Source organism: Semicossyphus pulcher, unplaced genomic scaffold (assembly GCF_022749685.1).
Source record: "Semicossyphus pulcher isolate SPU_LCO1_2020_fin unplaced genomic scaffold, fSemPul1.0.p SCAF_4, whole genome shotgun sequence".
NCBI lineage: Eukaryota > Metazoa > Chordata > Actinopteri > Labriformes > Labridae > Semicossyphus > Semicossyphus pulcher.
In genome coordinates, this window is record NW_027211715.1 from 5101547 (window position 1) to 5678262 (window position 576716).

Consider the following 576716-nt stretch of genomic DNA (forward strand, 5'->3'; position numbering starts at 1 on the left):
TCAATATTTGTACAAAGATTCACAGCAATCTATCCAATATTTGTTGGGATATTTCAGTTTGGACAAAAGTTGAATACAAACTAAGAGACAGACTTTGGCATTCATCGACTCAGATGTTTAAGAAAAGGCAAAGATGGGTCATTATTTTAGTAAATGATTGTTTTTTCTTTACTCCTATTTATTAATTATCCCCCATTATGACCCCTTTTTGGACAATGAGACTGGCAGCACAAACCAAGACTTCACTAATCTGTGATCTCTAAGAAAACTATGGTTAAAAAAAGAAAGAAAATAATGTGTCATCAGATAAATGACGAGGCATGACAACAATTACAGATTGTTGCAGGTTAACATTCACTTGTGCAGTGTCATGGAAAGACGAGGTTTCACAAAACTTCTGTAGAAATGAGGGAAGGCGTCACAAATCAAAACATGTCCAGCTGCTTACGTCACAACGACTGAGAGAATGTAAACCAGCTCTTCTCCTCACCAGTTCTTCAGCGTATCCCAGGATGCCTCTGTGGTGTAGATCATAATCTGCTGTCGGACATCGAGTTTTTTCCCTATCCCCATCTCAGATATATTTTTTCATTTGAGCTGCGACATGAAGCAAAAGATATCCAGGATAAAGCATTCAAATGATATACCGCAGCAGTGCAAAGTGTCGTGTTCACACTGTTTCACATACAGTTGGTAATATTATGTCAGAGCTCACACCTTAATCCCGAAGAAACAAAGTGGTCACACTCAGTCTAACTTGTGCATGTCATTGCATAAGACACAGAGAGAGAGAAAGAGAGAGAGAGAGAGAGAGAGAGAGAGAGAGAGAGAGAGAGAGAGAGAGAGAGAGAGAGAGGGGCGCGCCGGGATGTTTGTTGTTTGGGGGGAAATCTGAAAAGTAATTACAGAGACATTCCTAACGGACGCCCTCATTAGCTCTGAATGAAGGAGGAATGTGCTTGATGCTTTTACATAACAGAGACCAACATCAAAGCCAACACGTAGAAACTGTGTAATAAATAACAACAACATGATGATGCTGCATTTTCTTAAATGTTCAGTGACAGAGAAAACCCAGGAGGTCATTTAAGCTTACTGTACAGAGAGTTGATCCCGTCTCATTAGAGGAACAATCCACGATCACACTGTAAACAGAGAGGCTGCCCTGGCACCGACAACAAAACAACACTGGTTTGTGTCCAGCTATGACTCTGGGATTAATTAATGGGTCAAATTCATCTCACAACAGCTACGTCTAAGTTTGTTTCCGGATGCAGTTTAGAGTTTGTTTACATCAGGAAAGTCTGAAAACACAGCAGCAAAACAGGTCGTCAAAAGGCTGCACCATATTGGAAAAAACTGACATTGTGATAATTTTAGTTCTGCAATATTTATTACAGGAAATGTTACCAGCTAAATGCTGTTTTAATGAACATATTCATCCATCCATCTATTATCTATACCATGAAAGGCGGGGTACACCCTGGACTGGTCGCCAGTCAATCACAGGGCTGAAACATAGAGACAGATAACCCTTCGCACTCAAACCTACGGGCAATTTAGAGTCACCAGTTAACCTCACCAGCATGTCTTTGGACTGTGGGAGGAGGCCAGAGTTCCAGAGAGAACCATGCATGCACAGGGAGAACATGCAAACTCCGCACAGAAAGGCCCACTTGGTCCAAACCATGGTTTGAACCAGTGACCTTCTAGCGAACCACTGCACCACTGTGCAGCCCAAGAACATATTCATAATTAACAAAAAATATGTTTTTACCTCTGTTGGTTCAGCAACTCTGACGCCCTTATGAAAAAGTAGAGAGTCCATGTGGAGCGACACATTTCTTTATAAAACAAATACAAACAGACTCGTGGGCTGCAGTTGCGTTACTTATACGGTTTGCTTCAACTATTTCTAACGGTGTTCAAGCATTTAAAGACCAGCTCCAGTCCTGTTTTAAGACATATAAAATGTTCTGCTTGAAATAATAAATTGTGTCTGACAAAATACGTTTAATTACCTCGTAAAAATCCTCCCGAGGCATCTCCTCCTTCCTCCCTCATTTAATATTCCAGAATCTGCATAGGCCCCGCCCACTATGTACCACGTTTCTCCTTTTGTAAAATTACAGCTGAAAACAAAACACGTCTCTGCCATTGTTTAGTGGCAACTTGTTGAAAATTAGCTAGCTTGAAATGTTGTAATTAGCAGTAGAAACGTTAACGTTAGTAGTCAGTAGTGAGGTGACAGCTGGCTCGCATCGCCAAAGTAGTTGCCATAGGTTGCACGTAGTGATATGCATAGTGTAACCCGGGATTGGCTCCTGAGGTGTGTGCTTAAAAGCAGACAGGCCCAGCCATGGAGATGACTGCTGATGTTGTCCCTGATATGTCTTGTAGCACGTGAGAAACACCACATGGAGATGTTTACAAGGTTAAACACTGGATGTTCACTGGAGGGGGTCTTTAAGCTCACCGTCTCCTACTTCCTGTCGGCACACACAACCTCTTCCCGTGTGTGTGCTGTAGGTGAAGCCACTAAAAACATTCAGCACCTTTTGCCTCACTATCACACGTTATCCGATGTGACTATTGTACATGCGCACATCATAATTGCGATGGTTAAATGGTTTATCGGTCAGCATGAATTTCAGTCCTAGTGGTTATCAAACAATCTCTTATTTTTCCTCGCCTAGTTTAATCTGAAGTTTACCTGATTCCTATGTGGTCACAAAAATAAAGATTGAGCCTTTAATTTGAAGTTTGATTCTCCCTCTAGACAAGACGAACACGTGGAGCTTAAATCTTTACTTTGTTTGAGATGGTTTGAGAAGTCCTAACAAGATACAAAGTCTAGATAAACAGGCTAAAATCGATCATTTTCAGTATATTACTCAGGTATAATACAAAACTGTACAATAACATCTACACAGCTACATATTTGCACATTTTGTCCCTTCCATGAATGTGTCATATTTCTATAACTCTTGAAATAGACCTATTTTATTGCTGCCCTGACTGCTCAAAGACAGCCAAACCAAAGGACATGCTATTGTATATTTGTAAAGTAATAACTTAAGAAATGTCCCATGACATATTGGTTGACATAAATATTTAAAAGTAATTTATTACATACTGCAAAATAACCTCAAACTCCATCGTTAAAGCTGCAGTGAGATCATGTTTCAGATGGATGCATTGACAGCCTGCTGCAGAAGATCCTCCAGCTACAGCCTCTAACAGAAACATCTGACCATCTCCACCAACAGCCTTTTCTGCTCACACACTCGGTGTATCTGAGTCTCATTATTCTCTTTCAGATAAAAAGTCTCGGCTAATATCATTCAATCCGTAGGATCGGGCTCCACCTGTAGCCTCAGGTTTACAAAAGCCACCTCAAAGCACCACAGTCTGCATCTTCCAGCAGCCAGCAGAAACCCCTCCCACTGCAGCCCCTGAAACCCAACAGGAACTCCAGCATCTGCCTGCAACTTCTTGAACTAGCAGGAGCAGATTCATGGCCCACACCTGCAGCCAGTTATACCCAGCAGCAGCAACATCCTTCAGATACAGATTACATGAACCGGATGCAACCTCAGCTTCCACCTGCCCCTTCTGGCCTCACCCTACATCCAAACAATCTGACAACCAGGCCAAGAGTTTTGGATTGAAAGCTTCAACATTTAGAGAGTATTTTAAATGCTATTACTCCTTCAACTTAAGGAGAAGACATAATTCTTCTTCCGTCCCTGTTTACAGAATGCAAACAAACATAGTGTAAGTGGGACATTGGCGTACATGCATGGACGCACTCATTGTGTGTTGGAGGAATGAGTCTCTTCCTCTCGGCCTCTCTGGCACAGTTCCCTTTGGCACAGAGCACCGGGCCGGCTGATAAGAACGCGCCCCTCTGTCTCTGCAGCATTCCAAGTGTCCTGCAGAGAACGTCCGGAGTTCCACTGCACGAGATGAGTCCATCCGCAACCTGCACAGCATCCTCCCAGACAAGCTCAAGAAGACTCAAGAACAATGAGACGTTCCCATCGAATAAGGGAAGTTGAAGTGGGACAAGGACACATGCAAAGCACGACCGGCATGTTCTCTTCAGCCCCGCCAAGGAATGAGCAACAAAGAATGCATGCAGGCTGCAACAATTCTGGGAAAAGTGGTCTTATCTTTCTGAGGAAGTTCAGAAATTCATAGAAAGATATTAATCATGTTTGCCAAGGTGCAGCAGCCTATGAGGGTGCTAGTCAATCACGCTTATATGAGCAGCATGGGAGACATTTTTCAGATACTACGATAACATTTTTTGCACACAAAACAAACTGTGGGCGCAGCTTTGTAAATGTTTTCAACTGATTATCGCTCAGAGAATCAGAGATATTCTCCCCTTCCCATGCTCAGGAATCTCCCGGCATTCCCGGCTTAAGAGATCCCCGCCAACATGCAACGCCTCTCAGACTTCTGCAGAGATAAATCAGGCCTCTGCACACACAGTCTATCCTCATTCTTTATTCCCGTGACAAGTTATGTATGATCGCACAGATAACAGAAATTCCTCAAACAAATACCTCGAATATCTCCCTTAAGATAATTTGATTAAGTGAACCAATTCTCCCCATCTGTACTCATTAAGATAATCAAGTCTTACTGTTTAACGTGTCCTCATGTGACCTCTGAGACGTCTGGGTTGTGACAAAGTATTCAATGTGGTGTTGGAGACGAGAAGTATCTTCCAAGAAGCAAACACAGACACAGGGTTATCTGACTTTGCAGATGTATTACTGTTGATCAGTGTAAAGAAGGATTAAAACTGTGCCCCCTGCTGTTTGGCTGTGCTAGAGCAAGAGAGGCAATGATGCGAATTAGGGATGCAGGATATTGGCGTTTTTGCCGATATCCGATATGCCATTTATGTCCACCTCATTGCAGAGAATCACGTCTCCCCTGTAGTGGGATTGATATCATGCCTACTCTTATTGTAGTGGCCCACTGGCAGATGCAGAAATAACATTTGCTTTTTAAAATGTACACGTTCACTGGGCAATATGAGAAAACTTCTTAAACTTAGGGTACGTACAAAATGCCATATTTATTTGGATGTAACATTTTCTTTCAAATAAAACTGTAATTTTTGTCCAGGTTTTTACGGGAATCATCGAGCATTTAGGCAGAATTAAAGCGTTGTTTTATCGGCGGAAAATATCAGCGGGAAAAATTACATCTACCGATGACGATATGTCATTTTCAAGCCTTTATCTGCAGATACTGATAGCATGTCGATAATATTGTGCATCCCTAATGCTAAATGGTAATGCTTTTTAAATGGTAACTGGACTGTACTTATAAAGCGCTTTTCTAGTCTTTGCGACCACTCAAAGAGGCTGTTACACTACATGTCACATTCACCCATTCACACACATTCACACACTGATGGCAGAGGCTGCTACGTAAAGTGCCCAACTGTCAATCAGTTATCACATTCATATCCAGTGGCTATGGGGTTCAGTGTCTTGCCCAAGGACACTTCGACATGTAGACTGAGGGAGCTGGGGATCGAACCTCCGAACTTCCGATTGAAAGATGACCGTCTTAATGTATGGCTGATCTAAAAAACATTTGCATGTAACACTAGCATAAATCAGAAATGTGTTTTCCTTATTGTTACTGCTTTTAGACATCTCAAAATCTTTTATCAGATTCAGATGAAGACATAATTGCAGTTCCCAGCACATACTTCCCTTCTCCTAACAGAGTCGGGCTTTTGCCCCTCCAGTCACGTGTCTAGATCATAACTGGTGATAGATATGAAACTCATCATTGTGTCCTTTATGAGAGGTTTGGTCGGCCTTCTCTTGCAGAGAGGCGCAGTAAACACTGGTATTTGTACATTTTCAAGGCCCTTGTTGGTAAACTCCTCCTTTACATCACAAACTTGTTGGGTTGGAATTTAGGAACCCAAATGACTCGTTCTACTGATTGGCCAGTTCTTAAAGTCGAGCTTGTACTGAACTTCAAATCAGCATTTTCCATGGAGTGCCTTTCAACACAAGTTCTTCCCTCTGTCACAGAGTTTAGGACTTTGATTTCTAGCCACTGCGTCAAATTGTAGCTGTTTTAATTGATTTTATTGATCTATTGTTTCTTTGATTGATAAATGTATTTGTTGTTTTTGCAGTTTTCATGTGCCTGTAATCTCAACGGCATTGGAAATGAGGGAAACCTCGATGTCCTTTCGAGAATGGGTAAAGGTTTGAAATGAAATACGGGCCAATGGAACAAGGACAACACAGGAAAAACAAACGACCGAATGCCAGGAAAATGATTTGCTTTCCAGATTTCCCGAGTTTTCTCCTTGTGTGAGGCCGTTATGTATCATCCCATTGTTCAGTCAGTTGCGGAGGAAGTTAGTGTTAAAATATCTTACCTTGGGAAGGAAATACCATCTACTGTAACTGTTGCCGGATTCCTTATTCTACCATCCTGCTCTTGTGCACTATAAATATATCTTGTTTGCCGTCTACTGTCTGCCTGAATGTAAATGGAGGATCACTCTCAGCCTGGATGTGTTTAGCTCAGCCTGAGCCGACATGACCAAATAACTGTGTTAAAAATATTGAGATGTCAACAGACCAAAATAATAGCGATTTTAATTTTTACTATAATCTAGCCTTTGCAGAAAACCTGAGGATATGAGTTTCATAAAGACATGAGTGCTAACTATGAGGGACTCAAAAGATGAATTGCACTAAGTGATGCGAGAGTTTTGGGAGTTTTTGTGTCTCTTGCATGTCAGCCAAGGTTGTGCACAACTAAAGTACTGGAATGCACCTTAAAACGGCGAAATAGAAGCAAAGAAATGAGGGCGGTGAAAACCCAGAGAACCCTTTCCAAAGAACATGTCCTCTCTTTGCATTCAACTACGAACAGCACTCATAACATCTGTCCTAATTCTGGCAATTCAATCAATTAAACTAATCAATTTAGCATCAATCATCTTGTGACATCATGCAAACTTTTCCCTCTGAGCTATTTGGTAAATTCAGCCGTATAAACTCTCCCTGGACTCGGATCAGCCTCACTCCTCCTCCCCAGCTAGCAGGGAACGTTCCCATAACATCGGCTAACATTACCAACAAGTTCTAATTACGTTTGAAAGAAAACGTTTTAATCTAATATTCAAAGAACGTTTTAAGGATGTTTATCATTTCAAGAAATGTTCTTGTAATGTTAAAACTGAAACTAAAGGCCAGTTCAGATCAATGATTCGCAACGAGACTGGATGCAACTGCCAAAAGAATCCCCCGACATCTGATCATAAACATTCTAAAACTGGGCCGTTCACATCAAAGCAATGCAATGCAGCTGACCGTCTCCATAGCAACGAAACACTGACATACCCCACTACTACTGCGTTAATACTATAATGTTAATTAATACTATATTCTCCCCATGCCTCCGTGGGTTTTTCCCCTGGACGCTTCGGTTTCCTCCCACAAACCCAAATACATACAGAGCAAGTTAATTGGCTACGATAAATTGCCCCTTAAAAAAAAAAATAATTAGGCTAATAAACATAAAAGAAATGCATAAATGTTGTTCAATCACCAAATGGAAAGAACAACCAGGAGTCAAATACATTTGAGATATTCACAGTCATGTTCTTTAATCTTTTTTATTCATTTAAAAGTTTCATTTATAAAAAAACAAATATATTAAAGGTGCCATTTCTGCTTCTGAACTTATCAGGATACCTTTTCAAAAAATGTTATCTCTTTGAAATATAAATGAGCTTTGAAAAAAGAGTGAATATAGTTAGAGGTATTTTGTTAACATTTGATTGACAGATGTTGGTTTTGAATGTAAACACGCAGGCAAAAAAAGAGTAGAAGAAGAAGTGGAACAGCGGAACTCATTAACTGCATTTGGAGATTTGACAAGTCAAATCTTTTGCACCTCCAGACCACGGCTTCAGACGCTCTGCAACTAACCAGTTCACACCGCTGCAATTTTCTCTGCAACATTCCAAAACAGTTTGTTGTGTTGCAAATCATTGAACTGAGCTGGGCTTAAGACAAAACGTTTAACTGCCACATTCTGAAGATATTTTCAGGATGTTTCTTTCGGGATGTCAGAACGCCTTTTATAAAACATCTGCTCAATGTTACATAAAAACAAAGCATGCTCACTGCAACATCCTGAGGAGCTTTTCAGGATGTTAGTACGGCCTGAACTATCAGAACGTGATTTATAAAACCTTCCTGAAACATGATTTGAACATTCTCACTGCAACTTTCTGAACATGTTTTCAGTGAAACGTTCTCCTAAAACATCACACGTAACATTCTCAGAAAGGTCTTAGAACAAAAAACTTCTCGCTGGGTCCCTCTCACTTGGCCCCTTCAGAAGAATCTCCACATAAAAACCTTCTCACCTCCCTCCAGAGAGCCGGAGGAATGCCTGCGCTGCCAAATTCCTCAGCGCTGTTTGTTGGTGTTTACAGTGCTAGTAACACAGGCTACCAAATACCAGAGTGAGAAGTCAGTGCACTGAGAGACAGCTGAGCAGAACCTCTGTGTTGTTGTGGTAATAATATGACAGCAAAAACACATATTTCTTGGTAATTTCCCACTTTATTTCCATTCTTTCAGTGTGTCCTTCATTAGGAGAGCAGTAAAATATAACTATCCCCCCCTGGCCTTTCTGTGTTTCCCCACATGGTTGATATTAACATTCCATCAGCTTTCTAATGATGAGGACAAAGCAGGCCGCAGGGGAAGGTTCATGACAGCATTGGCATGGTGCTCACATTCCTGCACTTGACTAGCCGGAGGGCCCCTGCAGGGTGGGTGGTGTTGGTGGAGCTGAGGGAAGACTAGCAACAGGGGAAATGAGGAGAGCTGCAGTATAAGCTGCCTCCTCTCCCTCCCTGCTGTCTGGACAGACATGTACATATGTGGTATTTTCTCAGTTATGACAGACGTGCAGGGAGGACGGACACCTCTTTGGCTCGCAGCTGCATTCTTTTCTCGGGATGTCAGTGCAGTGATGCATTCCAGGCAACGAGGAAAAACGTTATATGTAGTGAGAAAAAATGCAAATAAACTCCTCTTGACGTCTGAATTCCTGCAAGTTAGTCGGGTGGAACTCAGCAACTAAAAGTCATTTATGTGAGGTCACTAATATGCAGTGCAGGATACACACAGGCAGAGGCAGTCTGAGACCTAGTTCATGCATCTACTTCCACAACCTGACGAGAGCTGAAACGTTTGACTGAATCTTTGCCACGTTCTGTTTGGATGCCCAATCATAGTTGATGTTAAATGTTGTCAGTTGAATAAATAACTCCTTTAGCGTTTGCTATTCTAGCCAAGGAAGCTGAGTTCTCCTGCTTGCAGGAAGTTCTTACATTAACCAGGATGCATTGTGCAACTTAGCACTGAATTTCTTTTGACGTGCACTTTGGATATTCTGCCGTATTTACTCGAGCCAGTCGGACAAAGCTGTTTTAGCGAAGGTTTGTTGCTAGTTTGCGATACAGGTGAAGGCTTTATCCTAGCAGGAGATACAGAGGAGACTGGCAACATCAACTGAGGTCCTAGAATACTGACAAACGCCCCCAGAGGCTAAATCAGATGTGATCTGAGATTGGTGTATCTGCAATGTTTTTGGATTGAGCCTTTGTTAACTATTATTTAGGCGTATCACATGCGTACAGTTTGCTCGTCCACACCGAGATTAGTTGGACCGCAGTTTTGAGGTGATGTTGTGATGTGATGAATGCGTTTAGGCCCTGTGTCCACTAACGCTGCTTTTTGCGCTGGCAGCACCCGCGACCTTAATTTCAGAGCGCTTCTCATCGGCGCTAACTGTTGCTAGGTTACAGAAGTTGTCAAAGAAAACGACAGAAAGGAATCGTTTCCTGGCATCAGCAGCAGCTCTACACCTGGAAATTGTACCCTCGGAAAAATTATAGGATTAGCTTCTCCTCCGCCACTGTTGTGTTGTTTATACGGTGAGGACACTGAACTGTACTGGTTTTGTATAGAAAATTCCGTTAGCGGACACTCAGGTTAAAGGCCCTGAGTCAGCCTGTGTCAGTGCATGTTCTTTAAAGTTAGCTGTACCTCCTGTTAAAGCATATCCTTCCTCCACACAGATAAACACATGTAAACAGATAAAGACGCTGCACCAAAAAAATGTCATGTGGCCTCATACAACCCGGTCTTTTCTGTGGAGACAGAGTGGATATGGTAATTCTGTGGCCGAACAGGCACTGGATTACAATCGCCGCTTTTTACAACACTTATAAAGCACTTGGACGACCATAAAGTTGCAGCTGCAGCTTTCTGCACGGCTGTCAAAGGCACCTTTAATCATCTTTATTCCATCTAACTCGATCACTAACCAGTCAGTACTGACGTCTGAGCAGCCTCCGGCCCCGAGTCACCTGGCCGGTATTTGGACACTATCTTCACGTTGTTCTTCGTCATATCCTGGATGTGGTTGTCCAGTCTTTGGATCAGCTCCTCGCCCCGCAAGTCCTCGTCCTCCATGAAACGGGACACCATGCCTTCTGCAGGGGACGCTGAAAAAGACTCCTAGTGGGAAAGACAAACACACAGCTGTAGGATTCTTGTCTAAAAAGAAGGTAGTAGAACAGTATCTACAAGCACAGCTATTATTGGATGACTATGTTCAATGAGCCTCACCATTGGAGAGGAGGAGAGGTGTCCTCTAGACACTAGGACCAGAGAGTCTTCAGAGCTTTGTCTCTCAGCAGCAGATCCATTTGAACCTGGTGCAGAGATCCTCCTGCAGCGTCTGGTGCTGCTTGAGGAGGAAGAGGAGGATGCTGATGAATGAGGCCTGCTGTCTTGAGCCTGGCTGCTGGGGTGCTCTCTGGATGAAGGGGACAGAGTGTGCAGCTGTTTGAAGAGCCTCTGGATCTCCCCTTCTGAGCGAGTGGAATTCTCCTGAACCTCCTTCTTGAGTTTGAGATGTCTGGCGTCTTCATTGCTACAAATTAAAGATGCATCAGTTTATATAATTCTTTTTGCAGATGTGTGTCTGTGTATATCCTGGGTGGGTACCTGTCCTGAGCAGGCTGTGGGTGGTCGGGCATGGCGTGGCTGAGTAGAGCTTGTTCCCTCCTGTTGGAGACCTCGTGCTGGCTGTGCATCTCAGCAAGCGCCTGCCTCAGCTGCCGATTCTCTTGTTCCAGGCAGCTCAGAGAGGACACATAGCTCTCCCTCAGGGATGCAACTGAGGAATCCCCCCTCTGAGGAGAGCACAGTGAGAAAGATGAGTCAGATTTAGGAACAAGAAATTAAGGCAAATAAAAATAAAAGATTCTGCTGCATTCTGAAAAACAGTAATGAGTCGACAACAAGACTGTCAAAGCAGACTAACCTTTGGTGACTGAGATTCAAGTCTCTCCAGCTGCCCCTTCAGGTGCTGGTTCTCAGACTGTAGAGTCTCCAGGTCGGCCTGAGTCATCTGGGAGGAAAAAGTGTTTTTTACTGAACCACTAAGCTGATGCGTGCGCTCCAGGATGACTTTTCCTCACCACTTTAAGGGAGTTAATGCTCACAAAGAGAGCTTCAAAACAACTTCATCTTGTCTGAACTTATGGTCTCTTAAACAATAACTGTACTACCTTTCATAAGTGTATCATGTTATGTTAACATGAGGTGCAATTTCACGTCCCACACGTTCAGTGCCCACAACACTTTAAGGAAACTCTGATGGCTCAAGCTGCAGGTAATGTAGGTAACCTGTTTTTTACTAAAGTGTTTTAGCATTCTAACATTTACTTATTAGCACAACACACAGCTGAGGCTGATGAGAGTGTCGGTGTTGCAGGTGTCTGGTCACACTGTAAACCAAAGACATGTACAAACTGATATTTTGACTAGTGAGGGCACTTGCGAGTTATCAAACGTCCTGAGTCTGAACCAATAATAATAATAATTTTATTTATAAAGCACTATTCAAGCTTGGAGCACAACGTCTTTCCCCTAATTATATACAAAAGTCATTCAACATACAATAGTATCACGTGGCACTGAGCCCATACCTAATCACATGGAGGTGCAAGTGCTAAATAAATAAGTTCAGGTATAACTAAATAAAATTTGGATAAGAGAATGAGCCCATGTGGAGCAGGTGGAAGGAAATAACCACATAATCTAAAACAAAACATAATATAAACAAAATCTGTAAAATAATAATGGCAGAGAACGAACAGTCACCCTTGGGTTTCAGTCTGGTCTGTGGAACGACTAAAAGGTTTTGATCAGCTGATCTTAGGGGCCTGGCTGGGCTGTAGGGGGTTAAAAGTTATTTTATGTAATCGGGAGCCAGACCGTTTATGGCCTTATAAGTAATTAGTAACATTTTAAAATGTATTCTAAATGTAATGGGCAACCAGTTTAGTGCTGCTGAAATTGGAGTGATATGACAGAAGCTCCTAGATTAACTTAATAATCAGGCTGCTGAGTTCTGGATAAGCTGTAATTGTGAGACTGAGTGGGAATTTAAACAGGTAAAAAGGGCGTTAGAGTCGTCCAGGTGTGAAGATATAAAAGCATGTATGACTTTCTCTGTATCATTAAAATTGAGCAATTGTCTGATTTTTTAGATGTTTCTTAATTGATAAAAACAGGCTTGAACAATATTTTTGGTATGCTGCTCAAATAATAAGTGGCTATCGAATGTTACCCCAGTGCATTTACAAAAGAAGATGAGATACTTGAGAGGATTAGACCAAACCCGACATGATTCCATCCAGTGTCGGAGTTTTCGATAAGTGCCAGCTAGAAGACCAGACCTTTCAAAAATGCTAGTTAACTACGTTCTTACTATTTTGATTTACACCTGTTTTAGGTGTGACTCCGTCTATTACTTATTAGTGCACACAAAGCTACAGAGTCCGAGCATTTAGTTGACTCGTGCCTCATTAAAACTCCGTAGTCTGTTCTTCGTCTTGCTGTTCACTGAAGGTATTTTCATCTTGTACAAAATAATGACTCATAATACAAAAATATATCAAACTACAGTCAAAGACTAGTGAGCTCTCCAGACTCCATAGCTTCAACTCAATTGATACCTTAACCAATGGGAAGCTAGGGCTGAGTGCAGTCATAATTGGTGCTTTAACAGTTTCTTTGCTATATTCATTGTATAAATGGCTCTAACATCGGTGTCACTTTTTAGATCTTAACCAGATGAAGGATTTTAGTTTAGTTTAGGATCTAAAGGTATCAAAGAAACAAGCTGAGCTCATGTGAGCGAGAGCTTGGCTGCAGTCATCTTCATTTAGATATATTAAACTCTCCGCGCCGTGCCAGCTGCATGGACACCAAGCAAAAGCTGCACGTACACATGCATGTGAGCTCATAGATATTTAACGTCATGATAAATGATAATAAACGGGATCGTCTGACAGGGCTGCACCTGTTTCTGTTCTTACTTTAAGCTCAGCTGCCTTCTGCTCCGCTCGCTCCGCCTCACCACGAAGCTGCTGCCTGATGCTGGACGATGAAACGTTCAGAGTGCTGATGGTGACGTCACGTTGGTGCAGCTCCGAGGTCAGCTTTGACACCTCCTTCCTCATTCCCTCCACCTCACCGCTGTGAGTCTGCTTGGATCTTTGAAGCTCCTCTCTGAGCTGCAGAGTGACCCCAGAGAGGAGATAGGTGGTCATTGTGGATTCTTTGCACAAATTCAGCATGTACGTGAAAAAACTAAAAGCCTCGACTGAGAGAAAAGGTTTCTGACCTTTTTTATTTCAGCAACAGAGGAATCATAATCTGCTTTCATGCTCCTCAGTTCCTCCGTCTTTGTTTGGCCACCTCTCTGTTGGCTCGTCCTCTCCAGTCTGAGCCAATCACAAAACGATCAAGTCGATTTCACAATTTTAACACATTTAGAAACTTAAAAGTCCCAAATAATGACAGTGTGGGCGTTTAAGGAGGCAGACACTCACCTCTCTCTGAGACAGGCCAGTTCAGCCTTGAGGTGAACCTCACATGCTTGTGTGCAGTGGAGCTTGGTCACAGTCTTCTCCAGATCTTTTCTGAGAGTTTCCACACCAGAGCAGCCCTGAGCTGCAAGACAGTCCTCCAGAGACCTGCCAGGAATTAAACACTCTTTTCATTGAGCCTGTTGTACTGCTGCTACTCAACAGTGCATCCTGCCCACAGTGTTGGTACAGATCGCCCTCTGGTGGACTGTTTTTGAACTACATCATAACGTGATAGACTTAGACTTAGACTTAGACTCAACTGATGACTGAGTTTGTAGAAATCTACCCACCGTATGACGTGATCTTTAGCTTGGAGCACTTGGTTCAGTCTGGCAGTGTCATTACAAAGTCTTTGCCGTTCCACACTGGCTCTGCGCATACATGTGTCCTGAGAGTCCAGCGTGGCGTGGAGTTCCTCTCTTTCCTCTGAAAGCACCTGTGGGACAGCAGAGATCATCAGCTGATAAAATATTTTAACCTCCAACACTGCAGAACAAACCTGCTGCAATAAGGTCAGTGTTGTAAATGACAACATTTGACCATTTGTTACCAAAGCAGCTGTAAAATGTCACTTTTGAGTTATAGTAATTTGTTAAATCCATATCTGTATCTTAGCAATAAAAGTAAAATTTTAGGCATTTATGGACTTGACAATCATAGCATGAAAATATCATACAAGCACATCCCTAAACTGCGATCATTCCAGTGACTTCCTCTTCACATGTGGTCCTTTAAAAACGCCACATAAAGCTTCATGTTAAATTATTTTGCTTATTTTGCAGGAGAACTCCAGTTTTCAGTGACAAGTGTGCTGTTTAGAGTATTTTCACCGTCGTAGGACGGGATTATATGGGATTTAAAAGCAGACTGCTTTAAAACACACTTTAATTTCCTCACAATTTATGTAAAGAGTATTCCGCCTTGCTCATGTACAGTTTAATATTTATTTATCTGTTATTTATGCTGGGGGCTTATGATTTAAGTCTTAAAGCATGTTCACTAACAGATGCATCTTACCTATGATGCAATAAAAATGTGTTTCTCTACTAAACGCAACGTAAAGTCATTCTAGTTATTTAGCGTAATTTTTAGCATGTTTTGATAATTGACAAGAACTATTTTGAATCACAACTATTGGCCGAGATCATGACAATAATCTTTACATCATCCGATGCCTTCTTAGTTTAAGGTAAGCTCCTATAGGTATTAGACTAACAAATCTGTGCAAGCTGGCAGAAACAATCTTTCTGTGTGGTTGGTCCAGTGTTTGTTTCAGCTCGTCATCAGCTTCTCAAGCTTTAATGTGCCAAAGGGGGTTTACGCTCCTACCAGTCTACCAATCTCAGAACACATCGGCCAGAGTTTGGAGACGATATAAGCCTCTGGGAACGATGGCCAACTTCTACGTATTTCAAGAGTAGCCGGCGGTTAGCGATAAAAGACTTCCAACCAAGACTTCCTTTTCTGGGTGCTGCATTGTTTACACTCCAGTTAGCAACTAGAGAAGTGACGGTGTGTTCAGATCAAAAGTGAAGCGAATTTCTCCCCTCCAGATATGTCTGCAAAATAAACGGGCCAATATCTTGAATTCCCCCGGAGGAGCGCCTGTTCGTGAGTCTCAGTTTCACTGTAAATAGTAAGTTACACAGAGGCTTCACTCTGGCTACCTACTGAGGTATGTACCCGAAAAAGAAACTGTCTACCTTGTGAATGACTTTAATTAACGGGTCTTAAGTTGCCGAAATAACATCATAATGCAGAATTATAGACCTGTCCTCAAGAGAAGAAGAAAACTACTTTTAAAATTTTAGTTTACTTGGATAGAATCGATCATTTCTGATGCATTCGAGGAAGTCAGGAAATCTAAACGCGACACAGTGTCAAGCGGATTTGTCTCTCAAGATAAAATGTTTGATCTACAACGGATTGTTAGCTGCACTAACATGCAGATATCCATTTATAGAGGTTAATAAATCCTCGTCAGATCAGCGCCGATGGGAGCCGGCTTGTCATTACGGCCGCCTGCTTTTGCTCTCCACACGGACTGTTTTTCCTGCATAACCCAAAGCCTGCTAATACTTGACTGGTCAATACTACTCGGAGGACAAATGTACTACAAACAGAAACAACAATTCTCATACCAAAGTTTCTACATTTCTATGTAGAATCTGTAAATAGAGATTACCATTCTCCTAACCTGCTGCTCTCTCTGGTACTGTCCCAGCCGCATCTCGAGGGGTCGGAGGTGTTCCAGTTCAAGCTCCTGGGAGTGCAGGCTGTCCTGGGCCCTCTCCAGCTGAGTACGCAGGTGCTGCACCTGGAAGCAGCACTCCCTGTGCTCCCTCTCCTTCTCCCACCGTGCCGACTGGGACTGGAAATTAAATGACAGAAAAAATTACATGCCTCCACTTTGCTTCATAAACTCTCAAACTTGACATTTCGTGTAAAAGTCTTAATTTGTTTTTACTTTCATGCGTGTGAGCTCATCAGCCAGGCTTTTATTTTGGACCTCAAGAGCTGTCAGTTGTTTCTGGTGCAGGATGCTCTGCTGTTCCCACTCTACAGAGCGCTGGTGATATTCCTGCAGGGACAGAAAGGGGTTATTATACTCTGAATTACCAGTAGATGGCAGTTGAGGAAGTTTTATAGCTAGTGTAATAAATTGGACGCATGTTGTACCTCAATCTTCTCATTGAGTCGATCACTATCTTTAGTTTTTGATCCTCCGCTTGTCTGCTTAAGCTGTTTGCGCTGAACCTTCACATAACTTCTCTTCAACTTATCCAACTGCAGGAAAAATTTAGTGAGAAAGGATTCGTTTAGGTTCAGAGGCTTTGAAAAATGTGAAGTCAAATACAAACAAGGACAACAATACAGGATTTTTGGCCTTAGACTTCACAGTTATTAATACTAAATGTTAGCTTATGTTCAGTTCATTCTCAAGTCAGTTGCTATTTACAGTGATTTCTTTTGTTTGCTCACCTCTTCTCGGACTTTCTGCAGTTGCTGCTCATACTTGTTAACTGACTCTTGTCGAACAGCCTGGACCTCTTCCAGCTGCTTGCGGAGCAGTTCGATCTATGGTCAGGGGTAATGACAGTAGTAGTATTGAAACATATTGGTAAAACTTCAACATACACAATTGATTGTCAAACTGTGACAAAACTACACAGCAAGGTTTAAGGTAAGATTGCAAATATTTCTACATCCCATTTCTCTCTGTTAACCAACAGGTTACAGGCTCTGGTAACATCCCTCCTGCAATAACTAAATAAAATCAATCCTCTCAGTTCTTCAGATTATAGAAGAAGAGAATCCTCGCTGGTTTATCTGAATCAAAAAACAGTACAATATAACTTTAGTTAATGACTGCTTCTGCACCTCCAGGTCTCTCCGTTCAACTAGAATCCTGGAGGTGGACAGCTCCTCTTCCCCGCTCTTCAGTCTGAGCTCCATGGCCTGAATCTCAGCCTCCCACTCCCTCTTCTGATGGTTGATCATGATGTCGATCTGTCTCATCAGCTCCTGAAGCTCGGGCTCACATGATGACAGGACAGAGCTGGAATACAGACACAAAAGATCAAAACAAGTCCGATGATGGCCTGATCCAAAGGTGATGTCACCTTTACAAGAGCTCATCATCCCTGGTAGCTTATTTAGATATTTGCTATACTTAGTTAGCCCGTTACTGGCTTTACCCACTAGTGACGTTACCTTAGATCAGGATTCTGCAGAGATCCCAAAGAAGCCTCCATGTGGTTTGAAGTCATCCTGTCCGTGTTTTCAAATCTTACCGCGAACTGATTATAACACTTTAAGATGGCCTCAGTTTGCTACCTGCTAAATAAACTACCCTAGCAACCCCAGTGACAGCAGTCACGTTTCTAGCTTACCAGAATCAAACACAGCTGCAACGGCGCCAGTCAAGTTGAAACTAACGTCATATCTACTTACTTTAGTTTGTGGCAAAGGCTAAATGCAGATTATTAAAGTTTCAAACATTGTAAGCAAACGTTATTAGCTAACGTTAGCTAGTTTAAGTGAGACTAATAACTTTTGTTTACATCGTTAACAGAACTTGCAGCAACTCTACAACTGCATAAGCTACAATGGATTTCCTGATGTAAGGCGGCAAGTCCACCTCCAATTGTGACGTCATCACGCTGCACGTCGAGACGGTTGGGTCAGACGGAGTCCTGCATCCAGGTATGGCAAAAATGAACCCATAGAGCACAAAAATGTTATAGAAATAAATAAACATATGTGTAAATCTAAGCGTCTAGCGTTAAAGGTGGCGATACGCTGCAGTACACCGTTTTTACAGTTAACTAACATGCTAGTTTAATAGTCTGTTATCAAATTCAGTATGAAATCCAGATAATAATCGCCGGTACACGCAGCCGTAACAATTAGCTACTAATAAAGTGCATAACAAATTATGACACTGGTTAAATCGACTCAGTAGTATGTATGAAATGGTAGTGTGTCGCCCTCCATGAACACGTGGCTCGTTGGTCTAGGGGTATGATTCTCGCTTCGGGTGCGAGAGGTCCCGGGTTCAAATCCCGGACGAGCCCTTATTTTAGACACGGATGAATGCAGCCACGGGATGGATGCTTAATGTTAGCTAAATGCTAACTGCAAGCTGAAACCGTCTGACATTTTCGGTTATCGTAACCGGTAGTTTTAAACATTCAAATCAGTATCCAGTGTCCAGAGTTACTATGGTCGTCGTGGGGCGGATTCCGTTTAGCTGTATTTTGCTGCTAGGCTATGTTGGTAAGCTGAATTTTGTTGTTTCAATATTATATACTCCCGGGGCTAACCTTAACCAAAGGATTAGCAAACAGGTAGCTACAGCCTTTGATTACGTGTAGCCGCTCAGAGAAGCTTTACATGAGTGTTATGAAGTTTTGAATTGCGCAGAGTAAAGGTAATTTCCAGTGGAGGGTGATGTGTCGTAGCTGAAAGTGTTACCTGTATAAACTATTAGCTTTTTAAATTAATCATTGTCTATGTTGTAGTATGGCTCGTTGGTCTAGGGGTATGATTCTCGCTTTGGGTGCGAGAGGTCCCGGGTTCAAATCCCGGACGAGCCCTCATCTTTTTCACATAACAACTTTATGTAAAATCATTAATGAGTTTTATTTGTTTATATCTTGCGTTATGTTGGCGTTTAATACGTTTAGAATATGATTATAACTAGGTGGCATCTTTACCACTGTCAATACACCCCCCTCGCAACCTCCCACACGCGTCTCTCCACCTGCCCTCCCTCCCACACTGAACAAAGAGCGTCTCCAGCGCTCTGCTTCCCCAGCTGTTGCGTTGTGAGGATTTGGGCCGTGAGAAGAGAGAGACGCTTCTGTCCCGCCCCCACAAATACACCAGACACTCCTAACAGGCGGCAGACGAGCCGGCTCCTCCTCTCCATTCACAGTTGTGTGCCTGTGCAGTACACTCGAAAGGGGAAATACACTTCAACAGCTTTGAAGGAGACTGACTTTGTTCTGGGAATACCCTTATTTCCTGGCCTTCAACTTTACTGTAAGTAGGCTCTTTCAACTAATATTTATTTTTATTATATTTTAACTTTTTTTTGTACCTTAAAATATAATAACTTAGTATCTGATACTAGATTCTATTATCGATATTCAACACCAGTTCTGTTAAACTTTATTTATTGTCAGCACACAGTCGAGACTATTCTCAAAATATACAACTTACTGTCTTCCATTATGCCTCTGTAACAATATAACTGAAGTCTTATGTGTGAGACATCTTTGCATATTAAAAGTAAGAGAAGTAAGGACTTTTCACTTAATATTCAATAACAAATCTCTCGTTTTTTTAATATTGCTGCTGTGAAAAAGGTTTAAATTGTTATCCTGTTGCATAACTAATATAAGAATTCACATTTTTTGTTATTAAACAGACATCTTGGAACCTGCAGCAACCATCTACTTCAACAAGCTCAGTTTCTTGATATTGAAGTGGTTTCATTTGGACTTCCAGGATCCAGGACATCTACATAGACCTCCATCCTTAAAGTCAGCTTGTTACAGCCCTACCATGGTTCTGTGTGAGGACGGCGAGTGCAGCGTCTGCTTGTCCCCCTACTCCCGGATGGACAGGATCCCCCGGGTGCTCCACTGCAGACACACGTTCTGCGAGCCGTGTCTGGAGACGATGTCGCACACCAGGAGCGGGCTGCTCACCGTGCCCTGCCCCCTGTGTCGTCGGGTCACCTGTGTAGGACGCGGCCTCAGCCTGCAGGAAGCTCTGTGGGTCAACAACAGGCTGTGGGAGCAGATACCAGAGGAGGAGGAGGGGGAGGCCGGGGAGGAAGAGGAGGAAGATGGAGTGAAAGAAGACGCGGAGGAGAGAATTGAGACGAAACAAGAACCTTCATCACAAGAGGAATGGTGGGTTTAATAGTGTAAACTGACACATTTGCAGACCTTTAAACAAAAACTCAAACTGGTTCCTTCATTTTCGGGGGCATTTTTAGGAGAATTTCCATATAACTTTGTGACCTTTGACCTCTTGTTATTTCCTCTGATTTTCAGCTTCAATATTTATAGATATACTGTATGATGAAAGGTGCATTAACTGCCAAAACATCAAAGATGTTCTGCTACCACGTTTCCCTTTCCAGTACCATTTCCGATACCTAGACTTAAGTATTGGCTGATAAAAAGTATTCCTGTGCAATTAAAAAGATATGAATATTAGTATTATTTTTACTTAACACTTATACAAAATACTCCAAAAAAGTATGGCTGTGATTGATGCTATCATTGTCATATGGCCTGGTAGTGCACTGAAGGATTCCTAACTTTAAACAACATAAACTAATGTTAGCGACAGCGCAGCTGGCTGCCTCAGCTTACGTCCTCTGCTGAAGAGTGTAAGAGAGGAGAAATACATATACTTATTTTTATCATGAACCTGCTTTATGTTGTGTTTTTACCTTTTTAATGATCTAACTTTGAATTACAGAAGATTAAAACCTTAACATTTGTGCTATTGTCACGAGTTAGTTTACTTGAAATCAGTTCTTCTTTGCTGCTCTGAAAAGAAGTTGCTAGTGGCAGCCATGACATATATATAAATTGTGTAAAGGCTCCTGTTTTGAAGAAGAAGAGACTCTAAAACAGTTTGAGGGGGCTCATAAAGTGTGGTATCAGACTGGTGAATGAGCTGGCATATTCTCCTGTTCAAGCTAGCATGTTTTAGGTGGTATGGGCGGCATTTCTGATTCTAGTATTGGTACCAGGACAACTTTACTTATCCAATCCAATCCAAACTTATTTATAAAGCACATTTAAAAACAGCAAAGTGTTGACCAAAGTGCTGTACAATCAAACGTAAAAACCATAAAAACAACACAATAAACACTAAGACCAATTTAAAATAACAGGACAATAAAACAGTAAAAAGCGTTCAGACCAGTAGGAAAGGAAAAAGAATAAAAAGGTAACTTTCATGAAGAGCCAAAAGCCAAGGAATTAAAGTGCAAAGAACAATAAGAACAGAATACTTCTTAAACTAGTGTTGAATTTAAAGACCTGCGTCCAAAAAATGCCAGCCATACCTCCCCACTCACACATCCGTGTTAATCAGCGCATGTGTCCACAAAGCTTCTCATTAGCACCTCAGCTCTGCAGCGTCTCATGTTGTTTCAGGAGTAAAATCCCGTCTGACGCAGAAACTTTTACTTTCCAGTGTTTCCTCCAGGACCACCAGAACAAAACTCATTAAACTGCCTGCGTTCTTCAAGAAGTTCAGCCTGATGAAGCAGAACCAGGAGAGGATCGTGCCGGGCGGGAATGTGTAAGTCCCGACTTTGAGCTTAAATGCTATTCTACTCTAAAAAGGAAGTGAAAATGTGGACTTATATTTTTCTGTTTGTGTTTTATTTTTGAAGGGAGATGAAATCCTGGCGCAGACTTCCAACTGAGGAGACGATTTGAAAAGATCAATGACAATGTGACAGCTCCTCTCAGGACATTATGTGCGGATGGTAGACGCCACTAGAAGACTCAGCCTCGTCAGTTAAGGGAAAGTCGAGGCCATTAGCACGGAGAATCCATTTGTGTCCCTGTCAAGACATTGTTTAGTCCTCGGCCAAAGGTGCCCCGTCTCCCCCATTATTTATTCTGGGCTTAATTCTCCCAGCTGGTGCTGTGGGATTTGGTTCAGCTGTCCCAGTGAGACTCACACCCAAAGACCCCCCTCGTAACAGATGGTCTCCTGAGGACGTTCCCTTTTTAGCCACAGCTGAACGTTGACTTTTTCCCCCCTTTATTTATAATATCTAGTTGACAAAGTATTTAATTAAACTATTTTTGAAAGAACGTCTGTGTTTGTGTTTTTATTTAATAATGAATGCCGATCGCGCCGTTTCTGCGGCAGAAGATCTGAAAGAATCATGAGCTCAAAGCAAAGACACATTTTCTACTTTACATCATTTATGACACATCAAGTATTAAAGTGGCTGAAAGTAAGAGGATTTCTGAGCAGCATAATGTGAAAATTACTTTTTGTGGGCTGGATACACAACAAAAACACACCACAAAAGACTCATTGAACCATGAAAGCGGATTATAAAATCCATTCAGTGAGCATCTGGCAAGTTTTCCATGTTTGAAGATATTACAAAACTAGAGCTTTACTTTATTCTTTTGTGTCACCTTATGTGCACAAATTCAAAAATATACAGTTCTTGGGAAAAAAGATTTAATCAGGGTCACTGCGAAGTATTACCATGTTTGGCGTCTCAGTCATATTAAGGTCATTGTGTGGCGACAGAGGAGGAAGTCGGTTAGTTGTCATGCAGGTTTTGTAGCCAACTAGCTGTAACAGGCGGCTTCAACTGTACGCAGGGGAAATACACTATCTGTGAGTCAGTTTGCCTTCAAGCATAGTTTCTGTGTTCCCACGGTTGAGTACTATCGTGGGACTGACATCATCTCCTCCATGTTGCCAAACAAGGAGACATATCCAGCTTCTAAACGAGCTGGCACCATCCGAGCTGTCCGTCTGTCACAGCTGCAGTCTGGACCACGGCAGGACGGCAGAAACCCTGCAGAGAGCAAACAAAAACACAAACAGGATTGTGAAAGTGGCAGAGCACCAGTTTCACAATGTGTTTACTGGCTCGCAGTGCGGCGCTGGTGGTGCCGATCACTGAGATTACAGGGGAGCAGAACAGGAAGCAACTCCCACTGCAGGTTGGCGACGGTGCAGGAGGTAAACAGATTATTAAAGAAGTGGCAAAACTACAATAAATAATACTCGTTAAAGATTAAAGTCCTGCATTTGAAGGCTTACAAGAACAAAGACAAAATGTATGATTACAAAATGAATTTAATGTTAAAACACTATTATTATGCTACAAAACAGCCCCTGTAACTGTCGTGTTTAATGCTAAGCCTTTAAACATATCATCAGTTGGCCTGACTAGTTGCTATTTATTTTTCCCCTGTGGAAACGATATTTCAACATGTCAAAATGTCATCCTGACTCGCTAAAATGTCAATTTAAGACATCTACAAAACAATTCTGACATAACTGCATGTAAACTTTGTATTTTGACAGGACAAAACAGATTTATATCCATCCATTTTCTTCCACTTATCCAGGTCAGAGTCGTGTTAAACAGATTTACAGATATATTTAATAACATATATCAGATATCATGAATTCCTTTTCTCTTAGTAAGAATAATGATGAAAGATGTAAGCAATGGAGAGCCGGATTGGCTCAGTGGGTAGAGCAAGCGCCCCATATACACAGGCTATAGTCCTCAACGCAATGGCCTTTGCTGAATGTCATTCCCCACTCTCTTATCCCAATATTTCCTGTCTCTCTTCAAATAAAGGCAAACTGGCCTAAAAAAAGATATAAACAATTGTTGTCCAATATGTCTGACATATTTGGATATGTAGTAGTTGAACATTTTGATATCTCAAATTTAATTCTGACCAGTTGTACTGTCCATATCTTAAGCTGATACTGCTTTGAATGTAACTAGTCAAAATGCCCTTATGGATAACTTCGAATTACAACACAAAAAACTAAATTATAGATATCTGTTATGATCCCTGAAGATGGTTCGGGGGTGAGGGGAGTAACGATAAAATAAAACCCAGGGAAAAGAAGGGAGGAACAAAGAATAAGCAAATTAAAGGAGTTAAAACGAGCTTCCCATCATATAAACAAACAAAAGAGAAGCCGATCTAGCTTCATATTCAAAGTCACTTTTAACCTAAGTTACAAATAAACACGAAGGCATCCAAGAATAATAACACCATCCTCTTCCTCCTGACACACACAGCCCAATGGCCCACTGGAGCTGGCAGCTTCTTCTTATCTTCTCTTTATACTCGTGCCTTTGATTGGAAAGTTGGCACAGGTGAGCTTAATCACCAGCTGCACCAAGGGGAGGGCAGCACCTGTGGAGCACACAGGAGACAGAGAGAGAGAGAGAGAGAGAGAGAGCATTATCTATACCGCTTATCCTGTTCAGTGTCGCGGGGGGGCGGGAGCCTATCCCAGCTGTCATTGGGCGAGAGGCGGGGTTAAACCACGGACTGATCACCAGTCAATCACGGGGCTGACACCCGTTTCCCACTGGTCAAAAAACCTGCTAACACCCGGCTTTTTTGCTTACTGGGAAAGGTTACAATCAGCTTTCAGACCCGGGTCATATGACTCTGCAGCAGACCCGGGTAATTATCGCCTCGGCTCTGGTCGGCATTGATGGGAACACAAAACCTGGGTTGACACGTTAATCTCTGCCCCCTTTCCGGCGCGATGCTATGCTCCGTCTGTAACTTCTGCGACTCCTCGTCATCTCAGCTACAAATTCTGCTCGTCTCTGTCCAAGCAGCGCTCGAACATTGTTCCAAATTTGTCCGCGCCGAGTTTGATAAATAGACTGAATGAATAATAGATACAATAAAGACCTAACCACTGTAACGTCTTCACTGGCCTCACAGGGCTGACACACAGAGACAGACAACCTTTCACGCTCAATCTACCATATCTGCTATTGCTATTATTAATATTGACTGAATGTGTACAGGACTGACAATATGTGTTTAGCTTATAGAATAATAATTTGCAAAGTAACTACAGGTGTCAGATAAATGGACCAGAGCAAAAAGTTTAGCACTGAAATGTGGTGAAGACTCATAGTGTTGCATTAAAAAGACAAACCTGATTTGAATAGTACTTTACAGTACTAATGTGCTGAGCTGACTTCCTCAGCAGGTTGACTAATAATCAGTTATCAGAGCAGGTGCAACATATAAACATATTTAAGGGAGGAATTCATGTGGAGAGTTTTTGCAACAAAAACATTGTGCAAGAAGTTTCCACAGTTCTGCCAATTACATCAAGCAACAGTTCATTCCTTGAGTGCTTGGAATTAACCCAAATGCCTGCGGTTCTTAATTGTTTTTGCATAATAATAAATCCAGAGCTAAACAGTGGACGTGGACAGAACATGAATACAGTGACAATAACAAAACAATAACACACATTTGATTGATACAAGCGCCAACAGAGGCTGTGAGACCTGATTAAACCAGAAGTATTAGCTAGCCAGTAAGCTAACATAATCAGGAGCTTTTAAAAACGTACAGCTTAGAAGTGATATACAGACTGGAAATGGAGAGAGGCAGGCGTATGGCATGCAACAAAGGCCTGAACTGTATCAGCAATGTTGCCTACTGCAGCACAGTGAGCCACTCAGCTGACAAGGCACTCACACAGTTCTGCAGGTTTTGTATGACAACCATTGACAACATTTATTTATAAAATTCCAAAACATTTTAAGCACTCTTGGGACGCCTCTAGGCAGATGCTTAGTCTTGCTGCTTCGGCTGGCTCTGTTGTGTTTTATTGCCAAAGAATTCAGCTTTTAATTTGAAATCCAAAGACTGAGTCAATTCTTTTCCCACGAGTTCCTTAGAATAACTTTAAAGTTCCTGATTATTATCCACTGTAGGAGGCCCTAAGTTTAAATCTTTTTCTGAATCTTTTTGTAGGTTGGTTTTGTCCTGACCAATACAGCAGGTAAATCCACCAACAGAAACTGACAGTTTCTGTTGGTGTTCGTTGACAGAAACTGGGTCAAACTAGAAACCATGCACGCCACAACATGTACCAGAACATGTTAACGCTGACACAATCATTGCTTCATTATGGTAACTACTCAGTGTGTCCTCACCTGTTTGTCTGATGTAGAACCACAACAGATGAGCTCAACTCGCACTTCAACAACACAACCTGTCAGGTTGAAAATAATGTGATTTTAATTCATTCAAAAGTTATTTTTGTCAGAAAAATGTTTATATTGTTCTCTGTTCAAACAATATACCCATTACTTTTAGCTAACTAAACATACCTGCTAGCTGGCTTACTAGTTTTTATGCACTTAAAGAGTCAGTCTCCACACGCACTGGTACTCTGGTTATGATCAAGGTTTACATGATCATATCCTGGTTTCAGAAATCTACTCACTTGATACACCTGGTGTTGAGAAACATGAATATGACACATGGAATAGTCTTATAGAAACCAGGTTACCGTGTCATGGAACAACTGATTCAGGTTTCTGAACATTGTTTGTTGGTACAGAACACAGTGACGGAGCTGGCGAGAAATCAAGATAAAACTGCATGTTGATGATCGAAAACAGGGAAATGAATAACACGCTGTCTTCTGAGCCATGTGAACAAGATACGCTGAATAAGATCAAAAGCATGCTAAGGCTAAAAATCGTGATACCAAGTAGCTGTCAGGCTCCTTCTCTCCTTGGGTTCCATTCCACTATAACAACCTGCTCACAAAACAATATCCCGCTTATTACACGGCTATTTACTTGGGAAATTAATCATTTGACCCAAAATATTGATTTGGAAATGTTTCATTAACTTAAAAATGATTATCTTTCCGTTTAAAAATAGTTCATTACACTCACAGTTAGAGTTGTGTCCATAGCACCGGTTACCTTTGTGGGTTTCTTAAAATGAGCTGAGCTAGCTGTTTTTATTGAAATTAAAATAAGATAACTTAGCTAATATTACTCACATTAAAATGACATAACTTAGCTAATATTACTCACACTAAAATGAGCTAGCCTAGCTAATATTACTCACATTAAAATGAGCTAGCCTAGCTAATATTACTCACATTAAAATGAGCTAATTTAGCTAATATTACTCACATTAAATGGAAACATTTCCACTGATGGTGAAGTAAGACAAGGTGAAAGGGACCGCAGGAATCACAGCAGCACCTGATTGAGGTTTACTGTCACGTCGTCACTGTCAGAGTCTGTTAAAATGTTCTTTTCTATTCACTGTCTTTAAACACCGCCATATGTGTTCCTTCCGTTTAATGTATACTTCATGTGCCGTCTTCAGTTTTGTAGATCTCTCTGTCATAGCCTACGACATACAGTCTATGGTCATAGCCTACAGTGCTTGCATGTTTTAACCTTATTGCTTTCTCTTTGCTGTTTTTCCCCTCTATAAACCAATGACTGTATATATGCTCTAAACAGACCAACGTCAAATTTACCGGACTTCTTTCGGCGGATTGATATGATTACAGTTAGTCCTCCAGATTCTGTGATTAGAGCCCTAGCAACGGTCTGTTGTGCAAAGCAACTGTTTGAGAAAAAGCAGACCTCGGAATTCTATCAGAATCAAGTATTTAACCCCGCTGTGTAATAAGTAAGCGATAATGCCCTGCATTCATCATAAAGATGTCCTGGGGAACAGAGCTGTGCAATGCCCAGCGCAGCTCGCTTGTACCTGGTCACTTTCATGCAGATCTGCGAAGTAAAGTAAAAGGAACCAGTAGTTTGAAACAATCAGGTGGACAGGCAGAATCAAGACAGAAACCTCAGATGTATACAGTCATTGAACAGTTAAAGAAAGACAGTATTCTGCCTGACTTTGGTAATAAGACATCTTTATTAATCATTTGGAGAGACATGCTAGATCTCTGTACAGTGTGAATGGAGAGCCAGCTCTGGACTGATCAGGTCTGCTGCACAGAGCTGTGACAGAACATATATCCCACCGTCAATCCTCAAATGCAGACCCACGACATGCAGACATTTGTTGCATCGCTCGGTCCACTTCCTGGGAATGTTAAATGGTTAAATTTACAGAAATAAAGGTGGAATTTATGGTGTAAGGGGAATAAATACAAAGGAACGTCTAACTGGTTAATCATGTGTCCTCATTTAAGAATAAAACCCATGGAGTTATTTCTCAAAAAGCGCTCTCCCTACAAGGCTGAGTGGTCGGTAGGGAGAGCAGTACATTCCTGTTTCGAGATAATAAATAGGCAGCAACACAGAGGGATGAGAAATTATTACTTTTCATTTTGAGGGATTATAAAATGAAATACAACCTGTCTTATCATTCCCAAACCCACGACTGTGCGTTCCAGTTAAGGTCTCCTGTGATATTGGATCCAGCTCTGACTCTTAGTATTATTATTTGGCTCATTATGTGGGTTAGAAAGGTTCACTAGTTTCACAAGAGTGCTCCCCTTTTTTGGACACGTGTGAACACTTCATAAACATTCGAGTCTACTCTAAGACAACAGTACTCCAAATGTTCTGGACATTATTTTTAAGACTTACATTACCGTTCTAACTCTAAAACATGTTCTGAAAAAGTGCAGTAAGATTTCACTTCAAAGACAAATCAAAGTAGTGTTCTCAACGCCGGCCGACACCACCTGTACGTTATGATACCTGGCTCTAAAATATAAAAGAAACAACATTGCATAATGCCAACGTCAGTAGTCAGTTTAAACACAAGCAGCAAAGAATAGCTCGTCTCAGTGGGGACACGTTACGTGACAGTTTCTATGACAATCAGACAGCTTTTCAATTATGTGACTGTACATTTACAATGAAGCGTTTCATAACTTCATATTAACCTGAAAGGTCTACATGTGCAAATTAGTCTTCTGTCAGAAAGGAAACAAAGCACTGATATACAATGTTAGAGGTCTGCTCGATCACAGAACCTTAAAGTCTACAGATCAACACACAGAGAGCTTCATGTTCCTCTGCGACAACAAGGCAAGAGTTATGATTCTCCACTGCTCACTGACAGCGAATGTGCAGACTACCATGATCACAACTACAAGATATCACACAATAAAACAGCAGATGTCAAATAGTAGTGAGAGAGGAGTCTAAGGCTTCGTTCAGACTGCAGGATGACCAGGTTTGCTTCTTAAATCAGATCTGGTCTGTTATTTGCATGTGATTGGATTTGTTTGTCCAGACAAAGCGGAAAGCGAAGCATGAAGCCTGCGCAGAAGTACCAACGACTGCAGTACCTTGAATGGCCACCAGGGGCTGGCTCCAAGACTGAGTCAATTCCCATATAAAGATAAGATAATCCTTTATTGATCCCTAGGGGGGAAATTCTGGATTTTAAAATACCCAACTTTACAACAGAAATGTACATATTATAAAGCCTAAAGAAAACTTCCACATTCATGAATATAAGGCCATTCATTTTCATATAACACCTGTCTAATTTATTTAAAGGTTGGGGCTGTTAGCTTTCTGCAAGGTTTCACATCAGTGAGTCACTGATCTCAACTGTGTTGAAAATGTTTAATGCAAACAGTGGACATAAAGATTTCAGTGTGATTAACTGAACAAACAGGCTGTCCAAGAAGTCTGTGCTTCAGAATTTCCAGTGAGTGAAATTTGTTTCTCTACATGTTAGCATAAATTAGCAGGTATTGGTAGGCAGGCTAAAAGTACCTGGTTTGTTAACTCGTTTAGTGTTTGCCATACATTCATTGATTTATTTGTGGCAGCCTGTGTGTGGGAGTCAGGATTGTTGATGCTTGCTGAGAGAAGATGCAGCTTGCTTTTCCTCCCTGCTCTGTTCATTAACAACACTCTGGAGACATTCACTGTGTCTCATTATGAGTGACGCAAAACAGTTTCTCAAGAAATCTGCTCTGACCTGACAGAGTGTCCGGGCCAAGATGGATCTACAGAAACCAAATTTGTTCCTATCTTTCAAAGCCATCTGGTGGCCATGTTTTGTATTAGTACCTGTAAGCTCACCTGCTTTCTGCTCAGGTTAAACCATGTTCTGAACACACTGAAGACGTCTAGTTTTGCAGCAATGTCTGAGTAGTTTCTCAGCTGGTTTTTATTATGAATTGTTTGAATGAATTTGTTTTTTTCCTGTCCAGACTTTCTAAAATCAGTCTGGACACAATCTGCATTTGCCTAAATTACAGATTTGTGCTGGCAGTCTGAACAAAGCCTTCGACATCCTGCAGAACAAATGGTGACCTAAGTGGTGCCGTGATGTGGCGATAATGACACGACTTGGCGGTGGCCCTCTATACAGCTGCAGTCTAATGTTGCCTATACAGAAAGCTCACATTTACACGCACACACGACAAAAAGATATTCTGAAGTCAAGTATACAAATCCAGTTCAACAGTTTTCAGAAACAAAAAGACTTGGACTAGTCAGAGTGCATTAAGTCACTGGTGTAACGTTACCATTTACATATGTGTGTACACTGGTAGACAGTACCTATGCTGAAAAACTAGGCATGCATTAGATACTCAAGATGTTGCTGTTCGCTTTTTCCTGCGACTTCTAGAACGCAAAGTTATGGATCCCACGTTGGCAGAAGGCGATCTAAATGTTATAAGCCTTAAGAAATGTGTGTCTAAATTAAAAACTGCATATGTGAGGGGTTAGACGAGAGTTTACATTTGGGTCTTAATGGGGGGAGGGCCTCAGTGTTTGCCTGTAACATGAGTGGGATCCATAAAAAAACGTCTAAAACCGTCTCATCCAGCTCAAATTCAGATCAGTTTTCTGCATCTTTTAAAAAAACCTTTCCAGAGAGATTTCCCTGAATATACAAAAATATACAAAAAAGAAACTTGGGGAAACTTCCTTTTCTATTAAAAAAAATCGTATCCACATTTGCAACTTGGGAATCTTTTTTTTAAAACTTCATTTTCTTCTTCTTTTTTTGCAAGTTGTAGGACTTTTTGGCAGTTTCATTAACAAAGTAGGCTACACTACTTTAGAAGCAAATTCACATATTGCTAGTTCCAACAGATGACCAGTAGTCAGTCAGGTGAGGAGGCCAGATTCTCAACGTGCAAAGTCAACTGCAGGTTAACCAATAGGAAGCAACATAACAAGCAGGTGGTGTAAATGATGATTCTCCAAGACGTATTAACAGGAACAGCCGCCTTCAGTCGTCTGCGGCTCCTGCGGTTTGATGTTGATGTCGATCACTGGAGGAGAGCATTAAGGAAGCTTTGGAAACATTTGGTATTGATCTTATTCAGTTACAGGCACCTGATGGGATCAATTAGCTGATTTAAATATATAAAAGCGGAAATGCAGACAACAGAAATGGGTTCTAACAAGGTTTTCATTTATGTTGAGCGAAGAGCCCAAACTATAGATATTTGTTTATCTTTTTATTTGGGGTATAAAAGCAATACAGATGTTTAAACTGACATGTAATTCCAATCTTTGTTATGAAATACAAGAAATAGACAATAATATACCTCTTGGAATTAGAATAAGTATGAATATTTAAAATAAATATATAAGAACATGTACTGAAATAAAGATAAGTTGATATAAGGTGTAAAATGAAAATAAAAAAAGTTATTAAAATACTATATTTCAAAAAATACAAGACTATAATAAACTAAATAAAACAGAAAGATCGGGCAGATGTAAAATGGGGATTAGTTGGGGGAAGCCAGGTTTTTAAGTGGTAAAATAAACTATTAAAATGTTCAATTTGTGAAAAACTATAGCAGCAAAAATGTCATATCTAACAATAAGACATAACATCCCTAATCCACAGAGAAACATGGAGCCTTCAAGCTTGGTACGATATATTTAATGGAGGAGGACAGTAGTACCACTTAACCACCACTAGGTGTTGCCATTTCCCTTATATCTGTTGAATTTCTACACTACACATGAACAATTCTAACATCCAAAATATATACAGCTTTGGGAAAAAATGACCACTTCAAATGTTCCTTAAATCAGCACCTCTCTCTTCATGTCAGGGTCAGCCCAATCCAGATTTAAACCCCATTAAAACCTCCTGAATGTGATCAAGAGGAAGAGGGATGGTCACAAGCCATCAAACAAAGAGTGGCCCAACATTGCCCAACAGCACTGTGACAGACTGGTGGAGAGCATGCCAAGATGCATGAACGCTGTGATTAAAAACCAGGTTATTCCACCAAATACTGATCTGTGAACTCTTCCTGAGTTAAAACATTAGCATTCTGTTGTTTAAACATGAACATGAACTTGTTTTTTGCAGCTTTTTGTTTTGTTAACCAGTTGTCATTTTCTGCAAATAAAAGACCTAAATGAGGATATTTTATTTGGATGTAGGAGAAATGTTGTTTACAATAAACCAAAAGGTAATTTTGACACAAACGCAAACCTATAAATAGAAGAACCAGTAAAAAGCATATTTTTGCAGTAGTCTCTTATTGTTTTCCAGAGCTGTATGTGAGTCAACAAAAAACGGTTATAATTTCCTAAAGACACTGAGTTAAAAATATTCCTCACATATAATCTGCAATCAAACAATCACAGAAGTTTTGGGACACGCAGGGAGAGTGGTTGCGCAGAGCAAGTATTCTAAAAATCCTCCTCTAACAAGTATTTCAGCTCCGCAGGAAATCCTCTTCTCCATTGTTAACGGGGTAATAAACTGAAACTGGATGCTGGCTAAAGCTGTTGGCTCTGCTGTGCTACAATTAAAGCTGATGTACAATGGAGTGCTAATGAGCTGTTGCTGTAAGACAGAATGATTTTGCACAATTCAGATAAGGTGTTATTCCCAGTCTCTCCTCCAGAGTGTGTTTCATATTTAGCATTGAGAAAGAGGGCCTGTGGTTTTCTGCTTTAAGAGACTATAAGTGTACAATGATGCTTGCATAGACGTCTTCTGGTGTGTGGCGGCACGCCAGCAGCACACTCTTACTTATTATTAATTTTTCAGGTGAACATGGTGCATGTAAAAAGAGGGGCACTACGGAAACTGTGGCCTACATATTGTATGCAAGCGAGTCTGGAAACAGTCCCGCTGCGGCTTTAAAATGCTCCTCCTGCAGGAGTCGATGTGTGTGTTCATATTTTATGGCTGCATGTCATGAGGACGTGGTGACATTCAAAGGATGCTCTTTAAAGTCAAACACACACTGAAGCATTCAGTATGGATCGGCTCTCAGCTGTGATCTGGAGGCTTTATCTCAGCAGCCAACATTACCAAAGCAAATGAGCAGCCTCAGTCCTGAATATATTAGTCCTCTGATACCTGTGTGTGTGTGTGTGTGTGTGTGCAGTAACAGTATACAGTATCCCCTGAACATTGAGTACTTACTCCCAGTAGTGTCACTAGTAGGGTTGTCATGATACCAGCATGTCAGACTTTGATATGATACTAGGACTTTGGACTATTGATGGATTATCTTTTTTTTTTACTTGTAAAAAATGTGGTAATTTTCTTCTCCTAAATTTCCCACCTTCTGACAGTGCTGGTTCAATGTGACATGGCTGTCTCTCTGCTCTGTCTGCAACAGACATTATCATTACTTTTGCATCTTTATGAGACGTGAGAGGGACAAAACGTCTTCTTTTGCCATTCTGTGAATGGTAACAGTCCGCTGTGTTGTTGCTCTATCCAGGTGTGACTGAGGGTCCTGTACCTTCCTGCGGGGTTGTACAAAGGTGTAGGCATGTTAGTTTGTCGTTTAGAGCAAAGCGGCTGTGAAACAATCAGACAATAATGTTTTATTTCTCTTTTGCTTGCGGCAGCTTTGGGTTGAAAATGTGACTGTAGATCTGTTGTTCAAAGCTTCGGTACCTTGTGGTACTATCGAGCGTCAAAATAATGGAGATTGAATCGTTTTAAAACACATGGTATCGGAAAGTATAAAAGTATAGAAACATTTTGACAACCCTGGTCTCTAGTAGATGGATTTTGAAAGATCAACATTTGCCTTACATTGTAGGAGTATGCTAAAGTTTGAATGTCTGGTAAACAACAGATGGAAAGCTTAATGCTGCAATAAACAACTTCTAAATATTGTCTGTTTAAAACAAGTGTGCAGTGCAAAATATACTATTATCACCTTCTAAGTTTGATACTGCAAATGTGTTAGCAAACAGTTGTCTGTCTGCACATCCAGCAGGTGGACAAACATTTTTTCTTGAGAAATTTCCAAATGATTTTTAGTCCAACCATCACCGCCTTTTTTTAATCATGTCGTGTCATTTTTCTTTGACTCACCAACATCCTGCAATTTAGTTTCCTTTCTGACTCACTCTTATTAACACAGAAGACCCTCCATCTTGATCTGGGTCAGGCACCCTCTTCCTTGTCTCTCCCTGCAGTGGTGATAATAACCTGTGACTCTTTGAAATTGTTACAGAAACAGGGCAGGAGGCAGCGCCCCACAGGCCCCGACACCCACCATAAATCAGCGTGACACTGCCGCCCCTAATTTAAAAGTGGCAATTAAAGGGGGCAGAGAGTAAACTGTGAATACTGCTCAAATAATTCACAAAGTAAGACTTTCTCTCTTAAAGAAAGCTGTCACATTTTCTTCATCTTATTGTTCCCTTCTTAATTTTTTTGTTACTTATGTTGACTTCCTGTCTTCAAATACAGCCCATGAATGGTTGTATCCAGTGCAACTTGCTAATATACATTGGAGGTGATAATACAGGCACATTCAGGCTTCATAACATGCATATCTGTATCCTAGACTTAGGCTATTTCTGCCTTTGCTCCCAGCTAAATCAATACTATTCACAATGCAATAACAAGAGAGGAGCTGCTCCATTAAGTGACAATGTCAGCAGAGCCACAGAGCTGCTGACAAACTGTCATCACCTGCCATCCATCACTGCACCTCCACCTCACACAGCCCCCTCCTCATCCATTATCCTCATTAAGAGCGACTTAAAAAACAGGAAGTGAGATAAAAGTAATTGGCTAAATGTGAGTGATGCTTTACAGCCAGGAAATATGGCTGAAATAAAAAGCAGAGGGGTGAATTCAACAGTTCAGAGGGCTGTTAGGTCGCCGGGTTTATTATTGAGGCCGTGCAGTTTGCAACCGCTGGACGACTCGCGGTAAATGATGAGTGGGTGATAATCAGAGGGAGACAAATGTCGGCATTCCCTCACTACACCAAGGTCAGCAGATGAGTTATGTTTATGCTTGAGCTGATAAATGCTGCGTAGTTAATCTGCAGAGCCTGTGAGACAGCTTCACACTGAAGGAGTAACGACATACACATGGTTAAAATCAAAGGCAATTTCATAATTCACCATCACAGTTACCATAGAGATGGCAGCTCGCTTTGTGTGCTGAGGAGGATACGAAGGACTGCTGCTGTCAGAGGAGAAACAGGGACGATATTAAAGGCTGCTGAGTTACTGTTTTGAATTAGACAAACTTCTATGGACTTAGTTTTAGTTGCAAATGCCAATTCTCATGGACACTAGTTAGTATTAGAGGACAAGTATTGGGCAATGAGTAAAAGAACTGGTTTTGTTTCAGATTTAGAATAAAATAAAGTAATAAATAAAGGTAAAAAATATAAATATTAACAGTATTACATAAAATAGTATGTACCATGTATGTATTTGGTATAAAACTGGCTGTATATTTTGCACAGAAATGTGCAGTATGTTACAAAGGAGGTGAGTTAAATTTTACCCTACAAATACAGAGACAAGGTGCAGTGTACAGAAATAAAGTCCAATTGAAGTGCGTTAATGCAACGCATAGAGTGAGATGTGGTGACTATGATGTTACAATAATGTAACATAAAGTGGCTGGGAGAGAGTTTGTGTCACGATGGGGAATGTGGCCTTGTTGATGAGGGAGCAGAGGGAAGAAAGTGTTTTTGTGGTGGGAGTTTTGGTCCTTTTGGACCGCAGCCTCCTGCTCAAGGGGGAGGGTCTCAAACAGTGTGTGTCAGGGGTGGGAGAGTTTCAGCTTCTGCATTATGCTTTTGTTAATAGATACGTCAATTAGACTGTAGAGGAAAGAATAGTTTATGCTAAATGATTTTATTGTGATTTTATTTTTTCATGTCTGACTTAAATTGCTTAACAGGTGACTATATGTGTATTGAAGTAGTTTTTTTTTGGCTGTCATCTTTTCCTATCTGATCCCTCGCACATGCTTTTAAATGTAAGTGATGGAGGACAAAACTGCAGCCTGAGGTGGAGAGTCTGAGAGGGTTGAAGGTGAGGCGTGGATGGAGAAATGAGAGGCAAAGATATTGCATGATGTGAAGGGTACTGGTGCATGCTGGTGGTTTAAAAACCTACAGCAAGTGTCAGAGTCATAGCTTAGTCAATACTACCCACGCTGGCTACTCTCACAGAGACACGATAGCTTCAGTGAATGTTTTTGTTTAGCAGTAATCAATATCACGGTCCAGATGTCCGTAGAAAATAAGAGTTACTACATTTGTTTAGAAATTGAGAAAAAAACCCATCCCATCTAACTCCTGGAATTTACTGAGAAACATCTTGATTTTAAGTTTACTAATCATAGTAATCCAATCACATTTGTCTGAATATCCATGGGTATGATACACACAGGAACGGCTGACAGCTAATTCAGCATACTAATATTAAGTTGTTCAAGACAGCTGTAAGCCTGTCTAGAAAGATTGTCTTTTATTAAAAGAGAAAACTGAACTGATATATCAACTCTGGCATATGAGGAATGTTTTTTTATATTTAGTGACCATGTTGGGGAGGGGATTGGAAAATGAAACATGCTCAGAAACATCACGCAGCCTTGTGAGGAGGCCGTCATTAGTTGATATAATCTGTCCGACTCTTGACGTGCTGGTGGGATAAGCTATCAATCCGGCCATATAGCTTATTATATGTAAGGCCTGTCGTTGAATTTAAGGCAGTTTACAATTATTATTAGATTTCATTTGAGTGATTTTGTTAGTCATGACTATATAGTTGATTTTTTCCCCCATTTATTTACTTGTTCCTTTGTGTCGCTATCTTGGACGTTTTTACACTGCTCTCTCTTCAAAAGAAAAATAGGGTTAGTGTTAGAGGTGGGACAAAATATCAATACGGCTATATATCGTCATCCTGACTTATGCAATAAAATTATCGTTAGGCTGTTGCCAAATATGAGTATTTTAATTTACAAATATACGGCGCTTTAAACAGATTTCCCTGCAATTTTCATCCACTGCGTCACTACTTCATGACTCCTCGCGGGGGTGCTTATGACATGAATGAGCCAAACATGAAATGAAATATATTGGACGAAGAAGAAACTGACAGCACGATTAAAGAAGACGACAGCGGTTTAATAAGAATTTGTTTTATAGTTCTCTAAATTAAATTTACCGACTAAAAACATTGTTTCATTTCAGTCTGTGTCAAATTCTGTGAAACTGACACCAACGAATATAAATACATTAATTCTGCACTTCACCTTTTTAGGGACATTTTGTATTCTTCAGTTAATCAGATATTGTGATGTATCGTTATTTGATTGTCTTGCAATTTATCAATTATCGTAGAATCGTGATATTATCGTTACTGCGGGCCACGTATCGCGTATCGTATAATGGGTTACCCTGCGATTAGTTAGTGTTAGTGTCAAATAAAAACTGTAACAGTGAAGAAGAGAGAGTTTAATGTGAAGCTTAACCGAAGCAGACTGTATCAAAACATTCTCAAATTAACTGAATTGTTTTAAATGTTGAGACTACATTAAAATAGAGAACTGCAGGGGGTTCAAATCAGAACAGCTCCTTATTACGATGAACAAATCAAAGTTGAGTGCAGATAAATGATGCGTTAAATGCCTCTTTAACTGAAGACTAGACAATTATCTAAAGAAGTCTGAGCACAGTGTAGGCTGCCTTATTGTTTACCATGTCGGATGTATTTGCAGATGTGAAAATCCTTGCAGAAGCGTGAGAGGAGCCGAGACAGCCCGAGGGCTCTCTGTAGTTACTGATGAAAATTACAGCTTAAATCAGTCTCAGCTGCTGCATGCATCTCCTCTGACACAAGATACAAACACTTGCGTCTCTGTGTTGTGAATTATTCCACAGACTCGCTCCTTAAATGTAATCAAAACCAATAAATTATACACTATTTGTTTGTTTATACCTCAAATAAGTGAAAACGCCTCTAAGAAGCGCTCAATAACTATGTAATATTCTCATATTTTGCAGTATTGAATCTTCCTTCCTGGAAGAATGTTTTAGGAGAGTGGAAAAGTGAAATCTGCAGCCCCTTACAGATCTTCCACAGGTGGAGGCGTGACATGCTCGGTTGACAGCAGCAGATATAAGGTGCCAGTTAGCAGAGTTGTTTGCAGCAGTAACACAGGATGAGCCTCCTGTCACTAGTTTAATTGAGCAAACCTGCACACCCACCAGAGACAAAACCGCAGATGCCTACTGTCTGACTGACCAGCTGCCTCTTTCTGCATTATCAGGCAGCAGGGCTGAAAACATTTAGCAGGAGTGTTGTGTTAAAAACACGTCGTTTAATTGGACAGGTAGCTGACACCTATTAAATGGGTGCTAGTCTGCAGACTTTACATCTGAGCAGGAAATGATGCTATCACCTCGAGATACAAATGAGAGAATGTTTCCTGTGAGCCTGTGAGCCTGTGAGCTTGTTCATGTTACTATAAAACTTGGGTATTTTCATGACTTCATGTAAATGGGTCAAAGGATACTCCCTTCTTTGCTTGTTTCTTGCATACTTTCCATTCCCGGAAGAGCAGCTGCCACACGCCGAAACAGCTGAAAGAAAGAAACAGAATGAGGGCACTTTAGACTGAATCAGGGACACACACACCGCATGAATACGATCCAACAATTGGCTTGTTAAATCCAGTAATTAATCTAAGGTGAATATCATTACCAGTGATTAAATATCCAGATTAATCCAGACCAACCTTGTGTTTCGCATTTTTAGCACAGTTGCTGCAAAAGTATTTCATATTACTGCAAACATGTCAAAGTATGCCACAGGGTTTTAGATGAATTATTTTGTCTTTGCCTGATTTCAGTGCAGCTCTTTAATAACTATATATATTTAAAATAAGGCAAATGATGAATAAATTATAAAAACTAAGAAATACATTCTGAAAACATGTCCAAAAATTAACATCAGAAAGTAAATATTAATATTGAAACACCGGTTGTAATTTTGGGTACCTTTTATATCCATCGTACCACCTAACGTAAAACAATCAGCTGCATCATCAACAAACAAAGGGATTCCCTTAAAGCAGTGTTGGAAATCATCACCGTCCTTTTAAAGCTGTTAATTTAACGTAAAATAGTTATATAACGTTTAAGCATCATTCCCTTTGATCTCTTGGGTTTGGTAAAAGGCTAAATGGACTTGTATATGTACTTAAATTGCACTTTTCTAGTCTTCCGGGGACTGTACACTACATTTCACATTGACCCTTTCACACACACATTCGTACACCGATGGCAAAGGCCTAAGTGCCAATCTCCAATCAAGATCTATGCCCATTTATACATCTTCAGGAGCAATTTGGGGTTCAGTGTCTTGCCCAAGGACACGTGACTGTAGCAGTCAGGGATCGAACCCCGATTTCAGTTCAGTTCAATAAAAATAGTTTATATAAAAGTTAAATCATCCTAATTTGACGGTTTTTGCATATCTTTTAAAGTAAAAAGAAAAGGACTTCATTCCTAAATAGTTTCGAGTTTAGGAAAATGATGCCGAAAAGCTTAAATCTGCTGACACAAGCTCTCAGTGGACAGTGATGACACAGCCAAAAAGGGAACACTGCAGCCTTTGGAGGCACAACTGTGACCTTTGTTTCACAGCACTATGTTCCTGCATCCTGGCATTTTGCTGTAAATCCACAGTCCTAAAGTAAGGTGAATAATGGCCTCCTCTGTCTGCGCTGCTGTGAGCTGAGAGAGACGTCTGCCAGCAACACCATTCACTGTCACAATACAGCTTCCCTTCATCTCTCTATCTATTAACTTAACAGACAGTCGTTGTTTTCCAAAACAAACATCTGTTCAGAGTCAAATCACTGTTGTTGAAGCTGGCAGCGCTTCTATTTGTATCTGCAACCCCGAAATATTCTGTTTTCTACTAATTAGATGTCACTAACATTGTTGGACGTGCACGACATTTACTGACAGAGGAAGAAATACAACTCCTCCCCTGTGCTTCTTTACCTGTGCTTCCATAACTGGTATTCATGTGAAAAACAAAGAAATTATTTTTTATTTAATGTTAGAGCAATAAAGGTGTATCTTTACCACCAGGTTTCAGCCTTACTCCACCCATTGCAAAGGGAAAGGGCTGAGGATGGGGGCAGGGCGGGAGTGTGTCAGATGTGTGAGGCATTGATTAGAGGGTGTTCCCAATTTCATGACGTAGATAAGTCCCAAACGGTGATGTTCAGGGCTTATTTAAAACATATTATGAGCAAATTTAAAACCAAGATATGTCAATATTTAAATATTTAGTTTATGCGATATCACTATTAACACTGGCTTTGATGTGTTCTATCACAGTACGGCCATTTTGTTAATTTACTGCTCAGAAACACAGGTTGCAGTACCTATATAAACACAACACACAGGCCTGAAGCCGGCTTCATGCTAACACACTAGCCTACAGTTGGTGCTCCTAACACGCTAAGAAACATAGCAATAAGGCAAGATAAGCAGTGAAGCAGAGGGGCTGGGCAATGAGCAAAAGTACGACTCTTAAATTTATTAAGTAAGTAAGGAGCTCATGATGAACGTAAGACACCTATGATACAATCATATGATGCATTATGGTGAGAAACAATTTAATTTTTTATTTAACCTTTATTTACCCAGGAAAAAGCTCTGCTCTGCAATGAATGTAAACTTAAACAGAGAATGTTCAGCTGCCTAATGAACTGCCTTAATGGTATAATAAAGACTAGGAGATGCAGAAGAAGTCAGTAAATGATCTTACCCACATATAAAGGCATAAACATTCATGCCTATACATACATACACATGCATGTGTTGACACGTGTCTATCAAAAGTTGCTATTAGTATAAACTGTGTGACATGAAGCAGCAGATGATTCACAATTAGTAGGAATGATCATTTCACATTATAATCTGTTCTCTTTTATTTTCACGGAGAAAACTATGAGAATCATGATGATGCAACATTTGTTGGGATCTGTTCCAAACAAACATATTTCTTTACATTGGAGAATAAGATTTCTAGAGCAGAGCATGGCCGCAGCGCCACAGTACGTCACCATTATGTTCTTTTGCCACACATTTTACCTTTATCAAAAACTGCTGCGTCGGCAATTTGGATATTGACATTTCGAGGCAAAATGGCCTGACGTCCCTCATTAAAGACTTACACGCCCTCTGAACTCACCTGTTTCACGTTGTAACCTGTCTTGGCGCTGGTCTCTATGAACATGACACTCAGCTCTTTAGCCCTCTGTTCACCTTCCTCGATTGTGATTTGCCTGTCGAGACAGAAGTGAATCACCATCAAAACACTGCAGATTTATGCATTACAGATAATTAACTGTTTCTGTTAACTGTTTACAGAATGAAGACAACGCAGAGGTTTATTTCTCATACTAACATTCAACTAAGACGCAGCTCCTGTTATTCCAGGCTAGTGAGGATACACCAGACTTAATTAGCAAATGACTGAGAGTGATTAATTACATTGTCCTGCAGGAAATTAATAACAGCTAATTTGCAGGACAGCTTAATGACTCTGGCAGTGATCGTGAGGCTCTCGCTGTGAAAGTGAGACTGTGTCAGGTGTCCATTAACGCAAACAGAGAGATCGGTGCAGTCCTGCTGAGTCCACAGCTCGCACAGCCAGCAGCTTCTCTAAATTCTTTAAATCAACCTGCAACTGGTCTGCTGGGAAAAAAACCATGACGTAACCAGCCTGACTTCTTTGTTCTTCTCAGCACAAAGGAAATCTCAGCTGTGGACTAACTCCAAAATACCACTTCTTTACTTTCTAACCTCTAAGTGGTGTAACACCTGTCTCAACACTCACATTGACAAGTCATCCTGTTGTGCAAAACACCAAACAGAACATTATATTAAAATGATCCTCCTCTCCTTCAATAACCCCTCCCTTGTATCACAGCACAGAAGAAAGGGAGATTCAGCCTTTCTGAGAACAGAAAACACTGCACTGGAGATGTATTTACATAATAACACCACCTGACAAGAGTTGCACCAGAGCTGCTGTGGCTATTTCTGGATGCAGGCGTCTCGGTTCCAACTTAAACAACATAACCGAGGCTTATTCATCATCAGACTGGCAGTTGGAAAGAAACTTGCATAATGGATGTGCAATATGTGGCACCCCGGAAACGTTGATGCACGCTAGCAGGCGTTTGGAGTTTCAGAGCTGCTGTCCTTAAATGTGACATCAGTTCTCACTTCAGCCACTCGTGATCACATGACAGTATGGTCATTACGAATTAAACAAAACAGCATAACAAAAATACAATTTTCCTTCATTAGTTTTTCCTGCTATGAACCACTCATTCTAATTAAAAACCAGCTGGACGAGAGCAGATGAATCTCAACCTTCCTCATGCCTATTCAAATGTGGGCATCCCTAAAAACAAGCTATTTCACATGGATGGTCTGGGGTGTGCAAGATGTACCAATGGACCATTCAACATGCTCTGTTTAAGTTGCACTTGGTTAAGTTTGAGAAGAAATAATAATGCGTTGGGCTACAATATGAATCCGTGGGCCTACTAAATTGAGATCAGAATACAGAAAAACTTGTATCTAGAATTGGCAGGGAAGTCCAGTTGTGGTCGCAGCTTGCAATAAAGGAGCAAAATTATAAATTATATTTCTATCTACAATATATTTTACTTGTCCATTAAAGCTGCACTGATAAAAAAAGGTGCTCTTTTAATAATCTCTATTTACAGATTCTACATAGAAATGTAGAATCTGCAGGGACGTGGGTTTTAGGGGTTTGGCTACTTTGCAAGTGTTCTGGTTTCCGTTTGTACTATGCTTGTAGTCCAAGTAATATCGACCAATTACGCATCAGCAGGCTGCGGCTTATGTAGGAAAAACATTCTGTGTGGAGAGCAAAAGCAGGCAGAACGGAAAGCGCTGTCATGACATCACGGCTCCTATCAGTGTCTGTCTGACGATGATTTAGCTTCTTATTAAGCTCTATAAACATCTGCATGCTAACAGCTAACAATCTGTTCAAGATCTAAAATTCAACTTGAGATTTCCTTGATGCTGTGTCAGGAAAGCAGTTCAGCGTTCAGATTTCCCGACTTCCTCGAATGCATCAGATCAATCCGACCTCCGTTCAACAAATGAGCATTTTAAAAGTAGTTTTCTTCTCCTCTTAAGGACAGACCTGACAAAGCTTCATTTTTACTTTTTACTAATCTGCATCATGATGTTGAAAGACCCGTTAATTAAAGTCAATCACAACCACAAGAAAAAACTGTTTCTTTTTCTGTAAACAATGCAGCACGCGGAAAAGGAAGTCTTGACTGGAAGTCGTTTATCGCTAACCTCTGGCTACACGCCTGGCATGTTCACCGTGTTCCCTTCAGCTATATTGTCATCAGGCTGTAGTAGATGGGATCTGAGATTGCTCTTTAAATAACAAATCAAATCTCTACATGTAGTACAAAAGGTGTTTTCCTTGGCGATGAACACACTAAAAATGATCGGTCAACTGTAGTTCTTGTCAGCACTCCAAAGCATTTTAAAGCAGAAAGGCTCTGATAAACCCACTGCACACTACCTGCTTATAGTGAAGCCTTAAGCATCTAAGGAGCCAGATATTTCCCTGAGGAATAAGTGAAAACTAAAACAAAGCTTAAAGAAGTGTGATTATTAGACATTTGCCAGTTGGACAAAAACACAATTTGAAATCAATCAATCAATGCTTTTATGTATCTGTTTATGTATGAAAGGCATGACCCTACATACATACAAGTTTCTGATCAGATAAATCACCTCAAGCCTCCGTGAAGTGAAAGTACATGCCTTTAAAACTGACTTCATACATTAGTATTGTAGTAGCATGGTTGAAGAAAAGGCTGAACAAGAGACTTAATTAATGCACTGACTTAACGAGCACAGTTAAAAAGTCCCTGAGTTTCTTCCTGTCAGTGTACAAGTCGTCAGGCTGCACTTGGTTGATGCTGCCTAGTGTTTGAGGCACACTAGATTTCCCTTACGCAGGTCTCTAGGGACTCAGGAGCATGTAAACTCTGCATACTTTAACTCCTCTCGGCACGAGCTTCAGTGAAAACTTCACCACGCATGAATGAACAAACCAACAAACGCAGAGAGCTCACAGAGGTGCTCCTCCAGAGCAACTGATAATCAAACCACACCATATCAAAGAAATGCAATCTCTGCTTCTTCTCAAGGAATGTCAAAGACAGGGTGAGCTGTGTCGGGGCTGATACTGTGAAAGAAAATGTAACTAAATGCATCAATTACCTATATTAAGGTGATATTAAAGGTCCGCCAACACAGTCAACTAGAAGCAGAAACATAATACTTCAAAGGTAAAAGGCACAGGCTGTATGTAAAGAGTCTGCCAAGTGAAGCTAATGTGGTTCGTGTTGAAGTGCCTTAAAACTTGCATTCTTTCTCATTTCCAGCAGGGGGCGACACAATTATAAGATTGGATCTACTTAAATATGTAAATTACCCTACTTTTCACTTGATTTAACACTCCAGTAAACATTTCCCTAATGAGTTTATTCTCAAGTAGGGTCACAATACTAGAATTTCAAATTCCGATTCTATAGCCGTAAAAAAAACATACTTGATACCTGTTTCGATACCATGGCAACATAAATAGAAGTCCTAGGAACAAAAAATGTGGTAATTTTCTTGTTCTTAATTTCCCACCTTCACACAGTGCTGGCACCGAAAAGTTACTCAACACAGACCAGCTCATGTGACATACTGTTAATAGTAATGAAAGCTTAATGAGCAGAATTTTCCACCACAAATATTCTATCAACCTACATTAATATATTCCCTCTTAGTCATCAATCATTATACAGTCTAAGTGTGAGCTGGTGTCTGTATCTGCAGAGAATCTGCCCTTCGTCTGTGTTTCTATTCTTATTATTCTGCTGTGTTTGGGACATTTTGGACTTCCATCGCTGGGCAGAGGTCTGGAAAACGTAAGAGGTGACATGGCTGTCTCTCTGCTCTGTTCTACGTCTGTCTGCAACAGACACTATCGTAACTTCTGCATCTTTATGAGACGTGAAAGGGACTTGACAAAAATTGCCTTTCTGTGGATGAGAACGGTCCGTTGTGTCGTTGCTGTATTCGGTACAATCAAATGTAAAAAAAAAAATATTATATCATTTAAAAACGTGGAAAAGAATCGAACATTCTGCTAACCCTAGTCTCAATCTCAAGTTTAATGTCTTGTTCAAAACAGCGTGATATTAATTTTGTCAATTTTGCTCCCATTTAAAGTAAAATAGAGGATAAATTATGGTATTCTTTACTGTGTGGTTACCTATGATTGAAAAGTCGCTACAACTACAATCTGAAAAATGTTCCATGTTCAGTCGGCTGTGAATAATTTTAGTATGGACATTTGTTTGAAGCCTGCTTCGCCTAAATTCTCATCCCAATTAATATCGCAGTTACCATGAAGAACAGATGCACCTAGCTAACCAAGCTAGTGCTAACATTAGCTAAAAATTTAGCAGTTGCTTTCCCCTTGCTTCTCCTCAGCTCCACACTCTCGTCTAAATGTGACCACTTTTAGTTCCAAACAAATCCTAAAAAAGGAAGTCTACAAACAATCTTTGGTATTACGATGGCTATGTCCACTTTTTATGAACAGTCTATAATAAAAACTCACTGACTCTCTGCCATGCTTTTATCTCTCCCTCATATTAAGATGTCAGATGATTTCAAACTCATTTTTTACTGTCAGCCACGTCTCTGTCAGATCATTTGCCAAGTCCTTCATCATTCATCCTTCTTCATACGTTGAACATGCGCTACATATTCTGTTTCATAAAATGTTTTTTTTTCTCTTGTCACATACAAGATAAAAAAAAATCACTCTCATCAGTTGAATATGATTGTTGCTATTTAAAGCCCCTCTGGTGTAGCATCACAGTACCCATAGTGATGGCAACATTTATCATCTCTCGGATGAATGGAACATTTTCTGGCATGTGCAACTGCATTTGCATGAGGAGTGTCACACATGGTTACCCTCAATTTCCTTTGCAATAAATGAAAATGAGGCAGAAAAATCTTTAATAAGATTCAGAATGATCTGTTAAGGCAATGCAAGAAACTGGAGCACAGAAAAACTGCCGGCTTCAATTTTCATTTTTCTGCACTCATTTAAGTAAATCCTGTCGGGCTCATGCACACAGCACAGAGGCTAATTTATCTCTAAGACTCTAAACTAGGAGAGGATGCTGAGGTGGTATTAATGCAGTTAATAGTCTTAACTTCTTTACCATGGAACATTTACTGCACCTTTGACTTCCAGACCCCATTAAGACCCAACTGAATTGCAGTTAAGATAAATTAACCATGAATTAAGGGGAAAAGGTTCAGTAGTTTTTAGTTAATTGTTTTTCTTCAAAGTAATTTCACTCAGTAAGACATGTGATTTAGCGCAGCTAGCAAGATATAAGAAAACATATAAACCCTGAACTCAGGGCTACAAGCTGTACGTTGGTGAGTTTCAGTTTGATATTATTTCTACATGGTGGAATGACACTGGAATCTCTACACTTGCCCAGTCTAACTCTATCTCTAAAAACAAAGCTTTTGCCTTTGGCCTTTTGTTATGGCAGGCATGAACATTTATTGACGGATCCAGAGAGATGCAATCTAGGGACTGCCAACATCAGCTCCTTTTCTGCTTCCCCTTCAGTCAGTCACACATTGAATCTAAGACACCAGTTTACCAATAGGAAATTCTTTCTGCAGCTTGAACTGTATCATCGACATGTTCATGCTGCAAATGTTACTGGTACTGCATGGGAAAATAATGCTGACAATTACAATGTGTGTGCCTAATTTAAGCATGGTTACTCATCCCACGGTTACGCGCCACTTTCATTTTACCTGGCTTACAGTATGGTTTCATATTTGACAGGTGAAGAAAGAGAACAGGAAGTAGTCTGATTCTAGGCTAAAGTCACCTACAATCAACTTGGAACGCTGTAACCAAACCATCTTTATCTAGCATGTCAGCCTGCAGTTTTTATTTTAATCACACTAAGTTCAGTCAAAGGTAGAGGAACAGCTGTTTGAAGAAAGTGTTGACATGGAAAGTTTCTCCAGCAAAGAAACAGACTGGGAAGTGAAACAGCTGTCCAAACTAAGATAAAGGATGTCCCAGAGGACTGTCATCACTTAAGAAGGCAGCACAGCGGTAATACAGAAGAAAGACAGATTAATGGACCACACGTCTGTCAGCCTTGTCGAAGCTCAGCTCAAGGCTGGACAAAGGAGGGGAGACCATTCATGAGTTTTAGTGAAAATAGGTTTCGTTTACAAAACTAAAAGCATGAAGGAAAAGCAAAGACAACAAAACCAAAAAGGTTGGAAACCAGGGGAGAGAAAAGGCTTGACTGATTGCCACCAGCTTACATGGCAAGCAGCAATGCCAGGTGAGCCAAATGTCCTGATGACCTGACTCCGCCCACCAGGCCACTGAATGGTGAGGCTTGTTTCCAAAGGGTCATCACAGCCTCCTTACTTTAGAAATGTAACAACTAATGAGTATTCTTTATGTATTGTACATAAGGAACCAAAGCCTGTAAGACATGGATGCATTATCCTCAGATACAAAACTCACTCAGTATGTAACATACTTGTGTTAGCAGACAAGTAAAGTTAATGTTGCCGAAGTTAGTGTTAAAACATGACAAAAGCTGCATTATTAGTACTTCAAAAAAAGAAGTAATTAATGTCACCAGTCTTCAGCCATGATAGCCTCTCTTTGAGACTGTACTGAAGCACTGTAATGCTTTTAGATAAATGCTGATAAATGATTAAAGTAAATTAAAGCTAATGTTTTCTTATCTGACTTTGTGTTAACTACTTCACTCTGCCCTTTCAGACAGTTTTCTCTTGTTAGAGAGATAATGCATCTCGGGAGACTAAAATTTGAGTCTATCCTGATACAGCACCTGAGGGACTAACAGATAAAGAAGTGGTTCGGCCTAATTTTCTACACTTCTCAAATCAATTCAGTAGAAGGACGTTTACATGAAGAAATTAGGAAGCATTAGAAATGAGGACTGCCAGGTTTTTAGTGTTGTTTCCCAAATTAGTTTTAAATGTGTAATATATCTAAAGCCAATTTCTTACAGTATGCACCGCTAATGCATTTTTACAGAAGGGCCACAGTCAATTTGTGGTTCATTCCTTCCCTTATTTTCTGTTATTCTTGCATCTCTATGCACTTCTGCTTCATGTCATTTTATTTTTACCGTTTCTTAAACCATTCCCTTTTTATATCAATGTATTTTCCTTGTCAGCTCCATCAAATACCCTGTGACATTAGCATTTTCAGCTCTATACATACATATATGTGCATATGAAAAAAGAATTCCCTTGTGCACACTCTTCGTGATTGCTCGAGTGTCACCAGGGGCTAAACCACTGAATAATTTCCCCAAGCAAGCAATAATTTTCTCATTTCAAAGGGAAAAGAGCTGCTGAGTTGGCTAATGTTCCACTATAGTTTCTATAACACTCCTAAACATGACCAGTATTCATTTAGATATCTGATATATACTGTAGGAAACATTCATTTCCTTTACCTGTCATTTAAATCAAGGTGCTATTAATATTAAATTCATAAGGTAATGTATTAAGGAGTTATAATGGGATCAAGATAATCAGTTCTGTCTCATTAATATACAGATTAATTCTGCAAGGTGCTTCGACATCTAATCAAATCATCTACTCTGCAGGGGAGTCTTCTGGATTCGCCTGATGTTTTTATCAGTGTTTGCTCTGCAGGTTTTGTGTTAATGTTCCTTTAGGCATATCATGATTGTTCCTTTAGGCACATCATGATTGTTCCTTTAGGTACATCATGATTGTTCCTTTAGGTACATCATGATTGCTATGGTGTCAAGACAAAAAAAGACAAATTGTGATACAGGAACTGACGTCAGGAGGCAAGTTTCTGTGGCTACATACCTTTTATCTGCCAGGTCTGTTTTATTACCGACAAGCATAATGATGACATCACTTCCTCTCTCTGTTCGCACGTCCTCAATCCATTTTGACGTCTGCTGGAATGAATTAACATCTTTTGGAGAGAGAAGAAACAAAGTGGAGACAAAAGGATTAAGACACCTTACTGGCAGTTATAACATTATTAAAACATTTCAACTGTATTTATTATTTAAACCGCAGCTGGAAGAAATAAGGGGAAATCTGCTGACATAAAATGAATCAAACTTTTTGAGGGTCTAAACAGGTCCAAAATGACAGACCCAGGGAATTATGATATGACTCGATGATCTATGATGAGAGATCGGGTCTATTTTATGTACCTGACAAACTCAAATTGCTTCTAAAAATGCTGTTTTACGGCTAAAACATTTACAAGTCAAATACAATATATATATCTTTTTTTCATGTGTATATAATGATGTTTAATAATGTTTCAGCTGTTTATTTTTATTTCAATTACTTGTCACTTATTTTGTTGTTGTTGTTGTTGTTGTTGGGATGTCAGCTTTAATGCTTGAATTTCCCTGGTTCGGGGATAAATAAGACATTTCGATATCCTCTTCTCATTCCCCGCCTAACACAAAACCACCCAGTTCACCTCAACAAAGACATTTATTGATAGCTATTCATTTTTCCTCCTCTCTGCCACCTCAAACTTTCTGGCGTGACTGTGCTGTACTTTAACTGTTGTGACGTACACACATGCCTTTCTACACATGAACATGAACTAATGCCTTTCTCATCACAGAACCCATCGGATCTGGAAGTTCCACACATAATGATAAACAGACCTGGGAACTAATAGAATGGGACCAAATCCAGACCTAATTGACCATAATAAAATGGACATGATCCTGTGGTGGTGAGAAGTATCAATGAAGGGGGGAAAAAATCCCATATGGGGGATCATATTAAATATATCTGAAGACACTGGCTGATAGATGACACAGCATTGAATTGTAGAATTAATCCGTACATAGTATATCCATATGTTATACTGCATATGCCCTTATCTGTAGCATGTTAAAGGCTCTAATAAATCCCTTCCACCTTGCAGGCTCCATTAAGCATTCAGGCTTGCAGACTGAGTCTTGCATTGTTTTCTTGAGCTGGGACTTTGATGAGACAGATCTCTTGTCTCTTTCAGTGTGAAAACAGAGCAAGGTTTTGGGGAATGGTAACCCATATTTTACCATAAATCAGGAATAAAATTCACTTCCTGAGGGCAGCCACATTAGAGTAAGTGTCTCGGTCTTTTACAGGATTAAACAGAAACCACTGACAGATTTGAGAGAGAACGTCACTTTCTGTCATAGAAAATAATAAATAAATCACAGCTTTAACAGGGTTTTAGCTCTTAAGATTTGTTCAGACTAAAACAAAGCTACATTTTGCCTTTAACTGCAGGAATATTTTTGTGTTTAATTGGCACTGGTTAAACACAACCCCAGAATGTTCACTGCAAACAGCGTCATGTCTGGGTTTAGCATCTTCCGGAGGCGCACACAGCTCCCTGAATCTCATCACCTTCTTCAGCAAAAGCTGCTGCATTAACTTTGCTGCTGCTTCCAGCGTCTTTTGGTTAACCAGTGCCCAGTTTGATGACCTGTTAGATAGGATCAATGCCAGGAATTCTTGGATGGACACCAACTACTGGCCCACTGTTTCATGTGTGGAGCACTTGTCCATCTGTTACCTGAGATTGGCAGTTTTCGTGTATCTAGCAAGGCAAAAGTCAGATGAAATCTGGCTAATTACAGAGGTATGAACACAAAGTAAATTGATTTTATTTGTATTTATATTGCAAAAAAAAGGGGTCAAAAGGATGCTGGAATAATTATACAATGATAGCAACTTGTAACAAGTCTAAATTCCTGCTTGTCTGCAAGATGGGGCAAGCAAACTACTTTTGAAATGCTTGTTTATTAAAGGAGCTTGGTTTGATCATTTTGGATGCAACTTTCATCAGTAGAATCTCGGTGCTGAAAGGCTTGCACAGCACAGCGTCACACAAATTTCAGGCTCTAGTTGAAAAATTAAACTGAAGGGAATTTGCATGATTTGCTTAGCCCAGCAAAAATCACATTTTATTGGCATTTTTGCATTTACTTTGTAAGAAATGATGCCTCTTAAAAATTTGATCTACATTCACCTTAAGGGAAAAGACACCTTTTATACGTATATTCATTTTGACTACTAATGTTTCTTGGCACTAGTGCTGTAGCCTACAAAAGGTAGGTATATTCAGGACAGGTATAAAGGTTAAAAAAAAACTTCAGTGTTGTTAAAGATTAATACTTTAAGGTATAACAGAAAATTAAGTTTGAACACCTCAGTCACCTCACCACACCTTAGTCAGCAGATAAGTGAAGTATTGAAATTCAAATATTTAATGAGGGATACTGACTTGTAATGTCGTAGACCACCACAGCCACAGTCGAGTCCCGTATATAACTGGGGATGAGGCTCCTGAAGCGCTCTTGTCCCGCTGTGTCCCAGAGCTGCAACCTCACCTGGGGTTCAGAGAGAGAAAGCTGAGGAGGCTGAGATTATTCAGAAAGTCAGAGAGCCTGGGAACAGTCGGCTCCCTACACACACACACTCACACACACAAACACACCACAAGCTTATATAACGTACACGGTCGTAAACCTGTACAAGATAGCAAACTGAGGCTACACCACATATTTACACTCAGGCATTATTTACATAAGTATACTCCACACGATGAGAATTTCAAGGTCGTACTGCTGAATGAAAGATTCCCTGAGACAAACAGACATGCAGGCAGGTTTGACTGTCCTCATCTACATATCACAAGGTAAAGAGATGACAAGCAGCATTAGTTACTGCTTTCGGTGCATGCATTATTGTAGCGAGTGACAGAGGGAGTCTTAGCACTGCTGACACATTACAAACATTTAACATCTGTGTCATGACATAGTACAGCAGAAACTGCAGGTTCTTACCGTTCGATCTTCCAAGTACATGGTTTTCGACAGGAAGTCAATTCCAATTGTGGCCTAGTTAAGAGAAAGAAGATAACCATGGATCAACATCACTGTAAATACCTCAAAAAGCAAAGCGCAAACAAAGAGTATTTACTGAGGGGCTGAATTACAAAAGTTAAAGGGGAATTACTCATTTCAAACCTTGGTCCTATTTAAATAATTTGGCATCCACATGACCAAAATGATAAAAAGTTTTGGAGTTGCCTGAGTAGATCGCTTCAGATTGTCAATGTGAGACTGGCTGTAATGGCTGCAGCTTAATCTTTCAGTGCAAAACCTCCAGATTGAAGTACTTCCACTAAGAGTACTTGTTTTTGCCACAGACATTTGAGTGTTGACCTTGTTTTTTTTGACAGGAAACAGCTGTTTCACTCTTTCTAAAGTTACCAGACTAAAAATTCCTCGCTGAACACAGAAGCTGCTGGTCGACTGCTTCTTTAGTCAGTTAGTTTTTATGTTATTATGTTGTCTTAGATCCGATCTAACCCTTTAAATAATCAAAGTCAAAAAACAATACAAACAAATCCTATCAAGAATTAGTAGCATCCAATCCATGTCACATAGGGCCAAGTTTAAACTTACCAGAATTCCCCTTTAAATATGCAAAAATGGGACAGGTTATTGTAAGGTTACTTTTCATTACAGTTTTGATCGCATCCAATCAACTCAATGGTGTAATGAATATCTGTACAATATAATACAATCCAATAAAACTGCAAAAAACATAATCTTTGATTCAACAGTTTCTATGTCTATAAAGTGATCGTCAAATGAGAGCTACAGACTGTCAGCTATTATCGTGCAACTATTCCAGTAATCAGAACATACATTCAGTATGGCATATACTCAATTGGGCCATTTCAAATGATTGTTCTCGTCAACCCACATTATAAATATAATTGCAATATAATTATCCCCTTATTGTGTCACAAGGCAGATGGCACTGTGTTCCCTCTTCAGACATGTTTACTCTCTGCAGCCAAGCCCGCAGCTCTCTGCTCTACTGCCTGCCATCTTATCATCAGGTGCTCTGGCTTGGACAAACCATAACCTGGAAATCCATGTCCAATTGCAAATCTGAGCTTGTTTGTTTTACAGAATGGTTTAATGCTAGAACTGTTCAGTATTGGACATTTAAAAAACCAAACCCCAGATCTCATGATTCAGGGTTTGGAGAGCTTTTTAAGAGAAAAATGTAAGCACTGCTTTTCTAGCACTTTCATGTGCCGAAACCAAACGTGCTGGCTTTTAATCCGTCATCAAATCTTAATTACTACTGCAAATGCAATTGCAAGAAAAATGAATTAATTGATAACAACAGCAATCAATGTACAGAATATGTCCATCTTTGAAAGCAGCTGTTCATTTAAAATTTGACTTTACATTTTGATCATAATTATCTAATGCCCATGTCAGTCAATCCAGCCAAAAAAATCTGCTCAAAACATCAATATTATACTTATTAACGTATTAAGTATAAGCATTAAAGGGTTTTGCAGTCATGTACCATGTCTTTAATTGCTCCTAATATTCAGTTAGACACTGTGCACCCTTTTCAGTATAAGAACAAAAGCTGAATTGATAGAGTCAGAAGTGTTTGGAATGACAGATTTTAGATGGCAGCTGCTGCGTGATGTGTGACCCTTTCATGTGGCGTGTCCAGATGTTTGGTGTTGCCTATGTGTGAGAGGAGGATGGTTTAAAGCCCTGGCACTCAACTGGTGGGTTGTGACCCAAAAGTGGGTCGTGGAGCTTTTTTCTGTGGGTCGCGGATATGTGTTGAAAAAAAATAAAAAGTTGTGGTAAAAAGACGATGCTGCGCTTTTATTTTGAAGGACATGGGTTTCCTATGTCATGTGTGCAGCAGTAGTGTAGTTTAGTCATGCTCCATGTATTCACTGATTGGGTAATCCCAGCTACAGTTACTTTACATTGTTGAACCTTGATGAGCCCTGTATATTTAAGTAAAGAGAATATTTTTCTCTTATGCACTGCCACTATTTTGGTTGACTATTAAATATATTTGAGTGGTTGAAAAAATCTGAAATTTGGTTTGACCCAGGATATCCCCACAGTCCCCAGCTGCGAGTGTAAAGCCTGTGTGACCCCAGACTGAATACTGTAGCGCTGGCCAGCTGGAGAGCATACTGTGGATGGCAGACAGGGAATTAACCGTCTGCAGAGGACACAGTTACCGTCTTGTGTTTAAAAGTCAAATTTATTTGACACATTATGATACATTTGTACTGATGTGTGATCAAGCAGGTGGGTGTATCGATTGTTTTTTTTCTATTTAAGGCAGCCCAGCAGGATGCTCACTCCCCACTTTGACAGAACTGGGCATCAGCAGCTCGATCACGCACTCGTCTCCTTGGCAATGCCAGCTCACACAGTGGACTCACTCAGAGGGTCTGGCATGAAGACAGGACGTCATTTATACTCTTCCTCTACACTCAGTCACATTAGGCTCTGTGAGGCTGAAAATAAAGAGCTGCAAAGGATTCAAATTATAAAAGTACTAATAATAAAAGTACTAGTTATAAAAGTGGAATAAAAATATTCAAAACAGACAGGTGGATTATATGAACCTTCAAAATGAAGCCCCAAATTGTTCTGGCAGAATGTGGTCTAATGTGTTGATGTCTCTTAATGGTTATTTTGTGCAAATATTGGTTGTAATTTTGTGATAGTTTTGGGACAGTGACAAGAAAGACCACCTCTGCATCCGTCTTCACATCAGAGGAAACAAAGAGATGAACGTGGGGGGATTAAACACCGGACGTGGTCTCTTTTCTCTGCCGAGCTTCTTGCTAACCTACAGGCGATGGATTGTGGAAGGGAAATGGTGAGCTAGAGGTTAAAACCACAATACCCTATAGAAACAAATTAGGTAAAGTTTTAACACTGTGGGTCACCAAAGAAAAGACTGACAATGGCCACATCACTGAGCAGTTGCAGGAGTTTGTCTTGGGGGACGGTGCAGTGGCTGTAAGCTCTTTCAGGCCCATGTTATAAATATAGAATTCCACACAGACAGCTATACATGAACATATTAGACCACCAGAAATTATTTATATTTCTTGTACATTTTTAATCAGCCCACAGTGTTGGGAGACAGACAGTGGCTCTCTGGCCCATTCTGCAGGAGATGAAATGCTTTTAACAGATCTGAAGGATTTCACTCAGGTTACATTTGAAATGTATTTTTGACTTCTTAACTAAATGTGGCCTTAAGATATTTTTTAAATGAGTTGATTTTGACAGGATTTTTTAGATGTGTGAGGACATCCTATCTCTTGAGATTCATTAGCAGTTACTGCTGTGGCCATTAACTCATCACACGCCAGTGTTTTAGAGAGCAAACCAATGAAGCTGAGTGGAAAATACATAAACTCCAAACAGAACAAGCAACACCACTAAGATTGAGTCAGGTTGAATGAACTCTATCTTACTACAGCAACAATGTCGCCTGACAAAACTAGCATTTGCATTCCTTTGATTATCCTAACTATCCATTTCTTTTCTCAACATTGTAAACTTAATTTACTAACTGGATAGTATATATAACTGGTTTAGACTATTTTATACAAGAACGTATGGATTTCGCACAGTTACCACATATGTGAATACAAATACACGGAACAAGAATACAGCGTATGTCCATTCATGGATTTTGTCTTCTGCCACATTTTCCCAGTAAAAGCTCTTCAATCGTAAAGATTTGAAGCTTTTCATTGTAAAATCAAAAGCTTCAGGTTTGATAATGTATTTATGATCTAACAGAAACGACATATATTTTTAATCACTGCAAGTATCTTAATTAATGATTGCAGGGCTCTTATTTTTGTTTTATGTAACTAGAGAATCTGAAAACTTCTTCTGCTACTGCTGTTCCCAGCAGGACTTTCAAGGTCCTCCATCTGGCAGGGATGCTATTAAACCAGCAGACCTTTAGTCACAGTAAGCACACTGGCATTTAGCTCACAGCGTTGTATTTGATGGCAGCTTGTGATCTCAAAAAATCTGATTAATTTGAAGTTTTCTGCCCACACAACAGGAAGCAGATAAGCCCAAGAACATGCCTTCTTCATCTGACAGCACGCTGTGGTTATAATATATGTGGAACATAACAATTACCACATGCTACATTTGTAGCACTACTCACAGTAATGAGTAGTACCAGTGCAGACTCATAATTTAGTCTATTAAACTTAATGTATTTGTGTCACAACGCATAATGGGTTCACTTGCACCCCACTACAACATTATTTTAAGACTAAAGCAATTTTCCAACCCTGGTAGAAGATTGTGTCTCACTCTGAGCGGCTAAAATACAGTTGGAGGAGATAATAAAGCAAAAAACTCAAAAACAATTTTGTTTTACGACACAAAAATGTCTTAAAATCTAAGGTAAAATCTAAAAAATGCATTTTGAAGGGGTCTTAAACCCCAAAATATTGATTTAGACAACAAACATATGACAAAGAAGGGGAATCCTAACAACTCATAAGTTGAAAGGCAATGAATGTTTAGCATGTTAAAAAGAAAATTAAGTTCTATCTATTAACTTTTCAACTATCAAAGCGCAGCTCCAGTCCTGTTTTAAGACATATAAAATGCTCTGCTTGAAACTTGAAAATTGTGTCTTATATGTTTTTTTTACCTTCTAATAATCCTCCCAAGGCGTCTCCTCCTTCTACCTCATTAAAAATTCCTGAATCTGCGTGGTCCCCGCCCACTATGTGCTACGTTTCCCATTTCGTAAAACTACAGCTGAAAACAAAACACGTCTCTGCCATCGTTTAGTGGCAACTTGTTGAAACTTAGCTAGCTTGAAATGTAGTAATTAGCAGTAGCAACGTTAACGTTAGTAATCAGTAGTGAGTTTGCACAAAAATTACAATGATGGTCACAGCTGGCTCGTGCATTGCCAAAGTGGTTGCCATGGGCTGCACGTAGTGATATGGGTAGCGTCACCCCGTCCATTAACAGGATTGGCTCCTTAGGTTTGTGACGTCTCAAACCTGCCAGTCTGAAAACATGTTGCTCAGCCTGTCCTTGGTACACTGCAGTTTAAAAGCAGACAGGACCAGCCATGGAGATGACTGCTGATGTTGTCCCTGATATGTCTCTATAGTGATTTATTCAATTGAGTAATGCATATTAGATACATAGTCCTGCCTAATTTACATTTTACATACCTGGCCAGTTAAATCTGATTTAAAGGACGACATTTGATCGATTTTTGAAATGTCCAATAAATCAGATCCACCACTTGCTGCACTAAATGGTGAAGTATTTTGGCAGAGCAGACGGATGCAGTCATAGCCTGGTGGCCAGGTCTGACTGACAGCTCCACCACAGCTGACAAAAGCGTTCTTCCTCTGGAGGGCTGTGAGCCCTTTAGCATGTGCTGCCAGGCAGTGAGGACGCCTGCCTCTGTCTCTCTTGGCTGACTGGCTGCTTGATGGGAGTCTGCTGCTTTAGAGGCCGCAAATCTGGCCTTAGTCATCCTCCTGCTGACTAAAGCCACTACCACGCTCGGTTTCATCTTTCTGATGGCCCTCGGTCTCTAAATATACTGCTGCTTTTCTTTCAAAGGGTTGTACTGGATCTGCTCGAATCTAAAAGCCTGACATACATGAAAACAACATGCAGTGATTCAGCCTGGAAACCTGACTTCAGAAACCTGCTCATCGGGACAGAAACACACTGCAGGCTCACATTCACTGCATCTTTCCACCCTCCCTGAGAAAATCCAGCCTCCCCCTCTGAGCAGCAGCATAAACACTCAAACCGAGCTAAAGCATGCAGCATTTTAATTAATACTCAAAGGTCTCCAGAGATGAACCAGAAAAAAACTGCAAAATCATTTACAGCCCTACCTGTCACTGAGCCAGGGAGGAAAAAAGAAGATGTGGGGGAGGAGGGGGCTGCATGCAAACACACTCGGAGGAGAGAAAACACACACATCTATGATCTATGGCTACAAAGTGGAGGTTATGGCACCCGTAAAAAAATCATTAATCCACTGGCTGAAGAAAACAAGAAGGTGACTGTAAGAAGGGAACGAGGTGGCTGTTTTGTTTGAAGGAGGGTTTAGTCATTAATTTGTTTTACACACAAATATTTTCATATTTCTCCCAGGCTGCTGTTTTCATCTGGTGCACAGGCCATTACAATAGCATGGGGGCAGAGAGTAACATTAAACAGCATATGGGGATGTTATTAAATAAGCAGATGCTATCTGTCCTGCATCTGGCTGCTCTCTTTCGACAAGAGGACATGGCTGAAAAAGCAAAGGTGGGGAAAGCTCTCTGTCCCCTCAGACCTCATCAAAACAAGGCCGGTGCATACGTTCACCATCTGTGTAGAAAACCACGATCCCCCCGATGCTCTCCAGAATGACTACACTTTGACGGCTGCTTGATTTCAAAGTCGTAATTTATCAGGCTACATTCAGGTTGGGAGTTACAGCAGTGGCCTTGGAGCGAGACAGACTGCAGGCAACAACAGACGCCCACATTCACTCCAGGTAATTGTACTTTGGAGAGTGTTACTCTGAAAATGAAGCAGGAAATGATCATGTCGCATTTACTATTTGTGCATTATAGGCCTTGTTCATGAAGATATTAATCTCACTGCAGTCACAACATATTGTATAATACAGGATAAAACTAGAGGAGGGGTTTTCAATCTAATTCAACCCTACGATTTTAGTTTCAGGAACAATTTTGCCAAAGCATCAAAGAACAAAATCATCAGATATTCTGACAGTATAAAAGAACTCTAATATCAGTTATAACACAATATTAAAAATCAGCCAATTCCCGTCACTGAACCCAACAATTAGTATGGCTGACTGTGCAGTTAATTATACTACCTGACTGTCCAGTGAAATTGATAAAATATTTAATTTTAATGTTAGCACTGTTTAGCTGGTATCTGTGTCTGTGCTTGCCGTAGCTGGTGTGTTGGCTGCTTCAGTATTTCTTATTTATTGATTTATTTGTGGAGGCCCGTGTATGGGAGTCAGTATTGATTGCTTTTTCCAACAGAGAAAAAGCAGGCTTTAGTGATGAGGAGACTTGGTTTGCCCTTTTGCTATGTCTAACAAGCTCTCTTAGCTTGTTTGTTTAAAGTCAAGGTGAAATGAAAAATGTCATTTTAATCCTTTTAGATCACATCCCCGGTAATAGTGTGCATCTATTTGACAATAAAGGCCAAAAAAAATTCAGAAAATCCATTTCTTCGTATTCTTATATCAAAATCCAATAATTTTTTCTTCCTGTAAAACAAAATATCACGTGCTTACATAAGCTAGGACCAACCAATTTCAACCAATAATATCATGACATCCACCTGTCAATCAATCTGCAACATTTAGCCACAGAGCACCAAGAACGCTCGGTCAGTTAGCTAGCTACTGCGCTGTGGAGAACGTCTGTCTATGCCCACTTCTCAACGATCAAATCAAATCCCTCTAATGATATGTCCCGCCTGCACGTCCTGTTTCACTCAGAAATACGTCACGATACAGAAGCTAGATACTCAGGAAATGCCGTTTCATCTCGACTACCACAATGTATATACAGTAGAATGCTGTGGGAAACACTAAATATGGTGACTTCTGTGTCCAAAATACCAAGATGGCGACATCCACAATCCTAATTCAAGGCGTTCAAATGCCATTCAAAACAAAAGTGACGTCATGGTGGCATTCTTCCACTTTTTTTACAGTTTGTGGCAAATGGTAAACGGACTGTACTTATATAGTGCTCTTTTAGTCTTTCGACCACTCAAAGCGCTTTTACACTACATGTCACATTCACACTCACATTAACACACTGATGGCAAAGGCTGAAGTGCCAATCTCCAATCAGGATTCTATGCCCATTCACACACCTATGCCTTTGGGAGCAATTTGGGGTTCAGTGTCTTGCCCAAGGACACTTCGACACGTGACTGTAGCAGCCAGGGATCGAACCCCTAACCTTCCAATTGAGAGATGACAGACTGTACCACTGAGCCACAGCCACCCCCCGCCGTGGCAAAACTACAGTAATTATTAGCTTTCTCTTCTTTTCTGAAATATATATACTTCCCTGTGTTATGGGACAATTTGGGTCCACGAATGGACTCTCTGTCATACAAGAATCATTGAACAGATTGATGAGACACTGATGAGGTAAGATGTTTTAACAGCTGGTAACATGACTCTGCCTACGCAGACAGCCTTACCCAAATCTAAGCCTGTTTCACAGCAATTTGTGTCAAAAGATGTTTAAAGCAACATTTATGTGTCATGGAGATTCAGCAGCTTACAACATAAAGACACAAGCCCGAACAGTCAGAGTGAAATGTCTGCTCTGTAGTTCTTTGACTGGCAAATGTAGAAATATAAGAGGATCCAGCATCACTTTGAAGGCACAGCATCACAGAGCTGACGCAGACAATTTAATCCACACACAATGAGCCATCCAAATCTCATTACAGCACAGCACAGTACTTGTGTGAAAACCGAAGAATAGAGACACGTTTTTTTTCTTCTTGTTTCGGTTTAGCAGGATGCATTAAGTCCAAAGAAGACAGGTCTTTGTAGCCACACTGATGCTACAATAAAACCTCACTGAGTACAAGATGAACAATACTTCTGACCATGTTCAGCACTCAGTCTGGGTAGCGGAGGTTGCACTTGCTACTCTTTTGGGAAATAAGCCTATTTGCTTTCTGGCAGTGAGTCAGACGAGAATATTGATATCACTCAATATCTCTGTGTTTAATATGAAGCTAAAGCCAGCAGCAGGCTAGCTTAGCTTAGAAAAAAGCCTGCAAATGAGGAAAAAGCTCCTTCAAAGGCCGAAGAATCTGCCAACCAACACCTTTAATTAAAGCTTGATATCTTGATAATTAATCTGCAACTAATTGCAACTAATGACAGTTTTCTTTTGATTAATTGACCATTTATTTTCTCATTTACTGTTTAATTGTTTGGGCTATTAAATGTCAGAAATGGTGAAAAATGTCAATTAGTATTTCCCAAAACCTATGATGTCCTCAAATGCCTTGTTTTGTCCAGATGGTGAGTTTACTGTCATACAGGCGAAAGGAAACCTGAAAACATTCAAATTTAAGAAGTGAGGATCAGAGAATTTAGATTAGATTATAAATATTAAATACTAAATACTTAAATACTACTAATAACTGAGGCTACTTAATTATTTGTTTAGGCTAATCTTCGCACCTCTAATCTGTACAAAAATCAAAGCCAGAGCCAGAATAATAGTTTCACCTGTTGCCAGTCTTAGCACTATGCTAAGCTAACCAGCTGCTGGGTGCAGCTCAACTGGCAAATATGAGAGTGGTATCAATCTTCTTCTCTAACTCTCCACTTGAAAGTAAATGAGCATATTCCAAAAAATATCAACCTATTGCTTTGATTATTTTCCACTCCTGATGATTAATTATAGATATCTATACCGAAGAGGAAAAGAAAGTTAGTTGGGGGAGGTGAGGACAAAGGAGGCACGACTTAGATCATGAACTGAGGCATTCTGCAGAGACCGCTGAGATGATTTAAAGGCCGGGTCAGATTAACATTTGGGCTTGTGGGACTGAAGCTTTAGAAGGACCAGGAGGCTAAAGAACATTATTAACTCTGCTGGCCTGGTATTAAGTTTGCCGGCAAACTTTATACCTGATGGAAATCTCTTTTCCAACTCACAGATGTTTTGAAATTAAATGAACAACTTGGAGATGTTAAACTCTGAAAAGGTGAGGTTCTGATTTTGTTCAAAAAGAGACATTATCCATTGTCAAGAAAGGCTTTTGAGCCTTTGTGGACTCACCTTTGCTAATGTATACTTTACTATGTATTTACTGACATGTATGACAAAGAAGAACAGATAACCGTGACATCTGAGAAGCTTGAGCAAGATAATTGCTTGAAGAATGACTCCATAAATCGATAAAGCTGTACATCCATACATCACCCCAATACAAGGCCTAACGTTTCGACATATTATGCACACTAATGTCTTATAAACATATTGTATTCCTTGTGTGATGAGGGATAATATTTTGTACATGAGCCACAACAATTCAAGACACGCCTCAGCAATATGAAAACAACACACGTGAAACAAGACTCCATCACGGGAAGATAAGAAGACAATATTATGACGCAAACTGCCTCTGAAATATATATTGAAAGAGATCTCACATTGCAATCTAACTTAACTAAGCTGAAACTACTTAATGGATACATCAGGTAGCTGCACTAACAGTATACTAGTGGTATTATCAGCAAATGATAAGTAATACTCAGTGGCAAATTAAGCTGTATTTCTTACTTGAAGTTAAGCAAAACAAAAGTTGCCTTCACATTCAGTGTTTTCATAGACTGATGCTATTTCAGTGTTTCTTAGGCTAATCTGCTTATGGTTTTTCACACATTGCACGGGCTCATAACACAGTAAATTACCTCAACAAAGAGCCTGACTGAGGTGAAAAATAAACACATACACACTCTATAAACTATATGAAAAGGGGAGGTGGAATAGTTTTGTGAGATTTATTTTTAATCCCTTTTTTATTACTATGTCAGTAGATACGTTTTGCTTATAAAGCAATAATACTGCAGGTTTTATTTAAGGGTCCTGTGTGTGTCTGCAGATGCTTGCAGAGACCTGTATAAGAGAGCTGGAGCTGCATAAGCAATATTCTGTTTTTAGGATGAGGATGGAGATTAGGCTGCTTTGGAGAACAGGGTTAGAAAAAGTGATTGCCTGAGGGCCAACACTGCTCTTTATGTTGTGTTGTTCAAAGGTGTCTGTTTAACATCAGTGTTGGATATAACTTCCCTTATTTGCAGAACATAAACAGCTAATTTGGGTGAATTCATTTCCCTAATTATAGTATCGTTGATGTATGCACAGCTGTTTTGTTCACTATTGACAAAAAGACAGCCAAGTGTGACTGACTTATAGAGGAAAAAAATAATCATTAGAGACAAACTATTCACTCTCAGTGTCTCCTATATGTCTGCTGTATCACTTACCTGATATGTGTTGTCAAAGCTGTCATACATGAACCGTGTGATCAGAGACGTCTTTCCAACTGCAAGAGAAGAGAAAGATAGGAAGCATTATGTTAGAGACAAAGGCTTGCTCCTTTCAGACACTCAATAAACGTAACAGCGGGATGCTGGTTATGGTTTCTCTGGCACGGCTGTCACTGCTGCCCAGGGAGCTCATTACTGTGTGTGGGGGTGACCGGGAGGTCAGCTGTGGCATCAGGTCCAGATGTAATTACAGTGCTGCTGCAGCTGCTGGCATGAAGTGAGTTCAAACAACACGGAAATTTCCCATTCAAAATATTTAATGGGGAAAACAGGCTGATGAGATACAAAGATGCCAAAAATCACAACAGAACCATGATAAACCTGAGGTTTCGCTGACAGTCATAGTTGTACTTCACCTGCATAGCATTGAAACTGAAGCCAAGCCAATATATCGATTAGGTGATGCAATTAGGTTGTCATTATGAAATGACATCTGCTTGGTTTCTAAAAATCTTTAAAAACTATTTTCTCATCTTTCTGCTAGGAGGGAGGATGAGGACATGAACTTGTTTCAGGTCTCAGGGCTCTGTTGGAAAAATATGATGTCAGTTATTTTCTTGCACAAAAGAGTCTTCAAAGCAAAGATGACATATTACAAGCTATGTCAATGATATGAAATAGTATACACTCCCTGTCTTTGAAGTGAGCGTGGTCTCTTTTGTCCCCTCTAAAACAAAGAAATTAAAGCAATACCATTAATGTTTTTTTTAAGCTCAGAAACACTTGTTGGTTTTACTTGTAATTCATGGTTTCACATTTAAGTTGCTTAAAATGTTTATCTGGTTGGAAAGCAAAGTCAGCAGCACAGTCCATAAAAGGGGCGGTGCAGTGGAGAAACCACCATGACACAGATACAGGAAATGACTCAGTACGCCGTCTGGTTTCTGAAACTGGTTCTGCTTTTACCTTTGAGTGTAGCAACATTTGAATCAAAAGATGAGGACAGTATCCAGGATGTTTCTGTTTCAAGGCCACAGGCAATAAAATGTGATCACACCTAAAGAGTCCAGATGAAGCAGATCAGGTGACTTATTTTCATTACACTCACAAATAATCTTAAATTGACTTAAATTGTTGCCTATTAAAGAATATTTAATATGTAGGAAAAACAGTATATGTTCATGTTTTTTTGCAAGCACAATTTCCCAACTGAATATCTCTTTCAGGGGCTGTTGTACAGTTCAATCAGTGATGGGAACAATCAGCAATCTGTTAAGAACTCTCCAGTTTTATTGATCATTGTTCAGCTGTGACTTGATTAATTCCCCCGAACAACGTCTGTTCATTTCAGACAATAATTTACAGTAATCCTGGACTGCACCATCTCTGCACATTTTTGTTTGGCACTGGACTTAAACGATCACAGATTGATAAATATATGCTAGCATTTATTTCAAGCAACATTGGCAAACCTATGAATATGAAGGTGAGGCTGAAGGAACAGCAGATTCATTGTGCTCCTAAATGCCTGCTTAGGAAAATACAAATAAGACAAGCTGTTGTTACAGTGAATATAAAAGAATAGAACCATAAATGTTCTTGTTGTGCATCTAAATGTAGAGAACTATTAGAGCTGCTGCTTTGCCATATTGAAAAATGATGCTTAACTACCCAGCCTGTATCATTACGGAGGCGTGTTATGGTTTGTGACTGATAAATAGCTGTAACAACTTAATAATGTATTCATCATTTAAAGGAGCATAAGGCCTGATATCCCATGATAAATCACTTGGTTTTTCGTCAGGAGGCTGGTGAGACATGGTTGACTCATTGATAGATGGCTTGTATGGTTTTCCGATTTTCGATCCTCAGTGGTTTTACTAATGAAAGGGACGGGAGCACAGCAAATGGGGAAGCAGCAGAAATCAATCACATCTTCCTCTTATATCCATTTAGCATCAGAGCGAACGGTTGGCAGAGAGCTGTTGTCTCATATCCCTCCAAGTCTGGTGGAACGGAGCCAAAGTGCTACAGTTAAGTCTAATCAGCCAGTAAACACTGGCCGGACTCTGGATGGTCCTGACCTCACAGCCTTCTGACATTTCATCTTACTCACTCTTGACTTCTAAATCTAAATCTAATCATCCACGTTTTCCCTGTGCAGCATACAACATCTGTTTGTTCAGCTGCCATAAGAGATATGTTATTTTTAAGTATTTGTCAAATTTCATTTTTCATGTGAAAGACAGTCTTTAAAATGTGCATGCACCAGCTCACTCAGTAAACATAATCTGTCTTTAATTCTCAGTTCATCAAATAGGCCCCAGTTACAATTGTTTACAGAAAGAGTTTTAATTAGGGAGACTAATTACATGTGTCTGTGCCCTCACTTGGTTTCCATATCTGCGAGGCAGGATCTGATGCGCTGCTACTGATTATGCTAATGATCTCATGCTCATTTATCAATCATCTAGCTTATTTAGCTCCAGAGCCCTCCTACTGTAGAAAGCAGTTCAACTAACTCAGTCATGCTCTATTAAGAATTGAAACTCCGTCATGGCTTATCTATAAAGACCAATTTTGAGTGCAAGAAGCCGTAGTTAAAGCTGTACTCTGCACTTTTCGACTATCAAGGGTGAAGCCTTTATTCAAATCACTTTTCCAAAACCAAATAAATAAGAGCAAAAGTGTAAGAATTGCATTCAAATTCAGTTTATCAGCTCTAATGTCAGCTGTTAACATTAGCTCGCCTGGCTAACTCGTTACCTACAGGGATCTAGTGAAGAGGTCTAAGAGTTAGCATATCATTAGCTAAGTACACTATTAAAGAAACACCCATTCAAAATTGAGAGAATGAGAATTTAGGGTTAATATAGCAGCTCTGGCCAGCTCTGCATTGGTTGTGTAAATGTTCAACCAAGATGAATCAATAATTCTTCATCTTCAAGTCCATTTCCCATGTTTGAGTGTTGTTTGGGAATATTAGCAGTAAGGGATGGGTGATTAAACGATCTCTATACCCAAGCATGTTAAATTTACAATAACAATGATCCTTTGAACATTTTTACTCAATAAATATAGATCGAACAGCCTCTGTCTCCAGTCTTTAGCTTGCTTGCACCCTGTCAGCCGAAATCTCGGACATTAAAACAAAAGCAGCCAACAGGTTTCTTATTGTTTCAAGTCATTTGGTGGTTTGAACTATAACTTTTAACCAGATGAAAGATTTTATTCATCAGCCTTTAAGAGCTTTAGTTATCACAGAAACAAGGTGAGCTAATCATGGTGGCACCTTGGCCTTCCAGACATCCTGTGTCCACTGAACAACGTCATAGAAACACTGATTTTTAACAAAAACTGCTTTATTCAGTGTTTTTACTGGTTTTGCTCGATGGATCTGTTTGTTTTGGAGAGGAGAATAGTTATGTGAATAATTCCTTGTGAATTATAAACACTGAAGAAATCCTAATGTTAACCCAAAAGCACCTTAATACAAACTTAGCTAGGTCAGCAGCAGCTCTGCAGCCATAAAATGTGTGATAGAAAACTTGAGCACATTTTAATAAACTAAATCCATCCATCCATTATGTGTACTGCTTGTGGGGGCTAGATCCTATCCCAGCTGTCACTGGGGGAGAGAGGGTCGGGGTACACCCTGGACTGATTGCCAGTGAATCACAGGGCTGACACGAAAGAGACAGACGACCTTACGAGCTCACATTCACTTCTTCAGGCAATTTTAGAGTCACCACTGAACCTAACGAGCATGTCTTTGGACTGTGGGAGGAAGCCGGAGTACCCGGAGGAAACTGACTCATGCACGGGGAGAACATGCAAACTCCACACAGAAACAAACCTGACGTCCTAACCAGGACTCAAACCAGGAACCTTCTAACTGTGAGGCAAAAGTGCTAACCACTGCAGCACCATGCAGCCCATAAACTAAGTAGCAAACTTAAATTAATGTACCATCTGGTTTCCACAGACAGCATTCTCCTCAAACTGGCAGCATTATTAAAATATGTATCATGATAAGTAGCGATATTGATCAGAATAGAAAATCATATTTTTGCCATATTGCCCAGCCCTATTCCAGACATACAAAACAAGGAATCACTGCAAATATTTTGAGGCCATGTTGACTGGAATTGGGCATTTCTCATTACCATTTGAAACTCTATAGAAATACTAAATAATGAAAATCATCAATAGTTGCAGCCCTTCACTTTGCAATCAAATATTGAAACTACAGGTTTAGTCTCTATTCTTCACCCTGAATTATGTTTTTCAGCACAGCATGCTTTCAAATCAGTGGTTATAGAGGAGAGCAGAACATTAGGATGGAGAGCGCGATCCAAAGTCCTCACTGCTGACTCATCCTCCTCGACCGCTGAGCAACATGAGACAGCACTCTCTGGGGCTCTCAGTCACTGCTGAAAGCCTCAAAACTCAGGGACAGCCAGCACGTCCTGATTTCTTTGTCTAGCTCAAGTAGTATCAGGAAGAGAGCAGCACGAACAAAATCTGAAGAGACACAAAAATTTCTTTCCCAGAGAGGAACACTAACACACCTTGATTTGCTTGAACGTGTGTATAGAACAGCAAAACGATGCACATTAAATTACGTAACTGAAATGTTACATGAAAGCACTACAGGGAAACATTAACATCCTACCTACAGTGTCTTAAAAGGCTGAACTCAGTGTGGGATTCAGCTTTAGTGAATATCTCCAGCTATAACTCCAGGTCTGTTTGTGTGAATTTAATTACTGGGGTGGAAGCAGGAAGCTTAGTTACGCTCATGGCTGCAATAATTTAGAGACATTTTCTTTTAGGCTAAAAAGAAGTGATTAACGAGGCAGATTTTTGATTACATCTCAGAATTAGCTCTGCGTTTCTGAACATTTCCCTCTCATAAGCTTTTCATCCTCTTTGCCATTAACACTGAACACTTTTACAGATTATGAGGGGATTCAAATGATTAGTAGCTTTAGTCAGACATAAAAGTGAAATCCAAAGCAAAGGCGGAGATAACATAGCAATAACTTCTATTCATTCAGGTTGTGATAGATGTGTGTTTTCACAGGTCGATGGGTTTAAAGAGAAGCTTGGCTTAATACAATTTGAAAAGAAAGGACAACACTGAACCACAGAGAACTCACTAATTTAAAGGGCCTTGCTACAAGCTACGGACAAACCTCAAGCAAAACTGATTTAAAAAATGTCTTTTTAAGAACATAAGCAGTGTTAGTGAGTGTTCATCACAACTATGAAAATGGTAGGTAGCAAAGGTCTACTGGATAAGTTTGAAATTTAAATCATCAGTTCAAGAGACCCCAAGTCGACTTGCATTTCTCTGTACTTGTGTTCCCCAGCTGTGTCATTGTTAAAGAGCAATCAATGGACGAACAACAGCAATTGCAACAGCATGCATTTTCACCGGCAGCTGAAAAATCTGCAGAGGTCTCCTCCTCTGCAAAATAAATGGACCCGCTAATTAAAAACACTGAATAAGGCAGTTTCATGTTCAGAATTAGTTTCTCTTTAACGCTCATCAAATACATGTCCAGGGAACTGCGAGGTGAGTTCCTGTTAACATTAGGGTTAGCTTGTTTCAAGGACCTCAGCTTGTTTTAAAGGTAAGGAGGATTCCTTTAGTGTTCATCCTTGAGGAGGTTTTTACCTGGAGCAGAATTATCTACAGAGGTCTCCTCCTTGTAAGATGAAAATGCTTACTTTAGTAGTTAAGGTTAAAAATCAGTGTCGTAGGCTGAGACAGGATACTGGTGAGGGGGCTGCTAGCTGAGCCACCACCATAGACTGTATAAAAAGATGGATGATATGACAGCTCTCGAGAAGTGAAGCCAAATCCTCTCTATCACCCCCTAGTGACTGCAGTATAGGTCATAAAGCCCACCTCCACCATGTTAACAGATGGGACATGAGTCAAACTACAAAATAGTTCTTTAACCGTGAATATCTGCCTTTGACCAACACAAGAAGCTGTTCTGCTGCAGACTGAGCCCACCACAGAGATTGTTGACGTTGTGTTGGTAAGGTTAATGTGTGTTTTGGGTAGCGGAAGGTGCGGGAAGTCAATATCGTGGCTCCAACAGCCGAACTCGACTACAACTCGTCCTTAACTTTGGAGAATAACAGGAGGGGCAAATCAGTTATAAATTGGGTCCTATACTTCTGCAGTCTGAGCCAGGCCTTACAGGTAAAACATAAGGCACTTGTAGCCTAAAATATAGGAATTAGTAGGTGCTGAGTAGTGCTGTCAAAATTGGCCAAAAAAGACCTTCAATTATTCCCTCTAAAAAACATAGGTTCCAATATCTACTTTTGCACAATATGTCCAAAAGGGCATACGAATACGACGAGAGACAAACTTACTTTACTAAGATTCAAACATAACCATGCCTTTAAAAGATCAACATAGGCTTCCTGTTTGCAAAATAAACAGATAAAATAATTTGGTTATGGTAGAACGGACATTTAGCACTCTGAGCGAGCTGTGCTTTGACATGCATATTTATTTAAACATCATGTTTTTTAAAAACATCAACATACCTATACCTGTCTGTTATGCTGCGGGTGAGAATCTCTCCCTTCGGCCAGGCTGGGATTTGAATTCTCCGCCATCATTACCACACTCCACACGGTTGCTGTATTAGCTTGTTTCACCTAGACTAAAGTTAATTATAGTATAAAGTGACATTATGTGCATTCAAAGATGCTCCGTAACCAAGAGAGTGTGCTCGTGGACATTTGAGAAGATGTGAGAGCTCGTGAGACTACGACGGAGTATTCGGGCCACATTAAAGGAAAAAAAAAGTTACGATTTCGAGAATAAAGTCATAATATTAGGAGAAAAAAATCATAATTTTACAAGAATAAAGTCATAATATTAGGAGAAAAAAATCATAATTTTACAAGAATAAAGTCATAATATTAGGAGAAAAAAATCATAATTTTACAAGAATAAAGTCATAATATTACGAGAATAAAGTCACAGTATTACGAGAATAAAGTCGTAAAAATGCAAGAATAAAGTCGTTTATTAGGCGTGATTTTAGACTATTGTTAGCGTAAATGTTATAAATATCAGAAGAACAGCAGCTGCACTAAAATGAGGAACGTGTGAAGTACAACTTGTGAAGTTATGCTTGTAAATGATTGCACAGGAGGCTTAACACAACTTGAGCCGGAGCTGTATTTATTGTATTTATGTATTCTTTATTGAACACACCCAGTAGCATGAAAGCATAGCATACATGCACCTCGCGAGAACATGCGAGATCTACTGCCTAGTAATGCGTCAGCACACTAAACAGCTATATCAATACATTAGTATAGGTTTACCACTTTGTCATAACTATCAGGACTCTGAAAAGTGATTTTATCTGAAAATGACTGGTAAGCTTAGTCATTTTAGCACAGGCGACTGGCTGCTCTTCTGATATTACCCTTCAAAATAAGATACAGGATAACCATGGCCTAAAATAACGACTTTATTCTCCTAATATTATGACTTTTTTCCTGTTAAATTACGACTTTATTCTCATAATATTACGACTTAATTCTAGTAATATTATGACTTTATTCTAGTAAAATCACAACTTTATTCTCGTAATATTACAACTTTATTCTCAAAATCGTAATTTTTTTTCCTTTAATGTGGCCCTAATACTCCGTCGTACAAGACAGCCACAGTAATGCTGATTTTTTTCACATTGAATATTAATTTTAATATCCGAATATCCCTTTTTTAATATTCAGTTCAGTTCAATTCAGTTATATATATATATATTAGAATTTAGAATACTCGTTGACAGCCCTAGTACTGAGCCAATTCAATCCAACTCAAACAACAAAAATTCTGAGTCAGAAGCAGCCCTATTACATAACATACAGGATGGTCCATATGTGAGCAATGATGCAACATTTATTCTTAGCACCCAGTTTGTGTTTAATGAATTCTCCCACAGATTCCCGACCGTCTGTGCAAATGTCTCATCTTGACATTTACGCTATCGAATGTAGCTTTTTCTTCAGTGTCTGGCACCTATTGATTACCGTCACACTCTAAATAAAAGTGGATGTTCCTCCAGTGCAAATAGCCACCCTGATAACAGGATAAAGCTGTCCACCATTCATAACATGCCCTCTGACAACAACAGCCTAATTCACCCAAACAGCCTCCATGCGGCTGTAAATAAAGACCCAGTGGGCTTGTTCTGAAACAGGTCATTCAAGTCCTGATCTGCTGGTGGACTCAAAGGGGGGCACAAATTGAATATGCTAATGTGCTCTTCTTGTGTTGCCTTAAATAATGACTGTCTGGACAATGGAAGCCGGAAGTCTCCATTGTTTGTTGCAATTTTCACATTTTTCTTTTTTTTTCTTTTAAATAACCAGATTAAAACCTGGCTTATTTTCGAACTGTTGAACAAATTTAGTCCCTTGGTTAACAGTATATTTGTATAGCTTGACTCAATTGGCTGTTGTAATTTCAGTGGACTTACTCTTTTCTGTTATGTAGCAGCAGTTGGGGTTAGAGAGGACGGATTCATGAGCTTACATAAGGCATTTAAATGTTTAACAACTAGTGCAGCATTGTATGTGAACTTGATGACATCCATCTTCCATTTAAAGCTGCAGTTAGATCACAGTCCACATGCTGCTATAAGAAGAGACAGCAGCATCTGATGGAACTGTCGAGTGTAAGTAGACATCTGTTCAAGACTTGTGCGTATAAGTCTGTATGGTTATACGTAAACAGCTGCATTGGAAAGATTGTAATTAATCGAGGCATTTTTAAAAAGAATGGTCACAATGAATTCAGCAGAGGCAGAGATATCCTGACCTTTAGTCCCTATAATGGGTCAGGCTCCAAAATGCCGGCTCTTGATCTTAATGGTACTTAATGACATCTTTTATGAGACCTTTCACACCTGTTAAATGTCCTCAGCCTTTAAACTCCTTGGCCCCATAAAACACAGATGCATGTTTAAAGGCCTGGACTCAGCAGAATTGGTATAGAAGTGCAAGGAGCAGAGGAAGCAAAATGAATCCCCTGCAATCCCTTTGTCTCATCATGTATAACTGCACTTTGGTGACGTGCAAATTAGTGCCATTGACCAAAACGAGCCAACTTGATGGTGCTGTGACAGGAAATGGAAGACGTTTTTGTGGCTGTGTTGCATCATTAACATTTCATTTCACCTCCTAAATTAGAGATATAAATATAGAGGAAAAAAGTTCCACAAAAAGCAAGTTGGAGACATTTATGTGAGAAGAGTAAATGTCTTTAAATAACCTGGATGAACATTTTGTCCTGTTGGCTATTGAGCTAATTTAATGTGCTGATGAATTAGATTACTGATCATGTTTTCCCTTTTCAAGAGGTCTTAAGTGAGCTCCAAATAAGCTCCAAATGCAATTGTGAGTGACTACCGCAAGCCTGGTCGAGCTTGCTAGGAAGTTGGCGGTAAGCTCGCCATTTATAGGAGTTCATCAGGGTTTTTATCCCAGCAGTATCACTAAGCAGTCCTCTCTGTGATGAGCTAACTGACCTTCTTGTGTTTATTAAGTTAACATTCCAGGATACTAAACTAAACTGACTGATAACAGAAGCATGTTTCTATAGTGCAGGAACACAAAACGACCCGTTACACTTTCCCTATTGATGATATGCAACCATTGTGAGTCAGCAATCAATTATGTGTTCACCTTATAGACAGTTTAATAAATAGTAACACAGAGAGAGGATTCCTGCATAGTGGGTTTCCAATTATGTAGCCTTGGTTTTAATGAAGTCTCTACTTGGTGTGATGCTTCAAAGACTTTGCAGAGTGAGTTAGCAACATGAGGGCCAATTAACGGAGAGAACGGAACACCTGCTGCTGCACAACCTGCACTCTTACCACCAGGACTCCACCAAGCACAGTCAGCAGACACCGCATCAAGGCATCTCTTAAGATCTCAAAATGTAATTTTATGGCACATTAACAGCACAACACAGTTGGGCTCACATTAGGCTCTGCTTCCCCTTCTGCCACTTATGAACTATGCATCCATAAAATGAGTTAGTTAAGAAGTCTCTCACCTCATCAAAAAAAAACATTGACTTAAAGAATAAATGTGTGACAAATATGCTAGAACAAAGTTGATAAATCTGCACTTGATATCACAAGAACTGAAGATAATTGTAGGGGTGTGATTGAAATGAGCTTTCTGTAAAATGAATGAAACTCACACTTTTAAACTAAAATCCAGGAGTTCAGTCTTTTTCATCAGGGTCTGTTTTTAACATTTAGTACTCTGTAATAGAAATTGTCCACCTGTGCTCCACTTTTTGCTTATTGGAGTGTCCAATAATGTGATGTGATGATCCAATAATGTGTTTCCAATGTGATGAAATTTCTTCCAACATCCTCCAATGCTTCAAATACCTCAAATCTGTAGAGCCTAAATGTTATTTAACAACGTTCTCCCTTTGCCAGATGCCAGCTGCCCCCTGTGCAAAATTGTCACCACATCAGAGATGTTACATCACGTAACATTAAGGAAGGACATTATCAACAGACATGCAACTTGATTACACCTAATGCAGAAGCCTCAGCTTTCTGTTTTATAAAGAATACATGCTTTGACTATTATGGTTTTTATATTAGATCAATTTAAGAAGAAATATGGAAACAACCATCTCACAGGCCCAGTTCACCTGGTCATGTGTTGCCCAATGAACACAACACGTAAAGGAATGTAATGACCACTTAAAGAATAAGGGCTTAGGTTTCCAATTTTTTCAAAACAAAGAAGGCTCAAATTATTGTTTTAAATCATATCAGTTTAAACAGGATTATGCAAATAAAGATCTTTAGCACATAACTGAGGGAGGTCTGTTTTTATAGAGCTAACAGCAGAGACTTTGGATTAACTTTCCAAATTAGAAGAGCTTGTTCAGGAAGTTTAAGAGGAGGAGGTTTCTTCCAATTAAAAAAAAATCTGAAAAACATTTGCAGTTTTGCATTTCCAAGGACTTAAAAAGCTATTAAGGCTAATGCTGCAAGTTAAGTATTCATAAGCTATATGTGAACTCCCGTGCTATTAATCCATGGACCAAAGGATGAACACACCTCCCACACAGAAAGTATAAAAACTTCCAACTAACACTTCTTGCAAAACTGAATAAAACACTAAGTTGTCCATCCAGCCCTGAAGCTGTGTGCCAAGCAGCCAGGTAAATCTACTGCTGGTCACTTGGCGCGAGGCATCGTGGAATACCCTTGAGGGCTTGGCAGCCAATCAGAGCATGGCAGTGCTTTCTGCATGGGCCCGACTCCCACTCACAAGGAGCGGATAAAAATAAAATGGTGCTTGTCATGCCTTGCCTTCGCACGACACCAGGATGAGAGCCCGGTATGATGGAGAGAGGAAGATATCTAATATTTAGAAATGAATGGAGTAAGAGAGAGAATCAAGTGGTTATTTATGATCGTCCATGCTGAGGTAGAAGAACACACAGAGACCTGGAGAAGATACAGGACAGTGGGAGGGATATGGACTCTTGCATCTGTGTACTTGTTTATTCATAGTCACAGCAGCTGGCATACAGAACTCGACAGGAGAAAGCCAAACAGCAGATGGCCTCCAAATGAATTTCCTTCAGTCTAAGTTAACAAATTACACAAGCATTAACAAATCAAAAGCAACTGCCAGCCTCAGAGCAGTGAAAAATGTTACTGCAGACAAACTTCATACTTTCAGTGCTTCTTGTTTACTTCACCCAAAGCCTTCACCCTAAATAGGAGATGTTTATAACCATGTAAAAGATCAACAAAAGGTCTAAGAACTGTTGTGTCCCTGGATGTAACTCCAATGAGAGGAAATATAAAGATCTTGCATTTTTCATCTAAGCAAATCCCAAAAGTGAGCCAGAATGAGCTCCCTGGATTCAACCATTAGATGTGAGGCTGCCGCAGGCAAACTGTGGGCTCTGCTGCATCATCACATACCTAGTGTGTGGAGCGTATATCAGCCTGTTCTGTGTCAGTTTAAAAGGAGAAAGAATCACCTTCTTTAACATGAAATATAGTCAAAGCTGGCAGTACAGATTCTAACTCAACAAAATACATAATGTAGCCTAGGCAGAGGACTAACCTTTAGATAAAGTTTTTTAGTACTTTTTTTTTTACTAAAGCCGGGCTACACTGACATTTTAAGTTAAAGATGTGGACATGACCTAGCTGACCTCAGTCTCTTCAAGCTCACAGCGGTCTGAAGACCCTTCAAGCTGTGTTGTTTCTACCATTCACAAGGAGAATCCACTTGGAGTTGAGTGCCATTTCAAGGATGCAGTCAAGCTCAAAAAGGAAAGGGATAAAAATCCACTGTTGTTTCACTGCAGACAGGTACGACTCAATTGGTAAAGGAAAAAAAAAAAAGTCTTGGTTCCCAGCGATTAATCCTAAAAACTTTGTTGATCCTTTGTATTGCAATGAAATGAGATTTTAAATAGGCCTATAATTGTACTGAACTTCAAAGACCCCCTGACTTTACATATCAGCTTCCAGTCAAAATGTTCATTTTTGCAATAATTTGGTTAATGACCAAAAACAATGCCATTCTTCAGTACTTGCTGTACTTTAGTCATTAGTGCTTATGCTGCTGACGTTAGCAGTTAGCTCAAAGCACTGCTGTGCCAAAGTAAACCCTTACAGAGCTGCCGTTCCGACTGTACAGTCTTAGTCCTATTAAACTTCTGAAAGACAATGAATGAATGAATGAACCCAGGAAGTAATGGATTTAAAAAGATCTATTCAAGTTTGTCGTCTGGCAACATGAACGTAAACTAACCCATGACAACTGATCAGAATCTGATATCAACAAAAACAGACATAAAATATGATTTGCAGAGAGATATAGTGATGGTATTAAGAATCTGGGAAGCATTCATTGCTTTTAAAATGTGTGTCACATGGACCGCACCTGCTGAAAAAACTGCAAGATGAACTCTTGCCAGGACACGTCCATTTACCAATACCTCTGAATAATGGATGAACATGCTTTCAAACTCGACAAAGGCTGAGTCTCCCGTGCACACATAAAGCACTCAGGAAGCCATTTCAGCTCTTATGCACTCTAATAAGGCAGTTGACGTTACTAAAGGCAATGCCAACACACACACACACACACACACACACACAAACAAATACATACAGAGTAAGATGACACAACCACCCAGGTGTGACCCCAGTTCTGAAATAGACCTATATGAATCTTGTGGTGTTTGTGATTGCCTGGGGAAAGAAGATAGAAGTCATATGTCTTTGTTGGAGGCCAGAGGGCTTGAGACAAAACAACTCGACGTTTTAATGTTTAAATTTGATTCCAGTCTCGCAGGGCAGAGGGCAGCTGGAGGCTGGAGGAATGAAAACAACATCCTTTGAGAGAAAAGATTTCCACTCCTCCAGCCGTACAGTATGTTACACTACATCTAATGTTGTCTGATACACTCGTGTTCTCAGTGGGGAATACAGTAGATAAAAACCATAATAACATTATACACTCAGATTAGCATTAGTGGGGTTATCTAAAGCAAATATAAAAAAATCAGGCTGACTAATAATAAGTAAATCCCCTAATTGAAATTATAAACAGGTGTTGAAAGTGCTTAACACATACTGTGAATATGTGGTACCAAACTCTCATCATCCATGGTCTAAGAGGGAGGAAACACATGCTTAATCTGCATGTGTTGTTAGCCTCTCTATTTAGATTATCTATTAAAACGTTGTTTCCTCTGCAACATCAGAGACCAATACCTATTAATTTAACATCAGCAGGATAGATACACCCAATTACCTGTCATTCATTTTAATAAAAATCAATTTGACCACGTTATTTCCAGCTCTTTCCATATCATCCTCCTGGCAAGATGATTTTGTCCAACGTCCATTCTGCTAATTAAATGCTGTTAAATGTGTGTAATAACTTGCAACAACGTACACTCAACAGGAGTAAAAGTGATTGACTCATTAAAACATGTTTTTTTCACTAGCAACACATTATTACATTTTTCAATCTGTTGAACACTAAATGATTGCGTCAATAATGCAGTCTGGAATATTTTAGGGAGACCTGCTTTAAATGTCAAAGTAACACTTAAATATGCAGCAATGCAGTAAGAATAAACAGAAAGTACAGGTAGACTTTCATTCTGTGGGAAACACTGGGGTAGTTAGGTCACCTTCCAGCTCAAACAAGAGAAAAAATACTGAGAACTTTCTTCATACTAATAAGTTACCAATACTTTGTTGTTTGACAAACACTGTGCACATTGGACTGTGATGAATATATCATCTGGTAATAATTCACAGCCCTTATCTACTGTTAATCAACTGAAACATCATTATCCAGGCGTCCGTGAGGTGTAATTTCCTTGACTGATGTAGTATTAACGAGTGGCAGCACAGGTATATGGTAGGTTAATATTGACTCAAGTGCAGTAGTGCTAACCATGCAGTTTGATTCAGCTTTTATTATTTCAGGTGGTCATTTGCACGCCTTCACCCTCCGAGTCATGTAATTAATGTATCGCTAGAATATACTGCCTAATTGATTTGTAAATCAAGCTTGTTGAAACCAGTATTGACTGTTCCAGTTAATGCTAACAATGAGTCAATGTGTAGCACAATAAGCCATTTAATCTTCCATCAGGAGTACTCAACACTGTGGGTTGTTTGCACTACACTCTTTCCATCATGACACGTCTGAAACTGCCATATCAAATAGCCTACACTGCACATCATATCTGGTCTTTGACCCACTGACTGGCATAAATTGCATTAAGGCATTTTGTTCAACAAAATCATTGAGAGAAGAGTTAAAAACCAAACAAGCAACAGAACCTTTAGGCCTGACAGAAACATAACATATGCATCCCAGTGGAGTCTTTAATCCCATTTTCCAGATCTTGGCAAACAGCCAGGACGATAAATATTTTGCTTCTGAGTGTACTGGGAAACTAGTGGGTCAGACTGACTTGGCCTCATCTTTTGATCAAGGTTCCATGTAGGGCTGCAACTGAGGCTTTTTTTTTTAATTATTAGAATTCATCTGCATTTATCAATAATATTCCTTGATGAATCATTTATCATATTAAATGTCCAAAAAACTGTGAAGATGCTCAATACAGTTTCCAAAAGCCCAAAGTGACGTCAAATGCCTTCTGTTGTCCACCTAACAGTCCAAAGCTCTTACTATGCTCTTAGTTTAGGACCATGTAAAACAAAGACAAGAAGCCAATCAGTAAATCTAAATTAAATAATAAAAGAAATAACTGAAACGATTGATCTGGCTTCAAAATAAATATGTCTTTCAAATATTTCTTCTAATTGTTGCCGCTTTAGTACAATCAATCACGCTTTTTGTAAATTTCAAGGTTCAATTATCTATCAGGCTATCATCCTCTATGTAGATTTGCAAGAAATTACATTTTTAGCCAATTCATATTAAAAAAACATCACTGTCAAATTTGGGAGACGTTTTTTAAAAAAGATCTGTAGAGAAAAAGCAGAGAGCAGGAGTTTTGTACCATTTAAAAAACCTTATGAATGATCTTAAAGGTTTCAGTCCACTTGTATAACAGGCCTCTAATATTACCATAGAACAAACACAGAATGCTATTTGTCAAATAATTCACTTACTCATGTAAATATCCCTGTAATTTATTTGGTCAAATGCCAGACTGGGACTTAAAAATGAAGTGTAGCCTGATCTAGTTTTGCTGAAAGCTGCAACACATCAGGAGTGGTCATCCAACGCTATCGTACGGCATCTCTACCACCTGTTTCTCTGCAATATGTTATGTAGTGATTCATTCTCAGTTAGATGATAAAACTCTCCCGACTATGTTAAACTGGAGTGATGAATGTTCAGCTTCCCTTCACTCCATAAATCTCTGCAGGATCTTCTGCATGGCGCTCACACTTGGCATCTCAGTGAGACAGTTTATTCTTAAAGTCAAATCTACTGTGTTGAACAGTGCTGATTAAAAACACGAACCAATATTTTTTTGAAACAACAGAAACCCACTGAACATCATACCAACATTGCACCACAGAACTGCTAAAGCAGCCCCATAATGAGGGCTCATCTGGGGAGCTGTGGAAAGGGTAAACACTGATGGAGACCTGCTGAACTCAGTGAAGTGTCACATCCCATGCTGCGTAAATGACAGCTTTTCTCCACAGCAGGGATTTTATTCACAGAGCTGTTCTGGGATTATGTTTAAATGGTATTCTCTGTCTCTCTCCTTCGAAAGATCTCACATTAAGCAAGAGACCAATCTATTTCTAAGACACACAATTTAGGGAGACTGGTCGGCAAATAGTCTCTGCAGCTGAATGATGAGGCGCTTTAAAAGTTCCGAAATTTATTCCTAAAGTTTTCTTTCAACATTTCTTGTAGGAAAGCACCAACTCTTGCTATTTTATCCTCACACTTTGTCATCAGATATTGTTTCCAAAATCTTCCACTTGCTCACAGCGGCGCAGAACTGAAACAGACATATTCTCTACATCAATGCATGGGAAGCAGACAGATGTGCAATCCTGTTTATAAGTGTATAAGTAAAGCTATGCTTTCTCATGGGCCTTTGGGCACACGCCCACTCAGCTGTGCAGCATATGTATTGACATACATACATATTATTGTATGTAAGATTTTTGGCATCTAAACTTTTCTAAGCATCTTCAGGTATGTGCTCTGATTTGGGTCATCCATCGAGAAGTACCAGTTTTAATTTGAATTTTGTTAGTTCAACATCTGATGTATGATAAACGGCATTGCTGTCTGTAAACTTTACAAACCGAGTCCTGGAGCCAATTATTTGGTGGAGGTCTCCTCCTCTCCAAAGCAAACTGATATGGTAATTAGATTTCCACCTTGTTTTAGGTTAGCTAGCATTGCTTGCTTCAGTGTTCTTTATCACCGAATTGTCCTCAGAGTGATCTCGACCAAATCGGTGAGCAACACTGAAAGCCCTCAACCCATCCTTCTGGCATAGCTAAAGAACAGATAAACTATTTTCAACTGTTGAGTATATAAATGTGCCAGGCTAAGAAAAGAACACATAGTCTGAGACATGTGTTCTCGCCCATGGCTGGAGGGACTGGCCTGGTGTGTTGCTGGGATTGGTGTCTTTGATCAATTACACCCATTAAAGGGCAGCTGAGCCGATCAATAGCAGATCAAAGCTGTCAGGGAGTTGTTTCCCCCAATCCATCAGAGAAGAAGAACACTTGCCGGGAAGACGCGATGGGATGTGAAATGAAAGAGACGACCAGTTATCTCTAGATGCAGCTAGATTACCGAATGTTTCTGCTCAGGGAATGTGGGCTGAACTCCCAGAGATTTCAATCTTGAAGTCAGTATCGACAGACTGTCTTCAAATCAGCTCATTCAAAAAATCCAACAATACGAAGGTCTGGTAACTCTATATACTTCACAGCTTGTGGGCTGTGCCACACTACAGGAATCAGTTTCAGGTTTATGTGAGAATGTTGGGACATCCAGTAAGTAAGACCAACCCTGAAGTTAGCATCGCCCTGGTTCAATCAAAAAAAGCCAAATTAAAACACAAAATTAGATTTTTGCATATTGCAGAAAATAAGCTCTGTGGCAAACAAAAATGTATGATACATGTTTCCTTCTGCAAGATAATCCTCACAAATAAACAATACTATTAGGATTTTGAAAGTGAAAATGCAATAGCTACCAGCTAATGTTAGGCTGTAAACAAATGACTCCACCAACACAAAACTTCACCATCACCACTAATGGGATTCCCTTGAAAACACTGTATGTTCTTAAATGGGCATGGTTTTGCACGCCTTAAGGCAGCGCCCCCGTGCAAACAGCCATATTTGTAGGGCCACTTCACTTTCAACCTGTTCATGATTGTTGACAACACCATTAGTCTCACTTAGCCACTTGTTGGTAACTGCCTTTATTTAAACATGTAAAAGCTTCGACATTCACCAGTTCAGTGAAAGTATCTGATTTATTTTGTTTTGTAGCAAAAAAGGTGAAAATCGTTAAGCTTGTATTAATCACCTTATTTCAGACATCTAACCAAAACTGCATTCAAAAACCCTGTTGAATTTTAGAGAGGGTTAGGAAAATGCATTAATGCTAACTCACTTCCAGTTTCCATGTCTAATTCCCTGCAGCACTCTATTTATGGGCAACATCCTCTCTCCCAGTGAGTGTTTCTAAAGAGGAGCTGGTGAGGTTCAGCAGACGGAGAGAGAGTCCAAAAGCACCAGAGGGCTCACCAGTCAAGCTCTTTGACCTGCCCAACTCTGCTCTAACCTGCAAGCTTTGCCAACTGAACTCACCTGCTCCACCATCCACACACCTGAGGCTATTTCCAAACCACTGCATGTTCTAGCACAACAAGCAAAGTTTAGTTTTGACTAATTTTCAGGATATTGTGGTTTGGTGTTCTCTATGATTTCAAAACCCCAAAGGCAGTTAAAAGGTGTTGTTTGTTGGGTGTGGTATCATATTATCCAGGTCCATTTACAACACAGCACCAAACAAAGCATGTGTGGTGCTGCAGCTGCAAAAACATGCATCTGATTCATCGCTCAAATCTCTTTAAACATGACCTTTAATCATCAAGGCATCAAAGAAATACTGTACTTTGTTCCCTTCAATTTTCATAATGAAATACTACTTTTGTCATTTTCCTATTGTTGGTGAAAGAAGCAGGGATAGAAAAGACAAATAAAACACACCAGCCTACATGAAAATCACAGCATTGTTCTCAACACATTTTGTTTCCAACCTGCTCTGATTCACACCAGCAAGATTTTGTCGTTTGTCTCAATTTCTATGAGGAAATGAGTGCACATACAGGCTCCACATAGCCTATTTATCTACACCAACCTCCGGAAGTAGTTTCTGGAAGTCAGTTCCAAATCAAACTTACCACTATTGAGCAAAGTCTTTATATATGACCAAATATAATACTGTACATCAATATAAACTGAAAGATAAAAAAAAGTGGAAAATCACACCTTTAGTCTTTAATGGTCTAAACCCTAGATTGTATATAAAGATATAGGCCATATTCAGTTATTTGAGGGAAGGGTGATAAATTGATTTGACCAAATATTCCAAATTTATGTTTAAGGATTTTCACTTTAATTCGGGTAATTACTGTAGAGTGCCACCACCGCGTCTCTAAGTTAGAGTAGTTCAAAGTGGTTCAAAGAAAAGAGTTCTCTTCAAACACATCTATAAAGTCAACATTGCAGCACTTGCTAGCGCTTAAAAAGGAGGAGTTTGTATGACAAAATGGCTCTTCAGACGTCTGGAAGTGGTTTAGTTTTGCAGCTTCCGACCTCAAGCAAACCACTTTAAAGTTTGTTCAAAGTCTGGCAACTTAGAGCAGCAACAAAACTAATTCCAGCATCTCAAATATAAGCACACAGCCCATAGGTGACACGGCGAGTTGCACAAAGCAGCAGCCAGAAAACACTAAAGAGCAGGTACCATTAGCGGAATAGTTTCCCCGTTGTGTCCCCTATTAGAAGAAGGGACCCCGGGGTAAAACATTTAGATGCAGTGACACTTCACGTCTCCAAAGATATGGTGCCAGTAGAAAGTGTCAGCAGCAGGATTAAATTATATAGTAGCGAGTGAGTGAGCAAAAGAGAGAGACTTGCGTATTTTTGCACAACAACACCACCATAAAACTCTGATCAGCCTGCTGCATGCATTACAAAGAATAGAACTATCTTTGTCTTTGCTTTAAAGAAAAGAAAAGATTGTATTTTTAGGCCGAAATTGCCCAGCCCTAAGTTATATATTTATATACAGACAATAGTTTACACCAGTGGAGAAAGAAGTGTGACTTGGCTTCTCTTTGCCACAGTATTTTGACTCTGGCCTCTGCTTATCATCGAACCATTACTGTATAGAAAGCTGCATGTATTAGATATGTGAATGTGTGTGTAACTATGTCGTATCTCTATCTGCATCTGTGGTTTCACAGCCTCGGTGAGGAAATGTGTCTGTTGCTCCATGCCCGGGCAAGCCAAAATTCAGAGTTTCATTTGCTCAGAAAGCTGCTCCCTGGAGACACAAACAGTGATTGATGCATTAGACAACCAACTAAACCCGACTTTGAAGCATATTGCTCGGGTGATTCAGCAGTATTTTGAAGCCAGCTCTACTTTGTGCGATGGCAATCTCAGTTGTGCAGTGAAAGATGGGAGATGGCATTTTGATTCAGTGAGCAAAATCTCACAGCAGCCATGCGGATGCATCTACCAAATGTATTCCCATCTGTTTGTCTGAGGTGAATTGAAGCATGCAGCAGGGGGATTACCTCCAAACAATTAGCTTTTACAAACTACCATGCAGCATTGCTCCTTTCAAATCGCCCTGTGGCAAAAAGTCTATGACCCAATAAATGCAGAGAAGTAATGAAAGGTGTTTAAACAATGACGTGGTTGATTGCTCTGAGGCTAGAACTTGCAAAATGCTGTTTCCACCAGGAGCGTGGGCACACAGACTTAGAAACAGCTGATTGGCCTGCTTAAAGCCTTTAGCTTTGTCAAGGAAGTCTTTAGCCAGCCTCCTTTGTACCGGCAGTGTAAAAAAGACACCCAAAGACGTATGCAGGAGGAGAGACTTCCTGACAGCTCATTTAGCATTCTGCTTGCTTCCACCCACTTAATCCGGAGCCCCCACCTCTCTGACGTTGGCTTATTCTTTTATGAAAAACAGAACATCATGCCATCTTTCCCTTTATAGACACATTTTTCAAGCACTTCACAGTACACAGGAACAATCAACCCAGAAAGAACAAGTAGTCTTTTTAACACAGCCTCAGTTCTTATGCCCCTGTTCTTGACACACTTGAGTCCAGTCGTGTACATTAATAAATGATAGTGGCAGAGCTGACGGGATTCACGCCCGCCTGGGCACCAGCTGCAATTATAGCCGACATGTCAGATAGACACAGCTCCACCGGAGGAGACGACCCAATCAACCACGAGGCTGGCTGGCGCTGCCTGACACTGTCTGGATGAGCACTGGTTGACAAATAAAGTCCCCTCGCTTGCACTGACTTCACTCCTGCAGAGTGGCTGGGACCCTTCAGAATACACCTGCAGGGTCTCCGGTGGCGTAAGACTTCAACGACCCCCACCATTTTATCAAAGATGCTACAGAATGAGGCCAACCAAAGCATCTTAAGACCTATTCGCAAAAGGTGTACCACAAGTGTATTGATTCTCTGAACAAAGGTACCATATTCTGATTCAATTCAGGAGCCTGCGATCAATAGAAAATGAAATTACATGCCCATCCAACTCAATCAGTTACATTTAGCTATATGAACTCACAAAAAGCAACTAAAATATGACTTAAGAAAACTGTTACTGAACGAAAACCGATCTATTCTTTTTAATAAACAGAAATCAAAAGTAGACCTACCTACATTCATTATAAAGTGTTACATTTGTCATGTTTATGTGCAAAACTCAGGCTAGCATGAGGGTCCATGTCGTTTTCTTCTTTTTCAAATGCCACGACAAGTTTGTTGTGTTTCCTGAGTGTTCCATCTTGTAATGGTATTGTTTGCACTTGGCATTTGCTTTGTCTGTTCCAAATATTTCCACACTGTTGAGGATTAGTAAATATTACAACTCTACCGACATATCAGTCGGCCGATACGTTGGTCGCCACATCTTGTTTTCACTTGTATCAATGATATTGAATTGTTGAACAGATATATCGATTGATCATTCCTATTCCTACTATTCACGAGGGACTAGGATTACCTTGTCATACTACCAACTAGGTTGTCTCTGATCTAAATCCTGTGTGAAATCTTCCATGTCTGTATGTAAATTTAAAAAAAATTGTTTGCCAAAATCAAAGGTCATGTGATAAAATTAGTCCTACAAGAACTGGCATCCCAGGAATTTGTGGTGGTATTTATTGTTTTGTGAGGATTTTGGTTTTCTCCTTCCTATTTTTCAGCATCTCTTCAGGTCGAGAATAATAGACACTGGGTTGGCAACTATGAATGGACGCTTTCAGACCATTTTGGGTGCAAATTTATGAGATTCATGTTACTACACAGAATGGAGACAGATTCACAGAAAGAGCGAGCGCGTGCATGGCAGCATGCGGTCAGGAATGTATTTTTGTCTAACCTGCAAGGTTTTATTGGGCCAAAGGTTTTGCTTGCAAATAAAATTTTACAGCTGTTCCCATCATTACTATACAGTGGTGAAGTCAGCAGTAATTATGGGAAATGCTGATTCTGTGATCCTGTGTTACCTATAATTAGAGCACTACACAAATCCATTATGTTGTATTATTGCAATAGAAAGACAGACATACAGACAGACACACATTATTACATGTCCTAAGCATTGACAAATGAAAAACAATCCCAACTTTAAAGGAATCTAATGTTGCATCATTATGCAATTTACTTAGGATATTTCTAAATTAGTATATTTACTAAGTGGCCCAAAATACTTACGATGGCAGATGATTATTTGATTAAAGGGCTTACTTTCAAGGTATTACTCTAAACATTAAAGAGCATAGATTCCACCACAATTGCTGGACTGTTGACTAACTCCAGCATACTTAGTGAAAATGATGAGGTAAAAGAGAGAGGAGGAATAAAGGGAGCTGCAACAAACCTAAAGAGCACCTAAAGGGAAGACCTTAAACTTTTGTATTACAGCCAGCTGCTCATTCAACATCTAGCTAAATGAAAAAGAGAGATAAATCTTATTTGATGGGTAAATCATTGAGGATTACAGGAGGCCTGAAAAATGATTTACATAACCTCCTAAAAAATTGTTCAACAATGAGATCAATTTATTGTCCTCTGCCATTTCATTCTGAAGGCTATAAATACATTTTTAATACTTTTACTAAATAATAATGTTATTAATAATACCAAAACTTATACCTTTGTGATTAACTGATTACAATGCACTTTCTGATATTATGTTGGTGCAGCCAAATGCCCTTTGACCTGTTGCTCAGCACTTTATACAATAAAATGGCCCAAGAGCAAAGTCAACTGACAGGCCTTTGTTTGTATATCATATCCAAACTATAACTTATTGACTTCTATTTAAACATGCAAGCTCTGTGACAAGATAGAGAGGGAAGCTTTGTAGGTTTCGAGTAGGGCTGCAATTAACAATCTGCCAGTCACTTTCCTAATTAATTGTTAGTTTTTTGGTCTATAAAATGGTGAAACAAATTTCTATTAGTGCTCAAATGTTTTGAGTTATTTACATTAAATGAGCTTAAATCAGAATTTTTTTCTTGAAAATAAATTACTCAAAAGATTAATTGATCATCAAACTAGTTGTAAATTACTTTCATAGTTGACAACGAAAGCATTAAGCGTTGCAGCCGTAGTGACAAGAAGTAATCTGAAGAATCCCATTAGCACCTTTTAATTGCAAAACAAACTCCTTAATGCACAGAAAGCCATCTTAACTAGTGCTAATTTCTTTATCTAATTTTTGTCCTTCATTGATTACCTATAGATTTTTGTAGTAATTGATTACTGTTATCTAACATTAAAATGAAAATGACTATTATGTCTTCATGTTTTGTCATTGCAACAGTCCAAAACTTAAATGATTCAAATCTGTCACTATAAATCAGAGAATGACTGGTATTTTTTATTTACTTAAATCATGATTAATCCATTATTGCTGGCGACTGATTTGGTGTTGATTTACTAATCAATTAATTGGATTGTTTCAGCATTAGTCTTAACAATGAGCGCTGCAGGGCATCATCAGTTGTCAGTGTGCATTGTCAGGATTCCTTGTTTAGTTAAGGCATCTCAGTGTTCAGTGATAATCCCTTGAGCCAGTGCTTGGTTGTACATGATTTATGTATGTTATGCTGTTGTCAATGGAAAAATATACGATGTAATGCATGACTCCACTATACTGGTTGTTCAGTAGGAACTACTGAAGGGCTGAACCATGACTAATGGTGTTAATTTGGCTGCTCAAGACCTCTGAATCAGACCATAAACAGACCTGCCCTGTTCAAAAACACAAAGTAAACCTAAAAATTCAAATCATGTCTCAGCCAGCTCGATGTAATCTCATGGAAAGCTATGTTGTTGCCTCACAGAAAAGGAGAAGCCTTTGAATGTCTGAATGTGAGGGTGTGTGGGTGAGCAAAGCTATGGATGGAGGAGGTACAGATAAAAACAGATTAATCAGAGATGAGTTTCCGCATTAAATAATAATTATAAGAGTTAATTAAACACGTCATCATGAAAGATCAGATATAAAGTGAGCCTCAGCATGCAAACTGGATCAACTCCAGGGCAGGGACTGCAGCCACACAAGTTATCTCATCGCTACTGACAACCTGGGTGTGTCTCAACACACAGGAATATTTACCAACTTGTATCATCCACAGCATCAGACTTGAGCCAGCACACAGTCTCACTACATGCAGTACTGTTGCAGCATAAATGCTTATAGCTAGTTCCGGATGTTTTAAACTAATAGAGAGATATTTAAACATCATTAGAAGCTCTGTAATTACTCTATTTAACTTGAAGACTGCAGGCTACAATTCACACACTCTGGTCCATTGTGTGAAGCCTCACAGGCTGGTAATTTAATTAAAATAATGCCCTCGCCTCTCCGCCCTCACTCCCACAAACCAAAAACACACATTAAATCACTTAAGACGTTTTCTTCTTCTACGGTTTAAATTTTAGAACTCTAAAAGAACGCATAACCGCCAGACAAGCTAGCTTCGAAAAAAACGAATGAACTTGCTAACTGGCGAGCAGGTGCAACGGGTTCACTTGAAACACGACCAGAAATGAACTTCTCATGAGAATTAAAACATTTCTTACCACTTTGCTCCCCCAGAAAGACGAGTTTGAATTTTCTTAAAGGGTTCCCAAAGTCACTGCCCACGGACATTTTGAGGAGGAGGAGGAGGAGGGGGAACTCTGGACACCGGAGGACAGTCTGAGTGTACTTCTATGTTCCCACTCGAGTTCGCTGTTTGTCGGTGAAGATGCTGGGTGGAAAAGGAGATGTTGCTTTCCGCTCTCCCTCTCTCTCTTCGTGATGGGAGCACACTGCTGCTGCTGCACCGGTCCGTGACGCTTCGGGTGATTTTTTTCCCTCTCACCCGAGGCTTCTGCGCATGCGCGGCCTCTCCTCGTTCTCTGTTCAACTGACAGCCGTGAAATAAAATGACGTCATGCGAGTAGGGAGAGGCAGATATGTAAGATGTGCTGCTGGGCTCTGGTTTCATCTTTGTGAAAGAACTTATTCTCCTTGTTCAACATAAATCCTAAAGATCCACAGCACACAGTTTTGTACTTAAGAAAAATAGACACAAACAAACGCTTTCTAACCTATGTTTAAAAAGGTACCATACAAATAAAGTTGTACCTATTTAGGCTACAGGTGTGTAAGCCAAAAAAAAAAAAATCAAATATTGTACACATGAACAGTAAGTTAAAGGGGTTTCCCATGATTTTGTATTATTTTCCCATAAAGTAAGTGAACTGAAAGTGACAGATAAAAAAAAAAAGTCTAAATTGGCCTTTGAATATATGGTAATAATTTGCATGGCTGTGACTTCACCCATTTGTTTATTGACTACTGTTTTTAAACCCAGTGTTAGACACTTGCTACATGCTACACATTCCCAGGTGTTCTGTGTATCAGTTAGTCTGCAATCAATTGATACAGGACAGTCAGGACAAGACAACAGGAGTAATATGCACTACATGAGTCATAAAAAACTGCAAAAACAAAGGTATTCAAACTGGATTTTGACAAACATTTCCTCTAAAAGATATTGCCTCAGTATTAAAAATGCAGGACCGCCTTTGGCTGATATTGTCCTTCAGTGGTGCAAAGTATTTTCATTGACACACACAAAAACAACAACAGAGATGCAGTAAACCTTGAACATTTAGGGCTGCTCACATTGCTGGAATAATTATCCAGTTTTATAAGGCATAGATAAAGACAGAAATAAAACTTAATTAATTGTACTGTATATTTTTTATTAGAATGCATTTTTATCCAATCTACTGTAATATTAACAATACAACCACACCAGTTGATAGCATAGTGTGTGGTTAACAGTGAATGTGCTTGGTATGTAAAAAAAATTCATTAGCTATGCAATTATATCATGTGTTACATGTGATTATAGAATAAATGAGTACTACAGTTATCACAATAGTCTCTGTGTATGAGACAAAAACTATAAAAATAAACTTAAATATTAAGCTATACAGTTAATTAGTTACAGAATATGTTCCCATTGGAAATAGAAATCTGGATAGATTCCTACCATATAGGAAAAAAGTATTACACAAAGATATTTATCTGATGTTTTTTCATCAATTTGACTCTAATAACTGTCCCAGCTGCATTTAAATAATGCGAGGTACCACATAAGAGAGATGTTTTAGCTTTCTTCTCTCAATTAGTGGATCGTGTTGTAAAAGCAATTCCAATCAGAGGCTTAAAAGCACTCAAAGGCATCTGACATTTTCCTTTTTAGAAAACGCATATCTTAACTCCAACCAGTGAAACATCAGGTAGGGAAGTTGGCCTTCAGAAATTGAGGTTGATGTGTGACCGTCCTCGCGGTGGTTTTCTCCCAGTGTTACAGCTTTGCTCTTCACAGTGTTCTCCAAAATGTTTAACACCACAGCAAAGCTTTAAAAACATGGATCAACACAGACGCTCATCATGTTCACAGTAGTCCTTCAGGCCTCTTCTCCAGACTGTACTCCTGAGTCCGCTGCACCTTCCAGCCCAGCATCATCAGCAGCACAATGCCCATGACCTTATAACCCACCTGTAAGCCCAGGTACCTGCAGGGGTCAGACACATACAGATTAATTATGTCAGCTGTGAAATGTGTGGGTGTTTGTCATATGTTTTCTGATAAGTTTGCCAACCTGTTCCTCAGTATGTTGTTATCATAGTAACCACAGCTAAACTTCTTGCCGCACACTCGCCTCCACCACACACATGATGTATCGATGGCCATCCCGAAGAGAGCAGGGGCAGGTAGCCAGGCTGAGGGGGGAAAGAAAGAGAGTATGTTCAGGTAAACACCTTTCTATTCCTATATTAAGGAGCCAGGGCCACTTAAGGGGGGAATGACACTTTAGATTATTATCAAGTACAATTACATTTAATATCATGCGCTTATCTTTACATTCATCATCTGACACAATATAGTACAATATAGGTTATTTAGTACTTTTTAATATCTCTGCCAATACGACATTTTCTACTTAGCCTACTTACTTTTGTAAATAACATTTGTACTTCTGATGTTATTCTATTTGGCACTTTATCTTTCCATTTAACCCATATACAGTTCATATTTAGTTTTCACTTATATTAGAGTTGTTACTGTAATTTTGGGGTCATTTTGCACTTGAATTTTCTTCCGTATTAATACAAGTTTGCTCTTAATTTGTCTTTAATCTACAACAAAAGTAGTCAGTACGAATGAATGCAAGTCAAAGTTTAACTGCACTCATTCGTACTGACCCTAATTTTTATTAATTGTCAATAGCAGCCCAACACCACAGTGGGCTAGGAAGAAATTTAAAACGTAAAGCTCCTGTGAGGAGTTTTTGGCTGGTTATGAAACAGACTGAAATTAATTCAGGTGTCAAACTAAGCGATTAACTGCACACTGCCTTTGAGGACATTTTCTAGGGCAAAACATTTAAGTGAGAGATACATATAACTATGAAATAAAATAATTTTTGTTAAAAAAACACCACTTAAGCATATACAGGACAAAATCAGCAAAGAGATAAGAGGTACAGCTTTGTCCACAGGGGGCGCCAAAATCAACACAAACCAAAAGTTCCTCACAGCACCTTGAAAGTGCAATATTACATTATAAACAAAAGACTTGAATAAATATATAAATGGAACAAGAAATTGTGAAGTATTTTAAGGAATTTGTATTACTTACTATGAAATGTAACCTTTAGTTACAACGTTTTCCTTTTCCTTATTTTGATTAAAACGGTATATTTCCCACAGGCACTTTCATTTTATACTACATTTTATTTTTTGCATTTTCATTTCATTATTTTATTATCACTTTTAAAATGTTATATAGAACTATATAATTGTATAATTAAATATAATAAAATCAGAAGGAAATACTAAGTTAAGTTCCAATAATTTAAAAATTACTAGACAATTATGTATTATATCATGTATTAAGTGTCTTTTTTAATTTAATATGGGCCACCCTGGGCCTCCATACAACTGTGCATTTTCTTGAGATTTGAAGTTGGACAATAAGATCAACAAGGACATTTGTGGATGTGGAGGCTGTAATGGGCGCTTTGACAAAAGGAAATGTATCATTGATGCAATAATTAGTTATTCATACAAGTACGGCAAAACACGCACACGGTTTGTGTCATAACTTACCTAATACCCTCATGAGTAAGAATTGAATTCCTATAGCGAATGACTTTTCTTCAGAGGAAACAGATCTAAAAATAAGAGGACAAGAAAAAGGAAGGTCAGCATCTGCATTTTATGAGGCTGTACAGTCCTGTATGCAGAAGTGCATCATTTGTAAAGGATCACTTAATTAGTCAGTCTGAGCATCTTGTAACCCTTGTAACAAATTATTCCACAAATCATGTGTTCGTCTATTTGCTTTCCATTCATTTTCATCTCTCCAACAGTGCATTAAGTACATTCATTTATCAACTTCTGTGTTTGACTTTTACAGACTTCAAGAAAAGCCTTGCAGAGATTGTTAAAAACAAGAGCAGCTCTCTGTTTGACTGCAGCGGTTACAAGGAGAAAAACGTCCATAAAAGCTTCTGAGAGGAAGAATAAGAGTCTAAACGTGGCAGAGGTCCACACTGGTTGGGGGAGACAGAGGTAAAGATGTGTCGGATAAAACAGCATCTCGCAATATTTTGACTTATTTTGAAGTGAAGTCGTTATGTGAATAAACTATAATGTATTGCTATCCCTCCTTACCTGAGCACCATCATGTACATGGGGTTGTGAGTGAGGCAGGCGATCAGTGATGCCAGAGAGATGACGAGTATGACAGGGAGGAGTAGATGTGGACAGCTGTTTGGACAGGCAGCTGGATGGGCGTAACTCTGACTCCCTGATATACACCTGCAGTTTGTATAGAGCTGCAGAAAGAAAGAAAACAGAGGAAAACAATTATTGTCATTATCGGTGCAAAGACAAATTTTTCTGTTTTACTTTATCTGCTGCGAAACTTGTTTTTGCCACAGGGGGTTGCTGTTAAACCAATGAGGGTAAATTGCTTATTCTCTGTCTTAAGATGGTTAGATGAGAAGGTCCATACCACTCCCATGTCTATATGATTAAATGCAGCTAATGTCAGCAGCTGCTTAGCTTAGCCTAGCCTAAGTGTTGGCAATGACGCCTCTACGGTGATGACCAAACTGTACGTTACAGTATTAGTTGCTCTTAAATTGCAGATACACAACAGAGCTTCAGAGATGCTAGGAAGATTGCTCTTACTTTTAGACAAAGCAATGCTAGCTGTTTCCCCTGATTACAATGTTTATGTAGCCTGGAAACCAGACAAATCTGAGAGCTTATGTGTTACGAGTTTAGAAATGATGTTCAATCACGACCGTTTATCTTATAATGGCTGAGTTTAATATGACTGCAGACAAAGCAAAGAGTGTTGGTAACTAAATCATAACATCTAAAATGTCTGTGTATTATGTTTAACAAAAAGCTCTGCATGAGAATATGTTCCAATTAGCTAACTAGCAGAGCTGCCTACAGCTAGGTCACATGTTTCTTTGGTCCATCCCATTGCTACCATTTTGCGTTTATTTTGCTGTTTGCCCATTGATTATGCCTCTTGAGAAATGAACTGACAGGTACCAGGTGATGCAAGGTCTTTCTTTATGCTAACCTAAGATAACTGTCCCCTGGCTGCAGTTTCACGTTTAGCCTACAACTCCGTCACTGTAAATATTTTAGGTTTAAAATTGATTATTTCTCCAATATTTTTTCAAAATCAAAACACAGAATTAGTTAATGAAAAAAACATTCAGACGTTTTTCTTCACAGGAAAGAGAAACGATTTTCTTTGATAGCTTCGTAGCTTGTTGCTAGCAGTGTCTGTATTGGGCTTCAGTATTACACAGTGGACTTACATGCTGAGTCAAACTGGCTAATACTCTATTAGCAGTCACACAATCCACCCACAGGAAGATTATTCACCAGCTGTGACGTTTAAATACTGAGGATTTGTCCCCCTTGAAACGCCTCCTATATGCTCTGTGACTAATAAGCATTGATCGAACATTGATCGTGAGCCACTGGTGTCCTGTTAGCAGTCAGGGCGCTCTGTCTGCTCCTACTCTGTTAGCTCCATGTTGATGAGACACATTAAGTATTGCAGGTCACTGCTGATCTGAAATATACTTCCTGTCCCATATGGCAGATCTATAAAAAGTCGAAATACTGAAACACTGAAACAAGATGCTGTGATTTCGTTTTGTGGATCAAATCTAACAGGCATCTAAGGCCAAAGTCACTTCCTGTTCCATGTGTCTACTCAAACACTGGAAAGTGTACCCCCTGAGGAGCAGATTTAAAAACACTCTCAATGCATCTTAATTGCATTTTACTCGTACTATGTACTCCCTGCAGCACTCAGCCCCCGTATACACACTTAAAGGTTAATTACACCCTTACAGGCTAATTTACAGATCCCGTGTGAGGACAAGAAGCGAACACTTACTCCTGCGGTGAGAAAAATCATACTGTTAATTACTGTTATTATAAGTTAGAAAACTCTTTCCTGCTGTAAAACAAAGTCATTCATCCTGGATTTATGTATTGCATATTTTTATTTAAATCAAATGATCTGGAATTCCTGTCTTGTATGATTACTCTGCATCAGATCATTTCACTAATTAATGTCGATGATTTGTAGTATGAACAAGTGTTACATAAGATAAGATAAGATGATCCTTTATTGATCACCAGGGGGGGAATTACAAATATTCCCTTGATAAAAAGGTTAGCTTAAAGTCAAATTTCATATTCATTGGCCCCTTTTTTAAGAGTAATTGTATAGATTTAATTTACAGCATCATCATAAGCTAATGCACGATACATGGATATATCACAGGCTAAACTGCAGGTATTTATACTGTGAGGGGAAACCATGATGAAGTGCTCGGAGGAGGCACTGCCACTGACCTGAACTCTGTGTGTGTTGTTGGGGTCTTTGGTGAAATTTGTGCAGCCAGCATGACAAGGTGAAATATACTCGACCCCATCTGAGCCGCACACGGGGTTAAAGGCACTGGCAGGACAGGAGCAGTTGGAGTAGCACCGGGGCAGAGACCTGTGGAGAGACAAAGAGAGAACCAGGTCAGAGCTGATGTCGGAGCCTTATATGTGTCATTTGCATTTGTTGACTTGTCTACATCCGTGTGTTTTTCTAAGCAAATAGTTAAACTCACAAAGGTTCAGTGTTTCAGATATGTAAAGATGTCATAGACACGTACATATTAACTTTTACAGAGAACTGAAGGCCAATAAAGTTATTTACCACCCGAGCTTAAACTCCAAACAGTAATGAGTTTCACGTCTCTTGGCAGTTTCTTTTTTATGATCTTATTTCATGTAGGAAAAAAGTCAAAATTTGTATTTTGGCATTTTGCTGAGGTTGCTGTCTGAATGGTAAAGGTACAGCAGTATGTTATAAAGCAATTTCTTTATGAGCGGGCCCAACATTTGTTTGTACACATGCAAAAGGCTGCAAATGCATGCACTAGAAGAGGATAAAAAACAACAACATGTACTTGTCACCTGTTTCAAGCTATTCTACTGAGCTACAGGTATGGAATTAACGTGCCAAGAACATTGGAGAAGTGCGCGGAAAAGGACTACAAACTAGCAGCCATTGATGTAAACAATGCATGTAAAACATTTTTACCCTAATTATTTTCATTTTAATTAAGGCATTACCACACAAAGGAAATGCACTATGCAGTATTACGTTACCTGTCTACTCTCTGAATGTTGTGAATGAACTGTGTATGATCTCAGATTGGACGAAGCACTTTGACATACATACATACATTATATACAATATATTAAAGATATACCGATACTCACTAGTTTTGTTATAGTACCCAATAAAATGCTAAATACCAACAATTATCTCCCAAATGTTACATGCATTCAAAAAAAGGGCAATGTTGGGGTTCGGGAGCAATAATGTGTTTAACAACAGGCTCTTTTAGCAAGGCAGGTATTTCACATAAGGTATGCAGGATATGTGTTTTTACTCGGGCTGTCAAACGGTTAATGATTAATCGCATGGCTGTCGAGAGTTAATCACAAATTAATCTCTTTTTTTTTGAGAAATTAAAACTAGTATTAACATGGAAGTGGACAAATATGCTTGCATTATGCCACTGTATGTTTTTATTTCTGGAAATGAAATGAAACATGAAACACTGACAACAATTGTGCAGAAAAACCTCACAGGTACTGCTTATATTGTGTTACTTTACTTAGCCTACTCATGGGTGGCATGTGAATTTCCCCATGGTGACCAGTTATTGATCAATGATTTATTTACTCTATCACATAAATGTAGTTGGTAAAAAACAGATCAGATCTGTGTGTTTCTCAGGCTCTGTACCTGAATCAACAGGGTCGCGATCTGTCCCGTATTTCTGTACTGAGCCTCTATAAAGCATAAACTACGTCTCCACATGCTGCGAATGACACGAGCAGTTTAGCATTATAATAGAGCTGTGTGGGGAGGAGACAGACGTGACGTGGATCTGTGTGTTAAACACACGGATCTTTCTGTGTGTCTGTCACTGTTAACAGAGACTCCAGTCTGCTGTGTACTTCATATATCTCACTGATAAACACAGAGCTGTAGAGGAGCATCAGGGCTCCTGATCAGTTTTATATCACCTCTCACTTCAGTCCATGATCACCCGCTCCCTCCCTCTCTCTGCGCTGCAAGTCTGCATCGCAGTGTTTTTGTATTATATGATGTTTTTTAAAGTCTTACGAGGCTCCGTGTTCATTTGCATACAGAGCGGGAAACACGTTATTATCGTGTTAACTTTGACAGCCCTAGTATTTACATAATGACAGCCAATAAAAGTCAGAAAAACCCAGTTTGTTTGTTGTTTTCAGGAAAGCATCATCATCCTCTCACTCACCCGTACTGAGCGATTTGGTAATGATTGACCTCTGACACTTTCTGCGTGGGACAGCCCATGAAGAAGAGCGGGATACAGAGGAGGGTGGACGTGGTCAGCATCACCACGGAGAAACGTGGGATGGTCTTCAGAGAGAGACCCGCCTTCTTCATGATGACCCCGCCCATCAGCATGCCCACTGCTACAGCTGGAAGATTGACAGCGCCTGAAACAAGTTCCAGATGTAGTTTTTAAATTAATGCAATGTTGCGATGGCACAATCTTCAAAGTGGCACAAACCCAAATAACATTCACAGTAAAAATAAAATTGACGGTCACGCCTAAATCACTCTTAGAAAGTGGCCACGGTGCGGTCTCCATTAGTGTCCATTAAATGATTTTAACAGACTGTTTTATTTCACTTCCATGGAGTTTATAAGAGAGCTTTAATACACACCATGCTGACCATTATGACTTCAATTATTTAGCAGCTGACATTGACTGACACGGCTATACCAATGTATTATTGGATCTAGTTTGCATTCCTGCAGTACCTACCGACTAGCAGGCTTCCGTTTGCGGCTGTAGTGCTGTACTGTCGCTCCAGGAACTTGTTGAGGAATGTAGAGAGACCTGCGATCACTGAGGAGAAGCAGCACTGGGCCAGGACCAGCAACAGGAAGAGAGGGCTCAGCAGGAGGTGGACAAACAGTCTGGGAAACACTGTGATGTTCAGACATGAGCACATACACAGGGTGGTTATTAACTCCCTCTGTTACAGAGCATTTTAGAAATATTAAAGTGTGAAGAGACAGTTTATGAATCAAACAGGTGCACACTGAATTTAACTTACTTTTCAGGAAATCAAGCAAAGAGATATCTTGCTTCCTGAAGTCGTCTTTCATGTCATTGTCACTCTCAATGATCTGCAAAATAACACGCAGAATAAACTGTTATGAGATTATGCGTGAGGGCATATATTCAGCCTTTAATGAACACAGGGGTGTTTCACAGGACAGTGTAAAATCAGTCCTGTTATCACTAGGAAGACTAGATTTAGAAGTTCAAATCAAAGGGTCTTTCTCCAGCCCTTTTCCCTCCGCACTGTTGTCTCTTATAATAACCCTGTCTCTTTGTGCTGCATTCATGTGACGTGGGAACATTAGGCTTGACAGCTCTGTGAAATGGCTCCACACTGTTCAAAATTCAAAATTATATGAAGCTGTCGAAACACAACAATAGACGATTCCTGTGGAGTTTTTGTCTCTATTTTTGTGGCTTTGTCACACTAAAATACATGCTCTTAGTTTCAGTGTGTTTTACAAATCAAACGCTGATGTACCTCCACATTACAATCAAGTAACCTGAAGTACACCTTCTTAAACACCACCCACCATTTTCCAACTGTTTTAGTTCCTGCTGTTTTTATGGTGGATTTACAGCAACTTACGACGGATGGCCACATATCAGAAAAGCAGCCAGCCGCCTGCTTTAAAATGAATAAAATCACGACTCATTTTCTAATAAAATCACTTTTCAGAGTCCTGATACTTATGATTACATGCTGCTGATGTGCCTATTTTGTATTTGTGAGACCTATACTTAATATAAAGCTGTGTAATGGGCTTGTGCATTACTACGTGTTATACGGTAACACAATCTGCAGAGAAACCTAGGAGACGAGTGCTGTGTTTGAAATGCCATACTATACTACATACTACTGAATGTAGTATGCAGTATGCAAAGAAAAGCAAAATGTGCAGTATGCCATACTGATTCGGAAAAAAATCTCCAGTATGCATCGGACCAGTCTACCTCGCCTGCTGTATCCCACAATGCAAAGCGCTGGAGCATCACAGCGGCAGGTGAAATGATGGACAGCAGCAGCATTCCAGCAGAAGGGGGCGCTATAGCTAAAGAAGCGGCAGTTATTGTTTACTTCCGCCTGGAGTAGCAGACTATAAAATTAATTTGAAAAGCTCCTCCATCCTACATACTACCACCAAACACAGTATGCAGTAAATAATACGTAGTATATAGTATGTAGTATGTAGTATGGCATTTCGAACACAGCCAAGGAGATGCATGCTTGCATGTTCTTGTGAGGTACATGTATGTTATGCTTTCATGCTTCCAGGTGTGTTCAATACAGCCCCAGTTATATTACAAAGTTATATTCCTCCTGTGAAATTATTTCCAAGTTTAATTCCCCAAATGCTCCACGTTCCTCATTTTACGGCTGGCTGCTCTTCTGATATTCTCCTTCATAATAACAAACCATAACAACTCCATTCCTGTAATCTCAGATCTTTTCTCTTTAATGTTGCCCTAATACTCGGTCGTAGTAAGTCTACAAATGTGTTCTAATATTCTTTCTATTCACCTGTAACGTCAGTGTTACTTTTAGCTGTCTATTTAGACTTTGCTGCCAGCCAACAAGCATGCTACCTATTTGTCTTGTACTCTCATTCACTCGCATTGTGGCTATTGTCTTACATATGAGGGCGTCACAATGGACTTGAATCTGTAACAATCATTTATATGTAATTTACAGAACCACCATCACAAAACCTGAAAGATTTTTCTTTAGCTTTCAAATAACCGAGAGGAAGACCAGATGGCCGTGAGACTTTGAGACCTTGGAACAAACCCCAAACCAAGTATTCACTGATTTGAAAAGTGAGATATTTTGTTAATTTGGGCGACTGTTATGTAGTAGGCTTACACTGATTTTCACATTATCTTTGAGCTGTTGATAATCATGGATTTAAGCCGGAGTTATTCAAGTTTTATTCATGTTTTCAGGACATTTTATTGTATCTGATAAAATAATGATATGATAACTTTCCCTGGGATTTGACTGAACTTTTACAGGCTCAATTCCTGGACAAAGCTGGATGTAGTTTTGCAACCATGCGGGGGATCTGGCATTATCTTATCTATGAGAAGTGTTTTCTGTAGAGAGTTAAAAATCTGGCCAACATTCAGTAGTTATAATGAGGAGTTATTTGTTAACGTGTACCTTCAGGATGGTGAAAAACCAGAGAGAGTAAATGCAATGCTGCTATAAAGCCAGTAGGTGTCAGTAAAACATGAGATATATGTCTTTTAGTTTACATGGACGTAGTCATAAAACTGTCCTGTTTTGTTCTTTAAATCAGAATGTGACTTACATTTTCCTCTGAAGGCATGCTCCGAGGGAAGAAGAAGTAAGGGATGGAGGTGAGAACCAGACAGCCGGTGGCGATGAGCAGGCCCATCCACCAGGCCCCGACCCAGCGGGGGTCTTCGTGTCTCAGCTCCTGCTCTGCTCCTGCAGGAAACAGCAGTCAGCAAACACACGCTGTGAACCATGTTTCCTGCTTTAGACTGTCCATAAAATAACTGTAGAGCCCCGATCGTTACCTAAACCAGTTCTGTCCACGTCCACATAGATCCTCAGCATCACTGAGCCCAGCAGGTAGCCGATGGCCGGCCCGAATACAGATACAGCAAACAGGATGGCTGTGAATGAGAAAGCAGCTGTGAGGCAGAGTTTCTACAGCACTTTTTTTTATAAAGTTCTGACATTATTTGTCTGAAATAAGAAATGTACATGTCGCCTGGCATTCGAAATGTGTGGAGCTTTAGTTTGGCTTTAAAGCATTATACACATGGCACTTAATTTCTGCCACAAAGGGATCTCTAAATCAAACACAAGCAAAAGGTGCAGATTAATGATTAATGATGAGGAGCATAGGATTATGGGAGTTGTTGTCTTCACTGTTAAACAACCACCATTGCCTGTAAAATCGACCTAACGTGACTCTGGCGTGACTGAAATCATGTCCATGGATAAAGTAATGAATTTAAGTAAGTCATGTTGTTTCATTCTAATGCAACAGCTTCAAGCACTAGTTCTTTACCGACTTCCTTCCTCACAAAAGGTTTCTGTGGGTTTGAACACAACTCAGTAAAATATATAACACAGGTTAAATGTTATTTTGACATCCTAATGTGCAAATGTTACATGTCAAAACTTTGGGTTGTGCAAATCAACAAACAACGCTGCTCAGAATGTTCACAAGACAACCAAACAATTTTTGTGTCTTAACTTCTACATCTCCTCACTGCTCACTGACTGTCAATAAAGAGACTAGAATTAATTATTAAAAACCTAAACACTGATTATTTTATCTAAAACATCATGAATGATACTAAAAATGTAGATGTACATAAGTAATAAGTGTATGTAAGTTAGAGGTCTACTTGCATGGAGAAAAGCAGATTTCTACAGTTAGCTGCCATGCCAGACAGCTGGCTTGTTAATGCTAACCGCACAGCTAATGCTAATATTTGTTGGGAGGGATTCATGTTTTAATTGGTAACTACATGTAATTTAATTATACTTAAGAGATTATAGTTAAAAAAGTCAGTTTTTATGAAAAAAAATTTTTTTTTGTTTAAATCCACCAGTGAAAATGTTTTTGTAGCATTATTAAAAACTTACTTAGTTAAATGTTTTAAGTGCCAAAGTATGTTGATCAGAGATGTGGACTTGAGACTTGGTGACCCGGACTCGAGTCGACTCGAGTCACTGTTTTGATGACTTGTGACTTGACTTGACAAAAAATAATTTACTTGAGACTTGACTTGACTTGAGGCGTGACGACTCGGATGACTTGAGTGTGTTCATAAGTTTGAATGTTGTAAAATTCATTGTTGTCAAGTTTCTGTCCAACTATCAAGTATGTTCGCAGCGTAAACTGGGAATCATGATTGGATGACTCAAAAAGCTCCCGGTATGTGATTGTCATGATTGGATGACTGGCTGTCAGTCAAACTCCTCGCTATGGCAACACGCAACATCAAAGCCCCCAAAGAGAAGCCTCATCAGTTGTACTCGTTACTCCTTAATACGGTCTCAGAGCAGACCATCATCATGGCTGCGTCTGTGCCAAGATAACACAGATACAATTCATTGTCATACTTTTTGAACAGGTTATATAGATTGGCCGATAATATCATTATTAGACGGGCTGCTAACACCTTGTCTTTTCTCTTTATAAAGACCGGATACTACAGGTAAGAGTGCTGATAGCTTCCTCCAAAGGCTAATAAATTGATTTTGTGTATTAAAACAGATTAACTGTACATATTTTTTTACTATATCAAGGCTTTCTACCTCAGCAGATTAAACATTATATTGATGAAATTGAATTTTCTCAGATTCAGACTGTTCAATCTGAAATCCTCTTTATCTAGAAAACCCCATTACAATGCGATAGAATGAGGTGCTGGTTTAGCTCAATCAATAGAGTGCACAGGCTGCACACAGAAGTCTATAATCCCAAGGTGACAAAATAATGATGTTAAAGATCTTCATCCTGCAGAATCACCATGATAACAATATAATCAGACTGACTCTTCTTATCTAAACCAATCGATCTACCTCTGAACCACAGGCCATTCACCTATGTAAAGAGGAGAGTTTCCTGGTCCAGCAAAATCATCGATGTAGGAAATCCCAAACGGCTGGATGGGCACCGAGCCCACGCCGAAGAGCAGCTGAGCGCTGCCCATCAGCAGCCACAGGTTGTTTGTGTCGGTCAGACGCCTGCTCTCGTCCCGGCCGCAGGTCTCAGGGGCGCTCGAGTTCCTCTGCAGGTTGCAGATGTCATGGCGATCTGGAAGAGGTTGGGAGAAGAGATAAAACCGGCTTAATAACAAGCCGGTGGATGCAGATGTTGCTACTTTTAATTTCCTGCAGCTTCTCTGGTGCTTCACTGACACTCTGTTCAACGCCAAGGTGCTCTGTCTCAGGGCGAAGAAAAAGAGGGAACAGGGAGTCTGTTATTACAAATTAAAATCCCTCTAGCTTTCAGTGGGCGCATTGAGATTATTAATTTCCTTCTGATCTATGTTAAAGTTCACTTGGAGAGCACCAACAAGGCTGGTTTCATACACCTCCAGTGAGTGCAGAGCCAAACAGCAGGTACTTGTTTGACTCCTGCTGAGCGCTCTGTGGACTTAGCTGAGAACAGCTCTGGACGAACCTTTAATCAAAGTCACATAACGTACATTTATGAGTCTCCCAACTGCTCCAAACAGAGTCACATTAACTGACACAGTGGTGCTAATAGAGACAGAGAAGCAGCCAGGCGGTATATTTAGCTCTTTTTCTTACTGTGTAAAACGGAGTCGTATTCGTAGGGCAGGGATACGAAGTGAGGTAAGGTCAGGATCATGGCGCTGACAGCCATCAGTAGTCCTCCTATTCCAATGACACGAGGACGGTGAACCCGGTTCCCAAAGTAGCTCACGAACACTATCAGCACGCTGTTACTGATCTGAGGGACAAAGAGATGTTACAGTCAAAATCTTTAAATCATCCATCAACACATTAAGCTGCAGCTCTCACAGCCTTTGAAAGTTACAGAGGGACACTTAAATCAAATTTAGAGGGGGACAGTGATTTTGTGGGGTCTCCTCAACATATATCGGAATTAATATTTAAGTGATGAAATGTAGAAGGAAAAAAACTCTTCATGCAACTTGGGGTCAGTGAAACAGGCTGTAAACACAAATCTGACAAATTATCACCACAGACTGTACATAAGAAATGGATCTAGCATCCTTGTCTGTAAGTAAATGACTCTCCTTCTAAGTTGATTTATTCCCTCAGTTAACATTTTTCTGGTCTCCAAAGGTATTTTAAACTCTTCCTTAATGCTCATCTTGTAAATTATGGTCTCAGGGTGAATTCAGACCTGACGGCTTTGGTCCAAATGAACCACAGTCCGGTTCGATTCTGGACCTAAAGAAAGCAAACCACAAAACACTGCATTGTGGGTTGTTAACAGATATTGACACTTGCAGAGACAGCCACGCAGCCAGGCAGCAAGATGAGTAGAGGAGAGACGTGGGGGAGCGACGAGGCGAGGGCTCGAATAGAAATATGGGCTGAGTAAACTATTTCACAAAATGCTTGTGGCCACAAGAACGCGGAGGCATTCAAACTGTACAGTGAAAAACTAAAGGAGAACAGAAGTGATCGATCTATGCAACAATGCAAAGGTTAAAAGTAAAAAAAAAAACTCAGACAACAAAACTTTAAAGCCTGCGATCATGTTGAGTTTGAATGAGTAGTGTGTCCTCTCCCTTTGTTTACTTTAGGGAGTTTTCCCATGTGGAAATTCTGACCAATCAGAGAGCAGTTTCCTCGTGCATCAAAACTGGTCGCTGCCGTGTGAATACAAACCAGACTCGAGGTAAAACGGAACAATTTGGTGTTTGATTCAGATTAAAGAAACACTTTGGCCCCCTTCGAAGGAAGTATTTGAGAGGCATTCAGATGCGGATGACAAATGCGTCCTCCTTTTACCGGGGAACCAAGGATCCATCGGGTGCATCCTTTGTGGCCCAACTTATTCAGAGATTCACTGCGTATCAATTCAAACGAGATGGCGGACTCTTCAACTTCCAAGGAATACACGTTGTAATGTAAATGTTTTTGGTTTCAACTTAGTCGAACAGCTAGCGATACAAATGTTTAAAAAACTAAAGGGGCCTTGAAACAAATTATCTTAAAAATAATAGGTTAAGTAAGTGAGGTTAGTTATGATAGCTAGTTAGCCTGTTAGCTGCCTGTTGCTAGGCAACAGGAGCTGCGTTTGGTGACGCAAGGTTAAGGGTGGGAACAGCTGATGACGTGAACAGGAAATCCTCCATAGACCAGACCACCTCGTTTCAGTTCGGCCTTCGCGGTCTGCAAAGGCTTCGAATGACTCATCCTTCGTATACCGCGTCCTTCGAAGGACGCAGCCCCCAGATTGAGACGCAGCTTTGATATGTAGATCAGAGTAGACAGATTTTTTCTTTAACGTTGCAAAAAAGCTTTTGGTTTCAAAATGCCGTTTCTTCTTAATGTGAATGTAACTAAATGTAACCTAAAACTCAAGAATAAAGCATTTTATCTTGAAAAAAAAAGCACTTGTGTGAAAGTGCCCTGAGAAACAGGGTATTTTTACCTGTGCTTGATATGAAACTAGTTGCTACAAGTCTCTGAACTGCCATCAGGATAGATTATAGCAATGCATATCCATCCGCTCATTCAAATCAATCATATCTAACTTAAAAGACAAAACATAACTGGAGGCTTCAAAATGTAGGCAGCAAACTAATAAGTCCTTGTGCAAAGTCCACTTCCATTTTACAGTCTATGATTACTGCTTTTTTCTACTTTAGAAACAAACATTTAGTTATTAGCAGGATTAACATCAATTCATTGTATTTTTGCCCACCTGTGAAATGCAAGTTCAAGGAGCGTGTTTGACTCCCACCCTCGGCCCTATGCTGCGTGTCATCCCCACTCTCTCTTCCCCTGTTTCCAACAATATCCACTGTCCTCTCTCTCTCTCTCTCTCTCAAATGAAGGCATAAAAAAGCCAAAAAAAATAAATCAAATATTTGCTCTGTTTCTCTCTCCAACAACTCCAGTGAGAAATACCTGGGTCTTTCCCAGCTAGCAGGGAACGTTCCCATAACATCGGCTAACATTACTACATTGGCTAAGTTCTAATGACCTTTGAAAGAAAATGTTTTAATCTAATATTCAAAGAATGTTTATCATTTCAAATAAAGTTCTTGTAACATTAAAACTTCAACTAAGACAAACTGCAACGTTCTGAAGATGTTTTCAGGATGTTATTGAGGCCTGGGACGTCAGAACGCCTTTTATAAAACAATGTTACTGTAAGGGGTTTAGGGGCAAGGTAATTGGAGGCATCTACAGTTCTGCCAGGTGGCTCCACCCCTCCCAGTTGACAGTATCGGGAGCAGGTGTGGGAAGCCACACACCTGGGGCTGATCTCCACATCAGGGGAGAACAATGGGAGTTCAGTTTCGTGTGGCACGAGCTGGGAGTAGGAGGCTCTCTGTCTCTTCCACTGTGATACCCAGGACAAACTTTCTGGTGACATTTTGAGCTGGTAAGACGGTTCGCGGCCCGGCTAAGGTAGTCTTTTTCTTTGGTAGATTAAGTGAAGGAGCTAGATTTTCTGTTTTTGTCGAAGACTTTCTGTTTGGGTAAATAAAACCCCTTTTCCTCAGTTAACTTGACTCTGTGTCTGATTGCTGCACCAGCATTTTTACCCTGTCCTCTGCCCAATCCTGTTACAGTTACATAAAAACAAAGGTAGAACATGCTTACTGCAGCATTCTGAGGATCTTTTCAGGATGTTAGTTTGGCCTGAACTATCAGAACATGATTTATAAAACCTTCCTGAAATGTGATTTGATCATTCTCACTGCAGCTTTTCTGAAAATGTTTCACAGAACGTTCTCCTGCTATTAAAAACAGCATCTGATCTGATACCAGCACCGTTGGCGTTTTCTTGGTCTACATCCGTCACGTAAAGGTTTAATATCTATTATATATGACAAGTTGGCAGGTATAAGACATGCCCCTCTCGACAAAATTAAAACTGCCTGGGAGCAGGATTTGAACCTCTCACTGACGGATGGGATTCAATCTTCAAGCGAGTTAATTCAACATCCCTTTGTGCCCGTCACTGTCTTTTACAGTTTAAGGTCGTGCATAGGGCCCATGTGTTTAAAGTCAAACTATCTCGTATGTACCCGGATGTGAATCCCTGCTGTGACAAATGTAAAGGAGGTGAGGCCTCCCTCATCCACATGTTCTGGACGTGTCCTCGTCTGGAAAAATACAGGAGAGACGTTTTCCAAACCTTATCCACAATCCTGAATTTTGACTTAGCACCTAACCCTCTGGTCGCCCTTTTTGGCACAACTGGAGAGGAAGACGCATGCTGTCGTTCGACTCCCTTTTGGCCAGGCGTACAGTTTTACTAAGATGGAGGGATGTTGCCCCGCCCACCCACGCTCACTGGCTGAGGGACATTATGTCCTGTCTAAACCTTGAAAAGATCCACTACTCAGTTCGTAACTCAAATATTAAGTTCCAAAGGGTGTGGGGACCTTTCCTGAAATACTTTCAGAACCTCCAGTCAAACTAAAGGGGTATATCCTGACTCTCTTTTTGTCTATTGTCATTCTGCTGATTTCTGGCAGTAATATTCCGTATATTGTTTATTACTTGCTAAACCCTCCTTCTTTTATTTTCTTTTATTTAATCTTAAATGTACCCTATTTTCCTTCTCCTTTCTAAATATAGAACCCCACTTCCAGCACTTTTCTAATTTACTCCTAAAACGAAACAGGCTTCCCTTTGACACACGTGATTCCGGCTGGTAGTTGGGGCTAGTGGGGGTAAGGGATGATTGGTTCGAGTTTGTAAGTAGTGCTCTCTTGCTATGGATGCGCTTTGTTTGATCACATCTGTTGTGCACTTCATAAACTCTTTGTGTGTAATATGCTTAATTGTTTAAAACTTAATAAAAGTAATCTTGAGAAAAAAAAAGGCCGCACCAAAAGCAGCTGTGAAACTGAAATTTGCCTGAATATACTTTACAGTGTTTTTGTCAAGACATCATCAATCAAATCAGACTCTGACTCCAAGTGCAGCAAAATCCTAAGAGGACCTGAGCTGCAAGAAAAGTAAAGAGCCTGCAGCTAACAAATATCAAAGTGGTTTAATCAGTGACTAGTGACCCATGCATTTTGAAACCCAAAAACAAATAAAAAACGTGTATTTGTGTGTTGAGTTTAATTCCCACATGAGGAAAATATATAAAAAACCCGACCCCCTGTCGGGTGTTATTCTTGACCCTTTGTTTCTGTGATAAAACGGTTTCAGAATCCTCGAGTCGGGCTCGGGTTGACAGGAAGTGTGATTTTGATAAGTTGCTTGTTCTCTAACTCCTCCTTTGTCATGGATATCCTTGAAATAAATCCATCACCACGAGGATCTGTTTTTGTTGGCGCCTACCTCGTTCAGAGAGGAAATGGTTCCCGAGGAGTAGCTGCTGAGGCCGTAGCGTCTCTCGATTGTGGTGATGGTGCTCTTGAAGTAAGCGCTGTACAGCAACTGGGAGAACTGCAGGAGGCCGTGGCACAGGACAAACAGCTGAACGGGGGGACACGGAGAGAACAGGAGGTTAGGGTCTCCAAAAAACACAAATACAAGCACAGGAAAAGATCCACACGGGCAGGACAGAAATGTTACATCTGCAAAAACAACCTGTGAAATAAGTGCTCAGAAGTGTTGCTATTTGCTCTGATGATTGATCCAGACTTAAATAGGGTTAAGTCATAAATGTCAGCTGTTTCAAAAGATATAAAACATTCTCCCCCCTGAGACGCCTACGTTATTCCAAGGAAAACAGTCAGATAAGAGGAACCACACTGTCATCTCATATGTAGCCAAAAAGTGCTGCAGGATTTGTGTTAAATGCAGTTTTTACAGTGTTTTTCAGCATCAGCGACACACTGAGATTTAGTTCTCAAAGTGGAGAGTCCACTTAAACTGAAAAGAGAAGCGATGTTGTCTGTGCAGAGAACTGCAGGGAGGAAAGCGGGACAAGCAAACAGCTGCTTCACAAACACACGGCACAACCTACAAGTAGCAACACATCGGGCCCGCACTCTGCTGCATTCACTCCTTTAAAAACACATGAAACAAGATCTTAAGGATTCAGATTTAAGATAAGTCAGAAGATGGACTGAATGAGGTGAAAAGTTACATCTTGCATTAAATCTTTTAGCAAAGGAACTTAAATATTTATTGATGATGTAATTTACTGCAGAATGGCCTTTCAGAGAGTTAATTATCATTTATTATATTGTTAGATGATAGTTGCTGACTTTTTGACAACTTTGAGGTTTGGATGCATCATGTTATATTTCCATCATATTTTGTACATTAGGTCTTAAACTGCAAAGTAAGAAGTAACAACAGCTGTGTGTTATGAGGTACATAAAAGACTACATAGGGCATAGTCATTCATTTTTATGTCACAAGTAAGTGACAAGTCTAAGAAGGCTAAGAAGACTTGGATCAAATCAAGTCAAGTCCAAGTCTTTAAGTTTGTTTCGACTCCTAAACAAGCCATTATTTAGCCTTCATTAAAGTTAGCATCTCAAATTCTCAGTTTCGTTCTATTTGCCGGCACCGAATGGCTATAAAAGGCAATTGCAGGAGCATACGCCCCAAATAACCAGACGTCTACGGTTGTAACTCTTGATTTTCCTGGCTGACGGTCGCTTTCCTTTTTAGACTGTTTGCTTCATCTGAGCGTCGAGTTTGTTTCTTTTTCTTTGGATTTTCACTTCTTGTTGAAGTTGTATCTGTAGTCATCCATCTTTTCTTTGTTTGTTCAGCCATAGTAGATTACTGTTTACTTGCAACACTTGCAGAGACCTGAAAAGCAGCCGCTTAGCTCCGCCTACCCTCTCTGGCAGACCAACCACTGCTGGCTGATGGAAAACGTGTCACTAACTGGGCGCCGCTTGTGATTTTTTCCACCAATGTCGCCACAGACACCCAGTCTGTAATACTGCAAATGCAAATGCTTTCATCAGTGGACCATAGGCTCAATCACCATTGTGTTACCTCATTCGGCGATAGATAGAGACTTAACAGACATTTATTTTAAGCTCCTGTGAACTTTTGGTTTGTGTTGATTTTGGCGCCCCCTGTGGACAAAGTGGTACATCGTCTCTCTTTGCTGATTTTGTCCCGTACAGGCTTTAGTGGTGTTTCTTAACAAACAACCTCGTCCTGCTTTCATCATATGTATCACTCACTTTAAATTTTTGCCCTGGAAAATGTAAACAAAGTCAGCGTGCAGTTAATCGCTTCGTCTGACACCTTATAAAATAATTAATCTTGTCGCTGATGGTCTGGTTTGCTTTTGTAGCTCATATAGAGGCATCAGAATTAATTTCTGTCAGTTTCATAACCAGCGAAAAACTCACAGGAGCTTTAAATGAAAATCTTCGAGATTATACCTTTATGTTGAATGCAACTTTACATGTTTACAGACTTAACAGTTTAGTTCATTTGAAAACTGTATGTGTTGGTTTAAAAGAAAAACTTCATTAACTTAAAAGAATAGTTTAACATTTAGGGAACTATTCACTTTTAGAGTTAGATGACATGTAACCTAAAAATGAAGCTACAGGCAGGAGACAGTTAGCTTAGCCTGGCTGTTGGCTCTGTCCAAATGTGTTGAATACTCACAAATAAACACTGAATATCTTGTTTTTTTCAATCCCAACAATATTGTAAAAACGTCACCCGGCACATGTAGGAGTGTGATCCACGTATTGGCAGCATTAAGTTTAATTTGGAGACTATTTGCTGGTGCAACTTTCTGATGGTTTTCTGCTAACTCCTGGTGAAACGTATCACTCTGTAGGAGCTAAATGCTAAACCACCATCTAGTCGCTAACTTTGTCGGTCTGACGCCTGGTGCTGCACAGGTAGTGTAAAGTGTCTCATGTAGAGTTTTTTTATTGGAAACAGCTGCCTGCTGCTGCTGGCAGAAACTACAACAGTGAGCATGAACCAAACAGTAAAGCTGCCTGCCAATAAACCAACACATTGAGCAATAGGACACCAAACCGTCACATTGAGCCGAGCAGACGTGCAGGGTTGAGTTTTACTTACAGATTCTCTTGAGTAAACGTACTTGATCTTTATTAATCCTCTGGTTTGAAGCTGTTTTGGTGAAAGTTTCAGCAACCTGACAAACAGCGGTTTCTCATGGCAAAGCAGTTATTCATCAGTTTTTCCTACAAATTAACGGCTCATCTCCAGAGTAATGAAATATGTGATTCACTGATTTTGGGATCACCTTCAGCCAAGTACTGGGCTCCTAGTGATGCTGTGTTTCTCTGACTGATGGCATGATTTTGCCTCTTGGACTTTTCTCTTCACATCCTAAGAAGTGGAAAGATTGAAGTCGCACTGGACGAGCTCCCAGAGATCTGGAAGAGCCCCTCGCCTTTTGGGAGTTGTCGCTGACACTCGTAGGACTCTCTGTACTGGATTCATTATCTTGGGGGGCCATGACGGCAGGAATGGCACTGGAGATACGCGTCGAGATGAAGAGTGAATTTGCAAAGAAAACAGAGATAAATCCAAGCTTTCAGTTTGTTTACCGGCTGCCAGGTCGGTTGAGGCAGAAGCGCTCATCTCAGAACAGTTAATGCTGCTATTAAAGCTCGGCTTTGCGGTTGTTAGTGCACACAAAAGATGCTTTTACACTGTTTCTAATATTTCATCCTCATCTTGTATCAAACGAGCTCAATTATCTAGATGATTTCGACATTCGCTGGCAGCCTGTGATGAAGCCTCAGAGTCAAACTAAAAGTTAGCACTTCATGACTTTTCATTAAAATCTACTTTAGAGTTGAGCAAAGTTGGATTTGGATTTTTATTGCAGATAACATATAATAAAATTATCAAGTTTCAGCAACAAGTTTCTGGCTGTACCTCTACACATGATATCATGCATATTTTAAAGCTTAAATAAGAGATTCATGCAGAGTTACAAACTGTGGACTGCAATACAACTCGTGCTGTGTGTGGACAGTGCGCCAGACTGTGAAGACACAGGATTCATTATTAATGCATGTGATTAAGGCAGGGATTTGTTGGTGCAGGCGTGGATTATGTACATATTTGTCCTTTTCGAACACGCTCAGCTCCGTCTGTCTGAGGGACGTTATTGTCCCAGCCTTCAACCCCGCTGCGAGGGGAAGAATTGAGGGAAGTTCACTTTTGAGTTTCAAACGCTTTTATTTCAGGGACGCGTGCTGCAGCTACAGTGACACTGGATATCCATGGATTTACAAGAGGAAATGTTTTTTTTGTTTCTTTTGCTCAGAAAACCTTGACCTAGCTTCTGTCAAAGTATGAAATAGAGGAAAAGGTAAGTGTTTGAAGTCTCCCAGGATACTTGAAAGAAACTGAACACACAGAATTGCCTCCCTTCATTGTGAAACAAACCGTAACAAGTTTTCTTACACAAAAAACATCAGGATCAAAGGATTTCCTGATTTAAAGTATTGTTCAGTATTTTGGAAAATATGCTGTTTTACTTTCTCGATTCACACTAGATAACAAGATTGAAAGCACTTTCATGTGTGACCACTGAATATAAACTGTCTCAATTCCTTTGACGGACGCGCTCTACGAAGGATGAATCGTTCGTAGCCCGTGCAGACCGCTAAGGCCGAACTAGTGAGACGATCTGGGCTACGGAGGAGTTCCTGTTTGCGTCACCAGCTGTTCCCATCCTTACTCTTGCATCACCAAACGCCGCTCCTGTTGCCTAGCAACAGGCAGCTAGCGGGATAACAAGCTAACTTAACTAGCGTCACATAACTTCGAAGGATGCAGCCACTTAATCGGGACACAGCTATAGTGAGACGGCAAGTAGACTGTTAGCTTAGCTTAGCCTAGACACCGAAAATGTCTTGCTTAGCTATGCTTATAGCTACGGGTACAAATAAAGTAACCTGAACTGCAAGCAACTCTCAAGCTCACAGACTAACATTTAACATACTCATATTTTTAATATATATTCCATTTGTACAAAGACATTGTGAACAGGGCAGGCTGAAATGATTACTTGGCTGGGAGCGGTGACTTCTGGAATCATGTTGGCTCAATAGCACTACCTGTTGTTGTTTTTACACTTAATTCTTTATATGGATTATACAAAGAAAATAGAACCTGTAAATAACAGAGCTTAGGAAGTGCACGTAGATGGATTTAGGCACCCTGCCGAGAGAGCTAGGCCAGCTGTTTTCTGTCATTTCTGTTTGTCCAAAGCTAAATAGTTGCTAACGTTAGCCTTTTAGTCCATTGACGGTGTGTAAGAAGTGGAAGCTGCACGGTGACATTACCCATTGGTTTGTGGACTTTCATTTTAAAGCCTTGAGTTTGGCATTTTGATCACCGCCATCTTGTTTTTCGGAACCAAAAGTGACCAGATCTCGAGATAACAAAGCTGGTTTTCTTGTTGATAACAGGATAATTTTCTGGTGATCTAGAAAACAAACCAACAGGCTGGTCACTGTGACATAACAGAGCAGGACATGCCATGCTGCCATCGCCCACACTAATGAGGTCAGTTAAGCCTGTTTCTATGTTTGCTTTGTGCTTTTACAACTCTGGGGATACGAGTCATCTGACGTCACGGTGGTGCAGCGTTGTTATCTCGAGATAAATAAGTCGAGATATGAAGAAAATGAACAGAAATCACTCGTTATCACAGGAAGACGGAGTGAATTACATGTATGGATGCAGGTCCGCTTTGGGCTTCCGTAAAATACATCCAAAATTTAGAAAATGAACATCCTGATTTATTGAAGAAGACTTAAAACTACAGACTGAGACCATAAAGTCGTTAGGAAAATGTTCACTGAGGTAATGAATCAAATGAGAAGTAGGGTAATTTTCTCATAGGCTTACATACAATCTGCAACTAGTGAGTCGCCCCCTGCTGGCCATTAAGAAGAATGCAGGTTTAAGGCACTTATGAGTTGGCTTCACTTTTCAGATTCAAAGGCTACATCCTCTTCTGAAACAGTCTCGGCCCGATACTGAATGGGTAAATATTAGATTGATATAAATTTTCCCCACAGGTGTGAACTAATGCTTAACCTCAATGATTCAGCCACAAACATGAGTCAGGGCTTCATGTGCACTCGGGTGTGAAGAGAAGAGCGCTCAGAGCTTTCTAACATTTCTCCTCCGACAGCTCAGGATGTAAACACTTTGTGCCCCTGAGCATAAGCTTGGCTCTGACGTTGGCACAGATATCCTTTAAGAGAATTTGATGGTGTAACCTGTTTGCAGATGAGGTGTAACCCACAGGAGATAAGTTCAGAGTTGTGGGGGAAAAAAACAAACAGAATGTCCTGATGAAAGAGAGCAAACGGAGAGCAAAGCGCTGTACAGCATGTACTGATGTCAACGAAAGACGGATGGACGTGATTGCTCCCCCCAAAGCCATTGTTGAAGGTCTGGCTTGGCTGACTGAACAGTGATTTAGTTTCATGTGAAAAGCAATTCAGCCAGTTTTTTTTTAACTCTAATTGTTGAAATATCTGGACAGGGGGGGGAAAGTAATCAAAAGTTCTGGCATTAAAGTGTTATTAACAGATACTCCTCCACTTCCACTTCCTAGAAGGAGACAAAAAGGAGCTTTAAGAAATGATTCCTGCTGCTTTTATTCTTAAATACTCCCCTTATCTAAATATATACAGCTTTGAACTCCAGGTATGTTCATGCTGTGCAGGTTGGGCGAAATATCTGTAGGATGATTTCTATACTGCGTTTTCAGCCTCCACCCTCTCTACATTTGTACATTGGATCAACACAGGGGGCTTTAAAGAACAAAAACAGACGATTTGCAGTAACAGAACCCACCACAGTCTGTGCCAGAACGCATAAAGTAAACACTCATTTAAACCTTCAAATGGAAATTTAGAGGTTGCTCAAGTCGGCTCCAAACTTACAGAACGCAGGTGTATTAGTCACACTTCATATACACAACACAACACCAACGTAGAAGACAAGTCATTTCTCGCTGAGTGTTTTTTCGCTGCGAGCTACGTGCAGTTTAGCCTCGTTATTACTCACAGCCCTGGAACAAACTGTTTCTCTCACATCTCTGCCCTACACTGAAGTACTGAACGGCTGCTGCCGGAGCACAGTGAGGCAACGTTTCTTCGAGTGAGCAGTGAGATCTTTAGGGTCACAGAGCCACAGAGCCAAACTGAGCTGGACAGAGAAACACTGACTCACTGATGAGTTTAATGACAGAAAAACAAACTGTTTCCTCTTTGAAATCCATCTGTGGGAAAGTCAACCTTCCAGAGCTGAAATGATTTAAGTAATTACACACTTATTTGCTATTTGATTGTGTCATTTTTCACATATCCTGTCTCTCAAATGTTAGACTCTGCTGTTACTACAACTGTGATATTTGGAGATTTTAGCCTGTTGCTTAAGCAAGCATTTTATAAAACCTCCTTTCGCTCTAAAATAATGATAAATACTGGTATTTTCTGATGCTTTAAACACCAAATCATAAAAAATAGTTAGCAGTTTTATCAATGAGATAAGGAAAATAATCGTCTTGGTCTAAGATAGCTGATAATCTTTTATATTTTTTGCGATGGTTGACGAGTAAAACAAATGATAATTTAACCATGTCCTTTTTTTCTGACGTTTTACTGACCAAAACTTACAAATATCAGATTAATCAATCGTAAAAACACTCGTTAGTTCCAACCCTTAAAAAATATTGTATTTGTTTATTTTTTCCATAAAGATAATTTTGAAAAATGTGGTAAACCTCTAAGTAGTAGAATAATTTACGGTTTGAGGTCAATGATATTTTTCCAGCTAAAAAACAAAGACTAAACTAAGAATTTCAAATAATAAAAGACTCGAGAAAAACTTTAATTTCTTTACTTTTAAGATATGTCTATGCAATTAAGTTTTTTGGCATCATTGATTGCTAAAATCTGCGATACATCGTACTGAATTTTGAACCCTTGACGTAGCCATGAGGCATAGATACCGATGGCTGCTTGTTTATCTAAGGTGAAGCTCATGAATCACTACCTTACACAGGAGACACTCCGCTCAGGTTTGTCTTTTAGTATCTTCTGTAATAATACCTGATAACGTTATGTAATCCTCTTAAAAGAAAACTAGCACAGATGGTTACATAAACAATGAGATAACAAGTGCTGCAGGTTAAAACAAGACGACATAGTAACTATGCAGCCTCCGCTGCGCTGTGTGGCTGATGCCTACCTTAATGCTGCAGCAGAGCGCGCGTGGTCTCTTCATGACTTTGGAGCAATGTATGTCCATGAGTTGAGCTCGTGTCCTCTCGAGGTTTGACTCAGAGGTTGTTCTTTCACTTTTTCCCTCCGGTGAGCTGCTCTCCAGTTTTATGACCGTCGGTGATGTAATTGGACTCAGCCCACAGCCCCACGCGCAAATGTTTTGAAAGTTGTGAATTGGGAACACGCAGTCCCGCGCTGATTGGCTGAGTCACGCGCGTGCCTGACTGTGCAACACTCACCTGTGGGAGCGTGATGGAACGTGTTAATCATCATGTTACAAATAAAGTTTTCGATTTCTGTTCATGTCTTTGTCTTACTGTGTTTTTGTTTATTAACTTGTTGTTAACTTGTGCTACGTTTTATTTCACCCGTTTCATATTATTTAAAAAGGTGTGAACCTGGAAAAAAGAAAAGATAGCAGGTAAAGTTTTCAGAACACATTTAAATGATTATAATTTAATACTACAAGTTTGCTCTCCCTTTCAGAGCAGTCCTGTTTGTCCTCCAGCAGCTCAGACAGGCCTCATGCTTCATTAGTTTTGGTATGTGGCACACTGAGCTGCTTCCCCTGAAGCTAATGAGTGGTGGGCCCACAGTGAGAGAGAGACGACTGATAATGAATGAACTCTGCAAATAACTGAGCATCACTGCAGCTATTCAAGGCATATTATATATTATTATACAATAATGAGTGTCTAACCAAGGGGAACATTTTTACGACTGCTTCGTGAATGTGAAGGCAAATTAGGGAAAAGAAAATGGAAAAACATTAGATTGCTAATGGCTAGGCTAAACCTGTGAGAGAGACAGATAGAGAGAAAATATATTTAGATAGAGCGGTAGAGAGAAAGAGGCAGAGAGAAAAGGAGATACATATGAACAAAAAAAAGTCATATACATAAAGAGAGAGAAAACAAGATAGATATAGATAGAAAGACAGAGGTATAGATAGTGAGATAGAAAGAGAGAGAGATATAGCTAAAGAGAGAGAGAAAAAGAGATATAAAGAGAAAAAAGTGACAGAGAAAGAAAATAGAGATAGAGAAAAAATATAACTAAAGAGATAGAGAAAAAGAGATAAAGAGAAAAGTGATTGAGAGAAAAAGATACAGATGAACATTAATAGTAATATAGAGAAAGAGAAAGAGAGATATGAAAAGAGATAGAGAGAAAAAGAGATAAAGATAGTGAGATAGAAAGGAGATATAGCTAAAGAGAGAGAAAGAGAGATATAAAGAGAAAAAGTGATAGAGAGAAAGAAAATAGAGAGAGAGAAAAAATATAGCTAAAGAGATAGAGAGAAAAAGAGATAAAGATAGTGAGATGGAAAGGAGATATAGCTAAAGAGAGAGAAAGAGAGATATAAAGAGAAAAAGTGATAGAGAGAAAAAGATAAAGATGAACATGAATAGTAATATAGATAAAGAGAAAGAGAGAATAAGAGAAAGAGAGATATGAAAAGAGAAAGAGAGAAAAGGAGATAAGAAAAGAGATAGAGAGCTAGAGAGAAAAAGAGATAGAGATAGTGAGATAGAAAAGACATAGATAAAAAGAGAAACTGATAAAGATAGAGAAAAAAAGAGATATAGATAGAGAGAAATAGAGATATCGATAGTAAAATAGAGAGAAATGATATAGATAAAGAGATAGAGGGAAAAAATAGATATAGAAAACGAGATGCAGAGAAAAAGAGGTAAATATAAAGATAGCTTTGTAAAGATGGAGAGAAAGTTAGAAGTGCAAATATACTTTTTATGACAAACTTCATATTAGGGAAAAAGGAAGTGAAGCAGCTTGAACATTAAAAGAGAAATGGAGCAGTTAAATGGAATTCTGTCATCGTTAACATGATTTATAACATGTACGTGCTATTTCCACTGACACGTCAAAAGGCTGATGAAATACCAGCCACATTCCCAGAAAACATACAGAGGACATGAGCCCAGTGTCCTCAGTGTTAGCTCTACGGGCCTGATAGCCACTTTCATATCCTGCTATCACACTGACCTACTTTCAACCTCTGGTCTGCCTCAATTGAGAAGTGGCATTGGTTTACATTAACTTTATCTTATTCGCAAATATGAAAGCAGAGGTAGTCAGGAAGGTAAGAAAGGTGAGTAACTGAAGTCCGACGCTCGTCCTTCAGAGAGTGTTTGGATTGGTTGAGTCAAAAAGACTCCACCTCTGTTTCAACTCTAAATTCTTGGACGTTGGTCTGTTTCTTAAAACTTTAAAAACTATAAGCAAATAAATAAATAAGTTATTACGAGTGAATTTGAATCATACTTGTATATGTCTGCTGTTCAGAGACAACCCTAACGCATGAGGAATATAACTGTCTGATAATAAACTGTTCATCTGACATGTCTTGCCCAACTGTAACTGTAATATAATGATGAGTTTCACAGAATAAATAACCCTCAATATAATTTATGACCAGCTCATGGGTCAAATAAACAAGGCTTGATCTTTGGTAGGACTATATTTACAATGACAGGTGTGTGTGTTCAGGTTTAGTACGACATGATGATTCAACCAATCAAAAGGTGAGAACGAGAGGTGTCCCTTCAGAGTTATATCACAGGTGAAGCAACAAAAGAAGAAAATGTACATGAGAAAACTGAACATGAATAAAAGGCCGATCCAAAGGTAAGTTGCACTAAGGTAAATCCAGGCTCGGAGCTTAAAAGGGAAAAATTAATCTCGAGTATGTTGGCACAAGTAAGAACAGAAACCTTTCTGAAGTACACAATTTACTGAGATATCTGCATGAGCCTGAAAAAGCCCCGAAAACCCACAAACAGTATTGTGACAGGACGGTCTGGAAATGACAATTTCCACTTACTCAACATGTCTTGTGGCTGCGTTGCGCTATTGTCTATTATTATGCAGAAGGTGAGAAAATTGTAGAACTGATGTCGTCTTCATTTGCTGCGGCAAGTGTGTGGAAATATCACGACGTGGCTTCACATCGCTGACGTTAAGCTTGTTATTCAAAGAAATAAGAACAGAGCACTCTATTTTACCTCAACTATCAAAAATGTTTAAAGGTGATTTTTCCTCCAGCAGCAAATGCAATGCCTGCCACAAATATAATTGATTGCATATCAGGAGGAGGAATTTTGATGCAATGGATTTAAGGATTCTGCACAAATTAGATTGGACATAACTTTCCATTACAACATCGTGAAAAAGTGCTGAGTCCATGTGACATCAAGTTCAGTCTAAAGCTAGAGAGGCCAAACAAAGACAAACGCTGATCAAACAAGGAAACTTTAAAATTCATAACCCATAACAGTGTTCTTGTATTACACACACAATGATCATATTTTGTAATACAGATACGAGTGTTAATAATTTAAACTGAAAGTCTCTTTTTTCCATCACAAGAGGTCGGTTGGCACAGTTCAACAGCAAAAGCATCGCTGTGGTTTGAAGCTCTGCAGGCTCAACACACACACAGCTTCGGACCAAAACACTTGACTTCAACGGCGGCTTATGCAGTACAAAACTAACATTATTGTGGAAACAGGTTTTCACCCTGAAACAATGAAAAGAACTAATATTTTGAAGGGTATTTTCTTTAGATAATTTGGAGTCTAAATGACTAACAGGTACAAGTTTTGGAAAATCCTCCAGTGTGTTGCTTCTACAGACAGCTGCAAAACAATCTGTAATGCCTGCAACTGAAACACTCAAGATTGTTATTCAAAGTGTCTGCCAACAATACAGAAAAAATCCCTACATATATGAACTTTTTTGTGAGGGTAGCATGCTTATTTTGAAACCCGAAACAGCCGTCACATCTCTGTCTTTAAAGCCACCAAACTCCACTCACAAAAACACAAATTTTACCTCGAAGAAGACGGGAGTTGCTGTTCTAAAGTCACCTGGATCAGTTAGTTTCTTTGAGTAATTTTGTGTTACAATAATATTGTGATGAATCCGAACTAACCATTTTAACACCTTAGCAACACAAACTAACTGATCAAGGCCGCAGTAAACCAGCAACTACTGTATTCTGCAGGGTGAAATGACTGTGAATGAAGTCTGGTGGATTTTAAGGGAGCGATGTAAAAGCTTTTTCTCGTGCTAAAAAAGGATCTTACCACCAAAAAAGGTCCATCTCTGGAGGGATCCTTTTTCTGTAATGTTGTCAGACATTTCAAAAAGCAATTAGAGCCTGTCAGAGGAGAAAAGAAGCACTTTTAGTTGACATACTTTGATCGGGGGCTGCTGCCTGCAGGGATTATGTTTAATGTCTTGCAGCTACTGGCTGAATCAATCTACAGGAGCAATTTCAAAACCTTTCGTACCTTTCAGTCACTTAGACCCCAAATTATATAAAATACAGGGATTATACTTTAACTGCCAAGCATGTGAGCGATACTGAAACACCAAAAAAAATATAGTAGACACTGAGTATTTAAAAGATCCCATTTAATTTGTGGATACGAATTGGGGAAGCACTTTACAACCTTAATTCAACATGCAGTGACCATAAAGACACATCACAAAGATGTTAAAGGTGTGAGATTAGACTGAGCTGGTAGGAAGTTTTTGTGTGTTCACAGTGATTATTAGTGTTCAGGTTACTCACATAGATCAGTCAGGAAATCCTGTGAAGGGCCGTGTTCTGACACAGAACAATCAAGCTTATAAAATTAAAACATAATTCAGGTTCGGGGGTGTGATAGTGGATATAAAAATGTACAAATGAGGAGGGTGGTGACATTCAAATGTTGATGGTGTCCGAAGTTCAGAGTTTTGCTGTGTTGATCTCAAGCTGTGGCGTCCAAACGTCCAATCCACTGAGAAAAGATATGGTTTGTTTTGGGAACAGTGTACCGATTGATGAGTTCTCCAGAATCATCTAAATAAATCTGTAATTCACGAGGCCTTGTCGTACCAGGCTTGAGCTTACTGTAGCAGAGTGAAGCAACATGTGTGGGAGTCTGGTTACATAAACAAATGAAGCCCTTAAGTCTAAGTTTGGTACCTAAATCATTCTGCTGTAGGGTTACTCTCATCCAAAACACATCTACCACTTACACTGTTTCACTAAGTTACAAAACTGTAGAAAATACTGTCTTTAAAACCAGGCTGGAGGCTTAAACCGTCCTTTAGAAAATGTGTCCGATGGCACATAAATGTCCGTAAATGCTGGTGTGCTGCACAGAAGAGGACATCGTTCCATTGTTTCAGTCCTCTTGGCAAAAGAAGAGCACAGTCTAGACGCTTTCAAAGCATATGAAACAATATTCAAGAAAGAATCCTTTTACATTGCTATGCTGTAAAAAGGTAATTCAACTATATTTTAAAAAATTTAAAAAGTACTGTACAAAATGAAATCAGCTTAAGTCTCCTCTTTCATCGGATAAGGCACATTTTCATACATGTATTCCTTATGAATAGTGTCCACCAGCCTTCAGTGTTGCTGCTCTTGGGGAAGAAAAAGCAGCTTGTTTTCAGACGTAAGCGCCCAACGCTGCGTGGAACTCTGTGAGACACTGAACAAGCTGCTGAAACTTGGGCCTCTCCTCCGGGTCCAGGGCCCAGCAACACGCCATCACTGCAAACCTGCGACACAGGGAAAAAAGGATGGGTTGAATTAGACGGGATATCAAGTGCTATGGGTGTAAGACAGGATGCAGAGGGAAAAAGAAGAAGGGGTGTCGAACTCAGGGCATTGAGACTTACACCTACAGAACATGTTGCATTGTTCTAAAACAGGAGCTGCCTGTACAGCCACTGATATAAGTGAGATTTTATCATGTCCTAACCAGTGCATGACCTTAAATGTTTTTTTATTGCAACCTCTAATATTTCGGAAAAGGAAGGCGCCCTTTCACCACCTATTGTATTAAGAAGGAAAACAGATTTCAAGTAGTTTCTCTTGATTAGGTTTTGGATATTTAACTCTGCTCAGGGTAGATTTAGCGGTCAAGACAAAGAGGTGTGAAAAACATATGCATCAGTTTATTATGATGTCATATCCTGAATGCTATTGCTATTAATTAGTCGGTACCTAGTAGTTGTGTAATGAACTACTGGCCAATGCAACAAATGTAAAGAGTGACAAATATGATCTCTTGTCTTTGAGTTTTGAATCTTTCTGTGTTAATTGATTTTTGCATCTCAAAAGACCACTGCAGTCACCTAAATGTGAGCAAATTAAAGCATTAAAAATGTAAAGTGTGTTTCTGAATTTTTACAATATTCCCTGAGTAATAATAACTAGATGGGCTGACAGTGTGAAAATTAAACAACAGATACGTTTTGTTGGAAAGAGACGGTTATATAAATAACATCTCTTGAGGCTTCAGATGTTGTGCAGCAGATTCAAGGTGTTTTTATGATATTATTTAGCATTGTTGTGTAACAAGTGGAAAATTTGCAATACTTGTAATTTGTGGTTCTGCTGTTGCTTCTGCTCTCAATGTTCACACTGCAAGCCATGGGGCTGGATTCAGATTTATTGCTCAGATCCGATTTTTTTCTTTGGCTGTTCACATTATTTTTAAAATGTGGCCAATATCAGATTGCATTGTGAACTGGTCACGGTCCTGAACTGACCTGCATGCACAAAAGAAGAATAACAAAGACTACGTGTAGCACGCTGTCATATGTAAACAAACATGGGTGCCATGGAAGTCAGCATTTCATGTATAAATTGATGTGCCATGGAAGCCAGCAAATTCGACAGCAGATGATAACGAGGACGAGAATGAGGAGAAAGAGAGCCAAATTTTTAATTGTGGCTTTCTGTGGAGCAATGGCTGCTACTTCAGTACGGAGGTGTGTGTGGACGCGGAGTCGGAGCAGTCCTCGTTGTTTGTATTCACAGTTTGACTCCTGCCAGGGCAGAATTGTGACAAATGTTGATCGAGAGTGACGTAAAAGTCACATGAATTCCATTCATCCACACCATACATGACTGACTTTACAAATTATACATATCTACTTGTTTTTGTTAGGTTGGCAATTTTTGTTATAAATGAACTACTTTCTTATGTAGTATACCCTTGTGTCTTTAAGAGCAGGGCTGTGACAACATGTGTTTTAATTCAATTGAAGACATCCAGGACGTATAGTAGGCAATCATCTGCATAAGTGTAAAAGACATGGTATTGCTTTTATAGATATGACCAATCAGGAGCATATTATATGATGTAAATTAAATATAAACATTACTTTGAAGTTGTCTTTTAGTCATAAATATGAATGACTTTATTAGGTCAAGGCTTAAAGTGTTCAATCATGCATTACATTCTAATACACCTGGGTGCTTTGCCGATGCAGCCCAGAGGGCGCCTCCACAAAGCAATATAATTAGTTTACTTTAATATCAGGAAGGTGTTCTCTTTTAACCTGGCTGGATCGCGATGATAACTTTTGCTGCACACCAAACTGGATGCACAGCTTTGAGTGACACCTGTAATCTCTTATGGGGGTTTTACATTTAGTCAAGTCAGGTTACGTAAAGAAAAGCTATGTGGAATTTGTCTGCAGAACAGCCCTCTTCTTTGAGCAGGAAAGCCTTTTATTTTTATCCATCAGTGTCAGCGTGACAGCACCGTTGCAAACTAGATATTGAGGAAATGGCCTGTAAATAATATTGCTGTGGGAGAAAGCCTCTCCTTCTTGACAGTTGCAGGATGTTGATAAGCTTCACATCAACAAACACTGTTAGCTGCTGAACATTTCATTTAAATTCAGTACTCCCATATTGCACAAACAATGTCTCATCAACACCACAATGAATTTGGTCAAGTGTGACTAACAGCTAAACATTAAAACACATACTTCACTGCAGATGTCTACAACTTACATTTTGTGTTTATATTCATAACAGCAGGACAAGGAAGAGAACAAACATCCTGAGAGAGACTGCCGCATTTTCATCAAGTCCAAACTTGTCAGCTGTCTGCAGCTGTGAAGGCCAGCTGGGAGCCCTCTCAATTATCTTTATTGTCATGTAAGAAAACAAGCAGTACAACAGTAACCGCTACTTTGGAGAACATTTACTATATAAGGGAAATACCACCATAACTTGGAGATAGGATGACGTCTTTAGTCTGCTTGTTTTGTCAATTTAAAATCCCTGTTTTGTCACTAATCCATTTATCACAATCAGAGAATGAAGTGTTTGATACTGGGGAGTCTGTGTCTGTCTGTCTGTCTGTGTTTGTGTGTGTGTGTGTGTGTGTGTGTGTGTGTGTGTGTGTGTGTGTGTGTGTGTGTGTGTGTGTGTGTGTGTGTGTGTGTGTGTGTGTATGTGTGTGTGTGTGTGTGTGTGCTCTTTAAACAACTTACAGTTCATCTGGACAGTTGATTGGTTGTGCTATTCGGTACCCATCCTTCAGGTAGGCCGACATCTCAAAGGGGTCGATGTCGACGTAGGGGGTCTGACCCAGAGTCATCAGTTCCCACAGCGTCACTCCAAAAGCCCACTGTGAAAACACGACGTACGATCAACACGGAGACCCACATTGAGCATTCATATACAACATTTCTGAACATCATCAACACAAGCTGTTGTCTTTAGTGTGTTTTCATCAAACAGAATGAATATAAACCAGCGTTTCTACCCAGAGACCGGAAAGCCAGCGGTGCCCACTTGCATTCAAATACAAAATGTTCCACAGGAACAATGCCAGGAAATTATGTTGATAGATTTTTATGAAATATAAATCATTGCTGCAAGTTGTTGTTGAGAAACTGAAAGTAAACAGTCAGGCTCTGTTATGTTTAGGGAGAATGAGGGTTTTGAGCTCCCATGTCAGCGAGGGTCCACCCTGAATGTGTTGCAGTGCTGACCCTCCAGTCTGACCCCAAAGAGGAAACAGGGGAAAGAAACATTTCCCTATTTGTGTTAACAAGCGTGACTCTGATTATTTACCCGTATCTAAGGTCACTATGGGTGCTGAACCTGCAGACATTCTCATCCCTATCTGAAATAAAACTGGGCAGCTCTTGAGAACCTGACAGTGACATATGGACACAGTTCAACATGGAGCAAGTGTCTGTTGTGGCAGCATGTTATAACCTGTACTAGGGAGATACTGGACTTTTTTAAAGATTTGTTTTATCTTTGGCTTTATTTATAGGACAGCTGAAGATAGACAGGAAATGTTGGGAGTAGAGAGTGGGGGATGACATGCACCAAATGATCGGCAGACCGGGAGTCGAACCTGCAATCAGTGCTACGAGGACTGTAGCCTCTGTACATGGGGCGCCTGCTCTACTAACTGAGCTAAACAGCGCCAGAGACACTGGACCTTTAACACTCAGAACTCTGCAAAAGAAAATGGCCAACTAGAGTCATTTTGATTGTTGTGATGTTATTTCTTGTAGTATTTTCAAATGATTCATGTGCCTAGAATCTATACAATCTAAGCTAAAGGGTTATGTAAGTCAGTAAATCAAGATTATTGTTGGAAGTACTGAAACTTTGTCATACATAAATCCTTCCATCCACCCATCCATTATCTATACCAGCTGTCATTAGGCGAGAGACGAGTGCAAAGGTGTTTTAATAGCGTGATCTGGAATCAAAATACGGCTACTACACTGGCATTTTTGCTCTTCAAATGCATATCCTAACAACTCAAACTGTACTCAAACTAATCAAACTGTACAACCTAAAGTGTATTTCAGTTATGTTAACTAATATTGTTTTTATTTTAGATTAATTTTAGTAGGATTATCTACTAAATCTCCTGCAGCCAGATTGCAGCCATTGCCTGCTGCCCACTTGCAAAAAAAGGTACAAAAAAAAAATACTTCAACAGGATACAAATCACATCCAATTTCACAGGGTAAGACGAGGTGAATAGAGTGATTGAGGACACAGAGCACAGTGATGGGAGGGCTTTTGAGGAAAGTACGCAACTATCATTCCAAGCAAAGCCTCTTAGTCACTTTCTCATCCTGTTTGAAATTAGTTAATACGTGCGTAACAACTGACACAAGTGAATGGAGTATGTATGTGCAAGATAGTACACAGCTTCTTATACTTGTCTGAATTTCCCCTGAAGATAAGTGGGCTGGTAATGCCAAGCCTCTGTTTTACTGTAAGTGCATGGAGGACAATGACTGCCATGAAACGGTGTGACCATAAGAGGAATGTGGTGGGGGTGGGGTACGTCTGGCTGGTGTCTCTGAGGATCTGCTGAGCTCCTGACTGTCTGCCGCGCCCGCTCTGCTATCCTGAGACAGGAAAAGGGAAGAGGGAAGAGGGAAGAGGCGGAGACAGCTAATGGTGCTCAACACTGCACCTCCTTTCCTTCTGACACCCTGACAAGGTGCCTAAGAATGGCTCTGACACAATTAAGGCCATTTCCTGCATCACCTTCTCTGTATCACATCCCTGATTTTGTTTTGTTTTTGGGAAACCTTGAAGAGGCAAGGGATGGTTAATTATAGATTTGTGTTGTTAAGCTGCAACAAGTAAATTAGATATCTGGAAAGGCAGTTTCCTACAAGAGCAACAACTATCAGGAATGAAAAGGAAGCCAATATGGAAGAACCAAAAACTGCAGTTCCTCAAATGGCCACTTGAGGTTGGCTCTTAAGTGAGTCAATCCACACAGAGTCCCATGTTCAAATGCAAAACTTTACAGCAGAAATAAACATGTTTACAGCTTGTTACAAAAAATGGTTTGTGTTTCTATAGCTCATTTCTGGATTCATGACAATTGCATACTTTTTAACTTAACTAAAGTTATGCATAATGTGCAAGTGGTTGCTTTGAGTGACAGGTGTGTGCTGATAAGTCAGGTAGACATCAAGACAGCTACTTCAGTCACTGAAGTTAACCTCTGCCATTTTAGTTGGATTAATGCCTTTTAAAATTAGTTTCATGCAAATATCGTACGTATGTAATGCTGTGCAGTTAATTGTGCCATCCAACGTTCCAAGTAGTATGTGCTCCAGTATATTGTTACGTGAGCGGAATTCAAGTAATATTTTATTCATATTAAGTCTCGTGTCGGTGCTCACACAGCTGGCTTGTTAGCTTGTTCAGTGTTTGTCATAGGGCTGCATGATTAAGGCCAAAATGATAAGCACGATTATTTCAATCAATATTGAGATCACAAATTATTAACTATTTATTACATTTGGGGACAATGTTTTATAATTGCATTTACTTGAATTTGGTGCATCTTTGCTTTGGTAATGTCAGTTTGTCTTTGGGAGACGGGTGGATAGGGTGTAGCGCTGTACAGCGTCAGTGTTATCGATGTCTGACTTGACGCTGGACAAGGACAGCGACATTATTCCTCATCATGCTGCACTTTGTGCTGTTTTTTCAGCTGGTTGAACAAGTGGCACAGACACAAGTTTCATGCACTCTTTGCATATTCTTTTTTCTTACTTAAAGCTTCTGTGAGGAGTTTTTCGCTGGTTATGAAACAGACTGAAATGAATTCTGATTACAACAAGATTGATTATTTCCATATAGTTATTTTTAATGCCTGAAACCGCTGGTGGGGGTAGGTGTCAAGCCAAGCGATTAACTGCACGCTGCCTTGTACAGGACAACATGTACAGGACAAAATCAGCAAAGATAAAAGAGGTACGGCTTTGTCCACAGGGGGCGCCAAAATTGGCACAAACAGAAAGTTTATCATGGGAGCTTTATCATCACTTGCCCTAAACCTTAAATACCACCAAACAACCGATGACGAGCTGTTTTGGGGGACCGGTATTTCAGTTTAACGAGTGACCTGCTCTCTGCCTGTTTTAACGCAAAAACAAGCCGCGTTCAAAATGGGATTGAAAGTTAGCAACCGACATGACACGTTTGCACAAACAACACTTTGAAGACGTAACATTAGTATATTTTGAGCTCGTAATGAAAACAACAAAGAGGCATTCACGAGGACAGCTACGTATTCTCTTCCCGTTTTCGACAGCTGCTGTAACTACGACAACCACAGACGCATTCGGCTGAAAGTCGCCAGTTATCATGGTCACTCACTGAATTGTAACACCAGTCTCTGTTGTTTACTCTTCCACTTTAAACTGCTGCTACGAGGTAGGTGCTCATGATATGACATGCCAGCTCTCCCAAAAGTGACGGCAAAACCTCCCCGTCGCCCCCCCTGGGGGAGTGGCTGTTAGTTTAGGGAGTGCTTGATTTGATATGCAGCAGAGTTTTCACGGGCGGAGCACGGATTTTAAACGTCAATATTGATGAGAAAGTTTTAAGACACCAGGTCTGTTCTGTTTATCACCCGTTCGCTCTCCCATCCAAGATGTGTGTTCCACATGTCACTTTGCTTTTTTCCTCCAAACAACATCTCATTCAGTGGGACTTATCATTGTTTACTTTCTAGTTAGCCAGCTAATTAGTTATGGGTTATGGACAAAGACTGTATAAATGTGATAACTTGTGTGTGGTATAACCTTTCCTTTCCAGTTATATTCTCTCGTTAAATTTGGTCACTTCAGGCTTCCAAAAACCAAAATGGCAGTGGCCAAAATGCCAAATTCAAGGCTTTAAAATTGTGTTCCACTAACATATAGGTGTTATCAGAGTGGCTACATCCACTTTTTATATACTGCCTATGTTCTTACCACATCACTCGCACTAGAGAAGTCGTTGTTGAGCAAACTTTCCAAAGCCATCCAGCGGACGGGTCGATTCTCATTATCCCCCAGACAGTGATAATCCATAGGAAACAGGTCTCGTGCAAGGGCATTGTCTGTGATCTTCACTTGCATGTTGTCGTCAATGCTGTCAGGGGGAAGGAGGTGAGGGGGGACAACAGAGAGAAGTTGGCATCTTTAAGTAATTAAATTGCAAACCAAACCACCTGAAGGCAACATGGAAGAACTGAGGACTAATGACGGCAGCTTTGAGCCGGGTCAGGGACACTTACACACAGTTCCTGGCAGCGAGGTCTTTGTGTATGACCTCCCTGCGAGCCAGGTAGCTCATTCCACATGCAATCTGGATGGCCATGTAAACCAAGTCCTGTTGAGAGATCGCCTGAAAGGAAATGAGGGAAAGAGAGAAAGACAATGTGCAGTTAAGAAGCTGATACAGGAAACACACAAAAATGTAAAAAGGGAGGGAGTTGGGACAAGGGAGCACAGCTGATGTGACTTCACTGAGGTGAAACTGGCCTTCTGTGTCAAATTGTTCTTTTTTCCTTTGAACTGGTTCAAAGTCAGCTATGGGTCAAAGATGGGAGTTACATACACAAAGACTATTTCAGTCTTTAAATGCAGGTGAAAGGGCATTTAACTGGATAATAGGAAAATCTAAAAATGAATATACAGCTAAACATTTTTGAAGTTAATTCATGCTAGTTGCAACATTAAAGATATGGCAATTTCTTTTAGTGAAATGTCAACAATTTTTCGATGGATTGCCAAGACTTTAGTACTAATGTCCATCGGGCCAGAAAGATGAGATGTTGGCAACTGACATTTGTAGTTTAACATGACATGTCTCAACAATTGTTTCCATAAAAGTTGGTACAGAAATTCATATTTCATCCACAAAATGAACAGTAATAATCCCCTAACTTTCATTTAGCAGCATTGTCAGGTGTTTTAGCATAGTGTTAATTAGCATATGTTAGCACACTTAACTTTTGGGAGCATTTTTACATGTTGACGTTAGCATTTAGTGCAAAGCACCACTGTGCCTAAAAACAGTTTCATAGAGCTGCTAAAATGGCATTATACTTTTACACTGGATTTACTTTGTCTAGTTATAATCAGAAATATTCTTGTGACAACAACTTGGGAAGAGAAAATCTTTCTACACTACTTGTCTAGTTGATGTAATATCCAAAAATTGGCAGACAAAAGTAACTCGTTGATGGTAAGAAACTTGATATGTATTGCAATGTTTGCTGACATTGAATTTGTAATGTGGTGTTAGGTTGTAAACATTGATGTTCAGGAAGAGAGACCCAATAGTTCCGACCTCTAAAACACAACGTTGTTTCAGTAGGGTTCATATTGCTTCTTCATTAAGAAGAAACATCGTAGTCGGTGGTACAACATCTCAACGAACATCAGCAGTAAATGTAAAATACATAATAAATATTACGTATATACCGGGAGAAAGTAAAGTGAATAGCATGCCTCAGAAAGTCCCTTTTTCTAAGAAGGTTGAACCAGAGTGACATTAAAGAAAGTTTGTTTTGTTCTTGGAGCCCCTCAAGGACTTGAGGACAATGGCTCAGCCAGCAGGTGTGTCTAAGAAAAGCCTAAGCACTGAGCAAAGAAAAGACCCCTGACTGCTCACAAAGTGGGACACCTAATACAGTGTACACAAACATTCTGTGTAGCTTTAAAGACCTTTCTTTGTAACTGCATCATATATAAATAGGTATTTTCACTTCCCATTGGTCAGCAGGACAATCCCTGGCTTGGATACATGGAGCAGAAATGTTTGGGCTGTTTAATCTTATCTGACACGTCCTAGATTCATTAATCCCACTACACAGGAAAAGTAAATCTTGGCAGCCAGTGAACACAGATAAGAACATTTACAGTCAACACCTCAAGCTAAACTGAGACGTGTGTAGCTGGTACCAGACAGCTCAGTCTATCCACCATGTACTCAGTGGATGTCTTCTGTGGAAAAGGTCAACAAATAAACGCTGTTTTTTCTTGTTGATCCACCTTCCAAACCAGATGTTCACTTTCAGTATGAATCCCACACTCCGGTATTGTGCTTTCCTGATAAATGTATGATTTATAGCTTGATGTTTATTGCACCAACACAATTTAATGACTAAGACCTTGTCTTGTACAACTGCCAAAACTACATAATGAGATTGCTGTGAACCAAGGTTCTGATGCGTAAACTAAAACTCTAAAAAGCAGTTCTGATGAATGCGAATAGATGGCAAGCTTCGTCTTGTGTTTGCTACATCTGTATTTTGGAGTTGATTGAGTGGTTGGATCTGTGCTGTGGCTTTGCCAAGCACATCAAAGACTCCCTGAGGTTAACCCGTACAAAAGCCTGATTGTCTTAACACAGCGAATAAAAATCTTTGCCTGAAGCACCGGCTTCAAGACTATATCAACAGTCTTTCTAATAACAGTGTTAACAGGAGTTACTGGTAGGTGTTTCGTGTTGATTGCTGCAAACACACAAAACATTCTTTCAGGGTCGACTCTTAGATGGAATCTGACTTCTCCTCCAATTTAGGGGATTTATTTAAATGGCATACTAAATGTCTCAATATAATTCCATACATAGTTTGCATTAAGGCTTTTATGTTAATGGTTTAATAAGTGACTCATGTTTTTAGATGACAAGTTGACGCCTCACCTGCGGGTTGTTAGCCTCAGCTAGCTTGCACTGTCGCAGGAACAGCTTGAGATTCCCCCAGGCCATGAAAGGCAACAGCACCATGGGTTTCTCTCCCTCTTCTGTACACACATGACTGATAGGCAGCAGGTTTCTGAAGGAAGACAAACAGTGTATTACATCAATACTGTTAAAGTACATGTGTAAAAGTTTGCTGAACGTCGAAGGGATTCTTGGAAGATTCATAAGTACATGGAACAAGAACATGGGTGACAAAAAAGCATTTCCAAACTGTAAAAGAGGAAGTGAAAGCAAATATTATTGCTGACCTCAAAAAGAAGAAAGAGGAAGGAAACTTTCTTTGCATATAGAGTACACTGGAAGTCCAAGCTTCCTCATGAATTTGAGGCATTATCTGCTGAATTTATGCTACAGTAATTTCAAACAATTAATTTAGATTGTTAACCCTTTAAAGCTTACCCAGAACAAACTAGAGTGCAATATGCGGATGTTGGAAAACTTTTTTTTGCATTGAAACTCTTGCAAGTGGACAGCAGACAGTGATGATTAAGAACACGTCTTTAAGCATGGTACAGGTAATTAACTGTGTTTAATATCTGGGGATCTGAGAATGGCCTTGTAGACTAAAATGCACACAATGCTCGGGTTATTGTGCATTTTCTTCTCCTTTTTAAATGTGATCTTATTTTTGGTATAGTGATTTGTTGTATCAAATGGAGGCAAATGCAGCAGAGTTTATCTGTGAAAGAAACTGTGACTTGTGTTTGCTTCCACTCACTCACCTATGATGAAGTCCACGAAGTTTGCAACTCTCAGTCAACATCATGGTCACCTGCACCTCAGAAGCATGATCTACATAATTTAATCAGACAAAATCGGGTCAAAAAAATCAGTAATCTGGCAAAACAAGAGTGAGCTATGCAGATACACTGCTGCAAAGTTAACAGTACTTTTCTGCCCTCTCAGACACCCTTTTTTATGCGTTTCCCTTGTAAAGATTTCTCTGCCAACATTCATTTGTAGTGGGAAACTTCAAAGGAAAACTTGTGCCAAGCTCACTGTTTTTAATCTGTGTGTGCAGCTTTGCCATCGTCTGGTACTTATGGAAAGCAGCATTGTTCACGTCCCCAAAAGGCACACGAGCAGGAAGTAAAAAATCTAACAAAGCCAAGACTGGCATGAGTGTATTGTTCGTGGATCGGTATCCACCCCTCCCTGAGTAAACATTAGAGAAAGGACGAAGGTCAGAAGGCAACTGGCAGACAAAGCTGACACATGCTGCTAACAAAGAACCTGACAGTCCCACATAAAGGAGCGCTTTCACTGGCATGCAAACCCTGCAGCAAGAGTAAGACATATCATTCATTAACTGTCAACTTTGTGTGCATGTTCACTGGACTGAAGCCATGTATGGCCATCTGCTAAAGCCATTAGAAAAGCACCTACTATTTCTGACATACAGTGTTTGGTTAACAGTCTATGGGGTCATTGAAGAAACAGAAAACATCATAGCCTGCACTCTGTCAACTGAAGTGTTAGCTACGTTTCAGGGCAACTACATCAGTCATTCGTCTTACGTCTTCAGCATTATACAACCACGTTTTGGTCTAGTGACGTTCATTGCAGATTACAGTGTACGCTTTCCTAACCAACACACTTCTTAGAAAACCCACAGTGAGTTGCACATTAATATGAGAGATGGAAATTCTTACAACACACCTGTCCTAAGAATGTATTAATTTCTTTGAAAACTGTGCATTCGGCGGTGCATTATAGGGTTGTCAACGAATATCCTAAATTTGAATATACTGTATAAACGATTGGTAATAAAAAACAGATATTCAGTTATTAAAATTAATATTTGAATTGAAAAAAATCTGCACTACCGTGGCTGTCTCACAAGCTCTCGCATGTTCTTGTGCGTACTCTCTTGGTTACAGAGCATCTTCGAATGCACACATTACTTCATACAATGATACGTTAATAATTAACTAGTCTAGCTGAAAGGAGATAATACAACAACCGTGGGGCATTTGACGGCCAAGCCCAGCCGGAGAGAGAAAGATTCTCACCCCAAACATAACAGACAGGTACAGGTGTGTTGATTTTTTTACAAGACATGTTTATGTTTCAATAAATATACCTGTCACACCACAGCTTGCTCTGAGTGCTGAATTTTTGTTCTACCGTAACCTAATTATTTTATTTGTTTATTTTACAAGGTGTAGGAAGCCTATGTTGATCTTTTAAAAGACATGTCTATGTTTAAATAAATATATATTTGCAAGTAAGTTTGTCTCTTATTATATTGGTATGCCCTCGTGGACATAATGCACAAAAATAGATGTTTGAATAGTCTGAACCTTTTTAGAAGCTTTTAGAAGGAATAATTGGATGTCATTTTTGGTCAATTTTGACAGCACTAGTGCATTATAACAAGGATTGGGGCGTGGCATCTGGGTATGGAAACTGAAGTCAAATGTTAGTGCCTTTAAACCTACATTTGTTCTAATCGCCAGCAGGGCCGACTTCTCTGGTTGCCAGAAGAGGATGGATTGTATAGAAGTCCTTAAGAAAATGACCCTACTTCTCCTTCGATTGATAACCTTAGCAAACATTTTCCTAATGAGTTAATGGTCCAAATCTCAAGTTTCAAGTCTTTGTAAAGAAAGAATGATGTTTACTTTAGGGGGGCGCCAAAGATTGCTGGGGGTGCGCGAGGCTTTGTCTGCACTGAGATCGTCAAGATTAGATTTTCACATGTTGACTAAAATCATTCAAAAAGCAGTTGCCTGATAATCAGAAGTCTGTTCAACTATTAAACAATAAATTTTTTTGGTCCTCATTCAAATATAGTTGCTACTTTGTTGGCCACACCTCTGTGAACTAAAGGCTGATTGGTATACATTTTTGCCAATAAAGATTTGGACTGATTTGGTGTACACGTACATGTACACACGTACACCAAAACAATGAAGTGATTCATTCCTAATCATTCATTGAATTATGTACGCACCTTGCAAGCCATGCAGCTATTATAAAGACAATGGTGGTTGTCATTTCTGGCTTAAAAAAACAATATGGTGACGACCAAAAATGCATAATTTGAGGTTTCAAAATGGCAGTCCACAAACCAGTGGGTTACGTCACAGTGGCTTCTAATATACAGTGTATTGCCGGAGCACATACCTTTCACCGTCTTCACAAAGACCTGCTTTTCTTTACTGGGGTCCTTTTCATCCAGCAGAACTCCGTGAAAGATGCGGCCAAACGTGCCTGTCAAAGACAATCCACAGGTTTTTATTTGCAAAAAAGGGCAGGAGAGAAACAGCCAGAGGCATCACATTCAAAGATCCAAATGTCACCTCACTCACAGGCTGCCATGCCTGGCCAATCTGTGGACAGAGGTTGACAGGCTTCTGCTTCAAATGCTTTGTTTCTTAATGGGATTAGGCAGTTTCTGGCTCTTGACTCGCTAACATGAGCCAGAACAAGAAGGATTCACTGGAGCTCAGCGGACCTTTCATCACTTAGAACGATTCAGGAAGACGTAAAGCGTCGAAAGGCAAAGTGTTCATCATCTCCTTTGTTTGAACTGTCACCCCGTGGCTCGAGGACTTTACTGAGCTAAAATGCCATTTAAGCTTCAAGAAGATAAACCATCAACATAAACATAGAAAAAATCTGAGCCCTGAGGCTAACTCTGCCTTGTGTTTCAACAGGAGAGGAGACGGAGCATAACAACAGGGTTAGTGTGCAACTGTCTCCCTGCAGCCTCTACCTTCTCAATCAAGCCTGTCTGGACCTGCTGGCTCCCAAAAACAGAATCCAGTTCAGAGTTGAACTGCCTCTGCGACATGGCCTTGTACTTCTTGTATTTATATTCTCTGACGACTTATTGCTTAATTTGAATTTGCCGTCATCTTGTATGCAGAATCTAATTTTTAAGGGTACCTGATGCAAGATACATCAAGTCAAGTCAGGAAGTTGGGTAGTTGCACAAAATCAGATATTTCCTGTGTTTACTTGCAAAAAGCTTCTTGAGTATCCTGATAATGAGTTGCATTATTTGTAAATATTGCTGCTAGCTTATGCAAAATAGCCATCATGATGTTTCTTCATTTAAACAGGACTCTAATAATCAAGGATTTGGAATGGGTATAGGACTGGTACTTTATTGGTACCTGTTCCTGTTTGGTGGTACAAAAATATAGATAAGCTCTGGGATAAACGGTGCTGCTATCAACATTAATGTAATGTTTATTCATTCACACATAGCTGAATGTAGCTGGAAAATTTCTAACAATTAATTAACTAACCCTAATATGTAGAAGCTGCTGGCTTCAGGCTGTTGAATACCTGCATATTTACATTCTGGGCCTCATGGCAGATGATGAATGGGAGCTCTCTTTTCTTCTATTTAATTGTAATGCATCTCAATGCAATGTTTGTAAAAGATTGTTGCCAGCAAACTGGTGCAACAAATACACAATTTTATGTGCTACATGACTTATTGGATGTGGCAAATACGTCTTTAGTGCAAACATTTGTTGAGCTGTTCCCCACACTAAATTTCAAAATGTCATAATATCAGCCGACATGCGTCAAGTTTTACTTGAACAATAATGTTTTAAAACAATAGTGCATCAATGAGGCTGACTGTAGTCAGGACACAGTTTGCATCAATTTTAAGTACCTCTCCTTCCTTAAAAAACCCCACAGAGAACATCAGTGAAGCAGCACAGCTTCTAGTTACTAAATCTCCTCACAACCCTTTATGTCATGTCCAACTTATGGAGAGTGGAACCAATAACAGTGTCAGTAAGTATCAGTATAGATATGCAGTATTAGAAATGATATCTCTATCAATATCAAAACATCCTAACAACCCATATCCCTATCAAACCAGTTTAAGAAATTACAGAGAGCTCTGCTTCTGCATTCTTGACAAAAACATTGACCATAAAGCATCAGGCGGCCTTCGAGTGGCATTTAAAAAACAGAACACCCACACTTTCCTCTTCCATTGTGTTACAGACACCCTTGGGTAACTATTACATCATTCCCACAGCCACACTAAACCCCAGTGTGGGCAAATCTCCAGAAAGTGAAGTACAGTCTTGTTCAGCTCCATCACTCCATGACAATGCTGAATTGACTCCAAAAGCATCCACGGCTAAACTAAGAAAGACGATTGAAGCCAAACTGAAGCTCAAATCGTCGTGTTTATCTTTGCTTCAAAGCCAAAGAAAAAGATTTATGGACTTAAATGTGTTAGGCCTTCTGTCAGTATGTAATATGCCTCAGCAGGAACACTTGTTTGTATTTCATGTCCATGGCGAGTTTACACTGAAGCCGATCTGATGAGGCATGCTCTCACAGTGCAGGAAAAAAGCAGCATTCATGTTCAGAGGTCAACGTCTCCTTGCTTTATGACAGACACACAAATACATGAAGATAATGGTGATGTTCATGAACAAGACATATACGTTCTTGTTTGGCCTCATTCTTTTAACTTGTGAAAATAAACAAAAGTCAAAGTGTTTGTGAAAGAGTCCTGAACCTAGCTCCTGAGAGTTTAATTCTGCACTGTGAGAGAAAGGAAACAATTATTCTGAGTGATCTTGTGATACAGAATTGGTCATAAAACATCATTGAAGCCTATTTTAAAATTCTAATTTGGGTAGTTTTATAGCTAACTAATTATAGCATCTGCCCTCTTTTAAGTTTCCATCTCCAGCCTCTCTTTTTGTCTGTTAACTACATGTCATTTGATCTTTAATCATAGGTTTGGAGGCTACTGAGTAATTCCCAAAATCTATTGCTACTAGATGAGACAAAGGATTTATACAAAGCAAAGTATTAGAACTATTAAACTGAAATTATAGGCCTCTACAGAATATTATGTCTTCAAACATTTAAGGGATTTAGTAAGAGAGTGGACAACATGATCATTAGCTCAATCAATGCCACCCACTGGCTATTCCTGTTTTTAGTACGAGTAGCATTAGCTACTGTAAATAAACACTTGGGAGCCTCAATGTCCCGGTTATTTAAATATAAAACATGATGATCATCAGATATGTGTTGATACAGCTCCAGAAAAAAATAAGAGACCACTCCAAATGTTCCTTAAATCAGCATCTCTCTCTTCATGTCATGGCCAGCCCAACCCAGATCTGAACCCCATTGAAAACCTTATGATGTGAAGACAAGCTGTTTGAATTTTTTGCCTAACGTCACCCAACAGCAACATGAAAGTCTTCCCAGATGCATGAAAGCTGTAATTAAAAACCAGGTTATTCCACCAAATATTGATCTCTGAACTCTTCCTGAGTTGAAACATTAGCATTCTGTTGATTAAACAAGAACTTGTTTTCTTTGCATTATTCGAGGTTTAAAAAACATCCTTTTTGCATCTTTGTTTTCTTAACCAGTCGTCTGTAAATAAAAGACCTAAATGAGAATATTTGATTTGGAAGAAGGAGAAATGTTGTTAACAATAAAGCAATAGTTCATTTTACAAAAAACAAACAAATAAATATTAGAACAGAGAAGAACTATTTGTTTGCAGTGGTCTCATAATTTTTCCAGAGCTGTATACTGTAAATAACAAAATAATTGTATTGTATGTTTAAGTGATATGCAATGTTAAGAATTAAAGCCCTTAAATTTAATTGGCCAACTAATTTAAATAAACTGATGAGATACAACAAATCGAGCTAATTGTGAAACAGGCTATATTATGTTAGTTGGCTAAACCATTATAAGTAACTTCAGAACTGTTCTGAAGTAACTGTTCTTTAAAATATATGGATTTTTGGAGCTGTAAGTTAGGGGGGAAAAATCCAAATACTGTTTCACATTAAGTCCATTTGTGTGTTTTTTGTCAGCTTTGTCAGCAACAATAAGCAAAAGACTGACTGCAGGTCAACAGCAGATATCTGCAAGATAAACAAATCATGGGATTACAATGTTAGAATTAGCCAACAATTTCCCAAGTCATAAACCATTGCATCAACAAGGCTGCATGCATATCTCAGCCATGTAAAAGTCAGCTTCTGTAAACTTTAAAGTCCCCTGTGGAAACACTTATTTGGTTGTGTTTACTCAATTATTATATTTTTGGGGAATTTGTTCATGTTGTGAAATTGGACAGTGGTGTCGCATTTGGTTGTGTAGTCTGTATTTTCTAAAAGCAGTGCATGTGTTGTGAAATTGATAAAGATGTTTTCTTAAATTTGCTTGTGTTTACGCTAATTTACTGTGCTTTCCTAAATTGCAGTCTACATGACAAAATCTGTGATGCGCACCTCTTTGACAAGGCAAGAGGCTCATGTTTGCACCTTTATTAAGTAAACTAAAGTAATTTTGGGGCTTCTTTAGGAGGAAGAATGAGTAACAAAGACGCAGACCAAGAAAGAAGTCGCAAGACAGACAAGTACCTTCATGCAGGACGTCTCGTAGAGTGACTCGCTCCCTTGAGATGGCAATGTCTTTCACTTTAGCTTTGGCCTCCATTAGAGTAACACTCCTCAGGTCATTCTTCTCTATACGCAGAGATGGATAACCTGTGAGGAAGGAAAACACAGACTCACATTAAAAGGCCCACATGATCCAAATGTAAACAGAACACTTTTAAAAGGATTGACGGGTCTTTTAACCCTGAAAAACATTTGTAAAACACCTGGGGGACTTCTGCTTTGCATCACTTCTAACAGAAACCCATTTCTTATCCAAGCACAGAATCCTTGTTTGACCTCAAAGAAATCCAGCACTTACAAGAAAAAAGGTCAGTGACACATGTACATTGACCCGCACATGTTGCATCAAAGCAACTTCATGCGTAGTCCTGTATTACAGCACTTCATTACATAACCTCCCTGTGTACTCACTGAGGTAGGAGTAGGTTTGGATATAAAACCACACTTAAGTTTCCCACAGTGTCTGCACAGAGATGAACAAATGGTGAAAACTTGACTTCTTTATTTCAACACACTCCATGTGTACAGCAAATATCAATGCAGAGAGATAACTCATTCTAACCTCCTGTGTCTGCAGCTTACTGCTACTCAGGCTGAACAGTTTCAGTTGCTGAGATGGACTGTAGATAGACCAATGGCTGGATGGAAACAATGAAAAACTCATTTTAAGGATTAAGAATATGGCAAGTCAATATGCCTCCAGGAGACAAAAGCCTCTTCCTTTATATAACCCTGAGTTGTGAGCTTAATATATGGGAATGAAGCAAAGGATCCCATCTGGTTTTAAAAATGCAGACATTGCAACATAAGTTAGAAGGTATCTTTTTTTAAATCAAAGGTTTAAATCTCTGCTGTAGCATGTAAACAGTTGAGTGAGTAGTAACAGAGTAAAGGTCAATGCTGCCCCCTAGAGGTCAAACTAAAGGTGGCATTATTTTCAACTATAAATGACAAAGAATACAGTAATGACAACTACACATATGTAAACTCAGGTACAGTATGGCATTTATTATATAGCACATTCATCTATATTATGCCTGGTTATACTGTGTACTGGTACATCTTTCAACCAAAAACGGTCTATTTCAAGTGACACTGGAAGCCTGAATTGATAGTTTTCCTACGCAATAGTACGGCTGGGCGATACTGCCAAAATCCTACATCACGATATAGGATTTTCCATATCTCGATAACAATATATTCCTGGTAATTTAACAAATAATAAGTCTATATGATATAACCACATGGTAAAGCCTATTTTGGATAATCCTGTATGAATTAAAAAATAAAATAAAACAAATAAAAGTAGAGAAGTAGAAACGAGTCCTTTTCTGCACATTAATGTCCATGTTAATAAACAGCGCCTCCCTCCATGGTTCACGCCAGGTTCACTCCCACGTGCAAGGATTAGAATGTAAAGCATTGTCAAAATTATGTAAAAATTGCCATAAAGCAGTTCAGCCGCTGGTTTTGTGACATCACGATAGAGACGATATTGACAAACAATAGACATTTTCATATTGTTTTAACGATGTGTATCGTCATATTGTGCAGCCCTACACAATAATACAAAATATCTATGTTAACTGTAGCTGGTAAACAAGAAATCAGATAACTAAAGCATTCTATTCTTAGGTAATGGCACAACTTGTGAAAGCAGATGTCACTCATAGTGTTAGAATTCATATTAAGATTTTTGTTTTGTCCTATATCTCTTGTATTCATTTTTTTTAAGTTGCTGTTGTTTCACCACAATCCGCAATCGGATTCCCTTTTTTTCCAGCTGTGATCCTCCACGTCCTTTGTGCATAGCATTGTGGGTGAATACTTTTCCTGAGCGTTTGTTGTTCCCTGTCTGTTTTTTTATGTACTTGTTTTCTGTAACTGTACCTTGTTGGTTTTGCCATGTTTACTATGCTCTGTTATGTTATTTTAATAATTTTGAGGAGTGGTGGACTCACCCAACAAAGACTTTTTAATCTCAAGGCACTTTTTGTTTAAATAAAGGCTTTATGCAATAAACGACAGCACACTAAAAAAATCAACATCTTCTGGTTCTCATGTTTCTAATCTAGTCTGTTGCTTAAGGTTCATTCACATTCATTCACCTCCACCTCACTCCGATCAGAGTTATCACTGGTAACTCTGATGTCTTGCAAAAAAATAAAAGCCAGAAAGATATTGGGTTGTAAAGTCTCCAACGTGATATGAATCACCAATCTGAGTTGAATGACAAAACACTTTGGAAAAAGGATGCAATAACAAAAGCTGTGTTTTGCTGTGTGTGTTAAAACTGAACACATCTGAAAAATACCATGTCGAAAATTACTATTTTGACTATTGATTCAATCATTAATCATGATTTACTTCAACAATGAGTTGTTATTAAAGTTAGAATAAAAATGTCAGAAAACTGTAAAAAAAAAAAAAAAAAAAAAGCCCATCAAAAGTACGTAGAGCCCTGGGTAACATCTTTGATGATCTGTTTTCCAAAGACCAGATTATCCAGACAGTTTAGAGGCTGTAAACAGAGGCTGTTAAGCATTTTTTCTTGAAAATGTAATGCTTTTTCAAGGTTCTTGACAATATCAAATGCCTAAATACATATCCATGTCAAGTAAAACACACAGTACAATATCAGACAAAGGTGACAGAGGATGTTAGTATAAAGCAGGTGTGACGCATGGGCCAGGATTTTGAGGCTTGAACCAGCACACAAGAGGAACTTTTAGGGAAGAGAAATGCAACCATGTATAGTATGTATCCCAGCAGAGTAAGGTCCAGAAAACTAAGGAGAACAAACTAATGGTTCTGAATCTCAAGTGTTCTCTGGAGCCTCACTGTAACTTACTTTTGGTTTCATGAGGGGGAGCACCGGGGTTTTGGAAGGAGGAGGCAGCAAGCTGGAGGATGGGTGCAGAACCAGGGTGATTGTCTTGAAGAGGACAGGGGGAGAGGGGGATGGGGGAGTGGAGGGTAGGAGAGAGTGAGAAAGAAGTGATTTAATGGATAGCTCACTCAAATGACAACATGACTTGAATGTATGTTCAGCTCATACACATATAAATCAAACCAGTCATGCTTGCAAGTTGGGTGAACCTGCTCATCAGGAGTTGGTTGGATGGAGGCTTAAATACATTCAGCAAAGCGTAAAAGAAAAGGCGAGTGGATCAAAGAATATGCACAGCTTGTGAGGTGTGGGCTGAATCCACAAGAGGGCAATGAAGGATCAGACACTGACGATAAGGAACAACAACAGCTGGTGTGTGAACAACCAAGATGAATGTTTCAGTGAAATAAAGATTTACGTCACCAATATTTCATGGGGTGATAACTGTTGAAGCTTTGAGACTTCATATCACCCTGTATGTCGTCTGCAGCTGCCTGTTTAACAACCTCACTAACAAATTACTGCCAAACTAAGGCTTGTGGACAGCTCTTAATGGGATGCTGTGGCATACAAACTTTAGTAAAGCTTTAATTAAATTGAAAACCTGTGTTATTTGAAAAACTTGCCATCTCAGTCATTATGTTCTTAATAAGAATCATGGCAAAAAATATTTAAAATATAAATACTAGGGGACGATATTGGGGAAAAAACATACATTGCAGTATATTTTTGTTCTGCCATATTAATGTGATGTTTATTTCGATTAAAAATTTCATTTTCATTAAATTAAAGTTTAATTTTCATGTTCATATAAATAATTAACAATAATATTTTTTTTAATTTGGGACTTTGAAGTCTAGTTGCTTCTGACAAAACAACCCCCCCCCCCTCCTACTTTTATCCCTCTTGGTTCAGACTCTGACACCCGGAGCTGCTGCCATCACAGATGATGTCAGCGAGAGGATCGAGGCTCTGTTACGCAAGTAAGTGAGTTTTCATGCTTGTTCACAGTTTACAGGTAGATGACACACAGACTCCGCGGCCAGTTCTCTGCGTGCTCTGGTGAAGAGCTGCAGTAATGTGATATTAGACGGACATTTCCTGTGGATTAGTTATCAACAAGAAACTGGCGAGTTTTTGTTTTGCACCAAGCGACAAAAAAGTAGCAGCTTGACATATTTCACTTAATTTGCTTCACTATAGCACGTCCTGCGACGTGACTATTGAGCATGCGCACATTGATATTGCGATTGTTTAACGATTTATTGTGCAGCCCTACTAAATACCTCACCTTAACATTATTAACATAGAAGCATCATGTTTTTCTTTCTGCTTATAGATTATTGAAAATATTAATAATAACTTTTCAGTTCAAAAGCAGTCCTTAAGCAACATTTGGAGCCTCCAGGAAGTTTTTGATCCTCTGCAAAAATGTCAATTAATTCCCTGTTAAATTTTTGTATGAACTAAATTAGCAGAATACCAATATGTTGAGTGGTGATGTTTAGAGGAATGGTATACAGATTTAATTCCTAAGTTTATTAACCAGCTTTTGCTAGATATAAGAGCTGTATTGAACTACTCATCTGATTCCTATCAATAAAGCGTTTTAATATGAAGCTATAGCCCTGAGAAGCCTTGCTTAGCTTAGCTTAGCTTAGCAAAAAAATTGAAAAAGATGAAAACAGCTAGCAAGGTAAGAAAATCTGCATGCGAGCACCTCTCCAGCTCAGTAATTAACAGGTTGTATCTGCTTTGTTTAAAACCAGGGTCCATACTAACGCATTATATTTAACAAACATGAATGCTATTAATTATCTCATCAGATTCCGTACCAGAAGGACACTAAGTGTTCTCCAAAATGTTTAACTCTTCCTTTAAAAAAGGAACTGACAAAAAGGAGTAACTAATAGTTGTAGTAAAAAGTAGTGCTGCTCAACCGCCAAAGGATTTTTGAGGCTGATGTTGATGTTGATTTTAGAGTAGAAAACCTCAGTGATTACCAATATGGCAGCCAACATAGTGAATTCTTGAGGTGTTACAGAAATACACGTGAGTTGTACAACGATTTTGCAAGGCTGCCTACTAAAACGAATAAGGTATTGAAAAACATTTTTATACATTGTCAACCAATTCTAGTCATCTGAGATGTTCAGGTAAAGGAAAAGGATAGAAGAACTTCTATATTATAGAAGGAAAGGCATCCTCTCAATAATGAAGAAACATTTTTCAAATAGTCAGACAGTCGTATAAAATCGAGGGGTGGCGTCCATTGTGAATCTTTCATCAGGGCAACTCAAAGTGTCATGGCCCTGTACAGGCCAATACAGCTCTGAGGTAGGTCAATGTGATGCTTAGACTTGGCACTTACTTAAACCTTGTTACTGCGCGTCAGTATTTCCCACCATGTTCTAAAATTACATCAATTTAGATCAGATCTGTTCCAATATAAAAGACTGCTTGTACTTCTCTAAGTGCTGAACAGCTGGCCTGAAGCAAACACACAGTAAGTACATTTACACGTTGCTCAGACAGTAATAGGTCATGAGGGGAGTATCAGCAAAAAGAAAGGGAACAACCCTGCAAAAACTCTGTCCTTCATTACAATCGCATGATACTAGTTAAGCAAATTAGATCATTCACAGTCTATTATTGCATTAGGGAAAACATGCACATTTGCAGATGCCAGTGTGAGAAGAGAAAGAAAAAACAAGCTTGGCAGATTCAATCAGGCTGAATGTGCTGAAACACTTCTCTGTGCCATCTTGTAAGTCCACATAATGCTTCAGATGTTTTCAAAATGAAACAAGAACTGATGTTTCATCTTGTTACCGATTGCCTTTAGGTAAGTAAAATCTCTTACTGGTGACAGGAGCTGCGTTGTTTGGAGTGTCAGCCCTCAGGTACTGTGTTGTCTGGGTGGACGGCTGGGACAAGCCCTGTGAGCTTCCACTGTCACTCACACTGAAAGATACAGAGGGGAAGAATTAGAAGAAGAATTATTTATCCAGAGGGAATTGCGTTGCACCACCACTTGTGAAATCCATTAATAAGTGTGTTAAGTCCTTCCAAAGTTTTAAGTGATTAAAAGCCAGTTTCAAACTACTGATATACTTAATCAAGCTCCACGATTAATTTTGGCTATGTGTAAATCCGTAAGAAACATCTGTAGAACTGTACCGTTAATCACAGAAATATTTTGAGCTGTATCGTAACTTCAGTTTTCAGAGCTCAAAGGATGGACACTATTAAACTGCTGACAATTCTTTCAAATGTCAGGCATGACTATGTTACACACATATACAGGGGAAAACATGTGTCCTAAAGAACTAAGAGAAATTAAGTGATGTAAGGTAAAAAGAAAAGAAAAAAGACTGATAACTGGAAGCGACGTGAGCAAACATCATGTTTGGTTTCTTTGCTCCCAGTGAAAATGACCTAACCTTTTCTGTGCTTCTGTAAACGCCTGAAAAATGTCATGCAATTCAATACAACAGCACTGCCATGGATTCTGCTTAATGAAGTTTAGTTTCTGTTGACTTTTGTTTTGGTGAGAGTCGGAAGTGTGTAAATTCAATTATGTTTATTACTGAGGACAAAGTTAAAGGTGGTGTTGTACTGAACTAAATTATAATGAGATGTGTCTCTAATTTTTTGTCCTTCCTATTTAGGGGGGGCCAGAGTATTAGAAACACCTCTGAAAATAATACAGCTCTGTACAGCCCCACCACCAATTATGATCGTGATGCTGAAATATCACTGAATTAACACCTCTGTGACAGCTTAGAAAAAAGCGTGTACATTACAGGCAACATAAAAGCTAATCTTATGGCTCAGCTGGTGTATTGGGTTACATTCTATTTTATTTTAGGTGTACCTAAAGAAGTGGCCAGTGAGTGTATTTCGGGTTTAGAAATCATAAGTGATGCCAAAAAACAATGTTATCCCTTCTAAGCGCTGTGGCATTGCTCCTGGCATTTAAGGACAAATTTTCAAGCTCGTTCTCTGTATGTTGGAAAGAGTTGTAATACCCAATTACTATAGTTTATCGTGTTACAATAACACCAGTTTTAAAACAATTAAAATCCTCTACAATTAAAAATCTGGTCAGATATGATGAATATATTTCAATGTACCTCTAACCAGCTTTACTCTAAATAGGTCATATTTGTTCAGTTTGTTTGGTTAGCTGAATAACAGTTACAGATACTGTTAAGTTAGTGTAAATGTTTAATGATGTCTCATCTGTTGGTAAGGACACGAGTGTGGTGCAACACATTTTATTTTAGTAATGAGTAAATCTCTGCCTTCTTAACACTGATGGTACGTCTACGCTAAATTTGATCCTACAAACAGCTGGTTCAACAAGCTAACGCTTTCCAAGAGCACATTTAACTTGATTACAGGCTAATTTAAAAATACTAGGGCAGCAACAAACATTGTTTTCACAGTTGTTTATTAGATGATAGTTCTCTCCATTAATAATTTAATTGTTTAGTCCTGAATATTGACATTTTCCAGAGTCCAAGTTAAAGTATTCAGATGTCTTGCCTGGTCTCACCAAGAGCCCAAACCCCACAGATGTTCCTTTGACTATCTCAAAAGAATATTAAGCAGCAGATAATTATATTTTAGGAGCTGACACCAGGGATGTATTATCTTTTTGTACTTTTCTTATCTATCAACAAACTCATTTATCAACTTATCTGTTAAGCTTCAGCAAAAATATTTTGACCTAATGTCCAAGCGAATCAGAAAACAGAGTGATTTTAGAAAAGATGGCTTTAAAGTACTGTAAACTTTGGGATAGAAGAGACACTAGAATATAAGAGGCAGTCTGCTTTTGGGGGTATCCCAGAGGGAAAAAAGGTGTCTTAATAAAAAACGTGTTTACAAGTTATTTCAACACAATTTCAATTTATTTCCATTTAAAACACGTTCACTTACAGCCTACCATGCCCTGCCATGTCGACTTTGCAATCCTGCTAGCTACTGGTGCGTTAGCTAGCAGCCTACGGTAACATTGTTTGTTGTGAGGGTGGCGGCTGCACTGTCGGTCATTAGGGCGGATGTCCGTGACGAAGCGTTAGCTAGCTTATAGCGCAATTATCTGGGTAAAATACCATAACACAATAAAAAAAACCTATATTGGTCGCTCCGGTATATAGGACGCAGCCCACTTTTTAGATGAAAAAAGTATTAAAAGTGCGTCTTATACACCAAATTTTACGGTAGATCAACAAAATATTCTTGTATAACATAAAGATCTCATCATGCAGTGTGATCAAATTGAGCCACTCTGGCAAAACTTTACAGCAAATTAATTTAGTAGAAAAATATGTTGACAGATTTACATTAACTGAATGAAAACTATTTTTTTTTACCATTTACAACTTTTCCAAATCAAGAGCAAATGGAAAGTGTGCTGATCTTATTTCATATCTATATCAGATAACCTTTGGAGCTGCCTACAGCTCAGATATTACAGGAAGTAAACTGAGGAAAGCTCACGTGCAGGTTTCAACTTGATGAAATCCTCTCTGCAGATCTGACCGATTTCTGTTCTAAAAAAAATGACTTGACTTTTCACATATTACAGCTACAAGGCTCTAAATGTGCTGTGATGTGTGCTGGTTTTCATCAGTTTTGAAGTACTGTAATTGGCTTCTCTGACTAATACCAATAACTTATTGGAAGCTGGACAAACTAAAGAAACAAACCTGTCCTCCATTTCCACTCTCTTCATGCTGTGCAGGTGCAGAATGGCCAGGATAATGGCCACGAGGAAGATGACAATGCAGCAGACGCTCACACTTATATAGAACACCTGGGTGGAGGTGGTGGGGGGCGTCACATCTACTAATTAAAGACAACAATTCACACATTAAGAATCAGGGCAAGAGGAGAAACTCAGGGGCATCATAGCACACATAAAATACCATCCTTGTTACAAAAACCGAGAACAACATATGCTATTATGAAAGAATCTGACATAAAGACATAAGTGAGAGAAGAGAGAAACTATAAGTGCACCGAGGGCTCCACTCAGCATTAATGGAGGCCTGGAATACTAGAGTCTGTGCCCAAGATCCAGTGTCTGAGAGCTTTTCTCATCACCTCTCTAAAAGCCTCTGAGGGCCCCAGGTTCCTCGGGCCTACCCAAGCAGAAGAGAGACAACCCACTAATGGTACTTTGTTTCTGGTGGCAGTGGGCTCACAAAAGAGTCTGAATAAAAAGCACTGGAAGAGGACCACCACTCTCTCTGAGGGGTGGGGGTTTGACAGAGTGCAATTCAATAGGAGAATAAGTCCTTCTCTTTAGGCTCTGAAATCATACCCTGTAGTTATGGAAGTTTGACCAATGTGCACTGCTATACATAGAAACTTTTCTGTAATAATACAGCCTCTGTATTATCAGGCTGATGCGCCTATGATAGAAAATACATGGAGCTGCTAGAAAAGCAGAAGTAAAACAGGATGCAGGCGGAAGATTACTTACTGTCAGGCCGTGGAAAAGTGTTATTGTTATTGAGGGGAATGGTAATCTTTGGGACAGACTCTATTCCTGTTCACAGAGGAAGAAAAAAAAGAGAGAAACATCAGCTCTTGTGACAACTGAAACCAACTTCCATCCAACAGCTACAATATTTGGTAAAGCAACAAAACAAAAGCAATGTATTGAGTTTACTACAATGCCCTAGATACGAGGTTTAGGACTAATATTACTACACAATACATTTTAATTATACTCTGTGGTCATTTGTCCTGGAGTGGAATGCTACACAAATATAGAGGGCTCCACAATGTAATAATAAAAGAAAATTACACAAAAACAAACATGCAGCACATACTAATCAATATAACTAATTACACATTCATATTGTACAAATAATACATTTTCAAATATTACACATTTATGAATAATAAGGACACCATGCAACTATTTCACAACCCCTGCAGCTTCAAGATCACACAGGGGAACCTCTAATTATTTATAATCAAAGCCAAAGATGTCTGTGATTTTAATCCCAGATCTGCTCCTTATTAAGAAAATAATTTAATTAAGTTATAAATGTCTCTACCTATAGTTTAGAATAAAATAAATGAATGACCAATTACATTGACTGTTCTTGAAATGTCAGTAGCATTTAAGCAACTTAAGGTGCTTTCACACCTGACCGCTTTCGTCCGGACTTTCAGACTTTACTCGGAAAGTGCAGTTCATTTGGACAGGTGAGAACACACAATCGAACACTGGTGAGAACCACACTACCGGACAATGGTCCGCTAGAAAAAACGGGACTCTGTCTGTTTCCAAACAAACCATGGTCTGGTTTGTTTCAGGTGAGAACATAAATACTTAAAGTAGGACCTAACATAGGAAGCAAACCAAAAAACTGTGCATTGCGGATTAACCGATGTTGACACTTGCAGGGAGACAGCCATTCAGCCAGGCAGCAAGATGAGGAGAGGACAAACATGGGGGAGCGAGGAAAAATCGAAATATGGGCTGACCAAACAATTTCACAAATGCTTGTGGAAACGCAAAAAAAAAAACAAAGTCCGCAATCGTGTTGAGTTTGAATGAGTAGTGTGCTCTCTCTCTCTGTTTACTTCAGGGAGTTTGCCCACATGGAAATTTGGACCAATCAGAAAGCAGTTTCCTCGCGCATCAAGACTTTTGCTGCCATCTGATACACAAAACAAACTTAAGGCAAAATGTAACATTGCTATAATTTGGTCTTTGATTCAGATCAAACAAATGGACTTTAGGTGTGAAAGCGTCCTTATAATGTTAATAAATCAGTAATCCTAATATCAAAGGGTAGAACAAACAAAATAATGGAAAGTGCACGTTAGAAATCAACAGCATGGCTTGTGTTTGCTTATCAACAACAGCCATTACTTTTCACTGTGATGGGTTCTGTGTGACATGAAAGGACGACCTCGCTAGCAGGGACTTTGTAAAAGGCCAAGGAGCAAAAACCTGAAATCATATTTTTTTTTTTTGGTCACACATCATTGTTTTTCCTCTGCTACAACACGACAGGGCAATCCAAGAAAAAAAAAGCTGACAGTTATGATTCCACAGTGTACACAAAGAATCTTTTATGGCTGCTAATTCCAGTCATGCTGAAAATAAGACGGGAATAAGTTTGTTTCCACGGGACGTAAGGCAAGAAGGCCCATGGCCACATGTAATTATCTTCAAGCTGTTTGAAAATAGCACAAACTGAATACAGAAAACAGAAACCTGCACCTCTCTCACTGTAACTGATGCACAAAGTATCTGTATCTGATGCACAAAGCTTACAAAATTCTCCATGGACAATTTATTACTGTAAGAAATTACACCTACACTTTTCCTGCTATGACACATGTCATAACAGAGTACATGGTACATGTGGATAAATAAGAACATTTGCTCCACTACTTTTCTAATGCTAACTTCTAACCACAACAATATTTGTTAGATTACTGCCTGAGATACTTACTTTTATAGCACATTTTCCTCCTCTTGAAGTTGAGCACTGTGTAGTTGTTGGCATGTATGGTCAGATTGAGCTGCACTGTTAAGACAGCCTCTCCATCCACCTTGCCGGAACAGAAGAGGTCCACTCTAAACACTGTTGAGACACACACACGTTATTTAGAGAAACATGATTCCTGCAATGCATTGTATCTGATTTGAATATATAGCAGAGATTGCATTTTAGAGATGCATCAAGTTAGTGACTCTTACACATTAGAAAACTTTACTCTTTAAGTTGTTCAGGATCACTAGAATCGTGAATTTGGACAACATTACCACTTTCTGAAATCTGTGACCGTAAATCACTTTTCACTTTCAATGCCTGATGTGCAGTTTTACAATAACATCACAGTATAATCATAAAGCGATCAGTCATTAGTTTAAGTCAAGTTTGAAGAATTAATCTCTAAGAAATTTAGAAATTTAAATTTAAATAAATGTCTGTTAAGCCACTATCTATTGCCGAATGAGGTAACACAATGGTGATTGAGCCCATGGCCTACAGCTAAGTGGCTGCTTTTCCTGTCTCTGCAAGTGTAAACAGTAATCTACTATGGCTGAACAAACAAAGAAAAGATTGATGACTACAGATACAACTTCAAAAATAAGTGAAAATCAAAAGAAAAAGAAATAAATTTGACGCTCAGATGAAGGCAAACAGTCTAAAAAGGAAAGCAACTGTCATTGAGGAATTACAACCGAAGCCAACCGTGGACGTCACACATGCAACGCTGTCTGGATATCTGGGAAGTGTGCTCCCGCTATTACCCTTTTTTCGCCATTGGTACCGCCAAAGAGAACGAAACTGAGAAGATTACCTCTTTAAAGAAAAAGTTCAGCTCAACTTTTATGTGTAAAAAGTGAGCTTAGAAGGACAGAGAAAGGTTCGTCATTTTAACCTTCCCAGTCTAAGACTGCTAGCTCTAGATTAAATGTATAGATCCGAACTGAGTGAGAATGGTTTCAATCTTGACATTTAACTTCCAGGTGGGAAGCAGATAAGCACATCCTTCAAAATGTCAGACTAGTTATAACAGACTGTGGAGCCCTTCACGATACAGAAACTAGAAGAATGTTGCATTACTGAGTTGCAGGTAAAACCTGACTCAGAAAAGTATGGATTGAGTGTTAACATTTTAACATCAAGCCTGTAGGAACCCTGCAGGTTCATGACACAACAAAAAGGCAGATATTTGACGAACCAGAGGGAACACGAGGAACCTCCCCCTGACTGGAGATGTTGGTCCGTGGTTGGTCCATGGCCACAGGGTTCTCTATGTGGAAGCCAAGCCGGTAGTCAACCTTTAAACAAAATATTTCAGCATATTAATAGGTTGCTTTGCATATTTGTACAAGTAAACATGCACTGAGGTGATTAATCAATCATTTCAAAGCAGAGAGTTACCTTTGTCTTGGAATGCCATGTAAAGTGAAGGCTGTTGGTCTCACTGGGCACCGGCAGGGTGAAGGAGAGAGCGTAATGATTCACCACATTGTCTCGCACATAGTAGAGCTCTGCATCCAGGCCTGTGTTGGGACACAGGACATTAAACTCATGAGCAATTTGTGTTACATTTTGGAAATCAAGAAGAAGAACCACAAAACGGGAAATAAAAGACAACATATTTTCTTATTAAGAAAGAAAAATAGAGCAAGCCTAAAAATGGACAAATATCCACTCAAACTGCCAGCTAGGATTTGGAGGGTTTCCCCCCAATAAGGGAGATGGACTAACCACATCTGTTAGTACTTGAGACCTCTTAGTGCCCAAGTGGAAAACTTCAAAACGTTCAAGTGAGACAACATCCAAAATATGAGCGCAATTTTCTAACCAGGACTCTGAATTGGACAGGGGAAGGGTTAAGAGGAAGGGATTGGAATGAATCAGAGAATCAAAAAAATTATGAATTCAGGCTTTATCTAATGCATGGTTTAGGAAATCCAACAGTACATGAACAGTAGAAAGCTAGACAAGCTGGGACTATATGTAGCATTTCTTTGTCATTAACTTTAACAAAGTCAAGCCACATTCACTGGGGTCCTGCTGCATCAAAAAGTCTAATGTGAGCTGGTGAAAATCCCCGACCCTGGCCCGGGGCAGTGCTATCAGTCCTTGAAAGCGTCTGTGTGGCAGAGTGGGGTCTGTCTATCAGTCTCTAAGTATCTAGTTTAAAGAGAGGGGAAGAATGTGTCCAGGCTCCCCCAATACCCTGGGGCTGTCTCACAGCTCAGCTCTTAGACCTCTCTCACATTGGCTCAATTAAAAACATTCTCAGGCATTTACCAACTTAAAGAGGGGAAGGGTGTTACATAAACTAGTGCCTCACCAAGCCCAAAGAGTGAGATTGCTGTTTTTCATTTCCATTATTTAGCGAACAATGTTCCTCGTTCATTTCCAGCTAAAGATTGTTAAAATTAAACTATGGTCTCTAAATGTATTTGACTTGTCAGAATGTTAGCAAACAGCTAACATTTCAGCTAATTGGCTGCTTAACGTTTGACTATGTTCACCGGCTAGTGGCTAAGTATGCCCGTTTGTGCGTGCCTGTTGAAGATTTCAACTAAAAAAACACCTGAAAATGATGCTGATTAGAGCAGTGAGAGTAAACCTAAACAGTAATGATGCATTCTGTAAACCATATAATGAGCTGAAAGATGCTACAAAGCTCTGTGGAGCTAAGGTTAACTGCAGAGTGAGAGTGAGGTGATGACGCATCATGCTAACATCTGTGTGGAATAGTCAGAATGTCAGTCTTTGGGCTAAAATGTTTGTTACAACATCTCTAAATTTGGGCCAAAACACTTGAATATTAGAAATAAGGAGACACAATCATTGAATCAACCGATATGCACAAGGCCACACAGTTTGGTCCTGTAATAATTGCCTCTCTTATGCTCAACACTGTACCTCCCTTGTCTCCACATGTGGCCACAGTGCTTTGATACCAATTAAACTATGCAACCAGGCAAAAAGGCCCAAAGCGGACTAGTGTGAATGTGGCTCAAGTTTGTCCCTCCCATAGTGCCATAACCATCTGACTTAAATGCAACTACTTCACAACAGGAATGTGAAGGAATGGCAACAGGAGGGTTTCTATGTACACAGACTGAGGACGGGGAATTAGTGCTTTTTGAGTTTAATGGAGTTCAATGGGGAAAACAGCATAACTAGAAGGTGTTCCTGTAAACACGTTCCCAGATAGTTAGTGTTTGATCACAACAACATATAAAGTGCTTCACTTCATCACCATAATGTTTGCCACAACAGATGCAAACATCTCTAACACAAACAGCTTCCTTCAACACTAATGGAAAATAACATCATCATTCTGAATTCCAGCATGATAACTTGGCAGCATGCTATGTTTTGAGGGATTATTTCCTGCTGGACATTTCCATTTCTCTCTGCTGGTGTCAAGTGATTAACAACAGCAGGGTCAGAACACACTGTGTCACCTGCACTGATCTAGAAACAACCAACTCTAGCACTGAAATAACAATGGCAGGAAAACTTACAGTAAACTTTCAATTTTTATATTTTGAAAACAGTTTTCCATTTACATATGAAATAAATGACACCGAATTAGTAAAACATAAAAATACATCGGCTAAATGACCTTTTCACGTAAATGATCACTGTATTCATGTATCCATTTTTCATGAGTTAGCATAAATAAAATGTCAGTAAGCCCCTCAATCAAGGAGCCCATACCACAATGTGCAATTTTTGTTTAGATAAAACGAGGCGTCACTGATGCAAAGTTTGACCCACAGCGCCGTGCAGCCGTAAGAACCAACTGTTCAATCAGTGCTTCAGTAAACTGTTTATGCTGGTCATGCACCATCACATGAGGTTACACTGTTCATCATCATACATCAGCTGATCATACTGTGGAAAATCAACAATCAAACTAAGGCCCCCAAAACCTGCATGACTTGTAAAATGTTGGTCCTTTACTTGACTAGTGACAACTACCTGTCTTAAACAGCCCTGTGGCTTCACTGACTAGGACTAGTTTAGTGGCAGCGTTGTCAAAGCAAATTTAGAAAGCACATGCAGGTACAAAAAATAACACATGCCCTTTTCATTGTTGGACTGTTTGAATTGCTGAATTACTTCCACCATAGTAACTAATTCAATTTAAAAACTTTACCCCCTGCTTTAAAGGGGAATTCCAATATCACATATTTTTGTAATTGCCCCAGTAGGTGCGACATGGGGTAAAATGACTGCAATGTTTGAGCTTGTTAGTGTCACAAACAAACATATTAGAGGACTAAGCTTTGACAGGCACATTTATGATTATTCTTGGCATATATGCTATACAATAAACTAGATTCAGTCTCTGTCCTTGTTGCATTGTACGACTGATTTCTCATTTATTTATTAATATTATGGTCACTTAACCTTAGCTTATGGAGTTCATCCCATTCAAACATTTTGCCAGCAATTCTTCTCAATCTAAGCATTTCAATCCTTGAAATTATTCCTAATAACTGAGGGAAGCTTTTGTTAGATTACTATTCTTTAGCATTGTGCTGCCACCCAGAAGGTTGACCTTTCGTCAAGGCAATTTGAGATGGACTACAGGATGCCATGGCTTAAAATGCACAACTGTTGGAATAAAGATTCCTAAGGCACAACGTCACTGGTTTGACCTGAAATAAAAACAAAAGTAATCACATGTTCGTTTCCACTAAACACCCTGCTGACATTCCTTGAGTACCAACACATTACTCCTCAGACATTCCCTCGTTCAGTCCTCTGCTGTTGGCAGCTAAGTGCCTTGCTCATGGGTGCAGAAACACTTTTCTCAGCTGTGGCATTCCCTCCTCCAACATATTTCTTATCGACGAAGACAATGAAGCTGACATGGACACTTAAAGACTGGATTGCCTATGAAATCGGGAATGCTTCAGTTCATGCTTCAAGTTCAGGAAAAAATGCCAATTTCATTTATGTACAGATGTCAACCCAAAACTATAAATGACAGCAAAAATCATCAACCAGGATTAAGACATCTCAGTTAGTTTTGGGCTCTGTAGAGTTTTAAGTCTCCATGCAGTGCTCTCTTGCTAGCAGTGGATCACATTGCAGACTGAACGAGGAGAACAAAAGGTGGCCGTGGCCAGGTGGTAAGGTCCAGGACAGACATAACAAAGACCCTCTTGTGCACACAGTCGACACTATACCTCCCGAAGCCTTCATCCCTGAGTGCTCAGGAGATAAACACCCCCCTCAGCATCTCACTGGGAAGATACTGGCCGCATTAACCAAGGAAGGAGAAAATGAGGGCCCGCGTGAAACTCTATCAACTGGAAACTCCAAACAAATCCTAAGACATGAATGAGGCCGGAGACGGGAGGATAATGTAGGAAGGGTCTCAAGATTTTAGATATCAGTCACACTGGTAAAGCTATTAACTGAACAGACCTGACTTTGGTCTGTGAATGAAAAAGACCAAAAGCTAAAATCTTAATGGATTAAACATGTAAGGCAGCTTCCTCACGCTCCATGCAAATATGTCCATCAGAAATGACCGTTTCAATAAAAGCAGATGACTGACTGGACATATGCAACTAGCTTTCGATGAAATGCCGCAAGTCTCAAGTGTAAAAAATATTGTACATAAAAGGTGTTGAATGGCTTTATCCAGAAAATTAAACTTAGGCTTTGACTCCTCAAAGAACCACCCTCTGCTTTAATAACATCCACTCCAACAGGCGGCTCTGGGTTAACAGCATCAGCAGGAAATCACCTGACATGCCATCCCACCTCACCGTCAGCTCTCACAGATGTAGGGCACTTCAGAGTTGTTTGTCTTTAACTCTTCATCCGGGTTACATGGGGTATGTAATTTGTGTCGCCCTTAAATTTTAACCTTGTTAGATCCGGTAACTAAGCTTGTGTACTTTTCTGTAGAGTAAGCAGCATCTAGTCAGCCACAATCTTAATGAAACAGCTTGCATCTGAAGTTTTTTGCAGCAAATCTGGTAGTGAGGCCACATCCACAGTGATCGTTTGAAAACTTTGCTTGTGCTTAAGAAAGTACAGGCAGAAACAGAGACTTTAGAAATGAAGGCTTTGCTGACCTTGTTGTCTATACTAGCTTCTGCTAGTATTTCTGCACTTTTAACCTCATTATCTGGTTGCAACTTTTTCTTCTGCAATAATGGCACCTGACAGGTACATTAGCCCTACCAAACAGAAACTGTTTATCTACATCCATTCCTAATAGTCATATAACACAGACTAGCTTTAGTCCATGTCCCAACTGAAAACCATCACAAGTTTCTCTTCTTCCAGAAACCGATGTAAAGAGTGAGTTCCTGAGTATGATGATAATGCAGAATAACCTCTTTAGAAACACAACAAAAAATCACACGAGTTACAGCAATGGTTGCAAAACGTAACTCCCATTTGAAAGTATCTTACAACTAGAAGAAAACACACATTAAGTCGGTATCTGTGTGGTTTTCTTTGACTTGCTTCAAAGCAACCATGCATCATTTTCTCTCTTTTATTTCATGAACTGCCCCGGGGCAGACGAGGATGAAGGCAGGGTGAGGAAACTGAGCAAGACTGTCTGCCGCTGCTGTCCCTTTATAGGCACCTTGTTGATGGTTACATGTTGCTGAAGGGGCTCCTTCGTTTACTCAACAAATATCAAATGGTTTAGTGGAAAATGATTAGCTGTTCGAGGCAGAATGATTTCATTTTAAGAGGTCTCACGCAAAAGATATTACTTGTCTATTTTTGACTGCTGTCTTGCATGGGCTGCTTTGTGAGTTCAGCAGAGGTTTGAAAGCCTTGGCTGTGCGCAAGGTCAAATATTTTTGTTGTTTTTTTAGGTTAGAAAGGTGTTTGTGGACTGAAGTATCTTCTATTTAATATATCCTACAGGAAACTGGCTTTCAATATCTACTGCTCCTAAAATAAAAAAAATTCAAAACGTAACAGGAAGATTTGTTTGATCGTATATTTCCGATGCAGATTTTCTAATTTTGACACAAACTGGTAAAACCCCCGTAAAGCAGCAGCCCATCTTTTGTCCAAGAGCTGCAGCTTTCAGACAAAAGATGTGAAAGCAGGGGCTCCTCTATTCAACCACAGGATCCTTGGAGAGTGGCATGAAGGAAATGAATACTGCTGCCAATCACTCCTCACTGTTCACAGGCTCTTTTTCAAAGCCCCTGCTTGCCTTTCAGCTCTTTGGAGGAGGGGAGGAGAGAGGCTGGTTAGCTGGCCGACATGCTCTTGGCTCATCAGTATACAAGGACAATTTTGCACACTTGCTCACAAATTAAATAAGACCTTGGATATTGCGATTTGTGCATGCTCGGCCATGAGGAATTAAGCCAACAATGACCTATCCGCATGGAAAATCTCAGTGGTCTTTAAAGATTACAAATAGTGAGGTAGTTGTAACACCAGGTGGAGTTTGTCTAATATAAATCTGTAGCTGTACAAGGCAGGATTATGTTTCCCAGAAGAAAGCATAGAAGGAACTGGTGGTTTTGTCTGCAGATAACTAATTTTAGTCACTTTTACTTTGTTTGGAAAAGGCAAGCACTGCAACAGCATGCAGCAAAACCAGTGACACAGTTGCGTATGCTGTGCAAGAACTAGAAAACAGACACTCTTAGTACTGACTTTCCACCGAGAAAAATTCCTCAGAGCAATGTGTTGAAGATCAAGTCGACTGGTGAATAATCCATGGAAAACTGGGCTCAAACAGATCATTATTATAGCAGTCAGTGAGTGAATGTACAGAACACTTATTTTTACTTCATCCCTCATCTTCTAAATTATCACATGGATAGTCAGAATGCCAGGAAACTGGGAAAGAAAGAAAGCTATTGAGGGCTGTAAAATGAATGTCACAGCTTGGGTCATGGACCTATAGTGTGATGCTGTGTCTCCCTCGCAACAATCTCAAAACATTACCGAACAGCCGTTAAAAGAAAAGATATTTCCAAGCCAGTCTTTGAGTTACATTTGCCAACACAATTTTAGTCTACGACGAGGGTCTTGAGACACAGCTGGTAAGGGAGCTGAAGAGAGGAAGACATGAAGAGCGCGGGATTCCTTAGACGGACAGTTCACTAACCATTTGTCATATGCAAAAACAATCAGGGACGCTGCCTGTAGTTCATGAGTAGACAAACACACTGTGAAAGAAAAACCCTGTTTCAACTCAGGCATGACGCTTTCCTGTTCCCTAGCAGCCCTGTGAGAGTCAGGTAGTTTGTTAAAGTTATCAAAAAGAAATCTTTGATGGAGAGTCCACCTGCTTAGAAAGCAGTCAGACCCCAGCAAGACAGGAGGTGGTTATGTCTCTTTTCCCGCTCACAATATTTTCTCTATGCTTTGTGTATAACTGTATTGCAAAAATAACAAAAATACACCCTGATCGACGTCACCACATCTTGGACTATATGAGTTCTAGCTGCTTGGGTAGTGGGCAAATCAAAGGTTGCAGTAAACTGAAGAACACTTGGGGTGATTTGCTGCAAGTCTTCACAATCAAAAGACTTTTTTCCCAAAGATTTGGGTACAAAAAGGATCTAATGTTGGAATTGTTTAATTGGTGAAGTTTTGATACAACTTGGTTATGGGTTAACCAATACTGGAGGGAATAAAATAGACACATGCAGTCACCCGACCTTAAACCACCTGACGCCAGCAGCTTCTATATCATTTGATGGCGGTTAGGGAATTTACTAGCTACGTTCAACAGGGCTCCATTTAAATGAATGAAGGTTATATAAATATCCACTGCATCACAGTGTGTCCAGAAGATTTTCAAACATTTTGGTACTGGTCATTCAGCAGCAGATTCCAGTTTAGTACTGGTTCCAGATACCTATTCCAGTTTCTTTCTCAGTAGAATAATTCTAGGGACAACATCCTCTCGTCAGCTCCCATATCAACGGTGTTTCAAGACCCTCATCATGAGTTTAAATTGTGTTGCAGCTGTCCGCTCAACTCAAAGATTCAGTTACTTATAAGCAAATTTACCCAAAGGATAGGTTGGAAAGATATTTTATTTCAAAGGTTGTTTGGTATGAGATTTTACAGGCTTTAAATGCTTTCTTTCTTTTCCTGTTTTCTTTCATTCTGACCATGTGATCATTTAGAAGATGATTCTCAGCTCTAAATACTCTTTTAGTTTGCGTTTGTATGTTACATAATTAATCTTTTAGCCCTACCTGTATGGTAGCAAAAATGATAAAGCAAAAATCATTGTCATAGCACAGGTTTTAATCATGGCTTTGACAATGGATCTCTTCTACTCAAGTGTCTCAGTAGGCCATGACATTGACCCAGCTGGCACAATACCAGGACCCTGAAATTGAAGCAGCTAAAAGTATTTCAGCCATCTTTAATTTCCTTATTTAAACCCGTGCTTTTCCTACTGTAACATGTCAAAATATCTTCCATGAAAAAGTCGTATTGTGCAAGCGTGATCAGTGGTATAGTAATGTGGAACAAAGTCTTCATTAATGTCATTAATAACACCTGTGCATCCCCTGCCATCACAAGTCAAATCTGAGAATAACATCATCGTGCCCTGTCAGCCCTTTTCATGGGTCCAAACAAATCTACATGCCACATTTTAATTGTTATACACTCAACTACAAGCTTGGAAATACACAAATTATTTTCTAAAATTAAAGAAATAAAGAAACACACGAACCAAATCCAAACGTACCACATATACTAAGGCTGTTTCAACATAGCCCTTGGATAGCCATGTTTGGAGTTCCAGATATTCCAATGTCAAACATAAGATTCTACAGAAACTCCCAACATTGTTAACAGACACAAGCCCTTTGTGGTTTAGGGAACATTTTTAGGAGATTACATTCCTTTTTTGTCAACAGGAAGTCGTAGGCATGTATGTATGCAAACCATGTGTGCATACAGAGCTGGTAGCAGCTTAGGAACCAAGATATGTCTGAAAAACAGACACTAATTAAGGGAAAAACTCTTTAAACCAGGACAACTTCATGAAATCAGGTCACTTTTCTTATCTTTTGTGCATCTTATCAATATTTTTCACTCAGGAAAAAAACATGAATACACTTCATGTATTTTAATTCATTATGTCTATAAAGAAATCCATTGGTCTGAGGTTTAATTAACTGTTAGTTTAAGACAAAACAAAAGCAACTCTAAATCTGAGACATTCCTCCAGCCAATCTGATGCCAGTTTCACCTCCCTCCAACAGGTTTTTTTTCACTGCATCATGGAAGTTTCTGTCCACAATCATACTTTTGGTTCTGCGCACAAAGTTGTCTAACATTAAGAGATTTCTCCAAACGACCAGACAAGGTTTCAGGCACACCACAAGAGAGGCCCTGGTCTGGCAACAGAACATTAACTATAGCGTGATGGAGAACAAGAGGAACCAAAATGGACAGAGTCAGCCTACGGTCCAACACCAGGGAAATTATAGAGAGGGGGAAGAGAGCCGAGATGTTTTTTTAAACTGCACAATAAGTAATACTTTTATGCACTTGTCAAAAAAGACAGGCATAGGGCATAGGACATAGGAGTTTAAATATCATAAAAGGGCCTAAACATAGCAACGGGCATTTTTGTTTTAATGGACGGCAGCGATGAATAACTCTGCACATATAGCATGAAGCACAATTCTTTCTTTCTTTACAACAGAAACAAATGTTGCCGAGTCCCATCTGATGTAAAAATGCTGATGCCATGACAAGATGATGATACATGTATCTACAAAAGCACATTAGTCAATCTGAGAAGCTGCAGCATCAGCTTCCTCCGTCCACAAAGACTTACGCACCAGCACTTCTACCCGTTCATTAAGCTGTGCCGTGGCACTCAAATGGTAAATTACTGGTTTCAAACTGCACCCTCCAGACATCTTAAGTAAACCCTAAATTAACAACTTAAGACCAATCTATAGACTTGCCCGACCTTGGCAGCAGGAAAAGGGATAACGGTCCGCTCACAGCCAAATTGTGACGTAAAAACAGCACAAAATCTGTCTGTTTTGCAGGTCTAGCTAGTTTTAGCAGCTTTACTGGCCAAGTATGTGTAAACAGGGAATATGACTCTGTTTTTTATATTTCTTCCACTGTACTTAAATAAAAATAGATAACAATGAAGCAGACAGAAAGGCATGATGTAATGTCCTGAAGCTGGCATTATAATGTGCACCTTCAGGAGAACAAACCATTACTCTCAGTCTCTTATTCTCCTTCTGCTATCAGGCTGATAAAAGCCCACACTATTCATTTTAACTACTGTGACATTGCATTAAACTTGGTTATTTATATGAACTATTACAGAACATATATATATATATATATCTTTTTTTTCTCCATCTACTGCCGCTTGTTGAATATCTTTTTTTCTTTTCTTTTTTCCCCATCTACTGCCGCTTGTTGTTTTCTTGAATTTAATTTTGCATGCTCATCTGTTGCCTTTTCTATAAGTTTTGGAGTTGTCTGTTTGGACTGGGTAAGCCTTCTGGGACCAATTATGTTGTCTGAAATGAAAAAGGTGCGTATATAAATACACAGTCAAAATAAATGCATCAATGACCATCAACATATAATAGTAGATTATCTTTAAACACATCAAGTGTGTAACGGTTACTTGTGCTAAATTAAAGGTTTATGTATAGACGTTAAAATACTAATGACAAGAAATGACCAAGGAGGTTACAGTACCCCTTATCCATATCAACCTTTGTGCATGTGCTGCAATAATAGACTCCAGCACAACGGACCAACTTACCACCCACCCTCAACCACAAATATGCCAAACTGTTTTTTTTATGTATGGTTTAGTCACTTCCTCCTGTCCACCATGCCTGATGACACATCAGCATACCACTCAGAGGTCAAAACACAGCTGTGAAGCTGCATCAGCTTTCAAGACAGTTAAGTGATGCGACATTGTACCTAACAGTTCCACTGATAGATCCACAAATGACCTGTACAGATATCTTCAAATATTACATCATGATTTATATATTGATATAAAATTACGTTAAAGCAAAGCATCTAAATCTTACATTAGCGCACATCCACTTAACTACTATCGCTGTATTTTAACATTTTCTACTTTTCATTCTGTAAACCTTTGCATTCTCCCCGGGCAACATCTTACACACTCCTACAACAGCTGTACAGCTGTTTTATTTCACTTTATAAAAAATATGCCAGTATTACACATGTATGACTTCCTTTTTATTATTAGTTTAATTTATTTTATTTTCTTGACAGTGGGAGTACTGCTGTATACTTCCTTTCAATTTTTTTTTGTTTATTTCTGTGTATTTGTACATCTACTTGGTAATAATAAACCAACAAATGTTTTCAACAGGTGGGCGAAGAATCAAATACACCTTAGTCCTTAACAAAACAATAACACCTGGGCTTTTCACAGGAGCAAATCTGCAAAGAGTTGTGTTTGCTTTTTTCCTTTGTAAATAAATCTGGATTTTGTTTGGTGCTCTCTGCTTTGTACTGTAATACACTGGTTGTGTATTTCCTGATCTGTGTCACTTATCCAGGGCTTTGATATTTCTGTATAGCCTAATGTCTCCTCATTAAATGTTTGTCTACATGCCATACTGTTCTGTCTTGTCATCTGCTTGTGTCTGTCCTTGTTGTCATGTGAGTTTTGTATTATATAGGCTATTGTTCTAGAAAATTAAAATATGTAGGGTGAAAAAAATCTGTATATTGTTTATATAACAAAATGAAAATTATCTTACAATTTCCTCGACTTTTATGGCCCAATTCGTTCGTAATTCAGTAGTTAAGTACAGCAAAAAAAGTAAGTCAACTTCTTAAATCAGTAGCTAAAATAAAGTTGAACTACCTGTAAACTAATGCAAAACGTTATTAAACTATTAGTCAAATCACAGTAAGGTCTTTACTCCCCAACATTGTTTTAATTGATACTTGTATGCGGCAATATGGCTGCTTATTTAACACACAATAAGAGCAAATTTTAACATTATTAGTGAAGTTCAGTTCAGTTTTAAACTGAAAATAGCAGATGTGAGGGCCACACTGCATCACAACACAGAAAACTTGCACGCACTGATAACAAAGTTGGTAGACAGCTGTCTTTACATGCAGGCCTTCTTACCCAAAAGCTTCTTCACCTCCTCCACACTCATGTAAATGTTGACACTGGGCTGGTTGTTGTTGTTGACGCCTGAAGGGCTGCCTGGGCTGGCGAGGCAGCCTGCACCCTCCAGCAACAGGATGAAGAAGAAGCCCCCGAGCCTCCACAGCACCGAGTGTGGCCAACCTCGGGACTCAGGCGGGCTGCCAGAGCCGTGAATCAACCCCAACATAGCAGTGGTCGTCTGGCTCTCGGTTGTTCTCGTTGTTCCCCAGTCGCCAATTTCTTTCTCATCCGTATCTGAAGTTAATCCCGAGAGGCAACATTACTAGTAACTTTAGCCTTAACTCCTTCTCCACTAGCTTTGTTTTTTGTCCTTTCTTGCTAGCTGAGACAGGCTAAGTTAGCCGGAGCAGGCTAACTTTCGTCGGGCTGTGCTAACAGTTAACCGTCAGCCGTTGAATGTTAGAATGTTCGGGAGATTCACGACGTTTTCCCAGCACTTAAAATACACACCGGATATCGCCACATTGAGGCGATTTGATTAGTGCAGGCGAAAACGAGAGAAGGAAAAAAGTGCCCAAAAGTAGCAAACTAGCTAATACATCCAGCTTCCTCCCTCCATGGTCTTTCCTCCCGTTGCTTTTTCCTCACTATCTCAGTTTTCACTCGGAGCACGGAGGAGGGGGGCAGTGGGGGCTCTTAGTGCTTTGACTTCAGAAGTGGAATGCTGCCTTCAGGTACTGTTGGAAATGACGATATTCAACCTTAAGTACCAAATAATAATACAGGCTACCAGAGCTTTGATTGTAACCTATTACAAGCACCGAATAAAATTGATAATTGTATGTCTGTAATTAATCCATTTTGTCACTATACGTATTTATTCTTACTTTTTAGTTGTTGCTCATAAATCAGCAATAGTGCCATCTCCTATTCATTCATGTAGCCTAGTGTTAATACAATAAATTACAGTACTAATGGGCCATCATAATAATTAAAATACACTTGCTAATATAACTCGAACAAAATATGAATGCGTAACCTGGGAAATTCCAAGGTTCATGAAAGCTAGCACAAAAACCGCAACTCCCGTGAACAAGTGGTATATGGAGCCCCGCACTTCACTGCAGTGTTTAGAGAGATAATTGTCAAAAACCTTCCCTAACTGCATATTCTGCAATATAAGAGCAAATTATCACCAAGGCAGCCAAAAATATTAGTAATAGATGAAGGGAAGGAAAGGCCTACTTTCTACTTTGAAGTTTGTGTTGGTTTCATGGGTCAGGTCAGTGTTCTTCAGTCACGGGCCTTCAGGGAAGTAATGGGTGGGAGGTAATAGGCATCTGCCCTGCCCTTTTTTATTTTGGGTGTGAAACTGTCTTTTTTACAAGTTAAATAAACATTCTTTTAACAATATGTTACCGTTCCATCTGACCAAAGAAAACAAATATATATCATAAACTCTAGGTAAACATTGGTCTATTGAAAATCTGAATTTTCTAGTACTTGTAAGAGCATCAAACTACAGCACATAATCTGCAGTGTTAAATAGGCTACAGTATGACATTTACTGTTTTCACAGTAGTAGTCTGGAATGACCATGGAGTTTATGTAAATATACATGTTATGTTGATTCAAGTGTCTTTGTGAGATTTTAAGTGACCATGACTCTCCAAAACAGCCCCGGAAACTGCACTGGGAGGATAAGCCCATTATGTGGTTTAGATATGGTGAAAGTGAGGGACATATATCATTTTCAAGCCTTTCAGGTACCACGTTCTACTTTGTTTGGAAGCATCTGCATTTCTTGTTTCTTGTATCTCTTTCAAAAGTCTGTGTATAGGCCTGAGAAGTAACAGAACTGTAATTCTAGAAGGATTGGTGATGCTTATGAAGGTTTGTTAATGTTACCTGGTTGAGTTGTATATTCTGTTTTCTGCAGATATTATAATAAATTGTATCTAAATCTATATAAATATATTCTATGTTTTTAATTACATTCTTATTATTGAATTTATTTCAAAATATTCTCGTTTATTTTTCTATATATTTTATATACAGTATATTATATTTCTCTCTCTCTGTGTATACATATATATATATGTATATGTATATATACATATATATATATCTGCTAGTGTTTATGTTTATTACTGTGTATTTATTATATCTGTTCCATGCCCTGATAGCTTGCTTGTACTACTGTAACACAAAATATTTTCCCATTTAGGGACCAATATTAAACAAAAATATAATTAAAATGTTTTTAATCAGGTGATGTCTGCATTGTTTTTAAACTTACTGGCTCATATAATAACTGACAACAAAATGAGTGCTTTAAGATAGTTTATCAAGAAGTGTTTTTTTTAAAAAGAAAGAAAGAAAGACAAACAATCCAAGGCTATTTAAAAAAAATGTTAACATTTTTATTATTAAAATATTCACCTACAAAATGGCCTATAAACACTATTTACAGAGAAGCGAGCAGCAGTGAAGCCTGCTGAAACACAGAGAAAGATATTTATACACAGAGAATACTGTGCGCCATTGTCAGAGGAAGATAATTTATAGGGAGCATGGAGAAACATTTCCCATCGTCTTTATCGGGAGATCACGGGGTTGGTATAAGGAAAACTCTACAGTCATTTCCCTGAGGGACAAACCTGCAGCTGAATCACAAATAATAAAACCTCTCCTAATGTGTCAGCATGGACATGGAAATGAGGTATATAAGGTCTCTGGTGCAGTACACTGGACTGCTTATTAATAATATTTGCATACTTATGAGTCTGCATGAAAAATCAGTCATCAAACATCACAAATGATAAACGATTTGGGCCACTTTTCATGCGAGTGATTGATTGATTGATTGAAGTCCTCTCATGAAGCACGCAGCCACAAACACACACAGCTCTCAGGAATGAACAAATACAACCTTATTTTCAGGAGTAATTAAAATGGTACAGTGGGTTCTGACAGCACAAACATCACCATGATCAATTACTTCAAGTAGATTATAAACACCAAAAACTGAAGTTAGATTTTTCACATGACAGTCATGACAGTTCTTTGATCCAAGTGCTCTGGAAAAAAAGAAAAGACTGAGGATAATTATTCAAAGTTTTGTGATCCTCTACAGAGCAGCATCTACACACGTAATTGGAGGATTGAATATCATCATGTGGATTAAAACAAATCTTCATTGTTGTCTGTTTGTTCTTCTCTCTGTTGGGAAAGTTAAAATCAGCATGTGAGAAGAATTGCACCGGTTTGAGTGCTAAAACATCAGACATCTTTTTAAACTCACTCTGATTTCTCTTGGGAAGCACCGTTTCACAAATCTCTCGATCACAAACATCCTGCTGTACTTTATACGTCCTTTTGTACCTGACGAGAACAAAACATAGTTTGGGATTTGATCAATTTATTCAGCTTAAAAATCACACGTGCTGAGTATAAAGGGGTGCGGCACTCGCGGGCACACTGCAAACAATGATCACACAACATGAGGAATGAATGTTTTAAGTTTTGTCAGGAAGGAAAAAAAGTCTGCTGGATGGTTTAGGAGTCATGTGGGATGGAGCAGCTCTCCGGCTGATGGACGGTTTTAGGAAAGGAATGTTTAAACAATCTGTCGCTGGATGTTTAGGTGAAGAAAAGGACTCAAGAGGGGCCAGGGGATGTCCAGTGTCTGCTCACAGCTTCATCAGCATCTGATTATAACTGAACTCTAACTGATGTTTTTAAGCTGTGTTTTTCTGCTTTATTACTAGATTTTATATATAAACTATTCCCTACAAGTAGTTTAAACAGCAGTAGAATACTTGATTACTTTTGGAAGCAAATATTCTGCTTCCAAGACAATCAAGTTTATGTTAGATTCTTTAATTCTTTGTATTCATATCTTCACTGACTTCCTATTTATAACAGTTTAACTATTTTAGTGATTATTTTAACACAATCCTTTGGAAAGACATTTAAGCTAATGTTTCATAAAGCTCATTACTGCAAAATGGTAAATGCATGGGAGCTACATGGTGGTGCAGTGGTTAGTGCTGTTGCCTCACAGCTAGAAGGTTCCCAGTTCAAGTACCAGTTCTTATGTCGGGGGCCTTTCTGTGTGGAGTCTGCATGTTCTCCCCGCGCATGTGTTGCCCGTAGGTGTGAATGCAAGCGTGAAAGGTTGTCTGTCTCTGTGGCCCAATCCCAATCTCCACCCTAAAGCCTAAGCACTGAACACTCACGGACTTTAATGGCGTCAGGCGTGCAGTGCGTGACTGCGTGAGGGTTTGAGAACTGCATAAAAATGAGGAATGGGACGGATCAGTGTGTGTCAGCCCTGTGATTGACAGATGACCTGCCCAGGTGTAACCCCGCCTCTCGCCCAATAACTGCTGGTTTAGGTTCCAGCCCCCCCTCGACCCTAAACAGGATAAGTGGTATAGATAATGGATGGATGGTAAATGCATATAAGTTTACGACGGTGTTAAAGTAAAGACATTTTTACCGGTATGTGATGATAAAGTTCTCAAAAAAATCTTGCTAATCAGAAATATTAAACACAGAAGAACATAAGAACAGCAATGTCTACAACTGTGTTAAATGATCTGAATTCCTTGATGGAAGAGGAGCCTGATCATTTAATAAGTAAAGCATGATGTACAGTGAACGGGTTATTGTTGTGGAAATAAATCCTAATATTCACTACTCGTTCCCTGTGCATTATCACTAACACTTATAATGTTTATACTTACATCAAGGAATTCAGATATATTAACAGAGTTAAATACATCGCAGTTATTATGAAAGAAAAGTTTATAATTGCGCCTTATATTAAATGTGTGTAATTGCTGTGTATATCAATACGGATTAGCATGATGTCTGGATAACTTCATGTTCAAAACATAACTCAAGGACGTTATACTTTTCATAGAGGAGAAGACACCAATGAATAGAATAATTATCTATATAAAAACATCCTATTGAGTTAGAATTTACATTTTAATCATCACTGCTGGGAAGCAGTTGTAGTTATTCATTAATAGACAACAAACTGTAGAAATTACGAAATAAAAAAAACTTGTTTCCATAACTTCAATAAGGCCTTTCACGTTATAAATAACTCATTTCAACAGGCTGTCCTTAATATATAGTGGACGAAAGCAGCTGGCAGTTTTCTATAACAGTGTGTCAAAGACACATTTAATACAAGCCGGCAGCTTGAGTCATACCTTAAAGCTCCTGTGAGGAATGTTTTTGCTGGTTATGGAACTTATTTTTATGAAATTAATTCTGATGACTCTGAATGACCTACAAAAGCAAACCAGACCATCAACGACAAGATAGATTATTTCTATAGAGTTATTTTTAATGCCTTACACGGCGGTCGGGAGGTAGGTGTCAGACGAAGCGATTAACTGCACGCTGCCTTTGTTTACATTTTCCAGGGCAAAAATGTAAAGTGAGTGACACATATGACTGTTGAAGAAAGCAGGATGAGGTTTTTTGTTAAAAAACACCACGTACAGCAGAGATAAGAGGTCTGGCTTTGTCCACAGGGGGCGCAACACAAACTGAAAGTTCCTCACAACAGCTTTAAAGATGAATGACAGTGTACATGTGGAGAGACCAGTCATGGGTTAGAGGACGATTTTGTGTTTTTGTGTTTTTCACTGACATAAATCCACTTTCTGCATTAAAATATGTCTGAAATTGTTTGTTATTATTACCCAAAGGTAATAATTTAAGTTATTAATCGAATAAAACCTGTCGTAGGCACACAACTTGTATGTTCTTCTGAGCTCTTTGAGGCCAACTAATAATAACAATAATAATAAACCTTAAGAGAAGATTTCCCTGTGAGAGGCAGGAGAGAAGTAAATATAGAGATGAGTAAAATCAAAACAATGAAGGAGATTGTCCTCAGATAATTTACTGCTGCGGCCTCATACACCCTTCAGAACATTCAATAGAAACACTGAGTTATAAAAGTTAACTGGCTTTCTGGAAAAGAAGAAAAGTAGTGAAGTGCAAATAATATGGTGCTTTGTGCCTTGGTTGTATTCATGTTGTACGTTCATGCCCCCAAGCCTTAAAGTTACCAAGCCATTCATACAACATGTCAGAGGGGTCAACTGTCAGTGGAGCATGTTTCCTGCTTTTAGAGAACCACAGGCCTAAACATAGCTCAGTGCTCTGTCAGTGTCCACGATGAAATGCAAATCTAACACAGGTTCTGCTGTAAGTTCACACCAGGAGATGCTACAATCACACTGACAGTGGGCAGAGTTACATATCCTGGGAACACATAGACAGAGTGTAAATCCTGCACTGACATTCAGACAGCTGTAAGCGGACATCTTCCACCAAAAGCTCTGTGCAGAAGCAGGTCTTTCTGAGTGCATATGGATCGATCACTTGATTCAATGCATTTTAAAAGAGGTTGTTTATATTTGAAATAGCTCTAAATGATCTGCCTTAGCTATCCTGTTCAGGGTGTCTGGAGACCTATGGGTTACGTGCAATACATGTTTGTGGTCTTTCACTGGCATGCACTCTTGTTTACATGTGGAATGTGTTGGTTTCTATTGTCTTTAATTTACTGTATTGGGAGCGAGGTGTGTGCAGCATTGGAGTCGGAGACATATTTCCTTAAGGGGACAATAAAGTGTATCATATGGTATCGTAAACCCTGGCATCATTGGGACAGGGGGTCTGATTCTCAAGAGAGAGAGAAAAACAAGTACAGAAAAGTCTTCATAAGAAAAGGCGAAAAAACGAAGAACGTAAATCATAAAAATAAGAAGATCAGAAGTGGTAAAGTAGTGGATTACAAATACTGTGTCTCGGAACAAAGCCCATCTGACTCTCTTTTCAGCTTTCATTAAAAAATGTCCCAATCCCCTCGGGAAATTATGCTAAACAAAAACATGGTTAACATTATACTTGCATACGTCAGCATGTTAAAATTGCCTTTGTGACCATTTTAGCGTGCTGATGTTTGCATAGAGCTCAGAGCACCATCTTGCCTGATCACAGCCTCAACCCCCCACAAAGGGTAAGCAGATATATACAGTAGCAGATATAAGTGTAGATCAGGTATTTTAGATCAAAATAAATCTCCATGAAGAAAGAATGTGTTTAAATTCTTGTTTGGTGTCCTGAAAAAGCGAGTACCCAACACGTTTCCTTGTTTTCCAAAAAGCGGCCTGCTTTCACTGAGCTCATCCCGCGGGTATGTGTATGTGTGGGAGGAAGCACATAAACTTACACAGTTCACACTGTCTGCCCTTGAACCCTGCGGCGCAGTCGCAGATGAAGGCGTCGCCTCCGTTCACACATGTACCCCCGTTCTGGCATTGCAGACTGCGGCAGTCCTGTGGCAGCTCTAAAAGACAACAGCTGTCTGAATGAGTGTGGGTGTCAGCTTTCAGGCCCACTACTCTACTCTACTACATTACCCACAGCTGATACCATGTGTTGATAGCCTCAAGCTTCTGCACCACTTCCTGTTTCTTCCTACCAATCTGCTTCCCTGAATGTTACCTCTTTTTCTTACAAGGTCAGCATCCTCACTGGCATTTTAATCACAGCATTTGATTGTAAGAATAGTTAGTAGTTGCTGTCCAATAAGACATTTATCTTATGTATGTACAGCACATCAGCTGGGACAGATGTGCCGCCCACTAGAATACGAAAACACCTACCAGGTTTTGTTCTTGAACCTTCTTCTTGAATCTCAAGTGCAAGGCTGATTTTGTTCGTTGTTTCTTCCATCCGTCAGCTTCTGCAAGGGAAACATTTCAATATATGAATAAGCATAAAAACACATAATTTATGACAGACTTGACTAAAGCAAAATAATATCATACTAAACAAATAAGAGTGTTTGGTTTATATTTCCTATCCTGGAACAATAGAACACAACAAAAGCAACATATTTAAAGTTAATTGTGACTGTTTGTTTACTGTCTCACTTTATCGTCATCTGTAAGATACATTGGGTCTGTTTGTGTGATAGATGAGAGTCCAGTTTTCATTAGAAGAGCAGCTATATCTCATTCAGACAGGACATGGTTTAGACCATATGGTTCTAGGACAAAGGCTTAAGTTATTCCATCTGCACTGAAATAAGCAGATAAGATAACTCTCTCATTGTTTGGGCATAATAACAGTTTCACTACGTTGCTGTAGCAGATTTGTAGTTTGAAACATGTAAGAGTATGTTATAATGTCCTGCTGAATTAATCTGGCTTTAGAAACAGGATACATGAACTGATTAGGGAATTATGTTGAATATTACAATAATCCATCAATCGTTCCATCCATCATCTCGCGCTTATCTGGACCGGGTCGCAGTGGCAGCAAGCTAAGCAAGATGACGCAGCTCCTCCTGGGGTATTCCGAGGTGTTCCCAGGCCAGACAGGATATACAGTATAATCCCTCCAGCGAGCTCTGGGTCCCCCAGTTGGACGTGCACGGAAAAACCCCTAAACGGAGTCGCCCAGGAGGCATCCTAATCAGATGCCCGAACCACCTCAACAGGTTCCTTACAATGGGAAGGAGTAGTGGCTCTACTCCAAGCGCCCTCGGATGTCTGAGCTCCTTCACTTATCTCTAAGGCTGAGCGCAGACACCCATTGGAGGAAACTCATTTCGGGCGCTTGTATAAGCCACCTCAAAGCTCATGACCAAAGGTCAGGGTTGGAGCGCAGATCGAAATCTTTGCCTCAGTTCCCTCTTCACCATGACGGTGCAGTACAATGCCCAAATCACTGCTGATGCTGCACCTATCCATCTGTCAATCTCACAATCCACTTTACCCTCGCTCATGAACAAGACCCCGAGAGCCTCGAACTTCTTCACTTGAGACAGAGACTTTCTCCCCACCTTTTTCCCGGCAGAGAACCATGGCCTCAGACTTGGAAGTGCTGACCTTCATCCCAACCGCGTCACACTCGGCTGCAAACCACCCCTATGCCTCCTGGAGATGAAGCCAAACCACAAAATCAGCAAAAAGGGGAGATGAAATTCTGAGGTCCCCAAACTGGAAACTCTCCTCCTCCTGGCTGTGCCTTGAGATCCTGTCCATGAAAATCACATAGAGAATTGATTGACAAGGAACAACCCTGACGAAGGCCAACACGCAGCAGGAACGTGTCTGACTTTGTGCCAAGTATATGATGAGGAACCACCACCCCGACATTGAAGAGGTGTGTCAGGCAAGACAGCCCAACAACGTCCAGTGCCTTTAGCATCTCAGGGTGAATCTCATCTACACCAGGTGCCTTGCCACTGAGGAGCTTCTTGACTTCCTCAGCTTCTCCCGGACCTTTGAACTCCACCTCCTCATCGGAGAACGTATTGGTTGGGTTCAAGAGTTCCTCAAAGTGTTATTTCCACCGTCAGATCAAATCCCCAGTCCAGGTCAGCAGTTCTCCACCCTTGCTGAAAACAGCTCAAGCCAATCCCTGCTTTGTCCTGCAGAGTGTATGATCCTAACTTCCCAGTGGGCAGGAAGCGACTCCTGGTATTCAACCCTCGGGTCACGTTGACCACAAAGCCGTCTGGGATGCTTCTCGGGTGGCGGCTCCAGGTCTTCAGTGCAGAGTTAGTGGTCACATGTGACAGGGAGAGGTTCTGTGGGGGAAGAGGCCCTGAGGGAAACACACATTTACATGATCACAATATGATTACAGTCATTTATAAATGCATCAATGTACACTTGATGTACATTTTTGAAATGTGCTTATAACTATATATAAGTGTGTTAGAATTATGCCTTTACTGACTGTTTATCATGTTTGTTCACATTTATATTTCTATAAGGGATGAGGTCAAAGACAAGAAGTGAAGGTTACATGTTTTGTTAACTAGTAGCCACTAAAATGTTCTGATCTGTGGTGACAGAACTGAACATGGGCATTTTTAAATTGAAGTCAGCAGTCTTAATTATGTTTTTATCATTCTAATAAACTTGGTGTTATACATACTGCTGTTGTTAATATGTAACCTACTTGTCCAGAATGGCAGTGGTCCAGCTGAGTGGCTGGTGGAGGGAAACTCATCTGGTCTGATTCCACATCCACTGTGTACATCTGACCAGGGAGTAATGAACTGGGAAGAAGAAGGATACACAAAAAACGTGCACTTCAGCAAAGAAGGCGTGAACACATCGTTCTCATATCCCCCTTACAAGGATATATGGTGACCTCTAGTGGTTGAAGGTATATTACCCAAAGCCATTCAAAGTGCAGCACTACAACAGCACCATTCAGTGGACACAAAAGGCATGTCTATCCAAGATATATGCTTTGCAGCCAGTTGTGCTTCACCTTCTACCTTTGCAAGGTTCTATGCACTGGATGTCACTGTGCTCCTTTTAGCACATACTGTGCAGAGTGTGGGCTCCTCTGAGGGCTGTGAGTTGTCACCCAAATCATTGGCAGTCTTCAAGATCAGCTTGTCTGGCAATACGGGAGTCAGTATATCCCCACAGTGAGATACTGAGTGAATGTTTGAAAGAGACCGTTAGGTTACAAAGGGAACCCCGGTTCCCCAGTCGTCGGGACTGCCAGCCAATGTGGCTGGCGTAATGGTATTGGGTTTCAGACTACGCAGAGGGCCGTACCCCATAGTGACATACCTCACTCATTTTATCAGAGAACCACGGTTACCTTTGTAACCTAACGTTTCATACCCAAAAAAGACGCAAGACGCAAACCTTATAATAGACTTTACAAGGTGCCTTGAAACCAACTATAAACAACGTTGGTATAAGGAGTTGGTATTTGACAACCTGGGAAGTAATTGTGATAAACACAATAGAAGTGTGACAACAGACACAGAGTGAAGCCTGATTTTCAAAGGTAGGTGTTTGTTAAACAGATAACAGGAGAAAACACTGTTACTGTGTGTTGAATAGAGTGCTGCTACACATGTTACCAGAAACAAGCAGCTGTTAAAGCCGACTGACAGCTGATCCAGCGGTGATCAGCTGACGCCGTCAGCACAAACGGACGTCGCTTCACGCAGCGCTTCAGAGGATCTCCTCTTTAAGTCTCTCCTCGTCTGGTTTCCTCTCGTCTGTCCATACATCTCTGGTGGGAGGGACTAAGATGCAAGGAAAAGACGTAAGTGAGGGATGCATGGATGGAATTTAAGAGACTTGAGAAGCAGCCATGGAGACCCAAGGGGGGCCACATGTCTGGGAACAGTGGCGACCTTACATGTCTAATCCATACATTAAATAATTGAGTTGTATTTGCAATGTAGACAGATGCTACAGAGTACTGGCTGAGTGAGCTGGACACTTACCTTTCTCTCCCGCTCTGCAAACACAGTTGTAGTTCCCTCTCCTGTCACTCCTGCAGAGGCTGCGGTTTCCACAAGGCTGCAGTACACATGGGTTATCCACCAGGGGGTGACAAAGACAAACATTTAGTACAATGTGGTTGGAGTGTAAATTGTGTGAATAAGCTTGTGAGGCAGAACAAAGTGACATTTGGCAGAATTTGATCACTGTTCTGTATGATCTGTATGTTCAAATCTTTAAAAGAAATGTAACTGAAGCTGAATTAACACAGTACCTGTTTCACAGTTCTGCCCCCTGAAGCCTGGTGGGCAGTGACACAAGTAGGAGCCAGGCTGGTTGTCATATGTCCCCCCGGTGCAGACAGGGCTTCAACTGGCATTCATTCACGTCTAAAGGTGATAAAACACAAATACAAAGGAATTGTTTATGAGTTCAGGCGCTCTGAATTTCAGAATTTTTAATAGCCAATAAGCTTTAGTTAATAATAAAGCCAGGTTTTCACAGCCATTCTGAGAGTCTGCATTACCAAACAGTTAAACTCAACTCAACAAACACCTCATACATCTTCATACGTCTCAAAATAATCTCGTAGGACCAAGTTGGAACAAAGAACACACTGACCTAAAAACTGTCCATGATGTTTAAAATAATTCTTTAACATAAATCAGTCCCATAACTTTGAGCTTAAGGAGGCTCAAAACCTGAGAATTTTGTCTCTTTACATCCTGACAGCGATGAATACATTGATTCATCTTTCTGCGGTTGAATACTTTTAAAATGGTAACTTACTCTTGCCTTGCTTAAAGACCCCCTCCAGTGAACATCAAGTGTTTAACCTTGTAAACATCTCCATGTGGGGTTCTTCATGTGTTACAAGACATATCAGGGACAACATCAGCAGTCATCTCCATGGCTGGGCCTGTCTGCTTTTAAACTGCAGTGTACCAAGGACAGGCTAAACAACACGTTTTCAGATTGGCAGGTTTGAGACGTCACAAACCTAAGGAGCCAATCCCGTTAATGGACGGGGTGACGCCATGCATATCATGCAGCAGATGAAATGCAGCAATTTGCGCCAATTTAGGCTACATAATTATAAAATAAAGTCATTGTGAAAAATAATATAATATATAATATTTTCTATATATTTTAATACACAGCAATTTCCGTCATTCTTTTTCAATGTTTTCAACAGTGATGAAAACAGTGTGTTAGCAAAATGTGCTGCAGAAATGTATGATGAAGTGTGAATGAGAAAGATTTCATGGAATTAAGAGGGTGGTGTTACGGCTGTATGTGCTCCCTGTTCTGTTTGTCCCTTCTCCCCTTCTGTTCTCAACTCTGCAGGTGAACCTAATTGCTAATGAAGTGCACCTGGCCTATGATCAGTAGCCTATTTAAGACACCAGCACTGACATCAGGAGAGGCTTCTGAAGTGGGGACTGCTGTGGTTCTGCCTGTCAGACTGGGATTCTGTGTTGTGTTCTAGTTGCTTTTGTTAGACTTCAGTTAATGATTCAGTTGTTAGTATTGTCTTCAATAAATCCCTTGGTTTTGACTTTTTTAAGGTGTTTGTTGGGTCAAATGTGGATAACTGTTAGCCCCATAGTGCCGCCTTAGGGTGGGGCGTAACAGTGGTTACTGAAAATATTTTATATGAAAGTAACCAAAAATAGTTCAGTTTGGTCCATAAGGTAAAGATTTTCAAAGATGCGACTTCAGCTCTGACCAAATCAGTTTACCAATTAAAAAAACATAATATCAGAGGACTTTGACGAGCCTTTACCTGTCTGACAGCGCTTTCCACTGTAGCCATCATCACACTCACACTGGTAGGACCCAACCTGGTTTCGACATGTACCGCCATTGAAACACGGCTTTAACAGGCATTCATTGATCTCTGTAATGAAGGGGAAATGAAGAAATCGGTAGATACACAGTATAAACTATTATTTGTTAGGACATTTCAGTCATTGTTCAGGGTGTGTGTCCATGTGTTGGTGTATGTTACGAACCCTCACAAACGGGCGGCTGGCTCCAGTCTCCCTGAATGCCACAGATGCTCTGAGTGGCTCTGGGAACAGACATGAAGCCTGAATGGCATACATACACAGCCACAGAGCCTGGTGTTGTCGAGGAGAACTGGACCTCAGCGTGCCTCACTGTCGGAGGTGGCCCACAGCCCAGCTCTGAAATGAACACAAACACTTTATAACGTCAGCAAGGCTGCATAGTAACACCAGATCACAAACACTGGGGTTTAAAAAGGCTCATCCAGGACCAGTCTGACGGTGTTTTCCATCCTCTTTCTGTTGTTGTTCTCCTAAAATTACCCCCAGCATGCTCTTAAAGTGTGTAGACATGAGTCATCAGGTCTAATCAGGTCTTACTTTATATATTGCCTATGCAATCGCTCTATATCTGTATATGTGGGGCATCCGGTGCAGCAACACTGCTAACATTATCTTCCGATGGAGAGCCAGTATATCCACACTCAGCATACCCCCTCTCTTTGCCAAAAGTTAACATCGTACAAACTTCAGCCTCAGATTTGAAAAAAACACACACACACTGGCATATTATTTATAATAATAATAATTGTAGTTGTCTAGCATCTTTCATGCAAAGATGTAGCCCAAGAGAGGTAAATTCATGATAGAGCAACCTTGTGTCCGTACTACAGTTAAAAGCATGTGTTTATCAGTTTGTAGCCCTGTGGGATCGACTCAACAATGAAGTTAAACAATGTAACAGAATAAATCAGCTTTAAAAAAGATACAAGAAAACAATCCTAGATAAGAGGAGTTATCAAAACCATGATTTAATTAAATGATGGTCTCATTTTTATCACTGTAAGCAAATTTAGATTGCAGCTGTCTCAAATGGTTGATTGTGAGCTGAATAATAGAAGGTTGATTTTCTTATCTGATGTTACTGGTGCAAATAATACTTTATTTCATCTTGTGCAAAATGTAACAAGCAAAATAAATTGACTTTGTTATTACTGTTGCTAGTATGGTTTAAGCATTGTAGATGTGTGCGTATATTTAGATAGATGTTTCAATGTAAAGGTGTATGTACATGTTTAAGTGTGTGTGTGTGTTTCAGCTATATATGGGTATATGTGCGCGTGTGTGTATGTATGCATGTACATACAGTATGTGTGTGTATATGTATATATGTATGTATATGTATGTATCTTCTCTTAGGGTTACATGATTCTTTAAGGTACATATTTTGACATTGTGAAATCGGGGCAGGACCAAATAAGCATTTGCTTCGTCCTGCTCCCTCTCGAACGCATATTTAATTTTGATGTTCTGATTCTGATTGATTCCTCTCGTTATGTTTGTTTACTTTGTTTCTTCTTTGATTTTCTTTGTCTTCTTGTTATGTTCGGCATGACGTTTGTTCGAGACAAAAAAAATGAATCAAATAAATCAAATAAATGTTTTACAAGACACAGTTTAAAAAAACAATGCTAGGCCAGAGGTAAAATGTCTGATAACAAGGTGTTAAAACATTCAGAACAAAGGCCTTAATAATATGTCTAAAAAAGCTCTTTAATTTCAAAGAAACGACAGTTTAACGCAACACGAACAGAAAGGAAGAGGAAGATCAAAGAGTTCTGGTTGGAACATGAAATGCAATCACTAAATTGCAGTACAAATTATCGTAAGCCTTTCAGCATTGTTATATTTCATGCAGCATTACAAGTAATGGCATGTCTCCTGGTGCATCAAAGTTGTTCCATTTGCACTGGGAAACATTACACTTTTCAATGTTTTTATTGAAGCATATTCATTTATTAAAGAGCTTTTGATGGGGAAAAAACCTCGCAACAACTGTTTTCAAAGGGTGACACTGACCACTAACAGGAGCCTGAATTAGCTTCAAATGGCTCAATGGCTATTTCTTCAAACAAATATAACCTGATACAGACATTAAGCACGTAATAAAGTGACTTAATTTGCATTTATGAAAGGCAGGAATGAAGCATTAGTAGAGTAGATGCTGGACACTTGCTGTGCTTGAACTCACAGTGTGGTGCGGTGGCTAACTATCAGAGGAGCAAGTAGCGGTGTGGAAGCCTGCATATTTCAACAGCTCTGTCTGAAGAAATGACCTGAATACCAAAGACCAGCTTTGACTAATAAAGAGGCCTTTTCAAGTCTAGACAAAGCACTTCCTCTTGTTGGTAAACTAATAAAAATGTGCTATAAAACCATTATTCACAACATCAAGCGACTGGTTCCCGTAGTAAACTGGGTGAGGCTGTGTCAGTTTTGATAATTACAATAATTCATCATCACAGCAGCCTCTTCCAGGGGCAGAGCTCCAAATTCCTGTGGGATCGCAGAGCTCCTCTTTAAATGCCCCAGTCTGCGCTCTACCTGCCCAGCTTCCTGCAGTAAGCGAACAATACCTTCACACTTGTCACCGTAGGAGCCCGGAGCACATGTGCAGTTGGAGATTCCCGAGCCTGTGAGTTCACAAATCTGGTGCTTCTTGCAGTCTTCCTCCTTACACAGGTCTGTATATGGAAAAGCAGGAAAGCTTGTGGTGTAAGAATCAAACTTAATGTGAAGAACAAAATCTGGCAAAGCTTTTGCGGTTGCTGTACTTGCTTTCACCTGTTTGGTTTTCTGCCTCAGATGAATTGACCTGAAGCACGACCAACTCTGAGAGAGGGAGACAAGAACAGGCTTTAAAGAGTTGGTTCATCCTAATAACAACACAACTTATTTCCTCACTTACCTCTGGTGGTTTTTAGCAGTGCATATAGTTTAGGATTTATTTGCCCAGGGTTGGAGATAAATGGTCGATGAGATTTATCTACCAACCCAATACAATGTAGGTGAATGGAATTCAGTCACAACATTAAAAATTCCAATTACAAAATTGAAGAAGAAAATGTCCCTGTGAAAACTATTCACAGCGAAATAGTCAGTGGGTGGGATATGTTAGGCAGCAAGTGAACATTTGTCCTTGAAACTGATGTGTTGAAAGCAATGACTGTATATATAGATGGACGACGCATCTTTGTCTGCTCCCACTGTACGAAAGTGAGGCCAAAATAGCCCCCATGATAGGCGCTGCCATCTTGAAATGGTGACGTCATTTGGAGCCAGAGTCCGCGCAGTAGAGATCGACGGGTGGCGCCATAGCCACTTCCGCTAACCAAAACACACACTTAACTCACTGAAAAAACAGCAAAGATCCCGCACGCCAGCGTGTTTAACAGCAGAACAGCTTCTCTGTGTTGGTCTGAGGTTAACGTTCACAGGTATGGAAACTTAGTGACTGTAGTGATTGTTTTAGTTGCGTTTCCTCTCGTTCGATCGTCCTCCACTCTGCTAATCCGGAACAGATCGGCTGCAGGAGCCGTATCAGCCGTGTCAGAAAAATGAACACTTGGACGTAAATCAGCATGTTAATAACTAACTATAATGACAGAAACCATGTTTGAGAACAAAACATTTCGCATTGAATTTTGATTTTATGGTTTGACTCATGCCCCATCTGTTTACATGGAGGAGGTGGGCTTTATGACCTATACTGCAGCCAGTCAGCAGGGGGCGCTCCAAAATTTTTGGCTTCACTTTGAGGGAGCTGTCATGTCCATCTTTTTATGTAGTCTGTGGTTGGAAGCAGGAAAAATTGGGAAGCGTAAGTTTGTGAGCGACTTTGACAAGGGCCCTGTCAGTACCCCATCTGTCCCGGCTGCCCGATCCGTTCTGCGCATGCTCATACTTATTCCTGCCCGATTTATACCTCGTTTGACGGCAGCAAGTCTTTTTTTTTATAACTTTATTAACAACACAATATTAGACAAATACACTACACTGCAATACAAATAACAGTATGTGGGCGTTATTAGCCAACATAATAGCACAGAAAAGTTGCACAACTGCTTGTTTTATTAACATTGATTGTTAAGAGAACTCTGTATCATACATACTAATTAGCTAATTTGGTAAAACTAGCTAATTTGACAGCCAACCCAATGACACTCTCTAATCCAATGTTACACGCCAATTCAACTGCCAGCACACAAACACAACTCTCTCTCTCTCTCGAGTATAATATATAACTTTCTTTGATATTTTCATCATTAGTTCTACTTATTTGATTTAATTTTCTACAGTGGGAGTACTGCTGAATACTTGCTTTCGATTTTTTTGTCTGTTTATGTGTATTTTTAAATCTACTTGGCAATAAACCAAATTCAATGGGAATTCCTTACCTATGAATAACTGACAACCAGTGGCGCAAAAAGTGGGTATGCACTATATGCACGCTAGAGGGGGCGCCAAAGCGATGGGGGGCAAATTATTTCGAGTCTGCATTTTCTGTATTTAACAGCTGTTTGTGCATGTGTAAATGATATGATCAATAACAGAGGCACGTCACTGATTAGGGCGCCCCTCCGCTCCTTCACCTCCCCTCCTCTCCCCCCTAGTAAGTTTAGTTTTACAAATTCTGATTCTGATCTGAACATTAAAAACTATAACAAATATTTTTAACAGGTGGACGAAGAATTAAATACAAATTTTGATCTAGAAAATGAAAATATTGTGTAAAAATAATCTGCATTTTGTTTTACCAGTCTTCTATTTTTATGGCCCCAAATTTTACTTTGACTTATGCTTGATTGCAGCAATATTGCTGCACCTTTAAAAGACTAAGAGCATATTGTAATATTTTCAGTAAGTTCAGTTCAGTTTTAAACTGAACATAGCAGATGTGAGGGCCACACTCCATCACAACACAGCACGCACTGATAACAAAGTTAGTAGACAGCTGTCTTTACATGCAGGCCTTCTTACCCAAAAGCTTCTTCACCTCCTCCACACTCATGTAAATGTTGTCACTGGGCTGGTTGTTGTTTTTGATGCCTGAAGGGCTGCTCGGGCTGGCAAGGCAGCCTGCACCCTCCAGCAGCAGGAGGAGGAAGAAGAAGCTCCCGAGCCTCCACAGGCTGCCAGAGCCGTGAATCAACCCCAACATAGCAGTGGTCGTCTGGCTCTCGCTTGTTCTCGTTGTTTCCAGTCGCCAATTTCTTTCTCATCCGTATCTGAAGTTAACACCGAGAGGCACTACTTCTGCACTATCTTTGATATGGCCAAGTTGGTCGCAGCGGGCTAACTTTCGTCGGGTCGTGTTAACTGTCAGTCGTTGAACGTTCGGGATATTAACCCGGAGGAGGCGAGGGAGGGAGGGGGGCAGTGGGGGCTCTGACTGCTCTGACTTCTGAAGTGGCATGCTGCTTTCATGTACTGTTGGAAATATGTAAGTCTATTCAACTTGATGAACCAAAAAAATTACGTACCGGTACAAATGCATGTCTGTAATCGAGCCATTTTGTCACTTCAAGTAGGCCTATTTATTCTTACTTTTACGTTCTTGCTAAGTCACCAACGAATGTAAATCAGCAATCGTGCTATATCCTATTCATTCGTGCAGCCTCGTGTAAAAACAGTTTTTGGTTGAAAACAATAAATTCCGGTACTAATGAGCAGGCACGTGCACAGATAGGAACTAAGGGGGGCTTTAGCCGCTGCCAGTGTGCCCCCAGAGTCGAAAAGTCCCCTTATTTATTTATATATATACACTACCAGTCAAAAGTTTTGACACACTTTCCCATTCACTTGTATGAGAAAATGTGTGGATATTCTATCCAATATAAAGATGGGAATGTAAAGTAGTATCCACGAAAAATATGCTTTATCAATTTAGGAAGTACTCCACATTTTTTTTTGCTTGAGCCCGTGCACCCAAAAATGTCTGTGCTCAGCATTGCTTTTCTTGCCCGACCAAAATATGAACTCCAAGGACAGCAGGAAAGGTAACCTGGGAAAAATCCAAGGTTCATGAAAGGCAGCACAAACACCGCAACTCCCATGAACAAGGGGGATGAGGAGCCCTGAACTTCACTGCCGTGTTGAGTGACATAATCATTCTAAGCCTTCCCTAACTGCATATTCAAAATATACACATATAGTATACATTATAATACACACATGATACATGATGATTCTTTGAAAACTTACTGGCTCATCAAATAATTGACAACAAAATGAGTGTTTAAATATAGTATATCTACCGGTGATAAATTAAATGGCTGACAATGTCTGTGTGGTGGTAATACTGAACCCTGATTTGCTGGTTCCTTTTCATACATGTAAAAAACTTGAAATTGATATTTAAAGACCTTGCTTTTTAAGGTAAAATCCAGGCTGCAAACATCAACTCACAAAGAAACCAGAAGCAAAACATTTTAACATTTTTATTATTAAAATATTCACCTACAAAATGGCCTATAAACACTATTTACAGAGAAGCGAGCAGCAGTGAAGCCTGCTAAGACACAGAGAAAGATATTTATACACAGAGAATACTGTGCGCAATTGTCAGAGGAAGAGATGAATTTATGGGGAGTGTGTGGAGGAACAAACATTTCCCATCGTCTTTATCAGGAGATCACGGGGTTGGTATAAGGAAAACTCTACAGTCATTTCCCTGAGGGACAAACCTGCAGCTGAATCACAAATAATAAAACCTCTCCTAATGTGTCAGCACGGACATGGAAATGAGGTATATAAGGTCTCTGGTGCAGTACACTGGACTGCTTATTAATAATATTTGCATACTTATGAGTCTGCATGAAAAATCAGTCATCAAACATCACAAATGATAAACGATTTGGGCCACTTTTCATGTGAGTGATTGATTGATTGAAGTCCTCTCATGAAGCACGCAGCCACAAACACACACAGCTCTCAGGAATGAACAAATACAACCTTATTTTCAGGAGTAATTAAAATGGTACAGTGGGTTCTGACAGCACAAACATCACCATGATCAATTACTTCAAGTAGATTATAAACACCAAAAACTGAAGTTAGATTTTTCACATGACAGTGATGACAGTTCTTTCATCCAAGTGCTCTGGAAAAAAAGAAAAGACTGAGGATAATTATTCAGTCCTGTGATCCTCTACAGAGCAGCATCTACACACGTAATTGGAGGATTGAATATCATTATGTGGATTAAAACAAACCTTCATTGTTGTCTGTTTGTTCTTCTCTCTGTTGGGAAAGTTAAAATCAGCATGTGAGAAGAATTGCACCGGCTTGAGTGCTAAAAACAAACTTTTAAAAACGTTCAGACATCTTTTTAAACTCACTCTGATTTCTCTTGGGAAGCACTGTTTCACAAATCTCTCGATAACAAACATCCTGCTGTACTTTATACGTCCTTTTGTACCTGACGAGGACAAAACATAGTTTGGGATTTGATCAATTTATTCAGCTTAAAAATCACACATGCTGAGTATAAAGCTTCAAAGACCAGACAGAAGAGATCTGTGCCTGATATGACTTACAGGTAGTGGCAGACCCCGTCCTCCCAGACGGGCACACTCTTTGTCTCAGAGTACAGGCGGGTACAGGGGTGCGGCACTCGCTGGCACACTGCAAACAATGATCAAACAACATGAGGAACGAATGTTTTAAGTTTTGTCAGGAAGGAAAAAAAGTCTGCTGGATGGTTTAGGAGTCATGTGGGATGGAGCAGCTCTCCGGCTGATGGATGGTTTTAGGAAAGGAATGTTTAAACAATCTGTCGCTGGATGTTTAGGTGAAGAAAAGGACTCAAGAGGGGCCAGGGGATGTCCAGTGGGGGGAGAGGTGATTCATCTGCGCCCAGAATATTGGCAGGCAGGTGCATGCCTGCCTGTTGAGAGGTCCAATTTAATAGCTACGTGTCTGCCCCCGAGTGTGATTGGAATGTTTCCTGAGGTAATAAGTCACCTGAGAAGTAGGGTCATTTTCTGGGAGACTTAAATACAATCAGACCTATTTTTGCAACAGTTGAGTTGCCCCCTGCTGGCCATAAGAATTAATGCAGGTTTAAATCACTTGACATTGGTTCTACTATTGAAACCAAGATGATCCGTCCAAATCTACCTATGGGTACAAATAAAGTAACCTAACTTCTATATACACTTATTCAGTTGATGGTTGTAATACAGTACTGGTGGCTGTGGCTCAGTGATAGAGTCGGTTGACTATAAATTGGAAGGATGGGGGTTTTTGGGCAAGACACTGAACTTTGGGCAAGACACTGAACCCCAAATGGCTCCTGAAGGCAAAGCCATTGGTGTATGAATATCTATTAATCCTGATTGGAGAATGGCACCTAGGCCTTTGCGTGTGAATGTGACTGTGAGGGTGATTGTGACACATAATTTAAAAGTGCTTTGAGTTGTCGGAAGACTAGAAAAGCTTTCACTGGTCAACTTGTAGATCAGGTGCTTTCACTGAGCTCATCCCGCAGGTATGTGTATGTGTGGGAGGAAGCACATAAACTTACACAGTTCACACTGTCTGCCCTTGAAGCCTGCGGCGCAGTCGCAGATGAAGGCGTCGCCTCCGTTCACACATGTACCCCCGTTCTGGCATTGCAGACTGCGGCAGTCCTGTGGCGGCTCTAAAAGACAACAGCTGTCTGAATGAGTGTGGGTGTCAGCTTTCAGGCCCACTACTCCACATTACCCACAGCTGATACCATGTGTTGATAGCCTCAAGCTTCTGCACCACTTCCTGTTTCTTCTTACCAATCTGCTTCCCTGAATGTTACCTCTTTTTCTTACAAGGTCAGCATCCTCACTGGCATTTTAATCACAGCATTTGATCGTAAGACTAGTTAGTAGTTGCTGTCCAGTAAGACATTTATTTTATGTATGTACTAGGGATGCACTGATCAATCAGACAGACAGATATAGGCTCTAATTAGGGGATCGGTGATCAGCCAATCACCTTTCAAAGTGCTGATCACTACAGCCGATCGCGTGACGTAAAAATTATGAGCCACTTTCGCCCACCACACCAAGCAGATTAATGTTTTTTTTCTGCAGTGACAGCGAAGGCAAATAAAACACTGGCTTGTGTTATCAGGGGAGATTGCTGGAGAGGCGATTGCCATTAGGTTTTGTGTCTTTGCCTCGCACAGAAAACTTCTCATATTCTGAGGCTGAACCCGCGCTCTGCTGGAATTACCAGCACCACTTCAGCCTTCAAGTTTAGAAGTCGGGCAACATTTATCCCAGGGAAGTGATTATAAGTTAGCAAGGTGAACTCAACGGATGCAAGCACTCGCTTTACAAGGAGGAAATCCTGCAGCATGAACTCCTCCTGCTCCAGTGGCGCAGCGTCACCGCTGTGACCTGCAGTGACCTGCAGTGATCACAAACACAGACGCGATCCAAAGATGGCAGTCCGTTTACATTGTTAGGCTAAGTGTTTCAGAAATGGGGCGACGCCTGCAAGCTAGTTCAGGCAGACAACTCGAGCTGCACTGATTTAATAATTGATATGCGTCACTTCCACAATCACCTGACAACACTTCCTCCCAATTGGTGATCTATTTAAGCTGCAAGATTTCTGGTCTCTCCCTCTGCTCTGTCATTGCCATCGCTGTCCTGCACCAGTACTGCGCTCTTACTTTCAGCCCCACCACCACCCCAGCATCCACCTGCAGGCTCCGAATAGGGGGTTTAAGATATTATCTCATCACTTCTCAATTTCTGCATTTAAAATAAATCTGCGAGGAGTGATGAGGTCGGAGCCGAGACGGCAAACACAAGCTGTGTTCTGCTGCTGCAATAAACATTTCAAACTACAACAACGTGAGTTGTCTGACAGAAGTGTGTCTTGTGGACACAGTTGATACAGAGAGCCCCATTTACTTGTTGTTTAATATGACTGCAGAGCCCACAGATATCCTATATCTGTTTATTTGCAATATAGGTCTACATATGTGCAGCACACTTAATTGTTCTGAACAGTGCAGTTATCAACTGCAACGACTGATAAACATGAGATCAGAATGTATTAATTTATCTCTCTCTGTGTTATGATTTTTATTTTCTTAGAAAGGTTGGATCGGTGCATCTCTAGTATGTACAGCACATCAGCTGGGACAGATGTGCCTATTGGAACACGAAAACACCTACCAGGTTTTGTTTTTGAACCTTCCTCTTGAATCTCAAGTGCAAGGCTGATTTTGTTCGTTGTTTCTTCCATGCTCTCTAATTTAACCGGCGGGTCAGGCTCTGCAAGGGGAAATAAATCAATATATGAATGAGCATAAAAACACATAATGAATGACAGACTTTAGGGTGATTAGAGCAAAATAACAGTATCATACTAAATAAATTAGACACTCAGAAGCTTTTGTTTCTCAGCATGGAAGAATAAAACACAACAAATACAACAGATTTAAAGTTAATTTTCTAAAAGCGACTGGTTTCCTGTCTCACTTTATCAAAAGTTGCTAAATATAGAGAACATCTGTAAGATAAAATGGGTCTGTTTGTGTGATCGATGAAGAGTTTACATAAGAAGAGCAGCTATATTTCATCCACACAGGACATGGTTAGGACCATATGGTTATAAGGCCAAGGCTTAAGTTATTCCATCTGCATCAAGATAAGCAGATAAGATAATTCTTTCAATATGTTGGTGTAACAGAGTTATAGCTTGATAGATGTTAGAGTATGCTATAATGTCCTGCTGAATTAATCTTCTTTAGAAACAGGATACACTAATTATTTCGGTAATTATGTCAGATATTACCATAATCCTGGCCTCCCACAAACCCTAACCCTCTCCTTCCAACCTGCCACGTTGTCCTTTGTTTCAAGATTCAGTTTGTTTAATTTAATATAGCAATATGTAGGGGTGAATCTTATTTATTTAAAGTTGTTTTCTCCTGTTTTTAGTAGTTACGGAGGTAAGTGGTTGTATTTCTGTTCTCTTTGAGTTGTCAGGTTAGATCATTTACCTTCTGAGTTAGAACTGTTTGTTATTTTGATTCACCCTGAAGTTCAGTTTAATACATTTTGTCATTGTTAAACTTATGAAAGTAAATCCGTCTTATTTTTCTTGAACGGTAACTTTTGTGTCTGTGGCTGCTTGGGACTTGAGGGAAATGGGACTCTTTCATTTTATGTCTCGGCCACCCCTAGACGGGGGAAAATACTTGTACTTACTGGTACGATGTCGGATGGCTTTTCGAGGCAGGTGAGTGAACTTTGCTGTTATTTTTCCTCTTCTGTCAATGAGTTCTGTGTATCTGCAACACAGAAAACAAGGCTGATCGTTTGGCATTTAACAGATAAATTACCAGATGGAAACAAAGTAAGACAATTTTATGTTTTTATGAGCAATGCCAATATTATTTATGACTTTATCACGATAATCATCAACATGTGCTAAATTCTTTTTTTTCAACAACACCCAAAAGAACAAGACAAATGTGTCAGTATAGAATTATGAAATACCTCTACGAATAAGAATGTGTATAAATATTTCATGAATGAATTCGAACATTTTTATAACTGCAAAAAATTAAGATAATATAGAACTAGCAATACAGAAAGAAAATTCTAATGCCAGATTGCTCCAAAGTTACAGTACAAAAAAAGAGTAACACAAAATAACTCAAATATAACTGATATGTTTACATTTCTTTCCATATATTTTGTTAAGAAACAAATATTTTTAATGTATATTTTTGATGTATGTAAGATGGACTGGACATTCTTTTTGGTGAAACATTCTTTATAGGGTCGTCATGAATCATAAATTACCATAGGAAAACAAATAACGTAGGACTTTACGAAAACAAGCCTAACAGCTTTTTCATTACACTCATGTGAGGATATCTATGCTTATACAGATAATGGACATTTACAACTTATCCTGAGTGTTGTAAGTTAATAGGTAACACTCTGTGTGTACCTGGGCAATTCCTCTGAGTTCTCGGTTGCTGCTGTGCCTCCCAGGTCTTGAGGCTGAGATGGAGCAACTGTGCGACTGATATGAATCCCCTGTCCAGTCATGTTTGGCCTCTCTCTCCTCCCTGATCTCGCCTCCATTGGCACTGAGTCAAAGGAAATGTAAACAGAAATTCAGTTATTTGTTATCATATGTTATTTGATAGATTTGGTAAAGCCAAATTTAGCAAAATGTTAACATAGCATCTCAAACTGTCTCTTTTCTTGCTCAGTATTCAGTTCAGCTATATAGCTTAGCATGGCACAAACATTGTCAACACAAGAGACATCATTTCTACAGCACCTTCCTTGGTAAAAAAGCAGTGCAATGATTAAATCAGGGTTATAAGAAACTATTTTCGTCAAACACAGGCACTCACAGGTTGTGAGGGCTAAGTGTTGAGGTATGCTGTGGATCTGTTCCTGTCCTGTGTTTCTGACCGACATGAGAGCCACATAGTACTGCTGTCCTGGCGTCAGCTCTCGTAGAGTGTATGATCCTAACTTCCCATTGGGCAGGAAGCGACTCCTGGTATTCAACCCTCGGGTCACGTTGACCACAAAGCCGTCCGGGATGCTTCTCGGGTGGCGGCTCCAGGTGATCAGTGCAGAGTTAGTGGTCACATGTGACAGGGAGAGGTTCTGTGGGGGGAGAGGCCCTGAGGGAAACACACATTTACATCGTCACATTGGTTTATTGATAGCATAAAAAAGTAGTCTTTTTTCTTGTTTAGTTGTTGATGAGAGAAACTATTTGATCGCTAAATCCATTCTTTAGACGCTTATTACAGCATTGAGCTACATGCATATAGATGTACCAGTTCAAAATAACAACTTTCCTTTTGAAAGTATCATTGATGCTTGACAAAATAATAAATAAATGACTTAATACCCAAATTTCCCCTCTGAGGTAGTATTATTATTGTGCATCTATTTGACAATATAGGCCAAAAAAACCACAGAAAATCAATTTCTTCGTATTCTTATATCAAAATCATTTTTTCTTCTGGTAAAACTAAATTTCACGCGTGCTTACGTAAGTTAGCACCAAACAATTTCAATCTGCAACATTTAGCCGCAGAGCACCAAGAACGCTCGGTTCAGTTAGCTAGCCACTGCGCTGTGGAGAACGTCTGTCTACGCCCACTTCTCAGCGATCAAATCAAATCCCTCTAATGATATGTCCCGCCTGCACGTCCTGTTTCACTCGGAAATACGTCACGATACGGAAGCTAGATACTCTCGAAATGCCGTTTCAGCTCGACTTTAATGTTTATGTCATACACACAAAGATGTACCACCTACATGGGCTTACAAGAAATTTCATTCAGAACATACTGAACAAACGAAAGAAAACAAAAAACACACGTCAAAACACTTTTGCAATTAGGTTAGGGAGACTTACTGGAAACTTGACACTTTAAACTATGTATAAAATATTATGGTACATTTAAAGTTGTTAAAGAAGCAATTCACCCCTGTGCATTGCGCCCCTCCCTCTGAAAGGAACGGCCAAGCGAGAGACGCTGGAGAGAAATACCGTTTTCCAGTCAAGGCCATTGATCGCTGCAGGCAATGGCTCAGAGCGGTATAGAGTCCGAAATACGTCGAGAATATACCAGTGGATCTAAAAAAACACTTCGGGTCTGCAGTCTACATTTCCAACCTGACGATTTTGAAGGAGACATGACTCAGTTATAAATGTGAAATGTCTGGGAGGGAAAAAAGGAGAGCAGGCACAGAACAAATGTTTATATTTTACAGTATGTGTTTTTTCAAGTAAACACTGCAGACATCAGAGGCGGCGTCCTCGATTGAGGAAGTATAGTTTAGCAAGCTCCCTGGCCTCAGCCAGATGACGCGATACCGCTTTTCTAGGGCCCATTGGAGAAGCAGATAGCGTCCTCCAAAGGCACAGAGTGAAATTGCATTTTTTTCTACCATAATGGCATTAGCTCCCCATAATAGCATGATAGGACTGAGGTTGAAAATCGGCGAACTGGCCCTTTAATGAATGAAGCAATGAACACTTTCAAGTGTTCTTAAAATGTGCTTAAAGTGTGTTAGCATTTAGCCTTTACTTACTGTTTGATCAATGAATGGGATGGAATAACAAAGTTAATTAATTACATTTAATATATAATAAATAAAAAAGATATGAAGAGATGAACATTGTAGTGGAAAGCCATTTTTATTGTCATTCTAATAAACTTGATGTTATACATACTGCTGCTGTTGATATGTAACCTACTTGTCCAGAATGGCAGTGGTCCAGCTGAGTGGCTGGTGGAGGGAAACTCATCTGGTCTGATTCCACTCTGAGTCACCACATCCACTGTGTACATCTGACCAGGGAGTAATGAACTGGGAAGAAGAAGGAGGCACACAATAAATTGTTGAGGACACATCATCCTCATAACCCCATTACAAGGATATATGGTGACCTCTGGTGGTTAAAGGTATATTATCCAAAGTCATTCAAAGTGCAGCACTACAACAGCACTATTTAATGGACACACTTGAAACTGCAGGACTGGACAATGGGTTAAAATTCTGTTTTGTAGCAAAGTGAAGAACCTGACCTGAAGGTGTGTTCAGTGGTGCTTGTGTTGAGCACAACAGTGCGAGCCTCACTCCCGTCATTAGGTACCAGAGACACATGCACCCTGCTGACTGCTGCATGACGAGCTGCCTGAACCAGCCAGCTCAGCCACACCTGAGAGGAGGACACATTTACCACCTGCAGCTGCTCCACCCGCCGGGGTCCTGACAAAGAAACATATTTATTCAAACTTCTTTGACAACACAGGTAAAAATAAGATCTTTCTGTTACTGTTACAGCTTAAAAGAGAGTGCTTACTTGTGCGTATCAGCGCGGTGGCAGGCTGGCTGATGTCGTTGCTGTTGGTGTTGCGTTTGGTGGAAAAGGTGGAGATGTTGTAGAGCAGGCCGGGTACCAGGCCTCGCATGACGTGGGAAGTCTTCTGCCTGTCCAGAGAGTCTGATTTGCGAATGGTCCAGCCCAGAGGACCGTAACTGACAACAAACCCGCTGATCAAGCTGTCTGAAGGCTCTGGCTCGTCCCAGCGAAGCTCAACCTCGTTCTCCTCCACACGCAACACATGGAGACCAGAGGGGGGCAACAGGTCTGGGAACAGTGGCAACCTTACATGTCAAATTCATACATTAAATAATTACAGAGTTGTATTTGCAATGTAGACAAGGAGCTACAGAGTATTACTTAGCTGGACACTGACTCTTACCTTTCTCACAGTCTTTGCCTGTGTGTCCCACTCTGCAAACACAGTTGTAGTTCCCTCTCCTGTCACTCCTGCAGAGGCCGCGGTTTCCACAAGGCTGCAGTACACATGGGTTATCCACTAGGAGGTGACAAAGACAAACATTTAGTACAATGTGGTTGGAGTGTAAATTGTGTGAATAAGCTTGTGAGGCAGTACAAAGTTAGACCTACACATCTGGCACTGGTCCCCGAAGAAACCATCTTTGCATACGCACAGATAGTTCCGTCTGTAACCCCGACACACTCCTCCATTTAGACAGGGGCTGGAATCACACCCGTCCTGCTCTGCACACACATATATATATATGGCGGAATTTGATCACTGTTCTGTATGATCTGTATGTTCAACGCTTTAAAAGAAATGTAACTGAAGCTGAATTAACACAGTACCTGTTTCACAGTTCTGCCCCCTGAAGCCTGGTGGGCAGTGACACAAGTAGGAGCCAGACTGGTTCTCACATGTCCCGCCGTGCAGACAGGGCTTCAACAGGCATTCATTCACGTCTAAAGGTGATGGAACATAGGCATACATGAGAACAACATGTGTGTAGAGGCACTCTGAATTTCAGCATTTTTTTTTTTTCAATTGCTAACAAGCATCGGTCCATGTCTGGAAATAAGCACCGCCAACAATTCTCACTCTAAAAAACATTAACAAAAAAGAATGTAAAATAAATTATGAACTTTTGTCTTTTTAATGATTTTAATGTTTCAAGAATGATCAGAATTGCAGCAATTTATTCCAATATCATTTTTTATACATGCATAGAGTAATCTACTTAAGTTCAAACAAAAAACTCATTTCTGAAATTCAAGGGCTGAAATACAACAGTAATTACCAAAAGACTCCATCAACAACCTGTGTAGTTTAATCAGCCATAATTTACAGTACTCAAAGGGTTTAAGTCTGCCCTATCCTTGTCCCCTTTTGTCTGTTTGGTAACCAGACAAAAACGAGGATAACTGGAAGGATTTCTGCAATCAGCTGTGTTTGGAATAATGTTTAATTTCATTACATATAAATAAAAAGTTAATCATGTTTGCATTGAATGTTTCTGTGTGAAAGCAATGAGAAATGGTTCACGGTTTGGTCCATATAGGCTTCTGCTTTGCTGACTGTGTGAAGAGTTTCTGACCGATGCATGCTACCAATCAATAAAAAAACACAAAATATTATTAGAGGACTTCGATGAGGCTTTACCTGTCTGACAGCGCTTTCCACTGTAGCCATCATCACACTCACACTGGTAGGACCCAACCTGATTTCGACATGTACCGCCATTGAGACACGGCTTTAACAGGCATTCATTGATCTCTGTAATGAAGGGGAAGGAAGAAATCAGTAGATACAAAGTATAAACTATTATTAATAAGGACATTTCAGTCATTGTTCAGGGTGTGTGTCCATGTGTTGGTGTATGTTACGAACCCTCACAAACGGGCGGCTGGCTCCAGTCTCCCTGAATGCCACAGATGCTCTGGGTGGCTCTGGGAACAGACATGAAGCCTGAATGGCATACATACACAGCCACAGAGCCTGGTGTTGTCGAGGAGAACTGGACCTCAGCGTGCCTCACTGTTGGAGGTGGCCCACAGCCCAGCTCTGAAATGAACACAAACACTTTATAACGTCAGCAAGGCTGCATAGTAACACCAGATCACAAACACTGGGGTTTAAAAAGGCTCATCCAGGACCAGTCTGACGGTGTTTTCCATCCTCTTTCTGTTGTTGTTCTCCTAAAATTACCCCCAGCATGCTCTTAAAGTGTGTAGACATGAGTCATCAGGTCTAATCTAGTCTTACTTTATATATTGCCTATGCAACCGCTCTATATCTGTGTATGTGGGGCATCCGGTGCTAACATTATCTTCCGATGGAGAGCCAGTATCTCCACACTCATAGCATACCCCCTCTCTTTGCCAAAAGTTAACATCGCACAAACTTCGGCCTCAGATTTGGAGTTTGTCGTGTGCTGACACATAATCTGCTTACCTTCAGTCGTTGTTGCTGAGCTTCTGTTTATGTCACAATGCCTCCCGCTGAAGGTCTCAGTGCATTCACATTTGTACTTTCCTATGTAATGAAAACATGTCCCTCCATTCAGACACGGGCTGGAGGCACAGGGGTCCGGCTTCCCTACAAAAAAACACACACACTGAGATATTATTATTTATAATAATAATCAACAGACCCTTATGAAACGGCCAAAACGGAGGAGAGCAACCTCAGGGTAACCCCTGGAGCCAGACATGGGGGGGAATCGCCAGCAAGCATCTGGTAGCCGGGCATCTGCCCATGGGGCCCGGCCGGGCTCAGCCTGTAAAAACAACATGGAGCCGCCGCGCTGTGGGATCATCAACTGCAAGGATAGGCATGGGGTTGGGGGCAATGCAAGCCTGGTGGCAGGCAAAGGCAGGGATGCCTGGCAGCATTCACACACATTCGCACTGGTTCTGGAACGAGTCTCCTGGAGAGGGGCTGGAATCTCTTCTCTTCTGCAGTTGCCCAGGTTGAGGGCGCCGGGCAGGTGTGGGGATCCTCACTCATGACTTTGTTGTTGTACCATCAGATCTGCCATATGTCCTGGACACTCGGGCAAAGAGAGAGGCAGATCTGTCAACTGATCAAAACCTGGTTGTGAGTTGGATCAGGTGGCAGGGGAGGCTGCTGGACAGACCTGGTAAACCTAAATGTGCAGTGAGGGTGAATTGGGAACTTCAAGTGGAGGCCCCTGTCCACAAGCTCTTTAACTTCCACCTCCAGAAGAATTACTTGTGCATTCTGGGGGAGGTTGGGGATATGGAATCTGAAAGCGCCATGTTCAGGGCCTCCATTGTGGAAGTGGCTGCTAGGAGCTGTGGCCAGAAGGCACTTGGTGCCTGTCGTGGCGGCAACCAAAGGACCCACTTGTGGACACCGGCAGTGAAGGAAGCCAGGCTGATGAACGACGCCTTTTCGGGCTTGGTTAGCCCAAGGGTCTCCGGAGGCAGCAGAGAGGTACAGGTTGGCCAGGAAGACTGTGGCTTCTGTGGTTGCGGAAGCAAAAACCCTGGGGGGGGAGGCAGAGTTCTAAGATCCAGGGAAAGCCTCACCTATATCCTTGGCAGAGGTCGCTGAGGTTGTCAAAAAGTTCCTCAGTGGCAGGGCACCAGGCGTAGATGAGATTCGCTCTGAGATGCTGAAGGCTCTGGACATCGTTGGGCTGTTATGGCTGACATGCCCCTTCACTGTTGCATGGAGGTCAGGGACAGTCCCTGTGGAATGGCAGACAGGGGTGGTGGTTCCCATTTTTAAAAAGGGGAGTATGCTCATCCAGTTTACATGTGTTTTTTGGACTTGCGTAAGGCCCACGATCGTTTCCTCCAGGGGGGCCTGTGGGGGTTACTGTGGGAATATGGGTTACCGGGTCACTACTCCGGGCCATCAGGTCCCTGTATAACCAAAGTGAGAACTGTGTCCGCATACTTGGCACAAAGTCAAACACGTTTCCAATGGGTGTTGGCCTCCGCCAGGGTTGCCCCGTGTCACTGATTCTGTTTGTGACTCTCATAGACGGGATCTCAAGGGGGGAGGAGAGTGTCTAGTTTGGGAACCTCAGAATTGCATCTCTGCTTTTTACAGATGATGCAGTTCTGTTGACTTCATCAAGCTGTGGCCTCCAGCAGTCACTGGGGCGGTTTGCAGCCGAGTGCGAAGTGGTTGGGATGAGAGTCAGCACCTCCACGTGTGAAGCCATGGTTCTCTGCCGGAAAACGGTGGATTGCTCCCTTCGTGTGGGAAGAGAGGTCCTGCCCCAAGCGAAGGAGTTCAAGTATCTCGGGGTCTTGATCCATTTTCCCCTCACTTGTGAACATGAGATTGACAGACAACCCGTCTGCATGCAGTGTTCATGCAGTGTCAGCAGTCTTACTGGTGTGTACCGGACCGTGGTGGTGAAGAAGGAGTTGACCCTTAAGGCTAAGCTCTAAATTTACCACTCGATCTATGTTTCAACCCTCGCCTATGGTCATGAGCTTTGGGGCTACATGCGGCTGAAATAAGTTTCCTCCAAAGGGAGTCTGGGCTCAGCCTTAGGGATAGTGTAAGGAGCTCAGACATCCGGAGGGAGCTCTGAGCAGACCCACTACTACTTCGCATCAAAAGGAGCCAGTTGAGGTGGTTTGAGCATCTGATTAAGTTGAGGAGGTTTTCTGGGCACATCCAACAGAGAGGAGACCCTGGGTTAGACCCAGAGCCGGCTGGAGGGAATATATGTCCCTCCCGGCCTGGGAACCCCTCGGGATCCCCCAGGAGGAGCTGGAAAATGTTGCTTGGGAGAGGGACGTCTGGTATAACTTGCTTAGCCTGCTGCCACTGCGACCCAACCCCGGATAAGAGGAAGAAATTGGATGGATGGATCATAATAATTGTATTTATCTAGCACCTTTCATGCAAAGATGTAGCCCAACATGTTTTACAAGACATGGTTCAAAAAAACAATGTTAGGCCAGAAGTAAAATGTTTGATAACAATCCGTTAAAAGATTAAAAACAAAACAAACACGAAAAAATAATATATTTAAAGGAAACATAAAAAAGGCCTTTAATTTCAAAGATACCACAGTTTAAGGCAACAAAATGGGAAGTTACTTCTAAAAGAACATATAAAAGAAAAGCAGTGATCTAAGAGTTCTTGTTGGAACATGAAATGGAAGGGGGTTGCTAATACCGGAAGGTGGTGGGTTATCTAAGACTTTATATACAAGTCAAAGGAAGTAAAAGTAAAGGAAGCTGGGGCAGAGTTGTGAGTCCTGAGGGAGCAGATTGACTGTAATTTTGTTGAAGACATTAAAGAAAGCCCGATTAAAAGAGTTGCAGTAAACTCAGCGACTTAAAAAAAGTTATTAATTAAAGATGGCAATTAAAAGTTTAAAAAAGTGGGTTTTTATGACCTTACTAAAATTGCAAATGCCTTTTAGATCATCTGCAGAATCTGTCTGACAAGTTTTACTTTTCTGCTTATCCAGTTTAAAGAAAAATACTTATGCAAATATGTTGAACAGGTAAGGAGAGCATTCAAAGAACCGGTTGTTGATTAGATAATTCTTTCTGACACATGAAGTCTTAATGCTTTTGCACTGCAAATTTGCAACAAAAAAAATTGCATTGTGTACAAATGTCTTTTGAGGGTGGCACTCACCCACTTCACAGTGTTTTCCAGTGAATCTGTAAGGACACACACATCTGTAGCTCCCTGCGTCCTCCTTACACGAGCCTCCATTGCGGCAGGGACCAGAAGCACAGGTATTGAGTCTAACTGGAAAGAGACAAGGAGAAGGGAATCCTTGAGGTAGAGACCACTCTTAACTTTAAATCACACAAATAAATCTGTTCCAGTCCATTGCAATTCAAGTCAGGAAAATAGCTCAAAACTCAATCATAAGTACAAATTATCATAAGCCTTTTAGCATTGTAATATTTCATGCAGCATTACAAGTAATGGCAAGTTTCCTGGTGCACTAAAGTTGGGTTTATAATAAAGTTGGGAGTTATAATGCAATAATAATGACGGCATTCTTCAAGCATTGCTTTTCAATCATGCTACCTTTTTCACAGTGCTTCCCCCAGTATCCGTATTTGCATTCGCAGCTGTAGCCTCCGTCCCGCTCGTAGCAGTAGCCCCCATTCAGACACGGAGAGGAGTCGCAGACCGATCGGGGCTGTACTGAAAAACACACACCGAGACTTGACTGTGTTCCATTTGCACTGGGAAACATTACACTTTCTATTTTTTTCCAATATTTAAAAAAACACAGATTTCTTGTTAGATTGCATGAAATGCAAAATCACCTAAGAGCATGAATCATTTAGCAATCTCTCTCCAGATCGTAAATGTAAACCAGTGTGTTTAAAAATGTGTTTGTCACTATGGAAAACAGCTGCTCATGCAATGACACATAGCTGCAAAGTGACTTGTTGTTGGGTTGGTGCCTGAGGCTCTTACCATCGGGGTAGAAGTCCTTGTGATCGAGCTCTGTTCCACTAGTCTGACATGTACACAGGTATGTTCCTCCGTACTCCAAACAGGGACCTCCATCAGGACACGGCCTGCTGTTACTGCACGGTGTCTGGGTTACTTCTGAGAAAAAGACAGGTTCACACATTGGAAAAATAGGTTCTTATGTAAGACATTTGTGACCTTGCACTGATGAAAAAAAAAAAAAAATTTTTTTACTCATAAAGCCAAATGTTCCTTGGCTCAGATTGCAAACAAAAGTTGAGCTATAATGTTGGGCTGTGTATTGGCAGGAATCTGGACCCACGATAAGAATCATGATTGGGAGTCCATCCATCCATCCATCCATCCATCCATCCATCCATTCATTTTCCTCGGATTATCTGAGGTTGGGTCACGGTGACAGCAGACTAAGCAAGTTAGACCAGATGTCCCTCTCTAAACATTTTCCAGCTCCTCCTGGGGGATCCAAGGCGTTCCCAGGCCAGGTGGGATATATAATCCCTCCAGCGGGATCTGGGTCTGCCTCAGGATCTCCTCCCAGTTGGACGTGCCCAGAAAACCTCCAAAGGGAGGTGCCCTCGGCGGCTCTACTTCGAGATCACTCCGGATGTCTGAGCTCCTTACCCCGTCTCTAAGGCTGAGCCCAGACACCCTGTGGAGGAAATTCATTTTGGCCGCTTGTATCTGCGACCTCATTATTTCTGTCACTACCCAAAGCTCATGACCATAAGTGAGGGTTGGAACATAGATCTGGTAAATTGAGAGCTTAGCCTGATGGGTCAGTTCTTTCTTCACCACGATGTCCCGCATTACTGCTGACGCTGTACCAACCGCTCTGTCAATCTCATGATCCATTTTACCCTTACTTGTGAAAAAGACCCCGAGGTACTTGAACTCCTTCGCTTGGGGCAGGACCTCTCTTCCCACTCGAAGGGGACAATCCATCTTTTTCTGGCAGAGAACCATGGCTTTAGACGTGGAGGTGCTGACTCTCATCCCAACCGCTTTGCACTCGGCTGCAAACCGCCCCAGTGACTGCTATAGGTCAAAACTTGATGAAGCCAACAGAACTACATCACCTGCAAAAAGCAGAGATGCAATTCTGAGGTTCCCAAACTGGACACTCTTTAGATCCTGTCTATGAAAATCATAAACAGAATCGGTGATAAGGGGCATCCTTGGCAGAGACCAACACCCATTGGTAACATGTCTGATTTATTGCTAAGGATGAGGACACAGCTCTCACTTTCATTATACAGGGACCCGATGGCCCGTATTAATGGACCCGGTAACACATATTCTCGCAGTAACCCCCAGGCCCCCCCGGGGGGCACGATCGATTGCCTTCTCAAAGTCCACAAAACCCATGTAAACTGGATGAGCACGCTCCCATGACCCCACCAGCAATACTGCGGGGGTAAAGAGTGTGTCCACTGTTCCATGGGCAGGTTGGAATCCGCATTGTTCCTCCTGTTCCCCGAGGTTCGACGATCGGCCGAAGCCTCCTTTCCAGCACCCTGGAATAAACTTTCCACGGGAGGCTGAGTAGTGTGATACCCTGATAGTATGAGCACACCCTCCAGTCCCCCTTTATGATAAGGAGTTATGATACAATATTTTGTGATATATTAATACTAACGTGTTGCAATATTGTAAGGAAAGCAATATTCCTTTACCAATCAATTTTCTATTGCTTATTCAAGGCCAGATAGCAAGAATTGTTGTCTTTACTATGACAGTTGTCCTATAATTGTAATATATTGCTTTATTTGCAGAAAGGTAATGTATTGAATTTGAACCCCTTTATCTTAATAGTATCGTATCACCAGATTATTGTCAGTACACAGCCCTTTACCTGATAGGATTATACGTATCATACCCACCAAACTGACAGTAGAGTCCTGTGTATCCTGAAGGGCATTCACAGGTCCCGTTGTTGTCCACACAGACTCCCCCATTCTGGCAAAGACACTCCTCTGCAGACACAGGAAGAGAGAGAGAGCATGTGTCAGAGAGAGAGAGGAAAGCCTGCCTGAGCTACTTGAAAGTCCTTAAATTATGTTGCAGCATTGGCCTAAGTGTAAACAAAGACAGAAGGCATAAATGGTCAACATGTGTACCATATGCTGAGTGTCTTTCATCTGCTTTACTGTAAACAATGTATTGATTCGCTGTCATTTCTCTTTCCCTAATCTTTTCCAACAAAGTTCACAGGACCGAAGGATTACCAGCCAGCATGCTGCACATCCGCTCCGTACAAATTGTAAGAATGTTTTTATTTTCCTCTGCTTCCTAATTGCAGCAGTGGATCAAAGGACATAGTCGTATCACAGCTAAATGGCTCCCCTTTGAAGTCCTGGGAGCTCAGTGGAGGGTATTATTTTTCTGATGATATGGAGCATATTTTGCGAGCGAAATGTATAGCCCTGAGGGCAATTAATGGATTGTTAATTAGCAAGAGACACTTTTCATTGGCCACCTGTGCAGCCCGGGCCCTTTGATCTGAGAGCCTGATTAGGCACTTCTTTGTCCCACTACTTTCTCTTCTTTAGAGGATCATGCTCCTTTTTCCACTGTGCCTTCCAAGTGAGCCAGGCAGGAAAGTATTTAGAAGATTTAAGAGAGCCTATATAAGCACAGATAGTTATTTCAGCTCAAGGGTGAGAAGTAGCATGCATTTGCATGAGCTCAAATACTATTAAAGAGCTTTTGATGGGGAAAAAACCTCGCAACAAACTGTTTTCAAACAGTGACACTGACCTCTCATGGGAGCCTGAATTAGCTTCAAATGGCTCAATGGCTATTTCTTAAAACAAATATAACCTGATACAGACATTAAACATGTTATAAAGTGTCTTAATACGCATTTATGAAAGGAAGGAATGAAGCATTAGTAGAGGATGATTGCGTTTTACATATTTTGTGTTCAAATTGCCCTTTGGTTATGCAAGCAGCAGCTGTGCTTGAACTTACAGTGTGGTGCGGTGGCTAACTTCCAGAGGAGCAAGTAGCGGTGTGGAAGCCTGCATATTTCAACAGCTCTGTCTGAAGAAATGACCTGAATACCAAAGACCAGCTTTGACTAATAAAGAGGCCTTTTCAAGTCTAGACAAAGCACTTCCTCTTGTTGGTAAACTAATAAAAATGTGCTATAAAACCATTATTCACAACATCAAGCGACTGGTTCCCGTAGTAAACTGGGTGAGGCTGTGTCAGTTTTGATAATTACAATAATTCATCATCACAGCAGCCTCTTCCAGGGGCAGAGCTCCAAATTCCTGTGGGATCGCAGAGCTCCTCTTTAAATGCCCCAGTCTGCGCTCTACCTGCCCAGCTTCCTGCAGTAAGCGAACAATACCTTCACACTTGTCACCGTAGGAGCCCGGAGCACATGTGCAGTTGGAGATTCCCGAGCCTGTGAGTTCACAAATCTGGTGCTTCTTGCAGTCTTCCTCCTTGCACAGGTCTGTATATGGAAAAGCAGGAAAGCTTGTGGTGTAAGAATCAAACTTAATGTGAAGAACAAAATCTGGCAAAGCTTTTGCGGTAGCTGTACTTGCTTTTACCTGTTTGGTTTTCTGCCTCGGTTGAATTGACCTGAAGCACGACCAACTCTGAGAGAGGGAGACAAGAACAGGCTTTAAAGAGTTGGTTCATCCTAATAACAACACAACTTATTTCCTCACTTACCTCTGGTGGTTTTTTAGCAGTGCATATAGTTATGGATTTATAGTTAAGGTGGCAGCACAAATCTCAGACAAATATCCCAGAAGCAGGGCTAATACAGTTAAATCTATCTGCAAACATCTATCTGGTGAATAAACTTTTGATACAGCATAAAGATATAAAGAAAAATCTGTAATAACAATAGTCTACATTTGTGCATCATAGAGGTAAAAAGAAATTGCAGTACTGAAATGCCAGAGACATTTTTGCTGTGATTTGAAAACAATGTCACAACTACATAGGTTCTCCTGAACCACAGACAGGTATATTGTAAGTTAATTCTTTAACTGCCCAGTGACTTGTGTCACTCGTGTATATCATTTGTGAATAAAGATGGTGCAGATTTAAATAATAATAATAATAACTTTCATTTTTATAGTGCCTTTCATGGGACCCAAGGTCGCTTTACAAAGAGGAACACAGAAACACTCACAAACAGACTAGACACAGTACATTAAATGACTGGAGTTAAAGACTGTAGGCTGTGTTGAATAGATGGGTTTTGAGGAGTAAACAAAGCAAAATAATTTTTAAAGTAATAATCGATTAGATCTTTATGTAAATAAATGTCTGTCTATCGCCGAATGAGGTAATACAATGGAGATTGAGCCTATGGTCCACTGATGAAAGCCTTTGCATTTGCAGTATTATGGACTGGGTGTCTGTGGTGATTTTTCGTGGCAAAAAATCACAAGCGGCGTGTTGATGTTGATTGGGTCCGGGGTACATGTGAGGTTCCACAAACTGACCTGTTCTTTGGGATTTTTGTGCAAAACAAAGATGCTTGAATAAGAAATGAAGCCACATATTTGTTTTTTTTACATTTTCAGAGGAAGACACTATTTCACTTTGTGCAAGCATTTAGAGTGCAGGTTCTCAACTGGTGGGTTGGGACCCAAAAGTGGGTCATGGAGGTTTTTTCAATGGGTCGCCGATGTGTGCTTGAAAAATAAAAGATGTCGGCAAAAGTCAATGCTGCACTTTTATTTTGAAGAACATGGGTATCCTTTGACGTGCGTGCAGTAGTAGTGTAGTTTATTCACACTCCATGTATCCACTGATTGGGTAATCCCAGCTACAGTTACAGTTTACTACAGTTTACATTCTTGAAACTTGATGAGCCCTACAGCAGTTGCATTTCTGTTGCACTTTTTTAGTTTATTTCTGTTGAAAAAATGCTACTAACTGAATGAAGTGTAAAGGGAATATTTTCTTCTTATGCACTGCTGCCTGTTTGTCATTTTGGCTAACTATTATACCGTTGTGTTTTGTGATGCTGACATACTGTGAGGGTTCGTTCCATCTCAGGTCCAAACTGCACAGATTTTAATCAAATAAATTTGAGTGGTTAAAAAAATTGGGTCGGGATTCGTCATTAAGACGACGTGGTGGGTCCTGAGGTGAGACCAGTTGAGAACCACTGATTTAGAGAGCTGTGAAATATTACATTTTCAATCTCTACTTACTTTATCTTAGCTATTCTAACCCTCCGTTGTGCATAAACTACAGGTCATTGACTTATTTTTTGAAGTGCAAAAAAAATAATGTTATTTTATCAGTATCAGCCATTAGAAGCATTTGATCATTGGTTAAGTGTATCGGCTTAATTCCAACCTAGACTACAGTTTCTGCTACAACTGTTGCCAAGATTTGTGGCCCTACCAAATATTCACATGTTGTAAATCTTTGCTGTGGCAATATTGCTAAAATTCTAAGAACAATGAAGCAGCAACAGAACCAGCTCACTGGAACAAAGTTCACAGCCATAAATACTGGTTTTGATCTCAAAGAGGTATGATTGGATTCCCTTTGTGCTTGTCCCAGTTGGAAGAATGCTACATTACAGGAAGCCAAGGCAAAAGTAGGACTAACAGGCTAAAGTATGTCAGCAGTTTCTATCAAGAATCACTTTTCCAAACATGCCTTTTTGGCAGATTTTATATTGAATTACAGTCACCTGTCTCGCAGAGCATTCCAGTGAAGGCAGCCGGACAAACACAGGTGAAATTGGCCACCTGGTCGATGCACTCTCCTCCATTCAGACAGGGCTGCGGCTTGCAGTCGTTTATGTCTGGAGGATGCACAAAAGTCAGTTAATATGACAAGAGAAGTTTATCAGCTGTTGATTCGGTTTCACATGATGATTTTTCAATCTTAAAATCCTGGAAAGCAAGAGGCTGCCGTCTGGATTAAAAACACTGAACTTCCCCTCTTAGAGCGTAGAGTTTCAGTGAGCAGGTGTCTGGTATTAAAGAGTAATCCCGGCTCATGTAGATACAAGGATTCATGACCTGTGCAGGGCCTGAAAATTCAATTCCCTATTGGGTTCAAGTTCCAACAATCAATCACAAGAGAAGTGAGATTAGTAAAGGAAGAATTGTTGGCAAATGAATTCAACCGTAACCTCAACTTGGACCATTTGTCTAGGTTGACTGAGAAACTCTCTGGACAAAAACATCTGCCAAAATGAATGAGGTTGATGTGGAAAGCAGCAGAGAATATTTCCTCTGGAGAGAGTTGCCTACTTTTCCCCAGAGTGTGAAGAAGCCCAGCTCACCTGTCTCACACAGGACACCAGTGTAACCCGGTTCACACACACAGGTGAAGCTGCCACTGCTTTGTACACATGACGCGTTGTTGAGGCACGGCCTGTCTTTGCACTCGTCAATGTCTGCAACACACACACACAAGGACAGAGACACACGCTCATGGAATATTTACTCAGCTGATTAATATATCCGCCACACCGCTCCCCTCACTCTGCAAGTATGTGCTGCTGGCTGTGAAAGGTATTAGAAGAGGTTTGAAACATCTCCACAGGCTGGACTGTGGGAATAGGAACAGAGAGGCTGGACCAAGATATTCTCAGATACTTTTTTTGTTTGGAAAATGCCTGATGAGGCACAAAATTATTTGATTAATCAGAGTTTTTCCAGGTCAGCAACAGATTTGGTGCAAGATGTAGGAGAAGAAATTTTTTTTATTTGATTTTATATTTCTCTTTATTTTGGAAAATGATATAATATTTGTGGCTTTTTGCAAATGCAGCTTAATTTACATTGTTGTTTCAATGTGATTTTACAGAAAACTCTCGAACAAATAAATTAAAAAAATGTAATGCTAACTAAAAGGGGTGCCACTGTTACTGTTTACTCCATCCAGTTATACAAGCGGCAAATAGTAGTAAACATCAATGGCCAGTTCAGATCAATGATTCGCAACGAGACTGGATGCAACTGCCAAAAGAATCCCCTGCATCTGATCGTGAACATTCTAAAACTGGGCCGTTCACATCAAAGCAACGCCACGCAGCTGACCGTCTCCATGGCAACAACGCACTAACATACCTCACTACTGCGCCAGAGACAGGGTGCCTACGCCAATTTATCCTGTTTCCTGATTGGCTCAAGTGAAATAGCTACATCATTCCGTTCTAAAACTGCATTTGGAGATTTGACAAGTCAAGTCTTTTGCAACTCCAGGCCACGGCTATAGACGCTCTGCAACTAACCAGTTCACATCGCTGCAATTTTCTCTGCAATATTCAAAAACCTTTCTGTCATTGATCTGACTTGGCCATAACAATCAACAACAGATTCTTTTTTTTCTCCACCAACTCAACTAGTTCCACAACTTAACTGAACCTGGACTTTTGTTGCCAAGCCACCCAGACATTCTCCTGCACTCTGTGTCTACACAGTCTGCTGTGTGATTCAGAGGTACCAGCTTGATTAATGTCGACATACATGGTCTGCTGTAATGTTAATTAACAGTATTCAGAACACCTGGCTGAGGTGCAGTGATACACAGAGTGAAAAGTCCCAGTAATGTTGTTCTCTATGTCACCACGAATGGAATGACAACACTACGAGTTTCTTATGTGTCTTTAGAACTTTGATGAGGGCAGCAGTAAAGTAGAGCAATTTGTGATAAAGACATGTTGAATTTATACTGTATATAATTTTCGGAGTTTAGGAACACTCTTTGCACAGGTATGAAGCACATTCAGAATATGCGTCTCAGTTGGAGTTTTAACTACGTTTGTGACACACAGCCTCTTGCCTGTTCGCGCTCAGCTCCGTGTGTTGTGAACAAACCAACCAGTCATCACATTGCAAGGCTGGGATTACTTAAAGAGTATTAACAGCTGCATGTTTATGGGAATTTTTGTGCAAAATGTATTTTCACTGGCAGTGTAAACAGCTTAGTAGAAATATTGTCTTTTTCAAAATAAGTGTTGAAACTGGAATATTTTGTGCATATGTAACGCCTGTGATTTCAGGGAAGCAGGAGATTTTTCTAGTTCTTTTGCACTTGTTTCTGTTGTTTCTCTGTCATCTTTAACTCCGGCAGTAACCATGGTGAATCCAAAAGTTGCAGCTGCTGGCTACTGGTGTGCTACGCTGCGTCATCTTTGATTTTTTTCCCTCTTTGGATGTGCAAATAGCCGGTCCTGCTTTTGATTTTGATGATGGGAACTGAAAGCTGATTTCAAAAAGTGAAGAAATCGGGACATGGCAAAATGTTCTTTGTACCTGTTTCACACTGACTCCCAGTGTATCCAGGAGGGCACTGACAGATGTAACCATTAATCTGGTCTTCACAAGTCGCCCCGTTCTGGCATGGATGTGAGGCACACTCATCGACATCTACAGAGACAGGGAGAAACACAAAAGGAGGTAAAATGACTCCTTTAATTAGCAGAAAACATCTGGCCATGGACAGTTAATTAGTTTGTCAGGGGTGAATGGAGGCTTGAAGCTAATACAGGTATTAAGGGATGGTATCCAGGTGTCCCTTTGGCGAGTCAGGTGAAACCAAATTTTTTTGACAACGTTTTTCCAGGATCTCAGGTAGACAGGTATTCATTCAACGAGTGCGGTGTGTTTCAAGCAATGACAGAGCAGGAAGCAGTGTCAACCATAACTCACCAATCTGGCATCGTCGACCGGTGAAGCCAGCCAAGCAGGAGCAGGTGAAGGAGGGGTTTCCTGTAATGCAATCATCAATGCACTGGCCTCCATTCAGACAAGGTCTCAGGTGTGGGCACACTGATGCTGCAGGAAGAGGTCAATGTAACACAAAACCTTGAATTAAGACAGCCACGAGTAGAAGAACTAATCTCTAAGAAGCACGTCTTACCGGAGTTATTGCAGCCTCCCACTTCCACATTTGCGTCATCTATACGGAAGACCCATCTGCCTGGGAAGCCCACATTGGTGGTCCCCTCAACATTCACCACATCGGCTGTGCGAGAGCCGGGGATGTTGAAGTAGCGCTTGCCATCACCAGCATTGAAACCTGCCTGGGAAGAGAGTAACAAGGAGGCAGACATCATAAGAGATCACTTGATCAGAGTTTGAAAAATGTGACCATCATGTGATCTTACCTGCGCTGCAATCCCTCCCAGTCCAAGCAGGTTTCCTCCACTGCTGGCATGCATGCCCGTGGTCCAAGTGATGTTATTGTACTGGAATATAGTGAAGGAAAGCTCTCCATCTGTAATGAGCACCACTTGGAAAGTATTTACCTGCATAAAGAGAAACAGGCGAGGTTAAATCTTTTCTTGAATTCCAAGAATTTTGGTCATAAAGCATCTCAGAGAATCCTCATATCAATGGTAGAGATTCCTGAATCTCAGCCAGGCTAGAGGCATAATAGACTCATCTAGACCCTCTGTTTTTCAGGATAGCAAGGAATTCACAATTATCATTACAATGAAACCCAACAGCTGAGCTCACTTACCACATATTATATTCAAATTTGAACCAGTAACTGCAAGGCTATTTTAAGAATATGTAGGCCAGTGGTTTCCATTAGTTGAAATGAGTTAAAGCACCTCTATTCCAAATGTTTGTTAAATGTATTGTGAATGGTAACACCACGTCCTTGATGACACCCATGGGTTTGTGGACTAACGTTCTGTAGCCTCAAGTTCTGCGTCTTGTTCTTTTGGTGCAAGAAGTGACCGTATTTAAAGGGGGGTATTATGCTAATTTCAAGCTTCATATTTCACTCTGTAATACCTTTGGAGTAGCTTAGCTTGACTTACAGTTAAAGAAACTCATCTTGCTCACACTGGTGCTCTGTTCTGCTTCTACACACTGCACTTTGTGACATCACAAAGTGCAGTGTGGAGAAAAAACTGTGTGAAACCTGGCGTTCACAGCAGCCTGCAGACTGAGCTAAGAAGCCTTGGGATTACTCCAACATACTTTTACCTACAGATTTGAAACTTCACCCACTTTTACTTTGGACATCAAACATTGTAACATTATGTCTTAAAATGTCAGACAGCATAATACCCCCTCTTCAAACAAGGTTGGAAACACATTGCTTGGCCTCTATCCTGGTTGTAAGGTTGCTGTGTTAGAAACTTGTCACAAGGTAGCCAAACGGAAAAGCATGCCCTACTTTATCTAATAAGTACCTCAACTGGGTTCATAATGTACAAAATGCACATCGAGCTCTATTGATGAAGACTTGAACTTATTGATGGCGAGCAAAAACTAAAAAGTTTTCATTATTTCCACAATGACTTGGAGTGTCAGGGGCTGGATATTTCAACCACTAATCATTACATTTACCTTACTATTTCACCTGTTTAACCAATCATATAAGGACATATGTGACCTTTAATCCGTTACTTATGACTAATAATCCTCTCTAAAATAACAATTTAAACCCATTAAAGACCCCCTCCAAAGTGTTTAACCTTGTAAACATCTCCATGTGGTGTTCTTGTGCAACAAGACATATCAGGGACAACATCAGCAGTCATCTCCATGGCTAGGCCTGTCTGCTTTTAAACTGCAGTGTACCAAGGACAGGCTGAACAACACAGATTGGCAGGTTTGAGACGTCACAAACCTAAGGAGCCAGTCCTGTTAATGGACTAAACGATGGCAGAGACGTGTTTTGTTTGGCGGTTGAAAATTTGCATAGTGGGCGGGGCCTATGCAGATTCAGGATTTTAATGAGGGAGAAAGTGGAGACGCCTTGGGAGGATTTTTACAAGGTAATTAAACGTATTTTGCAGAAACATCATATCTGACACAATTTATTATTTCAAGCAGAGCATTTTATATCTTAAAACATGACTGGAGATGGTCTTTAAACATTACTTTTAGCCTATTACTACAGGCTAGTATATAAACTATTTTGACTCTGCTAGCTTACAAGCTAGCTTGATGGCTTTCATGCACTCTCTGTGGCAACATGTGGCTTCCATGACTCAGGATGATGGAAGGTGTGTATGGAAAGCCTTCTGTAGCTGGTAGCCCATTGTTTTTTGTAACAATATTGTAAATTTACTAAATATCAGTTTTAAACCAATTTGGACAATTCAAGTTTTCTACATCCCCCTGGCGCCTGCAGAAGTACCTCCAGGGGTTAAAATGGGAATCACTGATCTAGGCCCTATAGAGACTTTACACTAACTAGAATCTTTAAGCAGCAAGTGCATGGTAATGGGATGGCAGCAGTATAGTAAAGTTTAAGTTTATACCGGTGTGTTGGCGTTGCCTCCAAAGAATGTAACTTGGTGCCAGGTAGAGACGAGGACCCACGTTGCATTAAAGTTGGGGAACTCTGAGAAATACGTCTTGACGTCACCTGAAGCCCTCCTCAGGATGGAGGGCTCTCGGCTCTCTCTGTAGAAGACTCTCCCTGCTCGTCGGTTGTCCACATCAGCCCAGAACGGTGCCACAACCCTCCTGTCCCCGGCGATTGGAAACGCCACAGGAGTGAACTGAGACACCTCCCTCAGGAAAGACACCAGGCCATTGTTGTTAACCTGAAGAAGAGAGAGATGGAATTATAAGACTACTCGAGCTGTGATGTATTTTGTTCAACATGTCAGATGGAAACAGTGTGACTTGTTTGCAGGAAGAGGTGGGGTTAGAGGGGAAGTGCCGAGGAGAAGAGGTGAACGTAGACAAACAGAGGTAGCCTAACCTCACAGGGCAAACAGCAGCATGGGGCAGCGGACGCTCCCATAACGGATGTTTGCACTTCCCATGTAGCAAACAGACGCTACATTTATTCCATGAAATGACAGCAGCTGAGAAAACCGGGCTTCTGCTGCTCACGCACCTGCAAAGTCATCACACCAGGAAGACCGTTCACAGGCTTTAAATCCACAGACGTCTGCCAACAGCAAAGTAACCAAATAAATGAACCCATCCTCCGCTCGTCCACATAGCCCCTCAGTGAGAAAAGCACAGTCAGCACTGCAGCTACAGACTGAAGCATGGAGAAGTGTCAACCTCCTGAAAGATCAGACAATGATTGTAGCAGTGCTGAAGCAATGAGGGAACTAAATAATAGCTCAATCAACTGACAATAAACCAACAATCATTCAAGATCAGGACTTTACGGTTTTCTCTGTCTTTTTGAATATTTTTGGACTTCTGTTTTAATAAACTGGCACTGAAGAAAACTATGATGAGTATTTCTGATATTTTACAAATGAATCTTACAAAATGAATCGCTCTATTTTTGGTCTGTAATCTTTGCTGAACAGGTAGTGTACACTAAAACTGTCACAATCAGAGCTTTGAAGTAATAATCGCAAAGATTTTCATTCACATAAATGTCTGTTAAGTCACTATCTATCGCTCAATGAGGCAACACAACGGTGATTGAGCCTATGGCCCACTGATGAAAGCTATTGCATTTGCAGTATTACAGACTGGGTGTCTGTGGCGACATTCGTGGAGAAAATCACAAGCGGCGCCCAGTTAGTGTCGCGTTTTCTATCAGCCAGCAGTGGTTGGTCTGCCAGAAAGAGTAGACGGAGCTAAGCGGCTGCTTTTCCGTTCTCTGCAAGTGCTGCGAGTAAACAGTAATCTACTATGGCTGAACAAACAAAGAAAAGATGGGTGACCACAGATACAACTTCAAAAATAAGTGAAAATCCAAAGAGAAAGAAACAAACTCGACGCTCAGATGAAGCAAACAGTCTAAAAAGTAAAGCGACCGTCAGCGAGGATATCAGGAGTTACGACTGGAGCCAACCGTGGACGTCACACATGCAGCACTGTCTGGATATCTGGGAAGTGTGCTCCCGCAATTACTGTTTATCGCCATGGGTGCCGCCAAAGAGAACAAAACTAAGATGTTCAAGATTATACCTTTAAAGCTGAAAGTTGCCTGCTGTAGAAAGAGACTATGTTAATAAGAGAATTCAAACCGAACCAAAACTATGATTTTACAGACCGTAAAACCAAAACATTGAGCTTAAAGAGGCTTAAAACCTCTGTAAAGCTTAGGGGAACTGAAAAGTTGGGTGATAGTTCTTTGTGGGTTTTCCACCAAAAGCGACCATTTTCACAAAACCATTAGAGCTATTAGTAAATAAAAATTTGAAGGTAGGATAGGCAATTTATTATCGATGCACGTTTTGTTATATGTCTGCAGTTGAATACTTTTAAAATTGTCAGTTACTCTTGCCTTATTTTTCAAGTTGCCTTGTGTTTTGCTCGGGGGTTCCCTGCCGTGACACTAGATAAAAGACGTACTGAGTTGAGTTGCGTGAGTTGCGGGAAGAGGTACAGATCATTGAGATTAGAAGATTAGGTGTACAGTAAATAAATGAGGGATGTTTTGGGGAAGGATGGAGGTTATTTAGGCGAGAATGTTTTGCAGAAAAAGATAAACAGATCCAGAATAGCATCAAAGTAGTGAGTGAATTTTGCATTGGGCATGTATGGTGAGAGTCCTTATATCACAAACATTATATAGTGTCTGACCGGCCTCTGCACCACATATTGAACACAGTAAGAAACAAGCAGCTTAACCAGGGTGGAGAGGAAACTTCTCCAGGCTGAAGGGTTGAATCCTCATGAAAGGTTTTCATTCATCCATTCATACATCACTTCTGCACATTATCAACAAGGGGAGATTCTTCCCACCATGGCACCTATCCTGTTTCTCCTGAACGCTGCCGAGAACTCAGTGAAGCTGAGAGGGATGTGACAGCGACAAAGCAACGTCAGATGGCTCGGCTTTGCTCCCTGCATGTATGAAAACCATAATTTGAAGGACTTTGCTGTAAAAACAGTCGAGGAAGTTTTGTTTGGCTCGGCACAGGGGGCTCAGTTAATTGCCCGACCACAGTCTTCCCCTCTGCATCAGCGTGATGTGGTGAGAACGTGGCTGATGTGGGGAAAAAGAGGAGCGACTGCAGGGGCAGGGCCCGGGGGTCAGCCAGAGCGCCATCTAATACCAGGAGAAAAAACATGAGAGAGGGCACAGGGCTGCATGAATGAAGGGATGTACATGAATTACCAACCTCCCACACCCACATACCCACTAATGAGAGACCTGCGGTGGCAGCGGTCTGGAAGTCACCCATCTTACAGCAAAATTAGTGTAGGAAATCATGCTGAACACTAAATAGAGTTTATGGACTAATACTGGAATATGTTTAATCGACTAATCCAATCTCTTGTAGCATCTGGAAATGTTTAAGTGAGTGTATTTCCTACTTGTTAAGATTTTTTAGGGGACCACTTTGACATGGCAGTGACCTACGAGGAATTTAAACTGAACTTGGGACCTTTTTCTTTGCTTCACATCGCATACTTTTCTGCTTCTCATGGATTCCAACCAGGCTATAACAAGTACAGACATCCAGTGAAGGGTGCTTATGCATCACACTTATGTGAGAGAGTGAATGGGTTCAGAGCTGCCTTGTGTTTTGCTGTAACATGACCAAGGTCAGTCTCACAGGGGGAGAGAGGTGCGATCAGTCAACCTTGTAAGAAGCATCCCTCTCTCCATATTTCTTTCTCTCACTCTCACTGGTGCCACTCTCTCTGCTCTACAACTCCCTTGTTATTTCTTGGGGAATTCTTCGCCGGATACATCCAGGATTTTGCTTGGGTGGTTTTTCTTTAGAGCCAAGCAATTTATGGACTAAAATAAACTTTCATCTGGCTTAAGTCAAGCCAAAGCAAACCCCTGAATGAAAAGGTGCCCATGGATCGACTCAGGAAAACATTCGTTTTCCTTGTTAAAAACAGAGGTTTCACAGTTACAAGCTTGTCTAAATTATTTGACGAGGCCAAAGGAAGTGACTAAAGGCTGTGCACTTGGCCTGTTTCCTTAGCCCCGGCTCACCTTCATGTCCAAAGAGTTTAGATTGAGGCAATAAATCCTGTCTTAAGCAGTGTGGAAGGACTCTAATACAACTTCCACGGTTCCAAATGGAGTAAAAAAGATGTTAGCTCATTGTTTAAATGAAATATTAAGACAACTACAACTGAATTTGTGGTCAGTTAAAAATATTCTCGTTTAACTTAAAAAACTCGTGCAATGTTACTGATGATAAACCTGCAACTAGAAATACTTTGATAAAGAAAGTTTGGTGGGAAATTCATTGCAAAGTGCACTAAGTGTGGACATACTGCACAGTGAACCATACATGTACCACAGCCTCAAACAAAAACATGACTGCTAATGGTTGTGTTTGAATACGTATCAATAAAGTTTTAGGCTGAGAGCTTAATTGAAAATGTGACATTTTTGGAAATACACTTATTTGCTTTCTTGCCAAAAGTTTGATGGTTATAAATCATATACAAATCTACTTCTTGCCTGGGTAAAGTGACTTTCTGGAGTCCTTTTGGCACCGTAAACTCCAGCCAGTGGAGATTCTAGGAAGTGATTACACACGGCCAATAGAGTATCATTTTAGAGTTCTTGTCCCTCCCTACTTTGCATTCATTGGCTGGTCAATAGGTCCAACAAAGGATTTTTATCCAGGCGATCGCTGTTTGTATCCCTTGTAAAACCAAAAACACAAAACCCAGAGCACGTTTGCTTTTTAAGCCTTACCAAATTGTTAGCCTAACCAAGGACAGGGTAAAGGTTGGATTTGGCAAAATTTAGAAAAAACAGGCGGATAAAAAATTAGTGCCTGTGTCCACTAACGGCCTTTATGCACTGGCAGCGCCAACAACCTCAATTTCAGAGCATTTCTCACCGGCACTTACTGTTGCTAGGTTAGAAAGTTGTCTGGCGGCACTTCCGCTACCCTTGGTAGTGACAGTTAAGTCTGTTTAAAAATCACTCTGTATGCTTAATATTTGGTTTTATTCAAGGAAATTGTACAAAGAAAACATAAAAACGATGGAAAGGAGTCGTGTCCTGGCATTAGCAGCAGCTACACCTGGAAATTGTACCCTCGAAAAAACGATTAGCTTCTCCTGCAATATTGTTGTTGACAAAGTTGACACCAGAAGTCCCGCCCCTTCTTGATTCTGATTGGTCGGTGAGGGAGAAGTGACATTGATGAGCACCGCGGTGTTCCAAAAGTTAAATTATTTTCAACTGAGAGTGCTGTAAGCGACAGTGAGAGCTTTTTTGCGCTTAGGATGCTGAGCGCTGAAAACGCTGAGCTGCATCGGTTGTGTATAGAAAATAAAAAACAGGCCCTAAAGCAACCTGGATTTTTATACGGAACATGAAGAGCAGTCTCCTGAAGTTCTGGGCGAAAGACTGCAAATTATGACGCATCAAGAACAGGCCAATCACAGCACACTAAGCCGGTGTGAATAGGAAGTCATTGAGAAAAAAAATTAAGAAAGAAATAGCCAAGTAACGCCATAACCCCCCATGTAAAACAACCACTTGCTGTATTTACAAAAACAATTTTCAGTGTTTATGCTCAGCTAAGCTAACCATCGTCTGGCTGCCGCTTCATATTTGATCGACAGACATGAGAGAAGTTTAAATCCTCCCATCTAACTCTCTGAAAGTGTTATTCCTGCAGCACTGAGCTGTCATATACTTTAAGACTTCAAGGCCTTTTCAGACTTTTTTAAGTATGTGCAGATACTTCGTGTCCACGGTGCATAAACTGCTTCTAATATCACTCAGTCACTTCTCTCATCCAGCACATGCATGTAAAAATCACCCATGCAGAGTACAAAGAATAAAAGTTGATGCACACATCTTTGGGCCATACATGGTGGTGAGAGAGAGTGAGTGAATGAAATTGCATAAGTGTTGAAGCTCTTCAGAGGAGCAGATGAGCACTAGCAGATGTGCAATCTATAAAAAGTGCAGTTACTGTAGCACGTTCTTGGCAGGATGCCTTTTAAAATGCATTTGAATTTTTACTCAATGTTGTTTATGTTTTATGCCACAATGTCTTGTACCGTTTAATACTGTACATTACATGTCTGACAATACAAACATAGACAACAAGCCCAAAGCGTCAATGAGTTTATATTTCGTCAATGAAAGCCTTTGATCATAACATCTATTCTCACATCTGCTTTAAACTTGTGCTCTTTACTCTCTGACCTTGGATATCCTCCTTCTTGCTCTTTTTACACTGACCATCCGTACGAGTAGTTAATCCGTGAACTGCATTGTTTTGAAGCCCCTAAGACGCTTTGCAGATACATCTGTGTTCTGTTAAAGTGATTGGTCATTTCTCAGATAAAGCAGCTGGACAGTTCCAGGGGGAAGACCCCTGCCATGTTATCTGAGGCGTAGGAGGAGGGGAGGCGAGGAGGGGGGACCTGAAGGAAGAGGGGGGGAGGAAGAGAGATCCCAGCAACGTGTGAGAACTCCCAGACACAAACCATAACAGAGGGACGGCTCGGTTTCCAGGACGCAGAAGTGGGACAGACATAGGACCTCGTCATGGGGACATGTTTGTAAGGGGATTTGTAAGTTAATGTTAATGAGACCTTAGAGACTTCTGTAGCCAAGTTTCATATGTCTGTGGCTTTTTTTAAATCCACTGGTGTCTGTTGATCACTAATGCTAAAAATAAGATGTGTTGCTTCAGGAAAGAGCATAGCCTGATGGTTAAGAGTTTAGAAGCATTCAAGGGGGTTCAAAGTATGTGTAATAGCAACAGGATTTCCAAACTCATCGCATACAGCAGCTTGGTCAGTGGTCCTCAGCTTCAAATGTGGTGATCCAAACACTCCTCTAGTGGCAGTTTGACATGTGCAAGGCTCAGCGTTATAGCTGGCTATAATAAACATGCAAGGTCAGGTTAGACTATAAAGCAACAACTGTCTAAATCTGAAAATAAAGCTAGCAGACAAAAGTCACAGTGTATGACCTTTGAACTTTCAACAATTGTTGACACATGGTTAGCGTTGCAAACAGTCGCATTTTTGGTTAGGTTTATGAAAAAAAAAAACATGGGTTAGGGTAACTATCATATGTTGAGTTACTTTAAGCCAACTTCTTAAAAGGTTTCTGTAGCCCCTTTTACGCTGCCAGTTTATGGCGGGATTATTACGCCTCTGTTATGCCTCGTCTTCGTTTTAAAACACACAGAGGCAGAATGGTGGGGCGAAGTCGCTCCGCCTCTGAGCCGCCATTGGAGGTAGTAACAGAGAAGTAACAGAGGCGTAACGTTGTCAGAGTAAAAAGGCGGAGCCGGCAGGGCGGAACAACGCCTTCTGTGTGTATGTGAAGCATGTGCGGTTTGTTTATACCTTGTGCATGTTTTGCTTCCGCCACGCTGTAAGGCAATGTAAAAGCACACAGTGGGGTGGCTATATGCCGGCGTTACTTAGTTCAATGTAAAATGGCAAAGGCGGCATAACGGCGGAGCTTCGTAACGGCGGAGCAGCAATGTTCATGAAAGATTTTTCAGTGGCTCAATTTTGTGTTGTGTTTCCACCCCTAACCACCAGGTAGCAGTGTTGTAATCTATCTACCTTACTTACAATGTCACAATATGTTGAAATGTATTAAATCGTGACCTCTGTATCGTGATATGTTTCCTATCGTCGGATTTTTGGCAAGGCTCACCCCTTGTGTTTCCTGCTTAACAGCATCAAGCATAAAAATAACTGCAACTACAAAACATCTAAAATCAGTTTGGTTCTGCAGCTTCCATGTGATGCAGGTGTTGTTCAGGTGCATGGGGGAAACTATTCATACATATTTAGCCTTTTGGTGGTCACTGAAGTATTGACTGTTCAAAGCTGCTCTCTGGTGGCAAAGATCACCATGTGGCCCGTGCACTTCACAGCACATGTTTCATGAATGTAGGTGAGGCTTTTAAAATGAGCGTGACTGTAATTTCAAGCGGCTGTCACTATGTGTTAGTCCTTGCGTGAGTACAGAATTACAGCCCAATGAGATGCAGAGAGAGCAACAAGGTATCACATCACAACTAAACACAGCAGAATGTGGAGCACTCTGATTTTTATCTCTATCAGATGATAATTAAACCTCAGATCAACACGCCAAGCAACCAGTAACTTGTCTTATCTTGTCTAATTTGACTATTGTGTTTCAGTATTATCGCAGGAAAGAAGTGATGCGCTGGAATTCAAACCTCAGAAGAAACCTGGCTTCCACACACTGGCTACCTATTGCTTTAAGAATGTATTAAAAAATATTATTGATAAATTAAGCCTTAAGCTATTTATCAAATTGCCTCCTTCCTCAAATCCCCTCCCACCCCCTGAAATCCTCTCATGGATCTCTCCTTGTTTCAAGGTCTGAATTGATACACAAAGGTCATAAAGCAGTTGTTGTCAGACCTTGGAGTGACCTACCTGAGGATAACAGGGCTGCAAAAATCAACTGTTTGAAGTTATTGGTTTGTTTTATTCTCTCTGTGGTTTAAATGTGCACTGTTAGTGTAAATCATGTTGTGTTCTGAAAGGTGCTATAAAAAAAAGGTTAACTTTATGACTGTAAACATTACAGAACAACCACAAGAGTAGTGAGTTCAAACTAGTCCTAAAGACACATCACTCCAACACTGCACTTTAAAAATACTGTGTCAGTGTGACTTTTCACTGTGCGTAGATGCAAAAGAGTTTTAAAATGTCTGACTGACCTCACCCGCATGGCACAGATGCTTAGTTTAGAAAGATGACCTTTGACCTTGCCCATTGTTGCCATGGTTCCTCAGCCTCCCCTGCCCTGCAGTGTGATTCGAGTAGTGAGGAGGAAGGCGAAGCTTGGAGCGGTGAGGAGAGGGAGGAGGGGAGAGGGAACGCGGATGCATAACCACAACAGGTGGTGTTGATTTAAGGGAGTTCTGCCTTTCCATTGCGCTGGAACGGAACCCAATACATGACAAAGGCAGATCAAAGTGTGTTTCACTGTGCTGCGCGAAAATCCTCGTCAAACCACTCCGCTTCCTCCCACGAGCACTGTTTCTCTCGCTCTCTCTCTCCGGTGAGCATATTTCTCTTTTGCTCTCTCTGAAAAGAAACCGCTCACAGATGCTCTGCGGCAACAGTAAGAACACAAACTGTCATTTCCTTTAACAGCTTATTGTAGACTTATTAGAACAGGGCTTTTCACTGTTCTGCTAATAGTTTCTCTCCTGCACTTGAGAGCCCCTCAGAGTGCAAGGAGGGCAGATGTAAAGTGAAGAATATGTCATGCAGGATTATGATTCCACCCTTAGGGGGAAAACACGATATTCTACAAATGAGGCTACACACCAGAGCTTGTGAGCGCACATAAACATATACAAACTCTCAAAGGGCACTGCAATGTAGTATCTGGATTTGTGCCAAATTTCATCTCCCCGAGGCTCTTATACAATCCACACCATGTCAGTTTCAATTGCCAACTGCCAAGTGCATGCACACACATACACGCTGACATATACAGACATAAACACACACACACACATCCGTTAAAAATCACTGCTCTGTACTCACATAGAGTCCTGTGTGCCTGTCACCAAAGAAGGGGAAAGCAACAGAGATCTCCACCAGCCTGGATCCCCCGTCGTCCTGTGGGTTGGTCTGGGAGTCCCCCTCGTCCTGGCCAAAGGGGTAGAAGTCCTCCAGGGGCACAGCGGGTTCCACCCCAGGCAGCAGGTCCAGGGAGAGCAGGGTGCAGAAGCAGGGCAGCAGGGCTCGCAGCACCAACACCATGGCCTCAGCCAGCCAGGGATGGAGCTGACAGCAGGCACCGCGGATGGGGAGGGAGGAGCACACACACCTGAGGCAACAAGAGCAGAGCAGAACAGGACAAGACCGTACGTTCCTCCTCTCAACCACAGCAGTGTGAATCCTCCCCTGACTGCACTCTGGCTCTGCCTCTTTCTCTCCTCACTCACTTGTCCTTCAGGAGTGAACTGGGCTTCTTGTGTGAGACAGGGGAATACTGTAGATTCCTTGCATTCTGCTTGCTGCTGGGTACTGCATGAGAGCTACACTCCGTCTCACTGAAATGAAACGAGGGAAGGAATGAAAGAGGGGGAGCAGCGTGATTCAGCTGAGATGTTTTTTTTTTTTTTTTTGAACAATCCAGCGATTTGGTCCCTGATGGTCAGCTTAGAAATATCCTCAATAAAAGCTCTATTCTGCCTGCCAAAGGAGTTCTTTCAGTTTTGGCCCCACCTCCCCCACAGGGATTCACTACCTTGCATAATTAGCTCCTTCCAGCCAATAGCTGTAAAGAGGCCGGTAACTGGATAACCACTGGGCGGATCTATGATAATCAAAGGGCTGCTTTAAAGAAACTCTGACAAGATTTTCCCCCTTCAGTGAAACTCCTACTATGTACTGTAAGCAAGGCATGCAAGGTTACACAGTGAGACTACATGCATGTGCACTGTTGTCAGAATGCAGCCTTGTACAATTAGTATAAAAGGGAGAAAATAGCATTAAAGATACTTACACAGTAGATGCATGTGTGGATGGATGAATACAAACACACGGAGTAAGCAACATATTTGTGGTTTTCATAAGCCTCAAAGCAAATTAAGACAACATGTAAGCTAAAGATTTTAGGGTTGGTAATCCTCCTTCCCCACACACCTCGGAGTCTTCAACCCTCTTTGAAAGAAAACACTGAAGACAGCACCGGCAACAGAGAGCGAAGGTCATTCTCTCACCCACAACACTAAATCCACAAAGGCTTTTAATGGTGCGAACCAAACGCCAGAACTCGCATGCCAAGAAAGGGCAGTGCTGTCCTTTGCAAAGTTCACAGAAGACTTTTTCCATGACAAAGTTGTGTTACCAGTAGAAAACATCTTTCATGATCAAATTTGTAAAACAACTTGTATAATAGTGCTCTGATACACCCACTTTATTAAAAACAATCACCACTATTGATAAATCAAATACAACACATAATTAAATAAACGAGTTACACAATAAATTCCTTTATGACAGGCTGAAACGCTAATAAATCACATCACAAGGAAAATCTGCAAACAATTATTATAAATATTTGAAAACATATTCTCATTAGGACAATCAAACAGCGATAATGACAAATAAGATTGGTACATGATCAATGTGGCAACGGAGAATCATAAGACTAGAATAAAGCACCAACCAAGGAACCATTCATCACATTGTTTCCTAAAAAACTGACGCAGCATAAACAGACTTAGACAGCCAGAGGAAATCCTTAAAACAATTTGGCACATCCAGTCTACTTATAAACAAAACACTCATTGTGTGTTGTTGTTGAGTTTTCCTGCAGATTAATTTAATCCGGTGTGCACATGTGCATGGGTGGGAGCAGACGCCTCAGGAGTGTGTTTGTGTGGAAGTAGCTTGTAACTTAATGTTGTTGGGAAGCTGCCAGAGGAACAGTGAATGAGGCAGCCAGAGGTGCTACATACTTCACTGCAGGGTCTCTGCCTCTACACACCAGGTTGTAGCATCTGATTGAAATAGGCCTGTCGTCTTCTCGTCTCCTGATCTAGCTGCTCTTTCAGCGTCAGCACCTTTGAAAAACAAGCAAAAAGATTTAAATGGTAGGTAGACAAACACAAATTACAGACATAAACTTGCAGCACGGAAGAAAATCTTTCCAAACATATTTCCAACATTTAGTTTTAAATACCTGTTCCTCCAGGCATCTGACCCTCTGGCGATGAGCCTTCTCCCTGGTCTCCAGAGCCTGCTCTGCTTGGAGCTGACTGTCTCTCAGACGGTCTGTCTCTAAGTCCAGCTCCTGGTGATGGCGGGCTGTCACCTCTAGAAGGCGCTGTGCATGAGAGTGCTCCAACAGGGAGATCTGGGCCTGAAGAAAGTTCATGTGAGTTTATATGATTGAACACATTGACACATTTTTCTTCTTCCTTATTCTTTTAAGAAGACATATTATGTACATATACACTCACTGGCCACTTCATTAGGTACACCTGAAAAATTTAATGTAATCCAATACACCAACTCAGCCATAAGATTTGCTTTTATGTTGCCTGTTGTGTACAGGCATTTTTCTAAGCTGTCATAGAGGTGTTACTTCAATGATATGTCAGCGTTGTGACGGCCACAGGCCTCGGGTCAGTATGTGTTCGCTTTCCTGCCTCTGTTTTCTCCTCTCAGCCTCCCTGATTCCCTGGCTCCTCCCACCTCGCTGAGGGATTGCGCTCACCTGCTGTGGCTTGGGGAATCCAAGATGGCTCTCTTCTTTCTCCCTCCTGGAAGGCTGGTGCCTTTTAAGCACCCATCTTGGCTTTTGTTTGGTTTGATTATGTTTAGGTTAAAACTAAACTTCATAAAAGCAGAATCCATGGCAGTGCTGTTTGTGTTGAACTGCATTAGATTGTACAGGTGTACCTAATGAAGTGGCCGGTGTATAATTATATGTCAATATTTTAGGGTCTGTCTAATTGTGTCCTCTGGCTCATTAATCATCAATCATTGGCTGTGCGACTGATAACTTGAAAAGCTTTTTTCACCTATTTTAGCACTGTTCTGACACCAAGTGCATTGAGAGTGCAATTGTTGTTTTCTTGAAGGAGCTTTAGACACACATGAAACTACTCTCTATTTCCACAAGTAAGAGCTCTAAAAATCTCCTTTTTAACATCATCTGTACACAAGTATGAAATTTGCATGCCAGGATAATGGCTAGTTCATGCAGTTTGCAGCACTGGCACATCACATAGATCCCATACTATACTCTGATGTATAGCTCTTTGCATGTGCTGCTTGTGATTGTTATGCTTCAATGTGCAACAGTTGGCACACATGACATCAGGTTATTACTTGACTGGCATGGAAAAGAGCAGTTGATGGTTCTGTATTAATCATTAGTATTAAATTGTGTTCATGTTTCATTTGAACAGGCCCATTTGAAGTGATTCGCCCGGTCCCCACAGTGTGACCCCATCCTGATCCCTGTCCATCTTCCAGCAGCCTCTCACCTGCACAGTCTGCACCTCCTCCTGTTTTTCAGCCAGCTGCACCTCCAGACTTCGGACCCTCTGTCCCAACTGCTCCTTCTCTCTGCCTGCGGACGCCGCAGCCTCCTCCTCCCCCCTCAGCCTCTCCATCTCCACCTGACAACAACACGAGGGTGACATAATGCGAACGACTTTACCACGATTGTACCGCACTCATGTGCCTTCCTGTAATGCGTATAGCAGAAGCCAAGCACAGAGCCTCGTGGTTCTCACAGTCCACCTACATGTTTCGATCTCTACAAGTTTGTACTGTTTGTGACAAAGAACACAAATGAACACACAAATGAACAGATAATGATTTTTATTTTCTCCTAGATTGATTAATATAACTGCCTATTGATGTGTCTGAATGCTTCGGCAACTGCACGTCTTCACTTGGTCCAGAATGTGGCAGCAAGGCTTCTGACCAGCACTAAACACATATTACTTCAGTCCTGGCTCCTGTATGCACACGAGCTTCCAGCAGTTTTAGAACTGACTTTAAGATGATTTTAATTACATTTTAAAGCCTTTTGTGGTTTGGCTCCATTATGTATTTCGAACCTTTTACCTCATATTCAACACCAAGACTTTTCAGGTTTCCTGACCAAAAGCTGTTTAATGTTCAGGGGTCCAACAAAGAGGGGCTGATGTCTTTAGGTTTTAACTGTGACATCATGAAGTTGCTTATCCTCGTCAAGCTAAATTTGTGCTTCTTAATTATGCTTTAACTTTTTTTGTAGTTTTAAAAATGTCTTACTTTTGCTTATTTTTTGTTTTAACAATATATAAATGATACATTGATTCTATCTGTCCCTGTCAAGTCCCCCAAACTTTATGAAAGTGCAATATTAAACCCCTGCAGTTTTTCAAAATTACAAATTCTTTATTCAAATCTATTGTACTATAATCCACGTGTGTCAGAGCCCAATGAATGTTTTGGTTTGCTGATATGATCGTCCGATATGAGCCGATCACAGATGTCAGTATTGGCAAATCTGGTTTTGAGATACAGTATGTGCCAATATGAAAACTTCTTTACAGCACAATGAACAACAGTGGAATTGGATGATATATAAATGATCTATCACATAGTTTGTCCAGCAGAGCACACTCCGTCTGCATAGTTTATTTGACTCTCAGCACTGTCTGCAGCACATGTAGCAGAGCACCACAGCTGAGCAGAGGGAAGACAAACTAGTAGTATGATATATCAGGTCCTTGTTTCTAGTTGTTATGCTAAGCTAAGTTACTGCTGGCAGTAGGAAGACAGACATGAGGGGGGTCAATCTTGTCGTTTAACTCTTAGAAAAAGAGAATAAGTTCATTTTCCAAAGGTCTTGAATCAGATGGGTCAGCTCACCTTCTCCAGTGTCTTTCTGAGTGCTGACTTGTCTTTCCCGAGGCGTGTCAGCACCCTCTCCATCTCCGCTCTCTCACTCTGTAGCTTTTGCAAAGACTTCTGAAGATTGGTGACTTTGTCTCGGAGGTCCTCCTTCTCTCGCTCCAGCTGCTGGGAGCTCACCTGGGCCTGCACTTCAGCTTCGTGCTGTTGTTTTCTGCTCTGAGACATAAACATGCATGTACATGAAAATGAAGCCTCAACATCGGCAACTTTATTTGCCCTTTAACCTCGGTGTGACTCACCTCCTTCAGGGTTCTGTTATGTTTCTCCAGCTCACAGTTTTTAAGCTCTAAGTCCTCTTGTGTTCTTTGAAGGTTCTGGACTTGCTCTGTTAGTTTGTGGCTCAGCCTCTTACTCTCTGAAAGAGCATCTCGTGTTTTATCCAGGCGTTCCTATGGGCACACACATGTTGACATACACTACACAGTGAGCAACTCAGATTTGTCAAAACACAGTTTTGCACTCAAGCTGACCTTGTATTTGTCACCTTCCTTTATATCCTGTCTTTTTTACAGTTCTTGACACACCGCTGAAAGGTGCAAGCAAGAGCAAGGGATTTTTCTCTCACTTTTTATGGCAATGACCCGACAGCTTTTGAGAAAATCAAGAGATTTATACCAAGCATGTTATGTTTTTGTTTGCTCAGTATCTTTTAAGTGCAGTCCCAAACTAAGACCGGAAAGCTCTCCTGAGAAGCTCCTGGAGAATTAATGAGCTTGCCGGAGAATTTTATTGCTCAGTCTTTGAGGTCCTTCAGGAAAACCACAGCAGCAAATGTAAATAGAAAATGGTCAGTCTGGAACTGTGAATGTTACTAGCTGCACTGTAAATCAAAGCAAAAGCAATGAAAGTGTGGCTATTCATCTTATTTTGAAGTTTCAATCAAACATACTTATTTTAAAGGAGGGGAAAAGCTTACAGTTTAGAAACACACAGAGCACATGATTTGTTTTAAGTTGAGGTGAAGAAATGTTTTTCTCATAATTAACTTCTACCTGTAGCTTGTACATGTGACTACCACTAAGCACATTCATCTTGTTAACTTATCTAAAGGATGATTCTGTAATACACTGTACCTGCAGCAGCCTTCGGTCCTGCTCACTGGCAGTCAGAGCCCTCTGCAGCTGGGTGACCTGCTCCTGAAGGGCTCCACTGCTGCTCCTGTTGTCACTCAGGGTGTTTGACAACTTGTGGATCTGTTCTCTCAGCTGGCTCTCATGCTGCTCAGCTCGAGCAAGTGCCGTTGCCAACCTCTCCTCACTGACCCTAAGCGCTGCACACCTGTCCTCGCTCTCACCCAGCTTCCTCCTTAGCTCCGTCAGTCTCTCCTGCAGCGCCCCGGCCTCTGCATCCAGCTCTGCTGCCCTGAGCTGGGCCCTCTGTAGCTCACCTTCAAGGGTGCGGTGGGAGAGCTCCAGACGGCTCGCCCTGGTCTCTGCTGCTTCCAGAGACTCCTTCTGCTTCTGCTGTTCTATATTTGCTCGAGATTCTGAGCCCTGTAAGAGCTCCAACTTGTCCTGTGGAGGAATGGGAAGAGGAATTGTCACTAAAGATGCTGTATGCAGTGAAAGTTTATATCTAGCTCTTTACCTTTTACATACCTGCAGCGCCCTGGACTCAGCCGCAGCAGCTTGCAGACTTGCCCTTAATTGTGCTACCTCCTCCTCAAGTCTTCTCTTTTCCCCCTCTGTACGATGTGCTGCTTCTTCCTGCATGGAGAGGGATGTATGCGCCTCGTGCAAACGTTCCGCCATTTCTCTTTTCCCTGTAAGAAAATGTTGAATATGCGGTAACAGAAAAACATTTTGAAAAGTGATCTTTTCAGGTTTGCAGGAAACTTGGTTTTCTTACCCTGCTCTGCATGCTTCAAGGATTTCTGTAGCTGAAGCAGCTGGGTGGCTGACATATCTTGGCTGCCTTCAAGCTCTTTCAGCTGCCGACTTACACTAACTATCTGAGCCTTGGCTTCATCCTGAAGGAAGAAGACATGTTTATGAGGTTAAATAGAGCCAAAAGAATCTGCTAACATATAAACACTGGGAATTTTTTAGGATTGTTGAACTGGATCAGATCAATTATCAGCTCATAGCTTGATTTTACTAGCCGGTAGTAAAAAAGCAATAACTAGGGAATGGCTGTAAAAAGTCTTCAACAATCCTGCAATGGATAGGAAAAGGTTCAGGATATTTCTAGTATGGAATCACAGTTTTTCCTCTGAGAAACGCAAGGAAAAAATGTTTAGAAATACAGAAAAAGCAGAAAATCTTATTTCAATCTTGATTGATTTCTTTATGATTAGTTTATTTTGATTAGAGAAATTTTGAACATGAAAAGGACCCCTCCTTCTCTCCCTAAATAAACTCTGGCTTTGCAGGATTTAGAATCAGGTGGGATGTTTAGGAAACATAGACACAGATTACATATAACCTGTCTTATTTTCATCTCCTTGATGAGATGTCAAGCATTTCACCTTACCTACAGTATATTGACCCTGTCTGTTGTTTTCTGAAAATATAGCTTAAAGTAATAATCTTTAAGATTTCATTTTAATAAATGTCTGTTAAGTCACTATCTATCGCCGAATGAGGTAACACAATGTTGATTGAGCCTATGGCAGTATTAAAGACTGGGTGTTTGTGGCAACTTTAGAGGAAAAAATCACAAGCAGCACCCAGCCGCATTTTCCATCACCCAGCAGTGGTTGGTCTGCCAGAGAGGGTAGGCGGAGCTAAGCGGCTGCTTTTCCGGTCTCTGCAAGTGTTGCGAGTAAACAGTAATCTACTATGGCTGAACAAACAAAGAGAAGATGGATGACTACAGATACAACTTCAACAAGTGAAAATCCAAAGAAAAAGAAACAAACTCGACGCTCAGATGAAGCAAACAGTCTAAAAAGGAAAGCGACCGTCAGCGGGTAAAATCAAGAGTTACAACCGGAGCCAACGCGGGACGTCACACATGCAGCGCTGTCTGGATATCTGAGAAGTGTGCTCCCGCAATTACTGTTTATCGCCATAGGCGCTGCCAAGGAGAACAAAACTGAAATCTTTAAGATTAGCGCTTTAATAAACAATAACTATGTTTGACAATAAAATATTTGGTCATATGGTCTTTACAACAATCCCCCTCATTCAGACTTTATGGTTTGTATCCTTGAACCTTAATTCAGTTATTAAGACGTTCAATCATACCCTTTCTCTGTGTGTGTCCCTGAGTTCCTGCTGAAATTCCCGCAGAGCTGCGTGCACTGACTCCAAGTCCATGTCTTCATCTTCACCACGTAATAAAGACAACACAGATCCATCGGTCGCAGTGTCTCCCCCTGACAAGGGAAAACACTCATTAATGCATCTGCTTATAGCCTTTAATCACAACACATTATTATGAAAATGCATGGGTATACCCTTCACATGGTGGTTTCTCCAAGGGGAGGGAGACCGTTTACGGGATGCAGGGTTGCCTAAAAGCCGTGTATGGCCGGTGCAAACAGTGTGGCGCAGAGTTGAATACAACCCCGACAACTTGAGCTCCAGCTCCCTGCGTTTGGCATCACTCAGGCACAGCTGCTCTTCCAGGCCTTGGACCTTCCTTTCAGCGAGGCCAACCTGAGCAGAGAGTTCCTTCACCTGGATCTGGGCGTCCTCTAGTGCTTCCTCCAGCTGGGCTGTGATTTCTCTGTGCTTCTGTTCACACTGCTGCTGATAAGCCTCCCTTTCCTGCAGGAGATCTTGGGTTTTATGCTCCACTGTCTCCAGTTCTACCACACGACGCTGGAGACCTGCAACCTGCACAATCACACAGAATAGAGTCACAGGACATCCAAAGTTTCTATGGATTTATGTTATATGTAGTAAACAGGCCATACTGGGATGCTTGTAGAAGATTTAATGTCTTTATTTTATCAATGAGGATCGTCATACACTTCAGAATACAGTTAACTTTTATCATTGTTATTTGAACTCAAGTTAACCCATCCCTGATACAGTAGAATATACAGTATGTTAGGGTTCACGTTCTCCGTCTCTGCATGGGTATGGCAGGTATTCTTCAAGTATGTATGCAAAGGTGGAATGTTTGTTCTAGCATCTTGTTGACTTATTCCTGTAGGGCTTCTACCTCATTCAGCGCTGCCTCTCTGCCAGCCTCGCACTCCAACACTCTCTGCTTGAGAGTAAAAGCCTCGCAACGTGCTTCCTCCTCCTTCTGCTCCTCCTGACACACCCGGGCCTGCAGCTCCCGCAGTTCCTGTTTCTGTCGACTGTTCTCTCCCTCGAGGACCTTTACCTGCTCGTTTTAACACAGCACATACTACTTGAAGGTAATCCTTTTTTCAAAATAAATCAGATGGAAAGCAGTAAACTCAATGATCTTTTTACCTGTCTGCGCAGCTCCTGCAGTTCTCTGCGTGCCTGCAGGCGAGACTTCTCCAGCTCTCTCATGCTGCTCCGTAAAGACATCGCCTCTTGGTGCAATGAGGTTCTACATTCCTCTAAGACGACCACTTTCTGCTCCTTCTCCTCCAGAGATCTTCTCAAGCTAGTCATGATTTAATTAAAATCAACAACACAGAAAACATGACTTCTAGACAAGCACAACAGTAAATCTGCAGTTCCATTTCGGAGCTGTACCTGCTGTTGTCACACTCGGCTCTCTTGATTAAAACTCTCAGCTCCTGGTTAGAGGCTTGGATGGTCTCCTTCTCTCTGGTCTCATCCCCCAGGAGCCTTCTCAGGTCCAGGGCTTCTTTTCGTTGCGTGTCCCGCTGCTGTGCACACTCCTGGAGCTCTCTGTGAGCCTCAATCAGCTCAGTTTTCCCTTTAATGAGTCCATCCTCTGTCTCCTGCAGCTGCCGACGAAGGCCCTCTAACTTCATGTCCAGATTGTGGAGAATAAAAGGAATAATGATGACAAATTAGGAGTTTATCTCCTATTCATAAGTTGAATAGATAAGAAGTAACACTTTAGAAATGGGGTAAAAATAATATACCAGTAAGCTTAACTATTGCATGGATCATGATTGAAAGGTGCAGACTGGATTCCTACTACTCTTTAATTACAAATGATCAAATCACCAGGACTGCAATTATTTCACTCTTCACACAATAATTGGTATGCACCAAATCAGCTGGATTCCAGTAACATAAAAGTTCATTCCAACCCCATGTGTTTGCTCAGCCTCTCTTAAAGCAAAACAGACTCATTTTATATCGCATCAAAAACTGGTTGTTAGATGCAAACATTTATGTCATAAACAAATTGATAAATGAAGTTATTACATGGCTGTGTTAAATACTTGATTCTGATTTACGGCATTTAGGTTAATTACAGCATTCTGATGTTGTTGTTATTTCTCAATAACAGACCGTTGTTATGAAGAACAGACCGTTGCTAGGGATGTGACTCTAATCACACAATCTGAAGGACTAACTGTAATCGTATCAATCCGCCGAAAGAACTCGGGTAAATTTGACGTCAGTCTGTTTACAGAGGGAAAAAAGAAAAGAGACAAAAACAGTAAAGAGCAAAAAATCAATAAAGGTTAAAAGACGCAAAACTTGAAGGCTACGACAGAGAGATCTATAAACCTGAAGACGGAACATGTAGTGAACATTAAACAGAACACAGTGCGGGATAAGGCGGTGTTTAAAGACGGTGAATGGAAAAGATAATGTCAACAGACTCTGACAGTGATGAGACAGAAAACCTCAATCAGGTGCTGCGCTGATTCCTGCGGTCCCGTTCACCGTGTCTTACTTCAACATCAGTGGAAATGTTTCCATTTAATGAGAGTAAAAACAGCTAGCTTAGCTCATTTTAAGAAGGCCACAGAGTTAACTGTTGGACGCAGCTCTCACTCTGAGTGTAACAGACATATAATATAATATAATAATTGTTAAATAAATTAATAATTTCCAAATTAATATTTTGTGTAAAATTATTGATTTCGCAAGTACATTGCCGTGTTATAAGCAGAATAAGGTATAGTGAGCAGGTTGTTATCACGGAGGAACCCCTTTAGGGTGAGACAAGACGAGTCCTGCTCGCCCTGTCGGGGTTCCATTCTGCGATAACAACCTGTTCACTGTGCATTATCCCTTACTTAGGTCATTGAACTGTCAGTTAATGTATGAAGTAATTGTGAATTATGTCATCATTTGTTAAAGCTTAGCAACAGAAATAACATACATGCTGCAATTATTCATGCATTAAATCATCATGAGTCATGTAAGAGTTAAGCATATACTTAAAGTGATAATCTCAAAGATTTTCATTGAAATAAATGTCTGTTAAGTCACTATATATCGCTGAATGAGGTAACACAATGGTGATTGAGTCTATGGCCCACTGATGAAAGCCTTAACATTTGCAGTATTACGGACTGGGTGTCTGGTGCGACTTTCGTGGAAAAAAACACAAGCAGCACCCAGTTAGTGACACGTTTTCCATCATCCAGCAGTGGTTGGTCTGCCAGAGAGGGTAGGCGGAGCTAAGCGGCTGCTTTTCCGCTCTCTGCAAGTGTTGCGAGTAAACAGTAATCTACTATGGCTGAACAAACAAAGAAAAGATGGATGACTACAGATACAACTTCAACAAGAAGTGAAAATCCAAAGAAGAAGAAACAAATTTGACGCTCAGATGAAGGCAAACAGTCTAAAAAGGAAAGCGACCACAATTACCGTTCATCGCCATAGGTGCCGCCAAAGAGAAACTGAGATTTTCTAGATTATAACTTTAAGTACATTATTTGTGCCATTATTGTTACCAAATAATTTAGGATATATTTGGTGATATAAATACCAATTGATATAAACAGATTTGTTCATTCAAGAGTTAATAGTTCAGCCTTCAACGGCCTTTCTGTTTTATAACTTCTTATAACTTCCTTTGCACTTTTAACTTTGCCTTTTTTGTACACCTGCCTTAAATACTTGTTGTGTCCATATGTATATATCTATTAGGATGTTTTCTGTGTGATCTTATATTATATCATATTATAACTATAGATATAAATGTTGTTATTATTTAACGTTTTATGTTACTTGCTACAATCCAATTTCCTCTCTGGGATAAATAAAGTACTCAATATATCTATCTATCTGCAAACCGACACACGTCTTTTTTTCTCAAATTTCTTTAAAACCTCTATAAGGTTGTTACCTACAGGACAGTGTGCTGTACAGGATACAGCGTACTGTAGGTCTGATTTTGGATCAGATAACACATTTATGCATCATTGTTTGAAAGCTAAACCTCTACGTCTCCTATGTTAAGTGCTATATGTACATTCCTAAGATACTGTATGACCTATATCCAGTTTTATAGCAACATGTTGTGTTTATCGGGAGAAGCAGGGAGGACAGAGCTTATCTGGGCATGGATAAGAGCCAGTTGGGCCTTTAGCCAGGTGCTGTCTTTTCCCATCTCCTTGCTGCGGCTCAAAAGTGTAAAGAATCCATGGAGAGCTACATGATAAACAGCAGCCCCTGCCCCCCCAGGAGGTGGTAGGGGAAAGAGGGGAGGATGAGGAGCAGGATGAGGAGGAGTGTTACGTTCAAAGGCCACACAAGATGGTTCTTTCTCATAAACTCTAATGTGAGAAAAAACAAGCCAGTGCTGATCTGGCCAATTATACTTTATTTTATCTGATTTTTTAGGGGGTTGTGGCGGAGGAGAGCTGAGAATCTGAGGGCAGCAGTGTTGTATTATACGGATGGGAGACGGGGACCTGGAGTCCCAGTGGAGCCAGCCTTTCGCTGCTGCTAGGGAGAAAATAAACACTCCCCCACTGGCTTATTTACACAAGGGGTTAACTCAAACTTTGATTTCATATTATGGTACCAGGGACCGTATCCTCCCTCCCTCTCGTTCTCCCTCTCCCCCCCTGCTTTCTTCCTCTTTCATGCTCACTGGCGCTCTGTCACACACTCTCACTCCTCCTTTGTCACAGTCTGACATGAGAATCCTGAGATGGGATAAGTAAAAAAATAATCAAACAAGGAAACGAGCAGGGGTAGCGGCCAAATATGACAGTGTCCCTGAAGCTTGACTTGATATATGATAGGGAGGGCTCTCCAAACCTCAAAAGTCTTCTGCTCTGGCTCCACACAACCTCATTCACTATACTTTGACAAGACTAAGGAGACAGAGGGAAGACAGGATGATCCTCATTTTTGCTTTTTTATGGAAACCAAAACGTCCCGAGCAGATAAACAATCCCCCTTTCCAGGAGAACCAGGCTTTTAAATCAAGTCATGGTGAGGCCCTTACTACTCTGCAGTTACATCTTAATGAGGTGACTGTGAGCTTGTTATTTCACTAAAACGCCCAGCGACCCTGTGCCTGGAATTCTGACCTCAAGCTACCCCAAGAGATGAGATTTACGGCTCTCGTTTGGCTCGGAGAGGTTTGTCACTGGCCAGAAATTATAGTCTCTAATTGCGCTTTTATGTTTATATTAAGGTCAGTTGAACTAAATTTTCCTCCGCTGGACTTGACAGGCGAAAGACACAGACAGCAAGTGCTGAGCATGGCTCCTAAGAGTTGACACCAACTCTCTTTGTAGGATTTGGCTCTGAGCACCTGATGGCACCTGGATGCTAATTAAGCTCTGTGGCTTCAGCCAATGTCAACAGCAGGCTCTGGTAAATGGCTCTCCCTCACACTGGTACTAATTGGTGCAAACTCCCCCTTACTCTAGGGTCATATCCTTGCTCTACCATCCGATGCCAGTCCAAACAAGCCTGTAATTTCCAATCCGTTTCTGTGATCCTACTGTAAAAACCACCTCTGGTGACACGCACTACGTGTATTCTCTCGCCCCTCATACACTGCCAGGTAAAAACTAAATTATTACACCTCTGTTACGTTCCGTCTTCTATGTAGAACGCATAGAGGTGGAATGGTGGGGTGAAGTCATTCTGCCTCTGAGCCGGCATTGGAGGTAGTAACAGAGGTGAAACAAAGGAAAGATGCCGCACGTTTTGCTTCTGCAACACCGGAGTGCTACGTTAAAACACTCACTGGGGCAGCTTTACGCCGATGTTGCTTAGTCCAATGTAAAATGGCACAGGCTGCATGATGGCGGAGCTTTATTCCGGCACTGAGGCAGAACCACAATGTAAAAACCTCCTAATCTTCACTTAAGAGTTATCACTGCACCACTGGTAGAATTATTCCAGTACAGATATCAGTATTGGAAATGCCTCTGATACAGACTAAAAAGCAGCATTGGTTATTTGTGATTACACCAGTTCAATTCTTCTTCACTGCTCCAACAAAGTAGCCTTCATAACAAGCTGTGCTGTACTGCCACCAGAGAAGGTTCAGATCTTTACTGCCAACATGGATTACGGCTGTTTTGGAGCAATGAAGGAAGAACTGATTTAAGGTAAGGTACACCAATAGATGTCTTAACAACAAAGCAGTGCTGGCAGAAAATTCAAATGTAGTGTAAATCGGTTTCATGTTAAAATAATCAGTGTTTTTTCAGCACTTGTGCAGACAAATCACACCCAGAGGGGGCCGCTAACTTTAGCTTAGCTTGTTTCCAGTGGCTCTATTTCTTTTTAGGTTAGGATTCCTTCGGTGTTCTTTCACAAGGTTTTTAACAGTGGACAAAAAACTACAGAGGTCTCCTCCTCTCCATAAAAAATGGCCCAGTAATTAAAACCAGTAAAAAACCTGTATGATGCAGTATCATGTTAGAAATCAGAGTCTGTCCGATACAGCTCCACAGACACAAGAGAGAGAGATATTTGAGAAATTCTTCTCCATTAGTGATTATTATTTATTGCTAGATTTATCTATTTATGTTCCTTTCAGTTATTACTGCCAAACGAGATAGTAAAAGAAAGTAATCTGGCATTCATGCGTTGGAGGACCTTTTTAAATGAGTTTAATCTGAGGCAATAAAACAGTATCGGAAAAAATGGTAATTGATCTCCTTCCACTGGTGCCTTTGAAGAGACAGAAGTGATGTTGATGTTGAAAAGAAAGGCAGAACAAAGCAGGATAATTTTTCAAAGTTTTCTCACCTCCTGTTGTGTATGTTCTGTCTGTTGTGTCAACTCTCTAACCTGCTCAGTTAGACTCTTTTTAGCATTCTCATTGGAGTTCAAAGACTCTTCAAACTGAGTCCGCAAGCCTTGCAGCTCTGACTGAAGGACATCCATCACATTCTGTAATACAGAGGTACAAAAAATCAGTTAGCTGAGTGATACACCAAGAACAAGAGAAACATTTTGCTAAAGCCAATGTTGTACTTTACCCTATCCTGTTCCTGTTTGCTAAGTGCCTCCCTCTGCATCAGCTCAAGCTCCATGCCTGCGGTGGCCAGGTCCTGCTGCAGTGCTGCTAGCTTCTCCGTGAGTTCAACCTTCTCTGCCTCCTTCTGGGACAAAGCCTGGTCACAACAGACTGCACGATCAGGGTCAGAGCTTGGATGCACAGAAGCTAACGTGCTTAGGTAAACTTCCACTGAGGGACAGGCAATGGACCGTCTTGCACAATGATACTGCCATTACATATTTCCTTGCACAAGCAAGCATTAGACAGAACTAGTGATGTTGACATGACAAACCTATGAAGACCACCTCACACACCTGCTGCTTTTCACTCTCAGCCTGCAGGAGGCTTTGGTTGAAGTCCTGCTGCAGCCTGGCCTGCTCCTCTTGCACCTGCTGCAGCTCTTTCTGGCTGCGCACACGCACCTCCTCACACTGTCTACGCAGCTGCTCCTCAGCCTGCTCACGCTTAAGTGTCAGCTCTGCACGCTGCTGTTCCTGTAACCACCAAACACATCACTCCTGATTAGTTCATAGAGAGCTAAGAAGTAAAATTTTGTGATGGCGACATTTATCATCTAAGTTACCATTTGTTGTCGTTCTGCTTCGAGCTGCTCTCTATGAATTTGCTCTTTGTTGTTTAAGGTCTGCAGGGCATTCCTCTCCACCTGGACCAGCTTCTCCTCCAACTTACTATGCTCTTGTGCTGCTAGAACCACCTGACGTTCAGCATCCGCCCGCATCCGAGCACCGTCACCTAAACAGATTTATCAAAATCCGATCCAGTTATTAGATGATGTAGATCAGGGATCTATACAGAGTTTAATTTACAGGCGATATTCACCCATATCTTTATGTGGAACATTCTAGCTTAACACCACTTATCCAATCCATGTGTGTTAGTGCAGAGTGGTGGGACCCTGGTCAGCTGAAAAAGCAGCTCCAGTGATCCTGCAGCCCAGCTGTTGCAGAGCTCACAGCTGAAATATGGATCTCTAGTGGGCTGTTGGAAAGACTTCATGGTTAGGGGGCTTGGCACGGAGGACAGTGGGGTCTCTAAGGGAGGGGGCTACTCACGCGTCAAGGCCTCGTTAGCCAGGAGCAAGCTGCGCCTCTCCCCCTCCATCCTGGTGCGCTCGGCCTCCAGAGACGAGGCCAGCTCCTGGCTCTCAAACAGCACCGTCTCCAGGGACTCCTTCTCTGCTCTGGAACACAGTGGTAAAGTGGTTTGAGCTCTGAAAAGAGGACCTTTGAACCTCTAGGTGTAGAAGATCATAAAATCCAATGATCCATCATGAGCATAGTTTCCATATAAAACCATGTTACTTAAAGACTCTTGTTACATGTGACTGGCTGTGCTTTAGAAAGTAAAATTTGCTTAGAAAGTCAAAATGACCTTAAATACACATTGGCACTTGGTCTGACTTAAATAAACACACAGACACACTCACTAGGTTGTTTATGATGCTTTTAAGCGGACACTATTGACTTACATAAATCTTATACACTCTTAACCAGACCATAACCACACCCAGCCCCAACCCTGACCTTTAATCAATAAAGACGGATACAAGTCACAGTAATTTGTGCAGAAAACAAACTGTGAAAAACTGGTTTTAAATCTGAAATTGGTCCAAAATATTTTAAAAGGTCAGACCCCACAAACAAATACACACATACACACACACAAACACATTCAGACCTAAGTGCAACCAGCTCTTGCGTGAGTCCACAGGCCTTTCGGTCAACAGAGTTTAGCTTGACATCCAGAGCAGCCTTGTCCTTGGCCAGCTCCTCCCTGTCATGGGTAGCTCTCTTTAGGGCTGTGGTCTGTGTCTCAAGCTCCTTCCTGCACGCACACAGCTCTTCTGACACACTCTGCATCTGCTTATTGACCTGGAGACCGACACACACACACAAAAAAAAGGCATCAAGCAACTGATTTATGCTGATTTAAACACAGTAAATCATTATAAGCATTCAAACTAAAGCACATACACACAAGTAAGAGTATGGGCCGCAGAAAAAATGTTAACAGTTATATTCTGGTTGGTAATGTGTATCTGATGGATTGAGAATGAACCACACTTTTTTTTGCCATTTTCTGCAGCCACGTTTGCTGTCCTGATACTGAACTTTACATGGCCCCTTTTCTTCTGTTAAAAAGCATAAATTAAACAAACTTTAATTGATTCATGGCAGTTTACATGAACTCCAGGGCCGTAACAAACTCGCCGCCTGAAGCAAAACAAAAGTGATTAGTGGATTACTAGTTTTTTTCCAGATCCTTAAATCACTATGACACAGTACAGGACCTACTGTATATCTAGCAACACGAGCAATGAACTAGAAACACGCAGTTGATGCAGAACTTCAAAACAGATTATTTCATGTTACAAGGACTGTTCTGGGACTTGTTTTCGGACAGAGTATCGAAATGGAAGCTCAGCTAAGTACTGTTTTTGAAGGGCTTGCATCAAAACGTATTGTGGCATCTAAAAAGGCCAACCTAAAAAAAATCAATAGCAGTTTAAAGTATATGCTATATTTAGAGGATTTTAACTGCTTCAGACAGCCCTTTTTTGGGCACCCTGTTTACTCAACTGTACGGGGCCGATCAGACAGAGCGCGTTTTGCAGGCCTTTTCTGTTAAAGAAAGAGCAGTGGTTAAGACAACCACCGAATCATTAGCGGTGATTAACTGACAGAAGGTTCGCCTCTATATTCATCTGAATGGACAATGAGAAAAAAACGCCCATGATGCTCAGAGCATTTCCTCAAAAACGCAAGGCGCACTTAGCGGAAAAACGCGAGGCGCTCTGCAACGCAAAAGCAGCGCGCAAAAAATGTTTCTCTCATTAAAAACAATGACAAAAAAGCCGCCCCCAGCTGCTAAAATGCGTTCTGTCTGATCGGGCCCTACAAGTTTGTTACTCCTAACTATGACATGCGCCTTATTCTGCTGCAGAGCAGTTGTTAAGGTCAGTATTTTATCAAAGAAACGACAAATACAAGAAATAAAAATTGTTTATGCCAGCAATGATCCAATGCCATTCACTTTGCTGACAGCAGGATACTTCAATAAGCCACATTACACAGAGGAATTTATTTTGCAGATGAAGACAGACTGACAGAGAGAGAGGATGATAAAGTTGATCAGCCATCATTAACAGTTTGACCTAACAGGCATTGGCTACTATTTATTATAAAGCTCTATCTGGAAATGTACCATCATACATCACTTCTTTATTAAACTGATCTAATAGTCATTATTAAACTTGCTCGAGTGATTTTCTAATGCTTGAAATTCCACGAGCAAACACAAAAGTAGGAAAACGTCCTTTACCTTTTGTGCTGCACACACCTGGAACACTCTACAGCACACATTAAGACTCAATACAAATTGTTACCTCAGGTCAATTTGGAAGGTAGGTCAAAAACTGAACTCTGCTTTCTTTACTTTCTTTCCTGTTACTTATAATTATTTAATTCTTTGTTGTTTTTTGTGTTTCGTTTATTGTGTTTAAATTGTTTAATTCTCGATGTCATTGTAAATGAGGCCCTCAATGATTTCTTGAGATTAAATAAGGGTTGAATGAATTTTCATTTTAATATTTAGCACTACATCTTTCCTGATGGTTGCGTACAGAGGTGCTCTACAGCAATTTCCCTTGAACTTCTTAAGAAAAGGGATCCCTGCAAACAGCGAGCCTGGCTCTGTCAAAAGGCAAAACAGCCCATCAACAGCCCTAAAGCTCATAAATTAACACTTAATATGTTGTGTGTTTGATCCGTACTGAGGTGTAAAAACAACATGATGTGGTTTTGCAAGCGGTTGTGTGCAAGAACTATTTCTTGGATTGGTCGGTGACTTCCTGAAGTCTCTGCTGCTTGCCTGGCAACCTCCCTGTGACAACAAAACTCCCCTGGTCCAGGCCAAGAAATCGTTCAAGCATGTAACCCCTCCTAAAACCGTAACCTGTCATGTTTACATTACTGTTTATGTTCAGATTAAACAAACAGGATAGGAAGTGTAAATTAATGAGCTTTAGAGTTGCTGGTCATCAGATTTCTTTAAACTTTGGACGGCGTAAGGCGAGATGTTTACGCCCAATCTAGCAGTTTTTTTATGGTAAGCTAATCTTGCTAGCTGCTTGCTTTATCTTCATATTATATATGATATTATATTATTATATTATTATATATATTATATTATATAATCAAACAATAATAAAGCTATATTCAAAGACAAACATGAGCTTTAAACTGTAAAATCTCTGTATCTATAATCTCTATAATCTTTTCCCTGTTGTACTTCACCTTTAAGGCCAGTTACTAACACACCAGCACACAATGGTATAATAAGGGGCCCCTGCAACTTCTAATACTTCACTGCAACAGATTGTTTGAAAAGCAACAATCACTGTAATTTGATTATAACTAACTAAATATTAGCACATGATGTCTTTCGGCCTCTCCTTAGGTAAATATGACAGTCGTTGAATAACACCAATATTATGGATGTGAGTGGTGCCCAAAAAGAGGGAAGAAACATTAGCTTGGAGCGATGGATGGCCACTCCAGGGCTTGTTTTATACACCGCAATTTATTTTAACAGATAAGCTATCTAAAAATGTTTGGACGGAATTTGTCAAATTGTTTAGGGTTGTTATATTCTCGCTGAGATCAACATGGATATCCCAGTCTCACATTCAGAACAGATAACAAAACAGAAAAGGATTCTTCTCATTCTTTGGGGAAGTAGGGATCTGCTGAGGGAAGAGTGGGAATACTTTAGGTGTTAATTTATTGGTTCTCCGCTAACCCCCACTGGATATTATATGTCTATCTATTTATCTTTTCCAGTTCACATTTGTTCATGAGGATCCCTTGTTTGTTATCTCCCAAGTTACTCATAAAACACAGAGAGGGGCTCAAACTGACTCCATATCCCATCTGAGAGAAAAAAACATGGCAGATGTGTCCAGTACGTCCAATACATTTTAACGTGACAACGAGCTCCATGAACCTGCTGAAAGCTATTAATAACATCAACATTCTCCCAGGTGGTGGGAAACAGGGAGGATGGAGGCTCGAGTGTGTGAATGGCCGGGGGCCTCTGACCTGGGAGTGCTGCTCCAGAGTCTGAGCGTTCTCCCTCTGCAGCAGGCTCAACTCTGCTTCCAGGCTTTGGCAGAGATCCTGCAAGTGGCTGTGGGAGCTCTCAAGGGCTTGTTTCTCGACAAGCAGATTCATCATCTCCTGCTGGAGCCTTGTTGTCTCCTCCCGGGCCACTGCCCGCTCCACTTCGGCTTCCCGTCTACGCTCAGCAAACTCTGCCTTCTCACCCTCTGACTGTAGGGAGGCAAAAATACATCACTTCTGTTCTGCTCATCCCCTTGCTTTCATCAATGTTACAGGGCAACAGCACACCTACTGACCTGCAGCACAATACGATTGAGTTCCACCTTGTCCTTAGCTAAGCCTTCGCTCAGGGCAGCCATTTTTGCCAGAGAATCTTTAAGGGCAGCCTCCTGATTCTGCAGTTTGGTGAAGGCTAACTCATGTGCAGCACTTTGGGACTCCATCTGTCGAGGGAATCACAAATAGAAGAAGGATTTAAAATCCTCATACAGAATCTGGTACTAACAGTTTAATCATCCTTAATAATCCTATACAGGATGTTTGGTCTGGTATGTGTCAGCCTTGATTGGTATGCCCTGTGAACCAAAATAAAAAAATGTCTGTACACCACTTTCACAATGTATTCTGGCAAAGTTGAGTCCACTATCTGGGGTATAATTATTCTCACTTAAAATAATAATCTTGAAGATTTAAGTTAAATAAATGTCTGTTAAGGTAACACAATAGTGATAGAGCCTATGGCCCACTGATGAAAGCTTTTGCATTTGCAGTATTACAGACTGGGTGTCTGTGGTGTGGTGTGTAGGTACATTTATATGTCAAAACAATGTGTTAAACATGGTAGCTCTCCAAAACAGTGGTTTCCATACTTTTGGCTTCTGGCATCTCAAGATTAAGCAATATTTTCTTGTGATGTGTCATTAAAGTTTATGACCTCAGTGTGAAAAATAGCAGTTCAACCACAAAAGATGTTTTTACTCTTCAGATTTTGTGGGCCTTTTATATTCCTAGAGAGGTGAGAGAATACAGAATTTGCACACGAAAAACAGTGACTTCAGAAATGGTCTTAGGCCTAAACACAAATCTAATGAACTTGTCTCTATGAAGCACCCAGACTCATCAGGTCTTCTGGAACATATTTACTCAATGGAACAAAATTAAAGTAATAATCTTGAAGATTTTCATTTAAATAAATGTCTGTTAAGTCACTATCTATCGCCAAATGAGGCAACACAATGGTGATTGAGCCTATGGCCCACTGATGAAAGCCTTTGCATTCACAGTATTAAAGATTGGGTGTCTGTGGCGACTTTCGCGGAACAAAATCACAAGCAGCGCCCACGTTTTCCATCACCCAGCAGTGGTTGGTCTACCAGAGAGGGTGGGCGGAGCTAAGCGGCTGCTTTTCCGGTCTTGTGAGTAAACAGTAATCTACTATGGCTGAACAAACAAAGAAAAGATCGATGACTACAGATACAACTTCAAAAATAAGTGAAAATCCAAAGAAAATGAAACAAACTCGACGCTCAGATGAAGGCAAACAGTCTAAAAACGAAAGCGACCGTCAGCCAGGAAAATCAAGAGTTACAACCGGAGCCAACTGTGGACGTCACACATGCAACACTGTCTGGATATCTGGGAAGTGTGCTCCCACAATTACCATTCATCGCCATAGGTGCCGCCAAAGAGAACAAAACTGAGATCAGACCTGTAACACTTTAACAGCACTGAAAAATGCAAACTCATAAAATAGTGGACTATACACTGAGTAGCCTCTCCTTGCAGATTCCGACCGTGCTAAGATAATAACTAATGCTATAGAACGTTATTTTAAATACAGGATTCAAGCATATGGTGCTTGAGTCCTGCTACAATGTGCCTTTACGTGTATGTTTTTGTCTGTCAACAGTTTGAATTATCACCAGGTTAGCCAGTATTTGAGGGCATTAACTGTTCAATAGAACTAATGAGCTAGGATTAAATGTTTTATTTTTCTTACTTTTCCAAAAAAAGCACCAAACCGTGACCCCAAAAACCCTGGTACAAACCAAACCATGAATTTTACCACTGTTACACCACTAAGATCAGGCTTCCTGGTTTAAAACAGAGTAGTGTACCTTGCTGAGAGCCAGAGCGAGGCTGGCCTTATCATCCTCCAGCACCTCCTTCTGTAGGGTGATTTGACTTAGAGCCTCCTTCACTGTCACAAGCTCCCTACGAAGATCTGAGTGCTTTGCTTCGAGCTCCTCAAGACTCCTCTCACTGGAACACAGAATGTTACAAATACATGACTCTCGAACACTGTTATTTGTCTCACACAGATTATTTATAAACAAAATCCCTCAGCAGTAATCCTTCTCCACTTTGAAAGATGGAGAAACGTTCCTGCCAAAGGCCAGAACACTGAGGGAGATACTTTTGTGCTGTATCGCATGTCATGCTCCAATTCTCAGCTAATCAAATTTTTTTAAGCAAAAGCAACCCTCAAAGAGAAGAAAAAAGTCCTCTTCTTGCATGAATGCAGTAATGCAATGTAAATCATTTACATTTTCATTCAGATGTCATCTGACTGCATAGCCGGCCGGAGAATGACATGTGTTACTGATCTGAACTGTAAACAAACGGAGCTTGAAAACAATCATGGGTGACGGGATGTGTGTTGTGTAACGGTAATTCTCTGCTCGTGCTGTACCCTCTTTGGGCCTCCGTGCGCTGCCGTGTCAGCTGCATCTCCAGATCCTCCCTCTGCTGCCTCAGGAGGTCCCGCTGTCTCTGCAGCTCCAGTGAGGAGCCTCGCAGTGCCTCCAGCTCGGCACGCTGGGAGTCCACCTCCTGCTGCAGCCCTGAGAGCAGCTTCTCCAGGCTGCTCTTCTCACTGTGGGACATGGAGGTGGAGAGAGGCAGAGGAGAAGACAGAGAGAGTGTGTTAAGATTGGTTGTTGCGCAATGATCATCAACATCAAAGTTATAACAACACATGATTTTATCTACATTTCACAACATAACAAACACTTGTTCTCGATAAGGATGTACCTTGAAATGAGCTCCATTGAGCAGCGATATCTGCTGCTGTCTCTGAGGCTTTCCTCCAGAGCTTTTTTAGCCTCCTGACTTTCCCTCCGTTCATCCTGGATCTTCTGCTCCAGCTCTTTCCTCTCTGTGTCTTTCTCCTGCAGATGATCACGCAGTGTGTTCACTTGCTCCAGGGCAGCATCCAGACGTCCACGCAGGTCCTGTGGTGTTAACACGGTTGAGGTGTATGTGGTGTGTAGGTAAAGAAATTTCATTACATTACATTTCAATGTCAAAACAATGTGTTAAACATGGTAGCTCTCCAAAACAGTGGTTTCCATACTTTTGGCTTCTGGCATCTCAAGATTAAGCAATGTTTTCTTGTGATGTGTCATTAAAGTTTATGACCTCAGTATGAACATTAGCAGTTCAACCACAAAAGATTCTTCAGATTTTGTAGGACTTTTATATTCCTAGAGAGGTGAGAGAATACAGAATTTGCACACGAAAATCAGTGACTTCAGAAATGGTCTTAGGCCTAAACACATATCTAATGAACTTGTCTCTATGAAGCACCCAGACTCATCAGGTCTTCTGGAACATATTTACTCAATGGACCAAAATTAAAGTATCTTGAAGATTTTCCTTTAAATAAAGTGTGTTAAGTCACTATCTATCGCCAAATGAGGTAACACAACGGTGATTGAGCCTATGGCCCACTGATGAAAGCCTTTTCATTTGCAGAGCTAAGCGGCTGCTTTTCTGGTCTCTGCCAATGTTGCGAGTAAACAGTAATCTACTATGGCTGAACAAACAAAGAAAAGATGGATGACTACAGATACAACTTCAACAATAAGTGAAAATCCAAAGAAAAAGAAACAAATTTGCCGCTCAGATGAAGGCAAACAGTCTAAAAAGGAAAGCGGCCGTCAGCCAGGAAAATCAAGAGCCGTAACAAAGGGAGCCAACTGTAGACGTCTGGATATCTGGGAAGTGTGCTCCCGCAATTAGCGTTTATCGCCATAGGAGCCGCCAAAGAGAACGAAACTGAACTCTTTGAGATTAACACTTTAAGCAAGGTGAAGCAGCCTTCAGTTTTTATGCTTTCCGACTGTGGAACAAGCTTCCTGAATACCTTAGGTCTGCTTAAACTGTTAGCTAATTTTAATCAGGGCTCAATACATTAATTGTTATTGCAACTTTTATATGACTAAGGCCTATTTAAACATCCATCCATTATCTACATCGCTTATCCTGTTCAGGATTGCGGGGTGGCTGGAGCCAATCCCAGCTGTCATTTGTTGACAGCTGGGTTACACCCTGGACTTATCACCAGTCAATCACAGGGCTGACACATAGAGACAGACAACCTCTCACACTCACACTCACACCTACAGGGAATTTAGAGTCACCAGTGAATCAAACAAGCATGTCTTTGGACTAGGAAGCCAGAACATGCAAACTCCACGCAGAAAGGTCCACTTCGTCTGAACTGATTCCTGACAAGTGTCTGAAAGGTCATGTATATGAATAAACTTGGCTTTCCAAAGTAACAAAAAGTCTGGAAAAAACATCATTTTGAAATATATATAAATATTGTATTGGCTTAATCGTTTTGGGACCTTTCAGTGTCTCTACTCTCAGGTTAGGAGCAACTGTTCTAAAACATTCAGAATAAGGAAAGAGCAGTTAAGAACAGCCGCTTTTGTTGGACCTGTGTTTGTTTGTGGTGCTTGGAGAGAGCACTCTGCACAGCCATCAGGGTTGTGTTCCTCAGAGGAGACCGACCATGAAGAGGTGAGAAGGACACACTTTCAAACCCGCTGCTATCGTCCTCGCCGCCAACCATCTGGATACGGCAGATTAAAATTAAAGATAAAGTGGAAAACATTAATCTTTGTATGTGCTAGCCTCATGACGATCTCGAGAAAGTGCTTGTTGTTCTGACCTGTTGAACATGGCATAAAAGCTTCTGGAGGGCTTGCATCTCTGTGTGGAGGACCTCCATCTCTCCTTTATCCTCTGTTCTCCTCGTCTCCTGAGCAGGAAACCATTTAGGTCAGATAACACACACACATGAAGCAGGCCTGACATTCCCCAGACGGCAGCCCTCGAGACAAGGAAGTTGTGTTGTTTATCAAGGCTAAGGTCCAGACTACAGCCAATTTAGCCCCCTTAACCGCTTGTCTATCTGCCAACCCCCAGTCATGATTCACAACGTCTCACCATCCTGTCCAGACTGTTTTGCATGGTGTCGAGGCTGGCATCCTTCTCACTGTTCTGGCTGCGGAGGTGTTTCACTGTGTCAGTCAGCTCCAGAACCCTACAAAGATCAACACGCATGTAAATGGACAGAGAATAAAATCACAAACAAGCACTGTTATTTGAGACATTGTAAATACAAGACTGGCATGTACGCCTCCTCTACTAGACCATCAACACTATCAGATTCTCTGTGAAGAATCATGGGATTAACAATGACGTTTGACATGATCAAAAGCCAGCTAAGATCTAGAACACAAAAGCACTGAAATTCCTGCAGTCCTGACGTGAAAAGGAGAAGGTACAAAAGCCTGGATTCTTCTGTATCAGGACAGAAGCAGTAGTCACAGAAAACAGCTTTATGTGCAGGATTTTAATGATCAAAGTTCTGCGGTTCCAGCTAGGGTATTACGTTTTATCCTTCCTGTCAATCATAGGAAGAATGTGAATGGTACAATTGCTCAAATGATTGAACTATAGATGACCTCTCTCCCAAAAGTTCTGAATGCTTGTTTGTTTCCAAAAGTCCTTGTCAGTCCTTGTTAGCTGTCGTTATTGAGTCCCTATTTATGGGAAATATGTGTTGACTTTTGAGGGATAAGTTGAGTTTTCCTTGTTTCCTTAATATAGTTATAAATAATTTTAAAAAAAGCATTCCTTGAAGAAAATGCAGTGCTATTTGTTTGAACATATTTGCGCATTTCATTTAAAGGAGCAGTTCGCCCCTGGTAAAAGCAACCATCAGTCAAAGCTGGTGTTCTCTGTCATCGATAGAAGCAATAATATTTGAAATTGACGCCATAGCTGTGGAGAAAGTTGTACAAACAGCTCGTGGTTTCACCCATTCTACATTCCTACAACACCCAGGGTGCATTGCTCTCCTCCCTCTAATAGGACTGGCCCAGCGAGAGACGCTGGAGTGAAATACGACCGTTTCGCTGCAGGCAACGGGCCAGAGCGGGACAGAATTTGAAATACGACGAGAATATACCGGCGGATCGTCTACAAAATATTTGGGTCTGCAGTCTACATTTCAAAGTCGCGAGTGAGACATGACATCGGAGGCGGGAGTCTTGGATTGAGGAAGTGTAGTTTAGCAAACTCCCTGGCCTCCGCCAGATGATACGTTTTATGTAGTCTAGCAGAGGTTTCCCGGGGCATTAGCTCCCCATAACAGCATGATAGGCCAGGTCATGAGGCTGAAAATCTGCAAACTGGACGTTTAATAGAAGATGGCTATGGAGGGACCTGTTGTGCATATATATATATATTTTCATTTCTTATTTTTATTTATTTATTATTATTTATTTTTTATTGTATTGGCCATTTTCATGCCTCTATTGACAGAGAGAGAGGACAGTGGATAGTGTCCTAAACGGGGGAAGAGAGAGTGGGGACGACACCCGGCAGAGGGCAAAGGATGGGAGCCAAACCCTGGGCCGCCACACTAAAGGACTGTAGCCAAACCGGCACCCCCCTTGTTCTGCATATTGACACACTGACAAACCAAAACCTCTAGCTAGCTCATACGCTATTTGTGTCATGGTGGAGGAAAATAAAATTCAAGAAAGTGTCATCAACCATTTTTGAAAAGTTTAAAATATAATTAAGAATACGAACAAAACGACTTTTTTGTTGTAGTGTGGAAGTACACTGTCATATAGGTAACAATCAGCACAAGACAAGAATGTGATAGAAAAACTTAAACAACTATTGTGATTAAAGCTCTATCTTTTTTACCCTTTTGGTCATTTTGGCTGCTGTTTTTAAAAGACAGGAAGCTTCATGATGGACTTTACCTGGAGTTAAGTTCGACTTTCTCTGCATCCCAGCGCCCCTGAAGCTGCATGGCCTCTTTGAGCTTCTCCTTCAGCTGCCTCTCCAGTGCTGACATACCCGTACCACTAGAGGAGCTCTCCTGTGTTACTCTTGCCTCTAAGTTCATACAGGCGACATGCAGCTGCCGGCTGGCAGCGACACAATCCCCACGCATATCAGACATAGTCCTGTTGAACAGAATCATCAAGACTTATAGATTGTAGCATAACATGTGAAAGATCCAAAATGGTAAGGAAACATGACGTGCTGTTTTTGTTCGTACAGTTGTGAGCTATTATTGTAATTAAAAAATGTCTGTTTGTATTTGAAAAGGGTGGATGTCTGTTGTGGTTAAGCTCCAGGATTAGGGCTCACTTTGAAGTGTCTTCTGTTTAAGTTACAGTACAGCCTGTGACATGATCACAGCTGTCTATGAGCTGAGCAATCATTATTAAAGCAAATTACACTTCAGTTGTGCTCCTTGTGGTTCAACATGATAGAAGCCCCATCTTACAGGGCTCAAGCTCTGCCCTGATTGATGATTTCAACAGCGAGGCTAGACACCTTAAGCCATCGTTCCCCCCAGTGAGGAAACAATGAGCGGGGGGACTGGCGACCCTGTTGACCTGCTCCACTTTGATCCTTGGCTGAGAGAGATGGATTGTGGTTGCTGTCGTGAGTGTGAGACACAAGAGCGGTGGGGGTTCTTGTGGAATCCTGAGTCGCTGGAGGGCTTCTGGCAGTGCGCCACACTCACCTGTCAGTGAAAGTCCTTAGCTGGGTGAAAGTACTCCGCAGGGAAGCGGCCTGGCGCCACAGATCTCTGACACGAGCTTGTTCACGAGAGAGCCGGGAGGCGCATGTCTGAGGAGTGAAGCAAACAACAAGGGCAAGGGAGAATAAAGGCTTGGTGGTTAGGGTTGCTCACAACAAATGATGACACCTCTGATTTTATTGTAATCCCAAACATATGCAATACTAGAACTCCTGGACTCAAACTGGCACACATACAAATAATTCGATTTCCCTGAATCAACAGATGTAGCCCATTTGCAGCACGAACGCCGGATTGTTTGCACAAAATTTTCCTCCCCCTCAGCAGTTGGAATGTTTTCACAGGAAACAACAACTCAAAAATCATAGCAATGAAACGAACAGGGAATGAGAGTGAATTGACAAAACTGGCTATGAATGGAATTCCTACCCCATGTGAACTCAACAGGAGTTTAATTGCACAATCTTTGTGCAGAAAAGAAATAAACTGGAGCTTTCACTGTTGCTTTTCTGACTCAAGCACTTCATTTTTGTGGTTTTTCTCACCTCTTGCTCTCTGCGCAGACGGTTATCACACAAATCAATGTCTTCCCGAGCCTTCCACAGGCTCTCTGTTAGTCCAATGTTGACAGTGCCGGCCTGCTCAAGTTGTTCCCGCAGCATAGAGTTGACTTGGCTGAGGCCAGCACACCTGGAATTAACAAAGGATATGACACTGAAAGACCATTTGGCACCTCTACCCTGACAAACAAATGTTATGACACGCTCCTAGAAGTCCTCCACAGCATCTAAACTTTGACATTCTTACAGCTAAAATATCGACTGTAGTCTTTAGAACCACCCTTGCCAACCACACTTACAGGGTGAACATGTGTGACAGTTTTATAGCGCCTGTGTCAACTTAGATTTAATTTCAACCAGATCTGCTCATATAGTCATTTACAAAAATGTTTACATCATTCTCACACTAAACGCACACACACACACTGTTACAGTAAAGCAAGCCACATTTTAATGTTTGGTTATCTGTCTGAGAGGAAGCCAAACCCATGTTTGCGTGTATGGAGATATTGTGTTAAAAGGGACGTGTGGAAAGAGGGATTAAGTAATCCCAGTTATAAGCAAAAACATATAAGTCATGGTTGTAAACTTGATCTCTACATTACACTTACATTACAAAGTGTTGTAGTGGATAGAGTAGAAAGTGATATAAAATTATCAGGTCCTGGCAGAGTTTCTACCATGGGCATTTCAAACAAAGTTCCACGGCTGCATAAATCACGGGGCATTAAAACCTGGCCTCAGCTGCATAAGTTGGCCCCAGTTGATGTGAAGCATCATTAAAATGATTTGGAAAAGAAATCCAACAAGTCCCACTAATTTTCTTTGACAAATTGGATGCTGAGACTATTTGCCAAGGGCATGTTCTGCCACCTCCCTGCAGCAGGGGAAGGAAAAACAGCAGGGCATCTCAAAGAACTGCTGGGAATATCTCTGCTCAGGCATTTCACAGAAATATTTGGGCTTGATTTCTGCTTCTCAACAAGAAGCGTAAAAAGTAAAACCTGAGTATATTTCAAACAGGCTGGTCCATGAATTTACTACTTTAGGTCTGCATCCAAAAAGTGACTCCCTGCCGCTGTAGCTTTTCTGATGTCTGGATTCCAAACTTTGAACACTTTTTCAAATAACTTACGAATACAGAAGCTTCACAAGTTTCCCACCCTGCGCTGCATGGTGCACATTTCTCACCTTTTCTGCTCCTCCTCCAGCTGAGCAGATTTATTCTGGATAGCCACGTTTAGATCCTGCTCTGTACGCTGCTGACGCTGGGCTGAGTCCAGGTGGGCCTGCAGCTGAACACACAACAACTCTAATACTGGCATCCTAATAAGACTTGGATAGAAAGTAGCAGTAGTAAGTTAGGGATTACTAAATACTTATAAATTATCATAACTGCAGTCTAAATCTATTTAACCAAATTGTGTGTGGAGGCCAAAGAATATTAGCATGGATGAATTAAAGACATTTAATATTGAAGCATAATTCCTATTCAGTAGATGAAAAGTCCCCGTTTACTTTTTAGTTGTGCATGATTCCTTTACTCGTAGTTTAAATGTCTTATAGCTTGTATAAACAGCTGGATTCAATTATGTGCATAAAGGATAAACTTGCCTTGACACATTACACATTATTACTACAAATGGGGGACAAATGAAAGGATTACAACCAGCATAAAGTGTCTTAGTAAGTTGCTGGGCCTCCATGTGCATTGCCATTGATCTCTGAACTCTATTGGAGTGATGGGACAGCTTCTTCTGAATGACATTCCCTCATTTGGGGATGATGGTGATGGGGAGCACTGTCTAATACATTGGCTCCCAAAGGTTTTCAACTGAGTGAAGACCTGCTGAATATATCTGCTGGACTACGGTTCTTCTTCTCAATCCTACCAGCAAGGCAATTTCACTTGGAAAGTTTGGGGTGTGACCAGACTTTAGACTAGAATATATACATGTATACTTGCCAGGGATGCTACAGTCTAGACTTACCACCAATCTCATCTTCTCAGCCCCGGAGGTCTTCTCCAGCACTTTTTCTTCCAGTTCCCCACATCTCTTCTTGTACTGAAGTACCTTGTATAAAACAAACAGTGGAAAGTTGAGCCAGAGGAGCTTATTTTTTTTGTAATTTCTGAATTGTGGTGACCATTGTTAAGTCACCTTGGTCTGAAGCTTCTGTACAAGTTGGGCCTGTCTCTGCTGGGCCTCCTGGTAGACCTGTAGCTTTTGTCTGTAAGCTCTCTCCTTGCTCTGAAGGGTTTGCAGGGATGCTGGTGACACGCTGTCCTGGTCTGAGTCCACTGCTGACTGCGGCATCAGCATCTGATCAAGCTGGTGGAGACAAAGCAGCTTCAGCAAGAGAGACAATATGACAGGACATTTCACATTACAACACATAATATACATGCACTCTGCACTGATTTATTATTAAATTAGATACATTTATGTAGTCAAAGACGACCTTTTGCACAAGCCATGCAATGCCTCCTGACAGCTTAGCAATAACACCACCGACTGACTCGTGTTGAGGCGGCTTGGCATGCTCATTTTTTTGGCCATTGTGTTGATGATTGGCAAGGGATGCATTATAACAGTGTAACTATATTGTACCACGCTCAAGGCATGTTGGGTAAACATAAAGTTAAAGTTTTGGATCCACAAGCTACTGTGCTAAACGCTTGTAGCACAAAAATGGCAGAGAGAGCTTAATATGTTTATGATAACGTGCATCACGCTCCTCTCCTGAATGCTCTATCATGGACTCTTCCTGCAACAGAAGTGAGGCAGGGCATGTTTGTGTTTCAGGGTAGAAGGGGCTTTGACATCTCTCCAGTTAGATACTTTAAAAATCTAACTTACTCTGGCTTTCTTTTTTTAAAAGCAGCCTTCCCATTAACAGGCCAGTAATTCAGTTTTTCTCGCCCTTACTATCGAGATATACCAGTGATTAATGTTTTGTATAAAGGAGATGTTTGTATTCAGTCGAGTCATTAAGCAGTTTTCAACAGTTCATTGTGAAGTCTGCTTTAGAACAAATAAAGTTAATGCATGGGAGCTGAGCTCAATGCATTTTTGAGGTTTTACATAAATGCATGTTCATGCCAAAAAGAACATCTTAGAATACGGCACTCCTGATTGGTAATTACTATCATCACTTGATTCAATGATACTGATGCGATAGCATAAAATATGTGCATAGCATGTTCCCCCAGTGAACAGAAAGCATGTAATTGTCAACTTTTGATTGACTGGCTAATCTAGAGACCATCAGTATCCATGCATTGTAAGGGTTGGACAAATATTGGCTAGACTTAAAGACGTCGTGAGGGGTAATAATGTCAGTCAAAGGAATGTCCAAGTACTGTGTGTTTACTGGTTTTAATGCATGATTGCTGTATCTGTCAAGTGAATCTAAAAACAAAGATACACACATGCACTGGTCTTTCTCATTGTGGAATCTCATATCCTCTCCCATATCTGAAATCCAAATGTCCTGTAACCTCTCAACCTCACACAACCTAAACTCCCTCTGCACCACCCACTCTCCATCCTGGTGCCAGACACCCTGTCCTCACTAATACAAACCACATGGCCCCAGAGCACTACAACACTCTGCGTGCCTCCAGCTGCCCTCGCCGACTTCTCATTTAAAAGGAGAGGAAGAGAGCGAGAGCGAGGAAGCCCCCTCCCTCCCAACCACCATCCAAGCCCTTCAAATCAACCCTGCGACCCACTCCCTCCCTCCCACCTCTCCTCTGTACCTCATCTCTTCTCTGGGTGCTTAATCTCTCCAGCAGGCTCCAAGAGAGCCAAGACAATAGTCTCACTGTTCAACACTGAACCCGGCCACTTTGCCACCATTATTAACACATTTTCAAATGCCCCTTTCAGATTTTATACTACAAAGTACACTAACGGCCATCAGGCCCTTGGCTGTGTGCGTTTGGTGTTTTTCTCCAAGGACCTGGTGAGCACAAAAGCTTCTTTTACTGCCCGTTGTTGAGGTGACAGCTTTAGGGACTGAGAAGGGAGGAACAACATGGGCGGAGTGTTTGAAACACACAAAACTGCAGCAGCTGTGTTTAAAGGGACTCCTGGAAACAGCTGTGTGTGAAGCAGAAGTGATTATGCATCTTTTCAACTATTTTGGCACAACTATAGCAATAACACTGACTTACTAACAAGCATGTAGTTCATAAATACACCTTGAACAGAGGGCCATAGCGCATGAGATTTATGACAGCAGATGAGCACGATGTGAATTTGGAGCCCTTATAGAGTGCTGTGCTGCACCAGTGTAACATAAAAACATACCAAAACTAGCTTGAACTCCTCCTCATAAGAAGACAACATCAATACAATAGGCATGGTTATTAACACCCAATTGGGTCTCAATGGGTCCCAGTTGATTAACCACCAATATTACCTGTTATTTCAGATCATTTAAAGGTATCGCATATCACTACACACTCATGATATTCAGCTGTACTTGTCTTTTAAGCCTGATGAAACTGACTGTAAGCACAACTGTCTGACTGCCATTTAGGACTGCATGACCGGAAATTTTCTACAGCTAAACACAGATAAGACTTAGATCATAATCATTGCTTGCAAGGTTGTTTGATGCATTTGGTCCCTTTCTTCAGCTTTGAAGTCTTATTTGATCAGGCGATGTTCTTTCAACACATTAAATCATTGATCCATACCCAGAACACTGCTGCAAGGCTGTTGATTAAGTCCAGTAGGACGACTCCCAACACACCCATCTTATCTTCCCCACATTTGCTTCCCAACAAATTCAGGATTCATTTAATGTTCTTGTCCTGTATGATCGGGCACCAGTGTTTATCTCTGACCTGCTGCATCCTTACATCACCAGTATCACTTTTTCTTTTGTATGTTCGATGCTCTATTGCTTGTTTCTTTGTTGTTGTTTTTTTCCTGTTGTTTTTTTGTTTGTATCATGGATATGTCCAAAGCTGACTTGCACACAAGCAAGCTCAGGGGTGTGATGCATAATCCTGCTACTCCATATCCTGGAATTAACACAGAGAGAGGCTTAGCAAAGCACCAATAAAGGTAAGGTTGAAAATTGCTAGCTTATTAATAAGGCTGTTAATAATCATAGATTTAAAATGTGTTTTTAAAAAGATGTCATCGTATCCATCTTTTCAGGCCTCGGGGATGCACACAATGCGTTTGGTAAATAAACACAGAATGTAAAATCTTAGTTTGTTTGAAGGGAACTCTGATCTGCACATTTGATGGTAACGCTAACCTGGAACTCTTCTTTGGACATATGTCATCCTCGACTGAACAATTTGTCCATAAGTATGTGTACTTGACTTTCTATCAACAACAGCCACTGTTAATAACTACACCCTCCCTACCTTGCTGTGTACTCAGTGACCAGGTGTCCAAGGTAACTCCTACCAGTCCCCGCCCTGCCCGGATGAGGTGGGTTGCTTGCACGTTTTCATACATAGCTCCAGTGTGTGGGCGTCTTGCCAGTGCCTCGCCCCTGCTCCACGCACTACGAAGGGGACGCTTTTTTATTGTTTCTCCCCAGTCAGCTGTAAAGCAGGAGGCCGGAGGCTGCTCTGGATTAGCCATGCTCTGAGCAGGAAGCTCCCAAGAGGGCGCCAAAACAGCCCGTAGTGGAGACCCCCACCTTTACTAAACTCTCCTACACCACCATCTATTCCACTGCTCTGCTTGCATCATTTAATCTCATCACCCTCAACCCCAAGTGAGCTTGAACTCATTGTTCTCCTCAACACACCCATCAGTGGTGACTGTAAAAAGGCAAAAGAGAGGCGAGTAATCCCAGTCCTCCATCTGCCCTAACTCAGGGGCTTACAGGGCTTACTGGGGGCCCAAAAGTGTGCTCACTGAACACCCCTTGCTATTTACGATCTGCCTCAAAGTACAATCACTCTCGAGCAGCCTCTGTGGCCCCCTAAAATGGGCTGAGCCAGATCCCAATGAAGCCCATCTCTTTGAGGTCATCTACTGCCATTTTGCAATAATGTTCACGATACAATTTATACAACAGCCTTTTTGTCATGGTATGTTTTATGCCTCCATATGGTTCCTTTCCTTTTTTTTCCATTCCCTAGTATTTGTTTCTTGAGCCATGCTTATGTTTCCAAAGTAAAAGACTTTTTTAGTTTCTTAAAATGTGCTTTGAATTAGCCTTTTATATTCCTTGATATTTATGATTTGTGCCACTCCTTGCATTGTCTCTTTTGATAAATATTTCAAACAACATCAAGGGATAATCTCGCTTTGATTCATCTGCCAACAAGCAACAAGAGAATCATTTTCAAGGCCCTTTGGTGTTTGGGCCAAAACTTGCTGCCTTGCTCATGTGGTAGATCAAACTCCAATCCATTACAGTTACCAAGTTATGATTACAATATTCTCTCCCTGACCTAATGTCACAACATTTGGAGATCTCAACAGTCTCTCGAAGGTTTCCACAGAGTTTTGTGAATGTCTTGGAAATGGTTATGCATTTCTGAAGAATGGTCTTTTCTTAACTATAAAACACTGTCTTTCTATGCAGAAATAAATCTCCAAGCATATCCTGCAAATATTCCACATCCTCAGTCCTCTTTCTTCCTATCTCGTTCTCAACTCGGGGAAATCTGGCTGTGAGTGTGCAGTCCAGCCAGCATGTGAAGGGTTACAGCTGCAACCGTTTTCCCTGGCTTGGCCTGGGCCCAGAGGCTTAATAAAGGGAATTAATGGAGTGCACTATCTGTCAGATTCCTAAACACAGCTGGAGCGGATGTCCATCGCCCCCAAGCTGCCCAAAAAATCGTACTATCCTACTTCAACAACATACCAGCTCCCCTTCCCCTCACATTACCCCCTGAGTGCTGACTCCGTGAAAGAGCCCCAGCTGATTGTGAAAGCTGTTTATGTATCATCACTGATGGTAATTACACAATGTGGGATAACAAACAGGGGGAATGGAAGTAAGGAGGGGGAGCTGCTGTGTGTATGTTACCATGGAGTGAACTTTTTGGTTACAGGGACAGCAGCTGCGTGATGCCACAAAGGGATACAAGTGATCTGTGTAAATACGGCCAAACTAATAATACATGCTGTGTACTCACAAGCATGTGGCCGGCCTTGCAGTACTTAACACAATGCCCCCGGCAAGGACAATGCTGCACAAAGCCTGCACACACATAGACCCACTCAGCCAGTTCAAGACTTCACTTCTGATTACACAACCTTGACATGTGAAAAAGAACTGAAAAGTGTGCTTAATGTTTGACTTTAAAGTCAGGTAACTTGAGCTGCCTAATGTCAAAAGTTGAAAACTTTTAATGGAATACTTTCATCAGAAATTCAGCGCTGAGATGGACTTTTAAGCGTAGTTTCTCTGGGGATGGCAATTAATTTTTACAATTTCATGATAGTGGAGAGTTTTGGCAGTGTTCCAATTAAACTGCAGCCTATATAAATGGGTTTGTGCCAGCAGGAAAAACAAACTGGAAACAGAGGGGGGTAGCGGGGTAAAAGGGGACAGTAACACAATCCTTAAAAACAGACTTTATCTGCTTCAACTACGTTTGACGGGGTTCTTTTGCAGAGACCCGGGGGATTCAAGATTTCAGAGGGCACGGTAAATGGCAGTTGGTGTCAGAAATCATTCAACAAGAGTTTATCTTTATCCAACTCACTGCCACACTGCGGTATTGTGCAGCCACTCGCTTAGTGTTCAGGCAGTAGAGTATGGATGTCTATGTCTGAGAAAATGCACACTGGCGGGCCTCCAAAAGCAACACAGAGGGTTCAGAATTCACCCCAACTTGCTCTCCAACCTCCTGAGGCCATGCAACTCACAAACTGGGTCAAGGTTTATCCGGGTTCAGGGGCAATTTTCTGGGGTCACCAGAGATCAAGCTGAGTGACTTAACAGAGCAACAGAGGAAGGCTTTCAGAGTCCAGGTGTGACTTCACCAGTATTGCATTAATGGTGCACAGTCAGGTCAAAGAGGCTTCTGAAAAGCTGACGAAAAATGGGGATTTTGGATAACTAGGCATGTTTTTCAGCTGTCACACATTCAGTGGTGGGCCTCACACATTCAGCTGTCATTGTGACAGAATGAGCATGAGATGGGTTTCCGTAAGAAACATTTGACATCATATTTAATGTAATCTTAATGACGTGTAAGGGGGCACATGGTTCAAACTAAAAAGCAGTTGCTTAAAGAAATTATCTCGAAGATTTTCATTTAAATAAAGTCTGTTAATTTACTATCTATCGCCTAAAGAGGTAACACAATGGTGATTGAGCCTATGGCCCACTGATGAAAGCCTTTGCATTTGCAGAATTACAGACTGGGTGTCTGTGGCGACATTTGTGGAAAAAATCTCAAGCGGCGCCCAGTTAGTGACGTGTTTTCCATCAGCCAGCAGTGGTTGGTCTGCCAGAGAGGGTAGGCGGAGCTAAGCGGCTGTTTTTAAGGTCCCTGCAAGTGTTGCGAGTAAACAGTAATCTACTATGGCTGAACAAACAAAGCAAAGATCGGTGACTACAGATACAACTTCAAAAATAAGTGAAAATCCAAAGAAAAAGAAACAAACTCGACGCTCAGATGAAGACAAACTAAAAAAAGGAAAGCGACCGTCAGCCAGAAAAATCAAGAGTTACAACTGTTAGACCCGGAGCCAACCGTGGACGTCACACATGCAACACTGTCTGGATATCTGGGAAGTGTGCTCCCAGAATTATTGTTTATCGCCAAAGGTGCCGCCAAAGAGACCGACACTGAGATCTTTGAGATCATAACTTTAAAAGGAATAGTAGACATTTTAGGAAATATCCTAGTTTGCTTTAGATGACAAACTTTATACCTTGTCCTCACCATGTTGGGTGCTTTTCAGCAACACATGCACCTAAAAGCTGCTCTTGGGACACTACACTGAAGCTGACCTAATACACTTAACCTTTAAAAAGTGCACAGTACAGTGTTATGAGCAATGTGCAAAGTCATCCATCTAGTCAGGAACAGCCCGAGGAAACTACATTGACACGCTGCCCCTTAGGCCCACCAGCTGCAGGGATTGGCATTGGGGCTGGGTGCATTTCAAGCTGTGCAGCAGGCAAAGGCGTGGACTTGAGCGTGCTGACTCACTGCATCGCATTTATGATATTGCAACCAACTATTTTTCAATGATTTGCACTTCATCAGACAAATCTTTTCTCATGTGCGACAAAAAATAGAAGAATTCCATAAATCACTTCATTTTGAAACGAAACACTGATATATGATATATTCAGTAATATCCCCTCAGCAGCAAATGTTGAGGGTGAAACCTATATGCAGATAAGACTATTGGCATTAATGTTAGCTTCACATGGATGCCACAACCAAGCCAGTACATTTGGCTCTAGGGCACTTATTAGCACAATGAATTACCATCACATTACAGTAATGGTGCCAAAGAATCGTTGAAAAAATAGGAAGGAAAAGACAGGAGTTTTCACCGGAGGAGACGAGTCCCAACAGGAGGCTTGTAATGAACCTCCTGACCTGTGAGACATTACTGGATAACACAACCAGCGGCGTTAACAAGAGCACATTTTGGTAAACTTGTTGAAAAAAGAAAGGCGTTAACCCGGCCCCTCAACTCTTCAAACTGCTCCTCCGTGGTGTGGGCATCGCATATCACCAACACTTATGTTTTCTCTGTTTAGTGCCTTTTCACACATCTAAAAATATCATAAAATAAATATGCTATATATATCTGCCAAGCTAATTAAGTTATATTTATAGCCTTGGTTTTAAAATAAGTACTAAGAGTAAAGCAAGCAGTGGGAGTTCATTAGATTTACACTGCAGAATGAGGGCAGTGTTATCACAAATGGCTGCTTTGTGCACCATGAAAAATTAGCTTTTTCTTCGACGGTCTCGAGGGAGGAGGCCAGTGACCTTCACAATTTTCCCCCAAAACATCAGCCGCTTCATGGAGGGGCAACCATGGGGGGGCTATGAAGGGAGACGCCGGTCCTCATGAGCACAGGGGGTCTGAGTCTACCTGAACAGACCACAAGGAAACCCTTCATGAACCACCCCCCTTCTCTCTTATTTACACTTACAAACACATACACGCGCTCCTGCATCAATGCTCACACACACAGACACACACAAAGGATGCTTATACAGTATTTAGTGTAAAATGTAAACTGTAATTCTACATCAGATAATTAAAAATATGTATGACATAAAATATGTGCTTTTTCCAAGCTATTATATCACGACTCTGTACATGTGTAATCCACCCTTTTTCCACTCTGTTTTCACCACAGTACATGCAAAGCTGTTTCAACCTCCCCACACTGTTTGTTTGTTTTGCCCCAAAAGCCTTTCCCTGCTGGAAAGAGCTGTGGTACACTGCTGTTTATGGTAACCATATTCCATTTCAAACGCATGTAGCTTTTTGCAGTAAATGCTCTAGTGTGGTTGACCTTCTTGATCTCATCTCCAAACAAAACTGCACAAATTTGCCATCAACAGTATTACATACTCCAACTCCTGCAAGAGCTGGGTTAACATCTGACATTTTAACCAATGTCTGCAAATGCAGTGTCAGTTAGGAGACACATCTAGGTAGAAAAAGCATTAATTTTTGATACGTATGCAGTACAGGTAGTATTGACCAATCACAGTTGAGATGGCTTTGGTTGCAGGCAGGAAAACAACTGCGTGGAGAGCAAAAGAGGCAGAATGCACTGGCCGAAATGCAAACATATATCTGAAAATAATGTGCAGATAGAGATCCAGTTTTAGTTGTCACCACCTGGCAACTGCCAGCTCCTAAATATTGTCAGTTGCCACCATAGGCTAAAACATCATCAGATGATAGCTGATGGGTCAGAGTTTGCACACGATAAGACTAACAGATTTTTAGTTACATTACTAAACTTCCTGTGTATTGTTGTTCAAATTAAGTGTGTGTATCAGATCTACTTATCACCTGTACATTCTTTATAGATCTATATTATATTTTTGATGATATCTTAGTTTTTCTTGGTCTTAGCTCTAAGTTTTCCTTTTCTGTTACAGAGTTAATATTTTTAACAGAATAGCAGGGGCCCAGCTAAAAATGTTCGAATGTTCCACAGCTTGGCCTTGACCTAAGAAAGCGATGCTGCCCTGTGTCACTCCTACCCTGTCAGTGAGACTGGCCTGTTTGACTGACGGCTGGTCATGGTTCATCTGGCTCGGAGACGGCTGCTCCCTCAGGGCCTTGCTCTCCTCCAGCTCAGTGACCTCAGAGCTCTCGACTGGGATGCAGAAACAGATCATGCATACAGAGGTGTCAATCTTACTACATGGATTACACAATAACTTATATCTAGCAAGGCAGATGTATTGTTTGTACTGCATGCGTTCAATTCTATTTAAATTAAAGCTCTTGGTTCTACCAGTTTGCTGCTCTGACAGGTTGCGGGTGATGATCTGGCGGATGCGGCTGGAGACTGGTGAAGGTGTGACACTGGACTCTTGTCCATCACCTCGCAGTGTCAAAGTCCCCTCCCCAGAGCTGCTGTCTGAGCGAAGCAGGGACTCCTCCAACTTCTACAATCATACCAGTCAACCAAACACATCACGTAACTAGCTGAAAAAATTGTTAAGGTGATACTATGGGGAAACGGTAGATAAAAAAGTACTTCTACTAAACAGAAATATTATCTTCTCACTTTTACTTTTGTAAAAAAGTATACAAATGAAGGGACCCTTTTCACACAGTAAGGCTATATTACAGCATAGTGATATATTGTCAATAATATTCTGAATTATTTTTCTTTAAAGAAAATAGAACTGAGATATAATTGCTGTGAAATAAAAAGTACAATATTTTGCTCTCAAATGAGTAGTAGAAGTATGGAGTAGTTGGACATTTTCAATGAAATACAAGTACATTTAGATTAATTCACAGTACTGGAGTGAGTGCACCTGCAGGTAGACTACTTGTACTTATAGTATTTAATAGTACTTTTCACTTTAGACTTCTGCTCCACTAAAATTAAGGGGTAAATAGTGTTTCACGTCACTAACTGATGCTATTAGTATTTAAGTATGCATTTATACATTATATATTATTATGATATCGACCATTAGTCCTCTTTTTATGCTACTAGAGGTATACTTGGTGCTGATAATGTTTTACTTTCACCACTTCTTGCAGAAAAGTATTTCAACGCTTTCTAACATTTTGTACATGTATTTTCCGTCAGACATTTTAACTTCTAAAAGTAGGTGAAATTAGAGTCCTAAGCCATAGTATTGTGACAGTGAGCCGCCGTGAAAAATACCAGGGCAATGAAGCTTAAGCAATTTAATGGAATTCAGCCATATTTAATTTCACTATTCACATTTTTAATAAAGTATTTTAAAAATGAATGTCCGTTGAAAAGCCTGTTAAAACCTGAAAGACGGCAAGTTAACTAATACACAACAGCTGTTACATTACCTACCTGAATCACAGCCTCCAGTCTAGGTGAGTGTGCACCTGGCTCCCGTTGAGAACTCATTGCAGAAACTGTTTACGAATTACGTTAAACCTTAAATACTTTCATTTGACGAGAGATAAACTTAGGGCTAGCGCTATAAGTTAGTTAACTAATAAGACTCCAGTTAGAGAGAAGTTAAATGTTGAGTCAAACAAAGCTAAAACCTTGCAAGTTAAAATAACGTTGTCAGAAATAAACACTGAACAAATAACTGTTTAAAGAAAACGCTAGAATGTTGAAAATATATCACTGACGGAAGTTTAGCAAAGAAACTTTAGAAGAAACCGCAGTAGAGTAGCATTCTAATTCCAGTGGACGTTACCAAGACCACGCACTTCCGGGCCGTTGCCATAGTAATAGAATGCTGGCTTGTGTGTTTCCATGGCAGGGCAGACGCCAGGATTCCGATGGGTTAATGATCATCACAGGCACTGAAGGCAAAGTGAACCGTGTTTGCCAAAGAGGATTTACACCAGGTTAATCATTTTTTTAACACATTTTATTAATAATTCCAGCATTTCCAAGTCTAAATCCCTGATATACAATCCATTATGGTAACAATATTAACATCAAAACAATAGTTCACAAACTACTTCTGCAAATATTAAGTGAATCACGAGCACCATTCAATAAATCAAATAAGATATCATATCTCAAACACATGATACAAAGTATAAATAAACTGAACAGCAGCCAAGCAATGCCCTAGAAACAACCTGATGATCATGTAACACACTATTCTAGGATAGGACACCATGACATCCTGCCATTTGCATTGAAACATACAGGTATGATAGCTACACGCCTCTGTGAGCTCTTTGACCCTGAGTTTATCTGTCAGGACAGGAGGCCATTATGTTGAATCTATGGGGAAGAGCTCAGGCCACTGGGATGGATCAAGGAAGATGGTGCAGACACCGCTGTAAAACCAAAGTCTTGGCAGGAAGCACTCCACCTCCCAGGTGTTGGATGCTCGGTTGTAAATCTCCACTTCCACCCCATAGTCCCCCTCCATGCCTTTCCAATGTCCTCCAGTGACAAACAGCTTGCCATCTAATGTTACCAGGCCGCCATTCTCGTGGAGCATGTGGAGAAGCTGAACCTGGAGAAGGGAAAAGTCAGCTTAAGGCAAAATAACAGGGCAATAAAACTTAATACTATAATGCTGTTAAATTAGCAAGGGATTGGATTGCGGTATTATGACTATAGCCAGCAGTTGAATCTAAACCCACCTTCTGCCACATGTTGGCCTCTGGATCATAAGAGTAGACTTTCTTAGTGTTGTCAGCAACCAGATATATAATTCCATCCACACAGACAGAGCAGGGAGAGGACAAGTACTTAGGGATGAAGGGCGAACATATGCTGATCCAGCTTTCTGTAAAAAACATGAAAACAAATATATAATGAATTTAGAAGAATATCAAAAAATAAATTATCTACACGGATTCAATAATCTTGTTTTGGTTCTGTAAACAAGTTAAATGTGTCTAAAAAAAACAAAGCTATTTTATTCAAAACTTATAGAATGATTACAATAGGTGAGATGACAATTAGGTGACAAGGTTAAGTAAATCCTTTAACAGCAAATTTAAAGGAACAAAAACAATACAATAATAACACCACTTACACAACAATGAAAATGTTTGGTGCAGCAACACCCTCCCCCAAATTTACTGTATTTCCGGGAAGAACTATTCCCCAAAAAGGAACTTTTTCGGCTGGTAAAATACTGAACTTAATTTGGACCCTACCCTGCTGTGGACTTTCAAAAGGTTCCTAGTCCCAGGGGAAAGTTTTTGTTGTGGGGACATGGCTAATATTTGTAATATATCTCAACAGAAATCATACTGGTAAGCGAAAAAATAGTGTGATTTGCAAGTAAGCTACTATCATTATTAGGAAGTGGAGAAAAATAGCCCATAAAACAGCAGAACAATGGATAATAATTGTAAATAAATAGGCTCACAGAATTGAAGTCTATTTTGATTATCCTTACCTATAACAGGGTTGTAACACTGCATGGTCAAAGCATTGTACTTTACAGCACATGAGCCAATCACATAGAGCTTCCCATGACACGCAGTTGCTGTGAAGTTTGTCATATATTTCAAGGCCGGGCAGGTCAAGGCCCAGGTGTCATTGTAAGGGTCATAATGCTCAACTTCAACACGATCTGCTGTTGTACCTAAGGGAGGAAAACATTATAAGAATAAGTGATGAGTTTGAATCATAGTCTCATAATATAAAGAAAAACTTTTAATGAATATTAAGATGTGTGTTCTTAGAGTGTGGCCGTATCTGAACCGATTCAACCACAAAGGAGAAATGTAAGGAAATTCACTGCCAAGGTAAGTCGTTATGGGTCGATGAGCTGCTTGAGTTTATCAAAGTTTTCCATTGCACTGCAGGTTTCAGGCACCACATGCACAACTGTATTTATTTTCTTACCTCCAATGACGTAAATCTCCCCGTTGAGCGTTGCCGACGTGTGGTTAGTTCGAGGCCGAAGCATGGGTGCCACAGTAACCCACCTTCCCTCTCTTGTGATGTACTTCCAGGTCTCTGTGGTCGACCAGGTGTTGGTATTCGAACCTCGTGAGCCTCCTGTGAGACAGAGAAAAGCACTTTGTCAAAGGTCTGTTTTACATTTCTAAAAGGAGAAACTAATGAGCTCTGCTAAACCATTTATCATCACTTGTTTTCCTTTTGCTCCTGAAGATTCTGTGTTTTAAAGGGTTGCAAAAACTTGACTCACCCGTGACATACACGTCATTGTTTAGGTTGACCATGGAGTAACCCCACTTGTTAGGGTTGGGGAAATTTGGGAGCTCATGCCACTGTTCTGCAGAGAGAAAGAAGAGGGAGAAAATGTTGGAGTTTTCATGTTTTCACACATGCAGGAAGCAGATATGCAAAAAAGTATCAGGGCAATGCACAAGTTACAAAAAAAGGGGGGATTATTATTTTTATTTTGTAATCTTCCTCCTCTATTTTTCTCAGTCCTGGCCAAAATAATAAAAGTCTGACATAAAAATAAAAGTCATTTTTTATGTTTATGTGTGTACTATTATTATTATTATCATTTATTAAGGGACAGTGCACTTTAATTGACTTTGAGGTCCATCATTAAAATGTGCCAGATTTAACCGTAAAGGTAAATTTTCATCTGCAATCCCTGGCAAGTTATTTTGCCCAGCCCGAACACTCTTCTGTAGAAATGACAAAATGTATGGCAGGACAATCAGGCAAGGGTGGGCAAATGTCATACAGGAGCAGTTAAGTAAAATTAATACAGTTAATGAATCAGCAAACTTCAACATGGCTGGAGTTTTCATGCCTTAACATAAAACTAGAGATTATAAAATAAGATAAACAATCTTTCCATCCAACATCTCAAAAACACACCTTCTTTCAGCCCTGCATTATCAAACATTCACTTGAGGAACTGAGAAGAAGATACAGTTTTGTCACATCTGGAACACATTCAAGCAACGCTGCTTTTCTATCAGCACTACATTTAACGACTTACAAAACATCTGCCAAACTGTTCCGATGAATCAGACAAAGATTTGCCAGCAAAGTTCTTCTGTAAAATGATTCTGAACTTAAACAAACTGCAAAAAATGTTTGTACTTGTTTTTGTGTTGTAGAAGGCACAGTTCCTGAGCAGCAGCCTTTGCAGTCTTGGGTCTCTTTCCTCATCTTCATCTGAGTCATCATCATCTGAATCATCCAGTGAACGACCTCCCATCACGAACAGCACCTCTTGCAGATTTGGTTGTGGACTCTGTGCGTTCAGTCTGTCCAAGTATTCTGGTGCCAAATCCATTTTCTAAAAAGTGAAAGTCATTATTGTTTTGGGAAATCTACTCAAATGTAACAACAAAGAAAAAAGGAAAGAACAAGCATGAAGAATGAACTTACTAACCTCTCTGTGAACCTTTTCCACAGCCTCTCTGCAGCTGGGAGAAGCCTGCACCAGACTGTCCTTCAGCAGGGTGTCAGACAGGTAGTCCAGGCTGAGTAGAGAAAGCCGGGACAAAGTGAGGAGTTCAAGGAGGTGGCAGAGCCGAGAGTCCTTGTGGTGACTGACCCATTTCAGGATGGCCTCCACACGAGTGCACTCTGACCGGATGTGTAGTCCTTCATCGGACAGGAAGGAGACAAATCTGTCCTTTTCCAACAGCAGAAACTCCTCACCTTGTTGCACAGCCTCAAAGTTCTCCAAGAGGAAGGCCCACGCTTTGGCCATGACCTCAGGGCAGCCATGGATCGCCCCAAACTCCAGGATTCCCAGGCAGTTTGTCGCATCAATCTGGTGCTGAAGGTATCGGCTGCACACGGCTCTCACCGTCTGGAACTGCAGCTGGCTGGAGGTGCAGATCAGCCCTTCCACGTTGCTCTGGTTAATGGTCAGTTTGCCTGTGTAGGCAAAGTCCAGCAAGCAGCTAAGTATATCTGGATCAACATCCTGAAGCTCCACACGTGCAGCTATGCTCTCCACAAAATCCCCAGAGAACATGCAGCGGAAGTAGGTGCTGCAGAGGGCCAACACGGCGCGGTGACAGGGGAAGTCTCGACCGCCTGCGCATAGTGTAACATCAACCAGTTTGGGCTGAGAGCAGAGGGAGCGCAAACCCTCCAGAATGCTCTGAGGATGGGATGACAGGCAGAAGTCCAGGTCGTCCACATTGCGCACCATGGTCGACTTCAGTTCAAAATGTAGCTCAGATCTTCTTTCAGCAGGGATGTTCAAAACTGAGTCTACCTGCCATGAAAGCAAAAAACATATAAATATGCAGAACAAATCATTCTCAAAATCCTGCCGTTTTTTTCCCTCAGATAATACTTAATAATCGATAATACTTCACCTAGAGGCACAAAATCTTTCAACAAACCTTTTAACATTTAGATTGTCCATTAACATATTTTTATTTTCAATGTAATTTAAATAGACATGGTTGCCAAGACAACGCAGTAAGTAACTCAGGTTCATGACCACATGGTGTGGAGCACAAACAGAACGCCTTTCTGATTGTAATCATAGTATTTTAAAACATATATGGGGAATAATACATCTTTTGCAAATACCTTTTTCAATGGTTCATAAAGTTCACTTTGTTATATTAAAAATAAATATGATACTCCTTAAAGATAATCATCACAAAGGTTGCAGATCCTCTGGTTTCTATCCAGACATTTGTATGTTCTAATAACCGTAAGATTTGCCTCCCTGATGAGTGCATATTTGGTTTGGAAAACTTGTCTTCACAAACTGTATCATGCAGAGAAACTTCAACTTAGATTACACTTTTTATTAACCATGTATGAACATTGTTTGTGAGCATGAAAACTAGGTGACGTTGTTGTGGCTGGCTTCAATGTTGTTGTTGTTGTTGTTATTTTGCGTATCAGAGTAAAGAACTTGAACTTGAAAAAGATGGTCCACTAAAGTAGGAAGTCATTTATCGCTTTCAAAAGAAAAATCTACAATAAATGGTAACAGATTATATTTTTGTTCTTTGAAAAAAGGCTTAAAATGTAGCTAAAGATAAATGTAGATACATTTTAAGAGTCTAAGTTTAGAACTCAGGAAACATTTTGACATTTCTTATTGAGTAAAAAAACAAAATGTTCTTGTAAGAAATGTCCTTTAGTGTGGCATCACTGTGTTGTTACAAAGACTACAAAGTACTTGTGGCTCGTGACTAGTGGTACACACTGTAAAAGTGACTTTTATCTCCTCTGAAGACAACAAAAAGTTACAGTTCCTGTCATCAAACACTTAGTAACCAAAAACATACTCACCACAGAGGCAGAGAATGGAAATAATGGATCATCCTTTCAGTTAAAAGACAGTTTGTAGCTCATCAACATGGAGAGGGCAGCATGGCGAAACAGCTTTTGCCAAGTCACTGGGACGGGTTGCCTGCCTTTCAGCTATTTTTAGGACTGACAGTGACGCCTGCTGAAGCCAGATTCCAAACAACAACCATGGGACCCACAGCTGCTGTTACAGGCACATAGTTTACATTTTGAAGCCAGCGAAGGAGACATAGCAGCAACTCATTATTGCACGTTTTGTTTACACGATAATAAATAAAATACTGTGTGTATGTAGGTGTTAAAATAGGTTAGGTGGGATTAAAAGTGCTTTTTAGTAATAATCTCGAAGATTTTCATTTAAATAAAGTCTGTTAAGTCACCATCTATCGCTGAATGAGGTAGCACAATGGTGATTGAGCCTATGGCCCACTGAAGAAAGCCTTTGCATTTGCTGTGTTACAGACTGGGTTTCTGTGGCGACTTTTGCGGAAAAAAATCACAAGCAGCGCCCAGTTAGTGACGCGTTTTCCATCAGCCAGCAGTGGTTGGTCTGCCAGAGAGGGTAGGTGGAGCTAAGCAGCTGCTTTTCCGGTCTCTGCAACAGTAATCTACTATGGCTGAACAAAAAAATAAGTGAAAATCCAAAGAAAAGGAAACAAATTCGACGCTCAGATGAAGCAAACAGTCTAAAAAGGACAGCAACCGTCAATGAGGAAAATCAAGAGTTACAACCGGAGCCAACCGTGGATGTCACACATGCAACACTGTCTGGATATCTGGGAAGTGTGCTCCAGTAATTACCCTTTATCGCCATAGGTGCCGCCAAAGAGAGCGAAACTGAGATCTTCGAGATTACAACTAAAACAGGTACCAAATATTAAGAATGTAGTGTGGGTGTAATTAGTCTAACATTAAGGAAATTATATATAATTTAAGTCAGTCAGTCGTACAAGAATTAAAATTACTCAGATATCTGTGTAACGATTAATTTTATTATTACGCCAGATCATCTCCTCTTACTGCAAGTTCACGGCCAAGCTGTGTTAGGAATATGTTCCGAAATTGCGTTCTTAACAAATTAGAAAAAACAAAATAATGTCAAAACAAAGATTTGAACTCTCAAGAAAACACAAAAGTATTCTAGGCACTCTGGTTTTTGTAACAGGGCTGGGTGTGATTTAAAATTTGTTAAAAATTTGAAACCTGAGTTTGAACAGCAGTACCAAAATATCTTCTAAATATCTTATATTACTACACATACACATGTTTTTATGACTCTTAAATTTCACTTCAAACTTCTGAAATTCCAACACAATAAAAGCATAAAGTATAAAATTAAGAAAATTATAATTCAAATTAGGCAAAATCTGATCAAATAAGTAAACAAAGCTAACAGTCTGGCTAATCACTCTGTGCTAGCTTTTGGTTCCTCATAGTTCAACATCAAAACAGTTCAATACAAAATATAAACAGTATTTGTAATTTTGTTACCCAGCCCTAATTTAACTTTACTACAAAAATATCAAAAAGATGACACAAGCAACTACTCAAAGTCAAAAATCTCCGCCTCTTTCTCTTTCCAAAACGCAAAACTGCGGTCGATGTATTTACAGATTTCCTCATTACTAAAACTGGAAATGTCGGTTCCACTGTGAAGCATCCCTTCATCAGGTGTAGGCGTCTGCACAATGACTTTAGGGACCTGTCTAACCTCTGGGAGGCTGTGTTTCACCACTTCTGCACTGCTTTCAGACTGACTCACGGTGTTTCCAAAGAACTTGACTTTAATGTCCTCAAAGCCGTCCTTCCACTCTCGGTTCCCGGCCTCGATGTCCTGCATGACGGCCTTGTGGAAGTCCCGGACCAGCTCCCAGGGGAAGCTCCCCACGTGGTCGAACACCTCGAAACACAGCAGGTGCCTCATTTTGCGTTCGTCCACAGGCAGCTCCAACTCCAGGATGTGAAAATAGCCGAGCATGAAGAGATCCAGGGTCAGGTTGTCGTACTCCACGGGCACCCCATCCAGACGAGGAAGGAACTGCTCAGGTGAGTAGAGGGCTTGTTGCCTGTGAAGCCTGTGAACACCAGATGGTTATTAAATATATATAAACACTCAGGTACATATATGGCTCCAAATTTAACCAGTAAATATTTGGAACTTTTCCTTGCTGAATGAATTCAATATCAATTTTCAGTCAGATTACTTATGGATGATGAGCTCTGTTTTAACACTACAAAAAGTTTTCCAAACCAAACGTATAAGATGTTGAGTTGTAATTTTTTAAATTGTGTCCTGGACATTTACCCAAATCTTTCATGTCAAACTGAGCAAATCCTAAGCTTAGGATTCAAAAGAGGTGAGTATCTCAACAAGCTTAAAGCCCCCCTCCAGTGAACATCAAGTATTTAACCTTGTAAACATTTCCATGTGGTGTTCTTCATGTGCTACAAGACATATCAGGGACAACATAAGCAGTCATCTCCATGGCTGGGCATGTCTGCTTTTAAAGTGCAGTGTACCAAGGACAGGCTGAACAACACGTTTTCAGATTGGCAGGTTTGAGACATCACAAACCTAAGGAGCCAATCCTGTTAATGGACGGGGTGACGCTATGCATATCATTATGTGCAACCTATGGCAACCACTTTGGCGATGTGGGAGTCAGCTCTAACTGTCATCGTTATTTTTGCAAACTCACTACTGACTACTAACGTTAACCTTGCTACTACTTATTACTACATTTCAAGCTAGCTACGCCTCAACAACTTGCCACTAAACGATGGCAGAGAGTGTTTTGTTTTCAGCTGTAATTTTACGAAAGGAGAAACGTAGCACATAATGGGCAGGGACTATGCAGATTCAGGTGGAGATGCAGAAAAAACATATCAGACACAATGTATTATTTCAAGCAGAGCATTTTATATGTCTGAAGACATGACTGGAGCTGCTCTTTAAAAACGGACAAAAGTGTTAGCAAACATGGTGCAACATGAGCGTGAACTTTAAAACGTGTTTCTGGCCGCCTTACAAATGAATGTCTAATGTTGACTTGTTTAACTATTTCCCCTCAACAAAAGAATATCAGGGTGTGTAGCCTGCTAAATGTCTGCTAGCTACTGTAAAACTTTCTTTACAAGTTAGTTGCCATGTTTGTTCGCCCTTGGTTGCTAAACAAATGGTTAATCAGAGCTTGTATGTTAAAAAAAATAGTCCTGCCTGCTGCTTAAAAAAGGAGGTGTTGATAATTGTTAGAAGACAGAAAAAGAGTACATTAGGGGGCACTAAAACCAAAACAATGAGCTACTTTTAAAGGGGGTCAGAGCTCCATAGAAGTTAATAGTAAAGCTTGGTTCAATTCTCTTTGGGTTTCATCCGTGTCTCTTTATAAATTACTCACAGTAATTTGATAAAAATTGATTTATTAGTGGAGCTATAAGATGTGTTTGGCTCTCTGTGAATATCTTAAAAGGCCAGCATGTAATATCAGTAGTTTTATCTCACTGCTGGATGCCACTTTAAAGATTTTTTTTGGGGGGCTGTTTTGCCTTTATTTATTAGGACAGCTGAAGAGAGACCAGAAATATGGGGAGAAGAGGGTGGAATAAAAAGCAGCAAAGGGTCGAGGGCGGGAGTCGAGCCTGCAGTTGCTACGTCGAGTATTGTAGCCTCTGTATATGGGGCGCCTGCTCCACCCACTGAGCTAAAGCAGCACTAAATCGCTTAATCTAACACACAATGTTCCGTACGAAAATTACAGATTAATTATTTTTGTTAACCTTCATTCAGGTCACGCAGAAAAAAGAGCTATTTAATTCCAGCTCAGTCCATGGATTACTGCATCTTTAATTAATTAGTAGATTTAATCTCAGCAGTTCATTCAGTTCAAGCATGAAGTACAAAATAGAAATTGTCCGTAAATACTTCAGAACTTTAATTAAAGGTATAATAAGTAGGATTTTCCTAGAAAAATAAAATATGAATCATCACTTATGGGCCTCTATACATGTGTGATGGTGAGTGTGTGTGCAGGCCCTTGTGAGACCCTTCCCTCTGCATCTATTCTGTTGTTTTGCTTTGCACAGAAGTTTTTAGGAGGGTCGCTGTTCCCTGAGCCAATCACAGCGTACAGGTGAGTGTGGGAATGGTTCAAATGAGCAACTGGGCCCCATTCAGACCAGCGAACATAGGGAAAGAGCGATGCAGAGTTGGCCTTCTTTCTGTTGGACAGGTAGGTGCCTTAAACTGGGTAGGAGAGCGCAAAGGTAACCGGTGGTTAGCATGCTAGAGCAAAGGTAACCGTGATGCTGTCGGTGTTAGCTTGGCGGGGTGGGCGTGTTCTCGCATGAGAGAGTGAGAGTGAGCTTGTGGTGACAAAGAGCCCAGGAGGAGGGGCCCAGTTTGAATCGGTTGCAGACAAAATACAAGGAAAAATCCTACTTATTATACCTTTAGGCCATGACATTTCTTTCAGTGAGTCAGTTCTTTCCATAATAGTATGTGTGCCTTCTTATTTGACCAAATTATTCATATTTTTTGTGTTAACACAACATGAGTTAGCGGTCCTACCTGCGTATCTGTCTGGACGGAACACTGGAGATCATGCTCCTCCAGTTCCCCAGCATCTTGTTGACGGCACTCCTCTGCTTGAAGAAATGTCCCAGAGAGCTGTTCATCATCTTTGCCTGGGCGCTCTCCTCGCTGCCCCTGCGAATTGACCCCGCTTTGTTGCCCGTCTCTGAGTTACCACCGCTCATCTTCCTCTCTGCTGCGTCCTTGCTTTTCAGCGTCACAGTGTAGGCAGATTTCTTCCAGTGGCCTAAGAACAGCACGACGATACGCTCCTTTCTGAGGCTGGTGGTCTCTTGAACGTCTGCAACATTTTCATCATAGTCAATGCCGGAGTCACTGTTCTGATCTGTTTCTGGGGCTGGACTCAAGACTTTAGACTGTTTTTCTAACTCTGTGACCTCAAGTTGGGGGGAAGAACTTAACACAACTGCCTCCTCTGGCTCATCTGGCTCATCTGACAAAGGTGAGTTCTGTGTTTCAAAATTAGACTTCAGAGTCCTTACAGACACTCCAAACTGATGGATTTCATCCTCGATCCTCTCCCTGCGTCCCCTGGTGGAGTTCTGTCTGTCAGGCGTCTGAGAGAACACAGTGTTCAGGTCGGTGTTGGGCATCTTGCAGTAGGGCTGGTCTGTCAGGTTGGTCATGAGCAGAGACATGCTCTTCACGATGCCAGAGATACGGCCGCACCACACAGGTAGAGGAACATGACTTGTGAAGTGTCTGAACTGTGTGTTGACGGTGATGTTGACTATGGGGGCTGGCAGGATGTGCCTGAGCTCCTCGGCCAGACGAGCGAGCTCCAGCTCGTAGCCCTCACAGTTCCTCTGCATGGAGACGTTGGCAATCTGCTGCTCCAGATAGATGAGGTCATCCTCGGCCAGCAGCTCACCAGAGGGTCCCAGGATGGCATTGTGGGCTTGGGAGTACCTCCAGGTGACTTTGGCATATCTGTTCCCATTTTCCTGAGAGGGAGGAAACAAACAGCAGGCAGGAATAAATGAAGATTGTCATTTTAACAGTAGTTTTAAATTTCAAGTTGCTAAGGCGTGAGAGGAGTAATGATACAGTAAAACTACAATCCAAACCTCAAAACTATGACTTGCTATGTGTTCTGGGTTCAGCGAGTTGTTTTATGAAATATAAAGTAAATGAGGGTAGCGTCACAACATCAGACCACAATCATTGCTTTGCTCACTGTGGTCTGGTTTGACTCATTCAGCATTGGTTTAGAAGGGGACTTGTTTTAAGAAGGCTGTACAACATATGAATGACTTTTCTACAGCTGCAAACGATCAATTAACAAAAGAGATTAATTTTATGCGTTTTTGTCTTCTTATGTTATTTTGAACTGGAAAAACGCAGCAGATGTTTTGGAAACATGAATTATCTAACAACCATACACTCAAATACAGCTCTCACAAAACAACAGTGAAAATGGACCACTCGCCTTTTGTGCTATCTGAAGGCAAGATGTGTAGAAGAGTCACCTGCTAAAACCACCCGGCCGTTGTATGCCTCCGCTTACCAGTCAAGTTGTACTTAACACCACTGATATATTTCCCACTGACACCAACATTGAACAGGAAAAGGTCAAAAGGTCACACCACAGTCATTATCTGGGAGGACATAAAACAAGAGAACGTCTCTCTTTCTCTTTGTTTCTTTGCCGAGCAAGTGATTGGTGATAGACCTTTCTAAAGACTTTAGAACAACAGTATACGAGTAGTACAGTGAGGGGAGATTGTGGACTAAGTGATGATAGCAGGCGTCTTCCTCTCAGATGGATACAAAAATAAAAATAATTAGATGTGATAAAATTCCCTCAAGGCGTTACTGAATATCTTGTTCACTAGAAGGGAAGAGACATGAGATCACAGTGACCTTTGATGATTATAATTTTTTTGGGGGGGCTTTTTGCCTTTATTGTGGGGGGCAGCTGGGGAGAGGGGGGGGGCTAGGGAGTGGAGAGTGGGGATGACATTCACCAAGTCATCGGCGGACCGGGAGTGGAGCCTGCGATCAGTGCGACGAGGACTGTTGCCTCTATACGAGGTGCCTGCTCTACCTACTGAGCTAAAGGCCCCTTGACCTTTGACAACCAAAATCACATCAGTTCCCTCTTGAGTTCAAATGAACCATTGTGCCAAATTTGAAGATCTTCCCTCCTTCCCCCCCGATATATAACCTGTTCACAGGAAGAGGAAAAGGAGTGGTGGCCAAAAAATTGTTTTTCAAGGACATCATGAAGTCAGAGTGAGGTTAATAAACTTTCCTATTGGGACATTTGAGGGAAATTTTGTCACACTCAGCAAATAAATTCTTGAGTTATTGCCAAAAACCTTTTCTGTGAGATCACAGCGGCCGCCAGATTCCAATCAGTTCATTCTTGAGTCCAAGATATCCCATTCACAAGAATGGAACAAATGGACGGACAAGCGGAAAACCCAAAGACAACATGCCCCTCGCAGCAGCTGCGTGGAGGCAAAACCAAAAGATTTCAGCAGAGTGTTTGGCCATCATCTCCTTTCTTCTGATACATACCTGCAAGCCAGCACCTTATTGAAAAAGATGTGTGTATATTTTCCATCTCTAACATCACATCATTTTAGTTATGTAGATTAATGAAACGTGTACTGTATTGTGATATTTGTATAAGTGTTATCTGCTGTAATCAAAAGTTCCAAGCTGTCCACAAGCTTTTTCCAGTCCTATTATCACCTTACCTTCCTCCTCTGGTCCTCCTCATCCAGCAGCCTGGCCTGCAGCTGCCTCACCATCACCTGCCTCTTCCACTCAGCGATGGGCCGGCCTCTCTCGTCATGAGTGGGCACAAGGTAGTCGATGTCCGACAGGTTGGCCTCCTCAGTGGGCAGGACCACCATCTTGTTCTGCACAGATGCAAGACATTGTAGAGTAAGGCAGTAAGCACTCCCTAAAGGAGGATGTACAGAAGAAGAATGCTTATTGCACATACTGCTTGTCCAGTGAAGACTCCTGATAATCCGGATTGTTTCAAGGATTTTATGGACTTCATGTCACCAAGAAGTTTTCTCTCAGCCAGGAGATTTGCATTGGGCGTCTTATCAGCAGGGATGGTTACCTTATTCCCAGCTGCCTTTGGCTGATTGAAACCTTTAATTACTGGAACATAAATCATAATCATGTTTGTCATTGAAAGGTTAGTTGCTTTGCTTTGCTAAAAGAGCAAACAGATAGATAGTTTTCTCACCAGATGTAGCAATTTGAACCTTCTCCATTCTGTTGACTCCAGTTTTTAACGGCTGGGCAGGTGTGGCTGAAGCAGGAGGTAAAGGAGGAGCAGGGGGAGGCTGAGGGTATCTCGCCTGCGGGGACTCCTCACTCTCAGGTTGCTAATTGAGGAAATAAAAGAAACGTGTCAGTTGTTTTAGGTTACAACTGGAAATTGTGAAAAAATGAAAACATGATCAATAATTAATCTTAGCTTTTACCTTTAAACTATCCATGGGGGTGTTACTGCTGTAACTGTCCCTGCATGTGTCACTCAGGCCGCCGTAGTAGTCCTCCCTGCTGCACTGCAACAACACTGCCGGCTTCACCTTCACTTCTTCCTCCGCTGGAACAATCACCTCGATGGACTGATCCGCACAGGCTGTCTGCAAATATCACATTTAACACTGTTTTAGACTCACATACATAAAATGTTAATATTATATTGGCTGCTAAAATCATGAGAAATCGGTGTACAGGTGGCCTGTCAGCTGGCATCTGTAGCATTTTCTTCTATATGCGTAAAGAGAAGCTAAATTGAAAAAGATGTACAAAAAGCAAAACTATCATTTACAAAACAGCGAATTGATGCTCCAAAATACTTTGGAAACTCACATTGTTGATATGACTCATTTTCTGTACTTCACGCTGATTATGAAGTCAAAAGTTTTGTATCTCTACATGCTTTCAAACAGCGAAGAAGGCAGCACACAACGGATACACATTACTTTTCTTTGGAATAAGATTAAGATAAGGCAGAACATTATCAGGTGACCTCTGAACCTCTGATTCTCAAGCTTAAATAAAGGATGAATGAATGAAAACAAAGCTCTTTATGGGACAATTGTGTGAAACCAATGGAGAAAAACTCTGAAGAGAGAGAGGCCATAATTGTAGTTAGTCTACTGTACATCACAGTGTTCACATTACTTTCTTAAAGTGATAATCTCAAACTTTTTCATTCAAATAAATGTCTGTTAAGTCTCTATCTATCACCGTTTGAGGTAACACAATGGTGATTGAGCCTATGGCCCACTGATGAAATCCTTTGCATTTGCAGTCTATCGTATTTTTATGGACTGAGTGTGCGGAAAAATCACAAGCGGCGCCCAGTTAGTGACGCGTTTTCCATCAGCCATCAGTGGTTGGTCTGCAAGAGTTGCAAGTAAACAGTAATCTACTATGGCTGAACAAACAAAGAAAAGATGGATGACTACAGATACAACTTCAAAAAGAAGTGAAAATCCAAAGAAAAAGAAACGCAGATGAAGGCAAACAGTCTGAAAAGGAAAGCGAGGAAAATCAATGTGAATGACTTTCTTGCACACAGCCATCACAATGCACCTAGAGTTTTTATAGTCTTTATTCTAGTTTCTTATTCTACTGTATTTGTATTTTATTCTATTTTTGTACAGATCTTTATTCTATCTTTTATATATATTTTATTTTGTATTATGCTGGTACTGTGACGTTCAGCTCCGTTGGCACTGGCCACAGACGTCTGGTTGAAGTTGGAAGGGTGCTCCCACAATTACAGATGATCTCCAGTAAGAGGCGCTCAAGAGCACGAGACTGAAATATTCAAAATTGTATCTTTAAGATGAACAATCTTTAAATGAAAAACAGGCTTGACTCATATCAAATGTAAAACAAGTGACAGTGACACAAACACAAACGTACATGTTCAATGGTTGTTAGAAAAAAAACTGAACTAAAGGTAATTTTTCTGATGTCAAAGACAATATTTTTCACATAACCGAGGTTTCAGTGGTTAAAAGAAAAAAGGCAAGTCATAGGAAGTTGGTTCTGCCCAAAAATAGAAACATATGCACATATATTATATAGTAGGAATTATATAGTAGGAAAAGTATTTACAGTTTGCGCAACATCATCAATCACACATTTTGTTCGGTTGATTGGTATTTGTTGTAGGTGTTGTTTAAGTATGTATAAGTATTCAAGTATTAGCATGTAAGTAGGAGTAAGTTCGGCTTGTTTTTATGTTTGATTTTCGCCGATTAAACAATTTGCTAATTCCCAACAAAGGGACCCAAAAATAGGTTTCATACAATTACATAAAATGTCAACATTAAATACAACATATCAATACAATTTAAAGCCTTTATGAAAGACAAAAGAGCATAACAAATGCATGGGATAGTAAGTAACCTTGAATAATTGGCAGCCTTTCACACCACTCCAGGGAGGATGTAGCATGTATGGAAACACTTAGATCCCCTTTAATGAACCTGCGTTGTCCTAATGCACTCCATGCAGAATGCATATCAAATTCAGCTCTCCGAGGACATTATTAGCAACCCAAACATCAAAGGCAGCGCTAATATGCTGCTGCATGCTGTTGTGCTTTGTGTCCATGAGGTGGTCCTTGCCATTTCCTCTCACACGGCACTTTGATGTCAAACAGCACGAAATATGCTGTGACACTGCTCGGGTGGAGGAATAAACTTCCCCGAAGTTGTGCAATCCATAAATAGATAAACAACGGGGCTGGGAAAAGAGGAGGGGGGGGAGCCTGATTCCTTTGTGACCCTTCTCGTAACAGTTCAATGTCCTAAAAGCTATGGTGAACCGGTCCTTGTGTGTGAGTGCGTATATGTGTTTAATTAGTCCCAGTGGCCAGAGAGCATTTGGTTTTCATCAGCACCCCATCACGATTGCCACGCAAATATAGATAGCCTAGCCCTGTTTTGGCCTGGATCCACTCTCCCTCTATCAAAGACCACAAAGAGCCCGATCACTACAGATTAGGAGCCAAGAGTTAAGAAACAGCTACTCTCAATGTCGGACATGCAGCACCAGTAATCTGTGGTCCCTGTGGGTCGAGCCACGAGAGGGTTGAAGTATTTCAGAACACCATGTGTATTTAAAAAACATGTCTTGTAATTCTGCACACTGAAATCAATCATTAAAACAACCTGTTTCCATGTGAAACCTTCACGATCCTGGTGATAAATTGCAATGTGGAATGTATACAGCGGTCGTACATTATACACAGAACACTATAGTGTAAATACACGTCCACTCACATGTTAAAAAGCTCTCAGGTTTCCTGTGTGGAGGTAAATGCTTAAGAGGCTCACAACTGATTGAAACAATGTTTTTGCCAGTATTTACAGCTTATTGCATCCACAGTAGCTAAACAAGACATGTTAGCAAAAGTATTATGTGTCTACTTCATACTGGAACATTGTGACAGGGGAAAGTTTATGTAGAAACAGTGCAGGATTCAAAAACAGGAAGAAAAGACGTGCAAATTTCGAAAAACAACAATGACAACATATAGTAAGGTCATGAGCAGGGGATATTAGTCATGCCTAACCGTAAGAGGCCACAACTGATCAGAAAACAGCAAAAACACTGCCAAAACATCTGCCAACTAGGGCCTCTTTCACAGAACAAAACTTTCCTTTCATTTCTTTTAATTATTACTCAGCTTGTCCGGTCACTTACGAAAAAAATTAAATATATAAAAATCATGTTCTAAAGCACAAAAAGAGCAAAAACAAGCAAAAGCAGCATACACACCACAAATCAGAGAGGAAATGATCAATGAAGCAGCACAAAACGCACTAACCTTAACCGTGAGCTATTCTCCCAGTGCTCACCAGTACGACTTCACTGAACACTGACACTCAAGAGGCACCGGCTCACGCAGTCAGGTATCCGGGGCGGTCGCTCAGTGTTTTGGATGTGACACTATCTTAAGATCACCAACCACTCGTTTGACACCAACATCAGCATCTCTGCCAGTGGCCAAGGGCCGCCAGGCAATAAACAATAAACTCTGATCGGAGAATGCTGTTAATAATTAAGGCACAGGATAGGATGGCCGGTAATGTCACTAATGCATGGACAAACCAATGGCCACGTTGTAGCACGAAGGGAGGTATCAGCGGAAGACTTGTCAAAGCAGCTGGAAAACAGACATTTTATCCATGCGCGTTCGGGTGCTTTTTTCCACTTGGGACAATTGGACGGAGGAGCTTATTCATCAGGTGTTTTTTATTGTGAGGGTGGGGGTCACATGGGTGAGATGTGACAGTGGAAACACAATGTGATACCATAAGTGTCAATAGATGGGTTTGACTCTTTAGAGGATGAAGCTGGCAACAACAAACTCAGAGCTGGGACAAATTCTGGCCACATATTAAAAATTTAACGGCTGAAATCATCCAGTAATTCACCAATTTCCTGAAAAATATTACATCTGCCTCATCATGCATGATGCATTCTGGCTTCTTTAGTGAAAAAACATTTTAGAACCAACAAATAGATGGCCATTTTATAATCTGTTGATTTTTTATAACTAATGGTTGGTCTCTAGAAAGTGTCCATAACAATTTCCCAAAGCCCAAGTTGACCTATTACCAACACAATTTACAAAACAGAAGATATTAAAAAGAAAGTCCAGAAACATTCACACCCAAGGAGCCTTAACCAGTACATTTCTGGAGTTTCATCAGTTTGTCACAGGGTCTGATCTCAACAAAAGCCGGACCGAAAGAGCCTACGTTAAATTTTGCAGTGAGTGAGGGCAGCAATTTTCTATTGGGAATACTTCTCATGGAAAGGGAGGATTGCAAAAATTGAAACAGAAATATAAAATGGACTGTACTTATATAGTGCCACTCAAAGCTGCTTTTACACTACATATCCCATTCACCCATTCACACACACATTCATACACTGATGGGAGCAATTCAGGGTTCAGTATCTTGCCCAAGGACATGTCGACATTTAGCATGAGGGAGCTGGGGATCGAACCTCCGACCACAACCGACTCTACCACTGAGCCACAGCTGCCCCACAATCAAAGAAATGCCTGAAGAACAAAAACGCTAACATGAAAAGTCACAGAGCATGGGCAAAAACACGAGCCAACCTTTGTCGGAAACTGTTCCTGAATTTGCTTTTCTTCCCAGACAGGAACGCTCGATGTCTATTTTCTTTTAACAATACAATGCGGGACATGGCTGTGTACAGTCACTGGAGGTTACTCTGCACATGACTATAATACAACTGGTTTATGAGGTAACGTTCATGTTGGCCCTGATACCAAGTTATATCAATGAACAATGAAGACATAGCACAACTAGGTACTGTTGATAACTTGGTGGTAACAACAAATTTCCAAATGCTGAGCAACCAAGTCTATTGATTATAGGCTAATCAAGGTTTGAACAGTACTGAAAAGACGTTGACACAGTTTCACAAAAATGCTATGCCTTCTACAATCAGATGTCTAAAGAAAGAAAAACAGTAGATAAAAAAAGAAGTTATGTCTTTCTTTCACTCTCTTCCAAAACAAATGCTAATGCTAGCCAGATCAAGATCTTAACAACACCAGGAGTACTGCTTTTGTCCACAGGCGCCACCAAACTCAAAACAAAGTCACAGCTGCTTTAAAGGATCCATAAACTGTTGAAATATTTGCAAATAAATTTTCTGTCAATCGATAGTACCATTGCATTTTTTATTGTTTATCTGTGATAAAAGTGCAACAGGCTTCTTAAGATTCAGGATTCAGACAGACTAACAGACCTCCAACATCTCTCTCACATCTCCAACATAATAACGAACACAATAAGCATATTAGACGCTCAAAATGTTGATTATATATTTTAAAAAACGCAGATGCAAAAAGCTGTAAAACGTGTGTTTGGTTTATGATTGCAAAAAACGGAAGCGGAAACTTAAGCAACGTTTTAAACAAACACGGAGATGAATTGGAAAACAGTGTTTCCTCTGTTCAAGTCATCTAAAAATACTGCTCTCAAACATCTTTGGCCTGATCTCTGTGAATGGAGAGCAAAAGCCACAAATGTGTGTGAAGTAAACCTCACAACACTCTGTTTATTTGATTGCAGCTGTTCCTGAGATGCAAGGAAGTGAGGAAGTGCGGTCGACAGAGCTGAACGGGTCTGACCTCGTTGTGAGCGATCCAAACATGCGAAGAGGCCAAATGTACTGCTCTCCCTGGTCAACATCCCAACCCATTTAGGTCACTGCTCGGAAATGAGATGATCTGAGTGACACTTAAGAACCAATGAAACCAGCACGTAACAAACCTGAAACACCACCAGAAATGTAATTAAAGCATGTCTACCTGCACAGCAATACACAGTCTACCCTCTAAATATTATGCTGATTAAAATCAATCAACTGCTGTTTCAGGTTCTCTATCAGATGGCCCTTTTGTTCACATCAAGCCTCAGTTTGTGCGATCAAAAGAAACATGATACATCATTCTGTCTGCTACCGACATCACACAGTATCCAGAGGTGACAATCATAGCACTTCCAAGTCTCTGGAAAAAACATGACACACAATCAAACGTGTGTTTGAAGCCAGTGACATCCTGCTCTCCAAGTCCACAGAGGGATAGAGTTGCCGGTTCCAGGCATCAGAACGGTGAAAACGCTGAAACTTAAGCTTGTGGATCTCATAACGGGCTCAGCCCCCGGGCCCTCCACCTGAGCCGCTGGAGAGGGGTAACTGATAGGCCCTCAGCTGGCGCGGGCTCCGGCTGCGTTGGACGTCGCAGCGGCTCCGGCGCTAATTAGCTCTCCATTGTTCATGGGGAGGATTATATCTGAAGGGAGAGCTTCGCAGCAACGCCTCGCTGGCTCCCTATCATCATCCTCTTCATGTATGAGTGCTGCTCTTCTCTGCTGACTTATTAATGGCGTCTTTTGGCTGACAGCTTTCGTTACTCTGTGTACGTCTCTGTGAAGTCTGCGCTATAAGCGGCGAGTGAAGTGCGAAAGAGAGAAAAAATGACTGCAGGTGGACTTTAAAGTTCAACAAGTCTGCTGACTGAGCGGTCCCCAGGCTCCTTCAGTTAACAGTACTCTCTGTTTCCGATTTAAAATCAGCTCCACAAGCTCAAATTTCAGTATAAGTTTCAACTCTAATCCACTAAACCAAATAATTATGTAGCTAACTAAAATACACACATTAGTCTGATATTAATTTGAGTTAAATGCAGGCTGGTTTTAACCGCATTGACCCCTGACTTGAACAGGCAACACCAGCACAAACAATGGTGTTAACACTAAAATATTCATCAATTACCTTAGGGAGTGTCGTGCATTCTGCACAAAACAAAAGAGGTAATCTCAGAGTGTCCTCAGCAGCAAGCTGAGAACGCAAATCTCCTCCAGCACTCACGGCATCATCGCCTGTAATGCCTTATTAAAACACAAAAGCTATCATCCTCCACTCTCCTAGACCTCTTAAACTGAGAGCAGAGCAATCAGGCTGAGTGGGAGACAACAGTGCTTCAGAGGGACAGGCTTGACCTGCATTAAAAACATGTCACAAACTAACTAAATGATTCACCGAGCTTCCAAGACCTTCCAGATGTTTGCTGTTCACCGTACTTAACAAATTAGCTTTGATTTTCAGGCCAGAGTAAACAGCTGGGCAGTGCTAACACAAAAGGAGGACACAGAGGAGGGAAACTGCAAAACAAAATATACTGTAGGTGAGAGAGTGCTTACGTTGTTCTCCATGGTACACAGATATCTGCCACATTCACTGTGTCCATTATATGCTGCCAAATCTGCTGCTGTGAACCCATCAATATCCTGGTCTGAGGGGTTTGCTTTGTTGGCCAAGAGGATTTTACAGCACTGAGAGAAGAAACAGGAGAAGAAACAACCACATGTGGAAAATGTTTCATTATGAATTCAGTTTAATTAGACATAAACTATGACAACAACTAAAAAAATAAGTTACATCCCACCTCCAGCTCTCCATTTTCTGCAGCATCATGAAGTGGGGTCCCTCCCCAGTAATCCTTGATGACCTTTGAACCCATGTTGAGCAACGTCTCCAAGATGCAATAGTGCCCTCTGCTGGCAGCAAAGTGCAGAGCAGTCGCTCCTTCTCTGTCCTGACAGGACAGGCTGATGTCAGTGCAGGTCGCCTGTTTGAGGTTAAAGAATAAGAATCATAGTTGTGAAACAAAAACACAGATGTTTTGAGAAAACGCTTGTTGTTCTTCTCTACTGACCACCCACTCCACCACAGCTTGGTGGCCCATGTGAGCAGCAGCATGCAGGCAGGTCATGCCATCGTGAGCCCTCAGGTGAACTTCAGCTCCACAATCCCTCACGAGGTACTCGACAACATGCAGGCGTCCCTCCTGGGAGGCCAGGTAGAGCGGGGTAGCACCGAGGCCGGTCTGGTGGTTCACACACCTGTGCAGTGACGTTAAGGTATTACATGCTAAAAGAAATATTGCCAGAATCGTAGTAAATATAAAATTTTGCCTTGAACAATGATCAGTCTGACAATTCATGATGTTAAAACACATGAGCAGCAGATATAAACAGTTTCCTGTAAGGCTGTAAAGCATCACATTCAGAATCTTACAAAGAGGACTTTAAGGATCTAAAAGATCATGATAAAATGGTTTTATAACATATCACAAAAATGTGTTTCAACTCTGTGTTGAAGAGGCTTAAACGTGTGTCTTCTTTAGAAATAAAACATTTGATTTGAACGTTTTTTTACAGCCCTCCCTCAGCCACAAATTGAAGTAAACTCTTCAATATTAAAAACACATGCTGGTATAGAAATAAAACACACTAGATGCAGTAGGTGGTCAACAAAATAATTGAATAATAAATATCAGCAAGGGCTGCACGGTGGTGCAGTGGTTAGTGCTGTCGTCTCATAGCTAGAAGGTTCCTAGTTCAAGCTTTTCTGTGTAGTTTGCATGTTCTCCCCGTGCATGTGTGGGTTACTCCAACTTCCTTCCACAGTCCAGTCTAGACCAGTCTAGCTGGTTACTCGAAATTGCCCGTAGGAGTGAGAGGTAGCTCTATGTGTCTCTGTCTACATGGCGATCAGTCCAGGGTGTACCCCGCCTCTCACCCAATGACAGCTGGGATAGGCTCCAGCCCCCCCAGGACCCTGAACAGGATAAGCGGTGTAGATAATGGATGGATGGATATCATCCAAAACCTCAGTATTGTAGTAAAGTACCAATCGGGTACAGTAATTATACTTTTGTTAAATGTACAGATTTTTGGATGCTAGCTCTTTTTTTTAAACTGAATTCAATGGTGTTTTAAATATTTTTAAATCCAGATAATCTCCATAGAAATGTGTTATAAATTCCACCACAAATATGAATATAACAATGATATAAAAACAATCAATAGGATATATTACTGAGATCAGGATCACAACCTTTTCTTTTCTAGTCCATCAAGCCTGTTAGACACTGCAGGGCTGCCTTTACATTCACCTACACACTGTATACCGCCACCTCCACAAGGCTGACATGTGACTGACAGGGTCTACTCGGGCATGTATTATTCATAGGTTACTGATGGTCACATGTGATGGTCTGACCCTGCCATGCGTCATGCAAATTACAGTCCTGTAACAAGGAGATGAAGGAGGGAGAGCAACCTATCTTTATCAGGTACTTCCTTGCTAAGTGCCACTGTCTCAGGTTTAAGAGATGGAGGAGAGATGGGAATTTGCAAGAGGATAATAAATTGGTCTGATGCTGATCCTCGGTATATTTCCATTAACCACTAACAATAAATAAGCAGCATGTAAATGCCACCATTACTTTCGGCTTTTTTCTATAGACTTGTTGTTGGCTTTTTTTTTCTTATCTTACCAGGCTGACTGGCTTATAAACTGTATATTAAAGATTATTTTTGGGCTTTTTGCCTTTATTTATAGGACAGCTAAAGAGAGACAGGTAATGTGGGGAGTAGGGAGTGGGGGATGGCATGCACCAAATGATCGGCAGATCGGGAGTCGAGCCTGAAATCAGTGCGCCGAGGACTGTAGCCTCTATATATGGGGCGCCTGCTCTACCGACTGTGTTAAACCAGTGCCCCTATATATCGTATATTACCTCCCAAAACACCAGTCTGAGTCACTTGTGAGAGAGTTACACCATGGGCTGCGTCTGAATGTGTGAAAACTAGATAGCAAGAATGAAGGGAGAAGCCGGAATTCATTAGCTAATAGTATTAAACCAAACTTTACGTGGTTAGTTAGAAGAAATGGAAAAACGCTGGACATCGTCAGATTAAAGTAAAGAAAAATGTTGCAGTAGATTCCTACACTTTTGAAATAGATAGTAACAAAAGTAATTAGTACAACTTTAAAAGATTTACTGTAAACTAATGGTTACAATAAATAAAGCTAGCTAGCCAAAAGTACTTGGTAGATGGTGGAAAGAATAGAATAAACAGACTTAAAGTAATGGACACATGGTATAAATAGTTAAAGTTAGATGAAAATAAAGTGACATGGTTGAAATAAATAAAGTAGTGTTAAAACTTAAGGAAATTCCTTTCTATTAATGGTTGAAGAAGTCATGAGAGCAGATTCATCCATCCATTATCTAGAACTCTTATCTTGTTAGGGGTTGCAGAGGGCTGGAGCCTATCCAAGCTGTCATCAGGAGAGAGGTGGGGTTACACCCTGGACTGATCGCCAGTCAATCACAGGGCTGACACATGGAGACAGACAACCTTTCACACTCACACCCACACCTCGGGGCAATTTAAGGGTCACACATGAACCTAGCGAGCATGTCTTTGGACTGTTAGAGGATGGAGCAGTCATGGCAGCAAATACATTATGATTTCAGCAAGGGAGGAATGTTGTGTTAAGACTTTGAGCTCACCTTATGGAAACCTGCACTGATGGTACATCCCAACTACGTGAGGCTGATATAGTAAAGACCAGTTACTGGTATGTTGTAGGTAGAAGAACAGTAGGTGGCACATTCCTGTCAGGCTAAGTTACTTTTTCTTAAAAGTTATAGTTAGTTTGTTAAACTGTTTTATATTGTTCGCCTCTGATTAAATTATAGTTTTGGTATTTAACTCGCCATTTTTGCACACGTCCCAACAGATCTGCTTCTTCAATAATTAGTGCCACACAATTACACAAGTTATATTGATTTCTGAAGAAAAGTCCCCATTAAAGCTGAGTTTATACTATAGTAATTTCAAGGTAGAACTAAGGATGGCTGTGAACTCACCCAGGTGCATGTTTTACAAGTAGTTTTAAACAGGTGAGGTCCCCGTAGGCTGCAGCATAGTGAGCAGGTACAGCTCCACAGTTTGTCTCCACCTCTGCTGATCCTCCAACAGACAGCAGCCACTTAACGACCCCAGCAGAACCAAAGCGGGCTGCGAGGTGGAGCGCAGTGGCACCACCAGCATCCCTATCCTGGAAACATTCAGAACGATTCAGTATCAGTTTATTGTAGTACAAGTCTTTCTTTTTACGACACGTAAAAGGGGCTTCAGGTGCACTTAGATCCCAAAGCTGCAGTAGGGATTCTTAGGAGGACTTTGGATTACGATATCTGATGGTCTCCAAACAGATTAACAGGAAATGATAAGATGAAACAATACTTTTGTAATTTAATTTTAGGGATGATTCTGTTATTTAAATCATAATAGATCTACATAATTTGTTAAAAAGCTTATCACATTTTCCCAGAGCCCAAAGTGACGTCATCAAATCACATCTTTTGTCCAACCAACAGTCCAAAAGTTAAAGACTCTTAATCTACTGTCAAGCAGCAAATCCTCACAGTTTACAAGCTGGAACAAACAAATGTCTTTCATTTCTGCTTGAACAATGCCTAAACCATTAACTGATTATCATAATCATCTGTGAACAATCTTTTGATTAACTGATTAATCCCTGCTGCTCCAGTGTAATCTACAGCCCTCTTCAAACAGAGCCTAAAGTTAACTTGACTGTATTCTAAAAGCTCAGTGGGAGCTCCCCTCACGCATCTGGACATAATAACACTTGCTACATAATACTAATGGCTACCCAGTAAGTCAACACCATATGATGTAACCAGCTGGTAATACTTCTGAAAAGGTACTGTACCTTTTACAACTGCAGTGATGTAACCTCACTCTGGGATCAGTTAGATGGCCATCAAAAGCCTGAATTTAGACTCGTGCACAACTGAGTGAGCAGAAATTACCAGGAGCGCTGGACACGTGGCATCTCTCCAAGGCATTTGAGCTCTCGGGGTAGGTTTCTCTCCATCTCTTTGTGTGTATTAAGATTGCTCTCAGTGTATAAACTTACTTCGATGTTGCAGCCTCCTTGCTCTACCAGCCACTGTAGCTCCCGGATGTGGCCCGTAGCTGCTGCATCATGTGCTGGTGTTGCTCTGTTCAAGGCCCGGGTGTCAGCTGCCAGCCCCATCTCACCCACGAGGAACTGCAGACACTCCAGACGTCCACACCTCGCTGCGTGGTGCACTGGGCCAGCACCTTGTGCATCAGTGATGGCTGGAGAGAGGTGACCGGAAGATGCTAGCTTCCTCAGGAGTGCAAGATCCCCGGCTCGGGCCGCCTGGATGGCCCGATGAAGCACCATCACCTGGCTGTTATGAGTAGGTTATGGCACACAAAACAAGCTCCCTGCAGCTCTTAACATCCCAGCAGGTTATCATCTCTTTGTCAGGGTTGACTCTCATATAATAACAAAAAACTAATGCACTCATTGCCTCCTTCTGAGCCAGGAAAGTGACACCCGAGCGGCAGCCAGCTGGCCTGCATGGCTGTTGGGGAGAGAGGAGGGGGTCAGAGCCAGCGAGATAGAAAGGTAATGAAAGACGGGTGTAGGCGCTCCACTCGTGGCCTCCTGCTCTCCTTTGTGTGGCAGTGACCATATGCTGGCACACGCACCAACGCTTCACTGGAGATGGGGGAGCTGAGGCAGCACGGAAACTTAAGTAATGGGAGAAGTCAGAGCCAAGGCATGGTGGATTACAGTGAGTGTTATTTCTTACAACTACTGACAATACAGTTGATTCATCAGCAGGATTTTAATGTTTATATCATATTTTATAGTGATTTATATAAATTCAAATACATTACATTTGTATGTAAATGCTTTCATACTCATACATGTACCCTGAGTTCAATTAGCCGACTAGCTACTCATATGACGTGATGGAAGTTGAGCACATTCATCTCTCCATAACATCTCCCCTCAAGTCACCTCCAGTTCTTCCCTTTTATTATTTATATTAAACGTTTCATCCATTTTACACGCTCAGTTAATGCAACAATAAACACAGATGTATTTTTAATTATGTACATCCTCATTTGACCTCCAGGATAACTGTTTATGCCATCAATGCCTTTCCTCCAGCAGTTGCACAGTTTCCCTCAGGTCCTCCACGACGGCGTCCACATCTGCTTTAGTCGTCCCCCTGCCCACGCTCAACCTCACGGCGTTCGCTGCCACCTCTGAGGGGACGCCGCAGCTCAGGAGTATATGGGAGGGCCTGAGGGACAGACACAGTGCCGAGAGAGGAGAGTTATGTAACTGCAATAAATAAAAAGTCTGGAAAAAAGGATAGCAGGTGAATGAGCACCTATCTTACCTGTGTCCATTGTCTGAATGGCAGGCAGCACCAACGCTGGCCAACAGCTTCGCACAATTGGACAATACCCTCCAGCCTAAAGCAGCAGAGAGAGAGATTAATCATTCAAAGCCTTTGTAGTTTACAAATAGCCCTGCGGAGGTCATGAACTTCCTCTGACTAACATTGGTGTAGGGTTAGAGGACACTGTTTTGGCCACTGACAGGCCAAAGCAGACATAGGACAGAGATGAAGGAGTCATGACATCACCTTGTAATCCTGGGCCCAGGATGGACATGTTACATGTGTTAGGGAGGATATCAGAGCCGGGGTAATGACTGTTGAATTGGATCTTGTCTTGGAAGACAGCCTGAAAAAGAAAACATACAGATGGGGTGCTTTTGGTCGCAAATGAATAATGTCAATTTGTTCTATTTATTAAAATCCAAGAACAAAAATCTTTGTTAACCTCGATCAAACTCCGGTATTTCAAAGAAACTCCTTTACACTATAAACATGATAGCATCACCATGTGCAAATATCACAGTCATAGTAAGAATCTGAGATTGCAAACGTACCTCTAGTCGTTCTTCTAAGTAGAGTTTGGTACTTAGCATGTGACTCTTATAATCAGAGAGATTAGAGGTCACCAGCTCTGCAGCCTAAATGACACATCAGAAAATTAGACGCTGTTAATCAAACATATTATGACATTTAAGATAAATAAAACATTATCAATAATATTAGTTTTTTTATTTTGTCTAAACTGTTCCACAACAGACCAGCAATTTTTTTTTTTTTACTTTTGCCTTTATTGATAGGACAGCTGAAGTGAGACAGGATGAGTAGAGAGTGTTGGATGACATGCACCAAATGATCTGCAGGCCGGGAGTCGAACCTGCGATCGGTGCGTCGAGGACTGCAGCCTCAGCACATGGGGCGCCTGCTCCACCAACCGAGCCAAATCAGTGCCCCTAGACCAGCGATTTTAATGGTCAAACACTTTTTCATTCATCCCTTTAAGTTCCACACAAAATATATTTTGATCATGTTGCCTCATATAACCAAGTTTATAAAGTGAAGTGTGTGCACTGCACTGCAGACTGGCGTCTTTGCTAAATGTGACAGTGTGAAACTTTCTCATATAAATGGGTCAAGCATGGTGAAGTATGCATCAGCATCTGCATTAACTCTTGTCATCTGTATAAAACAATTCTTGCTGCTCTGTCTTGTCATGAGGCACTGACAGATGAACTGCTCATAGGTAATACTGCATCTCTGCACACACTGTCTTGTCATTGTGCAACGTTCATGCTTGACTTAAGTGTTTTTTTTCTGTCCCTCCATCAATACATGTTGGTGTTCAAGTTAGCAGCTTTCCGCTGTGTCAAACGTTCTAATATGTGTATAAAATGCTCTTACTACTTTAAAAAGATGTGATAATCGTGGACATCATCATATAGACTGACTTTCTCTATGCATGCCCAACTCTGATAAACTTCAAGCATCCCTTCTATAACCATTGTAACCAGGTAAATGCACAATGTAACAATTAAGAGTCTGTCTTACAAATACTTGTAAGTCCTCCTCTAATAGGGTTTCAGGTGTAACCGCTGTGATATTTTCAAATCTTCAAAAATCCTGTTGTTAAAGATTTGTAACCAACTGCCAAACTGCTTTACAAGAGTCTTATTTCCATGAAAATAAGCACCAAACAATCAGCGTAAGCTTCAAGAAAAATGTTCCCTGACCGTCAAAGGTCTTGCTAGTAATAGTTTCAGTAATAAAATAGTGTAGCAGAAAACATACCTTTCCTAAACCTGCAATCATTGGTGTGTTTTCTGTGCTGTAATATTCAGAAGGAGAGAAAATAGAAACTTGTATTTAGATGTACAGACAATATATTCTGCTGGCTGTTATAGTACTTAATTGATTATTCCTCAAGTGACACAGTGTAGTTTGTTACCCCGGTCTGAAATTTCTCTCTTGTCCTCCTCCAAACAGCATTGGAGACAATGGCGTTTTAGTTCCGGGGCCGTTCACATACAACGCACCGATCCGAGGGGCGTAGAACTATAAAGTTTAAAAATAACAAAATCTGTCAATATCGTTTTTCTCTGATTCCAAGTCAAGATGTTTTACACAAGTAATTTCAGACCTTGTGTCCCACTATGGTGAGATAATCCACCCCCAGCTCACAGGCATCTACTCGGATTTTCCCCAGAGCCTGAGCAGCATCAGTGTGCAGCAGGATCCTGAGCCGCTCACGCTGCTTGTTGAGGGATTTTACTCTCTGGCAGATCTCTTTGATGGGCTGATAAGAAGAAGATGATTCAGCATACAGACATTTTAGATTGTAATGTAAACAGAGCTACATACAAAATGAAAGCCTTTTGTTTTTACACTGGAAGATTTTCTTTATGTCCGTACTGCAATGAGAAGCACTTGTAAGGGAAAATAGAGGAGGCCTTCAGGTTTCCAAGTCCCTCCTTCTTACCATGATGACCCCTGTCTCATTGTTGGCCAGCATGGCAGAGATGAGACAAGTGTTTGGACGCACCGCAGCAATGATATCCTCTACCTCTACTCGGGCTGTCACCTTAGACACTGGCACAAATGTCACAACTGTGACAAATAAGACACACAAACAAGTAAAGAAAGGAAGCGAAGGTGAGTAAGCTCTTGTTAAATAAAGCCAAGTTTAGGTCATTAGAAATACCTTTTTCTCCTGGTTAAAAACTGAATTAAACTTTACAGGAGTGTCTCCTACCTGCCTTGCCATTTTTCTGTAGATGCTCTGCTACTAATTTGACTGAGTCATGTTCCACATTAGAGGTGATAATATGAGGAAGACAGGCAGTGCTTCCATTGAGGTGCCCTTCTCCTTCCTCTGCAGCCCGGTAGTTTCGCCTGAAGTGCTCCACAGCCGTGTGGAGCACCAGGTTATTGGCCTGAAAGAAGAGTTGTTTGGTGTGATTAACCACTGATGCATGCATGATTTTACACAAAACATTTTACAGCACCGGGATTTAGAGATGTCGCATTTCAGGGCAATTTAAGGCACAGTTACAGTAATGATTACCTCTGTTCCACCTGATGTGAAAATGATGTCTTCTGCTCTACCTCCAACCATTCTCGCCACATTCTCTCTGGACTGATTAATCATTGCCTTGGCTTTAGCACCTACAAATAAAATAATTCCGCAATAAGCATCTCTTTTTTGTCAGCATACGAAGGAGTAACATTAATGGCAAGGCACAAAGAAAGCACCATTAGTACAGTAAACAGATAATAAGGAAATTAGATACAGCTAGCTTTGCTGTACCATTTGCATAAATCACTTCACAGCTGTTTTGATGCAGGATTAAATACTGTATTGTTCACCTGCTATGTAATTGCTACTGGGGTTTCCCCAAGCATCCTGAAGGGCTTCTGTGATGGCCTGGATCACTTCAGGTTCAAGTGGAGTGGTGGCATTATAGTCCATGTAGATCCTTAATTACATGAAGTACATTGGAGAGAAGCTTTCATGTCTTATTTCATGTACTGGGTTAATCCTATATGCTACACATACATTAGCATAACATAATAATCAAATCAGTCTAGTATTGCATTCATTTAGTCACTCCAACTCAAACCTTCCTACCTGTCTTGATTCATTTCTGAATAATGATGAAAGGTGTGGTCAGTGAAGGTGTGACCCATAACCAAGGGGATGTCATCAGAGTGTTTGGCCATGATAAATCCTAGATAGGAAGAAGGCATTTAATAGCAAGTCTGAATAGATGTACCAAAGTCAAAGGCATATTTGACTCTCCACAGTAATGCATGAATATCTCTCAACTTTTGAATTAGTGAGAGTTGCAATTACGGTGTCAGCTCTGGTCACAATATTTTCCTTACAGCAGGTAGGACAGCTGGAACAGAGCACGACTGCAGATCAAACAGCAGGTGTTATCTTTATGGTTTTCAGATGATCAGGTACTGTATGCTCATACTTGATCCTGGTTATTACACATGCACCAAACATCATCCAAATACTGGTAGGATATGAAAGAGGTAGATTTCTGCAATAAAATGCTGATATAGTACTCGGAACTTTTATTTGAACATTTATCTTAAAGTGGCTGGTAGCTGTTCAAACTATTATTTCCCATCCTGCCACGTAGTGTACACGTATGCACGTAATATGTAATTAAGTGCCGAGTATCTCCGAGGTTACGGCTGTTAACAACACACTTGAAGCGAAGAATTGGTTCAAACAAGTTTAACTCTGGTCAGAGTCTCTTCTCTTACGTCCAGTCTGTCGGCAAACGTTACCTCAATGCTTTCAACAGCAAGTGTGACTGGTACTGACTTAGCTATTGGTTTGCTTCCTGGTTCCGACTACGATCACGGTGAATTAAAAACACTCATAGCGGGAACATTTAAACAACCTGTCAGACTTAACCCAAGCAATGTCAGCCAGACCTCGGGTAATATTTAGCCCGCTAACACTAACTTACTGTGTGACTTCTGTTAACTTTAGCTAAGGCTAGCTTGTGTTGCTAAAGCATTTTGTCTAGGAATATTCCATTAAGCTAACAGTCATTCTGCTTTTAAGATCTCAAAATGAGTCAGGTATATTCTCCTTCATATGAGATGACAGGCTGAAGTTATTGGCTTTGCGTCTGACCTTGTAAAGTGATGAGAAGACCTCCTGAATAGATTTATTACTGTCTGTGTCAATCATCAGCTAGCTAGCTCGCTTGTATGACTGGCTGAAGCGCTCCTTCAGTGGGTTGCCAGATTTGTTAGACAAACCAGCAAACAGCAATGAAAATGTGAGCGAACGCTCAAAAATGTCAACAGTAGCGTTATAAATGTTTTATACACAGTGTTTATATGTATTTGCAGTAAACATACAAGTGTGGACCATTCTGTCACATTTTATCCAGCGGTAATTCTTTTTTTAAGAGGGTTATACTGATTAAGGACTGGTTTTAGTACATTTTAAAGTACTCGAAAGTCGGCCAAATTTTCATTCAGAAAATCCTAAAATATAATCTAAATAAGAGTTCAGTAGACGAGGGTCTAAAATATTCATGATAAAGATCTTTAAGAAAAATCTTTAAGGAAAAGTCCTAAAACGCTGGCTTGCAGACATGGCAACTTAGATTCTGCAACCATGGTAACAACCAGGAAGCGGCGCAGTGTCATACTGTCACATTACTGAAAGTATTTCTTTAAAAATAACAGTCTTCCAATTCAAACATGTACTTATGTAAGATATTGGGTCACACTCAAAAATTCATATATGTAGTAAAAAAACATGGTATATACTTTTTTTATTTTTTAATAAGAACACAAAGGCTACAAAAACTCATCAGGTAGGTTCTATAAATGAGAGGAGTCCATTACTTTGTGTTGCATAATCTCAATGTTTATTTCATATATGACAATGTGTTTAGTGTACACAAACATTTGACGCTAAACTCCAACACTCAGAGACACCGACTGAACTACTGCCCATTTCAGATTTCGTAAATGGGTGCAACTTTATAATACACTGTTCACAGCAATCATGTTTATATACAATGCAAAATATTTTAAAGAAAGAAAGAAAGAAAAATGTACCGGTGCATTTTTGATAGTGCAAAAAAAAAAAAAAGATTATATGTGGAAGCACAAAAATGTAAATGATATTCCTTCAAAGGGATTAGAAAAAGTAGATTTTGTGAAGGCTGTCAGAGCATGATGGTAAAGGTAGATATTGAAATGAAAGTGAAGTTTGTGAGTAATGTAACCTACAGCATTACTCTGTGCAAGATGCAATGCCTAGCAGGGCCATAATGAACCAATACATTATCACAGGTATATCCCACAAGCTCCATTTGGTTCCCTGATAGTCACTTACCTACAATCAATAAGGAACCAGACTGTGAAACCAGAAGACAAGTCAACACAACCACTCCAGCAGAATAAGTATTTTCAAATATCAATGTACATTCAGTGTAACTTTTTGTGACCGCGCCAACAAAACATTTGTTGGTTTCAATGTGACGCACATTTAAAGGCCCAAAGTAAACAAAAAGAGGAACAACCTCAACACAGAGACCCCAGACTCACATTTTAAAAATTGGGATTTAAAGGAAATGAGACAGAAATGAGTGCTTGAGACAATGTCATGTACAGTACAACAGGATATTCCTTCAATTATTATGCTTAAGCTGAATCAACCACAACTGCAGCTCTGCCAAGAAAGTCTGTTGGACCTCGATCATTAGATTGATCATTAAACTTGTTACGTAACAAAATATTTGACCGTTTGATTAACCAAAACTACTGACTGTACACCTATTTAGGGCTGTAAAGTGTTCTGATTGAATCACTTTGAAATATGTCCGTAACACAGAGAATACTTTATATCTCAATTTGAACCCCTGCTTAAATTTATTGTGCTATATCATAAAATGAATAGAAGCACTATTTTGCTTTTCTGTCACAGTATAATGCTTTGAGATGTTGTCTCTTCTTACCTGTTTGTAAGTGAAACATCACTACTGTCACTGAGCATGCTCTCGAGGCTGGCTGACCTGAGGCATGCTCATTCATCAAACTTTACACAAACATCTCAAAAGCTTTATCTGCCTGTTTTTTAACACGTTCAGATTTATAGTCCAATTGAAAGAAATGCAATCAGAATTGCACAGCTTCTTTTTATCAGAGATCAATTGAAGGGATTTTAAGAACAGGTGTACAGCCTTTCAACTCGGACTTTGACAGTCACTGTTGACTCGTTTTCATTCAAAGCAAGGCTGCACAGATATCGCCATATGCTTTCCTACCATTCTGATACATGTCAAAGGTTAGGGTTTTCTAATAAGTATAAGTAGGTGTATATGTGTTATGGAAGTACTATATGTCATCTGATTGGCATATAAGGAAAGCGATTCATATATAGGGATACACATATGCACCATAAGGTAGTTCCTTATTAGCTAATTAGTAACATGGTGCTCTTTGTTAATTATTATGCGGTACTTATTAATAATTATTCTATTGATATGTAGTAAGTACCGTCTTACTATGCTTTACATAAGTATTGTTGTACTTCACCAAAATGAACAAAGCATATTAAGATCATAATTCATACAGAAACTAGTTAGTTTATAAAAACTAATAAAGAAACAATATGCTACTAAAATACACGCTAATAAGGAACTAGTTAATGCTGAATATGTGTACCTTAACAAAAATTGTTTCCCATATGAATATGAACATAAATGACAGTTTTTCGTCCGAATATGAAGTGATGAAGAAGATAAAAAGCACGATAGTGATGAGATATGATCTGCAGACACTTCCAGAGCAGTATTATAGCAGCATGAAGGATGTTGTTTCAAAGCAACTGGTGCAGAGGCATACTGTACAGTATGACTAAAAAGAGAGGCACTACATTTAATCAATATACATATCATTCAGAAAACCAGTTTCTTCTGCTGTACTGTGAGGAACAGGTTAAACTTTTGATCCTTTAACAAGGTAGATTTGTGCAGACCACCTTAGTATTCTCGACCTAATAATGTATCTTAGTGGGGGCAAAGGTTAGGTAACGCTATTCTAGTCTTAGAGGGGATAGGAATATTCAAGTCATCTTCAGCACAAACAAGGTAGCCAATCATAAATCATTACTTTTTTAAATAGCATTTACTACAAGGGGACAAGGAAGTATTATTCAGTCATTTGAGGAACTCATATTAAAAAGTGCAGTGTGCAGAAATTGCACGGTACTACTTATTTAGAAATATAAATGTCTTTGTAAATAAATACATGCAGAAATAAATAATAAAAGCTGTTAAATATCTAAATATATCACATTTTAAAAGAAAATTCAGGTAGAGAATGAGATTAAACCGACAGGATTAAGGGTGATGATGTTTGATTACCTATTGTGTGTGAATGTAGATACCCTCGGTGCTCCTACACGTAGCTAAAACGACATGAATTGATCAAAATGCCACAAGAACATGAAGTCTATGATGATAATGCCATTCCCTTTGCCAGGCTGTGTGTGCTAAAGTTTGTAAGAGGTTTGAGGAATAGGAGGCAGATTACTCAATGTCAGGATTCATGGACCACAAAGAAAAGAGGATTATACTAAAGAGTTACACTCAACTGTCTTTTTTTTTTTACTAGCATGTATTTTTAGCTGTATGCAAACCAGTTCAGACACTGTATATATAGCTGTAGAGTAGAGTAGAGAAGAATCTGCATGTTTGTCTATTAACTGATGCAAATGTAGCAGTGTGATCCTCACTGACATGGCAGCTCTAGTTAAAAATAAAGTCACTGCATTTTTTTTAAGGAATAAATGCATAAGGCTTGATGTGTCACTGACAACAACTACAGTACATTACCATACGTTATGTAATCTGAGATAACAAACTGTTGCTACTTCCTCCATTTTCTTCGTTCGTCCAGCTATGATTAAACTCCGGTACAGTACAGTGACAGAAGAGGTTCTTCGGACTACGAGACTCACACCGCAGCAAAGGCCTGACACGAAATGGGCGCTTTAGGTGCTGAGAACACAAGTGATAACTGAGACTGACAGGGGAGAGATGGTTGTTTGTGACTGTGTTTGGGGGGGATAGGGCTCAGCACAAGGAGGGGGATTAGGACAAGGATCTATGTACATCTTAGTCTTTGTTTCACATCCTCATCTGTCCGGCTCGTCTTCTCGACAGCTTTGACCTGAGAGACAGAAAAGAAAATGTATTAATACTAAAGTTACGTTTGCTAGTTGGTATTAATATCAACCTTTAAAGTATCTTTTACCTGATCGTTCCAGCGAGGAGAGGATTAAATGCATACAGCCAGTCATGCATCTCTTTATCATTCGTGGCTTGCAGCAGTATTCCACGATGTTCTGTACACACAGCGAATGTGTTCGGGGTCTGGTGAAAGAGCCAAACAAGATTATTAAACCACACCTGTGAGCGAAAAGAGGGAATTTTGGAGAGCTTCGCTAATCACTGACCTTCAGCATTGCCTGCTGGTCCTCGCTGTACTCCACCTGGGCAGAGGAGAGGTTGAGGATGGCCCGCTCCACAGTGTCTCTCTCTGTGTTGTAGATGTAGACGTACGGCCGCCTCACGACAACGTATCGCTTCACCCATCCGTTGGTGTGTGGCTCCAAGAAATGTATGTAACCCTTCTTTGACACAATGGGGCTGCAGAAAAAAAGGGTCAAATATCACCACATGTCAAACCATGAAAGATGTCTTCACTGCACAAAATGACAGATCACTGTGGAGTTTCTTTGGCAGGCTCACCTGACTCTGATCTCTTGTATATCAGGGACAAATCTGCGGCTCCGAGGTTTGGTGTCAGAGGCTCCGTTGACGGACTTCTTGGCCTCTGCATCCTGCTGTTTGTCAGGGGTGGGGCTGACAGCTCGAGAGCGAGGTGTAGGGGGTCTGTGGTACAGAAACAAGAGGTCTAGTGACAAAGCATCCTGTATCATATATGGTATAATTACTTTGCAATGACTGAGTAGCATCCGATGTTATCATATATTTTATCCCACTACCAAAAATGTTTTACAAGAAAAAGGAGATGAAACTGGGCAAATCCAAACTGCCACACATAGCAAAAGCTACCATGGCTACCAAGGATGACAATCAACATCATAGACAATGGGTGGGACTAAATATTGATACAGCAATATACCATCGTCCTGAGACTAATAGAATTATCGATAGACCCTCTAAACAGGGTCTCACAGGGACTCACAGGGTAATTACTTCATGGCCATCACAATTTTGTGTTTTTAGAGCCAGATGTGATCCTACATGGACAATAGGTTGGATAACATTGCAATGCTTCTGTCCTGGTTGACAGGTAGCATCTTGTCAATCACAGGAAGCCACGCCCTAAAGCATGCCCTGCTCTATCTTCTAGTGTGAAAATAATTTACAGATTTATTGAAGAAGACTTGAAACTAGCAACACAGTTGATAAACTCATTAAGAAAAGTCTGCATTGACTTAAATTTTGAAACCACAAGGCTTCATCAACTTCAGTCTATGATTAATATATACCAACAAATATACATCTTACTGACCTGAGATTATCAGCATTACTGTAGCAGCCGTCAACCAGTGAAGGGCATGTTGTGGAGGGTATGATTGTGTTGAGAGCAGAGATTGAAGTGGAGTCTCTTAGCGTTGTGACGGACATCTCTGAGATCTTTAACACACACAAATACATGCTCTATTAACAGCGAGGAACCAATCAACAGACATTGATCCGATTTTTCTGTTGAAGGTTTAAGGCACTACCTTGCTTTCACTGGCGCTGACACACACATGGCTGTATTCTCGGTTGAAGGAGTGAGTGAGCAGGCGCAAACACTATGTAAAAAAGAGACACAAGAACAGAACAATCACATGTGAACAGAACAAACTCTTCTCTGGCAACAAAATACAGTCGAATCTAAACTTCAGAATTCATTAAGTAAAGATGGCTGACCTTGGCAGCGAGCTCCCTCTGCCTCTCTGTGGTGATTTCAGAGACGGGGCTGACCTCCTGGTCGACCTCGGGGGGCTGAGGTGACTCACTCAGCTCCTCAGTTACACAAGTCAACAGGGACTCCTGGCCCATTAGCAGTGTTGACTCCAGTTTCTCCCTCAGCAGGAGATAATGTTTAGTCTTTTCCACCTAAGGGAAAGGGGAGAAACGCATCTCAGTCATTGACAACAGACAATGTCTCTTGCTTTAACTTTTTAGAAGGTTTTTTGCAACAAACTTTAGGGGAAAAAAGTAAAGGAAAACTGTTGTTACAGATTATTTGACTGCTACATTCTTGCTTAGCAAAGACGGCTACTTTTGTGTCTGTAAAGAATATTTTATCAGACAGAATAAGTGGGCTGGGATATCTGATTCAGTACATTTCAACCTACTAGTTCTGTATATCTGGTTCTGTGAAATGGTTTCCTTCCTAGTTTTACAATCATGAATTATTTGTTGATTTAGCTCCTCTGACCTGTGTAGTTCCCCAAGGCTCGATCATAGGTCCTGTCTTAATCTCCCTTTACATGCTGCCCTACACAACTGTTTGACTGTCTGTTATCATCGCTATGCTGATGATATCTAGTTTTATGTCATTTCAGTAACGCCCAGTAACGTCTGTCTTTAGATGTAAATAAAGTTAATTCACAATATAAAGCAAAAGTAACTATTGCCCCTTACTTCTTGAAGGAGGCTGAGTTTCTCCAGCTCCCACTGATGGTCCAGAATGAGGCTGTCACTCCGGGGCCTCCACCCAGCCAGGTTCTCCTCCCCACGGACGTAGGCCACTGAGGTGTCCAGCACCCGCCTGCGCCTCCTCTGCATACCTGGGGTGGGCAGGTGCACAATTAGGATTAAAAACGCTGCAGATTGAGTTAAAGTTGAACAGTAACTTTGTCTTGATTCTCACCTGGGCTTCCTGCATCTGCCAGGTTACATAAGCTGACCTCATAAACTCCAGTCACACGGTTTCTAGAAAAACAAGCACAAAAGAACATATTTTTTAACAGAGAGAATACAGAGGCTACATGATGTCTTGCATAAATTGAGGTTTTGAACTCACCCATCTGCCGCTCTAAGACTTCCTGTACCAAAAAGGTTGCGGATAGAGCGGGAGGCTGAGAGCTTTGTGTCTCGAGAATAAAACACCATACAGATATCTTTGGTAACGACTGCAGGCTGGGTGCAGTTTTCCATCTGCAAGTAAGAGGAGGGGCTTGTTACAGTGATCCATTAAATGACTGATTCCAAAAGAGCTCTTTCTGCCTCTCATAAATGCATGAACTATACTATGTGTACCTCCAAGTAGGCAGAGAGGGTCATGTAGATCTTCTCCCCGTATGGAGTGACTCGGTTTAGAAGCAGGGAGTTGTGCATGGAGCTATCCCAAGCTGCTTCGAAGCGATAGAAGGTCCTGAAGTAATCCGAGTAAGAGGAAACCAAGAAAATGAATCAGCAGTCAAAATTTAAGTCTTCCTAACTGAGCAACAAATTAGCAGTCAGAGCTACAGCTATTCCTAATGCTATTTAACTAACATAGATGCTAAAAGGAGTACTGGTATTTTAAACATAGAATAGTTACAAAAAGTTTGGAATTACTGCAGTAGATTGTTTCGACCAGAAGCCACAAGACAGGCTGAAATGGCTTGAACCTAAACTTTAAGGGCAAATTCAGCCGATCAAAGTGCGTACACTAATATCCAGGCTCGGATTGTTTCTAAAGCTATAATTTCCTTCGGGATGAATAAAGTTCTATCTTATCTTATCTTAAAACTGTCTGACATTATTACAGAAAGGATCAGAGTTACCGATGCAGAACTTTTTGCTAAGGTAATATGCTTTTTGTTTTTGACAAGGAAAAGTTGTTGCATTGCTCTCTTTAAACAAATTAACAGATCGTGGCAGCTGCAGACCAGCAACTCCCATCTTCTGCAAGGTAAAATTACTGTTTTTGTCAATGGAGTCTGGTGTCTTTGAAGAAAGCAATGTAGCTAACAAGGAGGATCTTACCTAAACAAAACGGTCTTTTCTGTAGCTATTTATTCCTTTATGTTGTCAGACATAAATGTTTTAGTGTACATTGATTGACCACCTTTGCCAGTAAGATAATGTTTCAGCTATTACACCCCGTCTTGCTGCTGCCGGCTAAGGAAATCTACTTGGGTTATTCCAAAACTAGTTTGTCATTAGGACCCTTAAATTTATAAAACAGGCCCCGAGGTTCCCATAATCAGAATTCTGTTAACAATAAATCTAAACAGTACTTCAATATACAAACATTTTTAACTAAATAAACTGAGAAAATAAAGCCATGATTGATTCAAAAAACAAACAAAAGTAATTTACGACTGGTTTTAAATATTGCAGCAAGTATGGAAGTATTTCTCTAAATCTCAGATCAACAAAAGAGTTAATGACATTTTTTGCATGCAACAGGTTGACCGTGTTGATACGCTGCGTCGTACACAACACCACAGAAGAGCTGAGATGACTTTAAGTATAAGAGAATGACGAGAGGATGAGACTGATGAGACAGCAAGACGAAAAGAGGGACAGGACAGTGAAATACCTATGGTCACGTCCCGGGGAAATGCTGTGAGAAAGAAGAAACCAGCAAAGGAATAGAAAGTGAGAGTCAGGAAGTATGTTGAGTTTGTGCGCTTGTGTGGCCGGGATGGTGTTTGCCTTTTTTCCACACTGTTATCTCATTATGTAAACACGGCCATGGATAGGACAGCTCATCCATAACTAAGACTCGTTGAGTGACCCCGAGGAAGGTTTCCATCGAATTTATGCAATCTCCCATCCTGCCTGACCATTTGAAAAGGTCAAATAACAGCACACAACCATTCCTCAATCCGAAGATTACTGCTGTCAGTTACAGCTCTGATTTACTCCTTACGTTAGTGTACATGATTTTTTTCCTTTTCCCCCGTGGGAAATAATCACACTGAAATCAGTTATTCTTCTGGCCTGACGCCTGGTACAGCCTCAGATAATCTGAGTAAGAACTGTAAAAGGAGACTAATGTTTCTGTAAGCCTTGACATCAGGCAGTGTGGACTCCACATGAGGCTGAGATGTTGGGCCCACTGGCCTTGAACTGAGGTGACCTTGTAGCAAACTAAACAATATGTCATCCAATCAATTGACTCTGCATGAGGGATAACTCACTGCTCTTTGTGAATAAAGAGGATTCAGTGCAGAGATGGCCTGTTTTTAAAGTAATTAGCAAGTGCATTAACACACACACTCACACATGCACACGCTCACACCTCTCTCCCTGTAGAAGAAAAACTGTTCGCTTACACTACAAGGAAGCAATTTCCTCTCTGCATTACACCAACATGTGCGTCTCTGTGTTTTACTACCTCCTAAAAGTGCGGCAGCCAGGATTGAAGTCATGCTGCTTGGCCTGACATGTGAGGAGCCGATTGTTTCTGGTGTTTGGCAGAGTTTCACCGGGGTACAAGTGAGATTTAAAAAATATTCACAACATCGCAGCAATTTTGGGCAAAGTGCTACTGCTGAGGTAATGGTTCACTGGATTACATTTTAATAGCTGCATTTGAATGCGGTGCCAGAGTGGGTACTGTAAATGATGTGATCCATATTACAGCGCTTGAGTAATCGTGTTCCTGTTAATACGCTGGAGCTGTGATGGGAAGTGTTCTCCGTCTCTTGGGATGAGGGGGAACAAACAAAATCATATCCATGGATTCAAAATATTGCTTCAATCCAACACTATGACAATCATCAGAGACTGTGACTGAGTGTTTGGTGGGTTATTTAAGTGGAGCTGTTGATTGTGTGCTACCGAGTGGAAAGCCAGCATGTTTCATCTGTCGGCTGTTGTTAATGTTTGCTTTGTTACTCAGCTTTCTGAAGTGTTTTATTGTACATTTTTCTCATATCTGGTACAATAAATGTATTGTGCTTTGTCCCTGCAAAATACACAACAAATAAATAAATAAAATCAATATTTTTCAGCATTTAATGAATGCTCCTGCAAAGGACATAATGCATCTCTTTGCCTTTGTTGCCTCAATGGACTGTGTTGTAATAATGGATCACTACCACTCTCTGCTGGTAAGTGCAGGTAGTTCTAAAACCTCAAACTTTGGTTAAAACACTGTAAATCACATGGAGTACAATCAAGGTGGCTGTGACTTTCCTGCCTTTTAAATTCAACACATGAATAAATTAGCATTGTGAAGAATAAAAGGTTAAACAGAACAAAAAGATACCTTTTTAAAATGTCTGCAGCAATGTATCTGTTTCTCTCCTAAAGATGAACCAAGTGTTTCCAAGTATTGCCTTTACACTTTCTATATCAACCTTAGCAGTTCCTGCAGCAACTGCTGAAGTGGAAACTGAGAGTGTGACACTGGCCCAACGACTCCTCCAGCAGAGACACAAGGACAGTCCAAGTGAAGCGAAGCGAGCCATGCAGAACCCTGTCCATCATAAACCGCAGCCTGATAACAGCTCAAACACACCCAGCGCAGCAAAAGAACCGGGGGACATGCAGACGCAACCCTCACTTCCCATGGGGGGGGGGGGGGGGGGGAGCACAGACGAATTGCTGACAGTAATGGCAGAGGAGGAGAGGAGGGAAACAAAACCACTGGAGGCCAAGTAGAATGAAGAAATGGGTGTAGAGGAGGTTAGAAAGATGACAGATGTGTCTGTGTAACTTAAGAGCATGAGAAGAGAGGCAAATAATATACCTAGGCATGTCCGAATCAAGAAACTGTCTGCAAAAGCAAAAAACAACATTCCGTTAGTGGACAGGAGGGAGAAACATGTTAGCATCCATATATGTATATAGCTCTATGATAGTCTCTGCAGGACTGTGCAGAAACCACACTGGACCACAGCCTGACGTGATGCTGAGCCCTCAAACCAAATTCTTGGCCTGTGAGGGCTGCAGACCCCAGGGGTGCATCACCACAGTCAAAGACAGGCGGGTCCAGCAGGGTCACTGAACAGTGCTGCATGGAGCATTTGAATGCTTAAGGTTGAGACTCAGTAAACTCAGGTCCGGTCGGGGTGCTGCTGGTATTGTTACGCTTTTTGGTGAGGGGTTGGGAAAGCAGAGGGATTAAGCAATAAGCCAAAAACAAGCGGTCACAAAAGTCATAAGTTAAATTGCAGGAATATATTACAGTTTGCTTTAAGAGAATTCATAATCAAAGGACATTAATATAAAATCTGCACTGAATGACCTTATAATAGACTATATAAATACTGTAAGAACCTATTTTATGCTACGCCTAAAGAGTATTAATGTCACCGTACAGAGTTGGCATTAATAGCAAATGTTTTAAAACCAAAAAATGAACAAATGAAGAGTTAATAATGTTCTCATGCAAGTGATTACTGTCGTTTTTAAATAAACTTGTTACTTTCAAAACGTATCAGTGACTGTGACATGTCAAGAGCTCATTATAGGGCCAGGGGTCTTAAAGGAAACATACTGCCCTCTACTGGCTGGCAGCAGATCTATATAAACATTACACAGCAAATTTAAGAAAGGCACTGATATTTTTCCCCAATAGGATGTTGCAAAGAGTTACCTAGTATGTTTTGCCCTTTGTTGAATTTTATGACCAGAATAAAACATACGATATTTTTCCCTTTTGTAGGGACTTTCAATCCGGTAACACATTCTTACTTTAAAAGACAACCAGAAACACAGTTTTCATTGCATTAAATGCGACATTTTTAACACAGTTAAGACTTTTTTCAATGTTATTTACACTCTATGAAAAGTGAGGATGAAATGTTATATGCCAATGTGTCACATATATATTGATCAAATGCAGATAGATTAAGGTTTATAATACTTGAAGGTCTATTGGAAAAGGATGCTACAGTATTAATCATTGAAGGCCTGTCCATTCAGCAGTAAGATACAGTGAAATGAGGGTGTTTAGTAATTGTGTATCTCTTGAAGTCTATAAGCAGGTCAGTGTTGGGGTTAGTAGATCTAATAGTAGCTGAGATGTGAGAGAGGTTAGAGGTGAGGTGATCTACAAAGGGAGATGCAACATGAAGGTGTTATGATGACAATAAAACAACAGAAAAGCACAGATTAACACCAGGGAGGGTCGCACAGCCAGCATGGACCAGTGAATTCATACACTAACTTCTCATGTGGCAGGTTAAGATTGAAAAAGCTTCACTAAAAGATCTCAGAGGAATCACTTTGCTCATAGTTTTTCAGGTGTGGCCTCCTGCAAATTAAAAGAGGAAACAATACTTGTGCAAAGGTTTGTTATCATAACCAGGTTGTGCCTCTTCTGCCATGCTTTTTTTTAATATGTGCAGCTGGTTCATCATGCCATGCATTTGCTTGTGTGCTGTGTCCCAGTGCAGGAGATGCCACAGCAGCAATAAGGTGAGATCCTCAGACAACACTGTTGTTGACATAAAAATCCAAACCATTCACCATATTCACACTGCGGCCGTTTTCCTCTGGTTTCATGTTCAGGATGGGAAGCTAAGTCACTGTTGAAATGTTTAACTGCTCTGTTCCAGGTTTGCAAGTTGTATAAATATAACAAATCAGACATGATTACGCTGCTTCCCAATATTTAGCAACTAAAAAGACAATAGAAAAAGAGGGACATGGGGAAAGTATTTCAAGGTCGAATAACATATTTGGTAACCCATTAGGTAGTGTTACACAAAAACCAATGTCAGCATTCAGCCACTTCCTGGCTTACGTGAGCGTTTAATTGGGTGAGACAACATGACTGGAAGGGGGTAAAAACCTAGCCAACAGTATCGTTAACAAAGAATTGGTTGGTAATCAGTTATCAAATATGTTGGTTTATCTGGAAATATGGCCAGATATCGTATCTATTGTCTTTTCAGTTGCTGATCAATGCTTGTAAACAGCTCCTACATCTCTGCTACAGGACACATTAAGGACAACATCAGCAGTCATCTCCATGGCTGGTCCTGTCTGCTTTTAAACTGCAGTGTACCAAGGATGAACAGGCTGAACAACACGTTTTCAGATTGGCAGGTTTGAGACGTCACAAACCTAAGGAGCCAATCCCGTTAATGGACTATGTGACGCTATGCATATCATTATGTGTAACCTATGGCAACCACTTAGGCGATGCGCGAGCCAGCTGTAACTGTCATCATAGATTTTGCAAACTCACTACTGACTACTAACGTCAACGTTACTACTACTAATTACTACATTTCAAGCTAGCGAAGTTTAAACTTCGCTAGCTTGTTGCCACTAAACGATGGCAGAGACGTGTTTTGTTTTCAGCTGTAATTTTACAAAAGAAACGCAGCACATAGTGGGCGGGGACTATGAAGATTCAGGTATTTTTAATGAGGGAGAAGGAGGAGACGCCTCGGGAGGATTTTTACAAGGTAATTAAATGTATTTTGCAGAAAAAAACATATCAGACACAATTTTTTTTTTTTCGAGCAGAGCATTTTATGTCTTAAAACACGACTGGAGCTGGTTTTTTAAACTTGTGACATAAGAAGAAAACGGCTGCCGTGTGAATATAATGAATAGAACGGTTTTAGAGTGCTATTGCATTCAATATTATGTGATTTAAATAAGAACTTAAGTGAAACCTATGAAACATGTCCTGGCCTGGAGTTCTGATGTATTTATAAGATCAGGCTGTTGACAAAGTGTGTTTCCATGAAATGTCTCCATCGATACGTACCGGTCATCTTGCATGGGCCTGACATACCCAGCAGACAGGATGTTCAGAGAGAGAATATTGGGGTCAATGATGGTCTCATCGGCTTCAGGGGTGTTTCGGAGACGACCTATAAAGGCAGAGGAGCGTCTGTTACAAGAGCTCATTTAAAAGGCTACAGTATATCACTGTTGATGCAGTGTTTTCTTTTGGAATATGAAAGCCTGAGGACCAAACTCACCCACAACAAGCTCACGGATGTCCCTCCACTCCATGTCCCCTCCTGACTCATGTACAATAGTGACAGTGATTCTCCTCTGGAGGCCCTGTTGTAGGGAAGAAAAGACAGACAGGAAAGAAAGAAAGAAAAAAGAGGTTAGGTCATGTTCAGTATATCTACAATATATCATATTCAATCAGTTCCAAGCTAAATTCATTCATAAAGCACTTTTAAAAACAATAGTAAACCTAAATTTTGAACAAACACAAATAAGCCAAACCACGAAACAACACAACAAGAAAAAGAAACACTCAAACTGAGCTAAAGCCAGGGAATCAAAATGTATAATAAGATAGGATTAAAGACAGGTCGTGTAGGGGTCAGCCTAATCTCTATTTACAGATTCTACATAGAAAAGTAGAATCTGTAGGCAGGGACGTGGTTTCCATACTACGTTTGTAGTCCGAGTAATATTGACGTATCAGCAGGCTGCGGCGTATGCAGGAAAAACAGTCCGCGTGGAGAGCAAAAGCAGCACGTAATGCGCCGTAATTACATCCTGGCTCCCATCAGCAGCTATCTGACTACGATTTAGCTTCTTATTAATCTCTATAAACAGACATCTGCATGCTAACAGCTAACAATCTGTTCTAGATCTAAAATTCAACTTGAGATTAAAAAAAAGGCGTTCAGCATTCTGATTTCCCGACTTCCTCGAATGCATCAGAAATGTTCGATCCGACCTCCGTTCAACAAAGTAACATTATAAAGTAGTTTTCTTCTCCTCTTGACGACAGACCTGACAAAGCTTAATTTTTACTTTTTACAAATCTGCATCATGATGTTGATATTTCAGCAAAGGTAAGAGCTGTTAATTAAAGTCAATCACAAGATAAACAGGTTCTTTTTCTGTAAACAATGCAGCACGCGGAAAAGGAAGTCTTGACTGGAAGTCGTTTATCGCTAACCGCTGGCTAAACCGGACACGCCCGACATGTTCACCGTTGTCTCCAGAGGCTATATCATCGTCAGACTATAGCCGATGGGATCTGAAAGGTTTAGAGCTAAGCCTACAAAGGAGGACTGAGCTGTCATTTGTGATTTCATGTTCAAATATAAACTGCAGCTTTCTGAGTCTGAGAGGGGAGGCCAGGCTAACACTGACATAAAGGGGATTGCAGTAATCAAGTCTGTCGAGGAAAAGTATGTATAACCCTTTCAAACTGAATGTTTGCTCATAGTGTGATTGACAAACCTGGTGCAGTAGGAATGTGCCGTGGCAAGGCATTCCTCCTCTGTGGTCCACTACGGCAGGGATGTAGCTGTCAAGACACAGATGAAAACACTGATTTGTTCGAGTGATTCAGACATTTATGTTGTCCACAGTTTTTCAGGACAGTTGTATCTTAAATATGTGCCAAATCATTCCAAACATCAGAACAGTCAAGATAGATGTTTGACAAGGAGTAACCCAGGACACTTACTCTCCAGTGGCCTCCAGCTCACAGATCTCGAAGAACACCATGAGATCATATTTGCAGTGGCAGGGTCCTGCCTGCGGGCGGGTCATAGCTGTCAGCTTGGTGGCAGGTACTGTGTGGAAAAAGGGGATAGTGAGTGTAAGACTGGAGGAGAGGTTAGAGAGGGTAGACTAGCTTCTAGCAGCAGGGAGCAGCTCTAACCCTACAAAGGAAAGAGAGGGGGAAGAAGGAAATCAGTGATGCAGGGAAAGAGAGGAACCACTCAGGAGCTCCTTTCCCCAAAGCAGATGTATAAGCAACTCAGCAGTCCTGTCTTAAAGAAGGTTACCAGTAGGATCTCCTAATGCTATTCATGATTTTCTCTGTAGTTAGAGATAGGACCAATCCTTTAAATTAGTTAAAGTATATGCACAAACTCATTTGAAAGTTGATGTTTTTGATCATCATTGTTTTATAAATTTGGTCTGGTTATCATTTAAATGCATACATTCAAATTGAAGGTACTTCCCCCAAATGACATTATGTCATGTGAGATCCTTGTTTTGTTTTAGTGTTGGTAGTTTGGTCATTTGTATTTCATTTATTCTGTGTTCAAAGTCTTCATTTCCTGTTTTACTTTGTCTCTTGTGTTACTTCCTTTCTTTGTTTTGTTTCCCGCCTTTGTGATTGTGTGCCCCGCCCTTATTATGTTCACCTGTTTGATTAGTCTCACCTGTCCCTGGTTCCCCTCAGTGGATATAGTTATCTTCCCCAGTTGATTTGCTAGTTCGTCGTTGAAACATTTTGTGATACGTCCATGAAGTCTGCTGTGTTTCCCCCTATAAGTTTGGTAAAGGTTCATTTTAACTCCCTTTGTTGGATCCCTGGTTGGATCTTTTCCTTTTGGGTTTTTTCTGTTATGTCGACCCCACAGTAAGCCTTCTGCTCTGCCTTTTGATTTTTCTTTTTTTTGTCTTTTTGTTTGAATTAAGACTCTCTCTTCTGCCTTTTTTAATTTGACTTTCTATAAATAAACATTTAAGTCTGCATCTGGGTCCTCTAACTTTTCATTTAATACCTTAAACTTGACACTTTAGAGTTAAAAGAGACAGTGTGACACCCCTATCATCCAGAAGAGGTAGCGAAATGTCAATTACGAGTAACAAGTAGCCACACCCTTAAAAATACCCTGCTTAATTGTCTATTTTACTGTAAATGTGGTGATTATTTACAAAATGAAAATCCTGCTGTATTGAGGAAGACTTTAAACTAGCGATTGAGACCATAAACATATTCGGTAAATGTTTACTGAGGTATTAAAACCAGTGGGGAGTACGATCAGTGTCTCATAGTTCCTTAGCTGATACCTTCCTCTTTGGATTGTTCTTATGTGGTTCTAACTTTTGAATGTCCCATCTTGGAATCAATGAAGCCTAATCTTCTCTTTGTGATATATAAATATAAGGTTAAATGCACAGAAGCATTCCCATCCCATCCCATTGAAGAAGAGCTCAAAGAAGGAACTGCAAGGAGAATCCACCACGCAGGTCAAAAGTAAACACACAGTTCACTAGAGAGCCAATCCAGCTGAATCCTGACTCATGAAAACTCACTTTTTATATCAAATAGTGACATTTTAAACTGCTGTAGCCTCCAATAGTCAATGACTCAGGAGTTACTTTCATATAAAATGTATTTTATTTAACAGAATTGATGTCCGTGGCAGCTTGAATATCTACATAAAAGCAGTTCGAGTAGTGTTTAACCAAGACAAACCCTTGATATAAAAAAAGGCTTTCACTCGCAGGATTCTCTTGGATCTGGCATCAATAACCAACCCGGTATCTGAGCTTTAATAACTGAACAGATAGAGGTGGGAGGAGCTGTCAGCTGAGCTCGCTCGTTTGCTTCCAGCAGGAAGGAAGCAGCCAGGCCAGCAGCAGACAGAGCGTGGCCTGACAGCGAGTCCACCAGCGCCCCATTGAACACATCTGGGACCAGGTATCGGATCAGATCCAGCGATTTCTCCCGCTCTGGCGAGGTGTCGGAGTCAACTGCTCACACCCAACAACATGAAGCTGAGATGACACGACTTGCAGACAACACAAGTCTTGACAAAGACAATGCAACATATAAATAATGGTGAAATTACAGAAAGCAGTGTGTTTACCTGGCTTAGACAGAGGCATCACTCGAGGGAACTGTCTTCTGCAGGGACGTAGTGGACTGGTTGTGGAAATAACGACAATGCATGTGTCATTTTATGCAAACAAAACAGTTTAAAGTGATATCTTTGTCTGTCTTCAGAGCCTACCTGATGACGTCTTTACAGAGTGGGAGAAACGGCTGTTTCTGGTAGTGTCCGAACACCTCGAACACGATGGGTTGAGTCTTGATATAGTCGACAAATGATTTTGTAACTTCCACAGCAATCTAAAAAACAAAACAGTGATATTAAAGCAACTTACTTAATCATAACCTGTTTCAAATTATTAATGCACACGTTGTGGCTGATACTGCTTACATTCTGCACGTGGTAGAAGCCAAGAGGGGGGCCACGCCCGGTGTTTTTCAGAGGTTCAGTGGAGAAGGCCTCGTCATGGCGGTGGATGAAACTGAAATCAATCCAAATTGTAAAATGTAACTTTTCCATCATGAAACTCTAAAACGAACATTATAAAAATGTTTGATTATTGCTTACTTGAACTGGCAGAAGATGTCAGCATATTCTGCAGAGATGCTGGAGGCCTGCAGGACGGTCACTCTGAAGGTGAAAACATTACCGATCTTCAGGTGCTCCAGAGCGGCGTCAGACGGGCCGTCCAGAGCGGCCTTCAGCGGATTCTCCGGCTCGTCCGCACCAGCTGTGAGGAACACAAAATAAAAAGTTGAGCTGATTTTCAGTAGACTCATGTTTTTTTCTGGCACCACGAAACATGATTAGGTTAAGCTAGGATTTGGGGCACTGACTCGGGCTGATTTGGGCTGAACACAACCTTGTGATCATCATGTTCCTTTACTTGTTTACAAGGCTCTTAATGGTTTTGGGATCGGTCTACATGACTAATTCTTCCATTTTCTCCAGCGTCGTGTCCTCTTAGATCCTCTACAAGCAGTTTTCTTATTAAAAATGATCACATAAACAAACTCAGCTGAGCCTTTTTTAAAGACGTGCCAAAACTTTTGAACTCCCTTCCCAAGGCTACAGGAGATGCAAACTCTGCGACCATTTTTTAAGGACAACTGGAATCTGTTTTCTCCAACATTACCTTATCAATCCTTCTTTGATGTATTCTTTTATATGACATGTTTTATTGTTCTTCTGCAGTGCTTTGTTTTAACATCTTTAAGATTAATATAGTTATTAGCACACTCCTGTTTCTGCCTTGTTTGCTTGGTTTTATCCGACAGAATTTGCATTTGTTTTAATTTGCCTGATTTGATTTATTCCCCATTTCCCTCACTTGATTGTTAAAGGGCCAGTTCGCCGATTTTCAACCTCAGTCCTATGATGCTATTATGGGGAGCTAATGCCATTGTGGTAGGAAAAAATGCAATTTCGCTCTGTGCCTTTGGAGGACACTATCCACTTCTCCAATGGGCCCTGGAAAACCTCTGTCAGACTATGTAAAACACGTCACCTGGTGGAGGCCAGGGAGCTTGCTTAACTACACTTCCTCAGTCTAGGACACCCGCCTCTGATGTCATGTCTACGTTAATTAAATTAAAAAATAAAATATTAATTAATTTAAAAAATCGTCAAGTTCAAATGTAGACTGCAGATTTTTTAGACGTTCCACCGGTATATTCTCATTGTATTTCTGATTCTGTCCCGCTCTGAGCCGTTGCCTGCAGTGAAACGGTCGTATTTCACTCCAGCGTCTCTCGCTGGGCTGTTCCTTTCAGAGGGAGGGGCGCAATGCATGTTGGGTGTTGTAGGAATGTAGAATGGGTGAAACCACAAGCTGTTTGTACAAATTTCTTCACAGCTATGGCGCCGATTTCAAATCTTATTACAGACAACACCAGCTTTGACTGACAGGGGCTTTTTCCAGGGGCGAATTGATCCTTTAAATGCTACTCCCGCCATATGAAAGTAAATACATATTAATGTCCTCTGTTCAAACAACACAAACACACACCAGTCAGTCACAAGATTAGGTTACCCGCACCTGTGTTGTTGTTGACCTCATCAGCTGAGGGTCCCATTTCTGTGTTCTGCCCCTCCCCCTCAACGATACGGAGCTCCTCCTGGGAGACCCCCGTGCGGGACAGACCTACAGAGCAGGTCTCAGACTGGAACTGCAAAGAGAAGATGTAAAACAGACTGTTAGCAGGTTAGTATATAAAAGTGAAGCCTGTATGTTTAGTGAGTATCTCTACCTTTTCATACTGCTGATCCTCAAATGAGATTTTGGCAGTGCCTGACTGCCTCACTCCTGAGCCGTAGTCTGGAGCTTCCTCATCAGCTGGAGGGAAACACAAAGCACCTTCACTTCACTCCCTCAGGAAGTCACACGCAGCCTGTCCTTTTAAAACCCTTCCCACCCTTTATCTAAAGAGGACTGAAGATCCGAGCCTTACCTGATATGGCCTGCACCGCCACGCGGAGGAAGCCCTTCACCTCCCCTTTCTCGCTGACGATGGCCACGCGGTGGACGAGAGGAACCGGGTACAGCAGGTTGCTCAGGTAAACAAAAGCCCTGAACAGGACGCAGAGAGAGAGAGAGAAATGATATCTTAACAACAGAGCGAAGGAGGCGGCTCACACTTGATCAAATTGGACTGGACGGTGACTGGACAACAGAACACAGAGCTGCAAAGCAACCAAACAGAAGCTGGGACTGCTCTTGCGATGGCCATGGCTGCCCTTTACTATCGCTGTGTGGGGGCTCTTCCTGACCATCTATAAAGAATGGAAATATCAACATAATTATGGGTTGCATGCAGTATTCCCTTATTTTAGGATTGTACGGATGAAAGCTTGGTGAGGCTAAGGAGCATGAGTGTAAGGGTCAAGTTTAAATATTTTACATTCTAGAAAAATACTGTAAGCCAGCTCGCTACGAAGCTGGTGTTTCTTTCATAGGTATAACTTTCTTTTGCACAGTTTAATGATAACATGCTTATGCACTAACATAAGCCTACATTTGAAAACATTACACTGTCCTTTAAATGTACAGAGCTAAAATAAGCACTTTGTATTTGCATTAGATTTAAATATACTTCAGGGTAGGGGCAAAGACTAACTTTATGTAACATGAGGGAACAACTGCACTTGAAAACGTTTCCTTTTCTTCCTTTTTGAGCTACTATATTTGATTTGCAGTCACTTTTTCCATGAGCCAATAGGGGTAGACATTTAAGGGTGAAGTTAAAAAAGGGAGAGGCAAATGACAAGATTGGTGAGGTGCAAAGAAGGCATGCTCAGGACAAAAAAAAGGTGAACAAAAAATGCTTTCAACGTCTCGACTCAAAGTAATCAAAAGCAAATGCAACAGAAATCATCAAACGTAACAAGGCCCAGCTTGAATAAAAAGACTGCCAACAGCTCCATATGTTATATGCTACACAAAAAAAACAACGAATGACATCAGAAATCAAAGTGCACCTCCTGGGAGGAAGCGGTAATTTGTGCAAAGGAGGGGGCACGAGTTCATCATCAGACGTATTCAAGTAAAAATTGACAAAAAAGGTCAAAATGAAAAGACTTGTGCTCTGGCATGCCTAAAAGAGACAGCTGCAGTAGAAACCAGCTCTTTCATCTTGAGATTTTGAGTCTTCCTTGAACACCACTTTGCTATTTCAAAAAGAACAATTTTCATCAGACTCTTTCGTGCTTTTTAAGGTTTCACAGCGTGTTGGGAACTTTTCGCTGTGGGTTCCTGTGTTATGCAAATCAGACCTGAATAAACTCCATGAGACATGTCAGTGCTTTCGCTAGTGAATGAGCGCCTGTAAAAGCCGCTAGTTTGCATTGAGCCACACAAAAAGTGAGACACACACCTCAAGCAGCCGTTGAGCATCAACTTTGCTTGGATTTCCATGGAAACAAGTGATATGAACTGAACCACTGGGCTGATATAAGCACTTTTTGTAGGTAGAATTGTAATAAGCAGGAGAAGCATATAGTCCACGTAAGTGTGAAGCAGAAAACAAAGAAAACTCAACAACAGTCAGATATGGTGACATTAAAGCTCGAAAGCAAAAGATAAACCTTGAAGCCCGGAAATGTCTACTCCAGTGTCCACTCAGTGTCATGTGGGTACATCAGTGCCTCAAACTGAATCAGGGAAGAGAAACTACAGTGGCTAGTTTGACTTGGTGAACTGAGCAAGCAGGAAGTGTGCACATGGGAAGTTCGGTCTTTTTAAACATAGACTCTCTTTGACATATTTTGAGGCCTAAATGACTAAAAGGCACAAACATGTTGGAACTGCCCCAAAAGATTTCTTCAGCTGGCAGCTGCAAAACACGCTTTGATGGCTCCATGATAATGAATTTTCTTTAGGTGAGACCTTTTTTATCCAGAAACAACAGTTTTATATTGCACCTTATACTATATCTTATACCTTATACCCCATATCATACTGTATTATTTCATACAGTTAAAATGTTGCTGCTATTTGATCTCTGTTTGCTCCATTTCCCTGAATAATCTTTATAATTTAAAAATGCAAACCATTTCATTTTCTCTTTTTGGTTTGCTGCTTGTTCTGCTGTAATGCTTGCTGTATGCAAACCTTGTGCTGTGTTTTAACTGGACTCTACTTTATCTTGCCTCTATGTTTAGAGTATTACCATTTTAATGTACACATTACTTGTCCACAAAATCTAATAAACAGACTTAAAACATTTTTATTTGTATTTACTTACTTGCTATGTTGTCTTTGTGAGGCTGCAACACCCAAATTTCCCCTCTGGGGATCAATAAAGGATTATTGTATCTTATCTTAGCTAATTCACTCACTTCAAAGCCATCAGACTCCATTGACAAAACTTGCAGAACACAGGAGTTGCTCGTCTAATCGTGACCAGACTGGTTGGTTTTTGAGTGTTATTGTGTTGTGTTGGATCTGAGTTAACCCTTTAAAACACCAAACAATAATATACGAACTACCTGGTCGAGGCAGCGGTAGACCAGCAACTCAGGTTTTCTGCAAGATAAAATTACTGTTTTTACCAACGGAGTGTGGTGTCTTCAAAGAGAGCAATGTAACAGCTGTTTCTGGTTAAAAACAGAAAGGTCTTTCTCTGTAGGGATCCTTTAGGTTTTGTTTTTAAACAAGTTAATAACAATCTGAGCCTGAAATGGTAAAAACAAGCTTATACTTTGATTACAACAATTACATTGCAGCAATTACAGGCTTACTCTGGGCTGTTGGTTGTAGAGATCAGATAAGGAAATTCTATCAGTCATTTAGGCCCCAAAATGTGTAAAAAATAGAGCCCGGGTTTAAAAATACTGGAATTCCCTCTTAGAGGATTAAAAATAAATGAAATAACCACAATCAAAAAGAAGCTATCCAACTGAAAAACCACAACTTCATGTTGATATTACATCTGAAGCTTACAAGTACAATGGAAGTTTTCTGTTTGTCACCAAAGTATTCTGATTTGTATCGAGCATGTGTGGTTGCTACATAAGAAAACAAAAGACCCTCTTCAACAGTCCTCGATTTATGTGCATTTATTATGTGCACATGCACCCCAATCCACAAAAAAGGACTTTGGGAAAACTCTTGTACTGTATCAGTTGTGTTTTTAAAATCTGTGCTGTCGGCTATCGAGGGAAACAGACCCTGCGTCTCAGCGTGAAAGAGCTAGTTTCCTCCACCAGCATGCTCCCCGAAACCTCACCAACCTTCCCACTACACTGAATAAAGGTGAGCGGTCGTAAAAGGGATCCTGGCCTTCGCTGGAGCCTCGGCAGAGCTCTCTCTCATCATCATCATCATCATCAACATCATCCTCATCATCATCTCCCCCGAGCTCCAAGCACGGGTCGTCCAAAAAGATATCATCGTCCAGGTCCTCCAACTCCTCCAACTCCTCCGCCTCCCCTCGACCCTCGCGCTGCGGGTCAGCCAGCTCAGTAATTTCAGAGTTGGAGAGGGACGGGGACGGGGTGGGGTCACTCATGCGCTCGCTCATGCATGTGTTGAAAAGGGGGTTTCTGGTGCAGCCAGAGACATGGGAACCAGGTTAGTAGAGATAGATAGAAAGCACACACTTGTTCATACAAGAGGGGCGGTAGAGAACCATAAAAACTGGAGCACAGGAGAAACCCTTTAAGACAGATTCTGTTACTGTCAGCGTCTACATGTATGCTGTCCAATGTTTAGAGGACAGCATACATGCACAGAGGAGACAAAGAGGACAGATGGGAGAGTGCGAGACAAGCTACAAAGGTTAATAGAAGTATTTAACTTCCTTTGATGAGAAGGCATGGTCAGTACTTTAGTTTGCCGGACCATGAAGATGATGATTAAAACCCTGTAGAAAAAAGATGTGATTCCAAAGAGGACAGCTGCTTCCACATATCAGGCTAAAGGCGAGCCGTCACATATCCATCTGTTTATGTATTAAATTCATGAAGCCGCCTTAGAGATCAATGATTCAGCTAGAGGGTGGGGGGTGGTTAGGTGTCATTCACTTATTAGTTTTTTCATTAATTCATGGCTTTTACTGTATATCATGTTCATACATGCATAGTAGAATACTCAACATTTAATCTAAGGTTTAACTTTTTTCTTCCATTATTAATATATTTACATATTCCTGTATAACACACACATTACAGCTGCTTGTTTGACAACTGGATTCTTAGATTTTTTTCATACAAACTCTAGCTACACATGAACAAATTTCCTCTTATTTTCATTCATATTCACGATTAGTTTTTATATTGGTTGTAGCCATTGATTGTTGAAATGTTTGAAGAAAGTGAATGGTCAAGAGCACTCTTAGATATAAGAGAAAAAATATCTCACTTTTGTTTGTTTTCAAAATTATTTGGACATTAATTTGGAGCACAAAAGATGCATGTATATAACATAATCATATTTAGATTGTTATAAGTTTTAGATTGTTTAAAATGATCGGATCTATTCTATAAAAGTTTTAAATTATTGTCTTTATGGCATTTTTTAAATTCTTGGGCATGTGCACAATGTGTATTTGCACATTGCACAACAGCTGCTCCTATAAAGTGTTAAGGGTGCATTATCCATGCTAATACAAACAATTTACCATATTGTATTATTTATATATATATTTATATTATTATTATTATTGTTATATTTGTAGGCTATTTAATTACACTTTAAAGTGATAATGTCGAAGATTTTCATTTAGATAAATGTCTGTTAAGTCTCTATCTATCACCGAATGAGGTAACACAACGGTGAGTGAGCCTATGGCCCACTGATGAAAGCCTTTGCATTTGCAGTATTACAGACTGTGTGTCTGTGGCGACTTTGGCAAAAAAAAATCCCAAGAGGCGCCCAGTTAGTGACGCGTTTTCAATCAGCCAGCAGTGGTTGGTCTGCCAGAGAGGGTAGGCGGAGCTAAGCGGCTGCTTTTCCGGTCTTGCGAGTAAACAGTAATCTGCTATGGCTGAACAAACAAAGAAAAGATGGATGACTACAGATACAACTTCAACAAGAAGTGAAAATCAAAAGAAAAAGAAACAAATTTGACGCTCAGATGAAGCAAACAGTCTAAAAAGGAAAGCGACCGTCAGCCAGGAAAATCAAGAGTTACAACCGGAGCCAACCGTGGACGTCACACATGCAGCACTGTCTGGATATCTGGAAAGTGTGCTCCTGCAATTACTGTTTATCGCCATAGCTGCCGCCAAAGAGAACAAAACTGAGATCGTCGAGATTATCACTTTCAAAATTGATTTATTTTATTTGAATATTCTGTCACATTTGGTTGTTTTTTCTTTTTTATTTGAGTTCCTTGACAGTGGGGGTACTGCTTTTTGATGCTTTAGACTTTTTAATGTTTTTTGTATGCACACTGATTTGCAGCAAAAAACAGATTCCTTGTGTAAACCTACTTGGCAATAAATCTGATTTTGATTATGGAAGTCAGTATCATAAATATTACAACTGTCCAATATATTCAGATTTCTAAAATTGAAACTTATGTATAAAAACACAAACTAATTTAAGTATTATGTCAACACAGAATAACATTTTTGTCAGAAACAGCATCCGCAAGTTTTAAGCCCTCCATCCATCCCCTCAGCTGTGTCTCTCCTGGTGTGTGGTGGTCTAAGTATAAATCCCCATTTAAAAAAACCTGCTACATCAAACATGAGCTTATTGCTGGTACATTATTTATCTGGGGAGCTGAGTTTCATTAGACGTGAGGCTTTAAGCTTCATACTGTTTGCCTGTATTACTCACTCGGTGTATAAATAGAAGGTAGAAATGAGCTGACAAACAACATATTTCAGGGGGACATTTTGCAGATTACTGCGTGATCAGTTTTGCTTGTCTTGCAGGAGCTTAATGACATTAAAGGCTTGATATGCTGAAAATTATGTAACAGGGCCATGTGACTGTGTGCGACTGATTTGCAAGAGAGAAAAAGACTGAGAGAGAGAGAGAGAGAGAGTGAGAGAGAGAGTTTGGCAGAGAGACTGGAAGGCTGTGTGCCAACGTGGGAGAGAAAGAATCAGCAGGCTCTGAGTAGGAGGACTGAAGAAACATCGATCTCCAATGTTTCACAGTCGATTTGTCCCATTAAAAGGACCAGCCTGGCATCAACCAGCCATTGAGTGGCAAATCCTTCCTTTGAGTTAAAGCTGTAAGAACATGTTTAGTAGAAGAACATGGGTTTGAAGGTTCGTTAATTCGTTAAACACATAACATAACACAGCACACCAAGTTAGGAGATATGGCACAATACATATAAAAGCTGATGCCATGTAAGTCTCTCATTCAAAGACAGATTTTCATATGAGCTGAAATGCAGAGATTGGATGTTAGTGGTGCACTCAGAGCATAGACTGAGACGGCAGACTTCAATTAAGAGACACAATAATGACTGCAGACTTTATCCTGGTGTCCATCAGTTCACCGCATGTACAATCTGTGGTTGTAACAGCCAACAGCCTCCCATTATCCTTAATAGAAAAGTACATTGTACATTCTGTTGTCTGGCTGCTGTTGACCTTTGAATGAGTGCAGTTCAAAAGCCTTCCTGTGCTGTTTATAAAAAGGGCCAATGGTGCTCAGCATTTACCTGCCAACCAGACGGAACCAGGGGAAGCGGTCATAAAAGGGGTCCCCTCCGGTCATCACATTTTCACAGTCTTCAGTGGTGTTGTTGGGCACATCAGCAGCACGATCGTACATGTCTCTCATGAGATCGAGCCTTTGCCTGCAAGAAGAAACAGAGATTACAGTAAGTCATTTAAGGGCCAGTTCGCCGATTTTCAAGCTCAGTCCTATCATGCTATTATGGGGAGCTAATTCCATTATGGTAGAAAAAAAATATTTCGCTCTGTGCCTTTGGAGGTTGCATCCAGGGGAGGCCAGGCGGAGGCTAAACTACACTTCCTCAATTTAGGACACCCACCTCCGATGTCATGTCTCATTCAAAATCGTATGTTCTAGTTGTATTTCGGATTCTGTAACGCTCTGAGCCATTGCCTGCAGCGAAAACGGTAGTATTTCACTCCAGCGTCTCTCCCTTTCAGAGGAGGGGGCGCAATGCACGCTGGGTGTTGTAGGAATGTAGAATGGGCAAAACCACAAGCTGTTTGTTCAACCTTCTCCACAGCTATGACGCCAATATTAAATATTACTGCTTCTATCGATTACAGCTTTGACTGACAGTGGCTTTTTCCAGGGTAGAATTGCTCCTTTAAGGCAAAAAAGCATACATGTAAGTTTAGGGATGGTTATGTTCTGCCTGTGAATGCAGCGCTTTTTGTGATATTTATCACTCAAACAGAAACTATGGGGCGGCGGTTTAGCTCAGCAGTTAAATTTCACATCCCATGTACATCGTCTTTTATGCGACAACCCCGGGCTCGACTCCTACCCTCAGCTCTTAATCGTGTGTCATCCCCACTCTCTCGTCCCCTCTTTCCTGCACTATCCACTGTCCTCCCTCTCAAGTAAAGGCATACAAGGACGAAAAGTAATCTTTAAAAAAACCAAACTGAAACTATCATATATTAAATATTAATTGACCTATTGTATGCCCTCTTGACCGTTTAAATCTGCCAGTGGAGCTCTACTGATCAAGGGTGATCAGTGCATTAGGCACTTTTTTCCTACTTGCATACTTCTTAAAGCTTTTCTCTTTGTGAATATGTTTTTTTATGCTGCATAAAGTGTCTTTATTAACTTGATCTTACGGTATTTACTTCCTCTTTTAGTTGTCTTCCATTTTCATTTCATTTGCCTTGTCTGGTTTATTTATATCATTGCAGAGTACTTTAAACCTTTATCGAGAAAAATACAAAGTTATTGTTGTTATTTTTTTAAACATGTTTTTGTTTGTACTATTTCTTAAATCCCTTTAAAAAATGTAAAAAGAAAATTATATTTATAAGCTCCATAACAGCCAATACAGCATATGTAAGAGTATATCATCAATAAATAGCTTCAGACTTTGTTGCATGTCTATATACCTTAGTTTTTCTAATGTCCAGTAGTGGGTGGCTCCATTTTTCTGATCCTGCACCTCCACAGCCACAATGGTGCGTGGGAAGTGTCGTATGTCTCTGTCTTTAGTCGTATCTGGGGGCAGCAGGTCTGGAGGCAGCGGCGAGTACAGAGTGTCTGTGAGCAGCACGAACTGGAACTGGACCTGCAGGGGCACAAGAAGCATTAGTGCGGTCAGAGAGACATTATAACATTAATCTGTGGATATAATGGAGTAATAATAATAAACAATTTAATGAACCTTCTTCTTCAGTTCCACGCTGATGGCGTTGGCCTCCTTTAGGAAGATGGCGTTTCCCCACAACAGATCACGCAGAGAGGTGAACTGGTAGCACCGCCACTTACGAAAGCTCCACACAGCCAGCTCTCTTTCCCTCTCTGTCCATTGCACTGTGGGTAAAACATAATCATTTGTTGAGTTTCTTAAATAACCACATATATAGACATGTACAGTATACGTATGTGTCCATAATTTGCCCTACCTTCCTCCTCTGGCTCTTCCTCCTCTTCAGTGGCTTCTGGGTAATAACGATCCACTTGCTTTTGAAGAGCCTCCAGCTTGCTCTCATAATCCTAGACCATTGATTAATTAAGAGCAGTGTCAAAACATGTGGTCATCGCTCATTTACAAGCCATTAAGGGACTGTTTGCAATTAGTAAAAAGTTGAGTCCATTGACACAATTGAAATGTAGCCATAAATCTATGCGTATACATCGAAAAGAGTCTCTTTTTTTTCAATTTGATCGTTTTTGTTACTTTGACCACTAAAATACTGCACATATAATATATCAAATATGTATACACACAAAAAAACTTAAAATAAACCTATTTATATACTGTATATCCAAATCTAGCTTCCTGTAGCTTGAATAATCAGCCCCTGTCAAAGCTGCTCATTACTGTACCAGTCTTTGCTGCTCCAGAAGGTTGTTGGCCTCCTCTCTTTCTTTGCGATACTGGTCCTCCAACTCCTGCAGCCTGAAGACATCAGTACAAGTAAGGTGATTTACCAGCTCAAAGTAAACTTTCTGTGCGCTTTGCTGCAGGCTTGAAAATGTGGCAGTTATAAAAATGTCAATAACCATTGATGTCTCTTCTTCCTTATAGCTTCCTTATCTGATGTTCCTGTCCTCATAGTATGTGGCGGTGACCTTTCTTGAAAATGTAAAGTTGACTTACTACATACACCAAAATAACAAGCCTCTAACTAGTTCTAAATTCAGCCTGGATTTAACAGACATAACATCACCCCAATCCTGGTTGCCATCGCCTTTCTGTTCGATTTAGAATTAATTTTATGATTTTACTGATCACTTTTGAAGCACATCTATGTCTAGCTCCAAGCTGCAGAAATGCTGACACTATGTGAGCCACTTCGCAGCTCAAATTGCAGCCCTTCAGGTCTTTCCAAAGTCAAGGTGTAAATCTAAAGGTGACTAGGCATTTTGCTATCAGGGCCCCTCGGCTTTGGAACGGCCTGCCAGAGGAGATAAGACTTGAAGAATCAGTGACTTTTTTTAATCTCCTCTTTTAACCCAAATTTATAGACTTACTTTTATCAGATGATGTCTTTTAATTTCTTTTTCCTGATCTTTCATAATCCCTCTGTCCTCTTTTGTCTTCCTGCTTTAACTTTATTTAAACCATACCCAAATATTGTCTTCATATTGTTTGGGTTTCAGTTAGGAGACTGCCTCCTAAAGGTTGTACAGGTAATGTTATTATAGTACCTCTGTTCCATTTCCTGTTTCATGTCGATGCCCTGCTTGTCCAGCAGCTCCCTCTGAGCGAAGGCCCAGTCCACGGGCTCAGATGGGGTCTCAGCACATGGGGTCCTCTCCCTCTCAGCCCTCGCCTGCACAGGGTGGTTGAACCGGAACACATGGCTCTTCCCCAGGATGATGCGATTTCCTATATGGGAAGAAACCAGACAGGGGTTATAGAGAATTCATCACCCTTAAAAAAACATTGGCATAAGTAGGCCTACATTAGACCTTCTCTTTCTCTCTCTTTGTTTCGGTGCAGAGCTGATTGTAAGTAGACCCTTGTCACAACAGCAGAGATAACAGGTACGAGATGGGTAGAGTGAGAGAAGAGTGTCTCCTAATTGATCCCAGATCGGGTCATTCAGAAGAATGGGATAAGCATAATGGCAGGAAAAGTGTTCTTCCAGGATAATAGGATGTCACAGTGGAAATGGCCTTTAACCTATCATTGCTTCATTATCTTCTTTCTCAATAGACGTTTGCTGGAAATTGCGTTATGATTAGCATGTTTTCTCGAGTTTTGGCCACAAATGTTTTAGAGGGTTCACAGTGACATTGACCTTTTGACCTTTGAACACTAGAATCTACGGAAAGACAGCAAAACATTACGCAACACGAAAAAACATAACGCCACTGGCCGTGGCTGTCACAAATAAAAATCAAAGGGGAAATTCACTAAAGCATTGCGCGGCTTTTGTCCCCGCTAACCTGTGCAAATGGTATATAAAAAGACTCCGCCTCATTCTCAAAGCACACGCAGAGAAATGAGTCATTATTCAGGCGTTCGGGGCAAATTTGGCCCCTCTCTATGCAAATGAGCCTCGTGGCAAAAAGCACCTACTTCACAAACGGCAGCGCTAACAGCACCGCGCAGTTAGAGTGAAAATACTACAGTCTGCAGAGAGCTGGTGGGAACGGCGACGTAGTATTATTAGGGCTGTCACGCTCTGAGTTTACACTGATCATGACGACAATTCACCTTTGTGTGTGATCAAAAAATGTATTTGTCTGTAAAAACCATCTGTTAATAATTGATCAGTCCTGGGCTGTGCGAGGCTCAACCCCGGCACACAGGCACTTGATCCACATGGAGACGGCCTGGAGACGCTACGCATGGCGTGATTATTTTCTGGACGAGCTGCTGTTGCACGCTCGTTTAAAAAAATGAAGCTGCATTACAGACAGTTAAACTATTAAACACCTGTCGAGTCTAGACTTTACAATAAACTGTTCAAAGAGCTGCCCCCTCCTCTCCCTGCTCATCATCGATCTGTGGATGGGGTTAAGATCCATCAGTGTGCGCTCAAGTAATGCCTGAGAGTGCAGCATCATGCAGCAGAGACTGGAGGTGCAGACAGCTTCTCTCCACAATCAGACACAGAACAAGAGCAAACTGCACAGATCTGTGAAACTTTATGGCGTGATTGCGCTTTAATATCATCAGTGCAATTTGTTTTGTGAATTGGACCTTGAGATGGAGCAGATAGTGGGTGCAAATGATACGCAAATTATGGTGCCATCAGCGGCCGCAAATCATTCTTGTGTGAATTCCCTCCTTAATGTGTTACAGGTGAAAGCATACATATAGAGTGTACGACATGCAGAGGATTTTGTATAAGAAAATGTAAAGTTCACAGAGCGAGAGAGCTTACAGACCTGATTTGAGGACGGTGGGTTCAGTCACTCTCTTGCCGTTCACGTAAGTCTCAGCTCCTTCACAGGGCTCGAGGACAACCGCTGCTTGGCAACAGAGAGAGAAAGTATGAGGCATAACTTACCGTCTGTAGATATTAAACTCTTATGTACACAACAACGAGCCTGTGGAGCAAAATAAAGAGCACCCACTCTCTCCATGTGGACCAGTAGAACTGGTAAAGGTGCAGTGCTCATCCTTGATGAAGTGGCCACTGAGGACGATATCCTGACGACTGCTGGCATCCACTCGACCTACCCTGAAAAAGAAGGATGATATGATGTCAGAGCTTAATATGTTAACTTACCTATTAAACATCTTAATAAAATCTGAAGAACATCCCTCCATCTTTTCATATTAAACGATTATAAGATCATAAAATGTCTAACCTGGTAATCCCGTCTTTAATGTAGTACAGCAGACACTCAGACATCAGAGGATCCTCGTTCAGGTTCACCAGATGAGGTGTCTAAAACAGAACAAGGAATGATTTACTAACTGTAGCAACTTAAATTATTCATTTTCCATATGTTATTTACAGTATAACATATGCACAAACTGCACATCAAAGAGCAGGAAAGTAATCTCCCCCAGTAAGAGACATCAAACAATCAGCAGGAGATAAAACCATGCAGCTTCACAGCACGAGTGTTTAATGAAGTCTCAGTCAGATGTTACAGGCTGCAGGCAAACAGCCATAAATTACTGAAATGGGGGCACCAACATTATCTTTTTTCCCGCATGTTTACACCCGTCGCTGCGGTCGGGGAGTGTTTGAAGTGAGTAATGAAGTAGATTTAAGATAAAAGTTAATGAAAAAGAAAAACCCTCGACTGATCTGCCTCCTGTTGGAGAGAGACTCAAAGCACTCGGAGAAGGAAACAGCTTTAAACACTTCACAGCTACAAACCTCGTTGGGGGAAAACAGACCGACTGTGTCGATAAACACAGGCTGGGGCTTTCTAGGGCTATCGGAGGGCTTTTGGGGTAAATAAACAAGCAATTTTATGAATAATTGATGCGGTTGGTATGAGATTATGGAGGATATTTTAGAGATGTCAATATTTTCTTACCTTCTTAGGAGAGAACACGCCGACTGTCCCACCGTCTTCTCGCATTGCTACGCCCATTTCAGCCAGCAAGGCCTCTCTGTGAATGCACGTCAGACTCAGTATACCATACAGTCTCTAAGCAAAGGTGCTTCACTCATCAATATAGTTTACATGGAGGACTTGTTTTCATCCACACTGCACAAACAACCCCATTGTTCGCTATTTGCTAAATACTCTGTAACTAGTTACCACCTTCGTTTCAGAGGAAAAAATAAAGCTTGCTATCCCTTAAAACTGTTCAGTGTGTGCCCTCTCTTTTGGTCTTCCATCAATCCATCCATTAATTATCTATACCGCTTATCCTGTTCAGGGTCGCGGGGGGTCTGGAGCCTATCCTAGCTGACATAGGGGCGAGAGGAGGAGGGGTACACTCTGGACTGATCGCCAGTCAATCACAGGGCTGACACACAGAGACAGACAACCACTCACGCTCACATTCACACCTACGGGAAATTTAGAGTCGCCAGTTAACTTTACAAGCATGTCTTTGGACTGTGGGAGGAAGCCAGAGTACCCATATGCACGGGGAGAACATGCAGAAAGGCCTGTACGTCCAAACCAGGGATCTGAACTTGCTGTGAGGCGACAGTGCTAGCCACCGCACAACCGTGCAGCTTGTTAATTAATTTATAGAATAAATTAGAATAAAAAAAGCAACTATATAATAAAATATACATGATGTTTTTATAGCATATTAACTAATCCTTAAAAACAATCTGTAAGTCCCTTTTCTCAACTTTAAAAGAGCATACTGTGACGTTATTTGCATCAGCTGTAAAACAAAGTTCTGTTGTCTCTCTGTCTTCATGATTATTTTAAAATGTTCATCATCTGTTTTATTCTTTTTTGACTCCACGAGGAAACGTTGAATCTCAAGGAGGATTTCCCTCATTTAAAGAAAGAAAGTAAATATCTCACCTTTCCATTCTGATGGCTTCTGTTCTGCGAAGTTTCTCCTCCCAAGTTTCATTCAGCTCAGCAATGATTTTCTCTGTTTCCTACATTTCAAAAGACAGTTGAAGTTAAATACAGAAATAGTTTCTTCAGGGACAAGTCTGGTGATGGTGTTCTGTTTGTTTCTTTTACTTAACAAATCCCATTAAAAGACCAACAATGACTTAATCCTACAAACAAGTATTATCCTAAAGCCAAAGCTGTGTGCATCTTATCTTATTCCCTTGTGACACAGACAGTCCCTCCAGGAAGTTGCAAAGTTGCGTTCCCGCAAATTCAACCACTTGCCGCAACTTTTCCCCAAATTTAACCCGATCATCCGATTTCCCAAACTCATTATTTTGCTATATATAAAAAAACAACAATTCCCTGAGGTTTGCAATGTTGTATAAACATTACTCTTTCTTTAATATGCTTGAAACGCTGCATGCTGGAGATTTATACTTTTGTTTTTGCTGTGAAGCAAGCTAATCCATGATAACGTGGCTTTGGTGTGGTCGTCTCTTTCATGAGCTACCTGATCCGGCCTCGAACAACAGTGTCTTTCAGGAGACTCTAAACAGTGATTCCATAATAATAAATGAATGTGCATGCGCAGTGCAAAATGAGGATTTCATGCCTATTGACTTCAGTGTCATTTAGTTTAAACGCATTTTCTTTGGCGTCTTGTCACAGAAATTGACCGGACGTTAGGTCAGAAGACTAACAGCACGCTCAGTCAATAGATGGCTTTGCTGGAGCGTTTGTCCCAGACACTCACATTGGTTGTGTAATGTGTTTAACAGAAATAAAGCTTTCAACTTTCATTGCAACTTTTAAAAAATCAATCCTAAATTAGGCTTTTTTGGCTGCAACAACCACAGAAAATGCTTCTGAAATCCTGGAGTGACTGCGTAGAGCTATGTTGTTATCAAGAACACACCAGTGATTCGTAATGTTGCACAGGCTGACATGCTCACTAATTAAGATGAATATAGGAAGGTTACTGTAACTGAATGCAACATAAAGTGCATGGTCTTGCTGCTACAATTACTCACGAGAGCAGTTAATCCATGACTGAAATTAGTCCTCACGACATGCACATTAAACTACGAGGCCCTGCATAAAAGTTTGAAACCATCGGAGCAATGATCACGACCAACATTGCCCCTGGGTTGTTGCTTTGTTATTTTGTTATTCCTCATCTCTCTTCCCTTGCCTCTTATCGTCCCTCTAATATTGATTTTCTAAAACAGGCACAAAATGCTCAAAAAATACGGAGAGATTTATGACTTCAGGAGAAACTAATGAGTCAGTCTGGAGAAGTCAGATAGTATTGACAAACAGGCGGACACATTGTTGGTATTTTTATGAGATTTGTCAACAACAGCAAAATGGCCAACCTTTCAGTTTAACTGAGCCGAGGATTATGGGTACAAAAACTGCTTATGATTTGACAATATGCAGCTGATGAGCATTGGTAGTGTATAACTGTGCTGTGAATGCAGAGTGTGGGTTTAAAGATAAACTGCACAGTCATGTTCTCCAGCGTTCACCTTCAGCCTCTCGATGGCCTCCTCGCTGCCCGGGCTGAACATGATGCGGTCGTGCAGGCTGGCGATGGATCCGGCTCGGCTGGACAAGGCCGAGAGAGACGGAGAGGGACTCATCCCCGTCATGGCATTGGTCACTGTGGAGAGATCATCCCTTTGATTCACTGCTTGGCCTTTATTGTTATTGTTCTTGTAATCGGATTGGTCTGCCGGGGCGGGAGGGAGCACTGGGTGTGTGTGTGTGTGTACAGGAAGCAGGGTTGGGGGGTAATCGATAATAAGGAATAAAGAAACAGAGAAATGCGAACCGATAAGGAAGAGAAGAGAAAGGGAGGATAGAAAAGAAAAAGAAAGAAGATATGTGGCCTGAAACAAGTCTCACAAAACTCACAAAGAGAATTTGCTCATTTAGAAGCGAAGGCAGCACCAGCAGGAAGCTACGCGCAGGAACTTAAAAGATGCAACAAGGAGACCATCCAGCCATGACCAAAGAAAATGCGGCTATTATACAAAAACTTCAAGCATAGCGTCAAATGCAGGAACATTCAGAAACAAGACAATGTAAAACTGCAATCTGAAATCTGAAATCTAGTACAAGACAGGGATGTATTGCTCTCGCCTAGTCAAGCATATTTAACCAGATCAGTCATCATGTATGGAAATAAAATATATAAGCTAGGGGGCCCTGTGTGCAGAGACATAATGACTCGTTTCAGACTTCCTGTGGAGAACATTAGCAACTCAATTAAGATTATTATCTAAAAGCAGCGAGATGCATTTAATGCTCAGTGCACTTCCCTTAAATTAGCAATGCTCCCAAAAAAGCACTGAGTGCAGAAATCCATGTGTGTGGCAGAGAAAGCTCATTTCACGTGGATGATTTTAAATCATAATTAGTAACAGTCTACAACAAGCCTGATTGTCCTGATGTCCCTGTGCCCTGTTCCGTGTTTTATCTTGGCACTGTTGTTCCCTATCATAGATTCTACAATATAAAAAACATCAACCCTGCAGCTGCTATGGCAACAAGGAGTAATACATTTGGGAAAGTGTATCACACCCGTCCATCTGGACAGGCTGTTCCCTGCCAAGATGGATCACATTATATTGCCCTGCAGTGCAGTTAGTAACGTCGTGTATTATAGAGATACAGTATAAATTTATATGAATCCAATTTTATGTAAGTGATTATATTCTCTGTTTGACTGAAGGCTGCATCGTCATTTGATGTTTTGCTATAATGGCGACCAACAGGAGGCGACAGGCGCAGCCAGGGGAACGGTGAAGGTGCAGTTTCACAACATTTTTCAATATGATCCATACCATAAGTCTCCCCGTCGTTGCTTCATGAACAATTGAGCTCAGTGCCACCAATGTAACAGCTGCAATATGAAGCCATACACAGATGTCTACAGCACCATGACATGGCAAAATACGGCACATGGCAAAGCGTAAAAATCACCAGTTTGCCACTTTCAGACCTGCCAACACGCACCCATTGTTCGTGGGTTTTCAAGGCCACATCGAATCGTTTAATCGCCCTCAAACCTTATTGTAAGTAATTATCACACACTGATCAATAAGTTTTGTATGTCTGTCTGATGTCACCCAACTTGCAAGATCAACTATGAAACATAATCTACACATATAATCCATACACTTAAAAAAATGTCAACTCATCTCTCATAGCAACTTTATTATTTCCTCAGTCAAGCTCCGCCTAACCCTGCCTTGCTGGGCTGTGATTGGCTTGTACTTGATGCCTCAAAGTTTGCCTCCAGGGATTTCTGCTCAGAAGCTCCTTCATCCCAAAGCCATGTACCTGCTTCACAAGTTACTAAAGTTCTGTACAGTTCATCTCATGTGGAGGTTCACTTTGACTTACTGTTTCAACATGATCTTTACCCGAACTAAAGCAAACTGTGATTGTTTCACAACCTGAGTCACGGTTTAGGCACCAATACTACTTGGTTAGCTTAGGAAAGTTCATGGTTTGGATTAAATATTATATGAACTTTAAAATTTGGTTTCACATGTGGCCTGAAAAGCTGTCTCCTGGGTGAAAGACATGTATTTGACATGATGGCTTTCTTGGCCAATCACAGAGCAGTGGTGCGCACCAATCACAGACCAGAGGGCGGGGTTAGGCTATAGTATAATAGCTGTTGTCAAAATGTCAGGGCAGGATGGGGTCAGACCTCTACTATCTAAATGCACCTGCAAATGTAAGTTGGACTGAACAGTAATAGAGGGAATGCCTTTTGCAGTGCTTGTAGGGTGCACAACGTGTTATTAGTTACTTATATTCAGTATCAAACCCCCACCAGTAGCCAAAGAACTTTTGATACATAAATGTTGGCAGGTATGTACTTGTTTTCCAGAGCAAAGCGCCTAAAACATTCTGAGCACTTCTCTAAGCTATGTTGATGCTGCAGAGGGAGAAAAAAAAGAAAAGCTACTTTTGACTGTCACAGTAAGCAGCGCTGATGCTAAGCTGCCACAAGAGCAAAAGCAAGAGCCAGAAGACACACATTTCAAACCCTCTATCTCAGCACCAGTTGCTCGATATGCTGGGAGAAGAGAGGACAAAGAGTGAAAGAGAGAGAGAGAGAGAGAGACACCAAAACACCTTTAGATCACAGATTTAAACATTCATTCATTATTATCTGAACATCTGACCAGAACAGTCAACACATCTAAATAAATAAACATCAGTTCACATCATGCTTTCTGTGTAGGCAAACCAGTATTGGTAGTTTTGGAGTCCTTCGATTAATAAAGTATCTTATATCTTTGTTCGACAGATATCCTGCCTCATAAACATTCAATAACTGAACAGTAGTTGGGTTTGCATGCACTTTTTTTTGTCATTCTGTTTGAAAGTTTATTGTCATCGGTTTACATGGGGTGTGATCTATTACGATCTGGTGTTTACATGCGCCGATGCATATAATCGGAACAACTGTGCGACATGCGCACATTATGCATTCGGTTCAGCACGTCTTATATCAATTCAAGACGGTGCAGTAGCTGCCGTTAACGTAGCCGCCAACGTATCTAGCCGTCCAATAATCTTAAGGCCTCTTAATGTTTGAATTAAATATATGCTCTTCGAGGTTGTCCAGTTTAACTTGGATGCTGCCGTCTTGTAAAAATGTACATCACCATGCATTATCGTCAATGCGCAGAAGAACGCAGTCAGCACGTGATCGGGTCAAACCGTTTACATGGTACAATTTTTAATTTGATCAGCTTAAGAAAAGGTTTAAACCTTCCCTCTGCAACCGATTGAAATTTCCATCTTTTTATTCTGATTGAGGTTTTCATATCGAGCATTTTTATTCGGTTAGGGCTTTTAAACCAATATAATTGGAATATTAGGCTCCATATAAACCCAGAGATTCATTCTTCTCTCAATCTATTAGAGAAGGGGTTTTTGTGTTGGCGTAACTTCAGTCAAAATAATCCTTATCACACAACGTCTACCCCCTTATACTCCATCTTAAATAAATGGATATCTGACATTCATGATTAATTAGTCTTACAATTTTGAAGCAATGCTACAGGTGAAACATAGAGGGGCCATTAAAAGCAGAGTGGGCTCCCACTTTTTGTACTTATGTCTGCGTCATTTGTATATTTGTATGCCAATGCCACCTTGCATGTATGACATGGAAAAGGTTTCTCTAGAGTTGCCACATGGGAATTAGAAGAAAACCCCAAAACTCAATATCATCTTTTAATGAGACCCTCCATGCCTGTTGGATTCCTCCAGTTTGAAAACTTTAGCTCCAGAAGCTGAATCTTGAAACCATTCCCACTCTATTTCCAGTTCCCAACATTGAAGTAAACTTCGCAAATTTCAGCTTCCCTGCAGTCGAAAGACACTCAGTATCTGTTCATCTCCATTTACGTCTTCACATTGATTTTTCTGCACTGCTCCTAATCCGCTCCATGTTTTTATCTAAACGCACATCAACACACACAATGTTTGAGCGCACAGGGAGAATGAAAGGGCAGCGCTTGTGAGGGGAGCTGTGTGGGCTGGCAGTGTATCACTGAGAATAGTGTGCACACTGACAAAAAAACCATCAGACACGCTATAAATTAAGTCTGGAGATAGCACTAATGGGCACATAAATCCAATAAATGATCCCTTACTCTCAATGATGTCACCCAGGCCCTGGGCGTAGAGGAGATCTTTCAGACGGGACACCTCCTCCTTCAGCTCGCGCACCAATCGGTTGTTGGGATCCTCATTGATCACAGCGTTACAGCGAATCTGTTTAGCACGGTCTGCGTACCTGTGAGTGTTAAGGAGACATCATTAAAGATGTTGACACAGGTGAGAGTGGGGGAGATAAAAAGACACATAAACGTTCACACATCCACACGATTCTGCAGCCTGGCTCTGCAGCTCATGAAGGGTGTTTGAAGTGTGAAAGTTCCCTGAGGGAAACGTGTGTTACGCAACACTTTGGTCTCATTAGCGTCCTTCAGAGCAACATCCAGCAGCTGTGTGGGAGGAAAAAGACGCAGCAGAAAACGTGTCGTCTGCTCTCTACCTGAGCGTGCTGAGGGTCTCGTCGTAGTTGATGTCAGCTGGGCTCAGAGCAGCCACCATCGCAGTGCGAGAGTTCCCCCCTGACAAGGTGAAGAAGAACACCCTCAGGTTTCAGTTTGTCACGCATATATAGATCAGTAAGAAACATTAACTCGTATGTTAAAGAAACGTGTTCATACCCAGATTTTCTCTGAGGAGCCAGGTCAGGACTGAATCTCTGTAGGGGATGAAGCTCTCCACCTTCTTCTTCTTTTTATTCTGAGTGTCAAATTTAAACACAAAATTAAATCTATAATTCAAAAGCACTTTGGTTAAGAAAAACAAGGAAAAAATGAATGAATAAATAATTACCTTATTTTGTCCAGAGTCCTAAAATGAAGTAGAGAGTAAAATTAACATGTTTATCCTCCATAAAATCTGCTTTATCTTAGAACATACAAAAATCAGATCATAATACGTACCACTTCTGCCAAAGCCGAGATGACCTTCCCCAGTGTGGTCAGAGATTTGTTGATGTTTGCTCCTTCCTGTGACAAAGAAAGAATGAAAGTAAACACGCTGATTCACTGTTTTGAAATGGATTCAGTCACAGTGATTGTTTCCAATACAGACAAGTCAATGTGGTTTCAGATATTTATAAAGCAGTTGAAGAAAGCATTTCACCTTAAGCCTGGTGCCTTTGGCTCCAGTAGAATCTGCCCTCTCACTGCCGGCCAAATCCACCAGACTTATTTTGCTGACCTGCAACAGAACATCCAATAAATACACTGCAACAAATAATCAATCAATCAACCTTTATCTATACTTGAGAGATCATTGAGGGCCAACCCTCATTTACAGCAGTTAAAAACAACAATTCAAATGACAAACAACAAAGCATTAGAAGAACCAGACGACACATTGATAAAAAAGGATATTAAAATCACCAAACAGGAGTCATATTCTGACATTAAAGATAAGACATGTGTATTAGATAAATCCTAAAATTTAAAAATAGAGGTTGGGAGGTTTAAAATCAAGTTTCTAAGTAAAAGATATTCATCTATTTTTCAGAGACGGATTTTACTATACTGCAAGGATAGGGGTAACTATAATACACAAAAAATTAAAGGAAAGTATGTATACAGGGTGCAACTGGTTTTCAATAAGTGAATAATAAAAAAATAATACTTGCACTGTCATTTAGTCCAAAAACATTTTAAAGCTGTTAAATTGAATCTGTTCCTTTAATTTTTTAAGTAGTGGATTTACATGTTAACGGCATTTCCAATTGATATTACAGTGAATAAAAGACAATGCTAATCGTCGATAATTATAATTGTAAGAAAGCTCCACCCTCTGTCCATGGTGCTGAAATATGTGCAATAGATCTGATGGACAGAGTTAACACTGCTCTTTGTAAAATGTGAATTAAATACAAACATTAGACATTGTGAATGTGAATATAACCGTTATCTGTTACACTTATTTAGAAATAATGTTATTACATTTCAATTATCAAAATCTTGAAGCCAATATGCTAAATAGAGTATAACATTCATTCTTTTGCTTTGCATCTTTCGGCATACAGAAATGCTTACTTGCAGCATATTTTCCAGACAACATGAGTCAGCAAAAGCATTGGGACCAATTAAAATGCAACACCATAAGGGTAGGATGGCTTACAAGTAGCTGTCTCTAGATCCAGGCAAACTCAGGTCATAAGGAAATATGTGCTCAGATGTTTTTCTTTTTCTTTTTTTGATTGGTTCTCTTGTTTTAATCTTGTCTGCACATTTAGTACGGGTGCTGGACTCTTTCATGACTGCAACCAGCCAACCAAAACAAAGATGACCATATCATCGGATTAGAAGGGGTTCAGTGTTGGTGGTTCAATAACATTTTCCTCATCAAATCAGAAAATGGCTCTAACATTCCTGAGTGTAAAGCTTGTTTATGCAAATACGAATTCAAAGCTTTGCACAAAGTTTGGAACATTTGTTCTACAGATATATGTAATAATATTTCTTTGATGAAGAAATGAAAACAATTACTTATTATATTTTTCAGAGGGTAACAATGATCATCAACCTTTTACATTTCAAGGATAACCTTCCCAACCCTGCTAATCATTACAGCCTGACCTTCAGCAGTCATTGATTTCCAATTTAAGACACGATTTAAATCAGTGTAATCAGTCATCTCACAGATAAGCAGAGACAGTAGCTCAATGCTAAATCAGTTCGGTCAGGATGTGATAAAATTGTACCTTCTCAGAGGTGTTTTCGCTCTCCGCCTCATGGCGTTTCTGAGTGAATATGATGTTAAAGACGGCATGCGAGCGACTGCTTGTCTCATTCATGTTGGTGGCAGCCACAGTCCTGTAGAGACAGAGAATACATTAATCAGTGTGTGCTGCAAGCTGTTTGTTTGTCCAACGAGGAAGATAAAGAGACAGAGCGCAATTAAGTCCCGACGACACTTCAGGGGAAAACAGTCCATTGATTTTGTAATGCGTGAAGGTGCCTCTGTCTGCTAGCAAAATGCCCAAAAGCTGCTGTGTGATGGGATGCAATACCAACAGGTAAGTTGAAGCTAAGCTATGCAAGGCCTGGTTTTAATTTTTGTAGTGTGAATAGAAGATCTTTGACATGCTGAAATATAGTGTTTTAGCTAGCTAGAAGATTTTCATTCAAATGAATGTCTGTTAAGTCACTATCTATCGCCGAATAAGGTAACACAATGGTGGTTGAGCCTATGGCCTTTGCATTTGCAGTATTACAGACTGGGTGTCTGTGGCGACATTCGTGGATAAAATCACAAGCGGCGCCCAGTTAGTGACGCGTTTTCCATCACCCAGCAGTGGTTGGTCTGTCAGAGAGGGTAGGCGGAGCTAAGCGGCTGCTTTTCAGGTCTCATCAAGTGTTGCAAGTAAACAGTAATCTACTATGGCTGAACAAACAAAGAAAAGATCGATGACTACAGATACAACTTCAACAATAAGTGAAAATCCAAAGAAAAAGAAACAAATTCGACGCTCAGATGAAGCAAACAGTCTAAAAAGGAAAACGACCGTCAGCCAGGAAAATCAAGAGTTACAACCGGAGCCAACCGTGGACGTCACACATGCAACACTGTCTGGATATCTGGGAAGTGTGCTCCCGCAATTACCATTTATCGCTATAAGTGCCGCCAAAGAGAACGAAACTGAGATCTTCGAGATTAGCACTTTAAGGTACTTTGTTAGCATCTCAGCACTTGGTTGCATGTTATGGCACTGATTATTTTCCCTCATGTGGGTGTGGTTTTCAGAGTATGATTTGCTGCATCATCCATATAATAGGAGCATATAACTAAACCTATAGTTATGAATACAACAAAAGAGTAAAGTAATGAATAAACAGCTCCATCACCTGGCCTTGTTGCCAGAGTCCATCAGGTCCTGGATGTCATTATAGGAGGTGACAGCCAGCTTAGACAGATCCTCCACGTAAGGACCCATCAGAGGATGTTCTCGAACACGCAGGTTCCCTTTGTTTTTGGGATTCAGTAAGTCCCGCACACGTTCACAGTAGATCTCCATGTAGCTTACCTGTTCAGATTTAAAATAATAAGTTGAACATTTGTAGTAGGTTCAGGTTTAAATGGAAATGAAATAAACTGAACTGAACAGGAGGAGCAGAGAACAGCTCTCACCTCCACAGAGTAAGACATGCTGTTGTCATTGTTGTCATTGATCTTCGTGAAAAGGTCTTCACACAACTGGAAGGAGAAATATTTTTTGCAATTATTTGTGCAACTTTGCTGTAATTTATAATCAGATCTGGTCATGTAATAAGAACAAGTCCTTACCAGGGGGATGATTCCTTGTTGATCCTTGACATCCTGTTTCCCCATCATGGTGTAGGACTTTCCAGCGCCGGTCTGACCATAAGCAAATATGCAGACGTTGTAGCCCTCGAAGGCGTGCAGCAGCATCTCCTCCCCGATGTCTTTGTACACAAGCATCTGAGAGGCATAATTGACGTCTTCGGGCTGCGGACAGAGATCAATAATCAGCCACTTTCATCTTAAAAGTTCTCATAATACAAGCGCCATTATTGTGAATGTGTGTGTTGCACTGTGGGGGTGCAGAGAGAGTTACCGTGGTGTGGGACCAGTAGGAGTAATCAAAGTTGAAGCTCTTGTTGTCTTTGGCCTGCTTGGGGTTGACGATGGCTGAAAGACAGGACAAGGAACACAGGTCAGAGGGAGGGTGAGAGCAGCGCACGTGAAACTGTATCTGAGCTGTGTTGGTGTCATGTTGTGCTAATAGAGCCGGGAAGGCAAAGTCGCCTCCTCTTTCTGTACCAAAAGTCAACTTTAGTGTTTGGGGCCTTTTAACTATAACCCGACTTTAGACTGCTTTAGATAATGGAAGAAATTTTTGGTAGACAAATGCTAAACACAAAAACACAACCCCCTCTTCACAGGGTGGTCGCATGGACAAAAAAATCGATGAATTTTGTTACATCAGTTACCATCGGCTGCTTAATCACAGACTATTTCCATGTTATAGACACTAATGACAAAATAAATCTCCAGCAGGGGGGGTGTTCAGGGAAGTTTCTGCAATTTGACGAGACGTCTAGGACCTAATGTCCTTTTGAAAACAGTTTAAACATAGAAATATCTCTCTCACACATTCTCAGTGTCTGCATGTAATTCACAGTTTAGAGAGAGCAGTTACAATGCTGTATAACATCTATTGCACATATTTCAGCACCATGGACAGAGAAAGAGGTTTATTACCATTACCATTATCAACAATTGAAAAGCATCGTCTTCTGTTTAAACTTCTCATAAAATAAAGAAATGTATTAAAATACATGTTTTGTTTTTTTGATAAGGAACCAAGGGGTGTTTAAAACACTGCAAAAAGAAGCCACTTTAGCACCGATTTCAATTCCTTTGAAAGGCAATACAAGAGTTTTTATTATTTTTATTATTATTACAAAAAAGCTGATTCCAAGGTAGCTATCTTACTTTGCCACGCCCAGTTGATGCCACTGATCTACAGGATTGTGTAAACAATGGAAACCAGTTAATATTCATGAGTGTTGAATAAATCAGTAAATTTGTTTGTTTGTAGTGATTTATTCCAAATTCACTACTGACTACTAATGTTAACATTACTACTACTAATTACTACATTTCAAGCTAGCTAAGTTTTAACTACTTGCCACTAAACGATGGCAGAGACGTGTTTTGTTTTCGCAACAGAGGGGCCGGTTCGAAATTTGCATAATGGGAGGGGACTCTGCAGATTCAGGAATTGTTATTGAGGGGAGGATTAAACTTATTTTCCAGAAGAAACACGTCAGACACAATTAATTATTTCAAGTAGAGCATTTTATATGTCTTAAAACATGACGGCAGCTGGTCTCTAAAGCTGTAATACAGTTAACACAACCAAAAACAAAACCTTTAGTAAGAAAGATATTCTTACTTCCTACTTTAAAATGTAAAGTTTGGCCTGATGGTGGAGCCAGATTAAAAAGCTATATTGTTACCTAGCAGGTGTCTTTATCTCCAAGTGGCCATTTTAGAACAGCTTAGATTTTCCTTTGTTAGAGGTCAGAAAAATTGTGCTGCTATAAATGCAAAGGTTTTCCTATTTTTTAGATATAATTGGAGGCTTTTGTTTATTTCCATTGTCTTGTGTTAATGCCAGAGAATCCCAGTCCACACAGTAATACTCTTGTCGAGTTGATGACTCAGCGATGACTCAATCAAACCAAATTAAAAAGAAAGTGGGATCGAATCAGTCCCCCCTGATATCTGATCTAACTTTATATTACACGTCTGCTGCTCCGTGACCTTTTACAGATGAACTTCAGGAACTTATTCACTTTATGACGATGACAAACATCTATTTCTAGTGTATCTGTTTTAAGTGTTAGTCCCAGTGTGCACTAGCAGAGCAGCTGATGGGCTGGTTTACAGCTTATGAAGCTGAACATGTACATTGTAATCCTTCTGGAAAAGTTAAACAGTTTCAAGGCTGCTTTTTAAAAACAAAACCTGAAAGTAACACTCGACTTTCTGATACGATTCCTCTGTGATGCCAGCTGTGGCAGAGAGTCATTGCTGTTGCACACTTTCACATTTTAAAGTTTCATGATCTGGAGTCACTGATCTTTGCTTTTTGTCTACACACATGAACCAGAACCAACCAATGTTTGTTGATGGATACCACAGGTGATTATTTTAGGGGTACGTCGACTTGACACCCAGCTCTTAATACGAAAGAATACAGCAAATCTAAGCGCCTTTATCAGTGGAACATGAGCTTAATGCAGGAATAAAAGTCTGTGTTGAGAGCAAAAGGGGCGGAACTCAATCCGCCGTAATACCATCCCAGCTCACATATGACAATCTGAAAAGGAAGTCTTTGCTTTTATTGCTAACCACATGCTACATCAGAAGCTCTGAAAAGCTGCCAGAGGATAAATCAGCGTCAGACGATAACTGAAGATTTTATTAGACCTTAAAACACACCCCGAGGCATTTCAGGATCAAGTAGATCTGAAACATCCTCTGATTTAATAGCTTAAAAAGAGCACCGTGCAGGTTTAATATGCATTTTATACTAACATTTATTCCTATTTAAAAAGCACCACAAACTAACTCCATTTGAGTCCAGGAAGTGCTCTATTCCATCCTTATATTTTGTGTAAACTCATTCAGCAAACGATGGTGCCTTAACAAACAAAATGATCAGATTTTCACTGAAATATTTTTTATAAATGTGGTCAGACAACCGAGCCACACGTGGAAAAATAATGTCAAAAATGTTTATAGGACAATTCTGTCAGGAACAAAGAAAGCCTGATTATTGCTGCTGCATTAGCTCTCAATAATGAAGAGATGCATTATGGCTAGAATATAATTATTATTATTACTATAATTGTGTAGTTTAAACGAAAATATGAGATAAATAACTGTAAATGTTCTCTATTTCTGCCTTTTATTACAGTCCAGTATTATAATCAATGTGTTTTTCTGACAGTACTTGAGCATCTGTTGGCGTGCCCACCCAGGAACAATATCTCTGGTGTGGTCTGAGGATATAAAACAGCTTCCTCTCTGCTTCCAAAGCTCCAGACACCATCTTCTCTCCTAATGCAGATCGGTCGATAGGAGGAAAAGGCCCACGGCTAAGTACTCTCTCAAGTCAGCGTACACACACACACACAGTGTTATTTCCTCTCTACACGGCTACTATGTTTCCAGCTCTGAGATATAGGCCAGTGTGGCTGACTTGAGTTTCAGGTTTCAGATCTATTCCTCATCATGACAAAGAGATGAGGCCTTGTATGACTGCCAGGGACTCTGGACCACGGCCAAAGAGATGCGCTGTAGCTTACACGCTGTACTCTCGTTCAAGTTAAGGGTGTATTCTGTTCTATAATTGTCCAAAAATACAGAATCAATTTATTAATCAGCTAAAATGTTTCTCCATGTGACTCATTTCCTCTCCTGGGCACTGTTTCCTGCCACAGATTGTCTTCTACAGTAATGTATCAGACTAGCTGCATCATCAGTCAAGAAGACATTGAGTTGATTCACCGTTTGCCGGTTGATTATCTGCACTTAAGTTTTTTTTTTAATCAGTGTCATTGTACAAAAATCAATGTGGGATCAACGGCTCAAAATGACCCTTCAGTATTCCTATGATTTATCTACAGAGGTATCATCCTTTGATTAAACCCGGTAAAACACTGAGTAATGCAGTTTCACTCCTAAAGTCGTTAAGGTAAGGATTTCCTCAGTGTTTAAATTTTGCTCTAAAATGTGTGTTTCCCTTTGGTAGGCCTACAGGGCTGCAAGTCGAGCTGCCGCTAACTTAAGCTCACTAGCTGTAGCCGATCCCAGCTGTCATTGGGCGAGAGGCACCCTGGACAATCACAGGGCTGACACTTAGAGACAGACAACCTTTCATGCTCATATTCACACATGCAATTTAGAGCTCCTAATTAACCTACTGTGGAAGGAAGCTGGAGTACCCAGAGGGAACCCATGCATGCACAGTGAGAACATGCAACTCCACACAGAAAGGCCCCCTACGTCCAAACTGGGAATCAAACCAGGAACTTTCTAGCTGTGAGGCAACAGAGCTAACCACTGCACCACTATGCAGCCCTAAAGAAAGGCCCCAGCTCAGGGGTTGTGTGTTTCTCCATGGGTTGGATTCGACCCAGCGTTCGAATGCACTCTTTGATATGCAGGGCGGGCCGATACCCTGAGCAAAATCTGTTTTGTGATATGGTTTAAACAGCAGTGACACAACTTAACAGACTAAAAAAAGTAGTACTCTGCCAATGTTTTAATGTCGAGATGACTTCCTGTGTTGTTCAAAAAAAAGGAACGAATAGATGCAGCTTCGTATGGAGCAGACAAATCTCCTCATCAGACATCACTAAGAATTACAGGAAACTTCTTCTCTTATTAGGTAAAATATTTAAAGTTTTTTCTTAATTTACATAATTTACAGTTTATAAAGGGTATGTATTCAGGATATTGCAACAGGTTTAAATGGAAAAACATTACATCAGGGCTAAAGTATCGTGATAACATCGTGTTGTCAGGCCTCCCTTCTAACTGATACGCAGCATTGACACATGTACCTTACATCATTGATGGAAAATAGGTATATAAAAGCACCCTGTGTAAAACCTCTACAGACGTCAGTTCATTTAAATGCAGAGGCTTTACTGGCATGATATATATACAGTATAGGTATGGCATGTGTAATGCAGCCTGACAGTGAATGAAGGTCCCTCAAGGTCTCGAGCTGCCACGTGGTGAGAAAGAAAGGAGAGAAACGGAGTGCTTTTTGCTGAGTAGGTTCTATAAAACCTTGATTTTCTAGCGAAAAAGCCATCAAATAAAGCAAATCTACATAATGGACACATGGATTACTTTACAAAACCCTTTACAATGGAAAATATACCGAGATCTGACGATTACCCAGCAGCCTCTGCAGTACGACGTCCTCCCTGCTTACTCATCCCTGATTGCGGAGTGATTCATACAACCCCCCCAACCACACCCACACAGCCGAGCACCGGAAAGAAGAGCGCCCTGCACTCAGATAAGTTAATTAGTTTAGAGTGGCAGTGATTGGCAGCATGTATGAGTGTTACACTGAGACGTGAGGCTGGGCTGCCAGCTCCTGTGACGCTGTCTGTGGTCACAGCTGGCGTGTCAGAGTAACCTCCACCTGAGGCCAGTATTAGCAGCTCTCTTATCACACAGAGCACGTCTCCCATCTTCATCATGCCCCACTTTACTGCCTGTCTCCTCTTTTATGATGGAAACGCTTTTTAATTACGAGGTGTTGTGGATGACGCCAGGTTTGGAAGACATGCCATGGAGGTTATACATAAAACATCAGCTCATCTTTATTCTGGCTGTGTGCTCGTGAACCTCGTCATCAGGGCTGTTCAGGAGTATTTGCACGTATCCACCACATCTACACTATAATCACTACACACACTGACCTCCAATGTCAGTTCAAGTGTACACCACTGATAATCCCATTTATTTGTGACAGTCCAAAAAATCACTATAGGAAATATTCATGCAAGATATCTGTAACTTAAACAGTATAAAGCCAATAGACCATTTAAACAGAATAATTGTAATGGCAGCAAACTCCAGTCTGAGTAGTCTGAACTTGCTTTGTTGTTGTTATTAAAAACACTGATATCAAACCACAGACTGTATAAAAAGATGGCCGACATGACAGCTCCCTAAAGTGAAGCCAAACCCTCTCTATCGCCCCCTGCTGACTGGCTGCAGTATCGGTCATAAAGCCCGCCTCCTCCATGTTAACAGATGGGACATGAGTCAAACTATAAAATCAAAATACACGCCAAATACATTTTACTCAAACATGGTTTCTGCATTATAGTCAGTTCTTATCATGCTGATTTACATCCAAGTGTTCATTTTTCTGACAAGTGAACTTTTAATTAGTTATTTGATGCTGTAAAAATGATGATTGACAGCTCTGTTGACAAATACAGCTCCTGCAGCCGATCTGTTCCAGATAAGCAGAGTAGAGGAGGATCGGAGAGAGGAGACGTAACAAAAATAATCACTACAGTCATTGAAGTTTCCATATCTGTGAACGTCTGCTTCAGACCAACACAAGAAGCCGTTCTGCTGTTAAATACGCCGACGTGCGGGATCTTTGATGGTTTTGGTTAGGGGAAGTGGCCACGGCGGCTCCACCCGCAAAGATAGCGGCACCCATCTCGGGGGCTATTTTGGCTTCAATTTTGTACAATCAGAGCAGATGGAGACGCGTCGTCCATCTATATATATGGAATTAGTTAGTTAGTTCCCATAATTTTGGGGGGTTTTGGGGGGGGCATTTTACCTTTAATGACAGGACAGGACAGCTGAAACAGAAACAGGAAATATCGGGAGAAAAACGTTGGGAACGACATGCAGCAAAGGGCCGAGGGAGGGAGTCAAACCTGCGGCTGCAGTGTCGAGGATTGTAGCCTCTGTATATGGGGCGCCTGCTCCGCCCACTGAGCTAAACCAGCGCGTCATAGTCCATATTTTAATGTATTGCTCATTGAAAAGTGAGCACCAGGTGTTAAGTATGTGATTTATCTGTCGTCTTGTCCACAACCCAATATATTCTCAAAGGATTCATTGATTGTCAAGATAGTTGGTGATTAATTAAATAGTTGAAAGAAAATCAATCAGTAGGTGCTGCTCTATTATGATGTTTAGTATACTCGTAATTGTCACTGTCATTGAGGCCAACATACCAAATCATTTATCCTACTTATAGGATAGTGATTATCTGCACTAGTTTATTTTTAGCTGTCATGCATCATATTTTAAGCATCCATTAATGGCATGTTTGTCTTTGCCCTGGCTGCTGGGTCTTTATAACTGTGACTGAGGGATGCTGGTCAGGCTGTCACGGGTGACCTGCCCCAGTCAATAGGAGAGGAAATGTGGCCACGTCAGCAGGTCTGGCAGAGGGGATGTGATGTGAACCCACTGACTGGAGGAGAGCCATGGAGATGCTATATTCAGACACAGCACAGGGCGTAGGTGGTGGTGTGCTGTCTGGTGCTGGATGTTGGACTTCTATCAGGGTTTTTTAAAGCCTATCAAAGACATGCTTATCAAAAGACACTTTGGTAGGAAGCCAAACTGGCATTTTAGAGGAGTAAAGGTTGTGATAATGAGGGCTAAATTTGTGCAGAAAATGAAGATAAGCAGCATGAATTCACTCACTTAACTGGCAATAAAATATGACAATTTCTTTACAGTTTTTACAGAATATAAACATGAAATTGCAGTTGTTTTGGGGTGTAAACATTTGCCTTTATAGATAAGATCAAGAGTTCTTATGGTTTAAGTGTATATTTAGAAACTTTAAATCCATCCACCAAGTCTCTGTTCCCCTCTCTCCCTCTAAAGAGAGGCCTATTTTCCCTGCAGGTCCGTCCCCTGCATCTTAATTAAGGTCGGCGTGGGAGGGAAGATCTCTTAAAAACAAGATTACTGCCATTCTGCTGCTTTGTGGGAACGGGGCTATTGACCCACACATGAGTGTCAGAGAGCACAAAGCAGAGAGTGAGACGCTCACAAAAAAACCCCACAGCTCCTTCTTCTTCTTACTTTCCACAGTCTCAGACTACAAAAAGACAAGGGGGCATTTATACCCGGCCTCTGTGCCCCCTCCAGACACTGCAACCAATGAGGCTTTTTCATGACATCAGTGTTCTCACATCCTTCAGCCCACATCCAGAACCATTGACTCGGCTTGGAGGAGAACAATCTGTTCTGCTGAAAGACCTGCAGACTCGCTGAAAGCAGCTTTGTGTTCTGTGTGGATCTGACCAACAAGAAGTTTTAGTTCTGCAGACTAAACTCTACTAGATTTTAAGGTAGATTATTCAAACAGAATCTGGACTTAGGACTGGTTCAAATCTGTCCGTACATATCTACTTTGTGTCTGTAAAGGGATCAATGTGCAGGGCTTTTAGCATGTAAAATTCAATTTTAATTTAGGATGCACTCCTTTTAGTGCTTCTTCATTCACCGTCCTGAAATACTAAAACAATTCTTATTCAAAAAGCAGTACCGTTGCCAGAAAAATGGTTAAGCAAGGCATTCCTTCTATAGGAGACGTGAATGATAAGAATTTATGACATTTTTATAATTCTCAATAAAGCTTCAGAAAACGGTATTTGAGGAAACGGCCTTCATATTTCAATATAATTTAGCCAATTTTCAAGTTACTTTAAGCTAACTATTTAAGCTAAGTCTTTTTCTTTTTGATGAAAAATAGAAAAACAAATGTTCTAATTTTATAATTAATTATTCAACCACAAAAAGCTGTCAAAGTGGATCAATCTTTGACTGATGTTTCTAGTTTATGATGGCTCATGTAAACTCTCTGTAATTATGTCCAAATAAAATAAATTAAGTCAAAATTTGTCTGCAACATCCATCCTATATTTCCTTTTCCCTGAAACTTTACCTGCATTTGACCAATTTAACAGCTCAAAGACGTGATTTTATTTCAGGGAATTAAGCCAAGAACTCAAAGATTAACTGTTTGCAGGTCTGAGAAGATCTTTTGCACATTCTTGTGTTACTCGTATAGGATTACTGATTTATGGCTCGAGGACGTGGTGTTCTTCCTGAAACTTGATCAAATTAAATATATAATCAGAGGAAATACAGATAAGTTATTTCCCAAATGGCAACCTTTGCTGTCGTACTTTACAGGCCTACAGGTCCTGTCAGACCAAGTGCCGCCTCCCTTTATTATTTATTTATTTCTCTTATTTTATTGCTTTTCTTTTAACTCTATTTATTTATGAGTCCACATTAATTTGCAGTCATTTCTTATAATGAGCCGGGCTGGGGTGGGAGTGGTTATGTGTTTGGGTTCTAAGGGTCTGGTGTATTTGGTTGTGTATATGTTTGTACATGTGAGTGTGGACCTGCAGTATATGTGTATGTTTATGTATTAATATATGCATGTGTATATGTATGCACACCTTATCCCTTCCTGTACATGTATATTATTTAAGCAGTCTTAATTGTGATCTTTTTGTTTTCTACTTTATCTAAAAAAAAATACTAAAAATGTTCCATCCACGTGTAATGTCATTGAAATATGCCTTCAATAAACATAATTTGAAAAATTAAAAAAAACGATAACTGACTTTGCAGAGAATTCGAGCTCCATATCTTTTATTGGAAAGTACTTTATGTTATTTGTTACAGCTGCCTCTGCAGCCAGATGATGTGTACACTGTTGAATGAGCCTGTACTGAAAAGCTAATACGCTGGGTTCTCTCAGGAGGTCTCCAAACAAACAATAATAGGATAAAGAATATTGCAGTGGATAAACAGGAACTTTCCATATTAGCATAAAGTAACAAACAAGAAAACACCGAACTGATTATCATGGTATGATTCACACGTATTCAGGGGGGGCGCATGTACTGAAGAAACTGTATTTTAAACCTGGGCTCTATTTCTACATAATTTGGGGTCTAAATGACAAAAAGGTACAAAAGGTTTTGGAATTGCTTCGGTAGGTGTCACAAGGCGCAGCAGCATAATGGGCTGTAATGGCTGCCAGATAATTCTTGAAAATGATCAGTTGATTAAAAGTGCTTTTTTTAAATCCACTGACAGGCTCTGGTGACATCTCAGAGACGGTTTTATGAAGGTAGGATCCTTTTGTAAACCAGAACCAGCAGGTACATTGCTCTCTTCAAAGCCACAGACTCCACTGACAGACACCGTGATTATACCTTGCAGAACATACGACTTGTGGGTCTACTGATGCCTCATTTACGTTACTTTGGTGTTTCAAATGGTTAGTTCAGATCTGACTGAGATTTGTGTAACTGTCACACAAAGAAACTTGATGATGAGGGCAGCGGTAGATCAGAAACTCTTGCTCTATGGGGTAAAATAATTGATTTTGTCAATGAAGTCTGGTGGGTTTTGAAGAGAACAATGTAACGGCTGTTTCTGGTATAAAAAAGCACGTTATTCTTGAACAAAAAGGTCTATCTCTGGAGCAATTCTTTCCAAAATATGCCAGATTCCTACAGTAACAATCTGAGCCTGTCATTGGAAAACACAAGCGCTTTAAGTGGACGTACTTCGATCCAGGACAATTGCCCTAAATGATAACAATGCAGCCGGTACAGCCTGTTTTCGATCTGGTGGAGCAATTCAAAAAAATGTTGTCCATATTAGTAATTTAAATCCAAAGATATGTAAAACTATGGCCCAGTTTTAGAACTACAAGAAGTGCCTCTTAATATATAACTTAGATGGATAACTGGCTTTATCAAAACCAACAAACAGGCTTTACGAGCTCAGAAATCAGATCTACGGATTAAATCAAACAGGACATCTCCAATGACATTCAGCGGTATCCACACTGTAAATACTGTATATTCTCTGTGGAGAATATTACTGTTGCTCTGATCTAAATTTACATTGCTGCAGGAGACTCTGCTGACTGCAAAATACTCTTTGTCCAATGGCTGTAGAGACAGAGGAAGGAGCTTTGTGCTAACGCAATGACACCACATTTACTGCAGGTGTCAACAAAATGGAGTTACAATCAAACTGTGAATTCCTTGAGGCAGTATTCTAAAAAAGGAACGATTCCTATGAGGTTTTTTAAGATTGTAGTTTGGAGTCCAGCAGGGAATGAAATCCCCAAATGCAACAAATCACACGGTTAAAATATGACGGCCCAAAAAAAGCTGCCTGGCTTGTTGTCTAGTCACCCATGACACGAGGAAGGAGGGGGGAGCGGGCTAAATTAGGCCAAACGGTAAATATTTCAGGAAGCCTCATCCATTATTGATGAATGGCTTTACCTTGCTAAGCAGACTACATATCGAGTGTCTTTCCAGTCTCCTCTCGACTAGAGTCCTCACTCTGCACTGAATAACCCGAGGAATGTGGGCCGCTATGAACTACATGCGTAAAGAACACGCAACATACACGCAACATACACACAACAAACAAGTTTTGCATGAAAGCTACATCAAAGGACACAATTAGTGACACTCCAATATGATGTTTTGTTGGAAAATTTAATTCAGTTTCTTGCATTTTTGTGCTTATTGCATATTTACATTAGAGACAGATTTAAATGGAAGATTAATTGTAATATGTTGATTAAGGAAGCATTGTTTAATCTGGCTTAATCCGACCCTATAGACAAAGAACAGAGGAGATTATGTCACCTACAGCACGATGTTCAAGAGACTCCTAAGCAGGTGCATTTTGACACCTGCTTCATGGCGGCTCCATGAAAAGATAAACCCTGTCGTGATTGGACAATCTTACATTCTCTGCACAGATAGATTAGCATTAGCTCAATAACCTGCATCTGAGACTAAAGCCGACTTCCCTGCTCCTTACACGGCTTGAAATAGGTCTTTATTCTCAAAAGAGATTTGCACAGTCACCCCTGATGCTATGCAGGGAGGTCAAGGACAGCATAGTACAGGAGATAGTTCAGAACACCCTGAACTAGCACTGACCAATAAATCGTGTTGTCACTGTTATTGCTATATGAACAAGCATGACCTTGCAAAAGACTTAAACATTTTAGGTTCACACGCGATGCATTCACACTTGGTATGGGAACCAATCAGAAGGAGCCGTGGATGCATGAGCCATGCATTCACCCAATTTGACCAATCAGACGAAGCCCCAGCTAGCCGTCTACTGCCCTCAGATAAGTTTGTGTGAACTTGTTGGCAATTAAACACAACTTTTGGCACTCACAAAATCAATAATCTCTGTATTTATTTAAGGGGGTAAAAAACAACAAATGTGTTTCAGTTAGAAGCCGTCATCAGCTGATGCACTCCATACTCTTCGGAGCTGTGCATGCTGCTACTTTTCACATTTAGCTCAGCAGTTAAATCGCACGGCCCATATACAGAGGCTCAGTCCTCAATGCGGCGGCTTCAGGTTCAACTCCCACCCTTGGCCCTTTGCAGCGTGTCGTCCCCATTCTGTCTTCCCCTGTTTCGACACTATCCACTGTGCTCTCACTCAATAAAGGCATAAAAGGCCCCCAAAAAATAATAATTGTAAATGAGAGGTTAGCTAGCTTGAAGGGTGAGAACTGAGAGAGGCCTAAGAAAAATGTGGTTGACCAAGAACTTGTGAAAAAGAACAGCACTTCTGATATGTGATATTATTTTGGTTACACTCATGAATACTCCTCAAAGCATGCAGAACTAGGAAGCGTGTAGCTAATAACCCCGGGGGGATTATTTTAGATGTTTTTTCCCTTTATTTGATACAGAAAGCTGAAGAGAGACAAGAAGTTTAAGGAGAAAAAAGGCAGGGATGACATGCAGCTAAGTGCAGATGGTTGTAATCAAACCCATGACTATGGTTAGGACTCAACGTTAGTACATGTGGCACATGCTTAACAAAGTTATAACCTTGTTTTTGTACATTAAACAATATGATCACTCATTGCAAACTTTCCTATCCTCATCAAAACCTAAGTCCACGAACTCTTGAAGAAGGATCCCACAGCTAAAGCTTACACCTGGCTGGGTGCAATCTGCCAACTTCTTTCTACACTGTTGTACCCATACTGCACGAAGCTACTTTTCCTGCAAACAATATATTTGATTCTAAATTTAAGACAATGGAAACATGACTAATGCATTTAACACACATACTGCAGGTGGATTTGTTCGATGACTTACTGGTGGTGTTTCCAGACATCTGAATGATGCATTTGCTGTCCTTTCCGATCTCCCTTGAATTGAAGGGGCGGACACGCACCGCCACCTTCACAGAGGCCCCTGCCATGGTGCTGTCTTCCTAGCACCTCGGGGTGCCTGCTTTAGGTCTGCAGAAGGAAGCACAGTGAATCCTAATTAATACAATCGATCAGTCTGAATCAGTTTGCATTCAAATGACATTCTACAACTGACTTGTGCTACTGTTCGCACTTGACATGTCCTAACTAAGGTTACAAACCTAATTTTTACATTTGTGTTGAAACGTTGAAGGGCCGAAATGTTACACCTTATGGTTGAAGTAATCGGCACAACAGAGAAGGGCAGGGCTGAGTGGCTGTAACATGAAAAGACCATGCATGGTCAGCTGCAGCCAGGAGAGATTGACAATGAAGCTCGCAGTGACAAAAGAAGTGCAGCAGCAGCTAAATGTCAGGCTATTTCCCTGGATGACAAAGGCACTGAAACCGGCCACAAATCCAGAGTCTGGCTCCATTTAGCAGCTCGTCTCCTGAAAGACCACATATGAACATTAAATCACTGTGTGAGTTTAGTGTGTGGTGGCATTGTGGGTGCATGAGGAGCAGCCATGACTCATCGTAAATGGAGATCAAATTACCTCCTTTTAATGCTTTTATCAATAAGCCTCAACAGTGAGCAATGTGATACAATTAGCTTTCACAGCACACAGTGAATATTATAAAACTCATAATTTATGGCACTTAAATAAGGGAAAGTATTTTAACTTAAGTATGCCCATTATGTAGAGTGATGTCTGTATTAATAATCAGATTGATCTCCTATCGATTGTGACTCAGATGTCTGTCGTCATAATTGTAAATTTGCTGTGTCACAGTGCTTCCTGGAACATCCTCTATGGCTGGAACCGAATCAGAGTCAATCAGAAATGTGAGCGAGTCTATAGCCTACTGTTATAATGGGGAAAACATCTTGTGTGTTAGGTTCGGTGGTACTGTAAACTCAGGAAAAATGAGGATTAATAAACAATTTGCATAAAGTAATGTAGAAATTCAACATCAAATTCAGTTTTGTTTTGATATCTTAAGATAAAATGTACATGAGTATATGTTATGTTCACCCACTGCAGCAGAATACCACAATATTATACATTTTCAATGATACTATAATATAAATAACTTTCATCCACCATCTACATCCATGTCTGTAATCTTCTCATCTGATGCTCAGACCAATCAGCTGATGATGCAGCTCAGCTGGGCGGCCACCATTTTCCCGGTGACAAAGGCTAATGTAATTTAGCATGTCTGTGTATTAGCATGACGACAATTTCATACATTTTAACCTTATCAGTCCTCACAGAAATGATTGAACTGGTGGCTTTTTAACGTGACAGCAAAGCCATAAAGCACAGGTTAACACTGGTTAAAGGCTCTTATTTTGTAGGAGTAAAATTGACAATTTATTGCCATAATTATTAAAAATAATCGTTTTCAGAGATTATTAGCCTACATAACATTTATTCAATTAACAGGCATAGCAATATGTCGCCCAATGACAGGACATTTATCTTTGTCGCCCTGCTGACACCTTTAAAATAAATTTTATCTAACAAAATAACCACTAGAATAACATGACATGCATGTACAGTGTTACAGAGCAGCTTCAATGTCACTCTGTCCCTCTTTGAGTATCTTTCCGACACTGACAGCCTCTTCAATGGCCGCACCCTATGCCCATCTCTTCCCAGGAGATTTAACACTAAGTAAATAAAGACCGCCTCATTAAAACTGCATCACCAGCGGCACAATGGAAAAAGACGAGAAAAAGAAAGGTAAACCTACCTCCGCAGTGTCTATACCGTCTTGCTCCTGAGCAGAGACCGTGTTTGTCGTGCTTGTCTTGGTTTTTAATATCCTTCCACCTCCTCTGGTCTCCTCCGGGTCTGGCACTGCCCCCAGCTAACAGCCTCTCCTCTCCATGAAAACGGGGAGAGCTAAGGACAACCGTGTCTTCTCGTGAACCCACAAACCCTCCCTCCCTTTCCGCCCTTCCTCTCCTTGTCTTGCCTTGAAGGTGGCCGGCCGGTTGTTGTGATGTTCAGCCGCTTCTTCTCACGCCAAAAGCGGTCAAAATGGCTCTGTTGCCTCCCCGTCTCTGGTAAGGAGGATGCTCGAGCTCCACTGAGCCGGTGACATCACCACCGAGGGAGGTAACAGCATCAATGCAGTAGTGGGAAGAGAGAGAGAGAGAGGGGAGGGAGGAGGGAAGGGGAGGGGGAGGCTGGGAGAAAGACAGATTAGTCTCCTTCTTGAATCACCTCATGTTGCCTTAGAGCTGCTGTTGTGTTAAAAGTTTAAAACAGCAAAATGCAAGGATAAAAAGGGGGTAAAGCAGCCATGTTTGATTGCGGGATTGTGTTGAATGCAATGGGAGCATATAAACCGCACTTGTCATGAATAGGGTTTAGTAGGTCATGCCAGGGACATCAAGCTGAGAGCAGACAAACTAACACAAAGCAGCACTCTCCACTGACTGTCTGTTCATTTGAGTACACAATACAGCTACCCGGGGCAGAGTCTGGACACATAAACATGGTTATTCTGTAGAAAAAATATGATTATGTTTCTTCCTCTAGTCCTCTTTCTAAGAGGATGTGGGTTGTCTGCATTGCAGGTTTTACCCTCTGTTTCCTGCAGCAAGTTACATTGTGCAAAGAAAATAAATAAAGGCCCTTTTCTCTGCAGATATTTTGCTTTGTCATTGTAGGAAAACTAAAGATGTAACGACAATCAACAAACAATCTTTGTTCTATTAGAGCGTCGTATTAGAAGCAGCTAAATGGAATTCAACCATTCAGGGGTCATTGCATTTGGAAAAATATAGAAATGCAACTTTCCTTTAAAAATCCTGATGAAGACCTGAGTTGGTTGCAACGCTTAGGCTATTTTTGAAGTATATTTTGCCTTGTGAAATAAAGGCTTATTATATTTACATAAAACATTGATTGTTTTTTGAATCACAGTTGCATTTTTACATTTTTGAGTTCATTTTGTCACCCATGCAACAACCTCTTCACAGATGCAATAAGCACAGCAAACCGGAAGTATCCAAAGAGCGAATGTATGTGATGACCACAAAGACCCAGCAGCCCTTCTACTCCTTTGTCTTCAGATTCAGCCAATTATTTCATTATTTAACATTTGCTTTCCAAATGTGACATGTCATCATGTCACATAAACGTGTTTTCTGTAGAAATTGCACCTGCATTTTCTGTAACTTACTTATAGGAGATGATAGTGGCAATCTGAACAGAGCACACACAACTGAAATAACAATAAAACAGGAGGTCAGACGATTTATGATTATATTTTATTCCACATAAATTATGTTTTAAAAAAAGGAAAAGGTACAAAAAAAGGAAAAGGTATAATTAAAAAAATTAAGTTGTCATTATTTCAAAATGTCTTCTGGGAAAAATGTCTTTTTTTTGAGAATTTGTGGATTTTAGCAACCTGGGACAACATTTTGCAACATCCATGCATTATCTGTACCGCTTATCCTGTTCAGGGTCGCGTGGGGCTGGAGCCTATCCCAGCTGTCATTGGGCGAGAGGCGGGTTTACAACCTGGACTGATCGGCAGTCAATCACAGGGCTGACACACAGAGACAGACAACCTTTCACACTCACAGGGAGAACATGCAAACTACACACAGAGAGGCCTCCATGTCCGAACTTGGATTCGATCCAGGAACCTTCTAGCTGTGAGGCAACAGCGCTAACCACTGCACCACTGTGCAGCTCAAGGTTACAACAAACAATTTCAAGGCAATCATGTAGGCAGATTAATGTAATTTTAAGTAAACAAATGAATGTAAAAAATGACGACATTTTTTTCCTTTAATTAAAGGGGAGGGGGAGGTGTGTGTTTCTCCCGACAAAGGCCTTATTATATAACTGCTAATGATGCACATTATGTAATAGCCTACATGTAACTGTCAAAAGCTGCATTAAAACAATTATCTTTACCATGCATCTCCAACGTAAAATGTTATGATATTTTACTTATATTTCACTTTTAAAAGAATTAAGTATCACTATAATAAGTAAGTAATAAGAGTAATTTAGGGGGATTTTTCTTTTTGTTTCTTAAGATTAATACATTTGAAATGCAACAGAGAAAAAAGCTTTAGTATTTGTCGTCCAGCCTGTGTTAACATCAGACCTAAAAAGAGTGTAAACAGATGCAGATTCAACGCCTGCGGAGAGGTCTCTACAGTGAAGCCCTTTAAGAGTCATTGAGCTGATTGAAGAGATGAGAGGACGGGGGCCTAATAATGTCAATGTGTCCTTGTGAGTGACTTGACCTGCACACTAAAGGGACATTAAACAACAGTAATGGTTCAGTGGCTGTCGAGGCTGTAGCTGCCCGATCAATACATTTTCTTTCCACTATCATCCATCTGAAGATAAACCGCTCTGCACAGAAAAACATTCAACCTCAAAGAAGCGGTCTGGATTCTGTTCCTGCATTGATCTTTGAAACAATTTTAGTAAAGTATACGTCATTCTTAATTATTCCACTGTACACCTATTAGTATAAATCAATTTATACCTAGAATATGAATGCTCTCATGTGCATTATGCCGTGCTAGGTCCATTGCTCATGAGGCTAAGCAGCAATAAAGGGCAGTGAACAGGAACTCTCTATCTGGTAGTAGGATACTTTGGCCGCTCAGGTTTCAGCCTGAGTGAAACACAATGCAATTGTGACCTTGCTCTTTGCACAGTCCTACCGTTCCTACTGCTCTCTCTCTATCTCTCTCTCTCTCACATTGCTCGATGTCTCGTGGGCCATCTTTCTCCTCCTCTTCTGTCTGATGCAATTGCTTTATTTAATTCATCAGCATTAAGATTTGAAGGTCTTATCCGTGCACAGAAAAGACAACATGCTGCTCTGAAGTGCTGCCATAGTGCACACACAAAACATATGAAGTGAGTGTGAATCACAACATGTTAAAAGGGATGATGTCACCTGCATGAATCACCACATGCTCGATGATGTACTCCATATAAACTTCTCTGCCCTGTTTTAAAGTGAAGTAGGCCAAGCTAAAGGCTCAGTTTTATAAGTGAACGTTAAAAGGAAATGTCTTTTGATTATTTAGGAGTACCAGCAGCGTCGGCTGAGAGAAGATGAAGGAGGAGTCTTGGTATTGTTTCTGCCCAGCCCTCCAGCTCTGCTCTGCCATGTCTAAATTCAGTGGCACAGGAGCCTGAATAATTTATTGGTTGAGTGAGCTGTTGCCTCGAGCTGAGAGTGACAGACATGTTTTCTTAAAGAGACGCTCTTGGTGTGGATCCATCAGAGCATGGAGAGCAAACTCCCACCCTTATCACGTTCAACATGGAAACAACAGAGAATAATACTGTCATCTATTGAATTATGAATATGAAGACATACACTGAATGACAAATCGTTCCTCCTCTTATGGAGAGTAAAACAAGCTCCCAATCCAGTGTTGTCACAAAGTTTGTTCTGATAAATGTAAAAAAAAAAAGATTGTTTTGTTGTTAGTACATGAATAATAAATTAAAGCAAGTAGCCAATAATAATCTCATGTTTTTGACCAATCTTAACAGCCCAGTCTTCACAATGATATTTGACACACATCATGACTTGCTGATTTCTGGAGCTGCAGTGGATCTTCTTCATTTCTTACTTATATCTATTCTCAGTATTGACGAAGCACTAATTTTTAAAGTTATTAATTTGTAAGTAAAAGTTTCCATACTGCAATATAAAAATACTTCATCTCAAGTCTTTCACTTAAAATATTATTTCAGAATCAGAAGAATCAGAAGAATCAAATTGGGGTTTATTGCCAAGTAGGTTTACACAAACATTTGTTTCGGTGATTTCGGTGCACAACAATTAACACAGAACTAGAATAAAAATAAGTAAAAGACTTAACAGAATAAGATTTTAAAAAATAGGCAATAAGAATAAAAATATAAAAAGCAATACGTATAATACAAAATATGTACAACAGGTGTAATTAAAAACTACAGATGTTCAGGATATTGGTGAGTGCAAAAAGCTTACAGTATCAAGTTAAAAAATAGTGCAGTGTACAGACAATATAAAAGTCCAGTCTGCGTTAATGTAACGCATAGTCTGAATTAAAGTCTTAAAAATTCAAGAAATGTTGAGTGGCTGGGGGGCTGGATGACTGTCAGGTCAATTGGGGGGGTGGGGTCGGGGTTATGTAAAACACCAAGGATAAGCATAAAATAACCATACAATTTCAAAAGTAAAATAACTCAATATGCTGAATGGCCCAGTTAAAAAATATTAGATATTAAATAATATTATTGTATTTATTAGTGAATTATTGTTGAAGCGCCGCTTTAATAATGAGCGAGGAAAGGTGGGGCTAAGTTCAATGATTCTACTAGCCAGCTGTAATTAAGCAAAATCACACAAGAGGGAGTGATGTGCTGAATATCAACACGGCTGTGATTCGGTCATAGGCATGAGGCCGCAGAAAATTGCTTTTATACAACAGTTATACAAGCAGCAAATGTTAAAAGTAATAATCAACTTCTTAACTAGTTCCACAACTTAACTGAAACTGGATTGTTGCTAAGCAACAAGAACATTCTCCTGCACTCTGCTACTTTGTTTGTGTCTAAAAGTTACCACAGAGCAGCTACTTGTATATTTATCTGTTTGTCTTAATGTATCAAGCAACCAGTGAAATAAGAGTCTGCTATGTGTTTCAGAGGTACCAGCTTGATCAATGTAAACAGTCTGCTGTAATCTTAATTAACAGTATCCAGAACATCCTGGCTGAGGCGGAGTGATACACAGAGTGAAAAGTCTCAGTGATGTTGCAGTCATGGAATGCCTTTCGTCCAATCAGATTACTTGTTTGGAACTAACTGTTGTATAATCTAAAATAATCATCACAATAATAAGTGGTGGAGAGAAACTATGTACATGAGACTTAAGCACAAATTTACACAAAATTTCAGAGGAAAATATTTGACTTTTTACTAATTTGCATTTATCTAACAGCTTTTCAGATACGGTAAGATATTACCAACAACACATATGATCAACCTATATAATAGGCTATTATCATCATGATTGCTTTATCGCCCACTCTCCTTTGAAATTAAAAATAGATCCAGCCCCACCCTCATTAACATTAACAAGAAGGTAAAGGTGAAGCTATAGTTATTAAACCCTCATTGGGTAATTCATTTTTTCTGTTGTTATTCTCACACAAAATAGGCCTGAAAATTAGCACAAGCACACAAAGGACTCATACACATCCACCTTATGGAGATGACCTCAAGGTCGTCTTTGCAGTGCCCAAGAGGAGGCCCCTCTTAAGCTAACGGCCTACACTCTGTACAGACGGTTCTGTACTGGAAGTGACCCAACACCCCTCTGCTTCCCAAGCCAAGTCCCCGCAGAATGAGCTACTGGTGAGGTCTGAATTCAGGAGTAAAAACACCATTACTTGTAGTTCAGCCTGTTGAAATACTGTTTTTTGTTTATATCAGTGAAAATGTTGAAATGGTATGATATGAACATTATCATAAAACTCTGAAGGGGGTAACTGGAAAACTGTTAAAGATTAAAAAGCTGCTGTCATGTAGTCAAGGTGTGGGAAAATACAGTGCATCATCGTGGGTAGAGCCTGGGAGAACGGCTCCCCCTGGTGGACGTAAAATGAATAGACAGCCCAGATGGATAAAATACTGTAAAAGCAACGTCAAACCATGATTCAAAGGGCACATTAAAGCTCTGTGTGACTCATCCGCTCAGAAACACATTATGACTTCCAGTATTCTTTGCCTTTATGTCAAGAGAATTGCCATTTTCAACTTCCAACTCTGCTCCACCGTCTTGCAGTGGCTCCAGGGCAAATACTTGCATAATTCTCATTTCCTGAGCATCTGAGCAGTGGTATCTTCCTGAAATAAACAACTGATTTGGTGCAGGTATGGCAGAGCAAACAAGAGCATTTGCATCTATATATTTAAGATATTTCCCTCTTTGGTTCTCCTGGATAAAAGGGCTAATTCATAGTGCCAGATGACCTTGGCAACTCCAAAAATGTGAGACTGATGATTGATGAGCAATACCTTTTTTTCTGTTGGTCAGCAGGGATTAAGGTACTTCAAGGAATAAGCTGAGTCATGGATTTAAAGTTTGGACGGTTAGGTGGAAGGTTATTATCAAAGCATACACGTATCACATCAACTATTCAACATAAAAGAACTCGGAGGAAAATAAAAACACTGCATAATTATCTAGTTTAATGGAGAACAGTTTATTGTAGAGTTCAGTGACACTTTTGAACACCATCATCCCGACATGTAACCCCAATTTCAACAGAATATCGTGACAAAAGGAAAGATTCTTTCAGTGACAGAAGTATTTGGTACAGCAGGAAGGTTACTGACATTTCACCATTACTTTACTTGCACCACACAGACCACTTGCACAGCGGTCACCTCAACATTTACCACGGTTTACATCCATCACAGCCACAGGGAGATGATGACTGGCTTTTTCTAACCAGCTTCAAGTGAGAGCAAACAAACCACAACCCTTTGAACATGGGATGAAAAACACAGATATTCATTGTTGAGAGCCTTTGTAAATTCCTGTATCTTTTTTGCTTATATTGCTCGCATGACAAAAACTCAAGAGTGCTTATTGATGAAAGGCAATAACCTGTACAGAATAATTCATATGTACAGTGTTGAGAAAAGATCATACTTTTGAATCGTTGCAGTCTGTCTTACCGGCTGAACCAGGTTTTGTAAATTCAACGCTTATACCAAAGTAGCAAACTGTAAATGACGCTTCTGTTATGTTATAAATCAGCATGTTACTATCATGGTCTAATTCAAAAGCTTATATCACCAAAAAACTACTTAAATAAGTCACTACTAATATGTTTATTAGGCTGACATTTAGCAGCACCTTTCATTGGTACCATCCAATACAGTACCAAGGGAACTGTATGATAATACCTTATTATAGTAGCATGTATGGACACACAGGTAATCCTACTGTTACCCTGCCATACCATGCATAGTGCACAGGATCAACGCCTGATGTTTTCACATAAAAAAACATGATAAGGGCATCGTGAAGAGTGGTGATTTGTCAAATACTATAAATGTACTACTCGCACTACGCACAGCAGTAGTTACTATTTGTGATTTAAGGTGACTAGTGTTTTTTAAGACTAATACGACTACAGGTTTGCTATTTTATTTAATACTGTGGCCCTGTTTGCAATTTAACAAGCAGATATGCATACTGTTTTTACAGAATGTGAAAAACTATATCACCTGTATCTTTAATTACTCATTGTACAGTTACTATCCTTGAAAGGGAAACATGATTAAAAAGTTACTTTTATGTGCTGAGTAATTGCTCACAGAAGGGAGGAGAAGGCATGACTGAAATCCTCCAAATACACAAGTTAATGAAGAAAATAGTTACTAGCTAGCTAATACGTTTGGGTGCAGGAAACACTCAAAGGAACAGTTAGACATTTGGTGAAATATGCTTGTTTGTTGCTTTGCCAGGAGTCAAAGACTTTAATCAGTTTCATCTCTGTGCATCCCTGGCCAGAGGCGAGTTTAGCCTAGTGTAGCGCTAATACAGAAAGCAAGCGGAGCAGCTAGCTTAAATTGAAAACAATGCACCTTCTAAAAATCCCAAAGATATATTATTTATACAGGGCATAATGTTAAGAACAAGCCATAAAACAGAATTGCAAAAAGTACAATTCTGTACTGATGTCATAGCCTTGGAGTTATTAGGCCTATTTTTCTAACTTACTAGCCTTGGCTAGGCTAGCTATTCATCTACTTTCTGCTAGGCTAGCCCAGATGCTGAAACTGATGAAACTTCATATCAATCTGACTCGGCAAGATGACAAAGAAATGTATTTCCCAAAACACTTTAAGAATGTAAAACACAGGAGTCTGTTAACTGGGATGTCATACAGATACTCTGAATGTCTTTAAACTTGGTGTAAAAAGCTATTAGCATAGCTTAGGCCATCGTAGCTTCTCCTTAATGGAGTCACTGAGGCACTACTTCCTTCAAAGAAGCCAGGGCTGAATGGATGCGCACATGAAGCCTGTTCTCAAAGTCGTAGCCTGTAAAATCCTCCTAGAATGAGAATAGATAGATAGATAGATAGATAGATAGATAGATAGATAGATAGATAGATAGAAGTCAGATTTGTAACACTATCTGAAAAATTCAAATGTATTTGTGTTTAGATTTTACAATATAAATATAAATTATTTTTTTTACCTTTGATTGAAGAAGCAATGATCTTCCCTTTCCTACCGTCTGGATTGCAATATAAAAAGAATGGGTTGTAACTGAGCATTTGGTGAAACCAGTATAATGCAAGTCATTATTTTGTGTGTGTGTGTGTGTGTGTGTGTGTGTGTGTGTGTGTGTGTGTGTGTGTGTGTGTGTGTGCGTGCGTGCGTGTGTGTGTGTGTGTGTGTGCGTGTTACACCTTACAAATCAAAGTTGCAAAGTGCTTCACAACAGCAGATTAAAAAAAGGTTTCAATAAAGTGACAATTACATAAAAAGAACATTATCATAAGAATTATTTAAAAAATAAAGTATATGATAAGACATTAAAATATCAAAATAATAGAATGACTATACATATATAGCACATATTTAATTAAGTAAAAGAACATTTGAAAAAAGTGCCTTTTAAAATGAAGGGGCCTTGATAGCAAAGGTGCCATTAAGGCCAAGAATACAGCAGCAGGATTTTTAATTTGACTGAAGTCTTGGATGGTAATGTTTGTTTAACCATGAGTACGCATGAACAATCACATGCATGCATGAATGATCATTTCCATTTTATAATAATAAATATAAATAAGAAATACAAATAAATAATAAATCAGAATCTGAATATTGTGTGCAGCAGACTGACCTCTGGTTTTGCGAGGAGTATACATCCGAGCTCATAGACGGCATAAGGCTGAACATACGAGTTGATCTGTCGTCCGTACTCGTCTCTAGCAGCCAACTGGAACGCCTGGATCACAGAGAAAACACATAAGAGACCTTTCTGAGTAACAGTAAAAATAAATATGAACTGCAAATTCACTCAGTGCTTAATAAAGACTGATACCTGAATAGCATCTCTCATATTCCCATGACATTTGTGAATGGAACCAAGAAGGAGGTGTTTCAGGCCTCTGCACGAAGCTTCATCTAAACTCTGTAACACTGAATAAACACAAAGAGGAAACTCTCACTCAGGGTGAAATGAAACTCTTAGCAATAATACTCAACTTGCATCTGTTGGTTTGCATTATGAGGGTAACACTCACCCTGATTCATTATCTGCAGTTTAGATGAGGAGCAGTTTGGGAGTGCTTTCCACAGATACAGCACTTCAATTACACCCAGGATGCATAGCTCTCTGGTGGGCGACGTCTTTCTCAATCTCTCAGCCTGCAGATATGAATCAGAAAAGTAAAAGTAAATCTTTTGTGACACACTTGTGATGACTTTAAAAAGAGAGAAAAGGGGTTAATGTGCAGCACAGCCCACCCTTTTGACAGCAAACTGCTCTATCTGGTTATTTTTTCTCTTGAACAGCTTCTGCACATCTTTGAAAACTCCACTCGCTCCATCCAGGTCACCTGCAGCACCTTGACACACTGGAAATAGACAAAAAAAGACTCTATAGAAAACAGGGAAGACACTTGTACTCAAAAACAGCCTTGGTCTTGGACCACTTTTTGAAGGTTTCATCACAGTATCAACCACATTTTCTCTCAGACCAGGGATTTTATTTCAAGATCAAGGCACCTAATTAAGTTACTAATACAGGTACACACTGATGCAGTGTTAACAAGAGGGAAGCATAAGGGTACATACAGGGCATGTGGTGAAATATTGTTGTTCCTAAGTTATATTTTTGCTTAATTTTTTAAGCTTAATATTTTTTGCCTAAAAATATTGAATTTAAAGGTATGTTGTTATGTATCAATTTTAGCTCAAATCAGGTCCAATATAGACACTACATGCTGCCCTATACCGATCCCTCACTTGAATGATTGAGCAACAGTTGTGACATCTTAGATTGGAGAATGAGTAATGCAACTCCAATTGTATAATGGGCTGCTTGGATAGCCATAAGCATAAGGTAAGTTACTTTAAAAGTGCAGATTTTAGGGGAGCTGGTTTAGCTCAGTGGGTAGAGCAGGCGTCCCATGTATAGAGGCCACAGCCCTCGAAGCAGCATCCGCAGGCTCAAATCCCATCCTCGGCCCCTTGCTGCATGCTATCCCCTAAACTCCTCTCCCAATATTTCCTGTCTCTTTTCAGCTGTCCTATCAATAAAGGCAAAAATGCCCCAAAAGATAAACAAAATTTAAAAAAAACAGAAGTGCAGATTTTAAAAGTCAAACCCTAGTAGTTGAGTATTTTGGCTGCCATGGGCTCCTCTACCTAAGGCTAGCTCAGACACCCAACCTTTCCCCCACTGTGTGTTAGATAGTTAAAAGTAAAATAAACATCTACCATCCTAATATTGAAGTTGAATCACCTTATTTATGATTGTTATTCTAGAAATATTCAATTGAAATTAAATGGTGAACCTCAGAGGTAAAACAAGGAAGAGAAGTGATGATTTATGATTGTGTAGATGATTTTAACGTGTTTGTATTTGTCATAAAAAACAAGGGGAAAATTCCCACATATAAAAGCACCCTCTGTAATGGTTTTTGATTATTTATTATTTATTATTATTTTTGGCCTTTTATGCCTTTACTGAGACAGAGGACAGTGGATAGTGTTGGAAACAGGGGAAGAGAGAGTGCGGGATGACTCGTCGCAGGGGGCCGAGGGTATAGGAGTTGAACCTGGCCCGCCGCATTGAGGACTGTAGCCTCTGTGTGCGGGACGTGCAACTTAACGACTGACCTAAGCCAGCCCTTTTTTAATTTTATGAAGACATTTCTGTGGCCCAATAATGCATACAGTAAATGCCACTATATTTTTATGGGAATGAATACCTCTCAGATCAGTTTGAGGAGTTTGCATCTTCCACATTTTATTGCACGGCATGCAATATCTCGTCTCGGCCTTGACTTTGATCTTACACTTGGTACACTCAAATCTTAGTAATGACTTGGTCTTGGTTAAGGTGGGCTTGACTACAACACTAGGAGACATATCCCAGTAATGTCAGTCTACAGTATATTAGTGAGTGGCAGCCTTACCTCCAGTCAAGTAGGCATAGTAGCACTGCGACCAACGCGACTCGTTCTTCAGCCTTTCAAACGACCTGAACGCATCTTCAAAATTCATCTCTATCATACTACACCAACCTGACACAAAGACAAGAGACAGAAGGAAATGAATCCCTTCTTGCTCTGTATGCTATGTCCAATTATGTCACAAATAACGAAAACACACGTACCAATCTCATAGAGACACACATGTTGGATCTCTCTTTGGTCTGATGCAAGCTCTAATGCATCATGGAAACAGGCCAACGCACTGTTGATGTGGCACTGGGGACAGAGAGAGAGGGAGACCACACCAACAGGTAATAGTTGTTATTTAAGACACACATAACATGCAGGTGTTAAATATGTCTGCTTGAACAGAGTCTGCTGTAAAAAATAAGGTTTCTCTTTGCTACCTTTGCCTTCTAACTTCTTAATCTGGCATTGCATACAAAATAAACCATTTACAGCTTCAATGGAACTTGTTCAGCTTATGCATCGGTGATTTCTACAAACCCTGCTCCTGCTGCACATACCTCTAACCTGTGGACCCGTCCTTTAAAGAACATAAAGAGGGATGAGTTGGGGTAAACCACCGACTTTCTCAGCAGAATAGCTTTGGCTTCCAGCAGCCCGTCATGTGTGTCAGAGCCATCCAGAGCGAAGAACGGCAGCACTACTGTGTGGTACCACAAGAGGGCCAACCTGAGCAACACAACAGGAGATTCATCTCAGTTTGTTGCAGTGTAATGTGTATTAAACTGAATGTTTGAACGAGGTAAATATAGCTCTAAGTCTGACAGGGCAGTCCACTCCTGTGCTGCACTGTACCAATAATGGCAGTGTAGAATACAGTTTATTTAAGGTAGGCCTTTGTTTCACATGTAAAAATAGGGAAGTGTTGGTTAACATACCACTGAGTGACCTTTAACCTTCCATCAAACGTTTGATAATATTGGTCTTTAACAGTAGACCTTTATGAGTTTGCACCAAAGACTTTATATAAGAAGTGGAAGTTGCCACTGTGATGTCAACCATTGGTGAGTTTGGCATTTTGGCCATCGCCATCTTGGTTTCTTTGTAGCCAGAAGTGACGTAAGTGTGAATGCGTTGCTACGCTTCCATCACAGCTTACAGGTTGCTGTCTTAGCAACTTGTCAATCACAGGTAGCCACTCCCTGTACAAACCATTCTTTATCATTTAGTTTACTCCAAATAACAGCATAATGTACAAAACTATGCCGCATTGAAGAGGACTTGAAACTTGCGATTGAGAAAATAATCTCAGTAAAATCTCAGCTGAGGTAATAAATCAAGAGAGAAGTAGAGTCATTTTCTCATAGACTTCTAAACAAAGAATGCAGGTTTGAGGCACGTCTGCATGGCTTCACTCGTATGTACAGTCTGTGTGGTAGACTCAATAACACAATACGTTGTTAGATTTTTAGCTAACATGGGAGCAAACAATTCATCTGATGGAAAAACTTTTTAAAACTTTGTTTTAGTTTTCACCAACTATTTAGCAGCTAAAACGCAACACAACACGATTTCCATCTACTTCTTGGCAGTGTTGTAGTACTCGGCTCGACTTGGACTCGAGCACTGATGACTCAGAATTGGACTTTGACTCTAGCATTGACTGCATTTGGCGTCTGAAGATTGAGAGAAGGACTTGGACTTATTTATTTATAAGGAATGTTTTGCTTTTTTTGTATTAGGCACAAATCATTTTTTCAGTTTTGAGCAAGGGCTGGCAGATGTGTTCACCTGCATGTGCTTTCACATGCCTCCTTGTCCAGCAACAGTTCCTGGCAGGATGCCTAAAGAGGCGCCACGTATCGTGCGTTTTGCTTTCAAAGATTTTACAGCAAATTTTAGGAGGCTACCTGGATATTTTTGGAGTGCAAGTGCAAAAAAAAGAATATCTGCATAATCGGATGATGTGTGATGTTAATTAAACCAAAGTTTAATGCACCGCTACGTTACTGTCACACTGTAGATTTCTGTATGTGTGTATGCAGCATTGGGTGTGTCGCGGTGATGCACTGATTGCAGTCATATCAAGGTGGATTGGGCTAACCGGGGTCATAAAAATTTAAATTGTGATTAAAAGCAGCTGGATTGCAGGGTGGACACCTGCAGTGATCGCACCGCAGCAGAAACAAGGAGTGCTTCTGTAAACACCTTTTTTAATAAAGTAAATAGTTGAAGAAGATATTTTTACACATTCTTTAAACACATTAAAGAAATCGCCTGGAAAGCTGCACAACTCAAAATGTTTTAACAATATCACACCTTTTAAGGCCTGGGTACAGTATGAACATGAGGACTCACAGATGAAAGAGAGTTCAAGCTCAGCTTAGTAGCATTTAACATAATTGAGGACTATGACTTGGACGAGACTTGGACTCAGCTTGGATTCTTCTTTGGTGACTCGGACACTGACTCGAAAACTGGGGACTCGAGACAACTTGGACTTGAGGTTTGGTGACTCGACTACATAACTGCGGTTTGGTACTTGGGAAAAAAGTGGATTTTCAGAGCTTCTTCTTTGACAAAAATGTCCAGTCATGCCGAAAATAATTATTAACTTAATTAATTTATAATTAATAACAAAAGCAGTGGAACAAAAATTTACAGGCTTTTTGCAAAACTAAAACAGTGAGCTAAAATATGTTAAATGGTAGAGCTTAGAGGAACTGTTAAGTTTATTACTATGAACGATACCTTTCACATTACACATACTTTGCTTTTTGTCTCTCTCTGTAAAAAAATGACAAACCCTGAGCTTACTCACGTGGCTAGCGGTGCCTTCATGTCCTTGCTCTCGCTTGCATACATGAGGGAGGACAGACCCTGGAGACGGTCCCCAGGGAAACCCAGCAGATTGATGATTTTGAGCAGGTGTGGCGGTACCATGGATATGCACAGGTGGAAGAGGCCGTAGCCGAAGCTGACGGAGCCCTTGAGCCGGTCCAGGGCCTCGGCCGTCACTGCGTTCTCCACCGGAGCGTTGTGGTTGGCGTTGTCTGCTGAGAGGGACTCCTGGTGACCAGATGACCTACTCTGACAGGCCTCCTGCAGCTGGCTGATGTCACTGTGGCACTTATTGTACATTTTCCAGGCCTTACGGAGAATCCAGCCGCCTTTGATATAAGCTGTTAAAACGAACAGAAAAGGATACTGTCTGTGTTGTTCCCAGAGTCCAAGTGTGTCACTTTCAAATTGTTATGTGCATCCAACAAAAGATCAATGGACAATGACAACAAACGATTGTCTTAAATGTTTTTCATTAGTCTGAGGTGTTGCTAAACGAATTAATTACTTGATCCATTGATCAACGTGGCACCAAACTAATGATTAACACCTGACTTCACCTATATCCATAAATAATATGAGCTTATTACAAATTTAGTTATTCCTAATTAACATATAACAAAGTTTTTAAATTGAATCAGACACTCAGATCTAAACTGTATTTTTGAGATTTTCTATCATGCCTTGTTCTATTGTTACACCATTCACAACCATGTGTTTATATAAGTCTATAGTCTGCACACAGACAGCAGCACCATGATCACATAAAGCTCTGAACGCTGGTTGTGGCAGGAGACAGACATCTAAGGTCACACTCTTTGTGTGTTCGATTACCTGAAAGTTCCTGCTTAACAAAGGAGAGCACAGCGAGGTACACCTGACAGTCTGCAACAATAATCTGTCTCTGCAGGCGGTCCACCACCACAACGCCAGACCTCTGGGAGTCCATCTGTAACACACACACACACACACACACACACACACACACACACACACACACACACACACAAAGTCAATATGCAGCATAAACACATACCTAAGGCTGGGGGATAAAATGACCTGGATATGGGATTGAGATAAAACAATGGTCAGTATGTTTCCAGCTGTTTTTCTCGCACATCAAAGTTAACATCTGTTCATGATCGGTTGAGGGGATGTCCTTCAGAAAAAAGAGGGAAAAAGCCATGAAAGAATGAAGTCAGAATAAAGGACAGAAAAAGTAACATGAAGTCAATAATGTAGAAGATGTTTGGATATCTGCAAAAGTAACGATGCACAGATTAAGAATAGTTTTCCATAAGTGCTGTCGACGCGATGGCACGAAAACATTTCCTGCTGACTTCTTTCTTACGGTTTAAAAATAAGTCACTGTCACTTTTTAGATCTTTTTCATTTCAACTGTATCTGTCAACTGGAATGAATGAATTTCAGTCATCAAACTCTTTGGTCTGACGTTTTCAGAGATCCACTCTGAGCTAATGTTAGAAGCAGCTCAGCTCGCAGCCCCTCCTGATGTCCTGTGTTGGCTGAAGAGCAGATTCTTTTGCATTAAACTTCATTAATTAGACTTTTTGGCTGTTTTCATTATGGGTTGGTTTCAGAGAGAAGGACACGTCTGCGGATTATTCAGCTTCTCACTGAAAACCTTCCTAAGCAATACACAATGAAGGAATCTAGACACAGCTCAGCTCGCAGCCCCTCCACATGTTCTTTGTGTAAAAGACACTTATTTTTAACGTATGTTTGCTTCAAACAGTGTTGACTGACTTGTGAGTTTACATTAGAATTACCTTTAAATAAGAATAAAGTCTGAAACACTTGCACATGCTAATAACCTATATTCTTTATTCACAAGTTTTACCAATGAACCGCCTGGTATCTTAAGGCCTCCATCCCTATCAGGATACGCTCCAAACTGGCAGCTTCATCTAATTATACGTTTTGATAAATATCAATATTTGTCAACATAGACATCATTAGCGGAGAGCAGCCAAAGAAGCATGTAGTTTCCTGAATGACAAAGCTGCTAAGCATCCCCACACTCATCACTCAGACCGTTGATCACATCACTGAAGTACTAATTGAATCTGTGAGAGGGTTTGGCATGATCTCACTGCTGCCTGCATCATCAGGCCTGATGCCCAGGATTTCATGTGTGAATAGTAGCCTGTCCAGGCTGCCGGCTATATCAGGAAATCTGAGCACCAGTTGAATGGAAGTGAAACGTCTACATGTGTGAATCAGTGTTATCGATATTATTTTCTTCTGCTCACCTTTATCAGCAGCACTATGATCCTAATCTAAATGCATCTATAAAGCCACACACAGATGATGATAGGCAAACTATGTCTGTTGTAACGAGGGATTTTATAACACCTATGAGGACCACATTCAGACAGCTTCTTCAGTGAGAGCAGCTCACCTATTAGGGACTGCAAGATACAGTTAATATATTATTCAGAATAAGTTGTTGGCGCCTACCTGAAGCAGTTTTTCGGATTAAAGTATTTTAAACTTGTTGACAGGCTCTTTATTTGTTTGGGACCGGCCCACATTACTAATTCTTTGTTTTATAATCCCTCACAGCCTCTAAGATCCTGCGCAGGAAATCAGCAACTCAACCGTTTTTACTGTGCAACAAAACTGTAGAACTCCCTGCCCCACGCTGCAAGAGAAGCAAACCGTGTGAAAAACAGTTAAAACATTATTTTTCAAGATCACCTTAAAGTCACTCTTTCTTTGTTTGAATCTTATCCTGTACACATTATATTATTCCTTTGCATTCCTTATTTTTCACATATTGTACTCTAATTCCTGTTCTTGCTATTTGGTTAAATCCCCCTCTACAGAAGCTACTACATAAATAAAGTTTTATGATTATTACTATTAGGGCAAATGGTAAATGTACTGTACTTATATAGCGCACTCGAAGCTCTTTTACACTACATGTCAAATTCACCCTTTGACACTCACATTAACACACTGATGGCAGAGGCCACTATGCCAACCGCAGTCAGTATCTATGCACATTCACACAGTGAAGGCTGTGCCTTAGGAAGTTTTTGCAGTTGAAAATTTGCAAAGATGGCAAACTGGGACATTAACAGAAATGTCTTTTCATGTGCACTGTCCCTGTAACTTTAAGATGCAAAAATAAATATTATATAAGGATGAAGTTAAGTTCATGGGTGTCTTATTGACGTGCAACAGTCCATGTATATATAGCATGGACTATATACAGTATATTGTCCATGGTTCTGTACTCACACTCTTTTTAATCTTGTTCCTGATTGTCTCTATGACTCCGGCGCTGTCGCTCTCACACAGTTTCTCTGTGGTCCTCAGGTCGTCACAGGCCATCTGCATCTTCTCCTCCTCAAACGTCATCATGGCGTTCTGCAGAACAACACCGCAAAAACGTTTAGTTCATGATATACCTTTACACAGCAGGGACGTGTTTCATTTTATCATCCTGATCCGAATCATAAACAGCTTTTCTTTGGCTTGGTTATTTGCGAACACACAGTACATGCACTGTATGTTTTGGTTTTATATTGCTCTCACTGTAAATTCACAGCAAAGGGACATTAAATATTAGACATGATATCGAATATTCTGGTGTAACAGAGCAGATCTACTCTTGAGCTGGCTTACAAACCCAAAGATCTTGTAATAAGAGGGAAGCAGTGTTACGTAACAGTCTTAAAGGGGACAAAGGGCTCTTGTGCTGAACAATGAATGGAGGAACACCGTGACATCTGTACAGCTGTGTGTTCGGAATTACAAAGATCCTCGGTTACAACACGAGCACAAAATCTTGGCTCTTTTTTTTTTTACTCAAACGTATTAAGACCCCCTTAAACCAGTCAGGAAATAATGACATAAATCAAATCAGAAGAACAAAACATAAAAGAAAACATTCAGTGATACATAAGAATAAGTTTTGTTGTGCGACATTAATAATATTTTCTTGTATAACTGAGGCTTTCTATTCATTTATGCTGCATTAAACTAACCCCTGAGCCTGCCCTCCATGATGGTCAGATGTCACCTCCCCCACTCCCATCAGGGCCATTGTGCATCCGAGGGTCAGAGGATGACATCATCTCTAGCTTCATGGTATGTGACTGTCGTTAGGAGACTGTAACTGTGTACGTGCGTTTGTGTGTGACCAGCACGCTGTGATAAATCTCCCTCTCCATCACTGCTGTATGCAGAGTCACAGTAATGTGCTGTTCTGCAGGAGCAATGTTGTTCTTTGAGAGGAAGATGCATCCATTATGTTAAGAGATGGAAAGGTAACAGAGAGGACGCCAGTGGTGACAGATTGGGAGGTTGATACTGGGATGCTTATGAGCTGTGACTTAATGAATCTTACTCTGCTGCAATTTTATGAATCACTGCCTTGGTAGTCCGGAGCACCAGCTGATATATCTTTTGGCATTTTATCACTAGTGGAGCGAATACTCACCAGGAAGCTGACGAAACTGGCACCAAAGCTCATCAGTGGACTCTGTGTCCTAAAAAAGGAATCAGAAGGAAAAAGATGAAACAAAAAATAAAGAATAAGATGAATTATTTCTGGATTCTGGAAATTCTGGATCATTTGAGTTCCTAGAGCTGTAGCACATTTGTCTAAACATCCAGAAATCCAAAGAGAATGAACCATAAGTATACCAACATATGCCATGGATGGTGATGTCAGCTCTTATCACTGATATCAAGGGTCTAACTACTAAATTAATGAAAAACGTAAAAGTAAATTAAATTTATAATCTCGAAGATCTCAGTTTCGTTCTCTTTGATGGAACCTGTGCCGACCAAACGGTAATTGCAGGAGCACACTTCCCAGATATCCAGGCATGTGTGACGTCCACGGTTGGCTCCGGTTGTAACTCTTGATTTTCCTCGCTGACGGTCTCTTTCCTTTTTAGACTGTTTGCCTTCATCTGACCGTCGAATTTGTTTCTTTTTCTTTGGATTTTCACCTATTTTTGAAGTTGTATCTGTAGTCATCCATCTTTTCTTTGTTTGTTCAGCCATAGTAGATTACTGTTTACTCTCAACACTTGCAGAGAGCGGAAAAGCAGCCGCTTAGCTCCGCCTGCCCTCTCTGACAGACCAACCACTGCTGGCTGATGGAAAACACGTCACTAACTGGGCGCCGCTTGTGATTTTTTCCGTGAAAGTCGCCACAGACACCCAGTCTGTAATACTGCAAATGCAAAGGGTTTCATCAGTGGGCCATAGACTCAAGTGTTACCTCATTCGGCGATAGATAGAGACTTAACAGACATTTATTTACATGAAAATCTTCGAGATTATTACTTTAAAGGTACAGGCATAATAAATATGGAGGAGTCATCCAGTGACTACAATCTATTGAGAAAACATCATCTATAACTTTTATCGAAGACCATTGTAAAATTGTGCTTAATGTTTGACTCGCATGTTTGTTATATGGTTTTCTGCCCCAAATTCTTTGCAATCAAAGTGGAAAAAACAAAGAAAAAGACAAATGCTCCTTCAAACCTTATGTCTAAAATGTTCGATGTACAGGGAAATAGTGTCTTGAAAAAGTGTCTACGAGGCTGACATAAAGAATAAGTGTATATCCCACACTTCCACACTCTTGTCACCCTTTGTGTTAACAACACCATATTCTCTGTGTATAATAAAAAATGTCATCCCTCTTTTACAAACATCGAGTCAGAGCCGGTCTACAGTATCTCCATGGCAGGACCAGCAAGACAGACACCTGGGAGGACAGACCCTCTTCACTGATTTACAGGCTTTCATGTTCTTGTAGAACAATATATTCTACATGTTGTTAATGAGGAGCATGATTTGTATTATAGTAGCACACACTGTACTGTAATGCTCTAATTACAATAACATTCCTCTGGGAGATTATTTCCACTCTTGCTGATATCACAGGCTTAGACACGCAACATGCTGTAACACAGTATAATGAAGCATGATATAATAATTACCTGTATCTCCGGAACAGCTCGTCGCTCTCCTTGAATCCGTTGTTGAGCAGCATGTTGATGCCCTGCAGGGCCATCTCAGCATCATCTATGTGCTCTGCCTTCTCCTCCACCTGCTGCTGCTGCTGGGACTGCTCGGGACCCGCCATTGTTTGTGCCACTACACCTCAGTGGCTGCTGCTGGGTAGGACCGATGCGTCTGAGGACAAAATGTGAACGTGTTTCTTCTCTGAAACAAACCCGCATTGGTTTATTTCCACTGATATAGACGGCGAGTTTAAACAGAGACGCGCCTTTGATCGGCTAAAAAGAAGGCAGTGCGGCTTCTGCAGGCTCCAGACGTCTGTGCACCTCAGGGAGAGATAGGCCACTGATGCCCAGACGGACTCGAACACACGGCACTTCAACGATTTACAGCCATCATCGTCCTTGTTGACAGCACACGCCTGCACGATCAGAAACAAGCAAACACACTGAGCTTTGCGTCTAAATCAGCCATCCGTCAGTGTTTTTTAACCCCTGCTTCTCTGTGGCGTGCAGCAGCATCCGATGCATTACATAACCAGGATCCAGGCGGCTGTGTGGCTCTGACAGTCCCACGTAATGCGCTCGTCAAACGGCCTGGCGTCATAACGCACCGCGCACCGCCGGGAGGATGGAGGGAGGATGAGGCCCGCTGAGGCGAAGCTGCATCCTGTCAGCTCGCATCCACTCACACTCCCTCCACACCCGCAGGCCACAGACTAAACCCAGCCCCTCTCAGCTAACTGTCAGCCAATAGACGCACACAGTGAGCAGGCTGCAGACTTTTAGAAGAATTTATGAAACATGTCATTTTATTTCATTGCTTCCTAATAGACAATAAAGAGAAAGAATCAAATCAATATAATGACTAATTCTTACGTGCCATAGTGTTTTCCTGCGTCTCTCTCCTGCGCTCTCACTAACGGTGAAGCAGGTAACCTGCGCTGGGCCATCCGGCTGCGGGCGCGTCTGACGTCACTGCACTGAAAGGGGTTATTAGTGTATTAGACTTTGTTTGGTAGTGATAGCTGTTTTCAATTGTGATTAACTCATGTTTGCTTTGTTTCTTAATAAATTCCTTAAATTCACTAAATACTTTGTTCCTTCTTTTTTCCTAGTGTTGCTTCATCCCATAGCAGATTCCGGGGAACGGAACAATTTGGGGGAAATTTAAAGGAGTTTTGAACAAAATTTGTGTGGCCTAAGCGTGTTTCTTTGTGCCCCAATTATCATGGTAAGATGTTTTTTTAATGTATGTTGTCCCTTTAAGTGTTAACAGCTTCCTCAGTGTGTCTAGCTGGGCTGTACCACTCCATTTGGCCACAATTGTTTTTGGTTTTACCTTTCTTATTTTCTCAGTTAATTGATCTGGGGAGGGGAGGCAGTTCCCTGGTGGGGGTGGGTGTTCCAGGATTTTGTCCTCTGATATTTGCCTTTCTATTGCCCCAAGCCCGGCATGATCCAGAAGATTCGAGGTAACGTTTGGGTTAGGCAGGATGTGGGGAAGGTGCGTAAAGTTTGTTGTTTAAAGGTTAGTCGTCGTCTTGCTTTGTCCGAAACAAAAGATAATAAGTAAAATCCCAAACAAAAGCAGAGATGGAAGAATTGGGTTTAAGAATTATAAGCAGCTTCATACAAGTGTGTTGACAAGTACATCATGTGTGCGTCGCTTACCCAAGGAGGACATGGCACCAGGATGCACTATGGGAAGAAGGCAAGCCGCCGAAGGCAGTGTGATGCTTTGGGCAATGTTCTGCTGGGAAACTTTGGGTTCTACCGTTCATGTGGATGTTACTTTGACACGTACAACCTCCCTAAATATTGTTGCAGACCAAGTACACCCCTTCATGGAAATGGTATTCCATAATGGCAGTGGCCTCTTTCAGCAGGATGATGCTCCCTGCCACTCTGCAAACATGGTTCAGGAATGGTTTGAGGAACACGACGAGTTCAAGGTGTTGACTTGGCCTCCAAATTCCCCAGATCTCAATCCAGTCGAGCGTCTGTGGGATGTGCTGGACAAACAGGTCCGATCCATGGAGGCCCCACCTCGCAACTTACAGGACCTCAGCACACCTTCAGAGGTCTCATGGAGTCCGTGCCTCGACGGGTCAGGGCTGTTTGGGCGCCAAAAGAGGGACCTGCACAATATTAGGCAGGTGGTCATTGTCATGTCTCGTCATTTTTATTCAGTTAAGCTACCATTTTTGTCTCGTTTTTTCATGTTTTGTCATTTCCTGTTTTATTTTGAAGTAACCCTGTTCCCTCTCGTTTCAGACTGCTTTACTTCCTGCCCCTGTGTTTCCCACGTCTGGTGATTGTCTGGCCCCTCCCTAATCATTTTCACCTGTGATCCCCTTCCTCATGTTTAAATAGAGGCGTCTCCCTTTGTCCTGTGCAAGTTCATACTTATCTCTATGTCCTCGTTCCTGTTTCAAGTTCCACGCAAGAATTGTGAGTTTCGTTCAGAAAAGATTTAGTTTTTGCGCTCTTTTGATTGACTTTTTCTTGTTACTTTGTTTAGATCAGGTTTCCTCGTTTAGAGTGATTCGTTACAGTCATAATGTTGTGGCTGATCAGTATATAGTGAGATGCCAAACCCGAGTGATGAAGATGAGAACGTGGACAAAAATATGTTTAAAGATGCCATCAGACTTTGCTTTTATTTTAACTGTTACGTAGACACTAGGGATACACAATATTTGCCAACCCTTTTTATTGATTGCAGATTTCGATATATTAGATACATGTTTTTTTCCACCTAATTGCAAAAAACATCAAGTCTCCCCTGTAGTGGAATTGATACCGTGCGTACTCTTATTGTCGTGGCCCACTGGCAGATTCTTGAGATGGGCGATTAAATTTGTAGTGTTGAATGAATGAGATTTGGCCTCTCCCCGTATGACCGATGCTCAGCACAACCTTGCTGTCCGTTTCGAAAACTTTGAAAAAACTGTCAGACATCCTGCACCCTTCTTCACGCTTGACGGAAGAGGGGCGCTGCAGGCCGTGCACGCACACACTCGAGCCAGGTTAATGTCGTAGCATTACGTCAAGCTTTTTTAGGGTATCATCGAGCATTAAGGCAGAATTAAAGCTTTGTTTCATCTGCGGAAAATATCGGCAGAAATATGACATATCTGCTGATGCCGATAACGTGCCAATAATATCGTGCATCCCTTGTAGACACTATTGATCCACAACAAAATGCACAGCAGGAAAGAGGAGCTACTCACAACTAATAAAGCTATCTAACACAACGCAACATCCAGATCATTGAAGCTGCAGTTTTTTGATAACGGTAACATGTCACAAATCAGCATTAAACTCAAGTGCTGTGCTGCTGCAGAGACGCCTTCACCCTTCACCCTTATTCTCCAGATATAAAATAACACCACAACAAACATTCAGAAGCAAGATTAAGCCTCAAAAAGCTTCCAACTTTAAAAGCTTCTAACATAACATGCAAAACAAAACCTCTCTTCCACCTCTAAACAGTCTCCATACATAATAATAAAACATTTTTAGCAAGTGTCCCAGTCTTTCCAAGGTTGCATCTAAAACAAGCGTGTTACACGGACAAGAAAAGTCAACAACTGCTGATCTTTTGACCCGTCTAGAAGGGGGCAGTACCTCAGCAGTAGGCCACTGAGCTGCAAAGATCATACCCAAAGTGTAACAGCAGAGATAGGAGAGTGCATTGTACTCTCATAAAAGACAGACATGGAGCTGGGATCAGCGGTCAGAGCTGTGAGGAGTAACAGGGTGCTGGTTGGTGATGAAGTCCGGCCTGCTGTCATTGTAATAAATGATGGGAAAGTCTGTCAGATCCTCTCGGACAGGGACTTCTCTGTGGATGCTGCCTGTGAGGTAAGCTGGCTGAGATTCAGGTCAAATGCATGGATTTAACCCTCCAATTAACACTTAATAATAGTGATATCCTTTGTGTGACCCACCTGTGCCTGCAGGTGTATGATGTGGGAGACAGTGTGGTGATGCCCGGCATTGTAGACAGTCATGTCCATGTGAATGAACCGGGCCGCACCTCCTGGGAGGGTTTCTGGACCGCCACCAGGGCTGCAGCAGCAGGGGGGGTGACAACGATCGTGGACATGCCGCTGTAAGTTGGACACTCCCACCCCTCTCATAAATCAATCAGTGACTGCTGTCTGATCATGCAAGGTCGAGTACAAATTAAGAATGATGATACAACACAGAAGTACATGCAAGGAATAGTAATGGTAAATGGACTGCACTCATATAGCGCTGTTCTAGTCCTCAGACCACTCAAAGAGCTTTAACACTACTGTCAAATTCAACCTTTTACACACACACATTCACACACTGACGGCAAAGGCTACAGGGCCAATCTCCAGTCAGGATTTATGTACATGCATACCTGATGTGAGCAATTTGGGGTTTTTGGGGTTCAGTGTCTTGCCCAAGTACTATAGACTGAAGCAGTCAGGGATCAAACCATCAACCTTCCAACTGAGAGACCAACTCTCCCACTGAGCCACAGCTGCCCCTGAGCTGACATTAAAGTTATAATCTCGAAGATCTCAGTTTCGTTCTCTTTGGAGGCACCGATGGCTATATGCGGTATTTGGAGCACACTTCCCAGATATCCAGACAGTGTTGCATGTGTGACGTCCGCGGTTGGCTCCCTTTGTTACGGTTGTAACTCTTGATTTTCCTGGCTGACGGTCGCTTTCCTTTTTAGACTGTTTGCTTCATCTGAGCATCAAGTTTGTTTCTTTTTCTTTGGATTTTCACTTATTTTTGAAATTGTGTCTGTAGTCATCCATCTTTTCTTTGTTTGTTCAGCCATAGTAGATTACTGTTTACTCGCAACACTTGCAGAGAGCGGAAAAGCAGCCTCTTAGCTCCGCCTACCCTCTCTGGCAGACCAACCACTGCTGGCTGATGGAAAACGCGTCACTAACTAGCTCAATCACCATTGTGTTTAAGTTAGTGGTCCAGTACAGTTTAATATATTTTGTCTTATTCCTTATATGAATGTTTCTTGTACTTGAAAAATTGCAGAATTTCCCCCAAGAACATGCCGGCAAGTTTTTAAAGGCTAACAGCAGCCCTTAGAGCTACAGTAAGACTGAGGTCATTTAACCTCAAGATGCTTTTGATGAATAAGGCTGAGGAATGCAAAGTAAAAAGTATGCAACAGATTTAAATTGACAGCAGCTTTTTTATTTCCTTTGGTTAAATTCCCACAGAAACAGCATCCCTCCAACCACCACACTTGGTAATTTTCGGGAGAAGCTGCAGGAGGCGACCGGGCAGTGTTTTGTGGACACAGCCTTCTGGGGAGGTGTCATTCCTGGAAATCAGGTACAGAGGAACAGCTTGGCCAAAATAATCACCGGACCATCAGACTGTTCTTAGTATTGACCGAGCAAACAGGAAAAAACAATGTCTCCTTATAGCTAGAGCTTCGTCCGATGATCCAGGCTGGAGTGGCTGGATTCAAGTGTTTCCTCATCCACAGCGGGGTGGACGAGTTCCCCCATGTGACTGACGGTGATCTACACTCAGCCATGAAGCAGCTGCAAGGAACAGGAAGTGTCCTGCTGGTAACTAAACAACTGCAGCATCTTTCATAACAACTGTGGTTATCAAAGCCACATAATTAAATTCAGAACAGTAATGTGACTGAAATATCTTTGTCTTTGCTTTGTCTCCTTTAGTTTCATGCAGAGAGGGAAGTTCAGCCAACAGCAGAGGAGAACGGAGGTAAATAAAGTTTTACATGTTGTTATAAGTTAGTAATAAACTTGTATTTAACATTTTTAAATTGTATTTGTCAACTTTTAGGACAAATATTAAGCAACACAGGGTTGGTATCATCTTTATATTATGCCCTGCTCTGGTTTGTACAAACAATATGACACTTTCAGGCCAAGGCTAATGATTGTTTAATATTTGTTTTACAATAAAAATGCTGATATGTTCCTCACCCCTGCCTACACCCCCTCCCATGTTAGACCCCTGTCAGTACTCCACCTTCCTGCAGTCCAGACCAGACGTCATGGAAGAAGAGGCAATTCGAACGGTCACAGAACTCTGCCTCCAGTACCAGTTAGTGCATCAGCATGATAACAAATAACCATAATATCAGAGTGGATTATTGTCAGTGTTATTTGGTTGTTGACTTACTCTCTCTGCTGCAGGGTGCGGTGTCATATAGTCCACTTGTCCTCAGCAAAACCACTTAAACTGATCGAGGAAGCTCGACAGGCCGGAGCCCCCCTGACTGTGGAGACCACCCACCACTACCTCAGCCTGTGTGCAGAGAATATACCTGCAGGGGCCACACAGTTCAAGTGCTGTCCCCCCATCAGAGGAGCTATTAACCAGGTAAAGAGGAAAGGTTGTACAGCAGACTCACTATTTTCAGTTTGCTTTATGATCATTTGATTGCTTTTTTAATTGATTCTGTTCCCACAGGAACAGTTATGGTCTGCTCTGAAGGCTGGGCACATTGACATGGTGGTGTCCGATCATTCCCCCTGCACCCCCGATCTGAAGAAACTGGAGAGCGGAGACTTCACTCAGGCCTGGGGAGGAATCTCTTCTCTACAATTTGGTAACTACAGACCAGTGACAAACATACTTGATGTGGCTGTCCAATCATTGTTGTAAGTAAATGCAGTCAGTTGAAGCAATAAGTTCTTCAGTGTGTGCTATACTGACAGAGACAGCCAAGTTCTCCTGCTTGCAGAGCCTTACCAGCAGGGCCTACATGTACCAGAATGCATTGCATGCAAGCAGCAGCCTCTTCCTCACTACTCTGTATTTCTGAGGCCACTTACTCCGACTCTGATAAACACAACTGAATATGAGTCAGCCAAAACACTCTAAACTGCAGCCTAGTCCATAACATCTTCTGCACTCATCTTTTATGATGCCATTTTCACTGTTTGTAGCAATTATGGAAAACAAGCAAAGGCAGTTACTACTACTCTAAGCTACAACAGTCTCAAGTATTTTGCAGGCTACCAACTATCTGTAACAGCTGCAGGCATTTTTAATTCTATAAACCTAACTCTGATAGATAGAGGTTGAAAATAAGTTCTTCTGTTACAAGCTCCGTTATTTGACTAAGTTGATGGCTTGAAAGGTCATAGTTTGTAGTCTCTACATTCGCTTGTATTACAAACTAGCTACAACACTCTGCTTCAAACAGCAAAAATTGCGTCCCTAAGACATGAATGCAAAAGATGTTTTGGACGAGAATACATCATAACAGTGTTTTAGCAAAGTTGATAGTCAGACATGTATTTTGGAGCTGAGTATACCACCAAAAAGCAGGGTAACAGGGCTGCGGCTGTGCGTGCTAAATGCTTGCTGCGTCTGTAGAAGGCGCTGCCAGCAGGGAAACAGCTTATTCTCTCAGAATGGCGCTGTGAAGGGAGCCCTGTCTGTCTAGTACTTACACTTACACGCACACCCACACACACATACATGCATACACCTACTGAGCAAAGTGGTTTGTAGGTGGGAGGTTTGGGAATTTTTAGTTAATACTGTAATTTATTTTGGGACTGGCCAATCAATGTATTAATTTTTTCACTCTTTTCCTGTTAATAACGTTGATTTATCATTACATTTCTATCATTTCTAACATTTCTATAGCACTCATTAAGTTACAGTATGTAAAGGGGGATTGATTTTGTGTAGATAAGGTGAGAATGTGGATCTGCCGATCAGTGGGGAAGTGTTTACCGGTGTGTGGGGGTAATTAGTGGCACCTGTGGGAAAGAGTTAAAGGGAGGTGAATTTCAGTCAGAAGGGGTTCCTCTCCAGTGCCTAGGGCTGGAGAAGTCAGTCAGGGGGATGTCTCCGTGAGGAGCTCTTCATTAGATTGTTTGTTTGATGCATGCTGTAAAAAGCCTGATCTCAGAATAAATCGATATGATCTGCTACAACGTGGTCCGGAGTTTCCGTCTGGAAAGTGCAGTGTGACAGGCGCACATTGAGAATGTATTGCTTAAATTAACTGCATGTTTTAACATTGACTGGACATTCACAAAAAACATGGCGAAAGAAATCCTGTTGGAGCAGTAATTCAGCCTTTTTATATGGTACCTTAGCTAACCAAGAGGCGTATATGATGATGTGACGTTATCGTGTGTTCATTTTTTAGAGTCCTATGTTCATTAAAAGTGGCGATAAGGTTAAATTCACTGAATGATTAATTTAACTGGAGAGCAATTTGAGAAACATCAGTGAACTCACGATGACGGGTAACACTTACAAACCGCTTAACACTGAGGTTATGTTTGTGAATTTATATTCTAACGATTGTTTTATTATCTCAATATGCAGGCTGGCTTTTTGTTTCAAATCAACAAATCAGCTGGTTTAGCTCAGTTGGCAGAGCAGGCGCCACATGTACAGAAGCTACAGTCGTTCGATGCACTGATCGCAGGTTCAACTCCCGGTCTGTTGATCATTTGGTGCATGTTGTCCCCCACTCTCTCCTCCCCACATGTCCTGTCTCTCTTCAGCTGTCCTATATAATAAAGGAAAAGCCAAAAAATAAAATAAAATAAAAAATGCACCAGCATCCCCACACATTTTCCATGGCTGCTGTCAGAGAGACTCTAAGACGCAGCTCCAGGATTTGTCTTCACATGACAAATCCTTTCTCGTGTTCAGCTGGAGGAGACGCTCTCTTAAAAGTCTCAACTTCAAACCTGGCCAGTGCAACATTGGAGGGAATTTTTATGCAGATTTTGTTTTAACGGCGGATTAGTTGCTCCCTCCTCCCAACCTTAATCCCTCTGACAATCATTAACACTGGGCAAAGTTCACCCGGAGGTAAACAGAAGCAGAGTGCCAGAACAATCATTTACTGTTCAGTCACAGAGACAGAGAGAGTGTGGTCAAAGTCTGACAGCAGACAGACTCTGACACTTATCCCCAATGTTTCACCTAGTAGGATCATGACTCTCTGATGTGAGCGTGCATTTATGAAAGAATTAATGCATGCAGGAGAGAAACGCTTCATAAATGTTTGATGGTGTCAGACTGGTTTTAACCCTTTGCAGGTCTGCCTCTGTTCTGGAGTTCAGCCAGTAAGAGAGGCTTTCAGCTGAGTGACGTGGTGCGACTCCTCAGCCGGAAGACGTCCCAGCTGTGTTGTCTTGATAACCAGAAGGGCAGCCTCGCCCCCGGCTATGACGCTGACCTGGTCATATGGGACCCCGAGCGAGAATTTAAAGTTTGTTTGAGGAATCTATCAAATCAATAAACACCCCTTTTTATTTACACTTTTTCTGACAAAGAAAACCTTTTCTGTCTGCTTCACAGATTCAAGAAGCAAACGTGCATCATAAAAACAAGGTAACACATGAAACCAACAAATAATAAGATGCAAAGAGAACTTTTTTGTATGCCTGAGCTTATGATCTTGTGTGTGTGTGTGTGCAGCTAACTCCATACCTCGGCGTCACACTGCAGGGCGTGGTGTGTGCGACCATCGTCAGGGGGCGTCTGGTGTACAGAGACGGCTCCTTCTGCCCCGAGCCTCTGGGGAAGCATCTCCTCCTCCCTCAGAGGACAAACCAAGCCCAGCTGTGAAGAGTAATAACAACAAGCTGCAATAAACTGCAATAACTCTGAGTGATGGTGTTGTATTAGAGAGTGCACCATGTTGTTTTCTTCATTTCTCTCACACCACATACATGCTTTTAATCATATTTTATTATCTAAACTTATCACATTAAATCTTTTTTAAATCAACTGAGAACTGTTGCTGGTTTAACAGACAGTTAATACTTTTTATAGCTTGTAACAGTGTCAGAAACTGGATTTCTTTGGATTGGACAAAAGCTTATAATAGCCTATTTCTAGTCGATCAGAGCGGCTTAAACTTCTAAAGCAATAGGTTTGTTGCAGTTTATTACAAAGAGAGCGAGTGAGGAGATGTGTCTGTCTTTGCAAATGTGATAAAAACAAACATTTAATAAAACAGTGAATACGGTTTTTTTTGTAATGTATTCATTCATCAGTTCCTCTGCTTTGTTTGCTTACAAGAGCCAGGATGTATCGAACATTTTCAAGCAGGGTCGCTGGTTTGGCTCAGTGGGTAGAGCAGGCGCCTCATACGCAGAGGCTACGGGCCTCAGCTCCCACCCTTGGCCCTTTGCTGCATGTCATCCCGCACGCTCTTCTCCCAATATTTCCTGTCTCCTGATTTAAAAAAAAAAAAAAAGTTTTATGTTTTAAACAGTTTAGAGATACTGTAAGTGTATCTTGTCTTGTCTATGAAACAGACAAGACAAGAATTAATTCTGATTACTCTATATGACCTACAAAAGCAAACCAGACCACCAGCGACAAGACTGAATATTTCTATATAGTTATTTTTAATGCCTGAAACTGCTGACGGGGGGGGGGGGGGGGGGGTTAGGTGTCAGACGAAGTGATTTACAGCACGCTGCCTTTGTTTACATTTTCCAGGGCAAAAATTTAAAGTGAGTGACTCATATGACTGTTAAAGAAAAAAGGATGAGATTTTTTGTTAAAAACCACCACTTACGCATGTACAGGACAAAATCAGCAAAGAGATAAGAGGTATGGCTTTGTCCACAGGGGGCGCCAAAATCAACACAAACTGAAAGTTCCTCACAGGAGCTTTAATGACATTTCTATTCTATATCTAATTCTACTCACCATTGTCTTTTTAAATGTGTCAGGGGTTTTCTAAATTGTAAGAGTTGACTAAAGGGCAGATTCTACCAATAATCTTTCAGGAAACATTCTTTAAAACAGTCTCAGGGAGAGAGCTGGGCAGTAATGAAGGGAAGTGATCGGAGTATGAGGATACAGAGCTGTGAAGTTACAGGAATTCAAAATGAGAGTCAAGAAATTCACAATTAATACAATGAATGAATACAACAGACAATAGGCCTCACTTTCCACTTTTCCCACATCACACATGCCAGGCAATCTGTTTTTGCAAAATGTCCTGAATGTGCAGACCTAATAGCTAGAGAAAATTATTTTAAAAAGTCTATCAGTGCCTTCTAAAACAGAGTGATGTAACATACGATAAAGGTCAATACTATTGTTTTTCAGGACTTCACAATGTGTCTCTAATTTTGGTTTTGGCAAGGAATTTTGTACCATTTTCCTACAAACTGACTTTTAATGGAGCTTACATTATCACACAAAATATTGCTCTAAGTATAAAGTATAAAACCCCCCTCAGAGAGGAAGTAAAGTTCAAATCATGACATTGGACTTATTGTAAAAGCTTTATTCTCTTATTTTCAGCAACCCCACGTGTAAAATGTCATATTTTTCATTCCCTTAAATCTGTTACACTGTCCAGATTTTTAAGTGAAAACTACAAAGCCTATAAACCTCATCTAGCAGAATAGATAGTTGTTTTAAAGTGTAGGCTAATAAGAGCATCCACTCATAAAGTTGTGGAAAACACTGTAGATGAATGTTTTGATTGTTACTGGCTCAGAGGCGCAGCAGTGTAATAGTTAACCCTAATGTTCTGGAGTTTGTAGACAATCATTAACATTTGATGACATGTTGACTGACGTCCTTATCTTTAAAAATGGGACAATATCAAACTCCCTGAGCTCACTGGGCACAGAGAGCAGCAAGTGTTGACAGAAGCAGACAGAGATAAAAGCAGAAAATGTTGTGACACAGTCCTGACCTGAGGAGCTCACTGGTCAGACAGAGGGGACGGCCCTGCTGACGCTTTGCTTCACCTGCTCCACTTTTTTTGTGCTTTCTCTTCTCTTTCTTTGTCACACAGCTGGGAACATGTCGTCCGTCTCGGTACCTCCACCAGAATGCCTGAAGAAGCCTCTGACGGTTCCTCACCGTCACATGTTTGGACCGGGTCCTTCAAACGTTCCTGCAAGGATCCTGGAGGCCGGGGCCAATCCTGTCATTGGACACATGCATCCAGAGATATTTGAGGTACAACTCCACAGGTTTAACACATGATGTAAAGCTAATGATATAATATTTACACTGTCTATATTATAATGGAGGGTTGGATGAAATGTATCTATGTAGCATCTACTATTTCTGAAATATTTGACATTACTTCTGTCTGTACTTTATTCTACTATATTTGAATGTAGTGTTTGGCTTATAGGCTAGGTAGCTAGTTCAAACATCTAATTCATACAGCATCCAGTCTAATTAAACATACAACACAGGCGTTTGGCGTGACATGATTAGCAGCCAACACTTACCAATTATAGGTGACATAAAATATTGTCAAGCTTAAAAATCACTGACGATCACTGAGCACCCCTTGTTGGAGTGGTTGTGATTGGCCTGACCTAAATCATGGCGGATGGAAATCCTCCTGAATGGGAGGGGGACCAAAAACATCTTCACGAGAAATGTGAGCTTGTAGATTCGTCTGGGACTCACGCTAAGGAAAGATAAGTCCTCTTAAAGGCGAGGACAGCAAACAGTTTTGTATCAGGCGTGAGAGATGCCATCTACTTACAGTCGTGCTGGACAAACTCAATGGCAGGAAGGGGATGTTGCATGGGCAGTTTCAGTGACGTCCGAGCCAGAGCAGTTGCCAAACCATACTCTAGTGCAGTTGGTAAAGATGCCCTCGATTGTGCGGCAGAGGAGGTCTACCAAAATCTGAGGAGACAGAAGGACTTCATGTAGCCCCCTTAGGAAGAACAGATGTGCCATCTTGATCATGGTTGAAATGTTAAGGGTCCAATATCACTTGATACACATGGAAAAGTATTTGTCACCTTTTGGTCTCTTCTAAAGTACCTTTGTACCATCGTAGCAGGAACATCTTTGCATTGTGAGGACTTTTTGGATTGACTTCAACACCTCAGAGGACCTTTGAGTGTTAAGACCTGGTTTTAAGTTTAAGGTTAGAATGAATTTAGGGTTAGGGCTTTATGTATGATGGTTAAGGTTATAGGGCTCGGGGCAAGAGATTACATTACATCAATGAATGCCCAGAACCTAAAGGCATCCATTTTACTTTGATCATACAGGAGTCAGGGAGCAGTAAAAAGACCCATCTAAGAATCAGGAACCAGGGAATGTTTGGCATATGTGCTTTACAATTACTTAAAGGAGAATCGTTACCCATTCTTGTTTAGATGAATGAATAGTTTTTGAACTGTTTTTTTGCTCATCGGTTCTCCAAAAAATGAGACTATCTTAAGTCTTTATTTTGATGTGAAAATGTCCCCACAATGCAGAAAGTATAGTTTTTTAACTGTCCTGGGGGCGGACCCTCAGATCTCACACTGCATGTGTCCCCAACAACAATGAATAAACACCTACACCCTGAGTTAGCTTATAACTGGTTGCAGATTAAAAGTCTGCCACACACTGAGGGCAAGGAAATGTATCTCCAACTCAACTACTTTTTTAACCAACATTTTCTCATTGTACATTTCAGATAATGAGCGACATCAAAAGTGGAACCCAGTACATGTTTCAGACTCAGAACAGCATGACTTTAGCTGTGAGCGGCACTGGACACACCGCGATGGAGTGTGCCATCTTCAACTCAGTGGAGTCCGGAGAGAGCGTGCTGTCTGCAGTCAACGGCATATGGGGAGAGAGAGCTGCAGAGATGGCTGGCAGGATAGGTAAGAACCATAGTACTGTCTCACTTTGTTAACACATACTGTGAAAGGATCAAAACCAATATAAAACATCAATACTAAGCCGTCAAGCTGTCAACTGGTTTCTACTGAAGATGTTAATCTTTAAAAATGGATCATAAGTACCAGGAACAGGCGTAAACATTGTTTTTCTTTGGGACTGTTTTCAGCTGCGGATTAAAACACATTTGGTCTAGACAAGTTATTTAACCCTAACTGATGCAGTGGGTAGCTTCTCATTTCTTAAACAACCATGTCGGAAGACATGTCCTGTGGTTATGGAGAAGATGTGACTCTGTTTCAGAAGGGTGAAATTTTCAGCCATGACAATCTTTGAGATAGCACTGAGCAACGCTTTCTGTACTCCAACACAACAAACGGTACTTCTCCCTCTTCGTCTTCTCTCACTCCTCTCTCCTTCTTCCTGCAACAACTTGCGAGCGAGATTTCAGCGCGAGACTTCCCCCGTGAGCCAGACTTGGTTACAGACAACAACAGAAAGCATAAGGTAAAATAGCATGGCTGCCACAGTGTTGTCAGACACTTATTATAACCATCTGAGCCTGTCAGGCGCTTTTAGTGGCTGTATATTGGCGTATGCGCGGTGCCCCATTTAGTTACATTGTATCTCATTTCGCGGCTGTTGGCCGGTGCTCCCTCCCTGAATACTGGATCGATTTTAATAATCGTTGTCTCCACTAGTCACTTACACACAAACACATGGGAAAATAGGGTCTAGGTTAAAAAATCCCGAAGTTATCCTTTAAGAAAACCACTCATCAGTGAAGCTAACTGGGAAAAAAGGCTTCAATTCGCTAGGGAGCGTAAAGATTGGACTCTGGAGCAATGGAAAAAGGTCATGTGGTCTGATAAGTCCAGATTTACCCTGTTCCAGAGTGATGGGCGCATCAGAGTAAGAAGAGAGGCAGATGAAGTGATGCACCCATCATGCCTAGTGCCTACCATACACGCCTGTGGGGGCAGTGTTATGATCTGGGGTTGCTTCAGTTGGTCAGGTCGAGGTTCAGCAACGTTATTAGCCAAAAAATGCCATGGGCATATTCCAAGACGACAATGCTACAATTCACCAGGCTTAAATTGTGAAAGAGTGGTCCAGGGAGCATGAGCCATCCTTTTCACACATGGATCAGCCACCACAGAGTCCAGACCTTCACCCCATTGAGCATCTTTGGCATGTGCTGGAGAAGATGCAGCAGCCCGACTCCTCCATCATCAATACAAGATCTTGGCGAAAAATGAATGCAACTCTGGATGGAAATAAATGTTGTCACATTGCATAAGTTTATCAAAACAATGCCACGGCGAATGAGTGCTGTGACCAAAGCTAAGGCGGTCCAGCGAAATATTAGAGTGTGTGACTTTTTTTGGCTTGGGCATGTATATAATGTTTGTGTCAATCCAACAGGTGCCAGAGTGAACACCATTGTGGCGCCCCCTGGTGGCTTCTTCACTAATGCTGACATTGAGCAGGTATCACTCTGCCTCTCCAGCTATCAATAACTCACATTAAATCTGTGCGAGCTTTAGTTTTTGTGACCACACTGTTATCTCATCACAGGCCTTATCCAAACACAGACCGGCGGTGTTCTTCCTCGCACATGGAGAGTCCTCTACAGGAGTCTTGCATCCTTTAGACGGTATCGGACAGCTGTGCCATAAGTAAGATGAAGGGCTAACTCCTCTTTCATCCCACCTGTTACAAAAATAACATCAGAAAATACCCATGTTTTGATTTGTGCCTACAGGTATGACTGCTTGTTTCTCGTCGACTCTGTGGCATCAATTGGGGGAGCTCCTCTGTACATGGACCAGCAAGGTTGAGTATAAAAACCTGCGGGAGGTTTTCAGTCTCTCCGGGGCAGCTGATGAGGCCAATTATCATGTTACATGATTCACCAAATATAGATTTCTGTGGATGTTTGTATTTGCAGAGATAGACATCCTGTACACAGGTTCCCAAAAGGTTCTGAATGCTCCTCCAGGAACAGCACCAATCTCCTTCAGCGAAAGAGCATGGTGAGAGATGTATACACAAGCAAGCTAATAGTTTAGAAAATATTGTGTTACGTGTATTTAAAGGAAGAATTTTTCCACAGCCAAAAAATATTTAACCGGAGGACGAAGCCTGTGTCGTTCTCCTTGGACATGAGTTGGCTCGCAAACTACTGGGGATGTGATGGCAAGCCCTCAAGAGTGTGAGCCTTGTTTTTCATGCAGACAGGAACTGATCACATTTCAGACTTCATCTCATTTTTTGCTGCTATCGCACAATTTCCTGAGTATCATTCTGTCTTTTCCGTTTCCTCTCAATAGATATCACCACACAGGTCCAGTCACTGCTTTTTACTCTCTGAGGGAGAGCCTGGCTGTCCTTGTGGAAGAGGTGGGACATGTGTTTGGATGAAATACTGATAGCGGCCATAAATTACTAAATGAACACCATGCTGTGTTGAAGAAGACTTGAAACCATTTATTTAGACCAGTGGTTCTCAACCTTTGGGTTGTGAACCCCAAAGGGGTCCTGAGATAATTTTGAAGAAATATTTTATATAAAATAACACATTTTAGACTAAGGTATGGTTTTTTACATTACATCACATTTGACAGTGATATAATTTGCCTTAGAATAGATGTAATTTAGTGTGTTTGTGAAAGTACTTGGGCCTTATTTACACGTCGCAGCGCACGGTCTAAAGCGCACGATGCTAAGTGATTTAGGACGTACGTGACCGACCAACTTTTGCTGGTTAAGCAGCACATAATCTGGGAGCAAAATGATGCAAAGGGCATAAAAAGGTTAGCTTAAGTCACCGGATTATTCATCGGTGTGATTTGGGCAGACAGAGAGTCATCTCTCTCTCTCATTCCCTTTAAGAGCCAGGTGCACCTGCAGGCAGGCGTGTTGCTATTTTGGGGTTTGGGGGTCGCAAAGACAAACTTGATTACTCTTGGGGGTCGCGACTCTAAAAGGTTAAGAACCACTGATTTAGACTATATTAGCTGAGGTAATAAATACTTTGCTTCCATACAATTTGACTTCTTGCAACCAGTGGCCCCCTGCTGTCCATTAGAAGAATGCAGGTTTAAGGCACTTCTTCATTGGCTCAAGACTTACACTTATTATACAGTCTATGTCATAACAAGAAATAAAAATGAATAAATCATTATAGTTTGCTTTGGGACAGAGCTATTAGGCATCCAAAATGAGTTCAATACGCATAAAACTGCATAAGCAGCATGTTGTTATGGGATAGTCCTGTCTGTCTTTATGTCGGCTGGTCCACCTCTGTGGTCCAAACTAAAATATCCTAGCTGTACTTTAGATTTAAGAAGAATTGGCAAACGTTAGCTTGATCACTTGTTAAACTAAGATGGTGCAGATGGTAGCAGATAACACCTATTACATCAGCATGTTTGCTAGGGCTGCCCCCTGAAAGTCAACGAGACGAATCTCTGTCTGTGACCCCTCAGTCGAGCCTTCCTTTTCTGTTTCTTTTTCTCCGTGACATGCGGCATATTGGTTAAGAGAGATCACAGATCTGTGTGTGTTTTTCATACTCTGGACCTGGCTCAATAATGTCGCAATCTGTCCATATTTCCGTTACTATAAAGTATAAAGTACGTCTCACCGTGCTGTGAATCACAGCCCGGGGAAGACACAGATGTTTAATAACATGGATCTGTGTTAATCACGCGGATCTTTCTGTCTGTCTGTCTGTCACTGTTAACAGAGACTCCAGTCTGCTGTGTAGTTCATATATTTCACACAGAGCTGTAGAGGAGCATCAGGCTTAATGATCAAACTAAGTTGTATATCACCTCATCACCTTCATCCCCCGCTCCCTCCCTCCCTCTGTGCCCGTGCTCTCCCCCTCTCAGCGCTGCAAGTTTGCATCACAATTTTTATCATATGATGTTTTTTAAAGTCTAATGAAGGTGAATGGGGCTCCTTGTATTTTCACAGGGCCTAAGGCTGTAATATATTTAATCAGAGTACCCCCCCCCCCCCAAACACTGCTATATGAAAAAATAAAATCAACGAATAGTCGAATCTTCGTATTGATCGGCCAAATCCGATTCGATAAATCTGATTCGGGTACAGCCCTAATGTTTGCATCGTCAATGTGAGCTGTTAGCATGGCTGTATACACTTATTATCATGATAATGCTGATTCATGCCCTGAATGAATTAACATGCACATAATTTATGTGCAGCTATCCTTTAGTTTTTCCTCTCTCTTTGTCTTAGGGTCTGGAGAACTCATGGGAAAGACATCAAAAAGTTGCAGAATACTTCCACACTGGCCTAGAGAGCATGGGTCTCAAACTATTTGTCAAAGAAAAGGTGAGTCCTTATCACTATCATCAAGTTTGTTTATAAAATATCCTGTTATGGTATCAAACAAGGTCTTAATTGTTGTTTCAGAAAGCAAGACTGCCGACAGTAACCACTATTGTCGCTCCTCATGGATATGACTGGAAAGAGATCACTACGTACATCATGAAAACACATAATTTAGAGATCTCTGGAGGGCTTGGACCATCAGTTGGCTTGGTAAGAGATTATGTGCCAATATACCGAGGTCTGAATTTATAATGTCAGCACACTAAGTAGTAGCTTTAATCCTGTGTCACTAAATCAACAAATGTTTTTGGTCTTTTCAGGTGCTGCGTGTGGGACTCATGGGATGTAACAGCAGCAAGGACAGTGTGGACATGGTGCTGGCTGCACTGAAAGATGCTCTGAAACACTGCCATAAAAGCAAAGTGTAACATGTTGCTGTTGCATGCTGTAAAGACAATCCTGAATCGATGCTACTGTCACAAGGAAGAGACTGAGAAGAAGAATAAAAAAATTATTATTCTCAGTAGTTGACTTGTTGTTTTTGTTTTTTTTAACTTTTAGTCGCGACTTGAATATGTATGTAAAGAAAGACTTTACAGATTATTTTTGAACATATGGTAACTGTTTTGACATGATAGTACTCCAATTGTGTCTTAACATCATGGTTTTCTTCTCACTTTCGACTTCCTGTTATTTTCGATCGATATGCCAAACAAAGTGGGTAAGCCACTGTAAACCTTATTATTCAGCTGAAAAGATGTGGTTCTCATTTAACAGCTAGACAACTCATGATTGGTAACCTATACACCCCGTTCAGACCTGGTATCAACATGTTAAAGCTATGTTGTAGCTGTAGCCGACGAATAATAATACATTTGTCACAATTTGAAAAGAAAAGCACTTTCAAAAAGAGATCATGCATTACAATTTGTGTATTATGAACGTCACACTGGGCTGTGGTTGAAAATATATACTGGAAAGACGTTTGAATCTTGCCCTTTGAGTGTAATTTTAGTCAGCTTTAGTCTATATTGGCAAGTTCAGGCTGATTTTAAGCTAGATGGCTGGTTTAACAATTTTAACTGATTTTTATGAATATAAGAAATTTCAACATTAACACCACAACTGATGTAAATCACAGCAGAGTAATATGATTTGTTTTTCAGATTTCAAATGATTAGGTGTGGTGCAGGAGGCTAGCCTCAGATAGTTGCTAACAAATAAGTTCAGAATTGTCACAATAAAATTAACCCATTAATACTTCTCACTTCCCTTTTATGATTAAAATTCACCACAAATCGCCACTGTCTGTTTCTTATTGTAAATTGAGAATGTAATTCCTGTTTATTGCGGATTTAATCATAATATGGATTTATTACATTAAACATTTTAGATTTTTTATCAATTTTAACTTACGTCACTTGAGATGCTGCGCTAAGAACGTGTCTGTCATGCTGTGTTTCTGTCGATTCAATAAAACTTTCTTTAAAAAAAACAAAACACGAAGGAAACAGGAAGTGCGCGTCGTTGTACTTCCGTATTGACGTTTGGCTTCAGAAAAAAAGCGGGTAAATGCTGAAGTTGATAAAGCCGCTACAGCCTTGTTTGAAATTTGGTGTGTCGTCTTCGCTGTTTTGTCACCTACAGGACAGCGCTAAAACAAAGCAGTAAAAATGGCGTGTAAAAGAGGAGCTCTCATTGTGCTGGAAGGAGTCGACAAAGCCGGGAAAACAACGCAGTGCAAAAAGCTGGTTCAGGCGCTGCAACAGAGCGGCAGACCGGTAGAAATGATGAGATTCCCCGGTAAGGCCTGTCACTGAAATGTCAGCTTAAAGTCTGGATGTTCCTTTCAGCCAATTGTGTGGTGCAAGTATAATGCCACTGTAATGTAACATTAATATAAAGAGCTGTGGTGTTGTTTCTGGTGGCAGACAGGACCACGACTATCGGGCAGTTGATCAGCGCCTACCTAGAGAAGAAGAGTGATTTGGAGGACCACACAGTGCACCTGCTTTTCTCTGCAAACCGCTGGGAGCTGGTGTAAGACTCTTGCTCTATTGTGCATAAATACCTCAGAGCTTCCCGCCACGTCAAGTGGTTACGAAACACTGTTAGGATTACATAATTCATTGTTTCACCTTTAACGTTGTATGTGTTTACACTAAAACTAATCAGAACCTTTTAACAGCAAACATTTTTTACATGGAGCAGCATGAAAAGCACAGGTGTGTTTAATAACGGTAATGATAGCTGTTTACCACTAAGCGGAAGTCCTGGTAATGTGCATGCAAGAGTAGTTTACTGTGAGGTTTGAAATTGTTGTGACTAGTTTTCATGTCAGCAACGAAACAAAGTGCTTAGTTTGTGATGAAGAAAATTAAATTAAATGAGAATGAAGGGGCAGCCTGTACATGCCTGTACTTGTCTGTACTTGCCCTTAGTGGTGAGCAGCTTTGCAGAAAGTTTGTTTTTGTTGAGTTGACCATGTATTGAGGATGTACATGGGATTATAATACTTGTGCCAGTACCTTAATGGATAAGTCTGGTAATTGTCCTTTGGTATTTTTACAGTATTATTTTGCAATAACAAAAAGCAAAAATAGATCACCACCAGCTATATCATTTTATAATGTCCAGAACTTAAAATAATGTAGTTTTTTTTTTATTTTTCAACAATCCAATCTGAAAAATGTATTTTATTAGCCCTGAAACGTTTCCTCCAGCCTGCGTTCACACACACATACAGTTTACAGCTGCTGTGAGGAACTTTAGGTCTGTGTTGATTTTGGCGCCCCCTGTGGACAAAGCCGTTCCTCTAATCTCTTTGCTGATTTTGTCCTGTACATGCTTAAGTGGTGATTTTTAAGAAAAAATATCTCATCCTGCTTTCTCTAACAGTCACATGTATCACTCACTTTAAGTTTTTGCCCTGGAAAATGTAAACAAGGGCAGCGTGCAATTGATCGTTTGTCTGACACCTACCCCCCACCAGTGTTTCATGCATTAAAAATAACTATATACAAATAATGAATCTTGTCGCTGATGGTCTGGTTTGCTTTTGTAGGTCATATAGTGCAATCAGAATATTTTTCAGTCTGTTCCATAACTATCAAAAAACTCATCACAGAAGTTTTAATAAAAATAAATCTCACAACAGGCCTCTAATGAAAAAGAAGCTGGAGCAAGGCACCACTCTGGTTGTCGATCGGTACGCCTTCTCCGGGGTCGCTTTCACCAGTGCCAAGCCGGTGAGTCTTTTCTCTGCCTCTGCATTCATCATTCTTTGTGTGTTTGTGAGGGGCATCAGATACCTACACATTTTCGTCTCGTTCAGGGTTTCAGTCTGGAATGGTGCAGGAATCCTGACGTGGGACTGCCAAAGCCGGACCTCGTTATGTTTCTTCAGCTCAGTCTGGGTGAGGCTGCTCTCAGAGGTCAATATGGAGAAGAGAGATATGAGACCAGTGCTTTCCAAAAAACAGTCCAACAGAAATTTGAACATCTGATGAAGGATCCTTCAGTCAACTGGCAGGTATGAAGCAGATTTTGTAGATTTAACCCTAGACTGTATAGGAGAGGTGGACAAAGCCTCTTGGTTTCACAAGTGTGATTCCTTCTTACAGCCAGCAGGGGAAGTCTGCACTGATTTGCAAGAAGTTTGATTGTATGAAAATCATTACTTCTCAGTTGATTTATTACCTGGTTAATGAGTTTAGGGTCTACATAACTATTTTGAAGTCTTCTGTAATACAGCAAGATGTACATTTGGAGTAAAATAGACAAAGCAGGATATACCTGAAACTGACAATTCTCTACCACAGACCTTTCAACCAGGGTAGAGGTGTAACAATGTGCATCCACCTTCCATCCAAATATGGTTGATTATGTTCCCCAAAAAAACAAAACTGACTTTTCAAAACAGTAGTCCGCAAACCAATGGTTAACATCCCTGTGGCTAAGTCCATTTCTTATATACACACTATGATTTAAACCCAAGTGTTATATAAATCAATGATGTCTTTAAAACAGCTTGTGATGTTTCTGTTCTAGGTTATTGATGCCTCTCAGAGTGTTGACGATGTGCACGGGGACATCACGACCCACAGTTTAAATGCTATCAACACAGCTCAGAACCTGCCGCTTGGAGAGCTTTGGAAGTGAACATGAACCAGTGCTGCTTGGAGACCAAGGCAAAGTAGTTAGTGTGGTAACTGAATGACTCTTCTGCACACTACACACTTTTCTAACACCCACTTCATATTTTTCACAGCTTTGAGTGCGAAAGAGAACTGTATCAGTTGTTCTTGTAATATAGTTCATGTCTTGAAATTGAAGAGGGACCATTGTCAAATATCAGATTCTGATTTTATTTTCATTTTTAATCCTCTTACATGTCTATTGTTCTTTCACCTGTCTATACAGCGTAACGATTAAATAAATAATCTTCAAATGAACCTGTGTATATGTTTAAAACTTGGCAAGGATACTTTGCATGAATAATTAATACAGCGTGTCTGCTGAGTTTACTTATTTTGGTTTCATTACAGGCTGTTACAGACTTGTTAGTAGTGACAAACCGCATAAGCCATGGGCATCATGAACCATTGTGTGTCTATACAACATAAAACTGTTATGGCAACTTAAATTATGGAGTCAGGGAAAGGCACCATATCACTTCAGAATAAACATTTAAAGTGTTAAGACTCAAATGGAAACACATGGATGTGGAAGATGTGCATACAGAATTAATCCTGAGCTCCTGCTACGGCTTCCACCAGGCGGTCTCAATGTCGGATACAGAGAGCATTCAGTGGCTGTTGAGAAGAACGCTGTGTGACGCACACTGACTACACCATTGGAGCTGGACCGGTTCAAGAGGTCTCCAGTTAATGTTCATCCCCTCAGGCCTCCCGTCTGATACAGAGAAGAGACAGAAGAATCTCCCGCCAACTGTCGAGAACAGTAAATCATTGTTCGTTTGTTCCTCACAAGGAGAGGATCTCAAACTCCTCATCCTCTGAATCAAAGAACCGCTCCAACCTGTCCGAGTCTGAGAAGTCTGTAAAGTGAGAAAACATTTAATTATATACAATAACTGAATTTTTGGAACATTTCTCATTTAAAGGAAACTAGTTTTACCGGGAGTAAGGTTAAGGGCATCCACGCTGACCATGTGAGAGGGCTGACTGTCCACGAGTTCAAACATGGGCAGGCCCCCTCTTTTGCAGGACAGCTAGAAGGGAAGGACCGTCATTTTATATTAAACAAAAAGGGAGACTAATTAAGAGAGTAACAAAACGTCAGTGTAGACAGAAACTTACCCTTCGTATGCGCATACACCAGTCATCAAACTCGTCCTCTGTTCTGCAGAAGAAACCCTGGCAGACACCAGAAAACAGTAAGTCATCAAAAATCTGATTTTGAAAAGATTTCAGCCTGCTCGCATTTAAATTTAACACTGGCCTTTAGTTTGAGATATAGAAGCACTGAGCTATAACTCGAGACCCACTAGATCAGGGGTTCCCAACCTTTTTGACTACACAGACCAGACAGTAGCAATAATGTTTCTGATGGACCGGTGGCGGGGAGATATCAACAATGTCTTCAATGCCATAGTGTCAAGTTCTGGGTATTCTTCCCGATCCTTGGGAATCTGCTCTGCTCATAGACAAGCATGCACATAAATCACGGTCACAGGCACGGAAATACAGACAGCTCGTGTCTGTGTTTATTCAGTAAGGAGACCGCATCAGTTTTCAATATGGGACAATCTGACGAGAGGGAGATGATCCAGAGGGTGATCCATGAGCAGTTTATCCGAATTTCTAACAATATGATCCAGCACTGAGCAGTGAGGCACCGATTTGTGTGTGTGTTTCTGCTCTGCCCCTGAGTCAATAAGGTCACAATCTGTCTGTATTTCTGTAAACAACCTTTATAAAGCATAAACTACATCTCCACATGCTGTGAATGAGATGAGCAGGAGGTGATCCACGCAAAGTTGATCAGAGTTATGCTGCGCAGGGAGGAGACAGACATTGGGAGAGGAGCGGGTATGACACAGATCTGTGTGTCTCGTGCTCTGTACGTGTCCATATGCGGTGTAGTTCATATATTTCACTGATAACACAGAGCTGTAGAGGAGCATCAGGCTTCATGGTCCAACAAAGTTCCATATCACATAATGGGATGCGAAGCCAGGGTTGCCAGGTCCGCAGTTTTCCCGCGGAATTGGGCTACTTTTGTTTTAGAGGCGCGAGGCCCTGTGCGGTTGCACACTTCGCACAGCCCATGCGACGGTTCTGACTCCGCGTATGTTTGAAATGCCACAGACACCTATTAGGTTTCGAGGTCCGGCACTAAACGACCCAAGGCCCTGTACCAGTCCGCGACCCAGTGGTTGGGAACCCCTGACCTAGATTATTCCAGAGCATTCACGACATTATCCTTGTAGCATCTATGTTGTTTCCACATTACAACCTAAAGCAAATAAAAATACCAAAGCTGGAAAAAAGACTTCCTAACTTGGTAACTGGGACAATTTAAGGAGCACATGAAGGCAGGGGTAAACCATCCTTTGCATTCCTACCGCTGCGATGGACGGGTCTAGTTCACAGATGTGCATGCGACAAGGCGGGTGCTGACAGTGGTACGTCTCATCGGGGACCTGACCGTCTTCAAAGGGCTCCACTGCAGGCTGAGTGGTGTGCGGGTCTAAATAGATGAGTTCCTCTCCTGAAAAAAGCATATATATTTTTAGATTGTTCTCTTGGAGAGAGAGTAGTATAAATATAGTGAGCATTAGTGTGCAGTGCACAGCTGAGTGTTTATTTCACAAACACAGAGACTAGACATACCGACATAACCAATGAAGTAATGGGCACTGTTAGGTTTTCCACCAATAACACCCAGGGACTGGGGCAGCATGAAGCATTGCTGTGGAAAGAGACAAGAGGGTTTATCTCACCCCAGCTGGAGCTGACTTCACCTCAGTGATCAATGACCTGTTTCCATGAATGTTGCAGCTCTTTTCCTACAAACAAACTCTACATTACCACCACATCTACAGAAAGCCAACTGAAAGGTCCATTTAAAACCAGTTAACTTGTAGATTGCAATATACAAACCTCAGATCATTTCACTGCGTTCTGTCTTCTCCTGGCGACACTGGTGCAGACATTAAAACAGCATATATCCTGATGTTTATTTTACATATTCTATATTTACAATTTTCCAATACTACAGAATTGTTAACATTATCCATTTAGAGTCAGATATAAAAAATAATTAAGGTCCTGTTCCCCAGAAAAAAGAACATTTGCATATTTGCCAACCATACTTTTGTATTTGCAGAAGTTTGTTGCTATGGGTGTGGGAAAGCATGCAGGAAACCTTGTAACTTCCTTATGAAAGTAACCCTACTAATGTGAGACAGCATGCAATTTGAAGTCTGCGCAACACCACCCAAAGCAGTAATGTTTATTTAACGACAATTAAAGGAAACACAAGAATTAATAAACGCAGAGAAAAGGTTTGTCTTTGAAAAATGTCGCTCATGCATTAAGATCGACTGGAATGGAGAGCAGTGTTGGAGAGCAGTGTTGGAGCAGGTGGCCATGTTTACAGACAACCATACAGGGGAATTCCGGTATTGAACCTGGGCCATATTTTTAAATGCTTTGGTTGGTAAATGACTAGCAGGTTCATACTAAATTGTAATAGGCCCCGTAGATTACCTCGCGCAACTGCAGGGATTATGTTGCAATGGTGTTGGATCAAAGGCTCAGATCACTTTCAAGTGCAAGTGTCAGGCAACATTACAGCAAAGATCCCGACAGAGAGACTCGTATTCTTAAAGTAAGGTACTTTTTTCAGCCAAAAACGTCTGGTCAGTTGCTGTAACATGTGTTTCATTCAGCAGCTTGTAGTTTGTTTTCTTGTGTGACTTCGGTGTTTGAATTAGTTATTAACACACCAAAATACGTTCATAATAGGGACCTAGTTAAATACTTCAATTACCCTGAAAGGTACAGAGACCGGTGACAACCCCCAATATTTCAGGATATAATGGGCATTATCTCACATTCTCTAAGATTGAGAAACAGATTATATATATATTAAAATATACACCCAGCAGCACCTCACCTTCAGGGTTTCTATGTAGGCCTCATTTATATCAGTCAGGCCTAGCCTGAGAGGGATGAGCAGGACCAGAGGTTTCCACAGAGCGGTTTCCTCCTCAGCCAGGGCACACGCACCCTCCAGGCAGCCGTTGAGTTCCCCCACTCCCTCTGGTTCTGCACAGGCTCCGTCCAGCCAGGGCATACAAAGACGCTCTGCGGAGACAAATATTAACAAAATATTAAACTGTCAAGAAAAAGATTTAAACAGACCCTCTTTGGAGTTACTGACACAGACATTTTAGCTATTGTATTCTAGTTTAAGACACTAATCCATCTAATGTAAGCTACTTAGCTTCTCCTCTCCTACGTACATTTGCACATTGGCTAAACTGAAATACTCTTCCTCCAGCTCACATTTGTATTTGATTTCAACAAGAACCTTTGTCCTGTAATAACCAAAATGTAGGTGAAGCCTGACTTGTGTAAACAATCTCAGGCCTGTCAATAGTTTAACAGACAAGGACTGAAGTGACTTTTAAACTGCCGATGCTTATGATTGATAACAGGAACAAAGCCCTCAAAAACAATGTCGCAACACAAGGGCACTTACTGATCTCCTCGATGACCACAGTGTTGTCCATCGCCACGTGCACGACTAATCTGCTCCACGTATCAAACACTGCCAGCTTCCTGAAAGAAGAAGCACAGTGACATTTGTTTAAATCTAAACCCCCTCAGTGAAGAGTATCTTGTCTTTTTTGTTTGACAGTGGGATGTATAGATACATGGTGAGAGTGGAAAAGAAAGACATCATTGTATCATGCTCAATGTGTGACGCGATACACATTCCTACTGCCACTATCACTATTAAGACGATTGACTGTTGGTGTCACTAATGCACTATGAAACACAGCAATGTACCTGCAAAGGCAGTAAAAAGGAAACATGGGTGTAAATACTGCCAAGTTAACATTTCTGAAGAGCAGCCTCACAAATGCTTTGACCTCACATTTGAAAAGTTTGAACCAGCAAATGAAAAACGATTAACTGATGATTACAATAGTCTGCATATAATTTTCTTTCAACTGATTAATCGATAAATCCATGAACTGTTGTGGTTTTATGTTGGGGGAAAAAAAGGTATTTGAAGATCTTGGAATTGTAATATAGAACTGTCAAATTTTTAACATTAATTGCAAAAATAATCAAAAAAGCAATCAATGATAAAAACAATCATCAGCCAACCAACGGACATTACTTTACAGTACTTACTTTAGAACCTGGGCGACTGTGTTTGGTCCATACCACTGGCCTATAGGCTTCCCCTCTCCAACTCCCATCTGAGCTGCAGCATTCAGGAGCAAAAAAAACACGTTATGGACACTCTAACAGGATTGTTTGAGCGAGTCCTTGATATAATTAGAAACGATGTGACACTTACCAATTTGATGGATGGAATAATAGCTATCTTTTTTGTCAATGAAGGCATTGAGAATACTGATGTACTCTTCTCTTTGTCTCTTGCCTCCGACCCATCTCCAGTCTGAGAACAAAAGGTCAGTTATATAGCGTGTTAAAAACATGCTTTGTTTGGTGTGATCTACTTGCTGGAAAAGAGCTGTTAGTGCCACACAGTGATTAAAATCTTGTGTTGTCTACCCACTTCTGTCTACAACCAAGAGAGTAATAAATATTGATTTTGTTTTTATCCAGGTGTCTTACCTCTGCCTAAATGTCTACACATCAAGGCCTCGCCTAGGATCATCTGGCCGCACCGTAGCATACACCCCCATCCTGTATCTGATGTCGGTCCTGTCCCCCCTGTAACACATTAAAGAATCATGCATGAGGTTCCCTTATGTACTGAGATGTGAAACCCAAACACACATTTCTTCACTTACCAATTGGTGGGAAGTTTTTTCTGTATGTGAGCCAAAGTCGTGAAGTGACATCTGATAAAATTTCATCTCTCTCTACATGGAGACAGAAATCACCATATCACAAGATATTCACAGAGGGAAGAGTATACCTCCTGATATGGATCTTTAAAACTTAAAAAAAACGTTCCCCTATATCTCACACAGACTTTGTATTTCACAGTCCTACCTGTAAGGGCATTGTATTCTTTTCCTAAGATCCACACGGGCTCTGAGGTCTCAGGAAACTCTTCAAACTCTCCAAAGCGAAGTGTGTCGTATGTCAAGGTAGCTGCAAAAGAGGACAAGAGTGCGCTGTTGTTGACTACTTGTTGCGGCAGCCAATAAAAAAGAGGCTATCTGTCAACGTTTAAGGGCTGAGTATCCATAAGTTGTGTAAGAATTCCAGACATTAATTTGTATTAGTACTATACTAGTATTGTATATAAATAAGGCCCTGCATGGCCTGTCTCCTGCGTACATAGCAGAACTATTGAGCCATTATTCTAGCGGCTGTCCTCTCCAATCTTCGGATCAGGACCTTTTATCAGTTCCTCGATCACACTTCAAATGCAGAGGTGATCGTGCATTTGCAGCAGTGGCCCCTAAACTCTGGAACAGTCTACCCCAGAACATTAGGTCTGCCTAATCTGTGGTCAGTTTTAAACTGCTGCTGTCTGTCTGTGCATCATGCTTGTATGTGCGTTTGAATGTATGCTGGTATGCTTGTTTAAGGCATATGCATGTATGTATGTATGTATGCATGTATGTATGTTGTATTTCCGCCTGTCTGGCTGTGCTGGATTTTACAAGTGTACTCTCTCATGTAAGTAAAGCACTTTGTAACTGTGTGTTTTAAAAGGTGCTATAAAAATAAAGATATTATTATTATTGCATTGGAAATAAAATTCCTGTTTCTGTAGATTAACATCCTCAGTCTCATTTTATTTTAAAAAGGCCTGACAACATTTGGAAATACTTGAATTGTATTTACAAGAGTAGTCGAGCAAGGGTTGCAGCAGAACACAGTTTAAAGTATACAATATCATTTAAACTTAAGGATATCATACAATCTACATTTGCTTGTCTACAGTATTGAATTCTACCACATTCATTTTATTGAAAAATGTTCATTTTACTGTATTAAATCTGCTGTGAGGAACTTTTGGTTTGTACTGACTTTGGCGACCCCTGTGGACAAAGCCATATCTTTCATCTCTTTGCTGATTTGGTCCTCTATGAGCTGGTGGTTTTAAACAAAAAATCTCGTCCTGCTTTCTTTAACAGTCATATGTTTCACTCACTTTACATTTTTTGCCCTGGAAAATATCAATGAACGCAGCGTGCAGTTAATCGCTTCCACACCTGTCCCCCACCAGCCATTGCAGGCATTAAAAATAACTATATAGAAATAATCAATCTTGTCGCTGATGGTCTGGTTTGCTTTTGTAGGTCATATAGGTCTGTTTCATAACCAGTGAAAAACTCACAGGAGCTTTAAGATATGATATTTTGTGAAATTATCACAAATATCAAGATCCTGAATAAGTTGGTGTTCTATTAGCTGTTGATAAATAAGTAGGTAAATAATTAAGCTGTAAATTAAGTGTGATGGTACAAAGCAATCTCAGTAAATGTCTGCGTTTGCAGACTTTTCACTGCAGTTTACAATACTGGGCTCAAAGCCAGGTATAAAATAGGGCACAACAGTAAGTGACACCATAAAAGAGTACATTTTCTTAACACAGGGGAAAAAAACAGATTTTAGCCAACTGGTACCCTCTAATGTGCACTGCAGAATGTATTTACTACCAATATAAAAGAAGAAAAAATACTCAAAGGTTTAGGTAAACAACAAACAAGAAAAGTTGGCCAGCTAGCTAGCTACCTGTCAGATGGTTAGCTTGGACACAGAAATCTGTGAATAACTGGTTCAAACATCCAGAATAAGGGGATGTGTTTATAACGTATGTGTCATTTCAGAACTAAGTGAGTCTTTATACATAATTTATTACCTCTCTCATAGCTAATAGCATTTCCAGTGCTAACAGTAGCCTAATAACTGATGTGATGGTGACAGTGCATCGACTTAGATGTTCGTTTTGGGCGTAACACGTTAGCATTGGCAGTCAAACCAAGGGCAGAATGTATTTAAATTAGAGCTAAACTTAACAGCAATACATGACATTAACAAATATGAGAACTACACACCGTACACAAAGTTATACGGATGTACAGTGAGCTGTCAAAGCGGGGAATCTGCCACATTTAGCAATATCAGCAGGCTAATGTTTGTTAGCGCTTAGCTTTAGTCATCACTTTAGCAGGCTAACGTCACCGAGGCTACAAAGCAATATGTCTGGCAGCTGAAGTTGACAACCCTGTGATGACAGAGCAGGAAAATTGTTACCAGGAATGAAATACCAGATATTACGATTACTTTGTGGTTAGGATAACTTGCTAAGGGGGAGTAAAAAATGTCATTTACTACAAAATCTCGCTTACCTGCATCCATCCCGACGGTCTTCACCCTATCTTGTTTGTTGTTCTCTGCACTCCGACCCGCTGGACCAATCAGAAGAGAGATCTGCTGTGGCAAGTAGAGAGAGGCGGGATGTTTCTAACAACATCCAATCATGTCTTGAAAGAGCGGAGTTGTTTTGTTTAAACCAATGAGAAGAAGCTGACGTATCCGTCCCGTCGAAAACAGTTGACCGTGGGTTATACGGCTCTGGTTGCAGGTAAAAGGATGCTGCTAGATATCAATCCGGCTCCCTTATCTGACCCTGACCATAAGGTAGTTGCTGTAGCCTACATTATATATATAGGCCTGTATATATTTTTCCATTATAGCATTTACTTTGAAAGGGAATAAAATTCTGTCATATGCATGACAGTAAATGTTTTTATTTCTAAGAAGAGGTAAAAATTCCTGTAAGTAAGAATCTTTTGGTGAATATAAAATTGGAAAATACATACATTATAGGCCACTGAAAATCTTCCAGACAAGGTGTTAACGTGTTAGAAAGAAGTGTGTGGAAAAATGTTGGCAAAACATTTATTTTCTTTTGTCTGGGGAAAATCCCAATTTAAACCTTTTAAACCTAAACCTTTTAATAGATTCTTAGATATGAAAATAAAAACTGTGATTTTGTTAACAAATATTCAAATATAAACTTCTGAGAGCCATTTAACTAAATTCAGTCACTAGAAGTGTCCATCCCTCACCATGGCAGATTTAACATTGACATGATTATAAAAAAAGAATAATTATAATAACAACCATGATATATAATAATAATAATAATATTAACAATCATTATAATCATAATAATAATATACCTTATTATTATAATTTAATAATTAACAAAATATATTTTTCATTTTAAAGAGTATTTTAAAGTCATGAAATAAGAAGCTAATAAAATATGCTACTAAAAATCTCCTTTAACTCTGACTCCAAAAAACTGCTTTCACACAGGAAAAAAATCATCAGCTTGCCCAAGAAAAAAAACACAAACCGTGAAGTGATTTACCACATGCACTTCCTGTTTTACTTTTGTAGGTAAAATCCCTCATCATGTAAGTGTCTAAACTACAACAGCCATTGATATTCCAATATTAATACATTTATTTAGAGAAAAAGACAGAAAATTATTTGTAAAAAATTTTTTTCAGGCCAGCAGCTTAAGCTAGTCCTGATCCTGGTCTTTCTTGGTCAATGCGGCTTGTTTGACTTGTTTGCCACAAACAAACTGAAACCAGAGGGGAGGCCGCTCCTTTAAGCCATTTTCCTCTTCTCCTGCTCCTTCTTCAGCTTCTTCTCTTTCTATTTGGGGAAGCAATAAAAAAAAACGTAAGTACAGAAATGTCAAAAAATAGTTCAACAAAAACTACATTTTCAACTGCACTTGTTTGCCCTGCAGAAAAGTTTAAACACTTCACAAATCATGGAGGACAAAAAAAGGGCAATTTTGAAACACATAAGTTAAATGCTTTAGATCAGAGTAGCGTTGCAGTTGTCTCCAGTCTCCCCTACGACTTCTCCAATCTCATACATTGCCATGTAGGAAGCTGATACAGGAACATGCCCTACACGGCAAAATCACATGCTGAACCTGCAGTTTTTTGTCGCATGTTCTCAGTGACATTGAACCTCCTGCTGTGAGGCAGCCTGAGGGGCTACAGAAGTAAAAGTGTGTCTTTTACTGGCCTCTAGTGGTCAAAACATATCCACAAGACACCTTTGCTGCCCAAATACAAGGCCTTGATATTTCTTCATTAAAGTTTAGCTTGTTTGTTTCTTGCGCTCTCAGGTGGTACAGATGCTTCAGCTTTGAAAAGACCCGTCCAAGGCAACATCTGACCTCTGACCTTATAGAGCAAAATATGTTTATGAATAATGTATTAACATTAACAGCTGCAGACATGATGCAATGTTGTAAGAACCTTTATTATTGTTTATATTTACAGTTGCAGATGAGTCACAGACATCAGTTAAGACTCCTGGTGCTACATGCCATAAAAAGTGAAATTATTCACAGAATAAATTCTACTCTCAAAGTGAAATGTTATCAAAGTGCTCTAACTCAGAGAAAATATACTGTAACTAACATTACTGCAGCTACAGTACAACATTGATATACAGTGCCTCACAGGGAACAATGAAGAGTGGGGAAAAGTTGCTGTGTGAAATACAGACTGTGTGTGGTGTGCAGTGATTGTAGGCTCTATTCAAAAGGCTTAAGGGACTGTGTGAAAATGTTTTGGGGTGGGGAGAAGAGCTGTATCAATATTTAAACATTATATTAGACTAGTAAGAGGGGACAACTTATTTTGCTATAAATAAATTAAAATTGGAAAATAAACAATGATATGTTTCCGACGAGCTGATTGTGATGACAAAAATAAAGCTGCATATCATTGTCCTATAAGGAGCACATTTACAATTGACACTACAGCCATCAATTAAAACTATTTGGTCCCTTTTTAGTATTGTTCTTGCAAGTAAAGGCTGAAATAAAATATAAATCTAAAGTGACAAAAGGCATCAAAATCCTCCCTTCAAAACAAAACAAAGCCCTGAACCTTTTTCCTTTCCTTTTACCCCACCCTCTGATTATTGTTGCACAGTCCCTTAATTAGAGCAAAATATCTAAATCTAGCATGCACTAACCTGTTGGGTTTTATATACAAACCAGGTGAGATGTGTAACAACTATTTCTCACGAATGGCCTCAGGATCCCAACTCAAAATACAGTCGCTATCATTTTCAACCACTAGGGGCAGCCAAACCACTGCTAAACAGGCAGCGAAGTGGGCAGAATTAAAAGCTTTACACAATAACAGTGTGTGCTAATATATAACATACATCCACATCAAACTTGTGACATTTATTAACAATAAATAGACAATCTAGCAGAGGAGGCAGAAGAAGTACGTAAAGTCTGTGCTGGGGTACGTGTTCATCAATAAAGGCTCAGTGCAAATAAGTGTAAACATGATCCAAAGCTGTGGATGCTTCAGTGACGTGGTGGAGGTGAGGGTGCGCAGTGCTGGTCAGTCTGCGAATCCAGTGTGCGTCTTTCATTTCTCCCTGAGCAGGTACAACACGGTGGCCTTCACATAGTGTCCAAAGGCACAGACAGCCGACACCAGCCAGTGGGAGCGGAAACTGGGGTCAGAGTTCACCACGCATTTTGTTACGTCCACCTGTAACAGCAGAGAAGATGCAGAGTCAAAGGAAAAATATAACACGAGAAAAAAAAAAGAGATTCAAAGCAAATATGCAACTGAAAGACTTCATAAAATCCCACATGTGTTCCTGATTTGTAAATATTCTGAGGATCTGCTGTCTCAACATGTGCACATGCCCACAAATATGTTATTTCAAAGCCAGAGCCCACACTGTAACCTCGGTAACAGTGCTTAAAAATCGAGTTATATAACTAGAAAACTTGCACAGACAATGAAATTCCCCAGAGATCAGTAAAGTGCCCTGTCAGTCCTGACACTAAACACTTCTCTCTCCTCAGATCCTGCTCCTACACACTGACCTCGTATCCCACTGCAGAGACGTTACAGTTCGAGCTGCGACCGTGAAAAACAGGTCCCTCATTTGTGCTCATGAGGTCAGTTATACAATGCGTTGCTCTTTACTTTGTCACACTCCACTTCTCTTCAAAACAGAGCTGGCTTGGGTGCCATGTGTCTGAGCACGAGGGCGTTCATTTGTTCACTTGTTGAGCTCTCTCCAGCATAGCAGAACACAGACGGAGGCATGCTGCCAGGCCTTGTTGCTTCTTGTGCCTGAGTTCCTGCAGTGCTGTTTTGTCAGACAGGCTTTTCCCATTAGGACACATCTACATGCACACACTCTCTCTGAGGCAATGGCTCCAGCTAATGTCTAGCTTTTCATTTCTGTTGGTTTATCTTAAAGACAATCAGTCTTCTGCCTTTCTTATGCTTGTCCACGTCACATTGGAGTTACTGTAATAACGAGTTTCCCCATTAAATTGCGCTCTAGTCAACATCCAGTTGTAATCAGGCCAGCAGTTATCTGACTTGGCACTTCATAATATGTAGGTCTCTGAGAAGCCTAGTGACGCCACTGATGAGGCAAAGACTGTTATTAAGTGTTATTAAACACAAATTAAGTGTAAGTGCAAAGTATTTAAATGATCATATGACTGATATTAATCATACCACTGTCATTATATCATTATGACACTGTTCTCATCTCTACCATCCATCCTGTATGACATGAATGCATCATAAGGCCTCAATAAATGCAAAACTGCAAAGGTAAACATACTTAAAAATAATGAGCTGCTTGACTCTGCCGCTACTCTCCATTTCGTCTACATCTACACTACTATTATAAAAAACTGTCACAGCTCAACAGAACACATGAAAAAGTATCTACAATCCCAGCTAGCAGGGAACGTTCCCATAACATCGGCTAACATTACCTACTAGTTCTAATGACGTTTGAAAGGAAACGTTTTAATCTAATATTCAAAAAACGTTTTAAGGATGTTTATCATGTCAAATAAAGTTCTTGTAACGTTACAACTTAAACTAAGACAAAACATTTTAACTACAACATTCTGAAGATATTTTCAGGATGTTATTGAGGCCTGGGATTAAAAGGAACATTCTGGGAACCAAATTAAAACTTCCTGCTCAAAACATCACCAGAACATCGTAACATTCTCAGAACTATTCCCATGAAATGTAGCTTTAATTGCTCTAATCAGCATTGTATTTCTTCCTTATCACTTTATCCACATTTATCTTAAATGTTGTAGTCATATATTTTCCATTGCAGCTACTGAGCAGCGACTTTATATTTATCTCTTATACCAGCCAGGCAGAGCCGTCGCAGGGGGTGCGAGGCCCTGTGTGAACTTGATGTGCAAGGCCCAGCTCATTGACATGCATGCGCATAAATCACGGTCGCACGCACATAGATATTCCTAGTCCTACTGCACGTGTCATCTTGATGCAATACATTTTTAACAAGTAGAATAATACAGCATCAGCGAGATGGAGCATGCACTACTAACGACGCAATATCGAATATGAAAAACGCTGAATCATTTGTTGGGTTAGATTCTTGAGTATGTATAATGGGATTGGCAAACTGGAATTTCATTTCAGAATCATGGTGGGCCAACAGTCTTGAAAATATTATATATAGTAAAAAAAAAAGATGCAGGATGTGAAGCCAGGGTTGTCAGGTCCACGGTTTTCCTGTGGAATTGGGATACTTTTGAAGTGTTGCTGCGGACCCTGTGCGAGGCCCTTTAGAGGCGCGAGTGTGGTTGCACACTTCACACAGCCCATGCTGTTCTGACGGTTCTGCAGCCAGGGTATCAGTTCAATATCAAAGGGTCCTGCTTGCCATAGAGTGTGAAGATGATATAGCCTCTGGGAGCGACGGCAAACATGTCAGACGTGTTTGGCTTAGCCATCGTATAGCGATAAGGATTTCCAGCCAACACTTCCTTTTCCGTGTGCTGCATTGTTTACAGCAATTTGAGAAGCGACCGTGTGTTCAGATCAAAAGTGAAGCGAATTTCTCCCCCCCAGATATGTGTAAATCCACCGGAGGAGCGCCCGTTCATCTGTTTGCGGTGAGTCTCAGTTTCACTGTAAATAGTAAGTCACACAGCGGTTGCACTCTGCCTGACTTCAGCGGTATGAACCCGAAAAAAGAAACGGGTCTTAAGTTTGCTGAAATAACAAAATCATGATGCAGATTTTTAAAAAGTCAAAATGAAGCTTTGTCAGGTCTGTCCTCAAGAGGATGAGATGAGAATCTAAACGCTCACCGGCTTCCTCGTCACAGCCTCAAGCGAATTTGTCTCAACTTGCTTTTGCTCTCCTCACGGACTGTTTTTCCTGCATACGCTGCAGCCTGCTGATATGTGATTTGTCAATACTATTGGACTACAAATACACTACAAACAGAAACCAGAACACTTCCCGTACTACAATCCGGAGGTGCGCCCACAGATTTTACATTTTTAAGTAGACTATGTAAATAGAGATTAGCCATAGTGTTACATCATCACATTAACAAGTGATTATGTAAAAGCAGTTTCCTTACCCAGCCTCCTCTCCTCTTTAACCACGAGGCCAGGCTCTTGCGTACGAACTCCCCCAAGCAGTCGACGATGGTGTGGACCATCGCTGGGTGCCCGTGTCGAACACAGTCCACAGCCAGGGCTCCTGCCACGGCGTACAGAGACACCACCTTCCCCCACGTCACACCTGACAGGAGACACACAAGTTGTAGGGACAAAATGCACAGAGTCATTCATGTTCTGCTAACTGATGTATGAACACATTGTTAAACCATGCAAAAGCTAAATGTTATGCAAACAATTTTTTCGATGATGTAAGTGTTCATGACAAATGGTGAAGTGCTCTCTTGAGTCAAAGATGGATAAACAGTTTGTAAGACCTCAGCAGCAGCAGCAGTCGAGCATCATGCCTTCATACCCACAAAGAGAAAACCCAAACACAGGGATCAGGGCAGCAGGCTGCAGTACGCCTCACTAGATAAGTGTTCAGATCATTTTCCCAACCAAACTTTGTGCCGCCACACCATTTACAGTCAAAACCTCAGTCTATTTCTGCAGCGTTTACATATCCAACACATACAAACTGGGCCTCAACTTCATCCATCTTCTGCAACTGTGCTCTGATTCCTCCCTAAAATCTCGTCACTCTCTCTCTTTAGCTGTGAAATGTGGAGTTTAGGATGGTGCTCTTCAATGTGTGCACTGCATGTACACTGCTGTCTTACTCCTGGTGATGTTGGAGTTTAAGTTAGTTCGATCTTTCATCTTTTTGCTCCGAAAAAGAAGCAACTTCAACATAAAAGGAGATCTGAGAAGTCTTGCAGCCTCTCTTTGATTTTAGGCATCTTGAATGAGGTAATAATAACATGTTAATAATGTAATGTAATGTAAAATCTAATTTTACCTGGAACAGAGCCTGGGTCTGTTGAAGTTGGCAATGCTGCTTGGGTTGCGGTGAGCACTAAGGGTCATGTGGTAGGGTATTATAGGTATTGTGATGAGGGCACAAGCGGAGGGGTTTCTTCACTGAGCACTTATCCTTATCATTAGTGTCAGTGTTGGGGCTGGGTTAGGGTTACCCCGTAACCTAACCTTAACCCCCCATCTTCCTTGCTCTCTTTTCTCTCCTCTCTTCCCTCATGAAAATGAGGGAGTAGTGGGAGGAAGAGCTCAGAGCCCGGTGCGGCAGGGGTGAGTGCTAGCCCTGGACAGAGCACCTGGCTCTGCCTTCTCTGTCTTCTTACTAACACACCTGTCTCTACAAACTCTTCTCTCTATCCTTCTTTCTATATTTTTTCACACTCTTGTGTGTTTAATTCCAATTCTATGTATCAGCTGTAGTGTTGCTACATTATTTACTTTTGCTTTGTTCAGTTTAAACACCACAGATTCAGTTTGCAAAACTGATGAGGCAAAGTGTCAACTGAAAATCACAGGGAGGCCATTGGAGGCCATTCAGAGCCATGTGTAGGGTAGCTGGTATCAGCATTGTCAATACCTGGAGCTTGCATGAACAGAGCCTGGGTCTGTTGAAGGTGGCAATGCAGCTTGGGTTGCGGTGAGCACTAAGGGTTTAAGTATTGGCATGAGGGCACAAGTAGAGGGGTTTCTTCACTGAGCTCTTATCATTACGGCACAAGAATCTTGTGTTTAATTTAAATTCCCAAAGCAGACTGAACCGTCAGCGTGAACTTAGAAGTAATCAAGTTCAGGTAAATGTTATAATAAGTCAATGACTCTAGCTGTTGTGTTTGTGCCTTATATTAAAGATGAACATTTTTTTACCACCGTCCTGATCTCAGATCTTATTATTTAATCTTAGAGGGGTTTTTAATTGTTGATTTTAGCTGTTATAATCCATAATGGTTTTCATACCCTACAGTACCAGAACACTCTCTTTTCTCATGTCCACCACACCTATACTCTGTCATTTAAAACCTTAAACCCTGCGGTCTCGAAAGTATTATTGTTCCAGATCACCCAACCTTTAGTCTTCTACTCTTTTCCAGACTTTGTGTATAAAAGGAAGCACTGGAGACTAGATCCATTGCTTCTGGCAGATAAGAGTTTTCTTACACACATATTTTCACACATTAAAAGATTTAAAATGAGTGTGCAATAAGGCAATGCAAGCATACTAAAGATATGAATTGATATCGTTTGCCTATTGAAGCCTATCCCAGCTGTCATTGGGAGAGAAGCGAGGTACACCCTAGACTGATTACCAGTCGAACTAGCGACCTTCTAGCTGTAAGGCGACAGCGCTAACTACTAAAACCACTGCATAAAAACAAACAGATTTTAAAATGGGTTAACAGTACTATAACATTCTGTCAGTGAGTTGAATCTCAATTATTAGGAGAAGAAGGCAGATAAACTCCTGGCCAAGCAAATGGCCTAAAGCAGCTGATTTGTGCAGTACGGACATATAAATCCAATAATAACTCTCCTCTTAATACTGGTCTGGTTTCCATCAACTCCTGAGGGAAATAACAGGCTCTTCAGCAGCTAAATGCTCCACTATCTGCACCAGCCTGCTGCTACATTTGTCTGTCTGCCATGTGTCACCGTCAGAAAGTTTACAGAAGGTTTATCAGGGCTTTTTTCATTGAAAACAGCTGCCTGTGTCTAGAAAAAACCCCTGATGGAAGTGCCGAGACTGAACCAAAATATTTTAAAAGATGACTTTAAAGAGACTGGAACACTCTGTAGAGCTGAGGGGAAATGAGACACTGCTGAAAATTCTCTTTAGACTTCACACAATGTTACACACCCTAATTTGATCCATACTGATCGCAACTGCTTTAGGAGGAAGTTTCAGAAAAGGCCACTCAGACCAAAAATACTTCTGCGTGGTGTAGCGTGGGATGTCGTTTATCTGTGCATGTGGAAAGCTGCATGACATTTGTGGCTGAGCTCGGACATATTAGACATTTCTTTGGTCTTAATCTGCTGCTGCACACGACTTCCTCTTCACACAGTGACGTGCTCTGACACCGTGATCACATAACTCCTGCTTCAGCCTCTGTACACTGGCTCCCAGTATGTTTAAAGGTCGAATTAAAGATTTTACCGAGGCTCAGGGTGGTCTAAGACCCTTCTTAAAACGTACTTTAGTCAGAGAGTATTTTTTATTCTTTTAAAATTTTCCACCTGATTAATTGGCTGGCTGCCTATTCAGCCTTGTAACATGGATTTCTTTCAAAAATAAAGGTTACTATTATTAATATTATTATTATGTTTGGACTGGCAGCTTTATTGTATATCCAAGTTTACACTCTTAAAATTAAAGGCTACATTTCATCTATAGAATTATGCAAAATACTAAAAGCAATTTGTTTAACTCATATAAATCCCTAAATATACACACACCACACTTAGACGTGGAGTAGTTCCTCTATCTCTGCACATACCAAGGAACAGACTAGCCTAATTCTTTGTCTTAATTACCTTTGCGGCAGACTGCTTTGTCACATACCCTGAGGACTAACCCAGCTGCAGCTTGTGTCTGAACTCCATGGGTGGGGTCCAAACTGTCTTTAACAATCACTTGCTCCAGCAAAAACTTAACCTTATATGGTCTGAGTGTTTTCCCTACGGTTCCTTTCCTGTAAGGCGATAATGACGGCAACAAAATGTTTCTGACTAAGTGTCCTGTTAGTAAGAGGTGTCTGCATGAACAAGGAAGCTGGAATCAGTGAACATCAGTTCTCCAATCGTTCAATAGCTTTATTGTTTTTGTCTCAACCCTTGAAGTTCCTCCTCATCGATGAAAGCCAAATGAAGAACTTCCCTAAAAGGACAAACCCTCTGTAATCTTCCTTTTTGTTCGAGTTCATGTGCATGTAGCTCAGAGATAAACCCAGTAACAAAGCACTGAAGTTACTTCCCATGAGGCAGCCTACATGCACGGCTTGATTTACAGAACAACCAGATTTAGATTGGGGCCTCCTACCTGTGGAGAAAATGTCTGCAGCCACAGCCAGGAAGGCATCGGACACAATGCTCTCTGACGCCACTGTGATGTTCAGCTGTCGCGCTACGTTGCGGTAAACGTTGGGTCGAAGGTACTCCAACTCATCACCTGGAAAAAAACACAAAAGATTACATTCAATCAAAACAAAAACTTCTGTTTAATGTGTGTGGTTACTCTGACCTTAAAGACTCACAAATAAAACGTTGACTGTATTAGCAATAAAACACACCATTGCTTGATTAAATACTCTCTTTGCGTTTGCTACTAGAGCCTGACTTGGTCTGGTATGACCAAAAGAGACCAATTCAGTGCTGTTTTTTTGGCCTTATATTATGGGAAGTTGTCTCCTTGTCCCTTTTGACGGTTAGCAAACAACATAAAAATGCCTAAAAGCTTCTATGGGTTGGGCTGCACTACCAACGGGATAAAGAACTAAGTTATTGTAAGCATCTGGATTAAAAATTGAGCCTTAAAAAAGAAGCCTGGAAGACAAAGGGTGCAAACAACCCTAAGCTTTCTACAGCCATTTTTTTATTGTTCAGTTTTTTGTTGCATATTGTGGCATAGTTTTCCCCTTTGGTGGGCAGGGTTTTTTCAGATCAAGAAATATAGCTAATGGTATACAGCTCATGGAAGCTAATACGAGCTAAAGTTAGCAAATGGCCGACTTTTTTACTCTTCTTCACTCCTGCTTCTGTTACAATAGCTTAGCGTTTTGTCTAAATGCTACTTTGTGGTTCAGCATGTAACCCCATGATACCTCTCTCATTAAACATTAAGATAAAATCTGACATTATTGAGCTTTAGAGGTGCTCATTCATGTGTTTTGATACCTTTAGACAAAGCCAGGCTGGCTGTTTCCACCTGTTTTGCCAGTCTTCCTGCTAAGCTAAGCCAACTGGCTGCTGGCAGGGGGTTAGCTAAGCTTTGTATAAAGACTGGTAGCTGAGGGAAACAGCTAGCGTGTGGCTCTTGCTTAAGGCACTAAGTTCTTTGGGTCCCCACAGGTTGTCACAGAAATAGTCAGGCACATAATTGTTGTTCTTAAACAGCTAGCTAAGATAAGCTAATTAGCTAGTCTCTATCTCATATTAACTGCACATACGAGGGAGTGATATCCATCTCCACATGTATTTCTCAGCAGGAAGTATTTTCCAAAATGTATAACCTTATGTCACAGGTAGATGTTGTTGTAACCTAGATGAGTTCATATTCTGTAGACTGTAAAAGACACAAAGTCCAGGTTATGGATCTAATCTCTTCAATGGATTCTAATCTAAGAGGTTCCCCACCCTGCTTTACCACAGTTTGTGAACTCATTAAAGAGTCTCTCTGCTGCAAAGAGTTCCCAAACATTTCCACAGGACATGAGCCCACCTTTTTTAATAAACAGTCTTTGTTAGAGCTGGGTTTCCAGTGAACTGAATGATTACTTAATCTGGAGGTGGAGCGGAGCCTGAAATGTTAAAGTGAAACCTCAGACACTGTAGTTGAGGTATTCTCCTTTCATAGTGGGCAAACTTCCCTGGAGTGAAATATGATTTCAATGAAACTGCGTAGCTGTTTTCTAGGGAATCCGAGGGATCGTTTTAAGGTATTTCAGTGGAAATAAGAGATAATCCCACACCATATTTAGGAACGATTTGATGTCAAACAGGACCATCACCAAGAAATATTAAGGTTATGTCTTTCTACCACTAAAAAGTCCCGAAAGATCTGTTGACAAAAAAAAGTTGATACTATTTCCAATGTTTAATATATTATTTTTTGTGTGTAGGCCTTTTATGGTTTTATTAGAGCCCGACTGATATGGGATTTTAGAGACTGATACTGATCCCAATATTTTTAAATTTTTTGGCTAATATGGAATTTTTTGCTGTAAGGATTAAAGATATTTTCTTGCACCAACTTGACTATGCAAAGGGACTCTTCCATATACAAGTAGGCCTACCTTAGTTAAAGAATATTTAAAATGTTATGCATTGTCAACAGAATGTAGACTGACTACCATAGTCAGCTCAGCTGTGATGTTTTACAATATGTGCTGAAGACAGTGCAGAGTATTGTAAACAACTGAGTCTGGGCGCCTGCTAGAAAAAGTACGTAATCACAGCAATAAGTTTGAATACCAGCATAAAGCCTATATTCATAAATACATATATGGGAAAACAAAAATAACGATACAGATATATTTTTGTCACTCCCTATATCGGCCTGCCTGTATTGGCTGATTGATGGCTATATCGGTCGGGCTATAGATTTTATTGTTGTAAAAAATTTAATCAAAAATATTTGTGTTAAGCTTTTTTAAAACCCATTGTGTGTAACTTCTAATTATATTTTACAATTTCATTATTCAATTTTTTTAAGTAAACAGTAGTTTAGGTGGCCAAATTTCCTAAAGAAACTTATTGACAGGACCTCAGCTGCAAGAAAAAATAGATAGATGGACAAATAGATAGAGACTTTATTGATCCCGAGGGAAATTTAGGAATAACCATCTGTAGAAATAGGTCTGTGTGTATGACGGTCTAGTGTACACTTTATACAGTATTTGGTAGGCTATCTAAAACTTACCCAGCCACAGCAGCACCGACGATATGTCTCCCAGCGCCCCACCTGATGCAGCCAGTCCATGTTCAGGCTTAGACCAGCCTATCCCAGCACGGTTCAGCCTGGAGTGAATGTAGTCCCTGCACAGTGCTTTGGCCTGGGACACCAGCTCCTTGTCGGTGGGCGAGCGGTCAAACACTTCAGCAGCGAACACAGAGGAGCGGCGCAACATCTCCATGCCCCCCCGTCATCCGCCGCGTACTGAGCTGCTCACCTCCCCGCCTCCAGCGCCTCTCACAGCGGCCACTGCACCCCGGTGCGCACGCCCCCACTCTCTCTCTCCCTTTTCAGAAGATAATAAAGACCTCTGGAGATTATCCTGCATAACAAACACGCGGATTAGTTTGTGGACATCTTCTGATAGCCTGGATAAAGCTGTCAGAGTCTAATAAAGCTGCAGGTTATATGAAACTCATGCTGGAGAGAAGCGAGAAAAAGTTTAAAAACAGATCAGAAAAGTTATAAGTTACCATTAATACGTCCATACTCGTTTATAAAGCAGACAAGGGTAATTAAATTCCACTTACCCCCGAATTCATAGGCTAAATGTTCCCGCACTTTAATGTTATCCTAAGCGGGCTGCATTCTCACTTGTCACTGAGCAGGAAAGTGGTTTTGACCACTGACTTTATGAACTCTTGATTTGCTGCCACAGCACGGCACCGTAAAAAATCCAGTTTATAGTCTGACAGGCTTTCCTTCTAAGGGCACTTATTGTGAAGTCCAAAGGCGGAGATAAGAGGACAAACACAGGCCCCGCCCCTTTCCCCATCCGCCCCCATCCTAACCAATTCATGCAGCACACACACACACACACACACACAGGCAGACACACACACGCTCAGGACATGACCTAATGGTATCTCAGCTATTTATCATACCTTTACCTATTAAAGGTGTGCCTGCGTAATTACAACATCAAATCTGAACTGAGAGTATGATAGTCTTTCATCTTTTATTTACTCAACAGGAAACCCACAGGAGCCCGCCAAAATAAAACATTTATTTTTCTCTAAGTCATCCTGAATTTGTTAGCAGTACTAATTAATTAAGAGTAGGCTGGGAAGAAGTGCTTAGAAACTGTTATAAGTCAACAGTGAATATACAATATAAATGATATATTAATTCACAAGGGGGATTTATGAAGAAGAAATAAGATGAGACAGGATATAGAACCCTTTAAGGGACACTGAGTTTGTGGAAAGAGTCTGAAAATCCCCAAACACTAAATCCTATATTTGCAAGATGCAACAAATAGCACACTTTCTTTAGACCATGCCTTCATTCTACAATCCTGGCTTTACGTTATAAATGTTCTAAAAAACCTGAGTGACGTCACAGTCCAAACAGAGCCAAAAAAGACAGTTTTACATTATGCTAATAGAAATTTGTAAAATAAATACCCTTGTTTGAGGTTTCATTTCAATATGTATACATTTTATTAAATATAACTAAAATAAAGTACCAATCCGGATGCAAAATTGCACTATTTTTAATGCAAAAAACAAAATCAAACACCTCAACAAGGCCTCAAGATGTTGACAAATGAAATACAATAGAATCAAATAAATACTTAAGTTGCCAAGGTGTTTTTTTCAGGAGAGTTATTAGAGAAGATCAATACCACTCATGTCTATTCTTTAAATATGAAGCTACAGTATACTTCCAGATTTGCTTAGCTTTCCATCAAAACTGGAGACAGGTGGCTAGCTTCAACGTATGAGATATAACATGTTTATTTGTGAGTACTGGAGAAAATATTTCGTCATATTCAGACAGAACCAGGCTAGCTGTATCTTGTCTATTGGTGACGGGCAAATTTGAATGAGGTGTGAAGGGAGGTTGGAGTTGTAACAGGAGGAAATAAGGTGAAAGCACACAAGCAAGTAGTGTCAGCATGCTTACTATGTTGTATTTCAAATGAGGAAGGTCAGTTACTTTGAGTTCCTTCTTTGACAAACTAATCCAGCTGTTAATAGAGTCAACAACAACCAGGAAACCAAAACATTGCATTATCTCAGCTCTGTCTATTGTCTTATTAGATGAAGGCTGTGGGGTAATTGTATAAAGAACAGGAGCAGCAGATCCACTACTTGGATCTAAACATAATGACAGAGGTTATTAAACACCAGAAAGCACAAATTGTTTCTTTTGGTTGTGTAATTTTGACTCTTTTAACTCTGACAGCAGACAGGTAGCAGCTCCACACCTCCTCCACTCCCCAACAGAAAACCGTTTGAATAGATCTCTTGGCAGACGAGCAATATTGTCAATCCTGGGGAAGACACCCCGCCCTCTGCTCGCGTTGTTTGGACATGCCTGAGGAATGCCCTGCTTTGTTTATGACTGCATGACAGATATGAATATCCTTGTTAATATTGCACACACAAAGACCGGCTCTTCAAACTGGAACTGAAAACTTGATCACAAAAATCCACTCATCAAAACCTTCATTTGCAACACAAAACCTTCTGTATTACTCTCAGAAGGTTTTGATGGGCGGTGAGAGCTAACATGGGGGCTGGGGGTTCTGGGTTAGGGTTAGATACCTTGTGTGAAAGGCCCGGTGCTAGCTGCCCTACCTGTAGGAGCAGCTGAAAAACCACAGCCAGACATGACAACTGAAGAGCCACAAGTGGCTGTGGCCTCCAAAGAACCAGAGGTGTTGCACCTGAGGAACCAAAGCCTGACGTAACACCTGAGAAACCACAGCTACTTGTAACACCAGAACAGCCACAGGTAGCTGTGGCCAGAAGAAAAAGGCAGGAGCAAGTTTAAAAATATCATCCAGATAGGCAGTTCTTGGCATACAAGAGGTGCTGCCCTCCATGAAACCAGAAAATTTAACCAGAAAATGGAGCAGAAACCCCTGAGGAATCACAGGTAGATCCTGAATCTGAAGGACAACAGGAAGCTGTGACGCCTGAAGAACCTCCAGCTGCATGAAACCACAGCCTGAACTAACTCCTGAGGAACCACAAGTAGCTGTAATCCCAGAAGAACCACCTGTGGAACTAAAGGTTGCTGTGGCAACAGAAGAACAGGTAGTTGTTGCACCCGATAAACCAAAGCTGGACTTACCACTTGAGAAACAACAGGTAGCTGCAGCAAGACAAAAAGGTAGAAATCGATTAAAAACGTCATCAAGATAGGCAGTAACTGTCATACAAGAGACTCTGCCCTCCACGAGAAGAAGAAGAAGTCTGCATGGAACCACAAAATGGAGCAGACTGCTGAACCTGAGCAGTCTGTGAAACCAACAACTTCGAAAGAAACCCCTGAGGAAGGACAGGCAGATCCTGCACCTAAGGGACAAGAGGAAGCTGATATTTCTGAGGAACCTCAAGCAGTTGCTGAATCTGTGAAACCACAGCCTGACCTAACACCTGAGGAACCACCAGCAGCTGTGGCCCCAGAAGAACAGGTAGCTGTGGCCCCAGAGAAGTCAAATTCTGTCACAACATCTGAGGAACCACAACTAGCTGTGTCCCCTGAAGAACCACAGGCAGCTGTAGAACCGGAGGAACCACAGTGTGAAATGAGGCTGCCTTTCATCCGTATCCTGCAGAGAGAGCCGTCAACACTGCAGACTCCAGGGGAGGCTTCCTATCAGCAGACAGGAGTTAAGATGGTGGAAGTTGTTAAGCTCAACTTCATAAGAGACAAAGATGAGCTGACCATCAAGCTGGAAAGTGAGCAGGCAGCTTTGGTTGCTGAGGTGCAGCATCTAAAAGAAAAGCTCCACACTCAGACAGCTCTGGCTGCTGAGGCTCACATAAAAGATGAGACAAGGATCAAGCTCCTCCAGCTGGAGTTAATCGACAGGGAGACCACTGAAAAGGAGGTTCTTCGCAAAGTCAGGAAGCTGGAGGAAGCTCTTGCAAAGGAAAAAGACTCAGGCAGAGAACCACCTAAAGAAGGAAAAACTGCAGTGGCAAGAGGAACAGACCCGTCTCCTGCAGTTAATAAAAGACCAACAACAGGCCCTGCAGGAAAAACCAGCCAGATATGAACATCTTGTTGTGGCATCAGAAGAACAGGTGGCTGTGGCCCCTGAGGAACCACCGGCAGCAGAGGAACAAGAAGAACCACAGATAGATGTGGCACAAAAAGAACCACAGGCAGCTGTGGCCCCAGAGGCGTCCAACACTGTCACAGCATGTGAAGAACCGCAGGCAGCTGTTGACAGAACTCGTGATCCTCCCCTCCCATCATAACCCCTGAAACAAACAACTTGAAATCTTTTGTTCTAAGAACGTTCTGAGAATGTCATGTTTGTAATGTAATGTTTTGAGTGGGAAGTTTAATTTGGTTCCCAGAACGTTCCTTTGAATAGCAGGAGAACATTCTCTCTTGCAGTGAGAATGTTCAAATAACATTTCAGGAACGTTTTATAAATCACGTTCTGATAGTTCAGGCCGTACTAACATCCTGAAAAGATCCTCAGAATGTTGCAGTTAAAATGTAATGTCTTAGTTCAAGTTTTAACATGACAAGAACATTACTTGAAATGATAAACATCCTTAAAACGATCTTTGAATATTAGATTAAAACGTTTTCTTTCAAACGTCATTAGAACTTGTTGGTAATGTTAGCCGATGTTATGGGAACGTTCCCTGCTAGCTGGGGAGGAGGAGTGAGGCTGATCCGAGTCCAGGGAGAGTTTATACGGCTGAATTTACCAAATAGCTCAGAGGGAAAAGTTTGCGTGATGTCACAAGATGATTGATGCTAAATTGATTAGTTTAATTGATTGAATTGTCATAATTAGGACAAATGTTATGAGTGCAGTTCGTAGTTAATTGCAAAGAGAGGACATGTTCTTTGGAAAGGGTTCTCTGGGTTTTCATCGCCCTCATTTCTTTGCTTCTATTTCGCCGTTTTAAGGTGCATTCCAGTACTTTAGTTGTGCACAACCTTGGCTGACATGCAAGAGACACAAAAACTCCCAAAACTCTCGCATCACTGCAATTCATCTTTGAGTCCATCATGTTAGTGCTCATGTCTTTATAAAACCCATATCCTCAGGTCTTTACGCACAGGCACAAAACATTTTGTCTTAGTTAAAGTTTTAACATCACATGAACTTTACTTGAAATGATAAACATCCTTAAAACGTTCTTTGAATATTAAATTACAATGTTTTCTTTCAAACGTCATTAGAACGTGTAGGTAACGTTAGCCAATGTTATGGGAACGTTCCCTGCTAGCTGGGATTAATGCTCGTTAATCTAATGAGAAATGTTAAGCAGAAGTTACCTAGTTTATTTGAGTCTATCATAGTTGTTAAATGTAGGTACTCTTCACTCAAAACAGAGTAAGTGCAAATTGTTACTTCAATTTTATTGAGTAGATTCTACAGGTTGCTTTTTAAGTGTGGGTTATTGATGTTTACATTGCACATTGACACTATATTTCTTATTTTGCCACCATCTTGAACATTCCTGCACAGATGGACAGCTCTTCATTACACTCATTGTACATTTTTATATCATATTGTTTTATATTTGTTTCTTTAGTATCTCATGTTATTCTATTTCCCCGTTAATCATTTTCCACTAAACCACTAAGACTCATTTCTTGCAAGTGTAAATTGTGTGTTATTTTATAACACAAATGTTTTTAATTCAGGGATAAATGCATGTTGTGTTAACTGGGAGGGAAGAAACATGATCTGATAAGGGAAAATTTTAGTGTTTTTTAAACAGCTGTCATGATCTAGAAACTGGCGTCACATACTGTTGAAATGTAAAGGAACTTTAATGAATACCTACAATATAAGACTCTACCACTAAATACTTGGCACATATCTGCAGGTCTAATAAATCCGCAACACACAACTGCACAGAAACAACTGAGTTTTAACACAAAGTCAGAGAAACTGTGATTGAACTTTTATTTGTTAGGTTTTCAAAGGTATAACACGAGGACTACATGAGGGCATTCAGAAGCATGATGACATGCTGGACAATAAATAGGAGTAACTTACTGCATGTTAAACGTGCAACAGTCGGTCTCTTACGCACAGAATGTCAGATGGTTTGGAGACGACCTCCATCATCACCTTAATGTTACAGCTCCAGTGGCTTCTCCACACACGCGCGCACACACACAACACATGCACACAGAGGGTAAAGTTTCCAGTCTTAATACAAAAAAATATACCAAATAATGCCATGGTTGCATGTAGCACACTAAATAACCGACAATAAGCGTCATTGGTGTCTTCAATAAGTCAGCTCCAATTTGTCTAACTGAGTCTGACACACAGCAAGTACCGTTACTTAAAAATATGTTCTTCTGATTTGCTTTTAGAGGGAAAATATTTTACACAGAGTAAACACTACACAGTATTTTCTCAAGCTGTTATCCCTATGCAGAAAAAAACAGGATACATTTGGTTACATCTGATATTAAAGAGAGAAACGTAGCACCAAACTGGCCAGAATGCTGCCTAGCTAATGGGGAGATTAAAGCAGAACAGCTCCCTTTTGAACAATTTAAACATCCTTCTGTTAACATCACAATTGCTTGCATGTTGCCAACCGAACAGCAGCGTGGATTCCTCAGAACTTCCCATGCATCTCCAAAATTCACTTGTAAACGTATTCAGACTTTCCATGATCTTTCTGCTCGCCTCCATCTCACACACATCTCTGACTCTTTCAAAGTTCCTACGATCCTGTACCTTCATTTTCCACATACAGAAAATCATCATTGTCCCAGTCATAGCACAGTGCTGCACCCAACAAAGCTTCAGTCATTGCCCTAATTTAAGCCCTTTTTGTTGGAGTTGGTCCCATTTAACAGTATTTCCCATCAGTCTATATGTTCAGCACTACGCATGCAAAAAACTGATCAAAATATACACGTCTCCCTTTCATGATATCCTGCACACAGGAACAAATCTTATCATTTACATCATTATTCAAAAAAAGCACAGACGATTAGAATTAAATCCTTAAGCTGAGAAATGTTAAACTGGCAGTATGTGTCAGTCTCCAGTCAGTCATCGAACAAATCTTCACTTAAAAATTACACCGAAAAAGAGACAGGAAAGTCTTTCTGCTGTCCCAGAGGCCCAGCCTCCAGATGCATGATGTTTGATTCAGTTTCCATTCAACTCAAAGGGACCTCCTTTAGGTATGAGCAGGCTCATCCGGCCCGTAGTGCTGGCTGCGCTCTTGATCACCTCCATCCATCTGTGAAGACAAGACAGCAGACACAGTGTTAAAAGTGTTCCTCCATGACTTACAGAGGAGTTCAAGCAGTGTTTAAACCTGGGACCTGTTTTTAAACATTTGGGGTTTATTGATGGAGGGGATAAAAAATGTTTACAATTTCTCTAGTTGAGTGCTTTAGGCTGGCGCCGCTTGTTTTACCTCTGACAGGCTCAGATTGTTTTTAGAAATAAATTACTACAGAATGTTACACAGAAAGGAGTATTATGGCCGTGTTAAATACAAAAAACTAATAATAATATGAGAATAAAGTCGGATTTTTATGAGAATTAAGTCTTAATTCTAGGTTATTGTTAGCCTATATGTTATTATGAAGGAGAATATCAGAAGAGCAGACAGGCGCCTGCTCTAAAATGAGGAACATGGAGCATCTTGTGAAGTTATACTTGTAAATAATCACACAGAAGGCTTAATACAACTTTAGGCACAGCTATATTTATTGAACACACCCGGTAGTGGGGAAGCAGAGCATACATCTCGCTCCTAGAGCTCCTAGTCTCCTAGGATTTGCTGCAGACTGTTATTGTATAACACGTAGTAATGCACAAGCACATTAAATAGCTTTATATTCAGTATAGGCTTCCCAAATATGAAATACTTATTCTTTTGGCACATCAGCACCACATTGTTTTAAGTATCATGAGTCTGAAAAGAGATTTTATTTGAAAATGAGTCGTGATTTTAGCGCAGACGGCTGGTTGCTCTTCTGATATTCCCCTTCAATATAACATACAGGCCAACCATAGACTAAAATTACGACTTAATCCTCCTAATCTCAGATTTTGTTTCTTTACTCTCTTGTACAGAAATAAACCTAAATGATTAACATTATTTTAAACCAAAAACAGGCATTACATCACTCTCTTAAAAGCTACCAGACTCCATTGACAGAAACAGCTATTTTACTTTACAGAACTTGTGAGTTGCTGGTCTATCGCTGCATTAATCGGTTACTCTTGACTTCTGCAAGGTAAATTACTTTTTTTGTTAATGAGTCTGGTGGCTCTAAAAAAAAGAGATACACCCGCTGTTTCCGGCTATCTTACCCTTTAACAAAAAGGTCCGTCTCTGCAGGGATGCTTTCTGTTTTCAGACCGTCAGAATAACGATAACCTGTTGGCTCACAAGCCTTTTAAGTGGACGTACTTTAGGGCACATTTTCCCTCAAGAATTATGTTGCAGTGGTTACAGCTTGTTGTGCGGCTGTTTGCGGAAGTGATGTAGTGGGGCAATACTATAACTTTTTGTTAAAATATCAGTCATTTAGACCCTTAGATTTGTTAAAAAAAAAAGGGCACAGGTCTAAAAGTACCGTGTTAAACGTGCTACAATGTCCAAGGAGTTAGAAACAAGTCACGTACCTCTCAAAGGTGTACTCGCTTTCTGCCCGGAAAAAGTAAACATGAGACTTGAACTGCAGTTTGAAGACGTACTCCTTGTGGATGCTGTCCGACTCTTCTGGGGTGCTGACTGTGTAGCCGAGCAGAGGGAGGCTCGCCAGCGGGAAGTCGTCCTGCAGACAGACATGGAAACACTCTCTAAATACAGATCCACTCGCCTCAGTGAGACCCTTTAAATGTCTTGCACTCTGGAAGAACTAATACATCTCAGGAAGACTCTGCATACCTGATGGGTTTTGTAGAAGAACAAGCAGAAGTTGGTGAAAACCACCCAGAGTTTCTGCCAGCCGTTACTGTTCTTGAACTTCCTCAGGAGGTAACCTGAGAGCTGGTTCTTCAGAGGAAAAGAGCAGAAAATATAAAGGTTAGATTTTTAATATTAGGCTAATATTTCATCAGTAATTAAAAAATAAGAATGATTTGTGGCTGTGTGAGCACTGTGTTGTGAATTTTGCACTGATGTGTATTGATTAAGGTTTTGGAGTTGATGCATGCTTTATAGTCAAAGGGGAAACAAACAGGAACAGACAGTTTGCCTGTAATCTCTGATGGATGAAAACCAGACTACTCGGCTCAGAACTGACCTACTGGCACTTCTACAAGCCAATATATTTGCTTTATTTGTAGCCAGGTTTGACATATAAAGAAAACACTTTTTTAAGTATATATTTAAATGCATACACTACTCATCTAGTGAGAAAACAAATCCTAGCAATTGAAAGGAAGCCTCCTTTAACATTTAAACACTGGATTAGGGATACTTTGTGTTCTTGAACTAGGAAAAGTTGATATTTTGTATTTATGGGTCTTAAAATTATAAGTTGTTTAAAGTATGGCAGCCTGTTGTTACATTAACCAGTTGTAAATGCATTCATAATCTGATAAATCAGATTTTATGACAGTAATTTTGGTTGGTGTCGTCTTTCAGATTTCTCCTTAATTATGTTTGTTATGATTTTTATTTTATTTATTATTCTTTCAAACAGGACCATGTTGATTGTTTCATCATAAAGAGGTAAAAAACTGACACACTGGAGCTGCTACTTTTGTAAACGCTTTGTTTCCTGAGCAATGAGGGATTATAATCCAACATAACAGGTGCGATCACTTTCAGTTTCACGCCCAAGTAAGATCGCTGAACGGTCACCTGATTGTTGTGAGTGCTACTGTTTGTGGCCCTGTTGGACTCATTATTTAAACACATTTCCTGATCCAGGTTGTGCTTTGGTTCCATCAGTTATGAGAACATTGTTCTCACCAAGCTACAAAAAGAAACTCCTGAAGTTTCACTTCAAAGCAATGAACCTGCAGTGCATCAAAAGAAAACAGGAGTCTGGTGTTGTAAGAACTTCATCTGGAAAATTATTTACAATCTTACTGTCTTTATTTTTGTATTCATCAAATGTCTTTTATATTTTGAAAAGTTTGCAGTGTGAAGATTTTATTTTCCTCTAAGGTAAATTAGTCGACGTGTTATTTAACATGTAATGTTTCATTTCTACAAGTGTCTCAATTCTGAGCTCTTAGCCTTGTGTGCTTTCTTTTTCTTTTTTTGTCTTACTTAGTTATTTTCATTTTTCTTTATTTGTTTTGATGGGAAGGTATAGATTAGACCGGATGTTATGATTCGTATCTCTTGAGATGTGGCACATTTAATATGATGCATCCATAAATAAACGATCAGTGTTTGTTTTTCATTTCATTTCATCATGTGTTTAAATACATAGTTGGCTTTTTTAACCCAGTGATGCTTTCTATCAAGACTTCAAGGACAAAGTTTATTAACCGGACTTCTTCTCTTATCATCAATCTCTTACAGCCGGTGGCTCTAGTACCTGGTTCATGCGCAGGTAATCAGTGAGAGACAGGTTCTGGTTTCTGTACCAGCAAACATGTGTGATGGTGTTTGGTCTTTGGCCCTGACCGAGGAGATAGCGAGGAGGAAGTTCTGGTGAGACAGCCGGAGAGCTGAAGACTGAGAGAGTGAAGAGACAAAAGGGAGGAAAGAAAGAGTGCAGAGAAAGTGTTAGCATGTTAGCTTTTAGTGGAGGAAAAGGGAAAAGGAGTGAGGAAGTCCCCCAGGCCCCAGGTCTGTGGAGTAACAATGTTAGTGTCAAGAGAAATTATGACGAAAAGTTTCTTTGTTACACATTATTAATATTCTTCTGTATTAGAAATCAAGAACGAAGAGCAATCCAGAAGACCCTTCAGTCAAACAGTACAGATAGAAGAAACACAAGATATTAACAGTCACCAGGGGAAGAAGAGGAGCATCACAGGAAAAACTGAAAGGGTTAGAAAGAAATGGTGAAACGCAGAGATGGACCCCAGAGCAACAGACATGTTTCCAGGAATCTGCCGAGATGTCGTGATACGTGTAATTTAAAATGTAAGTCAAACTACTTATGGTGCGTGGATGTGTAAATGTGTGCGTCTTAATGCAGGCAGAGGAGGAGTACCTCCACAGCCAGGCTGTGATCAGACATAGACACGCTGGTGTTGCGGTGCCAGCACACATGCATGGTGGTGTTGGCACGGTGGTGTGTCTGCTTGTCCAGGGAAGTGCGGGAGGAGTTCATGTCATCCTCCGACTCCTGCTCCAGAGAAACCTCATCAGATGATCCTACGTGAGGAGGAGGGGGAGGTGGGGGAGGAGGCGGGACAGGAAGTTGTTTGGAGGAAAGGGATAAGCTGTTCATTTCAACAAGTACAGTTTCACAAGGAAGGAAAAAGGTCATTAAAAATCATTTTCTTATTCAGCTGAGGAAGAAATGAAAACGGACCATGAGGTTCACTTTCCCACAAATAAGTGCAATTCATGTTCACATAACACTGAGAACAATAGAAGCTCTTACTGTTGGAGTGATCACCGAGTCCAGGGTCGAGGAAGATGCTGGATTTCTCTTGTGACTTCTTGGACATTTCAATTGCCAGATTCAGATCCTCAATCCACTTCCCCATCTCCACTTTAGAGCTACAATCACAAACAGACAGACGGACGACAGGGAAACACACATGATGAGGTGTTGTGTGCATTTATGGTACTGTTTCCAAAGTCACTTGCACATTAATATAATTTTGAGGGTATACTTTCACTCATTCTTTAATTTATGAACATTAGATCAGTCTTTATGAAGGAGGAAATTACATTTACATGAAACGTTACGCATTTTTAAAAATCAAAATGTGCTAAAAACAAAATTTTTTGGGCCTTTTTGCCTTCAATGGACAGGAGAGCTGAAGATTGACCGGAAATGGGAACGAGTAGTATTAAATTTCCTTTTAGTTTAAATGAAGAACATTTCTCATCAGGAACAAGACACAAGTTTATTAACCACTACTAAGTTCGTATCCTTAACTGTTGAAATGAAATCTGTGGTGACGGGCTAGTTGTTGTTGCAGCAGCTAAACAAGCATGTCACGAGACTGCACACAAGCTCGTCTGCGCTGATAAGATACATTTATGCACATGTTTAACAGCATCCAGACTTTTTTGGAGTAGGGGCTGTACAACCATTTACACATGATTTCGAATAATAACTGATTCTCTGTTTGCTTTCACTTTTCTTTCTCCTTCTCACCTGGCAGCCACTACAATGGTCCTCTGAGCAGAGTAGATGGTGAAGCAGTGAGGGACTGACCACTCGTTTTCACTTTCCTCAACCTATGAAACAAGACAGATCCAGAGAACATCAGCCAAACACTTCAGAGCATTCAATCTCAAACACAATCATTGATTTCAGTTCAGGAATGTACGGGGAGACAAGTCAGGAAGTCTGACTCGAGTCACAGACCAGCCAAAGAGCCTCTACTGTTCCATCTATGGCTATGTTCAGAGTACAGGCACGTCAGATTTGTTATTCAAATCAGATCTTTAAAACAAAGTGTCCTGTTCCAAATGATCAGATCTGATTTGTGTATCCAGGCTTCACCAAACTATCTGCACGAGTTGCTGCGTTATCTGGTTCATTTTTCATTTTGTAAAATGAAGATCACGCTGTATTGAAGATGACTTGAAACTGTGATTGAGGCCATTAAGAAAATGTTTACTGAGGTAATGAATCAACTGATAAGTAGGCTCATTTTCTCTAAGACCACTTTACAATCGGACCTCAACCAGTAAAGACGCCCCCTGCTGGCCATTGCTAAGAACGCAGGTTTAAGGCACTGCAGCACTTTTTAAAACAAAAGGCTGTGACCACTTCTTGTATTCAGTCTAAGTCTAAAACATAATCAGATAATCTGGTTATGACATAAAACTATTTGGGTTGGCAGGCAGACGATGATGAGTTCATATCTTTCTTATCATTTATCCCTCAGTGCCAAAGTTTAAAACCCAAACAGACCTTTTTAGTGTTCCTTTATTACCACATCACTACGTCCTGCTAATACGTTGTTATTTGAGATGTCATTTACAACCAAACATAGCTGCGAGGACTCAAAGGATTCTGCCTGCTAGGTGTATTTCGTATTGATACTTTGTCTACACAAACATGGGAGAAGAAGGGAAGGGTTTGGGCATCCAAGCTGGCAGAGCTCAGAGGACTTACCGGAGCATCCAGCACTATGATCTGCAGCCAGGAGTAAAGCAGAGACATGTCACGTTAGGAGACCACGGCCCTCCCTTCCATACACACCGATCAGATCATACTGACAGTCCTAACCTACACATCCTACCATGAGCTATTTCTACTCCTCTGATTGTTTACCCAGAGAAGTAGAAGGAGGTTTACAAGAGGGATGAATTAGAGGGGTGACCGAGATCTTAGATACTCACGATCATGCCATGAAGGGGCAGCTGGCCGTGCACTTTGAACTGATTGGTCGCTGTAACACCTTTGCTTGTGTAGAGGAGCATGTCTGAGAACTGAAAAGACAACAGAGTCATTCATAACACACATTTGTTTTTAAGAGGTCATGCTTTTTAAAAAGTCTCAGTTTTGTACTTACCAGGAAAAACATTCTTTGCTGTAATCCCTTCTTGGTAAGCTTGTACAGACATCCCTCTCGGATGAACTCCTAAAAAAACAAACCAAAACAAAAGGTTGTCAGACACTTTGACCCCAGCACCCCCTGCGCTCTGCTCGGTGTCACTGCACTCACCCTGCCTGGTGCTGTTAGGTTCTCGATACCAATCAGGTCTCTCTGCAGCTCCGTCAGCTTCTGGAAGTTCTCCAGCCGGATGAGACTGCTCTGGAGCTGAGTGGCGATCTCAGCTACTTCCTTCAGAGCCTCTGTGAGGGAACAAAATGATCTGCGTTCAAAATAATTCCATAACAGAGCAAAGACAAATTTATTTTGTAGATATTTTGTATCAAATATTTCAAAGCACTAAGATCTTTTATTCAATCATCATTTGAAGCAACATCAGAAATATCTTGCTCATTATAACTCCCATAACTAGAAGAACAATAGAACATGCACCACATGTACAGTACCTACAGCGACAGCCAACACATGTATGGGAACTCTTAGGGCCTGTGTCCACCGACGGCGTTTCTTGCGCTGGCAGCGCTCACAACCTCAATTTCAAAGCGTTTCTCACCAGTGCTTACTGCTGATAGGTTACGCAAGTTGTCTGGCAGCACTTCCACTTCCCTTGATAGTGTCCTGTTTGTTTTAGATTGCTCTGTATGCTTAACATTTGATTTTATTCAAGGAATCTTTACAAAAAAAACATAAACAATGGAAAGGAATCGTGTCCTGGCGTAAGCAGCAGCTTTAAAAAAACAGAAGTCTTAGCTTATCCTCCGCCATTGTTCTTGAAAAGGTTGACCTGGGAATACCTGCCCTTCTTAATTTTGATTGGTCTGTGAGGGACTAGTGACATAGGTGAGCGTGGTGGTGCTCCCAAAAGTTGAACTATTTTCAACTGAGAGCACACGACTAAAAAACAGCTGACGCCGAGGTCGTTTCACTGAGGATGCTGAGCACTGAAAGCGATGAACTGCATTGGTTTTGTATAGAAAACAAGTGCTGCCCATCCAAAAAAAAAACACTGTTAGTGGACACAGGCCCTTATACCTTCATAATATTTTATAATTATCCTACGTTATATAATACTCTAATCCTGTAGAATTCAATACAGAAGATAAACGATTGTACATGGTCATATTTTGTGTCACGGTAAACCCTGATTCCAGTGCGTGCGTGCGTGCTTGCGTGCATGCGTTTGGCCTGGGTCAGGCCTTATACCATATATTTTATATTATACTTATCTAGTCTTTTATATCTATTGCTGACTATTTTTCTTCTTACTTTCAGTGTGTTATTTGATTTTGCAATGAGAAGCACTCTGGCTCCATGTTTGTATCAAAGTTTCTATATGACAAAAGCTGAGTTGATTTAAACAGGCTGAAAAATGAGTGCATTTTAGAAAACTTTAAACATTAACTGTAATCATGAGGACACATTTTTTTTAACAAACTTGACTGGGCTTTGTTTTAGGAATCCAGTAGGTAATATCCAGTAAGAGGACAATAGCCATGTAAAACTAACCCTTGCAGTCGTCGTGATCTCGGTGCGAGGGAGAATAATGCTTGCACAGTCTCTCCAGGATGAGCTTGTAGTGCATGAGGCGCTGGATGGGTTTGAGCAGGAATGTGTTGAGGGGCAGGTAGCAGACTTTCTGCAGCTCAAACTCTTTGTAGACCGTCTCCAGTTTCTTCAGCCTCTTGGTGGCTTTCTCTAGCTCCGTTAACACCTCGTCGTGTTTCTGCAGGTAGCTGGTGAATTCCTGAGGATAACAAGGAACATGAGTACATTAAGAAATACAGGACAAGGTATAAATGAGAGGTGAAGTTAAAGCTACTGTGTGGAACTTTCAGTTTGTTTCAATCTTGGTGACCCCTGTGATCAAAGCAGTATCTCTTATCTCTTTGCTGATCCAACCCACTCAGTCATTTTTTCCCACGTCTTGTTTGCTTTTGTAGGTCACACAGAGGCACCATCATTAACTACAATCTGTTTTATAACCAGCTAAGAACTGCTTAAGGGGCATGCTCACCTTAAGAGCACACATGTTCCTCAGCATCACATCACCAATCCTCTGGTAGTCCCCTTTAACGTGAGCGTTAGAGCGTCCCTCCCTATGGAAACAAATTTGCACAGTTAGTCTTTCTTACTCTCTCATCACAAGCTGCGACATGTCTTTATCACACAGAAAGAAATACTGAAACAGCACCCACCAGAGAGCCAGCCTCTGGTCTAACTCCTTCAGGAAGCCTCGATGGAACTCATAGATGGGGTCGATGTTGGAGAAGAGGAGGGTCATCAGGCCCTCAGGCATGGCGTTTTCTTTGATAACGGCGCTGCGAAACCACTGGGAAGAGGAGAGGGACAACAGAGTATTGATGCATTTATTTTCCATATGAATAGACTGTTACGTGTGTGTGATCTTAGATGAAGTCAGGTTAATGAGTTAGGAACCTCAAGGATCAACCACACCCTTAAAATGGTAATTTGGGTATTTTTACACCTGGTCCCTAATTTTACACTTTCCTAGGATCTATATGACGAATAAGATAAAAAGTGAAAAGTTTTGGAATTGTTCCTGGAGATGCCTTAGGCCAAAAATACATTCAAGTGTTAACTGGATTGTGATAATATACTCTACTTTTATGAAAGAAACTTAATGTTCATTGAGGTGGTTTTACATGATCCTTTTACATCCTTCATTTGTTCAGTGTGAGTTATTTTCAACTCAAGTGCATGATTCTATTTTTTTTTCAGTATGTTAATTGTTCTAGATTAAATGTATTTTCTGTCAAAAATGTATGTAATTAATTGTTTATGTTTTACTGTTTACTATTTATTATTTTGTTTCTATTGCACAAGATGTATTGTTATCTTTTGAATCATATTTTTAAAAACAATTTTTACTTTTTATGCTTATACATTTTTTCCACAATGATCACATTATTTTTACTTTGCCTTCTTAGATGCAAATAAGAGGGAAAAACGTGTAAATTAACTCACCACAGTGATAACCTCCAGGTCTTTCAGGTACGTTCGCTCTGTGGTCAGAATCTCTTTGGCAATGAAGTAGGCCTTGTCGGTGGGATATCGCTGAGGGAGAAGAGGGGCGTAAGTTTCAAAATAAGTGATGGACAATAAAACAAACATAAGAACTCAAATCTTTTCATGAACAAAAAGTTCCAAAATCCCATCCTATCCATCCATCCATTATCTATACCGCTTGTCCTGTTCAGGGTTGTGGGGGGCTGGATCACCTGTCAACCACAGGGCTGACACATAGAGACAGACAACCTTTCACGCTCATACTCACACTTATGGGCAATTTGGAGTCACCAATGAACCTAACGAGCATGCCTTTGGACTGTAGCCCACACATGCACGGGGAGAACATGCAAACTCCACACAGAAAGGCCCACTTTGTCCGAACTAGGAACCTTCTAGCTGTGAGGCGACAGCACTGACTACCATGCAGCACCCTCATCCTATCATTTATGTTTAATACTGTACATGGTCCCCTTTAAAATAAATGATAAATAATAAGTATAGTCTGTGCGTTTGGTGATTTCTACTTTGTGAGGCGGCGGGTTGGAAGGGTGGCAAGTGAGCAGTGTACCTTCCTCCTGCCCTCCTCCTCCTCCTCTAGCCTGGCAGTGCTGCCCACCTCGCTCAGGATGGGGCTTTGCAGGGGCGACGGGGCCTGGCCTGGCAGGCTGAGGGTTGACATCTGGAAGGAGGGCGACAGGCATAGGGGACCTTTGGATGTGAAGGGTGAGAGCTGAGGGCTGTCGACGACGGAGTCTGTGGAAGAGGGAGAATAAAAACTGTATAAATCAGTCAAGTCAAACACAGTTACAGGGGGTTTGGAAAGTAGAAATAAGAGACAAAAGTTTAAAGAGCTCTACCCAAACAGGAACAACATGATCGTTTGAAAGGGGTGGAGTTTAAGTCAACAACAATGCTCTCTAAAAGAAGTTGAACTTCACAATAAAAGCTTATTTTAACTGTGCTTAAATGTTGATCATACAGCCAAATGTAACAGTAAGCGTCATCTGCCTCTAACCAGCAAAGCCTCACAGTTCAACAAAAACAAGTCGCACAAGTGGCCACAAACAAAAGGAGAGACACCAGAGGAGACCAAAAGTAATGGTTCCCACATTTTCCCCCCAGCTTTTGTTTTCAGAGCCCTCCACATCAGGAGCAAATGATTCATCGGAGACTTCAACGAGCCCGGTTCCATTTCAGAGAACTTGCTCTTCTGCCTTTGTCCTGCCTGTGAGCTTTTGCTACACAACAAATCAGGAGACAAAACAAGCAGATAAAACGCTCGTCTCTCCTCTTTACTGGGTAGGGTCACCACAGCTGTTCTTCCACTTCTATTAGAGAGAGAGAAAAAAAGGAGTGGGGGAAGGCCGAGAGGGAGGAAAAAAAGAGTCACTACTCGACCCGGAAATAATTGCTCACGCAAAGACTTATCAGGAATGTGGCCTGTCTGGAGGGAAAGAAGTTGTTTATAGTTTATCTCTATGTGCCCCACAGGGAATGACACGAGAGGGGGGCTAGAGCGGCTGTCGGGCTCCGACGCAGAAAGAAAACGAGGGTTTGCAGTGGAATGATTTGGCACAAAGCCTGGGCAAACAGGGAGCACACACACACACTCAGCTGGAATTAGGTTGAGGAATCTTGTGTATGAGTTTGACCCAACCCCCAACAGCATGAGAGTTTGAAAACTACTTGCTGGCTTGTTGCATTTCATGGGCTTCTTTTATAAATGCTTTTACACTTAATACTAATAGGATAATCTGTAGAAGGTCATTAAATAATCCAACAGAAAATAAACAAACTGACTGAACTGAGTACAATGCAGAGTTTGTTTCTCCTACAAATGAAAGAAGCTTTTAAAGATATAATGTGAGGGGAACAGTCGATCACAATTTGGTTCAGTAGAGTTTAATTTGGTTTCATATTATTTGGAAAATATGAAGCTAAAACACAATTTTAATATAATATAATAATAATGAATATAAAATAATTTTAACTCTGACATTCATGGTACCCAAAAGTGATTACTTTATTCTTGAGAATAAAACATACAATCATTAAGTACAGGTTATTTATTATAATAATAAGTCAATATACATGTTCAGGATTAAGTGAAGATTACTTGATGCCTAAGTGCAGTTAGCTTAGCTGGTTATAACTGTCAGCCATGTCATTGACTAAATCTTTAGATGTGAAAAAATCATGTGGAAGAAAAAGAATCAAAGCAAAAATAATAAAAATCCATCGAGACATACGCCCGATGAAACGGACCGACTCTACTACCATGTTTCACAGCGTCCAAGGCGACATGGAAACAACTGTGACACCTGTGATTGTAGTGAGATTATAAAAAAAAATAGTTGTCTTTGAGTGAAAAAAATGGCTACTTGCCATCCTTCAAAATGACAATGAGAGCTAATGAGTTTTTAAAAAAATGTCTCCTTATTACTAAAGAGGAAAACTTAATTTAGATCACCCCCTTTCCACAGATGTTCACCAGAAACATCTTCACAATCGCTATTGAAACGTAAACAGGAACGACACCTGAGACAAGCATGAAGCCATGTTGCATGAAAAGAGTGAAAGTAAGCGCTTAAAGGCACTGAGGAAGGCACTGACAAAGGGAAGACTGTATTATGTACAGAAAAGCCCACCTTTCAAAAGTCAAGTTAGAGCTAAACCGAGCTCTAATGAAATCAAGTAAAAGATTCCACCTGTGTGTTACCTGTTGACATTGACGGCAAAAAGCCAAAGCTTTGCCACGTACACGCGTTTCTAAGGTAGGCAGTGTGGCCCAGGTGTCAGACTCAGCATGTCAAAAATGTTTGAGCAAGTTAACAAATTACTACTTATAAGTTTAATAAACACAATTCTTTTGTGTTTTATGGCAAGAGTGACATCCTTTTAAGACAAAATTGACAAGATTCTGAGGCCCGGAGTTTCTATAAAAAAGATCTAAAAAAAGCTTTGTGCCTGCTATTATCTAAGTGACTGGCCACACAACAGCAAAATATAATTCCTATACCCATACATAAAAGACAACATAAAAAATCCAGCTAACAAAAAGGAGACTTTCATAACTAATGTGCAAAAGACCCAGTTTTCCTTCCAATAAGCAATTATCATCTTGTTGGTACCCGAAAGACAGCGAAAACACCAAAACATGCTGATGGCCACATACCAGAATAGAGCGCAACATTATTTTCTGTTGTTTGTACTATTATGTACCGACGTTTCAACAAGAGCCTGAATGACTTTCACCAGCAGGAAGTTTAGGTGATAGTTTAGAAGTTACAAACATTGATGGATTCTAAGGTTAAAAAGTGCTACATCTAGAAAGTACTGAAATTAACAATATAATACATGGTTTACAAAGTGTTGCAGGCTTGCCACAGTAGCACAAAGCCATTAAGATGATACATTCATTTAACTAAAAGTGGTGTTAACAGTGTACCTAATGGCTCATTAGTACACTGTTTACAGTCTTCAACTTAAGCTAAAATGTTAGTTGGTGTCTATTTCTGTGAAATATATTTTTAATCCTTCAGGTATCATGAATTTGAAGTGCATGATACCAACTTGATGCTGTGGACTAATCTAATGTGAAAAATGCTGAATCCAGCCAGCAGATGTCAGTGAGGCACTGAAGTACAAACAGGAAAGTGTCTCTGCTGCATGTCTTCTTTAATTACAGGAGGCCTGTGAGAATCACTGAACCTGGATGACTTTCAGTTTTATTTTTACCCTGAGATTATAGACATGAGATTAGAGACAGATTAATGATTAACAACTCTACACTGCATGAGAAGTACCATCTAAGAAATGAGAATTAAAGCCCTCATGATGATTATAACCAGTAATAACAATAGATGTGTGTTTTAAGTACTTTGTAAATTAGAATATCACATTATAAAAGCTACAATATAGGTAGAAATCATCCTATAAAACTATACATCAATTACAAATTTCTTTTAATAAGTTGTATCGTTTGAAAATCGTTTTCCTGACATGCCGAGTGAAATTATCTTGCAGTCAGTAAACGGCAGGCTAATCTAACAAAATATGCCTTTGCTTATGTGAACATTGGCGTGTTATAGGATGTGAAACATGTATTATACAAAGATATAAAGCTTCTAAAGTGAGAGCATTGATTAGCATTTTCTGAAATGTTAGAGGTGTTGCCCAGAAAGTATGATAAAAAATGCTAAAAATAAGCTTAATGTTGTAGAAAAGACAAAACCTATGTCATCTAAGAATCTCATGAAAATTAAGTCCAAAACCTGATAAACCGAGCTCCATGAGAAGACAGGAGTGATCACAAAAAAAGCACCACAACCTGACCATGGCAGGGTAACGCCAGGCGGTCAAATCACTGCTACAAACAATAAGAATATAGCTCCTGCAGAGAACCAACATATAGAAGAACAAATGTTTTCCTCTACTTCTCAGTAGAGATAGAAACAAGAGGCAAGTGCGACAATCGTACTTTTTAAAGATGTGCATAACTGCTGACAGGAGTGCAGGCTGTTGGAAATTAAATCCAAGCACAAACACAAACATTCGTTTAAAGCCGTCTTATGATGAAAGCATTGTGGTTGTCAAAAGTGCTGTTGAGACTAAAAAAAAGAGAGAACTAAACTGTTGCAGCTTATTATCACTATGAATTACAATGTCATAAAAATGTTCCTCTATAATGTGGAAAGCCCCAGACTGAGGCCTCAAGTGCTACAAGCTTATGTGTTCTACATTTTAATGTGAGGGGATCCAGAGGGGTCGGCAAGTGCGAGGGCCTGCAAGTTGTGGCACTGAAGCAGGAAACCCTCTATTCCACCGCTTCCTGTCAGTGGGTTACTGTAGAACAGGTTCTGCTCAGGTGGGAGGACGCTATCAGAGCCCCAGTCAGAGTCTGAATCTGAGCTGCCGTTCCCTGAGCCCTCAGTGGCTGTGGGTGGGTAGCTGAGCTGCTCGAGCTGCTCTACTAGGTCACTGAACTGCACAGCAGAGCTGCTCTCAGACCGCACAGAGTACGCCGGGAAATTGACCATCGAGCTGCCCTCAGACTGGATGTCAGAGCCGGGAAGGCGAAGTGAGGAGGAGTCAGCACCTCCGTAACCCACTGACATGGACTCACCTGCAGAGCTGAGCCCCAGGTTGTCCAGGGAGCTGCATTCAGAGCGGTTATTAAGCAAGGAGCTGGTCTCAGAATGACCAACAATGCTGTCAGGGAATGCATTTGTATTCCCATTCAAGTCCTCAATGCCTACGCTAAACATTCTGTTTTTGCTAAGGTCCTCAACAAAATCGAAATGATCTACTTTATCAACAAGCCCAAAAGTAAAGGCCTCCGCGCCCCCACCGTAAAAAGAGATTTCAGTGGGATCGTCATCTATGAACTCCTCAGTGACATGCAGCGGCGCGCTGGACATTGAGAACAAGGGATTCTGTTTTGTACGCAAAAGCTCCGCCTCAAAAGCCTCAGGTGTCAAAACCCCCTTTCTCTTCCCTCCACCCCCTCCCACTGAGCACCCAGTTCCCCTCCTCCCACCATGCTCATTAACCTCATTGCCATTTTTGGAGTGCTGAGATTGGAAAGTGCCACTCTCTACACACACAAACAAGGGGCTGCAGTGTCCTGCTGCCGGATTGCTAGGGGCACCTTGAAAAGCGAAGTGAGATGGGGAAGCAGCCTTGACAGGTTCTTCCTTCGGAGGGCTGGGGGGTCTGGTGGCTTGCAAAGGGGACTGAAGCTGCTGCTGCTGCTGTTGCTGCTGGTTCAGGTTGTGATGCTGCTGGTGAGGTGCTGGAGACTGGCTCAGTGATGGCAAAGGCTGGGGCTGATGTTGAAGCTCTGTTCGTAGGGGGATGCTGGAGATGGGCGACGGGTAGAAGGACACAGAAGCGGAGGAAGGGGAGCCTGGCATCCTGAGACTGTCATTGAATGACAAACTCTGAAAAAATGAAGCATAAACAGGACAAGGAAGAGAGAACGGGGGAGGAAAAAGTGGAGAAGTTATTAAAAGATGAGAATTATTGTTGGTTTATTCATTATAGTCGAATATGTGGAAAGTTAAAGTTTAATTTGTTGCACATTGGCATCAACTTTGTAGCAGCACTTGCCTGTTTTGGCACATCTGATGCGAGGGAGCGAATTGACATTCCTATTTTACTGTTCCTCCTGAGCAAGAAACAATTAAATTGCAGAATTATTATCATGCATGCAGTGAGAAAGTAGTTGGAAGGCGATAATTAGAAGAATAACCAAAGAAAAACCATTTGTCTTTCACATTTAGAAACACACACCTCTGGTATGGTGTTCTCTTTGCTCCATTTTCCCTGACATACTCCACAAGTTGTTTCTGGGTCCTTCCACTAAAAGAAAGAGTTTTGAATTACAAGACTGAAAAGTAAATGTTTTATTGAAAAAGGTTCATGCCTTTTTTGGTATGTCAGTATACATTACCTGTATCTGAAGGAGGAGCCTCTAGTGAAGAGGATAGCTTTGGATTTGGGTTGGGGTTGGTCAAACAAACGGAAAAATGAGTGGTATTCCACACAGATCTTCCAAAAGATTTTACACTGGTCTCTACTGCCCATCATAAACTCCAGAGTGTCCTGATGGGGGCCCTAAAAACAAACAAAGAGAAAGAAATCACACAGTAAAACCGAGTGCATTTGGAATCTGAGACATGCACATAAAACAAAAGACATCAAACGCACTCTCTGAATAAAGACATTAATCTCTTTGTTGATACTTACATGAACCTCTGGGTGGAGCTTGATCAGGAACCGCTTTCTCTTGAAGCTCAGTTTGCGAATCTTGGACCAGTTGAAGGTATTTATTTTTGTGTTGCCCTGGGAGAAACAGGAATGTTAAAAGAGAGAAATAGCCTTAAGCAACATTGTTGGGGACTTAGGGGCCCCATTGACAAAACACAGCTAGTGAGAGAGCTGCAGTCACCTGAAAAACCTGAAGGCCCATGTGAGAAACAGCCAGATTAATTTTGGTGCCTTCCCGGTCAGCTGCTGGGTGGAAACGAACGCCGTACATCTCCAGTTTACGAGCAATCTCCAGGATTTGGAAATCCGATTCAGCTGGAGTCTGGCCCCTTGAAAAGACAGTAAAACAAAACCATTGTGAGTAACAACATATCCTTTTGGTAGTGTTTGATTTCCTCAAATTTAACCATTGGATCACTATGTGTCAGTTGACATGGCTGTCCATATGAAATCGATAGTTACGACGCAAACTGGCACTATTTTGGGAGTAAAATAATGCCTTATGAAATGTAGACCCTGGATCCTGTGGTGAAAAACACCGAGTTTCCTCGGCCCCAGAGAAAGTTCCTGCAGTTCAAATGCAGCTTGGTAGTACAAAACTGTGATTACATTTGCAAACACTGGCCTAAATAAGGTCAGAAACTGGTCTTCCATCTTCATTATTTAGGTATTCAAATAGACTGAAATGGTAGAGTTCCCCAAGGCGCAGTCCTTGAGCATGTTTTTATGGCGGAGTTCCACAAGGCTCAATCCTTGAGCCTCTTTTATTCACCCTTTACAAAATCCCTTTACCAAATTACACAAACCAAAGAAATGCATTATAATCAAGCAGTCCACACCAATTTAACTAAATGCCTACACTCCCAAAGATTTTGTCAGTAGGTGCACTCAAATAAATAAATAACTGATTTCAAGTTCGACCACCAGTTAATAAGAAACGGAATTAAATTGGGGGGGGAAAATATCATCCAACTCTTAAGACCAGAGTTCAAATTGATGCATACCTATCTAATCTTAAAGCTGACCATTATGCATATTTTACTTTCATTGTGAACTCACTTATTTATATTCAAAGACTGCATCATCAACCAAACTGAAAGATTAATTTGATTTTGATTTACCCATACATACAATCCTTAAGGTGCAGTAAAACCAACATTAATAATGGGGATTAATCAGGCTTTTTGGATCATAAAGTATTGTGAGGATCATAGTGTCCACTCTTCTTTCTTTTAGATCTACCAAATAAAATTTAGACATTGTTCAAGATTGTATCATGACTTGTTTGCAGAGTAATGTGCCCTTAAATCCCCATATAACTTTGAGGATTTGAGAGACGTTATCTAGAACCATGTGATTACAACCAAACAGCATGTTAGGAAGACATATCCATCCAATCATCACCACATTCTAATTTTGTTCATCCGTTAAGCGGGGAAATCTCCTTAGGGCCCTCCCCTGTCCCACTGGCCTTATGGCTAATAGACCGGCCAGAGCAGGGGATTAGGCCAGGGAACTCGCCGTTTGTGTCTGCACACTGGCAACCAAGGGAAGAGATTAGCAAAGGTCTTTAGAGCTGCCTAATACTCTGGGTTGAAAAGAGTCCCTATTGGCCATAGGATAGTACTGTGCTAACAAGGAAGCTGGTGGTGGGAAAAGTGCAGCGAGTGGTTTTGTGAGCTTCAGGACAAACCCTCTCATTATGGTTGTTTAGCAGGAACACAAAGTTGTCTCAGCTCAGTTACCTCATCATAAAAACACTAAACATTTGTGTTTGAAGCCACATAAAAAGGGGCACAGACAACGGGCTACTGTTTATAAATCCCCCAAAATTGTGATTCATGTGATACTCTTTGTGGGATATGAAATTGAGATGATCTAAAAAGGCTGGAAGAAGCAATCTGTAGTTAAGACTCAAAATTTGTGGTTTGTTCAGCAGTTTGCTAAATTATTATGGAGAGGGAGGAAGTCATTTTTGAGTACATTCCAAACTTTCAGCTTACATAAATCTTCAAGTGAAAACTAAATATTCACTAAAATCTTTATATGTAAACCTATCCTTACAGGAAAGTGAGCCAGAGAACTGCAAGTTTTCTCTCTTCTTAATAGTACCATTGTGGAGCATTAATAAGACATTGTGGTGTTTCGTCTTGATGCTGTTATCTTGACAATTTGTTACTCTTACTGTACTCTTAGAGCATTGGATTATCACACCTACCTACAACACTGCGACCCTGCTTATGAGTGAGGTCAAACCATGACAGCCCCTTTCCTCGAACGAGCTGCGTCCAAGTCAGAGTAAGCTGGCTTAACATGCAAGTAATAAATCATTTGTACTTTTGTTTCTTGAAAGAAGTTGTTTGGTGTAGGAAAGATCAGATGGAGCTACTTACAGGTGTCTGCGGTGGAGCTCCATGATCCTCTCTTGCACCTTCTCTTGGTAAGGCAACAGCTTGTTCATCCTCAGGAAGTCCCTGTCCGCCGCATCGTCGTAGTCACCAATCTCCGCTGTGGTTTAAGGAAGAGTAAGACATCCATTTTTCTTTGTACATGAACATTTATGTCTATTGAATGATGTTGAATCATACCGAAAGAAAACACTTTTCACTGAGAGGAATGGTGGATGTTTTCTATTTGATATGACCGCCTTTTATAGAATACTTTAATAAGATAAACCCATTATTTGTGAAGAAAAAGATCTATGGTGATATCAGAGACATCCTATTTAGTTTCTTTGCCTGGGTTATTTTCCACTCCTCTTTGAACTAATAAATGTACAAAATATGCGTACATAATTTACTTTTATTGCATTTGTAAAAAGAAATGGCAGCAGAGTGGAAACGAACATACAGAGTTAAAATTTACTGTATAAAATTGTTGTGTAATGTGTATATTTTTCTGCATACTTGCAATTATGAAACAGAATACACTCATTGGGTTATGTGATTGATGTTTTAGTTTTACATTAATCATAACTTTGTTCAGGTGGTGTTTTATGTAGGTTGAGGGGTTTGCGAAGCCAAATTTAGAGTTGAATATATCCCTCATTAAAATTCAATTCCTTTCACAGAGAAAGGAAGAATTTTTAGCATGCGAATCCTGGTTAGTTTGTGTCAGCATTGTAATCTCAATCAAGGCTGCCAAATATAAACCGCTTCAATGTTACAGACATTATTAATCATAACTGGACAAGCACATATCGTGGTAAAAACAACATCTTAAACGTACACTGGACGAGGTGAGAGGCCAGCAGGGCTCCAGTATTTTCAGTGCAGATCAACCTGCCCTCCATCAAATCTCTTTTCATCTGCAGTGAGAATAAGTACCTGTAAAAAGAAAAAAAACAAAAAGCACAGATGCTTAGTCTCCATCTGTTTAAGTTCATGAGAGTACAATCTGATCTAATCGGGGATTATTAAGTATTGGTATTATAGTTAAATGTCACGGAATGGTCCATCTCCAAAGAAAGCCATTAAAACTGTAGTGTTTTTTTATTCATGAGATTGTTGTTAAAGGAAAATAAATGTGCACTGACAAAAGTTTTCGAAGGAAAGCATGACAAGAATTTCATAAATATTTTCAGGACGAAAAATATCCTTGAAGACCATAATCTTGAGCTCCTGAAAAGAAAAATCCTCTTGACATGGGCGTGAGATAAAAGCAATATCCAGTAGGAAATTACAGTCACTGACCTTGTGTACTCCTCCTGCAGCTGACCGGGATCTGGAGGGAAGAACTTCACTGACAGCCTAAAGAGTGTATTTGCTGGTCCTGAAAAAACAACACATGAAAATCATTAATTTTTGCACAAACACAAACTTTACAAAATCAAGAATTTGAGTTCAGATTTGAGCTCACTCACTTCTGACTTGTCTCACAATGAATTTTGTGGGTTCCAGCCAAACCTGAGGAGAAAAAAAACACTATTATCTTCTGACAAGGTTTTACACAGTCTAACCTTAAGTGACCTCCTTACAACATAATGGTTGTACATTGTGTGTCTGGGTGATCGTGATGAGTGAATGTGGGCAGAATGTGGCTTCACTGCCTCACTGTAGCAGCCTGTTTGCACTATTACATCTGGGCCTGATTGAGGAAGGAATGTGCTAGATCCAGACAGATATATTGAGAAATTGGTATCAGCTGATATTTACTTGAATCCTTCTCTCAGTTCAGAGTTAGTGTGAGGACATCCAATTAAAGTCAACAAAGGTACAGATACTGGCGCATCTGATTCGTAAACAATTAGAGCGAGTACAATTAGGTGATTTATCCATCAAGGGAAAATTTATCAGAACTCTCTTAATGATTAATAATGGAATTTTACTGAGAAAACTGGCCAAAAAACATTAAAAACATTTTTAAATTCCTTTTAATTTTTTGTTGATGAAACAAACAATTGATCACCTGTAAAAACATGTGTTTTTTTAATGTTTTTTTTTTCATTATTAGGAAAATATAATGTTGATGAAGGCGTTATCATTACTCATGTTTCCAAAGCATCACACATTATGTCCTTTTCGCTATGGCTGCAACTCTCAATTATTTTCATTGTTGATCATTTCAATTTAATCATTTTCTTGATAAATTATTGAATCTATTAAATATCAATAGAGGTTGTATAGTTTCTGTACAACTTCAGGGTTGTGTTAACTATACTCAAAGGTGTCATCGTTTTTATTTAATATAAATAAACAAAATTATGTAAACAACAATCTCCTGCAGCCATCACATGACAGCCCCCTGCTGTCTCCACTAATTTATTTTTACATCGCAAGTAACATAACGTAATGACGTCACGGTAAAAGGACAACATGATGGCAACAGACTGAAGCCTTTGCTTTCTGCTGCATAAAGAACAAAGGCTCTCTAGCTAAAGTTTATATTTGAGACACAAAAATGCAAACAGTGATGTCCTGCGGTAAGTCTGTTTTCCACGGGGATAACAGTAAAGCTTGAAATACTTGAACAATGCTTCTATCCTTTTTTTGGAGCCAACTAGTATTATGTGTGAAAAAAAAACAAACATTCTTTAAAGGAAAAGTGGTCTGCCAAAAAACTGCTTGAACTTTGACCTGTCATTTACCTTTGTGCACTGAGACTTTTAGCTCTTTATACTTGTGGTTGTGGCAGACCAGGGCTTTAGAGTGCTAGTGTCTTGCCATGTGAAAACCTCTTACTGCAGAGATACAAATGTACTGTGTATATGCAGAATGGTTATCAATGTTCTTGCAGTTAAATATATGAGCTACAAAGATGTACAGTTTGTATCAAATATATCTCTTCTGTTTCCTTGAAAAGGCATTGTAGGTGGTCTTGAATTCCACTTGGAAGAACACAACAATGGAAAGTCTGATATTTGGAGTAGAGGGACTTCTGCCAGACAAGTTAAGAGTATTCCTAGTTTTAATGCTGCTCAAGTCCAGTAATAACAGTTATATGTCACTGCTGAAAATTGACAAAGACCTTCATCTTTTGCCCTGAGACAAGTAATCAAGCTGTAAGACCTCTGACCTTTGAAACTCAGTCTAGTCAGTATGATCAATGTGCCTGTCAGATCCTGGATAATCAATGTGTCTGTTTCAAACGACAAACGATTGCTGGTATACATACCCAGTTCATCTGCATGTTCTGAAACTCGAGGCCAAAGTAATCACTCTCTATGAGGTTGCCTCGAAGGAAAACCTCAGAGAGGAGGGCCTGTCCAAGAGCTTTGGGCTGAAAGAAACAATAACAGAGAAAAAGGAGCCGTTATTTCATGACTATGTCAACACAGAGGTCTTCAAAGTCCAGGGATGATACATCTTGAAATCTAAATGAAAAGAGGAATTGGAAAAACTTGGAGGAACAATATAGGTGAGATTATGAAAACACAAATGTAGCGGAGGGTGCGGAGAGGAGGGCTGTGCTTGTGTTCATACTGAGCATAGAATGAACTCCGTCCGCCTGTCCGTGTGGTGCAGAAAATATTTGGCATCTGTAAATGATCCACTGTGTTATGTGTTCCATGGCAGCAAATGTTCTGTCAATTCACATAGTTTCCTCGACTTGGATGAGCAAGTGAACTGTGTGTAAAATGTGTCCTACTGTTATACAGTTACTGTTATCTGGCCCTGAACCAGAGTGCAACAAAATCACAAGCAGGAAATGTGCCGAAGTTTACCTTCTCAACGCTCTGGGGTTTGTTTTCACTAAATGAAGGACTAATTACTATGTACTAAGAACACAGTGCAGTTGAGGTTTGGAATCCTAGCCTGTGACTTTTTGAGAAAATTATAGCCTGAAACATCTGGTTGTAATGTGAAATAGTATTTTTAAAAGCCTTATAAAAAGAACTGCTTTGCATCACAACTCAAAGAGCACCAGGAGATTTACTGTAGTCAAGTCTTTTCATTACTTTGATACAATCACATGTTCGGCATTCACACAATCTATAAAATGGCAGGTGAAACCGACGGACACAACATCTATAAATGTAGGAATCTGCTGTAAAATGCCCCTTTTTCCGAGCATTTACGGTGTCTGATTACATCTGATCTCAACCAGAGAACAAAACATGGTGTGTTAAAATACTTTGTCTGGGTTGTGTTTGAGCACAGGCCAAACATACTATCCAGGCAGCTTCAACATGTATTAAAAACCAAATGTATGAGGTATTCTGTCCCAGTTTGACATTCTTAGCTCATATAATTAGGCCAAAGCAGACACAACTAACGTCTGCTTTATAAACAAAGCTATGAGAGCAAACTCAAATTTCCATCCAACAAATCTCCATTTTCACACAGTTTCCCCTTCATGTTGTTCTGTGCACATCCCTTTCAATTTAGGGGAAAGCGAGAGTAATTCAGATCAGTATTTGTTTTAAATGCAGATTTAAGGCACTAATAGAAATGTTAAACAGGGCTTAGGCGATAAAAAAATCTTGACACAGATTTGTGATAAAATGGTTGTTAATAAAGATAAACTTCAAATAATTTTACTCAATATAGACAAGTATAACAACATATCACACAGAGAAGATAGATATAAAAACAGTCTACAGTTGTCAGCTTGCAAACCAGACAGTGTAACATTTCAAACCGACTACTTTCTCATTGTGCAAGTACCGTCAACTTAACTTGTTACATCTTATTGATGAATAATTTCAGACGTCTAAGAATCGTCTGAGGAATGATAGAAAAAGCAGAGCTAAATTAAGCAGCGCTTTGTAGAAACACAGATTTTAGCATGAAACTGCTTCATCCAATGTTTTGTGGTTGTAATCACAGGGTGTTTTGTTTGTTTTAGGGAAAATGATACCGGGTAATTCACCTTCGGGTTGAAACCTTGAGAATATAGGCTGACGGAATCCTAACCTAAAAACTGAGCTAACACCGTTAGAGGAGCAGCTCGGCTCTCAGCCCTACCCCAACCAGCTTCCACTGATGAGCGTCAGAGAAACACTGATTTTAACGTGGAACTTCTCGCCAGTGTTTTAATCACAGGGTTTGTTGGTTGGGGGGATGATGAATCATCTTTGGATAATTGGCTCCAGGTAGAAACCTTGTGAATGATTAACACTTCAGGAATCCTAACCTAAAAATTGAGCTCTTTGTTAACGGCAGCTCAGCCCCTTCTGATATGTTTCAGAAGGTCAGCATATACTTAAAACTGGTAGTATTATCAAAGCATATATTGCACTTAACCTTGATACTGATCCATATAGAAAAAAAAGTATTTCTCATATTTTGCCACGTCCAACCCCTAATGTAAAAAAGTTACATTGAGCCAAATCACTATAAAAACAAGGGATTTACACACATCCAACTGTTCCAACAAATGTTTTTAACCAAACTCAGGAATCTGTTAAAGATCAGACTAAGCTGTTAACTGATTTTTTTCCTCAGTGTACGAGTAATGAGGAAACTGCTCAGTGTAGTGCTCTCGGAAGCCCCTCCTCCGTGTTACTCATTAACCCTCTGCAGGAATGTTAAACTGCATTTCACAGCACTGTAGTCTGCAGGGAGGGTAAAATCCTTGCCTGGGACATTCAGCGTTATCTTCCACAATCTGACAGAGAGGAATGACACTTTCACAGTGATCTGTTTGCTTGTAGACAGCTAGTGAAAAGCACAAGGTACATTTAAAAAGTACACAGTACAGTATAGAGGCTGCAGACAGCTTCTCACTGAAACTATACTAATTTAACATCCATAATAATGCCTACATGGAATTTCCTGCAGATGCAAACAGATAATTTCCCTTCGTCTGCTGTTCAAATTAAATAATCTATGTAGGCTACGCAATAAGTTACCGTCTACGCAGTGGGAGTACAGTTCTTGCACCACTGCAGGGAGACCACTTTTTAATGGATTTCTGCATTAAATAATAGAGAGTGTGTAGAGGGCAAGATAATACAAAAAAAAGTAAGTAAGTATTAATGTTTATCTTTTCATTTTGTTGTCCCATGTGAGGCAGTGGAGTTTTTGGTATAGAGGACGTTTGTAAGAAATTATTAAATAAGTGTCAAAAGCAGTAAAATGAGTCCCTTTAATTTAGTCATCACAACATAAGTTACATTACTAACGACCATTTCTCCATTTTGGAGAGGAGCAAATATTAGCTGAAAGTACTAATAGTCGTCCCCCAAAAAATTGTGAAATGACTATAAGGGCTGCACTGTAATAGTGAAATTCAAGGAATTGGTTGAGAAGGTGTTTTAAAACAGAGCGATGCAGAAGCAGCCTTAGAGGCTGTAAACTTTTCCAAAAGAGTTTCCAGTGACTCTTCAGTCTTCTTCTTTTACACGGTTTTTACTGGGAGACAATTTATCTGCAGGCGTCTCATCAAATACAAATAGACCCCATCATTAAAACCGGTCAAAACACTAAATAAAGCAGTTTTACATCAAAAACATCAGTGTCTCTGTGAGGGTCTTGGGAGGCTGCAAGCTGAGCATCCACTGACTTTTGCACTCTAGCTGACTAAAATCCCTCTTCTAGTTAAATGATTGTTAAAAACAAAGATGTGACTTGTAACACAAAGAAAGGAGTCGGCAGAAATGTTTACACGTCTGCCCAATAGCTTAAATTCTTATTAAAATGCGTCTGAACTGTAAAACATGAGACAAATGTAGGCTGTTTTATGGCGTTTGGTGTGGCACTAAACTGGGAAAAAAAGGAACACATAATGGAAGCTTTGTATTGAATATCCATATCTGATTCAACATATAAAATACAATTATTTATAAAGAAATATTCAAATATTCTATTTGGTCGATGCTTCCCAACTCTGCCGTCCAAGCATGTCACAAATCAGTGGGTCAGCTCCCTAAAAGCCCGTCTGGCATTCTCAGTTGAAGCACATCTGTGTTGTGACAGTGTGATGATCCCATGCAGTTTGTTCACACCCAACTTGTGGTGTGGACCACAGTCTCATCTCTGAGCTCTAACATTAAGGCAGGTCAGTGGGTCAACCAATCAAGCTCCCAAAGCAGCAGGGATTATGACAAACAGATGTTTCTCTGGGAGACAAATCTTCCCCTGTGTGTGTGAAAAGAGAAGGGGAGGGGGGGCATACAAACGCAGGGTTTTAAAAGCAGCTGGCTATGAGGGAGGACCTTCTCATGCACAGCAAATGAAAAAGAAAACACACAAAAACACAGGTAACTCAAATATCCACCCTAATTCAAATCCTGGGATTGGGTGTACCTTGCATTACAGGTTAAGCATGGCTCACCAAACAGCAGTTAATACTCCCCAAACACAAGTGAATGGAAGTGAGATCTAGTAGAAACTCCCATTGACAGCAGGGGTGTGTTGGGGCTTGTATATTGCACAGTGGGATGTTCATTGTTTAGGCCTAACCACCAGGAGGTTTCCTGCTGACATACATTTTAAAGCCACTCTCACAAGGGCATGAGGAGACAATTCAAAAGATCAACACTTCTTTGAAGCCTTTCTTAATGTAATTCTTACAACTTTCATTATAAGTAATCAGTGCTGATTCCTTTTCACTACCTGGCTACATCTGTGGACAGTTGGCCAGAGCGCTTGTTGGCAGATAAACACGACATGGTGGTAATCAGGATCAGGTGTTTTAGCGTGCGCCTTCTGCTCACATCACCTGTGTAACCCAGATACGTTCCAAACTAAGCTTGCCCTGTAAATGGTGGAGTATGACTTAATATGTAGGACCAAACAAAAAGGCTGCCAATTATTTCCAACAGCATAAAAGTATAAGAACAGGAGAGATTGGTAATGTAGACAGCAATGGATTGTTTAAGATGTTAAATGGGTCCTTGTAGGCACAGCCACTACAATGTTTAGCTACTTAAGTACACAGTGGGACAGTGTGAAGGCTTTGTAGAGATGAGAGCTGAGTGCTCAGCTGCACACTATAAACACTCAAAGCACTCAAAAACAAGAAAGGAAGCAATGAAATGGGGGAAAATATTACTTAAAATGATCAAAGTTATCTGCTAACAGAAGAAGAATATGTCACTTAACTTAAGATTAAAAAGGAGTAAAACTATCTACTGCCAAAGAACCCACTGATATCTTAAAACTATCACTACCAGACAGAACATTTGTCTGATACAATAAAAGGGAGAGGAAAATGTGCTTATATTTAGCATACAGTGCTCATGAAGTTGTCTTTAAGCAGCACTAAGGATTCTGAAATGTAATAATGACTAAATGTGCTTACACACAACGCACAAGAAATGACATCAGCTCGCTGAAAGTAAGACATAACACTCAATCAAATAAATGTAAATACCATGTTGGGAATGAAACTGAATTATACAACAAATTTAGATGTTAGCTGTTATGTAACATTTACAATAAAACAGTGAATACTAGTAAGTAGTTTTCTGTTTCTAGTATGCAAAGAGATGAAACGAATAAATTGCTTGAAGTAAGAAATTCAGACTTTCACAAAGCATGTTTATACTTGTTACTGTTGAACAGCTTTAGATTCTGGTAATTCTGGTTTCATACATCACATTACTTAAAACCAGTAATTAAATGTCAGTAACAAGTTAAAACATCTTATTAAGATAATTAAAGCTCTTGTGAGCAGTTTCTGGCTGGCAATTAAACAGACTGAAATTAATACTGACAAAAGCAAACGAGACCATCGGTGTGAAGATTGACTTTATCTATATAGATATTTTTAATGGCCATAACTGCTGCCACGAGGTCAGTGTCAGATGAGGCCTGTGTTTACATTTTCCACTGCAAAGATTCAGGGTGAGTGATAAGTTTGACTCTTGAAAGACAACAGGATGACATTTTTCTTCAGAAAAAAGTACTTATGCGTGTAAAGGACAAGATCAACAAAGAGATAAGACGCCCTACTTTGTCCACAGCGGTGTAAGATCAAACAAAATGAAAGTTCCACACTGTCGCTTTAAGCACAGAAAATGTTTGAAACAAGTGATAAAAACTGCCTTGTGAGAAAAAAAATCCAAAGAGAAAATAAAGGCATATATTGCCTTGATTTAAGATATTTTAATCCAACCAAGATATCACTTTTTGTAGTGTTGAAAAAAGGAGTGAGAGTGCTCCTTTTCAGAGCATGCAAACCACAGGTCCAATTTTGCTCTTTTACACAGATAACTATACATTTGTATTATCCCCAACTACACTCATCTGATATCAAAACATTTTAAAAACTATAAAACACCAGTATACTTCTTACACTAACAAAAAAGCACTAAAAGAACAGAGTTACGCATGTTTCACTACTCATAACAGACAAAATCAAGAAGTGATTTCTGCTACAGGCCAGCGCTTGAAATTCCAAAGTTTCAGCAGGGCTTCACTCCTGCGTGTGTCCCCTCCCCCACCACCTCTGCTCAAACTTTGTACTGGCCATGACTGCTCCCTCTGAACTGCTCTTTTAACACCAGAGGCTACCCCTCTGTCCCCCCAACCCACTTGGTTGTCAACCTTGCTATTTATGTGCTTGTTTGCTAACACTAATGCAAAAGCCTGCCCAGATTCCCCTCCCACTAATGCTCCTGACTGTACTGCATTTTCACACAGCTAGGTTCCACATCCCACCCTCGAACTTTTTGCAAGTTTAGGAGCTGGAAGTTAAAGCCAGCAAAGGGGCTGGCTGGCTTCGGGGATAAAAGGAGCCTGTGTTTCGCCTGCCCTGCCGGCCCTGCCTCCCTGTCCAGAAACCACAAGGCTGAGCTTTCTCCTGTGCTGGCTGTGGGAGGGGCCTGTGGACGAGAGCCATGCAAGCAAATGTCTGCTGATGATGACCATGCTGGGTACCTGCAGCAGATGACGGCCAAAGATCAAAGCACACACACGCTAATCTGATTTGTCTGCTTTAGGTCCAGACTAAAGATATCATATGACCATAAATACATGTATTCAATCACACCATATGTGCATACAGGTCTCAGTTATCATGAGATGAACTCTGCAAGACATTATTGGTTGTACATGTGTAAAGCTCGACAAAGCCAGGACAAAGTCTTCCATACTTTTGTATAAGAGAGAGCATTTCAGCACAAGTGTATTTATGCTTCACTACTAGGGGTGTCAGCAGTTCTCAAAATCCATAATATAATTTCAATTTTGATTTTGATGTCCATTTCGATTTAAACTATTTTTAGGAAATGAGGACTATGCCAGTGGACAAATTTACAAACTAATTTTTCACTATTTTATTAATACAATCCAATTAATTTGGATATCCCACATATCCCCTTATAAAAAGGCATTTTCAGATAACGACATGTGTAATATGATGATAATATTCAGGGGTTTTAAGAGCATTCTTTGGACATCAACAGCACATTTGGGAATTTGTCTCAGTTGGGGTTATTGCAACTTTTGCAACACAAGGCTTCTTGTCTTATTACGGTCACCTCATGCATTGTAAACATAATTACTAACAGTCTGCTAGGCTGGGGTTCATTTCACTATGTATTGCTGCATGTAAATGGGAAGAGAAGGGGAAGACTCAATTTTATAAACAGCTAAATAGGATCAAAACTGGCGTATTTTATATATAGACGTAATTGTAACGCTACAGTGAGAGTATTGAGTCTCACGGAGAAGGCAAAACGTCACCACACTGATGACTTCGGGGAAGCAAAGGGTTTTTGTATTCTGTTCTTTTATTTATGTTACTCTGTCATGTCTGACTCCGGCAGTGACCATGTTGTCTCCAAAAATGTAGCTGCAGGCTACCAGTAAACTAGGCTGTGCCATCTTTGAAACATTTCATTTTTCAGATGTGCACACACAAGCAGCGTTGGAGAGAAAATAAATACTGAGGGAAACACTGATACAGATTTTGATTTTGATGATTTCAAATTGAAAGTTCAGGCAGAGTCGGCAGATGATACAGTATATACAAAAGGTATTTGAGCAGCTGAGCAACCAAAATGCCACAATGAAGGGGAGGCAGTGTGCATAAAGGCCACAACTATTTAAAACCTTCAACCAGGAACCTTCACTGTAATTTTGAATCTATTTTTGCATACAGTATGCATGAGAAAAAACTGCAATTACATGGTTGGAAAGGTACACTGCTTCATTCATTTCTCTTTTAAGTTCTTACGTGAACATTATAGCATCTTAGGTGAAAGCTTCCCATGTTCGACTGTAATTAAATAAAGATTTTGTAATAAAAGACTCTGGAAGTCTCTGGAAGAGCCAGGCTGTATATTGGTTATCAATTATTATTTTAAGTGTGCACAATGCTATATGAATATACTGGCAATAATACGGAATTCTGAATGTTAAATTAATGCTTTTTTGATATGAAAAATTACAGTATTCATGTTCAAGTAGACATAAGATTAATAATCATATGGCACACAGGCAGTTCTTTTTACAACAAAAGTTTAACTTGAGTCATGCAGCAGACGCATAGCTCTGCAGCCATTCTGTACACAGACATGAATACTCTTCTCCCATCAGCCCACGACTCTTTAGAAAGAATGAATGAACAGAAATATTGAGAAATGTGCAGCGGGGAACAACAGAGCCTCTCAGAGGCCATCTTGTTCCTGGCAAACTGCAGTCTGCTTGACAACAGCATTGCCGTCATTCCCCTTTTGCAGCAGCCATGTATTTCCGTCTGCCATCTCCTATCAACAGCATGTCCAAGGGCTTACTTTGAACTCTGCACGCCAAGTTCAGTTGTCTCTCAACATCTACTGCTGAAAATCATCATAAAACGGACAATAAAAAAAACGTCTTAAAAAATTAACTCTGAGCAGAACAAGGACTTCCACTTCCATATAAATTAAACGTTCGTCTGTCACATTCTATTAGGATAAGACTCTGAGACAACATATGGTGCATAAGATTATGAAATGTCTGTCTCAGCAGTGGCCCCACACTACATCTGCCAGAACGCTTATTGTTGTGGCTACACTAGGATTTAGGACGGAGTAGTTACGCACAATTAAATACTATTCTTACAGAATAAAGAGTGCGTAAATCCAGTTTTATTACACTGCAAGTCAAACTCCTCCATCGATCAGTCATTGGTTTTAGTCATTGCAGAGACTTCCCTTTAATAACTTTGATATGTCTCTTCAAAGACGAAAGACAGGAAACTTGCTCTGATAGTGACTTCCTTATTGCTTCCTATTTGCCGTCTCAGTGACTCCCTCAGCAACTTGGCAAGTTAACCCAGGGAAGCACTGATACCGAGTGGATCCAAAGTTTGTTCAAAACAGCTGCCAGTTTGCAAATGGGATTAAGTTTCCAGTAAAGTAATTACAATTAAACCTGCAAACACTGATGATTCTGGATATTTAACTAATTTTAAAAATTGTAGCTTCATATTTCAAAATGTCAGTGTATTTTGCATATGCTCCTGTATTGCTTTGAAAAATACATTATATACATATACATATATTCAAACTGTAATTAGTTTGTATATGCCACCTTCCTATGCACTGAGGGAAAACATTTTATAACTCAAAACAAGCTATTTGTCTTTGCACTCAACAAATACAGTATTTAAATGTTCGATCTTCAATCCTGGATGGTCATATCATATACCTCCTTGTGGCTCAATTCTTACAAACAGTCAAGAAAACTACAACTACTTCTAGAAACCACTTAGATAGGAAGCAGAAATCACAGCCAAGAAGCTATAAAGTGTCCTGGTGTGTTAGACTAAGATGCCCAAATGATTAGCATTAAGGAGGAAGGGATTTCAGCACCAAAGCCATGTGGCAGATGTCACAAACCCTGGCCACACGCACCCAGGGAAACCCAGGATTATTATAAGGAAAGATGTGGCCTGCTGTGTAACAAACTGCAGACGTATCATAGTGTAAATGAAAGAGGATGTAAGATTGTGCAGGAGGAGAAACTTACGTCTATATCAAAGAACTCCTGGGAGTCGTCCAGCCCCTGCACACGGATTTGTAGTCCTCGCCCATGGCTTTTGCTCCCACTGACCATGTTACCACTGAGGCTCTGGCCTGGTTCCAAAGTGCTGATACCGGCATTGAACTGGGCTCCCAGCCTGGTGCCAGGGGTCTGCAGGACCCGGTATGAACCCTCAATCTCCCCCATTACTGCTCAGAGCAGCAGCGTCCCCACCTCACTCCTGCAAACACAGAGGGAGCACCAGAAATCAGCAACAGAGTTAGGAAAATACAGAACATGATGATACTTTTGTGGTTAAACAATTTCTTAATTTGTCTGGGGTGACTTAATCTGTCATGAGACTTGGTGTGTTATAGGTTGACCGTAGGTGGTGCCTGGTTTCACATAGTTTTCACATGTTTCATTCCAAAAAGTATTTTTTTACTGTCTGAAGCTGTTTTTAGACATGAGGCTCATTCACAATGCATTTAACACGTACAACACGTATAGTAACAACATGTGTGGCATACAACAAGAGTGTAGATGGACGCCTACTAAAAGAGAAGACGACCTAAAAGTACAAAAAGAAACGACGGCGTACCGAGTTTGCGTTTATAGCATAACGTCACGTTGCATGTGGGCCAAACTGGGTCAGCAGCAGTTAAATGTTGAAGTTAACGATATTTTAAAGCGATAAAACACAACGGAAGCACTTTCAAAAACTACATAACAACCGTTTAAGTGTTTAAAATGAGGTTTATTTTCTTTTAGAGAGGAGGGACACTAGTTTAAGAGAAGCAACCAGAACTATTAATACCCCTAGACCGAGTTTTCTCTCCGACATATAAGTCATAGTAACGTATCTCACCGGATACAAAGTACATTAAGTCGTTTAAAACTTACCTTTTTGCCCGTTTCGAACCGTTAAAAGTTTGTTACACCGAAGAGGACTCTACTTCGTTCCATGGTCGTCGTCGTCCAACGGAGTGCGCACTGACACACTAGTTTGTTATTGGCTGAAGCGGCTCAAAGCGTCCTGCCATTGGTTCAAATGTGCTCGAGGAGTTCTGTAGGCTGAGAAGCGAAGATTTACCTTCCTTCACTTTAAATAGCCGTGATGGATGGAGAGTAAAGTTGTCCGCCTGAAAAATTATACGTTGTGGATGTTTAATGAGGCCTCGTGGAAAGTTTTAAAATGGTCTCGAGGTTACGTGTGTTTAACGTACAGGCCAATGGGTGCCAACAACTACAGGAAATAAATTGATTTTTTTTATCTGATTAGTTCAATTTGACTTGAGTAACAACATCCTTCATTTGAGTTTGGGCCAAAGTTTGACCCAAAGTTTGTCATGAAAACTGTACGGGTTGTCACCGTAAGACTTTAAACCAGACTAATTTTACTAACAAATTTCTCCCTTCTTTACAGTAGGTAACAGTGTGCGCGTGCGCTACGAGACCATAACCGTTTCTTCACTTGTTTCAGAGCTTTATTGAATCAGTCACGATACATTTGCCTATACTTTGCACTTAGATCCATTGTTTTGAAGCAGCACGTTAATGAAAAGAGTCGGATTAAACTAATATCAGGAGGAGGTCACTTCTGCCATTGTAATAGAGCTCCCCCTACTGTTCAGCCTCGTAGAAGTAGGTCTACACAAGTTGTTAACCTCTCAGACATATTAAAAGGGCCATTTCATCTTTTTTTATTTCCTCTCAATGAAAAGTAGTTTTATTGTTTTCTGTTCAGGAAAAGAAAACAGTAAAATATTGACAGTTAAATTAATAACCTATTAAAAACTCAAGTCTTTTCCAGTACCAGTGTTGTCACCATGGAGGGTAATAGAAGCAGCCAATCTGTCCCACTTTCATGAAAAAAGGATTCTTGATTTCACAGTAGAAGTGTGAGTCTTTCCATATCAAATATCTCCTCAAGAATGTCCAACCAGTTTCTCAGAGTGGGAGGATCCTCTTTGCATGTTCCCTGATTGCCTTCTTGGAAACAGAACTATAACCAGATATCTGTATTCACAATGAACATTTTCCCTTGTCATGTTGTTTAAATCACCAAAATTTCAATTTCTGCAAAACTTGAACCAAATGGGATATAACTGCACATGCATATTGCTTTCTGGATATTGGCAGGATACAGTATAATCATCAGCCACTTTATTAGGTGCATGTACAATCTAATGTTCACAGTTTGCGACTCAAGACTTGTACTTACAGCTCTGCAAAATGTTCTGCCTTTACAAACATAGTATTGTACATTTTAAATGAGAGGGGCAGAATATTAGAGACACCTTTCAAAACATTACACTCCACAAAAACACAACATCACCAGCCACTAAGATTGTAATTGTAAACACAAATTAGATTTATTAGCTTTCTAACAGTCTCAACAAAACAGAAAAATATAAGCTTCATGGAAGTAGAATTCTTGGCAGACTTGTAATTAAACTATTTAGATTGAAATGACAATTGAGTGCACATAGTCAACAAATAGTTATAAGGAATTGTCTAAGAAAAGTTCAAAATAAAGGTTACACAAATAATTTGTAAGCATAAATTCATTTACCACATGCCCATACATGCCCAGATTACATAAGGATATTTTCAGCTACAATGCAGAGATTTAATTCTGCATTGTCATGTAATGCAACACATAAAAGCAGATAATCTGCTTAATTGCTTCAAAGAAATCACTCATCATTAACACCTTTATGTACTTGTTTGTGTTTACCTGAGTTGTAGCTACGTATTAATCGTGACTTCCATACTGTGTATCTTTTGGTGCCTTTATTTGTGGTTTTCCTCTCTTATTTTGTTCATCATTTTTTATCGTCCCTTCTTTAAAAAAGAAAAAAAAAGTCTGTTCCCATGATGTCTTTTGATCTTTGTACATTATCTTCAAAGAGCCCTGGACCTCCTCACAGTGGCCACATGTGATGAAATCAGTCTGGTAGATAGGTGCTTCAGTTATAATAACAAGGGTGGACATGGAATGACAGCAAGACTTGCTGTGTAGCCTACTAGTAAGGACAATTTTCTTATTGTGGTATGGTTTGAGGCTGTGGATTGTAGCGCTACTGTATCCACTGATATTTTTATAATTAAGTATAAATATGTTGTTTACCTCTCTAAAACATTTTTACCAAGGACTTATCATATGGCAGTAGCTTCTTCAATTTCTCTTTTCTGTTGCCCTTTATAAACATTGGTTCAAATATATAAAAATCTAAAATCATATATTTCCTAGGCGAACTCCTGCTGTCCTCCATGAGTCACATACTGGAAACCTGCTGTGTCATTACTGAGGGAGACAGGTAAAAGCAGCTTAAAACATTTGATGAGATTTCCAGTATGTTACAGGAAGCTTTGCAGAAATGGCGAGAAAAGAGAGTCACAGTTGATTAGAGGGAAGAAAAGCATACAGCTTTCTCATCTAGGTCATGTGATCATCAGTGAAGCTTACATTAAGTTCTATTTAATTTTGGTCTAAAGAAGAATTAAAAGTACTTGAAATAGTCAACAACACTTTCTATGACTGAATTACATTCAACTTATTTTCACTCACAAGTACTGAGACAAGGGGATGCAGTTTAGCATCGAACCAGAAGTGCAAATGCAATTAAGTGCAGAATGTCCACATATATTGAGGTATTAGTGCAAGTAATAATGAATGAAGAACCATATACCACACATTATTCCAGACTAAGTAGATTTAGGATGCACCAATCCCAGACGGTGGATCTGTACTGGCACAGATTGTGCACTTAACCCATTAGCTTGCTTTCTTGTTTGCATTAGGATATTGGCCAGATGTATTTAATCTACATTAAATACAGTTTCTTAGTCACTTTCATTATAAGATTGTAAACAAGTTAAAAAGCCTCAACAGAACAAAATAATGGAATTTAAGCTTTTAAATTGATCTCTGACTTAAAAGTATTTTTCAGGGTTCTTACTAGATTTCTTTTAGCCTCATCATTTGTGTCTCGTCAGTGTCTTTATCAGCCGTCAAACTGAGCACGCTCAATCCACAGGCAATAAGAGGAATTTAGAGTTCTGAAGAGAGAGGAGCAAGTTGAAAAAAAATCATGAAATTATTTTGTTTCAATAAGAATAATAAATGAGATTATAACATGCCTAAAGTGTTGGTGTATGAAACTCTCAAGGTATAATAAAGAGCTGTTGTGTAGTTCAACTCCGTGTCTGTGATGGTTACAGGTATTGAATCAAAGAAAAAACTAACCATTATGACAATCAGCAAAGAACACTTTTCTGCTACTCAAACACAACTAATGGAAATTTTGGTTAAATCCAGTGTGCAGTTCAAGTGACAGAATATATTTTTCATTATATACTGTATAAATATACATAGATTTCATCAGTGCTCTAAACAAACTCATTGAAATGGCTTCTATGTTTACATTTCAGCATGCTTTACTCAGCTGGTGTTGGAAGCTATCATGAGATGTTACAACATTAACTTTGTGTTATCAATCATTACTGTTAAGTGCAAGGAAGCCAGAGAGTGTTGAGAGTTTAAGAGTATCACTGCTTCAGTATGTTCTTAGCATTCAGGCAGGAGACATTTCCTGGAAGCTGTGATCAGAAACGGACTCCCTTTGACCCCTACATGCATGTTCTAGAGTTCACTTACAAGGTGCTATTTATTATTATTATTTATGTTTTTAGCAGTCCACTCACAGTAAACTAAAGACTTCTTGACCTTGTGCAGTGTGTTCATTAACAAATAGCAAGGAGGAATGATAAGACCTAGAAATTGAGCCTCACTGAACTTGTTTTAGGAGAAGAATTTCTGCACATGCCTATGGTGTCCTTGAAGAAAACTGCAGGATTGTTAAGCATGTGGATATTGCTCATTCACAGCAACAACAAGAATCTTGTGTTTGCCTGGACCTTATCTTAAAAGGATGGGGGGGTCATCATTGATCTGATCTCACTAAGAAATTAGCTCATAATAAAATGTATGATTAATAAATTAAATCTGAATTTGGTGTACTGGCTTTGGTGTATGTTAATTTTCTCTGTGAGTGATTTAAACACATCCTTCCATGTGTCTAGTTTCATACAAACATAACACAGAATACATTACTAACACAATAAAAGACATGAAACAACAAGTGAAACCAAGTGTAGGGAGCAGCAAACCTGAATGCCTTTTCCCCAGTTCAATTCTAGCCTTTGGGACAGACAGTAAGAACAGGTCCTGGGCCCGAAGATTGTAAGCCACTGCACTCTTCTGACTGATGTAGTTTAGAAGGTATGAGGGAAGCATACCTAAGATAGACTTGTAAATAAGAATACACCAGTGTTTTAGTCTATGTGTGGACAATAATTGATTTTCTTTGTCCACTTTTCTGGGCTTTGAATCTGTTAATTTTGCTGGTATTGTGTGTCAATTTAAACCCTCTAACAGTCAGTAACTGAAGTTAATTCTATTAAAGCTCCTGTGGGGTTTTTCTATTATGTTATGAAACAGACTGAAATTAATTCTGATTACTCTAAATAACCTACAGAAGCAAACCAGGCCAGCAGCGACAAGATTTATTATTTCTATATAGGTACTTTTAATTCCTGAAACTGCTGGTGGGGGGTAGGTGTCAGATGAAGCGATTAACTACACGCTGCCTTTGTTTACATTTTCCAGGGCACTTTTTTTTAATGATTTGTTAAAAAACACCACTTAAGCATGTACAGGACAAAATCAGCAAAGAAATAAGAGGTAAAGCTTTGTACACAGGGGGTGCCAAAATCAATACAAACCAAAAGTTCCTCACAGTAGCTTTAAAGAAAACTGCAGGATTGCTTGGCATGTGAATATTACACATTACCAACAATAACAACAACAACAACAAGCTTGTGTTTGCCTGGTTGTTATCTTAAAATGGATTGCATGGGTTCATCCTTTATCTGAGCTCACTAAAGCCTGACAATGAGAAATTAGCCCATTAATTATTTTGATTAATAATAAATAATGTCTGAATTTGGTGTAGGCCTACTGACTTTGGTGTATGTTACTTTTCTCTATAGGTGATTTAAATACATCCTTCCATGTGTCTAGAGAATAAAACACGAATACCATTTCATTTTACATGCTTTGCATACGAAATGTTACACGACTTGCGAAGTTATACAAGAGTCTGTCTCTGTTGGAAATGAAAAGAAGTTATTTGTAACCGGACTCTTTGACGTGACGTTGGAGGATATGATTGGTGGGCGGCTCTGGTATATATCCGTCAGGCTTCAATCCCACCTTCTCGCCAGTGGAATTTCATCTCAGCTTCTGCACCTTCAGGGCAGACGAGTACATAAAATAAGTAAGTACTTCACAGTTTTCTACTGAATTTTACTGCACTACCATTTCATGTTACCTCTACTTTACATGTGCATTACAGAGAGGTACTTGTTAAAAAGACAGTTTGCTGGTGAACCTTGAACGTTAAGTTACAGTATGTTCTGGCCTCCGTGTCATGTCTCCCCTGCTCAGCTGTATGCCTACGTGGACTTAGCGAGCTAGTAGAACAAACTGTATGCTAACATGAGCTTGCGAGCTAAGGCTACAGTTCTACTTTTTACGACCCTGTAAGCTAATTTATGTAGAACTGACACGACACCTGATTATGAGTGAGGCAGAGTTAGTTTGAATTTTCAGTCCAGCGTTAGCTTAATGTCATTAGCTGGCTAAGGTACAGCCTGAAGTTGTGTGTAGGGCTGTTTGAGTGAGCCGAGCTACACGTTAGCTGAGGAGCTACGTGTCACAGTCGTCAAAGTTTTTAGCAAGTTTGCTAACTAGCTGCGGCTTTGGATCTAGTAATAGTGATTTTGCTACACTGCTGCTAAAAGGCAAACAGATTTAGCTAAACACCCAGCAAATCTTAACGTTACTGCCTCTTTTAAAATGTTAGTTTGTCTCGATTTCAGGACATTTTTTATGTTTGAAAAACGTAAGCTAACGTGACGGGCAGCTAGCTCTAACAGTAATGGGTCTCTGGCAACTGTCAGCTAGTTAACTTGATATCGTGTTAGCTAGCACTCGCACGATTTAAAACCTTAATCTGAGATGTGTGTGTAACGTTAGCTCTTGCTGCTGCTACGTTAGCGACTTTAACTAGCTACTTGTTAGCAGCCCATTAACATTAATGACCTCATAGATGAGATAAACTGACGCTAATTTTTATTACGATGCATTTGTTGACTGTTTTCTGAGGTTGGAGCTCGTGACTAAAATGTAATTATTAGTCACCATATTAACGCACAACTGCGCCCATGACGTGGTAGTATGAGCGAAACAACTTGGCATCACTGTTGTGTAATGCACACGTTCATTACACGCATCGGAAATACTCTCTCTATTATCAGACTGCTGCTGGTTGTGGACAGTGTTGCCAGATCTGACTGACACAATTACAAGCCCAAATCATAACCTTTCCAGAAATCCGTGTAAAACCATAAAACCATTACATACACAATAGATCAGAACAGATCATAAGCATGCAAAGCTTCATATCTGCATCAAATAACCAAAGATAAAATGTTTGATAAATATGCTGTCGCAACCCAAAAAGCATGCAGTTCAACAAATACACAAATTGGCATACACAAATGCACCAAAAATATTAAAATAAGGTATTATTGTTATGTGATTGGAATTGATATTTCTAATTAAGAAATGGGAAAAGAGAAGAGAAAGAGAATCACATTGTTGATGATAATGACGTCAAAGTAAAATTGGTCCTCCCTTTATTCATAGGATTGAATGCAAATCATGTCAATCAAATGGGTAAACAATGAGTGAGTGGAAACCTCGGAATCTTTGTTTTTGACCACAAAATGACAGCTTGCTTGGTGTTCAAAACCCAGCCAAATGTTGACGGAAGCAACTCAAAATTCATCTGTCAGCCCAGCACTATTTTCCTCAAGGTAATCAAAAGAAGCCCAGGTGGTCGGAAACACGCCCAATCTGGCAACACTGGTTGTGGAAAAATCTGTCATTAGTTGCATTGATATTAAAAAGAACAGGCTGGCTTTTGTTGTCTCTGTGCTAACACTACTATACCTGAAGTAGGAGCTAGGTAGTAAAATCTTATTTAGTACCTAATTCATTAATATTGTGTATGCACAGCAAAGAACCCTGACTGATTATAGTGCCCATCACCATACAAGCTTTTTTGGTTAACACATTATTGGCCTTTGAATATTATGGATGGAAAAGAACTTTATGGCTTACTGAACTAAAAAACAAATGTCCTAAAGAGACACCATGTCATATCATACATGCTTTAATAATCACACCATTCTTATACAGAACATTCACTGTATAGTTTTGCCAACTCTTGAATAAAGGAGCTATAGCCTATTTACCTGGTTCACCCACAGCAGCTCCATCAATTGCCAGGTCTGTCCTTCTGTCTAAAAACTAAGCAGGGTTCAATTATAGAAACCAGATGTTTGTCAGGGGAGACTGAGCACCAGTGTCACCGATACTTGACTGGAGTCCAGTAATGTGCTTCTTTGCATAATCTTTATCTGAATACTTCTTAATTATTATTATTGGTAAGTCAATAACCAATTTTTAGTCAAAGAAACGTGATACAAGGCTCATACACGAAAGCATTATTTCAAATTAATTATACAGATTCTAAAGCTATAGTTTTCTCCTCTATGCACATATGACCCTTTAAAAGCCTTTCTGAGCAAAGTTTTTCGAAGTTAGGCCTCTAAAATATTAATTTCTTGTCTGTCTTTGAAACTTACACCATGTTTTTTTTTTTTAGATTCAACTGATCCCTTCTCTTTGTGGTCTCTAGGCAAAAGCTGGCAGGCTGACGGGAACTTGCATCTTTACAGGACGGATTATCTGGTAACTGACCATTTAGCTGGTAAGTTCTGACAACTATTAGCATTGTGAGCAGTGACACTAATACCATCTTAAGTCATTAGCAGCATACTGTTTTGTTCACCACACGAACCAAAGCTGGAAATTGGCTTTATTACTACAGTATGATTGGGAATTTGAAGTAAAAATGTACTGCACTTTTGCTTAGGAAGTTATATTGATATTTAATGATGTTTAGTGCAAGTCAATTTCGCCTCATGCTTCCCTTGTTAGCATTATTAGGGTGTTGGATCTCTGAAGAATGCTGAGAAAAGATAATATGTAGTTTATAAAAATTGGTCTTTTGAATTTAGACAGTTTAAGTGAAGGGTTTCCATTAACTATAAAAGATTGTTGAAACATCACTAGATTTTCACAGCAATCCATTTCCCTCACACTTTGTGAAAGTATTTATCCAAGCTAAAGGACAAAAAAATCTTTTGTCAACTGAAAAACTAGTATTCACTATTTATTTTAGCTTACACTGACAGTTAAAATGTGCTTTGTCACCCAGATAATGAAAACGTGTAACCTAGTCTGTTTAGCCTTGGTGTGGCTTTGTTTTCCCCCCATCTTGAATGACTTGGATGTGTTTATTTTACATGTCCTCTCGCCATAAAGGTGTCAACACAGTAGGGAGACCAACCTTCAAATTAAATAGGCCTAGATGGTTCTACAAATTTGTTCACGTGTCCCAATATAAAAAAACCCCATGAGAATCTGGTCAAAAATGTACCCTTGTGACAACAACACAAAGCTCACACTTTGATGTAGATTTTTTTGTGTTTAAAGATGCTTTTTCAAGCCAATGTTTAAATACAGGTTATACGTACAATTAAACTGGCAACAGGGTCTGCAAAAAGTAATGACTGCAGGGCAGCCTTAAGTTTATGAAGCCTGACAAGGAAGAGGCCACTGAAAGGGTGTACTGAGATGTGTAGGGGGGAGAATCGGACTGCTAAACTGACCTCCACCATCTTTAAACTTTACTTGCATTTCCTACACCTATCTGGTCTATGGAATGACTTTTAATATCAACCAGCTCTGTCTCTGTCTTAGGGGTTTTCTCTTCAGGCTTTCAGGTGAATTTTAGGCATGCTTGGGGGCAAAATCCACCCTAAAACACTTCACATTCCTCTGCTCTTGTTGGCTAGAATTGAAGTTTCTCTTCCAGCCAGAAAAACAGAGCAGTGATCCTGATGTTGTATTGAGTTTCACTGATTCATTCAGCTTGTCCAGATTTATGTAACTTCAGAAAACATAATGACTTAAGAGTCTTTTTTTTTTTTTTAATAAATGCCATAGCGTGGTTGATTGGCTTTGTTTAATCTATCATGGAAAGAGTTGTTCCTGTAAAAGCACCTAGACAGGCCGTCAGCGTTTTATGTTGCTGGGTTTTTGCTTTAATCCTCTTCAACATGGACATACAGAGGGGTCATCGGGGAAAAATCCTCTTAACCTAAGAGCACACTCACTTAGCAACGCTTCGTAGAATAGCACTGGGCAAAGACAGTCAAACAGAAGTCAAACTGGTTTCTTCTAGAAAGACAGAATGTACTGTAGCTGTAGCCCTGCCCACACCAGTTTTCTTTGTGGTGCTAAGTATTATCTCTTTACTTACCACTCACAGTCTCGGCACACATTAACACACTGCTGACGAGGTAGAGTGACAAGAAGTGTGATTACTTAGTGGCACATGGCTTCTTTTGATCAAGGTAGATTAGATAATGGTGAAAATCACAAAGTCCAGCTATGATAAGCTTGTATACCTGAGCATGTGACACTTCACCTTTCATACAATGGCCTTGTTGATCTAGTTTTAGCAATCATGACAAGTGAGTCTATGTAAGCTCAAATTATTAAAGGAACAAAATATTTGAACAGTGCTAACAGTAATTGGTTATATCCCCCAGATTGGCCATAACATAATTAGGAGTGATGATTAATTATTTATCGGTTATTACACGTAAACTTCAACAGATTGATTGATACTAGACATTAAGATAAGATAAGACAAGATAAAAATTACTTCTTTACTTTGGAAATAATAAAGTCGAAAAAATATAGTTGACTTATTTTAAAGCCACTGAAAGCGTGGTTGCTAAACATTGCACATTTCCAACTAAATGAGCAACAAATAGTTAGAGTTTAGAAAAATGAGTTCTATGTATTGTTTAACAAGAGTTTCACATACCAAAAACTGGCTGCTTTGTCAGGTGTGTGGGTGTGGTGACAATGCTTGAGACGTAAACAAATGATGATAAATCAAATTGGTCCATGTAAGTATTTGACATAGATGTAGACGTACTGGAACTCCTCAGTACTTTTTCCAATGAAGCCCTGCCAACTTCATACAAAAAGGAAAGACACCTTTGGCAGAGAGTCTTCACACATAGAAAACAGGTTCTAGGGCCTTTTTTAAAAATATCATGCTCATTGTGTTGCTGAAAGATGTTGTCCTCTTTCCTTTCAGTGGCACACTCGGACTCTGTGTTAACGTGGGATTTTGACCATGAGCTCAGTCGCTGTACTTACGCAGGAAAGCTTCAATGAGCACCGCAATGGGCTCTTGCCAGAGCAGAGTGGTGGTGAGTTTTTTTGAATTTTTAAGAACAAACTTGATTAGGAACATGCCATCCCAGACATAAGTTGACTCAAATGTTTTCTTTCTCAGCTGCTGGTGTGGCAGGAACCAGCACTGTAGAGGAGGAGGAAGCCCTTCCTACCTACAAGGATGCCTTCCCACCTCTGCCTGAGAAGGCGGCCTCACCTGAGGGGACCCAGGAAACTGCTAACGCATGGACATCCAAGATCCGTCCACTCAAGTCTTCTATTATCACCCAGGTATAACATTTTCAAAGTTGCTACCAAAAATTGTGTGCATTTCCACATCCAACTTGTTATGTGGTATGTAGTAGTGGTATCCTACATTTCCCAATATGCCTTTAAGCATTTACCTAATTTCTGGCCTTTACCAGAATCCTGTGAGTGCTGAAGGCAGTTAAACCCACTATTCACACAGTTGACATGGGGCCTTTCTACACACTTCCAGAGAGTTTGCCTGGTACACAACATTGTAAATATTCGAATTGTGGACCAAAAACTCATCTATTACTAATAAACAACAACAACAAAAAAAAGGACCATGAACGTCTAAAATGATAATCCTTTAAAACAGTACTCAATTTATGTGGGCCAGAACTATTACTCAGCTACATCAAATTACATAAATATTTAGAAGTATCTTTTCAAAATGAATTTTATTTTTTAAGTGAAGAGGGCTGAGTCAGCAAGGCCAGAGTGTCGACATTTGAATTCAGTCATTATGTGAAGTTGGAGAAGTGACAGTAAGTGCAGAAGATAAAAGATGTATAGAAAATGTAGCGCGTCTGATTTATTGCACTACGGTTTATCGAAGCCCCGTTGGTGGAGAAATTGATATGTCTGTCTGTCTACTGTGGTTTTCTCCTTGCTGGTGATTAGGGCTTAATGCCCTGTCTCCCCACACAGGTGTTTTCAGTTAATCTGGCTGATTAGACCTCTGCTTAGGCTGAAGGTTGGCCGAGGTGTGATGGGGAATTATGTGAGGTCACCAAATAGACATGCACAGCCATAAGTTTGCTGACGCGCAGCAGTGGGGAAAAATAGACTTGAACTGAGCAGCAGAAAATTACTTGTGTATCACGCCCGCTTGCGTAGCATACGCGGCTGGTGGAGATTGTAGCATTGAATAACAATGGAGCGGTTCTGTCCCGGCACACACGTGTCAAAAATACGTTCCAAATACGTTGCCTGTGTCGATTCCCTGTTCCGTAAAAGAGAGCTAATGAGATCTAGAAATTCCCCACTAGAACATCAGGATAACTTGAATAAGCTCATAAAATATATTATTGAAGTTCTGACTGTAAATACCTACTTGCCTCAGTTTTGCTTTTTTATTTTATAGGACCTATTCACATGTGTTTGACCACACAGTTTGTGTTCATTTTGTATGCATTTGTAGGATCAAGCACCTCCTTTATTAGTTCTGAGGTTGTTGCAGCTGAACAATCCATCGTTACAAACCTGTGCAAAAGCAGAGCAAATGAAGCAACTGTTGGTCACATTAAATTCATTACATTTTTCTTTTTCCACATAAACTAGGTTTTCCATGTGCCGCTAGAGGAGCGCAAGTACAAGGACATCAACCAGTTTGGGGAAGGAGATCAAGCTAAGGTCTGCGTGGACATCATGCATAAGACCGGCGCCCACCTGGAACTCTCCTTGGCAAAAGATCAGGGTCTCTCCATCATGGTTTCTGGAAAGCTAGATGCTGTGATGAAGGCCCGCAAGGAGATTGTGTCCCGACTGCAGACTCAGGTAAGGAGCTTGGTCTTTCTAAATTTACAAGCTATCATAAGTTGATGGAAATATTTCTAACTGTACATTTTCACTCTAACAGGCCTCAGCTACTGTTGCCATCCCCAAGGAGCACCATCGTTTTGTCATCGGCAAGAACGGGGAGAAGCTTCAGGAGCTGGAGCTCAAGACTGCCACCAAAATCCAGATCCCACGACCTGACGACCCCAGCAACCAGATCAAGATCTCTGGTACCAAGGAGGGCCTGGAGAAGGCCAAGCATGAGATCCTGTTGATCTCTGCTGAGCAGGTAACCTCAGACAACCAATGTCTTCATTAGGATTTGTCCCAGATATCACAGGAATTGAACTTCATGTTTCCCTCTGCAACTCCTTCTCTTTCAGGACAAGCGTGCTGTGGAGAGGGTGAACATCGACAAGGTGTACCACCCCTTCATCACCGGTGCCTACAATAAACTGGTAGGAGAGATGATGCAGGAGACCGGTGCCCGCATTAATGTCCCCCCTCCAAGTGTGAACAAGACGGAGATTGTCATCACTGGGGAAAAGGAGCAGGTGGCCCTTGCTGTGGCTATGATCAAGAAGGTTTCTGAAGAAAAGGTAAAAATAAATCAAAATAGAAAGATGCAAAGTTGGTGTTGAAACTGAAACTTTGCCACACCATTGACTTCTAAGTCTCTGATCCACTACCATTTGTATTGCAGAAGAAGAATGCCACCACCATTGCAGTGGAGGTGAAGAAATCTCAGCACAAGTATGTGATTGGCCCCAAGGGAAACACCCTGCAGGAGATCCTGGAGAAAACTGGTGTCTCAGTTGAAATCCCACCATCTGACAGCAGCTCAGAAACTGTCATCCTTCGTGGGGAGCCGGACCGCCTGGGTCAGGCCCTCACTGAAGTTTACGCCAAGGTATAGAAAGTGTTAATAGTACCCTGTAATCGTAATTGTTAAAAAGTAATGAGGAGTAGCTTAAAGAACACGTTTCCTTTGGCAGGCAAACAGCTACACTGTTTCCTCGGTGTCAGCTCCTTCTTGGCTTCATCGTTTCATTATTGGCAAGAAGGGACAGAACTTGGCCAAGATCACCCAACAAATGCCCAAGGTTAGTTGAATGATGGATTTTTTTAACCATAGCACTTTAAATTTTGTAACCTCTTATTTATTCTATCATTTTGGATTATAGGTGCACATTGAGTTCACTGAGGGAGAAGATAAGATCACCCTGGAGGGCCCAACCAAAGACGTGCAGATGGTTCAGAGTCAGATTGAAGCCATTGTTACAGATTTGGTAAGTATTGAGTTACCAATCAAAATGGTTCCTCTTATGTAAGATGATGCAGAATGTAAAGGACTTTTATTCTTCCTCCTCAAAGGTAAGCCGTATGGACTACACCGAGATCAGCGTTGATCCCAAATTCCACAGACACCTGATTGGAAAAGGAGGTGTTAACAGTGAGTACAGCTTTTACTTTAAAAACGCTTTTGTGCAATCCTGCAACAGTGGAACGAAATCTGCATGAGCATCCTTGTCAAACAATACATTATTTTTGTTTTTCAATAGTCAACCGTATCAAAGAGCTGCACAAGGTGACTGTCCGCATCCCTCCCGACAACGAGAAGAGCAACCTCATCCGTATCGAGGGGGATCCCCAGGGTGTGCAGGAAGCCAAGAAGGAGCTGCTTGAGCTTGCGTCACGCATGGTGATTACAAACTAGAGTTTATAGACAAGATGCTGCATAAAGGATCCTGATGTTTTATTAATCATACCCTCTCTTGCAGGAGAATGAGCGTACAAAGGACCTGATCATTGAACAGCGTTTTCACAGAGCCATTATTGGCCAAAAGGGGGAGAAGATAAAAGAAGTGCGCGACAAATTCCCAGAGGTAGGTTGAAGCAGCTGGTGTTTGCATATATGCGATGGTGGTAGTTTGTCTCTACTGAACCCATTAAGAGTATTTTAATGACTCCTCTGATAATACTTGTTCCAGGTCATCATCAACTTCCCCGACCCAGCACAGAAAAGTGACATCGTCCAACTTAGGGGCCCACGAACTGAGGTGGAAAAATGTGCAAAGTTCATGCAGAAGATAGTGGCTGAAATGGTAAATCACGCTGTATTAAGTTACAAATTCCTTGTCTGTGAAAACCTGCTTGGCTGATTGTTTAAAGATTTTAATTTGGCATCTATAATAACTTTAGTCTAGATGAGTGTTAACTTTGAGTTATCATCTTTTGTCAGGTGGAGAACAGCTTTTCTGTCTCAGTCCCCATCTTCAAGCAGTTCCACAGAAACATAATTGGGAAAGGAGGATCAAATATCAAGAAGGTACCGTTTATTTCAAAGAGATTTAATGTTAAGTTAAGTCTGTGTGATATTGATTTGACCAATTATTTTGTTTACTTTTTAGATTCGGGAGGAAACTAGCACAAAAATTGACCTGCCTGCTGAGAACAGCAACTCTGAGATGATTGTCATCACTGGAAAGAAGGCCAACTGCGAGGCTGCAAGAAATCGCATCTTGGCCATTCAGAAGGAGCTGGTAAGCTTGTCAAAGGATGTTTCATATTCTCTTTATAACTTTGGCAGATGGGTCCTAATTTTGTACACGTGCCTTATAAATACCTCTTTGTACACAGGCCAACATCTCAGAGTTGGAGGTTTCCATTCCCTCCAAGCTGCACAACTCCCTGATTGGGTCAAAGGGCCGTTTTGTGCGCTCAATCATGGAGGAGTGTGGCGGCGTGCACATCCACTTCCCCACTGAGGGTTCAGGGATTGATAAGGTCACCATCCGAGGCCCCATAGAGGAGGTGGAGAAAGCCAAGCAGCAGCTGCTCGCCTTGGCAGAGGAGAAGGTTTGTGTAAATGTCATTAATGATAACATAAATGAACTTCTGCTGACCTCGCTAAACTGGCAGCCATTTGACAGGGACATAGAGGGAGGGTTAAAAAAAGCGACTTCTGTGGCTCAGTGGTTGTACATTACCGCATGCTGAGAACTCTTTTCAGCTGTCAAAAGATAAACAGCAGGCTTGTGCATAGCTGGTGTCATGTGCATAGCTAGTGAAATTATGTTTGAAATGTGTTTGGTTGCTGCAGTTTTCTCCCTGAAGATTAAATCATGTAAAGCCCATTAAAACTTTTTAAATTTAGTTGAGCATGGAGGGATTTTCCATCTGTTAGTAAATTTAAAAAGAGCATCGTCTTCGCTAACCATTGTAATTAAGGTTGACTTGTAATACATTTGTTGTTGTAGAAATCATTTTTTAAAATGTTTTTACACAGCAAACAAAGAGTCATACTGCCGAGCTGCGTGCAAAGCCTGAATACCACAAGTTCCTAATCGGGAAAGGTGGCGGAAACATCCGTAAGGTTCGTGACAGTACCGGAGCCAGGATCATCTTCCCCACCGCAGACGACAAAGACCAGGAACTCATCACTGTGATCGGCACTGAAGAAGCAGTGCGTGAGGCCCAGAAGGAGCTGGAGGAACTCATCAGGAGCTTGGTAAGACTTTAAATATATTTCTGAAAGCCTTATCCTTCCATTGTCCTGCTATGTATGTCTCTTGAAGTCACCAAATACTAAACATATTTAACTTTTTGGTTACAGGACAATGTGGTTGAGGATAACATGATCGTCGATCCAAAGCATCATCGCTACTTTGTGGCCCGCCGTGGCCAAGTCCTCCGGGACCTTGCCGATGAGTACGGTGGTGTGATGGTGAGCTTCCCTCGCACCGGTTCTCAGAGTGAGAAGGTCACCCTGAAAGGAGCCAAAGAATGTGTGGAAGCAGCCAAAAAGCGCATGCAGGAGATTGTTGAGGACTTGGTTAGTAGATACACACACAATGAAGATCATCTAACAAAACAAACCTGTTTTTCTTTTTTCCCCACATCTGTTTGAAATCTAACCTTATTGCCTTCTGTTTTTTTTTTTCTCCCATTCGAACATTATCTTTTCCAGGATGCTCAAGTGACCATTGAGTGTGTGATTGCGCAGAAGTTCCACCGTTCCATCATGGGTCCCAAGGGCTCACGAATCCAGCAGATCACCAGGGATCATAATGTACAGATTAAGTTCCCAGAGCGTGAGGACCCACAAGGTAAAGGATCAGTATGAATCCTGAAGAAAGTCTTTATTTGCATTATTTTTAGTCTCATCACTTTGTTTTATTCACTCTTATAGCAGCTCCTCCCGCTGAGGCCCCCATTCAGGAGAATGGAGAAGCCAATGGAGAAGTGAAGGAACCCGTCGATCCAAATGCACCCAAAAAGTGTGACGTGATTGTGATTTCTGGACGTAAGGAGCGTTGTGATGCTGCTGTGGAGGCATTGAAGGTTAGTATTCATACCTCATCTGCAACAGAGTTATCAGCAGTCATAAATATAAGATTTTCTTATGCAGAGATTATTGTCCAGTTAATATTCTAAAATGAAATGGTTAGCTGAATGAATTCATTATAATGCAATGTAACAGATATTATTTCTCCTAAATAGTTTTTCCCTATCTGCCTCCTTTCCTCAGGCCTTGGTTCCTGTCACTATTGAGGTGGAAGTGCCTTTTGAGCTTCATCGCTACATCATTGGACAGAAAGGAAGTGGAATTCGCAAGATGATGGATGAATTTGAGGTGCGTGTAACAGATTTTGAGCTGACACATGGATGCACAATCTGTTTTGATTTTGCTGCTTATTCTGAATCACATCACTTTCTGCCTCCAGGTTAATATTCAAGTGCCTGCTCCTGACCAGCAGTCCGATAAAATCGCCATCACCGGCTTGGCCAATCACCTCGACCGCGCCAAAGAGGGTCTCTTGGAGCGCGTCAAAGAGCTGCAGGCCGAGCAGGAGGATCGGGTTAGTGTTTTTGGTGTAACTCTGTCCTGTGGTATTCTGCAGTTGTGTTTTCACACATGCTCTTTTTGGAGCAGCTAAGTTATCTTTGAGATTACCTTTAAGGCTACAACCTACAACCGATGACCTCGAATGAGGAAAGAACTTAATTATTAACTTTTCCCTGGGTAGTTAATTGGCCACTTGTTCCAGCATTTGTTGGTCTCAAGCTCATTAACCTTCTAACCCAGAATATCTTTCCATCTACAGGCACTAAGGAGCTTCAAGCTGACCATCACTGTGGACCCCAAGTATCACCCCAAAATCATTGGCCGCAAGGGTGCCATTATAACAAACATCCGCACTGAACATGATGTTAACATCCAGTTCCCGGAGAAGAATGATGAAAACCAGGTATGGCACTTTTAACACAGATAAAAATACTAAAGGATAAAAGTGCATGTTCTCTATCTGCACAGCAGATGGTGCTAAATAACCTGTTCATACATAAACGCATGAGAACACTAATGGAGAAAATTATATCTGCTTCTGTTTGTCCACAGGATCAGATTACTATTACAGGGTATGAGCACAAAGCCATAGCAGCACGAGATGCCATCCAGGCTATCGTTGATGAGCTGGAAGAGATGATCTCTGAGGACATCACCCTGGACAGCAGGGTCCATGCCCGCATCATCGGAGCCCGCGGCAAGGGCATCCGCAAGATCATGGATGAGTTTAAGGTGAGGCACCTGAAAGGATGAGGGGGGGATGTTTTTGAGCTTTCACTCTGTCAACACCAATAACCACATTCTTATCTGGCATTATCCGGACTTGCAGCTTCTTAACATGACTTCTCCACTGGGAAACATTATGGTTACTATTAGTTTGTAACATACAGAGTTAAGCTTAAGTTGTAGGGCAGCCAGTTTTTAGCATCAACAATTTAAGTTCAAAACTTTAAGCTGGTATACTGGGGTTCATGCACCCGACAACACGGAGCTGGAAACGATTTATATTGTCTTCATTACTGTGTGTGTGTGTGTCCCCTTATGGTATTTGTGCATGCAGCTCATGTCAGGAAAGTGTGCTAAATCCTCAGAAAACAAACCTACCAGTGCTTATTCTTCTTGGTAACATTATGAAGCATATTAGTAATATATGAACAGTATAAGTGTTATAAAAGAAAAACGTTATAATTGGCTTGGCTTGTGTGAACAACCAGTTTCTGCAGTGAATCTGTCAAAGCAGAAGTGATCAAATTTTAGCGAATAAAATTCATATACTGATGTGATACAGTAGATCCATTCTCAGCTGGTGGGTTGGGACCCAAAAGTGGGTTGTGCAGTTGTTTTCATTGGGTTGCAGATGTGTGCTTGGAAAATTAAAATGTTGCCAAAAAGTCTATGCTGCGCTTGAAGGACACAGGTGCAGTAGTAGTGTAGTTTATTCACACTCCATGTATCCACTGATTCTATCCTACATTCCTGAAACTTGATGAGCCCTACAGTAGTTGCATTTATGTTGCACTCTTTAGTTTATTGCTGTTAAAAAAAATGGCTGTTAATTGAATGATTTGTAGAGGGAATATTGTCCTCTTATGCAGTGCCACCTGATGGTCATTTTGCTTGACTATCAAACTGTTGTGTTTTGTGATGTTTCATTCCATCTCGGGTCCAAACTGCGCCATTTTTCATGAAATACATTTGAGTGGTTGAAAGATTTCAGATATTTGTCATTAAGGAGGTGGTGGTGGGACCTGAGGCTAGACCAGTTGAGAACCACTGCAGTTGATGTCCCTTAGTGCCCTTCTAATACATTGGTTAGAGAAATCACCCTAGAAATGCACTGATTCACTAAGGTGAGAGCCAGCCGAAGTAGAAAAGCAAGTAAACAACTAGTCCTTTCTTCTTTCACCAGCAAAATATCAAAGGCTGACAACACCAGTGCCATTTGCAGCCTTTTGTCGGACATTCTCATTTAGACACTTTGTAATGTAGTTACTTCTGAGTGGTGAGTGAGAATGGTGTAAAAATGGCAGGCTAATCCTAATCAGTCCCACGTCTTCAGGTTTCCCTCTTTGAATGACCCACACACACTTCTGCCACCTGTTGGTATGGAGGGTTATTTCCTCTCATGCAGTTGCAGAGGGCGTGTGCTAGTAGTCTTTGCGCTGTGTTCAAGTGCGACTTCTCAGCCCAGACACATAAGACGTGAGGAGACACAACTGTCGGACATCAAAGAACTAGTGGTGATGAAGGCTGTTTGGTGTGTCTGGGGCCACAGATGATTCCCCACTGGGGCTGGTTTGGGAAGGTGGATTGTAATCCCATCAGATCTCTCTCTTGCAACAGCTAAACATGAACAAGCTTAGCAACAGGCTTTTTCCAACATGTCTGTAGGCGTTCAAGATGGAATGCAGGGTTAGACCCATTACAGCCCAACTCTGTTTGATAGGTTCAGATTGTGCCCTTGGTGGGGATACCTGACAGAGGCAACGCAACTTTTACTTATTTTTATTCTAGTTCTGTTTTAATTGTTCTGCACCAAAATCGCCAAAACTCCTTTTTAAGTGTAAACCTACTTGGCAATAAACCCCAATTCTGATTGAGATTTATCTCCTAAAAATACATTTTAATCAGGTCTTTTTTGTCACCATGTTTTCTTGTTTTGATGTTTTGATGTTTTGTTTAATCACTTGGGGCATTCAGTCTTTGACTTTGTTTGGTATCCCTCTTTTTTAGGTTGATCTCAGGTTTCCCCAGAGCGGAGCTGCAGACCCAAACCTTGTAACAGTCACAGGTCGCCCTGAGCTTGTGGATGAAGCCATCGACCACCTGCTTAACCTGGAAGAGGAATATGTAAGCTTTTCTGTGCATCACACGTGCTAAATATTTGCGTTTGATAGTACGAAAATGCCTGTGATGTTTACAGTCCTTATTTTCTCAGATGGCAGATGTTGTGGAGAATGAGGCTAAGATGGCTTACATGAGGCCTCATGGGGGAAGCGCTGCTGCCATGGATGAACAACGTGGACCATCCAAAGGCTTTGTGGTGAGGGAGGCTCCCTGGGCCACTGGCAATGAGAAGGTGAGCCTTTTCCAACAAGCCTGACACTGTTTGAAATTAGAATTGGTCACACCTTCCTTTCTTAATCCCTGTTTTTTTTGTACTTGTAGGCCCCTGATATGAGCAGCTCTGAAGATTTCCCCAGCTTTGGAGCCCCAGTGGCAACCAAGGCCTCCCCCTGGGGACCCAAGCGCTTCTAAGCCGTGCTGCTACAGATGGGCCCGAACTCAACCGGACACAATCTTCCCCTTCATTGTCCCCCTCTTGACCTGGACTGACCGCTGACCCTAAAAGTCTTCAGTTCTGAGAACGTCATCCTTCTCTGTGTACTTAACCCGGTCTGCGCTTGCAGATTCATCAGTCTAAAAGTGCTTTCAGATACTGTAATTGACTTGTGAGCTTTGTATCTGCATTAAATGATACTGTCCTACGCTAAAAAAAAGAAAATGTGACAGATGTTGCGGTTAAGTCTCCAGTCTGTAAAAGACTGACATTTAAGTGTTGATTAGAGCTGACATTTCATTGTGGTTTGAACTGTTATACCAAATTCAAAGGTGGCCAGACATCTGTTTTTTTCGAGCTGCCCTTATCTTAGTTGCCTTCGCAGGGTGGGGGAAAGGGATTGAATTACTGCTGGTGACATGTTCAGACATGATGTCTGACCATCAAGGGGCCAGCTGTTTCAGTAACCCACCCCCCTCCTGCTTTTACTCATGTAGCTGAGTGAAAATTGTCAGTCCTTAGCCCTCAGGCACTCTGTAGTGGTTGTCCTCTGTCACATCTTTCCATTTGCTTAGCTGTGCTTCTGTGAATATGGTCAAGTAGTGGCACGTACCTTGTAGCCTTATGAATTGGTATACTTTACTGAGGGGGAAAGCGGTTTCAGCCACTGCAGAATGGCAACACATTCAAACTGCCAGATGCTTGGAGATCATGCCAGAACTAAACGTCTTACAACACTAGGCCTAGAGCTCCAACGTATCAAACCTCACACTAACTGTCGAATGAACTCTTTTGACATTCAAAAGTAAATCACTCTACAAAAATAATGACTGTGTTTGTGAGCAAAACAGCAGACCATCTTGTGCCAACTATCTGTCTAGTGATGTCCTGTGTTACTCATCCTCTGTATTGGGTCAGTGTCCAGTCCCTTTGTCTTCCAGTTGCTATGCAGATTGTTCTGTTAAATAGCAATGGCCCTTTTTATCAGCCTTACAACTAGAAAGATACAAACCAAGTAGAGATGATGTCTAGGTGCATTTTAATGGACAGCTGGGAGGTATGGTAATTGTTCCTTTGAAAGCTCTTGGAACATTTCAACCCCCCAGTTATTGTAATTAGTTTAATTTGCCAGAGGAGTGCAGATTTAGCGTGCTAGCTGCTAATTCAACATCTAGCATCAGCCTACCTTGGTTTATATCCTTCTAGCATTGAATGAAAGATTATGCAATTACCATTGAAGTGAACGGTTATGGATGACACTGGAAAAGAAATTGTCCAAAAAGTCAATAAAAATCGAAAATCTCTTTTGCCCATCTACATGAGTCTTTTGTTGAAAGTAAAGCTACTCATTTTCTTGTACAAATCAAATCAACCTAAAGTGAACAAAATTGGTAAGTAAGGCACATTACAAGGCTGAAGCTATGGCATGATGTTTGGTTGTGAACAGTCCCAAAAGGGTGATGCAACAGATGAGTGCTTTAAGATATCAATGGACATACCAGATCGATAAGGACTTTTAATCTGAAAAGATAAGATATTATAGAATTGGCCATATACTGCATTCATTTCACTGTATTACGTTATTTATGGTTTGTGATAGGATAAATGCCAGTGAGAAAGGGCCTTTTCTTACCAAACACACACTTCGAACTGTTAAATGCTGCTATATGTCCTGTAATCCAAATTTAAAATGACTTCAGTGAGACAGCAGACAGTTTATACTCAAAATAAAATATTGATTGTAAACTAAGGTTTTACTTCTCTCTCACACATTTGTGTAAACTCAAGCCAATAAAATATTTTGTAAATGTATTTATTATAAACCGCAAGAGAAAATATGAACATACTGTATTAATCTTTTGACCCACACCTTATCTCATATGCAGACGAAAGGTGGTCAATATCAGGGAGAGCATGAATTTGCTGAAGGGAATTCTATTGCTAGATACAAAAATTAAAGTAACATCAGAGCATTATTATGTGAAATATAAAAATATGAGGTGTATGAGAATTAAACGTAAAGAAACAGTGACTAATAGAAAAATAATATACAAGTATGTGTAATGGCAGTCTTTTCTTTGATATATTACACTTTTAGTGACTTACTTTGTCATGAGGATGATACAAATCTAAAGGGAGGTATGTAATACTCAGGGAGATGACGAATATTTTTATGATGTATTAAACCTGCCTGCTATAAACAACTACAGCTAATTTAAGTGAATTTCATCAATACTTTTGAGGTATCCAATTAATGAAAAAGGCTCCTCTTATGCTGGTAAACGTCATTCAGTCTGATTGACCAAAGCAAGTGTAACGCCCTCACCAACGGTTAGAAAGGTCAAGTTGGCACACTTCAATTAACAGTAGTTGACCTTTTTATGTGCTAACCTTTGCACAATCTTGTCATCTTGTTATTTATTTATGTTTGGAACGATAATTTGAAGTGAATTTGAAACCTTTTGGATTCAAAATAGAAAATTAGCCAGCTAATGGCAATTTTGCTAATGCTAGCTATCAACGGGGATTAGTTAAAGCTAGCTACCGCGCGCTGCACTAGCTAGTAAGCTAGCGTTAGCCGCGATGAAGTGAAGAGTACTTTCCAACAACACAAACAAGTCGAGCAGCATATTATCACATGGATACTTCGCTTTCTTGACATGGAAGCCTAAATAAGGCGAGTCAGATACACCCCCAGCTGTCTGTCTGTCTGTCTGTCTGTCTCTTTCCTTGCCAGCTTCTGTCAGTATGCTAATGTCCCGTCTTTGATGAATTCATGTACTTTGAAAACTACTTGTGCTGTTGTTAATGCTGTTATGGAGATCATAATGCTTACAGTGTTTTGTCTGTTCACATTGTCTGCCAGGACACTAACATTTACGTTGCTGCCAAATAAATTTAGCCGTAGCAGGGCCTGCAGGATTTGGATAACTTGAAATTCCTCCAATTTTAGATGTAGTCATGGTCAGTCACCTGTTGATTGTAGTTGATGTTTGTGACCTTCAGTTTGCTTGGAGTTTGCAAGAAGTTTTTTACCCTTTATTTTGGTGTCAAGTATAACTTTGAGTAAAGACTTTTAATGAAAATAATTACAATAACAAGATTACTGCAGGCCTTGTTAAACATTTGTACGCCAAACAATATTTATTACATAAGTGATTTTTTGATAAATGAATTGATACTTTTTTGTTGTCATTGCTTTGAAATAAGTATTAAATCTATAGGGTAAGTATGTGCTGCAAACGTCTTTGTGCGCAACTTCTTCTTTATTAAACTTATGATAAAAGATACAACGTCCAAGTGCCCAAGTAGACCCACTCATATTGTCTGACCAATGGTTTAAACCTCCAAGATATTAAATTGATCATAATGTAAAGCTGGGAAAGCTGCAAATTATCAGCTACAACTAGTGACTGTTGTGGCTTTTTCAGTTATAGAAAATGTAAAGACCCTGTGAGGCATTTTTCTCTGGTTATGAAACAGACAAAAATTCTGACTACTCTATATGACCTACAAAAGCAAACCAGACAATCAGCGACAAGATAGATTATTTCTATATAGTTATTTTTAATGCCTGCAAAGGCTGGTGGGGTATAGGTGTCAGACGAAGCCTTTGTTTACATTTTCCACGGCAAGAATTTAAAGTGAGTGACGCATATGACTGTTAAAGAAGGCAGGATGAGATTTTTTGTTAAAAACCACCACTTGCGCATGTAGAGGACAAAATCAGCAAAGACATATGGCTTAATCCACAGGGGTCGCCAAAGTCAACACAAATCGAAAGTTCCTCACAGCAGCTTTAAAAAATTATATATATGTAAGTTTGTGTTGATTGCCCTTGATGTTTTGTTTGTTGCTCTATCTGATTGTGTTCACTACTATACACTAACCAATTCTCCTTTTACAACAAGTTACAATTGCACCTTGAATTACTTGAATCAACTTTTGATCAATGTTTTTTTTTTCATGGTTAACTCTTTCAATATCAGAAATTCTTGAAATCTCCTCCTTTTTATTCCTTACATGTGTCCTTGCTTGTTAGATACGTGAACAGACAGGAACGGTTTGAGATGAATTTATTCCCCTCTCATCCTCCCACCTCTTGAATGCTGATAGAGGTGCACTCCCAACACTCATGTAGCTCTCCTGTGTGTTTGAAAGGAGCAACGTAAAGCTCTCACCACAGCTTTGAGGCATAATCATGACACAATTAAGATAATTTCTGAACGACCGCTGGTGGCAAGAAAAGCAATTTTTACGCCATGTAATCGAGTCTGGCTGTCAGATTAAGATAGCAGGTGATTTGAGAGAAATTGTCTTGGCTAACTCTTTGGAGTGGGATCCAGGTGGCCTCAGGTATCTCTTTGCCCATTGAGGTTGCCCGTAAGGTAATGCAGTTTTGATTTTAAATTGAAAAAAAAAAACATTCGAGTGGTAGATTTGTGTCTCTGGGCATTTGTCGTCTTATTACCTGCCTCTGCTGCCATCTACTTCTGCATCTTGTGACTTAAAAGAGCCAAGTGGCCCGTTATCTGTGTCTCACTTTCTGTCTCCTTTTTATGTCTTTCACATGCTATCCAATGACAAACTCAAAATTCAACACATACTGTGGTGGATTAACATGTGCGGGGGTATAGAACATCTGTGCACTCCCTTAAATAATATACTTGATGTCGGTTCAAGGCGCTTTGCCTTTAATAAATAAACTAACTTGCCTTTTACTGAAGCTACTTGCTTAAATAAATACATATAAAGTAGAATATAATATAGCTTTATATAATGATAAGCTCAAGTTGAATATAACAGATTCAATAGTCCAATAAAAATGTCAGCAATTTTATGGCACAGTGAGAAACATAATTGAACAGTTATATTTTCCCTTTCCAAGTAGGGCTGGGCAATATGACAATATATAGCCAATCGTTTAAACAATATTAAAATGTCTATCTATGTGTTTGTCTATATTGTCTCTAACGTGATGTCACAAAACCAGCGGCTGAACTGCTGTACGGCAAGCATTTTGACAGCGCTATACGTTGTAGTCCTTTCATGTTGGAGTGAACCTGGAGTGAACCATAGAGGGAGGCGCTGTTTATTAACATGGACATTAACATGCAGAAAAGGACTCAGGCTCAGCCCAAGCAAAAACGGAAAACTCAGTACTTTTTATTTGTCAAATATTTATTTCACACAAGATTAACCAAAATTTGGTTGTTTCATATAGACTAACTACCAGAAAACATGATATATTGTGATATCGTTATCGAGATATGAAAAATCCTATATCGTGATGTAGGATTTTGGCCATATCACCCAGCCCTATTTCCAAGTATGGCAAAGTTCGAACAAAGTAAACTTACGCTAAACATTTTTAAATACAGCATTCAATTACAATTATTATGTCCTCAAACTCTTTGTTATGGCACTAAGCCTATGTGCATCCTATTCGCCACATAAATCCTTTAGATAAACAGCTTGATTACATCTTTGCTTTTCCTACAAGGACCCATAAATTATTACTTTTCATATATTCAACTGTATTACTCTATGTATGTAAGTAACTGTATTAAATGTAACCTCTAACACTTTTGTAACACTGTTATATTTGCAACTCCTTGTTTCTTAATTTTGTTAATATGAGTAGAGTTGTTCCCATACCGATACCAATAAGGGTATTGGTCTCTGCAAATGCGGTATTAGATATCAGCTGTTTCACCAGATCTAATACTATTATTTAATACCCCCCCCCCCCCCCCCCCCCAAAGAGAATCAACAACAACAATGCATTGCAATCAGAGAGTGTAATGTAAATAAAAAATCTCATTATTCTGTGTTTTTCCACCGACAGTATGTATATGTTCAATCCGACCATTGGAGGGGAACTTGGTATTGGCCGATACTCAACTCTAGGTAATGAAATTGAGAAGGAAAAAAACGTATCAATGCATTCCTAATAAAGGGTTATTCTGTATTAAATCAATTGCCAAAAAATGCTTAAATTCTACTTTGAAATTAATCTTTTACACACACGAAATTACTTTATAAAGCCAATCTATAAGCTGATTTCTCAAAGTATCTTAAAGTTTGTCGCACTAACAGTCAGTGTTATTATCTTTATTGAAGTGCACGTTGAACAGCATCTAATAGCCAGTCAGGCCAGCTAGTTGATATTCCTACCTCCACTAGATGGCATTAACAGACTTGAATTCGATGCTCTCTCAGGCAGGACCAGCCTCTCCAGCTGTGTGTACACATTTCTCACACATCTCGTATATTTAATGTATTAAATGAGGCTGTTCCTAAAAAGATCAATTCCTCTTCAGTTCGTCTTTGAATGTATAGCTATCTGTACTATTCAAGTTGCTAGTTGTTAAATGCTGAAAGGAAAAGCTTGGTTTAAACATTTAAAATCACAGCTGAGATCGAGTAAATTAGGATGATTATTTTATTTAAATATTTTTCCCATGCTCATCTGATTGTCTGAATAATTGTAACGTTTACAGAAACATACATTAAGATATTTTAAGCCCCAGAGGTACTTCAGTTTGGAAACGTTGTGCACTTTCTAATTTTTTAGACAATTTTTTAGTTAACATAAAATATCCAATTGAGATACATGGATGGACCTGCTTCTGCTGAAGGGATATATATTACATTGTAGACACCCATTTCAACAGATTTATCATACACATTAGTTGTGTTACAGCGTCATGCAGTAGTAATGAGGGCGATCGCTTGTATGCTGTGTGTGTGATTTCATCAATGAGTCATTCATCTTAAACTTTCCTGCAGTTTTGACGTAAAAAAAAGGAGAAAATGCAGATGTGTCTCCTGGCTTAAATCTCTATCATATTTTATGTGCTAAAAAAAGCCTCCATGTGTGCGTCTGTCTGGGTCAATTTGGATTTGAAGGCCCTGGCGGTAAATGGCGCGGGCAGACTGTGGAATCCCCTGCGATCGAGACTGGCAGGGCTCAATCAAATGATGAGAGGAAACACATTCACATGCAAGGGAGTACAATATTCCTCGACACACGCCCCAGAAAGGGCTTGGCTATGTGAAATTTTGCTGAACTCAAAGACATCTATAGAAAAAAAAAGGAAAAACATCCAATTTGCCTTCTGATTTGTCCTGCATTGGGTTTGGCTCGGTCAAGTTGAAAATCAGCGACCACATTTTAGTGCTTTCTTCAATCCGTAGACGGGACATGAGGACCATATCCTTAGATTTTAGTGGGAGAATGTAAAGTCTAGACAGCTCGAGTGTTTATTTGACTGTGTCAGCACTTGTGGAGTTAAAAAGAAGAGAGGGGAAGCTAAAGGAGAGATCTGAGCAGCAGAAATTTAATGTAGGGACTCTGTCAAAGTGACCAGTAGGGGTCACATGTGGCCAGGGAATTCACCGCTCGCTGTAAGGCGATACCTGTCTTCCAAATGTAACCAAGAAGGTCAAAATTTAAAATTTGTCATGATTCTTCATAGATGTTTGTGCTTAATATTGTCATTCTGTTTCTCCATATTTGTAATTTATCTACTTTTATTTCCATCTACTCTGTACACATGATATCGAATGCATGGCTGTGAAGTGACTGGCAGGTCTTCCAATATGCAGACATCAAACTAGATTCCTTACTAATGTTTTTAACCATAAAAATTGATATCTTTAATGATTAATTTGTCAGTTATCTACAGAAAAGGTTAAAATAGTTCTTAATATCATACTTACTCTCAGCTTACCAACAATATCCAGTGCCCAAATAAGTTTAATCTAACTGTTGACCTATTTGTATTGACACCACAGAAAATTCTTTGTTTTAGTTGCCGACTGGCCCATGATTGGCTGTAAAAAATTACTTGTGATGTCACCAAATTATTAAATCATTATTAAATTAATATTGAATTGATGATTTAGAAAATCTTGATCGAAGTAAATGGACATTTTATTTGTCAAACCTCACAGGAACTGAAGTGTTATACAGCTGCTTGTTTGAAATGAAGAGAACTGGATCTTGCTAGTGAGAAGTCCAACAGAGGCCCTTATAGGTTAAAGATAAATGTTTTAGCAATTACAATGAAAAAATAAATATGTTATTACAGTTGCAACAGTTTTTTGTCTATGAGTTTGTTAGTGCCCACTTTATCTTAACATGTTGTCCGTAATTGTTAACTGCAGAATTACATCCGAATGAAGCAGACATGTTCAATACAATTCAGGCCATGAATTCTGTACAACACATCCCAGTGCTCCTCACTCGTCTGGCTTTTTTTTTTTTTCTCACATCAAAAACAAAGTAAGGAGAGAAACAAAAAACATCAGGTGAGTTCCTACCTGAGGAGGTGTTAGATAGCACAAATAGCCTCATGTTCCTGCACGCTCCAGCCCGCAGCTGCTGCTATCTGTCACGGCTCAGCCTTGTTTTTAAGACAAACCTTACCACAACAAAGTGATGCACAGACGAGATGGCACAGCACTTGGGTTGTTGTTGGATACCTGGCTCATAATTAAAGCCTTTTTTTTTCATCTTAACTATGATGGCAAAATACTTGCAAATGTAGTTACCTATATTGTAAAACTTATTGAAACTAAATAAGTTGTTTAGTTTCCACCCAGTGTGACATTGGGCCCGTGTAGGTGTAGGTGCTTTATTGATAAATTACCAGTAACCTTTTATATATTTTAAAATTTTCCCTTGAGGCCCGTATTGCATGAAAATATCTTATATCCAATTTACAGCAATAAAGTCAGCCTTGATTTATGTCAGAGCTACAATATTGTAGTGAGGAAATACAGTTTAGTTTAAAGTCTGTGCAGTATAACCTCAACAGTTATGTAACTCAATAAGGTTCGCAAAAATGAATGCACAGGAAGTCAGATGAATACATACACTAAAGCAAGTTATCAGAGTGTGCTTATACATTTTCATATTGTACAGACACCAAAGGGAAACCGATGGATGCTGGAGCGGTACATTTGTAAAACCACAGTAGAAATGTTTATATATGAATTCTGGTACGTCTGGGTTCAAAGTGCAAACTCTCTGTGACAGACCTGTGAAATTCAAGTCTTTTTTTAACAGTTATTGACACTCATTGACTGTATGAAAGAAGTTGACCCAAGCAGACAGCAACTCTACTAGCTGCAACAAGAACTTATATTGTATGGAAGTCAATCAGAAATTTCTATAGAGGCTCAACAAAGTGATTCCTCCCTTTCATCCAAATATTGTCTCTTTGTGTTACAAAAACTTGAGGCTTGACGGCTGACGTCAAGGTAGCTACATCTACTGTTTATACAGTTTATGGCAAAACAATGCTAATCAATGCTTTTGTAATTGTCTACCTGTGCAAATACACACGCAAGGGCAGCATAATACACACTACTATTGTCACTTTTATGCCATGTTGCTTGTCGGAAGTTGGTGGCAGTGTTTGGCAAACAAAATCCACCTTCAAAGAGAAAGGCAAGCTAGCAAACGATTCATGTTAACATTGCAAGATTTAAGATACTGTCCTGTCAGATGTTGTGTGAGGGAAGAAATGCATTCAACAGCTTTTCACAATAATACATGCAATGACAATTGAAACAAAACTGAATGTAAATATAACTACTTGTTAAGAGTTAAACACGCCAATGATGAGCATGCCAGCCTGTCATAGCAATTAGAAGCTTTGTAACTCATGGCATTGTTGGGTCCCTCGTGTGCTCCCACCTCCCCTGTCCTGCAGAAGGTTCATGGTAGTTGGTGGTGAAAAATGACTGCAGCAAAGAGGATTTGGTGAGGCGCTCTCGCACAATGACATTGTCTGAACTACAGCCTCCTCGGTGTGCCGTTCCTCAGCGACAACCCTTTAGTATTTCCTGTCAAACAGAGCATTGTTGCTTTTAGTTCACCTTAAGTGTCTAGACAGTGGTTTTCCTGCTCCGTTGGTTCTCTTGGATTGAGGCCAAATCTTCACTCTTGGAGGTGATAAGAGTCTTATCTTGCTGTTAGAGGGGCTAGAGACTGGAGCAGAGCTCAAGTGAGTGTCACTCAGGTAGGAGTGTGGGCACCTTTTAGAGCAGCAGGGATAGTCAGCCAGCTTACAGTACCAACAATGAGACCCAAAAACATCCGAGTCTCATTTTCTGTTTGAGTCATTTTTTAAAGATTTGTTTGAATCAGGAGCTGAAACCTTTCCTGTGTACCTGCAAAGGATGGACAAACATTTTGGTAATTTCCTCTCACCTCTACAGAGTGTTGGTGCTATAAATAATACCCCGCTCATGACTGTTTGGGGTTTTTCTGTAGTAGTAAACTCCCTGTACAACAGACAAGGGCATTTGAAGGTTCCTACTGATGCATTGAAAAGCAAGAAAACTTTCTGAGTTATAAACCATACTAAATACTGAGCGTACAATGCAAAACAACTGATTGCAAAGGGAGCTTTTTACTGTACCACACCACAATGATAAATTATGAGATTGAGGTCATCCATTGACGTACAGTGAACAGCCTACATTCTTCCTGACAAAGGGCAAGAGGGTAATACAATGACCATTCAGACGCTTCCCATTTATGTGTGCCTTTGCTAGAAAATATTTGTTGTGGAAAGTCCAAGGTCCCTCAAGTAAAAAAATCGGTCTGCGGATTGTGCGCTGGTCCTTGTTTGAAGTCCATTGTGGCTCTATTCCCCAGCCAGGTAACACAAGAATGCAGTTTTTATACTCGGCATAGTTGATCCACAATATTGGCAAATGGTCCTTAATTCCGCTCTATGCAAGGTAGCTCTCCAGCTTGAAGTAATTCAGACTCCTTTCTTTTCTCCCTGAATGGTGGGCTTGTGTTGCAAAATGAAAGGGAGTCAATAGATGTGGATGATTTATTCAAGGGAAAAGCATTAAGACTTTGGAATGAGAAGCATGACTGTATTCTTTAGCGAAGGACACGTTATTTTCTACAACACAAGGCGAAATCAATGGCTGCTCAGTTCATTCTGTGCTCACAAAAGGAATTGAACTGATAAAAGGGAGGGGGAATAAAAGTTTGTCCGAATTCAGAGATACGCCACGTCTGTCTGCTAACTGCAGGGATGCAAATTGTCCGTGTTGTCCATTGTGGGCCGATTGAGACATGGGACATAACCTTGCACGTCAATTTGGACTGAGACTTTTATGAATTCAAACAACAGCAAATGTTTTTTCTTTTGCCCTCAAACTGAATTATATGAATAATTCAAGTAAGAATGGTAAATGGACTGTACTTGTATAGCGCTTTGTGACCACTCAAAGCTGCTTTTACACTACATATCACATTCACCCATTCACACACACATTCATACACTGATGGCAGAGGCAGCTACTTAAAGTGCCCAACTATCAATCAGTGATCACATTCATACCCGTTGGCTATGCCACCGGGAGTAATTTGGGGTTCAGTGTCTTGCCCAAGGACACTTCGACATGTAGCTTAACGGAGCTAGGGATCCCTTAGGGGGATGGGGATCGAACCTCCGACCGTCCGATTGAAAGACAGCCGTCCCGCAAGAAGAAGAAGTACCAAGATTATAATCAAAAGTTGCTTGAGAAAAAGGTTTCATTTTGAATTGTATCTAGGTGTCTTAAGATTTTGATTCTAAACCGAAAATTTATGAAGTTATGCTTTTAATTGCATCCATCAAATTCAGGAGCAGGATTGGTGATTCACTATAGGACATAGGTTAGATGATAATACTATCTGCACACATGGAAAGTATTCATGACAGGCAGTGTAGCTTACTGGTAGCCTGCAGATGCACTTTTGGAAATACCATTGAGAGTCGCAAAACTCAGAGAAACAACAGAAACAAGTGCAAAAGAACTGGAAACCCCGCCTAGTTTCCTGACTTAGCGGTGTGGCAATATGTTGCTCTCCTCATAAGACTGCATAGTCTATAGTAACTTTATAATGACTACTATTGAAGGCACGAAATGTTCCAGTTTTGGCCCTTATTCTGAAAAAGACAGTATTCCTACTAAGCTGTTTACATAATATGTAATATTTGGCTCAGTGGTAGAGTTGGTCGTCTCTCAATTGGAAGGTTGGCGGTTTGATCCCTGACTGCTACAGTCTACATGCCGAAGTGTCCTTGGGCAAGACACTGAACCCTAAATGGCTCCTGAAGGCGCAGCCATTGGTGTATGAATGTGCACAGATAGTAGCCTTAGCCTTCAGCGTGTGAATGTGTGTGAATGGGTGAATGTGACGCGGTGAAAGCGCTGTGGTCTGAAGACTGGGCTATATAAGTGCAGTCCATTTACCGTTTAGCTACAGTTTACATGCTGCTGTGAATACTGCAGTCTACCCTGACCTTGTAAACTTGTTTTTGGTTTGTTTACAACGTGCAGAGCTGGACGCAGGAAAAAGGCTGGGTGACTCAAATTGCTGCTGAAATCCCAATGAAGACATATAGCCTATTCCAAATGTGCTGTATCTGCATCTCCCACATGTACCATCTGACAATGAGGCATTTATAGGTCTTATTCTGGATATCAAAACAGAATATGCGGTTTACTGCCACGTCTGTGTTATGCTTTCTATAACTGACATGCTTTACATCATTGTTTTAGACTTGTTTATTGATTTTACATGTGTAATACCATGTAAACTAGCCTTATAGCCTAGCCTTATATTACGCACTGTCCCTTAGAAATAAACTGGATGATATAGACTTGTTTCAAATGAGGAGGAGTATTGTAATATAGGCTACATAATTATAGTGGAAAATTAGTGTGTAATTAAATGTATTCACGAAGCTGTCAGTGTTAAATAGAAAACATGATACTCCTATTCATTTCTCTATTTAGAATAAGAAGTGCAAAGAAAATAATGACAAGTTGCTTGAGATTAGTTCAGATTGCTTTCCACATTGTATCCATAAATACAGTCTTTCAGTTTATTTCCTGTGAATGCTCTGCTGTTTTTATTTTTGCCTTCTGTGTTGTATAATCATTCTGTTTGGATGCTTCAGTCGCTCTGACATTTGATGGTGCAGCCTGTCAGGCCTTGTCTTGGATTAAGGGCAGCATCAGGCAGACATATGTCCTTTCTGCTTTTGTATTGGTTGTTTTTTTTTATCTGGGCGAAATATAATTTTTATCTCACTTCATTCAGAATGACAGTTCCTCAAAATCGCTCCACACCAAGGGATATTCATTACTTTTTGTAGACCTGCCTGGGTTGCCCGTCAACTTTTCATCTCCCTTCATCTCTCATCTATTTCACTCTCTCAGAAAGCCTGCTTTTTTTCCCCGGCAATTTTCCTGCTTTACTTTGCTATGACCTTCCTGCTTAAATTGCTTGGCTTGTGTTATTCACAGTTCGAGATTTACAGAGAATAATATTGCACCATAGGATTTCCCACACTCTTAGGTGCCCAATAACTTGTGACAGAATTTCCGTGACCTGGTTGTCTGTATTTTCTCAGCTTAGGTCGAGGTGATGGGGGCTGTGGTTCTCATCTAGCGCCGCCGAACAAAATGCTCAACCTGTCATGTGTAGCCGCAGCTGTACACACAGTTCACAGGAGCTATTCAGTCGAGAATGTGCCATGAAAACAGAACTAATAAAGCGTTTTTTTCTAGTGTTTGTAAGTTATAATTGAGCAGCAGCTGACTGAATGAGCAGGCCACATGCTTCTTTATGTCTACTCCACAAATTGCAGGGAAAAGAAGGAAAAATGCTGCCATCAATGGATATCATTTTACCGGATGAGAGCAGGAAAGTAGAATTAGACACACACCATGTGAAATTGCAAGTTCTTCTTTCACTATCCATTGTTGGCCATAATTAAATTGCCTTATGTTTTTAAGGGAATTACATGTATTTAAGTTGGGCTGCCCCCTTTAAAGATGAGAATTTGTCAGTCAAGAAGACCCCGAGTGGACGGGCATTTTATCTATTTGTCTATTTGCACTTGCAACTGCATAGAAGCCTGGAAACTTTAAAGATGCTCTAAAATGATCCTTCAGTGATCATCGTTCACACAGTTTTAACTTGGAGCTGAATTATCTGCACAGGTCTCCTCTGCAAAACAAACACACCCTGTGATTAAAACGGGTACTGAATAAAGTAGCTTCATGTTAAGTAAAAAAGCACCTTTTCCTCAGACACAGGATGTCATGAGGATCTGCGAAGAACACAGAATAAAGCTGCGACACGCTGAATCAGTGTTTCTCTGATGCTCATTGGTCTGGCTTGTTCGGCTGTGAGCAAAGCTGTTGCTTACTTAAGATTCATCCAGTAAAACTGGTCTAGAACCAAAAGACAATGATTTGACTTGAAACTAGGTCTGCACGATACGAGAAAACTCTGCTATGTGCGATTACGTTGTTCGATATTGTGAAAAACGATAAGAATACGATGCGATAAATACACCAATATTAAAGAGTGCATATGAGCCATAAACTGGGTTTCGGTTATCCGGTAATGGCCGTTTTTTTACCGGTAAATCTGGTGAAGTCCCACATGTTAAAAATCCACCGGTCATAATGTCCGGTGAAAAGAATATGTTTTCAAAAAAAAAATATCACTGATTCATGATAATCAGTGATATTCGATGAGTATTAAATATTCATAGTGAAATAGTGAATTTCCCTTTGGGGATTAATAAAGTTATTGTTATTGTTATTGTTATTGTTATTGTTATAACTCCGTCCCCTCAGTGCTTCAGGAATGTGCTAAACCAGCCATCCAAACCATTATCGGTCATTTTGGCAAAGAAATTACCGACGAGGACGCGACAGCAGCACCAGCAACAGCTCCTCTCATCCATGCCACGAGCGCACAAGATGCCAGCGCTGTGATGAAAGTGCTCCGCAGCTATAGAGGCTGCAATTTATCCACAGCCTGCGAAGTCCTCATCAGGGATTTCAGTGGAATATATGCTATAATATTTTAATATTAATATTATAATATATGCTAATATTTGACCGTAATTTCACCCATTTGCCTGGAACATTGAAAGCTTCTAAGACCCGTGGACAGGCACTGATTTTTTCTAACAGGAACCCTGCGTATAAGTTAACTCTTAGTTTCTGTGTCTAATGTTGTGCATGTTTTACAAATAGTAACCTGTCCCTCCTGAATCCAAAATAAATCTAAAAAGGTGTTTTTTTTTTTTTACTACTAATTTGACACCAATTAATGTTAGTTAGATGATAGCCAGTTCATAACAGTTCTACCCAAGGCTCCATCCAGTGGGTCAAATCTTGCTTAGTGAGGTTGTTCACATGAAATAATTACTTGTTGCAATAATTAGATTCAGACTTTTGTGCTGTATTTTTCATGCTCATATTGCGATAATGATGGAATTGCGATTTATTGCACAGAAAACAAACAAAGTAGTTGACTGGGAAGGTAAAACATGAAATGTATGTAGGCTTGGAGTTAGGAGTTTGGTCAGCTGCTGAACTGTTGAACTTTGTAGCTTCGTTTTGAAAAAATCTGATTCGAGTGACAAAATTCTGATGTGGTTACTGCTCTAAATTTTATGTTTACAAAATATTATAAAGAAAAATCTGTGTTTTATAGCTGCATACACTACTTGGATAATTACATGAAATAAAAGACATGAAAGAATTTTATTTCTTTTCTTTGCAAATGATACATCTCTGCAGCGACCTTTCCTCATGCACTGTCACTCTGTTTGTTCCAGTTCCATCCAGAAGGTGATGTCCGTCTGCCTGAATCCGTGTGAATGCAGCATCAGGGGTCAGCACGACCAGCCTGGGTGGAGCCGCTGCTCTTGCAAAGCAAAGGTGGAGTATAATTACAGCCAAAATGGGTGATGTAAAAGCCTCTTTACACTTTTTTACTTCATTTAAGACAGTGAGCGCTTATCTCTTGTCTTGTCACCGCTACACAAAATGTGCAAAAGGGGATGTGCACAAGTAGACCTCATTCAAGTTTCTTCCCCTCTATCTTGCAAAGAGGCTTTCACATTGTCGCTCTCTCATTTGTGGCACATAATAGTGTCTGGAACTCTCTGTGGTCCATTGTCAACTCCAGGACTGGTTGTCCATTTGGAACATCTAAAATACTGGGAGGGCTTTAATCTTTCTTCATTATTTTCCAATTTTGGATAAATGTGCTCATAATACCTCCCTCCTCTTATAAATGAAACTCTTTGACTCTCTCCACATCCCTCATTTTTCCCCTCGCTTTTCACACTTTTCGCTCGCTTTCATCTTTTACACAGGACAAATAAGTAGTCCAAGTGTACAGACCAAATGTGGAGATAGAAGGATAATTGAGTCGATAAACATTAGGGTCAGGGTGAGATCATTGTTCGGGCTGGTTCTGGAGGTGCTTAGTCCGATCTCAATACGCATATTACCATATTTTTGTCATTTGCCACAACAGTGAGAATTGACCTGCAAAGGGCTACTTCACAAAACTCTGATTGTGTGGATGATAGTTAACAGGACATTTAGGGTCACACTGTCGCTGCCTGCCTGCTATAGCATTTTCAGTATAGAGCTAATGCAACTTGCAGCCGCTGTGCAATTTATTTTGATATCTGAGATGAAAAATGTAAGAAGTATGACCGCTCTAATTCTGCACCAGACTACATTTAGGATGTGGAAATTTGTATAATTTGGGACATGCTCGGTAGAAATAGGCCACATGAAATATCAACGTGCCTTGATCTGACCCCGGAGACTGTTGTGACTGTGACAGATGTGATTGGTTATGAATATGCACATCAGCCCCAGTGGTTGGAGCTCTTGCTGCTGGTCACCAGCTCTTAGCGGCTGTGTAGTGCAGCATAGATATGAAACCAGGGGTGATACGGCTAACAGCGGCTGTACCTTGGTTTCACACAGTTGTAGGTCAGGATTTATCAGCAAACAAGACAGTTATTACATTTATGGAACCTCTGATGATGTAGTTACATATGCTATAATATGTAAATGCTCTTTCAATTTGTAGCAAAAAATGCTGTTCCATTTCCTGTAAGTATGTCTTTTTTAAATAGATCGTAAACCAACTAAAAGATGCCCCTTCGATGGCTGTGTCAGCCATGCTGATTGAATAACTGTGTGTTGAAATGGTTTTCATGCTGAGTTTCACTGTGACATGCACAAATGTTACAGCATCGCATCATTTGTATGTGATGAACGCTTATTTTCTAACATCACCAAACATCGATTTAAAAAAAAAAAAAGGAACTGCTTTTTAAAATGAGAAAAACTAAGAGAAAGTTTAATAGAAAAGTAAAACTGCTGCTGAGTTTGCAAAGGCCTCGTGGTTAGAGGGGTTTAAAGTGAGACTATGTAACTTTAAATACCTTCCTCGGATTCATTTGCAGTAAAAATGTTAATAAACCAAAACTGACATTACAATATGCTTCACAACAAGCAGATCATAAAAACAAAATTAGGAAATACAACCAATAAAAAGAACAGTTTCTTAATTCAATAAACTCAAGGGTTAAAGAAGTCAGTCATCTGAGTCGGATGTAATCATCTTTAGGTAATCACTCATATATAGGCATGAAGGTGGTGAGGCCTGGTGGCCGTAGTTATCATGACAGGATCAAAGCATTAAAAATAAGTGATTCTGCGGACGCCTTTTTAAAAAGTTGCAATGCAAGTTGCGATGTTCAGAGGCTTTTTTTCTGTCTGACAATATCAACATCCACTGTGAGGACAAACGCTCCAGTCTAGCCATCTATTGGCTGAGCGAGCTGTTTGTCTTCTGGGATCACTTCCGGTCGATTTCTGTCAAAAGATGCCAAATATAATGTGTAAAAACCTGACTGATACTAAAGTTGCCATGAAACTCATTTTGCAGTGCATGTGCACATCCAATGATATCCATATGTGCAAAGGAGAATCTACACAGTATTTATTACTCCTTTCTTTTGTTTCTGTGGCAGTATAAAACAGGAAGAGAACAGGGGGATTACTATCTCACTGAACAATCACTTTTTTTAATTCAGCTCTGACACAAACATCGGTAACAGAGCCTCTGATTGGTGGAAAGTTAGGAACACAGCCTCTAATTGGTCATTAGACTCAACACAAGGCATCAGAAAGTGGAAGACTAAGTTTTCAGCATGTAAACGTGGATGAAAGATCACAAGAAGACATCGAGTGTTGGATTTGTTATTATGGAATCACTATGGAGTCTCCTTAAAGACTCTGTAGTTCGAGGCTGTTTCAGGTAGCTCATGAAAGTGAGATGATCCCATCGGAGCCTCGTAGGAACGGCCCTGCTGTCTGCGTCACAGCAAAGAAACTGTACATCTCTTGCACAATTTTGTTGGGCAAAAGTTACAACAGTCCAGCTTTACATGCTGCTTCTTGCTCATCTGCTAGCTTTTACGTTAGCGTTCAGTGAGATTTTAAATGAGTGCCAAACAGTATAACTGCCTTTTCTGTCACACAGACAGTAAAGTTACAGTAATGAGAAAAGTGCAAGTGTCATTTCTGTTGTTAAATTACTTTATTTGTTACTCAGTTAAACCTCCAGCAGAATAACAGCTCAGTGACCTTGATGACACAGAAGCCACTCTCTGTTTCTCTGTTTTTTTATTTCATATGCACAGAAACTGAGTCAAAAGCTGTCTGTTGACTCACTTCATTGAGACCTCACAATGCTGTCTGCCTCTTTGTGCATTCACTATACAACATATTTGCTCCTGATGTTGCTGCTGTATGATTTTCTCCTTTTTCCCATTTTTTACAAGTCTTTCAGTTCAGCCTTCACCTGCTGTAGCTTTAGTGACACATCAAACATCTCACTGCTTATTGAAGTCTGTGATTCTGCCAAGAAGCTAAGGGCTGTACAGTATCTAACATGGTTTAATTACAGATCTCACTATGAATAATCGTAGTTTAACAACCATGATTTCTGTAATTAAAAACATGATATCATAGTCTACTCACAAAGTGATCTGAAACACTCCTTGTAGTTCAGGTAAATCACTGCTGGCGGGTTGTATGTTGTTTTTGGTTCCGCTACTGTAGAACATTACAGCAACTAGGAGATATACAATTTAATCTATTAACACAAATAGCTAGCATTTATTTTATTGATTACAATTTGCTTACATTGGACTTCAAACGTCTACATGAATCTTTTCTATAGGACATATGTGAATGATAACACTATAACTGAATGCTGTGTTTGGTTCCATCAATAGTTGTTTTGGAGTATATTGTAAACACACTTTTAATACTTTTTTTTCATCTAAAAAGTGGGCTGCATTCTGTATACATGACACAACATGCGCCGTCATGATCGCCAGTGTAGCCCCCACCCTCACAACAGTCAATGTTACCGTAGGCTGAGCACAACTACCGCACTGGTAGCTAGCAGGATTGCAAACTCGACATGGCGAAAACAGATGGTAGGCTGTAATTTGTGTCTGTGAAAACGGTATAATTCCGTGTTTTTCCAGAATGACATTTCTTAAAAGGTCGCCTCTGAAATGGGCCGTTCAGAACAGCTGCAGGTTTCTACGTAGAACCTTGCTTTTGCGGAAATTGACCAATCGTCATTCACCGTCATTCTCCTCAGGCAGCCTTCTATTGCTAGCCGTTGTAGTCGTTGTCAAGATTACAACTTATCATTCAGATACCTCCTGGTGATTCTGGCTCGTACATGTAAGGCTGAATAACCGATCCAAGAGCAGCCATGTTTTCTACAACTTTGGAGTTACAGTGCAGTGCGGCCGCTCCCCAACGTGGGTTCGCACACGGGAGGAAGGTGAGGCTCCGAAAAATAATAAATTGAAATATGTTTACAATTTTTAAAACGAAACTAACTTTACCAACGTGACTCAAAAACACATTAGAATAATAGAAAATTGATTGCATAGCTTAAACATGTCCCCTTTAATAAAAAGCTATAGAAAACTTATTTTTCTCTGTGGAATACCCCCAAAAACAAACTGCGACTTATATTCCGGATTTAACGGTAAATCAGGAGGATATAATTGACTGTAAGAGTAGGTCTGTAGTGTTCCTGCAGTCTGCTCTGAAATGCATTACTTCCAATGGCATTTTGCTGCATCGAGTCAAGCACACGTGCAGCACGGCTCTGTGCTGTGATGCAGTAAACCCAGAGTTAAGTGCAGCTCAAACTACATGTCTCTGAGACGGCCTTAGGTTGAAATATTGAAGTTAAATTTCCTGTTTTAGAGCCACGTATAAGAAAAATAGTTTACAGGAGACTTTTTTTTTTGCATTTTCAGAACCTTGACTTTGTACTCAAAATGGTATTTCAACTTTTTTCCTGACATTTTCAAATTTCTTCTCAAAGTGCAACAAAACCCCCCTCCTCCTCTTTTTTATTTTTTTATTTATTTTTCTTCGCTGGCACTAACGGTTACTGAAAGTTCATCCGTATTCTTATCCTTTCGACCTTATTTTCCAATGCAAAACACCCCCCACACAACACACTCAGACACACACACACAAACACACACAAACACAAACACACACACACACACACACACACACACACACACACACACACACACACACACACAAACACACAGAGTCATTGGTATTGATCAATAATCCCACCAATCCATCACAGATATATTCTGAGCTGTGGGGCAGTAAATCTGACTCATTGCCCCTTAAAGCCCCACAAAGGGAGGGTGATGGAGAAATACATTTTTCAAGTAAATAATTTCCTTTTGATTCTTAAAATATCTTTTATCGTGCATTTAAAGGCTTCATAGTGAGACAGTTATAGACTAAATACTAATGATTGATTTTAGCTGATCATTCTAAGACGTGGCGTCGTTTACATTCAAGAATTCAACCTTAAACACCTTTGACCCGTGATGTTTGACTACCCAGCAGCTTCAAGTAGACCACCTTAACTAAAGAGAGAGAAAAACTGAAGTATTACGCTCATTCTGCCCTAATTCCTCCCATTTTTCCAGTTGCTGGATTTGTGCTGATGAGTCCTGCAATCACAAACCTAAAGCAAATCAAATATCACAAAGGAACACACAGAGCAAAACCCTGCTCCCCTTAATTAGATGTGTCAGTGTTCATGGGATCTGTGCTCTGATGTACCTCAAAGGATCAGTTTCTTCTGTAGATGATCTAAGCTTTGGTCATAAGAGAGAATTAATACAGTTGTACAGATCAGTGTTAATTTGTAATTTGTTGCACGTCTTAACAAAGCAGCAGAAAGAGTGCACATGCTAATATTTTCACCCGCACACGTGCTCTGTCAAGAACATTTGCACCTAAAAACGTGCGCCTGACAGAGAAGCGTATAAAGCCATCGAGCGACATGAAAGACAAGGTAGAAATGATCAATATAATATGAAGGTAAAGATGAATAAAACAGAATGAAAGCTGATGTGAGGCAAGCAGAAGGAGCAGGGGGAGAAAAAAAAGCGGTTTTGAATTAAGCATTCATTGAAAAAGAAAAAAAAAAAAGGGAAAATCTGAATTCCTGGGTCCTAATCTTTCGCTCCAAGCACTGCACTGCTAAGCTCTGGTTTGGGATGACAGGTCCCCCACCTGGACAAGCTTGGACAATGTCTCTGCTATGTCTCATTTCTGTGGGAACAGTGCTGCACAGACGGCTAATCACGTCCGGAACCAAAGGCACCTGCCCTATCTGCCTCTACATTTGGTCGGGAATCTTTAAAGAGGCTAAACCTCACTTTCATGCTTGTCTTTTATTCACGGTAAGTGCTTATCGAAACCGAGCTGTTGCCACTGCCCCATCTTCCCTCCCACAAGCTCTGAGAATGCTTGACGTAAGTACAGCCAATCTGGGTAAATACGAATCTCTCCTTACTGTCACTGCTGGCATATTATGCCCCTGAGGGAACATTCTTTTCATAATATCATAAGCTGCTTAGCGGTGTGCTTCTATTTAAGGCATACATATTAATAGCTATAAGGAAATCATATTTGAACTGTTCCCTGCAATCAATGTCTTTGGGTTTGCTGTTATACTTTGTATAAGAAGGTGCTAATAACTTGAAGGCACTTACACTGGGCAATCTAATCCCTTTGTATGATAAAGACTCGTCTTGGCAGGAGAGTGTGCCAGATCATAGGACAAGGTGCTGCAGAGGTTTTAGTCCCTCAAATCACAACCCCAGCTCTTTCTTTCCCTCCTCTTTTCACGGGGAAATACTAGCAATGTGAGACCCTGCCGCCAAAGTTATTGCACTAATACAAGAAGTTATGTGATGTGCCTGACAACAGCTGGTTCAACCCTTCCCAGCTGCATTTTTCAGGCTGCGTTTGTGTGTGGAAAATTAAGGAAATGTGGCTTGTTGTGGCCTCCTCCTATTTCATGCTCACAGCGAATGACATGACGCTGAATTTGAATCAGAGCGGTTGGAAATTTGTTGGAAAGAGTTACATTTTTAAGATCAGGCTTGGCTTGAAACGTAATACGAATTCAACTAACACATTTTTTCCTCATTAATTGTGTAAGAAATGTGAAAAATATCCAAAGTGACAAATATCTAGTGATGTTAATAACCGCACATATTGAGTTCACAAGGAAATAAAACGGAGAAATCCAAATGTTCTTACATCGGAGAAGCTCCAACCAAAGAATTATGAGTTTTTTCTTATGTCCCTTTGTTTGCAATATTAAAGCCCTGCTACGAAAGAGTAAAACATATTCAACTTGATTCAAGTGATTGAGAAAAATAGAGAAAACAAGACCCTCTGAAAGCATTGTAGAATATAGAGAACATCTGAGGCACTTCAGTAGCACACACATAAAAATACTGCTTGTACCCAATAATATTAGCTTTCATACTGACAAAAGTATTATTTTCCAGTGACAGATAAGACTCTTGTTCTTTCTCAGTCACAATGAGCACATAGCGAGGATGAAGCCTGACTTATCAGCAATTAAGTCCTCTCAGCAATCACTCTGAGAAGTGATCACACTGAGTGAAGTGTACTTGGTGGATTGTCACATTATTCCTTTTTATAAAATGTGAGTGCAGTTTCTTTGCTTGCTTTTTTCCAATAGATCTCAGCGGAGCTTTACAGGCTGCAGGAATCAAACGCCTCATGGTACAATCTGAAACCTTCCGTTGGGTCTAAATTAAAATGTTGTTGTTGCTCTTTTTTCTATATTGAAATATTGACAAAAGTGTTTTTCTCATATTATCAAAGAAAATAAATATATATAAGTATTTCTAATTTATTTTGAGCTCAGGTGATTTTATTAAGTGGCTAAATATCACATTAGAATAGCGGGTACATATCCTGTATCATTATGATGCCGAAGCTCTAACATCATCGACAGTACGCACATTTTTAAACATGGGAGGAGGAAGGTAGACGTTTGCTGTTATAATTTAAGTCAATAGATGTTAATTTTGAGTTGGTCACATAGAGAGGATTGCGGCTAGTTTATTTAGACGTAGTCTAGTTCCAGTAAGGCTGTAGTTTGAAAACAAAGAGGTGCATTCAGGCCAAAAAGTGAGCCTAGAAGTACCATGGTCCCCAATGGCAAGAAAACCTCTAATTTGGAGGTTTCTGAGGTGAATAATTTACATAATTTTGACACTTGGCGCCATTTTTATTGGTGCTTTTTCAAAATCAGGATGTTAGCACTCAGAGTGAACCATCCATGAAGATGAAAAGAGCATGGGAACATGTTCGAGTCTTGTCGATGAGGACTCTGGCAGTGCACCCTCAGTCCAGCAGGGGGTGCTGGCTCACAGGGCTTAGAGCCATCGAGCAGCAGGAAGAATTTGGCTGCGGTTGCTGGGGCACAAGCTCTCTGAGCCCAGATGAGTGCTTCAATTGTAGGGATATTTTCCTCTAAGCCTGTGGTTGACAGCAACACAGTGCACTTATTTAAAGCAATTTCAAACATGTCTTGTCTGACAAGTTTTAAATCCTACTTAACACCCCGTAACAGCCACGAGTTTACTGTCAGAATTAAAGAAGAGAATTCTCAAAGGGAGAGAAATTATCACTTTCATTTTGTTCACCGCCGTTGTTTATAAAGGACATGGCAGGGATGTTTACCTAGGGATGAATATATTATTACCATTTTGCTACACAGTGTTTTTCATGCTGGAGAAAAGGCAGTTTAAAAGTTTGCCTTATATTTTTTAATTGCTGCCATTACAGCTCAAGGAATAAAGGGACGTCTGAGCCTCAGTGGCTTTCAGACTAAAAGCTCACAGAAGGTTTTTAATGAAAATAAAAGCCTTTTTATGCTTTTATGTAAAATAGCTTCTGTAATAAGTAAAGAGGCAGGTAATACTTTTTTTCTGTTGACAATCTCTCTGTGCGATGTCTTTTCCTCCAGAGAGTGCAACTTAAATTCTTTCTATTTAAATGCAAAATCTTACTTTCAACATGCCTTTGTGCTGTATCGGCTCTGTTTTGCACCTTTTGTGTTTATTCCTGTTGCCACCCAACAAAGCATTTTATTTACATTAAGACATAGGGGAACAAATCTAGGCCTGCCTCAGCAGCAGCTCATGTCGTGCCTGCAGAGACGAGCTTTTCCTGCTCAGATTCCACATTCTTTATCAGTCCCCAAAAGCAAAAAAAACAAATCACCAAATGTAACAATCTTCCCCCTGTCCTCCTTGTGATTGCATGTTAGGCACCGAGGTGATAAGCACACTGGTACGTGTTGTTGCTGTGTGAAAGACACCCTTTATCGGCTCATACCTCTGACTTGTGCTTAGTCTAGTCAGCCGGAGAAATATGACGGAAATCTGATAGGAGAATGGTCCCATCTCAACATCAGCGCAAGTGCACGCCTAGCAAGCCAATGTTTATGCTTCCCGGGCCTTGTGTTCTCAGGGGAAAAATGTCAATAGAGTGTCACAGGGAGCATCTCGCCAATGAGAGGGTGGCTTCTGACCTAAACGGCAAATATATCAAGAGTGTGTAGCATCATAAAATCCTCACTCAGACAGTGTTATTTGAAGATGTTAAAATAAAGGAAATAAAAACTCCTCTACATGCTTAGCTATTTAAATTTGTCTGTGTAAACCATGCATGCAAAGGGCAGAATGTGATCATCTGTGGCTAGTTCACAGTCATGTCTGTACGTGTGCATAGAGAGGATTTTTCTCTTTCACTTGTATGGTGCAGGGCGGTACGTTCATGACTGTGTGTCTCTAATTACAGCTACGAGAGAGGTCATGAGCGAGAACGTCACACAGGCTCGCCTTCGCTGCTTTCTCACAGACCTCACTTATGGATGAAGTGTGTCGCTGGGACGCAGGAAGTTTCGCTTTGAATATGTAGATCCAGTCCTTTTTTCATTTCTTTTCTTAGGATAGATGTAAAGTGTGAGAAGTATGCAACAATGAAATATTTTGTAATAGGCATGCACGATAATATCAGCATACAGAGGTATTTTCTGAAAATTCAGCGAGTACCATTATGGCTGCCACTATGGGTGATTTTTGAGGTGGAATTAAAATGATAAACCTTTTCACCAATATGTCCATGCAAAGATTCTAAAAAGACTAAACTACTCCAGTTACTAAAGAACAAACATTATTAAACATTTGCTGTGTTCAAAATCGAATACTATATACTACATACTACACACTACATAATATATAATAATAATAATAATACATTTTAATTATATAGTGCTTTTCATTGTACTCTAAGTCACTTTACATTATTAAAACAACTAAGGAAACAAAATAAGAACAGAAGAAAAACAATAAGAGGAAACCAAACAATTAAAACAATGAAAAAAAATCAGCATCAGAGGTTAAAAGCAGGTCTTAAAAGGTCTTGATCAGTGATTTGAAGGAGTTCAGGTCGGTACAGTCTCGGATGTGTTGGCGTCGAGCGTTCCAGAGGGAGGGGGCAGCTATGGAGAAAGCTCTGTCACCCCAGGTTCGGTGCTTGGTTCTGAGTGGTGGAGAGAGGAGGTTTGCATCAGAGGAGCGGAGGCTGCGGGAGAGAGTGTGGCGATGGAGCAGGTCTGTGAGATATATACTACATACTACATACTTCATACTGCGTTCGGTGGTGGTATGTAGTGTGGAGCTGTTCAAATTTATTTTTGCCGTATGCTACGCTAGGCGCCAGTTTACGGTGTTGGAAAGCAGAAGTAAACAATTGCCCGCCAGTAGCAAAAAGCAGTTTCTTTAGTTATAGCGCCCCCTTCTGCTCTTCTGCTGCCCTCCGCAAATTTCAATTGCCGTTGCAACAGCGCTTTGCATTGTGGGAAACAGTAGGCGAGGCAGACTGGTCTGATGCATAATGGAGATTTTTTCTGAATCAGTACGACATCCAAGTATTTTTGCATACTGCGCATTTTTCATTTGCATACTACATTTAGCCAAATCAGTACGTGCTGCTAGTATAGTATGGCATTTTGACAGCAACAGCAATAGTCAACAAATTCTTGTGCAGACCTTCTGCTCAGCTGTGAAGCTCTACTACATGTGCTGCAGACAGTGCAGAGAGTATTGTAAACCAATGATTTTCTGCAGTTTTTGCTGGACAAACTTTGTGATACCATCGTCTCCAAAACACATCAAGTATTGTTTTCTGCATTTAATGATCTTTGAAAAAAGTTTTTAAATACCCTGAATCATGGAAACATACTGCATGTCCACTCTGATTTAACTTTGTTAGCCCCATATCTGCCTGACAATATCAGCTGACATGTTGTTGTTTGGGGCTCTAAATTCAAATATCGGCATTAACCCAGAATGAACATTTCTGCTGATATGACAGGCCGATAATTAAATGCTTTATTAGCTGGTGACTATTCAGATGATCTTATTCCATTCATTACACACTTCAGTACAATACGTGGTGGTATGTGCCTTAAAGGATGTTTCATGAGAGATTTGGCATTTTAAATCCTTGAACTTAAAGTAGTTCTCTTCTTTTGCCCAGTGACTGTGTGCATGTGAAGAGCATTACATTTTATGTCTGCATCTGTTCGTGTGCCATTACAATAAAGTATGCATACTCTCTGCATTTAGCTGGAAAGTATTTGCATCAGTAATTTGCCTAATCAGCAAAACACTTCATCCCTAATTTAAAACAGAGTTTATCTGATATTCACTCTTTAAAATCAGGGACAGTTTTTTTGTATCGTAGCAGATTTTTGTTGGATGTTCTTGCCACTTATTGTCTTCTTCTTCCCTGACAAATTCTCAAAGGTCTGTCTCACTTATCTCTTCAGCTTATCGGCTGGTGGTCTTCAGCACGTCTTCCCACCTGACTTTGTGTCGTCTGTTTGAGCACCTTTGATTCCCTGTCTCTTTCGAGGTTTGTCAAAAATGACTGGGGGGTCTGGGTAGGAAGGCTGAACAAAGACATTTGTTTCCAGCTATATTGCCACCATCAACGGCAACATCTCGCTTGTTAGCTGTGCAGAGCGAATGGGGATGTGGATAGGGGTATTTGGAGGTGGAAGAAAGGAGATGCTATCCCTGCTAAATGAGGGAAGATTCACACAGTATAATGAAGGCTGGACCCATGGCTTCACAGCTGATGTGTATCTAAAAAGGCCTGGTAAATACTGTTTCGGAACAGAAGGCTTTATCTGCAGATATACATATCCCCTGCAACCACTGGCCCCCACATGAGGGCCAGAGCTATCTGTTGGATCACTTTTATTCCTGTTTTTTTTTTTATCTGAAAGGGTGGAAAAATGTGAGGCTTCATCAGTTTAACTCTTTGAGAGTTTGTGTGAAATTCTTGCAGATAGAGAAAGATGCAACAAACTGGATAGCGCAAAGGAAATTTAGCAAATTCCAGCAGCAAGTCAAAATAAAAATACAGGAATAAAAAAGTGGATTTTCCTGCTTATACTTTCAATCTACAGTTCTTCATGGTGTGGCTTCTTTTGTCTCTTTGTCTTAGAGCCCTACTGATATGGATTTTTATATACTGATGCAGATTTTAGAGAGGAGAGGAGAAGCTGGAATGCAAAAAGACGTTTCCTAACTGGCATATGCACCACCTTTGCACAGATATGACTCAGAATGCTGCATCTTGAAAAAGTAACATAAGATTGTCAGCTTATTGTAGCACAAACCACTTTGTGCTCAGCTGTGATACTCTGCTACATGTACTGCAGACAGTACTGAGAGTATTGTCAGCACTGTCATTACTGATTTAAAATGAGTTTTCATATCTGTCCACTGAGGACAGCATAAATGCCCGTACCCAGATGTCTTCGGCCCATATCCCCCATTTATATCGGCCAAGGGATAAATTACTAGGACTGTACTTTGTGTTTTAAATAAGTAACCATTTGTAGATACACGCACATGTTGAGGTTGCTTTGGTAAGCACATACACGGGAAGCGACAAGGGATCACTAAATCTTTTAACTGAAATAGTGAATTAAGTGATACAAACCAGAATCCATTAATTTTACATAGATTTAAATCTACAGAGTTTGTTGTTCAAAAAATGTCAGTCGGCCTATTAGTCTACTCATCTACATCTTAGCCTGTCTGACCCTCGGTTGTGCATAAAGTAAAGTATATCCATATATTTAAAAATACAAAAATGTGAAGTGAACCTTTGCCTTCATTCATGCCATCATTATCAGTCATAAGATGTGGTTATTATAGGCTCGATGCTGCATGACATGCCCACTCTCTCCTTCATTTCCAACTCCATCCACTGTCCTGTCCAATAAAGGCAAAGACAAACAATAATTAACTGTATTTAAATGTTCATACACCTGCTTTTCTTAGTCCCACTAGTTGATAACAATTAGAATGATATATATTAGGGATAGACCGATTATCGGCCGGGCTGATTATCGGCGCCGATATTCGGCATTTTGACGCATATCGGCATCAGCCTTTTTTTTTTTTTTTTTTTTTAATCTGACGGCTGATAAGAGATCAATTTAAAACGGGGTTATTTTGGCTCTGATGCATATGCTTAAAGGCATTTAAACAAAGTTAAGTGTTGGAGTTTGTATTATTCAAAATTTTGACGCCAATATTTTCACTTTTACTGCAAATGAATATCGGCTTCAAATATCGGTTATCGGCCTCCTTGACTACTAATAATCGGTATCGGTATCGGCCCTGAAAAAACCATATCGCTGTATCTACAATATATATATTCTCCTTAGACATGTTTACCACTTTCAGTTCTGCTCTGTTGTGTCTACTGTTTGGAAAGAAACCAAAACCTTTCACCTGCACCGAACAGAATACAGTTCATCCACCTCAGGCAAAAACTGCAGCTTTCAAAAGGATAGTGACATTTCCTCTACGGCAACCAAGGCAAAAATAAAGACATTACATATTAATGTGACTTTCAATAATGGCCCAATAGTTTCCAGTGTGTATAGAATAGGAGGCCTGCTTCTGCATGCTTGTCTTTAGTTGTCGCATAATAACAAAAGTTTTACTAAATGCTGCATGAAAGATGACAAAGTTATCAGAACTTTTTCCCCTGATGATGTTTCCCCAAAAACATATTTTGGGGTAAACAAAACCATTTCTGTATAAGGGTCTGAAGGCCTCCAACATTTATATACAGCTTCCCAAAGTCTTTGCAATATTTTTGTATCTCTGCCTATAAAGTTGTATTTATATGTCGTACAAAGGGCAGATAAATTGAGGATTTTCAGATGTTTTGCTGCCTTGTGGCAAACGGCCCGTGGCCAACTGCAAGTCCCAGACCTGATGGCCTGGATTCCCAGCTGTAGGCAACAAGATGCAAGGAGATGTTGGAAATTGACAGACATAAATAATGAGTAAGCCCGGGCAATCCCTTTTAGGCTCAGTGGAAATCACAGTATTGGTTGCAAGAAGCCAGGACCTTGCCATTCAGTGCCAAGGCCTTGGCTTAGATGGTGTTCGTTGTGTGTCCTCTACGGGACAGATTGTTTCCTTTTCTCCTGTCACTGCAATTGAGCTATTGCGAAGGAGGAAAAGAGAGAAGGAAAAAGGTCAACTGGATGTGAAGCTCCCATTATCAGCAATCTTCCCCTGGCTTCCATAAGCAGCTTGTTTCTAAGCTGCAGCCTAGCCAAGCATGAAAAGAATATAATTTCAGCCAATCTCCTGGTAGCATGGGTGCACAGAAAGCCATTGTAAGGCCAGCAAAACAGCCACAATAGAGTCACCGGCCTTCTGATAAAGATCTGCATAGGTAATGCCAGGGCAGCAATGAAGGCAATTTTTTGCCTCCTCACATTTAACTCAACTCCCTGACTCTGACCACTGTCCCCTGTCAAAGAAAAGGATGGATAGCAGTTTTGTGTTGTGTAATTACAGCACACTGAACTACCAGCCTCATCACTATTTATCTGCCAGTTTGACCCTGAGCTTTGTTTGCTTTTTAAACTCCCCCAACTTCTATGAACATGTTGGCAGGAGAGAAAATGTTCAAATCTTTTCTTATTGTAGCAGGAAGTTGATCAATGTTTCCCCATGTTTAAACAAGTCTGTATGGAAATAAAACCCACTGCTGGGAAACGAGGCGTTAAACCCTAAACGATGTCACACAGAAGGATGGTTCTGGTTTCCCACGTGCCGACTGACTGGGGCCTTTCTGTGTTGCGTTTGCATGTTCCTCCTGTGCCTGTGTTTTCTCTAGCATCCCCTTTAAAGTAGATTTTCCTCCACAAACAGCTGCAGTGCTTCGCCATAACATTTAAACATTTCTCACTCGTCCTCCAGTACAGGCGAAGATGACAAGGAGGAGTCATATTACAATATCTGGTGTATTAATGCACCTTTACGGTCAATCAAGGCCACATTAAATTGCCCCGTTTTTTAACAGAGTTTGGTTTGACATTGTCCTCAGACAAGACAATGGCAGATATCTGTTCGACTATGAGATAAGCACTTGTTATTGTTTCACAGAATGAATTGAACGCTGCAGATTTCCTCCATACGCTGAAGATGATCAGACCTGGTGAAAGCAGCTCCCTGACAGTATATTCTCTCAGATTAGCTGCGTAAATAGCGGCATAATTAAAATGTATCTGACGTACTTTGGCCCAGTCGCAATCCAACAATAGAGCAGATAGAGACAGAAAGCTGATCTGCAATCACTGCATTCTTTTCAATGTCAAGGAGTAGCAGAGAAACAAGCTATAGACCTGTGACAATTCTGATAACCAGAATAACAAGGAGGAAAACAAAGCAAGCTGTGTGTCTGCTGAAGTTTCTTGCAGTGGCCTTGACATAGTCTGACCAATTGCAGGTGGTGGAAGTTTTAGTCACACTTTGATAAAACAGGATGAGTAATATAATCCAGTTTAATGTTGAAATGTGCTGAATTATCTGCAGAGGTGATTTAAACCTGTAAAGAAGTTTCATGTTAAAAATCAGTGTTTCATCAACGCCCTTCTGCAGAGACATGAAGTTGAGCTGCCAGCCGAGCTTCTGCTCTCTGTTTAAAGGTCCCTAACTTGTTTTCAGGTTAGGTCACCTTCAGTATTAAAGGAGCAACCTGGAAAAATCCACTGTCAGTCAAAGCTGGTGTTATCTGTAATCGATGGAAACAATATTTGAAATTGGCGCCATAGCTGTGGAGAAACTTGTACAAACAGCTCATGGTTTCGCCCATTCTACATTCCTACAACACCCAGCATGCATTGCGCCTCTTCCTCTGAAAGGAACGGCCCAGCGAGAGATGCTGGAGTGAAATGCTACCGTTTTCCAGTCAAGGACATTGACAATATACCGGTGGATCGCATAAAAAATCTTCAGGTCTGCAGTCTACATTTCAAATGTGACGATTTTGAATACGACATGACATCAGAGGCTGGGCATCCTAGATTGAGGAAGTGTAGTTTAGCAAGCTCCCTGGGCTCTGCCAGATGACGCGTTTTACGTTGTCTGGTGGAGGTTTTCCAGGGCCCATTGGAGAAGCGGCTAGCATCCTCTAAAGGCACAGAGCGAAAATTTCTTTTTTTTTTTCCTACCATAATGGCATTAGCTCCCCATAATAGCATGATAGGACTGAGGTTGAAAATCAGTGAACTGGCCCTTTAATCATTTATGAGGTTTTCACCGGGATCGGCAGACTCTGCAAACGTGGTCTCATCTTAAAGACAGGCCTGGGCAATTAAGCTGCCGCTAACTTAGCTCACTAGGTTACTAAATTCTTCATTCGGTTGATGGATATGTTTAATAATATCGGTGATGTGACGTCGAACAGTAAGAAAGAAGTTGGCCGGACAAGCTTTCCTTCCAATCATGGAAAACTCTGATAAATGTGTGGCTTACAGGCAATAGACGAGTCTCTCTCTCAGGCTGGGAAAGGAGTTTGGTGTGGTGCTGAAATGCTACAAACAAATAGTGGAATCTTAAATTAAACAGCCAAATCCTATAAAAATTCAAAGTCGGGTACAGCCCTTTAATTTTCTCAAAATCAGTGCATAAATTGGAAACAGAGAAGACATTTTACTCACTCTAGGCGGCTGCAAGGTCCAATCCAAGGCTGGGACTTTACCTGCACTTCTTGAATGCTGCAGCTCTTTGCCCACTTGGCACCTCCACCTTGCAAAATAATTCACTGAGCATTCCTGCATGCCATGTGAACACAAAAGGTTAGGCTTTGCTCATTTCATCTTCTGAGTATAGTCAGTGTAGACTTAACACATTGTGCCTTAAACAATGTACTGTATCTCATAATTGAGTCCAGCACTTTCATCCTTTTTAATTACACTGGCACAAGTTGTAACACCTCACCTGGGACTCTGTCTTTACTGTTGTCTTCATGTAGCTGTGAGGCCTCACTTAGCCAACAGAATGATGATACTGCTCATTGTTGGTGTATTTAAAGGCTTAAAGCTCATTCTTATTTCACCCAACAGCTACATCACACACGACACAGAAGCTATCATAGTAAACATACGGGTGCTACACTAAGTTAATTAGGTGGACAGAAGTTGCCTAGACACATTTTAGCCATCTAGTGCTAAACACGTTTTCATTCTTGGAACAAACATTTTCTATGGCTTTAATTACATTTATTAGCTTTTTCCATATGTTCTCCTGTGTTTTGTGTAAATCTGTGAAAACTGATTTCTTAAAATTGTGTTTAATGTCAAATTTCAATCATTTGCAGGCTTTAAAGATGCAAATGTGAAAATGATGTCTGTATTAAGACCTTGTGCTGCTCCTGATGTCATGTTAGTGTTTTACACCTGGTATATTAACCTACAATGGCTCGCGTTTACTCCACACTGACGATAGAAAGCAGCGTTAATCGAACATTGACTGAAGCCCTTGAGAGGACTGTTTTGTCTTCCATAGAGTACATGCCGCTTTACTGCTCTTTGTTTATGTTGCACTGAAAGCACGACTTTCACCGCTACGCCATTGATAGTAAGTGACACGTTTATATTTGATTCCCTGCCAACTCAATGTTTCAGCGCACTACGTAACGTAATATTACTCAGTTATGGCGTTGGCCGTAAAGTGCTGTTGTGTTTGACAATGTAGCCTAAATTTTTTTCCGGAAGGTTTGGCAGATGGTGGATCTGGAGTCTTGACACTACAATGGTGCTAATGTGCCCACACGGCCGACTTCACTCATTTCTTCGGTGGATGCAAAGCTTTGATGCTTGGTCCCTCATTAAAGCGTATGTAGCGTCCATGTCTTTTGATAAGCACGTCACATTAAGCTGGTGCACCACAGGTGTCAAATTGTTTTTGTTCAATGCAGGGTGCGCAAAATAATTTACTGGCCCCTTTGCTGAGAGTGAGAACAAAAACAGGTGTAGGGAGCCTTTACAATTGAATAACCGTGACATTTTAAAGCGTGGTTAATAGTAAAATCGGTTAATTGCTGCATCCTTACTGGAGACTGCTATATTATATGAACTCGTATATGATACTAAAACGTCAATTTTTAATATGGCTTATTTTAGCTTCAGTCCATAACCAGATTAAAAACAATGAAAGTTATTGATGACCAGCAACAAGCAAACTAGCATGGAGCTAAATGCTAATGTTAAATGTTTACCTACTCAAAGATTCATTGACATGAAATTAACCCTTGTTAGTACAAATTAAACACTGCATGCTGCCTGTCTTGTTTTGCCTCTCATGTGGTGTTGCTTAATAAGCAGTGAATGTAAGCATGCTAATTGCTGGATATTAGCCTTCTGATGCAACTATTAACAATCAAAGGAACCTTAAAGAGCGTGATAACAGCAGGTGATGAAAGAGGTGTTTTGCCTTCGACAACAGTGACTGTTTTTTGTTCCTCCTACTGTGTCTGTATCTGCTACCACTTCATTACTGTATAAACTGTTGCATGGTATTGCATAGACCATTGACCGAATGTCAGAACAAAGCAAAGATCAGGCAAAGAAGAGCCAGACATTATCAAAACCAAGTCTGGTTCATTTATTCACAGTTTATTACATTTCAAATCTCAAAGGGCTTCACATCGCCCACGTTATGAAAACAATGAGTGAAAGTGACACAATTCAACCTTAAAAACTCACTAAAAACAAGAAACATTCCTCTCAAAGCATGTATTCAAATTCCAATTATGCTCCTTATGTTACCTTTCATATCAGAAGGTCAAGTATCAGAGCTGTTTTGTGGGGTCAGGCATAAAAGGGGCGGAAAATTATTAAGTTTAAAATGTTGAATGTGAAAGAAATCATTCAGACCAATTCAAGTCTACCCTTTTAATTGATTCAATTTATAAAAGAGGTTCATAATATTATACTTTAGGTCATGCCTCATGATGTTGGTAAAACTAAAACATTTGTAAGAGATAAATTCCACACTTAGTAGAAGTTTTAAAACTGGCTTCTGCATGTTATTGTTCAGTTAGAAGTCTGTGATCGACACAAGGCCAACAAGCAGCATGGGGCTGTTTTTTGTCACGCTAGTGGCAGCATGTTTGGGATGGTCGATCCACCATTTTGCTAAACATGGAAACATTTCAGGAACTTTTTGATGGTTTTCCTTGAAAGTTAGTTCAGACATTCCTGTTCCTGAGAGGATGATTCCTAAAGGAGTGTTCAGACTAAAAGAGAAGTTCATTTTTTGCACGACAAGTTTATAAACTCAATGGCAAAACATTAGCATTTACCCGTGCAAATGAACAAATTTTGAATATTCAATTTTGTGGAATTGAGCAAGTTGAAAAAATTCAACTTGAGTGGGAAATTTGTGTGATGCTGTGTTGAGCTAGCCTATCAGCGTTCAGATTTTCCCGAAGAGGAATGATCAGCCTCAGTTGTACTTTTCTTTTAGTGCTAATTAGCAAATGTTAGCATCCTAGCAAGCACAGATGCGGTATGACAATCCTAAATATAAACTGCTGAAGTTGCTAACAACATCTTTGGGTTGCATTAGCGAGCATGTTAGCATCCCGGTGTTAGCTGCAGCGTGGTGCGTAAGTACAGCCTCACAGAGCTGCTGGTGTTTGTTTAAAAATTTTAGTCTTGTTAGTTTATTCTATGACCAAAGTTACATTTGGCAGACTTGGTTGTAAAGGACGTTGAAATTGGTAACATACACTTACCATCCTGATGAACACAAAAAGGTAGGTATATCATATTTTCATACAACTTCTGAATTGACAAAGTGTTATACTTTATAACTGTTTCCTTGAACTTGATATCCATATAACATGATCATTGACCAGTGTGTTATTTATAGAGCTTACTGTATGTGAAGATTATCACAAACACTAAAGTAGCTTTTGGAGATAACTCTCAGACAAAACACTGAGAGGTTGTTGTGGAATTCCAGCAGCAGCTATGGAGAAGATAAAATTCTCCAGATCTGTAAAGTATCACTTCCAGCTGTTGTAAAATCCATCAGAGCTGTCTACAGTTAAAACGCTGTATTGTCTGATGCAAAGGTGGTTATAATAGCGGGCTGTGATTGTAGCCACAATACAGATTCCATCTCTACTCTAATCTACCGCAGAATCTTAACAGTACCAGGAAGGTGAAGCTGCAGGGTGGAGAAGAATGTTGAGATTACATTTTTTCAGTGATTGGCTCCTTTGAAAAGAAATACATATCTTAATGTTTCACAGTCTTGTTTGATTTTCAGCTTATATGTTTAAAGGAAATGTTTTTTCAGCTATAGTGGTGAGGAAGACAAACCTGAAGATATTTCAACTCTTCTTACAAGCAGGACTCTGTTTAGCTCACTGCATACCTCAAGACAGTAAGGACAAACACTTCCCCACTCCCAACTCGTCAAGTACGGCAGCTCTGTCAGCGGCTTTACGCTTCAAAATATGACCATGTAGTTCCCCCTCTGGTGTCAGTTTTCCACCTGCAGGGCTCTGCAGTAAAGTTAGTGCAGTGGTCAATTTGCATTATCAGGTCAGATTTTCAAGTTAAAGTGGTTCAAAATACAAAAACACAAGTTTGCAACATCCGGTTAGACTTCCAAAATAAAGCAGTTAAATCAGCAATATTAAATATGAAACATCTAGTTAGACTTTCAAATAAAGTTTGCTGAAAAATTTCACGTTTTTTGGATTTTTGGGATTTACAGTAAAATCTGGAATTTAAGTCTCACCAGAATATAAGACGCAGTCTGTTTCTGGGGCTTTCCCAGAGGGAAAAAGTTTTCTAAAGCTATTTATTAATAAAAACGTGCGTACAAGTTATTTCAACACTATTTTTTTATTATATATTAAATATTCATTTAATATTTATTTTCATTGAAAAACATTGAAAACACGCACAAATCACAGCCTACCATCTGTTTTCACCATGTCGAGTTTGAGCTCCCGGTACTCCTACAGCCTACGGTAACGTGGATTGTAATGAGGATATGGCTGCACTGGCGATCATGACGGCGCATGTCCGTGACGAATCTTTAGCTACAGTAAAGCGCCATCGTCTGGGTAAAATATTGTAAAATGTTTTAAAAGTGCGTCTTATACACTGAATTTTACGGTAATTATAATTAAGAAGTGCTAGATGTAATATGTTCATCGTATGTTAAAGCACCAAAACAACAAAAAATCATTGTTATGGTTAAAATAAGTACTAAAGTGTTTGTAATTATTTAATTACATAATTAACAAAGGTATGCGTCCCAGAAGCGTCTCTCCGCCCTGCTTCGCTAAAGATACGCGCTGGGTCTATTTTTGACGGAGGTCGCTTCAAGCACACGTCAAGCTTAACAGAGCAGATCGTTCCAAACAGGAGAACAGCATACAGCATCCGGTCGTTTCAAAATAAAACACTATGTACAGACCGGTACAGACTCCCTTTTTTCCGTTTTCATAACAACAACACACTGAAATTTGAAAAAAGAACACTTTTAATGAAGTATGTAAATAAGTGTACTCATCCATGGTAGAAGCACAAAAATCATGATGATCTCCAAATGAGCAGATAATCAACCTCGGAGGAGCAAACTGAACTGTTGTTTGTGTGTTCCTTTGTTTAACATTGATGTTATCGCGTGATTTCGCAATTCCCGCGTGATAACATTCTCCCGCGATCTTGTTGCAGATCAGACACGTTTGCTGCATGTCATCCCCCACCCTCTTCTCCTGGTATTTTCTGTCTCTCTTCAGCTGTCCTATAAATAAAAGCAAAAACAGCACAAAAATAATCTTAAAAAAAAAAAGATCACCTTAAAAGAAGTTAACAATGGCTACTGGGAATCAAACTTCATACTTCATCACATAACTGCAACAGCACACCAGCACAATATGCCACAGGACAGAGTCCAGAAATGACACTAGAGGAGTACATACGGTGTATTACTTTGAACAAGCTGCTGTATTTGATTGGTTGGGAGTGAGAAGGCACAGTTAGGGCATGTTTATGATTTGTGTTTCTGGACTTCCTGGCAAGGACAAACCAAGGTGAAAATGAGACCCATTTCCGAGCATGTACCCTGCTGCTGAATTAAAAACCTTTTATTTGAAATAAGGTTTAAAATGGCGAGTCTCAACCCTTTCCTCCGACAGTAATAAGAAGACATACACGTACAGAATGATCTCTGGAGCGCTCTTGTATGATTTGTCCTTAACCACGCAGACACAGAGGTGCTATCTCACTGCTTTTGTTTCCTCACTTTTACTGTATTGCTGGGTTCACAGGAAGAGGCCACAGTTTTGTATCAGCATTGTGAAAGAAAAAAAAGTAAAGATAAATCATTTTTTACCCTTAGCGAAGAGAAAAAAAAAAAGGCTGTGCGCTCACACATCCTGTGCAGCATGAAAAAAAGCCACATTCTCTCACGTTAGCCTGTCTGGGATAGAAGAATGCTGATTTGCTTGAGGTAAGGAGAAGAAATGGCCATTTAATTAACCTTTCCTGCCTCAATCTGCTCACAACAATTTTGCCTGTGACTCCCTTTAATAGTTTAATGACCTTGCTGTCAGTAAGACTGAGAAGGACTGAGTCAAGGTATGATTTAATTAAAAGAGTCCATATGTTTAAGACTGTACCGACGGAGGTGCAGAAACATTGGGGTTCATGGGAATGACAGAGCTGACCTCGCTATTTAGTGCCAAAACGACAGCATGCGGCACAGTGTAAATAATTAGACGGGGGAAATGAAATAAAAGCAGCTTTGAATAAGGCGACTGTATGTTTGTCATGTTTGTAGCAGTTTTTGTAATCAATGTCCAGTAGTGCTGACTTTATCCACACAATGGTGCTAGTGTCCCTTTCAGAAAAGACACTGCTTCCATATGCAAACCAACCGCATTAAAGAATAATACGTTATGCTCGCAGTCAGGATATGCGAGGGGCTCAGTAGTGCTCTTCAAGGAGGTCAGCTGCTTCCTCCAGGGTCTACAATATACAGTCCTGCTAAAGCTTTAAGTCCAGTGAACATGAGAAATCACGTTTAACAACATTTGTGTTTTTGATATCATTTTAAGGATAAGAAAATAGGTGGACAAAGTACGACTCTTACGTCAGGAATCAGATGTTTAACTGACAAATATCTTGCCAGTTGAAGCTTTAAATATTAAATACAATCTATATTGATTGTTTTAACCAAATGCTATGTTAGCTAACGTTATAGTTCCACAGCCTGAGAGAGCCAGCTGCTGCTTGAATCTGAATGTCTGATTTATTAATGAGAGATTGTGACTATTGTTTGCTATATGCTAAAGTTAGCTGTTGTTTTGTGCTAAGCTGCACCTGGCCACATTGGGCTGCAAAGTTATGTATGGGGGCAGCTATTGCTATTATTGACTGAAAGACTCACTCTTTCTCTGTTGAAAAACAAGCAACTTTCACTTACCTGTTTACATAGTGGCATTTGCTAACACTGCTAATGCTAATACATTACAAATGTGAAACCAGCTAACAGCGTTATGCTCTTGTTTGAATGGCACCAATTCGATGCAGAGAAATTATAATGCTGTGACATTTAATGTACGCTCATTGTAGCATTAGCGTTAGCCATCAGCAATGGCATGCTCTGGCTCTGGCTTGTTTCTTTATTCTACATCACTAGTGGATTTTTTTTACTGTTACTCGTAAGCTCATTCCTGCAACTGCTCAGTTTTTTTTTTTTTTTATTAACTTAGTATTAGTTAAATCTCTCTCTCTGTAGAGTACAGACAGCCAGTATTGAACTTTATTATTAATGTAAATACTCGGGATGACCCTTGTGTTCTGGTAGAGCTTGGTTGTTTATGCAGCAGGCTGGGCTAGTTGCATGTCATCCTCCTCCAAAAATATCCAAAATCTTATCTTAAAAAAATATGTAATAAAATGTCAGTAGGCATAGTAATGCTGCTTAGTAATGAGTCATTTACTATCAACAAAGATACAAAAAAGTTGTATTAAGAAACTTTTCTTCAGATACATGTTTTAGACAATGATTCCTGCTTCCTAATCTTTTTCATTTAGTGGTTCAAATGAGACGCCGCCCCTCCATCCTCCCGCACGGCTCAGAGAATGATGGAAGAGTGCCATGGTCACCTGTGACAGCTCAGCTGACTGTCATACACAGCAGCGGTCCACTGATGAGAGTGAAATTACTTCATAATAGTAGGGGTGTTCCTGGGTTTATATAACGATATGATAATCCTCTTTTCACACAATGATGATAATGATCATTATTATGGCAGGGGAGTAGGGGGCGAGGAAACCGCTCGGAATGGAGACTTTGCTGCATAATCCTCCTGCCTTGAAAGGTTAAATACGGATTTGAATACTATGATCCCCCACTCTGAAAATGATAGTTCCGTATTTGAAGCAAATGTGCTCATTGTGCACTTTACCTCGCGGAGCAGCGTGAGTGGCACTCTCCACCAAAGAAGACATGCCTGCAGTGCTGTATTTGCACAAGTGAAAGTTAAAAAAAAAAGCATTATGAAGAATGACTGACTTGAGAAATCCACTGTTGAAGGAGCTGTTGTTATATTTAAGTTTAATTGGGGCTGCAGTAGCCTAAAGGTTAGCAAAGCAGGCTTTGGACCAGAATCACCAGAGCGGAAAAAATGTGGGAAGGGAAGTAAATGTGTAATGCTTTCTGCTCTCTTAATATTGCCCTACAGTAGCAGCATGTTTCCCTTAACCTCTCGCTTAACCCTGGCTGCTCTGCTGGATTAGCTCAATGCTAATTAACAGAGGAGTGTTATGGGCAGCTTCCAAGTGCAAATGTATGTAACTGGGTGTGCAATTGCTACAGCACGAGTTTCATACACTTCTCTCCCAGTGTGTTCGTGTACATCTGTATGGATGTGACGGATTGAAAATGATATACATATTAACTAAAATGTACAAACATCACATAGAAAGCTCCAAAGATAGTTGCTGTAAAACATTTTGCTCATAAGTTTTTTTTTTTTTTCAATGAATCTGCATCTGTGGTTTAGGTTCTTACTTTTTGAGACCACTTCTTGTCCGTCCAAGCTGTAATATTTAAACCAGATTATGATAGCTAAAAGATAGAGATGAAATAGATTAAAGAAAAACACCCGTTTGTTCCAGAATGAAAAAAATACGCACATTCCTGTCATTGTGTGTACACAGTCATGAAACTAAACAGTTTTTACTTGACCATGGTGCTCAGTGCTTGCTAGCATAAATGCACATCCCCATTAAACGTACTCATGCGCTCTCGCACGGTTTTTAGGTTACATGTCAGCCACAAAGGGGATGACGTAAGGCTAATCAGAGCGTTTCTAACACGTGGCTTTTGTGGAGAAATATGAACCAGTGCACTTCATCAGCAGCTTGCATTGCGCTACGATTACAGGTGACACATTCCAAAACGATACATGAAATTAGGTAGCTTGGAGCGTCTGCTCTCACGACTTGTGACTTGCGAAGTTGGATTGTTTATACCACAAACCTTCTCGGCTGTCGACAATAGAAAACTGTTGACTTTTGTCATCTGACCAACTTGTTGAACTTCCACACATCTTGTGGTCGCTCAGCTCGAGAGGAATTGAATAAACTCTGGGTGACCTGTTTTTATGTAGTAAGTGTTTTTGCTGCATCTTTTCTATCAAAGCAACGTTTTGTGCTTCTTATCAACAATGAAGGATTTTTTTTTTTTGATAAAATAAGCTGTTGCCACCTTCTCTTTGTATCACTGTAACTAAGGAACAAAGAAGATGTTTTTGCTGTTGAAAGTTCCACATTGAGATAATAAACAGTTCCAAAGGAGAGGTTAGAAGACACACCAATCTAAGGGGGTTATATTTGTATCACTTCTTTTCAGCTGCAATTTATGATGTAATAAATACAGAGCTTATTAGAAAGTAATGTGTGGTCAAACTAAGTAACTAATTGTTAAATATTATTGTGATTATAGAGATTATTCTCAGGGTAACTTCTTGACAATTAAAAGGAGAATATCTAGGCAATATAAAGGTGTCAATTTTGTAACTCGATCAAGTTTTGTTCCTGATTTGAGTCCTTAAAGGCATAGCTCGGTTTGTTTGAAGTGAGGTGATATGTTCAGAAAAGTGAGGTTTGATTTCAGTCTGTGCTCGCCGCTGCACTTTCTGACACAAACCCCTGACATAAAACACTTCACGGCATGAAGGTAAACAATGTCCTCTGGTCCCCACAGTGAACGACACTTTGTCGTTTCCATAATATTATGTTTTCTTTTGTTTGTTGTCTCTTCTACAAACCGCTGACACAAACAGCTGATCTGAAACTGTACACTGCAGGCGTAGTAACACGTATGCGTTGCGGTCCACGCAAAGTAGTGCCAAATAAAGAGGCGTTCTTCCTGAAAGGTGAAACGCGGTGAATTATTCAAATATAGCGAACAATTGAAACCACTATTGATTTTTAGGTGAGATGTCCTTATAAGTGGATAAATTACGTGTAGAATTGACCCTGTCTGCAGCAGCATATAGCCTAGCTTCTGTGGCGGTTTCTCAACACAGGGGCCGTGCTCACCATCATCACTGTATGGTGTACACTTACTATTAAGTACGTCTTAAAACCCCACTTCAAACAAACCAAACTATCCCTTTAATATTGGGTATCTGTTGAGTAACAAATCCCCTCTGATAATAACATGAACCTTCATGTGGATTAAAGGTACATCGAATACAATAAAACAACAGCTTTAGCTTTTGACCCACCTTTTTAAGAGCTTCTTTCTCCAAACACTGGAGGTTAGTTTAAACATTTATTATTACTGGTATTAAATGATTAAAAATTAAACTGCAAAAATGTGATTCTGGAGGATGTTTCCAATGTTAATGAAAAATGCCATTGCAGTCCGAAGTATATGTTTTTTATTATTCAGCACGGAAAGTGGCAGGTAAATCAAAACGGCTCGCAGGCATTGGATGCTAACTCTCCAGCTAGCTCATAGGTCCTGCACTCTGGTTGGTAACTGACAGGATTTACAATCATGTTAAACTTCAGATTCTGGCCTATAATACCCCTTGCCCACTGAAATTAGCGCTTTGACGCAAGTTTTTCAGACCCGTGAAGACCTGCGTATACAGTAGCTGCCAACTGTTTCTTTTCCCTATTGCCAGTGCAGTATCCTCCTGTTGGTCTCTTTTCTGCTGCGTCACCGTCTGACGTCAGACAGGGTTAGTAAACAGTGAAGATGTTACGGTGGTTAGGTCATTGTATCTCTTACTCATTCTGTTTGTGTATCAAACTTGGTGCTGACACATTTGGAACGATGTTCGAGCGCTGCTTGGAGGGAGAAGTGCGGAATTTGTAGCTGAAATGACAAGGAGTCACAGAAGTTACCAATGGAGCAGAGCATCGCGCCGGAAAGGGAGCGGAGATTAGCGTGTCGACACGGGTTTTGTGTTCCCCTTAATGCTGATTGGAGCCGAGGCGATAATTACCCGGGTCTGAATGCCGAAATTTGCCTTTCCCACTAAGCAATAAAGCCGTGTGTCAGTGGGTGTTTTTTGACCAAAGGGACATCGGCTTAAGTGACAATTGAAGAAGACCATAGAAAAACTTTAACATCTACTTTCATTTCATGGTACCTATAAATCTCATCATTAGTGTGTTACAGGTCACAATGAAGTAGTAACACTGTCAGTCACATTGATCGATTCACAGCTACAGCCTTTTAAAACACATTTTTAGTCTTACAGCCATGCACTGCCGTCATTTATTCAATATAGTGAAACAGTACTTTAATTAAAACCACAATCATGCAAGATGTTACGCAAAATCACACTTGTATTTGGTTTGTATGAAATGATCTAATAGCTACAATTTGTGTCCGTATAACAACAGAGCATGAGGGATGTTCTGCCTGCACAGCCCTGGATACAGTGGACATTTTTGTATGATACATGCATGCGTGCACGTTACCCTGTGCATGCTCCATGTGTGTATAATATGGAGACTGGCATGTGCGATACAGTGAGTGAGTGCAGCAGGGGCTGTGCAGTTTGTGCCAAATTTCAAACATGATTTACATTCTCAATGTAATGTATTAAAACGTTGACAGGGCAAAAGGGATTCACAAGATGCTGCATTAGAAACTCAATTTCTGTGATGAATTGCCTGAAGCCACTGAATTACAAACTGCTCCCTACCACCTTCCCCGACTCCCCCCCTCCCATGGCTCAGAAGTTTTTTTGTGCGTGTCAAAATCTTCTTAAACCTCTCTCTTAATCTGATCTGCTGAATGTGAGAGGGTGAAAGGATTTTCAGACTAAAAAGCATTCATTTTTCGTCTTGTTGTGCATTGCCTTTTCCAAGTGCTGGGTCAGTAATATTCAAAACTTGCTGCTCTGCTCTTCCGTCTCCCCGGCACCGCTCCGCCTGTCTCGGGCTTATGGATGTCCTCTCCACACCTCCTCTTTCCTCATTATGTGTGACTGGTGAAAAGCTGCCGCCATACTAAACCAAGTGTAAGCATTATTAACTAAGTAGTGCAGATTGATGGTGACAAATATTAATAGAGGCTACTGGCACTGGATAATGTCCAGTTATGATATATATACATTACATACACAGAGCATCTTTACTGGACTGCAGACAATGAAGTAGTGAATAAATCCTCTTCAGCCTGTGCTCATCAGTCAGTTGTACATTGTGCACAGAAGAAATTTACTAGTAACAGTTTGTAACAGTGTTTTATGAGGATAATATATGTTTTAAAATAAAACAACTTTATGATAATAATGTGTTTTTCTAAAAGGATCATGATGTTTATAGTTTGTCCAAATGATACATTTACTTTTTGACAATTAGGTCTAAGTATAAAGTTTGAGTATCTTTTTAGCAGCACTAATAAAGCAGTTCATTTTCTATTACAAGGAATTAAACACAACTGAAGACTATGCGACTTGTTTTGACTGATATATTTCTTAGGTTAAACTAAATTCTCTTAAATGTAGTCTAAAAGTAGCCCCGTTAACAGTCTGGTGTGTGGCACTGCTCCAACAATATTTCTATCACACTAACGAGTGTGTTTTATAGAAATGCAATAAACTGGCTCGTTGGCACGTCCTGTATCTCTTTCCTTCTTATTGATGTGATGAGTAAACGTATTCACTTCTAACCTGTGTCAGTCTCTTTAGAATCAAGGATAGGCTTGAAATGGCTGTAAATGGTCTTTTTTCAGGCAGACAACTGTGGCTTAATGTTTACCAGATAAATGTAACAACAGAATTCACCCAGGATTTTTTACCACTGACAGAACTTCAAAATAAATTCTCAACTGTCTGTCTGTAAGAGATGCTTTGGTATTTGCTCTTAAGGGCCCAGTCAGGAGGGTATTATGTGACTGGACATTATTAATCTTCTTGACCAGGGCACCTTCAACCATAGCCGTTACAGCCGTGCCAGTGTGTTTCCTCTTTCAATCACTAGCAGCAATTGCTGTTTCTCACAGTTGGAAAAGACAACTGACAAGACAAAGAAGTGTGGGAAAAAAACAAGTTTTGAGCTGCAGCTTAGCTTGTAGTTGGTAGCTTTAAAGGAGACGTCGTTTTTCACAGAGACAAAATGACTTGTGATGATTTCAATGTGCACGTGTCATAAAACATAAGTTTAGCCGAAGAGCCCTGTGCCTTTATAAGATAGGACAGTGAGGAGTGACAGGAAATATGGAGACAAGAGCGTGGGGGTGTCATGCACCGAAGGAGTTGGAGTTGAACCCACGGGCAATGTGTGACATTATTGTACTGAAGACAAATTGAAAGTGTATTAATTACACGGACGATATAAATGGAGGCCTGTCCTGAGCAGGTGGTGTCACAGCCCGGCCAAAGTGTCAAGCAGGGAGACGACACAAAGTGGTGATTTTGAAAGGTAATTTATTTACACACAAAAACAAAAATACAGATAACATGTAGATATCGGTTTCAGTAGTGTAGACTGTAGAGCATTCTTGGATGTGTCTGATGACATGATGATGGCTGGCTTGTGGTTATTCGTTCAGCATATATTCACACATTTTATTCTTGTGAAAAGAAACAAAACACAAATAAAGAGGCCAAACTAAGGGGGTGCCCTAGTAATAAATTGGTGCTTACAGATATAATTTTGTCATATTGATATATAAAAGACTGTTTTAATTAGATTATATAAAATCTATATGCTTATAAATACATTTCCTTCCTTGCTCTATGACCTTTTACACCTACATAGGCCACCCATGCTGTAGTTCTTGATACCTCACAACAGTAACAGTAAGAATTTTGTCTGATGTCTGCGTTGTAGCTCTGTCTGTTACACCTTTTGGTCATGTCGTGTACCCACCCAGGGAAACTAAAAGTCTGCCTTGTGGATTTATTCCTGCATTGAGTCTGGTGTGTCAGAAATAGGATAATAAAAATATAAACATTGAATAGAGAGCGAGAAGATAAAACACAATAAATAACCGGAGGAGGAAAAGTACTTTCTCACACGAGTGTCTGATTCATTGTTCTGTGGGTTCATGTTTTATATGGATGATGGTGCAGGCCCGTGTGATTGTGCCTCTCCTCATTGTTCTAGTTGATTTACAGCAACAGTACAATGGTGTAATAGGAGTTTGGCTTTGCTGCTTGAGAAGAGGTTTTGAGTAATGCAAGCGGGGTCTTTTGTTTGCGAGCTTGATTGCGAGGAGTGGGGAAGCCTTGGAGCTGTCATCCCAATAAAGAAAGCTCCTCTGCTCGGCGTTAACACCAGCATCCAATCAAAAGAGGGGGGAAACAGATTTAGTTCACTGCTGTTTGCCTCTCACACAGAAAGGCCATGCATTAATGGAAATCCAAATATTCCAGCATTACCAGAGGATGATAATGTAAATTCAAGTTAATATTGGTACAATGTGTGTGTGACAGTTTGCCATAATGCGCTCTTCCTGGATTAGTCATTCATTAAACAGGTTTGCCATGCAAAGCCACTGTCAGATTTTTGTCAAGGAGGACAGAAAAAGAGAGAAAACAGTGCCAACAGAAGCTCTTACAATTAAATTCTGCAGCCTGATTACGGTGACCAGTTTAATCTCGAGCATGTGAGTTCCTCTGTAGATTTGGAGCAACAATTCTTCACAATAATAGAACAGAGAGACAGGCGAAACAAAAGGCTGTATTAAAGCGCTGTGTTTGGTTTAAAAGAAGCTGGGAAGCATTGTCAGGAAAATTATGTTGTTTCACATTAGATGGTTTAGAATAACAACATCTATTTATACCTCTTTTTTACTCCTTCAATGTGGCGGCTTTTTACTTTGCAGTATGAGAAAAGGATCGAGCGCTTTTGTGTTTATTTTGTGCAGAGATCTCGTGCAGATTTATAGCCTTTGTCTTGCATGTGCATTTATTGTGTTGAAATATGTATCAGTGTGTGCACCTTTAATATTCAATATACTGCTAACATTCACCAAACACTTCTCTTCCTCTCTTTCATCACATAGCGACCATTTCTAAGAGAAAATATTTCAATATAAATGTTTAATTTTAAGTCGTTAACTTGCTTTGACTCTACTTTTACTGTAATGTGGCTATTTATCTCCTCTACAGTTTGGATCATTTGTCTTCTTGACGGCTGTGATTAAATCTGGATGAAGTTCAGAGATGTTAACATGCTAATGCAACATTAAGGACTACAAGTTCCAGACTCCATTCCTATTTGTCTTGTTTATGTTTACATATATCATTCTGCCATTTATGTCTCATAAATAATTGGTACATCAGAAGTTAGGCAAATTTACACTTAAATGCAGTGCACCAAGTATAGATGGAGCTACACCATTTCAAACAGGTCTTGTGCTCACATTAGAATGTGTCTCAAACATTTCTGTTATTAGAATATATTTTTGTTAAATAAAAAAGTGGGAAACAGAGACATATATATATAAAATAAAACAACAGCATTTGTTTTTTCCTTCTCCACATTCCTCCGAAGCCATGCCAAAACAAAGCAGTTAAAATGTATTAGATTAACACAAAATCATAACCCCTGTTTATCCATATACCGCAGGTGCAGTCTGCTCTCTGTCTGCTCAGCTCCCTCTAGAGTCAGACATGCAAAAAGTGATCTTCCTAAGAACTTTCATTCCAACACAAAGCTTCATCAGAGTAATCTTTAAACTGTCACATTAGTTTGAAACCAACGCACTTCACACCACCAAGGAACATTTAAATCAAGTATTTCCACCAAACCAGATTACAAGTCAGATTTCAGGCTCTTTATCTGAGTACTGTACACACATCAGCACAGCGCAGCGCTCACACACGTTCACACTGTCTTGAAGGATACAAATCACTGATGAAAAATAAAGATCGCACAGCTGCCACAGATTTATTATAATAGTTCGGGCTTCTGTCAGTGATAGCAAATGACATGGACACAAACATTTAACAACTTATATTTGAATATATTAATATTAATATTATTTAAATGTAAAAAGAAATCTGTCATATCGCCTGATGTGACAAGAAAGCTCAGACTGAATACTTCTCTGTGACCCCGTGTGGCTGAAGTTGAACTTGTTTTCTTGATGAATGCTCGTCATCTGATTTCGTCCTTAAAAAAAAGTTAGCGAGTGCTCTGTCCTTTATCCCCGCTTAGGAAAACCAGATCAAGTCTGCCTAAACTGGTTAACATTTTAAACATTGAGCATATATGATCAGCAAATGATACGATATGCTAATATGTATGGACAACCAACATTATAATATGAAATATGAGTGAAGGCATATGTGAAAAGTTAAAGGAGTACTCCACCAATTTAGCCGTTCTATAACATTGAAAAACTCACATCAATGCAGCACACTGGTAACCAGGAAAACATTGAAATATGAAAAAAATTCCATAGTATTCACTTTTGTCAAAATCCAAAGCCTTTCTTACCCACAATGCCACTCAACTGCTGACAAAGTTCAAAGGTTAGGGTGTTATGCTCGTAGCGGCTAATGTAGCAAACTTTTTTTTGTATTTGTATGTTACAATGTTACAATTTCATTTAGCAGACGCTTTTGTCCAAAGCGAGGTACATCTGAAAGGTAATGATCTATGCATATGCGATGGCTATGCCTACCGGGAGCAGTTCAGGGTTCAGTGTCTTGCCCAAGGACATTTCGACATGTGACTGTAGCAGTCAGGGGTGGAACCCCCAACCTTCTGACTGAGAGAAAACGACTCTACCACTGAGCCACAGCTGCCCACAGCTGCCCACAGCCGCAGCGTATTTGAAAACTTCTCGTCTTCATACCTAACCCCCCCGACTCAAGTGACAATTTTCATTAGACTTAATGTGGAGCCACAAAAAGCTTTATACACATTTTCACATATGCAATAGTATTACACAACAACTAGATGAAACTTTATTATCTGTGTATCAGCGAGAATCAGCAACAATCTGCAATTGTAGCAGAGAAATCATAATGGCCAGGCTGTTCATCAATAAAAAAATAAAATCTTTGTACGTAAACTATTGATGAGAAATAGTGTTGACAATGGATGTGGTATCATTACATAATATCCCGATATTCAAGTGTTTTTGATTTTTTCATAAATTTGTTATTACACGTTCAGCAGCTTATTTACAAATCCAGCTGATCCAGGAAATGAGCATTTATTCTGTATTTGTGGATACCTGGCAAAGGTAAAACCAATCTTGGAAACCATCGGCTCTAGTGTCTGGTGATGATATAGCCTCTGGTAGGGATGGGACAAAATATCGATATGGCAATGTATCGTCGTCCTGACTCGTGCAATACAATCATCGATAGGCTGCCGCCAAATATCTATATTTAAATTTACAAACGTCTGGCGCACTAAACAGGTTTCCCTGTGGTTTCGACTCACTGCGTCACTACTTCATGACTCCTCACAGTGGTGCGTATGACATGAATGAGGGCAACATGAACAGAAATGAATTGGCAACTTAAGAAGCAAGAATAGAGATGGAGTTGGGAGAAGACGCTGAAGTGCGGTTGGTTAGCTGCACTTGCATATAGATGTCTGTTTATGGAGATTAATAAAAAGCTAAATTATGAATGCTTCGGACACCTAAAATTATGTTTGCATTTATATTTAGAATGTGTCATTAAAGATTAAGGTAAATCCAACACTCAATCTCACTTAAGTTCTATTTACTGACTTGATTTCCTGGAAAAATATCTACAGGAAAATATCTGACTCCTTAGCTCATCAGGAAGTCGCTTAATTTGTCTGTCTGCGGTTATATTTTGGGTAGCTCAGTCGGTTTATTGGAGCTTTTTCCCTGACAGATGCTGGCACAGAATTCACGAGAGCCTTGAGATGGAACCAAAACAGCTAAGTGTAGACGGTAAACCAAAACTATGAGCTGGAAAAAGAAGCAAAAATGCTTCGTAAAGCTGAGGGAAACTGCAGATATGGTCGATATGTTTCTCTGAATTTATCACTAAGAGGAACTGCTTTATTACACATTGTCATTTGATTTATTGTTGATATAAAATGTAGTGATTATAGCAGCTTTACGTTAGAGTTTGAATGCAGGGCTTTAACTTGTATCTTTTATTACCCTTTGGCATAATTTGCCTTGTGTCCTTTCTGCAAGTGGAAAGACGCTTTTTGTTGTTAGATAATAAGCACCAAAACATATGAACACCGAAGCAAACTGCAGCCTTATTGTCATTATTATGATGTCTTTCAATACCACTTTACATCATTCTTGTTCGTATCTGATTCATGCAAATTTGTCTACCGTCACGTTTGTTGAAGGATCTTCTGTAGGGTTCACATAGTCCTTTACTCATTTTGAAAGAAATAACGACCCACAATGCACCTGTTTGGATGAAAAACAGCAGATAGTCATAAAAGTTTGTTTGACTGCTTTTGTCATCATCGCCTTCAGGACACACAAGCATCATAAATACTCCATACATCGTCCCGTACAATTCTGGCTTTGGGTGTGCGCTGTTTGTCACTCTTTGCAATTGATAAAAAAAGATTGGTCTCTGGAGAATGTGTTGTTACTGTCATAAAGGGAAGGCCATGTCCACATTATTATTTTTCTCATTGCGGGCAGCAGTGTGAGGCTTTTCACAGCACTTTAATCTGCTCTCCAGCCGGACACGTGGGACTTGGCCTTGCCCCCCCGTCACCCCCAGCAGACTCGTGGTGGTAAATATCAGATGGGACCTCTGCTGCCGCACAGGAACGATACAATCAGCATTCAGAACAAAACCCAACATAATAAGTCTTTTTTCAACTGGTGGTTACAGCCAGACAGTGAGCTGAAGGGATGTTCTGACACACCTTTGCAATGAAGAAATTAAAAATCCTTCCTGAAGTAAAAACCAGGATGTAAATCTATTTTATCTGCAATTTTGTGACTTTGTGAACTTCTGTCTAGAGCTGCAATGAGCTATCCATTAGGTGTCAACTATGACATTATTCTTTAGCTCTTTTGAATAAGATAATAAATAATCGTCAGTTCCTACCCCCCTTCTGTCACACATGTGTTAGGCAGGTCATTATTTTCATTTGAGCTTATTTTCTCTGTTATTTAGTTTGAAAGATCAAACTGTACATGCCTCGTGTCTGTCATATTTGTTATTAAAAACATTGTTGCTGACTATGCAATGCTGGAAACACTTCTTATCACTTCCCCTTGGTTTGTTTTTTCACTTTCCTGACGAACCTTTTAAATAGCTTTTAAATAAGTAGCCTGTGTGACATAATTGTAATTGTAACTTTTATGTGATTATTCAAATTTCAATCAATCGAAACAATCAAATCCATATTTTGAAAGTTAAATTTCTTACATCTGAGAATCTGCTGCCTTTCTTAGTTTCATATTATTGATAATGAAACATTTCTGGACTTGTGGTCTGTGGAAACAAGTGCGCTGCAGATGGTACTATAGGCGCTGGGAAGGCATTTTTTCACTATATTCTTACATTATATAGACTAAATTATTGATCAGTGAGTCCAACAAAAATTGACCGATGAATCCATAATGAAAACAGTCATTATTTACTGCATTACTGCATTGCATTAATCTATTTAGAATCTACCTGATATTAGAAATATATAAAGATTTGTGAAAACTGAAACATATTTTTATGTGCTGAAGGAACACACAACACAATTTTGCCATTGTGTTATAAAATGCCGTTATAAAGCTACAAAAACAGCACGGATGCAGCTGAATAACAGTTGTCCTTTCACACTGACTGACACTTATTGTTATTCCTATTTGAGCACCGTTTTGTTATTAATCAGTCAGGTCATGTGGCGAGTGCTGTCACTGCTGAAATAGCTTTAATATGGACTACCCCTCTGGGACTAACTTGGTCATTAACTCTAATGCCATTTTCTGCTACAGAAACCTTCCACCCTCCCTCCTCACCCCCTTCATTGATTCCAAAATCAAGAGGCAAACGACTCCCAGGACGTTTAAGCGCACTCGATTCCTCTCCACGGAAAGTAAAGGGGCTGGATCGAGTCTTTGTCTGAACTCTGACCTGCTCTTCCTCGGCACATAATCGCAGTCAGCCCGAGGACATGGGACTCACTTCACCCAGACTGTCTGTCTTAAACAATTTGTGCCTTGTTAAGAGCGCGTGGGCACATCATTTATGGGGTAAGGAGGGAGGGGTGAAGGGCAGTGAGAGAGAAAGGCAAAAAGCCTGTGATGAAGACGAGGGGAGGACAGGTCAGATGGCGAGCTACATCTTTAACATAGCAATCGATTTTAGATTCTCCCTGTGGGAGAGACAAAACGTCAGATGTGCAGTGTGAGTAGTTAGCACCTCTGTCTGCGTCTGTGTGTGTGTGTGATAGTTTGTGTTGAGCAACAGACTGAAAGCATCAGGTACACACAACACATGACGGTGATTTTATATCTAATGAAATCTCTAATAGGAAGCTGACAGCAGGAACATACAGCATGTGCTGCTCTTTAGATGACTTTATTCCATTTCAAGGGTCTGGTGCCGGATGTGCGGGTCTTTAAAAAAAATATCTTTTTATAGTGAAATTAAAATACATTTGTTGTTTTTGACCTGCATTCTTATTTAGTGAAAATTATAATTACCAGAAAAAGAAAATCAAGATTTTTTTAATCTTCTGCAGTGATAGCGCCCCCTACATTTGTGTTCTTCTGGGTGTGGGTATAAGGGACTGTACACGGCCTATGTTATAATTTGATTCATATAATACTTGTGTGAAAATATCTCTTAATATCACTTGATCTCCAACAGACACGAATGCATTTAAAGCTATTGACAGACAATTTAGTAAGAAGCTTTGTTTGTTATATTTATTGAAACTCTCTAAACATCCTGACGGTGATCAACAAACCAAATGCTGTTATAATACAAAATAAGCCCGTCCACTTCTTTTATTCGAAATGGCCTACCTGCCTGTCTACCTATCAACCCACCTGACTCTGCTTGTGCTCTTATTGCTCACGAGCGAAGTCTTCCACCAACTAAAGCTAGCGTGCTAGTTCCACTATAGTGGCAGAGAAAGGTAGTTTGATGCTGTAAACAATGACAGAGATGCACTCTGCTCCTCCTCCAACGCTATTTCATGACCTTAACCTGCACCAGAAGTGGGGAAGTGCATTTTCACGTATTTTGAGGAAGCTGCTTTAGCATGTTATCAGTTGGACACTTATTCTTACTCTTGCTGGTTTTTCCAAAGTTGCCTACCTGAGCTTTAACTTTTTTCTCTACTGTATGATTTGAACACAGTTTCTTTTGGTGTCTTGGAGTTGTGGGATTCAATTCACAGTGTTGTATGGAGTACCGAGGTCAGGAGTTCTGACAGTATGGTCATTAGCTGGGTTTCATAACAACTGCACACATGAAAGAAAGATGACTAATGCTAGCTAAATTAACGCAGCACTGAGTGTACAGGAGCTATTAATAACTAAGCAGTTGTTAAGGTAATGTTAAGGAATTAAAATGTTGTGTGAGTCACTAAGGTTGGCACACATAACAGGCTTCCACTTTCAGACTAGAAACTAGTTAGCCGAGCTTACTACTCAGGTGGAATACATACCTAACTACACTACGAGCCCTCCCAAGTACTGAATGTTGTGATGAACGCTAAGGGTTGATAGCCAGTGCTATGAGAAAAAAATGTTTTTGAACAATCCATCTATCTGGATCAAGATCCAAAAATCAATGATCTAATATCATTGATGCAAAGTGAAAACAATGCAGAACATCATCTTTAACATATGCCTTTATTTTGAAATTCCCTTGGCGCATCACCAGGTAAGGGTAATTCACCATACCTGTTTTTTTCCCAACTACAGTAAATTGGCCATAATATGGTCCCATATTGGTGTAACTATGTGAACTGCCAAGGGATGAAAAATGAGCTTTAAGCTAACTCTGGTACAATGCATCCAATGGTAACATTCATGTTTAATATTGTACATGGCCCCTTTTAAAATAAATAAAATAGATAAAATATTTATTACAGGCTTCCTGAATTGTGTCATAGCAGCAAAATCGTATCTTTGGCCAAAGAATCTTCATGATATTGTATCTTAATGAAATGTGATTTAAGCCCCTAGTTTGTTCCTGCTGCTGGTTTGTACCTACCCACAGACACTGCACTCCAAAAACATGTCCAAAACAAATGTTCCAACATGTCAAAATGCCCTTACACTAAAAAAACAAAATCTTTTCATTTTTGACTGTAAACCTGACAGACTTGTGGATTCATGCATCTCAGACCAAGTGGTTTTAGTGATCTTCTTCTGTGCATCTGTACAGACTGTCCCTGCTTGATAGGATAGCTGTCAGGACTCGTGTTAATACCAGGTGTAAACACAGTATGCATGTGTTGTGGCATGCATACTTTCTAAAGGTTTAGGAAAGGCCACATCATAAGAGTATTTCCTGGAAAGAAGTAAAGCACTTGTCAGGATGATTTTTCTCGAACGTGAAAGCAATAATACGGCACTTGTCCTTTAAAATATGAATACAGATCTTAATATTGCAATTTATTCGATTGAAATCTGAAGACTGCCTTTTGGACAAATTAGCCCTGATTGAATCAGTGTGAAAGTAGGTAATTGAAAATACTATGAGCCTAAGATGAAAAGCTAATGAGAAGCTTACCTTTTATTAGCTACCAATTTACTATTATATACTGAAGAGGTCAGAGAGAAATGCCTGTACAAGTACCAACAATATATAGAGAGTAGTAAATAAAGCTTGAAAACCCTCTCTGGAAGAAACCCCACTAATGTCTGTTGAAGTAAGCAATAAGGCATTGAAAATGATGCATTTAAGAGAAGAAATATTACCATTTGAAATGGACTCAGCTGTTGTCTGTTAATTAGATGTCCTTGAGAGATAGGGGTTGCCTTCAAAAGCAACAATAGATCTTTTCATCATTTTTCTATGGCTTTGCTATTTAGGCCTTCCCTTCCAGACTGTTCAAGGCAACCGCTGGCCCATCTTTGGACCGTGCATTTTTTTGTTTTCATCATTTAATATCAGTTAGACTCACTGTTATCCTTATCTAGATATTTCAATTACATGGCTCCTTTGCCACAATGCAGTTTATTGAATCACTGGTTTGCACAGTATTATTGGTCCACTGTGAATAAGTAATGGATTTTGCAGACCACAAAAGCCACCCCTTGGGTCTATACAGGATTGGGTCCACTTATGACGTAGATGTAGCCTAATCACGGATTCTTTCTGTGGTTATGAGGTCTAACGGTTTCTTTGTAGCCCAATAGTTACGGTGGGCTCCGTATGGCAACATGGACCCCTGAAACGTCGCTGGTTTGATTCAAGCCGAAGACGACCCTGCATCCATCTCCTCTGTTTCCTATCTTAACCAAAGAAAAGTAATGTAGTCATATTTACCGTATCAGTTCTCCATCTGTGCAGATATATTAGCAATAAAACCACAAAGCTATTACACACTTTTTTAAGGGATGCATGAACTTTTTTTTGCTGATATCCGATTATGTTACAACCCTCTTTGCCGATTACCGATTTCGATACCGATATATTGGGCACATGTTTTTTTCCACCTAATTGCAGAGAACATCAAGTCTCCCCTGTAGTGGAACTGATATCATGCCTGCTCTTATTGTAGTGGCCCACTGGCAGATGCAGAAATAACATAATACAGTGCTTTTTAAAATGTACACATTCACTGGGCAATATAAGAAAACGACTTAAACTTAGGTTATGTACAAAGTGCCATATTTATTTGTATGTAACATTTTCTTGTCTTTTTTAGGGAATAATCGAGCATGTAGGCAGAATTAAAGCGTTGTTTTATCGGCAGAAAATATCGGCAGAAAAATTACATATCTGCAGATGCTGAGATGCCATTTTCAAGCCATTAATAATATCGGCCATCCCTAATATTAGTCACATTATCAGCTGGGAGAAACAGGCACAAAGCACTGCGGCTTGTTCTTCGTGAGATGTAGAAGATGTAGTTAGATGTTGTCAACATCAAAAACTAACTGATGAGTAATATTTTTAAGCAACGGGCACACAACTCTCTTGACTTCTCTGACTATGTGCTTCAGCTCTCTCTCTCATAGACAAGTTTAAAATTGTACAAATATAAACTACTAATAAATATAAGCGACCATATTTTAATGTGGACAGACATTGGAAGGACTACAAGAAAGATTATTGTTTAAAGGGTTAAAAAAAGCATTCATTGTGCTTTAGAGATGATGTCGAACTGTCCATATGTATATTGTGCATCGCGACACGCCTCAAAATATCGCAATGTTATTTAAAAGCCATGTCGGCCAGCACTATATTTTATGTTATTGTATTGTTATCGTTGTTGCCCTACAATGTTAGCGGCATTTTAATGTTATAGTTGATCAGATAACTGATTTTAATTATTTTTATTCTGTCTGACAGGTTAATCTCTAATAATATTTGTAATTGATCATTTCTGCTAAGTAATGCTGTCAGATAAATGTTGTGCGGTACAAACTATAGAACTTACCTTTTAAAATGTAGTGGAGAGGAAGTATTATTTAGTAGCATACAATGAAAATCTTTAAGTACACTTGGCTCATACTTGGACTTAAGTACAGTACTTGACTGATTGTACTTTATTATACTAGATACCACCCACACTTTGAATGTTATTAATTGCACGCCGCCCTATGTTTTAGAGTGGGCGACACTTTACTTTGACGTGTTTCATGTGTCCTTGATTATCAGTTGCTGTGGAAAAAAATAGGAGAAATAAGCTTCGAATAACACCAGCTTTGATTCAGTGGTCAAGAAACAGAAGTGTTTTAAAAAATAAATGCACAAGATGGAAATTGTTATGAAGATAGGAGATGTCACTGCATCCTAAAAGCAGGACAAAAGAGTGCTCCCTGTGTGATCTTCTCAATATGAAGGCACCCATAAATCTTGTAATTCTGTTGCTAAATTTTAGGGCGACTGTTTAGTTTGGTACTTCAAGAACCAACTTTTCTAATGTGTGAGTGAGAGGGCAGACTGACGCAGCAGTCTGGTGTGCATAAGAGGTTTCCCTTCCCTAAATCAGTGGTGCACAGAGCAGGTTAACAGTCCTGCGCCCAGGGAGATGAAAAAGCATAAATTAAAGCGCTCCCTCAAGGAGAAGAGGGGGTGCTGGGTTACCGAGGCATTATCAGCGCCGGGTGAGCAGCACACAGAGCTCAGTTTCATCCTCATGTTCTTTGTTAACACAAAGGGGGTCACCTCCATATGAAAGGAAATATAATAACACAGAGACCCTCGCACAAAGGCAGACTGCTGACAAATTCTCACCTAATTCTGCCCTTATATTCAGCCGCTCTAAACTCTTTCAGGGAGACGCATCAAGGCTATGGTGATACGGTGCAAAAAAAGAGAAAAGGGCTGTGTGGAATACAATATGTTTGCTGATGAAAAATATAGCAGGAAAAAATAAAACAAGCACGCACAAGCTCACTTGAGAAATGTTTTAATTATATACAAAAGAATGTAGCTAATAAAGGAGGGAATTAAGGCAAATGCTCTGAGCAATTGCGGGAATTTGGCCAAAAGGAAATGAGTTGCCTCACAACCTCTCTATCCCTCTCTCTCATGCTGCCTCCCTCTCTCTCCCTGTCTCCCCTCTCTCTTTCTCCCTCGCTCTCCCCGCCATTAAAAAGCCTGCAACTTCAAGCAGTTTTTTAATCAGCTAAAAAACATATGTGGCTTTGCCGCTAAGACAGCTTGCCCAGGCGCTGATAAATGCCTATCACTAATTTGCATACGGTAGAAGCTACCCTTTAATCAGAACCTCTAATCCCTGACGGTATTAATGATTTTTTTTCTCCTCGTATAGTATCATGTTTGCTAATTCCAAAGTGATCAGCTTCTTGTATGCGTCTCTTTTTTTGTGCTGGCATAATGGCCGAGTTGAGAACTTCTGTTATCCTACTTTGGCACATAATTAGGACTACAAAGGGGGACAAATCGCGCTGAATGGGACTCACAAAGAAGAGCTCCTTTTTTCAACCTCCTTCTTTTCTGCTGAGCTCTCGTTAACAGTTGTGTCACTTCACATATAGCTGCAGAAACGGGGGGAATTTGATGCCAAATCTTGAGTACAACGACAGCGCTTAAGAGTTCTGCCCAGGCGCAGAGAAAAATATCAAAATTTACCATGTAATTAAAATGTCTATCACCCCTCGGCTGGTTTAGAGGTTGCATTTGCCCCTTAAAGTGGCACTCTAGGCTATGAAACATTCCTCTTAATTTCCTCGCTAAGCACCTTGCAGAGTTCTTGTTTTTGACCTTATTTTCTGTGTTCAGAGAAATTAAATCTCACTTCACTGGATTAAAGGAGAAAAAAAAGACCAAGTTTTTGATGCTTTGAACAAACTAGTGTAATGAGGATCATAGTATAAAGATAAATAAAATTCTTCATATATTGTGAGAAAATAAATAGCTGAAAAGCCGCATGGCGTTTGGTTTTTGCTCATAATACTGTACGTGTAAGAGCTGGATTAAAAATGAAAGGGGAAAAGAAACAGAATGTCAACTAGGTACACACGACAGCTGATTTATACAATTCATTTGGGCCATTACTTTTCATTAAAGATCAAATGAAATGGGTACTTACTTACTAAGAGGCCTTTGGGGAGCTGAATTGCAGAGAAGAAAGAAGATTAAACTTTACATTCAGCCCCAAATTTAATTCAGAAGTAATCAATCGCATAATGGGCCAGCAACTGTAGCCGGGGTGATTGAAATGAAATTACCATATTTTTAATCTTAATTTTCCACACTGTTTATCTGACACTGTCAATATAAAATACAAACAGATAATGAAATAGCATTATATTGACACTACAATCATCTCTCGAGCAGCCCTCTGTGATTAAACCGCTGGAATGTTTGATTACATTTTGTTGGCTGACATTACAAATGACACGGATGCTTCGCCGAGACTTGCTGCCGGCTGGAAAATGAGCCTATCCATCAAGGACTCCTGGCAGCTTCTCCCTTCCAGTCGATGGCTACTGCCAACGGTCTGGGCACCCTTCTGTCAAGCCGTTTAGCACCCTAGAAGAAGGGGGGGGAAGGAGGCTGAAAAAGATGGGGGGGACAAGGGGGTGAGACGAGTGATTCACGGCTCCCTTGCTCCGCTAATGATACAAAAGCAAAGGAGTCACAGAGTGCGCGGGAGAAAAATGTCCCAGGCAACATATCGCCCATGCAGGTGTCTCTTGGCGTACCATAAAGGGACCATAAAGCCCTCACAATGCAAGGCCCACAGTCTGCAAATCAACAGCTCAGCTGCTGCCCTGGATTAGGACGCTGCTGCAGCCATCAAACCCTGTCCACTGCTACACCCAATGCCGTGACCACCCTAATTACTTTTTAAGGGGCTCATCAATTTGCCCTTTTTGGGAATTTGGAGGAAACTTCAATGGAAACAGGAACAATGTGAATATTTTATAGAATTCACACACTGGCTGATCAAGTTTTCAGTCCTGACGAGTTTATTTAACAACTTTTACGCTCAGCTTCGAAGCGACCGAATGCTTCTTTAATGTATTATTCCTGTCAATAATTTGTGGTTTGTGTTAATATCTTTTTTTATTTTATCCAATTCTTAGTTGCAAACATCTATCTCTTAAGAATGAACTATTTTCATATCTTACAAATATATTTAATCAAAATGAGTTGTGAAAGTGATTTTATTAGTTTGAAACTCTGGACTGACCTTGGAAATATACAAAAACAAACAAAGTATTGTCCCAAACACTGGCACATCTGAACATAACCACATTGTCAGTGCAACAACTCAGCATATTGGATGAAATGAACTGAAAGCAGTCATGCATCCAACACGACCCTATGCAAAATAATATTGAACCCATCTGCAGTACCTGTGCAGGTTGATGTTAAACATTACAAACATGTCAAGTAATGTCTCATTTCAAACGTTGGAGGATTAATTACATCTCTTAATTTATTGAAATGATTAGATGTTAAATGATTTATTCCTAGCATCCATGTATCAACTACATGTTTTCATTTATCAACTATAAAGTTTGATTCAACAAAATAAGTGCACTGGCTCATTGGAATCATGAATAATTGATATGAAATGCTATGAATTAATCAAATGATAAGTGTTAGAGAAAGGTAAATGTGTTCCTCAAAAGCAGCTCATTAACCGTCATTGTGTCTTTCATACGAGGTCATCAACTCAGAAATGAACACTACTGATAACACATTTCACAAACGAGCGTTGTAGAAAGAGACACAGATTTACAATGCTACACTGAAGCTAATCTGTAAAATATGGCTGCCTCCAAATGACGCTCAGCCTTTACACATGTGCACTCATACTGAGGGAACACCACTGATCTATACAACCACCTGTCGAGGTGACAGCGTTATTCAGCGACACTGAAGTGGCAACATTAGGTAGTATTTTTAACCCTGCTAGAGTCAGTCTAAGAGCAGTGTGAGCCTTTGAAATGTGTACTCTGTGATTAGTTTGCACTTATGTAATCTCTCAGGTTGTCGTCAGAAGGACACTGGTCCCACTGGTTCTAATATGACTAAGTAATTCTGAGGGTGAAAACAAAGAGAAGCTGCTCGGAAGCTGTCTCAGCGGCTGGATGGAGGAGCTGCTTGACGGATTGGTGTGTTACCGTAACCGCTTTCTTTTTCTTTTCAAAAGAACGGGCCTTGAGTCTTACATGAGGCTCATGCCTTAATACGAGAGCCTGTCACTGCTACTACTGCTGCTACTATTACTCTTACTACCACTGCTGCAGCTGTGAGTGGAATTAGAGGCCAAGACTGCTGAAATGAGCAGTTTGAGGATATATTGAAACACTTGAGTAACGCCATTTTAAGTCAATTCTCAGAAACTATACATTTTTCATTAATAGTTTCATTCCAAAAAAAGATTCTGACATTGGTTAATGCTAGGGTCTGCACAGTGGTGCAGTGGTTAGCACCATTGCCTCACAGTTAGAAGGTTCCTAGTTTGAACGACGGTTTGGACGAAGTGGGCCTTCCTGAGTGGGTCCCTCCGGGTACTCCGGCTTCCTCCCACAGTCCAAAGGCATGCTCGTTAGGTTCATTGGTCACTCTAAATTGGCCGTAGACGTGGGTGTGAGCGTGAAAGGTTGTCTGTCTCTATGTGTCAGCCCTGTGATAGACTGGTGATCAGTCCAGGGTGTAACCCCGCCTCTCGCCCAATGACAGCTGGGATGGGCTCCAGCCCCCCCGCGACCCTGAACAGGATAAGTGGTATAGATAATGGATGGAGGTTAATGCTAATTCCTTTGCAACCATGGCACAAAAACTGTTTCATGTTACAGGGACTATGATGATTGCAAATGCAATCCCATCTGCATTTTAAAACATGTCACATTTTCCACTCAGATTTGATGCTTATGATGTATATTTTTTTGACAGTGACAGTTTTCCTAAAATTTCATGAAAAAACCCCCCACGTAATATCGCCTTACCAACAGCATCACAAAATACTGAATTGCATCTCCTGCTCAGTGATATGTATCATATCGCCAGATTCTTGCCAATACTTTATCATTAAGCCTTAAATAAAATTAAGCAAAGTTATTTAATTTCATCTATAATGTTTTCCAGTCCAAAATATACTTCCGGTTCCAGAAAACAGTTTTCTTCAACTACAGCATCACAGTATGAAGTAAAATAATAAAAATACACACTACAAATATGGAACATTAAATAGAAGGTTGTACTAAGTGTGTAATTTTGTCCAGCTAATCAAATCCTGACAAATCAGATTAAAAAACATTACTGGCTCATGAACCACCAACAGCAACAGCTGTTAAGGCAGATGTGCTGGATGAGATCATGAATCAGTTTCATCAATCCAATCAACAGTTTGAAAGACTGTAAATCTAATGAAACTAAATCCTGAAGCGACAGACAAATGATTCAAGACGGGCTGAAAAAGAGGACTTATGTCATTAGTCAGCACTGCGTTCTCTTGTCTCACAGAGTTCCTGAAGAATGATGCACAGTGGATGTGTGGAGGCAAAGCATTGTAGTATTTGTGGAATCAGTAGTGTCAGCAGTCCTGAAGGTCACGCTGATAAGACCTAGGATTTCCACCTCAGAATTGCATTGTGCTCCGACCTTGAGGCCCCCTGAAGTCGATCAAACCAACATAACGGCCGCTCCACCACAGGAGAGCCGAGTTCAGAGAGATGTGGAATAACTGAGGATCAGTGCTTAGCCCGGGACCTGGTGAGGGGAAACTACCAACACACTGGAATTATTAAGGTCGGGGAGAAACCTGAAAACTGAACTCACTTTTCACAAAACTTTGTACAACAATCCTGGAATGAAAGCCATTCAAGCATGCAAGGTTACACTGAACTTTATCAACTCTTATTTAGCAGTTATAAGCACAGTGTGAACAACTTTAAATGCTTTATAACATCTTCAGACGACAGGTGCAAACAAAGAACATTTTAGCAACTATAACTCCTGTGAGGCTTCTGTAACAAGTGTTGGATGTGAACAGTAAATAAATGGTTGAAGATATAATACAACACAGTTCTAAACATAAAATACTTCATACTTCTAAAGATGCTCTATTGAACTGTTCAGACTTATACCAATGAAAAGTAATGCACTTTAATTCCTGTTTAATCAATGTCATTTAGAGCTAGACACTCAGAGCAAATACTCTGGACATCTATGGATGACTCAAACAATGCAGGACATTCAGTCACAAGACTGTGTACAACAAAAAGTCAACATTGCGTTATGAATTTAATGCACACCATGATAAGTTTCCTAAACTAAACCCAGTAGTTTTTGAGCCTAAACTCTCAAGGGTTCCCTAAAACCAATGCTAAACAGACAATGTCTGTGTTAAAATCCTTTTGATGATGATGGTGTGCTTCTTTATTACAATCTATCTTTATTTTCTCCTTTGTCTTGTTTCATTTCCACATTGAGTAGAATTCGGGTTTTGCTTTGTTAAGTAATTAGGGTAGGCACAATAAGCTCAGGCTTCAGCCTACACCCTTTTTTCAGTCAAAAATAAGTTTGTTTTATTTATTTTTTTCCTTGTTTGATATGGGACTAATTATTAGATAATATTCAACTGCTTTAAAACTGTATGGACAAATGTTGTTATGTTACTGTATGTTTATATATGACGGGAAAAAATAACTAACTAACTAACAATTCCTTGTATGCCCATTTGGCACAACAAAATGTGTAAAAACCTGTCGTATGATATACAAACCACTGAATGAGATTATATTGCATGTTAGTGAGTTAGAAGCCATTTATAAAGCACATATTCTGTTATTAGAGATGCTTTCAGAGATGCTAAATAGGACAGTTGGCGTTTATATGTACTCCAGTCATAATGAATCCTGTGTATTCGTAGGGCACGGAATATAGCCAGTTGAAATAAACCAATCAAAACCAACCATAGTACTTTCAATTCAATGTCGATCCAAAAATGTTGTTCTTTATGACCTGGAGATTGTGTTTTCACATCACTTTTCACTTACTCTATTGAGTATTTATCTCAAGATGAATTGAGTTCCTTGGCACAATCACTTAAAATGTGACATTAGAAGTCAAGGTCTTGTCCAGTCTCAATCCCAATAAACATACCCATTGCCCAGAGTCCTTGTTGATTCCTCTTAGTTTGCACTTTGATAAGCTTTTCTCCACCTTCGACAATATCACACCTGTTTTCTATAATTATCTTCTCTTCCCTGTCTTTCACACCTCACTGAATGAGCTGGTGCTCTCTTTTCTGCTGCCGTGTCAAATTAGGAAAAATAACAGAAATGTTAATAAAAGGAGAACAAGTAGATGACAATTCATTTTTGTTTTTAATGTCTGATATTATGTGAAGTACATGTGTAACTCAGAGATACTAAGTGTTGGAAAAGACTTAATCATTAGGGTTTCATCATATTAAAAATGTTTTCGAACAAATCTGGACCGAGTACAAGGTGCTTTAACTCAGTCGAGAACAGGTTTCCACTTCAGGATCACTTCGGTTTCAGAAGAGAGAAAACTGGAAAGTGAAAAAAATGTAAAAAGAAATAGCTTCTTCTGTGGTCTGATAACTGACCACAGCTTCCAGTGAGGGCTAACCAGCACTTATTCTGTCTGCCTAGACTGTATGGAGGAAGTGGGCATAGCCAGCACGACATCACCCAATGGTTTGTTGACTTCAGTTTTGAAGCCTCACGTTTGGCATTTTGACCATCATCATCTTAGTTTTTTGATGCCAGAAGTTACCATATTTGGACTAGAGGGAGGATACCCATTCACCACCTGTACAGTTGTCATGTGTGGGAAAATAAGCTATGGAGACAAAAACATTTTGTTTACTGGGCTCTAATCATGTCTAATTCTGCTTTGAGGTTTGGTATTTTAACATGGTTGTCTATGGGAATGCTCTCACTTTTGGAACCAGCCTCAAGTGGCCATTTGAGGAACTGCAGTTTTTGGTACTTCATTTTTTCATTCCTGGAGCTAGCAGCTTGTTCTGTCAATACCCAGCATTAAAACCAAAAAAACATTAAAGACTATATTTGTAGATCTGTTTTCATGTTGTGCAAAATGATCATTGAATTTGTTGAAGTAATTCAATATGTTGCCCAGCTGATGTGGAAAATAACATTTCCCACTCACCAGGAGTGCTTGCAACATGTTACTATACATTGTCCGCGGAAGGCCTCCCTCACTGGCTCACATATCAGACCCTGATGCATCATAAAGTGAAAATGCCAAGATTCACTTGGAGGAAAAGAGAGGCAATATTGACTCGGAGGAATCTGAGCGTGGAGCCATGACTGTTATACCCTGAGGGAAAAGGACATTTAGATTGTGAGACAGATTGTTGGCACAAAGAGCACTTCATATACAGTATCTTTAAAGATGCAATCTGGCGTGTCAAAGAAACAACAGAACTGGTGGACACAAAATACATCAAGGGACCTTTTTTTACCGCTTGAAAAAAAACCTGTCTATTGTATTGACAAAAAAACCTTTAAAACCAAATGCCAACAAACAAACAAACCAAAAAAAACTACCAGCAAAAAAGGAATAAAAACAACTAAACAAACAGGATAAAAAAAACAGAACAATTTTCAGGAGGTACACTAACGTAGAATCATGGATAACAGAAGTGCATCCCAGCTTATGCAGGCAAAACCACCTAATAATCATAAGTGCCGGTCTTGTCTTCCATAATTTGTACACATTTGTGGTTGAATGACCGGTTTGACCGGCAAACCAGACCATTCTTCATAGGCAGTAATTCCCTACGAAAAGAATCAAGTGTCTCAATATTTCTGTTCAGTTGCTACATTCAGTGACAGTGCAGGAACCAGTATTTCTTTTATGAAGCAATGCGGGAAGTGAGTGCCAGTGTACACCTGTCAAACATCAGAATCCTGCAGGAGAGTTTGACCTGCAGTTAACACTAACTTTGTTTTAAACTGTAACCGTGGTCTTTCCCTAATTCTAACCAAGTGTTTAAGTTAAGTAACCGTTGCTGTATCTAGCTGCAAACTTTAATACCCAAAGGTAAAAGGTAGAACACATAACTGCTAACATTTATTCACTTCTTATGGTCCCATATACATTTTCTTTACAATTTCACTGAACACAGGTGGATAAAGGGTAAATTATGTACACTTTAAGTTATAACTGAGGTTACAGCTTCCATAAATACAGTCTATGTTCCTCTATTTTTAAAACTTGTCTAGAAGAAGGACTTAAAACTTCAGTCCAACAAGTAACATTTTGTTTCGTAATGAAATGAAGATCTCTTTCTGAGAGAGTAGTTATGGTAGGTTGCCCCCTCTGGCTGGAGGGCGAACTGCTACCTTTTCCCTTTGGGTATTCAACAGTGGAGCTTCATTGATTTAGCACCAGAAAAAAGTTATTTGGAAGGCTTATCCTTAATGTAACTATATCTTAGATACCATTACTAGAAATCAAGACTTTCAAAAACCTTTGGTTAGACTAAAACTAATTCTATTAAACTTAGTTTTAGGGTTTTTTCCATAATGGTTGTTCTCATTTACATAATGAGCAGTCTCATATTGACAGTCGAGTTTGACAGATGTGAACCTTTACACTTATTTACATTGTCTGCTTTGAAAAATAACCTATATAAGCATCTTGTGATCTGCTGCACAGATAGTTAATGGGCAAATAACATGACTGCATAATATAAAGGAAAGATTGTGGTCTAGGTCGTAAAACAGAACGTGACTGTTGATGTGAAACAGGACACAAACTCTGGTGTCCAAATCGCACACTATCAATCAATCAATCAAATTTTATTTGTATAGCGCCAAATCATAACCAGGGTTATCTCGAGACACTTTACAGAAAGAGCAGGTCTAGACCGACTCTTTGTTAAGTTATTTAAAGAGAGGCCCAACATCAATCCACCATGAGTAGCACTTAGCAATTCGGCACAATGGCAAGGAAAAACTTCCTTTTAACAGGCTCTATGTATTCTCAACTTTCGAGCCCAACCATCAAGTATCTTTACTTCTTACCTAACAGGATAACGGTTTCAAACTTCTTCAGCCTTTACTATTGAAGCCTTTATATTTCCACAACAGCAAAGTAACATTTCTTTCTTCACAGCACCTGGGTGCTGTATGTACTGTACAAATGTTTAGGATGAACAAAGTTGACAATTGCTTCACACAATAAAAGCTATTCCACTTGGAGTAACTGCTATGAGAAGTTTGAATTTTAAGCACTTGCATACTTGTCCTTGAAGATTACCTCTTATTATCAAACGATTATATATCTGATTTCTGCCTTTAAGCAAAGGTTTTGTGTAACTAATTGGCTCATACTTTTACGTCAAAGGAGCTTTCAATCTCTCATACAAAAGTGACATCGAGTAAGGACTATCAGGAAATAACATGACACCTCAGAGAAGAGGCCAAGTTGTTGCTCTGTGGGTGTACTCACAGTAATGCCTCAACAACATAAAATGCTGCATTTTTTCAATCCTCTTGTAAAGCTCATCCTCTGCAAGCTCCTCACACTCTAAAACCTTGTCTGGCCTTTGTAACCTATTGATGCCATGCTGCTTTCATCCTTTGCAACCTCTAAAAACACCGTAAAATTCTGTAATATCAGAATAATTCGAAACTTGACTCTCTAAAACCTCCTCCTCTGCATCCTCTTGATGATGTGTAACATTTTGTCCTCTTCGTCTCTTGTAACTTCTTCACTCTTTGCTATGAAAGATATTTAGGCCTAACCTTTAAAATTCCTTCTGTTCTAAGACCTCTTCTTTTTCTGAATGTAAAATCTTGTAGAAGTCTGTTTGTCTCTTTGCAATTTCTTAGCACTACTTGAAGATCATATTAAGTGGAAATATGGCTGCGCAAATACATAATGTAGCAGTTATGTTCCATGCACCACAGCCTGTATGGGAGCTGTATCATGGAGTACCCCACTAAAGAACTTTCCTGAAGTGAGAAATAAAAGACGGCACTGCTAAATTGAAATACTCAACAGACTTGTTTTTACTGTTTCATTGAGCCGGCAGCAGATGAATCTACACTAGCCTTGAACAATATCACAGTGAAATTCAGCATCATAGAGAAATCGAAGTGTCGTGAGAACAATGTTAGGCACAAATCAATTTCTATTTTTCAGCTTAACCAGCTTTGGCACAGCTAAAATCTGAAAAGCAAGGCTTTATTCAGCGGTGACATCAATATAAACCTCCAGTCACACCTATAATAAAGATTTTGTGCACTGAGAATTGTCTTTATGTCACTTTTATTTCATGAAGTCTTAACTGTCTGAAAGGAATGTCTGTCAAGAAATATCTTCATGTGACATGGACACACTTTGTGATTCTTTTCACACAAATATGCTTTATCCCAAGAACCAAAGACTTTATCAGAATCTTGTGAATAGCCATTGCCTTTGTCTGACGCTACTATTAAGACTGGACGTCTGTGGGAAACTGAACAAATTCAAACAAAGACAAAGGTAACACAGGTCATCCTTTGGCAGAGCTCAGATTTTTGTTCTGCTCATGCAGTGTTCTGCTTTCATGTCGAAATTGTCTTTTTAGCCACAGCACGGCTTTCTAGATGAATGTGACGGACAGTCAGTCCACTATGTTAGTCTAGAATGACATATTTCCACAAATGGTAAATGGCTACACTATATAGCGCCTTTATTAAAAGCCCTTTACAAGTTGCCATTCACACACACACACATACACACTGTAGGATGTAAGCAGTCAAGGAGCCATCAGGAGCATTTTTGGCATCTTGTTCAAGGACAGAAAGATGCAGATCGAAAATCCTACCATGGACAGCTCGCTCTACCTCCTGAGCTGCGAATGACCCTGATGTAATGAAATTAAATTTGATTAATTTTGTACATATTCATTTTTCCATCAGGAGTGGAGCCCAGGCTTGTGCTTTTTTTAACAGACAAAACAATGCTTGGGTCAATACGATTGGTGGCATCAAGCAGTTTGACCAGCTGAGCATGCTCCATACTTTCAGCACTGTCTGCAGCACACGGAGCAGAGCATCACAGCAATGTATAAAAAATTAATTATCAAAGCTTTATGTAAAAACAAAAGCCCTCTAAGTACCTTTGTGGAATTATATCAATACAAAATAGCTGCATAATTTACATAAAGAGATTTATTTTTATTCCAGTAAAAAAAAGAAAAAAAAAAGACTGTATTGATCTCCACATTGCGAGAAGTAAATTGTTCCAATTTATAATTGTCGCTTGTATTGGCCTCTAATGTCCCATATTGGTTGGGCTTCACTAAGGATGAAGAATATTATGATGCATATGATAAGAACTTCTTTTCATTTGTCCAATACTTTGGATTATTTACGTGCTAAACTAAAAACATACTGTTTGCTTTACCTTTGCTAATTGGCATTTCTTAGCTTGTTAAACTAAGTGGTTTAACTTGGTAAACATCAAATACAGATACGCGCATCCCTTAGTGGGTGCTGGTTCCAAAAACAATCAAGTATATCAAAAAAATATATATCAAGATCCGCACACCAGGAAGCTCACGTAAGGGTTTTATTAAGCACAAAGTGACGTTTCGAGCAAACATGCTCTTCTTCAGACTTTTAAAGGTATTTGTGAGTCGCCATCTTGAATGCATACAGACATCCACGTGATAAGATACAGCTGACATCCATGATTAGTGAGGTAACACATGAGATTATTTTTTGAATATCTTACAAAAAATATTGCACACAAAAAAAAAAATCTGCCCAGAGGAAAATCGACAAGTAGAACACGTACCACAAACGTGTACATGTCTTGCCTATACACGGACAATGTAAATATCAACAAATTATCCTAAACACACCCGTGACAAATCCCAACGTACCAAGATATATACACAAAGTATACGTACAAATATGTATGTATTTATTTATTTATTCATACATATTTGATTTATTTATTTTGATAACTTGGTAAACACCACATCCTTCTAAACATCAGCATATTAGTGTTGCGTGCTGACGCTATCATTTAGCTCAAAGCACAGCTAAGTACTTAGCCTCACAGATCCAAAAACATGGCTTTGGACTGTTTTTAGTTAATGCTCCACATGGACAGAAAGTCAGATGTGAACTCCAGCCATTCTGTCAGAATTTTAATGATGGAAAAAAAAAACATTTGACATTCCCCATGACAAGCTAGCTGAGGGACAGTGGTCACTTAGGAATCTCGCCACCTGTTGGAGGACAATGAGCCTTTCACATAAAGTGAGACAGACATCCCCTTACTCCCCCCTCGTTTTGTCAAGGCGTAACCTTTCTCCCCCTTCAAAATGCAGCAACTCTTTCCAATTGAGTTGTTGTTGCTGCCATTGCTATTGGCTTTCAATAAGGCACGGGGTTATCAAAGAGTGAAGGAGAAATTGCCTTGGCTCTGCCGTAGCCCTGATTGCACTATCAGAGCCGTCAGGGAGGCTCTTTATAAAGGGAGGGCACGGGGGAGAGCGAGGTGGCGGCTGGCGTTGCCCCCCTGATAAATCAGTGCGTGCTGGCAGCCACTGCTTAGTGCAGCCAGGCAGCACCGGAGTGCCGCAGTTCAGGGTCGGTACTTGGCAGGCCCCCCTCTCAAACAGGGCTGTCTGCACCCGACCGCAGACCTCGCTGCTCCCCCGGCTGATTCTCCAGCGCTGCCCTTGTCAAGGTTTGTTTGTTTATCCCTGATCCCCCCCTTACCCTCACCACACCATATTGTCTCCCACCATGCCAAATTATTCTCCCCCCTTTTTCTAACTTATTCTGCATATTTCCCCAACTTCATTTATTAAATTAGAAAACTGTGCTGGTATTTGAACTGGAAACCTGCTTTCAGTTTTGTTGATAATTCATTGTGTTCTTTATTTTTCGCTCCATGCAAGTGTTAGAGCCAGACACAGTAACCTCAAATAAGAAGTTTGTCTTTTGTTGTACCTTCAGAGTTTTAATACAATTTTCCATTCAAACGTAGGGATTTCTGCAGTGATATCAATACCTTTGTTGGTCTTTTTTGTGAGCCCATGGACATTCAGACACAAAAAGATGTTGAGCAATGTGTTTACGACTGTCATATTTATGGTCAAGAGGATTAAATATGTGTTTAAAGTACATATTTACATGGTACTATCACCTTAAATCCAAAAACATCGCACCATCTGGGGGGGAAATTGTGCCACCGTTAACATTTCTCATAAATTTGTAGTCTTCATCTCCAATTGGATGCTGGAGTTTATTACCCCCAATAAAAATCTTGATTTGTTGTGCTCTCAAGTGTTTGCTTGATAAGGTTGGAGCACAGTCATCACTTCCAGCGACCTGACAAACCTACATCTCCCTCCCACTTGTCTCCCATATCCATTTCCATACCGTTTTCTGAGGAAGCGGTGATTCTGATCGTGTGAAATCTAATGAAATTAAGGGATCACAGCACTTGGGGATGGAAATGGGGGGAAATTATTTAATTAATGTGGCCTCCTCCACTCCAGGTGCAGTGGGTTAATGCAGATGCTCTTTGCTGCAGCTTTGAGATTGCCATAAGTGTTCAATTACACATACTTATAAAGGCACGGGTGAGGCAATACGTTGCCCCCCGTTCAGTTCAAGTCGTGATTAATTTCAGATTTATACTGTCATTTGCTTCACCCTTCTAATTTCTCCTGGAGTTGTACAGGACCTCCTCAACTTTTCTAATTAGATGGACATGAATATAGTGGAACATGTCATTAACAGTGTATTGATGTACATGAAGCCCTGGGACTGTGAAAGCATCTGGAGACCAACTCATTCGCAATATTTAAAATACCCAGAGGCCATGGTCTTAAACATGTGTCAAATCAAAGCATGCAAAAATATGCATTGGATCATCTAACTTGGTCATTAATGCTGTATTAATGTATCTGAGTTCTCATTTCATTTGCTCTTTTCAGAGGTGCTGGTTCAGCGTGATATGCATTAGAGAGAAGTTTATACATGTTCGATAAATGCTCTTGTGAGTTGCTTATATCAAAATGATATTTAATTTTTCCTCACTTTTTTGTGTTGGGAAATATGAGATATGGAAAGAGACGTGACTGGATTTTTCTTAGCACCGTGAAACATTAACGCCGCCCAAGCCCGCTGCCGGAGTACGTTTTGTTTATTTAACTACAGCGCGTCCCCCAGACGGTTAAACATCATCAACATGAGTGAACACAGCATGAGTGGTGGAAACGCAAGTTTATTATTCCTATTAAGTTCATATCCTTAATTGTAGGATTGAGGAGGATTGAAACAGCGGTGCTCAGAAAGCAAGGTTTGTTTTGCTGATTACTGTGATTTTTAAAACGAGTTTGGTGTTCACAATGTATCGTTCTGTACTGGAAAGATGAGGTGTGTCCCTGGGAAGCATGGATAGTGAGCGTACCTAGCAACATGACTAGGTCCATGATATTCCAAAAAAATAGCGGTGATGACGGTCAATGGCTCCACCCCGAAATTGGTGTCACATAACTACGCCATCAACTTCTATGGTAGGCTGTTGACTAGACCCCCACAATACTGTGCAGAGTACGAAAGCTAACACAAGAAGGCTTTTGTCTGTAGCGTTGCTTCTCCACTGTTAGTCGTTTTGATTTAAACATTTGCAATGAAACATCCTGTTGCAGCATGTTCTCTTTTACAGTTCATACTTATGAAACAACAAGCTAGACATTTACCTTCTATTCAGAAAGTTGAAGCTAGTTATCCTAGCTTGAATTTCTAGCTTGCATTCTGAAAGCTGAGCTATCAAGCTACACTACACACATCTGTATGAAGCTAGTTAGTCTTGCTTGCTAACATTAGCGCTAGTTCCAATCAGATGTGTTTTTGTTGATGTTAAATCACACCACATGTTCGCTGTCTTTCTTCAATGTGTCCAGATGTGTGACAGCAAATGACCAGACTCTTAAACTCAATCTGTAAAAGAGTAACTAAGTCAAGGATTGTTAAAAACACACATGGGTCTAAGCAACATTGGCCGCACACTGTGATCAGATCAAATAACAATACTGACATTAGCTGTGTCCCAATCCAGCGGCCGCAGCCTTGGAAGGCCGTATTTGAAGGCCAATTGCGTCACAGAAGGCTGTCCCAATTCGAAGGCTCGTTCAGATGTGGCCGACAAATGCGTCCTCCATTTCCCCGAAGGATCTATCGGCTGCATCCTTCACGGCCCATCATATCCCATGATGCATTGCGCACTAATTCAAACGAAATGGCGGCTTTTAAACGGCTGAGGAATACACATTTTTGTTTTCAACTCAATCGAAAAGCAAGTGTTACACATGTTTAAGAAAATGAAGGGGCCCTTGAAACTAATTATCTTTAATAGGTTAACTTACACGGCGTTAGTTATGATAATTAGTTAGCCCGCTAGCTACCTGTTGCTAGGCGTCAGGAGCGGCGTTTGGTGATACAAGGGTAGACCAGACCATCTCGTTTCAGTTCGGCTTTAACGGTCTGCGCAGGCTATGAGTGAAGCTCCTTCGAAGGCTGCAGCTTCTGTATGGTAAATAGTAAATGGACTGTACTTAAATAGCGCTTTTCTAGTCTTCAGACCACTCAAAGCGCTTTTACACTACGTCTCATTCACCCTTTCACACACTGATGGCAAAGGCTACTATGCCAATCTCCGGTCAGTATCTATGCTCAGTTATACCCAATGGCAGCGCGCCGTCGAACCCCCAACCTTCCGAATGAGAGACGACTGACTCTACCACTGAGCCACAGAAGCAAAAAAACACACTCTCTGAATTCATTATTATAGGGGGCGCTAACACTGCAGAAAAATAACAGATGTTCTTCTCTTTAGTGATTACAATTTGGCGAAATAGTCAAAACAAATACAGATAATATAAATAATTTGACTTAACATATCTATTTCAAAGTTTAAACACGGACTGTGAGTTGCTTTAAATAGCTGTTAAATGTGCACATAAGAAGCATTCACATTTACCTACAATATCAGGTCCAAGCCAAGAGTGTCGTCATTTGTCAGAGCAACCTCAACAAGTGAGCCTGATCATTGCTAAAAGATGGTGTTTGCACACCAGAGGCCTCTTCTCCCTCTGGCTCGCAGACAGGCCCCTCCGCCGCCTCCTCCTCCTCCTCCTGCTCCTCCTCCTGAGCCGTGAAGCCAGGGGACGCGTGGGGCCTTTTGTCTGAGCGGTGTGGGGGGCCGCAGATGTCGTTCCCCAGAGACACAGCGGAGGTTAATGATCTCACAGCCTCTGCTAAAATAAATAAATCATTTCCAGTCAGGAGTCTGCATAAATCTTCACTCAAACGGCGATTTGCTGGAGCAAGCACCACCAGTTGCTAATGACTGTTTTTTTTTCCTTGATTGCCCGAGGGGATAGGCTGTGACACAGATGAGTTCTTTCCCTCACTCTCTCTGTTCCCCGTCCCTCCCTTTCACCTCCCTCACACACACACACACACAAGCACACGCACACGCACACGCTCACTTTTTGTGGCTATTCTAATTCACAGCGTGTTTTGTCAGGGGACATTAGCCAGCTGACAGGCGTCTGGTTTGGATGGGGGTGCGTTTGTAGTGACAGTGGTAGTTGTTACTTGTTTCAGCTGATATTAAGAGACGTGCGCGTGTGTGTGTGTGTGTGTGTGTGTGTGTGTGAGTTGGGGGTGCTGCTGCCATGCACAACACAGTGCGGTGCAACATAACACCTCATTCAATCTCATTCTTGTACCCTGCATCAGCATGTGTTTTCTTCAAGTCACTGTATGCAAAATAGACAATCCTAATACAAACTGAATTATTTCTATTTAAATGATGTGTTATTGTGGTGTCATGCTTGCACAATTTACCCTGGTATCATATTAACAGTGCAACACCAATTATCTCAGCCTCAGACTGGAATTAACAGAGACGTTTTGCGTTATAAAACAGGTCTACATTTAGCTGATTTTTTTTAATGCAATTCAGACTTTAGACTGATTTTGAGTCTTTCTGTTTTATGTAGATAAGAAAATATTAGTTTATTAATCAATTAGGCAAACAACTGAAAATTAATCAGCAACTATTTTGCTAATTGATGAAACGTTTCAGTCTTATTCAAGCAAAAAATGGCCAAACTTTTGCTGCTTTTTACTGTTTTAGATCAACATAAATGTATTTGTTTTGAACTGCTGGTTCAATAAAACATACAATTTCAGAATGACACTTTGGGCTCTGGAAAATTATCATTTTTTCCCCTGTTTTTCCAACTTTTTATGGATATAAATGTCCAGGAACTTTTTATAAAATGATGTAAGTTGCAGTGATAGTTTTATCCATCATATTGCCCCACATTGCTCTGAAGCCGATTGGATAATTAGCTCACTATCATACATAATATGGACAAATACATTAACTCAGTGATTCTCCTACAGTATCCTGAACACTTCTCCAACCATCATCTAAAAAAATGTGAAATTATAGTCATGTATTTCTTCTTAAAGCAGTGACAGTAAGTTCTCTAAATGACTGACAGGTTGAACTGCACTCAGTGTAATGACACAGTGTTTGCTTGTGTCACTAATTAGAGAACAGTCAGTGTGTAGCTTTAGCTGTTAGCTGCTTAAGTAGTGTCATCAATAGACATGGCTCAGTAATCAATGAAGCCATTCAGAGTTAATTAAGAGAGTCACACTCAAGTAGGAAAATATCACACGATGAATCATTTATCTTAATGCAGCTCTTAAAACAAAGTCAGAATATTAAAAAACATTTAGAACATTAAAAAGGAACGACGGCCTTTATGCTAAAATGTGAATAATTAATTTGGGGCTATTAGCTGATTTTAAACACATGGCAATCAGAGCATATATCACAGTTTAAAATGCTTTGCACCGCAGGTCGACCGCCACGACAAAGAAAGCACACGTATGGATCTTTATTTCAAGGTGAAAGAGAAGTCAGACACACTCACAAATTAAAGATCAAATCATAAATATATCGACTGGTTAGGTTTAAAAAAAAAAAAACCCACAACAAAGTCAATAAATAAAGTCATTACCAGAGCTTAGAACAGAGGCAGCCGATTTCCTCTTTTATCCTGCAACAACAAAAAGAAGAAGAAGACAGAGGAGGAAGAAATAACAAAAAAAAAAGAGAGAGAGAGAGAGAGAAAGAATTGCACAGAGGCTTTTCTTTTCTTTAAAATGCTGCATTAGGTCTTTTCCTGCAGTCAGTTTTCATAGTTCAAAGCTGGCAGTTCAATAAATAGCTGGAACTGGCACATCTCTGTTCTTGCAAAAAGAAATCAATGTTAATCCTATTACCGGCAGTTATCACCTAGCCCAGAAACGGTGGCAAGTAAGGGAAAAAAAAAAGAAAAAAAACTGAGATGTCAAAGCGGGGAAGGGGAGAGCGAGCGAGAGAAAGGGAGAGAGAGAGCGAGTCACCCTTCATTCACTTTCAAACACAGTTTTGATAATTTACTTCTGTAGAAGAAGAAGAAGAAGAAGGGTGGCGGGGGGGATGGGAGGAGGGGGTGAGCTTCAGTTACTAGGAAATGTGTGTGTGTTTACGTGCGTGTGTGTGTGTGTGTGTGTGTGTGTGTGTGTGTGTGTGTGCTTGTATGCCTGTGGAGAGGGGGGTCCAGGGCTACTGATGTATTCGCACATAATGCTTGGATCAGACCCTGCTGCTGTAAGCAAGATGTTTGAGGCACAAAACATCATTTTTGAAAAATGTTCACAGCGCTTAGCAATCCTCTTCCTGGAGCGCCCTGACATCTGCCCTTTCTCCTTCTCCCCTTCTCCACTTCCCTCCGTCCTCTTTTGCTTCTCAGTCAGTTTTTGGGGGGCTGGGCTGGGGCTGATACTGTGGCATAGTGCCTTGAAATTATCACTACACTAACTCTATAGGTGCTTTACTACTCTCATGGTAAACACCAGTATCTTTTAGGATAACATGGTCAGTCCATTTTAAAAAAAGGAACAAAAAATGACGCCTCTGACTTCTGAAATATAAACATTTTCTTGTTTTCTTTGTCGTCTAGGATGATAAATCTCTGGATGAAAAAATGTCACTTCTATAAACACTCACATTTTAGATGATTGCCATAAATTGAGAACGATATTATACATACATGAAGCGATCCTGTGATATACAGCCCCTGTGATAAATCGTGTGAAACACATTAAAGGCAAACCGAGGAGTGTAAACGTACTTTATGAGCTAAAATGCTAAAATGACCAACAGAATTAATCTGTTAATCTTTAATTTATTTAAAGTAAGGAGGAATAATGTAAAAATTTATGTTTTCTTCTTGTCTTCACTGAATATCTTTTAGTTTTGGACTGTTTGTTGGGCAAAAGTAGACGTGTGAAAAAGTCATTTTGAAGGTATTTTACAAATTATTAATTGAGAGGTTTTGAAAATAATGAATTGATTAACAGGAAAATAATCAGATTATATATTAATTATTTAAACTAAAGCAAAAAGGTCAAACATTTCTAGGTTTAAAGCTTCTCAAATGTGAATAATTGCAGTTTTTTAGTTTACTCCTCTATTCTGTTCAAGTAAACTCAATATCTTTAGATTTTTAAGATTCCTTTTGCAGTAAACATGTCACTTTAAGACGTTACCATACGCTCTTCAGACTATTTCAAACTATATCCTTTTTGTAGCAAACTTTTCAAGGCCCCAGCTTATAAAAGACGTAGATTTGAGGATGTATTTGTCATATATAAAAGTAAGTTTTTGTGTTTTGCACTTTTAGTTGAAATAAATAAGGCATTTGAAGACCTTGGTCAAATAATATTATATAAAAAGCATTAACCCCACTTCTCAGTTAACATTTCCTTTATTTATCTATGGGGTGGGAATCGCAATGTAACTCGCAATCCAATCCAATACGCGATACGTGGCTCACGATAACAATAATATCACGACAGTGATTCTGCGATAACTGATATATTGTAAGACAATCATATAACGATACATCACGGTAACTTAAGAATACAAAATGTGCAGAATTAATGTGTTTTCATTAGAATCATAGAGCAAAATATCAGATACTCTTGTTCCAAAGAATGACAACATGCATCCTGCTCTGTGATTCTAATGAAAACACATTAATTCTGCACATTTTGTATGAATTAATTGATTGTTTTTGTATTAATTAATTAATTAATTAATTGTTTTTTAAATTCAAATATTGATATTTGGTGCCAGCGATACGATAAGTGTATCACCAGTCGGGATGACGATATGTTCCTATTGATTCATATATGATTGGCAGACTGAATGATAATGAAAAAGTTGCAGCCCTTCTCCCCCTTTTGCTGAATATCAGTAGCACAAAAGATGTGGATTGCTCCTCTCAGTCTTCTATAAATGTATGTATATACTGTAATACAATAAAACTCACAAAAGCAACCAGACTGCCATTAAAAACGGCATTTCTCCAATGAACACACCAAAACCCTAGATTAGGCCTAATCACTGTCACCAGGAAGCAGAATCAGGCCCTCTCACTGGCGGATTAAGTCTTCTGTTGTTGTTGTCCTTATTGTTATAGCTGAGAAATAATTACAGCTGAATCTCATCAAAGCCAATTCAACTCTTGGCAGGACTCTGCTCTGTTTTCTTTTTTTCTTTCACAGAGGAACCTGAGTTTCCCCTGCATGAAAGTGAAGATTAAAGTAGTTAAATACTCGCAGTGAACTGAGGGGGAAACTGAGGCTGGAGCGTCGACGGGCTGCGGGGAGAAGCCTCAGATACTCTTGTTCCAAAGAATGACAAAATGCATCCTGCTGACATCGGCTTTCACCTTGACTTGACTGACTTTGTATGAATTTATTTTCCTGCGCCGCGTGAAAGCAAGTGACCCCATTCCTCGCCCGGCCCATTCTATATTCTTATAATAAATTAGATGGCGATGCCGGGGCTTTAACATGTAAAATAGTGGTGACATGCTAAATAATGAGGCAGGCCAGAATTATGTAGTGCCGGCGTGCAGGCTCTGGGGTATTCCCAGGCCTCGGAGTAGCCCCGGCCTCCTCCTCGGAGCTCAGAGGGGCTGAGTTTGAGGAGGAGGGGGGGCAGTGAATATGAATATGGAATTAATGTACCAACGCCCAAAGGTAGATTACACAGTGGCAGCGCTTTCGGCCACTGTTTGGAACCAACAACAAAAAGAGGAACGTTTTATTCATCATGGAAATTGGGGTTTTTATTACTCCCTGGTGGAATTTGAGATGTATTATGCCGTTCTTTTTCTTTGATGCAGGAGGTCATTTCAATACACCGCATTGAGCTGTAATGTCTCGATTGTGTGGCTCATGTCTGAGCGGCTCACAGTGTGTTTTTGGGGAGTGTTGCACATTCAGGAGTGACTGATTATTGCGATGAAGCTGCAGAATGCGAGTGTGTGAATTCTGGAGCAAAATCTAATCTTACAATGACTTTTTCACTCTGCATACAGCAGCAGTTTCACTATTATCCGTGTTACTTTTCAATGCATGAGTATATTTTGTGTTAGATTGTTGTGCAACCTTGAAGCTCTGTGTTAAACTCCACTGTTTTACTGCTATTGTTGCTGCAGGAGACGGATTTAGCAGGTTTAATACGGGCGATTTTAGTCTGCCACAAACATGCTTGTAAACCTGCTTTACAGCCCCCCCTGGCTTTTTGTCCAGAGGGGGATTAACTGATGAGCGTTGCCTGTCCTTCAGGTGACACACACACAGTGCAATCCAAACTCATAACACACTTTATTGCCATCTTTCAGTAAATACAAGAGTGTTTGATCTGTTCGCTCATTAGAAAATGCAGCAAAGTGTTTTCTTTTTGTGTCCTAAAACACTAAAGTGTCCGTGTGATAAAGCTGCAGGTGCTTTGCGTTTTGTCACAGGATGAAAAATGACCTCTTCACACTGTTTTCTTCTCACTTTTTGCCAGCTTTCCTGTCTGGCGCAGTTGTTATAATGGTTGATATGTTATATGTGCACACGCCGGCTGGATTAAATTTTTAATGGCTCCAAGGGCAGTTGTCCTGGCTGTAAAAAAACTGCTGCAACAGTGTGAAAGAGGGTTACTGCAAATACATTTCTGTTCTTCTCGCAAAGGATTGTTAAAAACACCTGCGACACAACAGTTTGTGCAACTTTCCGATGCCGCAAATAAGAAAGCTTCTCGTTTGAGCTCCGGATCAGCTGAAGAAGAAGTGGCATCAGATAAACGGAAGGCAATCAGTATTCAGGGAGTGATGTTATGAAGCGGGAGATCACTTAAAACCTCATGTGAGTTATGTGCGCTGATTGTCGCCTGACATTATGCACACTGTTTGAGGCTAAATAACCTAGTGTGTGGATCATAAACTGTTCCTCTTGCATGCCACCTTGAAGCGAGGGAGGCTCCCCCCTTCATAAACAACTCTGTCATTTTAAGTAAGTATCGCGCTGCTTACCCGGCACCTTTCGTGCGTGAGCTGCACCTAATTTAGAAGCTTTTAAATCTTTCGCAAGTGTTGTTGTGAGAAATGCCTGGTTGCAAATGTCTTTTATTGAATGCTGACTCTGTAGTATTACAGGCTTGCAGATATGCCTGCTGTAATATGTCCCTATAGCTTTATCTTGTAATAGTAAAGTGTATTAATTTTCTAGGACTGGAAGAGTGTGTGAAGGGTTAGAATTGACTCTATTTGGGATTGGAGCGACTTGCCACTGAGTCCAAACATGGTTTTCACGCAAGGGCTGCAAAAGATGAAGCGAGGGGGAGAAAAAGTCGCTTTCAGTCGGTAGATTTCTTAAGTAAGCCGAGCGGTTTATCACAATCCATCACGAGCAGCGGGATCTGAGTAATTAAAGACTTTTCCAGGAGTGGCATTCTTGAAATTGGAATTGAAAGTGCACTTAGCATGGTCACTGTCAGGGATTCACCTTCATACTAATTCACTGTGTAACACAAGTACCGTTTGATAGAGAGCTATTCTCAGTCACAGCAGAGGGCCAGTGTATCTCTTACACAGGCAGCACACAGACTGTTACTATGAGGTAAATAGAGGTGGTGTGACTGTATGTGAACTCTTAGCTGTGTACTTCTGTAAGTAAGTAATTTGATTTGCACACAATATTCCTATCTCACCTCTTTAAAAGTGGCTCATGTACAGATATAATAAGTCAGTGTTTCTCAGAAGAGTCTTCTAGTACCCCTGGAGGAACTTTGGAGAACTGCAGGGGAGACTTAAAGCTCCTGTGAGGAGTTTTTCGCTGGTTGTGAAATAGACTGAAATTAATTCTGATGACTCTATATGACCTACAAAAGCAAACCAGACCATCAGCGACAAGATGTATTATTTCTCTACAGTTATTTTGATGCCTGAAACTGCTGGCGGGGGGGTAGGTGTCAGACGAAGCGGTTAACTGCACGCTGCCTTTGTTTACGTTTTATAGTGAGTGATACGTATGACTGTTAAAGAAATCAGGATTTGTTGTTAAAAACCACCACTTAAGCATGTACAGGACAAAAAAGAAGAGATAAGAGGTACAGCTTTGTCCACAGGGGGCGCCAAAAACAACAAAGTTCCTCACCGGAGCTTTCAATCTTATTTAAAATGCTAATTTGAAATTAATATACCGTAAGTCTTAGATATTTCCTAAAATAATTATAATAAGTTCAGTGAAAAAAAGTAAATTTACGTTCAATAAATCACATTTTATATTTTATAATTTTTTGTTAATACAGTCGTTAACGTCTGGAAACTACAAACTGTTGCAACAAACACAATAACCTTCAAGGTTATGTTTTTTTGTCATGTTGTTCAAGTCAATATTGAATATGTCTATAATGTAGAAAATGGATGAGTGGTTGAAATGTAAGCGCAATATAGATGAAAACGCAGAGAAAAAAATGCAGTCAGTATTCAGAACAGTATGTTTCAATGCTGTGAAACATTCGTCCCAAGTCTTTGCTCTTGTTTTACAGGGTGAAATTATTATAAGAAAATATTGTTATTAACAGTTGCATGAAGCCAGCTCACCTAATGAGGTATTTTTTTGTTATATGGTTATTGTTTTGTAAATCAGACATGAAAAGTGCACTGCTAAATTGTACCTCTCCATATTGGCTTTTTGTCTGTGGGTTTCTGGCTGAAAATATATTTTAAAGGGGTTACAATATGGGGGGAAAAAGCTCGCAATAAGCCAATAAAAGTGCACAAATGTCTTTCAGCTATGATGACTTTAAGCAAAGTTTCTTCGTGAAAATGTATTTGCACAGAAAAGACTAAATAAATAAATGTGCTTTAAGTTTAGCGTGTCAGTGTTTTCCACTGTCCAGAACACTTAATCTGTCATCTGTTTATCTGGATAAAAACGTTCACTCCATCTACAAATTGTCCTTTGAAGATGTTTAAAGTCACTCCTAGAAATCCAGCTGACTAAAGAGTCTTCTATTGGCTCAGATAAAAACACTATACACTCGTCTGAGCTGGGAGCAAAATGGAGGAGACGGCCGGTGGTCTACCAAGTTTGTACAGCAGTGCTTTTCCTGATAATGCCACACATTCAGGGTTTCTGCTTTCAGTAGCCTTCGCACGAGTGCTCCAGTCTCACACGGCACTTAAGTGTGATTAATAAGGTGCAGCGTTGTGTGTGTGTAGAGGGTGGGGGCTGAGGTGGGGGAGTTTATGTCAAGATAAACGTGGAAATGACCTAGCAGTCACCGGCTTTTTCCTTTCGGCAACCGCACAGTGCCGAGCTTGGAGAGCAGGAGAGGCTGGGGTTTTTATCAAGCCGAGGGCTCAGACCACCAGAGGCTCTTGTGAAGGAAGGAAATTACCGGGTGCAAACATTCACAATACCCCAACTCAATTCCCCCTCCCTCATCTCTCTCCTTTCCTTCTCTCTCTGACTTCCACTCTCCTGTCCCTATGTTTATCAGGTTTTGGGGCACTGTATTTTGATGTCAATAAGCAATTTTTCTTGCCTGGTCTCCTGCCTGACCCCTTTAATCCATCAATATATTATTAGAGATAAAGTTTTGTGGACGCCTGCTGCAGTCACAAGATAAATGACATCTCTGAAGTCACGCATTAAAGACTAGATTAAGGCCTTGTGACTGTGTCTTCAGTGCTCATCTGTGCGCCTCTGTCCAACCTATCACACTAAGTGACAAGAAAGAAAAATAATGAACTGAGGCAGAAAAAGCAAAGAGATATTTCTTACACACACAACCGGCGTCTGTCTTCAGCCAGGATTAGGACGCATTAGAGGCATGCTGGAGAAGAGGAGAGAGGCAGCAAGGGAGCGTCCCTGTTTGTGGATGTCTAGGCTGAAAGAAAGGGAATTTCAACCCTTTATCCCCTTTAAACTAAAGAAAAACAGGCGCTTTGTTCTGATACAATGCTACCCCCCTTTTTTAGCCAGTAGATGGAAGATTTTCATATTCAAATTTTACATTTCAACCACATACATGAAAGCTTTGGATTAAATGCATAGCTTAATATACCAAGGGACCGTGCAAAAATATTCTGGTTGGGTTGGAAGGCTGAATCTGATGTTTGTGATTTAAACAAAAATCAAACCTATTGATGTTTTTCTTTGGATCTCCTGTATTAAAGAAAAATACTCATCAGCCCTACTATTAACTTAAAATAATATCACAGTGTTTGTACGGCTGTGTATTGGCAACATTCTGCTGATGTGACGCGTATACAGGGGTTACGATGCAATATATCGCAAGATAATGTGATACCATGGTCAAGGAGATATATCGAGTTTCTTTGTCTTATTTTTGAAAACTGCGTGTATAAAGGACAATTTGAAAAGAAAGTAAAATGTTGCCTTTATCTGTTAAAAAAAAAAATTTGCATGTAAACTATTTATAAATATTTATTTAAATATTGATACAGTGTTTTGGGGAAATGATAAAGTATCGCAATACACAATAGTGTAAGTGCATTGCTATTTTCTCACACCTCTAAGTGCTAGATTGGAGTAATGTGTTACCCCATTAACATCCAAAACTGCGGCAAGTATTTTATTTTTAAAAGCCTTATGATAATGGCACGTCATTTTGTTGTTAGTAGTTGTAACACTTACTACTATCATATGCTAAATATCCACAGGCTCCACTTATCTGAAGCTGCTAACAGATTTTAGCCCTGCAATTTTTATCACAGCACTTAGGTGTACAAATCTTAGTATAAACAAGATATTATATTTTGGATGTCAGACTTCACACTGTACCAAATTAAACCAAAAACATTGTGCCTCCATTATATGGCTAAGCATATCAAGGGGGTGGTTTTTCTCTCGGCAGGTGTGCCAAACAACTCAGGGGTAAGTTATCAAAGTCAGGCTTCTACCAGCTACTTCTTTATTTTGAGGAGGAAAACAACGCCTTGATTCAGGGTCAGAATCGTCTGATTTCCTGTCAACAACAACAAAAAAAACAGTTGCAAAGAAGTGAATAAAAGAAATGAGAAAAACTTTCTTCCCTGCTTTATGCAAAAAATAAACACTCTGAAACTCTTTTCCCTCCTAATCATTTAAACACAGTCCCTAAATCATATATTACAGTAAGTGGTTGTCGGGTTACTTTTCATGGCCTATATCTTCCCCAAATAAATGTCTAATTGTATATATAATGTAATACAATACATACCACATACTATATATAGGAAGTAATACAAGGCTTAGGCTGATGAGTTCTAGTTTCACATGTACCTATCTGGAGGAAATCACAAATAGACTGATGTCTTTGAGCATTGCAGTGACATAACTCGCCTTATTAGAATTATTTCAGTTGTAAAATCAAGTGACAGCCTTTCCATCTCCTCTCATGCTGAACATCTGTACTGTGAGGTTCTTCACCGCTCGCTTTCTGTGACAGTGTTCACCTAACATTTAGACCTCTAAAACCTCACACTAATAGACAGGATTACACACGTAAAATGACATTTTTATAGCTTAAACTCCAGACTACCTGGACTAGCAGATATTAAACGCATATCTGGTAGCACTTAGTGTTAAGTGGGACCAAGTGCTTATTAAGTTTCTGATGCTGTAAGTCTGTGTCTGCTCCGGCCTGGGCTGATACGGGTGCAGGGCCACGGTGAATGAACGTGGATGGATTTGCACTGGACTTAGACCTTTTTATCAGTAGTCCTCAGTTAATACTGCTGCGCGCTGACATTGTCATGACTTGTGCAACGATTGGCAATATTTGAATTTCCCATTAAGCTCTTCCTGCTGCTTGTGTTTTCATGTGGAACGTTCCCACCTGACTAGCCACTTCCCTTCCGCAGAGACACAGTTATACCCTCCCTCCAACATGTCATTAGAAAAAGAGAAGGCTATTGTAAAAGCATTAAATATCTCCTCCTGTTCACCTTCACATCCGCATGTAACCCCTGTAATGTTTACTCCATGAACTTGTCAACATGCACTCCTCTGTGGGTGCATCCTTTCAAGGGGCAACTCTAAATAAGGTGAGCCCACAGCATTCTGTGTTTATTCTGCAAAGACATTCATCAGAAAATTTGGCTTCAAAAATCAATTAAATCCTTTTCACACGAGGATGAGATAAAAGATAGGGCATTGAAAGCAGATAGGAAGCAGATGAAGCCCTCTAATTCAAAGCTGAGCATTCATTTGGTTGCCTTTTGGAGACAAAATACCCAAGGTCTCTCTGTTATGACAAATTTTATTAGATCTCCTCATCCTGCGCATTCATCTTGACTTTTCAGGTGAGGTTTGAGGTATCCGCCCTCTCTCTCTGGCCCCCGGATTCTGCCTTATGAAGGACATGTCTGTGGACAGTCATTTAATTTCATGCAATTCATAAACCCCATTTAAAAATTAATTTCTTTTCAGCTCAATTATTGCATTTTGAAGGTTCATCTTTTCTCCCCCAGTGTGACTGTAAGCTTCATCTCTTGTTCCGGCTTAAAAGGCGGATGTTCAGGGTTAATGTGCAAAATCTCCCTTTGTTGAATGGCATGTGCTTTTTATGAAAGACAAACTGCTGTTAGAGTTCAAGTCTAATTTTCAGAGCAATCACTGATATAATTGTAGCTGTTACTGATCCACGTGTTATATAAAATGCAGACATTATTATGTGGAAGTTTTCTACTTTACTCTGCTTGTGTATTGCAGGTTCTTTACGAGTGTCACATTGGGTTGTCAACTGTCTGATTGCTTTTCAAAGGGGGGTTGGCGTTTTGAACAGGTATAGATATTAATTTATTTGAACTCAATGGTTCATATGTTAAAGCTACAGCCAAAGAGTTTAATCAGGAAAATATGTGTGTCATTAGAAGGACTTCAGATGTCGTCTTTTTAAGTTTAAGGACATCAGTTCGTATTTGTGTTCATCCAGGAGTTAGCTATTATTTAAATATCTCTTTGTCATATTGAAGGTTTTATGTTACATTGAACATTCAAATTCAAATTGAAATCAATTCAAAAGCGTAAACAGAATAAATTAGCTCCATATATTCACAATAAAAAGGTGCAAAACGACTTGAATTTCATTCATTGCAGAGGAGCCGTTTCAAACTTTTCATACACAGTGAAACCCTCCCGGCTCCATGTGGTAAACTCTTATCTGTTAACATGTTGTGTGCACCAATTTCTTGCAATAAGTCACAGATTTAAATACATTTATTGATTATTCTGTTACTCAAGTTAAAAAGTGAAACGCATCACCCAAGTCTGGTGTCAGCATATATTCCAATGCAACAAAGATGGCGGCACAATGCTCTTCTGCAGCCAGCATTTTGCTTAAGTGTATTTCTAATAAACAGGAACAAGGCTGTTTGACTGCATCTGAAATTAGAACAGCTGCTGGGAAGTCTTCACCCAATCTTCCAAGACAGCAGTTAGCTGAGCGGCAATATTTGTTCTTGATTATATCAGCTATTACTATAATTAAAGACAATGTCATATCTTCAAAAGAAATGAGCGTCACACTGCACTGATCTGTGGCCCTCATCTTGTTGCCACTACCATCTCCTGATAGTGGCAACATTAACAGCTGATGACACGCGGTCTTAAAAATGACTTAATGAACATGAGACTCATTTGATACTCTGAAATGCTGGTCACCTGACCCTGTAGTGTTCTGCTTTGCGTTCAAACGTCAGCTTGTTGTTTACGGGCTCCATCTCAAAGCCGTAAACAGCATCTTCTTTCCAGCTGCCGCAGAAACATTTTCAGTTTCAAAGCTCTGATAATCTTGTTGTACTCTAAGTGCCAGGCGCAGTAACAGCAGACAGAGTTAGTAAGTAGCTGTTGAACGTAGGAGCTTTAAGCTGCTAAAGAGCCAATGCTTTCTCAGGCATTGGTGGAGACCAAAAATGAGACAAAAGGAGATGGAATATAAGTCTGACATTAGTCAGGTGTGAGTCATAAACACAACAAATATATATGAACATAATTAGTCCATAATTTGTTCATGTTGTGTTTACAGTTTTTTTGCATCGCAGTTTTTTTCCATCTTTTATCTATAGCCTATCCTGTTTAGGGTCGCGGGGGGGACTGGAGCCTATCCAGCTGTCATTGGGTGAGAGGCGGTGTACACCCTGGACTGATCGCCAGCCAATCACAGGGCTGACACACAGAGACAGACAACCTTTCACGCTCACACCTATGTGTAGTTTTAGAGTGTCCAATGAACCTAACGATCATGTCTTTGGACTGGGATTTAAACCAGGAACCTTCTGGCTGTGAGACGACAGCGTAACCACTGCACCACCATGCAGCTCCATCTTACTATGATTTTCCAAATGTATATGTATTTTATTTTTGGTTAGCGCTGTCGCCTCACAGCTAGAAGGTTCCTGCTCTAATCCCAGGTAGGACTTTGGAGGCCTTTCTGTGTGGAGTCTGCATGTTCTCCTCTTGCATGCGTGGGGAGAACACAGTCCACAGTCCAAAGACATGCTGGTTAGGTTCACTGGTTATTTAATTCACCTGATGTGTAATTGTGAGCGTGCATGGCCCAATGACAGCTGGACTCCATCCCCGCCGTGACTCTGAGTATAGCAGATAGATAATGGATGGATGGATGTAGTCATATCATTTCCTTTGTATACATTAATGCTGTGCACATGTCTGCAATGTTTGTACTGACATATCATTCAATAAAGTTGAAACAAACCATTACAGCCAGGTTAGGCTAGTCATTATGAACTTAAGTTAAAAAGAGTATTACTTGTGTAGTAAGTAAGCAGCTTCTGTATTTTCACTCACTCTGCAACTGTATCTGATAATGATAACAGCATACTCCTCAAACTGTAATACAGCTTTTGATTAACTGCAGTAAGTACTGAGTAAGTTAATTTTGGTGGAGTGTTTTTATGAGAAGCGTCCCGTCTGTAGTTCTTCAGTTGGTAAACAAAACGCTGACCTGCGCAGAAGCTGCAGCAAATAAATCAGACATCCTGAGACATCTTTCCCATTTTTTCCTGATCTACTCTGTGGCAGTAATTATTACAAAGCAGTGGAACTTTTACTCCGGATCGTGAGTACTTAATATTACGCCCTCTTCTTCTATCCCTGCATATTTTTAGGGGCTGCTTGGTGCTGTTGGAGAGTTACTCCTTCTTTAACAAATGAATGTGATGGCACTTTAATAGCTGGGTGTTCTCAGGCGCAGACGTACAATGGCTGCTCATTCAGTGTGGTGGGCTGGGGCCGCTGGCATTGTGAGTTATGTGCCCCCCCCGCCCCCCCATAAGAGCCAAAACAGATCAGCAGATAGCCTTTCTGAGCGTGCTCAGTGTTTATCTCTACTGCAGGGCCCTGTGGAGTGCATGATGGATCTGCAGTGATCAGTTAAAGCCACATTGATGATAAACTAATGAATCAAGGCCTGCATTAATCACAGCGCGGCCCGTGCAGAAAGACAAATGGAAATGCAAAAGTTCCCTGCTAATGATGAACTACTAACAATTTGGTGGTGGACAAGGAGAGAGGGAAAATTACACACCGGGGTTTCATGCATAATCTCTGAAGATATTAATATTTCACCCCCTCCCTCCCACCTCCCACCACCCTCTTCTCCTGCTTAACGTTGCCGCCTTTAGAGGCATAATCAAATTTCATTACCAGCCAAACCGACATGATTAAACAGAACAGAGTCTGAGTTCAGAGCCTCACACTGCGGCACACGTTGGCTGCCACTCACAGACGTCTCCACCCCCTTCATCATTCACAAACTCCCACCCTCCCCCAACCCCTCCCTCCAGTTGCCCCAGCATGGCCCCAGTGGCTCCCACAGATCCAAATCACATCTCTGACCACACGTTTGCTCCGCTTGGGCCTTTATCTGTCAGTCATGCGAGTCCCCGAGGAGCGGCTCGTCTAGAGATGCTGCCGTCGACGGCCTCCTGTGAAAACCTCGGTGGATGTGCGGGTTTCTCTCGGGGCGGGATAACACCTCCTGTCTGTTTATAGACAGAGCAGTGAATACCTGCCTCGGATCATGTCTTACAAGTTGATAAAGTACAAAGATGTCCTTTGAAATATAAATATGTAATGTGCGCTGTATAAAAAGGCAAAATTAAATATTATAACTCTGAATTTTTCTTGGGTTGTCTCCTGTAAGAGCATGCCATGTAGCATTAGGTGAGATAAGCCTGTGATCAGAGCCTTACAGTACATTTCTGATGTTAAACTCTCTGCAATAGAGCTTCCTCTTCCTCGCAGCGGCGTTTCTCTCGTCCACTCGCGCTCGCATACGATGCCACAATTAATTTCTGTTTGACTTTATCTGGTCAAATAAAGAGTAAGAGGCTCATTTTAGCCCCAGTTTGGCTCTTTGGCTCTGCTGACCCCTCGAGTTTCCCCATAATCTCCCCCCATCACACCCCATGATAGCTGCTCGTGACCCCTCTCCGTTTCTTCCTCTCCTCTGTTCTTCATTTATTCATTAACTTAACGCAGGATCGCATGTGTTCCCTCCTGTGGACGTGTTTGATGCGGAATGAAAGGGATATTATATGTTTTTTCTTTTTTTTTTTTATATCTGTCATTTCCTTTCTATCTCCCATATGACTTCTTAATCCATCTGAATGCATAGAAGATAATGTTTTGGGCGAAATAACATAAGAGGAAAGATAGACTCCCAAGGACCAATATCTTTATTGCTTGGAGGATAAACGGATTATGTCAGCCATTTTCTGCTGCTGACAGCTTTTCTTATTAACCGATTTTATTTTTAATCTGCCAAGGAAGAAATGCGGTTTTATGTCACAATAAAACGCTGGTCACATCTAATGCTGCCCTCAAACAAACAGATTTCTTAAAGCCTTGCTGGGAAATTTGAAATAACTTTAAAGAGGGGTTTTTGGGGGAAAAGGGTGGTGGTGGAAAGGGAGGAGGAGAGGGGGGGTCTTTATCCACAAGCATGTTCGACTGAGGAGTAAAAGATTTTTAAAGTCCTTCACAGTTGTATTCTTCCTTTTAAATATTTATTTCTTTATTTTGCTGATCTCCATAGAAAAAAAGGCTTCCATCATGACTAAATGGCTTGTGTGTGGGCCGCCTGCTGTGTCCATTCATGCAGCTTGCATTAGGGATAATACAAATAATACTATGCATGCTTTGCTTACAGCAGTAAGTGTGTGTAAGACGGCAGCTTAAAGAAACAAACCTCATTACTTTCATTTCTTTAAAATCACACCTGCAATCTCAGGTGTGTCCCGTTTAGCTTCCTGCCCTCCGCTAAGCGTGTGCAGGGAGATTCTGGGGATCATCTAAAAATGAAACCATTTGGCCAGATTTATATGGAGGGGTGTCGGGTGCACGGTGCCAGGCAGCTATCATTAACCCCAGGGCTTTAGCGCTCCCTGCTCTCTCATTTCATGCTCGTGATCTGAGGGTGTGAATTAGCCACTGCCCCCGGCAAGCCAACTTAGTTACCGGCTGGACAACATGAAAGCAATACACAGAGCTGCATAAAGAATCCTCTCAAAGCCCCCCCATTCCTCTCCCGTCCTCTCTCCTCCACACCCTACATCCCTACCTTCTCCTGAGGGAGGGGATACCCGTGTCATGTCTATAATAGACAAGTGGCAGGTTCACCTTTGCCTGGGCCGGGGAGCTTAGAGTGAAAATATTATGATTTACTTGGTGATGTTCACATACATTAAAGCTTACAGTAAGTCGCTGAGGATAAGTGAAGCAATGTAATGCTGACATGATAGAAAAAAATGCATTCATAGTGTTTAAACGTCAAGAAACACAAACTGTGCAAAGCAGAAGAAGCATCCTTTATTTTTAATGCAAAAACATTGATTTCTCTTACAATTTAGATTCTTGCGGAGCTGATATTTACTTCCTTTTTACTTCCTGTTTGCTTCATAAACGTGCAGAAAAAGCCACAAAAATATTGGGAAAGATTTGATCAAGAGGTAATGTATTTTTCCAGCCAAATATTCCTACATTCACTTAACCCGTGTGACCATAAAGAAAATGCCATACTATATACAGTAAGTCCATATTTCTGTGAAAGTATTGCAGGAATTTAAATGGATTTGGTTTGTGTGCACACTGTACCAGCTGATGGAATAACAACACTGTGCATTCAGGGAGGGATGATTGAGCTCGATACTGTGTGTACTGTGTGTGTGTGTGTGTGTGTGTGTGTGTGTGTGTGTGTGTGTGTGTGTGTGTGTGTGCGCGCTGCTGGAGTAATACTGACATCAGTGCAGATATGGAGGCAGACACCTGAATCAAGTCGCATGTCATTATGGCAGCCAAATTCTTCACAAATAGCCATGACTCCCTGCTGACACTCTCTGGCCCGGGCACAGTTTCCCCTTAAGAAGCAGCAATATCGACTCCTGTTTAAATGTTTATTGGAATATTGCACATTTGTGGAGGCCGAAAAATAAGGTATAGTGTATAAACAGAAAGATACCTGCACACTGAATGCACCATTCAAACCTCACTTAGCAAGTTTCCTCTCCCATTCCAGCTCTCAAACTTTTAATAACGTCTCCTCACACGGACATGAAAATAATAGTTGGCAGCCTTTTCCACGTTTGTGCAACATTTGGTTAATTATTTAAACGCCTTTTGCTTACGTTTGTTCACATATACGCAATGTTATTGTGTCACTTGATGTCATTCAGTTTGAGTTTTTCTTGAATTCCCACCTATTAGCGGCTGAAGGCAACGCAAGTTCGTCCTCCTCTGTTTCAGTGACAGCACCTCTGATGTCTCCTCCGGCCACTGTGGGGCGCTGTGTTTTGAAGCAGCCCCCAGAGGCCCCATATGCAGATCAGTGTATGAATATGAGAATCAGAACTTCTGCCCTTCAGGTCATCACACACAGTTATGCTTCTAGTTCATGGATTTGTGGATTTCTTTACGAATTTCGGATTATGATTGATCCCATCACGGATTGCAAAACATTTTTTTCATGGAAGTTTAAGTAGAAGAATGTGAATTCTTTTACATCTTAACATGGCTGTATAAACCTGCTACAGAGGGCCTTGGCTAAATGTTCGTTGTTAGACCCCCATTAACATCCACTGTTAAGAACATAGGCAGCTACATTATTTCAACTAGGTACCATTAAAGCCCCCCTCCAGTGAAAATCAAGTTTTTTAACCTTGTCATCTCCATGTGGTGTCTTTCATGTGCTACAAGACATATCAGGGACAACATCAGCAGTCATCTCCATGGCTGGGCCTGTCTGCTTTTAAACTGCAGTGTACCTAGGACAGGTTGAACAACACGTTTTCAGATTGGCAGGTTTGAGACGTCACAAACCTAAGGAGCCAATCCTGTTAATGGACAGGGTGACGCAATGAATATCATTATGTGTAACCTATGGCAACCACTTCGGCGATGCACAATCAGCTGTAACCGTCATCGTAACTTTTGCAAACTCACTACTGACTACTAATGTTACCGTTACTACTACTAATTACTACATTTCAAGCTAGCTTAGTTTCAACAAGTCGCCACTAAACGATGGCAAAGATGTGTTTTGTTTGGCGGTTGGAAATTTGCATAGTGGGTGGGGCCTATGCAGATTCTGGAATTATTAATGAGGGAGAAGGAGGAGATGCTTTGGGAGGATTTTTACAAGGTGATTAAATGTATTTTGCTGAAAAAAACATGTCAGACAAAATGTATTACTTCAAGCAGAGCATGTCTTCAAACATGACTGGAGCTGCTCTTTAAAGATTTAGTTAGCAGTTATATTTGGTTATTAATCACTGAGGAACTATGTTGCTGCAAAAATGACAGAAATATGGTTGCTTCTTTTCAAACATGAATATTTGCTGCTTTTTTTGTCATTTGAATCCCTTTGGGTGTTTGCCCTTTTGGTCTGACAAAACAGCCAATATAAATATGTAAACTTTAGCTTAAGTGAATTTAAACAACAATTTTCTTTACATTTTATTGTCATTAAGTGACTCACATTAATATAGCTACTGCCTAAAGTAATGGCTACATGTGTGCAAATATGGGTCCTTATAACATATATCCAACGGCAGTAAGGGGATAAGACTTAGATATCACCTACATATGAAATCTGGGGGCCCCATACTAACGTTGTGTGCCCCCATTTACATGGATATTGTACTTTGGTTGTGTAAATCAAATTAGTGGACCTTGGACTTAATGGGCCCATTTTTGCCCAGTTGGTGATCCAACCTGGGATCTTACTTGCTAACAGCAGAATCTTACAAACTGAGAATATCTGTAATAATTGCACATAAATGCATGGTGTTGTAAATGCCCTATGTAATCTGTATTAATTATTGACATGGTGCCATTTTTCCACTTGGCCTGTTTATTAAAGCGGCTCTTGTTAAACTCCTCAGTGATGCTGATCAGTCTTATCTGCAGGAGGGAGAGCAGTGAGGAAACATTTACAGAATTAGTGCAGATAGATTCCTTCCTATCATTAATAACAATCCTCCTCATTTTCTCTTCACACTTTCAGATGTTTGCATATCATTTGTATTTTTAATTGGTGAAGTTTGATTAAACCCAGCCCCTAGTGTTATGTGGCATTAGGCGCTGCCATATGTTTAGTTGTGTGCAGATTTCCATAATCATTTTGCCTGTTTGAGGCGCTCGGCTTTGATTGCATCTGCCTCAACTTAAACGATGCCTTGTGAGTTCTCCAGTTCATCGCTGTGACCTTTAATCTACCACTTACAGAATGCTCCCATCTATCATGGTTGTCACTTTGAAATTCCTAATCTCGTCTGAAAAGTCTTTACAAGTGCGGCTGGATTACTGTGCGATAATTAATCATATTCAAATGCATGAAAACAAATTTTGTTTACATATTTGTGATCACCTAAAATGGGGAAAAGCAGGGAGCAGCGTGCAGCCCTGTGAGGAAGGTGTGCAGTTAAACAAGCGAGCGGAGGATGATTTGTTCAGAGCAGCTCTGAGATGAACAGAGGGCATGTTGCTTCTTTCATTTCTCATTCAAATCACATTCAGATCAGAGCTTTTTACTCTTTATATCCCTTACAGGCAGAGTCATTAATGTGACAGGTTATGTTAGATATAAACTCATGTCAACAAACCCAAGAGACGATTTTCCTCAGCTTTTTTATTGGCTGAATGTAAATGATATTCTTCAATGTTACACCAAAGGCAGGCAAAGTTAATCTGCTTTATCTCTCCAGCAACAGGAGGCACTTTTTGTTTCTCCACTTGCAGATTTGAGTCAAGTCAAACATGAAGATCACTTTTTGTGCAGCACAACTAATCCTAGTGTGCTTTTGGAGTATTTACACTTCTGCCTTTATTTCATGCATTTTATTATGTTATTATAAAGGCTTACACTGAACGCATACACCCTCACCATCCTGGATATACTGTACATAGGACCTATTGTATAAATATATTGTGCACTGGCAACTTCAAGTCTGACTCTTTTATAATACAATAATGTCTAATTTAGTCAGATGTTTCCATAAGAGTTTCTTTATAATCAATGTCCTTGGTGAAATAGTATCAATGTCAGTTCTGATAATAATGTCACCTCAAGGTCTGCAGCGTACAACTATTTGAGTTGTTGATTAATTTGTAGATTATTTTCTGGATTAATTAATACGTTTTTTTGTCTATTAAATGTCTGAAATCAGTGTTTCCCATCGATGATGTCCTCAAAAGTCCAAAACACAATAGTAGTCACTTAACTGTCATGGAGGAGGAAAGAAGCCAGAAAATATTCACACTTTAGAGGCTGGAATCACAGAAAATGACTCGCACCATTTCACCAACTATCAACATGCTTGCCAATGGATTTAATAGTTGATTAATAATCGCAGCTCTGGTCTCCACTAACATGAGGCTCTCAATATGTCTCTGTTCCAGGGTCGCCTGTACACTGCATCTTTTTGTAAGCCAACCCCAAAGTTACCAACCGCCCGATTGCCTCAACAAAAAGAAGGATTTTGGATTATGGCAGAAAAAAAACAAACATTCAGATTTTTACATGTTTTGCTGGAAAATATCAAATGAAAACCACCTTTATGACATTTTAAGTATAATTGCAATCGGCTGTCTTAAAAAGCTAACATTAAGCTACAACATGATCACATGACCTCCACTACGCCTCCACCTCTGTAGCTACATTACACCACTATTTTGCCACAGCTTTATTTAGGACTTAGAAATGCTTCAGAATTCTTGTGTGTGGTGTTTACTCCATAATTTATATCATAGAACAAATTGTGAAAATATTCTGACTACTCAAAGTGCTTTTGAATTTAGCCATTCGTGCACTTATGGCAAAGCACAACACTATTTATTACAATCGAACACACAACGATGCCTTCAGGAGCAACTAGGAATTCAGTATTTTGCCTAAGGACTCGTTGACATGCAGATGGCAGGAGCCAGGGGTCAAACCGCCTGTCCAATGTTTCCAGGCTTTTTGAAATGTTCTGACATTAGCAGAACAAGCAGCATCTTACTCTTAGCATCTATTTCCCCACTCCCTTCAGGAACGAGGGTAGGCAAAAGTCCCCTTAGTGAATACCCAATGGTAAAGGTGGCTCACACAGAGATCTTTAAGACAAAGTAGAATAATGCAAACATGCTAACTTGTGGCCTTTATCGGAGCCTGCTCTGTTGACAACTACATCATTAACACTTAAAAACTGTTTGCACCAACATTTTATGGAACATTATCCTATGAGTGAGGCAACTTGTAACATTGCATTTGTCACAAATCGCCACATTCTCCAAGCAACCAGCAGATTTATTGCAGTAATAATGAGGGGAAAAAAAGTCAAACTGTGGGAGTGGATTGGTATCTTTGTAGTTTTCTTGTGCTTCAAATGCTCCTGAAGGGGATTTCTGTAGCAGAAGTGAGTCCTGGTTATGTTTTTTTTTTTTGAAAAGACACATTCTTTCTAAAGAGGAAGGAAAAAACATTTCACTTTTCAATTACCCCCAGCTCCTTCACCTCCAGCGTCCTCCCCAGGTCTCGTTTCCAAGGAGAGGAGAGAAAGAGAAGGATGCTTTTCTCTTGCATGGCAGCAGCCCTCCCTCTCATTCTTCTCCTATCATTGCAGCTCCCACTTTTATGCATGAAACAGAGAAGAAGATTGAAAGCATTCACTGGCCATTCAGACAATGAAGAAAAGAGATCCTCAGAGCTTTATTAGATATGAAGATCTACAATAAAAATCAATTTCTGGCCTCTTTATGCAGTTTAAATGACAAAGCCTCAACCCATTCAGCCTTTGTGTGCAGGAAAGTAATTCAGCAGCACCGGCCGAGACAAGAGCGCCGTATACTTTCTGACCTGCGATTGCAGATTCTAATATGATACAGACCTACTGAGATAATAGGAGGCACTTAATATCATCTGTTGAGAAGAAAAAAAGTTATCTCATATCTTTTGGTAGATAGATGGATGGGGGATGAGGTTTAAACCGTTTCATGGGCAGAATACTAATCAGGCTGAGATGGACAGCTGAGTATTTCACTCTCACTCTGCTCTAATGTGAAAGTTTGCAACACGCAGCACGGCCTTATACACAAGTAGGTGTTTCATTAGACAGCTTGCTTCAATGCAAATATATCACAACATTTATGTGTTGATCTTTGACAGTATTTACAATTAAAATGAAAAATCTTCCATTCTTATAGTCACCTCAAAAGACAAATGTGTTCCTCTAAACAGAAATGTACTCTACTAATGTTCATATTAGCCCGTTCTCATTCACAAGTCATCAACGGCATTATCACTACCCTCAGTATTTCATTCATACACACAAGGTACCCTTTAGGATCAGCACACAGGGCTTTCAACTACCTTCAGAGGTTACTGATCTGTATAGTATAGTTAGCTCAGAGCAACTGCTAATAAAGTTTGCCTGGGGTGGTGATGAGAGGCCATGGTTGGGTCAAACAGGGAGGACTGTAAGCCAGGAGACGTTAGTTGAAGTCATTTTTTGGCCAACAGCATGTGTTTCCTAAACTTAACCAAGTGGTGTTTGGCCTTATTGGCCTTATTTTTATTGATAGGATGGCTGAAGAGACACAGGAAATATTGAGAACAGAGAGGGGGGATGACATGCAGCACAGGGCCTAGGGCAGGAGTCAAGCCTGCGGCTGCTGCGTGGGAGGCTGTAGCCTCTGTCTATGGGGCGTCTGCTCTACCCACTGAGCTAAACCAGCGCTCCTATTAAAATATTCTAAATTAAACTTTTGGAGTTCTGACAAGTACAGCACTAATTTTAAACTACTTTTTTGTTATGTCTTTAGAGAGAGGACAGTGGATAGTGGCAGAAATGGGGGAAGAGAGAGTGGGGACGACACACGGCAAGGGGCCGAGGGCAGGAGTTGAACCCCGGGCCGCCGCATTGAGGACTATAGCCTCTGTATATGGTCGCCGATTTAAAGTCGAGCTGAAACGGCATTTCGAGAGTATCTAGCTTCCGTATCGCGACGTATTTCCAAATGAAACAGGACGTGCAGGCGGGACATATCATTAGAGGGATTTGATTTGATCGTTGAGAAGTGGGCGTAGACAGACGTTCTCCACAGTGCAGTAGCTAGCTAACTGACCGAGCGTTCTTGGTGCTCTGCGGCTAAATGTTGCAGATTGATTGGTAGAAATTGTTTGGTGCTAACTTACGTAAGCACGCATGAAAATTAGTTTTACCAGAAGAAAAAATGATCAGACTTTGATATAAGAATACGAAGACATTTTTTTTTTTTGGCCTATATTGTCAAATAGATGCACAATATTACCAGGGATGTGATCTAAAAGGATTAGAATAACACTTTTCATTTTCCATTACCATTAGCATAAAACCTGACTCTGAACAGAGGGATCTGCATTTGTATTTATCACAGTCCCACTTCACAGAACTACTTTATATGCAGTCTGAGCAGAGGAATAAGCATTTACCTTTATCTGTAAAGAGTGATCTTTGCATGTGAACTATTAATTAAAATACAGTATCAGAAAGCATAATATAGAGGCACTGAGGGGAATCAATACATTCTCACACCACTAAGGTCAACACCGTAAACAATCACATCTGTCTTTTCCACCTTTCAGCAGATGATGAGTAGCTGTGTTGGACCTTCAAACATGAGACCTGAACTCTGGTGTTCCTCTGTTTCAGGAAACTTGTAATCGATGACATGTGATGTAGCAAACTCAACAAGATGAATGATCCATGTTGCTGTAATGAAAAGGACTGTTTTTTTTTTTTGTGGCCCAGCTTTCATTCCTCTCTGATGGAGACGTGGATGAATTGGATGAGCGCAGCACATCTCCAGGGGCGGGGAGATAAATATTAGGCCTGACTTCTCCTCCGCCATGTCTGCTTACCGGCTGAAAAGCAATTGTTTCACTCCGCCGTCTTGACTGCAAGACATGTGCTATTTCAAATTAAACCTTCAAGGTCCCAAAGTCATTTATTTGTGTCAAAACGGAGGCAGAAAGAAACAACAATAAATTCACTGTGGATGTAAGAAATCACAATAAATTCTCAGTGTCTTAGCGGCGAGTGTTGTTTGCTTGTGGAGCAGAATAATATCCAGGATGCAGCACTCCATTCACGGCCCTAAAATGTGGAACTAATCTCCCTAAAAAGACTACTATTCGGCTTCATTGTGTTTGCTTCAGCCTTCCCCAAGTGTTAGCGTGTGTCCATTGGGAAAGTCATGAATGTGAGTAGCCTTCTCCACCTCCGTTACTTTACATGAGAGTGTAAGTGGATCCTGATTCACTGATAGCTCACAGAAGCCTCCTTGAGTGTTTGCAAAGTGTGGACCTTGAGAAGAACAGCTTTGCCAAAAATCCTCTTGTGGCCCCAGAGACCGCAGCACAGTGCTCAGTGAAAACAAAGATGTTATAAGCTAGCTTAGCTATTATCGCGCCTTTGCACTACATCTCCCCTGACACTGCATTCAAATCAGTCTCTATTTATTTGCGTTTTATTTATTTATTACCACATTTTTCTCCCCTTTTCCAGGGAAAAATGACTAAAAGGATTATTCGTGGAATAACTAAAATAATTAGCAATGCTTGTGCTGCTTTATTTCAGGCAAACTGAGTGTATTTTCTTTGGATCCAGGCCTTAGTGTTAGCAGACTGTTATTTAAGCGAGGGACACAAAGGTTTGTGAGTGTATGAAATTGACAAAAGGGCAGAAAAATGAGCGACTACAGTGCATCAGTCAAAGACAGACTTTATACTAAATGACAAGACACAAGAAGGGCTGATAATGACCTGCGTTAACATGAAAGACTTTCACAATAAAGGGTATTTAGTGGATTTTCAAAATATCCTTAAAACACATTCAAGTGACGTTCAAAGTTCATTCTTACACATTTCATGCGTTACAGAACTCATCACAACATTTACAACATAAGTGAACACGTACATTCTGGCTTTTTGTTCACTTCAAGACTACTTCAAGATCATTTTACAGTAATGAAAGGTAATCCATGATTCATCATTCAAACCATGAGGGGTTCTTATTCAATGTTCTTACTTGTACCTACCAAAATAATTGAATTCTAATTTATGTATAAATTAGTTATAATGAGCCAATTCGGAAGTCTTACCTATGATGAGTGGAAGGTAAGGGGCGATTATCCTTTCTCGTGAGGTGGGGCCTCCCTGGATCAGACTTGTTTGTCCAGCTCATCCCACAGACGCTCGATTGGATTGAGATCTGGGGAATTTGGATGCCAAGTCAACACCTTGAACTCGTCGTGTTCCTGAATCATGTTTGCAGTGTGGCAGGGCGCATTATCATGCTGAAAGTAACATCCACGTGAATGGTAGAACCCAAAGTTTCCCAGCAGAACGCTGCCCAAAGCATCACACTGCCTCCAGCAGCTTGCCTTCTTCCCACAGTGCATCCTGGTGCCATGTCTTCCCCAGGTAAGTGACGCACACCCACCCGGCTGTCCACATGATGTAAAACTTGATTCATCAGACCGGGTCGCCTTGTTCCATCGCACCGTGGTCCAGTTCTGATGCTCCTGTGCCCATTGTAGGCACTTTCAGCGGTGGACAGGGGCACCCTGAGCTCTCTGCAGCTATGCGGCTCTGTACGCAACCAACTGCCATGCTCTGTGTGTTCTGACACCTTTCTATCAAAACCAGCATTCACTTTCACAGCAATTTGAGCTACAGTAGCTCTTCTGTTGGATCGACCACACGGGCCAGCCTTCCCATCAATAAGCCTTTGCCACCCATGACCCTGTCGCAGGTTTACTGGTTTTCCTTCCTTGGAGCACTCTTGGTAGGTCCTGACCTCTGCAGACTGGGAACACTCCACGAGAGCTGCAGTTTTAAGATGCTCTGACCCAGTCGTCTAGCCCTCACAATCTGGCCCTTGTCAAAGTCGCTCACATCCTTACTCTTGCCCATTTTTCCTGCTTCATCAACTTCGAGGACAGTAAGTAGGGCCATTGCAACAAGTTAATCAACGTTATTCACTTCACCTCTGAGTGGTCATAATGTTGTGGCTGATCGTTGTATGTTTCCTCAGTCTTTGATGTCTCTGATAATACTCATCTCAGCGACATACGGCTTTCTCACACTGCTTGAGTTGAATAAAATGAAAAGTCGGTCCCAGTTTACTTTGCTACCAGTTAGCATCTGCCCTGCAATTACATCAGCTGTGTTTTCTCAAACTGTCTCCTCAATGCATCACAATTGCATCGGTGGTGATGGTTCCCAGAGGGGAGCCGCCACCTGTCATTGTATACAAGAGAGTGTTTATACAAAGAATACTGTGATAGAATGATGAATAAAGTGAGATAATTGGAGATGAAAGATTGAAAAAAGGGAAGAATATTGAGATAAACAGGTTCCTTGGAGAAGCACCTGTAAAAGGGTGAGACAACAAAAACAAGTCCACATTATTAAGACTAAGAGTATACATTGATATTATTCTAACAGAACAGCACAAAGCCATAAATCTGAATATATGCATATACATGCAGAACAAAGCTGAAATGATAAGGTGGTAGAAAATAGAGCCATGGGTTAACACTTAACAAGCATGTTGTGCTTGAATCGGGATGTGAGGATAAACCACATCGTTCCACTCTTACAGATTGGATTTCAGTTTTAATTTGATTTCCTTAAGATCAAGGAACCCCTGCTTATTTCACAGGAAAAAACGCTTTTTGAAAAAATAATCATGCTGTATTGCTGTGATTTTCAGACAGTTGTTTAAATGAACCAATGAATCCTCGTGTTATCGTGAACAAAGAGCGTGATCCTGCTATCAGACACTTCATTCATGTCTTCTCAATGCCTGAAAGACAAAGTGGGTAGCACAACAAATTCATTTAGAGCAGTGCTAAAACATGATCGGCATCTGTATAGGCGTGGGGTCTTATTGCCAAGATTAATTATATTCATTATACAGCACACTGCATACAAATGACCTTGTTCCCTGCTCAATACAGGCACTGATTTACTGAACAGTGTTTAGACTCATACTGTATATTAAACCTGCATTAACTGAAGCTCTTTGCTGGGTTGAAAGTGGTATTTAAACAAGGAAAGAGCTTATTTTATTATGTTCAATATCTTATTGATGGGCTGATCATCACAACGTCTTCAGAGGCCAACTCTTGGTCATTCAATTAAAGTAAAAAGCAGATACAGGAGAAAATGTACAGTATTTAATGCTACATTATACTTCTTAGAGAGCAATATCACACAAAAGGGAGTAATGTTGTGCTGAATATCATCACCAGGGCGCAGGCTGAGTGCTGCAGATAATCACAGCAGGTTATATTCAACAGCACGGCCTCGAGTGTGCTATTGCTTTTATACAACAGTTATTCAAGTGGCAAATAGTTGTAAAAAGTATCAATCAACAGTTTACATTTTGCTCCACCAACTCAACTACTTCCACAACTTAACTGAAACTATTGTTGCCAAGCAACCCAAACATTCTCCTGCACTCTGTGTCTACAGGTTACCACAGATCAGCTGTTTTTTATCATGTACATTTACCCGTATGTTATAATTCATCACCAACCAGTGAAATAAGAGTCTGCTGTGTGATTCAGAGGTACCAGCTTGATCAATGTAGACATACACGATCTGCTGTAATGCTAATTAATATTCAGAACACCTGGCTAACTGTTGTAAATGGTAAATGGACTGCACTTATATAGCGCTTTTCAAGTCTTTGCGACCACTCAAAGCTGCTTCTACACTACATATCACATTCACCCATTCACACACTGATGGCAGAGGCTGCTACAGAAAGTGCCCAACTGTCAATCAGTTATCACATTCATACCCATTGGCTATGCCACCGGGAGCAATTTGGGGTTCAGTGTCTGTTGTATTAGGGCCTGTGTCCATTAACAGCGCTGGCAGCGCATACAACCTCAATTACAGGTTGAGGTTCCCACCAGTGCTTACTGTTGCAAGGACACCAAAGTTGTATTGCGGCACTTGTGCTTCCCTTGTTAAGTCTGTTGTAAATCTCTCTGTATGCTTAATATTTGCTTTCATTTAAGGAAATTTTACAAAGAAAACATAAAAACGATGTAAAGGAATCGTGTCCTGGCGTTAGCAGCAGCTCTACGCCTGGAAATTGTACCATCGAAAAAAAGAAAGGATTAGCTTCTCCTCCGCCATTGTTGTTAGCAAAGTTGAAGTCAGAAGTCCCGCCCCTTCTTGATTTTGATTTGTCAGTGAGGGAGTAGTGACATTGATGAGATCAGCGGTGTTCCAAAAGTTGAACTATTTTCAACTGAGAGCGCTGTGAGCACAGCGACAACAAACAGCTGACGCCGAGGGCTTTTTTGCGCTGAAAACACTGAATCTGGTTGTGTATAGAAAAAAGGCGCTGCCAGCACAAAAAACACTGTGAGTGGACACAGGCCTTAATGGACCACATTTTGAAAGCTACATTTACTCCACATTTGATACTTTGTTCATTTGTTATTTTGCAGATACAGATTATTCATTCAAAACAAAATGAAATTGTGAATTATTTTTAAAGTGTTTATTAAATTTAATTAAGAGAAACTATGATAATCATTCAGCTAACAGGCGGTATACTGTATAAGTCATCCAAATTAGCCACACCATTAGCCCCACTTAGCTACAACCGCTGAATCTTACACATTAATGCATCAATAATTAAAATCCAGAGATATAATTCTCTGAAGTGAGCCTTTCTGCATAAAGAATACTTTTACTTTGATACTGTCAATATGCTGTGATTCCATTACTTATTTAGTGTAGCACTCTCAAAGATCTCAGTCTTTGGTGGCACCTTTGGTAAAAGGGGTAACTGCTGTTTTGACTGTTTGGCTTCATCTGAAAATACAACATAAAACTTCTTCTTCTGGATTCATTCTTTATTTGTTCCTCCACAGTGACCCTTTACTTGCCACTGAGCAGAGACCCGAGGAAACATCACCACTTCAGCTTCCTCTCTCTGGTGGACCAAACCTCTGCTGGCTGAGGGACACGTTTGTGATTCTTTCTCGGTAATGTCAGCTCATCACACAGCTCTAAATACCAAATAATACTGCAAATGCAAAATATTTCATTTGTGGGCCAAAGTCTCAATCACCATTGTGCTAATTCATTTGAATAAGACATTGGATTACATTTAATTCACCTAAAATCTTAAAACAACAGCAGAGCATGACATGATTGTT

At 40.4% G+C, this 576716-nt stretch overlaps 21 protein-coding genes and 2 non-coding genes across 36 annotated transcripts; 8 read left to right on the forward strand and 15 right to left on the reverse strand.

Moving 5' to 3' along the window:
- Positions 1–8429: 8429 nt before the first annotated feature.
- On the reverse strand, positions 8430–18095 carry cep63 (centrosomal protein 63). Its single transcript, XM_069680050.1, is given in 15 exon segments — positions 8430–8867; positions 10412–10604; positions 10716–11022; positions 11097–11284; positions 11416–11502; positions 13478–13675; positions 13786–13885; positions 13994–14137; positions 14323–14468; positions 16218–16403; positions 16500–16613; positions 16712–16819; positions 17015–17110; positions 17414–17591; positions 17747–18095. Coding segments are annotated over 15 exon segments (2160 nt in total). The 5' UTR covers positions 17803–18095; the 3' UTR covers positions 8430–8808.
- Positions 18096–18537: 442 nt separating this feature from the next.
- Positions 18538–18609, forward strand: trnap-cgg (transfer RNA proline (anticodon CGG)). The gene has a single exon. It is a non-coding gene; the product is annotated as a tRNA-Pro (tRNA).
- Positions 18610–19059: 450 nt separating this feature from the next.
- Positions 19060–19131, forward strand: trnap-ugg (transfer RNA proline (anticodon UGG)). The gene has a single exon. It is a non-coding gene; the product is annotated as a tRNA-Pro (tRNA).
- A 282-nt stretch (positions 19132–19413) lies between these two features.
- On the forward strand, positions 19414–22357 carry LOC138607864 (E3 ubiquitin-protein ligase RNF186). 2 transcript variants are annotated; one of them, XM_069680518.1, is made up of 4 exons: positions 19414–19579; positions 19968–20457; positions 21761–21868; positions 21963–22357. In XM_069680518.1, exons 2-4 carry the CDS (start codon positions 20105–20107, stop codon positions 22006–22008), a joined length of 507 nt encoding a protein of 168 aa, XP_069536619.1. In that variant the 5' UTR covers positions 19414–19579; positions 19968–20104; the 3' UTR covers positions 22009–22357. The 2 variants fall into 2 exon arrangements, with proteins under 2 accessions (XP_069536619.1, XP_069536620.1); XM_069680519.1 differs by having other exon boundaries at positions 20048–20457.
- Positions 22358–28003: 5646 nt separating this feature from the next.
- On the reverse strand, positions 28004–88731 carry rab6ba (RAB6B, member RAS oncogene family a). Of its 2 annotated transcripts, none has more exons than XM_069679730.1 (8): positions 88464–88731; positions 63500–63558; positions 52399–52452; positions 51837–51942; positions 49391–49502; positions 41571–41664; positions 38875–38941; positions 28004–31369 (listed from the first exon to the last, which is right to left on the reverse strand). In XM_069679730.1, exons 1-8 carry the CDS (start codon positions 88531–88533, stop codon positions 31308–31310), a joined length of 624 nt encoding a protein of 207 aa, XP_069535831.1. In that variant the 5' UTR covers positions 88534–88731; the 3' UTR covers positions 28004–31307. The 2 variants fall into 2 exon arrangements, with proteins under 2 accessions (XP_069535831.1, XP_069535830.1); XM_069679729.1 differs by having other exon boundaries at positions 51837–51963.
- Positions 88732–89619: 888 nt separating this feature from the next.
- Positions 89620–115698, reverse strand: slco2a1 (solute carrier organic anion transporter family, member 2A1). The gene is made up of 14 exons (XM_069679724.1): positions 115564–115698; positions 107710–107847; positions 102988–103150; positions 102275–102487; positions 100227–100325; positions 99995–100134; positions 97675–97747; positions 97380–97544; positions 96843–97047; positions 94849–94996; positions 92623–92786; positions 92056–92120; positions 90546–90666; positions 89620–90458 (listed from the first exon to the last, which is right to left on the reverse strand). Exons 1-14 carry the CDS (start codon positions 115621–115623, stop codon positions 90338–90340), a joined length of 1875 nt encoding a protein of 624 aa, XP_069535825.1. The 5' UTR covers positions 115624–115698; the 3' UTR covers positions 89620–90337.
- A 4323-nt stretch (positions 115699–120021) lies between these two features.
- On the reverse strand, positions 120022–163577 carry ryk (receptor like tyrosine kinase). Of its 3 annotated transcripts, none has more exons than XM_069680610.1 (16): positions 162958–163577; positions 151218–151339; positions 151015–151114; positions 149775–149906; positions 147779–147844; positions 147000–147135; positions 144143–144243; positions 141241–141324; positions 138351–138476; positions 134095–134181; positions 131688–131757; positions 130906–131038; positions 128489–128598; positions 128184–128343; positions 123915–124051; positions 120022–121178 (listed from the first exon to the last, which is right to left on the reverse strand). In XM_069680610.1, the coding sequence occupies exons 1-16, from the start codon at positions 163166–163168 to the stop codon at positions 121067–121069; spliced, it is 1887 nt and encodes a 628-aa protein (XP_069536711.1). In that variant the 5' UTR covers positions 163169–163577; the 3' UTR covers positions 120022–121066. The 3 variants fall into 3 exon arrangements, with proteins under 3 accessions (XP_069536711.1, XP_069536710.1, XP_069536712.1); XM_069680609.1 differs by having other exon boundaries at positions 147000–147138; XM_069680611.1 differs by lacking the exon at positions 141241–141324 and having other exon boundaries at positions 147000–147138.
- A 1910-nt stretch (positions 163578–165487) lies between these two features.
- LOC138607929 (sushi, nidogen and EGF-like domain-containing protein 1) lies at positions 165488–171996 on the reverse strand. The gene is made up of 5 exons (XM_069680590.1): positions 171830–171996; positions 170646–170725; positions 170210–170326; positions 166247–166326; positions 165488–166164 (listed from the first exon to the last, which is right to left on the reverse strand). The coding sequence occupies exons 2-5, from the start codon at positions 170713–170715 to the stop codon at positions 166126–166128; spliced, it is 306 nt and encodes a 101-aa protein (XP_069536691.1). The 5' UTR covers positions 170716–170725; positions 171830–171996; the 3' UTR covers positions 165488–166125.
- A 10584-nt stretch (positions 171997–182580) lies between these two features.
- Positions 182581–218011, reverse strand: sned1 (sushi, nidogen and EGF-like domains 1). The gene is made up of 32 exons (XM_069680004.1): positions 217793–218011; positions 208630–208917; positions 206512–206652; positions 206265–206427; positions 206054–206179; positions 205658–205771; positions 203680–203793; positions 203080–203193; positions 200963–201010; positions 200755–200862; positions 199280–199372; positions 197382–197516; positions 196983–197102; positions 196578–196694; positions 193392–193535; positions 192828–193001; positions 192600–192713; positions 191789–191902; positions 191570–191683; positions 191361–191477; positions 190958–191245; positions 190680–190863; positions 190349–190461; positions 188478–188756; positions 188063–188204; positions 187312–187394; positions 186274–186372; positions 184632–184748; positions 183643–183730; positions 183445–183524; positions 183319–183346; positions 182581–183206 (listed from the first exon to the last, which is right to left on the reverse strand). The coding sequence occupies exons 1-31, from the start codon at positions 218009–218011 to the stop codon at positions 183321–183323; spliced, it is 4176 nt and encodes a 1391-aa protein (XP_069536105.1). The 3' UTR covers positions 182581–183206; positions 183319–183320.
- A 1727-nt stretch (positions 218012–219738) lies between these two features.
- On the reverse strand, positions 219739–259092 carry crocc2 (ciliary rootlet coiled-coil, rootletin family member 2). The gene is made up of 36 exons (XM_069680582.1): positions 259036–259092; positions 257983–258136; positions 257720–257841; positions 248694–248864; positions 248523–248606; positions 247723–247826; positions 246517–246661; positions 245954–246060; positions 245178–245384; positions 243343–243439; positions 243065–243154; positions 242831–242965; positions 241138–241337; positions 240797–240979; positions 240222–240366; positions 238401–238547; positions 238084–238314; positions 234662–234855; positions 234037–234164; positions 233547–233716; positions 233278–233457; positions 232944–233078; positions 232711–232854; positions 227305–227543; positions 227053–227212; positions 226793–226960; positions 226080–226461; positions 225868–225947; positions 224528–224648; positions 224278–224441; positions 223753–224193; positions 222919–223068; positions 222635–222835; positions 221254–221388; positions 219942–220121; positions 219739–219822 (listed from the first exon to the last, which is right to left on the reverse strand). Exons 1-36 carry the CDS (start codon positions 259090–259092, stop codon positions 219739–219741), a joined length of 5835 nt encoding a protein of 1944 aa, XP_069536683.1.
- Positions 259093–259597: 505 nt separating this feature from the next.
- klhl30 (kelch-like family member 30) lies at positions 259598–263777 on the reverse strand. 2 transcript variants are annotated; one of them, XM_069680356.1, is made up of 7 exons: positions 263003–263777; positions 262708–262906; positions 261830–261916; positions 261523–261678; positions 261071–261259; positions 260304–260449; positions 259598–260173 (listed from the first exon to the last, which is right to left on the reverse strand). In XM_069680356.1, the coding sequence occupies exons 1-7, from the start codon at positions 263774–263776 to the stop codon at positions 259925–259927; spliced, it is 1800 nt and encodes a 599-aa protein (XP_069536457.1). In that variant the 5' UTR covers position 263777; the 3' UTR covers positions 259598–259924. The 2 variants fall into 2 exon arrangements, with proteins under 2 accessions (XP_069536457.1, XP_069536458.1); XM_069680357.1 differs by having other exon boundaries at positions 262708–262874; positions 262995–263777.
- Positions 263778–266443: 2666 nt separating this feature from the next.
- Positions 266444–285139, reverse strand: espnla (espin like a). The gene is made up of 11 exons (XM_069680512.1): positions 284846–285139; positions 283770–283960; positions 280761–280947; positions 280491–280673; positions 280246–280377; positions 272944–273108; positions 272703–272844; positions 272448–272614; positions 272197–272361; positions 269468–270435; positions 266444–266975 (listed from the first exon to the last, which is right to left on the reverse strand). The coding sequence occupies exons 1-11, from the start codon at positions 285137–285139 to the stop codon at positions 266444–266446; spliced, it is 3126 nt and encodes a 1041-aa protein (XP_069536613.1).
- A 449-nt stretch (positions 285140–285588) lies between these two features.
- scly (selenocysteine lyase) lies at positions 285589–290861 on the reverse strand. 2 transcript variants are annotated; one of them, XM_069680280.1, is made up of 13 exons: positions 290809–290861; positions 289780–289879; positions 289518–289627; positions 289216–289316; positions 288904–289084; positions 288631–288758; positions 288292–288447; positions 288100–288206; positions 287943–287979; positions 286712–286795; positions 286404–286503; positions 286155–286230; positions 285589–286055 (listed from the first exon to the last, which is right to left on the reverse strand). In XM_069680280.1, exons 2-13 carry the CDS (start codon positions 289869–289871, stop codon positions 285902–285904), a joined length of 1326 nt encoding a protein of 441 aa, XP_069536381.1. In that variant the 5' UTR covers positions 289872–289879; positions 290809–290861; the 3' UTR covers positions 285589–285901. The 2 variants fall into 2 exon arrangements, with proteins under 2 accessions (XP_069536381.1, XP_069536382.1); XM_069680281.1 differs by lacking the exon at positions 290809–290861 and adding an exon at positions 290037–290125.
- Positions 290862–291533: 672 nt separating this feature from the next.
- kif1aa (kinesin family member 1Aa) lies at positions 291534–349323 on the reverse strand. Of its 4 annotated transcripts, XM_069680087.1 has the most exons (50): positions 349008–349323; positions 347149–347294; positions 334488–334561; positions 334196–334378; positions 334040–334105; positions 333757–333935; positions 332613–332724; positions 331028–331105; positions 330826–330891; positions 330716–330733; positions 330544–330622; positions 330366–330444; positions 329962–330104; positions 328332–328370; positions 325804–325937; positions 324233–324312; positions 323276–323351; positions 322592–322671; positions 322355–322461; positions 322166–322246; positions 320474–320654; positions 319649–319721; positions 319225–319315; positions 318984–319132; positions 318709–318887; positions 317310–317447; positions 313915–314226; positions 310635–310753; positions 310434–310519; positions 310223–310352; positions 308752–308914; positions 308575–308665; positions 308365–308483; positions 308221–308276; positions 306075–306183; positions 305846–305912; positions 304612–304696; positions 304395–304500; positions 301416–301442; positions 297986–298100; positions 297750–297883; positions 297597–297658; positions 297368–297513; positions 296648–296836; positions 296458–296529; positions 296241–296365; positions 295451–295594; positions 295156–295348; positions 294954–295072; positions 291534–294869 (listed from the first exon to the last, which is right to left on the reverse strand). In XM_069680087.1, exons 2-50 carry the CDS (start codon positions 347252–347254, stop codon positions 294827–294829), a joined length of 5403 nt encoding a protein of 1800 aa, XP_069536188.1. In that variant the 5' UTR covers positions 347255–347294; positions 349008–349323; the 3' UTR covers positions 291534–294826. The 4 variants fall into 4 exon arrangements, with proteins under 4 accessions (XP_069536188.1, XP_069536189.1, XP_069536190.1 ...); XM_069680088.1 differs by lacking the exon at positions 328332–328370; XM_069680089.1 differs by lacking the exon at positions 313915–314226.
- A 6175-nt stretch (positions 349324–355498) lies between these two features.
- On the reverse strand, positions 355499–369784 carry LOC138607249 (tetratricopeptide repeat protein 39C-like). The gene is made up of 14 exons (XM_069679823.1): positions 369297–369784; positions 367775–367823; positions 366571–366699; positions 364138–364252; positions 363284–363644; positions 361023–361191; positions 360678–360771; positions 360478–360585; positions 358802–358911; positions 358579–358702; positions 358377–358474; positions 358176–358280; positions 357525–357563; positions 355499–357377 (listed from the first exon to the last, which is right to left on the reverse strand). Exons 1-14 carry the CDS (start codon positions 369440–369442, stop codon positions 357288–357290), a joined length of 1737 nt encoding a protein of 578 aa, XP_069535924.1. The 5' UTR covers positions 369443–369784; the 3' UTR covers positions 355499–357287.
- A 2339-nt stretch (positions 369785–372123) lies between these two features.
- Positions 372124–379317, forward strand: LOC138607717 (allantoinase, mitochondrial). The gene is made up of 11 exons (XM_069680360.1): positions 372124–373187; positions 373286–373437; positions 374552–374666; positions 374762–374908; positions 375023–375068; positions 375320–375413; positions 375506–375692; positions 375783–375921; positions 378389–378561; positions 378651–378683; positions 378771–379317. Exons 1-11 carry the CDS (start codon positions 373041–373043, stop codon positions 378918–378920), a joined length of 1383 nt encoding a protein of 460 aa, XP_069536461.1. The 5' UTR covers positions 372124–373040; the 3' UTR covers positions 378921–379317.
- A 1811-nt stretch (positions 379318–381128) lies between these two features.
- On the forward strand, positions 381129–387766 carry agxta (alanine--glyoxylate and serine--pyruvate aminotransferase a). The gene is made up of 11 exons (XM_069680400.1): positions 381129–381287; positions 382765–382957; positions 384399–384463; positions 384552–384652; positions 384739–384809; positions 384925–385009; positions 385090–385188; positions 385307–385376; positions 387243–387342; positions 387424–387548; positions 387659–387766. The coding sequence occupies exons 1-11, from the start codon at positions 381129–381131 to the stop codon at positions 387764–387766; spliced, it is 1176 nt and encodes a 391-aa protein (XP_069536501.1).
- A 1119-nt stretch (positions 387767–388885) lies between these two features.
- Positions 388886–391761, forward strand: dtymk (deoxythymidylate kinase (thymidylate kinase)). Its single transcript, XM_069680291.1, has 5 exons — positions 388886–389141; positions 389270–389378; positions 390496–390586; positions 390673–390870; positions 391389–391761. Exons 1-5 carry the CDS (start codon positions 389012–389014, stop codon positions 391497–391499), a joined length of 639 nt encoding a protein of 212 aa, XP_069536392.1. The 5' UTR covers positions 388886–389011; the 3' UTR covers positions 391500–391761.
- Positions 391682–399917, reverse strand: atg4b (autophagy related 4B, cysteine peptidase). Of its 2 annotated transcripts, XM_069680289.1 has the most exons (13): positions 399883–399917; positions 397568–397669; positions 397363–397434; positions 397184–397282; positions 396903–397004; positions 396734–396806; positions 396072–396151; positions 395484–395674; positions 394196–394274; positions 393928–394073; positions 392660–392716; positions 392478–392571; positions 391682–392397 (listed from the first exon to the last, which is right to left on the reverse strand). In XM_069680289.1, exons 1-13 carry the CDS (start codon positions 399890–399892, stop codon positions 392324–392326), a joined length of 1179 nt encoding a protein of 392 aa, XP_069536390.1. In that variant the 5' UTR covers positions 399893–399917; the 3' UTR covers positions 391682–392323. The 2 variants fall into 2 exon arrangements, with proteins under 2 accessions (XP_069536390.1, XP_069536391.1); XM_069680290.1 differs by lacking the exon at positions 391682–392397 and having other exon boundaries at positions 392482–392571; positions 392660–392702.
- Positions 399918–401832: 1915 nt separating this feature from the next.
- boka (BCL2 family apoptosis regulator BOK a) lies at positions 401833–413234 on the reverse strand. The gene is made up of 5 exons (XM_069680133.1): positions 413085–413234; positions 412522–412876; positions 409924–410052; positions 405992–406155; positions 401833–403089 (listed from the first exon to the last, which is right to left on the reverse strand). The coding sequence occupies exons 2-5, from the start codon at positions 412733–412735 to the stop codon at positions 402964–402966; spliced, it is 633 nt and encodes a 210-aa protein (XP_069536234.1). The 5' UTR covers positions 412736–412876; positions 413085–413234; the 3' UTR covers positions 401833–402963.
- A 2543-nt stretch (positions 413235–415777) lies between these two features.
- Positions 415778–416774, forward strand: LOC138607215 (uncharacterized abhydrolase domain-containing protein DDB_G0269086-like). The gene is made up of 2 exons (XM_069679793.1): positions 415778–416456; positions 416590–416774. The coding sequence occupies exons 1-2, from the start codon at positions 415778–415780 to the stop codon at positions 416772–416774; spliced, it is 864 nt and encodes a 287-aa protein (XP_069535894.1).
- A 1662-nt stretch (positions 416775–418436) lies between these two features.
- Positions 418437–452318, reverse strand: farp2 (FERM, RhoGEF and pleckstrin domain protein 2). Of its 2 annotated transcripts, XM_069679665.1 has the most exons (28): positions 452233–452318; positions 451336–451570; positions 441605–441709; positions 439854–439896; positions 439684–439762; positions 439220–439317; positions 438385–438499; positions 436173–436320; positions 435971–436066; positions 435675–435838; positions 435515–435583; positions 435332–435389; positions 434871–435162; positions 429789–429973; positions 429176–429265; positions 428386–428519; positions 428205–428286; positions 427697–427934; positions 426302–426432; positions 426149–426217; positions 425976–426065; positions 424780–424862; positions 424054–424172; positions 423658–423821; positions 423034–423210; positions 421425–421532; positions 421160–421311; positions 418437–419759 (listed from the first exon to the last, which is right to left on the reverse strand). In XM_069679665.1, exons 2-28 carry the CDS (start codon positions 451534–451536, stop codon positions 419666–419668), a joined length of 3384 nt encoding a protein of 1127 aa, XP_069535766.1. In that variant the 5' UTR covers positions 451537–451570; positions 452233–452318; the 3' UTR covers positions 418437–419665. The 2 variants fall into 2 exon arrangements, with proteins under 2 accessions (XP_069535766.1, XP_069535765.1); XM_069679664.1 differs by lacking the exon at positions 423034–423210.
- Positions 452319–457602: 5284 nt separating this feature from the next.
- hdlbpa (high density lipoprotein binding protein a) lies at positions 457603–474027 on the forward strand. 3 transcript variants are annotated; one of them, XM_069679490.1, is made up of 28 exons: positions 457603–457673; positions 460164–460235; positions 462705–462819; positions 462906–463075; positions 464375–464590; positions 464673–464879; positions 464974–465189; positions 465294–465500; positions 465586–465693; positions 465775–465879; positions 465965–466043; positions 466153–466292; positions 466372–466476; positions 466582–466695; positions 466833–466919; positions 467002–467133; positions 467231–467449; positions 467880–468101; positions 468207–468425; positions 468561–468699; positions 468783–468934; positions 469122–469226; positions 469318–469452; positions 469699–469842; positions 469992–470171; positions 472173–472289; positions 472378–472518; positions 472608–474027. In XM_069679490.1, exons 3-28 carry the CDS (start codon positions 462744–462746, stop codon positions 472695–472697), a joined length of 3825 nt encoding a protein of 1274 aa, XP_069535591.1. In that variant the 5' UTR covers positions 457603–457673; positions 460164–460235; positions 462705–462743; the 3' UTR covers positions 472698–474027. The 3 variants fall into 3 exon arrangements, with proteins under 3 accessions (XP_069535591.1, XP_069535593.1, XP_069535592.1); XM_069679492.1 differs by having other exon boundaries at positions 468786–468934; XM_069679491.1 differs by having other exon boundaries at positions 457619–457673; positions 460131–460235.
- Positions 474028–576716: the final 102689 nt, after the last annotated feature.

Bases quoted from the DNA above. Each gene is read 5' to 3' on its own strand.
- slco2a1 (XM_069679724.1), bottom strand. From the start codon at position 115,623: ATGGACATACATTGCTCCAAAGTCATGAAGAGACCACGCGCGCTCTGC. The intron at 107,848-115,563 runs GTAGGCATCAGC...CCCCCCGTTCAG, and splicing joins CGCTCTGCTGCAGCATTAAG to CTGTTTGTCCTGTGCCACGG. The intron at 97,748-99,994 runs GTAAGTCACATT...GTTATTTTGCAG, and splicing joins GCATGCCTTCAGAGGAAAAT to ATCATTGAGAGTGACAATGA.
- LOC138607864 (XM_069680518.1), top strand. From the start codon at position 20,105: ATGGTTCTGTGTGAGGACGGCGAGTGCAGCGTCTGCTTGTCCCCCTAC. The intron at 20,458-21,760 runs GTGGGTTTAATA...TTTACTTTCCAG, and splicing joins CCTTCATCACAAGAGGAATG to TGTTTCCTCCAGGACCACCA. The intron at 21,869-21,962 runs GTAAGTCCCGAC...TTATTTTTGAAG, and splicing joins ATCGTGCCGGGCGGGAATGT to GGAGATGAAATCCTGGCGCA.
- crocc2 (XM_069680582.1), bottom strand. From the start codon at position 259,092: ATGAGTTCTCAACGGGAGCCAGGTGCACACTCACCTAGACTGGAGGCT. The intron at 248,607-248,693 runs GTGACTTAACAA...GTTTTATACAAG, and splicing joins TACAGAAGCTTCAGACCAAG to GTACTTCAGTACAAGAAGAG. The intron at 224,649-225,867 runs GTATGATTGAAC...TTCTTCCTTCAG, and splicing joins GGGACACACACAGAGAAAGG to GATGAAGCCAAGGCTCAGAT.
- dtymk (XM_069680291.1), top strand. From the start codon at position 389,012: ATGGCGTGTAAAAGAGGAGCTCTCATTGTGCTGGAAGGAGTCGACAAA. The intron at 389,142-389,269 runs GTAAGGCCTGTC...TTCTGGTGGCAG, and splicing joins AGAAATGATGAGATTCCCCG to ACAGGACCACGACTATCGGG. The intron at 389,379-390,495 runs GTAAGACTCTTG...ATCTCACAACAG, and splicing joins GCAAACCGCTGGGAGCTGGT to GCCTCTAATGAAAAAGAAGC.
- rab6ba (XM_069679729.1), bottom strand. From the start codon at position 88,533: ATGTCCGTGGGCAGTGACTTTGGGAACCCTTTAAGAAAATTCAAACTC. The intron at 63,559-88,463 runs GTAAGAAATGTT...CTTCTCTTGCAG, and splicing joins CTTTCTGGGGGAGCAAAGTG to TTGGAAAGACGTCTCTGATC. The intron at 41,665-49,390 runs GTATGTAGCCAC...CTGTCTCGACAG, and splicing joins ACAGACCTGGCAGATAAAAG to GCAAATCACAATCGAGGAAG.
- hdlbpa (XM_069679490.1), top strand. From the start codon at position 462,744: ATGAGCTCAGTCGCTGTACTTACGCAGGAAAGCTTCAATGAGCACCGC. The intron at 465,501-465,585 runs GTATAGAAAGTG...TTCCTTTGGCAG, and splicing joins TCACTGAAGTTTACGCCAAG to GCAAACAGCTACACTGTTTC. The intron at 468,935-469,121 runs GTTAGTATTCAT...TCCTTTCCTCAG, and splicing joins CTGCTGTGGAGGCATTGAAG to GCCTTGGTTCCTGTCACTAT.
- LOC138607929 (XM_069680590.1), bottom strand. From the start codon at position 170,715: ATGGAAGAAACAACGAACAAAATCAGCCTTGCACTTGAGATTCAAGAA. The intron at 166,327-170,209 runs GTAAGTTTATGT...TGTTCTCGTCAG, and splicing joins GGGCAGACAGTGTGAACTGT to GTACAAAAGGACGTATAAAG. The intron at 166,165-166,246 runs GTGAGTTTAAAA...CTTTCCCAACAG, and splicing joins GCTTCCCAAGAGAAATCAGA to AGAGAAGAACAAACAGACAA.
- LOC138607249 (XM_069679823.1), bottom strand. From the start codon at position 369,442: ATGGCGGGTCCCGAGCAGTCCCAGCAGCAGCAGCAGGTGGAGGAGAAG. The intron at 358,703-358,801 runs GTGGGCTGTGCT...TCATATCTGCAG, and splicing joins AGCAGTTTGCTGTCAAAAGG to GCTGAGAGATTGAGAAAGAC. The intron at 357,564-358,175 runs GTCAGTCTGCTG...ATTGCAATCCAG, and splicing joins TACTCCTCGCAAAACCAGAG to ACGGTAGGAAAGGGAAGATC.
- kif1aa (XM_069680087.1), bottom strand. From the start codon at position 347,254: ATGGCAGGGGCCTCTGTGAAGGTGGCGGTGCGTGTCCGCCCCTTCAAT. The intron at 334,106-334,195 runs GTAAGGACTTGT...TTCTCCTTCCAG, and splicing joins AACAAGGAATCATCCCCCTG to TTGTGTGAAGACCTTTTCAC. The intron at 332,725-333,756 runs GTGATGGAGCTG...CTGTCTCTACAG, and splicing joins GACTCTGGCAACAAGGCCAG to GACTGTGGCTGCCACCAACA.
- LOC138607717 (XM_069680360.1), top strand. From the start codon at position 373,041: ATGGAGCTGGGATCAGCGGTCAGAGCTGTGAGGAGTAACAGGGTGCTG. The intron at 374,909-375,022 runs GTAACTAAACAA...TGTCTCCTTTAG, and splicing joins GAACAGGAAGTGTCCTGCTG to TTTCATGCAGAGAGGGAAGT. The intron at 378,684-378,770 runs GTAACACATGAA...GTGTGTGTGCAG, and splicing joins ACGTGCATCATAAAAACAAG to CTAACTCCATACCTCGGCGT.
- boka (XM_069680133.1), bottom strand. From the start codon at position 412,735: ATGGAGATGTTGCGCCGCTCCTCTGTGTTCGCTGCTGAAGTGTTTGAC. The intron at 406,156-409,923 runs GTAGGAGGCCCC...GTCTCCTGTCAG, and splicing joins TGCAGACATTTTCTCCACAG to GTGTGACGTGGGGGAAGGTG. The intron at 403,090-405,991 runs GTAAGGAAACTG...CTGCTGTTACAG, and splicing joins TAAAGAGGAGAGGAGGCTGG to GTGGACGTAACAAAATGCGT.
- sned1 (XM_069680004.1), bottom strand. From the start codon at position 218,011: ATGGTGTTGGTGCTGCGAGCCCTGCTGCCCTGCTTCTGCACCCTGCTC. The intron at 200,863-200,962 runs GTAAAAGCAAGT...TTCCATATACAG, and splicing joins CGAGGCAGAAAACCAAACAG to ACCTGTGCAAGGAGGAAGAC. The intron at 193,536-196,577 runs GTGAGTGCCACC...GTTTTTTTGTAG, and splicing joins TGGAAAACACTGTGAAGTGG to GGAAGCCGGACCCCTGTGCC.
- LOC138607215 (XM_069679793.1), top strand. From the start codon at position 415,778: ATGGAGCAGACTGCTGAACCTGAGCAGTCTGTGAAACCAACAACTTCG. The intron at 416,457-416,589 runs GCAGAGAACCAC...TTGTGGCATCAG, and splicing joins TGCAAAGGAAAAAGACTCAG to AAGAACAGGTGGCTGTGGCC.
- ryk (XM_069680609.1), bottom strand. From the start codon at position 163,168: ATGTTGGGGTTGATTCACGGCTCTGGCAGCCCGCCTGAGTCCCGAGGT. The intron at 149,907-151,014 runs GTTCGTCAAATA...GTGTCTCAACAG, and splicing joins GGTTCCTCGTGTTCCCTCTG to TGTTTAGAGTGGACCTCTTC. The intron at 128,599-130,905 runs GTGAGGCGTCAA...ATTTCCTTTCAG, and splicing joins CTGAGGCTAACAACCCGCAG to GCGATCTCTCAACAGGACTT.
- atg4b (XM_069680289.1), bottom strand. The intron at 397,435-397,567 runs GTAGGACTGTGA...GTCTCCATGTAG, and splicing joins AGAATACAATGCCCTTACAG to AGAGAGATGAAATTTTATCA. The intron at 397,005-397,183 runs GTAAGACACCTG...TTTTGTTCTCAG, and splicing joins GTGTAGACATTTAGGCAGAG to ACTGGAGATGGGTCGGAGGC.
- scly (XM_069680280.1), bottom strand. From the start codon at position 289,871: ATGGCCAAACACTCTGATGACATCCCCTTGGTTATGGGTCACACCTTC. The intron at 288,759-288,903 runs GTAGGAGACACT...TATTTGTCACAG, and splicing joins ACAGAAAAATGGCAAGGCAG to TTGTGACATTTGTGCCAGTG. The intron at 286,504-286,711 runs GTACGTTTGCAA...TTTCTTTTTCAG, and splicing joins ACTTAGAAGAACGACTAGAG to GCTGTCTTCCAAGACAAGAT.
- agxta (XM_069680400.1), top strand. From the start codon at position 381,129: ATGTCGTCCGTCTCGGTACCTCCACCAGAATGCCTGAAGAAGCCTCTG. The intron at 381,288-382,764 runs GTACAACTCCAC...TGTACATTTCAG, and splicing joins TGCATCCAGAGATATTTGAG to ATAATGAGCGACATCAAAAG. The intron at 385,189-385,306 runs GTGAGCCTTGTT...TCCTCTCAATAG, and splicing joins GATGGCAAGCCCTCAAGAGT to ATATCACCACACAGGTCCAG.
- klhl30 (XM_069680356.1), bottom strand. From the start codon at position 263,776: ATGGTGCGCAATGTGGACGACCTGGACTTCTGCCTGTCATCCCATCCT. The intron at 261,679-261,829 runs GTGAGTCAAGTT...TCTGTCTCACAG, and splicing joins CAATGACGTGTATGTCACGG to GAGGCTCACGAGGTTCGAAT. The intron at 261,260-261,522 runs GTAAGAAAATAA...TTCCTCCCTTAG, and splicing joins GGAGATTTACGTCATTGGAG to GTACAACAGCAGATCGTGTT.
- farp2 (XM_069679665.1), bottom strand. From the start codon at position 451,536: ATGGGGGAGATTGAGGGTTCATACCGGGTCCTGCAGACCCCTGGCACC. The intron at 421,312-421,424 runs GTATGCAGAGTC...GTCTGTCTGCAG, and splicing joins TCTTCTACAAAACCCATCAG to GACGACTTCCCGCTGGCGAG. The intron at 419,760-421,159 runs GTACGTGACTTG...TTGTCTTCACAG, and splicing joins AGCGAGTACACCTTTGAGAG to ATGGATGGAGGTGATCAAGA.
- espnla (XM_069680512.1), bottom strand. From the start codon at position 285,139: ATGGTGCTTCATCGGGCCATCCAGGCGGCCCGAGCCGGGGATCTTGCA. The intron at 273,109-280,245 runs GTAAGCACTCTC...TGATATTTGCAG, and splicing joins TGTGTACCATGGAGAACAAC to ACAGCCTGTGCGGATCAGTC. The intron at 270,436-272,196 runs GTAAGGTGATAA...CCTCCCTCTCAG, and splicing joins AGGAGGACCAGAGGAGGAAG to GAAAATGGGAACAGATATGC.